At 38.8% G+C, this 487587-nt stretch overlaps 6 protein-coding genes across 9 annotated transcripts; 2 read left to right on the plus strand and 4 right to left on the minus strand.

Annotated features, from left to right (window-relative positions):
• Nucleotides 1-14560: 14560 nt before the first annotated feature.
• Nucleotides 14561-34776, minus strand: jcada (junctional cadherin 5 associated a). Its single transcript, XM_077200942.1, has 4 exons — nt 34586-34776; nt 23783-24284; nt 17470-21515; nt 14561-16716 (listed from the first exon to the last, which is right to left on the minus strand). Exons 2-4 carry the CDS (start codon nt 24133-24135, stop codon nt 16682-16684), a joined length of 4434 nt encoding a protein of 1477 aa, XP_077057057.1. The 5' UTR covers nt 24136-24284; nt 34586-34776; the 3' UTR covers nt 14561-16681.
• A 31522-nt stretch (nt 34777-66298) lies between these two features.
• Nucleotides 66299-77316, minus strand: mtpap (mitochondrial poly(A) polymerase). 2 transcript variants are annotated; one of them, XM_077200943.1, is made up of 9 exons: nt 77250-77316; nt 76730-76899; nt 76392-76619; nt 75966-76190; nt 74216-74424; nt 70597-70823; nt 67865-67957; nt 67602-67675; nt 66299-67244 (listed from the first exon to the last, which is right to left on the minus strand). In XM_077200943.1, exons 1-9 carry the CDS (start codon nt 77269-77271, stop codon nt 66873-66875), a joined length of 1620 nt encoding a protein of 539 aa, XP_077057058.1. In that variant the 5' UTR covers nt 77272-77316; the 3' UTR covers nt 66299-66872. The 2 variants fall into 2 exon arrangements, with proteins under 2 accessions (XP_077057058.1, XP_077057059.1); XM_077200944.1 differs by having other exon boundaries at nt 77127-77304.
• A 2019-nt stretch (nt 77317-79335) lies between these two features.
• On the plus strand, nt 79336-89152 carry map3k8 (mitogen-activated protein kinase kinase kinase 8). Its single transcript, XM_077200945.1, has 8 exons — nt 79336-79952; nt 80591-80924; nt 81499-81669; nt 82867-83128; nt 84209-84315; nt 84981-85133; nt 87350-87596; nt 87680-89152. Exons 1-8 carry the CDS (start codon nt 79921-79923, stop codon nt 87802-87804), a joined length of 1431 nt encoding a protein of 476 aa, XP_077057060.1. The 5' UTR covers nt 79336-79920; the 3' UTR covers nt 87805-89152.
• Nucleotides 89153-211648: 122496 nt separating this feature from the next.
• Nucleotides 211649-216170, minus strand: bambia (BMP and activin membrane-bound inhibitor (Xenopus laevis) homolog a). Its single transcript, XM_077200957.1, has 3 exons — nt 215715-216170; nt 213421-213702; nt 211649-212552 (listed from the first exon to the last, which is right to left on the minus strand). Exons 1-3 carry the CDS (start codon nt 215788-215790, stop codon nt 212125-212127), a joined length of 786 nt encoding a protein of 261 aa, XP_077057072.1. The 5' UTR covers nt 215791-216170; the 3' UTR covers nt 211649-212124.
• A 4634-nt stretch (nt 216171-220804) lies between these two features.
• On the minus strand, nt 220805-258394 carry waca (WW domain containing adaptor with coiled-coil a). 2 transcript variants are annotated; one of them, XM_077200946.1, is made up of 13 exons: nt 258129-258394; nt 257915-257948; nt 256703-256889; nt 250410-250501; nt 245433-245548; nt 243474-243589; nt 228493-228744; nt 227195-227317; nt 223972-224120; nt 223771-223886; nt 223242-223485; nt 222357-222484; nt 220805-222268 (listed from the first exon to the last, which is right to left on the minus strand). In XM_077200946.1, the coding sequence occupies exons 1-13, from the start codon at nt 258167-258169 to the stop codon at nt 222199-222201; spliced, it is 1668 nt and encodes a 555-aa protein (XP_077057061.1). In that variant the 5' UTR covers nt 258170-258394; the 3' UTR covers nt 220805-222198. The 2 variants fall into 2 exon arrangements, with proteins under 2 accessions (XP_077057061.1, XP_077057062.1); XM_077200947.1 differs by having other exon boundaries at nt 223242-223482; nt 258129-258370.
• A 14409-nt stretch (nt 258395-272803) lies between these two features.
• mpp7a (MAGUK p55 scaffold protein 7a) lies at nt 272804-487350 on the plus strand. 2 transcript variants are annotated; one of them, XM_077200955.1, is made up of 17 exons: nt 272804-273030; nt 370131-370290; nt 377905-378023; nt 389000-389077; nt 403659-403739; nt 407140-407271; nt 434129-434210; nt 434371-434456; nt 434769-434843; nt 436572-436768; nt 438681-438745; nt 456772-456942; nt 464235-464315; nt 467393-467486; nt 470969-471077; nt 473053-473196; nt 484683-487350. In XM_077200955.1, exons 2-17 carry the CDS (start codon nt 370254-370256, stop codon nt 484860-484862), a joined length of 1731 nt encoding a protein of 576 aa, XP_077057070.1. In that variant the 5' UTR covers nt 272804-273030; nt 370131-370253; the 3' UTR covers nt 484863-487350. The 2 variants fall into 2 exon arrangements, with proteins under 2 accessions (XP_077057070.1, XP_077057071.1); XM_077200956.1 differs by having other exon boundaries at nt 272807-273034.
• The last annotated feature ends 237 nt before the right edge of the window (nt 487351-487587 follow it).

The following is a 487587-nucleotide window of genomic DNA, read 5'->3' on the forward strand; positions in this document are numbered from 1 at the left end:
AAGCAAAATGTTATGAAGAGGAGGGCGCTATCAAACAGGGTCAGCTGTGTTAATTATACAGATGAAGACCTCTTTATCCTGAACTCTGAGGATCTGAAGATTATTTCATGAAACTGTATGTGGAGATTGTGACAAACTTCCAACTCTGACACCAAATAATTAGGGCTGGGAAAAGATTAATCGCGATTAATCGCATCCAAAATAAAAGTTTGTGTTTACATAATATATGTGTGTGCACTGTGTATAATCATTTTGTATATATAAATACACACACATGCATGTATACATATAAGACATTTTTTTTATTTATATATAAAATATTTATATTTATATATAATATAAATTATAAATAAATATATACAGTATATACATGAAATATTTCTTAAATATATACAGCCATGTGTGTGTATTTACATATATACAAAATGATTATACACAGTGCACACACATATATTATGTAAACACAAACTTTTATTTTGGATGCGATTAATCGCGATTAGTCTTTTCCCAGCCCTACAAATAATATGTTAATGTAGTTTGATTAAAAAATTTATTAAACAGCTTATTTGTCATGTTTAAGTTTTAGTGCCTCAAAAATATATTTATAATACTCCCTACATTCCTGGCGTAGATAAAGTCTATTGAACTATAAACGATATTAGATCTAGATATGCGTTGATACATTATATATTATATACTGTAGATAGATACAGATCAGCAGAAAAAAATTCAAGCAACAGTGAAATCATGAATGCTATCAACTGGGAGCACCATGTACTGTACAGAATAAAAATGACAAATATGAATTATTCAATAGCTGTGATAATCACAGTAATGGCCACTTGAACACAACAGTCTGTACAGCCCGAGCTCTGAGGCATTGTTTCTTTTTCTTCTGAGGCCATGAGACAGAGAGCGAAGGATGGATGGTTCGTGAGGGACAAGGAGGAACAGATCCAAACAGAAAGGAATGAAGACATGGAGAGTGAAATGAGAGTGACAACAACAGAACTTATCACATGGGCTAGTGTTGATGAGTCTCTGGGTTAGAGAAGAGAGCGAGAACCATATAGGAGGTCTATTTTGCCTACAACAATGAATCTCCATGCAGTACAGATTTATGGGAGCTAGATGCTATTAAATCAGACATAACTTGGAAGTGAGAAGAAAAAAAGCCTAATAAAAACCCAATGGACCAGGGTTACACCATACAGTATCCAGATAATAGGAAAATTTGTCTTTTGAGAGCAAAAAAACATTAGTCATAGGTTAAGTTGACTGGAGAATTACGAGGCTTGACTTCTTGTTGACCGGTTGTCCTTGGCAGTTTACATGCACACTCTTCTCCTTCTTTATGATTTATTAATCTCACATGGCACAAAGGCTTTGGTTGCTTTGGTTCTCTTTTGTAGAGAAAATGAGATAAGAACTGTAATTAAAACTGGACCTTAAATTAAAACTCCTTAGTCCAAAGATTCAAACTATAAGCTTAACCTTCAGATCGAAGCGTTTTGAAGGAGTTTAAGACAAAAAAGAAACAAAAGAGCATGGAAACACCGCAAACCAGTTGTGAAATTACGAATAAAATAGTACTGACATTAAGTACAACACAGATGCATAATAGCTAAAAAGCAATGCTCTGCACATGAGCAATGTCTCAGATGACTAAAATGGCTGAATTTGTAATGTAATGTGTCTTTTTAATAATACAAATCTTTTGAATAAAACAAATTGAGAAAATTTTGATCTATTAGTGTTTTTAACTCCTGCTGAGCAGAGTCAGATATTTTTAGCTCCTCTGAGACAAAGCATGTGCTAAAAAAGCAAAGGAAAAGAATACAAAGGCCTCAAATATGACCAACCTCCCCCACCCATTAAGTTAGACATCATAATAACATTATGGATCAACTATAACATCCCCGTGGCTATATTGTGTTTATGTCAAACTGTATTTTCATATGACTCTCAGATATGCATTATTCAGTCAAGCCAATTGAGAAGCTGAATACAGAAAGATCTCATCCTGTATGTGGCCTCCGGTTACTCTCACTAAATAATTTAAAGCCATCCACCCACTCACTCATATAAACAGAAAAATTACAGAAGAAGATAGAGAAACTGACAAATAGGCCCAATAACAGAATGCATGGGTGAGAGAGAAGTAACCCTCTGTCTAGTTTAAATAGTTAAAGGTATTGGTGATCTATTAACAGAACTATAGCACATCCAACAAACCAAACCAAAATGTGATTTCAATTGTAAATTAACGCTTAGCAATTACATTCACAAAATGTTCAAAAAACACTGATTATTTTCACCAAAACTGCATTTATTTTATTAAACATATAGTAATAACAGTAATATTGTGAAATCAAAAGAACTGTTTTCTATTTTAATATATTTTAAATTGTAATTTGTTCCTGTGATTGCCAGGCTGAATTTTCAGCAGCCACTACTCCAGGCTTCAGTGTCACATGATCCTTCAAAAATCATTCTTATATACTGATTCTTTGATAAATATAAAGTTCAAAATAACAACATTTATTTGAAAAATAAACCTTTTGTAACATGTAAAAAATATTTACTGTCGCTTTTGATAAATTTAATGCATCCTTGCTGAATAAATAGATACAAATGTATCAAATAATTGTGCTATCAATGGAGTAGGTATGACTGTGTGTACATAGATGGGTTTCTTCTTACAGCTGTATGAACAATACATTTTGGCCAACAAAAAAACAATTCACCCATAGACAATCCATTTTATTTTTTTTTTGTTTTTGAATGGATCAGTTGAATGATTAAACTGCTCAGTCATAAAAATGGTCACTTGTGGTCACCTAGTGGTGTATTGTTGTAACCTGCAAAACAGTCACTGAAAAATTCCCGCCACTAACAAACCGACTGACAGTCTGCCTGGAACAAGAAAGTACAGACAGGCAAAGTGATACAAACACTTAAAAAAATACAGTGAGAAAATTAGTTATTTTGGACTGTTGAGATCTGAATGAGATTTAAAATGTGAGAACCAGAATTAACTGCATCTAAGTTAAGATGGTACTGAGAGATGCCTGTTTGCTGAATTAGGAGAATCAGCAGGGGGGAGGGACATAAATGAAAAGCATAAATGTTTATTTTCCTCCTGTAGTAAGGTTAGATATTGTGGGAAGAAGGAGGCGGGAACAGGCGAACATTCAAAAACTTTAATAAACGTAAAATAAATACAAAATGTAAGTAAAGACAGATGCCCCTCATGGACGACTGCTGTCACATATAACAAAACACAAAAAAAATCCAGGCCTGGCCTCTCTCGATCTCCACTGTCGTCGCTCCTCCTTTATGCTTCCGTTCCTCCGTGAGAGATATAAGACCGGTGCGTCACGCAGGTGTCGCTCATTTTCAAACGCGCCGCTCTCTCACGGCCTTCTGCCTCGTCCTGCTCGCCAAGCTCATAATTAGGTGGGCCAAACCCTCCTGTGGAGCCGGGCCTGATTCCAAACATGATTCTGATGGAAAGAATTACCAGAAAGATAGTCTGCCATCTATCCTTGTCACAAGTACAATCACTTTAAACCTTATCCAGAGCTTGGGACAAGAAACCACATGGCAATCCAACATAAAATGCATTTTGGCAATGAACTTGACTGAATCACACTGGACAAGCTGGGTAAGATAGCAAGGATTCCGTTGCATTATCTCAGTCTGGATTAAAGTACTGACAGTAAGTAGTTCTTCAATTGCCAGTGGAAAGTGAGTGCACTGAGATTGCTCTGAAAGGTCGGTTAGGTGGGGAAATCAAATGCATTAGACAGACAATAAGTGGCTTTTTTCTATGTTGGTCTAATTGGAATGAGCTCATGTCCGTTTGCTGCCGGCTGAATGCTCAACTAAGGGTCAATTGTGGAAAAGGCCACTGGCTCTGGCTCAGTCCATGGAAGGATAATTCTTTAGCCTAACCTTTTCTTTCTGTAACTTGAGACAAACACACACACACAAACACTCATCAACTGACAATTTCGCCTGTGACTGTAATTGAAAATGGCTTGTGATTTATGTTCCTGACCTTTTGAAATAACACAGAGGCATGAGAAGGAGGCAGACAGGCTGACAGAGAGAAAGCTGAAAGATTTACAATGAGCCACTCAGGGTCCCATAGTGATACTCAGACTATCTGCACTGAGGGGCCTGGGGGCCCAAGTTAGGAAGTTTATGTAATAATGCAAATTTTAGTAAATTGCGCTTAATTTTAGACTTTTTCTTCTCACGTTCCCTTCTTGTCAAATCGTGGAAAATGTAATTATAAAAAGGTTAGATGTTGTGGGAAGGAGGCGGGAACTGGCGAACATACAACAGCTTTAATAATAAAATAAACATATACAGAACGAAAGTAAAAGACAGCAGCCCCTCAAGGACAACTGCTGTCACATAAAATAAAACAAACATAAAATAAAATAGTCCAGGCCTGGCCTCTCTCGTCCTTCACTGTCGTCACTTCTCATTTTGTGCTTCCGCTCCTCAGTGAGAGATACGAGACCGGTGCGTCTCGTCATTATCAATCACGTCATCATTAATCCCGCCACCGGCCTCGCGCAGCTCTCTCATGGCCCTCGGCCTCGTCCTGCTTGCCACAGCGATATTGATTATTTAAAGGGATAGTCCACCCAAAATTTTAAATCGGCCATGTTTTACTCACCCTCATGTTGTTCCAAACCTGTATGATTTACTATATTCTGTGGAACACAAAATAAGCTATTTTGAAGAATGTTGGTAACTAAACAGTTTAGCTTCTCATTGACCCCTTCACAAACCATTCCTAAGGTCTGAGACACCCGAAGCCGTGGCTGGCCTCTTCCATGCAGTGCAGTTATTAAGGCCGGATCCATAATGTCATCTCGAGCCACCAAAGATCTTTCCTTAGATCCAAAACCTTCCCAATCGACCAAGTACTTGAAACAACCTCCTCAGCGTCGGGAGTCCAAGATGTCCTCAACCTCATAAATGGAGTCCCTGTCATCCAGGAGCGGAGGAAGGGTTTCAACATCACTGCCTGGCTCTGTGGAGGAAGGACAGGGGTGAAAGGACTTAAGAAAAGAAACATGAAAAGTTGGATGGATCTTATAATATGCTGGAAGTTGTAGTCTGTATGTGACAGGATTGATTTTATCAGTGATGAGGAATGGACCAATGAACCGAGAACTTAACTTATTCGATGGGAGCCGCAGCTGGATGTCATTAGTTGAGAGCCAGACCTTCTCCCCGGGTTGATAGCTGGCTGGTGTAGATATTCACACATTAGCCTGACTCTGATGTTGGCATACGGCTCACTGAAGATGGAGATGTGATGAATCCCAAACCCAGTTTCTTTGGCAAAACCAATGGTTAACAGCTGGAACCTCTGACAGCTTGCTGGTCCAGGGGAAGAGTGGAGGCTGATAGCTGAGCAGCCGATATATCCGGCTACTCAGTTTGAGTAAATTCTGTACATACTCGGCCCAGGGAAAAAAAAGTGACTCCATTGGTCACTTGACTCTATTGGTCCTGCTGGTCATGGCAGTAAGCGCGCAAGTAGCATCCAATCTCTTGTATCTTGCGCTAGCTTTGTCCATTTGACTGGGGATGGTAACTAGAGGATAGACTAATGGTCACACCTAGCAGTCGGAAGGCTCTCCAGACCCGAGAGATGAACTGCGGCCCATGGTCAGACACAATGTCTTCAGAAATGCCGAAGTTTCTGAATATGTGTTGAAAGAGAAGCTTTGCTGAGTAAGCCCTAGAGTGGAATCAGTTTGCAGGCCTTAGAAAATCTGTCCACTACAACCAATGATTGTCATGCAGCTGTCTTTTGGCGGTAGATCCATAATGAAGTTCACTCATAGGTGTGACCAAGGGTGCCGGTAGAGGTAGGAGCTTGCTGGATGGTAAGTGGCGAGGATTCTTGGCCATGGTGCAGGCAGGACATGACCTGATGAACCGGACACCTTCTGTGTGATCTTGTGGCCACGAGCACCGGTTGCGAAGAAGCGAAAGGGTTTGAGAGACTCCAGAGGGATCAGAACCAGGTGAGGAATGAATGCAAAGATGTGGGGATGTATGTTAGCCGAGGTGGACAACCTGCCGGGGATGGTTCCTGGAGGGTGGCCTGGGCAATCTTCTCGTCCATTGGATAGGACAGAAAAACACTGAGAAGGCAAGATCAGTGGAGGCAGTCCCTCACATTGCTCTGGAAAATTGAACCGGTAGAGGGCATCTGCCTTGGAATTACGGGAACGTGGGCAATAGGGGACAAAAAAATTAAAGTGGGCCCACCTGTCTTGACGTGAATTCAACCGTTTTGCCATTCTCAGGTATTTTTATGGTCTGTGATCACGGTGAATGGAGGACGGGCCCCCTCTTGCCAGTGTTGCCACTCCTCCATGGCTAACTTGATAGCTAGTAGTTCTATGTTCCAGATGTCATACTTTCTCTATGCCAAGGACAGCTTCCTAGAAAAGAATGTACATGGATTGAGATTAAGGGAAGCTTTATATTAAATAATACCGCCCCCACTCCTGTGACAGAAGCATCTACTCCTACTACAAATGGGAGTTCCGAATCAGGATGTTGACGGATGGGGGCTGTAGTAAAGGTCAACTTGATTGACTTAAAAGCTCAGTTGAACTCTTCCGTCCAATTCAAACTTTTGGGTTTACCCTTGAGGAGATTGGTTAGAGGATTGGCAATGGAACTGAAATTCTTAAAGAATCGACGATAAAAACTGGCAAACCCATGGAACCTCTGAAGCTCCTTAATGGTTTGTGGAAGAGGCCATGATCATACCGCATCCACCTTTCTCGGGTCCATCTGCACACCCTGAGGACCAATAATGTAACCCAGAAAAATGTATCAAAGTTTGGTGGAAGGAGCATTTTTATTGGCCTTGAGGAGCAACCGGTGCTCACAAAGATGCTGCAGGGCCTGGTGAACGTGACTGCGGTGCTCTGAGAGAGAAGAAGAATATATCAGAATGCCATCAGTAGAAATTAGCACAGATTTAGATAAATAGTCCCGGAAAATTTCTTTCATGAACACCTCGAACACCAAGGCGCTTTGGCCAGGCCTTATGGCAACACCCGATATTTGTAGTGCCCTGATGGTGTTACAAGCGCAGTTTTCCATTCGTCACCCTTGCGGATTGAAGGCTCTGCGAAGATCCAGTTTGGTGAACTAGGCTGCTCCCTGCAACATCTCAAGGCCAGTATCGAGCAGTCAACAACATCACTGTAAAGCCCTATCCCTTTCCTCTGCTTCAGAGGAAGGGTATAGCGGTACTTTACAGTGATGTTGTTGAGTGCTCGATAATCAATCCATGGACATAAACCCCCATCCTTTTGGCCACAAAGGAAAAACTCGAGGCCACCGGCTATGTGGATGGGCGAATGTATCCATGGTGGAGAGCCTCCTCAATATACTTCTCCATAGCCTTCGATTCCAGCCAAGAGATGGGATAGATACACCCATGAGGAAGTTTAGAGCCCGGCAGGAGGTCAGTGGTGCAGTCCTACGGGTGGTGAGGTGCGGGGGCAACTTGAGATGAGAAGATGGAGTTAAAATCTTGATATTCCAGAGAAATGTGGGAGTTAGAATATGAGGCTGGACTCAACTGTGGTGGCACAAACAGAAGGAGACAGAGGGTGCACATTCGGGAGAAGCTGGGTGACAGGAAATGTAATACAGTCACTATAGTAATCCTGGCTCCATGGAAGAATTTCCACAGTTTTCCAGGAAAGTTGAGGAGAATGCTGAATTAACCACGGTCTGCCTAGGATGATGGAGGTGGTGGAGGATTGGAGTACATAGAAATGATGGTTTCCTTGTGGAAAACTCCCACATGCAGTTCTAATGGTGGTGACTGATGGGTGATTTGTCCTCTAACCAGGGGCTGTCCCTCAACCGACTGAATGGCCAACAATGTGTTCAAGGTGATGGGTCAGAAGTGTAATCTCTTGCTGAGCTCCTTAGAGATGAAGTTGCTCGCCGACCCTGAGTCAATGAAGGTGCCTACAAGATAAGAGAAATTAGAAGCAGTAACATTAGCAGTCACTGGCATATGCAGGGGAGAACTCATTGAGACTGTTTGATGAACAGAACTCATTATAACTTGGTGGACGGACAGGACACTCAGTGAGTTAGTGCTGCGAGGAAGCACAGTACAAGCAGAGCTGTGACTGAAGTTTTAATTCTGGAATATAGGTAAATGTGAACAATCCACTTGCATGGTTGAATCAAGGCTAATGGAAGAGTTCCAAACGCTCCATCCTGTTCTCATAGGGGTTTAGCCCATTATAATGCATGGCCTGAAAGACAGGAGATAATAAAGCCCATTTTGGCTTTCTCTGGTGGAAACAGGTGAGGATTCATTTCAATGCGTAAGTATAAGAGGATGTAAACAAACTAGCTGGAGGACTACCGCTCACCTCAGATAAATCAGCGTTGGTGGGGTTGGTAGTCAACAAAGAGGAGCGCAACTTCTGCACAGCGTTGTCCATGGTGGCAGGAAGTGAATGGAAACCTAAATATTTTGATTATGAACATTCTTCAAAAAACCTTCTGTGTTTTTAGCAGAAGAAAGAAATGCATAAAGGTTTGGAACAACAAGATTGAGTAATAGAGTGCTTCAGCTGTAACATCAAAACCCGGAAGACTAATTTGCCAGTGGTTCCCTTGAGATTTTCCAATGGGCTTTTATAATGGGGGTTTTCAATTAATGAGTAAAATCTGTGGTAAAAAATAACTTGACAATTCTTGTACAGTGGACATATTATTTTGCAATGTAAACTGCAAAAACCCACACCCCTAACGTTCTAATCTACTGTAGTTACTTATTAGAAACATGTTTTTAAAATAAACATAACAGCTTCAAAATTCACGTTTTTGATATGGGCGTGTGTAATATACAGTAAGTTACGTTTACCACAGTATTTTACCCAGAAAAAAATAGAAAGGTTAAATCCCGTAGGAAAATCTCGCTGGAAATAGTCTTATGGGTTTTGACATCACGACTACACCACTCTATTGGTGACAGAATTTTAATTTTTGGGTGGACTATCCCTTTAAGTGCACAAAACTTTAAGCATTAAAAGTTGAACGGTTTTAATATCAAAGTAAAAATGAATTTTAAGTCAACTTTATCACAGTATGGCAAAACTTCCACACTTCTGAGTGAGAGAAACAAATTAAGTTGAATAAAATAATGACTCAAAATTGTCATGATTAATGAAGCGGAAGCAAAAGTGCAAGTAACTCGTTTTATTGTGGTAGAATAAATGACAGTCTCAAGTTCGTTTGGTGACGCAGGGACAAGATGGTCAGAGTCCAAGTGCAGAGTGTTGAAGTGATGAAGAGTGAGTAATCCAAACACGAACAGGAAACGATACCAAGACAGGAACAAACCTCAACACAGCAAGGACGACTGGAACAGGACCAAACACGAACGAGACATCAAACAACGATCTGACAAGGAGAGAAGAATGCGGTGAGTATTTATGGGACAGCAGATTGGATGCAGCTGGAGAGGAGATTGATCAGCTGATAGCTGATCGCTGATCGCATGGAACGAGCCGTCACGCCCACAATCACACACGCCCACACACATAACAACAACTACACGAGACAAGGAGGAACCAATGAATCTACGAACCGTTACAGTACCCCCTCTCCTAGGAACGCCTCCCGGCGTTCCCAGACTCTCTTACCTGTCGATTGTAATCATCGATAAGAGAGTGATCCAAAATGTCTCTAGCAGGAACCCAACTTCTCTCCTCCGGACCGTAACCTTCCCAGTCCACCAAATACTGGAATCCGCGTCCCCTCCGTCTCGAGTTCAGAATACGATTAACCGAATATGTGGGTTCCCCTTCTACGAGTCGCGGCGGTGGGGGAACCGGGACTGGCGGATTAATATGAGAACGAAACATGGGTTTTATTTTGGACACATGAAAGACGGGATGTATCCTCCTGTACACTGGAGGGAGGTTGAGGCGGACCGCCACCGGACTAATGATCTTGGTGTCAGTGAAATGGCCGATAAATTTGGGAGCATGTTTATTAGAGATGGATCGGAGAGGAATGTTCTTGGTAGAAAGCCACACTTTTTGACCAACGACGTATGCGGGAGGCCTAGACCGGTGGCGATCGGCTTTGGCCTTGGTGCGTGCTCCCACTTGGAGTAGAGTCTCACGGGCTCTAGTCCAAGTTCGATGACACCTCTGGACGAAGGCGTGGGCGGAGGGGACCGCGACTTCGGATTCCAGGCTAGGAAAAATAGGTGGCTGGTAACCTACACTACACTCAAACGGAGACAGGCCCGTAGATGACACTGGTAGTGTATTGTGGGCGTACTCCACCATAGACAGTTGTTGGCTCCACGAGGAAGGATTCTAAGAGACCAAACATCGTAATGTTCTCTCTAAATCTTGGTTGGCTCTCTCAGTTTGACCATTGCTCTGGGGATGGAACCCTGAGGACAGACTGACAGTCGCCCCCAATAACTTACAAAATTCTCGCCAAAATCTAGACACAAACTGGGGTCCCCTGTCGGAAACCACGTCTGTCGGGAGGCCATGTAAGCGAAAGACGTGATCCACAACGGTCAACGCTGTCTCCTTGGCTGTGGGTAATTTGGGCAAGGGAATGAAATGGGCCACCTTCGAGAACCGGTCCACCACGGTCAAAACTACCGTGTTCCCTCGAGAGGGTGGGAGGGCGGTTACAAAATCTAGCGCAATGTGGGACCAGGGTCTCGAAGGGACTGGCAGCGGTTGAAGTAACCCATCAGGAGGATGATTGGAAGTCTTACCAATGGCACAAACTGAGCAAGCCAAAACAAAATCGTGAACATCCTGAGCCATAAGTGGCCACCAGAATCGTTGCTTGACCAAAAACTTAGTTCAACTGACTCCTGGATGACAAGCCACGTTGGAACAATGCCCCCACTGATTGACGTCAGACCGTAATCCCTCCGGTACAAACAAACGATTCGGTGGGCAACCGGGCGGAGGCGTTACCCCTTCTAAGGGCTTCCTGACCTTCAATTCGACATCCCATACAAGAGTGGAGACAAACAGAGTCTCGGGTAAAATACACTCGGGAGTAGACGGGCGTTCAGAATGCGTGACAAGGAATACCCCCGACCATTCTAACCAGTGACGCCATTCCTCCAACGCTAGCTTGACTGCCAACAACTCTCTATTACCAATGTCATAGTTGCGTTCGGCAGGGGATAAACGATGGGAAAAAAACGCGCATGGATGCATTCTGTCGTCCGTGGGAGATCGCTGGGAAATCACTGCACCTACCCCCACCTCTGACGCGTCGACCTCCACCACGAACTGACGTGAAGTATCAGGGGAAACGAGAATGGGGGCTGAAATAAACCGGCCTTTGAGTTTGGCAAACGCAGCTTCCGCTGCGTCTGACCACCTGAACGTCGTTCTGGGGGAGGTCAAAGCGGTCAGAGGCGAGGCTAGTTGGCTGAAGTTGCGAATAAACCGCCGGTAAAAATTGGCAAACCCCAGAAACCTCAGTAGGGCCTTACAGGAATTTGGACTTGGCCACCACAGCCTTAACCTTCTCAGGATCCATACGTATTCCCTCAGTCGACACAATGTATCCTAGGAAAGGAACAGACTGTGCATGAAAATCGCATTTCTCCGCCTTGACAAAAAGCCCATTCTCTAGCAACCTCTGAAACACTCGCCGAACGTGCTGCACGTGTTCCTGGAGAGAAGATGAAAAAAATCAATATGTCATCCAGGTAAACATATATGAACTGATCAACCATATCTCGCAGCAAGTCATTGACGAGTGCCTGGAAGACTGCTGGGGAGTTGGACAGCCCGAACGGCATAACCAAATATTCAAAATGACCCCTGGGGGTGTTAAAAGCAGTCTTCCATTCATCCCCCTCCCTGATGCGGACCAAATGATAAGCGTTACGTAAGTCCAATTTAGTAAAGACAGACGATCCCTGCAACCTCTCGAAGGCTGAAGACATCAACGGCAAAGGATAAGTATTCTTTACCGTGATGTTGTTCAGCCCCCGGTAATCAATACAAGGTCGCAGGGATCCATCCTTCTTCACAAAAAAGAACCCCTCCCCCGCTGGAGACGAGGAAGGACGGATTAACCCTGTTGCTAGAGAATCAGAAAAATATATTTCTCCATAGCCTCCCTCTCTGGGACAGAGAGCGAATAAAGTTTGCCTTTAGGCGGAGACTTACCTGACAGTAAATCTATGGCACAGTCATAGGGACGATACGGAGGAAGAGAAGCAGCACGAGACTTCCTGAACACTTCCTTCAGGTCTAGATACTCCGTGGGCACGTTAGCTAAATCCATTGCCTCCTCCTGAAAGACAGAGACAGAAACAGACGAACATGCAGACACAAGACAGGACTCATGACATTTACTGCTCCACTCCAATACTGCTCTCTGCTGCCAGTCTATTTTCGGGTTGTGTTTGATTAGCCACGGGTGTCCGAGTACAATGGGGGCCAGAGGGGAGTCCAATACATAAAATGAAATAGTTTCCGAATGATTGCCAGATGTAATAAGCGTGATGGGTCCGGTGATGAGAGAAATGGTGGGTAGATCTTGGCCGTTGAGTGCGTGGACAGCTATATTGTGTGTGAGTGGTAAAACAGGAACTTGAAATCTTTGTGCAAACGAACGGTCCATAAAATTACCTTCGGCTCCCGAGTCCACCAGTGCTTGACAATTGTGATCCTGAGTTGACCATCTTAGTTTTCCCGGGAGGAGCATAGATGTGAATGAGGTCTTCGCAGCGGAGATCCCACCCGACAGTAGCCTCATACTTACTGCCGGGCTGTGCCTTTTACTGGGCAGTTATGGGCAAAATGGCCCGAGGCCCCGCAGTAAAAGCAGAGCCCTTGGGATCTCCGCCTTTCCTTCTCCTCCCGAGAAAGCCGAGCTCGCCCGACCTGCATGGGCTCGTGATCGTAGACGGGGCTGACCGCGTCACCACCGCTGGACCGCTGACTCTCAGCACCCTCTAGAGATTGGCTGGGTAGTCTGCACCGTTCCACTCTGGTCAGGCGTGCATCAACTCGGAGGGCCAGGTCCACCAGGGCATTCAATGAAGTTGGTAGGTCCAGGGCATAAATCTCCTTCTGGACGCACTCAGCCAACCCATGCAGGAATACATCCCACTGCGCCTCCTCGTTCCACCGACACTCAGCCGCCAGGGCTCTAAACTCGATTGAATACTCCGATACCGATTTCTCGCCCTGCTTGAGTTCGGTGAGCATGCGAGCTGCCTCCTTCCCGGCGAGGGCTCTGTCGAACACCCGCTTCATCTCGGCGGCGAGTGTCTGGAACAAGGTGCAGCAGGGATCTTGATTCTCCCACACCGCCGTTCCCCATAACGCTGCCTTCCCCGTGAGCAGCGTGAGCACAAAGGCTACCTTAGCCTGTTCGTTGACAAAGGTCCTGGGGTGCAATGAGAAATGCATAGAACACCGATTCAAGAATGCTCTGCAAAAATTTGGCTCACCAGCATATGACTGTGGTATATGTAGACGGGGCTCCGACTGTGGGGCGCTCTCCGGAGGTGTGGGGGCAACGGCCGGTGTGGGTGGCACAGTGGGAGCTCGCAGAAGTTGTAGTTGCTCGGTGAGCTCGGACACCTGCGTCACCAAAGCTTGCACGGCCCAAGTAGTGTCGTTAAGACCTCTTTCCTGGTTGCCAATGCTGGTGTTGACAAAATCCTCCAACGCCGACGAACTACTCGCTGCTTCCATCTGACGGTCAGATCGTTCTGTCATGATTAATGAAGCGGAAGCAAAAGTGCAAGTAACTCGTTTTATTGTGGTAGAATAAATGAAAAGTCTAAAGTTCGTTTGGTGACGCAGGGACAAGATGGTCAGAGTCCAAGTGCAGAGTGTTGAAGTGATGAAGAGTGAGTAATCCAAACACGAACAGGAAACGAGACCAAGACAGGAACAAACCGCAACACAGCAAGGACGACTGGAACAGGACCAAACACGAACGAGACATCAAACAACGATCTGACAAGGAGAGAAGAATGCGGTGAGTATTTATGGGAGAGCAGATTGGATACAGCTGGAGAGGAGATTGATCAGCTGATCGCTGATCGCGTGGAACGAGCCGTCACGCCCACAATCACACACGCACACACACATAACAACAACTACGAGACAAGAAGGAACCAATGAATCTACGAACCGTGACAAAAATAAGGAATTTTGAATAATGACAAAAAGGTTTTCTTTATTACTTGGCAACAAATGTGTTTGATTATCATGTATATGTTTGTTTCTAGGAAGGTTTCAAATTTATTTACACATTAATGAAATGCATTGCAAAAGAGAATCATCTTCTTCTTTTTTTCAGAAGAATGTAAGCGCTTTTATAGTCCAAACATGTGAATTGTGTTTTGTTTTATATATGACTCTTTATAAACCTGTTAAGGAGGAAACAAGCAAATTGTTTCTGCTTTCTATGTAACAGATTAAATTATTAATAGATGAAAATAAAACAACAGTCCATGCAAGGAGTTTATTAATGAGCAATCTACTAATGTACAAAAGAATTTCCTCTCAAACATTTCATTCACATTCACCCAATACTTCAAAGACACAAGTACTGAGGTGCACAGTAAACTTTCTGTAAAATCTTTAAAAAAATAGCTGGTTTGGAATTTAAATATTGTTCAAAGCTTTTTTTAGCAGGATAAAAATGTGCACAATGTAATATAATGAATATATTTTAATGTAGTACCAAATGCTATTGTATGCAAAACATTTTTCCTGACCCTAGTTTACATCTTTTATCTCATGCAGAGAAGGCAAATAAGTTCCAACTCAATACAAAATAATCATGTACAGTTTCTGTATGAAAATAGAAAAAGATATTAAATGCCATATACGTTATATGCAACAATATAATCATCTGTTTTGAAAAACAAAATTGTACAAAATGGTATAAACAATCAAGGACTACTTACAAACAAAAATGTGATGCCAACTTACAAAAAGTAAATGTGATTAATGCTAAGTCTTATTTTTTCCCTATCCACTGACTACATAACATCTTTTTCATGAATTCATGGTTTATTATAATTCTGCTTATGGCAAATATTAATAGTAATATTACTATAACATTATAGTATTTGCACACTTTATCCACAACAATAACTATATTCACAGTAAATGGAGGCAATGACTTTACTGGAGTTTTTGGCAGAGACCACTATTTCCATTTTTTTTTATGCGCTAATTTGTTTTTACTTAAATTAATTTTAGTGCACTTTGGACTGCATTTATAAAAACCATGTGATGGAAATATCATTGGGCAACTGTTGTCCACCTCAACTCAACTATGCAAGTACAGTCATAACAGAAAGTAACCAAGCAATTACAAGGGTAAACTAGTTTACAAGCACTACATCTGGTAGGTATACTCACAATATGAGTACATTTTTAGAACTGAGGTGGACTTAAGATTCAGAATACTTCATTTGTGCATAAAGAAACAACAATTTCTGACATCTGTCACGCCACATGGCACAATAAAAGAATCATTCATTGCCAGAGTAATACAAGATAACAGACATTCCGATATGATATATCCATAATGATTGTAATCAAGCAAACAAACTCATCACAAGGTAAAATAAAACCCACTTTTTCAAATATATTTCATCTGTACAGATTGTTGATAGCTTGATAAAAATAAATACATTTTTCTTCTTTTTTTTTGATTGGATTTTGTGGTGAGATGATACATTGTCAGATTACCACTCTGAAAATCTCAAACTGCATATGAGATGTGAAAACTCTTAAGTGCAGGGAGTAATTTTAAAACAATTACTACGGAAACTAAAATCACTGCAGTTAAGATTAAAGTTGCTGTAGACCAAGATTTAACACAAAATATCTTTAAATCTTTGCCTCTCTTCACCTTTCTTCTTAGCTGCCTCTTTTGGGTAAAAGCATCCTATTCCATAATTTGCAAAAATAATAATAATAATTTTGTATTGCAGTTTTACCACATGGTTTCTCCAACCTGTAAAACAGATAATCAAACTTTCCTTTTAACATTTCTTACAAAAATATTTTTCTGTGATTAAAAGCATAGTGTAATGTCACTGATTCAGCTGCTACCTCGCCAGTCCAGTTCATTGCTTTGTTACATCAAGGCCTCTCTCCTTTCTCTCATTGGTAATACTGCAGAAAATGAGAAAGTGCACGCTTTTGTGTTTTTCTTGTTGCTGTTGGCACCATGACCCTGTGTTCAGTGAAAGCCCAACAGAACTCCAGCATTTGCTGGTGCAGAGAAACTTTAGAAAATTATTAAGTCTATACAGACTGATTTGTAGCTATTTCTGTAATATCTGAGCTTTACTTGATATACATTATATATTCATATCTCATTGATAGACATCTTAGCTATTCCAGCCATTACACAGTCATAGAAATTCCCAGGATTAATAGTCTTAATACTGTAGGTGACATGAAGTCCATCAGCCTGCTTATAAACTTCTCTGACTATTTTTAATAAAATGAGTGGTTCTAGCCTACATCATTCTCAGTTTCAGATGAGTGTTTGTTTACAGCCTGTATTCCAGTAAAAGTCACAGGGTTTGCTCTGACCATGTCCAAGTTCAGACTCTCTCCACATGACTGGGGTCGTATCCATCTGAAAACAAATAAAAATGATATTAATCACTTTGACTCAAAACCAAAGAAAGACATAATATGTCTACTAGAAAAGGAGATCAATATCAGTTTAGAGTAAACTTCTTTTTTGAAAAATATAATATAATATAATATAATATAATATAATATAATATAATATAATATAATATAATATAATATAATATAATATAAATGTTTTGGTCCATTATCTATTCTCGCCTGATTTGTTATGGCAATGAGTATATATCATACCACGCTTCCCTCTTGTGGTGAAAAAAACTCATTGCTCATTGTCCTCAAGTATTAAGACCAGTTATTGTGGCTTGGCAACTCATCATGCTACAGAATATGCCAGGGGAAAAAAACAATCATTATTTCCACTGGAAGTTGATTATCTGTCCAGTTTTTTTGTTGTATACCACACCAATTAATTCATGTTGCTTAAGGTGACCTTTCCTAGTAATGGACTACGCATAATAGAGATCACACAATACACAAAGCAAAACTGTAATATGGGAAGCAGACTGCTATGAAGTGTTTAACTATTACAAACTAAACATAAGCTAAGCTGACTGTTTGCCAACTATTGCCAACTATTATCAATATCTTTATTAGGAACTATTAGGAAGCTAAGATGTATCTACTCTTTAATGCAACTGAGAAAATCTTGTTTCCATATATGATTAAAACATTTTATATAGCATTTAATTAAAAATGTTTTTAACGTTATGAATGCTGAATTTAGTGTACTGACCTGAAATAAACAGCTTGCCATCATCCTCTATGGCAGACATTGTATTATCCATGTTGAATCCTTGTGGCAGAGTGATCTCTCGCTTTGCTACCATGCCACTACGGGGTAGTGGGATTGGACGTGCCATAGTCTTTGGTTGCTGCGTTGATCTGGGTTGTATCAGCTCTTCAGCTGACACTTCCTCTTGAACCCTTTCCTCATCCTCTTCTTGCATATAACTTGTCATGTCTTTGTTTTCTCCGAATGCATTCTCACCATATTGGTTCTCTTCCACTAGTGTTTCATCCACTTTTGTTGATTCTTTTATATCTCCCTCTTCTTCCAAGTCTGTCTCTTTGGCCAAGGTGATCCTGGTGATAGTTCTCACTAATGACTGAGAGCTTTCTTCTTTTGCATAGACATCGTACTCCAGGGACGCTAGATTATTTGTGAATGAGGGGGGCAGAGGAGATGAGCAATAAACCTGCAACTGATCCTGTGGCGCTTCTGTTATCTCATTATTAACTGTCTCCTTCTTGTTTCCCTTACCTACACTAAGAGTCAATTCCTCATCCTCGGCCAGTGGAAGCGACAAGCATAAGTTACTCGGAGGAAACTCTGGCAGCTCCAACACTGAAGAGACTCTCTGGCAGTGCTTGTCAGCACTAGGTAAATTTCCAGACTCCTCTGCTAGTCCTACCTCTGACACGTCTCCATGACTTTCCATAGACCTATCTAGTAGGTCTTTACCATAGACCTCCTCAAACTCTCTACTGGCATTCTGCGTCCCCTCCTTTAAACACATCTCTTTGGTTTGTGTTGCCAAAGCTGGAGCATCTGTGGTTATCAAATTACTTTCTACTGGTTTGCCATCAACCTGATCAACAACCAATGCTTCAACTGGCACATCAATGCCGAGAATTCTGGCAGCCCTTTGTTCAATGGATTCATTTTCAGGAATGCCTTTGGCACACTGGACTTCGTACAGATTACTTAGGTCTTCGGTCTGCATACTGTTGGCCTTCTCTTGACTCAAAAGAGTCTCAAGATGTTCATCTGCCAAGGTCTTTTCATTACTCCAGCTCATATAATCAGAATAAAAACTTTCGTCATCATCATCGTCCTCAAAATTTGGCTTAAACCTACAATGAAGACTCTTGATCACATGGATGCGTGAGGACCTCCCTGATATATTAACCTCTGTGCTTTCTCTCCCAGCTTCCTTTTTGAGGGCTTTGGAGTTGAAGGCATTATTATTGTTCAAGCTTTGAGTACCATTGGCAAACTCAGGGCTGTGCCTGCTCAGATCTCCGCTACTGTCTGATGATGTAATCTGCAAGGTCTCACACATCTCTGAGTTATCTGAAGGGCTGGTTAACATAGGTGACTCAGGACTCAGGCATGTGGGGGATCCAGAGGTCACAGTGTCAGGAACGGCAGTGTATACTGTTAAACCAACATCCTTAAGCATACACTCCTTTGGCACTGGGATATCCTGCCGATGCATCTCTGGATCTGTGTCCTCACTATGCAGAATCTCAAAGTTGACATAATTATCAGTTTTAGTGACAGGTATCTCTTGCATACGGCTGTCTACCTTTGGCTTGGACAAATAACTTTTTGTTCCTTTGTAATCTGGATGGCCTCTGTTCCCTGAATTGGACTTTACATTTAAGTTATTGCTTTTGAGTTGTGTCTCTGTGACCTGCACTATATGTGAATGCTGAACAGTTTCTTCCTTCACGTGAACTGGGGTGTTTTCTTGTTTTATATTGTTGACCTCTCTGCTTGTGTCACTCAGCTCCAAAATACTATTCAATGCATCATCCAGCTCCTCTATATTTTGGTCAACATTTGGATACTTCCCAGTATGATCCTGTATTTCCTTATTAAAAGACTCAAGCTCCCCAATAGCATCCCATTTTCGTCTGTTCACTGGCTTTAGCAAGAACTGTCCAAAAACTTCTTGACCATCTTCTGTTTGCTTGGTCTTTCTCAGCAAAGGTTGACGGTCTGGAGATGGTGGAATTGATGCTGACTGGGGTAGAGTCGGGCTCCTTATACTTGAACTACTTCCATTCCCAGTTCTGGAGAATGCACTGTTGCTGGAAGAATTGAGATCCTTTTGACCTATCATGGGATATCCGTAGTTGGCACTACAGTCTGTTCCATTATCATTATCAGTGATTGTGTAACTGGAGGGATGGTCATTTGCAGGAGGATGGGTATTTCTGGAAACTTCCGGAGAGCCCGTCTGAGTTTCCTGGTTTCTGTACTGATCTCCAGGCCAGGATCCTGCATAGAAAAATTCATTGTCTTGACTTGGATCAAGTGACCTAGTATCTACAATCTCTTTCCCTGAAGGGGAACTTTTAATTGACAGGGAGCTGCTGGACTGTATATGTGTCTCTTTGCTTGATGTTTTTATAAGGTTTTGGTTGTCATGCTGCACCCCTGTGTTTTCTATTGAATTAATCACTTTTTGATTGTTATTTGGATCAGAGACACTTTTGTTTGCTTTCATACTAATAGGGACAGAAACCAGGCAAAACATTGTCTCTTTCAGCTTCTTTTTTGAGTTTTTCTTGTTCTCAGCCACAGTTTTTGCCTCAAATTTCTTTACTTGTGTCACTGTCTCAATCAAACCCTGGTCTGAGCTGGAGTTTTGTTGCATTGTCATCTGAATAGCAACTATATTGCCATGAGCAGCTGGATGCCTGTTGCAGTTTTTGTCAGGTATTGTGTTTGAATTTTCCGTCTCCTTCAACACTTCCGTGTGCATACTGTCCTCATTAACAGAGACACTAATATTGCTTTTACTTGGTTCAGTGTGGTCAAAGTGTTTCTCTGTGAGAGAAAAGGCACTGTCATTAGACTTCTCAGATATGAGGTTGACCGGAATCTCATTTCTGATGTTTCTGATTTTGTCTGCATCCGTTAAAGAGTTCCCATCTACTCCTGCTCCTGAAATGTGTCTGACACGGGGGTCATCAAAGGGAATGTACTGAATGTTACCCATCCGTTCTTCACTGTAGCCAGGATATGCCTGTCTCCTGCAGGGCATACTTCTTCTTCCATCTCTGTAATGGTCTGGCCAAGCCATCCCAGTTTGCCTGATAAACCATTCCTGCACTTCTGTCATGGCAGAGCCCTGCATATATGGGTCACCTCTATACTGGTGGTTAGCCATTGAAATAGGATAAGTTCTGTGACCCCCTTTAACTATAGACTGCCTCCTGTATGATGGAGGAGGGATATAACCAGGGGGCTCTACACCAGAACCGCCAAGTTCTTGTACAAAGTACTCTTGCCTTGAGAAGGGCAGTGGAGTTCTGTCTCTGGCACGAGGAACAAGCTCCCCTGTGAGCATCTCTGCACTCCCACGCATCTGCTGGTGGACTTCGTAAGATGGAGGTCTGAGAGGACGGCTGAATCTGGGTTTTGGTAGTGGTGCGGACTGTGCTCCTGATCGGTCAGTCCACCGTAGCCTGCACTCTTTATCATTAAGATGCCGTCCATGAGGGTCTTGTGTGTGGTGGCCATTTAACTTATAGCTCCCATGTGAATCTTGCCCAGCAGTTGGTATGCTGAAGTACTGGTGGCTTTCAGATTGCAGAGCCATTCTGGGCAGTGACTGGGACTTGTTTTTGGTTCTTGGTGGAACAGCTCCTTCAGCAGTTCTTGGCCTACGTTGCTCCTGTGCCACCTCGTTTTCAGATGGATGACAGCTCATACTGGTCATTGGACGCCACTCCTCTGTTCCCAAACTTTGGTACTTTCTTTCAGCAGCAACTCTCCACACGTGGAGGGCCATCTCTCTCTCTCTGGCACGTGCACTCTCTGCCCGCCGTTGTCTTTCACGGTTATGTTCCTCTGTGCTCAAGGCGGATTCTGGCCTCCGCTGCATGCCCTCTGGTTTGTTGGGAATCCCTCCTCCCCTTCCACGTGGGTCGCTGAAGTCTGCATAATCCAGAAGCACACTAAAGTCCTGACCTCTTCTCCGCCAGTAGGACACATCCTGCTCAGATCTAAGCTGAGAATGTATTCTTCTGTGGGTCTCAAAAAACCTGCATTAAAAACACACAGATGGAATTAAATAAATAGAGGTCAGCTGTTATATTTGATAAGCCATTTTTTGACAGGCAGTATTTATAGGACTTGAGGATGTGACTTTGTTTAACTATAAATTTCTTGTTTATATTAAGAAATATTAATAGCAACATATTGATTCATTCTGTCAGTAGTTTTCAACTTTATGTTAGTGGTCCAGACACAAAAATGATTTATACAAATAATAAACTGACAATGAGATTGTTTCTAGTTATATACAATATAAAAACGTGAATATACTTCAAAGTGAAGAAGGCAAATTCTGAGAAAAGCTATTGAAAGTGGATCGAACCGAGCACCGCAACACACATGTGGTTAATCACCGGTAGGGGGAGTATACACTCATGATGGGGAGGAGAAAGAGTGAGCAAGATTTGAAGAAAGAAGATTTGAAGAAAGACTGTAGAAAGAGAGATGGCTGAGAGACATTACAAAAGAGGAAAGGTCAATGAAATTTCACTGGAAAAAGAAGGGTTATGATAAGAGCTTTAGGACTGATATTAGAAAAGATTTCCAGCGCTGGAAAGACCTACGCGGGAAGGCCTGGGTGCAGATGCATAGGCAGCGTTGTTTCTGCTCCATACATGAGTAACATTGGTTTTGCTATGTTTCATAGAACCAAGATATGCTGTTGTTGTGATGTTAGCTATAGTAACAGGACAGTTTTGAGTGTCATTGTTTGTCTGGAGCTGGTGTCCACTTACTTGTATATACTCTTGTGTACTGTATGTTCGTTTTTTTCTCATCTTTGCTTTATTTTTCGTAAAGCATTATTTTGCATTGCTTCAGCTATGATAGAGAGACACCCACTCTTGCATTGCATTTTTGTGCATTTTGGGGGCGGAGTAATGATGACTGTTGATTTCAAATATGATTTTAAAAAATGTTTCTCAGGAGTTCAAATCCCACAGCACACAGGCAGCATCACACTAACATTAAGAGAAGAAGGTGCATGCTGACAATGATGTCAACAAAGCAGACGACCTCAAAGGGCCCAATAAACTGGGAGGTTTTAATGGTGCAAACACATCAAAATTAATTTGCATTTTATCTTAAGCAGGAACATGACTAACTTGTGTGGTGCAAAATGTTGAGTCAGCACTGAAGGTCTGTTCTCTCATCCAATATCTTGGCAGCAGTGAGCATATGATCTGCATGTTAAACAATTCTGACCTGCACTCATGGAAGGATAATCTAGCTTAGTAACAGTCACAGCAGTGGAGCTGCTTCCTGCCCTGAACTGCTGAGTATCAAAACATGTGACATGCAATTATTAAAAGTACACTACCTTGATAGTATGCCAATAATTGTCAAAAGAGACATATCTATCCATCTATCTATCTATCTATCTATCTATCTATCTATCTATCTATCTATCTATCTATCTATCTATCTATCTATCTATCTATCTATCTATCTATCTATCTATCATTAAAAATCTATGACACAAGGACATCATGACTGACTAACTGATGAATGTAAGGACAAAATGAGATTTTACAAAATTCGTAAGGAATATTAAGCATTCTCATGTAATTTTTCTTATTCTTTGAATTAATCTTTGAAGCTGCTCTGCGACAATGCAGCAGGCAGAATTCAGTAGTTCACCATGTTTTATTAATAATGCTGTTATATAAGAGATTGTTATAAGGAATGCAATATTGATCTGACAAAGGGCTTATGGCCATGGGACATGTGGTTTACTGCTGGCTGTACTTGCAGAACTGAGCATGCTCAGTAGGGGGTGCTGTGGGCTTTCAGACAACATTGATGTTTATTCCACTACAGTCCCGTGTGAAATGAGAGGAAATAAAAACCGCACTGCACATAAACATATTAATGAATTCATCTGCTACAGGGGGAGTGAGGTAGGAGAGAGTGCAGGGAAATGAGTGAGACTGAGGAAACGGAGTACATAAAAATGTAGGAAGTACAAAGAGAATGACGTGAGGATGAAAGAAAGTGCAAACAAAAAAATAAGAAATGGAGGAAGAAAGGCGACAGGGGAGGAATTAAAAGAAAAGAAAAAAGGAAAACTGGGATCTGTCCTAGTGCAAAAGTGAAGTCCTTGACAGCTCCTACCTTTACGTAACACTCTTCATCATGCAAGACAGCTTAAACCTCAGATCAAAGGAACGAATGAAAAAGAAGGAAAGACAGCAGCAATACAGAAATGTTGGACAGAAGATGAAGAGGTCAAAAACAACTCATGAGCACAACTCACCCACTGTCCGTGGTCATGCTGTCTTCTGGCAAACGTCCATCTCCTAGATTACCGTTGTCCACGTCTTGTGTCCTCTGCTTCCTGACCCTGTTTTCAGTGTCACCGGGGAATCCCCTGGCAGGAGCTTGTCTGATAACTCCATCGCTGTAAACATGGTCCCCCTCGTAGCCATTCACGCCGCTGTGTCCTTTCCGCTTCTCAGCGATTTCACACCGGCTGTCGCTTCGTGACGGCAGACATTTCTCATAGGTTGCAGGGTGGGGAGAAGACGACTGTGAGACGGGGACATTGTTGCTGTTCCTTTGTGGGACTTTGTATCCATGAGAGATGAGAAGGTCTTCCACGCTGTACATGGCTACACGGTGTGTTTATGCTTTTAGTGGTGTGTGTGTGTGTGTGTGTGTGTGTGTGTGTGTGTATGTGTCCGTGCGAGTCTCAGTTGAATTCCACTCCTAGTCCAGATGAGGCAAGCTCATGAACAGCTGCACAGGAGAGGCCATCGCTGTGAAAGAAACGGGACAGAGGGGAGGGAGACAGAAAGAGAGAGAGAGAGAGAGAGAGAGAGAGAGAGACACAGATGAAGTTAAAATGATTATCTCTCACAGTCTTTTTCATAAGAGGATTGCTGCTCACAGCCAAAACAAAAAGGTCCTATCTTGCCACGAGAGAAACGATTCGTATTGCTGTCGGTCTCTCTATTCACTGACCCAGTCTTCTCTTCTCCCATCTGCCCCCTCTTCTCTTCTTTCCTCTGTTCTTTATCCAGAAGGGAAATCTCTCTCAGAATGACTGACTATCCATTCTTAGAAACTTTATCTTACCTAGGTGTGGAAAAAAATCTTGAGCCACAATACCGACTTTAGCAATCGAGTAGTTGTTATAAAGACTTTATAAGGACTTTATAATATACAAGGATAGAAAAACCTCAAATCACTTACAATGGAAAGAACAGATTAAACAGTAGTAGGCCTACTGGTGTAGACAACAGGTAACCAAAACAAAACCTGCCTTGAAAAGTCTGAGCAAAACTAAGGAAAAGAGGTTACCTAACCTGTCCTAAACACAAACACACTCTGAGAGAGTAAGAGAAAACAAAATTGCCTGAAATCTCCCAGCATTGTAAGTATTACAGTTATTTCATTGATCTGCTGAGGGTGAAGTCCAAATGGTAGACTTCCACAATACCTGAATGTTCTCACAGCTTTGCATGCTGACTGATTCTGTAATCTCCCTTAAACAAGCTAAAGCACAATCTTTTATGGATCATAAAATACATGATTAGGCCTAGTTATAAAATGTAGTCAATGAGAATTATCACCCCAATCGATAAAAACACCCACAACCTTGCTATTATGAATTATTATTTTCTACTATGTTACAATTTTACATGTTAGAAGATATGGACTGAGATTGAGATTTTACTGATGGCACTGAAACAGATAGGCATATTTTCATTCCACATTTCTCCAAAAGAAAATGTCTGTTTTGATCTAAATGATGTTTGTCAGAAGTTGAAGGAAGCAGTTAGCAGAGGTATGACTTTTACATTTTCACACTTTCCAACCCAGATACTCCAGACTGATCCACATTCACCATTAAAGGCCCTTAGAGAGAACTGCCTCTCACAGCATCATCTAGCACACACAGAGGTAAAAAAAAATACACCAAGGAAGAGTTTCCATCTTTACTGCCACATGGAAAATTCTTAATGTGAATTTTTATCAATGACATTCATTAACACTAGTCATGTCTTTCAGAAACATTTAGTCCACCTGCAAACACACACACACACACACACACACACACACACACACACACACACACACACACACACACACACACACACACACACACACACACACACACACACACACACACACACACACACACACTCACACACACACACACACACACACTAATCAAATAATTAAATTTGTGGCACTGATCATGTGAAATCCTTTGTACAGTCGTTCAGATGTTATTCACTTGAAGCAAAAGATGCTCTTTGGGTAATTCTCAAATAATGCTGGATAATAAGATCATGGGTTTTACACAAACTTCTGTGGTTTATATCAGCTGCTGAGCTGCTGTCTTTTAAGTCCCCATAAAATCAAAATTCTTATATTTAAATATTTATAAATAATTTATCCGTGCACATCATTATTTTTTCATTCATGCACCATATTAATCTTTAATTAAAAACATTAACTTTCCCTCCCCCTCGATGACATATCTCTTCTCTGATGATGCGTGCACTGGATTGAGAGGAGGGCAATAATCCCTCCCCTCCAGCAACCTGTCACTCACATGACATCACAGCAATTAGCAAATGACAACAATCCAATCAATTCCAGATGGACAAAATCATGTCATGCACTAAACAAAAATCTCGTTCGAGAAGAAAGAAGCTTTTTCATTCGGATTTACGTCACAATAGGGAAGAAAAGACCCCAAATATCTATGTTTTCATCCCATTGCAACACAATAAATTGAAAAGCCTAAGACTTGGGCAAAAAGTGGAAACAATTCAAGCCAGGTCCATGGAGACTCTAAATAGCATAGAAATGTCTGCCTGCTTCAGAGCACAGCTGACGTTTTCTCAATGACAAACTGCCTCTTAGAGCATGAGTAAATTCATAAAATTGCAGATACGTGATATAGACTACATTGCTTTTTTTTATTAATGACCTGCTTTTATGGCTACCACATGTCACAAGCTAAAAATGAACAAGAGCACAGACAGACCAGTGATGTCATGAGGCTGCTCTGAGCCAAAACGCCACAATAGCAGTGAATCATTTAATTCCACGCAGATATTGAGAACTTTAGATTTCTTTTTCCAGCAATAAATGCTGAAGACCACCTCTTTGTGTCACCCACTTCAAGTAAAATCCCTTATTTGCAGCTAAATGCTAAAGATAAACCCATAAAGGTGGTGGGCCTCTTACCTCAGAGCAAACTGAACTCTTTTCCTCTATAGACTGCAAGGTTTGCCTGTGGAGCCAGCACTGCCTTCCCTCATAAATGAATCACACATTTTTAGGTCTGGCCTGCCTCACACCCCCCTCAACAGCAGTCCTGCAAAGCCCAGAGCTGCCGCCATGACAGTTTGGTGTCAACTCTTTATTCTTAGACTTAGTCAGATTTGTGTTATTTGTGTTTGTAAAAGAAAAAAAAAACCAAAAGAGAAAGCCCAATAAAAATAAAACAAAACAAAATACATTTTCACTCAGTATCAGACAAATGTACTGAATTTTTGCTAAACTTTTTTTTATAAAAGTTATAATGCAAAAGTGTGATTAGGATGTACAGCAAGCTCCATTGACTGGGAATTGAGTAAAAAAAAGTTGGACTTGTCAGACGAAAAAGAAAGTCAGAAGTGGCTCAAAGACCATATTTTTTATTCTTTGAAATAACATAAATCAATGCATTGTGACCATTAGACCAGGAACATGTATTAGAGAGTAAATAAGGTCAATTTTGATTTCATGTTAACTTCCAGTCTCTGGAGTGACAGAACAACTGCGATGAAGCTCGTGATGAACGACCTCATCAAACTAATGTCTCCTCACAGATTGCCTAATAAGTGCCATAAACATGAACGTAATGGCCAACGCAGTTTTAAGCCTGAGAGCACAGCCACTGTACCATGACACAGCATCATCTCATTCAATGAGTCAAATGTAAATAGGGATTCTGAGTGTCTATGGTTAATCAAAATAATATGTTTTATAACAAACAATACAATGTCCACCCTGTCCTATAAAAAGTCCTTTCAGTGCCTCACCCCTTCATTGTTCAGTCCATCCACAAGGAACTCCTACACTGTCCCTTAACAGGCACGTGTTCACACTCGGACAACAGGCGCTTCATCGTAAACACTGTGACATCATCACTTTTGACCTCTTCTTCCTGAGGATGTGTGCACATTTCAAGAGACAGGGGCAGATGGCTTGAATAGGCCTGTGCTGGTCTTTAACATTTACATTTAGTAATTTAATAGATTTTCCATATATTTAATAGAATGGTAGACATACACTTACTTTCACAAGGTTAAAAGTCAATAAGATTTTATTTTTAGAAAGTAATTAATACTTTTGCTCAGCAAGAATGCATTAAAGTGACAGTAAAGACTTTTACATTGTTATAAAAACAATCTATTTCAAATAGCGCTCTATTAATCACATCTAACATAAAAGTTTGTGTTTATAAAATATATATGTGTGTATATATATTCAACATAGTTATATGTAAATTATATATATATATATGTGTGTGTGATGAAGAGTCAGAGGCGTTCGGATCCATGTGCAATCACTTTAATGATGAACTCAAACAGACAGAAACAGAGAAAGCACAGAGCTGAGAAATATACAGGGGCATTCATCAAAGAATCCTGAACAAATGTATCACAGTTTCCAAAAAAATATTAGGTGGCAAAACTGTTTTCAACATTGATAACAAATAGAGATGTTTCTTGAGCACCGAAGCATCATATTAGAATGATTTCTGAAGGATCATGTGACACTGAAGACTGGAGTAATGATGCTGACAATTCAGCCTTGCACAGGAATAAATTACATCATAATTACAGAAACAGTTATTTTAAATTATATATTTAAATTATATTTGATAATATTACTGTTTATTTACTGCATTTTGATATAAGAGACTTATTTCTGAAATATAAAAAAACTGGGTGAACCAGAGCAGTACAAAAGCTAATGCAAAAGAGAATAATGGAGGAAGTGAAGAAAGATTTATTTAACGTATATTTAATTTAGTGCTTGCTGATGATGTCTATGCCTTCAGGTTTTTTTTTTAAAGTATGTGATGGTCATAGTTGCAGCCAAATTATTTATGCCTCTATTCTCTTAGTGACAGACCAAAGGGTCTAAAAAAACATTAAACAGCTCTTGTTTTGTTTGAGCTGTGGTCATGGAGCCATTTTGCTTTCTTTGAAAAGGGGGGTTTCAAACAATAGCCTACAAGTATGGTGTCACTAGCAGCACTAAAGAAATGTTTTCAAAAGTCTGGTAATTCAATTGGCAGGAGGACCAGAGGATCATCAAAGTAGGAAGTAATGCTTTTCCAGGCTGGAACTAACCACAGCTGAACAGTAGAGAGTCAAACCTACAGTACAACTCAGTTCTCCCAGTTCTCTAACAACCCTGAAAAATACTACATTTAGAATTTACCAATAGACAAAGTTACAATAGACTGTGTAAGATCTAGATCTACATGCAATCTTTATTAAATTTGTTCCAACAGATTAAAAAAGTTCCTAAAGAAATTTAATCTACTCGTCATTTAAATCTAACTAAAGAGCAGTTTCTCTCCTCGCAGTCCTGAAATGTGTTGGCTCAAAATGAGGTCTTTGTATCAGTGCTTGAACATACTGTCAAGGTCAACTGCTGCTCTGTCTTGTGCTATTAATGTGGCAATTTAAACTGAAAAGAATGGTCAGCACTTCAATGAAACAAATCAAAATTGATATGTCTATTAAAATATATGCCTGCGACTGTCACTAATGGGTGACCTTTTTCAATGTCATTTGAGACATTCGTGATTTGTACGCCCAATCTTCTTGTTTATGTCAGGAAGCACATAGGCCTTCAGAAAGATGATCCAAGATCCAAAACCTAATCGTGAGGGGGAAAATGGTTATGTTAGGCCTTGTAGAAGGTTCACTGATTGACCAAGGACATCTACAAAAGCATGCTTATAAAAAGCTACAATCAAACAACACACAGAGTACGACTTATTCATGGTCTTAACACTGACGATAAGTATGACTTACTCACAACAGGGTTTCTAATGAACTAACCCACATGGCTGTACATAATTCGAGTGAGGAGACTTGACTTACAGAGAGATGACAGTGACAAGGTTTATCAGTTAAAAACACTCTGATCAAAGGACTGGCATACACAAGCATTCTGCTAATTACGCTCCTATCCTGCCAAAGAATATGATCTCAAATGAAGGGGAAGAAGCTTAGAGATGTTTCAAAAAACACCACTGTGTTAAACAGCACAGACAGGAAAACGTGGTGACTATACACCATCACTGAAACTGCAATTGCAAATAAAAGCCTACAATGTATTATTAACAAATAAATGGCAAAGTAATGACACTTAAAACTGAATAGCCTACCTAATACCAGTACAACAGTGCTGCTATACTTCTGCTCATATACCCTTAAAACCTTGAACAGTGAAGAAGGTTACTGTTATAATCAGAGGAAAAAAGCTGACCAGTGATCCTTATCGGTTTCTATTCCTCCCCTGAGCTTAATCATCTCAGGCTAATGTATTTGACCAGAGGAATCCATACAGGAGCATAGGAAAGTTCAGTGGTCCATCTGTTTTCCATATGAGTTTAAGGCCTCTAATCTAATGTATGACATCATCATATGCAAGAGCTATTACCAATCCTTTACCCTGGATCTCTTTTAATTACCATTAGGCCGCTATTTAATTGCACAGTTTCATCTGCAGATGGTTGCACTTAGCTTGTTAAATGTTTATCACAACCAAAATGCTTCTGATCTTAAAGCAGTTAAATTGTTGATCCACCAGCTTTCATTACTATGCAATATATAAGGAATTTGAGGGGGGAAAGCTTGTCTTTTACATATTATTGCACCCTAATGTTGACCGGTATGCAACTCAAACTCTTGCAATTAGTTTAGTAGTATATCTATCAAACTTGTGTTTTTGATAAACTGTTCTGAGGTGAATTAAAAAAAAAAAAACTTTCACCGATTTTCAAATGCAGTGTCAGAATTTTGGAACTTCAGGTATCTTCTCCTGTTCGCTTTCTGTTTTCTTTTCCAATACAGGCAAGAATTGAAAACAAACTAATACTTGATGTTATCTATTCTTTTAATGAGCAATGGCCATTCGATTACAACGATTACATTCATGATCTGAATGGGAACCTGTGCAATGATTTGCCCTATGCTACTAAAAAAAAGGAGATTGTAAGAACGTTCTCTGTTTTTTGAATAAGGCAACTCTATTCATTAATCTCTATTATGGATTAGGTCTTGTACACATTCTATGCATTAGGAGTCGACCGATATGTGATTTTCAGGGCCGATGCCGATACCGATTATTACAGATCAAGTAGACCGATAACCGATATTTTAAAACCGATATATAGCCTATGTCTGGTGTAAAAATGTAAGTTAATGTCAAAATTAAGAATAACAAAGAGTTTTGACAAATACTTTCTTTAAATTATTTTAAACATATCTTTGAATCTGAGAACTGTTAATAATAACATTATTATTATTATTATTAATAACTAAAAAAAATGTACAGGGAGCACCAAGCAGCATTCTATAAAACTTAAAGACTCTATTTTAATGGTTAAATTAAATTTTATTAATCAAAAAGCATTTCTTATTAATTTAATTAATCACTGATCAGTGCAGCAGTTCCAGTCAGCGAGTGCTGTCGGTGTGAGTGCTAAACTTTCAGTGCCTTCAGCTTTCCACATTGATTGGCCGGACTCGTGACTCCCAACAAATCAGATGTGCGGGACATTGCATTGGTCTAGTCTACAGAGTGGTGAGTTCCGACAGAGGTGGCTGCGTCAGAGCCAAATATAGCGCATTTCAAAATTAAATTATTTTATCGGCAAATCGGTTTTGAAAATGGCTGATACTGATAACCATAACAATGCTCAATATCGGCGCCAATAATCGACCAGGCTGATAATCGGTCGACCCCTACTATGCATATTTACAAATGAACACACCACTGTAAAGTGCCTAAAATTCCACTGAAATATTAATGATTAACTGAACAATTTTTAAAATTAGGAAAGAATTATGTCATCAGTCTGTTCAATAATGAACAGCCCTCATCACTTAAATGTGACTAACTGCATGTGCATCAGCGGTATCAGCACATTTCCAGGAAACAGACTCTTTTCTCCACGTACGTATCACTGCTCTGTGATTCAGCTCTCTTCCTCTTCTGTCCTTCCATTGCCCTCCCTTTCCTTTAGACTTAAGGAATACTTAAATAGACTACACTTTGAATGTACATGTTCTCAGTTCAGTGTCACTTGATGAAGATAAAGTTCTATGCTCAAGCCTGCATTTATTTGATCAAAAATACAGAAAAATGTAATATTGTGAAATATTATTACAATTTTAATATACTTTGAAAATATAATTTATTTCTGTGATGCAAAGCTGTTTTCAGCATCATTACTCCAGTCTTCATTTTCACATGATCCTTCAGAAATCATTCAGTGATTTGATACTCCGTTATTATCAATGTTGGAAACAGTGCTTAATATTTTTTTTTGGAACCTGTGATACTTTTTTTAGGATTCATTGATGAATAAAAAGTTAAAAAGAACAGCACATATTTCTAACCATATAAATATTTTTTTATTCATCAAAGAATCCTAAAAATCACAGGTTATAAAAAAATATCAAGCAGCACAACTGTTTCCAACATTGATAATAGTCATAATTATATCAATTATAATAATAAATAGTAAATGATAATGATAATAATAATAAATAATCATCAACATATTAGAATGATTTCTGAAGGATCATGTGACACTGAAGACTGGAGTATTGATGCTGAAAATTAAGCTTTAGATCAGAGAAATAAAATATATTTTAAAGTATATTAAATTAGAAAAATAAATATTCTAAATTGTAATAATATTTCACAATTATGTTTTTTCTGTATTTTTTTAAACAAATAAATGCTGGCTTGATGAACATAAGAGACTTCTTTCAAACACATAAAAATAGTAATGTTTATAATATATATATATATATATATATATATATATATATATATATATATATATATATATATATATATATGACATGTATATCTAACGATACACCAATATATTTTGTTATATTTTGCCAATATATATTTCCCTCACATTAGACCTTTGTTTGATCATTTGATCCTTTTGGCGTCAACTTGACCAATTCACATTTTGTTGTGATCAACCATTTGTTTTGTTTCTTCACCTTTTACAACAGCTTCCAACATGGAAAGCTTTATATAAAAAATGTCCCACATTTTTGCTTTTGAAAACAAAGACCTGTAAACCACATAAAGACAGATATGCTTGATTAGGTCCTTTCCTACAGCCTCTTAACAGGACCTTGGCAATCAAAAGACCTGTTGTACATTATACCAACACCACTCCAAAACATCCCTTCGGATAAGGGCTCATTCTAAACCAGACTCCTCTGCACTGCTGGCATCTAAGTCAAGGTCAACCAAAAGCAGCCCTTCTTTTGAACAGTGGCTTCCCAACTGAGTGGAGTTACCATCCGGCGCAGAGTTGTTGACCTCGCACCTCACTGTTCGCATCCCGCGAACTGACACAGGTCGCTTCCTCTGCACGTGAGACACATGCCCTTTGATGTTATTCACTATAACCAGCCAGTGTCAACACAGCAGGAAGCTGTTTGTCTGAACAGTTTAACAACAACTGCTGACACAACCAATAGAAGCTGCCTGATCTCCATTCACATAGGTATAACACGGGAATAGGCTATTATCGTTTTCAGAGAGGTCAACTTTTTTTGGGTCCCCAGTCAACTTGGTAACCTTTTTTTATTTTGTGTAAAAGTGTCAAATAGGGGCCTAACAAAACTATAACGATAAAGACATAGTTTTAAAAATCATTCTTAATTTAAAAGAATAGCAGAGTCCACGCAACAACTATAACGATAACGGTACAGAATGAAAGATGATCAGATAGAAATTAGAATCAGGTTCACAATAATTTTTTTTCTAGCTGAACATTGACAGCAACTAAGAATCCATCCTGCTTTATTTAAATCAGCAGATGATAGAACTGAAGCGCGTGTTTAAAATAAACTGTGTGGATGTGGAAGCAATATATAGTTCTTGGTGTGAACGGCCTTAACGCTAGTTCCGACCGATGTTGTTATTATCTCCCGATGAACGCGATTTGCGAGCGCCTTTTAAGTTAAAAGACATGTGGGAATTCGCTAACTTATATTGGCCTACCAAACTTATATGGTTATTGCAAAGTTTGAAAACACACTTAAAACACAGCCTGTTAATATGTACGACGAAGGCTAATTAGGGGGTTAAACAACACCACCTAATTTTGGATTGTGCGAGTGACACCAAAATAATGGCGTCAGGCGTGCGTGTAGGCTATAGCAAAACATGCATGTTGTTTTAAACATTAAATAAAGAAATAGTTGTTGTTAGCTGTGGATTTGAACATTTCTGAAATAGGATACAGAAAATCCGTCTGCACAAAACTTGACATCAAAGTTATAATGGCATGCTACGTGAAGCCCATTTCTCCTCTGCACTACACAATCTGCTCACTTCACCCTTTACCTCTCTAATGTAGCCTACACACATCTTGCGCACTGCGCCCGACCCCTGAGCACACAATTTACAGACAAGCATCAAGCTGTCTGCCTTCTGGACCATTTTTTCCCACAGCGGAAAGGAACAAATTAGCTGAAAATCACCAATGCAATTCATCTCAGTCCACAATATCATTTCAGCCGTATTCGAGGTCATTTATTCTATGATAGATGCAGGGACATTAGCCTAAGGGACGATAGATGAGACCGTTATCTCACAAGTTTATCCCTTAGACGCTTCATTCCCTGCGTTTATTGAACGTCCCGGGTCAGTGTTACTAACGTCAGCAGCTGAAATCGCGTTTAATTCGGCAAGGTCTACAAGAAAGCCTCGTCAATAAGCCCATTTTCGAATATGTTAATCAATTAAGTAAAACGGGACGTCCACGTACCTGAGATGTGCTCTTGTCGAGGACCACGTTTAGTTCCTGATGTTGTGTGCTGAATCCGCTCTGTGTTGAGCATATCTGAGGGAAAGGTTGAGCAGAGGAGAGGGAGAGAATTTAGCTCAAATGTGTCTTGTGTGTGGGTCGGCTGGCGAGGGGAATGGTTCCTCCCAGCGTGTGGGTAAACTTTTACTGACGAGACTGTAACATATCCCACCCTCCCCATCCCATCCCATTCCACTATTACACAAACCCAAACTGAGGCTTATTCATGCTGGGCATGATAACTACAACTGTTGAATAATGCATTGTCTAACAAACATTGCAAATAACCTTTCTGTCTTTTTTTTTTCACCCTGATTGGGTAAAAAAAAAAAAAAAAAAAACTTAAACAAGCTTAAGGTTGTTTTCTGGTTTGATCTCGCTCAGTCTGTCCCAGCAGACAACCATACTAAAACCTAAACAGACCAGGGAGTCGTAGACCAGCTTAAGAAGGGTTTTTAGTAGGAGATATTTGAAATAATAATATGTTAAATTACATTCATTTTGGTACTATTTTTTTAAGTTACCATGAAATCCAAATTGGCAGTTATTGTTTTTTATGGGATATTGAAGTATTTATAATAAATTATTCAAGCAGGTAATTAAAAAAAAATCGTGTGCCCTCGTATTTTCTAATAAAAAAACTTCCCCTATCGCAACATCTCTTCTCTGACGATAACATGTTGACATAACAGCAATAGAAATCACAACGATCCAACCATCCAATCAATTCCTAATCGACAAAATCAAGTCCCGCCCTACATTTTTTTAGCCTATAGCCTACATTACAATGGAAAGAAAATATCAAAACTTTTCATGACGACTTTAAGTAAATGGTCCAATTCTCTCAAAAAATGCATTTATAAAAATATCTGCATATTTTTACTTGCTTTTGTACAAAATAATAATACAAGTGCTTTATCTTTGCTTCAATTAATTTAAATAAAAAGTTAATTCATAATGCAGTAACTAAGATACGTTATTGTCATTGTACAACGAAACCCAAAAATAAAATTTGCATCTATTAATTTTAATTAATTTGACTAGCATTTAATCCATATATCTATTAATTTTATATCAGAAATGACAAAAAAAATAGATGTCCGAAACAGTATTGCAAAAAAATAGTGAGTTCATATCACAGTAGTGTCAATATATTGTTTACCATATATTTACAAAGTGTGTGTAAGCATTTGCAATTAATTAACATAGAGTATAGCATGATAGACTGCCAAAGAGAGGACCCAATCAATGACTATGTGAACAGAGACCCATCAGAGAGGTCAAAAAGGTGAATATCAGATTGAAGGCTGTATCAAATCACTGTACAGCGTCGCATGTGTAAAACAATAATCTTACCATGTGGAAACTGGAAGATTACTGTAATTTGCCCTTGAATTTGAAAAGGTCTACACAGCATTATTAGTTCAGTCATACTCGCTTTAAATGAACAGCACTTTAGTAATCTGTAAACAGCATTACTGTAAACATACTGTATAGTGTACAGTATTACTCTGTTTTACTCTAAATTGGCACAAAAATTCATGGGGGTTTCATAACACATTGGATGGATATTATGATTATCTGATCAATTATTAGTATATTTCTTGCTTTAGTCCTTAAAATAGAGGCCTTTTAGTTGTTTGTTTGCAAACCTTCAATGATTCAAGGCAAGTTCCAGGAAAGTGTGGGCTAAAATATTTCCTTGGACGCTTCAAGTAGTTCAGTAGCAATCACACACACACACACACACACGCACGCACGCACGCACGCACACACGCACACACACACACACACACACACACACACACACCCATACCTGAGGGTCTTCATGGCTGACCATTCTCAGATGGAAAGTGGTTTGCTTTGAGCAATTTAAAAGCACAAAAAGGCTGACGGATCTAATAATATTGACACAGATGTTCCATATAACAGAATCCACACAAGGTTTTTGGAATGGGAGTGGGTTGTTGGAGTTTCAATACATGCTTTTTTACTTCTCATATTGAAATCACCAGAGTTGATCGAAGCTGTGGTTTACTTGTGTTTCCAGTAAAATTATTGTGAGGTCACCTTACACTTATACATCTGCTGAACTAACTCTAAAGGTCATGGACCTTCAACCGCTTCAATGTTTGCGATAATTCCAGCCGCCTTTAAATTGCCTAGTTGCCGCTTATCTGCTTCCTGTAAATCTAGCCATTGTTTAAGTTTGCCTCCCTTCCACTAAAGTTTGGATAAACAGTATTAAGGAAATTCATAGCTTGTAGAAAAAGAGGTAGTGTCCGGTCTACTGGTGTCCGTTTTGCGAAACAGAAATAATACAAAGGTACACCAAAAAAAAAGTGGAAATTCTTCCTACTGCAATTGAACAAATCAAGCCAAACCTATACAAAAATTAATTAATATTAGTGCACCTGGAAACCATTATAGTAGGATTTACAATAAAACAATATGATACATCACTGTTATATCCAATAAAAACAGTATCTTAATACATATATTAAAATATTTGAAGTTTAATGTGAAACAGTCTCTCATCGGAAAACAGCATTTTTTACTTCTGTGAAATATAAAGGACGTGCCATCTTTATAAAACAAGGTATTATTAATATTAATATAAATTATATTAAATACTGGGTGTATGTGGTATACATATTATATTAATTTATATATGACATACAGTGTAAGTGATTACTAATTAATATCAGATGAAGTGTTGAAATGTTTTGCTTAGCCTGTGTGAATGGGAGCAAAAGGGGAGATGCTTGGCAGCCTGAAACAGAACACAAGGTAATGGGCTTTGGAGGACAATCAATCAGCTGTGATAGCTAGCATAGCTCCAGCCCCTTTAGCTCAATCATACACATACACAACTTGGCGTGGTGAACAGAGAGATTGTCTACCACTCAAGGTTTCAGTGCCTCTTGGCCAATGTGCTTCACCTTGGACTGTCTGCTCAGCTCTGATCTGGTTCACTTGGCATTTACAGCCTGTCAACTAGAAACTGTCAGACAGATTATTTAATTGGCTTCCAGTTAATCTGTAAATAGATCAAGGGGGCGCCTTTATAAATACGAAGCATGAAAACCTCAACTGCTTGAACAGACTATATTGTGTTGAAGATTGAAAATGCATATCTGCAATTAACATGAAATACAAACTAAATACAAAAGCAAATTGACTAATCTCAATGTTTGCGGGCTGACATACCTTACAATACTGTGGCTCTCCCATAGACATCTCATTATTCTGCCAGACTGAATAAAATACCAAAATACAGACTTGTGGTTTTGAGATGGAAACCATTGCAGGGGTTTGCTATTCCTTAATTGCATAAAAGAAAGTTTCCAAACTCAGATCTGCTGGAATAACCACTAGTGTTCATAGACATATTCTTAACATCCACTGAAATCAGGCTCTGCACTTTTTAGGTCCAAAGTGAACCTATAATTTAGAGTGACTATTTTGGGGATTGCAGAGTAGCCTGTGGTGACTGGACCCATGCCACCTCAGAGCCAAATACCAGGTCGTAGAGCTATCCATTCCTCAGACTTGTTTGACCGAAACGGGTTGACTGTCTCCACAATGATTGCTGTTGACAGCAAGTCTGTTAAAAAGGAAATTGAGAAACGAGGGGGAACATTTTTTAGATATTTAGGCGTAGTTGATTTGCATACAAGGTTGAGCAATGATTGAAGTCAGCAATGCTGTTATTGTTGACAGAACTGAAACTGTGACACAGTTGGCGTTAAGAACACATTTTTCGAAGAAAACACATGCAAATATAAAGAACACCAGCAAATTAAGAAAACCTCTTCATCAGTTTGACAACAGATGTGCTGCAAATACTCACGACACAACCAAAAACAGAAACGTTAAAATAAACAAAAAACTCACCTTTCAGGTCATCGACAACTGTACACCACTGATGAGTAGACATTGAACAATAAGCATGTCCCAGCCAGGTTTGTGACTTGTTGGGGTCCCCTCGAAACATTTCCTTTTTGATCTGTGCTATTTGCAGAAATTTTCTGTTTTTGGTTGCATTGTGAGTATTTGCAGCACGTGTGTTGTCAAAGTGATGATATTTTCTGAATTCACTGGTGTTTTTTCTATTTACATGTGTTTTCTTCAGTTGCATTGTTTTGAGCTCTTTCGGCCACCGTATAAAAAAATCATTGTTATTTGACTGGAATTGGAGATTTTCCTTTAGTGTGTAATGTATCTGTTTGTGCATTTATTATATCAAGGTTACAAAGTTTATACTCTCCCACAAGGGGATTTAATCTATCCAACAGAGAACACTGCACTAGACCTGTCTACTATACCTAGAATAGATCGAAATCCGGATATTACTTCTGCGAACATCTACATAATGTTAAATATTAGCATAATACCCGCCCAAAGGCATACACAAAGAAAGAAGGTGAGGCTAAAGAGAACTGTAGTGTTGTCGCCATGTCACAGAGACGCTGTGTTTCGTCGAAAGCAAAACCCCTTTGTGTGACTTTCCGTAACTGGCTGAAATTAGGTATCAGTGGTTAAGATTTACAATGGTCCTGAAGTGTGGCAAAATGGCATTTTACAGAGGTCAGCTTTCTGAACCTTGGAGAGTACAACGCTGGCTATACACAAGTCATGCTTGTGTACAAGTTGGTTCCGATTAATCTGCTTGATTATCTGCATATTCAGAATCTGACTCGGGCTCGAACTATAATAAAATTTGTAAAAAAAAAACTGTTTGTGTTTACAATTGCTTTAAAAGTCTTGAAAGCTGAAGCTCATGATTATGGTAAGGGGCGATGCATTTCCAACACAATATTTGAGGTGTGTTTAGCCAAATACAATTTACTGAGTCATCTGGCCAATCAGAGCACTGTGCTTTTTGGATAGAGAGGCTTTGTAGAAACCGGAACTCAATCAGCGAGTTCCTTACAGACTGGGAATAGAGGCACAGCAATAATGTACAGTATGTGACATTTTGAACATTAAAGCATATTAATCTATTCTATTACACCCAATAAACAAAATTATGAATTTAAAAAATAGCATCATCTGATCCCTTTAATATTTTTACTTAATTTCTATCTACTAATCACTCTTAAAGGAGTAGTTCACTTTAAAATGAAAATTAGCCCATGATTTACTCACCCTCAAGCCATCCTGTATATACACTTTTTTGAGCTTCAATCTGATGGTTGCAATGGTTGCAATCTACTGCTATTATCAAACTTGGTAGCGTCGGGGTGTTTATTAATATAATTCCGATTGTATTCGTCTGAAAGAAGAGTGTCATATACATCTAAGATGGCTTGCGGGTGAGTAAATCATGTGAACTACTCCTTTAATGGCTTTTGGCAACAGTGGAATTTATGTTGGTACAGCATGGCACTTGAACATAAATCATTGAAACTCTGAAAGTTCTCTATCTAAAGCACAATATACTACTGCTGTCTGAAGAACAAGCATTGTTCACTCCACATCTGTTATGGTGATCCCATTTTTATCAAATTTTTACCTTCAGGTAAAAAAAAAAAAAAAGAAGATAAATCCCAGATTAATGGCACAATAGTGTCTATTGACCAAACTGAAATATTTTATACCATTAAAATAAGAAAAAAGGAGTAGTTTAATGTATTATAATTTGATTTATTATAATACATATATTTTTATATTTATATTAGCCCTACTTAAATAATTTATTAATTATGTATTACTTAAATCAATTATTTATTAAATGTTTATTAATGTATGGGTGAAGAACGAAAAATAACACAAAAACAAACAGAAGAAATGGCTAAAAGAATTGTCTATAAAAAAATGAATGCTGTGTAAACAGGGTGTAATGGGAATTGTATTTAAAAAAACACAATTGATATTGAAGACTTAACACACAAAGTGGATAATCAAAATAATTTGAGCTGCATGCAAACACCAGTATTTGAGAAACGTATATATATTTGACATCCTAATTAGACCTTCTTCAAATGCAAAGACTAATCTTTCTCAACCTCAAACATGGCAGATCTATAAAATGACTAATGCTTTGGCTACCACCTGTGCTGACAAAGAGCAATATGTATTAAAGATGCGTCACTTCAGCCAGAAAAGTGGTGCTTGGTGCGGACCGGGGCATCAGATCAGAGACTAAAGGACGGGCCTAGTTTATGTTTCCACCTCTGCTGTGGCATCTGGATATCATGAGGTAGGATGGACCACTGGTGTAGCGGAGGGGTTGCATTAAACATATAAGGATCATGTAGAACGCACTCACCTCTGAACTGCCTGTGCGAACAGCTGCCAGCTGTTGATATTAGGTCTCAAGCTGATCTACTTTGATGTAGCACAGCCCACAATCTCAAACTGAGAACTTCTGTTCAAGAGCATTCTATAATGAAACCCATCAGGGAAGTGCGGAGATGGCTCAAGTTTGAGTTTATACAAGGAATTCAAGATCAAATCTCAATTGCAGTTGAACTTCCAGCTGAATGTCGCCTGATTAAACATTGTATTGTATGTCTAATGCACATGGAGAATAGTAGAAAATGTGAAAAAGCTGACCTAGATCCTCAGCACACTTTGTCATGTCTTGTTAAACGCACAGACACATTGAACTGAGAGCTAAGCGAGTGATCGAAGTCCTCGGGGATCCGTCATCTGCCACCGTGAAATTCCGTGCCGGTGCGAGGTATTACATAACTGCCATTCTGCTGTGGAATATGAAAACCCAACTGCTGTCCTTGATAGACAAGCACTGAACATCAAAGGTATATGAAAATGTGCTGTTTGCATATATATATCTGTGCAAAATAATCACAGACTCTCTGAAACTAATACATCTCCTTATTGTCATCCTGTCAAATGTCAAGACAAGCCCTTTTTGACATATTAGTCAAAATCTAAGTCAAGGATAAAATCATAAAAAGGCCTGTTCATTTAGAGAAATGAAAATAAGTAAGCACAATCATCCCAGTTGGGAGTCTGGAATGGGACCAACAGCCACGTGCCAGTGGCTGACTACGAAATCCTTCCTGTTTTTATAGGCAAGCAATGCTAAACATCTGACAGCAGTTCGACCTGATGTAAGCAAAGACGGCTATCAGGCTGACCAGACAGAACAGGTCAGTTAATATATCCCACACAGAGTGGGATATATTTTTGTGTGTCTGTGGACACACAGAGTCCACCTGCCAGCATTTAATATTATATTACATAGAAGCCATAAAAAAGGGAGGTTCCCAATTCCAATGCAATTACAATCTAGAGACAAAACAAGTTGACCGCATGCTATGAGCTGTCTCCTCAGGGTCTAAAACACTTGCAGTATTTTCTTAAATTGTTGCAGGATTTGAATGCAGAATAAAACAAATGGATATTCATTTTAAGATTTAAAGTTTTTAAACCTTAACTTTAATTGAGCATTCAATGATGGCAAAAGTAATCTAAAATATGAGAAATTAGCATGAACATATATAAAGTGCTGGGTAGTAATTGATTATCTGGATTACATAATCAGATTCCTAAAATTAAATTCATTAGATTAAATTACTTTTTAAAATACTCATAATCAGACAACAGTCATTCTTATGTTGATTACATGATGTAATATTCACAAAAATGGCGTAACATATTCATAATTCACTGATTCTCCCTATTCTGTTTTTTATTCTTACTAATCTTTGAAATTTTCCTTTCTAAAAAAGCCTGTTTCTTTGAAATCTTTATAGTTTTGAGTATAGTTTTGTGGAATTCCACACACAACTAGTGGAATGGCCACTAGTTAGGCGTCTATAATTACATGGAAAATTGAGAGACCACACAGCTTAAACAAGTAAAATATTTTTATTTAAATGTTTTATTTCAAAATTGTTTTCTTTTAATTTAAAATTAGCTTTTACATCAATTTACGAACCCCCTTGCAGTTCCTACACCAACCTCAGTTTGAGAAATTGAATGCACTTACATTAATATGCTACAAGATTATTCTATTCAAATTATTGTGATAAATGAGTTTGGTCAAAAGTAATCGAAAAGTAATCAGATTATATTATTATATTATATAACTATTTTCATCATATAATATTCTATTAGGCCTATATTATTATACGCGCATGCACACACACACACGCACGCACACACACACACACACACACACGCACGCACACACACACACACACACACACACACACACACACACACACACACACACACACACACACACACACACACACACACACACACACACACACACACACACACACACAGACACACACACAGACACACACACACACACACACACACACACACACACACACACACACACACACACCCACGTTGTCATGTTGTTATGGCCCAGTTGAGTTGTGTGGTATTACTCAGAACGTGCCCTAAACATATTGTAATGGAAAAACAGTCATGTTTCATAGCTTAATTTCACTTTGCATGCAAGCCACATCCATTTTATGAGATTTTAACAAGTCTTTGCAGTGTGTGTGCTTGTATCTGGTTCATGCCCTTTGTTTGTGTACTCTGACGTATGGTTGCGGAACGCCATCATGTTTACAAGGCAGTCTAGGTCTCCAATACCACTGCAGTGTTAAAACACACTCACCGCCTCATTTCAACTCGAAAGCTTATTAACAAGAACAGACACACACACATTCACAAAGACTCACTCACTTTTTTTTAGCAGACTGTGAAATATAAACATTAAGCTTTTATCTTTCTGTGCTTAACTGCTGTAAACACATAATAATAATACCATCTACAGAATATTATAAGCATAGCCTTCTGCTTTGTCTTATTTGATGAGACACTATCTGTTAAAAACATAAAAGTAATAGTGTAAATGTTTACTGTACAGTTAAACTGACCAAGGCTGAATGCGAGTGATGCCTCACAGTTCTGTCACTCCCTATGCAGGTTACAGCAAACCAAGAGAAAGGGAGGGTAGAAAGAAAAGGGGAAGAATAGATAGTGAGCACAGGGTGAATAAGGGAGTGTATTGTGAAGGACTCGAAAGCCAAAAGACATGAAGATAACCGCCATCTGGAGCCTAACTATGTTAATTTAAACAAAACAGGCACACAAAAACATTGCATTCCATATCGGTGAAAAATCGAGAATGTTACGTTTGAAAGTTAAAAACACACATCGGAGGACTTTAGCACAGCTGTGTGTTTAGAACGAGAGATAAAATTCCAGACCGTCAAGAGGGTTGATGACATGACTTGCTAATAACCCCCATGGCTTTCTTGCACTGAACCGTATGTTACCCGTGACAAATGAGTTTTCCTCTGGTGGAATGAACCTTGAACCTTAAGACATCGCCATCATTCCTTCTGTCATCATTAAATGAATAAAGAGAGAAGGAAAGAGCATGAAGTCTGCCTTCACTTTCAGAGAAACCATGTTAAAAGAAGTACAGTAAGTAAGAGAAGCAGATATCCTGGGTAAACTTCAAACACTCAGATATCAGAGGTCTGACAGTTTAAAGATGCAAGATACATTCTTCATTTGACCATGTGATTAATTTTCAGGAATTGGTCTTTCTGCAGCCACTGTTTTCTTTTCCTGGAAGTGCTCTAACCAAACAACTAGACCGTAATTCTCCAAAAATCCACACCCAAACACTCCCTGCATCACACTCAACACATGTGAAGCATCTGTAGTGTAAGTGTATGTGCTTTATGAGACATCTATAGAAAATTTATAGAATTGTTTCCCCATTTAAACCTAAAATTTCAGGATTTTTTAAAAACTAAAAGAAAAGTTAATGTATAAAATATGTTTTATAATAAAAAATATAAGCTAAAAGTTTATTTTAGAAAGTTTTAAATATAAAATTTAAGAAAAAAATGTGTTTAATATGATATTATGAAATATATTTTTTTAAATATATACAGTCATGGTCAGAATTATTGGTAATACCGTACTTTATGACCAAAGATGGCTGTAGAAATAAATCTGCATCGTTTATCCATTTGATCTTGCATTAAAAAATGCGCAAAAATCTATCCTTTCATTGAAGTAAAACAATTTAAAGTGGGGGGAAAAAATCACTTTATGAAATCGACGTTTTTCTCCAAAACACGTGGGCCATAATTATTGGCAGCCCTAGAAATTCTTATTAGTAAATATCTCTGAAGTATTTCTTTTAGCACACTAGGGTGACTATAGGACATGCAATTGTCCAGCCATGACTTCTTGTTTCACAGAAGTTTAAAAATGAGGAAACACAAAGGCCAAATTCCCTTAATCATCCATCACAGGGTAAAACCAAAGTATATAGTTCTGATGTGCAGCAAAAGACTGTTAAGCTTAAAAAAAAAAGTGGCTGTAAGAAAATAGCTAAAGCATTTAAAATCCCCATTTCCATTATCTGGGCAATAATTAAGAAGTTCAGATCAAATAAAAATGTTACAAATCTGCCAGGAAGAGGACGTGTGTCTATATTGTCTTAATGAACGGCGAGGAAGAGAGTACGAGTGGCCAAAGACTCTCCAAGGATAACAGCTGGAGAATGGCAAAAAATTCTTGGGGTCAGAAAGCATTTAAAAAACACACGTTACATGTTGTTTGAGAGGGTATCAAGAAAAATTCTCCTCATCTCTCATCCAAAAACAAACTCCAGCATATTCAGTCGTCAGACACGACTGGGACTTCAAACGGGACTGGTTTCTGTGGTCAAATAAAACTAAAAACAACAAGGGATCAAAAATACCTCATGCCCACGGTTAAATATACTGCTGGATCTGTGAAATGTTGGGCCTATTTTTTTGCTGGAGGTCCTGGACATCTTGTTCAGATACATGGATCATCTATCATGGATTCTATCAAATACCCACAGATAAAAAATCAAAACCTGACAACCTTTGCTAGAAATCTTATAATGGGCCATGGTTGGATCTTCTAACAGGCCAATGAGCACAAAATGAAGCTTCTGCCATGACCATCCCAGTTGCCTGACCTGAAACCTATAGAAAATGAGTGGGGTAAACTGAAGAGGCGAGGCACCAACATGGAGCAGGCAATCTGAAGGATCTGGAGAGGTTCTGTATGGAGGAACGGTCTCTGATCTCTTGTCAGGTGTTCTCCAACCTCATCAGGCATTATAGAAGAAGAATCAGAGCTGTTATCTTGGCAAAAGGAGGTCGCAAAAAGTATTGAATAAAAGGGTGCCAATAATTGTGGCCAAGATGTTTTGGAGATTTTCCTCACGTTTTCAATTATTTTTCTTCAATGAAAGGTTAGATTTTACAAACACTTGTTATTAACTAAACTCCAAATAATACAAATACATATTTTGGTGACATAAAAAACTTAAAAGTATCTGAGTTTGGTTCATATAGACATTTATGATACTGACCATGTGAAAACCCTCACATGGTCAAGTAATTTATATCTGCAGGTCCATTTCAAAACAAACCTACAAAAATAGCATGCTTCATTCAAAAAGATATTTCATTCATATAGTAGACATTAGCATTGGTATGCATCACACACAGTCAAGTTCATAATAGAACAAAAATAGGCCTTATGGTAAACAGTGAGCCCCCCCACGGCACTCAATCCAGAGAGAGTCTTTGTGTTGGGACGTGCGGTTGACTGAAATATGATGAGATAGACAGTGTGTTGGGGGAGAGCAAAAACTAAAGACAGTACATTCGCCTGCTCAAGGACTGTCATAACTCACAGTCATTCTCAGACATTCATTTCTCAACTGCAGTGTAAAGAACAGCTGGGAGAAGTTTAGAAAAGGGTGTGTGAGCGAGAGATAGAGATAGAGATCAGAGTAATTCTACCTCCTCCTTAGTGTGATCCTAATCTAAAATAATATCATCGTTATAAATTATCGTTGTTTTAAAATCATCGCATTATAAACAATTTTAAATAACACGCTTTGCCCCAATAAAGATAGCGGATCTGAGCTATAAGACTTGCCAATGTAATCAGCACTAGAGGAGTGATTGCTGGATTGTTCTGAATGTTACTGAGAGGGAGAATATGTTGCTGCTCCACTTTAGTCCAAGTGCAACACGCTGGTCTGCGGTCTGAAACCTCCTCCAGCTAAGCAAGACAGTGTAAACAATGAAGAAAGACGGAGAGCCAGGGAAAAAAAAAAAACCAAAGACTCCATCCTGACATCTTACCCCTTTGGCAAAGTTATAAAAAGGGCCATTTTTGTTCTAAAAAAGAAAGGAGAAAAAAAAAACGTTTTATGGAATTTTATATTTGGTGTGCGTTTAAAAGCTCATTTGGCGTGGCATGGGTTTATGGGCTTTCAGGGCATCGTCCAGTTCATGGGAAGTGTTTTCTCTCTTTGCTGCTCCTGCAGGTCATAAAACTCTCTAGAACTCCCACTTATAAACATCCACACAGGTAGATCAAGAAAAACCTTCACACTCCAAACAGTGCAGTGTGGTAATCGCACACACATGGCCAGGTTGAGCTGTGGGAATGCGGCTCTTAAAACCCGGTAGGATTTGGGAAGTCCTTGTAAAACCTGATCTCTCACACACAGATAACAGTAAGCGGTGCTATCTCTAACATTTTAAACCTTCTTAATACAGCTTTCACATGGCACAGGCACGCTATCTAAGCCTGCATGGATTTAAAGCTCTGGTTCCAGCTGCTAAGAGGAGGTTAGCGCTGTTCAGTGGTTTACTACCGTATGCTGTACCATATCAAACATCTAATTATAAAGGTATTACTCAGAAGGGTCTCGTCTATGATCAAAACCACACATTGGTAGAGGAACTGAAATCTGCAAAGTAAGGATATTAATACATTATTTTACTTTTATGTTAGGAGGTCTAAGTCCCAGGAGTAAGCATAGCTCTGATGCCAAGCTTATATTATACCTTATGAGTTTATACTCCTTCAAACCCACCTGCTGGGTTGCCCAGACTACACACCACAATGCCAAACTGGAGCCAGACCACCAACACACAGCCTAGCATCACTGCTCTTAGATGGATTTTCCCCTTTCTCATTCTCTTTTTATCTTCTTCTCATAGCAAGTCAGGTATTTAGGATGCCGATGTCGAATAATCAAACTAGTCTGGTCTACATTGCAGACAAGATGACAGGATCTGATTGACTCATAACATTTGCTTGTTTTTATGTGCTGTTTAGTGGATAGGTATGAAAACTAATTCTATAATAATTATAATTCTATAATTAATTATATATAAAACTATTATTTATATAATATACATATTTATATAACAAATCATTAAATATTATATTATTATTTGTTTTCTATGATTTAATAAAATAATTGTATTTCTATCTATCTATCTATCTATCTATCTATCTATCTATCTATCTATCTATCTATCTATCTATCTATCTATCTATATACATATATATATATATATATATATATAAAATATTTTATTAAATCATAATAGAAAACAAATAATAATAGTAGAAAATGTTTTGGGGGATTTCAAGCATTCTAAAAGTAAAAAATATTGATAATTTTAGAGACAAGATTTGAAAATAATTTAAAATAGATTATATGACAATGATTCATTCTATGACAATAAAATAATTCTACATTTTTAAATAATTGTTCAGAAGTCTGTTTATGAAAAGTTGCTAAACAAACAAACCAACAAACAAATAATGAATTCTATGACATTATTTATATAATTCACAAATAATTACATGAAAATTAATTTAAACACATTTTTCAGCAGTATTCATGAATGGTTGTCGGCCTACAAACAATAAATAAGTAAATCAATAAATAGGTAGGTAAATAGGTAGGTTGACAGGTAGATAAACAGACAGACAAATGAAATGTTATTGGGAATTTTTATCCATCCAAAAGTTTTAAGTATTGATTATATTTAAAATATTTTAAAAATACAATAAGACCAATGATTACCATTTTTGTGCACTATATGCATCAATGTCATCAAACAAACTGTGGGCCTACCATCTGCAACTAAAATTCCTGTGCGAGAAGACATACTACATTTATTGTCCTAGAATGGCCACGGGAACAGGGTAAAATGAATCTTTAGATTAAACAATTTGCAGACACAGTGTGCTTGTGTGTACGTGAGAGAGAAAAAGAGACAAAGAGAGAAAAGAGAAGCCATAAGTTCTTAATTATTAGTCTAGAGAACATCAAAACACGCACACACACACACACACACACACACACACACACACACACACACACACACACACACACACACACACACACACACACACACACACACACACACACACACACACACACACACACACACACACACACACACAAAATTTAAGGCGGGATATTAGCACTTACAGAAGTTTTCCCATTTGTTTGTACATCTATTCTCAGTCCAGTCCATTTTTCCACTTCTTGAAATGACCTCAGAGTAACACCCCCCAATTTTCACTCCCATTCCGACATACTCACTGTGGGAATAACAGCCACTGACTGTCCCAAGTCTGGGAATTCCTCTCTGACAAAGTGTGACTTTTACATACCTCTGAGCTAACAATCTCATCCCCTCCCAAAAAAAAAAACCTCCTGTGACCACAGAATTCCCAGTTCGCCTCCAACCTGGTGTGTCTAAATGTTGCTGTGTTTGATAGCATGTTTGCATTCCTACAGATAATAAGCAACAGAAATGAGATATCTGCATCCTTATCATCAACACAGATACCAACCAAGAAAACACAACACTATAAATAGAGCCAATCACAGCACAGTAGCATAACCTCTCCTTGCCACTGTTCCTTTTAATTCCTGACATTCAGCTCACTGTATATGATAAAGTACGATGTAAGATGTGATGTGCAATAGTTTGTTTCTCACTTTGAGAAATACAAAATCAGCTTTGCTTTATTCACACAGGGATTCAGAGATCTGGTAAAGCTGCAGTCTTTGAAGGCCACCCATTATCCGCAGTGATTCATTTATCAACAATAAAAGACCAACAACAAATTTAAACTTTATTGTAGATGAATTCAAATTGTTATTTGGATGTAATTAGGCTTTATTAGATATGGTTGTAAAAACAATTTCTTAAAGCGATCAAAGCCAAGATAAATGTTGCAGAGTTATTGCTCCTCCCCACCCATTCCTCTCTCCATCATGTCCATTTTCATAGATTATGTCTCTTTCATCTCTCAAACCAGACCTGGAAAAAACCTAAAAAAAAGTTGTAGATCAGTGCGAACTGCATGTCATTGCTGAAGCATGCAACAATCAGCCAGGACTCTCCACACAAGCCCGACCAGGCGAGAGCACATGACCCTGTGACCTCTGCATTAACCTCTGAACTTTTCTAGCCTTCATCTCTAACCTCTCTGGTTGGGTCAGGCCTGTACGGTGGTGGCCAGGCATTAGGATTACTCATGATAGCAAGGTAAAAGACACAGCACATACAAGGACTGGTTGTGAGAAAAACAAAGTATACAACAGCGCAAAAATTTGGGGTCTGTAAGAGTTTTGAACATTTTTGAAAGAAGTTCATGCAAGGCTGCATTTGATCAAAAATACAGTAAAAACAGTGATATAGAACAGAAATGTAATTTATTACTGTGAGGGCAAAACTGAATTTGCACCATCATTACTTCAGCGTCACATGATCCTTCAGAAATCATTCTAATATGCTGATTTGGTGTTTAATGGTGCCTTCACGTGCTATCGGAAATGTCCTACCTCCCACTTCTGAAGTCTTGATTAGGAGCTCATCACATTCATGTGCTTTGTTGTCAGAAAGAACAGGAACCGAAGGACATACTGTAAGTTCTTTCAGGACCACGCTCGTCAAATACGATTGACAAGTAGCATACAGTTTGGATTGGCGGTATGGTTCCGTTCTGGGCGAGAACTCCCTGCGTATCCATGCAGCCTAGCCCCCTTATGGGTAAACAGAACAGAACCAACATGAATGTATGCAGATATCATTAATTCAAGATTTTAAAGTACAACATAATTTGAGAATTTATTCTGATTCAAGGGAAAATCCAAATCCTGACTGGGTGAGAGGAGGAGCTGGGAATGGGTATTCCCATTCCCATAGGTATTCCCTTCGTATTCCTATAGGTAGACGTGGATCATCTGAGAGTCAGCTGATGCGAGCTTGACTAACGTGCCCTGCCAGAACTGACGCTACGCTTTATGTTTATTCTTGCCTAATTGTGAAAATCGTATTAAAGCAAAAATAATAGGAATTTACCGTCCCATTCACTGACAACAATATAAACATTCACTGCGCTAGATAGCTAGCTTGCTGACAAAGCTGGAATTTCAGTCAAATACCGGCTGTTTTTGCTGTGTGTAATTCATACAATACGCTTCAAATGATTGTTCATATATGTAAATATGCACTAATTTAACAACGAGACAAAGTGGGTTGTGGAAAAACCTAATAAAGAATACCTGTCACAGCAGCAATTGTTCTCTCCTCCACCATGTTTAAAGTTTGTGGGCCGCCCATCTCGGGAACGTGGGTATCAAAATTATTTATGAACTTCCCAGGGGTAAATATGATTTGAGGACGTTCGTGTCCAATTTTTTACAAAGAAATATTATCATATTTACCATAATTCCGATAGCATGTGCAGGCAGCATTAGAAACATTTATTACTATCAATGTTAAAAACAGTTGCTGATGCAAATATGCAAATATTGCAATGAATCATCACTGAATTGAGTATTGAATTGCAAATCTTAATCTAAAAGGGATGCAAATTCTGTCATTATTTACTCACCCTCACGTTGTTCTAAACCTGCATGACTCACTTTCTTCTGTGGAACTCAAAAGATATTTTGAGAAATGTATCCATTTTTTTTTGTAAATACAATGGAAGTCAATGGGTTCCAATGCTGTTTGGTTCCCAACATTCTTCACAACATCATCTCTTTGTTCTGCAGAAGAAAGAAAGTCATTTTGGAACAACATAAGGGTGAGTAATGTATGACAGTAGTTTCATTTTTGGGTGGACTGTCCCTTTAAACTCATTTCCAGACAAAAAATTATTTTAATAAAGTTTAATAGATGAATTTAAAAACAAATTATAATTTCATTGAAAATAAATTTCTGAGGAATATCAATACCGTGCTGCTTTGGTAGCACAGTACATATGGATTTCATATATACATAGACAGCAGCTAAAATGGAGAATAACTGTTTTGGAAAAACAAAACAATTAGCCAGTTATATGAACAAATGCTTTCCGTACCGGACCTGAGGTCATTAAGAGCTCCAGAGAGCTGTTCACTTTACTGGACATGAGATTAATCAGAGCCATGGGGTTCTGGCTGCTCTGGACATCCTCAACAGCCAAACGAGAGAAGAAGAAAAAAATCTCTTTCGTAATACTTTATTTCCACAGCACACGCCTATGTTTTGATTCCTTTGCAACTGGTGAGAGTGGGCTGTCTTAAAAACAGACTCATAATAGAATGATACCAGGACATTTTTGAGATTCTTGATTTAATGAGGCATGTTTAAGATTTCTAGAAGACAGCGGAATAGAATCTATCATCTGTATGATTTAAACTCATTTCTCATTTCATTTCTCTGTAACTCATCTGATAATATTCTATTGCTAATAAAGGCTCTGTTGTTATGAACAAGACCACCTGTCTGCATATTAGCAGCTGATATAAATTTCTTTCTGTATTAATAAACTAATTACTTATTTTGCAGATAATAATTACACACAATGAATCAAGCTAAAAGCAAAAGCAAAATGAAAGTGCACTCTCAGTCCAATAGTCTCACACACTTTTATGTTCTTTCAACAAATACTGCAGTTGTCATTACAAGGAAGATATTTTTTGTTGCTGCATTTCAATGGGGTTGAGGAAAGAAGGGAGAACCAGTTCTGTATCGTGCAAATCAAAGTCCCCTTTAATTATTATTTTAACTCTCAGGGATTTTCCTCTCCCTCCTCAGTATCCACTGAAACACTACTCTAAAACTTAAAAGCTGACTAAAAACTTCTTTCTTTCATTTAGGTTCAGCTCTCTCTTTCTATTTAAAGGCAGATATTTCGCCTGGTGGAACCTGAGGTACCTTAATAAAGTAACGTTAGAGAGAACAATAAAAAGTCACGTGTTTGCAGAGAGACAAACCAAAAATCACCAAGAATCCAAATTTGGTCATTTACTCACACTCATGCCATTCTAAATTCATTTGAATTCTAACACAAAAAGTCAATATTTGAAGAATATTAAGGCATTTTTTAATATAATGAAAGTGAAGGGGTCACTAGGTCTGTAAAGCTCCAAAATGTCTAAATAACTAAATAAATGAAATACAAAAACGTATACATTTTCATGGGTTACTTGATGTAAACATCTAATTTATTTCACAAATCATGCATTAGCGTTTCGAGGTCATAATATGGTATTGTGCAAGGAACCGTGCGAAAACAAATCTTTATTGAGCGATAATCTTTCTCTGTAATTATAAGTTGTGTGAACAGGAATAGATGTTGTTAGTGTTTTGCTGTCACTAGTGGTCATTTCAGATGAAAACGGCAGTGAATTGTATGCATGTAGATTTTTGCCGTTTTTTCCGAGTCTATGTTGGGTTTGGAATTACATGAGTGAATAAAATTTAATAATGACATACATTTAATTTTTAGGTAATACTTTTCTAGAAACAATTTATATTGCATAATTAGGTCAGTTAAGACTACACCAGTCTTTCTGTCCTCTATCTCCTATGGGAATTCTAACAAAAAAATTCACTTTGAGACTTAAATTTCGGTTCTGATTTATTCCATAAAGACTATAATAAAAACAGCATTGTAATTTGTAACACCATATGACCATTGGCAATCATTAGAAAAGCCTAAAATGTCATCTCAGATTCAGTGCAATGTGCCGTCTGATTGTTCGTGACACATTTCCTTGTGCCATTTCCACCTCTCACCCTCATCACTTCTCCACAAGCGCCCATCCTGTTCCATATTACCCTCTCCTCCTTTCTAAATCACTCAATAACCTCATCTTTTTCCAATCATTTCCACATTTCTTCATCTCAATCTACTTCTCTTCCCTTTCCATATCGCTTTGATGACCTTTGCACCACCTTCGTTTGATGGCAACTCACTAAACAGACCGTTTTGGATCTCGGCAAAAGGGGGGTCGGGCCGGGCCGGGCCGCTGATGGCCCCACACCTCCTTCTCCCTCCGTTATATCAACGTATGTGCAGACTGGAGGGAGTGTGGAAAATTCCTGAGCTGTAAGCTAGCTGAACTCCTGGGCTCCCTCCCTCCCAAATTAAAGGCATGTGTGGAATCTCGAGCGGAGGTTCTGACAGCAAGGAAAGAGGGGAAAGGGGGAAAGGCTAAAGGCGAAAGGGAATTAGATGATCCTCGAAAGTGTGGATGACCAAAAAAAACGATAGATGAAACAGGAGTTAAAAGCAGATGAGAGTGCGCAGAGAGCGATTTTCTCTGAGGATATAACGTAGAGAGGATGAAAGAGAATAGTAGAGATGGTTTGGAGAATGAGAGAAAGGGGAGAGTGAAGGGTGGAGTCGCTCCCTTGGGATGGAGCACATGTGCTTCATATCCAGCGCACCATGTGTATCTCTCCTTTGCTCATTTGTACGACCCCCTCTTTCTGAGCTCCTGGAGTGGGCGGAAGGAAGGGTGTTCGAAAGTCTTTAGCACAGATGCGAATAGCCCAAATGCCAGTTTAATAAAAAGAAAACAAACTCTCCCCTGCTTAACCTGACTCACCAGAGGGGGAATTAGAACAGGGGGTCATGCGAGATTGTCCCACCCAATCCCACCCTCTTCCTTGCCATTCCCCCCTTAGATAAATACAGATGAGGAGATGAGATACATCTCATTTGGGTGTCTCACTGAATCTCCTCTGGAGACAAATTGCTATACTAGTGGTATAGTAGTCACTGACACTTCACGAAGGACTGTATGCATATAGTGGGGTTGCTTGATAATGGCAAAAATCATAATCATGATTATTTTGGTCAATATTGAGATCACAATTATTTGACACGATTACTCAGTGACTAAAATGTCAATGTGACAGTAAATGTCATACATTTACAGAACTTATATATGATAAATTTAAAAAGGTGTGTGTATATATATATATATATATATATATATATATATATATATATATATATATATATATATATCTGGGGAGGTATCTGGAGGGTTGAAAGCACACCACTGTAAAGGAAAGGGGGTGGGCAGAATTTATAATAAAAGACAAAATGACAGCACTATTGGAAAAGCAAATGCGCAGCAACAGTCCTTTTATCTCCATTTTGTTTTCATAATCATTCATGCGAAAATTGTAATAATAAAAAAATGTGATCAAACACCAGCCCATTTTATCTTAAGTGACATTATTTTGAGTGAACATTTTAAATTAAATATTTACATGCATAAGAGTTTCTTAATATAGCATGTCCTCCTTTCACTTTAATGACAGCAGCACTCAGGCTGACATGGACTGATGGTCATGTTAGCATGATTTGAGAATGTTCGCATCCTGTGCTGGAAGCAACAACATCTGACCTTTTATATAGAGGAGTTCACATGGTTGACATAACACATTTCTTTACATTTAACTAGCAACCTATAAATAGGGCACAATCGTATTGGTCTTTGATTATTACTTTTACGCTATAATATTTCTTTTTACACTAAAATAAAAATTGTAAAAAAATTATGATATCAGACTTTTGGACTCCACTGTATAAGAGTTGTTCTAACAAATTGTGCATGTGCACATACACACACTCTTGCTTGTGAGCGTTTTAATGAATTCTTACACTATAAAATGACAATTCAGTACATTTAGTGAATAATCCTCAATATCCTGGCCCTGAACACCCTGAGGTACCGGACCAGAGAAGAAACGAGTAACACTGCTGATGCTCTGTATTTGTGGCACCTAATGAACCCATTTAAGAATCTTCTTGACAACAAATGAGCTTTAGTCAACTATAAATGTCACTACCACAAGGCACTGAGGAGGAACACCAGAAATGAGTTTAGCTCCAGGTTTGCAAACATGATGAGCGTCACAAGTGCCCAGAGAAAACAAAAACCTTTAAATGGCAACATCATCATGCAGACTCAACGATTCTGGCCCCATGGCTGCTTATTTATGTTATCGTCGAGATTATCTCTTATCTAACAATAAAAATAGCATGCGTGCTTCAGTGGAGTTACTTCTAAGGAACTGTTAATAATTCTGTTATTTTTGCTCCACTGAATGATAGAGGAGGAATTTAGGACACATCACTCTACGAATTTCCCTACCATTTCCTTGGACAGGTGACCTCTGTTAGAGGTGAACTAAAAACGGCCCGAGGGAAAGGACGCAGAGACCAGCTCATCGCCGCAAAACGAATGCCAGACGCCAGGATGCACGTGCAGAGCATGTGCCGTGTGACCTTGCACAGGTCAGCAACATAGCCTTAAAAAGGAGACCTTTGAACTTTGATCTTTAAAAGCTATAAAGTTTTGACATTAGAGTGTTTGTTTACCTAATCAGGTCACTGAACATTCTTGTAGTTGTCAAGACCTCTCAATGGACTCTCTTAGATTCTGAGCTCATTCCTTTCGCTTTTTCCCCCGCTAAACTGAAAATAAAATGTGAATTAATGTGTTTTCACTTTACTGCTCCTTATGTTGGGCTTTCTATTTTAGTTTAGTGCTGACAGCATCAAAGATGTTACTGTCCATATGACATCAGCAGATGTGTTTTTCATTGCCATGCCAGATATCATTAGCCCATAGCAACCTCTTATTAAAAATGAATTGACCTGTCTACATGTGCATTTGTCTGTATTTAGATTCAGGCTGAATCAGGATCTAATACTCATTCAAGGTTCAACTGAATGCTAAGAAAATTGGTAATTAAACATAACAAAAAAATTCATGTGTTTGTTTTTGTTTTTTACCGAGGACAGTGTGAACTGTGAAGTGCACAGAAACGCCAAACAACCACACACAAACAGTTTTTGAGCACAAAGAGAATGCTGGGTCTTTGCATGGGAGTGGTGGGATAATGGGGAGAATCCCTAACAAAGGCCATTTTGACAGAGTGAGCTTTGTCTGTATCAGCCCACAAATTCATCCACTGCAAATGAACTCGGTAGAAATAATGGGACTTTAAAGAGTGCTGGCCCTTAAAAAACAAAGCTGTTCAGCACATGATGTTGACCTTTTGTTATTTATCCCAAACTACTTTAATCCTACCACCCCATAACAAAAATAAAGTTTATAATGCACCGAAACATATCATTACGAAGCTTGGTCACAATTTAGGTGTCCTTAAATGTACTTTGTATCAAAAATGCAATGTATTGTATTGTAAAACACTTTTGCTACTATTTAGGTGGGATACGGGTAAGGTTAGGGACAGGTTTGGTTATGGGTATGTTTAAGGTTAGGTTAAGGTGTAAGAGTAGGGTCAACAGTAGCCTATATAGATGTAATCACAGAAATGAATTACAGCTGTAATTAAATGCAGGTATTTTTTAAATAATATAAGCACAATGTAAAAACATGTATGTACACAATAACAAGTGCATTGTATTAAATGATTCATTTAAATGTTAATACACAGTGGATAAATACACTTAATATAAAACTTGTTTTTAAGTCTTTTATTATATTTAGCTTTTACAAGGTTTGTTGTTATCAATTTTATAGAACATATGGAGAGTGTTTATTTGTACTAAACTATCAACGCTATTATCTTAAAGACATTTTAGATGTGTATCGTGTATGTGTAAATGTACCATCCAGACAATCTAATAAGGGACCATTCAAAGAAAACACATTTGTGCCTTCCCCTGCACTGTTTTTTCATTGTTTTTTTAAATATAAACACGACAATGGGTTCTAAAAATGCACCACATACTTCATTCAACAAAAACGCATTTAAATCCAGCGAATGCAACACGTCACTGATTGATTGGTAAGACACTATACCATTTAGTAACATTTTAAAGTATCTTCTGTAAAAGAGTCTCCTGATGATACTGACGCAGATGTGATGGTAGTTAAAATCTGGTTATTGTTTAACTTTTTTTTTTTGTTACCTGTTTTGTAATCAGTAGTCCAGTCAGACTCAGTGCGAAGCTGAAAACGATGTACTCCTCTGACCTTAGCTTCTTCGTACTGTGAGGTCATCTCATCTCCTTTCAATCCAAGCTATCCAACATTCACCTTAATTACGTTAACAGAGAACACAGTTACTGCCTTGCCAAATATAGACTAATTCAGAATCTCTCTTAAGACTGGAATTTAATTTCAAACTGACATCAGTTCATTTACAATCACACAGTGCCACTCCTGTTCCATCTGTATGGCAGGATGTGCTTTAAATGGGTCATGAATTCAGAAATCAAATTTTACTTGGTCTTTTGACATGTAAGAGGTCATTGTACATCCTGTAAGTTTCAGAACTCAAATCTTCTTTGTTAGTCCAAAAATAGCTTTAATTGAAACCAAGCTCCGAAAACGACTCGATTTGGATTTTGTGACATTGTGAAAGACCGCCCCCCGGAGAACCAAATCAACACCTACTTCTACATCATCACAACATCACCCCACCTACTGGCATGTTATTGAGAGGAGAGAACAGAGATTCAGGATCGCTGGACTTAAAATAATATTACCTTCCAAAGGATCCTAAAGCTAGAAAAGTGGTTATTTATTTTCAATTATGTGAATGTCTCAGTAGAGCAATATTTGTATGTTCGGTACATTTTACTGTGGATTCTTTGGTAAATCAGTCTTATTTTCGGCGCTCCATCCCTTCGTTATCTCCTCATCCTCCTCCGAAGTCGCCTCCATCTCCTCTTCATGTCTCAAGGTCGCGCCTTCCAGGAGGGTGGCATAATGTTACACATATTCAGTTATGTTTGTTCTCAGTTTCGTTTTCATGGACTTTTAGTTTGTATTCAGTAGTTGTTCCTATGGCATTAAGATGCGTTTTGGTCGATCGGATCACAAGTGGACGAGGGAGACACATATCCGTTTACACCTGGGGCCTGTTTCAATAAGGTGGTTCAACCAACACTGAGTTAAAACTTGAACTCTGAGTTGACTTACCCTGAGATGGGAAACTCTGAGTTTTCGGTTTCAGAACAGCTGAATTGAGCCAGTTCAATCAACTCTGAGTAGGTTGACTCTGAGTTAAACACGTGCACCACGACTATGAAAAGCCATGATCAATGGAGCTCCGAAATAACAATTCACCATGGCAACAGCACCCGACAAAAAGACATCTACATACTTCCGAGTCAATACACAAGTATAATTCTTATTCACTGTTATATTGTGACAACTGACAGAAAGGTAAGTTATTGAACTAATAATAATTTTCATGGTATCCCACAGGCAAAAAACAAAACAAAAATAAATGTGTCAGCAACTAAAAATGACCAATAAATTCATAATTCAATCAGTTAAATCTTTAAGCATAAAAGGTTCATGGCTGTAAGCTACATGACTTTACAAACATTTGACATATTAAATAAATATAATTCAGTGTCTATTTCAATGTACAGCAGCTGTTTCCACATAGTATAATGTTCTTTTCACATAATTAAATGTTCTCTAATCCAACCGGTTACATTTTTTTAATTAGGCTAATGAAATTAACATTTGACTTCAACTGGGCCAACAGCAAGAATGCAGAGGCTGGACCTGCACCATCACTGATACATGAGGAGAAACACAATATTGGAAGAATATTAAAATCCAACATTAAAAAGAATAACTGTTGCTTTTGTATTTGTAGGAAATAAAGATGACCAAATAAATTGTGAATAATTTGTGTGTATTTAACAGCTGTGGTTGTGGTTACGGCATATATCTCAGACTATCCTTATATTGCATACAGTAATCTCTTTCATTTTCAGAAGGTGCGATGATGGGAATATGCATGTCATCAATGCATCCAACCACATTGGAAATCCTAAAGGAAAATCTAATTATTAGGTTACTTTCAGAGGTCACAGCAAGATGTTATTAAATGAACGTCATTTCTCAGATTAGCCTAATTTAAACCGATTTCTCCACCACTGTCCTGCAATCCTGTGAAACTTCTCTTGGATGGATCTCATGAGTTTGTGTCCAGGAAACAACACAAAAACTCTCAGAAAGAGTGTTAGAGCGAGGCACACTTTCCTTCCTGCTCTGATACAGCAGCTTTACTAATGTGCTCTCTCCAATGTTATATAGAAAAATGTGCAATTAATGAATGAACTGCACTTTTAAAAAAATGCTTTTCTTACTTAGCATCTTTGTCTTGTTGCTTCCAGTCAATATATCTAAAGATTATTAAATCAAAACGCATTACTAAAAGAAAAACTCAGGGGTTTATATAAGAAAACCTGCTCCCCACCAGGTTAGGTTCACAGAGTAAGTTACCATTGTAACGGACTCTGAGTATAAGTTACCCCTCTTTCAGAAACGGGCTTGATCAACTCTGCTTTCTTGGGTTTGACAAACCTCCCATTCTGAAGCGGAAAACCCAGAGTTTGCCTCATTTCAGGGTTAACATACTCAGAGTTTTCACTTAACCTCCTTTCTGAAACAGGCCCCAGGTGTTTAAATCTGTCTTGTCCACTTTCGACTGCGTCTGTCCTGATTACTTCGAGGGGAGGGTCTATGGGCGGGTCCCTTTACTTCCATCAAGTTTAAATGCCGTCTGACAAGCGTCCTTCCCAATAACATGTCCTGCAATGAATACGAGTTAGGTCAGTAGGCGGAGAGTAGGCGCGTTTGGTGGCTGTTCGAGCGCATTTAACCATATGAATGTTTCCATTACTAAAGCATTCCGGTCGAATGCGTTTTCGACTACCTCTTAAAGTGGTCGAAAGTGGACAAGCTCAAAGCGCTTTAGACCCCATTTACACCTGTATTTAGTGTCGTCCACTTGTGATCCGGTCAACCAAAATGCATCTTAATACCAGATGGAAACAGGGCCTTTGCTTTGTCTTTCCCGCTTCTCATTTGTTGTCATGGACATTCATTTATCATCACAGGTGTAAATCATAGGTTCCCTCATTTGTCCTGTATGTAAGTAGCTCTGTCTCACTCTTCAGTAGTCGGTTGTTGTTCGTGTTTGTTTCACGCACACTGTTAAGCCTTACTGTTTAATAAACTTCATTGTTATTTTTTTATCCAGTCTTCTTCAGTCTACGTGACATCCATTATGAGTGCACCTAAGGAAATATTATAAAATAATACAAAAATGCAGGTCATGACACCTTTAACTACAAAAATGGTGTGCCAGAAATGCAGAGAAAAATTATTGCATTTATGGCAAAAAAGATTTGAATAATTCATAACCAAATCCTAAATTAAACGATCAATTACAAAGATTTCTGTCAACTCTGCTCCTATTAACGCTTTACAATGGTATTACGGCAGATAATCCTAGTCTCCCGTTGGCTGGGCACAAACGCCTACTCACACACCTAAAGAAGAAAAGCAGAAAGAGGAGAGTGGGAGAAAAATGTCCCTATAGTTCTCCAAGTGTGAGGTGAAGATGTTTAAAAGATCCTACTGTTTTGTTTTTCAGTAATGAAATAGGGAAATAGGAGAGCTGCTGCTTCTCTCTAATAGTTTTAGCAGAGACAGATCATAGAGTTTATGATTCCAGGAATGGATGTCATTACGTATGGATTTACCACTACTGATGGAAACCAATATTTATGGAAAGGCTCATGCTGATGCTCCAGAGTGTTTGAGAAAGAACAGGGAGAGAGTATACAATTCTAATTTACTCAAACTGATAGCAATCAAATGCCCATGTAATCAATTTCATGCATGTGGTTCTAGTTTTCATTGTGTAATAAGACACACATACAGTGAGGAAACTGGTAGCTAAAAACAAATTGTCTTCTAATTATTTCCCAATTTTCACTCAGTATCAAGAAACACCTCAACAAGTTCCCTACCCTATATCATGGCTATAAATACAATCAGGTCAGCACAATCTCTGATAAACGTCAAGTATATTACTCACCCTGCACAGCCAAATCTCCCCTTCCCCTCAGGCCAGTAAGAGTAAAGTGAGGGTTTAGGGTTTTTCTGTGAGCATTAAGTGCATAAAACACTGTGACATCACAGTATTAGATAAATCAAAACCAATGAGAAACAGTGCATATGGGGTTATCAAAGCAAAGTTTCTTTGTTTCATGTACAGGAAAAAACATTCCACCATAACAGTTTCCAACCTGATAGTAATACGAAATATCTTACAGACACCAAACTTTAGAACGCCAAACACACACACACAAAGTCTGAACAATGATAATATACAAAGAAACCCAATCTCTGATCCCTTTTAAAGCTGGCAAGACCCAGACACAAACGCCAGAATATGTGATTCTAAAGTGGTGTTCATTTTTGCAAGGTCCAGTTAGCTGTTTTCACCCCTCATTAGTAACTCTAAACTGACAAGTTTTAAACACAGACGGGCCTATTGCAGTAAATGGAGGTCTTTCCAGACACCCATATTGTGTTAGTGCTGACTGAATTGCAGCCAGGTCCTCTGCACTAGAACAGCAGACGAGAGAGAAATGCCATCGACCAGCATAGCTCTTTCGTTCCACTGAGGTCGAGTTTTGGTGCCAGGCTCAATTAAGCCTTGCTGAGGTAGAGAACTAAAACAATGGTAATTGTGGGTGTACACAGAGGCCCATTCAGATAACCGAACTTTGGTGTGTGTGTGCACTTGAGCTAGCTAAAAACAACAACAACAGGGCAGGACTTTCCACCAGTTTACTGAGCTAATGCTATTGGCTGGGGCAGCACTTCCGATAGGGAAAAGAACTATGTCAGAAGCTTTCTCAGATTCTCTTTATCCATGAGGTGCTTTGGGAAAAATCAGCAAAAAAAGGAAAGGCAAATTTAGAGACACTGACCCCTCAGTAACAGGGGAAGATTGAGCGGGAGAGAACATGGGGAAGGACAGTCAATGTGTTTTGGTACTACGTGGCAGATGATTGGCACAAGCACTGCAGGGTTTGGAAAGGACTATAGACAGTCTGGACAATGGACACAAGGGGGAAAGAGAAGTTAGATTACGCCTGGGTGTGAATGATACCAAATGAGAAATTGAAATCAAGTGATTATAGTCACACTTTAATAATCGATGCATATCAGTTGTGAACACATTAAAGTAACGTACAAGTGTCAAATAATATCTTGAGCATTTTATAGATAGCAAAGGCTTCAAAATAGTAAATTGCACCTAACCAGCAAAATCCTCTGAAGAGGTTTTAAATAGCACAGGTTTTGACCGAAATTCCACTAAGACAGCAAAGCCAAGACCATTTTCATTTCATGTTGTTTTTCCTGCAAATCCCCCCTGTGTTTTTCAAACCCTCAAGCCACCTTTCCTAAATTCTTTCAGGCTCAGGAGAAAACCCCAGAGCCAAGAATAAGTTGAGGGAGCAAGAGAAGGAATGAGAGTATATATTTTTTGCATACTCAAAAGCAAACACTCTATAGGGTAGTACTGAGAACAGTTAACAGAATATGACTAAAACACTTCTCTACTAGTGCCAGGGTCATAACAATGATCATTTCAGGAAATAATCATCATATTCGAAAGGAGTTTGTTATGTTTGGCAGCAGGGTGAAGAAAAAAAATTAAAGCGCAACCTGACAAGTATTACACCCAGCGGAAGCGTCAACCCGTCTGCTGCCTCAGAGGCCGAAAAAACACACAGGTTGAGTTATAAACCAAAATAATGGTTTATATTGGTTAGATTTCAAATGACAAAACAGACAGATCTGGTTATAAGCACAGCGTTTAAAAGTTTGGGGTCAGTAAGACCTCTTTTGGAGAATGTTGGTAATCAAACAGTTGACGGTAGCTATTGACTTCCATAGTAGGAAAAAAAAAATACTATGGAAGTCAATAGCTAAACATGCTTTAAAATATCTTTTGTTTTCAACAGAAGAAAGAAACTCATACAGGTTTGGAAAAACTTGAGGGTGAAACCCTTTAAGTGATGACAAAATTTTCTTTTTTGGATGATCTATCCTTTTAAGATAACATTGTGTATAAAGATAGAGACGAGTGAGCAGTTAAACAATTGCAAACAGGTTACACACATACGCTCATAAGGATATTGATTGAGTACATATTACTTCCTCTATCAATCCCTCGTTCACCTGTCTTAGGGAACCCATGACCTTCCTCATGTTCTCCAGTCACTGAAGTTCAAAGACTATTCAGATGGTTTAAACCCTATTGTTCTCTGGCTCTCAGTGGAAGTGGTAAGGTTAAGAGAAAGGGTTTCATCTTTGACCGGTGACCTCATCAAGTCGAGTGGTAAAACAGTCAGGAACATTACTAACCAGCATTCCCAAGAGACTTTACAGATCTGTCATCCTCTCCCACTATTTTGCTTCCCTTAGTAGTACTTGTCCTGTGATAGACGCTCAAAGCGTATTTCCTCTCTATTTGCCAACATTCTCCAACAATCTACTCACTATCTGTTTCCTGCCCTCACCAACGAAGTGCTGTAGTTCTTCACCTTTCCCATGTCTTCTTCCATCCATCTTCTCACACTACCCTCCAGTTTATTATGGAAGTTAGTCTTATTGAGATATAGTCTCAATGACAAGTCGTCGCAATTGTGAGACATAGGTGAACATACAGGTCCTTCTCAAAAAATTAGCATATTGTGATAAAGTTCATTATTTTCCATAATGTAATGATAAAAATTTAACTTTCATATATTTTAGATTCATTGCACACCAACTGAAATATTTCAGGTCTTTTATTGTTTTAATACTGATGTTTTTGGCATACAGCTCATGAAAACCCAAAATTCCTATCTCAAAAAATTAGCATATTTCATCCGACCAATAAAAGAAATGTTTGTAATACAAAAAAAAGTCAACCTTCAAATAATTATGTTCGGTTATGCACTCAATACTTGGTCGGGAATCCTTTTGCAGAAATGACTGCTTCAATGCGGCGTGGCATGGAGGCAATCAGCCTGTGGCACTGCTGAGGTGTTATGGAGGCCCAGGATGCTTCGATAGCGGCCTTAAGCTCATCCAGAGTGTTGGTGTTCAGCAGATGGAAGCATGAAGTGCTCCAAAATCTCCTGATAGCTAGCTGCATTGACCCTGCCCTTGATAAAACACAGTGGACCAACACCAGCAGCTGACATGGCACCCCAGACCATCACTGACTGTAGGTACTTGACACTGGACTTCAGGCATTTTGGCATTTCCTTCTCCCCAGTCTTCCTCCAGACTCTGGCACCTTGATTTCCGAATGACATGCAAAATTTGCTTTCATCCGAAAAAAGTACTTTGGACCACTGAGTAACAGTCCAGTGCTGCTTCTCTGTAGCCCAGGTCAGGCGCCTCTGCCGCTGTTTCTGGTTCAAAAGTGGCTTGACCTGGGGAATGCGGCACCTGTAGCCCATTTCCTGCACACGCCTGTGCACGGTGGCTCTGGATGTTTCTACTCCAGACTCAGTCCACTGCTTCCGCAGGTCCCCCAAGGTCTGGAATCGGTCCTTCTCCACAATCTTCCTCAGGGTCCGGTCACCTCTTCTCGTTGTGCAGCGCTTTTTGCAGCATTTTTCCTTCCCACAGACTTCCAACTGAAGTGCCTTGATACAGCACTCTGGGAACAGCCTATTTGTTCAGAAATTTCTTTCTGTGTCTTACCCTCTTGCTTGAGGGTGTCAATGATGGTCTTCTGGACAGCAGTCAGGTTGGCAGTCTTACCCATGATTGCGGTTTTGAGTAATGAAACAGGCTGGGAGTTTTTAAAAGCCTCAGGAATCTTTTGCTGGTGTTTAGAGTTAATTGGTTGATTCAGATGATTAGGTTAATAGCTCGTTTAGAGACCCTTTTCATGATATGCTAATTTTTTGAGATAGGAATTTTGGGTTTTCATGAGCTGTATGCCAAAATCATCAGTATTAAAACAATAAAAGACCTGAAATATTTCTGTTGGTGTGCAATAAATCTAAAATATATGAAAGTTTAATTTTTATCATTACATTATGGAAAATAATGAACTTTATCACAATATGCTAATTTTTTGAGAAGGACCTGTATGTTGGAGTCACAATTAGGCTATAGGAAATAAATGACCATCAACGAGAAATAAAGTCCCAATCATAAGAAATAAAGATGAAATTATGAGGAAAATATGCAATTTTGAGAAATAAGGTCATATTGCAATATATCAAGTCTCAACTACAGAAAATAAAGGGGCAACTGAGAGAAACAGTCCAAATGTAAGGTCAAGTTGTGAGATATCAAATCACATTTTGAGACAATTCACAAGTCACAATTCACCAATCAAGTGAAATACAGTTGAAATTCAAAGATGTAAAGTTGCAATAATGTGAAATAAAGTTGCAAATGCAAGAAATAGTCCCAATTGTGATATATCAATATCATTGTGATATCTCATTTGTACGTTATAAAGAATTAAGTAGATTTAAGGTCATGTTGTGAGATAATAATACACAATTATGAGAAATTAATTCTTAATTCTGAGATAATTCTCAAATAAAGCCACAAAAACTTTGTTTACTCTGTGGCAGAAACAGTATCCCATAGTTTATGAAACAAGCACAAATTTTTTTTTTTAAGTATGAAAAGATTATAAATAAAGAAGCCCAAGAACAAACAAACAGTAATGGTCTGATTGTAATTCCTTTGTTTTAATATCTTATAAAATATTATGTATACTAGTTGACAGTGAATGTTTATTCTTTCTGTACCTCTCATAACAGTTTGGTACTGATGTGACATGAACTTTGCTTTTACATAAAGTCATTAGACCGTTGTATTGGTATTGCAATGCAGAGAAGATGGAGTCTGTGTGTGATCTAACAATCACAACTGTTCCATGCAAGCCGTTTAGTGTTCCCGAGGTTTTGTTCCACTTCTGTGGAAACTGTAATGATTGCTGTTATCAGATCAACACAACAACCATCTAGCTCCATTTTTCTAGGAGTCGAAGACCGCAGTGGACCTCTTCTTCCTTCATTATATCATGTTGGGATCGACAAAGTTTCTCTTTCATGTGGAATACTTTAGAGGAAAAAGAAATTGAGCTTAGTTTTTTAACATTTCTTAAAAGACTTACAGCTTCTGACTGTAGAAATACATAAACTTCACATTTGTTTCAATCTTTGGGCACGTTGGTCATTCGCATTTACTATTCAGGAGACTTTTCTCTCATTCTTGTGGGTGAGAGATTTATTGACCACATCACCTACTAGGATCTGCACTTCCCTTCTTTGCAACAGTTTCACCACCTTTAATCTTCAGAGAGTCTAACAGGTTCTTTATTCTTGAACTAGCTGGTTCCAGTTTTCTCTTCCTGCGACTTTTCACCCCTGCTCCTGAGGTGACTGAAGGAAGGAGAAGCGCAGAGAACCCCCACGGCGAAACCGACTCAGCCGATTGGCTAGAACTTCGGTTAATAATTTCGTTTTTCTGAAAAAGCCAAGCACTTTCTTGACAAAGTTTCACAAAGCGTTCAAGCTGTGTTGCATTAACGTTTTTGCTAACGTTTAGACTGGTTTCAAATGGATTCTGGATGTACAAAGCTGTTGTTTCCGGTTTGGTCTGCTCCTTTCCCTGGTGAAAGGGATATAAAGCAGGATATTTAAGCCTTCACACACTTAAACACACACAGTGCATGGACAGACAGTATTAACAACAGTCGCATCAGCATTTTCACACAAATTGTTATCCTGGTGATATAATTTGCTACATAAAAAAAAAACTATTCAATTAGAAAAACAGAAACATTTTCACTAATGGTCACAGACTTTTGGACCCCACATCTAACTTTGTACACTGCAGTACTAGACACTTATTTTGACTATATATATACTGCCCTCTGGTGGCCGTTTGTGGAGGGTCCGCTAAGACGTCATCAGTGTCCTTTGGGAGTTTGCGCATGCATGCACGTGTCATTGGTGGATGACTCACCTTCCTAATATTGATCGATGCCTTATTGAAGGGAAAATTGCCATAAAACTCGAAGAATTCCTGCAACAGTTTCGCTGTGCACGAAAAAATTAAAACAACAGAAAAATAAAAACAGCATTAATTCTTTAATGTCATTAATGATCAGTACAAATTGAATGCATTACAAAAGCATTACAGAAATGGATGACAGAAATGAGAACAGAAATCTGTCAAAGGGTGAAAAGGTAAAACCTTAAAATTACGAAAACAATCTATGCACTCACCTGATGTGTCTGTGTTCTTCTGCACTGTAATCTTGCTGAGGTCACTGACAATAGTGCAGTCATTACCCTCAATGACACACTTATCCGATGGTCCTGGAAAATGCACACACACAAAACATAAATATAATGCCAGTGGCCTTCCATATAGAAATTGACTGTATTATTATTGTGGGCATCAGTGTTCTTGACCCTGGAAGACAAGAAACAATAATTGTGTGCGTGTAGAAAGTCGACTCAGGGGAGAGCTATATAGTATGATGTATAGCAACTTTTCTGAGGTCACAGACAATGACACAGCAGTCTCATAAAAGCTTTGAGATAGATAGATAGATAGATAGATAGATAGATAGATAGATAGATAGATAGATAGATAGATAGATAGATAGATAGATAGATAGATAGATAGATAGATAGATAGATAGATAGATAGATAGATAGATAGATAGATAGATAGATAGATAGATAGATAGATAGATAGATAGATAGATAGATAGATAGATAGATAGATAGATAGATAGATAGATAGATAGATAGATAGATAGATAGATAGAGGTCCTTCTCAAAAAATTAGCATATCGTGATAAAGTTCATTATTTTCCATAATGTAATAAAAAAAAATAAACCTCATTTTAGATTCATTGCACACCACTGAAATATTTCAGGTCTTTTATTGTTTTAATACTGATGATTTTGGCATACAGCTCATGAAAACCCAAAATTCCTATCTCAAAAAATTAGCATATCATGAAAAGGGTCTCTAAACGAGCTATTAACCTAATCATCTGAATCAACTAATTAACTCTAAACACCTGCAAAAGATTCCTGAGGCTTTTAAAAACTCCCAGCCTGTTTCATTACTCAAAACTGCAATCATGGGTAAGACTGCCGACCTAACTGCTGTCCAGAAGGCCATCATTGAAACCCTCAAGCAAGAGGGTAAGACACAGAAAGAAATTTCTGAACAAATAGGCTGTTCCCAGAGTGCTGTATCAAGGCACCTCAGTGGGAAGTCTGTGGGAAGGAAAAAGTTTGGCAAAAAACGCTGCACAACGAGAAGAGGTGACCGGACCCTGAGGAAGATTGTGGAGAAGGACCGATTCCAGACCTTGGGGGACCTGCGGAAGCAGTGGACTGAGTCTGGAGTAGAAACATCCAGAGCCACCGTGCACAGGCGTGTGCAGGAAATGGGCTACAGGTGCCGCATTCCCCAGGTCAAGCCACTTTTGAACCAGAAACAGCGGCAGAAGCGCCTGACCTGGGCTACAGAGAAGCAGCACTGGACTGTTGCTCAGTTTTGCATGTCATTCGGAAATCAAGGTGCCAGAGTCTGGAGGAAGACTGGGGAGAAGGAAATGCCAAAATGCCTGAAGTCCAGTGTCAAGTACCCACAGTCAGTGATGGTCTGGGGTGCCATGTCAGCTGCTGGTGTTGGTCCACTGTGTTTTATCAAGGGCAGGGTCAATGCAGCTAGCTATCAGGAGATTTTGGAGCACTTCATGCTTCCATCTGCTGAAAAGCTTTATGGAGATGAAGATTTCATTTTTCCGCACGACCTGGCACCTGCTCACAGTGCCAAAACCACTGGTAAATGGTTTACTGACCATGGTATTACTGTGCTCAATTGGCCTGCCAACTCTCCTGACCTGAACCCCATAGATAATCTGTGGGATATTGTGAAGAGAAAGTTGAGAGACGCAAGACCCAACACTCTGGATGAGCTTAAGGCCGCTATCGAAGCATCCTGGGCCTCCATAACACCTCAGCAGTGCCACAGGCTGATTGCCTCCATACCACGCCGCATTGAAGCAGTCATTTCTGCAAAAGGATTCCCGACCAAGTATTGAGTGCATAACTGAACATAATTATTTGAAGGTTGACTTTTTTTGTATTAAAAAAACACTTCTTTTTTGGTCGGATGAAATATGCTAATTTTTTAAGATAGGAATTTTGGGATTTCATGAGCTGTATGTCAAAATCATCAGTATTAAAACAATAAAAGACCTGAAATATTTCAGTTGGTGTGCAATGAATCTAAAATATATGAAAGTTTAATTTTTATCATTACATTATGGAAAATAATGAACTTTATCACAATATGCTAATTTTTTGAGAAGGACCTGTAGATAGATAGATAGATAGATAGATAGATAGATAGATAGATAGATAGATAGATAGATAGATAGATAGATAGATAGATAGATAGATAGATAGATAGATAGATAGATAGATAGATAGATAGATAGATAGAATTAAAATAAATTTAAAACCCCAGAAAATATGGACAATGCTATGTGTCGTATTATGTAGCATTATTATTATGTATTATGTAACACATATTATGTTACTGACCCCAAACTTTTAAAGTGTATGGTCACATGATAAAATGTATAAAGTTTTCTAGAATAGCGGGGCACCACAGTTTACCCACTAACACATCTTACCCCACTATCCTCAATAAATTGGGGTAATGGTGTAATTGCTCAAAAGTTTTTGATTGAGCTCTGATTGTTTCACACTCAGTTTTCTCGGAATCTGAGCATAGTTGAGCCAAACTCGTGTGTAACAGTCATGTGTGTAACAATCACTCGTGTGATCATCTAAGTCAAGAGACCCAATTTCAGTCATTGCTCAATTTTGACCAAATTTGTAGGTACTGTTTCACCTCTATGTGGCAGTATAGTACAAAAGAGAACCGCAGAAAAGCATGTCTGTCCAAGTATAATTGTGTATACCTGCCAGGTCTTTCAGTCGGTCCAGTGTGGGCAGTATGGGAGGACTCCTCTGCTGTAGAAAGAACACTACCATGACCGTTAAAGAGAAGTTGGTGATCCAGGCTCCTGGAATACCGCTTGTGATGCTATGAACCCGAGCCCAGTACCGAACACTGAACACCAGGTGCCGAACACGAGGGTCCAGCTGCCCGTAGAGAAACAGCAGTTCTGAACTCTTCATCGCCACCCTGCACACAACAGAGCATTCAATTAAACAGAACACACATTCCTCGATAAATATGTCAGGGCGATTTAAAATGATGGCACATCTTAAAAAAAAAGGTTATCATTTTAGTCTGTGTGCTGTGTTGTTTTTTTCACCTGTGGGAAAATTAAGCTAAAGAGAGCTTATAGTTTTCTCTGTATGTAATTTTCTAATTAAAAAAGACATTAGAATCAACCAATAGTGAGAGTTCGGGGCAGAACAAGTGTTTGGGACAAAGTTTAAAGTCACCAAGAAAGTATTTATTATTAATGATTTATCCATGGAAGATTATTAAAACAAAATAATTCAACTTCCCCCTCGCTCTTGCAGCGACATCTCTTCTCTGCTCTAATGACTTGTTTAATGGCACGAGACAACCTGTTACTCACATGACATCACAGCAATAGCAAACAGTAATGATCCAATTAATTCCAAATGGTCAATTTCAAATCCAGCCCTTTATTTCTTCTTGTTTCGAGAAGCCGTTTCACTTGAATATACACGTCACCATAGGAAAGAAAAGACTATTGCAACTTGTTTAATTTAAGGTGGAGTTTAGGGAAACCAAAAATTATAAAAATGTGCAAAATCATTATATTTTGCAGTTCTATCTGGTGTCACTAAGGGCGCACACAGCAGCTTTTATATAGCTTTATATAATATAGCTTTATTTAAAGCTTTAATAATAATAATAATAATAATAATAATAATAATAATAATAAACCTCGAATAATAATAACAATAAATGCATTTCATGTTCACCAGTCAATCTGTACACAATATATTGCCCTTAAGTCATTCAAGGACAAATACATTTCTGGGTTTCTCATTATGCACATATGGGTGTACAATATACACATCTGGGAATACCCTTCTCAAACCTACAGGGGACATAGTACAACAAAAAGAGCTGAGCAGGTTTCTGTGCATTACTGGTGTGTCACTTTCTAAAAGGAAGCATCAGGCTGATGACATTTGGTTTGGGGAAGTGTGAATAGGAGTGAGAAAATAAACTGACAGAACTTCATGTCAACATAGAATGGCATGGCATTAAAGGTCAGTTCACCCAAAAATGAAAAATGTCAGTATTTACTACATGTTGTTCCAACCCCGTAAGACTTCGTTCATCTTCGGAACACAAATTAAGATATTTTTGATGAAAACTGAGAGCTTTCTCACTCCTTCATAGGCTGCTATGTAATTTCATCTGCTGGCCCAAAAAGTTAGTAAAGACATCGTTACAATAGTTCAAGTGACTACAGTGGCTCAACCTTAAAGGGTAACTAAACCCTAAAACAACTTTTTTTAGTTAATGATCTGTAAGACTGGGGCTTTATTAATGCTGTTCATTGATTCGTGTAAATTTTTTACATTTTGGTATAAAGTGTTTTAATTCTACAATATATGGTGTAAAAGCATCTTGAGTGCTGCCCTCTTCAGGTTGAACGGTGGCTACTGCAGTTGAATTTTCCTATAGGATGTTGTGGTACTGCATGACTAGGGATGCAACGATTAAAGATTTTGTGAGTACGATTATTGTCTGAGAAATAATCACGATTTAACGATTATAATGCATCAATTAATTTCACAACACTATATGTATAATATCACATGAACACTCAACACTAGATTTTCATGTGTTATTTGCCACAACACAGTACAAAATTATAAAATGACAAACGATAATCAATCTCTTCCTTTGGAATTAAAGAGAAGTGCTTTGTAAACATCCAGCATTTTTCTTTTAAAATAACAAATTAAGTCAATGGCTGCAGGGCTCTTTGATTGAAATAGATCACAAAATGATTAAGTGTTTAGTTTGTTCTAAATGTATTTTCAACCTGAGGTAGAAAACTTGATAACATGAAAACAATATCTTGTTGGTATTTGACTTAAAAACAAATAAAGGGATAATAACTCCCAATGAAAATAAGAATAAACAAAGTATTTGGCTCTATTGAATTAAATGTAAGCTAAATATTAACTATGTATTTCTTTTAAAAGAAAACAAATATAGTCCACGTTATCCACTCCAATATTATTGTACTTATTTTAATACTCTTTTTTAAATTATTAATCCAAATTTTACATGTGCCTTTAGAAAAGCAATAGGATATTAAGTTAAATGTTCACTGACTGAAACTCTTGAGAGCACGTCACATTCTGTTTTCCACAGACTTGGGTAACCAAAACATTCCGCTGTTTTTTGGTTGTTGTTTTTTTACGTTGCACTGAAAGCTGAAAGTTGCACGCCACGTTATCCTTTTTCCAAAGCGCTAGTGCTGTGTTGGTTCTTGTCACTTGACCTAAGGTGCGCTTGCGGCATTTTGAAAAGTAGAGATGTTTTTATCTCGATGCGGCGCGCACGCGCTTGGAAAAAACGAGCGCGCCGCTTCCCTTATGAGCGCGCATGCCGCACGCTTACATTTGAAATAACGAACTTGAGCGCGCAAAAGACGCGATCTGTGAACAGGCCCTTAAGGCGTTTTTTCGGTGGAAATAGAGCGTCGCTGCTAGTCCCCCTGCCATAGTGGTTGACGAGCACGGCATTAAGCTGGTGCACCGCTGGTGTAACCTTGTTTTCGTTTGGTGCAAAAGTTCCGTTCCGTGCAGAACACTCGGTGTAGCATAGTCTTTACGATTAATTAACCGTGACGTTTTAAAGCGCGGTTAATTGTGAAATCCGGTAATCACTGCATCCCTATACATGACATAAGCAGGCACTAGCTCACCACGTCCTTGCATACAGAGAGATGCAGGTCTCAGGTGCACGCCCCCCCTCATCTGGGCTCTGCCAACTTTTCCAGCATTTTTCAAATATTGCTAGTGGGTGGAGTCAGGCTCTGACCAGGGGTTGAGTTACCCTTTAAGTTTATCAAGCAATGAAAATAGTTTTGTGTGCAAAAAAAACAAAAATAATGTAGGCTCACTATTGCCTCACACGCATGACCAGCGTCAACCAATAGTGAGCCTACTACGTTCTGACGTAGAACCCAGAAGCGCTGCACTGTTTACACTACGTCAACAGTGTAGGAGAATGACATGGAAGAGAAGAGATTGTTGAATATAGTTGCTATTTTTGTGCACAAAAAGTATTCTTGTCGCTTGATAAACTTAAGGTTGAGCCACTGTAGGCACTTGAACAATTGTAACAATGTCTTGACTAACTTTCTGGACTGGCAGATAAAAATACATTGCAGCCTATGAAGGCGTGCGAAAGCTCTCAGTTTTCTCAAACACCTTCATTTGTGTTCCGAAGATGAACGAAAGTCTTAAGGGGTTGGAACAACATGTGGCGAGTAATTACTGACAGAATTTTCATTCTTGGGTGAACTAACCCTTTAAGCAGACAGCACAACAAAAATATAAAATTACCTATTGTTGGCAGTGAGATCACACTGAAAGCCGGAGGGTTGGTGAGAAAAGCGGACAAGAGGACATCGAGCTTGGAGAATGTTCTGGACTCCCACACATCCAGGGCCGAACTGGTCTACGCATTTCCCAATGACTGAGAGGATGCTCTGGGTCACAGCCCGCTCTGAGGCCCCTCTCTTCACCTGGTACTCCAGGGACAGTCCTGAGCCCTGTTTAAAACATGACGGCATAATCAATCAACTAAGAATAATGAATAAAAATAAACTTAATTAACTGTAGAAATTCAATGCATATTTTTAATTGTAAAATGTAAAGCTTAAACGAATGGTATGGAAGCTTGTTTCCGCCAATAAAAAAAAAAATTCAAAAGTAATTGAATTGAAAAGAATTTATGACTCACAATTCTGAAAAAAAAAGTCTAAATTGTGAGATGTAAACTCGTAATTGCGAGAAATTGTGTAATTGAAACAAGTCACAATTGCCTTTTTTATTCTGTGGCAGAAACAAGATTCCATAGAATGGAAAAATTCATTTAAAAAAGGAACATTTATTATTTATTCAAATTTACACTTAATGAAAGCTCATAAAATGGGGTCTTTCAAAATATCTACTTTTTGTTCCATGGAATAAAAAAAAACATTTATATAAATAATTAAGGCAAAAAAAAAAAAAACTTAAATTTCCACTCAAATACTTTAACTATCTTATATTTTAAAGGTTGTATAAGCGATTGTGGGTGAAGTCACTTCTGTTTGTGTTTGAATCGAGATCCCAAACAAACCAAGTTAGCTCGCCCCTCCCTCAACGAATTCCAATTCGTCAGAATCAACTCGCTCACAAGCATGCCAATCTCACACACTAAATCCCTACAATCTGATATTCGCTAGAGCTATCCGAGTTTAGTCGAGCTTCACTCATATTTTAAAAAATATATATATTTTCACACAAAGTTCACATACAAAAAAGTCAGCACTAGAAGCTACTCACCTGTCCAGAAGAAACAGTGCAAACTCAGCGTCCGATTTAAAAAATTTCAAATCTTTAAATTCTCTCCACCGTTCAAAAGCCTTCCTGATTATTATTCGTTTCTTTGATGAAAAACGAGGGTATTCCCTCGCCCTAATCCTCCTCCTCTTCTTGGGGATTGCCTCTTCCATGTTAAATGTATCTGGTCCGTTGATAGCATAGGGTGGATAGACGCTGCCTTATTCTTCAGCTCCGACTTCGCGTGCAGCCGAGCACGGGAGCAAAAACAAACAACACCCGCCCCTGTCGGTGATTGGTTAGAACACTGTTTATTTTGATTTTGAGTGGTGGTTGTACCCATTTGTTTTTGTGTGCAGATCTCAGAGCCTAGGCTGCCTACAGAGACGCGTTTTTTGACAGCCTGCTTATGGGGCGGGCAGCTAGTGGATCGTTAGGAAAGATTAGATGAATGTGATAATTTTTGTTTGGGCCTGAAATCGCTGATACAACCTTTAATATTAAAAGAGTAAAAGGACAGTTCGCCAAAAATTAAATGTTTTTTGTCCATTCAGTGGAAATCAAAGGTAAACTAATTTTAAAAACTAATATAAAACGATTTGTTTACAAATATTCTTCAAAATATCTTCTTTTGTGTTCCATGGAAGAAAGAAAGTCATACCGGTTTGGAACGACATGAGGGTGAGTAAATGATGACAGTATTTTCAATGCTGATGACCTTTACCTTTTCGATTCAATCTACTTCACCGAAGCCCACATCACTGACCTTTTTCTGGCTTTTTGCATAGATGCCATCGAGGTCCAGAATCATGTCGACATCACAGCCCAGTTTGCCGAAGGTGTTGACAGTGGAACCGAAAGGCCTGATGATGCATTCTGGGAAATATGCTCCAGCAATGTCTCCAAGCAGAGAACAAATGAGGAAGCGCAGACTGATGTTCTCTTCTGTGAGCTGTAAGGCCTCTGTCAGACACTGCAGTTGCTCATCTATCTGTGGAATGAAGAAATGAAGAATAAATGCTTATTTGTCCTCAGATTTGAAGCACCAACAAAAGGACATAACACTCCAAAAAGAAAAACAAAAGTAAATGCTGAAAACTTCCACATCTCCCATTCCAATATTCATTCTCTTCCATGAGCCTAATCATGTCTTGGTAAAAAAAAAAAAAAAAAACATATTGGGAAGACTTACACTGTCCTTTTCTGAGAGCAGTTGGCTGATGTCACCAATGGATGGAGGCGATTGCTCTTGGAAAGTAGGCATGGGTTGGTTGTTCAATTGACTGGCTGGCCATTTCAATGACAGCAGTCTAGATTTGAAAGGCACTGCAGCTTCATGTTCAACAGCTGGTAAGTTAGTGCTCTCCTTCAATGAGGCGATGCTCTCTTCACTGGAGAATTCAACTACTGCATATGTTCCCTATACGGACACAGAATCAGATCATAAACACAGTTCAGTCAAAGTGTCAGATGTAGTTAAGTGTCTAATTCTAGATATAATATTACTTGATGTAGTTTTGCCCCACTTACGTAGCTACTGTAAAAGAAATGCTTGCTGATTGTCCCGTGTTTAGACAGGTAATCTAAAAACTTATTTTCATTGAACTTAGGCGGACAGCTGATCAAGACCGATCTTTCAGCTCGTTCTCTTCTCTCCTCCTGGATTGCTTGAAATGTTTTATTCTCCTTGGCTTTCGTGACTAAAACGAAAGTGAAGCAAGTGGAAAGAAGCATTGAATTAGTGTGGTTTAGTGTGGCACATTAAATTTCCATCACGATTTTAAGCACGAAAAGACAACCAGGTATTTATTTTTTAAACAAAAAATGACTGATGAAAGTCTGATGCTGCATGAATACGTTTTACATCGTCATGTCGCCAGCTTATTTAGTAAATGTCATGCCTATATCTACAGAGAAACCGTGTTACCGGTGTTGTTCCCTGCCTGGGCTTTGATTGCTGATATAGTTGAAGTGAGTCTTCTTTTAGTTTGAGGTTCCACTCCAAGATAAAATCTATCAAACCCCCCTAAACTCCTGAAACGTAACCTACACACGCCAAAGGAGGCCGCCATTGTTGATTTGAGGCGGGCGCATGCGTAGACACTGGCTTTACGGTGGCTGTGAATGGACATACAGTGCTGCGTTTCGAGTTTGGAAAAACCCGAAATATCCCAGCCAGGAGCTTGCCAAATTGTAAATATTGAGAAATATTGTTGGAGATTTTGATTCATTCCTGTGACTCGAACATTTCGAATTTGATCATCAAAAGATTTGTTAACTTTTCTGCAGTTTACAACTTACAAACACTAAAGAGTCGTTTAGTTTCTGCAAGTTTACAAATTCTGAATAGGGACAACTTCAGCAAAGGAAACAAAGAGAGAATAAAAATAATACTTAAAAAAGAATATATATATATATATATATATATATATATATATATATATAGAGAGAGAGAGAGAGAGAGAGAGAGAGAGAGAGAGAGAGAGAGAGAGAGAGAGAGAGAGAGAGAGAGAGAGAGAGAGAAATCGCGATAGCTAAGGTGAATCGATTTTTTCTCCCAGCCCTAATATATATTTTTTTTCTAAAATCGTTTTTTTAAATTCCAGAATCGATATTAATTCAAATGAAATTTCTTTATTTTTGTCATTGCTTGTAGATGAGGTTGACTTGGATAAAAGTGTAAAGTTCAAATATATAGCGGTCAAAATCAGCGTTTGATAGAAACTTGGTGGTTAAAATAACGTATTTATCGATTGGCTATGCTACATTGTTTCGCCACTAAGTGGCGACATGTGACTGTTAAAAATGTATTTGTTATTGAATAATTTATTCAAGACAATGTAGTATTGTATGATACTTCTGAAATAGCCAAAAAGTCAGAAAGATGTGGTGATTTGTTTTTGTAAATATGACTCATCTTATAGACCTACATCTTGTAGGCCTACAGTCTGTATACGTGTATGATCTAACTTTTCCCGATGGTCTAGTGTTAAAAAAATCCAATACTTGGCAACCAAGTATCTTGATAGCAGGCCTATCGAATCGGTAGATAGGTGTATCGTCCCAGTCCTAATAAACAACATCTTGGTTGTATAGGCCTAATGTTGTTTCCCATATATCAAAGAAAATGCGTATATTTTCATAATTTCGATGTATATATTTGTTTGTGTGTGTGTGTGTGTGTGTGTGTGTGTGTGTGTGTGTGTGTGTGTGTGTGTGTGTGTGTGTGTGTGTGTGTGTGTGTGTGTGTGTAAGACTAGGCTATAATTAATTTGAAAATATTTATACTCCAATGACTTCAGTTTGAAACGACTGAAATCATTTGGCGAAGTGATATGGACGTGTAATGTTGTCAAGATCTGCCTGGAACTTTAGCCTGCGTTTCCCTGAAAATAATTGCACACCGTAGAACTTTCGTCAACCAATCACGGGGTGCGTTTCCCAAAACCATCATTGGCCAACTATGATCGAAATTTCCATTGAACTCTATTGGTAACGACGGAACTTGCGACCATAGTTGGCTTTGGGAAACGCACCTCAGATTGGTTACATCGTCAAGCGAAGTGTGGCTACTGAAGTGAACGAAAACGATTTGCGTGCCATTAAAAATATAGTTACGTTCATGAAGCAACGATTGTGCCGGACTAGCTGAATTTACTACTATTCCGATTGTCAGTAACTTTTGAAACAGGTGTTGTGTAATATTCAGTTCCTGTGAAAAACTGTCCCAGTGGGTGGAGCTGAGTAGGCTATATGAATATTCCATTCGTAGGCAAACGAATGGAACTAAAAATATTAGTGCACGCTCCTGAAGTCACAACTCGTTTATGGATTATTTCGTAAAGGTATGACGTTTCAATGTTAAGCATAACATTTTCAAAACAATGAATAGCCTAGTTTGTGTAATGTGATAAATCGTCTGAGCTGTTTTGCCTGATTGATTACAGGCATTCAGATAAATAGTTAAGGACATATGAAATACATCTTGGAAATAATCCATTAAACAAGAGCGATTTGAGGAGCATGCAATATTTTCCGTTCCAATCGTTTGCGCGTTGTCTCAAGGCCCCGCCCACAACAGGGGACATACCATGAACATGGCCTTGCCTTGCCATGTATACCCCACCCACTGGAACAGTTTTTCACAGGAACTGAATATTACACAACACCTGTTACCGCCACACCTGCAACCCAGACAGAGATCCGCTAAATTTGATTCGTTCTTGTTACTCAAATATTTTAAGTCAGTTCACCAAAAGATTCTGTTTCGTTTAGTGATTATTTCTACAAGTTTACTTATTGCTACATCGTCCAAGAACGATCGAATGGAAGCTAAGAAAACGTTTTTGTATCAAAGGATAATAAAGTGGGTGTGTTTTTTTTTCAAACGAGATAATGTTTTTCTTTGCTATCACGAGATTGTTAGAAGAAAGTAGGCCTAACTCTTTTGAACAAGTGAATCATGAAGAGGAAAGCAAATGACATCCTTATTTTCCACGGAACATTCTGATATTGGACTGTGGCTGGATTAAAGCAGATACGTGACCTCTCATGCTCTCAATGAGAAAATACCTCTCAGTGAAAACAAAGAAAACGAAACCGCAGTTGACGTATGAACGGAGCGGAGCGGAGGCGCAGCTCACACACACGCTGCACATTCCTCTTATCTGCGAGCGTCAGTCTGTTAGAGCTTCAGTGGGAACTATGGACCATCAGTGAGCATGAGCCCTGCTGTGAACACACTGACCGAAAGGTAGGCAAACGCTTGGTATTTTTACATATTAGGCTACATCGATTTGTTTTTGTGTAGCCTACTACATGATATATTCCGAACAGCTGTATTATTATTATCACAGTATGAAAATATACACTGGATTAGTCAAGCAGGTTATTGGCACTGACTCAACCTTGTCAACTGCCTAATTTCTAGGCTGTGTTTTTGAGCATTAGTTATTTGTATAATATAGCCTATATATTTATTATTATTGTAATGTATTAAAGTGTTTTATTAATTAGTAATTCTACATGAAAGATATCTCAGGAGATGATTATTTCAGAATGTTGCAGAATTAGCACCGTATTTTTGAGGAAATTGGGCATGTGGGGGTCTGTCAAAACAGACGGTCAACTTCACGATTTAGGTTGCTTTAACAACTTATTTGCAATTGTGAGTTTGTGCTGATGGGCATTTTTGCAAGTTTTTGCTGGTATTTGTTTTGAAAAAGAACCCCCATGTTGGGGTTTCCCTCCCCCTGTAAACCACCCCTCACTGGCAGGCAAAATAGAGCAAGCATGGTGATCAGGAAACACCTGACCACATTATATATGAGTGCATGCATTTAATTACATGAGTTCTTGTGCTGTTTCTAATTATCAAAAATTCTGTTCTAGAATTCAATCAAGGATGGAGTACAAGAATGAAAATGCTGGTATAGAACTGCTTCTTGCTCACATGAATATTGAAGACTTCATCCAAGAGGCAGAGCATTTCTACTGTGTTGGTGAGGAGGTGGAATCAGGAGTCTCATTTGAGGAAAGTTTCTCGCAAGAAGACATGGACGAGAATGAGGAAACGCCACACGATCTAATCAAACATGCGCAAAACCCCGGAAAGGTCCGTTATGGGACAGCATCCGACCTCCTGGACTTTATCAATATGGTCTCAAACATACCACCCTCCTCTCTCCTAGAGGTGGATCAAGAAATGGGTGTTCTGCTAAACAAGGTAAGCTCAAATTGATGGTTATTTACCATATATCCATAACATAAACAGCTGATCTATACAGTTTGGTTTCAGGATTAAGTAAGTGAATGTATTTAAAACGTCTTTACACTGTGAGATTGTTGGCTTAAAGGGATAGTTCTCCCAAAACATGAAAATTCAGTCATCATTTACTCACCCTCAAGTTGTTCGAAACCTGTATGAATTTCTTTCTTCTGTTGAACACAAAAATAAGATATTTAGAAGAATGTTGGTAACCAAACAGTTGATGGGACCCTATTGACTTCCATAGTATTTTTTCCCCTCTATACTATGGAAGTCAATGAGGCCGATAAACTGTCTGGTTACCGACATTCTTCTAAATTATCTTCTTTTGTGTTCAGCAGAACAAAGAAATTCATATAGGTTTGGAACAACTTGATGGTGAGTAAATGATGATAGAATTTTCATTTTTGAGTGAATTATCCCTTTAATTAAACCAAGCTTATTTGTAAATACTTTGAGTAAAGGAGTGTTCATACTTGTTTTACAATTTGTCATAGCCTTACTCTCATAAACGCCCTGTTTGTTCCTGCAGACAGACATGATCATTAAGGAGGGGCATTATCGCATAGATCTGGACGTTCTTCTGTTTCCGTGGAAACTGACCTACAAGCCCCTAGGCCCTGGACATGTTCCCAAAGGCTCATTTGGGAAGGTCCATCTGGCTCAGGACACCAAAACTCGGAAGCGAATGGCATGCAAACTAGTAAGTTCGGGAATGCAGAGAATGTTTGTTTCAGGAACAGTTTTTTTTTTTTGGCAAATATAGTTGTTTTCATTCCAATGTTAATGGACACGACTTCCCTTCTGGGAATATTCGTTCTTTTATGACTAAAGCAAAAACATATTTTGTACTGCTTGTTCAAAATAGTATGTTGAAAACAATTTAATAAGCGCAACATAAGGATTTCAAACATAAAGTAGTGAAGTAAACATACAATTTTCTTATGAAAATATAACACAGATGACACGTTATAGTGAATGTGTTCTTGTGACAATCTTATGCACCATCATGTAAGATCACAAGGATTTATGAACAATGGAAAAAAATGACTCTTAAAAGAGAAGCACTCTTAGAAATCGTTGTATTCAAATGAGGAAGAGAACATTTTGGAAATAACGCAGTTTCTCTAAAATGTTCAGGAGGTCAGTCTGCAGTATGCAGTGTTTGAACAGAAACTGAGAATGGCTCTAACATACACAGGAAGCTGACAGGAACGCCCCCGTGGAAACATGCAGCCCACAGAGATGGTGTCTAAACTGTGTGGCAGTGTGCAGATGTCTAGTGGAGAAGAAGTTTCAGACTTGTGGTCAATATAAAGTCGGTACGAAATGGAAGTTGCGACAGTATTTTCTTTCCTATTGTGACGTGTATCCAAATGAAACGGTTTCTCAAACAAGAAACAAAATAGGAAGGGACTTGATTTTGTCCATTTTGCTATTGCTGCAATCTCATGTGAGTGAACATGTCTTTAGAGAAGAGAAAAGATGTCGTTGCGAAAGGGAGGGGAAGTTATTTGGATTAAAGATTATGAAATAATGATGTGTCATGAAATAATCATTATCAATTGCTGAATCAAAAACATTCACCCTCTTAATGTGGCCTTTAGGGTTTTGATCAAATAATTAGTAATCAATTAGTGGTCAAGGCAGCCGATGTCTGCAACAATTATGCAATATCACACAAGCAGTGCTAGACTTCACATATATGACAGTGTGGGTTCTACCTTCTCTAAGCCATCTATATTTTGTCCTTTCTTATCAAATTGCATATATGAATTCTTAAATCTTTTTATGCATTTAAGTATAGTAAGCAAGTATAGTGGTGATTATATATTACCAAATATATTGGTGCACTTCCATACTGTCTGAAATGTTTAAAGTAAGTGTACATTCTCTCCAGATTCCTGTGGAACATTTCAAGCCTGCAGATGTGGAAATCCAAGCCCGGTTCCGGCATGAGAACATAGCAGAGCTGTACGGGGCATTGCTGTGGGAGCAGACGGTGCATTTGTTCATGGAAGCGGGCGAAGGGGGCTCGGTTCTGGAGAAGCTGGAAAGCTGTGGTCCAATGAGAGAGTTCGAGATCATCTGGGTCTCTCAGCAGGTTCTGCGAGGACTGGAGTACCTGCACTCGCACAACATTATACACCACGACATCAAACGTAAGAGCTTTGGATTGCATCATTAGGGATTGTTTTTCTGAAATATCACTGCCGTTTCCTTCCAAACACATTGCGTTTGACCATGTTGGATCAGCTGCTTTGAATTGAAACAGTTCAAAACATTCTTCAAAAGCGGTGTCAAATGCAGTTCAGTACTTTTTCATTGCAACCACAAGCAACAAAACAAACACTGTTATTTCCTTCATGAATGCAACAAAAGGTGCTCTGTAAGTAAGTCAGATAATGACTATGTGGTCAAGAAAGGTATTCGGCCTATTTGACAGAACTTAAAACTAGGCCACTAGGAGGAAGCAGCAGTGTAAATGATTGACAGAGGATTGGCCACAGACTAGAGAAGTTCATTTTTAGTGTTTTTAGATTGTGCCCTTCAAAGATGAGGAACACAACATAATGAAATATGGTAGGGTTGTGGCAGACAACATTCTGCTGCTGTTTAGTCATACGCAGAAGCCCATCAGTGCTGCAGCTCATGACTTCTCAGGCGTCTGGAATTTCCAGTCAGGACAGCGAGAGGAGGGAGGAGGCAGATGTGATTACTCAAATGTATTGCTTTCCGGGGCTTATTCAACAGGCCATCCGTCTAACTAGTGCTTTCAAATTTCAACAAGACTGACAGAGTAATGTTTAGAGACATAGAGATTCATTGAAATGAGTGACCAATCACAGTTGCCCGCTTTGTGGTTTTGAGTGGTTTTGTCTTCTTTGACATTCGCCTTGGAGAGGAAACATGTTATTTCAAGTAGTGTCAAATATGGAAGTAGAGCAAGAAAAAGGGGGTTTTGAGACTTCTGATGTTCTGTTTTTCAATCCACCATGAGTAATGAATGACCTTAGTCTGCTTCTTGAAAACAACACCTTGCTACTTGTCTGGTGCAGCACATACACGAACCGAACAACCTAAATTTTGCAAAAACAATTAAGATATAGTTGCAATGTCTTATGTATATCATACGAAATATCTCAAATATCACTACATACTTCTGAACACTTAATTATTATGATTATTTTAGATTTAATGTGTCATAAGACATGAACTAAATTCTCTTTTTGTCCCTGCAGCCAGTAATATTGTGTTGATGTCCGCCAAAGCCGTGCTGGTGGATTTTGGTCTTACAGTACAGATGAAGGATGATGTATATGTTCCTCGGGACCTACGTGGCACCGAGGTGAGTGTGTTTGAGGTCACTTTGCACACTTACATTTTTCCATACTTGGTCTGTCACTGTGTCATGATGACTAAATGCTAGTCTATACTTAGAAATATTGCAGAATTTGGCAGTTCCTGATTGTGTTGGTGGCAGACGTCCTTTAGAAAGTCACTGAATAAATATTGTCTCATCGTACATTTTTTAAATAGTTAAAGGGCAATTCAGACAAACTGAAAGGAGATCTGAAACACTAGAAGGCACACACACACATATGCACTTTTTTCCTCTCTCATTCTGTTCCCTTACAATCTCTGGGAAAGGCCCAAAACGACACAAACACATGCCATTAGCACACTGAGGCGTGTTGACTTTTTGCCCCATTTGGAAAGTCCAGCATGCCTTGTTAAACAGGATTGAAGACTCCAACATAGAATAATAAAGTTGTTTACTACTAGGCAGTACAGTGAGCAGTTTGCCAGATGTCACATTTCCCTATTACATCACAAGTTGTTTTTCATATTTATATTATTCAGAGTGACTGAACTGTAGAAAACAGCCAGTCCAGTCCAGTGTTCAATGCACAAAATTGCATTACAAAATGAAGAAAACCTGCTGCGAATTTTGTTAAAAGCCTCTGCACATGTGGATCTGAGCTCATATTTCTTGTTTTTCCTTCTATACAGATGTACATGAGTCCAGAACTGGTTCTGTGTCGAGGACATAGCACAAAGACTGACATCTACAGCCTGGGAACCACAATCATACACATGCTGAGTGGCAGTCCTCCATGGGTTAGGAGATATCCCCGAACAGCCTACCCCTCATACCTTTACATAGTGAGTGTGCTTTGTCGATTTGATCATGGTGCATCAGAATGCCTGCTCTTTTAATTATATGTTGTTTGTATTTATTTTACTGCACCGGTATTAGGGAGAGTCCCTGAACATGGTGAAACCTCATAAAAAAAACAACTATATGCATTAACCACAGCTTAAAACCCAGAAATGCCAAGCAGGCTGATGTCATACCTTCATGACATTAAGCCTCTGTTAGCAAAGCATATTATCATGTTTTATGTCATCTTTTTTATTATTTTCTTTTAATTTTCTTATTTTTTCACCATTTGAACCACTGTCAAGGATGCTAATTATGTATAATTTTAATAATAATGAATATTAACAAAATTTTATTTATAGTAGTTTTTATTTTATTTTTATTCTCTGTTAGTTTATTTATTTGTTTTTATTTATTTAAACTACTATTACCAAAGGATGCTAATTGTGTATAGTTATTGAATTATATTTATTCTTACGCATTTTATTTCCTGTCTTTTTATTATTATTATAAAATTATTATACATTTTATAAAATTATTTTATTATTATTTTTCTTTATTCGTTTTCCTTTTCTTCATTTGTGTTTCTGTTGTAACCACTATAAAGCAAAGGATCACAAGATATAACTTGTGATGGCAAGTTCTCCTTTCCATTGCAAACAATTTATAAATATCTCTTGTATATAAAAGAAAATCTGCTGTTTAAGCTTCCTCTACGTATGCTTTGCAGATTATTTTGACAGTGGCAGTTTTGCATGTTTCACTTTAAGAGCTGCACATAATGGAAAGCAGACTAAAAGCTGGCAACCTTTGTGTAGCAAATCCAACTGCTTTCAGTTCCCCTTTCAAATACTACACTTCCTTTTCATGTAATTGAATGTAAATTCATGCACAGTGTCTTTTTGCATGCGGCTGCTTGCAAATGCACCTGTGCCACCATTAATTTTCACCTGGGGTGGCTGGGTAAGATCCAGGCTGAATCTGAAATCACTCCCTATACCCTCAAATAGTGTGTTATTTGAAGGGACAGACATTTTTAGTGCACGTTTTTGAGTGCACTTATTCAATCCCACACTGCAATAACGAGTGTACAACCGATGTATGCTCAGCGACTGTCCGAATTTGCCCACTCGTTTTCATTCACTCCTTCAAGTGAACAGTATTAGTGGACTAACGTAGGGAATAGTGTGTGAGGGTTTAGGGGGTGAATTCGGATTCAGCTTGTGATAGTCATTTCATTGGCAAGGGCAAAAAAACTGCATCTAACATCTTACTCTGACCATGCATGGAATACCTTCATACATAAATAATAAAAAATAAAAAAATATTGATAGTAGACTATTAGTTTTCATGATTTTCGTTACAATAATAACCTTGTATACTCAAGTATCTTCCATAATTGTGTTAATTGATGAACTAATAGAGATCAGCGGTTGATTGTCATAGATGTTGGCTTAGGTTATTTACACAAAAAATATACGCGTTTTTGCGCTGGTTTTCTATTGTTTTTCACTTAAACACGGGGTAGGCGGATATGTTTGACCATTGAGCGTGCGCATGACGTTAAAGCTCAAGTTAAAGCTGCGGTCCATAACCTTTGGCACTCTAGCAGTTAATAAACAGAACCGTGGAAGAACATTGTAGCCAGAGCTACTGCTCTCTGTTTATGTCTATGACGAGTCATGCAGGTACTGGCCTACTACGTAGTGGTACCAGTTTAAAATATATAAACACTTATTATATAACACTTATTACCGGAGTGATTCAGGATAATACAAAAACACAGTTTGGAAAATGGATACATGATGTACTCGCTTGTTATATAAATGTTGGAAATTTTGAACACAAAAAAGTTATGGACTGCTGCTTTAAAATAAGTTCAACTTTAAAAAAAAAGTCTAGACCATTTTTTTTTTTGCATTCCACTGTCCGCATCTCATACTTGTTAATGCAAAGACAAGTTTTGTGTGAATGGAAAGCAGTGTTGCCATGTCCACTTATTATCTTTGGGCTTGTTATTTTCCCATATGTTAAAACTATGTTTTCCAACTTAGTTTGGCTGGTGTGTGTACTGTACGTGGCATTTGTGCCAGTGTCATAGTTCTTTGAGTGGAGAAAAGTCAGCTGTTTATGCTTTACAAAATGTTTGCGCACCAGGGGTGGCCAAGCTTCAATCAGAGGTGGCACTTCTCCCCTGATTTTCACACTCTGTTTGCAGATCCACAAACAGGCCCCTCCTCTGGAGGACATCCCGGAAAGCTGTAGCCCCGCGATGCGCAGGCTCCTCGAGCACGCGCTCGATAGGGTCCCTGCACGGAGGAGCTCTGCCACGGAATTACTGAACGAGGAGGCCCTCCATCCGTCTCGAGAAGACCAGCCGCGCTGTTGGAGTCTGGACTCTGCGCTGGAGGAGGGCACTCATCCACTTCTGCGACAGCACAGTCAGCTTTCAGACAGCACTCAAGGTACATCACACAACACACATACAGTATTTAATGTCAAATTCATTTGATAGCATGCTTAAGATCTTTTACTCTTGTATTTGTAGACTCTTCTTTGTACACTGAGGACTCTGGGCACTCTAAGAAGAAAGGTTCCCTCTATATGGATCTGGGTGCCTTGGCTGGTTACTACAATCTGGTTAGAGGGCCACCATCCAATGAATATGGCTAATAAGGTGGATTTTCCTGAGGACCAGTGTACTTGTATAGTCTGCATTAATATACAAGCTGTCGGATATGCATGGATGCATCATTTCAGTGGAGCCAAACTCTCCCACAAGATGATTCTGCATATATGGTGTCCTAAATGAGGACAGCGTACGCTAATAGGACAATGAGCCGTCCAATTAGAGATGGATGCTTTTTGAAATGCAAGAGACATTCAAGACTTGTTGAAGAGAAGAAAGAACTGTGGTTGTTATTGTTTGGTGAACAGTTTGTTAATACAGTTCCTTGTTTGTGCTTTTAGAGCATGAATATAATGAAACCATATTCTGTATAAAATACATAGTAGGAGGGATGCACCAATATAAAAATTCTGGCCAATACAAAAAAAATGATAATTACTTCTGATTTATGGCTGATAACAACTTCGTGAAAAATAACTTAATATTGAACAATATTAAAGCTATACACTATTTTGTTAAAACAATATATAAATGCAATTAATTGATGTATTACAACATTATAATGTACAGTATAAAAATGCATCTCTAATATTTCTAATATTGGCTGATAAACAATATTGGAGTTGGTATTTTGTGCATCCCTAATACAGACAAATACTTTTTCCTTTATATATATATATATATATATATATATATATATATACTGTAATTGCAAGGCTTGTGCTAGATGCATTGATTATGTATTCCATATCTGATCACATAAAGGCAGGCCTTAATGAGAGTAAAGAGATTAAACTAGACTATCACTGCCAACAGCAGATTTTTTTTTTAAATAATTTGATTATTTTTGACCATAGCAGTGCTATGTATGTTAAGAATGTATCTCCAGTGAATTACAAAGGCAGGCCTATGTTATCTGAAAGTATATGCATTCTGACCTACAATTGTAGGGTTTCTTTTTTTGTGAAATATTATTCATAATGTGGTGAGTCTGCTGAATTTGAATATATGACCTTAACATTAGTCAATCTGTGTCTTTAGCTAATCATTTCAGTAAATCATTTATGTTTAATTTCTATTTTGCAATCCCCATGTGAGTGCCTTGTCTTTAAATAGCTTTATCTGAGATCCCTGGATAATACATCCATTGTAAAAATATAAGAGATGGCAAAAAAGGACACTACAACAATACAGTTTTTCCAGGAATTGTTTTCAGATGATACTGAAAACTCATCTCAGGTAGATATTCCCATGGAATGTGTTTTTGTTAAGTAGTTGCAATGCAAGACAAAGACACGTGCACTCAGACAATGTAATAGATTGTCCAGATCCTCCCAATGTTTCAATGGGTTCATAAAAGTGACTCAATAAAAATCTGCTGTGACACTGCAATTTTGTTGTCTAAGCATCTGTATGAAATTGTTTTTATTTAATAAAATTAGCATGATTTTTAGCCTTACATGTGATGATACCTTGGATAAATATGCCAATATACTATACTGATGAACATTTTAAGGTTGTGATTTTAGATAACCAAGGTAAAATTACTCTATGGCTGTTTCAAGCAATACATAGTTCTTCAGAAGTTTCTTAGTCATTTTGGAAATACCAGAGAGTCTGTCTGTGATAAATGATAGTATCACCTAAGACGAAGACTGCTGTCTGTTTTTACTTTGGGGAAGTTATATAAAATAAATAAATGGACTAAAATGTGTGATTCATTAATGTGCTTAGAAAGGTGTTACATGTGGTGGGAAACTGTGGTCGATCTACGCCACGTTTGTAAAGCTAAAAGTAACAAGTGTAAAATAAACATTTTGATTGCTGATAATAAGATATGTCATTTAGTGAGTAAGTTCAAACCCTTTTGGGTGACTGAGAATTTTGTGTGCAGTAAGGTCACAAAATAATGTACATTTACATAGACGGTACATTGAAATTCTTGCACACCCCATCCCATGAAGCACTGCAAATGATACAATCGAATCAGACTTTATGAATCTAAATAAAACTATTAACTTTATTAAATCCGTATTTCAATATAATTACCCCCCCCCCCCAAAAAAAAACAGACATATACTAATATAGTAGTAGTTTGAGAGTGTGTGGAGACTAGATTACATTTAATCATTTAGCAGACGCTTTTGTCCAAAGTGACTTACGATTGAGTACAACAAAAAACAGTTAAATTTAAAAAAAGACAACATGTAACATGTAAGTCCCAGTTAGTCTAGCACAGTACATGTAGTAAATTTTTTTCTTCTTCAATTTTTTGTATATAAAACATAGATATAGAATAGAAAGTGTTGATGAAAAAGATGCATCTTCACCGTAAAAAAAATATTGCTGTGATTATTTACCACAACTTGTGTTGATGTGTTTCTGTTGTTTCAACTTTAAAAAAGTATGTGTTCGTGCTTGACTTAAAATATTAAGTTTAGTTTACTTGTATTAGTTTAGATAAGTTGGAAATATAAGTTATCTCAACAAATTTTGTTTTGTTAACTAACCGCAGCAAAAAACACGACATGTGCATAGTTCCACGCTGCGACACTGAATTGAAATGTGTGTTTTTGCTCATGTGTCATTTCTTGAGAAAGAGAGAAGAACAAAGTCAGCAGAGCTCAAGTGAGGAAATGGGTTTCCCCCTGCCGATAGGTTTCTGGCTGCGAAGTGAAAGGTGGAGTGGGTGAGAAAGACTGTATTCCCTGACCTTTACAATGCACAGTGAGAGATATTAGACCATGAAGGGACAAGAATTTCTGCAATGATGTGTCACTCGTAACAATCACTTCCTGCACCCGAGCGCCTGCCGCCCACTTATACACGCATTTGCTTGTTTGTTGGTTTTTTATCATGGTGGGGACATTTAATTGACTTTTATTGATTTATAGACAGATGATATTTTCTGCCCCCATACCCTAAGCCTCAGAGACCTTTTTGTATTTTAGATTTAGGCTACATTAAGGTATTATCTAACCCTATAAATAATACTTGATAAGCAAATGTATAAGGCCTCTAAATTATCAACATGTGTCTTTTTGCTGTGGAATTTATACTGTGAGTTATATTTCACACTTGAACACTTGCTGGACTGAATTAGCAACAGTCATTTACATGATCATCCAAATATAAAATAAATAAATAAAAAAAGTAAAAAAATCATCTTAAAATGCGAGTATCAAATATGATACATGCAGGCTACATCTGTCATCATCTCAATCATCACTGTATTGCATGGACCACAAATGCCTCATATATCAAACATGATACTCAACAAAAAACACATATGCAAACTTTTTTTTTTTTAATTATTTTATTTTATATATTTTGTCAAAAGGATCAATAATTTTTCCCATTTAAAATATATGTGAATTCAGGTTGAATGGGACACTTTTCCTCAGTCATCTTAATGGCAAGAATGGTCCTAATCATCCTGATTTGTTTAGGGTTCATGTTTTTTTTTAAATCCTTTAAAAACCAAATCCTTACAAAAAAAGTCAACATATTTTCATATGCCTTTGAGAAACTAATTTAATTCTGAGTGTTATTAATCTTGTGCATTAAGGGACAGAATGAAATAATGGGAAAAAAGGCTTCAAGGAGCAATCAATGGTGTTAAAACTAATAGGAAATTTGGCAGAACAGATGCTGCGGATATTGTAATTTTCGGTACAGTAGGCTACAATAAAACATGCTGAGATTTTCAAAGATATACTGAAAATGCGGATTCTGAATAAAGCGGCACCTTGTGGCCAGTTTTCGTACACAAGTGAAGAGATCATGCAGCTTTGTAAAAAATCGTAATGAGTTATTAGCTGATTATTTTCGTTATTTTGTCCATTGATATTCTAGGATGTCATTAGAAGTTAGGCCTATTCAAATAATATTTTGACAAAATGTGCCTAGTAAGAAATGGAAAAATATGATTGAGTCTGCGTAGACCTCTAAAAAAACCTATTCAATTGCAACAGTGGACTTGGGAGGGGAAAAGACGCTCTATTTCCTTTTACTATGGATTTTTTTTTTTTAGGTTTTAAGCCTGAATATGATTGTGCAAGTCTTGTGAAGTGATAGGTAGTTGATTATTTTTACTTTTTAATTCATTAATTTTATTTTTCACATAGAACCCTCGCTCGTCCCCAAAACACTGCACATTTTAAATGTCTCTCTTATCTGATAAAGCGTTTTCAGCTCTTGGAGTCTATGCCAACGAACTGAAGAGTTGAAGCATTGTGTGTTTGATTAAGTAGACATACAAAATGTGCACTGGTGGCCAGGCCTCAAGGAACGGGGTTGGGAACCACTGATGTAAAACTTTGTCAAACTCAAAATAATTACAGCTTATGTCCAGAAGAGGGCAGTATAAGACTGTTTAAAGCTGCAGAGACTATGATTTGACAATATGTAGCCCAGATGTTTACAATCATCACAACTCTAGAACAATTTAACGTGATTTGGAAAACAAACTTACCAAGATGTTAAAGACATGATAAGTCTCAAATCACAAGACCAAACAAACAAACAAACAAACAAACAAACAAACAAACAAAAAGTGTGTTTTTTCAAGTATCATTATCCTCATTATTAGCAGTAATATAATATACTATTTTCACTTTCATATAATATAATATAATATAATATAATATAATATAATATAATATAATATAATATAATATAATAATTGCTTCACTATAAAAAATAAAAACAATAAGTTATGACAACATGTATATTTTTATATTGCTTTAACTCATCAAAATAAGATAAGCAATTTTCAATTTTATAATATAATATAATACAATATAATGTATGTTTTATTGTGGATGAGCTCACCAAGAAAAAATCCAGACAACCCAGGTTGTTATGCCCATAAATAAATAAAATTATATAATACAATATAATAATTGCTTCACTGTAAAATATATATATGATCAATTAGTTATGACAACATATATATTTTACATTGGTTTAACTCATCAAAATAATTTTTAATTTAAGTTCTATAAGGAAAGGGTCTATACAAGATTTAACAATTCTTTTAAGTCAGTTTAATGTAATTTAAGTTGCAATGACTTAAATATACAAGTTGATTGTACTTAAAAGTTGAAGGCAGAAACTTGTATCAGTATATTATTATTTTAACTAAATTACTTTTAAATATTTTGTAATATTTGTGCATAACATTATGAATAATAACATTATGATTATTGTAGTAAATTTACAGTATAATATAATATTTATTTTTGTCTCAACAGTGTTATTGTGGATGAGCTCACCAAGAAAATTCCATTGAAAAAACAGGTTCTTATGGCAATAAATAAATAAATAATATAATAATATTCAGTATATTATCATTTTAACTAAATTATATTTTTAGATTTTGACTGTTGAGCTTTCATTAATTGTTCCATTTGGTGGGACAGCTCGTCTCCCCCTTCTAACAGGACTCAGACAGATAGCCTCTAGTGTGGCACCACTAATGTTAGTGTGCGCTACTGTGTACAAAGAGCCATTCTTTACAATCACAGCTATAACCAGAGATGCTCTGTCCTCTAATCTTCCCATCACCAGACTGTACAAACAGATGATAGTTATTACTTTTCAGAATTCATAGTCCTTTTCTGTTGAGACACAATACCCTGCAGTCATGGTGTCCAGAAACATGTGCTTGTGTACAGATGCACTTTCACGCCTGTCTAACAAAATGTCAATTTAGTTACAGCAAATCTATTCTTATTACTGCATTTTTTTGTCTCTCATATTGAATTTGGTTGTCTTCTTATTTGAACATCTGCTTCTGTTTAGAAGTTATTTTATTTCTTGGAATCCATATAGCCTGGTGTGTGCGCTGTGTGCAGTTTCCATTATATTTGTGTATGAAATTTATGGATTAATCGTTCTTTGTGATGACACAGAGTTTGTTGGCACGGTTAGCTTGTTGATTTTGTTCTCAGTATGGACTAACTCAGTGAGTCAGGCTATGACACACACAATGGTACCCCTCTCCGCCTGGCAATGGCATCACTCCTGGCACTGTTCACGTTTGGACAAAGATTTGGCATGGCCAGGAGTTGCTGCAGTTTGTATGGCCTTTTAAACACATTTTGCTTTCTGCTATTGGTTCATCATATTACAGATTACAGTGCTGTGAAACACAATGGTCACTGCAGGATATAGAAAATCAGCTTAATGCACACACTGAAAAACAAGAGCATCCTCAGGAAGTAAAGTTTATTATGGACTTCCTTGTACAACATGACTTTGCGGTGGTCAGTCCAAGCATGACGGAAACTCACTATTTAAACTCTTTGTCTTGCTGACGTGAGTTTGTAAACTCACAAATAAAATGATCTGTATGAACATGATTCAATTTTTTTCTCAGGAATGTATTTATTTATTGTGTAGCTATATATGCTTTAATTTGAGTAGCTATTGTAACCGGTGGGAAACTAGTATTATTTTATTTTTTTATTACTAGTTTTCAAAAATTGCTCATCTGCTTAATAAGACATAACATTTAATGATTTATATGATACATCGTAATAATAATAATAATAATAATATACTGTATACAATTACTCAATATATAATATAGCCTACATATCTCTCTCTCTCTCTCTCTCTCACACACACACACACACACACACACACACACACACACACACACACACACACACACACACACACACACACACACGTTCATGTAATATTGTCTAATGTTGATGTATTATTAAAATTTATCTCATATACATATATTTCATACTAAGCTACTTCTAAAGCCAAAAATAAGCACATGTCACTTAGTCATTTAGAGTCATGAATTGCTACATAAAACCCAACAAACATGTAGAGCTGAACACACACAGCTGAAATGGTTAATAATTTAACCTTTGGTCATTTTTTATTCAAGATCTTAGATCCTTAGCTCGAACTTGAATCGCATCAGTCCATTAACACGTTACGTTTTCCGTCTCTTGACACGGAGAGCAGAGCGGTGCCACGGTGGTCTAAGAAACACAAGCTAACCGTGAACTGGGTTTCCTCCACGCGTATTGACTTAAGCTTTTGAGACATTACAGGACTTCAATCCATCCACTGACATAAAAACCCACCGCAGGATCCTGAGAGTAATGGGATACTCTAAACAGACGTTCATCTAACACACTGCGCTAACAGGAATCTCTCTCTCTCCTCTCTTACGCTTACAGATACATACAAACAGAGGTAGCCTACAAAGGTCTCTTTCTGTGACGGGCCGAGGGCTGAAGTTTGATGTTTAATAACTGCGGTATTTTAATGCTGTCTGTGCTGACGGTGCAGTGGGTTTCTGAGGCAGGATAATGACAGGACTAAAACACTACCTGTGGATTCCTGAGGTATTGAGTTCTAAAGCGCCGCTTCGAGGTCCGTCGTCATGTGTTTCTCACAGTAACACTGCAAACTTCTCGGCCACCTCTGATCTGAACTACTGTAGATGTGTATCTAAGCAGGATTAGATGTGGAGCTGTGGAGACTGTGATAAAAGGGATCAATACAGTGTGGAGACCTCTGAGAAACTCTGGGCCTCATTCATACATAAACAAACCTCCTTACAAGAGACACAAACACTTGTTTTTATTATATTTTTGACAAGGCTGTGATATTTATGTAGTACAGCTAAAACCATAGAAATCCCTAATAATAATAATGATAGTCTCAGTGATTATAGCTCTATAAGTCACTTTTTAAACTTTAGGAATATAATTTTTTTATTATTATTATTCATAGCTGTGTTTTTATTTTGAAAGCAAAGTGAAGGAATGACTGAGAATGGGTTTGGTTGGGTATTAGGACACGTTGCAGGCCAGACTCAAACCTGTAGGCTATCCTCTATGAATTCCACACTCGGAATTTGAACATTTTCCATCTCCTACTTGGAAATAATGTCTGGAACACCACTCTAAGTTGGACATCCAATCTGTGAACTCAGGGCAGATAGATAAATCCCGACCCCAGCGAGACGCATCATTTGACGTCGCTTCCAAGATAGTGGCAAGACCTGTTTGCTGCTTTGAGCACCTTGTGTGATTTTGCCATAGGCTAATTGACAGAAAAACATGACATGGTTTGTTGTGTCACGGCAACATCATGTGGTCAACATGTGAACGTGATGTGTGACTGAACTGTTGAACTGATTAACTGAGGTTGAAGTAGGACATTTAAATTAGTAAATTACCTCTTCCAACCTCGTCCTTTTATGTGTCTACAGTAGGCTACATGCATAACTGTGCACCACAGTGCTGACAAAAGGACTGTATTGGATTGTACATTGCCCAGCTACAAAAAGTCGCTGTTTGGATTTAAATAGGCAAATGCTTAAGAGTCTCTTGGATCAATGTTTGTAGCATGTTATATGTTTGGCAAAAGTTCTTCTAACCCTAATTGATGAAGTGTGTAGCTTTTCATTTCTTAAACAACTTTGCAGGAAGACACATCATGGCCACATTACATCACATCACAACCATCAAGATGTGCATCTTTTTTTGGTCAAGATTACAATGCAAGAGTCAAGCACCCTATAATCAGCACATCCCAAAGACTTTCAATGAATTTAAGGTCTGAACTCAGAGGTGCCAATTCATGTGTGAAAATAATCTGTTAAGCACCCTCCCAATCCTTCTTTCACAATTTGAGCCTGATGTATCTTGACATTGTCATCAAGGAATATGGCCATGATGTGTCTTCCTACATGGTTGTTCAAGAAATTAAAAAGAAAGGTAAAATGGTTTGATGCTTTTGAAAGAAGAATCTTTTGCTCACCGGCTGCATTTATTTGATCAAAAATATAGTTATATTGTTTAATATATCTTTCAGTTTAAAATAACTGCTTTCTGTATTAATATATTTTTAAATTACTCCTGTCTTCAGTGTCACATGATCCTTCAGAAATCATTTACATTTTCTGATTTGGTGCTGAAGAAACATTTCTTATTATCAATGATGAAAACAGTTCTGCTTAATATTTTTTTGTAAAAACACTGGTACACTTTATAAAGATTCTTTGATGAATAGAAAGTTAAAAACAGGCTATAGAAACCTTTTGTAACATTATAAATATTTTAAGTGTCACTTTTTAAATCAATTTAAAAATCAATGCATCCTTGCTGAAAAAATTTTTAACATTTCTTTCAAGATAGATAGATTTTTTTAAGACATTTGATCAAATTAAAACAATTAAATGATGGGTAAAGCAGAGGTCTTATAGCATTAAGTCTGCATCAGTAAGTGAGCATCCTGATGCTTAATCACCTTTGACCTCAGAGTAAGGTGGTGGCTTTTTCATGCCTGTCAGACAGCGTGTGTTCACAGAGAGCTGTCAGTACGCAGCCATTGTGTCTCTGTGTCCTCTGGGCTAATCCCAGCAGCCCACCCACAGACCTCCACATATAGACTATTCTCTCCCGTCATGTCTATCTGTCTCCTACTCTGACTCCTTTATTCAGCTTTTTATTTATCTGCATCTATGTTTCCCTCTTATTTTGTCTCATTATTATGATGAATATTATTTAAATTATAGCCTCCTCTTGGCCTAATGTTAGTCTGAATGGGAACATGCCGGTCTGAATAGCCATGGGGTGAGTCTTTGCATGATATTAGGGGATTATTTTCTATCCCTATAATATTATAAAGAATTAAATCATGCTAGTTTTAAAGTATCACAATAGCTTTAAAGGGATACTTCACCCAAAATTGAAAATTCTGTCATCTTTTACTCGCCCGTATGTTATTCCAAACCTGTTTGAGTTTCTTTCTTCTGCTGAACTAAAAAGAAGATATTTTGAAGAATTTTGGAAATCAATCAGTTGATGGTAACTATTGACTTCAATAGTAGGAAAAAAATACTATGGAAGTCAATGGCTACCGTTAACTGTCTGGTTACCAACATTCTTGAAAATATATATTTTTTGTGTGTGTTCAGCGGAAGAAAGAAATTCATACATTTTCCTTTTTGGGTGAACTATCCCTTTAAATCCTTTTATTACGTCCCCTTAAAAACTGCCGGAATTTCTCTGTTTTGGGTTTGTATTCAACTCAGATTATTTATTTCTACTCTACAACAAATAAATAACATCAGGGGAAAGTTTTTTAAAAGAAATTAAAATACCATCACACCAAACAATTGACTATTTATTGAGTTTACACCTAAAATTTCGTTATAATTGATTGATAAGGAAGCACGTTGTGATGTAATGATTATTTGAAGATCAGAAATGATTATTTTTGGTTTGTTTGATCTGATCATGATTAGAATACCTTACCAAATTGGTCACACATAGGTTGATCAAAATATTTTAGCATAGATGAAACTTTTTCTCTCTGAACAATCACCATATATAAAAACAATAGCAAAGAAAAACATTGAAGAATGCAGTATAAAATACAATAAAGAATAAAGGTCAAGTTTGGAGGGGAGGAGGAGGCATAGATGTACTGGCCCAGTAGCTTTTGACCTCTCTCTTTTGCCCCCACTATGTTTGCTTATGAATATGTATGACAGTGAGTTTGAAGGAGAAGATAATAGTGATGATAGTGATGGTAGATGATAGTGCTGTTCATCTCACTCTAACCTGTCCAATCTTTCCAGGTCTGTTTGCTCACGCTGACAGACAACACTGCCACTAATGGCTAATGATCGAGTGATAAACGGGTGCATGCATGCATGCACCCACACACAAACACAAAAATATGGGTGGAAGACTAATGTGAAAAGCCACAGTGCAAACACATACAAGCACGGCCTCTGTTTATCGTCTATTGTCCAAGGGGCTTCTGTTTTTTCACAGAAGCATTAGAAAGAAGATAGATATGTTTACATACGCGGCAACAGCCTCAGTTTGTTTAAAATAGCGTCTGTGGGATAATCTCCCAAAAGTCACCACAGATTGTACAAGGAAATATCAAGCATCAAATACAGATTAGAACTTCATTATTTTATCTCTGGCTATAGCAGTGCTCATTGGAAAAAGATGCCTCTCTACATTTGTGCAAAACTCCAAAAGTGTACCCATATACCATTAACTGCTTTTGTAAATTACTTTTTTTTTTTTAGCTGAAATGAACACTAGTAGCAGTAAAACACCAACTTTTATTTCTTTTCACACAATTACGATTTATAAAGACCTTATTTTCAGGCGGTTCCTTGCACAATACTATTATGACCTCAAAATACTTTTACCATAGTGCATGATTTGTAAAGTTGTACATTTTGACATTTGCATCGCACAACCAGCTTCATATGTATGCCTTTACTGATGTAGTAAACTTGCTCGGTAGCTCACCTTGTACAGCATTGCACTTACGAGGCAGGGCGCTCTGTTACGAGTCCAGTAAATCTTGGACATTTCACTGTGAAAGGGTCGCAAAACGTGCAAGAAACAACATAATATTTTGCAGAAATGTCGCCACAAGCGACAATAAGCGTGGGTGACATTTATTACTTCACTTCACAGATTTTTTTTAAAGTTGCCAGCCAACGTTAGCATTTTTTAACATTTTCACACAAATTTCATGGCCCCCAGAATATTTTGTTGTATGAATATCTGAACATGCAATAGTCCTATATCAAAAGAAAGAATATACCCTCTTCTTTTTGACAAAAAAAACTGTTTTATTCTAGCTTAATGCATTCCTTGTTTTATCAAAACTTGAATGTGGGTAAGTTTCATTTAAAAAAAGCAAAATGAGCAAAAAGCTTAGAAAAAAGCATTTTTGTAAAACAATAGCCTACATCCAGATCGGATTCAGAACGATGATCAAACCATATGAGGTAGGTCGAGTCCATCAACACCCCCATAGCTATAGCTCATCCTGGGTCGACATTTCATTCAGTAACATTAGGAAGTTTTGATTTATATGCTGTTTGATGATCATTTTATTTTACATATGCATATGCCCGATTCTGCTTCTTCCTCACATGTCTTTTGATCAGGAGATTCAGTACTCTTTCAGAAGATGTGTCATAGCGCCCACTACCACATAACAGTGAAAACAGAGAAAGACAGAAATTTTCGTCAATAGGGGCACTGGCTGCATCAGGAATGTAATACTTCCCTACTATATAGTACACAAAAAACAGTATGTGACAAAATAAGTATTTTTTGAATTAATAGTACTCATAAAAGAGTAGGCAAAAAGTACCCAGATGCCCTACTACTTCCAGCCAGATACTGAAATGTGCGTACGATGGACACTTTACTATCCCATCAAGCCACTAACCCATAAAGGATTCATGAATGGCAGTGAAGCGACGCAACTGACGTTGGTAGGTCACATGATAATGACAACATGGTGAATGTAGTTAGTCCGGATTACATTCATACTACACATTCATACTATATAGAACATACTTTTTTACTTATTTAAAATAAGTACCTACTCAGAGTATGCGATTTCAGACGCAACCGCAGTCTCATGATGGAAATTTCCATCAATGGTGGGAAAGAGTTAAAAATGACAGCATCTGAATTTCGGGGATAGAACACCTAATAGTTCAATGATAGACCTTAATCAGAGTAGCACCATACTTAATTTTTGACAGGAATGAAAATAAAGCTGTGGGGGCTAAAAGTAGGCTATAGTGAGTTCAATGGATTTTACTGTTGTTTAACAACATATATGTTCAGCTGACGAAACATATTTACGAGAACTAAAAAAAATCAGTAGACTCCATACTATTGAAAGTTGTCACTTGTGAAAATGACATGATCAAGGACCATTAGTGCTTGCCATCATGAACATCAACCATATACACAATGACTAATGGTGGCAGACGCTAATGAGGTAGATTTTTAAACATCCCCTGCCTAAGTAGGCCTAGAGATCAAAATGCCTGCACTTTAAAACTCTGAAGACATTGTACAACTTTAATCAAAGACTACAAACATTGGTGGACCCATACAAACAAGAATAGCTATTAGCGTTAGTTGTGTATGGAATAAAACAGTGGTCTTCTCTATGGGAAAATGAGCGCAAATCCTTACTTAGTCAGGGCGGCCATTTGAAGCTCCGGCCTCTCTTCATCTCACTTATCAAGCCATCGGATATAGCTGATGTTATTTTTTTCTTTTTTATTAAACATGAATAGCGCCTCTGTGATTTAAGGAGGAAAAGAGAGATGGAATGCGTACATGTGTTTATGCGGAGTGTGCGTTGAGCGTCGGTTTGTGTGAGCGTGTGTGAGTTTGGGGGGAGTCTGTCAGTCTGGGTGCTACAAGGGGTCTGGGATGTCTCCTTCCTGCTGACTTCCTTATCGCCATGGAGATCCTGAATCTATGTCTCTCTGGTGTCTGCCGCTGCTCCCAAGGCACACACAAACATTCATTCTCTCACACAAACACACACACACACACGCACACACACACGACGCAGGAAGCTGTCCTCCACATCACTTGAAGATATAGGCCCCTGGTAAAAGAGCTTCCAGAGAGTGTATGTGTGTTAAAGTTCTTTGGTGGGGCCCCAAAAGTGAGTTGATCGTTTGTTTTCAGAGCCATTACTATGACAGACTGTTTACTGAGAGGGGCAGATTACAGTTGCACTCTGCACTGCCGTTAGTCCCCCAGAATAAACAGCCACACCAGCACAGCTTACTGTTATTGATGAAGAGCACCTCCTCTCTTTTTTCTTACTTACCTTTTTTTCTTTTCTTTTTTTCAACCACACTCATAATTCATCATGCTCTTGAATTAACTAAAGGCCACATGAAATGGCTTGATGAGCTCAGTTGTTTTTTCCTGTGCTGGCATATTTCCTATTGAAAAAGGAAGTTGTAGCAAAAGTTATTTGAAGGTTAGTCCCTTCAAACAAATAGCCAATAGCCTTTAGTTTACATTATAGTCATGAATAAAAAATACAGTAATCAGTTATAATGTGAAATATTATTACAATTTAAAATGTAATTTCTTCATGTGATGACAAAGCTGAAGTCTTCAGTGTCACATGATCCTCCAGAAATCATTCCAATACGCTTGGTTTATGACAATGTTGCTATTTCTTGGCAGAATAGATCTTCTATGCTGCTGCTGCTGCTGCAGATCAAGTATGGGACTTGCTATATTTGTATACATACAAGACACACTGCTGTGAGCAAGTAAGACATGTTGCTGCTGTACAATATAGCGTACATTAATTACCCGTAGCAAATCTATACATGTGGAGCTGGGGAAGGTGGATGGTTTCTGAAAGTGCACTGCACTGCTAAGGCAAATGCTGAACAAATTTGAAGGTCGAGCATGCAAGCTCATTTGCTACTGATTCAGCAGAAACCAATCAGCTGCGCCCTATAGAGAATCATACGATTGCAATCAGTTTAAGGACCTATTAGCCTGTGCCATCTAGAGTTACATGACAGAACTTTCCATATATCAATGTCATTAGAAAAGTTCCAAAAACAAAGGCATGAAAGTTTTAATGTAACCTTCATTTAACAGAAAAAAAGTTATTGGTGCCATATGTCATACAGCGCTTCCCAAAAGCCTTTAGCTTGGACAAAAATCTGTTAGTTTCAACAAAAATCACCCCCTGGGACACAAAGTTGTCAAAATTTGAAGAAACACCCATACACAGGTGCGCATAGTCTTTGAGGCACCCAGAAATGAAATACACAAGTACACTATTGATATTTCTTCTGATTCAGGTGTTGATTATAGTCAGACTCTGATTCACAGGAAAAAAAGATATATATCATCCCGCTATTTGGATACAAACAGGAGAAAGTTCTGTAAAGCCAGAAAGGTAGTTTGGTGCCAGACCGGATAGCGTTCCGGATGCCACTCCACCTGGGAAAGTGACTGAAGTGGAGCAACTCTGGAAAAATAAGGGGGGTAAATTAGGACGATAATTAAAACAGAGTGCTGACAGAAGGAGAGAAGTTCAGCCAAGAGTCTGGCACAACAAACACTCAGTGCCTTGAGACGTCGGTCTAGTTGTACTGTACCTACCGGCTGGAAGACTTCAGGACATGTCACAAAATCACTAACGGTACACTTAAGGAGGTGACACTCCATGTCAATGGTGTACCCGATGGAAAGGCAGAAATAACAGGAATTGCAAAAGCATGTAGCAATTATGCTTTTGAATCTTGATTTTTTGAGGCCATTTACACATCATCATTTAAACGTTCAGACAGGTTATATTTGCCTAGTCATTTGGTTTTTAATATTAAATGCAGGCTGGGGAAGTTTACCTCAAGCGTAACAGGAAATGTAGACACCACTGCATATTATTTTGAGAACCTCATTCTGACAGCAACCCCAGCAGCAAAGACACATGCATAAAGTATTTTCAGCAAACAGAGCTGTCCTTTGTTTAGATGGTACACACTGCTCAGCTCTCAGTCTCCATGTGTCTCTGTGGCCCTCAGTCTCTTTTCAGGCTTTCGTGAAGAGCAGACACTCCTCAAACACACCGGCCCACACGCATACACAAACACAATAAACAGTGGCGCCTGTCTTCATCTTCATTTATTCCCCAACAAAACACACACACACACACGCGCGCAGTCACGCACATGCACCCGTACACACAAACAGTCTTTCTCTGAGGAAGCAAATGCTAAAAGTTCTGTGAGTGTAATTCATCAGTGTTTTGAGACAAATGGATAGAGACACCATTCATCTGTTTGATTTACTGTGTGAAAAGCACTCTTCATTTACACTGTGTCCACAGATCGGCCAGTTACACGTGTCCTCAAATCCCTTTCTTGCATGGGTTAGCTGGTGTCTTCGCAAGTTTTCTGACACATCACCTACACATCATGCCTGAAAGGAAGTGAGCTGCACGGTTTAGTGACCCTTTCGCCCAACGGGCACATGGTTTTTCCAGACAGAGCCCTCGTTGAGGCAAAGTGATAAAATCAGGTGGGAAAAGTTCAACTCTGAATAACATAGCGCAATAATGTTCGTTTTGATCAGGAGACAGCCTGTCGGAAACCTCCGGGATGTTTTTACAGAAAATAATTATTCCACAGTTGTCAATCTGCTCTGCACAGTGAGTCTTTTCAAGAAACACTTTAGCTTTGAGCAGGAGTCCAGCAATGGTCTTGGATTTAAAGCATGTGAGTCCTTAGAATGCAATGGGAACAGAATATGTGGTAACACTTTATTTCGATAGTCCACTTTAGACATTCTACTAACTATGAGTAACTTTTCAGCTACATGTCAACTTACTGTCATTAGAGCACAGTAGACTTTCTGCTTAATATTTGCTAACACTTTATTTCGATAGTCCACTTTAGACATTCTACTAATTATAAGTAACTTTGCAACTACAAGTCAACTTATTCTCCTAACCCGAACCCCTACACCTACCATAACCTAACAGTCTACTGACAGTCTACTACAGCCTACTAATACTCTAATGACAGTTAGTTGACATGTAGCTGCAAAGTTTAGCTAGTAGAATGTCTAAAATGGACTATCGAAATAAAGTGTAACCGAATAGGTGAGTGACAAGAAGTTATAAGAGAAGTTATATCCTCCTTATAGCAACTCTAATGCATTACATCTTTGGTTAAACCAAAAATGATTGAACGAAATGAAATGAACGATCAAAAAAATTAAAATCAATGCTGGTCTTGTGAACTTTCTATTCATCAAAGAATCCTTAAAAAAGTATTTCACAAAAATATTTAGCAGCACAATTGTTTCAACATTGATAATAATAAGAAATGTTTCTTGAGCTCCAAAGCTCAAGATTTCTGAACGATTTCTGAAGGATCATGACACTGAAGATTGGAGTAATGATTCTGAAAATTCAGCTTTGCCATCACAGGAATAAATCACATTTTAAAATGTATTAAAATGCAAAATTGACAAACACTGTTGAAGATGTCTGGTCTTTCTCCATACAAGTAGATGGGAGTTGAGCTTGCTACCTTAAGATGTGTGACAGACTAGCCTGAAAGGGACAAATCAAATCACTTTTGTCATCACATCTTTTGATCAAGGAGTGCCGGGAAGTCGAAATCTTTGGTGTGCAGTACAAAACATCACTGCAGTGTCATCAGAGATTTCAAGATTACCTTAAAAATAACATTCTGGAATACTTTCAGGGAGACAAGAGACTGTTCTGTTTGAATGGACGTCTATAGAGGAGATGCATCAGTATGCTGAATAAACTGCTTTCATGTGGAAAAGTTTGGCACACAGTAAATGTACTGCCTGTCTGCTAATCTTCAACCTGCTTGCTAAGACATATTCATTGTAGAGGGAACTATATTTGCTATATCTCTGTTTTATAGGAGAAGTCACAGACAATTTTGCAACACGGGATCCACAAACGTGACTGACCGTCGTAAAACAATTTACAAGGCAACATTTCCTCCACAGAAACTCATCATCTTTTGTTCATCTCATAAATGTTCAATGTCTCGCTCTCTTGGAATGGTCAACACAATATACATACTTGCATACAATTATATCTATAAACGTCTAAAGCATAGAAACTGCTTAGTCAATTCCAGTCTAACCCAAAGCTATGAAGACCAACATGGCTTTTTTGTTCCTCTGATGACCATGGCAACAGGAAGGGCAGATGGGGCACAGAGGATAAGAGTTTGGAAGAGTGAGTGGGAAGAGCAAGGGAAGAGGGGAATAAAGAAAGATGGATGGGGGGGGGGGGGGGGGGGGGGTTGGGGCCGGTAATGAGTTTTAGGAGCGGCAGGATGGAAACAGGATGAGAGTCTCCAAGAGACTCGTTTAATGCAGAACAGAGGGAGTTTTATTCCCGCTTCTGAGGAAGAACTTTTTTGTTTTTCTACTTCCGTTCGCTTATTTGGGTTTGAAGGAATGAGAAGGTGGGCAGAGATGATTTGGCTCATGGTTCTGTTCGGCTGTGATTAAGGATATTAAATTCCAAATGCATTACACAGAGTTGTTACAGCATGATCAAAATGTAATGAATGTGTCACATGTTATCATCATTAGAACTAAAAGGATTTTTTTTCTTGATATACATTAGAGGAAGCATGTTACCAACATTCTTCAAAATATTAACTTTTGTGGTCATGAGGGTGAGTAAATGATGACAGAATTATAATTTTTGTGTAAACTATCCCTTTAAATCAAGCTGAAATGAGAGATGGAAAAGGTCTAAGAAAACCACTATTCCCATATTGGACACACACACACACACACACACACACACACACACACACACACACACACACACACACACACACACACACACACACACACACACACACACACACACACACACACACACACACACACACACACACACACACACACACACACACACACACACAAAGTTTAGTCAGGAGTGACTCTCGCAGCAGGAAGCTGACTTATTGGATCTACTTTCTTAAGAAGCCAGGGGTGAAAATAGATTAAAGCCCACCCTGCCGAGTGAGACAGAGATGGGGTGTGCGAAAGAGATGAAAAGTTCTTCAAAGTTGTATCATAAAGTATCTGATTCCAGTGCTGCAGATAACACATCTAACAAAATACACACATACATGTGTTTGAGGACACAAGTATGTGGAGTGGAAATGAAAAACACATGGTTTGATGTGATGGCAGGTGACATGTTCATGCATCTAAAACTGTTTGAACAAATGACTTTTACAAAGTCTCCTGGTTAAATATGTGATGACAAACTGAAACAGCTTTACAATGTCTGAGCTTCCCAGCGCGGCCTTCATAATATCTTATATTTTTCTGATCCCTTTGACAAAGTATTTTTTTTAGAAGAAATTAATACTTTTATAGAGTAAGAATGCATTCAATTGATCAAAAGTTTTTTCCATTGTTGAAAAAGATTTTTATTTCAAAACAATGTTGTTTTAACTTTTTATTCATTACAGAATCCTGAAAAAAATGCATCAGTTTCCACAAAAATATTAAGCAGCATAACTGCATATTAGAATGATTTCTGAAGGATCATGTGACACGGAAGACTTGAAGTACTGATGCTGAAAATTCAAGTTTGCCTTCTTTCAATAACAACTGTAATGTATTCTCTAAAAATATTATTATATTGACATCTATTATATATAAAAATTATGTATTAAAATGTAAATTTTCTTCTAAAGTAATGTTTTTTTTTAATTAGATTTTGTTTTCTTTATTGGAACACAAGATTAGTTTTTTTCACAATATAGTTGAGTCAGTGATAATGTCCATAAAAATTATGTCCTGGGACCCATAAGTTTAATTGACAACATTAGCATGTAGTGTAATTAAAAAAATAAAGAATAGTAATAAAAAAGGAAAAACTAAATTAACCCACACAATTAAATGAAAAAATACTTTGACCAAAAAATGCAAATCAACAGGACACTATAAATTCTTATATATGCACATTAGCATGGATGACTTCAGTACAGTTCAAGGAGGAAATGAACTGTGTAAGAGAAATGAAGAAGTGTAAAATGAAATGAACGACAGGCCGGACACGGGATGTTCTTACTGATGCTGCAACGCTAATGCGGTTTTTGCTTCCTTTCATTTTCTCTCCCACTATCAAATGCAAAAGGAGCCAGTCTGGAGTGTTTATGCATCAGAGGCTGGCACCGGTGGAGATAAAAGAGATTTTATCCAAATAGCACAGAGAGGACAGAAAGGGCACATGGACAGTGAATAGCTGTATACTGACTCACTTCACTTTTTCATCCATCTGTTGATCTATTCATCCGATGCTCTCTCTCATCTTTGTTTAGAACTCAGTATGTGCCTTGCTGGTGCACATACCAGCAAAATATTGTCAAAAACACTGAAAATTTTACCTTTCTCTTATTCTTTCATGCAAGGAACTTCAATAAAAGGCCAGAAAAAGCTTCAGGGTTAGTTCACCCAAAATGAAAAGTCTATGCAATTGACAACTCCCTCCATTGACAGTCTACGCAACTACCCCTTTCAAGCCCTAGAAAGGTAGTAAAGACATCATTAAAGTAATCCATGTGAATCCAGTGGTTTAACCTCAATTTTATGATGCACAATACAACACTATTTACCACTTTATTTACATAATATAAGTCTTGTTCATGTAAAAATGTCCTCTTTTGCGTCAACACAACACGAATGCATCATGGTGTTCTCATGAACACTTGCGAGTCTGTTCTCGAGTCAACATAACCATGCATCGTGTTGCTCTCTTGAACACGTTGGAGAATTATAGTTTGTAAATAAAGTGGTAAATGTTTTTTTGCAAACAAATCACTCGCATCGCATCATGAAATTGAGGTTAAACCACTGGATTCACATGGATTACTTTAATGTTGTCTTTAGAACCTTTCTGGGGCTTGAAGGTGGTAGTTGTAAGACTGTCAATGGCGACAGAAAGTTCTCAGATTTCCTCAGAAAGATCTTCCTTTGTGTTCCGAAGATGAACGAAACTCTTACGGGTTTGGAACGACATGAGGATGAGTAATTAATGATAGAATTTACATTTTTTGGTGAACTATCCCTTTAACTAATGTATTCAGTCAACAGAAGTTTGCCAACCATGAAACAGGACACATATTTCCCAACACTTTCGACCATGTAGTTCATGAGCCTTGGCTCTAGGTGAAAGGACATCAGTCCACACTGCAAACAGATAAAACTGTCCTGCCAGTTTAGAAAGAAAGAAATAAAGAAAGAAAGAAAGAAAGAAAGAAAGAAAGAAAGAAAGAAAGAAAGAAAGAAAGAAAGAAAGAAAGAAAGAAAGAAAGAAAGAAAGAAAGAAAGAAAGAAAGAAAGAAAGAAAGAAAGAAAGAAAGAAAGAAAGAAAGAAAGAAAGAAAGAAAGAAAGAAAGAAAGAAAGAAAGAAAGAAAGCATTTATTAAGAAATAAGCATTTTAAATTTGTGTTCACCAGAGCTTTCTAACACGCTCTAATCTCTCACTTCATCTTTCATATTTCATATATACCCCTCCGTCCCATCCCCCAGTGGGACCCCATGTCCATTATCGCTGTTCTTGGGGCAGAATTCAGTCTTTCTTCTCTTCAAAAGTTCCCGACTGTCCAATCTCTCCAGTTATCTTTCTCTTCCTCTTTCTTTTTTCGCTCCCTTACTTCCCCTGGTGGTCTGTGCGTTGGCAGACTGCGGGAGGCAGATGACTCTTCCATCTCTTTGAAATGAGAGAGAGAGAGAAATCGAGGTAGAGAAAGAGTGAGAGAGTCAACAGCATAGACATCAAACACGGCAAAGTCACGACAAAGGACATTTAGGAAAGCACTTTTGATCTGTTCCACACTCCACCTCCCTCTGCCCTCTTTAAACCTGCCTATTAAAAGTGTAACTCAAACCAGGTTTGTTGGCACAGGAGGAGACATGTTTGGGCTACGGTTACTCCTCTCAGGTCAAAGGTCATCGAATGGGTCTTGTTAGGTACACATGGGACTGTAACAGAGCTTAACGTGTGAATTTATAAAACTTTTGGAAACAACAAATTGATTTGTTTTTAAAGGGATAGTTCACCCCAATATGAGAATGCCGTCGTCGTCGTCATCATTTACTCAACCTCATGTCGTCCAAACCTGTATGACTTTCTTTTGTGGTACAAAAGCAAGAGAAGTTTAGCAGGATGTTTAAGCTATATTTTCTATACAATGAGAGTGAATGGTGACCATGGAATGTCAACTGGGGAAAAGCCCTAAATGTAAGTTGCTGATCATTTCTATATGCTGTAAAATATGTAATTCATAACAGGTTTTCCATCTATGATTCCAAACATTATCAGTTTTGTGTGGTAGATGGAAACCAACTGCAACACAAGAAGTTTGTCTACACACACAAAGCTATTGTATGACTTCAGACGACTTCAAATATAGCACAAGAGTCAAATGAACTACTGTTATTACACTTTGGTACTTTTTGGTCATTTTTAGGGCTTTTAACATTAATTAAAATATTTATTTTTGCTTTTAAAACTATAATTTTAAAATGATTTATATATTCACAGGCCTACGAATGCATTGAGCTGTATGTGATAACGTTAAACCAATGTTTTGTTAATCTCACAAAAGAAAAACTGTGCTTTGGCACAGTTGGAGAGATTGATATATTCGGCAGGAGAGACACACTGATCGCTTTCATTCTGCCACTGGAGAGAGGGAACAAAGGACAGAGTTCAAAGGTCAGAACTGCAGGCCTCAAAAGAGTACAAGACAAAACATACAAACACACATACCAACACACTCAAAACTACAAGCCTAACAACAACAAGCATAAAAACACAAAAACGCCGACACACGTTCATTTTATTATTAAGTATTAAAATCTGGTTGCAATTTGGAAGGACTGTATTGATGTTTTGAAAGAAGTCTATTCTGCTCACCAAGGCTCCATTCATTTGATCAACAATACAGTAAAACAGTAATAATGTGAAATATTATTACAATTTAAAATAAATGTTTTCTATTTGAATACATTTTAAAATATAATCATCTATTCCTGTGACTAAAGCTGAATTTTCAGCATCATTACTCCAGTGTTCAGGGTCACATGATCCTTAATAAATCATTCTAATATGCTGATTTGGTGCTCAGTTAATATTGGTGCTCAATTATTAATAATATTTTTTATTATTATCAATTTTGAAAAGATGCTTAATATTTTTTGTGGGAACAATTGATTACAAGATTATTTTAATGGTTATAAAGTTCAATGAACAGCATTTATTTGAAAGGGAAATCTTTTGTAATAGTAAAATAATGTAATATTATTTTTTCTTACCTTACTCACCCCATACTTTTGAATGGTAGTGTTATTAGTTTCCACAAAAACTTTAATCAGCAAAAATTCTTTTCAACATTGATAATAATAAGAAATGTTTCTTGAGCACCAAATCATTCCACACTTTTGACCGTTAGTGTATCAATACCAGGCAGAGAAAATTGCACAGCATAATTTAAAATAATTTATATTTGAGGTATGAAAGGATATGAAGTCAGCCGTTTGTTTATAATGCTTTCATCCGAGACAAGTGTGGACAACGGAAAGTCATATTAACAAACTTACAAAGAGATTAAAGGAACCATTGCCTGATTCAAATGCTACTAAAAAGGCCAATGAAAGAAAAACCACATCAATAAATGTCATGGCTTTAAAAGCTGGCACAAACAAACGCTCAAGGACAGTCGGCTTGTGTTTACTCTCTGCTTAGTGTGCGTGTTGGTGTGCATGAGTATGCTAGCGTTCATTCTTGAAAACTTTCAGGAAACATGTCTCTACAGGGTGTGTCATAAGCATGTAATCTTGGGAGAGTGCTCATAAAATGTCCTAAAAGCTTTCTAAGGGTCAGTGTTTGAGTAAGTGCACATGTTTGTTTAACCATCTTTGTGTGTGGTTTATGTTCCTTAGGGTCTCAGGCATTATGTAATACATATCTTCTGCAACTTATTAAGGCTTTCAGTGATGTTTGTATGTGTGTTTCTGTGTATGTGTCGCATAGCAACCTGGTGGTCATGTTCAGGATGTGTTTTGGCTGGAACTGCATAACTATACACTTAAAGCAATAGGTCACCCAAAAATGAAAATTCTGCCATTGTTTACTCACCTTTATGTCATTTGAAATAAGTATGAATTGTCATGGAAAACTATGTAAGAGTTATATAAAGCAGAATGTCCAAGTTGTTCTTCTAATATAATAGTGACCACCAGCTTGCTCCTCAATCTTCACAAAAAGCTATATGACTTCAGAAGACTCAATAAAGCTACATGAATACTTATATAATGCTTTTTATCCTTTTTGGAGCTTGACAGTCCCTGGTCACTATCCACTTTATGGAAGCAAGGACATTCTTCATGACTTCTCCTTTTGTAGTCAAGGGTTGAAAGGAAGTCATACGGTTTGGAACGACATGAGGGTGAAATGAAAACAGAACTTTTATTTTTTAGGTGAACTATCTCTTGAATTCAAATATTCATGTAGACCAATAAAAATCCCATTACATCCATATAATACTCTGTTCACTTAGCAGTGAGATGGAACCATTAAGGAGGAGAGGCCACCAGATAAGATTCCCGGACAGAGAAGAAAATAGTTCTAGAGACAAGGACATTTTTTGCTGCTTTTGTTGGAGAAGGGTCATGGTATCTCAAGTGAGCTTTTGAGAGATATGATGAAACTTTTTTAGACTCATTCCTCATTATTGAGCATAGGGCTGCAAAAATACAGTAAAAACATTAACAGTTTTCCAAACAGTTAACAGTTTTCTATTTTAATATATTTTACAATGTATTTTTTTCATGTGATGTGTTTAACATTATAAGGCATTTATGTGGCCTTGCTGAATAAAATACTTTTTTTTTTTTACTGTTGAAAATGTAAATGTTCAAAGGCATGACTAAAGCTCTATTGATGGAAAAAACATGGCCAACAACAAATATGCATATAAGCACACATGCACTTAGTCTATCTTAATGTCTTGTCCTCCATTACAGCATTGATGGTCAAGTATGTGACTGTGTAAAGAGGTGTGCTTCAGTCTGAACTTTATCTCAATCTCACTCAGTATCTCCAGGGAGATGGTCTGAGGTCAGACTCTAAAAGCCCAGGAGAGAGGTCCTATCTCAGCAACACTTTCCAGCGCCTCTCCATCTCTACACTACTAGATAGCACAGAAGCAAAGCCAGCTATGTGTCCACATATGGGTGGAAGCAGGTGACATCACTGAAACAAATGTCTCCTGTGGTTTCTATGAAGGCAGATGGTCACACATTCAAAGCCGATGTGGTCATGTAGTGTTTGCCTCACAGACCCAATAAAAGACAGACGGAGCCAGAAAACAGACTTTTGTCTAATGTACAGTTGCTCACACAGATAAATGTAAATGTGGGTTATGCGCAATAAATTTCCATACTCTGTAAAACAGGTAGCATCGCTTCCGGTTTGCGTCTTTTGTATGTGCTTTGTGAAATATAGAGCCATTTACTCATGATACCTTCAAAAGAGATAGATGAGCATAACCGATGTCCATAACCTATGCAGACTGATATCTAAAAGTTTTTTGTTCTTCTTCTCACCAACATTTAGATATTTAAGTCGAATAAAACGCCAATGATAAAAATAACTAGCTAGGTTAGCTGATCATCTTAACAGTCCATAGATATAGCCTCCAGTTCATACTGTTGTTACCACTTTGTCTGACAAGCGGATGCAATAAGACCTGTTTTCTTGTTTGTTCATTTGTAGGGAGGTTAAGCCCAAAAAATAGGCCTTTGACTTCAAGTCATGATGCAAAGGTCTCCTTTGGTATGGAAGTACCTTAGGGTCATACAAATCAATTTATCCTAAGACACAAGTGAGATCACACTTTGTATCAGAAATAAACATGTTTTTTTCAAAAATGGCCGCCAATTCGCCGAAAATACTCTAGAGCCCATATATTTGCTTCTGTTATCGCTATAATGACAAATTTGGTGTCAAAGTGTTCATTTTTGGGGTCAAGGAATCCAATAACATTGGTTTCAAGTTTAAAAAAATTATAATTTTCCCCATACCATGACAATTGGGGGTAAATATGCACATTTCACATAAAAATTGTCATCAGAGTGACTTTACTTATCTTTTCGTTAAATTTTTTTTAATTTTGTATTTAAGCAGTGCAGCTACTTCTGTACATTACATTTGTCATAAGTAGCATGAGATTTCGACCAGTCAGGAGTAGCCTATAGCATATCAGTTCCTGCAACAACACATCCCATCTGCACCAGGAGCTGTGACAGCTGTTGAAGGTCAGAGGTGACAGGTTAACACTTTGAGGTTCGTATGACTTTCTCATTAAATAGAAAAATGTTTTTCATGTTAGATAACTAATAAATAGCTAGCTAGTTGACTATGGAAAAAAAACCTTAGAGGGAAAACCTCTTTTCTCGAGAATACTGAAGCCAAAAATTATCCTTATAATTTTTATTAATTTAAAACACACTTGCTGCAGCTAGCAGACCTAGGCGAGGCAGCTCGCGCGCCTATTGGATGCTATGCGGCAACTGCTGCAACCTATCGAGGCACTGCACGTGACGTAAGCACCAATGAGTGGGCGTGTGGGTGAATGGGCGTGGCTTATGCCTATATAAGCCAGAGCTCGATAAGATGCTCCTTGGTTTTCATCGACTGAAGCGAAACCAGATGGTAGCACAAGCACAGCAGGGTTACCCAACACTCATTCCCTCTTCTAGAGAGAACCGAGGTTACGTTAGTAACCGTGACGTTCTCTTACGAGAGTACTCTCATGTTGCGTAAGCTAGCTTACGCTACGGGAATCTAATTTAAAACGCTGTGCGTGCTAAATCTACCACAACACTGACCCAAGAGCGAGCGCCCTGAGTTCATATGATATGGGGATATAAAAATGGGCAGCTACTCCTTTAGATCGGCCACCAAACGAAACAAATAGCTGTCCTGACCGTCTGAAAGCAGCCGAACGTTCCACGTAAATTCTAAGGGCCCTAACCAGGCAAAGGAGATTCACGTCAGACTCGCTGTCAGATCCGAAGAGAGAATGTCAGATTGAAGAGGCGATGGTTCCAGTACCAGTCGGTCGCCTTCCAAGGTTTCAGAGCTGCGATGCATTTCTGATTGACCCTGAGGCGAAACAGATCGGAGGCCCAAGCTCGAGACGGCACTCGTGCTTTCAGCCTCCACTGCAGTGGGCGCATGCGAAGCAGACCCAGCTGGAGTACTGATGATGATGAAGCCATGAGGCCCAGCATTTTCTGAAATCTCTTGAGCGGGACTATAGTGCCGCAATGTTCAGTATGCGCTCTGGCGATAGACGCGCTGTCATTGACAGCGAGTTCAGCTCTGTGCCCAGAAAGGATATTTCCTGGCTGGGGGACAGCGAGCTCTTCGCCCAATTGACTGTGAGACCAAGATTCTTGAGGTGTTCGAGTAATATGGTCCTGTGTTCTATGAACTCTGGACGATTGGCTGATTCTAGCTCGATCTCATTCAAATAGTTCAAATTGTATGCCCTGAAGTTTCAGGGGCGCGAGAGCAGCGTCCATGCACATCTTAATATACAGGATGCCAGGGACAGGCCGAACGGTAGGACTGTGTATTGATATGCCTGGCCCTCGAAGGCGAATCTCAAAAATCGCCTGTGACGAGAGAATGTCAGACTCGCTGTCAGATCCACAGAGACTTGTGCTCTGAAAGGAGTGGCAAGTACTTTGGGGACATAATCATGTCTTGGTTTGAGGATGACCTTGGAGTCATTAGGCCTAAACTCAAGGCACGACGCGCTAACAGAAAGTGCGTGTAAGTCACCCACCAGTTTGACTGAGGCGATAGCCACCAGAAAGGCTGTTTTCAATGAGAGATACTTAAGGTCCAAGGACTGTAGAGGTTCGAAAGGGGCACCCTTCATGGCCTCCAGGACCAAGGAAAGGTCCGAGGGGGGGCGAGGAGGGTTCATCCTTCTAGCTCCCCTAAAGAAGTGGACTACAAGGTCGTTCCTACCCAGTGACTGGCCATGCGAATGTTTGACAAACGCAGCAATAGCCGCCACATATACCTTGAGCATGGTTTGGGATCTACCCTTATCCAAGAGCTCCTGTAGGAAGGAGAGAACCTCCGACACCCCACAATCTTGTGGATCCAGGTTGCGAGCTGAGCACCAACCTGAGAACACTGACCACTTGGAAGCACAAAGCCGTCTAGTAGAGGGTGCTCTAGCTTGCGTAATCGTGTTTAACACTCCGTCGGGGAGACTGACGGGTACCCGTTGATAGCCCACATATGCAGAGCCCAAAGCTCGGGTCGTGGGTGCCAAATCATACCCCCGGCCTATGAGAGGAGATCTATCCTCAACGGGACAGGCCACGGAGGCAAGCTCTGAAGCTGCATCAGCTCCGGAAACCAAACTTGGTTCGGCCAGAACGGAGCTACTAGAAGTACACAGGAACCGTTCTCCCTTATACGCTTGATTACCTGTGGTAACAGCATGATCGGAGGGAAAGCATAGAGAGGGCGGCTGGGCCAGTGATGGGCCAGCGCATCCTTGTTCTTTGTGAAGCATATTGGACACTGAGCGTTGTCTTGAGACGCAAAGAGGTCGACTTCTGCTGTGCCAAAGGTGTCCCACAACAGCTGAACTGTCTGAGGGTGGAGGGACCATTCCCCTGGGGGAACGTTGTCCCTGGAGAGCCTGTCTGGATGCACATTAAGATGGCCTGGCACATGCGCCGCTCTCAGCGAGAGTAGGTTGCGCTGAACCCATACAAGGATGCGTTATGCCAGTGCATGAAGGTTCTGTGATCTCAGACTGCCCCGGCGATTTATGTAGGAAACCACCGACATGTTGTCCGTGCGGACAAGGACATGGTGGCCCTTTAGAAGGGGAAGGAAGAACCGCAAGGCGTTCTCGACCGCCTTCATCTCTAGACAGTTTATGTGCAAGCTCTTTTCTTGGCTTGACCACAGGCCAAAAGTCGGTCTGCCCTCATAGAGGGCGCCCCAGCCCGAATTGGAGGCGTCTGTCGAAAACACTATCAGTTTAGAGATTAATCCCAGGTTTACACCTGTCTGATACCAGTCGACCGCCTTCCAGGGCTCCAGAACTGTGACACAGTTCTGAGTTACCTTGAGACGTAAACGACCGGATGCCCATGCTCGACGCAGGACCCGCGTCTTCAGCCAGTGCTGTAAAGGGCGCATGCGAAGCAGACCTAAACGAAGAAATTATTAAGTTGTGAATGGACTGTGTGTTTGGTATGCGTTTTTTAATAAAAAATTGCATACTTCACCTCCAATTGTCATGTTAAGGACAACATTATTGTTTTTTAGTCTTGGAACCTATTTTATTGAACTCCTTGACCACAAAAATGTACCCGTTGATACCAAATTTGTCATTATAGCTATAACAGAAGCAAAGATATGGGCCTCTCAAGTATGGTCGGCGGCCATTTTTAAAAAATGTGCGTATATAAGATACAAAATGTGATCTCACTTGTGTCCTAGGATAAATTTATTTATATGGCCCTAAGGTACTTCCATACCAAAGGGGACCTTTGCATCATGACTTGAAGTCAAAAGTCACTTAACCTCCCTACATGTGACATTCGCATTTAAAGCCTATAATGCTTTTTTCAGCATGCCACATGGATGTTGGTGCACAAATGCAACAGCAGTAATTCAGGCAATCTCAGATGAGCTTGTTATTTTTAAATGAAAACGAAGCAGCAAGAAGTTTGAAATAGTGCAATGATATACTGTTTTCGAACATTCTGCTGCCAAACTAAGATATTAGCAGTTAAGCAACCATCTGATCATAGAGATGTGGATATGTTTGCACAACTTCTGCATTTCCCCACTCCAGTATATTCATGTTTTTATTCTTATCTAACCTTGGCAGACTGACTGAACACATTAATCTGAAAAGTTTTCCTTGTCATGTAATCACCATGGACCAAGGGCAGTTTGAAGATAAAAGCTGCCACAAAATGTTCCGGAAGGATTGTGCTGGAGACGTGGTTCTCAAAAAAACCCCTCCAAAACAGCTTTGTTAAGGCCAGATATTATTAGAAATGACGTCACACACATGCATTCTTCGATTTAATTTAAGGTATATTCGGGGTTTAAAGGTTTATTACTAACTAATTTTTAAAGAAAAAGTTCAACCAAAAATGAAAATTCTCATATCATTTACTCACTTTTATGTTGTTCCAAAGTAGTCTTATTTTTAAATCTGTATGAAAATACTCACATAATAAATATAATAATATATATAATATAACCGAATAATAAGCTCCAAAGAGAAAACAAACCAAAAAAAATCCAAAAAAAAAAAAAACATCTCAACGTAATCCATTTGTGGTGTGCTTCCAATCATCCTCAAGCCATACAACATCATGGCTTTTTGTGTCAAACAGTATGAAATGTAATTCGTGAATCACAAAAAATAAATAAATATATAAAAACTAGCAAACTTTTGCTGTTTAATCATTGAGTAAGTGAGCTAAACAGCATGTTTTATTACAAATGGTGAACCAAATTAATTGATTAATTTAAAAGATTCGGTTCAAAAGAATGTTTCAAAACATGACAGCCTCTGCTTCACTATATGGCTGCATCCGAAATCGCATACTCTCTTCAGTAGGTATTTTGACAAAGTAATTACTTCACGTCGTATCATATGACGTATCAGTGTCCATGCCCATCATATACTCTCTACAGTATCTCACTGGTAGTAGGCCTACTCTTTAATGAGTACTGTGAATTTGGACATACTTCTTTTGTCACATACTTTGTTTTTCACCTACTATATAGTAGGGAAGTATGTGATTTCAGATACACCAAGAGAAAGTGGCAAGAGTTTCAAATAATTCTGGCAAAAGCTTCAAAAAACCTCTGAACAAAACAACAACAACAGCACACAGGTTTGGAGTGAAATGAGGATGAATAAATAACAGAACTTTAATTTTTGGGGTGAACTGTTCATTTGTTAACTTTTAAGCACACATTCTGCTAATAAAGATACTATCAAACATTTCAAGAAAAGGAGTTTGTCCTTCACTGCTTCAGTACAGTGGATAGCATAAGTGAACACACCCATGCTAAAGTTGACTAAAAAAAGGAATAAAAAAATTATCTTTTGAAAATTGTTCTTAATGCCTTAATTTAAAAAATGATTAAAAATCCAACCGTTAAGTACACCAATTCCCTTGGCCTTTGGAATTAAAATATCCTCACATCATCACATACCCTGGCGTGGTGTTATTTCAGTTAGGCTAATAGTTGGTTTGATTTGCATTGAGAGATGATCTTATGGAACGTGCCCCATGCCAATCTCTAGGTATGGTGAAGGGAATGTGATGATGTGGGGATATTTTAACTCCATGCCAAGGGAACTTTATCAGGATGCATAGTATCCTAGATCCATGAAACAACTGGCCTTTAAAAATAAAAATCTGCCTGCCTCTAATGGAATTTAACATAGGGGTGTCCTGACTTATGGAACCTGTATTTTAAGGAAGAACATTTATTTATATACGATACATTATTCATTCACAAAGTAAATTGGTGTCCTTAAAGGCAGGGTGCGAACAACGGGCTCGGCTCCCCTTAATAAGACATGGGCTCCCCTGAAAACGTGATTCGTGAAATTTTGGGGGGTCTAAAAAAATATTGACAATGTTATTTTTTTACGTTCAATTTCAGTTTTGTGTAATGTGATCATCGTGGAGTATTATGTCAAAAACAGCAAAAATATAATTCATTCATTCATTCATGCATGCATGATGGCGATTTAAACCTAATTCACTTCAATAAAGATAACTATACATGCTATTCTTGTCATGAGCATCAAGGTGTGGTGGCGCTGCCGCGCAAATTCCAATCATGTTTAGTACATGTTAACTCAAAGATAAATAGAATAAATTTAAACGGTGGAGGCCATTGATCTGCGCGCGAAGTCCTTGAAATCCATTCTGTGCTAAGGTAAGGCGTGTTATTCCCAATTATATGCTGTGGCTGGGTTGTTATAGGTCTGCGTGACTCTCGATGTCTTAGGACTAATTGAACGGATGAATTATATTCTTCTGTAGCCTGACGAGTAATTTAACCCTTCTTTAAGTCAAAGACAGCCTATGTAGCTATAGACTATTTGGGGATGGCTGTTTGCTGGTTGACTTATCAATTTGTGTCGATAAAGTATAATAGGGTGAATCCTGTATATAGTGCTTGTATAGTGCATACACTTGTAGCTGTTATGTATCTTTAGAAGTCCATGAAATTAATGGGTTTTAAAGCCCAGCGCCGCGCATTCCGCGTCCTGTCTGAAAGGCGCTTCAATCCTTGGCACGCGCAAGTGCACGATCACCTCAACCATCCCCCTCCTCCCCACCCACCCACGGTATAGTTCGAACACTGCTTAAAGGTTGGATTTTTCCTCATTTTTTTAAATTAAGGCATTAAGATCAATTTCAAATAAAATTGATTTTTTGTTCCTCTTTTTAGTCAACTTTAGCAAGGGTGTGTTCACTTATGCTAGGCACTTTATATGTGTGGCGAGTGGGTGTCTAGTAGTTTCTTAGTTAGTTAGTGCACTAACTTCCTCAAACCTGTGGGTGGCACAAAGATCACCTGCGGGCTGCCATGAACTTGTGATTTATGTAAGTGTATGTGAGAGGATTACATTCTCACTCTGGACTTTATCCACTGCTTCCTGCCAAGCTTTGCCAGTCGGTCACAATCAGACTAATGGAATGAAGTTTATCAGAGCAAGATGAACTTTGACCTGTAAAGCCTAAACAAGACTTGAGACAAGGTGAGGCTCATAATAGACACTTAGCCTATCGTATGTACGGAATTCCCACAAACACACACTCATTTTTAATTGAATACTGAATAGAAGGAAGATCAAGAGTGTCTTTTCCTGCTGCTGGAGGAAAGAATAAAAGCAAGGTATGACCTACCACAGAGAGGACAAAGAGATGATTCTGTAGCAGGTAAACCAAGACATCTGCTGAAACATGGGATGAAACACTGTCATCCATCTGAATTCTCTCTCTCTGTCCGTCTCGTTGCTCACTCTTTCTATCTCACTTTCTTTCTGGTATCAAAGCGACATTGCTTTGGCTAATCAGCTACTCCTTTGATCCCTGTCTGTCAGGACCCCTGGGGACTCTAGGTTGCCCTTTTATCTGCCTGACTACTGGGTCTTTTCAGAGAAAAGAGTGATAATCTGATTAACTGTAATACTTATCCTAGAAAGAGAGAAAAGGAGAAAGAGGGAGAGAAAGAAAGAAAAAAAGAGAGACCGAGAGAGCAAAAGACAGAAATTGTTTGGGTGAAAGGGGTGTGGAGACTTGTGTCTCTCAAACTATGCACAGTCTTCTGGTGAAAATTATGCGTAACAAATGCCTAAAATGAACAACAGTTCACAAAAGTCCTGGACATACAAATCAGACACACCTGTATCAGCAAAGACAAACATATTAGATATATATAAACAAGCAAAAAGAAAGCCCACCATTTAGATTCACATGCAAATACTGAGCCAAACATCTCTCTGCAGTAAGTATAACTGGCCTACTTTTACTGCTGTTTGTTTTCTGGGTAATTTGTTTGGAAGGACAAAGTTTCTCTACCTATTCCAACCCCCCCAGCAAATCATCCACTTCCTCCTCCTGTTTGTGCCCAGAACACCCTCAAACAGCTCGATCTCTCAGGCACCATTTCTATTTTAGCATCATTGACATTGTTTATTATAATTTTAATTAGCTTTTACTTTTGTACTTCCCATTTTAATTTTAAAGTTTCAGTAATTTTGCTGACTGCTTTTGTCATTGTTGTTATTATTATTATGTCTATATAGTTTTTCAAAATTTTTATTTCAGTTTTAGTTGCACACACTGCAAAGTGTAGAAAAGGCAAGCAATGATGAGCAGTGAGAGAGAGGAGGAGAGAGAACAGGTCTAGACCAGGCCAGATGGAATAAGATATGATGTCCTCTTAAGAAAATATTTTAAATGGTCACCCACTTTAAGGATGTCCTTTGATGGAACGCATGATGGATCGGAATGTGCAAGCACCATTTTGAGGGGCACGATAAGAGCTGTGACAGTCTGAAATCATGTGAGAAAACAGTGAATTGGATTTCAGAAATTTCTTGTCTAAAAAATGTAATAGTTGAATGAACACCAATGTTCCTTATACTGACATAAAGTGGCATGGGTGTAGCATTACGCAAATGCAATAGTTCTCATTTACCGATGCCTTTGTAGAAATTTGCTATTCACAGTTAGACATTATTGTATTATGTAAATGAAAGCGTCCAATAATGGGGGTTGATGAGATAAAGGTATGCGATTTGAAAATGACAACCCCCATGAGGTGACCTTCTCCATGTAAAATAAAACAGCTTTATTTGCTTATGTTATATTTTAAATAATATTCTTTATAGTATTATCTTACATTATTATATCATATGAATGTACACATCATTCAAAATGGTACAATTTTTTTAATTTTTTTTATACTCATCACGGCTGCATTTATTGGATCAGAAATACAGTAGCATTGATCCAAAACAGTATTTATTTAATAAAAAGTTGAAAAGAGAAATGTTTTGTTTGACAAGTTTACAAATGTCTTTACTGTCACTTTTGATCAATTTAATCCATCCTTTCAGAATAAAAGTATATATATATATATATATATATATATATATATATATATATATATATATACTATATTTTTTTATTATTATTTTTTTTTAAATTATTTTAGACATTACTGATACCAAACTTGATTTAAACATGATTTAAACTTATTTTTTTCAAAAGTAATGTTAATCTTTGCAGAGGTTAAGAAAAACTTTTCAATGGAAACAAAATTATCTGACTTGAATAAAGGACCTTTAAAAAAATATATACCTCTGTCTCATTGGCTCAAGTTTTATCTTATTTTTATCAACACAAACAGGAGTCAAGCAAGATACAGTATTTTACTTTGTCCAGAACACATCTGTATGGTCCCTGCCTCCCTCTTCAGCTAAAGGTCTGTCCTTCACGTGTCAATGGACACCCGCAACCACCATGGAAGAGCAGCAACAACCTTATTATCTGTTTCATGCTTAAAGAGATCTTTCATACTGATGTCTACCTGTCACAACATTTTTTAAAAAATGAGGTGGTATCTGAAAGAAAAAAGTTTACGCTAAATGTAAAGAGATACACAGTTTTCAGTTTTGACACTGCCATGCTATGGAAGAAGGTACATTGCCCAGCAGACAGATGGATTAGTTAAAATCACCGGGATTCTTACAGGATTAAGAGTGTCCTGGCATTTCCATTGTGTTAGCGGGCTGGCAGGGTTTGGGGCCATTCATCCAAAAATAACATATGGCTTAAAGAGGGGGAAAAAAATTACCCAGCTAAATGGCAAAGACGACAGCAGCACACTGACAGCTTGTTTAGAGACAACCAATAACAGCAGACACTTTACGTAATTATGTTTTTGTCGTAATGTCTGATTTCAGTTTTTGCTTAAAAATGACATACAGGCAATCAAAAAGCTAAAATGCACACCTCAATCTGTAAATGGATGCAGACACCCTGGCCTGTACGCACAACACTATGACACACTATAGCAAAGGTTAGGTTACACTCATTTCAGCCTGTTCACTGTAATTGCATGGTTGTGTTTTCCATCAACCAAACCATTTTCAAACTCAACTCTCATTAAATACAGTGGGGAGAAATGTTTGAGTCTGAATATGATGTTTATGGACTATATAAGGAGAGATGGCCTCATTCACACAATAACAAGACTGAAACTGGATCTCTGATCCTCAAGAAATTTAGAAGGAAATGTGGGTTTTTAAGAGGCAAAATTTATGTCAGAGATAATACTTTATGACTCAGTTTGTCATCTCAAATGAATGACAAGAAATTCAGAAATCTTTCCTAAGAGTTTGATTGCTGTTTGGAAAGGGGGAAACTGATTGGAAATACAATAGCTGCAGAAAATCCTAAATTTCCCAAACCACAGTGGAACACAGTGGAAAATGTGTTTGTATATTTTCATTGCAGTAAAAACCGATCCAATAGAGACAAAAAAAATACTCTGTTTGGAATAACAGTTGCGTGTGTAATGGACTGTGGGAATATTCCCACACTGTGTGAGTCGTCAAGAACGACGGCACCATCAACTCCGATTCCCTGACACATGTTCCATCTCCAGCAGTCATCTCTCTGCATGCTCCAAACAGGACTTCACCATTCCACCCCAGAGTGTCCAGTAGGGCATGAGAGATCATCCATGGCAGACCTGACCTCGACAACTGAGCCTGCCATGGAACTAGAGCCTGAGCCAACGCCTGCCACGGACCACATGCGAGAGCCACCTTTCAACTTCCAACGTGTCTGTCCTAGAGCTTTATCCAAAAGCCCCGAGGGCCTCCATAAGGGCAATCCCAGAGTCTGCTTTGTGGGGGCAATTCTTTTCTGAGCAAGTAGAGGAGCTCTGCCCCTTCAGCTCACAGCAGAACCAACTCCAAGCATTCCGTTAGATGATCCACTCCCACCCTGTCACCTGCCCATCCTGCTGACTTCTTCACCACTGACTCAGTCCAGCTGCTGGGTCTCACCTGCTCCTCTAGTGTTGCACAGCTCTGGCTCCACTTTCTCCGCTGACTCCCTGCAGCTCTGCCCCGGGTTTTCTCTCCTTCAGTTTGGCTTCACCTCTAACCTCCAGGCGCATGACTCCACCTTGGCTCTGCGCTCACTCAGCTCTGACATGGTCCGACGTCCCTCGTACTCCACCAGGCTCCCTCGTCCCTTTGGCTCCAACCTGGTCTCTCGTCAACCTGGTTCCTCAGCGGACTTCCGGGCCTCCACTTTCCAAAGTGCCTTTGGCTCCACAGGGTTCTTCCTTCCTTCCGACTCCACCTTGGTTCTCATTCCCTTCGGTCTCACCCAGTTCTGCCAGGCCCTCCTTTTCACCTCAGACACTTAAGACAGTGGTATTGCCCTGGACTTCCAGGCCTACAAAGTCGCCTCAGTCTGTAGGCCCTTCGATTACGTTGAGGTCTCCATCTCAATCAGTCCGCTCCCAGGCTCCTTTCAAAAGACACATCAGGGTTCCACATTGGCTCCTCCCTTCGTCAGCTCCGCCATGGTGTTCCCCTCTACCAGCTTCTCCTTTTTGCTGTCTTTTGCCTGCCTCTCCTCTTCGTACTGTCAGGGTTCTGGTGATTTTAACTGGTTTCATGCATGTTTTTGTCTCTCTGTACCCTAGTTAGTTTTCTTGGTTACTCATTAGTTCATATTTATGTTCACCTGTGTCTTGTTTAGTTCCCTCGTTTAATCCTCTGTATTGGTCTGTTCAGTTAATTGTTGGTTCATGTTTTATATAAATGTGGTTTGTTATTCTCTGTGTTTATTAAAGTATCATTGTTTATTAATCATGTTTATTAATCGTAATCTGTCACGATGCACCTTGAGACCAACAATGATCACAGTTTCTTTTGGAATTATTTTTGGAATTTAGCAATTTCTGTCACATCTAAATAAATACAATGTTGAATTTTATAGTTATGCACTTAATACTACTTTTTTGAGTACAGTGTCAAACAAATGCTGCACCTATGATAGCAGCAGAAAAACTAATCTATTCACAAAAATACTCAACTATTCTTTTCCTATCAGAGATGCAATTGCAGACATTAAGAGCTGTTTCAACAGTGATTTAGAACAAAACCTACATCTATTGCTAAGACCTGCAACGGTGTAACCGCGTTTGCAACACTTTACAGCAAAACAAAGTGCACCCGTCTTTGTTTCTGACTGAACTAATATAACCATTAAAAATGATTACAGTTGTGCCTGTTCAGATACAGTATATATGATTTCACATTCCTTTGTCTAGCTTATCCCAGGGGTGTCATTCATTTGCATATGTGCTGAAGATTTGGCTACAGAATTATGTATACTGCACACTTACAGCATCATTCAAAAGTTTGGGGTTGGTAAGATTTCAAATTTGTTTTAAATAAATATCTTATGCTTAACAATGTTGCATTTATTTGATCAGAAATAAAGTAAAAACAGTAATATTGTGAAATGTGTTTACAATTTGAATTAAATGCTTTAAATATAATTTGTTGTTACTTCAGTCACAGATACATAATATACATTTGGATTCAGGATTCTTTGAACAGCATTATTTGAAATAGAAATCTTTTCTAACGTTATTAATGTCTTTACTGTCACTTTTGATCAATTTAACCCATCCTTCCTGAGTAAAAGCATTTCTTTAAAAACTTACTGACTCCAAAGTTTTGAATGGTAGTGTATACTTACATGCAACATTCATATTTCTAATTGAACTGATTTACAAGTCTATTGGTGATATCTTTGAGAAAAATCTGGAAAAACTGGGCCATTTGCACACATTATTTTGTATGAGCCCTCCATATCGTTTGGGCTTTTTGTCTCTTGATACTTCAGAACCAACTTGTAAATTTGTAAATTGTAATTGCTGAAAAACAAATTGCACAAAAGTGATGTATTTTTATATTAACTGTGTCTGATGGAACATTAATCTCATATGGTCTGATTTCACAAGATGAAACCATGCTTGGCCTGATCCAGCACTATTTCAAATGCAATCAGTGCACAGAATACAATATTACCCCATTTACTGACTCCAAGTGCTTGTGTAAGAAACCGCAAACTGCCCAAGTTTTCTCCCTTGTCGCCACAAAGCATCCTTGCAGTCTTGCAACGGAATGGCAGGGTCAGAATTCCCCATTATCTGGAGTCTATTCCAATTACTTACCCCATTATTGCAGAGAAAGACAAAGCGCACAGGAAATGAGATAAATGTGCTGAAATTACAGCCTATGATTGGGCCTCCGCTGCCACTACTGACTGTGTCTGAATCCATTTGGGATGAAATGGTTCTGTTGGGTGCTTCAAGTATTAATGCTGTTTTATTGTGTCTGCTACACTCAGGAACTGAAAATAGACAAAGCGAGTGTGTATATGGGTGTGTGTAAACTTTTGTGTCGTAGGAGCACAAGGGCCTCCAAAACGGTACCAGAGTTGAGCTGAACATCAAATTTTATTTTTCAACCTAAGGCATGCACACTACCCTGTAATTCAGTGTACTTTGACCTGGTTTCAATTTGAAGGCTGGTGTCTGCAAGTCATATTCTCTCAGCATGGAGCCCAAATTAAAATGGACAAGTATAATGGACCAGCCTCTATCTGTGTTTCCTTTAAAGCAGTAATTAGCTTTGTGCTAATCAGAAAGCATGCTAATGGCAGTGAAATACCAGCCTAAAACCAATTACTAATGCAGGCCTATCAGTAGACTTCTTGAACTCTGTGTTGACATAGTGACTGTTGAAAAAGAAAGTAGCTGGTTAAACATACAGATATGTAAGCTATCATCATATTTCATCTCCGGGCTAAAATCAGAACTTAGTCTGGCCACACTCACAAAATTGTACTAACCCTCTGGAATCTGGGACCAGGACGGATCCATGCAGCCCCAAGACCGCAAAGATCTGTATCTAAACTAAGACCAACAAACCGAGGTCAATGTTTTCAGTGTTGCCTCTAGATGAGCTTTCACCTTTTGGACTGGTACATTTTAGGACAATATTCAAGCAGTCTTCATGTTATCTGCAAGATTAATCTGTAATTATATTAAAATTTATGTCTGTATACCTTTTTATTTACATTTCTTTGAATGGAAGGAAAATTGTTCTTTTTTAGGTTTATCACCTATGAATTTTTATTTGCTGTGATGGCAAGTGAACCACCACATGTCACGGATCATGAGTTCACTGACTCGCCCTTGCTCTGTGTGTTGTGTGTGTGTGTGTTTGTGTGAGTGGGCGTGGCTCGTTATCGTGGCTGATGCACTGATCAGCGCCAGCTGTTTCTAATTTAGCACCCTATTTGTTGTCTGTGATTTCGTCCTGTCTTTGTCAGATCGTTGTGAGGCTTCCCTGGGATCACTGCCTAGCTCTGTGCCTTCTGGTTTTCCGTTGCCTGGCTCGTGTTGTTTCTCGTATTTCCTGAGTTCCTACTGGATCTGCCCGGACTTCTATTCTGCCCATTGCGTCCCTGCGTTACCAGTGACTCACCAGCTTTGCCCCTTCGTGTCTGACCAGCACTTTCTACTCTTGTTTAATAAACTGTTTTCACTCGCAACTGGATTCTATTTGCCTTCTTATATTACAGTTTCTGACACCACATGTATTAACCATATAAAGATTACTCTATCATATTTTGAAATATCATACATTTCTATGGTCTTTAAAGTCTAATATATGAGACCCAACATGTGTAAACCTTTTTCAAATTTATTTTGATATTTTGTCTAAAGTTCTGTTTCATTTCAAAAATTAGATTTTTGTGACCATTATTTACAGGGTTAATACATGTTTATAGCCACAGTAAATTTTTCAAATTAGATAAATAAAAAATAAAATCAACATTAAAACATGCAAATATCCTGGAGCTCTTTTGGGTTTACAGCTTCCAAGTTGCAGTTGCCAAAACAGCATGAAACACTTACTGTATTGCATGAATTAATGCATTGTTTAGTTACACTTGAGTCAAGGTAATTGGAAATTAATCTGAGTGTGCATAACATTTTAGCTGTTCTTTTTTTCAAACTGTTAAGAGTTTTCAAGTTAAACCCTTTAAACCCAAACTTAAATTGCCCTTACTGCTTTTCTTGGACCCCAGAGAAGAAGTCAAGTAATTTGGTTTGATTACCGGTAACAGTCTGAGGAAACAGATTTCAGTCATGGAACGACAGGATGACTATGTGTCACTACTCAGTTTTTAATTTGTGCAAAATTCAAACCATCACACTGCATATTGGTGACATGCCAGAGTGACCCAGAACTGTCAGTCATCACCCTTCTCAAAGATTTTCTTCTACCTGCAACACTGAGCCAAAAAAGTGCCCTTCTGTTTACTTTGGCATTGAAACAGCTTACAAAGTCAGTCCGCATTATTCATCTATATGTGCTTCTATCCCTTTCTACACATGCCTTCTGGCCAATTTGTTCGCCTGTATCTTAAATTTATTTATTTTGGCTGTGCTGTTCTAAATGCTGAACTTTACAACTTTAAACAGATCTATTTTTTAGGGGGGGAAATATATGGCCATTATCAACAAGTTATTGCATCATTCCATGTACGCTTTCTGTCTCTCTCCCATCCCTACCATTTGTGTCTCTGTTCCTCTCTGCCAAATTTTAGGCTATATATATGTATAGGCCTATATGTCTGGACAGAGGGATAAGAGAACTTAAGGGAAGTCTCGAAGAGTTGTCTCTATATGGTTCAATGCAATGTGTTTAAGACAAGTTTCCCTACTCTGAATTCCTAAACTCTGCCTATACAACTTGCTTCGTAGTCTCTGCTATGTATCTTCATCCAGAGACAGCACAATGAATTAATGTGATACAGAATAAGAAAACACAGTTACAGCGGCATTGTAATGTTCATCACGGCGCCGGAAAACCTTCCAATGCGTCCATACAAATGTATTTTGCATTTGATGTAAGTAGATTAAAACATTGTCCCATAACATGCCTACTGTATCTGAGTTGTTCATTTGTATAATGGCTGTAAACATAATGTGGCAAAGCGAGAGTTACAGAGTGGGGAGGAGCACTAATTATACTTGTGCTCAGCAAACTCGAGTTGATATTATTTTCCGACTACGCCACCTTGGGAATTTCACCCACGGAATTAAACATGCCCTCTAAAGGCACGCACAGGTTCAAATCACCATTTGAGCCAGAGACATAGGTAATCGTACAAAAATATTTTATTGACAGTTATAAAAACAGGCATTAACAGGCAGCCACACTCATCTCATTAGCAGGTTCAATTATCACTGGCAAAGGACAGGGGCAGTCTCAGATAGAATAGTCACCCTTAAATAATGAAAATCACTCAAATCACAGTGCACACACACTAGCACACACACCGACTAATGTCAGTGAAGAGCATGACACATAGTGAAGGATGCCACCACCCAAAGAAGGTCACTCGTCTGCCCCCGGTGCCCAGACCCTGCCGACAACAAGAGAGAGAGAGACGTTAAAATGGAGCAGAGATTCGGCCGTAGAGCTCAACCGTAGTAATATGGCGCTTTTCCACTGCATGGTACGGCTCCGTACGGCTCAGTACGGTTCAGCGCGGCGCGGCAAGTAGTTTTAAAACAGGTGCTACAGCGGTGGCTGTTACTGGCTATTTAAATCTGGCGGGTTTGATGTCTCGCAAATACAATGACGCTGGTGGTGACGATTCTGTCTGTCTGACCAATCAGTGATCTGCAGTGTTTTCACGTCACATTTTAGTATCGGTACGGTACGCTTGGAACCTCAACAGAGGTGGTACCATTTGAAGCGAACCGAAGCGAGCCGTACCGTACTGTTCCATGCAGTGGAAAAGCCCCACAAGTTAGCCGTACCGAGCCGAGCCGTACCGTACCATGCAGTGGAAAAGCGCCAAAGCGTGCCGTACCGAACCGCGCCGTACCGTACCATGCAGTGGAAAAGCGCCAATAGTTAAATGAAACAAATGATCTATAATCACAGTAAATGAACTGAAACCAAAATATAAATTAAAAAAAATACCAAACTGTTTGAAACCGATTAAAGAAATAAACCAGTAAAGGAAAACAGAGGAAACTTAAAGCATAGCACTAAGACACACTTCTGGAACCAGAGCTCAGACAGCAAAGAAAATCCATATTAAAAGCAACATGGAAAGCTCATTGGAAGCACATCAATCCCATGCTAAACACGGAACAATTCCGTACTGGAAACAGAACAGCGACTTTATGATGAGGCACAGAGCATCGGAGCATCCAGCACTTGATCAGAACGCAGCCATTGCCCTCATCACGCACAATAGAACATGCTGCACCAGAGTTAATATTCCGAATTCTAGCAACGCATGGAGCCAGATATCCCAGATAAACACAGCGGCGGAGAATGCAGATAGACTTTAAATGTCTCAAATATCCACTTTACACAACACACCAGTAAACAACACGAGTCAGTGGCTCAGAAGCTTCAGCTGTCTTTATGAACAACACGGCTTGTCAACACTTCACTCCAATGCAAGCAGCAGCGGCGCATCAATTACGTCATGGGCCCCCGAAAGTGACACACACCTACAACTGGCACTCCGTGCTCTTATACACCCATGGTCACAGTCCATTGGCCAAACCTTAAATTACAAAAATGGGAGGGGCAATAGCCCATCCTGCCACAATCTACCCCTCCCACTTGCATCGGTGCCCCGACGATGGACTTGATACAGAGCCACCAACACCACTTATGACCAAGGCCTAAACAAGACTGACATATCAGCAGTGGTTACCTCAGAGACAACTCCGACCCTGCTCCCTATCTCTCCTACCGTCCGGGGAAGATGGTGCAAGTTTGCATGCCGACCAGCTCCAACTCGGCCTGTCCACCGAGGGGCGACAACCCTATCACCCTGGGAGCTGGAAGACACCGCGGGTTCCCTCACCACCGGTACCTTGCCCTGTTCGCCTGACTCTCCTCCAACTGCGCCTACAAAGGGAAGATCCAATGGCAACCGGTCCATACCAGAATTGGCTCGTGCCGGTCGACCGGTCCCTCGAGCAACGCAAGGGGTTTCTGGTACAAGCACAACCAAGTCAGTATCATCTCCCTCCTCATTTACCAGAGGTTCTTCCCGATCTCCTACCCCAACACTAGGCTGACCGTTCCACAGGACCCCTTTCCGGCCACAAGCCTTCAAAATCGAACGGTGGACACATCAGACTTTGCTCAGATCCTCCACAGGTGTGATAGTGTACACCATACCTTCCGCCTCAGGATGACGAACCACTTGGAACAACACCAGGCTCCACAAGTCTTTAAACTTATGACGCCCTCTAAATGAATGACCTCGTAAATAAACAAGCTGACCTTCTGAAAAAGGTAGGTCACGAACATGTAAATCATGTCGTTTCTTTCGACGATCCGCAGCTGCCTTCTGGCGCTCCCTTGCCCCCTTAAAGGCAACCTGTAACCGCCTTCGATGTTCTACTACCCAACTCTGCACACTACCTGCCATTGGCTCTGCCACATTACCAAGCAGAAAATCCACCGGCAGCCTAGGCTCTTGACCGAACATCAAGTAGTGCGGAGACTCTCCCGTCCCCTGGTGAGGGGTGGTTTTATAACAGAAGAGTACCTGCGATAAACACGAGGCCCAATCCCTCTTTCTAGGGCCAGGCAGGGTTTGCAACAAGGCCATTTCCAGCCAGATGGTAAGGTGTAGTACGGGACTTCTTAATTTGGTAAAGCTCACAGAGCTGCCGAATCGGAGCAGATTCAAAATTGCGACCCTGGTCGGAATGAATACCGCCCGGTACCCCAAACTTGAAAAACCACTCCTCAACCAGGACCTGAGCCACCATCTCGGCTCGCTGGTCACGAGTTGGTATCGCCATGGAGAACTTGCTGAATACATCAGTCATGACCAAAATGTTTTCGTGCCCGACTGAGAAGGTTCAAGTACTGTGAAATCAATGGCAAGGACCTCATTAGGTCTGGAAGCCAACAAATGGCCCATGTAGTCCCGTGCCACTGGTTGACTCTCTTTAGCAAGCTGGCAACGTTCGCACTCCTTACACCGACGAGTAATGTCTGTGAACATACTTATGACACCGACGTCTAATCAACTCACTTGTACGTTCGACTCCCTGATGACCATGCTGTTGATGCAGCTGCTCTAAAACTTCCTGCTTCATTAAATCAGGCAATACTAACTGATAACAATCTTCTCCCCCATCAGGAAGGAAGATTTGCAGATACAGTACTCCCTCCTTCTCTACCAATCAGTCCTACTGTTGCAACAGGGTAAGAACTGGCTTAGCCAGCTGGCGCCACTCTTCGGGCATCGGACACTTACCCCGTCCCCAGAACTGCAACACCGGACCAATGATGGAATCATCCTCCTGCATAATGCGCAAGTCAGAGACAGAGTAACTAGGTAGGGCACTTATCTCATTTGCCACGGCCTGCACAACACCACCTGCCTTAACGGCTTGCTGTAGTAGCTCAGGCACCGCGATACCAGCAGCCAAACCCTCAATATCATCGAGATCGATGTGGTTCTGTCGGGACAGAGCGTCCGCATTGCCATTACTCCTCCCGGACCTATACCTCACCTCAAAATCAAAGGCAGCCAGCTCTGCAGCCCAGCGCTGTTCAGTGGACCTAAGCTTTGCTGTGGTCAAGTGACTCAGGGGGTTATTATCGGTAAACACAAGGCACTTATGTCCCAACAGATACTCCCTGAATTTCTCCACCATGGCCCACTTGAGTGCCAGAAACTGAATTCAAATAAAATTGAATTCAAATAGCCCGAAGGGCATACAGAATGCAGTTTTTGGCCTATCATGCTCTGACACCGGAACCTGCAGGTACCCGCTGGCTAAATCCAACGTGGAAAACCAGCGGGCCCCCGACAACGAATCTAATGACTCCTCAATGCGGGGAAGGGGAAAGGCATCCTTCCTAGTTTTGGCGTTCAGGTGACGGTAGTGCGCAGACTACCGTCCTTTTTCTTAACCAACGTGATAGGCGATGCAAACGGACTACTACTTTCACGAACTATGCCAGCCTCCAATAATTAGTTAATATGAGTTTTTACTACCTTATATTCAGATGGAGGAATACGCCTATATCGCTGAGTACAACCCAAATCTCCCTCATGACATGAAAACACTGCTTGATACTTCCGTAAATAATCCCTAACCTGATCCAGCTCTGCAGCAGGCAGAACAGATAAATCAAGAGACTCAATCTGTTTAAGCAAAGAAGACTCGCCCCCTGCACTATGGGACTGTACTGTGGCAACTGTTGCCTTAACTTCAACAACCCCTTGTGGTAGGCTAACTAAACAGACTTCTTTCACACTTCCCACCACCGTGGTAGGACGAAGCACCACATCCGCTGTGCCAACGTTTACCATGGGGACATATACGGTACCTCGATCGACCTGTACCAAGGCCGGTGAGGCCAAAAGTCCGGCGGGAAGGCCCGACTCAGGGGCCTCAAACAACACAGTTCTGCCCTCATATTGTGCCGAACAGGTTGTGGCAACCCACTTAATGGTGCCTCCTGGGAAGCGTTGTACTCTATGCCCACGCATCCCCACCCTGCCTACCTGTTTGGAGTAGTCCTTTACGCTCACATGTTGACAATATTGAAAAGCCCTCGATACACCTGGAAGTTGCATAACCATAGGAAGATCAAAGAGTGCGGTTCCATGTTGGTCGAAGAGCTCCTGGTAACACCGGCTGAGTATATTCATCCCCAGCACTCCGGGGACTTCTGAACCCAGACCACCAGGAGGATCCCTAACCACCAGGACACCACACCCAATAGCCAACCTGCCGCACAGTTCTACATCCAACTCCAAATAACCAATATAAGGAATCGCTAGCCCATTAGTCGCTCGAAGCTGCAACCACTGACAGTCCTGCAAACTGGCCCGCCCCCAAGGCTCAAAATGTTGCCGAAAACAACTTTCTGCAATAGTTGACATCATTGACCCAGTGTCCACTAAACAGGATACTAACACTCCTCCTATAGAGACAATCAAATGTGGGCAAGAAGAGATCAAACGAGAGAGTGGGCCTTGTGTGTCTGCTCGATGGGAGTCAACTATCTCCCCACCAAGGTCGTGACTGTGCGACCTGGCGGGAGCTAGTTTTCCGCCAGCTGAAGAGAACACAATTGTCCATTTGTAATAGTAGAGGGACCGGCTACAGGCTGGAAAGGGCAAGAGGGAGCCCGTCCCCCATCGCACTCCCGAGCAAAATGACACGGACGCTGGCACCGTCTACATATAACTGGACCCGACCGCGGCAAATGACTATGTACGTACGGGGTTTGGAGACGAGCAATGGTCTGTGTAAGCTGATTTAACTGTTGTTGTTGCTGTTGCTGTCGGGAATATTTCTCGCAGCTCCCTCATCTCAGACTGTTGTGGAGACTTTTCCCTATCAGCAGAGGTCCCTCCACGTACCCCATACTGAAGACCGTAGGCTACTGGGACGGACTGACTATGCCCCCTTGCTCCCCCTGGCATCCCCTCACGCTCCCACCTAATTGCTTCTCCACGAACTTCTTATAGCGTAGCAGTGGGCTGGCGATGAACCAACTGTTTAAAGCGGAACTATGCAGGATTTCTGTTTTTGTCAAACAGCGATCCCTAGAGTCGCTGTAGAGTACTTGTATTTAACGTTACTGTCGTAAACACCACTCACGCAGAGCGTATCTGCACTCACGGCCTCTCCACTTCATAGTAATAAAGTAGCCTACCGCATTAGGCTTACCTGAGCCTAAATGCCAGATGACACCAATAAAGTGTATCATGTACGTCGCATTATTTCGCAGGGCTCTCAAGTTTTGAAGACAGGCAAGAGTGACATCCAGCCGACAGATACATTTTTGTCATTGATTGTTGCGTTAAATCTTACCCAGATACAATAGCGTTATTTTCTGATTGGCTATTGTGTAGCTCGACTAACAACACGAGAGGAGACAAGCTTGATTCCTGCCGGTTCCACAGTGAGAGCGGCGCGGCCAGAGTTTTGGCATATTAAATATATTACAAATAGTTTTTCAGCGTGAGAAATACAATGTGTGGCGGGAGAGCGTGACAAAAGACGGAAATGAGTGACTGTCACGCTCAATGCGTGACCTTGAGAGCCCTGATTTCGTAACAATGTCCGTTATGATGTTGTTAGACATGATTATTGCAATTTATCATAATAGTTTGCAAATTGCGCTCATTTACACTATTTACAACATGTAGGCAACAGTGGAAAACATTTACAACATGTTATTTATGTCCTGATAATTATGTGAGATATTGACAACTGTTCTCATGATAATCGCAGGAATCAACTTTAACAGTGAAAGACTGAGCGAGTGGGACTCTTGTCCGGTTCCTCGTGCTGTCAGATTCGCGTTACCTTTTTCTAGACTCTTCCGACCGCGCTTTCTTCGTTTTTTTTCGCCATTCTGAAAACGCAGGTCCGATGTTTACTCGTGTCTGACTCCTCGGTCAGTCTGCCATTTCCTCTTTCTCTGTTCTTCCGACAATGCTTATCTAGCTTTCTGCTTCTTATATGCCAGCTTTGCCATGGGACGATAGTTGTTCTTATAGCTAGCCGTATATAGCTACCCGTAAAGCAATTCGTTACCTCGCGAGACCTGATATCACACGATACTTCCTAACACTGAGGCCGGCGGCCCGCCTCAGGACGATATCGAATCTCCTCTCGGGCCTCCCCCTCCAGGTGGTCAAAGAAAAAGAAAGCTTGTTCAGCGATCCCCATATACCGTGCTCTCATACACACCTGTGCCTCCTCGACCCATTCATCGATACTTAAACCGGATTTACCATTGAATTTTGGGCACCAACGCTCTCGGGGCAAGAAAACAAATCGTTCCGGTGCACTAGCACCAGAAGGTTGGGGCACGACAGGTGGAGCAGTAGAGGAGCCAGGCAAGGCTGCATTAACCCCGGGGAAAACCAGCTGGCGCTTGTAGCTGTTGCATCCTAACATTATCAGCTCTTAACTGAGCCACTAACTCCCACAATCCCTTTAATTCGTCCTCCATGAACAAGAAGAAATTAACTTACCACCCCGGAGAAGGAGCAACCTGCCTTTACACCACGCTGCTGTTCTGTTTCCAAAAAAAGGAAAAACAATCTAAACACTACAAACAATAAAAAAAAAAACACAGAAAAACTATGGTCTCTGACCCAATCTGGGGAAACCCTGCCGACTACGCCACCTTGTGGCAAAGCGAGAGTTATAGGGTGGGGCGGAGCACTAATTATACTCGTGCTCAGCAAAATCAAGTTGATATTACTTTCCGACTACGCCACCTTGGGAATTTCGCCCACGGAATTAAATGGCGAAGAAGTGAATGTTCTCAGTGTGCTGGGCGTCCGTGATCAACGTGATTTCTTGAGTGGTGAACTGAACCTTGCCAGAACCTAAGGGGCGTCCGTCTATCGCCGCCACTGCCACCCGAGAGTCACATGGAACGAGAGAGAGGGTGTTAGATTTAGCAAAGCTCAAATCAATAAAATTCCCTGCAGCTCCTGAATCAATTAAAGCACACGTTTCAATGAACTTATCATCAAAGTGAAGAGTGACGGATAATACAAGAGACTTAGAGATATGAGAACTGAAACTCACCGCAGTGGGGTCCCGATCGGTGGGTCGGTTGGGGCAGGTCGCCCTCCTGTGGCCGGACTGGGCACAGTACAGACATAGACGATTACGCATTCGTCTGTCTCTATCCTCGGGGGTGAGACGAGTGAAACCGATCTGCATAGGTTCAGATTCCGGACCCGCGGAGGGATATTCAGTTACTTGGTGCTTAAGGGGTGTTCGTCGGGCTCGAATTAAATTATCCAGGCGAATGGTTAACTCCATCAACTGAATGAGGGTTCTGTCCTCATCCCGGCATGCCATGTACCTTTACGGTACAGTAATTTCAAAGGATCGTCGCCCCAGCTTGTTTGCGCGGCGAGAGTGCGGAAGGTCAGAGTGTAATCCGCCGCGTATGATCCTCCCTGACGTATCGACAGAAGCAACTCGCCCGGTTCCCTCCCACTGGCAGGGTGCTCAAAAACCTCTCTAAATTGGATGAGAAAATTATCATAGGAGGGAAAGGTGAGATTACCTCCCATCCAGAGCGCGGTGACCCATTCCAGAGCTCTTCCAGTTAGAAGCGAAACGATAAAAGACATGCGGCTGTCATCGTCAGGGAAAAGGTTGGGTTGTTGTTTAATGAACAGTGTGCATTGAAGCAGAAATCCCTTACATGTTGCAGCTGAACCATCGTACTTATCAGGATGAGACAAACGTGGATTATTTGATGGTGTACTCACGCTGGGTGATGGCTGAAGCGGAGTTGCCGAGGGTTGAACAGGATCGGCGGTTTGTGTCGTGAGGGTCCGCATGGATTTCACCAACTCATCGGTAAGTGTGGTTAGCTTCTCCAGCTGTTGTTGATGAACGATCAGAACTGACGCTTGATTGGAGATATCAGAGGTTAGTTGTCGCAAGGCTGCTGGATCCTGTTGTGGCGAGGTCTTCTGTGACGAAGAGGCAGAGTCGTGCAGATCCATTTGCAGTGTTTTTATTAAACAGAGAAGCACACAGAGAGAACACGGTGAATAACAGGTGACAAGGGCAATCCAAACTCAGAAACAATACCAGGCTGTGGTCGGGGCAGGCAGCAGATACACGGAGACTAGGATGGCAGACTAGGATCGATAAACCAGGATAATCCAGGGAACGTAGAATACACAGTGAAGATAGACGTGGCAGATGCAAGACCAGGCACCGAGCATAGAGAGAGAGCAGCTTTCATAGAGGGGAGAAGAGTGGCTGCACCTGTGCAGGTGATTAGGAGAGAGGTTCAGACAGACAATGGGACAGAGGGAAATGTAGTTCAATATTCAGGAGAGGGGGTTCTTCGATGACCAGAGCGAGACACTGATGAGCGATCTATGACAGAGACATAGGTAATCGTACAAAAATATTTTATTGACAGTTATAAAAACAGGCATTAACTCATTAGCAGGTTCAATTATCACTGGCAAAGGACTCGGGGCTTACCAACAGGGGCAGTCTCAGATAGAATAGTCACCCTTAAATAATGAAAATCACTCAAATCACAGTGCACACACACTAGCACACACACAGACTAATGTCAGTGAAGAGCACAACACACAGTGAAGGATGCCACCACCCAAAGAAGGTCACTCATCTGTCCCCGGTGCCCAGACCCTGCCAACAACAAGAGAGAGAGAGAGACGTTAAAATGGAGCAGAGATATGTGTGAGCAAAACAATAATTTGACAATACAAAGTATAACTTAAATGTAGTTCCAGGAAGGAACCAACTACTTGGTCCCAAACGGGTCTGCACAAAATCAAGATCACAAATAATAAAAAAAAACAAAGCATAAACAAACTCAAATTAAAGAACACTATAGACAAATAACCAAATAAATTCAGCTGTAGAGCTCAACCTTGTAATAGTCAAATGAAACAAATATATAATCAATAATCACAATACTGAAACTTAACTGAAACCAAAATACAAATTCAAAAAAATACCAAACTGTTTGAAACCGATTTAAGAAATAAACCAGCAAAGGAAAACAAACAAAAACTTAAAGCATAGCACTAAGACACACTTCTGCAACCAGAAAAGAAAATCCATATTAAAAGCAACATGGAAATCTCATTGGAAGCACATCAATCCCATGCTAGAGACGGAACAATTCCGTACTGGAAACAGAACAGCAATTTTATGATGAGGCACAGAGCATCGGAGCATCCAGCACTTGATCAGAACGCAGCCATTGCCCTCATCACGCACAATAGAACATGCTGCACCAGGGTTAATATTCCGAATTCTAGCAACGCATGGAGCCAGATATCCCCGATAAACTCAGCGGCGGAGAATGCGGATAGACTTTAAAAGTCTCAAATGTCCACTTTCGATTCCCCAACCGGCAACACACCAGTAAACAACACGAGTCAGTGGCTCAGAAGCTTCAGCGGTCTTTATGAACAACACCGCATGTCAACACTCCACTCCAATGCAAGCAGCAGCGGCGCATCAATGACGTCACACCTACAACTGGGACTCTGTGCTCTTATACACCCATGGTCACAGTCCATTGGCCAAACCTTAAATTACAAAAGTGGGAGGGGCAATAGCCCATCCTGCCACAATCAGAACACTTCTTGGCAAATAATCAGAATAATGAAAATTGCATGTAAAATGGAGTGAATAAGTTTGCTCATGTCATATAAAGATCTTACTGCGATTAAGTCCTTACTCTGTTAAATGGAAATAGCATTATTGGTGCACATGTAAACGTAGTCAATGTTGCACATGTATCTTGGCTCCATGCAAGTTAAAATCTCTCTCACACACTAGACACAGTTACAGCATTTCCACAGATAGAACAGTTCTGCTGAATCAAACTCATCCCTCATGATAAAAGCTACATTCCTTGTTCTTATTTATCTGCACGACCCACTTATTTTTCACCTTTTCCTCCAGTCTATCTGTCACACACTTATTTCCTGCCCTACTTTCCCCTTGCTTTTCTGTTCTTTCCAAATAGAGCATTGTCTCTATTAACTCATTCCACAAAAATAAGAATTCAGTTTTTTTAATGATTTTCTTCAGCAAGACATTGACTTTGGAAATAAATGTGGTAAAGACACTCTAAAGTAAAGTAAAGTAAAACAAAATAAATAAATATAATACAATTGATGGATGGATTATGAGAAGGTCATAAAGATGTGGCTTTGTGCAGGATATCTGACATTGGAACATGATATGGGACTCAAAGCAGAAGCAAGAGAGAGGACGACTAATCTGTGATTGCTTTTTCACACAATGTTATGTTAAAATGCACAATGCACAACACAACATAACAAACCTTCACTTACTACTGTATAAAGAAGATGCTGGTCCAGGAGAAACCTCCAGGGTGACATTCAATTGCTTAAGTTTTTTTTACTCTGCATTACGGGAATAGGGGTTTTGGCCTGAAGACTTGGCATGACCGCTGAGAAATCTTAAAGAAAGTGTAACATGAAGGCAATGTTTTTCACTGTTTGACTTGGCAGGGCAAGAGGAAGTAAACACCTACGCTCATTAAGGCAACAGTCAGCAGTCAGCTGATGGACCAATGGAGATTAATGGAACTGGCCTGGTGAAATAAACAGTACTAAAACATACATGTGTATGGTTTTATGTAGAATGAACAATCCATGATGCGTGAATGTGTGCACATCATATGTACTCTGCAAAAATAAGGAATACAATAATAGATTTTGCTAGTGTGTCAGGTTTATGTTCTGTTTTATTGAGTTTTACATTGTATCCTTTTGTTTTCCTGTGTTCTGTTCCTTTGTTCCCCACGTTCCCAATCTGTTGCAACCCGGTTTTGGTTAATTTTGTTATTAAGTCCTGTGCATTTAAGCCATGAGTTTTGTACAGGTAATTATCCCCTATTTTCCATCCGTTAATGCTAGCTGTTATGTTCTCTCCTGCAACCTTGTTTTTTGTTGGAATTCCTGCTTTTTTTGTTTATCAATGAAACAGCTACAATTACATCCACCTCTCCTTCTCTTCATTTGCCTGCCTTGCCTGTGGTAACAGAATACAGGACATAGAAAAGATCATGGAACTTCAAGCCATTTGCTTCCTCCTCCTCAACCAGGATGACCGCTCCCTCAAGGAACACACCAGTTAGTTCCTGGACCTAGCATACCATACACAGCACACTGACTGGCTTACATGAACAAGTCAAACAACTAGTCCCCCTATTCCTTTATGGTCTTCGAGGGAAATCTATGGACTTTGTTCAATTAGTTTTCACAAATATTGGCTCCTCGTTTACCATGGGTGAGTTGAGACTAGGGAGGAATTCACAACTATCCCGCTCACAATGGGCTCAGAGCCCCTCCAGCACCTCACCACACCTGCCATGGTCACAGAGCCAGAGCCCACTGCAGACTCAGAACCTGAGCCAGCAAGCCCACCACGAGATGAGAGCCAACGCCCGCCAAGAACCTTTTTCAGTGGCTCCCCCAACTGCTCGGATCCACCATGGGCTTCCAGGTCTCCAACTCTGCCCTAGTGTGTCGATTACCTAGCTCCAACCTAAGACTAGCCTCCAAGCCTAAGACTCCACCTTAGCCTTCCGACTCATCTGCTTCACCTTGGCAACACAATTCTTCAGCACCACTGTGGTCCATTATCCCTCTGGGTCCCCCAGGTTCCTACATCCCTCAGGCTCTACCTTGGTGTATCATCACTCTAGCTTTGCCTCGGACTTCCAGGTCTCTGGCTACACCTCAATCCTTCACCCTTCTGGGTCCACTGGTCATATCCTTCCCTCCAGTTCAACCATTTTCTCACTCCCACCGGCTCCGCCCTGGTCAGCAAAGCCCCTGTCTTCACCTCGGTCATGTGAGCCTGCGGCTCCGCCTCGGCCCTCCCTGCCTACGATGTCACTCCGGGTGTTTGTCCCTTTGTTTCCGCATGGGTTTCTAACACTCCTGGCTCCACCCAATTCGACTGAGCTCCTAGCTCCTCCCTTCATCGGTTCAGCCGTAGGCCTTCATCCTAATGGGTCTACTCTGGGTCGCTGCTTGGCTTCTCTCTCCGTCAACTTCTCCCTGGCTACTCCCTCCATCATCTATTTCCAGGCTCCTCCCTCCAACTTCTCCTCCTTGGTCCTTCCTTCTGCTGGCTCTCCCATTGACTCTTCCACCTGTTCCCGCGTGGACTCCTCCCACAGCCTTCCCTCCAACAGCCTTCCCTCCAATAAACTTTGTTGAACTCCTCCTCTAATGAACTCCCTCCACTAAGGTGTAGTTTCTGTTTACAGTACGGAGACGCGTCTTCTGGGAGGAGGGAGTAATTTCAGGTTTATGTTGTTTTATTGACTTTTGTATCACCTTGTTTCCCCTACATCCCCGCTCTTCATTTCTTGTCAGGATTACTAATTATGTTGCACACCTGGTTCTGCTTAAGTTTGTCATTAAGTCCTGTGTATTTTAGTCCTGAGTTTTGTTCAGTTCATTGCCCGTTACTGTCAATGCATTAATGTTATGTTCTCTACAGCTCCCTATTTTTTTATTTCCTGCTTTGTTTTTGTTTATCAAAATGGCTACAATTAGATCCACCAGATTCTTTTCCTTCGCCTGCCTTTTCTGACGTAACAGTGTAAAAGCCTGCCAGTGACACAAAATTAAATAAGGTACGATTTTTTTTAAACAAATAATTTAAAGATGACTGGATTTTTGATTACTTGGAAAAACTTTGAATAACTTTGAATAGCTTTGCTTTAGTAATGTAAGCAAATCGTTTCTGACATCTAACCAATTTACGTCTTCTTGTTTTGGTGTAAATTGCAAAATAGATTAAATCAACTGATCACTAGTATGACTGTATATTATAATAATTTCTGAATCATATATATATATATATATATATATATATATATATTTACAGTCACTTTAGATCAATTAAATGCATCAATACAATAAAAGTATTATTCCTTTCAAACAGTAATAGTACACAGTAATAAAATAGTATTAAATTAAATAATTAAATAATACTATTAAAAACAAAACAACTTTTGAACAGTATTGTAACCCACACATGCACATATTAGCAGTCTTAATACGTTATGTAAATTTAGCAAAGCGTTTTCAATTTATATTTAAAATGAAAAACATATGTTTTTTAGGTGTAAAAAAAATTACAGATGTACATATAACTAAAATCTACAATGCATATAAAATAACATAAAATAAATTAACTGCAGATAATTTTGTCACCAACAAGCCACTGTTTGTGTGATTATGTGGGATGTGTCTATCTATGTGTGTTATAAATCAACAGCACCAATTACATATCAATGAAAATCTACTGTGTGGACAGGAAGACTGGCCTTTCCTATTTCCCAGAATAAACTTCATTCATTCATAAAAGCGGGAGACTGCTATGAACGGAAACTTAAACACAAAACCATATGCCTAACAGTCACACTCACACACTCACACACACACACAGAAAGGAACTGCACTGCTCTGAGAGCAAGAGCGAACCACACAGGCTATAATTCCCAGCATTCCAGAGTGAGCGTCCAAGCCACGCTGACGTCTGTGCGTCTGGGAGGAACGCCGCTATTTACCACCACAAACTTCCTTTGCCTGCACATCATTCAGAGAGGAAGAAGCAGAGAAAAAAGGGAAGATGACATGACTGCTCTCCATTTTAGGCAGCATGCTAAGTCAGCCTGAGAATGCCCCCTGTCTCCACCCTAACTCTGGTGCCAAAGCGCCTCGCCGCAATGGCTAATGGATGTACGTGTGTGCCCGGGCTGTTCTCCTGCGTGAGTGTTTGAAAATTCCTCAGGGGTTCAGGGGTTATTGGACTGCGGGAGAGAGCTGTAATTATTGCAGTAGCAATGAGATCATGGCCCCCTGTCTCTTAATCTAATGAGGACATCAGTGTCAGCAGTAATCAGCACACTAAAGACAGACAGCAACAGCTACAGGCAGAGACGGAACCGCTGAGAAATTCAATTGAGAAGACGTAAACAGAAAAGGAAATCAAGATCAAGTAAAATGAAAAACTGATAAAAGAGAGATAAAAAAGGAGACAGAAGGGGGGTGAGAGAAGAAGAAATAACTGACACAGTTTACACACTTACACACACACTTACACACACACACACTTACACACACACACACACACACACACACACACACACACACACACACACACACACACACACACACACACACACACACACACACACACACTTTGTTCCCACAGCAACTCCACACATTTCAGCAGAATTGGACCTCTTGTCTTAGTTCTACACACCCCCACCTCACTTTGGTTCATTGGTTCATTCCTATGCTTGGTTCATTGAGTATGCTTTAAGATACTATGTGTCTAGCACTCGTAAATATAAACATAATAATAATTATTATTATTATAAATATTTAAATTAATATATAAATATTAATATACCACGTATATAAATTTAAACTGTGGAAGGCAGATTATGCCTGGACCTGCAAGTCAGTGGCTAGTTGGATTTTTGAAATATTTCTTTGCGATGACAATAAGATAACTACAGCATGAATAAATCAGTTTACTGCACATTTCAACACACTCATACACTGTATTCAAATGTTTGAAGTCATTATGATATTCATTTGTTTTTTTAAATATATATTAATACATTTCTAAGATGTATTAATACTTCAGCAAGGATGTATTAAATTAAAAAGAAATAGTACGGACATGTACAATGTTACAATAAATTAAACAAGAATAAATAAAATGTTAAAATATATAAGAATAGAAAGCAGTTATTTTAAAATGTAATAATATTCCACAATATTGCTGTTTTTACTGTATTTTGATCAAATAAATGCAGCCTTGGTGAGCATAAAAGACTGCTTTCAAAAATACTACAAAATCTTACCATCCCCAAACCTTTGAACTTTATGTATAAAGATTTATAGATATAACTTATTGTATAATTTATTGTATGTGTGTGAGAGCGGGAAGTTAAAGAAAGGTTAATACGAAGTATTAATACAGAAATAAATATAAAAATGTACACAGGTCTGTGTTGTGCGTGTCTCAACTGCATGTGGTCAAAATGGCCCGAGAGAGCAGACAGTGAGACTATCAGACAATAAATGCGGTCATAATCCTCTGACTCATGGCCTTGTGTAGAGAGACGCCAAATCACAAACATCCACATACACAGAACAGATACTGACAACAAACATGAGCTTTGTCTTTCCTTTACTGCTCTCGAATCAAATGTTGTCACTGCTTCACTAATTATAAAACTTTCAGAGAGAATATGTACGTTTCAATTCCCTTTTAAACAGTTTCAGTTTTTATGAGCTACATACTTGCAATAATGTCGTAAAGAGTGTTTGAGGAAAGGAAATTACATTTAAACAGAAGCAATATTTTGTTATAAAAGTGTGTGACTCATTAAATAGTGCACCAACAGAATCAATACACAAACAGACACACAACCAAAAGGATGACGCCCAGACTTATGTTCTTGTCTGCTGATCTGTTTATCATTCCTTTTACATTCAATCTCCAAAAAGCTTGTAAAATTGTTCCTGCACTAAATACAGTGAAGGTGTGGCCAACACCGCCATGTTCTATTAAAACGAGCTAACACGAGAACGCTTACCTCCACCACAAACCTTTTCACCAGCAATTCTTTAGTCATCAGTTCAGATTTAAGAGAAAGAGAGTTTAAGAGAAAGTTCACCACAGCAACGTGTGAGGTAGATCAACAGAACACAAAAACAGCCAAGACTTTTCCATAGTTTGACATTAGCCTGTACTCTAATTTTAACACTATACTGACATTAACACAGTACTCTAATAAGCATAAAATACATAGCATATACAAATATTGAGTAAAATTATATTTTTCCATTAGGCTACACTATACCTGCCGATCGACTGTCCTGCACAGTTTATCTCCACCCCTAATTAAACACACCTGCCGTTAATTTTCAAGTGATCCTGAAGACCTTAATTACATGCTTCAGATCCTGAAGACCTTAATTGGTTGCTTCAGGTGTGTTTGATTAGGGTTGGAGATGAACTGTGCAGGACAGTCGATCGGCAAGAGAAGGGTTGGGCACACCTGCACTAAACTATTGATTATTTATATCTTTCATAACTGATGTTTTTCTTGAATCATCTATCTTGGATTTATGTTTTCACAGAACTTGTTGCACTGCATTCTGGGATTTTGAAGGAAACATGCAATACTAATAGGGTGACGTAATTGAAATGCGGGACATGTTTACATCTTGCAGGACGTGCGACAAAGCTCCCAATTTCGGGACTGGTCACCCTAGATACTAAATAAATTTGCCCTTCCTTTTGGAACATTGGCAGCATACATATTAGTATACTAATTACTTCTGCTAATTGAACAGAATGAGCAAGGCCACACTGCTACTAAAGTCTGTTCTCTTACAAGAGGTTCTCTCGTATTGCGTAAATTGCTTACGCTACGGGTAAAGTCATCTTTTCTCGAGATATGAAGCCAAAAAATTATCCTTAATTTTTCCATTTATTGTCAACACAGTGCAGCAGCTAGCAGACATAGAGCAGGCTATCTTGCGTGCTCATTGGCTGCCCTGCGGCAACTGCAGCAGCCTACCACTGATCCTCGCGCGTGGAGTCGCGCCTTCTACGCGTCACAGCCCGCCAAAAGGGGCGTGGTTTAGCGTATAAAAGTCAGGCTCGGAGGCTGCTTCTCTGATTTTCATCTCTTCAGCGAAGCTCTCCACATCGCTGGATCCTGAGAGAAGCCGCCGCCGTTGAAACCAGCGACCAGCACGCCGAGGAAAGCGTCTGAGGAAGTATCTGGACCACGCAAGAAGAATTGCCATTCACAGACACCGGAGGTGGAAGGAGATGCAGCAAGGAGGAAAAGACGGTTGAATCCTATGAGGTGCCCCTAGGGACATTATTCAGAATTGCATGCACATACATGTACTTTTCCTCTCACATACACATATGAAACCAAATTCATTCACATACTATAGTGAAATGCTTTTACAAACACAACTGAAACGCTCTCATACATACAACTGAAAATATTACGCTCACACACACACAACTGAAATGCATACACACACACAACTGAAACACTCACACACACAACTGAAACGCTCTCATACATACAACTGAAAATATTACGCTCACACACACACAACTGAAATGCATACACACACACAACTGAAACACTCACACACACAACTGAAATGCTCTCATACATACAACTGAAAATATTACGCTCATACACACAACTGAAACACTCACACACACACAACTGAAACACTCACACACACACAACTGAAATGCTCACACACACACAACTGAAATGCTCTCACATACACAACTGAAATGCTCACACACACACAACTGAAATGCTCTCACACACACAACTGAAATGCTCACACACACACAACTGAAATGCTCACACACATTCAAGTGAAATGCTTTTACAAACACAACTGAAACGCTCTCACTCACACAACTGAAAAGCATTTCAGTATGTTGTATGCAAGCATTTCAGTATGTTGTATGCATGCATTTCAGTTGAAACGGAAGGTGGTTAAAGTCCCCACTCCAGTCCAGTTGGTGGCAGTAGTGCACCTCAAGACGAAGAACTAGAAGCCGTTGAAAGAAGGCATAGTACAAAAGCGCGCCTTTCACAATACAAGCGACCGAAGTTGACCGTTCGTTCCTATGGTTCGTTCGCCCGCCAATCGCGCTACACCAGCGGTTCTCGAAGTGTGTGGCGCGCCCCACTGGTGGGGAATAGAGACGTGACAGGTGGCGCGCACCAAACGGGAGGAAATTTTCCTTTATATGCTCTTTATTCGTTGATGGCGAGTCCGCATCGTCAACTTCATCTTTGCAGCAACACAGAAAACACCAGTTTATTAATAAACAATTAAATGTCTCCTTGCTATTTTTTATACATTCATAATCATTACTTTTGCCGGTTCTTTGTGGCAAGCTTTATGCGTGAGCTTGAGTGCGGCAATGTAACGCTCATTATCCTGTATAGCCTATTTAAGTAATTAAATTAATATAATGGGGCGATTTGTCCACTAACGGCTTAAATGAACAGCTACTAGTCGACTAGAAAAAAACTTTAGTCGGAGACAGCCCTTATTCCACATATTTTCGAGCCAGCAGAACATTCTTGGTTGCGCGCGCGACCCTGAGCGGAATGAGCGAGCGGAGGAATATTCAGAAATGCGCTCTCTCTCTCCGCTCACATGCTCTAATCGGAACAAAGGAATATTAAAATAATTAATTATTAGTTTATATCTTATACACTGCCCATCATTTTAATCCCATATCAAATGTTATGTCTATTTTAATATGTGTAATATATACTTCTTTTTTTTATTTCACGTTTTTAAGTAGCCTACAATATTATGTTAGTCCACATCCCCAACCAGGGGATGCTATGACGAGTGGCACTTTTATTTATTTTCTATTTTTGAACTTGATACAAATTTTGACACAGCTGCACTTTTATTTTCTTTATTTTTGAACTTGCTGTTATTTGATGTAGATAGTTAATTTGTATTTAGATACAACTTGTTACTATACTGATACTACTTGTTACTTCAATAAATTTAAACATTTTAAGATTGTTGCTTATTTCATTATCATTGGGGCGGAACAATTTCAGTTGTGTGTGTGAGAGCATTTCAGTTGTGTGTGTGAGAGCATTTCAGTTGTGTGTGTGTGAGCATTTCAGTTGTGTGTGTGAGAGCATTTCAGTTGTGTGTGTGAGAGCATTTCAGTTGTGTGTGTGTGAGCATTTCAGTTGTGTGTGTGAGAGCATTTCAGTTGTGTGTGTGAGAGCATTTCAGTTGTGTGTGTGAGCATTTCAGTTGTATGTGTGAGAGCATTTCAGTTGTGTGTGTGAGAGCATTTCAGTTGTGTGTGTGTGAGCATTTCAGTTGTGTATGTGAGAGCATTTCAGTTGTGTGTGTGAGCATTTCAGTTGTGTGTGTGTGAGTGTTTCAGTTGTGTGTGTGAGCGTAATATTTTCAGTTGTATGTATGAGAGCATTTCAGTTGTGTGTGTGTGAGCGTTTCAGTTGTGTGTGTGTGAGCATTTCAGTTGTGTGTGTGCACATAATAATTTCAGTTGTATGTATGAGAGCGTTTCAGTTGTGTTTGTAAAAGCATTTCACTTGTATGTGTGTGAGCATTTCACTATAGTATGTGAATTAATTTGGTTTCATATGTGTATGTGAGAGGAAAAGTACATGTATGTGCATGCAATTCTGAATAATGTCCCTAGGGGCACCTCATAGAATCCCGCCGTGGCCGGACCACCAATGAAATACCTCTCCCCGTCAGTCCCTTAGAAAGGCTACTGCACCGGTGTATTCGGCAGCCAACGAGCCGGTAATGCAACCCGCTCGCCTGGACACAACCGTCGTTGCTACGGCGACCCAGACAAATCTCTCATAAAGCTGGAAAATGCCGCTCGAGTGTTGGATGTAGGAAATGTGCCCACAACTCTGTGCCCACGCCTACTCTCTGCCGAGCACGCAAAGTCCTCCTAGCGGCAGCAAGGAGGAAAAGACGGTTGAGTCCCGCTGCGGCCGGACCACCATTCAAACATCTCGCCCTGTCAGGCCCCTTAGAAAAGGCTACTGCAGCGGTGTATTCGCCAGCCAACGAGCCGGTAATGCAACCCGCTTGCCTGCAAAATCTCAAGGGTATAACGTCTGGTTATCCGGCTCACGCCGTGGTGTCCTAAGTGTAGAAAAGGTGCCCACATCTCAGTGTCCACCCCTACAAGGCATGATACCCCCGTGTCTCTCACACTCACAGAGCCCACTCTCATAAAGCTGGCAAATGCCGCTCGAGTGCTAGATGTAGGAAATGTGACCACAACTCACGCCTACTCTCTGCCTGCTCCGTCACACGGCCAAAACAGCCTTGTATCGGTCAGGTTACGAATGTCAGTTTCGTGCCCGCTTATGAGCGCTCACGCTTACTAATTAACGCCCGGCGCTGCTCGCGCATCACAAAGTTATCTCAAAACGTTCCCTGTTCAAAGCAATCGGGACGTCACATGTGAAACACTGAGCCATCCCTGTCAGCGAGCCGCCGTATTCAAGCACGAGGGCGCGCGCGCCGCGCCCATACCTCCGGTTCAGTTTTCCGAGCCCACGAAGTGTGGCAATCGGAACCCGGAGGCTATTCTGCCCATGGCTATGAATGTAAGCTACGTGCCCGTTTACAAGCGCTCACGCTTACTAATTAATTCCTGGCGCTGCTCTCGCATCACAAAGAAGGGTATAATGTCTGGTTATCCAGCTCAGGCCGATGGTGTCAGAAGTGTAGAAAATGTGCCCACATCTCAGTGTTCACCCCTACACACAAGCACTATACCCGTGTCTCTTGCTCTCACAGAGCCCACTCTCATAAAGCTGGCGAATGCCGCTCGAGTGTTAGATGTAGGAAACGTGCCCACAACTACGTGCCCACGCCTACTCTCTGCCCGCTCTGTTGCACGGCCAAAGCAGCCTCATATCGGTCAGGTTATGAATGTAAGTTATGTGCCCGCTCACGCTTACCAACAAACACCTCGCCCCAGGGGCCGCTTGCGCACCACCAAGTGATCACAAAACGTTCCCCATTTAAAGCAATCGGGACTTCACATATGAATGTAAGTTACTTGCCCGCTCCTGAGCGCTCACGCTTACCAACAAACACCTCGCCCCAGGGGCCGCTCGTGCATCACAAAGTGATCACAAAACGTTCCCCATTCAAAGCAATCGGGACGTCACATATGAAACAGCCAGCTACCGCTGTCAGCGAGCCGCCGTATTCGAGCACCGATGGCTCGCGCGCCACGCCCATACCTCCGGTTCAGTTTCCCGAGCCCACAAAGTGCGGCGATCGGAACCCGGAGGCCATTCTGCCCCTAGCTATACATGTAAAAACATGGGAAGCGATTCCAGGGATATCAGAGTGGGTGCTAAGCACAATAAGACAGGGCTATTCACTACAGTTCACTCGCCGCCCCCCTCGCTTTCGAGCACGGACCGAGATGAAAGTGAAAGCAGTAGTAGCGCATCTACTCCGCGCAGAAATAGCCAAACTGCTGTGCAAAGGGGCTATAGAACCAGTACCTCCTTCTCTGAGCAAGTCAGGCTTTTACAGCCGCTATTTTCTCGTACCCATGAAGGACGGAGCTCTAAGACCTATCTTAGATCTGAGATATTTGAACAAAGCTCTCATGAGAGGACCGTTCAAAATGCTCACGACCAGACAAATCCTCGCGCAAATTCGTCCAGGGACTGGTTTATATCTCTTGATCTGAGAGATGCTTACTTTCAGATTCAGATAATACCCTGTAGTCACAGGCCATTCCTGAGATTCGCCTTCGACGGTCTTGACAATGAGCCAATGACCACACAAGATAGCCTGCTCTAGGTCTGCTAGCTGCTGCACTGCATTGACAATAAATGGAAAAATTAAGCATAATTTTTTGGCTTCATATCTAGAGAAAAGATGACTTTACCCGTAGCATAAGCAACTTACGCAATACTCGTTCCCTCTTCTAGAGAGAACCGAGGTTACGTACTTAACCGAGTACGATTTGTGGGTGATTCTGCAACTACGGGCACTTTTAAGTCCCAGCAGTGAAATTTTAGATTTATGTTAAAATTTGTCATTTGATGTTTCATAAATATATTCACAGTGCCATTACACACATTGACAAAAAATATAATTACTGATTAATGTGATTAAATATAATATTATGAAGCAGTTATAGCTCAAAACACCATTTTTGTTAATGTCCCACACCTGTGGTCTCAATGTTGAGATACATAAAATAAGCTAATTTAATTACAATATGACATTATTTCAAATGGAATTGTTTAATATACAGATTCATTTACAGTATCTTAAAATTCTTTGTATTATTAATTGATAATTTTTATGATTTTTTTAACTAAATGTGCCTGTCCCACACTTTTGAGTCCTTACCGCAACAATGAAAAAAACCTTTTGTTATGAAATTTTATCGAACACAAACAAGTCTAGTTTCTATTGAAACAGAAATTATCACTTGAGCACATTGCTGAAAGACTGGGCCACCACACTACCTCACTCACAAGATACCAAAAAAATAAGGTAAACATCATCTTTTCTGCTCTAGTATTTATTGTGCGTCCTTACCATTCAGCTTAATAATTGTGTATTTTTAACTACATTTTAAAAATAAATGTATATTACTGTTAAATTCATGTATATTAAGATGCTAAGAGTCAAAACTAATGTGGTAGGCCTTGCTAGCTGCCAATTAGCTAAAATATTAGGAAAAATGTCATTTCCGCAACATGTCTTTACCACAGCAAATGTAGGTGTTGCGGTAAAGACCTTGTGTTGCGGTAGAGACAAATTCAAGGTTTACTGTATATTAAATTACAAATATTCTGTATATTATTAGTACTGAAGTATATATTAGTATATATATAAACATGCCATTTTTTAACCCTAGATTTTAACATCGTGTCCTTACCGACACAAGATGTCATTACCGCAGCTCTGCTCTATTTTAAATTTTTTCACATTTTCATTTGCAAAAAAGTATTTTTACACTTAAGCTGAGATGATTAACACATTGAAATTGCAACATCTGTCATAAAAAGTTAAATATGTTATCTTTTGTGTGTATGGAAACAATTGACATCTAAGGTTACTGTACATTTTTTACATGGCATAGAAAAAAACATGAAATTCCCTATTTTGTATATAATTTTTTTATATCAGTATTTACAAAATTGCATCAAATTTGAAAAAGCTATTTAAATATATAATTTTTTTATAGAAATTACTAAAGAAAAATGTAAAAAATTAATGTTATTGTAACTTTGCGGTAAGGACACTTTTTAAGAAGATGACCCGAAAAACATAAAAAATAAACATGTTCCAGATTAAAATCTTAACGACTACATTCTATTTTGTGTAAATTTTTATATGTATTACACACTGTGATGGTTAAAATTTAAATTCATGGAGGTTGATTTTTTTAAAATTGGGATAGTCAAAAGTGCCCGTAGTTGCAGAATCACCCTTGTACCGTTAACATTGACAATCACCATAATAGGTGGTTAAGAGAAAGCCACATGATGAATTCAAGTTCATTACAAGTATCTTTTCCTCAAACTGATGGAAAATAAATATTAATTAGAGAAAGTGTATGCAGTGCCATGCACACAAATACAAAACACCATCATGGTAACACAAATTAAAATAAACATTAATGTAACAGCATAAGATGTAACATAAAAACCCTAAGATACATAACTGATAACAAAAATACAGCTTTTCACTGTAAATTGATTTATTATTTTTTTAATTGTAATTTACATTACATTTTTAGAACGCTGCTTTCACCCAAAAACTGGACAAATGGATTAAAACGTGATCATTATTCAGTGTAGGCATTACTTTCAAAAGACACCAAAAATTACAAGCAATAAAATATGCCCTCTCAGACTACATCCTGAAAGATTCTTATTGGAATACACACATAGGACACACATTCCAGAGATACTCTCATTTTGTCCATCATGATAGTAGAACCTCCGGCATGTCTGGGTATTCTGTCTGTTTTACTGTTTGCCACGTGTATCTAATCTATGGCTCCATTCTCTCTTATCTCTTCACTTTATAAAAAAAAAACACTCTGCACGCCATCAAATACTCAGCAACCAATTACTACATACAGCACCCTTTATGTCAAGTGATAAAATGTACAGCACTCACGACAATATTGGCTTGTGACTCTCTTAAAACACTCTTTTCACTCAATTTGTCTATTAACAAAGTCTACAATATATGAACAGTTTACAGTATATGTATATATGCATAATTTATCTAGACCAAAATTAAATTAAATTAAATTGTCATTTACATCTCAAAATCTGTAATGTGTTTGGTAACATGGTATTTTAAAGATTTGTATTTATTTATTCATTCATTCATTCATTCGTGTATTTATTATTTTAGCTGTAAAATCTATAAATAAAAGGCATCTGGGAAAATATATATATATAAATGCCATGGTTTAATCATTTAATGATAAAAAATATATATATATTTTTATATTTAATTTAAAAATATTAATAATTAGAATATGTATTAATAAAAACAACCTCTAGAACATAAAAGTATCTCAAGTTGAAGAAACCCAAATACCCACACTAATGTTGAAATATTTGGGGGCATTAAGATTTTGCAATGTTTTTGAAAGTCTCTAAATCTCACGAAGGCTGCATTTATTTGAAAAAGTAAAACAGTAAAAACAGTTAAACAATTTAAAATTGTCTTTTTTTCTATTTGAATATAGTTTAAATGTAAAAACTTTTCAACAATAGAGCAATTCTTATGGCACTGTTGCATGACATTAAGTCTTGTGCGTGTGTATGTTGACCTCGACACAATGACAATCTTCTAAAACCCCCTCCCTGCTTTTCTTTCATGGATCCAGCCTCTCTAGAGCAGAAGCAGCTTTGAAGAAGGGCTGATGAAGGAGATAAAGCATGAGGAAGCTCACTGGCTACTGGCTGTCCAGACCAGCCCTGACATGCAGTGCGTAAGTATGTGTGTGTATATTGTGTGGTTACTGACTAGATTAGAAGCAGCAGTTGCAGGAGATTCTTGTTTCCCCCAGAGCGTTTGGAGACACAAGACTTAGGCGACAGGAACCTCAGACCAACAGAGACCTTCTGTTACACACTGACTAAACCACTCTCTGGTATCCGATCTCCCGATAACACACCGACTCCCACACATGTACACTCATGCTCTCACATACGTGACACGTCAATGCCCAGAAAAGCCTTCATACAAATAGGCCTAATTAATTTCAAGTCTAATAAATTTGAGAATGTAGATTTGATTACACTTCATATGAACTTTTTTAAACAATATTATATAAGCTGCTTTCTACGTATATAATACACTTTGTGTCTTACAACTTTTGTTTTCTAAAACATATGATATTCAAATATGTAATATTCATTTAAATTTTGAATGATATTCAAATTATACACCAATTATATTCAATGAATTGTAGTTTTGTTGTCAATTATTCACTAATTTCAATTACCAAAAAACAATTTAGTCATACCCCACAATTGTTTGCAAAGAGACATTTTTCTTATGGCAGCGGCTATTTGCAATAAGTGCAAAAGGGCGATATGCCATTTAAATTAAGTGTAAATAGCAACACAATGTTACTATTGCTATTTTATTTATACTAAGTGGCACTAGATTCTATTTACACTAAGTGAAGTTAGAAGTATTCACTAAGTTTATGTATAAACTATAACCTAACTATAAGCTAAGTTTAAGTGTACATAAACACTCCATTACTAGCACCCACTATAGTGATATATCAGGATTTATATAGATATATATGATATATATATAGATATATCAGGTGCTATAGAGTGAATACAACAAATCACGATTTCAAAATGTATTTACTTTACGTCCCAAATTTTGGGTTACAAAAAATGGCAAATTTCATAAAAATAAAGAGAAAATAAAACAGCTCAATAGGATTTAGTTTGACTTAATGAGGTTGACGATCATCATTTTCTGAAGGTTAAGTGTCAGGTTTTGGGTAGGTGAAAGGAGCAGGGACTCAAGTGCAGGGCAATGGGTTTTTATTGAGTATAAAAAATAAAATAAAAACAAACAAAAACTATTTTAAAACTTTTCCCGTGGGGGAAAACAAGACTGGAATCAAAACTTCACCGTCTAGACTTGGCATGAACATGAAACAAGAGGCAAGAAACAAGAGGCAACGACAGACAAGGTTTGACGACAAACCAGCACAGGACTGAAAACACAAGGAGAATAAATAGGGAGAGCAAACGAAGCAGGTACCGAGGGAGGACAGGTGGGGAAATTTAATCAATAATCAGGTAACAAGATGGTAGAGGCTGACAATCAACAGGAGAGCACATGGCACAAGGAAACATACATGACAAGCCATGTGCTCTCACCAAACATTACTAGAACACAAGCACATGGCCAGTAAAACAAATCACAAGCCATGAGCTAACACACAGCCACTGAGAACACACAGCCAATGAGAGCACTCATAAGCCACGTGTTCACACAAAACATGACAACATGAAAGCACACAGCTAGTGTAAAACACAAGCTGCGTGCTACACAGCACAAGAAAAAACATGTCATGAAACAAGGCACACAGACAAGACAAAACAGGAGTATCAGGGCTCTGTCACAAAACCAAGAAATAGACTAGACAGAAGTGACAGAACCCTGACAGTTATAAGCAACTCCTTTGGAAAAATAGAAAGACATTACAATATATAATGCTTGCTGAGTGTTCAGTTTAATATTCTCCCGTTCATAGAGTAGTTCCTTTTTAGATGGATGCCGAGGCTTTTATCTGGAAGAATTTGCAGAGTTTGTTTGCTGGCTTCCATGGCTAAAATACACGGTTTTCCCCTAGCAAGCAACACAGGGTGTTGAAATACTATTGAGTTAATTGGCAGTGGGTGGAATCACACTGACCAAAACAAAAACAGACATTCCAACACAAAACACAAATTTCAAAGCAAAATAACTGGCTGTAGCATTGTTTTTCAAATAAACAAGTATGTGAATTTAGCATGTTTTCTAAATATCTGCAAACATATTATGGTATTTTTATGCTTTAGTACTGTCAAAAAATTACAGCGCCTTTAAAGTTGGCATTAAAAATAAAGTTGTAATAGTATTTTTTTTCTCAGAGAAGAGAAGAGATGTTGCTGCAAGAGGGAAGGGAAGTTATTTTGATTGAAGATTAAGAGGGCACATGAATTAAAAAAGTAACAATGATGATGTAGTGCATGGATAAACCATTTATAATAAATACCGCAATATTCCATTAAAAAATAAGAATTGATTTCATGGTGACTTGAAGCTGAAGAAAAATCGTCAACCTTGTTTTGAATGTACATGCACTACTGACCTGTTATGCTACACAGTTTGTTGATGTCTTCTAATTAAAAAATGTTTCAAAGTTATTATTTTAAACAGTTAAACTTTTTGTATATTGTATTGTAAGTATGAGGGATGTAGTGTGATTTGTGTATGTTTGCTGCTGTTGGAGGAGGCGGGACTGTGTGCATTTGAGGCACTATACATGTCTGGATATCGTTTGGATTGGAGTCTAAATATTTACATGACCTGGGTTCATTAGTCGAAATGGAAGCTTTTCCTTAAACCACACAAAATATCCCTCCATTAGTACGGAAAAGCACTTAAAGCTAAGTGCTCTTTTTTCTCTCCATTTTACACATGCACGCACATACACATTATTGTCTATCCATTGGTAAAAGGCCATTTTAGGGAGCACCCTTTACACAGCTGTCAACTGTGTGTTCAGTATACAATTTATATATGTATTACTCAAGAAAATTAATATCACATTTATCAATCTAAATATTAATTAAAATGAAAGAAATGCACCATTTGCCCATCAAAATAAAAATAAAGCTGACAAAACAATGCATAATCATAACAGATCTATGAAACTATGGTTTCTCAAATTGCGGTGAATTTGAAAACTGAATTTTAGTCGATTTAAGATGGCAGAAGGTGTTTGGCAAAGTCTCATATGATTGGTTAATTATGGGAAAGAAATATGATCACTGGCAAAGTACAGTAGGTTGCTGGAAAAACTCTTGGTATTTTATGTGGACAGCAGCTGAGTGGATGTATGAAACACATTAGCAGAGAGAGAGAGAGAGAGAGAGAGAGAGAGAGAGAGAGAGAGAGAGAGAGAGAGAGAGAGAGAGAGAGAGAGAGAGAGAGAGAGAGAGAGAGAGAGAGAGAGAGAGAGAGAGAGAGAGAGAGAGAGAGAAAGTAAGCAGGAGGGAGCTACTCCCCAACAATAAGAATTAATTTATAGACTCTGATTATTGAAAAGGAGCCAGGATTTTTCTGTAGAGGAGTCAGTCTGGCTTCGTGTGTTTGTGTGTTGAGCGCCTCTTTGCCATCAGTCTCTTCACCAATATAGCACTGAATGAAACAAAGGCATGCCAACCCAACTAACAGTGAACGTTCTCAGAGCTTTAGCTAACGTTCTTGCAAGGTTCTCTCAAAGTTATTAACAATGTTAATAGAATGTTCGATCAAAGTTATCCGTGCTGCGTTCCAATTCGCATATACTATCAATCCTAATTTTGAAATTAGAATAGTGTTTCCCTAATCGTTGAAAATTGAAAGGAGTATTCCAAAGATTTCCAGATGGTCAACTATTTCCGGTTAGGATTCAAAGTGCAGATCCATGCACACTCTAACAGCTAATATTGCCCACAGCACTTTGCACTTTGGATGAGGATTCGATTAGAACTACACAAATAAAACATTTTAAAAAACTACAAACATGGCGAATGTGCGAGACAGATGGTGGGGTTTGAGTGATTAATCAGTCTCTAGCCTGACGAAAAAACATTTATTAAATGTTATCCACATATTATATTTCATCTGAAACAACATTGTGAACTTTTATAAAGATAAGTTTGGTCACTAACTTTTAAATGCATCATTTAAATGAAGAGAGTTCTCTGCATGAAAGACCCACAACTAGTAGATTAAAACGCTACTTAAATTTCTTTCAATACAACAGCAAGTTAAATCAAATTGAATGTGAATGATTTAAACTGAGACAAAACGGTTGACAGGGCAGTTTAAACAGTGACAGGATGCAACTAAAAGACAGAGCGTTGCAAATTGCAAGTATTAGTACACTATTAGTACACTCAAAAGTATGTAAAATTAAATATTCAGAGACAATGTTTTCATAACTTCATTTGAACGTTAGCAAAACATTATTTTTTGTTAGCTGGGAACTTGCATTCTAAAACGCTGTTCTAACTTCTCACAGCCACATGTACCTTCTCACACCTCTCATGTACAGTGCGCTTGTTACATGTTATCATAATTCACAATTTATTCTGCTTTGTGAATGATTGTGACTGACTATTATACGCTAATATACGCTGTGCATGCTTCAAACAAAAGATTTCAGTTGGCTTTTAAACATCTTGTACAAACAAATTGATTATCCTTCCTGGCTGAATGTTTGAGTCATTGTTTGCAATGGTTTTATCTCAGATTGAATCTGTTTACTTTTGATTCATACACACATGTAATATTTACCCATGTTGCATGCAAGGCGAACTGATTTTTTCATGTATTTGAATAAACTTTAGATACACGTGCAGTGCAAATATCTGTTGAGTACTAGAATATAAAAACTGCATTTCCGTAATGACGGGTATGTGATCCTTCATGAATGTTATCTGCCTGTGAATCTGCCCCTGAAATCCACTGATGGCACCTATGGCATTTGGATCAAAACTGAAATGGTGCAAAGTATGAGGGAAAGCTCTTTTTCTCTCTTTATTAAATTATATTTAACATTAGCATTTGGCTAATCTCTTAGATCTGAAGACATCTCCTCAATGGGTCTCTTTATCTTTAACACAGTTTCATGAGCCAGCACTGATCACTGGTTAATCATATTTTACTGACTGCTCCATCACAGTCTGTCTGTCTTAATCTAATATGCCTGGAGCCAGCACTCAACAAAAGCCTGTCAATACCCCCTATTTTTTCTCCTCTGCTTTCCAGTCATTGCCGAAAAAGTCAGTTCAGCTAGACTTAAATATGCTATAAAGCACTTTTAGAAATAAGGATGGAGACACACAGGAGTTACAACTGCTGCCCAATGTAATTCATTTAAAAATATGTTTTAGCTACTGGGCTGTTATTTTTGGTGTGGGTTGTTCTTCTTTACTTGGTTTTTAACAATAAAGTATCTATCTATCTGAATTGATTGGTACCTTTTTAGCACTAAGAAAAAACCTTTAACAAATTAGTTTGACAACAAAATTCTGAGTTTAATATTAATGTGATGTGATATACTTTATCTAAATTGTTTTTACAATCCTCATTCTGAACCTGATGTCAGTTTTGATTCAGGAAACAACCGCAGAAGAATGTTTTTTATTGTTTAGCTTGAAGATACACACCCTTATTTGTCTTACTGCAATCACACAGGAGGAATTTACAAGAGCTATCAATCGATTATGGGAAGGGGAGAAGAGATACACAGAGCTATATAATACAGATAAAATCCATGATACATAAGGACACACAAAACATCTTCTAATCTGGCAGTTTATGGCAGATGTCTGCTGCATGTTTCAAATGACTTGACCCCAATAGGTGAAGATAATGAGCGGTGGGATAAACTGACAGCAGTGAAGCGCAAAAGTCAAACCACCATTACAGTGAAAAAACAAATCCAATGTTAAAGTTACTTTGTAGTTAAACTCTGTGATTCTAGTATAAGAATTGAATAAACTTTTGTTTAAAAAAACAACCACAACAAAGATGCTTTACTGAATCTATTTAAAACACTGTCTCGTGTATTTTTTTGTTTGTCATCATCACCTTTTCAAGCTAGCTTAGTCTCCCTTCAGATCAAATAGGTTGGTTCAATAGCAAACACTTCCATCCAGTGACAGAGTTCAACTGAAGGGAAAGTGCTCTGTTTCCATGCTGGACAAAAGAAATGATCACTGGGTTTTTTTATGCAGTAATGAAGTGTCACTCATCACAAGCTTCATTACTTTAAAGGGGCGGCACAATAGACTGTGTGATATGGATCCTGCAGACATAAAACACAGAGGCCGACTGCTGCAAGGTTTTTTTTAGAGCAATAATCTATTATGATGCTGAGGGATAATTATAATATAACTTTTCCTCATAATTTCAGCAAGTCATCTCACTTTACTCAAAGGGCATGAAATGGCCTTAGAAAGAGAGTCAGTTGACATGGGAACTAGGTCTTGAAAAGGTTTGTCCGCTGTAAACAAGTAAGTTGATCCTCACACAAATATTGAGGTACAGTATGTGATCGCAAAAATGGCAAATATAATGATTCTGTGTTTCTTAGCAATGCATGGTCAATAAACCAGAAAAAAGAGAGAGAAACAAAAAAACAAGCAGAGTGAGAAAATGTGTTGTGGGGTGAAGTGGGGAGGGGAACATAGGAAAATAAGGGACAGAGAGGTGAAGAGGGAGAGACAGTCTATTGATTTGGTCCACAGTGAGAGATAAGGTATCTCCACACATGACTTTATCTGACTGGTTACATATCAGCAAGCGAGCGCACCGTATCGACACAGCAACATCAGTCAATGCCATATGCTGCTCTATTCATCATCCACGCTGAATAATGACAGGCACACATGGCACTGCTTTGTCGTACATTTTTGTATGTTCCTTTTATGACAATGTTAAAAAACAAGTTTTAAAAAATACTTTATAAAATGTATTTTATTGTAAAACATAATAATTATAGAATACTGTGCAGACTTCATATTTCATGTAATTTAACAATTTTATTTTCTAGTATTGCTCTTCTTTTGCATTAAAATAAACATCCTTAAAACAGAATAAATTTAATATATTATATAATATATCACATATTTAACAGCACAATGTCAAGTGATTTGGAATTTAAAGGCAAAATGTGAGATGTTGAGACTTATTTTTCAAATTTCTGCTTATTAGAGTTTATCTTTATATCGAGAGTAATTTAGTTTTTATTAACCTATTTGCAATTGTAGAATACTGTGCAGACTTCATGTTTTAAAAAATATATTTTCTTAATCATTATTTCTCCCTTGTTTTGAAGTTAAATTAAATTTCCTTTAAACTATATAAATGTACAATACTAAATATAAAACATTTAAAAGTAAATTTAGAAGCGATTTAGAAGCAAAATTGGGAAGCAAGATGTTGATACTTACTTTTAGATTTTCGGCTTGCCTCAATATAACTTTATATCAAGAGCAATTTAAATAAAAAATTTTAGTACCCCTTTTTGCAGCATTCAAATGCGTGTAATCACTGTTTGCATTAGCATCTTCAAATGATGAACTATAGACTTACACAGTGAAATCAAACATTATAGGACGCCAAACAGAAGGAGACTGTGAATCAAGAAACAGTGATATTGAGATTCCTGTTCCTCTAAACAGAGTCAGGTTTATGGGTATAGATTTTGGTTCTGCTTCCTCTCTAGACCTCCTGCCCAAATCAATTACACACACATACAGGTTACCAAGTCGATGAAGGTATAGAGAGCTTTATCCATGAGTCAATGTCCGTGTCTCCATCTCCTCAGTAACCCCATTTTTATTAGACCGAGGCAGGTGTGTGTGTCTGTGTTCATGAGGGTTTATATGACAACACTTTCCCATGTTCACATCCTACAGTAATTATTGATAAGACACTGGCTTGACTCACCTCGACTGGATCAATGAGATCAGAAGATGTAGCTCCTGGAGGGGAGGATAGTGTGAATAGCACTATGTTGGAGAAAGGCAGAAAAGAGATGGCAGTTCAATAGCTTTGACCGAAATTAGATTTTTAAAAGAATATTCTAGTTTAGAGTGCAAGTTAAGCTCAATCAGCAGCAGCATTTGTGACAAATCACAGTTAATAATGAGGAGTACAGGATCTAAATGCTGCAGTTTAAGTTTATTTAACAATGAATTCAGGACACAGGAAACAAGAACGGAATAACCAAACTAAAGGCGGGCATACACTGTGCGATGTCTGTGCGATTTCAGCAAGGTATCTACTCACACTGAACGAGTAGATCGCATGCGATATAAAGCCAAAGCTCAGGATTTATGTGCTCACACTATACGGTCCGAACGTCGAGCTGCGACTTGACTGCTCACACTATACGTGTGAAATATGTGCGATAAACCCCCGTGCTGGGTTGGTAGACGATATCATGTATCCAGAGATATTGTCAAAACAAGCATCAGTTATCAATATCAAGATGATTTAGCACTTCCAATTTATGTATTAAATTATTATTAGTATTGTTGAATTAGGGAAGGCTAATTTTATTATTAAATTGATCTGCTATTATAATTAATTTGCCACGCAATAATTTCACAGCACATCGCCGCAATGCGCTATGAAATTATTGATAACTGATGCTTGTTTTGACAATATCTCTGGCTACATGATATCGTCTAACAACCCAGCTATAATTCATTGTAGCCTAATCGATTTCAAGAAAATTGTCTAAAACATTTAGATCGATTAGGCTACAATGAATTATAGGCATATAATTATATTAACAGTCTATAATATGTCCGAACACTGCAATAATTAGTCATCAAAGAAAATTAAAAACAGGTTTATTTCAAAAAACATTGTTTAACAAATTAATAAAAGAGGCACGGTGCTACATCGTTGCTTGGAAGACGTGGGTAATAACTGGACAAACTGGAGGTAAGCAACAGTAATTTGTAGCTAGTTTGAACTACAGAACTTAAGAGTTCCCTCTTTTCGTTTTTATTTCTGCAGATTGAAATGGTTAAAATCTGTTTTCGCGCAGGCGCAGTGAGGGATAAAACACTGAGTTTAGGGCAATCGGTTCGTAGTTCTGCTTCAACTGTGCGATATAGTCACGAGGAGCGACCAAAATTTCTGACATGCCAGAAATTCATCCGACCATCCGATTGCCGATCGGGAGAGGTTAATCGCCTCTCGTTTCCCCTTGTATACTGCACGAACACTGCACGACAAACGACGCACGACAAAGCTGAAAATCGGCCCGACCCGAAAAAGAGTCGCACGAGTCAGAATTCGGCTCAAAATCGGACGAAATTCGCACAGTGTATGCCTGCCTTAAAACGTGATTAGAACTGACGATCAACTGAAAGAAACACGGAGCTTAAAAACACAGAGAAACTAATGAACATCAGGTGCAAGCAATAATCGTATAATGAGTAACCAAGGAAACTAACTCAAACACAGAGCAACAGAACTTTTGATGCTTTAGTGGTTAAATAAACAAGTGGTTGTTGGGCACCCAGTCTAAAATAGTCCGATTATAAACACTTACAGTTTGGAAGATGGATTCATAATGTACTCACTCATTGTGTAAATTTTGAACAGAAAAAGTTACAGAGCGTACCTTTAAATATAACGAGGTAAAAACAACAACAACAAAAACATAAATACATCGTTCACCATAAGATCTATAACATGCACTTACAAAAAAAAGATATAGTGAATTTTCATTTCATGTTGACTAATTTTATTTAAGGCGAGACACGGCAGGCAAAAACATCGTATTTTTTTCATTGGACAATTTTGAGATTTTGGGCTATTTGTCTTCAATAACATGTCTTCTTTCAGACTTGTGCTGAAAAAAAGTCCAAAATACACATTTAGGTCTTTATTTTACTTAACCTTTTCTGTTTGCGTGTGTAGATTTCACATAAATTCATCAAAAGTTGGCGTTCTAAATCATCCTGCCGCTCCGCGATCGCTGTCTGCACCCAAGCTCTCTCTCTCCTTTGCAACGCTATCTGATCCAAATATGGTCATTTCCTGTTTATCAGCAACCAATCTTGAAAGTAAAACCGGCGATTTAACTCGAAATGCGCATCTCATTGGCTGATGCCAATTTCTGACAACGTGATTCGTTCAGAATCATCACGTGACGCGCTCTGACATTATATACATGCATCACATAATACTATACCTTACACGCTATATATACAAAACAATTACATTACTCAACACATTTCAGTTTTTGTATAATATAATTAATATATAATACTTAACAAATCTGTAATTCTGGGATCCTAAAGTGGTTGTGAGTCCCTCAGGCAGAAACATATTCACCTGTGTGATGGACTGTTGATGTGTGGTTTTGATGTGTTGAAGTGTTGTTTTGGATGTTATGATCAGTGATGGATAAAGCAATGATGAGTTTTGGATGTTAAACAGTGTGATGCATTGATTTTACTTGTACCTAAAACATATTTTGTCTGTAATTCATGGCTTTCAATAGAAATTAGTGGAATTTTGCCATACAAATCTTTAAAGGCCGTTTTCTCAAAATGAGTTTTTTCTCACACTCCTAGTGACAATTTTCCACTTCAGTAGCACCTACATACACCAAACTTTACAGTCCTATTCCTAACTATATTGTGAAGGTTTGTTCAGAGGGATTTGTTGATATATCATTTTTGGCCTGATTTATATGACATTTTATGCCTAAAAATAGGGCGGAAATCAATTTTTTAAGACTATTGGCAGTATTTTCTGATTTATAGGGTAACAAAAGGAGATATTCATAATCCCCTCTGAAAATGTCTTTTTATTGAATATATCAACAAAATGCAACAATAATTTTGAACCTTGTTTTTTTCATCTTCAAAAAACGTCACTTCAAAATATAGGCAAATTAGCGCATATTTAATTAGATATAGCCTGATTAGCATATTTAAACAAAAAATTACAAAAAACTTGCAATACATTTTTTTGTCCAATTCATGTGAGTAATCAACTGGTAACGTTTCATGATGATATCTGTAATTTAAAAATTTTACCCTATTCACCTGTAGTGTCTCGCCTTAACCGGAATATTCCTTTAAGGAGAAAAGAAAGATGAATACATTGACTCCAAAAGCTAATTTTGTAATCACAATTCAATTATGCTTAAATTAATTTAGCATTGGGTGAGGACTTGCTCTCACTGTCACTGTCTGTCATTTTTTTTTTAATATAAGTAACCAACTAGTGTTCATTGTGTGTTTCACATGACAAAAGAACCAAAGAGTAGGAAGTTAAATTAAATATTTATGTTCCCTGTTAATTATCTTTGGCTGCATTATGATGATTGCTTAATTCAAAATATGATCAAGATTGGGTACGTGGATGTTTTCGGGGAATTTGGCTGTTAAAAGTATAACATTTAAAGCTCCTTAAATGAACAAAATGACTAGAATAAAGATTAGTTCATTTTGATGAACGAGATTGATTGAACGAATGAGTCAGTAAAATGATCCGATCTTCCCATGATTATAACCAACCACTTCGGGACACAAGATGCTGAGGCATGACCACTTTAATTTAAGTAGTTCTCATCTGACCAGTTCAAAGCCTAGGCCTTCATTATCTATGTCTGGTGCCGACAGCTTCAAAGCGCCTCCTCAGACGGTGTAACATGCTTTAATTGCACAGGTTAAGTTTGGTTACTGGCCAGGGTAGCAGTAGCACACCACATGTCATGAAGTTGTCTCTGTGGTTTAGCTTTTTCTTTTTTTCCTGTCTCCTATAGTTGTCCAATTCATGAAGAAACTGCAGGCTGAGAGAACAGAACGCCTCCTAGGCCTAATTATTAACTCAGAGAGACTAGGCGTCTGTTATAATGCCGATGTGTGTGCTGCACTTAAAGGGTTAAATTTCCATGAAATCACTCGACAAATGCAGTTTTCTGTCCTGTATTGATACTTTTCCCTAATGGCAAACTAAGTTGCTTCACAGCTATGAAACTACTTGCTAGTCAGTGGCATTGGAAGTGATGTCTACATTGCTTTTAGTCAAACTAAATTAATAATTTAGTACTATAATAATTTAGACACTTTTTAAGTGTCATGTAAACACTTTAGTCCAATTTTTGCAAAGTCGATCTAACAGACACATAATACTCTTGAATAATGAGAGCATTCTCGTTGATTAGTTTAAGTCATAGGCAGGTGAGCAATGTTCCCACCACTTTTTGCCAGGGTCGATTTCCCCACCACTTTTTGAAACATCTTGCATTACAGATGAATCTAATACAGATTAAACATCTAGTTTATAGCAGAGTTAAATAAGAGGTGATCTGGCGCTGGAATGTACACAGAAGAGCGCGTCAATCTATCGCTAACCATTGCGGAGACTCTATTTATTCCATTGAAATCACAAAACAAATTTCACACAAACGTGTCCCTGCTCTTAATATACAATTTCTGATAAACATCTTTGGTTTTAATGAGAAAAAAAAAAAAAAACTATACAAGGGCAGATTAGAATCCAGAACCGCTGGCACGCTTAACAAAAGTTTAACCACCAGACCATTAGAACTCATGAACATTAATAGCAGATCTATGTATTTAGACTTTTTTACAAACAAAGTTACGCCAATGGCTGAAGTGCCTTTTTAGAGAGATTTGGGGGTCCTGATCTTTTGACTGTGAGACTGTCTATGGGTGCCTGAGGCTGAGATGTTCTGGGTTCATTATGGTAAAGCCTTTGTGTCAAAGTCCCTTGTTAATCCAAGCTTCCATTTTGCTCTCAGACTTAAATCTGATGGAAGTGTGACAGACAGAAAATAGTTTGGGCCCTTTTCTGAGCTCCAGGAGGCATTTGAAACCTTTTGACTCCAGTGAATATTGAAATATATTTCTCAGGGTGAGTTAGTTGTTAATTATTAGTTATTGAAGGGGTGAATTAAAATATCTAGATTTTTTTTAGCTGTTTTGGCTTATTTTAATGCTTGTTTTGTTTTATTTCAAATCTTTTTAAGTCATCTTAAGCCCCCCTGGAAGTTTACTGAGGCCCCCTAGCAGGTCCAGACCACTGGTTGAGAATTACTGCAGTAAAGCCATGGCAAACTTATGAACATTTGCACCATTACTGCCCAGGAAAAAATATACCATTCCTCATGTGATCAATGGGTGAGGCATGTTGTCACACCACATACTGGAGGGTAAGTTACAATATCTTCCTTTACATAGTTTATTGCAGGCCTTTCAGCGAAATATGAACAGAAAAGCAAAAATGACACACAAAAACAGGTGAATCAGCCACAAAACATAAAAAGAAACCATCAAACCATTATTTTAAACAACCAATAATGTTATTGTTAAATCTTGTGCAAATGCAAAACAAGCATTGGTGCAACTGTACTACTAACTCAAGAACCTTTTGGTTACTGTGTTACAGCCATTGTGAAAACTTCTCTGTGTGACAACTAGCCCCACAGTAGATTGACAGAGAGAATGAGTAAGACAGAGGTCTTGTAAGCTCAGCAGAGGGAGCTCTTTCTAGTGTGTGGGAAAGAGCGGAAGAAAGAAAAAGAGAGAGAATCAGTAGATTCTCTTCACAGTTTGTGTTTCTCCCACAGTATTCACACAAGCTCTGAACAACTTTTGGGCAACCTCAAGCTTAATATGTAAACCATATCATATCAGAACACTTCAAAATGGCACATACCGGTGGCCAAATTCATCAAACATAATAGTCTCGCATGTTGGCTGGTGTGGTCGCTTTTTCTTCCTCCCCCTCTTTCTTTTTTCATTTGCTTCTGTCATTCATAGAGGGCCTTAGGTCAAAGCTAAGTGCTATTCTGCTATTAGCAGAAACTGGAGAGAATCCAGAGTCAAGAAATCTGATCTTAGTTTCTGGATTTTGGGAAAACATCATTTGTCTTGTAATATGAATGGGTAGCAAGAAAAAAAAAATAAAACCTCAAGGACCAACATCCATATAGTCAAGACAAGAAAGAGAAAGAGAAAGAGAAAGAGAAAGAGTGAAGGAAAAACTAAAAAAGAATTCAATAAAGACGGGTTATAAAAAAAACATAAAATGCTTTTGTTCCCCATTTTTCCCTACTACATGCTTTATTATTACCCACAATGCGCCATTGTGCCTCTCTTTCCCCCTCTGTTCCTCCACTCTGCTTTTGTCCAGCTATCAGACAGAATTAAAAACTACAGGAGCAACAAACTCAAGCTGACATGACCTGATGAGGGCCACGGTGGGGTGATGAGAAGGGGGGCCTATGGTGGTTAGAAGAGAGCGAATCACTCAAGCCATGTGACACCCTAGTCCAGTCTGCAATCAGCTACAGAACGTAACAAAGAACAAAACAATTCATTTCCAGGCCCTTCCTCTTTTTTTCTGAATTGCTATTGTGCTAATATGAGCAACGACCCTTTGTAAGGATGAGGAGTAACTGAAGCATTTCTCCCATTTCTCTTTTACAGGCTGAGGTCAAAGGGGAGGCATTCCTGTCCATTAAGCATTCATGATCCTCACCTCCTTTCTAAATGCTCTGTGGCCCACAAGGTGTTAGCAATGGATAAGAGAGAAAGAATTGTTATGGGGTGACATGATGAAAGTTGACAGTCAAACTCAGTTATGATTAACTAAACAACGGAAAGATTGTAAATGAACTTAGAATATATTTTAATTGTTCTCAAATTATGTACTAGCTATCTAGTCTACTGTATGAGAAAATGTCCTGTTATACCCTCATTCACTATTCCCTGCGTTATTCCAATAACATAGTCCACTAAATGAGTGAATGAAAACGAGCGAGTGATTTCGGACAATGAGTGTGCTGGAAATGCTACAGACGCCATCTTCTGAATTCATTCAGCTCGAAGCTCACAGTATATTCTCTAGCAGCTGCTAGGCTTTCAGTGTGTAGCTACATGGTTGTACACACGTTATTGAGGTGAACACACACACACACACACACGTGTTATGGAATTATTTTCCCTGAAAATAGAAAAAAATAAAGCAACTGGCAATATGGTGTCTAAAATGTAAGGTACTTAATATTCATTTCTTGTTTAAATAAACTATTTTATATAAGCAATGTACTTGCAATCGCATTGTTGGTCTGATTGCCACTATTTGTGAAATGGGACAGATAGCTGCCTTTGAATATCTACGCACGCTAGCAAAAAGCTACTTCAAATGATCCTTTCGAACAGGTACCAAAAGACCAACGCTAATCTGTCAAGCACTTCTGTGAGTGTGTTTGTTGAGGAAGTGTTCAGTTAAGCAGTTCAACAGGCAGACACAGCACAGCTGTAGTTGATTTGAACTGTAGCCCTGACAGCTTTAATGAGATACTTTATAGCCAGCACCAATCTCCTTCCCTACTCGTGCCATTAAACACACACACACACACACACACACACACACACACACACACACACACACACACACACACACACACACACACACACACACACACACACACACACACACACACACACACACACACACACACACACACACACACACACACACACACACACACACACACACACACACACACACACACACACACACACGCACACACACAGACATCTATATAAGCACATCAGGTTTACAAGTTTACATCAGGGTTAAACCTCAATGCTAAAAGTATCAAATAAATTGGAATCACAGTAAAAACTTACAATAAAAAATCCACATAAAAGTAGATCCTATGAAATATTTGGGCATTTCAAGTGCCAAACAACATTTGGTAGTGTTTCTTTCCCTCACAGTAGTTTAATCAGCAGGATTGATTTGGTTCGTTGTGATTATGGTTCAGTCGTTCATTTCATTGAAATTAAAGGAAAACAGCTCAGCACACATACATACTATGTGCAACTCAAGCCGGTTCATCCCTCAACAACCATCTCTCCATTCCACTCCCGTTATCTTACTCTCTACCTCCTCTGTCCGTCTGTGCCATTCCCAGGTCAATGTAGCCCAGGTCTCTGTGTCTGTCTGAAGTCTGGGGGCAGAGTCTGATCAGAGCCTTTCAGCAGAGTCCTCCTTGCATATGAAGCTAATCTGAGTGGGTCATCTCTCCCCCGCTCATGGCCTTTCATTCAGAAGACTCAGTCTCTCTCAGGTGCCTCATCTCCATCTTTAGGTTTGATCTATACATATATACACAGCAACACATCCCATAGTGGCATTTTAAAACATCAGAGTGAATCTGCGCACTAAATAGAAACATTCAATGTAAGCTGTAGATAATGCACCATAAAAGGTATATCATAATGTCTCATAATGCACTTTAAAATACGTTTAATGCTAGTGTAAGTTTAAACAAATGTATAGTGCATTACAATGCTTACCTGTTCACAGCCCTTTAAAATGTGTGTAATGCTCTGTTATGCATGAGATGGTGACATAATTTTGCCAGTGACAATTAAATTAGGGAAATTTACTGTCCATAAAACTGTATTTTACACTTTTTTTGTTAAAACTGCCTCAGACAAAATCCCACATATCCTGCTTTTTTCCTGATAAACGTATTTGTAATGGATTGTAATATTTCTATTCCTCTGAGATATTTTTTTAATTCTGTTGATACCCTTCAGAATGATATAATTGGATATTAAATATATTATTGAGTTTCTATTTTAAATTTTGAGGACTCTTTTTTTAATGTATGGATTTTGCCCTGAAAATAACTAAAGAAGATGGCATGGTATTAGAAAACAAACAAAAAAATAATCCACATTTGGTCATCATATCTCATAAGAAGACATATTGTTATTTTGTTCCTTATGTTAATTTTTAGTGCAAGGAATATTACACGTCTCGCTATGGAGTTTTCGTGTAATAAATTATAATGGCATCTTATTCCCCTGTAAAAACATGTTTTCAATAGAAGATGATTTGTATATCTGATTTGAATTTTGCATGTTGTCATTCTTACATTTAACTTAAACCATGTATTATGTTGCAGTTCCTCATATAGTTACCAGCCAACTTCTGAATGATTTTTAATTTAATTTAATTTAACTGCTGAAGCAAATATTTTCTTGCATTTGGAGCTAAGCATATGCTAATTTTGGAGCCTAGATGTGATGTTATACTTTATACTTTAAGTGACAATGAAACAAAAGTAAAAAGAGATCTTTCCATCCGTATTGTGACGTACATCCGTGTGAAATGGATTATCAAAAAAGAAAAAATGTGTCACGATACAATTTACAAAAAGTGGAGAAGAGGACTCAAGTGCAGTAAAAGGATATTTATTAACAAATGAAAACAAAAAGACAAAGCAAAAACCCACAAGGGGGAAAACATAATCAATGAAACATAAAACAGAACTGAACTAGAATGACAAACACTGACCAAGAAAACGAAGACCATCACAAGGAACAGGGGTAACATAAGACAAAGATCCGACCAAGACAGCAAACAAGAAGAGACTTAAATAGGGAACAAATCAAGAGGGAACAGGTGGAAGAACTCAAACACTAATCAGGTAACGAGGGGGAGGGATCAAACAATGACAAGAGCACATGGCCCAACATAACAAAGACACCCATGTGCAATACGAGACAGGACAGACACGTGACATTACCCCCTCCCTACGGAGCGGCTACCAGACGCTCCATCACGCGGGACGGGAGGGACAGACCAGGGCGGGACGGAAGGGACAGACCAGGGCGGGACGGGAGGGACAGACCAGGGCGGGACAGACCAGGGCGGGACAGACCAGGGCGGGACAGACCAGGGCGGGACAGACCAGGGCGGGACAGACCAGGGCGGGACAGACCAGGGCGGGACAGACCAGGGCGGGACGGGACAGACCAGGGCGGGACGGGACAGACCAGGGCGGGACGGGACAGACCAGGGCGGGACGGGAGGGACAGACCAGGGCGGGACGGGAGGGACAGACCAGGGCGGGACGGGAGGGACAGACCAGGGCGGGACGGGAGGGACAGACCAGGGCGGGACGGGAGGGACAGACCAGGGCGGGACGGGAGGGACAGACCAGGGCGGGACGGGAGGGACAGACCAGGGCGGGACGGGAGGGACAGACCAGGGCGGGACGGGAGGGACAGACCAGGGCGGGACGGGAGGGACAGACCAGGGCGGGACGGGAGGGACAGACCAGGGCGGGACGGGAGGGACAGACCAGGGCGGGACGGGAGGGACAGACCAGGGCGGGACGGGAGGGACAGACCAGGGCGGGACGGGAGGGACAGACCAGGGCGGGACGGGAGGGACAGACCAGGGCGGGACGGGAGGGACAGACCAGGGCGGGACGGGAGGGACAGACCAGGGCGGGACGGGAGGGACAGACCGCTTACTCCTGGGAGGCCAGGGCGAAGCAGACAGTCCATCGGGCGGCCAGGGCGAAGCAGACAGTCCATCGGGCGGCCAGGGCGAAGCAGACAGTCCATCGGGCGGCCAGGGCGAAGCAGACAGTCCATCGGGCACCCAGGACGAAGCAGACAGTCCATCGGGCAGCCAGGGCGAAGCAGAAGACCCATCGGGCAGCCAAGGCGAAGCAGACAGTCCATCGGGCACCCAGGGCGAAGCAGACAGTCCATCGGGCACCCAGGGCGAAGCAGACAGTCCATCGGGCGACCAGGACGAAGCAGACAGTCCATCGGGCGGCCAGGACGAAGCAGACAGTCCATCGGGCACCCAGGGCGAAGCAGACAGTCCATCGGGCAGCCAGGGCGAAGCAGAAGACCCATCGGGCAGCCAAGGCGAAGCAGACAGTCCATCGGGCACCCAGGGCGAAGCAGACAGTCCATCGGGCACCCAGGGCGAAGCAGACAGTCCATCGGGCGACCAGGACGAAGCAGACAGTCCATCGGGCGACCAGGACGAAGCAGACAGTCCATCGGGCGGCCAGGGCGGTGAAGACCCCTCGGGCGGCCAGGGCGGTGAAGACCCCTCGGGCGGCCAGGGCGGTGAAGACCCCTCGGGCGGCCAGGGCGGTGAAGACCCCTCGGGCGGCCAGGGCGGTGAAGACCCCTCGGGCGGCCAGGGCGGTGAAGACCCCTCGGGCGGCCAGGGCGGTGAAGACCCCTCGGGCGGCCAGGGCGGTGAAGACCCCTCGGGCGGCCAGGGCGGTGAAGACCCCTCGGGCGGCCAGGGCGGTGAAGACCCCTCGGGCGGCCAGGGCGGTGAAGACCCCTCGGGCGGCCGTGGTGGTGACTCCGGCTCAGGAACAGCGGACACCGGCTCAGGAACAGCGGACACCGGCTCAGGAACAGCGGACACCGGCTCAGGAACAGCGGACACCGGCTCAGGAACAGCGGACACCGGCTCAGGAACAGCGGACACCGGCTCAGGAACAGCGGACACCGGCTCAGGAACAGCGGACACCGGCTCAGGAACAGCGGACACCGGCTCAGGAACAGCGGACACCGGCTCAGGAACAGCGGACACCGGCTCAGGAACAGCGGACACCGGCTCAGGAACAGCGGACACCGGCTCAGGAACAGCGGACACCGGCTCAGGAACAGCGGACACCGGCTCAGGAACAGCGGACACCGGCTCAGGAACAGCGGACACCGGCTCAGGAACAGCGGACACCGGCTCAGGAACAGCGGACACCGGCTCAGGAACAGCGGACACCGGCTCAGGAACAGCGGACACCGGCTCAGGAACAGCGGACACCGGCTCAGGAACAGCGGACACCGGCTCAGGAACAGCGGACACCGGCTCAGGAACAGCGGACACCGGCTCAGGAACAGCGGACACCGGCTCAGGAACAGCGGACACCGGCTCAGGAACAGCGGACACCGGCTCAGGAACAGCGGACACCGGCTCAGGAACAGCGGACACCGGCTCAGGAACAGCGGACACCGGCTCAGGAACAGCGGACACCGGCTCAGGAACAGCGGACACCGGCTCAGGAACAGCCACAAGAACTGAAACAGTTACAAGAACAGACACAAACACAGACACAAACACTGGGTCCGGAACCGACATGGGCTCCAGCTCTGAAACAGGCACTGGCTCTGCCTCCGGCTCAGGAACAGGCACTGGCTCTGCCTCCGGCTCAGGAACAGGCACTGGCTCTGCCTCCGGCTCAGGAACAGCAGGGACTGGCATCTCCAAGATCCGAGCCAGACGCTCCAGATAGTCCGTCACAACCTTGGCGGCCACGCCAAATGGGATCTCTGGCTCTGTCCCAGACTGAACAGACGGAACGTGATCAGTCTCTCGCTGGGCAGACGGGACGTGAACGGTCTCTCGCTGGGCAGACGGGACGTGAACGGTCTCTCGCTGGGCAGACGGGACGTGAACAGTCTCTCGCTGGGCAGACGGGACGTGAACAGTCTCTCGCTGGGCAGACGGGACGTGAACAGTCTCTCGCTGGGCAGACGGGACGTGAACAGTCTCTCGCTGGGCAGACGGGACGTGAACAGTCTCTCGCTGGGCAGACGGGACGTGAACAGTCTCTCGCTGGGCAGACGGGACGTGAACAGTCTCTCGCTGGGCAGACGGGACGTGAACAGTCTCTCGCTGGGCAGACGGGACGTGAACAGTCTCTCGCTGGGCAGACGGGACGTGAACAGTCTCTCGCTGGGCAGACGGGACGTGAACAGTCTCTCGCTGGGCAGACGGGACGTGAACAGTCTCTCGCTGGGCAGACGGGACGTGAACAGTCTCTCGCTGGGCAGACGGGACGTGAACAGTCTCTCGCTGGGCAGACGGGACGTGAACAGTCTCTCGCTGGGCAGACGGGACGTGAACAGTCTCTCGCTGGGCAGACGGGACGTGAACAGTCTCTCGCTGGGCAGACGGGACGTGAACAGTCTCTCGCTGGGCAGACGGGACGTGAACAGTCTCTCGCTGGGCAGACGGGACGTGAACAGTCTCTCGCTGGGCAGACGGGACGTGAACAGTCTCTCGCTGGGCAGACGGGACGTGAACAGTCTCTCGCTGGGCAGACGGGACGTGAACAGTCTCTCGCTGGGCAGACGGGACGTGAACAGTCTCTCGCTGGGCAGACGGGACGTGAACAGTCTCTCGCTGGGCAGACGGGACGTGAACAGTCTCTCGCTGGGCAGACGGGACGTGAACAGTCTCTCGCTGGGCAGACGGGACGTGAACAGTCTCTCGCTGGGCAGACGGGACGTGAACAGTCTCTCGCTGGGCAGACGGGACGTGAACAGTCTCTCGCTGGGCAGACGGGACGTGAACAGTCTCTCGCTGGGCAGACGGGACGTGAACAGTCTCTCGCTGGGCAGACGGGACGTGAACAGTCTCTCGCTGGGCAGACGGGACGTGAACAGTCTCTCGCTGGGCAGACGGGACGTGAACAGTCTCTCGCTGGGCAGACGGGACGTGAACAGTCTCTCGCTGGGCAGACGGGACGTGAACAGTCTCTCGCTGGGCAGACGGGACGTGAACAGTCTCTCGCTGGGCAGACGGGACGTGAACAGTCTCTCGCTGGGCAGACGGGACGTGAACAGTCTCTCGCTGGGCAGACGGGACGTGAACAGTCTCTCGCTGGGCAGACGGGACGTGATCAGCCTCTCGCTGGGCAGACGGGACGTGATCAGCCTCTCGCTGGGCAGACGGGACGTGAACAGCCTCTCGCTGGGCAGACGGGACGTGAACAGCCTCTCGCTGGGCAGACGGGACGTGAACAGCCTCTCGCTGGGCAGACGGGACGTGAACAGCCTCTCGCTGGGCAGACGGGACGTGAACAGCCTCTCGCTGGGCAGACGGGACGTGAACAGTCTCTCGCTGGGCAGACGGGACGTGAACAGTCTCTCGCTGGGCAGACGGGACGTGAACAGTCTCTCGCTGGGCAGATGGGACGTGAACAGTCTCTCGCTGGGCAGACGGGCATTTCCTCCTTCTCCGTCCGTGACGGCGAGAAGTAGGTCCTGAGCTGTCCCTACAGATGGACGAGAATTGGGTTGACCCAAATGTGGCGATGGTGTAGTCCGGGCAATCCAAGTAATCGTCGTCCATATAATTATCATCCAAATTCACCCAGTTAAACTCCTCGTCCTCCATGCTGCTGAGTCCACAAGTGGTCGGATCTTTTTGTCACGATACAATTTACAAAAAGTGGAGAAGAGGACTCAAGTGCAGTAAAAGGATATTTATTAACAAATGAAAACAAAAAGACAAAGCAAAAACCCACAAGGGGGAAAACATAATCAATGAAACATAAAACAGAACTGAACTAGAATGACAAACACTGACCAAGAAAACGAAGACCATCACAAGGAACAGGGGTAACATAAGACAAAGATCCGACCAAGACAGTAAACAAGAAGAGACTTAAATAGGGAACAAATCAAGAGGGAACAGGTGGAAGAACTCAAACACTAATCAGGTAACGAGGGGGAGGGATCAAACAATGACAAGAGCACATGGCCCAACATAACAAAGACACCCATGTGCAATACGAGACAGGACAGACACGTGACAAAATGTTAGTGGGTTTGCAGTCAGTTAGTAAAAAAGGGGTCAAACTAAATGATTGGAGTAGTCCGTCATCAGAGAGAAGCTAAGAGGTAAACATTGAAAAAAAATTAAACACACACAGTGATGAATTGTTCACAATAAGATCAATAACATGTATTTAGACCATTTCATGCCGACTTGTGTATCGATAAGTATCTATAAGTTGGTAAGTATCATTATAGATTATAAATGTGGTTACAATCATTAAAGAGAACATAAGCCAATAAGCTGTATTAATTCGCAATTTTGCATTATGGAGGAAGATGTTTCGGCAAATCGGAGAGCGAATAAGGAATCGGCAGATGTTTTATGAGCAGGAACAAGAGAGAATGGGCTGTGTGTGTGTGTGTGTGTGTGTGTGTGTGTGTGTGTGTGTGTGTGTGTGTGTGTGTGTGTGTGTGTGTGTGTGTGTGTGTGTGTGTGTGTGTGTGTGTGTGTGTGTGTGTGTGTGTGTGTGTGTGTGTGTGTGTCAGTTCAGTGGACACGTCCTTTGGCCTCATTAGATGGTTAACTCAGTGCTCATTCAGGTGTAGTGCGAGTGAGGAGTGTGTGTGTCTGTGTGTGTGTATTCAGTGTAGTCCAGCGGACACGTCCTTTGGCCCCATTAGATGGTTAACGCACTGCTCATTCATCCGCGTGAAACAGGACACACACAAGAAAGCCCAGCAGAGGAGCCATGTGTGTACGACTGTATGTGCATGTGTTTTTGTACAGTAGTAAACACACAAGAAATACAGAGAGGAAATAAAAGTTAAACAAAGAGAGGAAGTAAAACGGGCTACATTCCCCTTTCTTCCCACCCTAGATTTTTTGATATCTCTTCTTCCTCTTCCTCCCCCAGCTTTTCCGCTTTCTCTCTTCTTCCCCCAGCTTTTCTTTTCTCTTCCTCATTCACTCTCTGTCTCCTCTCGTCTACATTAACAACATGTGATGTTTCTGACTGTTACGGCTTGCTAATTATGGCTGTTTTGTTACTGTGTTCTCCAGAACAATTGGATGATTGTTGAGTGCAAAGATTTGAAAGACAAGCACAGACCTCTCTCTCTTTTTTTGTCTTCCTCTCTCTCTTGATCTCTCTTCCTTTCTGACGCTCTTTCTCTCCCCCTTCATTCCCCCCTTATTCCCATTTTCTCTGTGCTTGTATGTCCTCTTGTTATACAAGAATTGTGAAAGCACTTGTGTGGAGGTTACTGGAGAAAACGCTGGATGCTGAGTTTGGTCTTGACTTTTTCAAAAATCCAATTGCTCACATTCTCTAGCAGTGGTTTTGTATTTTGGCTTTATACTGCCCACCCTTAATACAATTGTGTGACAACTAGACCTCCTTTTTTTGTATTTTTTTTGCGTATGTATATTTTTCTTTGTGTTTTTGCATTGTACCTTATCTGTAAGTAAAGTGTGTGTTTGAGTGGAGGTCATTCCCACATCAACTGCTGTATTTTTTCCCACAGACATCTTTGAACACTGAATTCAGACAGCCACAGATAGCTCTGAACCAATCATGCCTGAACTCAAAAGTGTGCGTGTGTTTGAAGTTTGTGTGCTGAAAGGTCCCCCGTCTTATCAAGATGTTTGAGTTCATTCACATTTCTAAAATGGATTTAAAACATCTAAAGCCTGTGTTTTTGGAACATGTGGAGTTAAATTCTTATAATTTAATAACCAGTAGTAGTAGCAGCTAATTACTGTACCTACTGGAACCACAGGAGTTTTGAAAAGACGCAGTGGAAGAACAATTAAGGTTGTCATTTTAACATTTTAATTTAGTGCTTGTATTCTAAAAACAAATGCTACAAAAAAAGATTGAGCTCACCAGAACAAAATGTCTTAAAGTTATGGTTCATTCAAAAACTAAATAATTTACTCACCTGGAGTTCAAAATCTGCACCCTCTTGTGTGTGAAAAAAAATATTGTCTTGTGTTACAAGTTTGGTAACAAACATTCTTTAAAATATCATTGTGTGTGTTCCAAAGAAGAACAAAAAATAAAAACAAAAAATGTGCAGGTTTGGGACAAAACTTGAGGGTGAGAAAATGATGGCCACATTTTCTTTTCAAACATTTTAAGTTTGAAAGTATCTTATAATGTATGTTCATGGTGTGTAGTAACAGTACATGTATGTGTTTGTATGGTTTGCAGGTAAAGGTTTGAGAATAGGTTTATTGTGTCCTCTCAGTCACTCTGTGGTGCAGGTCAGTGATCAGTCAGAGGAACTCAAAATTTAATTCTGTCCTGTGTGTGTGTGTGTGTGTGTGTGTGTGTGTGTGTGTGTGTGTGTGTGTGTGTGTGTGTGTGTGTGTGTGTGTGTGTGTGTGTGTGTGTGTGTGTGTGTGTGTGTGTGTGTGTGTGTGTGTGTGTGTGTGTGTGTGTGTGTGTGTGTGTGTGTGTGTGTGTGTGTGTGTGGTGTGTGTGTGTGTGTGTGTAGCCCCACAGCTGTCATCACTTCATTGTGTCACCAATTACCCATAATTACTCCTGGCAGCATAGGTTCCATTCAGCTATGAACACAAAGCCCACCAAACATTCATCCGGTCACTGAGGAGGTGACTGGGGTCCATTTACTGATTTACACACATTATACTGTATCCACACCTATCACTGTAGAGTATAGAATGCCCTGTCAATGAAGATTGTATATTTCATTTTTATAAACAGTTTTTTATCTTATGGCAATTTAAAGCAAAGAGTAAAAGGAGAGCAGGGTGCAATAATTAAAAGTCTGATATGACATGTCTGACATGTCGTTGTGTTCCCATCTTTAATTTAAGCATAATTTTTTTATTCATGACTGCAAAATTTCACCAGCAGCTCTCAATTTTAAATAATATTTCACTGCCTAACTGTACACAAAACTATGTACAATGCAAAAACACACAAATTAATAAGATGTTTACATGTTTACACACCTAAAGTATCAAAATGTACATGTTTAAAATTAATTTACTGAGGTTTAACATAAAATCAGGTGGTGTCATTCATCATTACACAATGCAAATAATGAACAATAAGAAAAGACTGGTGTCAGTACAGACATTAGCATAGAACATTAAGTGCCTTAAACTTCACTTTTAAACATTTTAGGTGAACACAATTAAATTAAGTTGTGACAAAATGTTAACTCACAAACCTCAAATCACAATTTCTCATTGAAGCAAAATTCACTGATCAACCACAAACCTTTTCTTCTTCGTTGTCCTTCAGAGCAGATGTCCCGTCTGACACGAGTCAGGACTATACTGCCCTCTGTAGATCTGGTGCAGTCGCAATGCACTTGTGTCAAATGTGTCCATCCAGAGCTTTATTGGAAATTTTATATTGGGTGCAACTCAATTAAGTTAAAACAGCATTCCCTTGTTTTATGTTACATCAACTTTATTGAATTAGGTGATAAAAACAACATTTTATTTTATTGGAAGAATCAGGTATTAATTTGTATTCCTCAAAGTAACAACTGCACATGTTCACTTTTTATAGTTTGTGAATCTGCTGGCAAAATATTACATTTTGTCTGTTAAAAATGAAAATTATTGTCACATGCCTTATAGCGACAGGTGTCAAACTTGAAATGGACGTTACAATGCATGAAGCCACTCTAATGCCGGAGTGAATCTTCTGTTATGCCATAAAACATGCCAGCTGTAAGACACACTCATTCAGTTCAGCTCTAAAGATTCATTTCAGCTGAAAGATTTTGACAGCTTTATCTCTCAAACTCTCTCGTTCAATAGCCACATTCATACATTTGGAAAAGTCAACTACGTGAGGGGGAGGGACGGGAGAGGATTAGAGAGCGACACGGACAGAGAAAGAGAGGGAAAATGAGGGACATTGAATGAAAAAAGCCAGACTCTTCTTCTCCTTTAATTATGCAATTCTTCCTCCTCCGCAGCCTATTCCCTCAGTTCATTTTCTAAACACTTTTCCACCTCAATTTCCAGTGACATCTTAAAACTGTAGCAAGCTCCAAATTAAGGGTCAGGCTGCTTCTGATTTAGAACATAAAGAACGGAAGAACAGAGAAGCCGACTGCTGCTGCCACTGCAAGGCTAACTGTTACCATCTGTCTGTGTGTGCGTGCGTGTGTGTTTGTGAGGGCCTGTAGCCCTCACTCGTATTTCCCCCTCTTTCCATCCGCGTCCCGCTGGTTCTTACCCTCTCTAAATGCTCCATAAAGCTTGTGCACATGAGAGGAACTGACTTAACAAGGTGCGAGCCCCAGGCCTGGCCAATCAGAGGTCATGATTCAGGGCTTCACTCACACCCTGCCTTTCTGATTGGCTGCCTGTGTTGCCCAGATGTTCACTTTTTAATGATTTTTTTAACCATTAAGTTGATAGTTGTTTATGGCTGTGAAATGCTGGAATGTAGGGCTGAGGGGACGGGGTTTGAGGGATGAAGAAAAGAGGGGGTGTACGGTCTGGAGGAGTGGGAATCTAATGTTCAGAGAGTGGATGATAGTTAGGAATAAAATGAATTAGGCAAGACCTAAAAGCTTAACAACAAGATTATGTGTTTGCATGTATATACATTTGTACATTTACAGTAATCTTTTAAAGTGTTGTATTGTGATAAACACAACAATGAAGACCACAAACGCATTAAGCAGAACATAATAATCTCACTGACACATTTCCCAAAAGATCTGTTATCTTAAACAATAAGGAGAGCCTCTAACATCTTGTAAGACCATTACATGCAGTTTATATAGATCTTTCTCTAGTTCATTAGAGTATGACTGAACTTGCATGACAGACAATAGAGGTTCCAGTGATGATGTATTTTTGTAGGCCAACCTGGAAGTTAGCATCACCCTGGTTCTCTCAAAAAAACAAAAGGATTTTTCCATTGGCTTTTGGATTATTGCAGAAAATAAGCTCTGTGACAAACAAAAGTTTTTGGTTCCCACACATTTTCCAAATAAAAACAATTAGGAATTTTGAAGCCTAAATACGATCGCCAGAAGTAAAGCTAAACGTAGGCTATAAGCGAACTACACCACAGCCACATGACTTTAACGTCACCACCATTAAACTTCCGGCAACTCTTTCAGTTTTTATTTGAAAAACATTTTCCCTGAAAGTTTGAGTTAAAATAATTTGCAAGAGCATGATTAAACACAACGAGGCTGTAAAAGTGGACTAGATTGTTCAGCATGAAGACATTTAATTTCCCTGACAACCTCTAGTCCCGTTTATTTGTTAGCAATCACCTTTTTCAAGAGAAATAATTCAAGAGAAAAAAAATTTATATATATATAATGTAGAATTCGTTAACTCGTTTAATTTAAATCAGGTGCACAATATAAAAATGTGTTCCGTCGATTTAGTAAATCATTTTGCTTTACCTAAAACATGGAAATGAATTATTACAACATACCTCAATTTAGTCAAATGAGGTAACAAATGATCTTGTGCACACAATTTAGTAAAACAAAAGAAAAAAATAGAATCTCATGCGCACGATTTAGGATACTTAAAAGAGGGAACGAATTAGTAAAACGTGCTGACGTATTAAGTCATGGGAACGAAATGTTGATCTGGGGCACAATATGCATATTATTTCCTGTTTGTCATGTGCAGGGCTCTGTACTGATTTATGTTATGTTGTAGAATATAATGTAAAAAAATATCTTGAGCTTGTGTTAACCACAGACCTTATTTCAAGCATTCAACCAAAAACTCATGACAACGGTTGCACACATTTCTTATTATATTCAGAAACATTTAGTAACTTCAAACATCCCAACATGCAAATTATGTGATTGTCAAAATGTAGCACTTCCATGTTGGGATTTTCATGTTGGGAAGATCTTAAGTGCATCTTGTAACAACCTATGGCAACACAGCAAAAGAACACCTTCATAATCACAGAAATGCTCAATCAACCACCAAAGTTGTGGTTGGTTAGCTCAAAATCCTCACTTCTAATCAGAATAATCAGATCCGCAAGTGGGTTGGTAGTCATTTATTCCTCCATCAGTCATTTGAAACATATAGCATTATCATCACACAAACACAGGCCTGTCATAAACAATACAGTCTAAACATTGCATTTAGACCAGCAGAGATTTGAGTTTTTTATATTCCTGTTTTATTTGTAAAAAACTGTTTTAGCATGCTAACAAATGAAAGGGGATTGGTTTACTAATCTTGCTGTGAGGCTTAGAAAAAAATATTATAAAAACATTTAGAGAAAATGAGAGACCATGTATTGTCCAATATAATGCAGATACAGCGTATGCTAACTTGCCTTAAATGGTATTGGGTTACAACTATCCCCAATTGTTGTTAACAATAGTATCTTAAACCACCAGGAACTGCAATAAAACAGTCTTTGGTCCAGAAGTGCTTTTATGCTGCCCTTTTTAGGGGGAAGTTTGGGTGTTATTCCTATCCACACGTGCTCTAACTTACCAAAATATGTTAAGCAATATTCAACTTTCTTTATAAGTTAAACATGATAACCCAACTCATTTTCTAAAGTTAGTTAATGTAATGCAATTTAAGTAGCCATCACTGGGGTTTAGAGAAATCATATGAATTGGTTGTGAGGTATAGCATTGGTACCACACACTAGTGTTTACCTATGATTCAGTATTTGATAGAGCCCTTGTCCCTCAAACCCCTCCATTCTCTGTCCCAGACTGTAATGAATTTGCCTTTCAAGGTAACCATAAGCTAATGATAGGTTTGGACTAGTGTGCTAGGAAAGCAAGCTGCAGTGAATATGAACTGCTATCCACATCATGAGAGCTCAATATAGAGTTCTTTGTTTGAAGCAGCAGTGGATAAAACTTAAACTACCACCAAGTTTATTAATATATCAGCATGTCTGCAATCTCATTCTAACTGATCTATGGACATAAAAAGTGTGGTCATACCAGGAGCTTTGGTGATGATTGGTAGATAAAAATGAATTCCGAAACTCTCTATTCTGTCTTCCCTAAGCATCACTGCTAAAGAGAAACATTAGAATATGTAATGGTGGGAACACAGCGGGTGAAAGAGTGCAAACACGCTTTTGGTCCCCCAAAATAGTGTGTATTTGTGTGTGGCTCTGAGCTCACCTTATCCATCTCTGTCTTCCTGTAGGGACTAGAGCTGTATCTTATAACCAAAGGTCAGGACATCTGGTCTAACTCAAACCTTAGACCGCTCACATTACCCCGCTGCATTCAACTATTTGCTGTCTTTCATGCATACACACATACACACACTATATATAAACATTTATATATATATATTTTTTTACTTATGCCTTGTTACAAAAATAAAAATATATTTCAAACAAATAATGTTCTTTTTAACTTTCTATTCATTAAAGAATCTTGAAAAAAAACATGTTAAGCAGCACAACTGTTTTTAACATTGATAATGAGAAAAGTTTCTTGAATCAGCACCAACTTAGCATATTGGAATTATTTCGAAGGATCATGTGACACTGAAGATTCGAGCAACAGCAGCTCAAAATTCAGCTTTGCCATCACAGGTTATGATTTAAATTTTAAAATAAATAGAAAACTGTTATTTTAAATTGTAATCCTATTCGGTTACACTTTATTTTGATGGTCATTTTAGACATTCTACTGACTATAAGTAATTTTGCAACTACATGACCTCTAACTCTGGAGAATGTAGTAATATTAGAGTATTAGTAAACTTTTGACTGTTAGGTTAGGGTGTTGTGTTAGGGTTTGAGTTAATAGAATGAGTTGCTTATAGTCAGTAGAATGTCTGTTGGGGAGAATCAAAAAAAAGTGTAAGCATTATTAAGCAGTCTGCTAATACTCTAATGAGAGTTCATTTGTAGTTGCAAAGTTACTTTTAGTCAGTAGAATTTCTAAAGTGGACCATTGAAATAAAGTGTTACTTAATATTTCACAATATTCCAGTTTGTATTGTAGTTCTGGGTGAGCATAAGAGACCTTTTTCAAAAACATAAAAAAATCTTACATACCACAAATCATTCCTGTGTTTGTCATGCTGTCAATTCTAGTCATTTGATTGATGTTCAGTACCTGTGTGACCCCGTGCGCATGACAGCACAGACGCCACTGGTCAAGTCTGAAGAGAGGTGTCTGTAACTGTGCCTGGAAGTGCTCAACTTCTTCTTCATAAATGACTCAAGCAGTCATCCCTCAAGCTTTTAACCTCCCTCTCTCACCTCTGTTAAAGTGTCACAGTCATCTTAACCAACATTTACAGTTCACCGCTAAATGACAGTAAAACAGCTAAATGTTCTTAACTGCCGTTAGCATCATGTAGCTGTCAAATCACCTCATCTAAATGCCTTTGATTTCACTTCTGAAAAAAAATGTCATGTTCATCGCCTTCCTGTTTGGATCAAAGCTTTGCTGAGGTAAAAGGGTGAATCACGGTCTAGAGTCTAGACTGTATAATAATTACTTTGATACATGCATCCACAAATACCAAGACTCCACCTGGTAGAACTGGTGGTTAGAACTGGTCAAACATTCTGGTTAGGATTTATTCTAAACTCCTAACCCTAAGTAAATTCTAGTTTTGTAGATGGTTTCAACATTGGGTGTTTTGTAAACGTTACAGTTACACAAAATTATTACACAATGTTGCCTTTCAATTTTTAATTACACAAAAAAGTTATATTAATAAACCACATGTACTTACTGTAGGGTTAATATGTGTAAATATGTCACATTAAAGTAAAGTGTTACCTTAAATTTAAAAAGAGTCATAACCGATTATGTTATCATAATATTTGCCTATACTGAAATCTGATCGTTTTATTCTTCAGTGTGTTGTTTAGACTATATATGGAAACCCATTTCTATCTCTAGTAGGCCAAGGGTAGGCCTAAATCAAATAAAAAGGTCATTATGACTCTATTTCTCATAGCCACTTTTGTAACTTCATAATTGAACGGAACGGAAACTTTATTTTTTCTTGTAATTGTGACTGCTTCTCACCATGTGACTGTTTACACAAAAACGGCGTTTTGGTGGCATGAGAACGCAAACTTTGAAATAGGTGTCAAGGTGCAAGGTTTTAAAGTGTAAACTTCAAAACCGCAAATCCTTGAAAACGGTGAGTGCATGCACATGCATACGTGTTTAGTCTGTGGCACTGCGCGTTTGAATGCGTTTGTGCGCAGGCGCGTAGTCTTCATTAGTAACATTTCCAATTACTCGTTGTATGGCATGCATAATACAGCGTTTTAGTCGTTTCCGCGAATCCGTGTGAATATGAATCATTTTGATAATGTTGTCATCTGTACAGAGGAAAAACTTTTGTGTTTTTTAGTACATTGTTGTCGTGTAAACATACTCTTAGTTAATTTATCAAAACAGCAGCTTTGGAGAAAATAGTGATGTCATCGTCCAGCTCAGTTCAGTTCTCATACGACGCTATCAAAGCAGGCAGATAAAAAATATAAAGAATAATAAGTGTGCCCAATTAAGCCAGTGGCGAGGAACCCGAATTGTTTTTGTAACTGTGACTATATCTCACAATGTAACTTCTTATTTTATCTCACATTTATAGAGATGGAAACCATGATATGATTCTCACATACAGCCAACAGAAAACAAGGCATGTACTCATCATGACAGCAAACCATGAAACCACGGAAATTACTGTCAGTACGGAATCAAGCCAGGTACATAATACACAATACATCTGTAAATAACTTGACTATTAATATCCATTATGTGGATGAGACAGGCCTCCAGGTGTGTGAGTGGTATAGCTTCTGAGTGTTTGAGCGAAATATCTGTGCCATTGTGACACCTAAGTGCAAGTGAGCTCATCAAAACAATGACCAGGAGACACAGAGGCGTCAAACTGTCCCATAGATAAGGTGTAGTCTGCCTGTTATTATCCACTGTGTGTGTGTGTGTGTGTGTGTGTGTGTGTGTGTGTGTGTGTGTGTGTGTGTGTGTGTGTGTGTGTGTGTGTGTGTGTGTGTGTGTGTGTGTGTGTGTGTGTGTGTGTGTGTGTGTGTGTGTGTTTGTGTGTGTTTGAGGGGAAATCCCTCTCATCATGCCCTGTCAACTCTCATGCCATGATAATAACGCAGAACATGAATAAGCAAGCATTGAGCAATGTCTTAATTACTCGCATTCTTTTTTAAATCCTTCACATTCGGTACACAGACATGTTTAGTGTTTTTACTTTTCCCTCTTCATCGTCTTTCTCCATCATTCTTTTTTTTTTTTTTTTTTTTGCTTCCTTCCTTTCTTATATGTCTCATCTTCCACTGTTTATATCTTCCCGTCTGCTTCAGAAGAGCCTATAATCTTCCTCAGCCATAATCTGGTCCAAATGACACACCCTGCTCTTTTTTTTTTTTCATGTCCGCTTTCCATAAACTGAGGTTGTAGAGAAGTTAGATTTGAGGAGTAAATTATAGCTTACTGCTTCTTGTCACTCACTTCGGCTTGATACAATATCTGGAATATTGATTTCATCCACACACTTTGAGTTTTCGAATAAAAAGTAGCATCATTGCCATAAGATAATCTTTCCCTATTAATCCATTTATATCTCTCTTGTTCCACCTATTAATATTTTGTCTATAGATTTTTCAAAATAAACTAGTAAGCAAGTAGACTTTCTGTATAAATTGTTGTGAATGGTTTTAATTAATGCTGCCATTTTTGCCTGGCAACCCATTACAACCCCTTATAGCTGTCTTAATATTTGCTTTGGTTTCACTGTGTGTTATTAAAATATTTGGGCGATAATTTTTGCTTTTGCCAAATGTCTATTTTATTCCAAATCTTTGTACAAAATCACGTGTCATCTGTCGATTTCTAAATGCCTTCACTCTGAGAGCACTGGAAAGGTCTAAGTTCTGTACGCATAGTAACCAAAGAATGGCTTTTTTTTGTCTTTTAGTCAATGTAGCTGAAATGTCAGAGGAGCCCAATGGCAGTTTTATCATTGTAATCAGAAAGTCTTTAATGGAAGGTGATGTAAGGGCAACTGTAAACACAGTCCTCTATAGAAGTACATAAAAAAGAGTCTGTCATGAATGCCTGCTGTGCCCAATCCTTTAATTTAGAGTCTTTTTGCATCATAATCACAGCCTAACTACTTACGGTTATTACCTGAGCTCACGAGAGGGGAGAAAAACATATGTATGTGTGTGTGTGTGTGTGTGTGTGTGTGTGTGTGTGTGTGTGTGTGTGTGTGTGTGTGTGTGTGTGTGTGTGTGTGTGTGTGTGTGTGTGTGTGTGTGTGTGTGTGTGTGTGTGTGTGTGTGTGTGTGTGTGTGTGTGTGTGTGTGTGTGTTTGCAATGGTGCCAGTGCTCTAGACTGACCTGAGGGCACTCATTATCCAGCCAGGGACATTGCCGTGTAGCCTCAGTGTCTCTGCCATTCCAGTGAAACTGGTTTACCTCACCATCAACAAATGGGCATAATCAGCAGAAAACAACTTCATTCTATGTCTTTCTTTGATTCTTATCTCCTCCTCAATACCAGTTTTTTGTTTTACTGTTTCTATCATTATTTTTTTGTCTGTTTTCTTATATGTAAATCTTTAATTAGGAAAACTTTTATTTTACCTACTACATTTTTTTGTTGTTGTTGTTTAAAGGATACGTTATAATAGCTTTTAACTTTTTATTGTGTCCTATTAATTTCCCTTTTCCTTCTCCATCCTGATCAAATGTTGCATATTAAATATATGGTTACAAATCTGAATATATAAATGTAAATCCTGAGTATATAGTTATAAGTAAGAATATATATTTATAAATCCTGAATATATAGTTATAACTCAGTTATCAGTCTGAATATATATTTATAAATCCTGAATATATAAATGCATATATTCTCTATTTAGGGCCTGAATTTTAGCAGAGGAATGTTGGTACTGCACATCATTTTACTCATTCAGGTTCCATTCTTATAATGTGCTAAATTCCTGCAAACAAATATTAGCATGCAGGTTGAACTAATTCATCCAGATGAACAGATCGAATCAATAATTTTAAATCTTGCTGTCAGACTGTAATTTCACAAACAACACGAGTGAATCAGTGCAACCGCATCTTCTCTCTCTCTCGCAGTTCAGTGTTCACGCGCAATGAGCTGAATGTAAAGCACATTCTTGCATATTTGGGTGCTAAAATAAGGATCTACCACTTGCAGTTGATTTTGATATCAAAGGTATTATTAACTGGTAATTGTGACTTTATCTCACAATTCTGATTCTGTTTCTCAACAATTTTGAGATATAAACTGGCAATTGTGAGTCAGAATTGTGAGATAAAAAGTCACAAATTCAATTACCTTTTTAATTAATTAATTATTTTGTATTCTGTGGCAGAAACAAGCAGCCATACCTTCACATTCATTGCGGTCTCAAAATCCCGGCCAGTTAATAATACTTCTGACTTTTCTTAATTAGCACCCAAATATGTGAGAATGCACTTTACACACAGCTGTATTGTACATGCTATAGTGAATAATTGTTTGCTGGAATTTAGCACATTATAACCATGGAAAGTAGACAATATATCCATATATATATATATATATATATATATATATATATATATATTTATATACTGACTTATAACTATATATTCTGACTTATAACTATAGTCACGGGTGGTTGCAGGAAGGCAGATGGAGGTGTGGATATAATTCCACAACAAAGGTTTAATGATAATATAACACAGGCCAGCTGAACAGGCAGCAACACACACTAAATACAACGGAGTTCAGACCAAGACTGACTGAACTGACGGAACTTAAATACAAACACAGATGACACGGATTAACAAAACATAGGTGATACAGATGATGATGATGATTGTAACGCAGTTCGTTGTTATGGGAAGAAGGAGGCGGGAACCGGCGAACATTCAAAGATTTTAATATAAAAAATAAAACAAATACAAAACGAAAGTAAAGACGGCAGTCCCACACGGTCGACTGCCGCCACACATAATAAAACAAAACATCAAATAAAATCCAGACCTGGCCTCTCTCGATCTCCTCCGTCGTCGCTCCTCCTTTTATGCTTCCGCTCCTCTGTGAGAGATACGAGACCAGTGAGTCGCACAGGTGGCGCTCATTAGTAATCACGCCACCGGCCTTACGCCATTCTCCCATTCTCCTCCTGCTCGCCACATACCCCCATCGCCCCTTGCAGGCCGGCTGCTGCGGTACCTGGGGGTATGAACAGATGAGGCGAGAGGAAAGGAGACAGAAGCATGAGGAGTGACAGAGATGAGAGAGGGAAGAGAGAAAAAAAATCTTGGTCCGGTTCCCACAACGCACTGCCATCTGGCCCTCCACCAGCTGGGCGATCTTCTCCGCGGTGCCTGGCGGTGGCGCTGGATAGCCCTCGGTGGACGGCTCGACGCTCCTCCACCACCTGGTGGACGGCGATGGCTCCTCCGGGTTTGGGCAGACTGCTGGAGTCCCCCGTTCTCTGCTCCTCCCCATCATGTCGGATTGCAGCAGGCTCCGGCCCACGGCGAACGGCGGCGACTCCTCTGCTCCCTCACGGATGGCAGCCGCCTCTCCAGCACCCAGGTGGCCGGCAGTGAGCTTGACCGTATCCCCGGCAACTCACTCTAGCGCACCGCCTCGAGCGTCAATGGCGACGGACTCTGCTCACCATGCTCGATGGCACCGCGGATTCCCCACAGCGGTGAGGGCTCTCTGACAGCGCGTTCCTCCTTCTTCCCGGGTTTTGGCACCATTGTAACGCAGTTCGTTGTTATGGGAAGAAGGAGGCGGGAACCGGCGAACATTCAAAGATTTTAATATCAAAAATAAAACTAATACAAAATGAAAGTAAAGACGGCAGTCCCTCACGGTCGACTGCTGCCACACATAATAAAACAAAATATCAAATAAAATCCAGGCCTGGCTTCTCTCGATCTCCACTGTCCCCCTTTTATGCTTTTGCTCCTCCGTGAGAGATACAAGACCGATACGTCGCGCAGGTGGCACTCATTAGTAATCACGCCAGCGGCCTCGCGCCATTCTCCCACAGCCCTCGGCCTCGTCCTGCTTGCCACAATGATGATTAACTAAACACAGGTGATACAGATGAACTGATAATGACTGAGAAGACACATGACGTGATGACAGGCAGACAAGTCCAATGACAACAAACTAAACAAAACACCACTGTGACATAACGCCCCTTCCCGCAAGACGTGTCCTCGCACTGTAAAGAGAGAGATGTTTGGCTTGGGAGGAGGAAGAGGAGCAGGCGGAGGGCTGGCAACAGGAGTGTGCGAAGGGCTGGAGAAGGCAGGCAGAATATCTGGAGAAGAAGGGCTAGGTTGAGAGGTGATAAGTCCAGAGGGAAGGATGAAGATCCATGGTGGAGCCGATGGAGGGAGGGGCCATGGAGGCTGAAGGGCAGGAGGTTTTTAGGGCAATGACGGACAGAGGCAGAACCGATTGAGGAGAATGACATGGAGTAGACGGAAGTTCACCAGGCCATGGTGGAGCAGAGGGTTCAGAGGGACACAGGGAAGCCGCTCGTTCAGCCGACTGAGGTGTAGATGGGGACACAGAAGGGCACGGTGGAGACAGAGGGACTGAGGACCAAGGAGGAGCAGAAGGGAGTGAGGAGTCCAATTGAGCCGGGGGACAAAGGGATGGGGCGTAGCCAGAGGAGTGCAATCCAAAGGTGAGGGTAAGTCGACAAGCAACCAAGGCGGATCCGGGGGGACGAGGGAGCCTGGTGGATCTGTTGACCTGATGGACCACAGTGGAGATTAAGGAGATAGGAGCCAAGCGTGAGCCAGAGGACTGATGGGCCGATGTGGAATCCTGGACGAGGTGGCTGGAGTTGGATCCCAGGGATCCACTATCTAAGATGGTGCTGAGGACTGGAAGCCCCTCAGCGAGCCCACCATTCCACTGACGTGTAGAGGGCGAGTGATGGGGCTGTCAAGAGGCAGAGGAGATGAGGATGACCGCTGGATGATGTGAGGTGGCGGGAGAGGGATGTTGGGTGGGAACTCAGAGGCAGGCTCAGGGGCAGACTCAGGACAGGTCTAGGAATAGGAACAGGTCGAGGAACAGTTCTTAGAGCAGGAACAGGTGGAGGAACAGGAACAGATCTTGGGACAGGAACAGGTCTTGGGACTGGCTCTGACGTGGCGGCGACCATCCTGGCTAAAGGCTCAGGTGGCGAGGCGGCAGCCATCTTTGCCGTGGGCTCAGGTGGTGAGGCGGCGGCCATCCTTGCCAAAGGGCTCAGGCAGTGAGGCGGTGGCCATCTTTGCCGAGGGCTTAGGCGGTGAGGCAGTGGCCATCTTTGCCGAGAGATCGCGCTCTGGAGGTGAGGCGGCGGCCATCTTTGCACAGGGTTCGCACTCTGGCGGTGAGGCAGCGGCCATCTTTGCCGAGGGCCTGCGGTCAGGCGCAGCGGCCATCTTGTCCGAAGACAACGGCACGGCTGACCTGGTGTGAACAGTCTCTGGCTCGGCAGGCATGACGTGAAGCTCTGGAAGGGTGGTCTCGGCGGGACGAGACTCTGGAAGGGTGGTGGTTGTTTTCTGGATTGGTACGCGACACTCACCAAACACCTGCCAATGGCTTCCCTCCAGTTCATTCCATCGCTGTTTGGGTAACACAGATGACACTGATTAACAGAACACAGGTGATACAGATGAACTGATAATGACAGAGAAGACGACACGTGACATTATGACAGGCAGACAAGTCCAATGACAACAAGCTAAACAGAACACCACTGTGATATAACTATATACTATATACACTATATACACTGCATTAACATTTATATATTCAGAGTTGTAACTAAAATTCAGAATTTATAAATATATATTCTGACTTATAACTATATATTCAGTGTTTACATTTATATATTCAGAGTTATAACTATATATACAGAATTTATAAATAGATATTCTAACTTATAACTGTATATTTTAGATTTACATATAATTATTTCCTGTTTGGCCCCCCACCCCCCATTAATGATAACACACACACACACACACACACACACACACACACACACACACACACACACACACACACACACACACACAATATATATATATATATATATATATATATACATTTACATGTATATATACATATACATTTTGATGACATTTATTCATTTACATAACTGAAAAATGTCATTATCAGCTCACACAATATCAAAAAACCACACCATCACATATTATGCCAAGTTGATCAAAGTCATGATCATATCTTTATGTATCTTTTAGGAATGTAAAAAATGTTTAACATAGATGAAACATAATTTGAAGAAGTTCTCAAGTAGTCATACATGCCTCTAATTGAAGAAATACCCATGAAGTCATAATTGTTCATGGCCTGTAGCTGTATGGTTATTGTGAGTAAAAGACATACACAATTTCGTTCATTGCACACCTGATGGAGTATAACCTGTTTTGTCAGTGTTCTCCCAGGCAGTCAGATAGGTAGACTCTGGCTTTCTGGGAAAACGGTTTTGTTTTAACAGTGACACTGACCTGCTGAACTCTGGACAACTGTCAATTCCAATTTACCCCGATTATTTACATTCCCAGTATAAAGCAGTTGTCCAAGTTACTGCTTTTTTTTTTCATATGGAAGTTCCAATTGTAGAGCTGGTGGTTTGTTCATATAATTTGTTTATATGAGTAAAACACATTAAATGCTCTGTTCCACTCACGACGTCCATAATGAATCACACTGTGAAATCACAAAGACAGCATATCCACACCAGAGGGTACAGTGTCATATTCACCAACCACCCTAAACAAACCCAGTGTTTACAGTCTGACCAGTGTCATGCAAACCTGTCTATTACACAAACATGCAAAAGGGAAGAGAGAGAAAAACACATTTTCCATGGAAGAAAGTAAGTAATACAGGATTGGATCAACATGAGGATCAGTAATTTTTTTTATATTTAGATGATCTATCCTTTTAAAAGCTAAAGTGCATACTTCATTCAAAGTCAAAAGTCAGTTCATTTTTAATTTAAAGGGTTATGAATACATTGTCATTGGCATGCTTATGTTATTGGAAAGAAAATTAAGACTACTTTAGCTCGATCGTTCTCGAAACAAAGGAGTCATTGCCTTTTCTCTGAAAGAAGTCCTACAGATAGAAATGCGTAGAAGCTGATATTGCCTCAGAGTTCATGCTTGAGAGTTTTATATTTATGTATCTGGAGCACAAACTTTTTTTTCTCTGTTTTTTTTTCTGAGTCTGCCCTAAAAAACAGACAGCAAAAAAAGAGTGCCCAGCATCAATGCACATTACAACCAGATGTTCCGCCAACCAGAGAGAGGGGATCTATGATCAGACCAAGCTTCCTAGTAAGAGAATGAGGGGAAAAAATGAATTGAATTATATGACATTTCTTTAATAAGATTCGCTGGAAGGCTTTCAAAGGCCCTCCTCACATTGGGAAGTTCCCAAAGAGAGAGGAAATGATAGTCTTTAAAATATCAACCAACATACTCTCAGTGGTTATGACAAAGACAGAGATGCTGCTTATTTTGCGTGTGTGTGATTATACAGAGCGGCTGGATAAATCCATGCGGGACAAAATTGAGATTCGGGAATGGAGATGGTTTTAACAGCGAAAAAAGGCAAAACAAAAATAACTTCTATAGTTCAGATCCAAAAGGCCCAACGGATGGTTTCCTGATTATATATTTTCTTCTCTGCCCATTTGTTTTGGTTTTGGTTTTGTAACTCACTCATAGTGTAATTCATTGTCTGTGAAAACTGCAAATGTCATAAGGCATTTGTTTTATTCATCCTAAAATCAATTTTTTTTTCCTATGTAGAAACTGTCAACAGGGGAAGTTTTTGTGTGATGGGGGATTATGTCAGGGTTGGACTGGAAAATAGAGTAGGATTCAGATGCGAATGAAAACAAGTTTATTGAATGAGAATACGATGGAGTGAGAGACAGAGTCCAAAGTCCGAAGAGTAGCCGAGCATGTGTACAGGGTAGCGGAGGGAGGCAATGGACGAACAAGGATCCAGGAACAGAAATCCACAGGAAACACGAAGACGAGAACGCAGATACACGAACAGGAACATGACTTGATCACAAAAACCCCAACGATCTGACAGCACAGGATATAAATCACAGGCATAAAATAGCAGCGCTGATGAGTGATCAGGTAGTTAACAGACACACCCACAAGTACACACACACACACACACACACACACACACACACACACATATACAGGATTGGCCGAGCAGGCGGGTTAATATTAGAACAAAAAACTGGCTTCAATTTGGAAAAATGAAAGGCGGGATGAATTATCCTGTACGCAGGAGGCAGTTTAAGGCGGACTGCCACCGGACTAAGAATCTTGGTGACAGTGAACGGGCCGATGAATTTGGGAGCTAACTTATTACAGACCGAGCGGAGAGGAATGTTCTTGGAAGAAAGCCACACTTTTTGAACACAATGGGAGGCTTCGACCTGTGGCGATCGGCCTGAGCCTTCATGCGCGCTCCCACCTGGAGGAGCCCATCTTGTGGGCTCTTTTCCAAGTGTGGCTGCACCTCTGGATGAAAGCGTGAGCAGAGGGGACCGCGACTTTGGATTCCAGACTGGGAAAAATAGGTGGCTGGCTACACTCAAACGGAGATAGGCCTGTGGATGACACTGGCAACAAGTTATGAAAGAGCAAAAAAGACTCAACCCATGAGAGTTCCTGGCTCCAGAAGGAAGGATTCTGAGAAACCAAACATCGCAACACTCTCTCTAAGTCCTGGTTGGCCCGCTCAGTCTGGTCGTTACTCTAGGGATGAAACCCAGAAGACAGACTGACACTCGCCCCCAATAAACAACAAATCTCTCTCTAAAATTTGCCATGTTGGAGCAATGACCCCACCAAATAACTTCAGACCGTGATCCCTCCGGCACAAATAAACAGTTTGGGCGGAGGCGTTACCCCTTCTAAGGCCGAACGGACCTTCGACTCAACCTCCCATGTGAGTGTGGAGACAATGAGATAAGAATGGGAGCTGAAACAAAGCGGCTCTAGAGGTTGGAAAATGCAGCTTCAGCTGCACCAGACCACCTGAAAGTAATTTTGGTGGAGGTCAAGGCAGTCAGAGGAGCGGCTAATGTGGCTGAAATTGCGAATGAAACGCCGGTAAAAATTGGTGAACCCCAGAAACCTCTGTAGGGCTTTACGGGAATCCAGGGTTGGCCAATCCACCACAGCCTTAACCTTATCGGGATCCATGCGCACTCCATCGGAGGATATGATATAACCCAGAAATGGAACTGAATGTGCATGGAATGCGCATTTCACCGGCTTGAAAAAATGCCCATTCTCTAGCAGCCTCTGGAGCACTCGCCTGACATGCTGGTCTGTTGTTCTAACCGAGGTCGATGAGCATGCTGGCCGCATCGCGTCCCGCCGCCGCGCGATCGAAGACCCGCGTCATTTCTTCAGAGAGTGCCTGGAACAAGGAGCAGCAAGGATGTTGATTCTCCCACACCACTGTTCCCCATTGAACTGCGCACCCTGACAACAACGTTATGACAAAAGCCACTTTACACTGTTCAGAGGCAAATAGTTGGGCTCACCCATGTAGACCTCTGGTGTGGGGAGACTTGGCTTACGCTGACGATCGGTGTTAGTAGGAACAGGGGGAACTGGCGGTGGGGCTGGCGCAGTGGGAACTGTTAGTTGACGAAGTTGGTTGGTGAGCTCGGACACCTGCGCCACCAAGACCTGTACTGCGTGACCCGTGGCCGCCATCTGCTCTTCTTGACGATCAATGTGTGAATTGCTTTAGGATAGAAATTCCTGCAGACTTTCCTCTCTTGCTGAATCCATGATGGGTCAGATCGTTCTGTCAGGGTTGGACTGGAAAATAGAGTCCAATTCAGATGCGAGTGAAAACAAGTTTATTGAATGAGAATACGATGAAGTGAGAGACAGAGTCCAAAGTCCGAAGAGTGGCCGTGCAGGTGTACAGGGTAGCACAGGGACACAATGGGCAACCAATCCTCTTTGAGACTCCTCAGGGACGAACAAGGATCCAGGAACATAAATCCACAGGAAACACGAAGACGAGAACAGGAATACGACTTGATCACAAAAACCCAGACAATCTGACAACACAGGACGGAAATCACAGACATAAAATAGCTGCGCTGATGAGCCGCAGCTGGCGCTGATGAGTGATCAGGTAGTTAGCAGACACACCCAGAAGTTCACACACGCACACACACACACACACACACACACAGGAGAGAGAATGAGTCACTGAATTCATGAACCGTGACAGATTGTGTTTGAAACCTTTGGAAACAGAATTATTCTTTTTTTTTACTCAATTTTACTCAAACTAATCTTTTTGTCCTCATGTTTGTAGCCACAGAAATTAGACAGTGCCCAGCCTTCAGAATCAATCACACACACATGGACATGCTCTCAGACAGCATTGTTTTAAAGATAGACGCATGGCACTGGACAAACTGATAAATGTGCATACTTGTCTGGGTTTTATTTTTCTTGGATTGAACACACATACGATTAAGAACTTTGCAGTACATGTCATCTGTTAGTCCTTGTTATCCAAGGACAGGAAAAAGGAAAGACAAAAGAGAGACAATGTTCAATGGCATATCATTCCACACTTCTCAATGGACATCATGCACATTAAAGAGTTTTCTTCTACTGACAGAACTATAAAATGTACTCACCCTCATGTCGTTTCAAACCCTGTAAGACTGATGTTTTTTACGGGGAACACAACAAGAAGGGAAACATATATTTCGGGACCATTGACTTCCATTGTATGGACTAAAAAATCATTGATATTCTTAAAATATCTTCTTTTGTGTTCATCAGACGAAAGAAATTCATACAGGTTTGGTACGACATGAGGATGAGTAAATGATAACAGGGAATGAATTATCCCTTTAAATTTCAGTTTTGTTTCTAACACAAAAATGTCATATGACTTCAGAAGTCTTATAATATACCCCAAAAGGTGCTGTTGGGTCATGGTTTCAGCTTAACAGCTGTTACGTCCCATGACGTAATTTCTATTGTGTATGTTGTACTGGTGATATGTTTTATACCTGTTACTTTCTCCCCAAACCCCTAGAATGAGGAGGGAACGTAACAATTGGGGGCTCGTCCGGGATCTGAACCCAAGACCTCTCACACCCGAAGCGAGAATCATACCCCTAGGGATACGTTTCCTCCTCAGTCTAGTACAACATACACAATAGAAATTACGTCACAGGCCCTATTCACCATTCACTTTAATTGTATGGAAATAGCAGCGCAGACATTGTACTAAAAATCTTCTTTTGCAAACCAGAGTAGAAAGAAAATCGTGCCATTTTGGAACAATGTGAGGGTGGGTGATGATGTAAACTATAAGATTAGGTAATTGTCATGTAACATGTCTTTTATTCTTGATCCTCCTTTAGATATTTTAAATCTCTTTCTTTCCGTCCACTCGTTCTTTCATTCTCTGATCTGCCCATCCTTTCTACCTCCGCACACAATCTCTGGTCCAATCCTGGACAGAAAAAAAGAAAGAGAAAAACACAATGAGATTATTGAGAAGAAAAAGCGAGGGATGGATATTTTCTCAGGAGGAAGACAATAGACGCTCTCCTCCATTCACGTTCCCCCTCTTTCATCCTCAGAGGTCCACAGGGAGGCTTTTGTTTGGACACAATATGAAACGAGAAAACTTTTGAGAAGAAACATCGCATTTAATTAACTAGTGGTAATGATCTCATTACTCTCTCTGAGTCCAACACCCCAACCCCCCAAACACACACACACACACTCGCACTCAGTAGAGAGGTGAGACAGAGGTCAGTAGAGCAGAACTGGCCCTCAGTGCTATTGAGAGAATGAGTGGTCAGTCTTCTCTATTTTCTGTGCTTTCTGTGGATATGACGGTCTGGTTTAAGCTGTGGAAACCAAGAGGTTTTAGGCATTTGCTTTTACTCTAAAATCCTTATCCCTGTCTAAGGGGTTTTCATAATATTTTCTTTAGAAGATAAATAGGCCTAATAGAGAAGAGAATGTCATGAATTCCTGTGAAGCCAAAGGCCCAATTCATGTTCCCGCTTTTTTCTTTCGAGAGATGAGAGTTAATCTTTTGATATCGCTGAACAAACATTCTTTCGTCTATTTTCTAAAGCTTGCCTTGTCTGAGAGTGTTTTTGTTTGGTCTATCGCTTGCTGAATAGTCTGTTATGCTTTTTCTATTTAAGAAAACTATATACCAGAGAAGGATGTTGACGAAACTAAAGAATATGATTCAGATGGAATTATATTTAGATCGAACTTTTGATGGGCTGAGTGAATCCTATAGATTACTGATGAAGGACAGACTGGCTAATGAACATTAATGAGTTAATACTGTAATGCCAAATGCTATAATCCTTAATGGAATGATAACAGTCTGCTAAATGCAGGGCACATGTTTGAAAAGATGCAAAGCACATAATCGTCCCCTCCAAGCTGCTATCTAGTCCATCATTGAGTCAGTGAGTCGAACTCGAGAACCTGGGCTGCTTTTCTCAAAGCATCGTAAGCCTAAGTAGATAGTAGACACATTGGCTCTACGATCAACTTAGCTCACAATGATTTTGAGAATTGCAGACCAGATCATTTTCTGAAAACCATTCTCTCCAACACAGGTTTTAAATCCAGGCGTAATTTTAGTATTATTTACCATTTATTCTTATTATAAGTTTGTGATTTTTACTCATTTTAATATTTCTATTTAATTTTATTTTTTCAGTTTTAGTTATTTTAATCCTTAAGTTTGTCATCTAATATTTTATTTTATTTCATTTGACGAATGAAAATTTCATTGTTTTAGTTAACACAACACTGTTTAAATCTCATTCAATGAGATACATATAAGCACAAAAGCAAATAACATTTAACGTCATTGACATACATCCTGTCATAATGATTCTTGAAGTGGCAACCTTTAAATGCGTACAAATGAGATTTCAGAGCTGTAAAGGGGAGGTTCAGATTCAGTGAATAATGATTTAATTGATAGTTCACCCAAAAATTTAAATTCTGTCATTAATTACCCTCATGTCGTTCCAAACCTGTAAGACTTTCGTTCATCTTGGGAACACAAATGAAGTCTTTTTGATGAATTCTGAGAGATTTCTGTCCCTCTGGCTAGGCAGTATACCACTTTGACGCTTCAAAAAGTTCATAAAGATATTGTAAAACTAATCCATATGAGTTGAGCGATTTTCTGAAGAGACTTTCACAAAGTCTTCACAAAAACTTAGGCTTTTATTCACATATAAACATTCATCAACTCACATTGTGGTAAAAGGAAGCTCAAGCTTGTTTCTGTCCCTCCATTGACAGCTGCACAATTACCACTTTAACACTTCAAAAAGTTCATAAAGAGATTGTATAACTAATCCATATGGATTGAGGAGTTTAGTCCAAATTTTCTGAAGGGACTTGATTGCTTTATATGATGAACAGGTTGAATTTAGGCTTTTGTTCATAAACATTGATCAGCTAATATAAACAGAAGTTCAATCGAACCTGCTTGACAGATGAGATCAAACCTCTTACTGAAGCTAAAACGTGCTGCGTAACATGCAAATGAACTTCATTGGTTCTTGCGGTAGCTCAAATGTGCTATGTTACACATAAGAATGAACCTCATTGGTTCTCGCACATCAAGTGAACATGCTTGAGCTTCCTTTTACCACAATGATGTGTGAGTTGATGAATGTTTATATGTGAATAAAAGCCTAAAAAAATCTGTTCATCATATAAAGCGATCAAGTCTCTTCAGAAAATCGCTCAACTCATATGGATTAGTTTTACAATCTCTTTATGAACTTTTTGAAGCGTCAAAGTGGTAGTTGCATAGTCGGAGGGACAGAAATCTCTCAGATTTCATCAAAAATATCTTCATTTGTGTTCTGAAGATGAACGAAAGACTTACGGGTTTAGAACGATATGAAGGTAAATAATTAATGACAGAAATCGTTTGCTGAACTAACCCTTTAAATATTAATATGGTCCTTACATAAGTTATTTAATTTATAGAATATAGCACTTTATGCTGCTTGGAAAAAGAACATCTTCTAAGGCCATTCATTTTATTTATTTTTTAACCTTGAGTTAATTAGAGATCCTAGACTAGTTGAATACAGTACCAGAGGGATGTTTAAAAAGTTATTTGAATATGGTACAATATAAGCTCTTTGGTGGGGCAGGATAACAGGAGTGATGTTTGCTTATGAGACTGTGTTGATTTAATGAGAAAAAAAGACAGAAATGAAGAGGGAGAGTGTTCAGTTCAAAGAGTGGGATGTTTTATGGTGAGAATGGGGTTGGTACTGGAAGCATGGACACAGAAGGGTGAGGGAGGGGATTTTTGGCATGGAATAGTTTACCATCTCCAGACGGAGAGGGCCAGAGTGATAATGCGCTCAAAGGACCATGTAAACTATCGCACACCACAACCTGTGTGTATGTGTGTGTATATGTGCGCTTTGGGTGGAGCACTTGACTTTGCAAAATAACCTCTTATCTGTTTTATCAGACAGAGCACTGGTCACTCTAGACATCCTGTGAAACTCCCTTCTCTTTAAAAAAAAGTTTATATAAATGTAAGACTCAGCACTTCGACTTCTTTCGTGCGTCTGTGAGAAGATTGTATCATTAAGAACAGCAATGTTTTACAGTCGCTTTAAAGCTGGAAAAAACCTGTTCTGCCATTTTTGTATCATTACTACTGGTAACACAACATAAGCATCATGACAAACATTATTTGATAATATTTGCTGGATTGTCCCCCCAGCATCTGGAATTCCAGAGAGGTGAGAGAGAGAGGTGAAACATCTCAATACCATGGCAATATTTTAATGTTTTAATTAAACTTTTAACCCTGAATTACAATTTCAGTTTTTATTTATTTTAACACTGAATGGTATGTTAAAAATTATTAATTTCATCAAGTTAAATATTTTATTATATATTTTTTTTATTTAATCGTTAAATGTTGTAAAAAAAAATGTAATCAAGTTAAATGTTTCAATAATTTAAAGGGCTGTCAATTGATTTAAAATTTAATTGAATTAGTTATGTTATGCTTATTTATCAAATAATTTTGTGTATTTACTGTAAATAATTGTACAAAATGAATGTGTTCAATTGACAGCCATATTTCAATCTTACTATTGACGGTAAGTGTAAGTTCGGCCCTTTTGCAGAACACACTTCTGAGACCAGATATGTGCATGATAGACATAATTTATGTTTTTAAAATGATACCTGTAAAGTCTAAATCTCATTAAATTAAAAAAACAGGTGGATTTTGAAACATTCTGAACCAAGCCTGTACCTCTACAACATGTGTCTCTAATCTAATCATTTTAGTTTATAGGCAGAGCCGCAGAGGTTAATGAGACCTGTTACCTAAAGCCAACATTTTGATACTGAAGGGTGTTCGTTTTCACACATATCTGCTTTTATGAACGCAGACCAACTTCTAATATAAAGCTGCACGTCATGGCACAGGGCCTGGGTAATTCTTTTAGCATGCTGAAGTAGATGAGTCCACTTAAAATACAGGATCGTGTTAAATACCATATATTCCATATCCAATGCGGGATACTATATGTTACCATTAGCTACAGCAGATCACTGTTTGGTTTATGCATTTTTGGCTAAATCCCCTGAGGCTTGTTTGCAGCTAATATGCAGAGAAAGGGAGAATTCTTATATAAACAATGTGGAGTCATAAAGTCTATACACATAGATTTCACACACTATATTTATGTTTGTGTTTTATTCCTAAATATGAATGTACACTACCAGTCAAATTTTTATTATTATTATTATTCAGCATGGATGCATTATATTGATCAAAAGTGACCCTTTTAAGTAAGACTCTAAGTAAGACTTACTTTGCGATATAAGTCTTTACTATTAAAATATATTTTAAGTGTAATGCTGCTCTTTTGAGCTTTCTATACATCAAACTTGTTATTTTGTAAAAGTGATCTGTGGCAAACGTGCTGTCTGAACATCTGTGACATGCACATGTGTGTGTGTGTGTGCGTGCGTGCGTGCGTGCGTGTGTGTGTGTGTGTGTGTGTGTGTGTTTCTAGAGGATTATACTCCAAAGGTCCCCTCAGCATCCCGAGGGATAATTCCCTGCAGCCAATGTAAACAGTAATGGCCTCTCCTTCACAATCACACACACATATGCACTCCGCCCAGGACTTAAAGACTACAAAGTGTGTTTGCCGCTTACAGTAAACTATGACCTGCCCGTGTTTGTCGCTGGTAATTAAAAGGATAAGTGCTCTCTGAAAACACAAAAAGTTAGAAGAGTCAATGCAGACAAACGTAAGGTAAATATTGGTACAATGTTAGGCTTACTTTAATTAATTGTGGACGTGTTTGATAAAATATTGGCTACTGATAATTATTATAATAATAATAAAAGGTTTGTTCTACCAAACTTCTAATTTTTGGTCCACAAATATAATTTCATAAATAATAATAAATAAATAAAATTATTTCCAGGTTGTGAGTCAAAATTCCTAGTGTTGTGGTCATACAGCCACATGTTCAACCTCCACACAGCACAGGACAGGGAGAAGGAGAGATTACAGTGGCTCAAACATAGTAATTTAACAGCTGTTCTTCCTCGAGCAGGTGTGTGATTATGTGTGTGTGTCTTCTTTGAGAACTGTCCTTTTCTGAGAACTTTCCAGGTGGATGTTAACATTCTGTCTGTGGTATTTACAAACTCAGGAAAACATTCACATGAAAACACACTCCCAATCACACTGTCCAAGAGGTCAGATTAGATTTGATTCCAACGAGGTTAGAGAGGTTATTTGTATTATCAGTAACGGGCAATGGGTGAACGATAACTGAAATGCTATATATATATATATATATTAAAGATAAATCAATACCCCTGTACAATTGTTATTGAATGTCAGTGATCAATGATAATACAGAACTGTACATGAAACCAAATCTAATAACGTTCATGTTTATGGTGTTTTGGATTTGATCTTAAATGAGATTTCATGGAGCCAGTTTAGGTTAGCTGGTTTGCTATAGAAAATTAAACAAGGCTTGCTGATCTAAAAGAAAATGCTAGCTCACATGTACTATGTACATTGCATAAGAGTCATCACATGGTTGTTTAAACAATTCTATATATATATAGAAGACCCACATTTTACATTGGATAATGGTAAACCAACGTCCACGACCTGATGTGAATCAGTACGAATATTTTAAACAACCATGCAATGACTGTGTGTGTGTGTGTGTGTGTGTGTGTGTGTGTGTGTGTGTGTGTGTGTGTCTGTGTGTGTGTGTGTGTGTGTGTGTGTGTGTGTGTGTGTGCGTGTGCGTGTGTGTGTGTGTGTGTGTGTGTGTGCGTGTGCGTGCGTGTGTGTGTGTGTGTGTGTATGAGCTAACGTTTTCTTTTAGATCAGCAAGCTTTGTTTAATTTTCTATGACAAACCAGCTAACCTTGGTTTAAGAAACTGGCTCCATGAAGTCTCATTTAAGATCAGATCCAAAACACCAAATGCATCTCATAAACATGGACGTTATTGGATTCGGTTGCATGTTCCAACAGGGTGGAGAGCTTAAATATTCTTTCTCAGGAGGAACTGTAAATGTGTAAGTTCAGGTGCTGGGCAGGAGAACAGAAAAAAAGCAAATACTGTTATTCACGGACATACATCAACAGTAAATGTACAGTGAGTGAGAATTTAAATAAAATAGCATGAATATGGTTCTCTCTACATAAAATGCTCTTAGTGTGTGGTCTGTCTGCTTCTTGAGCACTTGTGGTCACTGTTAAGAAAGTTCTTATACTCTTTCTTCATTTCATCTAATCAGTGGCTGTTTTTCCATTAACCGAGTGAAATTATCAGCCCTCGCTGCTGAACATTGACTTCCAGTAGATGTCTGCTTATAGCTTCAGCTTATAGCTTATTAAAGTTTGGTTTCTCTAAGTGGTGTTACAAAGCTTTGGTTGAAAAGAGAGCTCATTTCATCTGTCACTCAATATAAATGATGCCAGCTCCCTGCTACTGAGTGTAATTGGCTAGCAAGCGTAAACCACTTACCATACTTGAGAAATAAGGCATGATGGTGAGGCATGTGAAGACACAATCTATCAAAGTGTGGCTTGATTGGAATGATAAAAGAAGGCGGAATGTGATTTTTTACGTATGGCTTTAAACTGGCATTTTACTGACATATTATCAAATCAATATTATGGCTCTCTGTCTATTAAAAAGTTAATTATGTATTATATATATATATATATATATATATATATATATATATATATATATATATATGCGTGTGTGTGTGTGTGTGTCATATTTGTTGTCTATTTACATTTATTAATTTTATTTAAATTGCTGATGTTTTGTAGATATTTTTTAAATGACAAATGTTTTGTAATGATTCAATAAAATGCTGTGTGTGTGTGTGTGTGTGTGTGTGTGTGTGTGTGTGTGTGTGTGTGTGTGTGTGTGTGTGTGTGTGTGTGTGTGTGTGTGTGTGTGTGTGTGTGTGTGTGTGTGTGTGTGTGTGTGTGTGTGTGTGTGTGTGTGTGTGTGTGCGCGTGTGCGTGTGCGTATGTGATTGGCAGAATGTGAAGCTATAAGTTTAACAGCAATAGCTGCTCGAAAAGAACTCATAAACATGTCACTAGGACCTTGACCTTGCAGTAAACAGCTCCACTCCCCATGGTACCTCTCTTTCACTCCTTCCTATTTCTTTCTATCTCACTTCCTCTGCTTTTTTTAACTTACCTCACCCTAAATTCATAAAATGAATTATATTGTGTCATTTATATTAAATTGTACTAAAGCCTTTAGTTCAATCCCTCATTCTCTCTCAGGACATCTGCCCCGCTCCTCTTGAGCCCGACTCTGCTTTCAAACAATCCCTGTCGTTTAACATTAGCCAGAGAACTGCCATAAAACATCTCAAAAGAATAATTACCAAGCATTTAACCCTTGTGTTTTGGACCGAAGCAGAGCGACTGTCATAATTCACTTCCCCCTGAGCAGATGATGCTCAACACGTGGTGGTGATGATGTCGTTCTCCAAAACAAACAAACAGATAAATTCATTTTGTCAGTAAGTTTAATGACAAGATGATATTTATTGCCTAACAATTCTTCAACTGAACAACCTGTGAATCACATTTGTTGTTCTATTTATTTAATATTTTTTATGTAGTGTTTGAAGCTCAAGTTTCTGTCTGACTACTCAAACACCTGGCGAAAGTGTTACGCTATCAATTTTTTTTCAAAGAAAAGCCGAACACAATGATGAAAACATAGTGATTATGAGTCTTTCTCAAAAGGGATAATACTTTGGCAAACAGGTCTCTCAGAAGTGGAGCTGTTGCCAGCAGACTCATTGTCATATAGAGCGCTGTGTAACCACACCCTTTAAATAATTGCTCAGGAGGTGTGGTTACAGGTGTGGCCCTTGGCATTCTTCAGTAATTCTCATCAGCTTGACTAAGAGATAATTGCCTTTACAGCCTGTAATATACAGCACTGGCAGAGTGTTTCGATAAGACGCACATGAAAGGTCACATCCACCATAACATGGGCTTTCATCTTGATCAAAACCAAGAGCTGGCACAGAATAAAATGCTGATACATGTACTCAGCTGCTGACTGAAGCTCTCTTTGGTTAAACCACTACATATTACACTACCTATTCACTACATATCCTACCATTCAAATGTTTGTGGTCGGTGAATTTTTTTCATGTTTTTGAAAGAAGTTTTGCCAAAGTTGCAGTTATTTGATCATAAATAATTTTTTTTTTTAAAAAGCCTAGATATTGAAACATTATTACAACTGATCTGTTTTCTATATATTAATATGTAATTTATTAATGTGACATCAAAGCTGAATTTTCAGCATCATTACTCCTGTTTTCAGTGTCACATGATCCTTCAGAAATCATTCTAATATGCTGATTTGCTGCTCAAGAAATATTTCTTATTATTATCAATGTTGAAAACAGTTTATACATTACAACAGTATAAACATACTTTATATATATATATATATATATATATATATATATATATATATATATATATATACACACACACACACACACATACATGTGTGTAATTACATGTGTGTAATTAACAAGTAATAATTAAAAACAGAAAAAAACTTAAACGATTAAGATTGAAGTTAATGTTTGGTTTAAATAGTGAAGGTTAAGCTTGGACGACGACGGTTATTGAGCTCGTGATATATATCTGATATCTAATCATGATATACAAAATAAATCTTCTTTTTTTCTTTTATAATTTTTTTAAATGTATATATAAATAATTTATAAATATATATTCAGAGTTTTAACTATATTCAGATTTACATTTATATATTCAGATTTGTTACTATATTTTCGGATTTACATTTATTTATTTAGAGTTATAACTATATATTCAGTTTTACATTCATGTTCAGGCTTATAACTATATATTCAGTTTTATATATATATATATATATATATATATATATATATATATATATATATATATATATATATATATATAATATATATTTGGAGACATAAATTTATATATATATATATATATATATATATATATATATATATATATATATATATACTGTATATATAAAAAAATCTCTGATCATGATAGACAATATAAATCTTTTTTTTTGTCTTTTTCATCTTACTGACCTCAAACTTTTGAACAGGATATTTATAGAATTTGATAATATATATATATATATATATATATATATATATATATATATAAACAAGAAAACAAAAATACTTACTATTTTTGCTATACTTACTATACTTGTGTATATATATATATATATATATATATATATATATTTATATATTTATATATAAAATCAGGTTCTATAAATATCCTGTTTGAGGTCTGTAAGATGAAAAAGAAAAAAAGAAGATTTATATTGTCTATAATGATAATCGTATATATATGGACATCCCAGGATGTCCAGGATGTCCATATATATATATATATATATATATATATATATATATATATATATATATATATATATATAAACAAGAAAACAAAAATACTTTACATGTATTTGTAAATTATAATAAGCATACGTGGCTTAGTCAATTTCCATGTTATTAAACTCTTGATAAACTGTGTCAAATGTATTGAAAGTTCAAAACAACAACAACAAAAAAAGTTTAAAAAAGCCCAAAAGGAAGCGCTGGGTACATCAATGCTGGCGCTTTTCAGTGGCAGCGTAGCAAAGACAGAAGAGCGAGAGACACAGACTGGTCTTCTTTCAGTGCTGTAATCCAGGGCTCTGCACTCACAATACACACACATTATATCTCTGCAGGAGGCCTCAGGCTACGGCTGCCAAATCAGGGTGTGTGTCACAGTTTAAAAAGGAGAGAAGAAAAAAGATAAGAGGCTTCTCGGGCCAGGAGCCAATTCTGTCTGTGAAATCCATTATTAGTCTTCGGCATGCACGCAACCTTTACCTTTTTTTCTTTCTTTCTGATTCTCACCTTTGTTTTGATTCCTGCCTCCCACTTCACATTCATTAGAGTACATTTTCAGACTTTTTGGCAGTGATAAAATGTGTCTGCATTTACGAAGACACTGTATTGCCAAATCTTCACAATAACTGATTGGAAAACATCCTGACTCGAAATCGATGAGAGATCAAGTTTTTTTTAAATATATATATAGAGATAAAATACCATTTTTTAACATCTTTATCATCATATGATAAAGTAGTACTTGTGTAATATCACCTATATTGATTTCTACAGTTCCAGTCAAAATTAAACTAAATAAAGTCCAAAATCCCTTGCTTTGACAGTCTTGTGACCTGTGCACAATCCCCAGGGTCAAAATATCCCCCTCAAGCGGAGATACATTTTTAGTCAAGGGATCATCAAAAGACAGACAGACAGACAGATAGATAGATAGATAGATAGATAGATAGATAGATAGATAGATAGATAGATAGATAGATAGATAGATAGATAGATAGATAGATAGATAGATAGATAGATAGATAGATAGATAGATAGACAGACAGGCAGGCAGACAGACATTTGCATTATAAACATAATCTTGAGATTTGTGTAAATGTTTAGACATGAGAGGTAGATGGGGACATCGTTCCGGTTTGTGTGTTTGTGAACTTCAAAGCTTGTCTCCCGGCTCTTTGAGTTGCTCAAATATTTAGGTTCTGTGTCCAGTACATGGACTCTCGACAGAGGACTGTCACTTGAGTTTCCATGCCATCAGGTTTCTTCCAAATCCTGCCTGCATAAATAAGGATTATGGGATGACATGTTGTGTTTGTTTGTTGGGAGTGGCCTGGTTTATTTCATTGGTAGAACTAATAAATAATCAACTGAGGTAAGGAGAAGATCTGTTGTTATTTTTAGAATAACAGATAGGGCTGTAATTTAAAATTTTTAAAAGGCGAACAGTATATATATATTAAAAAATATATAAATACACATAATGTACGTTCGTTTGGCTGATGTGCTGGATGTACTTAAATGATCTTGAGACTATTAACTTGATTGGCTATTCACACACATCACAATCAGACTGTTAATAATAATGGCCCTGAGGGGCACAGAATGATTTCATTTTTTTTATTTGAATATAATCTATCTGAAGGAACTATGCCCAGAGGCTACATGGGGAGGGGGCTCAATAAAGCTGCACTCCTGAATAGGAGGAGACCAATGGCAGTTTGAAGTCAATTCAAAACAAATTAAGCTTGTAAAGGAGGCTCAGCTGGTGCCCTTGTTAAATTTGCATGTCAATACAAACGGCCATGCTGACTACCGCCACAGCAATGAGTGATCCAAACACACCTCATGCTGCTTTTACACAGACCAGTGAGACCAGTGTTTTTTTATTTTATTTGACAAAACTCATCTCATTCAAAACTCTCTCTATTCATTGATTGTTCATTGACAAAAATGTGAATGAAAAAATATTATACCAGAGTGGCCAGTTATTTGCAAGATGGGGACGAAAAGTGAATAAAACTTATTTGGAGACACATTTGAGCTAAGCACATTTAGTCTCAGAAACAGGTGATTGGCCATAGTTAAGCTGAGAACCCAATGAGATCATTAGCTTGACCAAACTATCAGGCTTTTGTTATCATTAACCAAATAGTCCAGGGGGAGGCTAAACTCACTAATGAAAGCGTCTGTTAAGTGGACCGCCAGCTAATGGCGTCTTCCTGGGGTCTTGACATATGCAAGGTCAGCTGAGACACATGGGGGGAGGGAGAGAGAGAGAGAGAGAGAGAGAGAGAGAGAGAGAGAGAGAGAGAGAGAGAGAGAGAGAGAGAGAGAGAGAGAGAGAGAGAGAGAGAGAGAGAGAGAGAGGGCAAGCGTGAGAGGAAGCTGCAGACAGGACCGTTAGTCTTTAGCCTGAGACAGAGTAATACCGGAAATATTTCAAGTTCAATGTATTATATAATCATGTCTTTATGACTTTGTTATAGAGCTTTTAGAAGGAATTTGAAATGGTATTAATACTGCACTAAAGCTTTCTATAACAATATAACTTTCTGTAAAGCTGCTTTGAAACTTGCTTGCAAAAAAGGCTATATAAATTTTAAATCGAAATCTTCAAAATCGAGTTCTGATGTTCATCCGATCATTTTTAACACACAAATTCGGAGCTATTCACATACAGTGGCCTAAAAAGTGTTTATATGTGCTTTAGGAAAGTGTAAATGTACGAAACTCATTGCATAAAATAAAATATCTACTAACAAAATGATGCTAAAGCTTTTCTCAGAACTAACTTCACTTTCTAAGCCAATTTTTCAGTGACTTTTAAACAAGTGTTTATTTATTTTTATTGATGTATGAACCCAGCTAACAGGGAATGTTCTCAGAAATTCTGGCAAGGTTCTCTCAAAGTTATGAACAAAAATTTTGTTTATAAAACATTAAATAAATGTTCGTTTAAAGTTATCTTGTCTTTAATAAGGCTCTCAAAACATTAACACAAAACCATGATATCTGTATTGTTCGAGGAACCTTTTTCCTGGAACAATTTAGTTAAAAATTCATTTAAGGTTTTTTAAATGTTACTACTTGTTTCAGATTCTCAGAGAACATACAAAAGTAACATTCCCATAATGTTCACAAAAATATCAAATAGAATGTTCCCTGACCGTTCGTATAACAGTATAAACTGGATTTTTTTTAATGTTCAGAGAACATTAAGAAATATAATTTTCATTCCTTAAGGTTTATGGGAACTGTAGCAAAACACTCTCAAAACATATTGTTTTGTAAGCTGCGAAGTCAGGGTTTTTTTAAGTTCACACAGGTGTCATTAATCACATTAACTATCTATGTACATGTTACAACCATGTCACATACACTTTGTCTTAGTTTTAACCACTATATCTAATGTTTTATTTAAAAACTGTTTTTGCTTAAAGTGTGCTTGTAAAAAGGGTTTCATATTTTCTAATCTAGCTTTTTTGTGGCCACTGTATATGAACCTAATACTTCTTTGCCCTTCTCAAAAGTATCTTATAATATAAAGCACTATAATATTTTCAGTATTCTGTATGCTCCTTTTCCACCTCAAGGAGTCTGGATTCCATGCCATTCACATCCACTGCAATGAACTATATCACAGAGGAATGTAAGCACTTGCTGCTATTATTAAGGACATTTAGTGTGTGAAACTGCAAGCATATATTCTAAGCAAGTAGTTCAAAAAAAAAGTCGCACAGTTCTCAAATCTGTCTGTGATTTGTGGATTATAAAGTCAAGCCAGAGTGCATACAAGGGAATTACTGTGTTCAGCGAGTGCAGGCGAAGGACTCTGAACTCACAGCTTACCGACATTCCCTCACTTACTAAATAAATACCGCTCTACCTCCAGTATTAATCCCAAGAGAGCAGCCCGAGAAAGCCAGAGATGTAATGTGTCCCTTTTGGAGGGGTTTCAGAGATGACGCAGTCAGATGAAGGGCACTACTTTAGAACAAGGCCTCTGTGTCAGTTTCTCTGCTACTGACGGAGCTTCATCACTCAAACACACACACACACACACACACACACACACACACACACACACACACACACACACACACACACACACACACACACACACACACAGTTGAATACAATTATGCTAAAAAACACAACTACACAAATCTGTTCGATTAATGAAATCATAAGCAGAGGCTCGTGATTTGTTACAGTCAAGATTGGATCCTTTATTTATACAATTTGACTACAACAAACCTTATTTGTACCCTGGTGTCAGTGTAAAATTCTTCAACAACACAAAAGTCGCTTCTATTGCAACTTTCCAACCATCCGATAATCATCTTGTCCGTTTTATACAAATGTGCAAAATAAGACCGTCTTTACGAATCCTTCAGTCTTCAGTGTCATTCCAGGATCCACAGGACACGGCTTGTTGGGTAAAGGGCGGGGTTTGCAGTCCTTAGCCCCGTCCTTTTTCATATTTACCACAACCCCACAGTGACCGGCCATTCTAATTCAAGTAAAGTGCTCTTTTGAGAAAACACAAAAATTTGCGTCCTTGAAATTTCTTCACTCTCTATGGAGACAATAAAATAACGCACCAAGCGGGACGATAATAAAATTACGACAGCAAACTACAGTTACCCTTTTGTGCCCGAACAAAGAATTTCCGAGTAGTCATACGAACTCCAGCTTTCCGTGCCCCGAGTACATCCCCCAGTGCACCAGAGATAGTAGGCGTTCGCCTCCACTTCCCCCTCCTGCGCACAACTCCGTCTGCCGCAGTTTATCACAGCCCAGACAACAGTTCTCATGTCCCGTTACCGGCACCATGCACTCCAAGTCCAACTTGGCCACGTGGCCTTTCTTGGCATGGTGGTGTCCATGAAAACTGTAATGCAGGCGAGACAGCATCTGTTGGCGCTGGGCCTGTAGACGCTTGTTTTCGCTCCGGAGCATTCGCAACGCCAGCATAATCAGCAGGACCAGGATAAGGCCACCTGCGATGGGAACCGCTATCACTGCCGCCCGGAACCACACCTCTTTAGCGGACGTCAACTCTTGTACTCTTGTGATCAGGTTCTGATTGGAGCTGTGGTATCGGTCTAGACAGAGACAAAGCATAGTGAGAACCAAGTGAGATTTGGATTGGGGAAACAAACAGCATGAGATTTAACGCTAACGTGTTAAGTTTATACTTGTTCCACTCTCTTTAATATCTCAGCGCACCTTTTTCATTAAACGGGATTATATTTATGTGATTCGAGCCGTCTGTCAAAGGACGCTGTGAGAAGCACATTCCAGCACAGTGGGAACGTTTCATGATCCACGTGAAATAAAAAGTATGTGATCTGAATCCAAGTGCTAAAAGGTAAACTGCCAGCTACCCGCAAACTCACGCTGCACTGGAAGTGGAAACCATTGAATATCAGCCTGCAGTTTGGAGCCGTGAGAACCGTAAAAGTCAATGTGTGCGCACATACACCGTCTGATACTAAAATATCTGTCACAAGGGTCCATGTTTGCACAGGAGTGACGTCAAACATCAGTAAAGATAATAGCCTACTTCGATTAGATAAAAAACACAACTATCTACTCATCAGGGAATCACTGTGTCCTATTGGCCTATTCAATGCCAGACATTCTGCACCAAGGCAGGAAAACCTAGTTAGGTTAACAGAACAATTCGCCCAGAAAATTAAAATCCTGTCATCATTTACTCACCCTCATGTTGTTCCAAACCTGTATGTCTTTTTTCTTTCTTCTGTGGAATAAAACTTTAAATTGTACGGACAAAAAGACATTTTTTAAAATATCTTTTATGTTCCACAGAAGAAAGAAAGGCATACAGGTTTGTAACCTTGACATGAGGATGAGCAAAATGATGAGAATTTTCATTTTTGGGTAATTTATCCCTTTAAACGTGCAAACATATGATACAATCTACATTTTTGTCACATTTGTGTATCTCACCTGTTGAGTCACCGCGAGGGTGTGTGAGGTCATGCAGACCCCTGTAGTTACACATATCATCATGGCAACACTCTACGGGAGAAGAGCTTCCGCCAGAAACATCCAAGTTTTTGCTGGAGCACACGTCTGCAGAGTTTAAAAGGGAATCTACACAGCCGTGCGTTAAAGGTGAGTTTGTGTTAAGTGGGTCCAGAACCTTAGTAAAGCACGCGTTGAGCTCAGATTTACACATGTATCCAGTGGCAACGCAGTGCGGTGCGTCACAGTAGCACCTGATCTCTCCTGCAAAACAGAGAAGTTGTTTTAGTTAAAATTTTGAAAAGAAACTGATCATCATCTGTGGTAATGGATAACACTGACATTAATGCACCATCTTGGATGCACTAAATCATAAAACACATACATATATATATTAAAGTACAAAACTGTCCAGATGTTTTTACAGTAAACTAAACTTTCCAAAGAATCTTGACAAATTGTAACATTTTAGACTAGCACCAATAAATTTAAGTGAACATTTGCCTGATAAGAGCGTGGGAATGCTGAAATTCCCATCACATCCATTCCAACAGAAACGGAGCATTTTACTAGGAAATTAAACCACAGTTTTTCTTACATTAAGATGTTGAAACTGGTTAACTTTATTACCAGGAAGGCCTTCTTCATTTTGCCAAATAGGATGTGAGGAAAAATAAGCAACTAAAGCTAAACTACTCAGATCTTATGCCAGAAAAAGCCTAAAAGAGACGGGGTTAACACAGTGCTATGACTAAGTGTTTGTGTCAGAACACTAATATAAGGCAATTCTGTTCAACACTGTAACTATGTCATGGCTTTTCATGCAAGGGATCCTTTTAGTCTGTCTTATAAAACAGGAACCGTGTAGCTTATAATTAGTGGTTTGTTTGCCAAAGTCAATTTATTTCAACCCAAATGGAAACTCGTAAAGGGGGGTGAGAGCAGGACTCCTTTTTCAGTTAGCACGCAAACTCACTTCTGGTCAAACCTGGCATGATGTCGTAAGGTAACTTTAAAGAGACAGTTCCCCGAAAAAATAAATTTCTTTCATTTTTTTCATATTCGTGTTGTTTCATAGGCCTACCTGTGTGACTTTCTTTTTTATGTAGAACACAAAAGGAGTTGTTAAGAATTGACATCCACGGTCACCATTCACTTTTGTTGCATCTTTTTTCAATACAATGAAAGTGAATGGGGACTGGGACTGTCATTCTGCATAACATCTTTTTAATTTTTGTATATAGATTTGGAGCGAAATGTGGAGGATTTAATAATTCCTTTAAGGTTTCAGTTATTGGACAGCAGATTGTTTCGCTCTTGTATATTTACGGTTAAAATAGGCCTACGCTGTTTCAGTAAGCGGTCGGTCAGTCCGTAATTTTTACCCACCGCCGAACTAGCACTGCGCGTGGACTTGAAACAACACACTAAACACACACTACGACTCGAACACAAATAAACACGGCCTTTGTGTTGTTGTAAGCTGCTTGTATACACTGTCCAAGGCTGGAGTTACATGTCATCACATTAGTATGAGAAATCACTTCAGTTCTTCTTATCAGTTAGGCTAAATGGGTTTACTATTTAATTTGTGACTGATTGTGGTGCTTATCCAATAATGTAGGTTACCTTTAAAAACGAAGCATACTGTTCTTGGTTACTATTGGAAATCGAAATATTTAGCAAAGGCTCAGAAAATAACATAACTGTGTTTTGGAGCATAATAGCTGGTTTCAGGCTGGTATAAAGCCATACCACTTTAAACTTTAGCAACAAAATAGCTCAAGATGTGTTTTTTTAACATTAGCTGGTCAACCAGTCTTTAGCAGCTAGAAATATTTTATTTCTACAGTAAGACATCCAGCATGCTTTAGAGACCAAATTCTTGGGTTTCCCCCTTATTATAGCATATACTAGCCTACATAAGGCTACAATAAATCGACTAGCCTATCCGAAAATAGACGACCAAATCAAAATCCAAGTTGTAAAGGGACAATTGTAAGAGTGAAATTTAAGATGTATAATGAGTTGTTAACATCTTTTATCTTATACTATTAATTAACATTGCGTTGAGACGTCAGTTTTGTATTCGACAAACAAGGCCATTGGCCGAAACACAATTGTTGAGAAATGTAGGCTATATTTAAATATTTGGAAGGACTTTTTGTGTTTGGGCGCTGCAGTTTTACATGCTCTTAAAGTTAACTTAAGTAACGTTAAGTTAACGTTTTAGTAGTGTCGTGCGCTTCTAGAAACGACTATAATCTCAATCTTACCTTTCGTGAGAAGAACAGCCATCGCACAAAGTTCCAGCTGAAACCAAAGAGAAACAAGGCTGGAATGACGATCCATTTACAACTGCTTTTCCTTGTCTTGATACCCTGTGGCAAGACCCTCTGAATGGTTTGAGGACTTGTTACATATGTCCTAGCTGCTACATTGATTACTGCATTCTCAGGGATCTGTGATATACGCTGTATCCAAAAACAAACGGGCACAGAAAGCCTGTGTCTTGTTCCATCAGGGAAAAATGCCGAACTACCGCAAGTGTAGAAACATTCCTTGTGTGTAACCGAACCAATCCGTCAGGCGTAGGAAACCCCAATATACGCAAAAAACTGATCCGTTAAATAATAAAAAGAAGGAGCCAAAAGAAACGAGGCACGGGCAACTATCCTAGATCACGGAGCAGCGAATCACTGGCCGAACAAATCTCAGTGGATCCGTTTTTGGGGCTCAGTGTAGCCACTCCCACTTGTACGTTCATTGGTCGGACATGTTGATTAATTTGCATACTGTATCCTATTGGCATTGGTATTGGTTCACACAGCGGTCATACAATTTGTCTTTCCGCCTACAGATGCTGAGACAGAATCGCATGATGAGGCAGGTAGCTAGGAGAAAAAAATACATAATAGCATAATGGTTATTAAAATAAAAGCTGGTGTGGTAGATTACAAAATAGAAACCTAACATATTGTATCATCAAGATTTAAAGACCCTATCAAAACCATTAAGATCTTAATGATAGTATTAATATGGATTTTTTTTTTTTGATAAACGCATTAAAGTCAGAAGTATGTTTCAGTGCTTTGCTAGCCACTTGAGTCGACAGTGTTTCCAAGGCTGCTGGAGGTGGAAACTGCAGGTCTGCACTAGAGAGTAGATGTAGGCGGGTCAGTTAGAGAAATTAGCAATCCAAAGAGGCACATGGCGCCAGCGAGACGACACAGACAGACAGTGACACTCAATTACCCCCCAGACAATCCCATGCAAAACACACAGAGCACAACGATCGATATCTCAACTGCCCTACCCGCCCTAATGTGTTGAGCACTTTGGTCAGGGCATGTGCTTCCCAATTGAAGGCATTTTGGTCAACCTTGAACCATAAATAAACGAATAAATGTAACCCAAGTGCTGCAGTATGTTATTTATGAAAATATTAAGACCCACTCATCAAACATACCCTACGATGTTTTAAATAAAACAAAATTCATAATTAAAGCAAAAAAATAAATAAAGCATATGTCGTTGGTTTCAAAAATCTGCCTGAGGTTGTTTATTTACCTCACAATTGTGCTGGTATACACTAAAAAAAAAATGCTTGGCTGTTTCAACCCATGTAAATATGTATGTAGTAGGCCTATGTATGTAGGCTATTTAATTAGCACAGTGTGTAGTGGGGCGATATAAAAATAGAAAATGTCAAACATACAGCTGAAAAAAAATCCTCCCATGACTGTAAAAAAAAGTTGCTGCCTTACATTTTTATGTACAATCAACTTGCATGTGTAAGTCATTTCAACTTAAATTACATTAAATGAGTTGAATCTTGTATAACATATAAAAAAGTTGAAAATTGCTTAACTTATTTTGATGAGTTAAAGCAATGTAAAACATATGTTGTCATAACGTTGGCTATTAATAATACCAATTTTTACAGTACTGTAAAAAATATAACTCGCAATTGTTAGGCTACTTTAATGAGCTATAGGCTATGTGATTTAAAAACAGTTTGTTGTCTGCATTAATGTAGGCTATTCAATGAATTCAATGACGTTAAATAATATTTTAATATAAACAGAATTTATTTGAATAAAAATAACTGACTTGAATAAAACATTTAGCTCAGTGCCCAATTATTTTGCCCATAAACTTATTTCCTTTAACCACAACCATGTGTTTATGAATTTTACTCTTTATATCATATTCATAACAGCATTGACTTCAGAAATCGCCAGATAGGCTACCTTTGTTGGACAATTAGGATGCAACAGTCTATCTTAATATTATTTCATTGAGGCAAGTTTAATTGCCTAAAATGCTAGTAAACCAAAACAAAATTTTTTTTTTTTTTTGACTAAACGTAAAAAAGTCTTGATAGTGTGGGGAATGTGCAACACTGTGGTTAATTCTGGAGGTAGAGACGGACGGCAGTGGAAGTGTTTGATGATGAGAGACAGACTGGGAGACGCTCACATCTGATAGATGGCCATCGATTCAGTGTCAAAGGCTAAAGACAAGCGATTCCGCTTCAGGGGACACATTCAGAGACCTACAGAAATTACCGGATTGACAGCAATTATCCTAATTGTTGGTAATTTCACAGAGGCGCCAGTTCTAAACCAGTCCTCCCTTCAAATGGTGAGATTCACACCTCCACAAACTAATCAAAGTGTCTGTGAAACTGCCCACGGAACATCACTAGCCGACTGATACTTCTAATGCCACACTCAGTGAGTAGTGAGGGGAAAATGTAAAATTTGATGTGCAGTCATTCTTAATTCGACCCACCTTAGCTAATTCAGCATTAACTTTAATGTTAAGTAGTTTGACTATGATTAATGACTATTCAGTATAGCCTATATTTCAGTAATTCACTCTAAAGAACAGTCTAGTCCTACTAATTATGAGGAATCATAAAATAATGAGGAATGCAGTAGCCTAAGCAAGGCTTTCATCAATCCAAGTGTTCTCAAGCACTAACAATAATTTACCAAATAACACGGTTTTCGTAATAGGTAGGCTAGTTTAAGTAGGGCACCAACCTTTTTAGAGACTGTGAAATTAGACTTTTTATAGATAAACGAAAAACATTTCCAACTTCATGTCAAAAGATGTTAATTAGTCTAACATTTCAAACAACGGCGTTAGACTATTTGCAGTCTTTCAGTTGGAATGATCAATGCCGCCCTCTGCTGTCCATGAGTAGAATTATTATTTTATTTTTTCGCCGTGTCCTGGTTCTAGTTCGATTTTTTAAAAAAGCAACCACTTACCAAAACTTTATTAGTTGGCTAATGGCTACGACGAGGATTAGAGAAGAAACTGTAGCTACTGACATTTGCTATAGACTAATTTGGATGATTTGTCCATATCACCAACCTCAAAAAGGTCATGTAGGGCGAATACAGAGAACACTTAATGCTAATTTGACTTGGGTGATAAATCTGATCTGATAGAAATGGCTCAAGCCTTTAAACGATATAATTTTAGATGGCTCTACACCAGGGGTTTTCAATTTTTAGATGCAACAAGACCCCCAAATATTACAATCCTCGTTTGAGGGATTCCCATCCTAACATTTAAAAGGCATCTAAACACTCAATTTATACACTGAAAAGTAATAGCCTATTATAAATCTAAAACGAGTTTCTATTTAGTTACATTATTATAGTATATTCTTTGCATTCACTATGTATTATTTAATTTTATTTATAATGATCAAATGTCTTAATTAGCCTAATGGAATTTAATCTAATAGATGGATAAATATTTTAAATCACATTTCTATTCATTTTTAAACTTGTTTTAACCATATTATTATTATTGTAGTTTTTCCTCTAAACTTTTCCAGAGACCCCGTCACTCCCTTGCAACTATCTGTGGGTCCCGGGATCCGTTTGAAAACTCCTGATCTACATTATACTAAAAATAAGGATATTATATACAAATGCTTACTCAAAAAAATATCTGAAATGAATGCTTTATTAATGTTGTTGTTTTTGCTATAGTGAATGGTTGTGAATGCCAGTAGATGGCAAACCATCTTAAAAAGCAGTTTCATAAGACTTTCAGCAACCTTGTGTCATGCTTTAATAGGGAGTTTATGCTGAAACCATTGAGCATTTGATGTTGAGTTACTCAGCATACCAGTATAACCTACTCTTCACATCTCAAGACCTCAAGCTGAGGCACATCTGAGTCCTACAGGGAACAGAAATCCAGGCTCACCGTTACCCGTTTCTCTCGGCTTTGAGCTGCTCTTAAATGATGGGACACCTCATTCAGTTATTTAAAGTTCATGGTTGTGTTCCAACCTCTGTTGATTCTCTTTGTGTCCACTCCACACAGGCAGTATGACATTTTTGTATTTGACTGTATAGCCCAATCTGCAGTTGTTTTTATTCCACAGATGGACCTTGTGTTGGAATATCCAGACAAACATGGAACCTGGGCCAGGTAACATCTGTCCAGATCTGACACAATGCAACTTTTAAAATGGAAAACCTAAGAAATCTGCCTTGTTTCAAGTCACATCATAAAACAAAAAGCTAGCAAATATTCACAAATCTGTTATAAACAACAATGGCTCCTTGTGGGCATCACCTTCTTAGAAACCGTTTTAAAAGTATGGATGCAACTATATTTAGAAGATTATTTATGGACCATAACCAATCATTGGCCTGTATTAATAAAATTAGATAAATTAAAACATTAAATTCATGCATGTTAAACGCTGTACGTGAATTTAGGCTACATTATGGACAGTGTGAAAAGTGAAGTTTATTTAAATACTGTTTATGTAGTATTCAATCGTTTTTTAAATGAGCTTTTATTTAATTTCATTTAAATTTTAGTAATTTTGTGTGCTTTTGCCATTTTCAAAATAAAAACTTATTTCAATTAGTTTCCAAGGTAACATTTCTCACTTTCATTAAGTTTTCCCATCAAATTTTTATATAGTATGTCAGCTTTATTTAAATTATTGAAAATAAATGTTAATGGTTCTAATCAACAATAATACTTGTATGAACAAATATTCATTTTGAGATTTGATAAAGTATTATTAAATTATTAGTGTTTTTAAAAATTAACTAGCAGATGGTCAAGTTAAATTAAATTTAAATAGGGTAAATAACAAACAATTAAATATCCAATATCGACTGAGAAATTAACAAGTAAACAAACAAATATCAACTGATACCCAAATAACTGAATAAGTACCTTAATGTCCTCCAAACTGTGTATAGCCCATCATTTAAGCTTATTCAAGTCTAATTTAAATGTATTAGTTAAACTCGACATGGAAGAAATGAATGCATAATGACCAAATACACCCCACAAAAAAGCACAACAAAAATTTTAGTTTAGCATGTTTATTACAATACATACATTTCACATTTGACCTTCCGACCCCAGGTGACCCTGCCCTGACCCTGGTATACCAGGGTTGGTGATGTCCAGTCCTTGGCTGACCCTCAGTTTCCTGTTTTCCAGTAGCACGCCCCCCTCCCCCATTCCATCCAATCAGGGTGCAAAGGAAAATGTGTGGTAATAATTTATGAATACAACATATCTGATAGACTATTAATCACTGCAACTTTAATAAAACTTTAACTTCATTATTACTTAGCAACTGTACATAGGAATGAACTCTGGTTTTTAACGCAAGTCGCCCACTGCATCTCACATTCATTTTTTCCTTTTTCTTTTTTTAAAGTACAGTTTTTTTTTTAAAACAAAACAAGGGTCAGAAAAGAAATCAAAAGAAAAAAATAACCTGGAAAGATTAAGAGAAAAGAAAAGGGGATTCTGGGAGACAACCAGTCTTCATCTCCTGCCAAGGGAGGTGAGGGAGGGGAACGACATGGGTTGAGCAGCAGGAATGATACTTTTTCTCCTTTCGTTCTTGCTCACATTCACTCCATCACTTAAGCAGGCACTGGTGTTGACCATGGGCATATCGCTGGGCCATTAGGGGCAGGTAGGAGACCACCGAACCATTGTGGACAAACATGATGTAAACCCCCTTTAAAAGGCATGGGGTGAGGGAATGAAACCATTATAGTGCAACCAGAGAAAGAAAGAAACTAACCAAATTACCATGTAGCATTACTACCATTTTTATATGTAGTGAAAGATGAACCGGTGGATACGTGTGCAGAGTCGTGAGAAGACAAAGAGTGTGCGCGTCATCGTCCTTGTTAAATGTCCCGGTCGACTAGTCCACCTTTTCCATGCAGGTCTGGTACATGCTCAAGGCAAATGGTTCACCGATCGTATAACTGAAGAGCATTGGTTTTCTTTTTTGATTTTTTGAATCATGTCATTAAAAACAAATCTTCAGTCAAGAGTTCTACATATGGTGACAATGAGGGCACTTGAGATCCCAGTCTGCCTCGGTGCTGATTAGTTTAACGTTTGGATGTCAAAAGCTTTGATAGGCATGGCTTCCCATGGCTTCATCTACAAAATATATTTACAACATGGAAAGAAATCTACAAGTAATCTACATGTACAGGGACGGGGCGAGGGCAGCTCCTCTGAAAACCTCTCCGCACCCCTCTCCCCTCCCCCTCTCAGTCCAAGCAAGACCTCGCTGCAGTTTGTTTAATGTAAGACTGGGCCCAGAGCAGAACGCAACTGAACTTTGGTTCTCCAGGGTTCCACGCGCATGAAATGGGTTTTGCCCGCCCATTCACCTACCCCCTTCTCTCCTCCTGTTTCAAGACCACATCGCAAGCCCAGAGTTCCTCAAACCATGAAGGAATTTTGATTCTTCAACTTTTCAAGTTCTTTAATTTGTTGTCTCAAAAACAGTATCCTGTAGAGAAAGAGAACCAAGTTAGTACATATGAGCAGTAATGGGCGTCACATGCACATGCAATTCTATACGAGAAAGAGAAATGCACCTCTGCTCGCGCAATGTGGCCTGGATCTCGCACACTCGCACCAGTGAGCGCAGGTTCTTCAGCTCTGTGCAGTTCTCTGACATGTAGATGCTGCCCATGGTGTGAGCCTCTTCACGTAACCGCGAGGCCTGGACGGGAGAGCCACATGTGAATAATTAGCAATGCAACAAAAATATCAACATTTTTGGATCAAGACACGTGGCTGTTGATGTGTTGTGTGTTTCCAATACTTCATGGCTCAGGTGTTGTGTGCCATTTTTCAATGAGACAGAATATATAGTGCCAACTAAACTACGGTTTCTTCATTTTCTTTCCTTTATTTTCAATTTTTGAGCTTATTTAAATAGTAAGACATAGTGAGTGTTGTATACTACAATTGAAAAAGCAGGGGGTCCTTAGGATATTTTACATTTTTAGAAAGAAGTCTCTAATGCTCACCAAGGCTTATTTGATGAATTTTTGTATAAAAAGTAATATTGTGAGCTCGTATTACAATTTAAAACATATTTCTATTTGAATATATTTCAAAATAGAATTTATTCCTGTGAAGGCTAATTTGAATTTAACTCCAGTGTCACTTGATCCTTCAGAAATCATTCTAATATGGTGATTTGGTGCTCAAGATAAAAAAAAAAAAATTTGGATTCTTTGCTGAATAGAAAGTTCAAAAGAACAGCATTTATTCAAATAGATCTCTTACATAACATTATAAATGTCTTTGCAATCAGCTTTGATCAATTTAATTAATGCAGTTAACACATTAAGAAAAAAAAATATCTTACTGACTCCAAACTTTTAAATGGTCATGTTATGAAATCATAGTCATTAAATCCATATCACAAATAAGGTTAGTTGAAATGTTCTGACAGATTCACGTTCCCATACCTGTTTCTCCACATGCTCCGCGGGCCACCCCTGCACGTGTTTGATGAGGTTCTCATTGAAGTGCGCGGCCAGCGTGGGTGTGAAGGTACATGTTGCTCTGCCTGAGGCTGCGCCGGCAGGTCCTGAACCCGGGGGCATCGCTCCGCTGACTACACCTGGTCCCTGACCTCCACCGCTACCGCCATTATTACTGCTGCTGTTACTGCCCATGTGGTTCGCAGCCGGAGATGGACTTCTCTGACTGCTGCAAATCACAAACAGTGGATGGGTCAATGTCTTTCTACATTTTTATGAAAAGCAAAACTACTTTGCCTGCACCAACTCATTACAAATACATTAATTTTAATGTGATCCTAGAACACAAAAAGCAGCAATACCACAAACAGCCAGAAGATGGCAGTAGAACACCACAAAAGCCACTCTATGCTACGAATATGGCATGCAGTGGGCAGTTAATACCCATAAGCCTACAATAAACTTCAACAAAGTTCAGATGGATCTATTAAATCACTTCCAAACATCTTGTCACCTCTGTCTCTGCAGCGTGCGTGGAGAATTGCCGTTGTCGTGATGTTTGTCTGTGGGAAGGGACTGCTGGGATGACGGTGGAGGGAGAGAACTGGACTTATTTGTCATAATGTTCATCTGAGAAAGAGCGAGAGAGAGCGAGAGAGAGTTACAAAGCCATAGTTTCATTTGACATCTGTCCTCCTATTTGACCGCTGTATACCTTGGTCTGTGAGGAGACCGGCGTGGTGCTGAGGGGCGGTTTGAGGGAGGCCGAGTTGGTCTGTGGCGTGCTGATTCTGGGAGACACGTACGACCGAGGAGAGGAAGCGTCTGATGTCAGAGACATCGGAGACTGGCTGGACTGCTGGGCTACTCCATAGGACAAAGAGAGAGGAGAAAGATAAGGTGAAGAGATATAGTGTCATAAGTAATCACAACAGGCATGTCATTAGCAACAAATGCAGTTCTGGCTGTGATTCCAATCTAGTTTTACACACTGCAGTGTTCTTATTAACTAAGACTATTAAAACATTTGTTAATTGAAAAAGCTAAGCATAAATATTAGATGAAAAACCTAAAAAAAAATAAAAATAAAAAAAATGAAATGTGGCCTTGGCAGCTAACTAAAATAAGTTAAGTTGAAGCAATATTTAATAAATAAAAAAATAATACTGCCACACTGAAATAATTGCATTAGTATTTTTATTTTATTTGTGCTTCTGTTGCAATTTATTTGTTCTTGTTGTCTTTTTTTTGTCAAATCAATTCAAGGTTAAAATCAAGCTTCCTTGTGCTGTGTTAACTCATGAGCAACAAAATTACCCCACTGTAAAAATAAAAATAAACAGAGCGAGCAAACAATTTAGGTGAGAAATGTCATTAACCCCCCCCCAAAAAAAAATCCCCCCATAAGAGGCACTCAGAGAAAATTCAGGTCAACTAGTCAAGTGTTCTACTCAAATTCAGCAAACTGAAATCTCTTTGTACAATCACCTGTCGTAAACAACTAAATATACTTTCCCATTGAACTCATATAAATTTCGCAATAGTTCTCAGTAATAGTCATCAATATCACAAGAAGAACCGAAAGTGGTGAATCTTACTTTATTTTTTTAATGAAATGTTCTAAACTATCTGAGGTTATTTACAGGCTAACAAGCTAAATTTGACCGATAGTTTCTTTGAATAAAACACTATACAAAAATGTGACAGCCTTTATAAACGCATCAAGATTTTGTGCATTCATGCACATTGGTCTACTTTTCAAAATTGCTTTCCATTTAAGCTGTGAGATTTTTTTTAAGCCATAATGTTTAAGCAACAAAATTGCTCATTTAACTTTTCAAAAGAAAAATATAGGTTGAAATTAACTTATTCTGAAGCCATTAGAGTTGATGTAACTTGAACAATAAAATAGTCACGTTTTTTACTGTTAAAAAATAAAGCTTTAAATAATTACCTGACTAAGAGTAATTCACTACAAAATCACAGAAAATGCCCATAGTAGATTTACATTGATTTTTTTTACACTTTACAGTTTATTGGTGAAGGGGGTGGATGCTGGATACAATGCTGCTTCAATGTATATCTAATGAGTGATTATAATCAAAGTATTAATCATTAATCAAAGACTGAGTGTCAGCTGCATAATCGATGGAGACATGCTTCAGTCTATCTGTATGTGTGGAAAATGACTGTTTATCTTTTTCTTAGCCAATCAGAATCCTTCAACAAGGACATAGCTTTGACCTTGGTGAAGAGTTTAACTGCTGTGATCTTTGAAACTAAGCGGGGCGGCCTACAAACACGCGAGTCTTGAAGCTGACTTCTGCTGATGAAACCGCAAACTATCTTCAGTGAAACTTTTCTTTAATTTATTATAATTCTGACTCATCTTATTAATCTTTTCTGGTTCTGGGTCTTTGACTGTTAATCCCCTTACAGAGGACTATAGAAATACCAATATAGAAATATCAACAAAGTACAGAAACACTATGGACACTGACCCCTAGTTTCACCAGAGTTTTATCCATTGACTACATTATGAATATCTGAAAACTAATGCTAGAATATGTCTGATCCCATTTCATATTAGATTCACACACTGCTGTGGCGATAATGATATAAAGTATGTAAATATATCCGCGTATTACTAAAAGTAACTGACAATGAGTGACAAAGAAAAGACATAAGAAAAATTAGAGGTGTGCTTGACATTCAAAAGAGTTAATAAAAAGAAAGGGGAATAAACTGCAAAAGAGAACTCAATTTGGTAATGGCACAGCAGCTTTTTAAAAAAAAATTATTTGCTAAACTGATAGCAGCTTTCACACAGTCAAATTGAGTTCTCTGTTACACAAAAATGTGTCAAAATGCCCATCTTGGCAAGTATTCACATAAAAAATTGGTTATGATATCTAACACACGCAATCTTTATTCAATATGCAATTAAGACATTGCCAAATAACAGATGCTGCATGACAAATCCATACACAAAGCTACTTGTGTTAAAACCAAAAAATTATTTTTGAAGCCCACGTGGCTCATTATCTGCTCAGACAGCAGCAGAGAAAGCCTGTGTGTGATCATGGTTAAGCTACCAACCCCATCTGCTAACTCAAGGAAGCTGACGCAGAACCCCACAGCTGACATGAGTCGGCAACAAGCAACAATCTCATGCCAACAACCAATCAAACCATGAGCTCAAGTTATAAAGTTCAAGATCAGGTCAGGTGTTAGGGCTGTCCGCCAACGCTCCCGTAGTTCCGAACGGGCTCCGTTAAAATTCAAATGCATCTACTGTACTTAATATTTATCCAAAGGAATCGATATTGAATCAAGATCAGAATCAAATCACAAGAATTGAAATTGTGAATTTTGTGTCAAGCTGTAATAAAAACAGTAGCATGCCACTCATTGTACCATGTAAACATTGTGTTGTCACTAGACCTAATAAAATTCTGTGTATTTACCAAATGTTTTGACAATCACTATACACTTATTGTGATGCAAGTTTTTTGTTTTGTTTTTTTAACATCCGCACCAATCCTAAACCACCCATTTTATGTTGCATTATGTTACATTATCACTGTTTACAATGGCAGGGCCTGCCATTTTGTCTTATTGTTTCTGACTGCACTTTAACCCCAAGGGGGAAATCCAGATCAAATCCCAAAATCAAAACAAAATAAAGTTAAAACTGGTTTTCAACAATATATTTGTCATCTGCAGATTGATTTCAAGTAGGAAAAAAAAATGTCTTAAAAATCGCTTTAAATCGTAAATCGTATTTTTTGTGAAAAAAAAAAAATCAGGGATTTGGTTTTTTAGGCCATATCGCCCAGCCCTTGTGTGTGTGTGTGTGTGTGTGTGTGTGTGTGTGTGTGTGTGTGTGTGTGTGTGTGTGTGTGTGTGTGTGTGTGTGTGTGTGTGTGTGTGTGTACCTTGGCTGGACAGCTGAGTAGCCTGGGAGAGCAGAGTTGTGATGTTGAAGGCAGACGGACCAGCAGTCAGGATCTTATGTAGCATGGACTGCAGCGAAGCCTGAGTTACTGCAGCCGTGAGAACTACAGAGAACAGAGAGAACACAGAATGAAGCAAGAAAGCAAGGACAAAATGTGAAGACAGGAAGCAGTCAAAAGAACAATACTGAAATCATTCAGAGTGATAAAAGGTGTCTACAGTTAAAATTAATAATCAAATATTATGACAATTTAAGATAACTTCTCTACTTTAATGTATATATATTTAAATGTTATTTATTCCTGTGATGCTAAAGCTTACTTTTCAGCATCATTACACCAGGCACATGATCCTTCAGAAATCATTCTAATATGCTGATTGGTGCTCAAGAAACATGTCTTAATACATTTTTTTGCTCAATTTTACTGGAAAAAAAATCTTACTGACCCCAAACTACTGAACCAGTTTATTTAACTTCCAATAGCATATACACATGTATATTTATATTATTTTGTTAGAAAAGTGACATTTCATTGGTATTGGTATCATGACAACCCTAGGTTAGAAAATGTGTTTAAATTTCAGTTTCAAGTGGGGTGACCGAGAACTGAACACCTTTAAGCAAAGCACTTTACCACAGCTTGAACTAAAGGGACTACACTGCAACAAATTCCAATATTCGTGCATTTTTAGGAAAGGATACAGCAGTCCTGGCACTGGGTCATGCAAATTTCACTGTTTAGACGTGTGCAATATGCAGCGGTTAGAGAGCAAACTCCAATCCAGACTATTTGGACCAAACTTCTCATTTACCCTAGCTCTGGCTCGGAGAATCAGCGGGTAATAGAGTATCATAGTTTGCAAATGCAGCCAATGATGGAAAGCAAAAAGCAATGACGCGCTCACAAATGGAAATTCACACAGGCCATGATCAAGAAGCAGCAAAGCTATGATTCATCCCTGAGATGTGAAGTCAAGAGAGGAAAAGCTGACGCAAGCCCAGCATGCACAAGTACACAAGCAATTCTATACACCTGCTTGAGTGGTACAAGAAACCCAACATGAATAAAGCTGCAAAACCTATACTTGCAAACACACCACATTGAAGTCGTAGTGGCTAAACCTCCCAGGTTACCGCCATCACCGCAGTACCATAAGTAAGATTTTTAACCTCAGGTTCCTTAAGTGGGACTGTCCCTTCAATGTTTTGGATAAAAATGTCTGCTAACAGCTTCAGCGGTCCATATCCTATCAGTTGACTGAGATGCAATACACTTACCTTCATTAATTTTGGCCATGTCTACACTGGCGTTGTTCAACTGCAGGGCCGTTTGTAGAGCGGGGAGGAGCTGGCGTAAGAGGGAGGGATCTTGGAGAAGAGTGGGTGGGGCCGGCGACTGCATCACTGGAGAAACCGGGACTGTGGAGCCAGAAGCACCGCTGGCTGAGTTGGCCATGCTTAAGCCAGACACAGCAGCAGAGGAAGAGGAGGGTGTGAGTGAGGAAGGCTTCTCTGTGGCATTCGAAGACTCTGTTTATAGGGGAAAAAGGTTCAAAGAAATCACATAATAGAAGTTAATGATGTTCAGTAGGGATGGTAATCTTTAGGCACACGATCAGATCCAATTCTGGGAATCACAATCCAATTCGAAAACAGTTCTAGATCTAAATGTTTTTTTTTTTTTTTACCAACTTTAAATATCAAATTTCAGCATTATTATTAAATGACTTGTATAAGTACTTTTTAAAATATTACAAACTAATAAATTAAAACAATTGCATGTAAAATAGTAATTTAAATAACTTCAAGCTAATAAATTAAAACAAATTATAGCTTAACATATAAAATTAAAAATAAATAAAGGGAAACAAAGAAATCGATTACAAGCAATAAACAAAGTGCTCTCAGTGTCAAACTTTGAGGGATTTTTCCTCTTTTCTCAGCATTACTGCAGTTTGATTATTACTAATAACATCATAGACACAGCAGGTCTAGGGGGCCGCATTTATACTAAAGCCAAAAATCTATTTCAACAAATCAGAAGTTTTGTTCAGCTAAGACAACTGGCTGTGTTTACATTAATTCACATCATAAACAAATTTGGAGTTGCATGTGCATTTAACTGTTTACACAAAATCGCAGTCCATGGCACAAGCATCCTTCACAACACACACAGACACACACACACACATTTGAAAGCCAGACAGACATCTGTCAGTAAGTGAGTTGCATGTGTCAAATTTATACTGCATTTCAAATGGCATAATTGAATATTTTGAAGGTAAAACACTGAAATTCTGGAGAGTGAAACCGCACATTTTCAAGCAAACTGCTCGTTTCTCACAAAGCAGTGAAGACTGCGAGATTGTGCAATGCATCTCACGATCCCCCTTGTATTTCACATCAACCATGAAACCTTATGAAAGTTTAAGTACTTTTTCAATGGCACGCTAATGGCAGAATACATCTGTCTTTAGCGTACAAAATAGTGATGCACAGATCGTTGTTATATCCGCGGACACTGCGGACATAATCCACTGGTTGGGCAGGCCTAGAAATAAATAACATTCCAATTAATTGCGGGTGGATTTGATCAATTGGAAATAATAAAGCGTTTAAAGGTTAATTTTTCATCAGGGACTACTTTGGAGACTCATTAAGCTACGCAATTGCAGGGTCCACTTCCCTGCAGATTTGAGAGAAATTTCAAGGAGGAGAATTAAACAAAACAAATAGGAGGAAAGAAAAGTAGAGTGTGGGAACATTTCAGAGAAGTACTTAACCAGGACAAATCAAGAGCTGGGTATGCGATATGTAACAGCTGTGAAGCGCTGTATATGACAAACTAATTAAGTCTTTACCTAGCCTTTACTTAATATACGTTACCATATCATCACACTTATGCAATACTGTGAATAACAATCATTGTAATGTGACAATTGGGTGCGGGTCAGGTGTGGATATCAAAATCAGAGAAAATCATAGGTTCTGGTTGGATGATTTATTTTTAACAGTGGATTCAGGTGACATTAGAGCTGCTCGCGCATCTCTAGAACACAAGTGCCATCACACACACACACAAAAAAGCTCAGAATTGATTCTAAAGTTTTCAGCCCCTTAACGTTTAGCAGCTTTCTTCCTACCCTTAGAAGCTATTTCAGGTTTTGCTTAAGGATACTCAAAACATCTACAGTCAAGATGTCACCTAAAAACATCTAATAATAATAGGGCTGGACGATATGGGCAAATTTTATATCACGATATATTTCTTAATTTCGGTCGATACGATATAATTCCGATATCGATATGAACAATATAAAAGTCTCAGAAAAACTGCCAAGAACGCCCATAACAGATGTCTGTTCCTACAATCTTCTGAAAAATGAATTTGCCAAGTCTATGAAATCTGCTGGAGTCTTTCGCTACTGCACCATAACAAACTACATGAAGCAATGAAATAACCCATCATAACAATAATATTCTCTTCTCAATACCTGCTACAAGACTATGAAAGCATATGGGTAACAATATTCCGTTTGAAATGTAATATGCAAAATGACAATGTAATATGTAAAATGGCAATGCATTTCTGTTTTTAAATTTACATTTGCCATAACATTTGTGCAACATTTGGTACACAAAATGGGGGAATTTTTTTCCGATTTAAATCCCATTTCCTGCATTTACATAAATTTAGGGACTATGGTGTTACAAAATCCAGGAAATAATTAAGTTGATTATAATGATAAATTCTGCCAAAAATAAAAGTAGGCTACTAAACTATGTATAACAAAAATATGTCTTTCTTTTTTCAAGACTTGATAATAATTTTATAAAGTCAAAAATGTTCACCATTAATGTTTTGTGTGTACATAAAACTGAAATATACAGAAATTGAATAAGGTTATCAAATAGTCTGAACTGCATAAATTATAAATTAAATATAGATTAATCCTTATTAAAGCTACACACGTTCTTTAGACAACATGAGGGAGTAATTTCTCTGTTCCCCTTTGTTCTTTGGTTAACTTAACTGACAGACAGAATTGGCTGCTGTCCCTTTAAGATCTGTCGCTGATGAGAGGATCTTACGCATTTAATTTTCTCATTTAGGCTACTCTTAACTTTCATTTAAGATTTTATTTAACTCATTTAGACTGTTCTTGTGAGGATACAATTGACAAAACGGACATTTTGGCATAAATGTGTGTGTTATTATTCAAGCGCTAAAGAAAGAGAACTGGATTCTGCGCGTCGTGTGCGTGTGTGCGCGCATCAGGACATTCACAGGGAGCGATACCTGCTCATTAGAACTTTCGGTGAGCTATTTTTAGAGTGTGGACGCGACGTTCCTGGCCGCGGACGCACGCATCGGCACAGTCTATCTCCTGATCCTCGTTTGATGTGTTCCCGCTACTAGTCGGACTCGGCAGTCACACTCCGGCACATTTTGCAGCACGCTGAAACACAGAAACACCACTGAATTTTTACCACTGAATTAGTCTTTCCTCTCTTATCAACTATTTCGTATGCTTTCTCCTCACTTGTGGAAGCTCGAAGGCACTTGCTGCGTTGGAGATCCGCTGCTCTGAGCAGTGGCTGCTTGTCTGTGGTGTACGTCATCAGGAAAGTGGCCAATTGTGTTCTGCTCTTTCTGACGGCTGCGCGCCTAACGTCAGTCAGTGGCAAATGCTGCTATGTATATTGAAATATCGAAAATGTGTTTAAAAATCATATCACCGTTATCGAAAAAAAAATATTGCAATATATATTGATATTGATTTATTGTCCAGCCCTAAATAATAATAATAATAATAATGCATTTTATTTAATGGCGCCTTTCATAACACCCAAGGTCACCTCACAAGCAATATACAGGTCACTGCATAAGACAAAACACACAACAAACAAAGTCGCATACAGATTAAGTGCAGTAAAGTCTCAAAACATTTATAAAAAAGCCTGCATAAAAAGATATGTCTTAAGATGCGTTTTAAAAGTCAACAAGCATTTGCTATTGCGAACATCAGAGGGAAGAGAGTTCCATAGGTGGGGGGCAGCATAACTAAAATATCTGGCACCCATAGTGGTAAGTCGAATCTTAAGGTACCACAAGAGAATTTGAAGATGAAGATCTGAGAGCACGTGAAGGAGTGTAAACATGGAGAAGTTGAGTAAGGTATTGTGGTGCAAAATTATGAAGTGCCTTATAAGTAGCAAGATTTTGAATTCAACTCTATTGCAATTGCTGACGAACTGGAGAAATGTGCTCAGTATAAGGTGTTCTAGAGAGAACACAAGCTGCAGAATTCTGAACCAACTGAAGCTTATGTAGCAGTTTGGAGGGAATACCTGTGAGAAGAGCATTACAGTAGTCTATACGTGAAGTTTGGCAGAGAGGTAAAGTTGGGTGTCATCTGCATAACAGTGAAAATTAATACCATATTTCCTCAAATTATAACCAAGAGGGAGCATATAAATAATGAAAAGAAGCGGGCCCAAAACAGAACCGTGGGGAACACCAGTGATGACTGTAGATATTCTTGATCTAAAGGCTTTTAATTGAATACGCTGACTGCGTCCAGATAGATATGACCTAAACCAAGAGAGAGCAGTGCCAGTAATACCAATAGAAACTAACCTGTCAAGAAGTGTCCTAAGTGAGACAGTATCAAAGGCAGTGCTCAAGTCAAGAAGGACCAGTATGGTTAAAAGCCCAGAGTCAGCTGCCAACAGTAGATCATTGGTTAAACAGATTTTCAAATGCAATACACTTTTCCAATACCTTAGAGACAAATGGTTAATCTGAAATTGGATGAAAATTATCAAAATTAAATGGATCACCCCCTGGTTTCTTAAGTATGGGAGTAATAATAGCAGATTTAAGAGATGGAGATACAGAACCAGAAACAAGTGAACAAGCTTTCACTAAAGGAGTTGGTAGAGGGCCTAACTGGCAAGTCGAAGATTTAGATTTACCTATCAGACCCACTATCTCTGAAGTAGTTGGTAGTGTAAAGGTAGAGAAAACAGAGTGGGGAGATGCATGAGTGACAGACTGACAGGAGTCATTGTGAAGAGTACCAGTGAGTAATTGCTGATGTACATTTTCAACCTTAGATGCAAAAAAAGTCAAAAAGTGATCACATAAGTCAGTGGAATACATATCATATCGCAAAGAATCAGGTGGTTTCAGAATATTTTTTACCACCAAAAAAAGAGACCCGGAGTTCCCATTGCTAACTCCAATTACGTTGGAGTAGTAATCAGATTTAGCTTTGGACTGTGCATTATTATAATTTTGAATATGTTCAGCATACATTTCTTTATGAACAGTAAGCCCAGACCTGACGTACAACCGCTCTAACCTACGGCCTTTAGTTTTAAGTTCAAGCAGTTCAGGTGTAAACCAAGGAGCTGAATGTACAAATGAAACAGATCGAGTTTTCACAGGTCCAAATTCATCTAAAATCATGTTCAGTCCATCATTGTAATACAGCTCATCAACAGTAGAGAAATCAGATTTACTGGAGAAGATGGCAAGTTCATCAGCAAGAGTAGGCACATCAATGTTCCTTATATTCCGAAATGTGATCGGATGACACGGGTTTACCTTAAAAACTGCCACAGTTTGGCACAAAAGGACACCAGAAAGTGATATGGATAAATCAGAAACAGTACAATTAAAAAGTAATATACCAGAGCAGCAAACAAGATCAAGAGTATGCCCCTAGTATGAGTGGGCAGTGCGTTAAATTGTTGTACACTAAAGCAATCCAAACATGATAAAAATTCATGGTTCTACATGAACCATGAACATGGTTCTGTGTTTGATTCGGCTACTGTAGTGAAGCCAACGTTTAGTGTTCGTTTTGGGTTAATAGTTCTGGCGACAGATATGTGGCTACAATCGTTCTAAAAATACAAAAGTAATGGTGCCATACAGTCAGTAACAATCAATATAGATCCGCAGAGTTTTTCCACTTCAGTTGGCATTTTTGCACAGTTTTTAATAAAAAATGTTCTTGAATACACTTTTGTGAATAGACAAACACTTGTTACTGTTATAAATTAAACATCAACTATAATAATTAGTACAATTAAATAACAGCGTATCTAAAAAGTAACGAGACAACAACAACAAAAAACAAACCTTTCTAAAACGTTGTTTAACAGCCGTTCTTGAACAGGTTCCTCATCGATCATCTTCACTAACATTCTCTGGGTCGGATTGGTTCTCATTCCATGAGAACCAATCGGTTCTCAAAAACCATGAAGGACCACCCCCTTCAACTAAACCTTGCTACTTGTGGTCCCGGCCAACCCAACACTTCATCACAACTTCTCCATTCAGCGAGGCTCATCATCCATAACTCCATCAAGATCAGCTAGGAACCTTGGGGTTGTAATTGATGATCAGTTGAAATTCACAGACCACATTGATGGAACTCCCCGGTCCTGCAGATTTGCCTTGCACAGCATTAGGAGGATCAGGCCCTTCCTTACAGAGCATGCTACACAACTCCTTGTCCAAGCACTTGTTTTATCCAGACTGGACTATTGTAATGCTCTCCTGGCTGGTCTTCCAGCTTGCTCTGTCAAACCTCTACAATTGATCCAGAATGCTGCAGCCAGAGTAGTCTTTAATGAGCCAAAGAGAGCACACGTCACTCCTCTCCTCACAAAATTGCACTGGTTGCCAGTAGGCTTGCTACGGTAGTCGGTGTTACCGGTGTTACACGGTGTTCAGTCACAGCACCGGTTTCATCACTTGCCCACCGCGACACCGCGGTGAAAAAAAATAAAAAATTTAAAGCGTTAAAATATTTAACGCAATTACGCAGTATCCGTTTTTTTCTGTCACCCGTTGACTAGCGTTGTATGATAACGCTCTTATTAATGTGAATGCTTTTAAGCGCGACAAGACTAAAGAGACCGCGCTACAAGTCCTGCCTCTTACACACACACAGAAAAGACGCGCGTCAGTATCGAGTTCTCTTTTGGGCTTGAACAAACCATAACACACAAATTATGCCAAAATGTCAGTTTTGTCGAGTGTCCTCATAAGAGCATTATTAAATGATTTAAATAGTCTTAAATTAACGTAGAGATTTGTGAGAAAATGGGACGTGTGTCAGATCGCGTCTCTGTCTGCAGCGGCTGGTCTTAAAGTGTCACTAATGTTAATCAAAGAACAAAGGTAAGAGATTAAATTACTCTCAGACACGGAGCCAGGATGATTATTATAGCCTACCGGTAGCCTAATAATCATGAATGCACTCCGCTATCTTTTAACACATCTCCGGCGAGCTAGGGATGGCGAAAACTAAAAATTTTATTGACCGACCACCGAGCCTCGTTAGCCGGTTGAAACCGGTTAACCGATTAGTTTAAAATATGCCACGCTATTTGAAATAACAGCCATTTCGAGCCGCGCCTGCAATTTCGCTACTCTGTCGCATCTCTCTCTGCCTCCCGCTCACACACTCACACACTGCCCCGGCGCCGCGCTTCCACTCACGTCACTTTTTTAAAATCCCCTACAGCGCGAAACATGAGTCCCGCAAACGCGGCACCGAGGAGCTTGTATGTAATTGGAGGACAAATGGCTCCTTAGTTTTGAAATGGTTTGGGTACAAGGTGATCGCGTTGAAAATAAAGGCGTTGGTCTAGCGTTAGAAGCTCATTTGAAACATTGCAGCGGCTCATTTAAGAAAATGACAGCTCCGAAGAGACTCCGCTTTAGTTTGAGGTAACGTTAGTGCTAACAATAATAAAGAAAGATGATGATCATCATCACCTTATCTGTTACCACTGAAATGTAGATGTAATGTATTTCTACAGTATTACTACTGTATCCAAGCACTGTATCACACAAGTTGCAACTTACTGTGTCATTCTTTTTGGTGAAATGGTCCCACACACTACGTTTCTTTGCACGCTTCATCCTGTGGTCTGCCCTGGCTCTAACCTCGAGTGTTTTAGCCTGTAGCCTTTACTTTCGCAAACCTTGTGAGCGTGCAAACCCAAACGCTGTGACCTCGCGCCAAATGTTTTTATTGGTTTATTAAGTACTACAAACAGGCGAGTTATGAAAAATTGAGAGTGAGGGATTTGTTCACTTCCACAAAAATATCTTTGAATGAGATGGCTAACTGTAGTAGCGTTTAGTCCACTGTCTATAATAGCCTAATTTAGAGATCACTTTTTTTTTAACCGACGTTAATCTAACTCTCCTGACTGCTTTGTCGGACAAAATATGGTGGATTCTGATTTGTCAGATCGCATCAAACTCCATTCGAAGGATGAATTGAAGCTAATTTAAAAGTGAAGTGCACACTGCTGCACCAGCTTTTTATAAGCGATGTAAAAAAATTTAGTTTCGTTTTCAAATTAGTGCCAATTCAGCGCACAATAATAAAACCGTGTTGCTCCTCACTACCACCAATTATGCATGCCCGTGCAAACGCGCGCATTTTACGCTTGCCTTTAAAGTAGTGATTTAAAAGCCCCCGCCGGTGATACCGGTATTACCGGTGTTGTCACACGTCGATTAACCGGTGGGAAAATATCCTCACCGTCACATCCCTAGTTGCCAGTTGCCGCTCGCATCAAATTCAAGGCACTGACGTTTGCCTACAGAACAACCACTGGGACTGCTCCCTCTTACCTAAACTCATTACTTCAGACTTATGTGCCATCCAGAAACTTGCGCTCTGCTAGCGAATGTCATCTTCTGGTACCATCTCAAAGAGGCACAAAATCTCTTTCTCGGACGTTTGCCATGACTGTTCCCTGTTGGTGGAATGATCTGCCTAACTCAACCAGAGCTTCTGAGTCAGTAGCCACTTTCAAGAAACTGCTGAAGACGTATCTTTTTTGGCAGCACTTGATTCAGTAATACTAACACTTTCTCTTCTATTCTATTTTAAAAAAAAAGAAAAACTGCACTAAAATTAAACAGAGGGGTTATAGCACTTACGTATTGTTGCCCTACTGTTAGTTTAACTGCTTCTATCGTTCTCATTTGTAAGTCGCTTTGGATAAAAGCGTCTGCTAAATTAATAAATGTAAATGTTTATTGACACCATTGTTTATAATACACCAAAGCACAAACTACCAGTAAAGGTAAGGGCCGTGACTTTCCGAAAAACGTGCACTAGGCGGTTAGCAAATCACAATCACACTGGGCCAGCTAACCAATCTGAGCCCATTGCCCATCTGAGCCAATTGCGTATTTTTGAAGGACTGGCTTCATAGAACCTGAAAACCATCAGACCGTTTTTACAAGGAGGGACAGAGCAGTATAGAATAAAGGTAAAATATGAAAAAATGCAATTTTTTAAAAACGAAGCATGAACACATTACAGTGCACCTAAGCCCGGATTAAGAGGACTTTGGGCCCCTGGGGCTATAGCACACCAAGGGCCCCCTTTCATCTGATTGCCATGCCACAGTCTTCTACCGCAATAGATATTTTTTTTTATTTATTAAAGCTGCAGTCGCCATCTCTGTTCGAAAACTGCAATTGCAGTTATTTGCGGAATTATCAACTTTACGTGGGTTGTACATCGGCATGAAACAGCGCGGATGAATCCAATGTTTTGAGGTGAGTATGCGGCTGTTAATCACCGCGCCGGTGTGGATACGGGCATTCAGAATACATTATAGTTTTTGGAAGTATGACCAAAATTAGAATTTTCAACAGAAAATAATGTCTGAAGTAAGTAACATCCACTTTTGTTCTGATCAACTAAGGGGGAAAAAAAGCATTGCAGTAAATCTTATTTTGTATAAACAAATAACAATCATAGTGCTATGAAATATGAACAGAATCCCTGTTATGCATAAACGTGTTATAATATAACATAATATAAACATCTTATGACAGGAACATTTTGATATGGAATATCAGGATTAAAATTACTCAACATAATTTCTTGGTTCATTTTGGGAACCTTTTATTGATAAAACATTTTTACCCCCTTCCCTTCCATAAGTGCATTTACTCCAGATATGAACTCAAAAACATAAAGGTTGCCAAAATCAGCAAAAACATTACTTATACTTAAGTCATACTTCCTCAATAAGTAGCCTACTTAACCATGAATAATTTAAAGGGATAGTTCAACAACATCACCCTCATGATGTTCAAAACCTGTATGAATTTATTTCTTCTGGTGAACACAAAAGAAGATATTTTTAAGAATGTTGGTAACCAGACAGTTGACGGCACCCATTGACTTGCATAGTAGGAAAAATATATATTATGTCAATGACTACCGTAAATTGTCTGGTTACTAACACTTTTTAAGATATCTTCTTTTGTGTTGTTTGAACAACATGAAGGTGAGTAAATGACAGATTTCTTTTTTTTTAACTTTTATTTTACATAGGGTCTTACAGTTAAATAGTATTTTTTTCAAGCTTTAACAGAGCAGAAATCCTTTATGATATCATTAAAATCCAGTCACTGTTTTAATAATCGAGTCATTCATTCAACCGATTTGTTCAAACGGCTGTTTGATTCAACGACGCTGCAAACGAGGAGTCAAGTGACGATAAACCAAAACGTAACTCTCAATGTTAACTTATTGGTCAACTCATTTATTGTTGCATAACAGCCTATATCACATTAGCAATTGTGCTGATATTTGGGGAAAACTGCGGTTTTACTTGTGAATATATCACATCATTTTATATTATGTAATATTACAATAAGACAAAAACTCATCGGGACAAAAATGGCCACGTAGACCTGGATTATTGGACCTTGATGTTCGTCAAAAAAAAGTAATTTGGCTTTTTTTTTTATAATATAAAAAAAAAAGTGGAAGACCCCATGGAAGATTTTTACACGGGAGAGTGGTGGGAGAAAAAACACTGACATTCTGGATTCAGACTGCAATAAAATCACCGACTAGCCTCTATAAATATCGAAAATACCTTACGACTCAACGAGAAACAATTACCACCCAAATAGTGCTTAACTCATTAACTTACTTCAGCTGCTTGTTTACCTTCTTCGACGTATAAAACAGGCGGATCGGTGACGACGCAGGAGGGTGAAGCTAACTGTGGGCTGCTGTCGCTGCACTGGGGGTCCTCCACGGGCACGGATGAAAGTGAACCAAAGTATTTAGTTAGTTTAGGAATTTTTGCATCCCTTTTCTGTCTTTCGAGTTTGTTTTTCCTTTTTTGTGCACCACTATCACTTTTTTTCATAATTTTTGCACTCTAGCGAGCGAATTTATACCCATGTTCTATCATGAAAGCAAAACGAAAAGAGGCGTTTCTCAACGTCATGGCGCAAATTGTAGAGTTAATTTGATTGGGCGGTGAATTATATCAGTCAGGCACACTTTCCAATAACTTCTTGTTATTTTATTATACACAAATCAACCAACCTATGTTTTAACAATCTCATTTCCTCCAGCCAATCACCAGCCCCCTAATCCCGCGGGCCCTTGGGCTTCAGCCCCACCTAGCCCTTATGTTAATCCGGCCCTGAGTGCACCCCAGAAACACAATCAAGCCTTCGAAAAAATGTGTTTTACCACCCCTTTAATGAAATGAGTTGTGGCATAAATCCCTTCTTAAAGCACTTTCCCCTGTTCACTAGTGGTGCAACGGATCATCATTGATCCATGATCCGTTCGGATCAATATCTTCGGTTCGGCACACACGTGATCCGCGGATTGATTTATGAAAAAAAAAAAGTTGTGCGCATGTTCAGTCCACACACAGCTTGGTCATGGCGAGCGGAGGAACGGAGGAGCTTGAACGCCCTGCGCCATTTAAATCCCCTGTATGGGAGCATTTTGGCTTCCCTGTCAAATATAATGATGAAGGAAAGAGGTTAGTGGATAAAACCGTGACGGTGTGTAGGCACTGTGGCAGCATGGCCACGCATTTGAAGCGACATCACCCCGATGTTTCACTGAAAGGAGTGAAAACGAAGGCTGCTCAACAACCGCTTATCACCGCGGCATTTAAGCAGCCCCTTGTTGCACAATCAGACCGGGCTAAAGCCATCACAAACGCAATCGGTGTGTTTATAGGTGCAGACATGAGGCCATTATTATTTTTATTTTTTGCTGATCCGAAAAATGATCCGATCCGTGACTCTGATCCGAGAAACAATCCGAACCATGAGTTTTTTGATCCGTTGCACCCCTACTGTTCACAATGCTGTGTCCATTTAATGTAAAGCGATTTCAATTCCTGACAGAAGACCAACAAAAAGAGACCGCTTTCAGGGTTCCCACACTATGACAAATTAATTACTTTCCAATCATTTGTGTCATTTGATAAGGACTTTTAAATTAAATCAAATTCAGTACGAATAATTAATGAATCATTTAGAATAATGCGTGTTCCGGCTTGGCTGACTCATTAGGGGAAAAAAGACGATTCATACAAAATCGTAGATTGCTACGATTGAAAGCAATTTTACTCTATCCTAGAGCAATATCTAATTGAAGAAATACTTTAGAACAGAGCACAACAAAAATGTATTCATTACAGAAATTTCCATGACTCAAGTCAAGGAAGTTAACATCCTTTCCAGGCCTGGAAAACTATTTTTAAATTCCCTGATATTCTCAGGTTTTCCATGATTTAAGATTTTCCTTAAACCTACTGCTTAGCACCTGCTACTCTCCCAACTGCTTTGATGTAGCCAAGAATTGAAAACTAAACAAAGAGAAGTACTTCCGCGATGACTGGCAAAGAAATAAGAAAAATAGCAGCATGCAGAGTGTTTAAAGAGCATCATCACGTAATGCTGCATAAGGCAAAGACTTGCTGCTGCTTCCTACCAGCATGGACAAGGAGACCCTGACACTGCTTACGTGGGTGGTGTGGATAAACAGAAGTTAGAGACATAAAAACATTGCAAAATCTCTGAATGTTGTCATTCTATAAACACAAAACCAATCTGTGATCGTTTGTGGAAAAACAGGAAATGAGTATGTCAGTAATGACTCTGCATCAGTAAAACACAAACAAAAGGATATTATATACTATAACCTCCACACCACAAATGTCTCCAGCATCATCTGCTACCTAAATAGTGTATCCTCTCTATCTCGCTGTATGTCTTCCCAACGAAACGTATGAAAAGGAGCAAAAACAGGGATACCTATTTTTAGCGCAAATTCGATACCAAGTTTCGGCTCCGATACCGCCATTCTTTGCCGGATCGGGTATAGGTCAGACGAGACCGGTCCAAATCCGATATTGTACGTATACTGTTCTGTGTTATTGTTAAGCCTCACACAAAGGCACAAAAACATTATAAGGCATCATCAAGTTTTCGTGCACTGTATTATAAGTGTTCTAAAGTCATTCCATAGTTTAATGTGACAGAGATAAATAAGTCGTTAAATTCGAGTACACGTAAACTCTTCCCTCCACTGCGCTGTCAGTCATTCTCCCTTTAGCATTCAAACAGTGCGTCACGTTTGGTTATGACAGTCAACATGATGAAACACTCTCAAAGACGATTCAATGTTCCTATTATTATACTTGATCTGTAGATAAAGGTCTATGGTTTTGCATAAAATGACTTTATCTTGCTGGAGTTTATTGCCGTTCATGTAACATTCTCCCGGGTGTCTTTCAGATCACAAGACTGGAGTAGAGAGCACTATGAATTGTTCTTCATGGGCACAGTAACTGAAATTTAAAACTGTTAAAAGAAAAGGCTTAATAAACTATTGCATTGATATAATATACTACACATCAATACCCCTTCTTTTTTACTTTTAACTTTAAATTAAACATTTTCAAAATCAGGGTTATGCCGTTGCAGGTGGCTTTGCATGTTCGTGGTATTACCCGTGCACTTTACTACCAGGCAGTTCTTGTATATTGTGTACTTTTTGTTGATTTAGTTTGTCTCATCAAAGGTATAAAAGCCAAAGTGGGTCCAGATTTTGGACTTAAACGTGGCTGGGGCATCTATCATTTTACTCACACTGCTGTCCGCCATCCCGTTAAAAACCTCTTTTTCTTAGGCTAGTTAACTAATGTTCATGTTTCCCTCATTCATGTGTTGACACCATCTCGAGGAGCCATGAAGTAGCGACACTGGGAACAGGGAAATCTATTTGGAGCACCTTAGTTTATCGATATTTGGCACCAGAAAAAACTGAGACAGACAAAATCCAGAAAGACTGTGACAACGTCTCCAAAACACTAGAAGAAACCTACCTGAAAAGTTACAGTAATGCTGTGAGATGTGAGGATGCTTTCAAAAATAATGTCATAGATAGATTATTTATCAATGAACTTCTATTAACTAAATCAAATCACTATTATTGGGTGCAAAATACTAACGTGCCTAAGACTTGCACAGTACTGTATAATCATTCCCTTCTGAAACGCTTGGATTTGAAATCACCGCATTCGTGGCATCACAATTTCTCTCTACATGACCCTTAACGTGCTTGTATTATCAAGGAGGTTTGCTCTTAAAAACTCATGTCTGTACAGTTTTATTTCACATTTCTGATTGCTGGAGTGTAAGATCGTCCAATGTTATTCTGCCCCTGAATGTAAACCAACTGCAACCCCAATAACTGCATGGCTGAAGTTTATTTTAATTATGCGCCTGAGCAATTGAAAGAATGTTTTTATTTGTTTGTATCATTTTACAAAAGATTCTTAATTGTTCTCAAAATGTGGCAGTTTTTTCTAAATATCTTGTACTGAAAACTACAGCACTGCCAAGAATTTTGTCCTCAGAAGAAAATTATGTGGTTGCATGCGTTCATTTCAATCGGACTCGGGCTCAAACATACAGCTCCATAACAACCCGAGCATCGAAACACAAGTCACACATGCGGTGGAGAAGAGCATGAACACAGTAAGATTTCACAAAGTTCACCAATCACAGCAGTGGCCATTTACTTTAACATCCCTTGAAATTCTGACTGAAAATTAGGATAGAAAAATATCATTTTTAAATTTAGTGCAAAAAAACTGACCTCCATAAGCTGACCTCCAGAAACATAATATAAAGATCTGAAAATGCATTTTATGACCCCTTTAAGAACACAGTCTGAAGCCTAAACATCCGATTCTAGCCTTTGATTCAGATCACAAAGTTTTTCCATGGTTTCTTGATCATGACATTCCTGGTTATAGAGATCCTGCATCACTTTTGAGATTACCACAATAAACTGGACTGCACTCACTTAAACAACCTTTACTGCCATATTACACAGCTGAATGATGTGGGTTTTCAGACTTACTAGAGCTGGAGAAGCTGGCGGGAGTAGCCTGCATGGCTTCACGCCTGTAGTCCCTGTCTTTAGGGAAACTGTTGACCACTGCAGCCGTCTTGGTTGCCTCCTTCTGCCTGTGCTCTCTGAAACAGGAAGGCATTGACAAATTATACTGGCATACAAAGACAACAAAACCCCATCAGATTTACACTTTTTGCAAGTTACTTCATAAGTGGAAATCAGGCTTGTTTCCTTTTGCTTCTGTAGCACATTTTAATTTCAGCTCACATTAATGGTTCCAGCATTCAAAGGGCTGCACGATTAACCAAAGTAAAACCAATATCATGATATTTCTTAGCACAATTATCAAATCCCAAAGGCTGTGATTTAAGTACATATGTGCTAATATGTGTGCTACTTGTTTCAAAGTGAAGCGCAACACTGTGTACTTTAACACATGAGTAGCGTCAAGTTTTCAGTGTCTCAGAGCATCTCTGTGTGTGCAGTGAGTCTGAGGTCACTTATAACATGCATTTTGGAACACCACATGACCTTTCCAAAATTGTAATGCAAAGTACTTATAAACCGAATGTTTTCAACAGAAGCTTCAAAGGCTCCTTGCAGTTTTTTGGCAAAAAAAAAAGTTTCATGTTTTTATAAAATTAAGAAATTAAGTCAGATTCCCCCCCAAGTTGTGCAGCCCTAGTGAACATGGATGGTTCTATACAACAAAAGCAGTTGCAGCCCTGAGCTTATTTTTGCTGCATACTGGGTTGTGGGGCATTTTGATTATTTATCAACACAATCTTTTGCAAAAAAATTTATGAAGCATCGCCAATTAATGAAGTTCATAAATGATCTGTGTGAAAGCTCAGTCGCACTTACTGTCATTTTGAAGGCTCAATGCGTGATACTGTTGCCATTACAACGCTTCTTTGCTGATGTGCTGCAGATGCAAGATATGTGAAACAGGCCTAAGTCTAGGACTGGGCGATTAACGATATCATATCGAGATCCGTCGATAACGTTGTTAAGCTCTGGACATTTTTACTTGATATGGATTAATCTAACAGCCTATCACACAACAGAAATAAACATGACAACAGCCAGTCAGTGCATGTCGCCAATAAGTGATTTCTGCGTGAATGAACGACATGTTTTCGTCCGATACACAAATTCACACATATGACGCTCACGGTGTTTTCAGCATCTGCCGTCTCAATATAAGAGTATGTGAACACATGAATTTCATCGCCAGAGCTGCTTTGAGAGTCACTTCACAAGCTTTTTACCGTTTCATTTGAGAAAAACTACCGTCAAATACACACTGAAACTAAAACTGAAAGATCCTCACGACAAACCGTCAAAATTAAAGTTCAGTTTACCTTCAAGAAATTATGATGGAAATATATCACTACTGCATACTAAAATGTCCTTCTTAAAGTAATAATAAGATTGTTGTTTCTAATTAATACCATACAACCAAGATATTTTCCATATTCATCCATGTTTTAAGTTTATCTTAAAACAAAATAAAAATGCAAAGTTTTGTTGTAAATTAATTGTTATATTTTCATTTGATTACATTGAAGTTTACATGAATTTGTATTAAATAAAAACATAGAATCTCAAAAAAAGTCCTAAATTAAAAGGTAGCTTACTCTGTGGAGTTGAATTGTGAACAAACAAGTTTACATTCACTCTCAATTGCTAAAACAATGTGGAAAGCAAAAAATATCGTGATAATATTTTGGCCATATCGCCCCGCCCTACCTATGACTGCATAATGTAAATGCAAAGAGATGCTAAAAAGCATTTTCTATATGATTGCTGGAAACCTTCTGCAGAAACATACTAGTTCATACATTTTCAACGTGCATCGATCACCTGATGTTTCACTGGCAAGGTGCATGGATTAGACTATTAATGTATAATTAAGCACAATTTGTGTTAGAGGCGAGGGTTGAAAGATTACATGTTTAATACCTCTCCAGCCACTCTTTGGGTTTCTCCCACTGAGACACCTCTGTCCTGCAGTTGTAGTAGTACTTCTTCCCTGAAGAACTGATGTGTTCAGACCAATCATCTGCTGGCTCATACGGCTAAAAAGAAGGAAAAACAACAGGTGTGAGGACAGGGAACATTGAGGCCACGTCCACACGAAGCCAGAGCTTTCCGTAAAAAAAAAATTCGGTAAACACGGCGCCGTCTCAAGAAATATCTGCGTACACTCGAAACCACTGAAAGCGACTCAAACCGATGTAGTATACATGCCAGACCAGTATGAGGCTCTGTAATTCTGACACAGATACACTAAAAACAGAGAAGACTTGCGCATAACCCTTGCGCGCTGTATACAATAATATACAGTATGTAATATTAGGCACAGTAGCTTTTCTTTTTTACCAAGAACTTTATAGAACAATATGAAAAACAATAAAGGGCCTTGTACAAAATGGGGAGGAGTCACAATATTCGATTAGTTACCTAAAGCATAAAGCTTGCCACAAAGAACCGGCAAATAGCTTAATCATTATGAATGTGTCAAATATAGCAAGGAGACATTTTAATTGTTTATTAATAAATAGTATTTTCTGTGACGATGCTGACTCGCCACCTTCGCAGTATTGTGAAGGTGCCTATAGACAGAAATGCACACTTCATACGGATTATTAGAGTTGTCTGTTTCTTTTCGTTTTGAGTTGTTTTGTTTAAAAGTAGACATTTCAAGCTCAGATATATTTCTGAGTTTCTGTTCATTTATGAGACAAGCTCCAGTTCACATGGGATGCAAGTTATATCGCGTCGGCGCCTCAATGTCCTGATTATAGGCTATTGTCTGCTATATTTGCTTCTTATTTATTAAATCAAGGAAATTGGTTGATGAAACATTGATTAAAATTAAGATACAATTTACACAAAACGAAATTCACTTTAAAGAAAGGCTTTATACAAAACAAAACTTAATGAAGTGGTCAAAATGATGTGTCTCGATATTGCGCATCTTATGATTAGGCTACTCACGCTGTTCACTTTTCATATAATCAACATATATGAAATGGAAAAAAATAACATAATATTTAAACAAATATGAAACTAACTTTTTTTCAATGGCTACAACATGTAGGCCTACAGTACAGAGAAATTTAATGTTGGCGCGAACGGCGTGTTACCGGTGAGCATTAGGGCTGGGTACCGAGTTCGGTACTTTTTAGGTACCGACCGAATTGCCTCGATACTACCGAGTATCGAAACATGTCTTGTTTTTCGGTACCAAGTTTCGGTACCTAAGTGGTTAATCTCGTCAACGTCAGTGAAACAATAAACATGCAGCATGATTGGCTGTGGCGGAAAAACACTAGTTTACGCGGCTGCCCAGAGACGTGCCTCGTCGCACGTGAGGCTGTAGTGTGTGTGTGTGTGTGTGTGTGTAAGCGTCCAACCCAGATAGATAGAAAATATGTGGAAATGATCAAAAGTGTACCTCTGTACCCGACTCGATGCCATAAGCACACGATGCAATATTTTCGACAAGATAATTGCTGCCAAGACCGGTAACACGGTAAATCTACACTTAAAAGCGCACAGAATACACTCGAGAGTAGAAAGTTTTTCCGCCTTCGACTACAAGAACTGGAGCGTCACATATAAACCAAAACTCAGCGTATAGGATACTTGCCTCACAGAGATGAGAAATAGTTCTATATATGTTCAAAATATGTCAACTTTTAAACGAAACAATTAGAAATAAATAATTTGATTACCTAATCCATATAGGCACGCGCGTGTTCACTACTGCAGGGATGACGAGTCAGCATCGCAAATTCGCAATAATCATCTTTGCAGCCAACACGTTTAGTAAACACTTATTCATTAATAAACAATTAAAATATCTCCTTGCTATCGTTTCCAGACATATCCATAATCATTAGGGTACTTTTGCCAGTGCTTTGCGCAAGCTTCATGTGTGCTGAGCGCGAGGCATATATCCCGAACCCCAGTAGCCTATATTTAATTCAATTCACATTTATTTGTATAGCATTTTTCACAATACATATCGTTTCAAAGGAGCTTTACAGAAAATGCATGTGTCTAAATTACAATTTAGAGTGATCTGTTATCAGGGGTGACTGTGTGTAATGCATTTCAATTAATCTTCATTCAGTTTCATTGTAAAACAATGCATTAAGTTAAGGCAGAAACAATGAGCTCATTGAAGTAAAGAATACATGTTGTTAAATGATTAGGAAACATAGAAAACTTTAGCATTGGTGCTTTTTTACAGACTCAAAATATGAGTGTAAAAAAGTCAATATTAGCGATTAGCGATCGTCGAATATTATTTTTGCTTGAAATGCCCATCCCTACAAAATACGAAATGTCTTAATCAGACAAAATACAAGCATCATTGCATAAGAAAGAAATATAAATAAATAAAGAAGTAAAATAAAGAAATAAAAATACATTAAAGTAGGCCTAAATAATAAATAAAGAAATAAGAGGCTCAGTAGCTTCTGCAGCATGAACTCAAGCAAGTAGTCGACAGTTGTTGTTGATGTTAGGCTACTGATTTAGCGCGTCTGACTTGTCGACACGTGGGGTGATGACATCATCGTTTCATAGAATATACGGATTGGCCGTACACATGAAGACGCAAGGGTGTCTTTTTCAGATTTATCCACCCTGGGACTCGGTTTAAAAAAATAGCGGTTTCAGTCTCACAAAACGCCGGATCCGTCTGGACGAAACGCCGATCCGATAAAAAATTTGTGCGTATACAGCTAAACGCGTCTCCGTGTGGACAGGGCCTGAGATTGTTTAAAGAGACAGGAGGTGTTAAAGAAAAGAGTGGTGAAGGAAGATGGAAAGGAAGGGTGGGAAAAAGAACAAAGCCAAAAACAAAAGAAAAGACCTGAAAGGGAGGGAAAAAAGAGAAGACCATCTAGGTGTTTGTTGTTTTTCCTCTGACTTAAGGAAAGGCTAAACAGGGCAACAGTATGAGGAAGTTTAAAATAAAGAATATGCCTGGGAAGAAAAGAGGGAATGGGAGCATTAGAGAGAGACAGACATTTGGAGCGTAAAAGTGAGAGAGAGAGAGAGAGAGAGAGAGAGAGAGAGAGAGAGAGAGAGAGAGAGAGAGAGAGAGAGAGAGAGAGAGAGAGAGAGAGAGAGAGAGAGAGAGAGAGAGAGAGAGAGAGAGAGAGAGAGAGAGAGAGAGAGAGAGAGAGAGAGAGAGAGAGAGCATGCAAGCTGAATCCTGATGCAAGCATGTGTAATATTTGATGAGGTGGATCTCTGCGCATGGCCCCTGCAGGATGCCTCTTTAATCTGCCTGAATACACCCTCCACTTACTAGCAGTCTGACTGTAAAAGCCTCACACCACCACACAGTCCCGATTATTGAAGATAAAGTGCACAATTTCTTTGCCACTAGCATCACTAACCGGAATTAAAATAATAAAAAATAATAAATTTCCCCGTTGGCCAATCGGTCATGGATTGGTTGATTAGCATGACACAGTTGGCTTGAGTCAAAAAGCATCTTTCTGCCTGGATGGTCATTCAAAATAAGACATGTATTCGGACTATATTTTTGCTAGCAATGCATTTATTGGGATCCTGTGCGATAGTTATCTCGTCTCTTGTAGAGACTTCCTTTCAAAAGTTTATGGTCAGTAAGATTTTTTCAATGCTAGTTTATTTCTCAATGTAACTCCGAATACAATTATGTTTCCATGCATAACTATGATTAACAATGTTAATTTCAATCAACAACACTAAACTCTGCCCTTGAAAGAAACCCCAATTAAGTAGTATATATTTCAAACCATGAAAGAAATTCACCTCTGTATGCCTGCCGAAAGCTAGTTCTCACCTTCAACATAATTACAAGGTTTAATACAAAACATAAAATCTTGGGAAAGGTAATTGAGCAAATGAAGAGGATTTGATGAGTGAGTTCATAAAGTAGGTGGAGCGTCTTCAGAGTGTGGAGGAGATTTTACACAGCATATCAAAAGTGGCCCCATAACATATAATCAAAGACCATTTCAATACTAAAGGATTCAAATTTTATGCTGGCTCACCAAAACAATCTTGGATTCATAAAGGAGCTTATGCCAAAAATATTAGATTCATTTATCGAGTTTGTTAAAATTACCTTGGTTCGTTCTAACATTTTTCACAAAACAACCCCTCAATATTACTATGGCTTGGCAGTCTGTTTTTAGACTTAAGACACTGAATGCAGTCCAATTTGGCTTCATTCATGACCAAAATAGCCTTTTAACAAATTATTTGCTTGACTAATTATTTTTTAAATGTCAATTTAACAGAAATCAAATCAAATGATTTCAATGTATATCATAATTTTTACCAAGTTTCAAAACCTTAAATGAAAGATGTCATGCTGAACGCAGCAAAAGCACTAAATCGCCTTTCTCTATTCTGGTTAAAGTACGCTGTGCCTTGCATCTCCCAGAAGAGCTCATATTATCTACAGAAAGGGGACAGATGGTCTGCACACAGGAGGTTTGCCACACAACCAGACAACACATTTAACAGTGATGCTGAATTTATGCCAGAGATCATTTTGTTAGATCCAAATAATGGCCAATAAAATAACATACAACTTAATAGAAGTAGAAATATTTTAACAGATCTGCCAGGATACATTTTATTTATTTTGACTTCATTGGTACTAAATAAATGCATCCTAATTGTGACTATTAGTAAGACAGTTACACAGCATGATTTATGCAAAATAGCACAAATGGCAATTAGGGTATCATAAAATGTTCTGATTTATTCAATAACAATTCATTCTATAACAGAATGATTGTGTCAAAGAGGCAAAAGGTTTCTGTTGCTATTAGAAAAGAACATGGCCTTGTTTTGCGCGCTGATCTCCGCCTCATTTCAAGATGCAGACAAGTTAGAAGACATTGAGGCTGTGGTACTTACCGTGTCTGATGCTTTGTTGGGATTTGAATGAGAGTTGGAGCTGTGCAGAGAGCTGTGGTTATGGGAATTCTCTTGAGGAGAAATACTGGTCCCTAAAAGACGACAAATAGACAAACCAAGTTTAAGTTATTTCTAAAAACTAGGAGGACAACGCAAATCTAAGAGTTATTAACACATCCGGTTAGTTAAAACAACTCACCTAGAACACTCTACCGTGATCTACGTAACTATAAAGCTTCAAGACAATATCCGATAATTCAATGTTGTTTTCACTAACCACAAAATCAAGCATCTATATCAATGACTCTGATAGCACCTGAGCTTTTTATAGCTGAATGATGCCAAGAAAAATACTTCTAGCCCTTCCTATCACTTCCTGGTTATTTTGATTCAGAGTAATTTCAGCTTGAACTGCACCAACTCATTTACACATAAGAAATACAAGCTCTCTACGACGCATCTTGCAAGACCTCAATATAGCATGATTTCAATGCTAAAAAAAAGAGATACAGAAACAGTCACATTGTAAAGCAATGAACAAATCAAATTGATTTTTAATACTGATTCGTATGCGTGTTCGCATCACATGAGCTTTAACACTCATCATGAGTGTTAAAGGACTGTTTAAAGATCTAGTAAGTCCATTCTTTATAATGTCCACAACCGAAAGAAGACAAAATGAAAAGGTCTTACCACAATTTGAGGTAACAAACTAGTGAAAGCATTTTTAGACAAATTACAAGTGTTCAGTGAGATTACTCATTCTGACAAAAAACTAATAATCAGTAGAGCCGGGAAGATGAAGAACAGCATAATGATTTTATAACACACCAGACTCACACTCTTAATGATACATCCTGCACACTCAATCAGTAACTACACACAAAAGATTACTCATGATAAACAAACACATACTGGGTATAAACTGATGACCAATTCAAATGAGCAGATAGTCTGCAATAGCATTTTGGTGTGACACAAACCATTGCTAGGCTACCTGATTACTGTAGGAGTAATATGTCTTAGTGAGCTATTATAGTGCAAGAGTACACTAATAACAAATTCAGACAAGTTTCATACACTGGGTAATTAACTTGCTTCAGGTGGAAAAGATAGTGTTTAATGGTACAAGAAAGGTCAAGAAAGTCACACAGAAAGCCCAAAGTGACCTGCAACCAACTGCCAAACCCTCACTGGGGCATTTCAGCTGCAGACATCCCTTAGGGTACAGACAGTCTTCACCGCCTCGGAGAAGATGCATCAGAAGTGTGCCAGTAACAAGAACTTAAAGCCACTGTGAGTGTGGAAAAGATTAGACTCAGACATAACATGTCTCAAAATCTATGAAATCAAAATTGAGCTTTGTGACATTTGGTCCATGCATGTCAGCTTTGAAGTGATCTAGATGCACTCCCTAATGTAGACATAGTACACCTTCTATAGAAGATGTATGTTTAAGACAAAATGTACAGTCTCTCTGATCGGGGAACATAGACAAAAACATTGTTGACATCCTGCCCTACACAGATTTTTGTCCAATCAGATGCTCTTTAGAATGAGACTGTCTTTAGCCTAAATACCAGCAATATATTTTATTACAAAATATTTTAGCAATTAAGAAAAAAGGAGAGAAGAGCTCTTTCATATGTGCCAGTCCCACCCAAACGTCCTGTGAACACGAAATACATCAACACGGAAAAGAAAACTGCATTTGTCAAGCCATTTAATGGGTCTTTCTTTTTTATCTAAAATGGAAAAGAAATATTGTCAGAAGCAACTTTTCGACATGCACATACGCGCACACACACAAAACTGAAATTTCGAGTGGTAGAACAAGTTAGCGACTATTTACATTAGCCTACATGTGAACATGGAGTCAAGGAAAGGCACTATAGTAATTCAAGTCTGAACAGTGAAGTTCAGCTAGAAGTTAGAAAAGCAAGCACACAGCCTTATAAATGTTTTAGGAGTCACTGTAATGGTTCTGGAGAAACCAGAAAACCTTTTTGTGTTTGCTTTAGGCATATGACAAGTTTCCTCATTTTGGTTTTGATCAAATTCATCAGAATGCAATAATATGGCCAATGAAGTAATTTATTTAAAACAGGCCAAAGTGAGAAGTGATAAGTAACTTAAACTGTCCCAACTGCCATCAATACCTCATATTCACCTTAAACTCAAATTTCATCCACTAGCGCTAGGTTGAAAATATTGATCTCATTTTTAATCGATATTTCTTTAACAAACCAATATTGTTTTGAATATTTCAAGACAAATCTTTTATGCTGTTTTGTGTTTTTAATCGTTGCATAATTAACACATTATTTGTAGAGCGCCTCCCATCCAATAATCTCAACAAACTTTGTGTGTTAATTTTGATTTAAAAAAGAAAAAAAGTATCAGCTTTCAAATTCTGTCAATTTTATCAAAACATTCTAATAAACAAATAAACGCTCTTTAATGTCACGTGAGAAAAGATATAGGCCTACTTAAAGATAGGAAACTCACTGAAAATCATTTGTTTCAACTGCAGAAAGACATCAATAAAATGGTTTGTGAACATAATACTGCATTTTCCTCAGGAAAGTCAATCAATGTCCATAGCGACTAAGTTAGCTAGAAAAAAAAGAGCACTAGAGAAATATTTAACTAAATTATATATATATATATATATATATATATATATATACACACTATATTATATATAATCATATTTTACCTGTTAGTGATGTCTTAGTGTTGAAAACCTAATCATGAAAACTAGCTATGACAGCCAGCCCTTAAATAATCATATTTCAACAACGAATTGGAGTAAAAACTAAGGCCATGTTCACACTGTCAGTCTGATCTAAAGTCTGAATCTGATCTAAACTACTGACCGTCCACACTGTGTATCGCAACTGTTCAGATCTGATTTGTGTGTCCCGTGGCGCTTTTTCGTGTTCCAGAATATCTGCATTGGTTTCTTATAGTTATAGGCCAAAAACAACAACAGAAGCAAACTGGATGGGTTTGCAATACAGATGTTGTCTTATTTACAACATGAAGCCACCGCACTGGTCTATTACGTCTTCAGGGGCGGCATCAGAAATGTATGCGCAGCTTTATTCTGTGTGGTCATCTATGCCAGTCTCAAAATTCAATATTGTCATTTTCTATTCAACCGGCACTTTGTAAAAACACAACCTTGTTTCTGCAGCGACTTTCAGCATGTTTCCTAAAACAACGTCTGACATGTTTATGTTTTACGTGGCGTGAGAAAGTGACAAACCATGCAAAATCCGATTAGAGTGGTCAGACAGAAACAGATTTCCAGAAATGCAATTTGTAAACAATTTCAAACCATATATGAATGCTCACATATGAACTGCCTAATCGGCAATTTAAAAGACTGAATGAAACTCTTTTTAAGTGGTGATTATTTTATCGAAATATAAATATTGAATATTTTTTTTCGATTATATTGAATATAATCATTTGGGCTTTTTAATCAATTTAGTCAACTTTAACCTTTAATATTATAGTAAATAATGGACCAAATGAATGGTTTCCATTTAGTTAACGGCATTAGATTTTTTCCTTAAGAAAAACTTAAATATTTCCAAATTAATCGATATTGAATAAAATCGAGAGCTTGTGAATAGAAATCTAATCAAATTGTGAAATCTGTCATGATCCATCCACTACAGCACAATATAGTTGGGTATATGACCATAGGGCTGGGCGATAAAACGGTATTAGTATTTATCGACGGTACACCATTGTCGGTAACGATATAAATTTTTTTCGATATAGCACTCGATATTTTCATTAAAATGCGCGCATCGGCCGAGCGACCAACACAGCATCAAATGGCAAACGCAATGAAAGCAGAACGAAACTGCGCTGCTCATTATTTTGTGCTTCACGGGCCATTTATCAGTTTAGACCATCAATGTCAGTGCAGCGCGAGCCAATCTAGATCAAGCGACACTGTTATTACACAGCGCTAAGAGATCCAGAAAAGAATGCATTTGAATTCTCCACAAAAGTGATAACATCACTGCGAGATCTAGTGAGAAGCATTCAAATCATTCAAATTTCGCTGTTATTTTCTGTTATCTTCGTTATTATTAACAAATCGAACAGCACTGATGTGGAAACCTGGAGAAACATTGTGTCATGAATGAACAAGTTATAGGCTTTAAGTCAACAGATCAGCAACATTCACCAAGGATTTACTTTAGTAACACTCACTGTAACCATGGAAGTTTGGCAGGAATAGTAAAATGCTTTCAAGGTCACACATCTTTTTCCAGCACTTCAAAACTCAAATATTACCATATGTTAAAAAATGTTATTTTTAATGTGAAGACCAAAACATTAGGCCTATTTGTTCATCCTTTAAATATTACCCCCATTTATAAAACTAAAAGTTTCAAGATGTAGGAAAACTCATTTATTTAAAAAATAATTTATTTTAATAAATAATATATATATATATATATATATATATATATATGTATTTTAAATCAAGGAAATTTCTCTGGCATTTCTTTCTTTTTGCTGTATAGAAAACGTACCTAATCGTGACGCCACTGTGTCGTATCGAACCGAAACGTGAATTTTGTGAACCGTTACACCCTTACTTATTGCAGATGTTGATCTACCTCAAAGTTTTCCTTGATTGTTTTATGTTTACACTTTTACATTTTGTAACATTTTATTTAAGTTTAACTTTTTTTATTATTTTACTTTAACACTTACTTTTTTATCTTAATATAAGACAAAGATGATATTTGTTTTTGACTGCTCAAACTAATACATTTGTTGTTTACCTTAACGTGGATAAATAAAATAAAAAACAGTGGTTTAAATTCCAACTTTTCTACTTGTCTTTAAAAAAAGGGGCTTTAAAAAAAAAGTCAATAATTATCGATACCAAACGATATGAAACATTATATCGTGATACATTTTTAGCTATATCGCACAGCCCTAATATGACATCCAGCATGATATGACATGGGTCAGCTGCTTTAAGCATTTATGGTTATTACAAATGCATATATTACAGCCAATTATCTATATTGTTAACATTTTTAAATAATGGTTACACTTTTTACTGCTTCGAGGGGATCTTTGACAGGATGCCAAACTTGACCCATGTAGCAGATCTGGTGAATATGAATGAAAGATGCAAAAGCTTTTACACCACCAATAATCATAAGATGCAGCACTAACAATAATGAAAACATCCAATGTCACACAGCCAGGCAGAAAATTAAGTAGATGTATCACTTTTGTCCAAGACATCACCGCTTTCACAAATTTTAGCTTTTTTAGTTTACACAAAGACGATAATGGTATCATTTTTTTTTTTAAACATGCATTTTGAAACCAGTTTTCAAGCTTTCTTATCTAAATGAACAGTCAAAACATGGTACAAAATTTTCTATTTTTAGTTACAATAAAAACTATGTTGTGTAAACTGCCCCTCACTTTCTAAAAGATTATCATTTGAAAGATTGAAGTCATTGATCACCAAAACGGTTTGGTTTCCAACATTTTTCACAAAATCTTTTGTGCTCTACAGATGAAAGAAAATCATACAGGCATGGCACGACATGAGTGAGCAAATCATGAGGGAATTTTAATTTTTGGATGGACTATCGTAAATATGTTACATTGATTCTACTTATTTTAACCAACTGAACGAAATCATTCTAGCAAAACTGAAAAGTTATTTCCAAAGAATGTTTACCAAACCAATAAATTCATGTGGATCTTTCTAAGAAAAAATAATTCTGCATGATAACTTCATTGCTGAATTGAAACCATGTTTGATTATCACAAGTTAGTCACAACAGGTCTTTCAAGCCAGCTTATCTTTGATAAATGATATAGCAATCTTCATGTAGATAGCAAAATAAAGTGTCTTGTTGAAAACTCTGGAAAAAAATGATCAAGCTAATACTTGATTTGAAGAGAAAACACTCTGTATAGACCTTGAACATGAAGATAAAGCACATAGTGCTCAGTCACAGCCTTACATTCTATCTGAAACGGCATCATTCATAAAGTGAATGCAGGGTGCTTGAAGCAGGTCCCACTTCAGGTACTGAGATTTAATTTATTGTCTGTTTGCCACAAAGACAGCAATCTGTTCAACTCAAACATAAGATGCCTGACTAGTGTTTACATAGAAACAAGTATGCACTTATTAAGATTTACAACATGGATATAGGCACCTGTATCAGCCTCAGATCTGTTTCTCTCATTGAATTACAAATATGACTCCCTGTCTCCCCTCTTACCTCCTTCTCTGTCTCTCCCCCGGTGTGAATGGATGGCTTTTGCTCTGCCATGGCCGGTGCTGTCCATGTGTTTATTTTCTGGACTGTCTGACCGCCGCAACATCTTGCACGGTGGAGTGGCGTCGTTGTTGTCACGCATCTTCTCATGTCTGTGATCGGGGTGACTCTTGGATGAGTACTTAAGAGTCTGTCAAAACATGATATTTCTACATTGAACTCTGCTGCACAATTACTCTCTGACATGCAAAGTACATTAAAGCTGGATTGTAGCTGGTCTACTATGGTCATTAGCTAGCTGACCAGCTTGTCTAGAATGGTCTACCAGCTATTGACCATCATCTAAAATGTTCCATAACACTTCATAGGAGCATATTTGTGTCATAACATACTTTGCACGTCATTGCAAGACTGAACTGAGCACACAAAAGCCTATAAGTATCTTTCTCTCGGCCTTACATATAATTAAGCACCTCTTGATGGTCTACACACAATAACAATCGTTGTAATGGGATTTTGTTGCTGGATTGTAGCTGGTCTACTATGGTCATTAGCTAGCTGACCAGCTTGTCTAGAATGGTCTACCAGCTATTGACCATCATCTAAAATGTTCCAAAACACTTCATAGGAGCATATTTGTGTCATAACATACTTTGCACGTCATTGCAAGACTGAACTGAGCACACAAAAGCCTATAAGTATCTTTCTCTCGGCATTACATATAATTAAGCACCTCTTGATGGTCTACACACAATAACAATCGTTGTAATGGGATTTTGTGTCATTTGCTCGCGACTATCAAGACTATTTATAAACAACCTCGTACCCATAAATTCGTGTTTACGTATACACCAGTTTCTCTAGGGTAACATAATTTAGAACCTTGAATCAATGATAATAGACGTTACTATATTGGTAATTTAGAAGTAAATCGTTGTGGCATACAGGCCTGATGTAGCCGCTAGCGAGCTAACGTTAGCCTGTTAAAAGTCGCTAGCGCCCTGAGCGCGTTTTAAACATGATAAATTCGACGGGCAGGCTACTAATGACAGCACAAATTTATGTTTGCAGTGTAATGTAAATGTGTGTGTAATTTTAAGCCGAACCCGGGGAGAATAAGGCACTTTTTACTGTGTTTTACGCACAGAGGCCTAAACTGCTTCAAAAGCCTGCACTAGATTTACCCCATTTTAATCTTATTTGTTTCAGATCTACCTGGTAGGGCTGAGAATCCCTTCGGTCGGTGCACCTACAAAATAAACAAGAATAGGAGACAGAGGAATAGTTAAAAAAACATCTTCACAAACAGTGTCAGAAATTGCAACAGCTGAATCGGCTTCCTCAAGTTTCTACTTATTTTGGTTTGGCTAAAAATGGCGGATTGTCAAAGCGGAGAAGGAAAATCGGAGTATAAAACAGAGCTCTTTACCCATCGCCGAGTCTTGGTTGTTTCCTTGCATACATTACCATCAATGCCGTGTTAGTGTGTGTGAAGTAGATGCGAAAGATTGGCGACTTATTTTGATTTTGGAGTAGCCTATCGACGGCCCGATCGCGTAACGTTATATAATTTTAATAGTTCTATTGGAGTCGCTCTTCGCCTCTGCTAGTCAGTAGAGCGCTCTCGGTCCATCTCCCACTCTCACACACACCAAAACTCTGCCCCTATCTACAGAATAGCGAAGCTCAGCCTTCCTCACACACCTCAATCCGGGTTACTGAGGCTCGCTTCGGCTCGACTCGGCGACTCTCGGGTCATCCCGGCCACTGGTTGAATTGATCTTAGGCAGTGCATGAAGTAGAGATCTGCGTGAATGTTCGCAGTGCTAATAACGCGTAAAAATACACTGTGATTTCCATAGTTATAGAGAAAAGGGATGTGCTGAACGAGGTTTTATGAAGCAGTGTGCGGCTTTTACTACAAACTGTGTTGGTCCCTCGAAGCTTTTTACACAGTGCTCTACTTCACCATCTGGTGGTCAATAAAAATTACTACACCAACTGTGTCATTCAAGGTGTTTTGTTCATTGGATTGTCATTGTAAGGTTAATTTAATAAGCATATATGTCATTAGCAGGATTGATGTGTGTGTGTGTGTGTGTGTGTGTGTGTGTGTGTGTGTGTGTGTGTGTGTGTGTGTGTGTGTGTGTGTGTGTGTGTGTGTGTGTGTGTGTGTAGCGATTAATAGTTGTGTTTCACAAATGAAATATACAAATATTAATGAAAATAAAGACTTTCTGATCCTCAATTTTTACTCGCATCAATCTTGTGTCTTTTCACCTTCTCTAGGCCAATAAATTAGGCCTGTGTGATTTTTCATTGCACAATTTTTGTGTGTTCCTTACAAAACAACACCAACATGAACATTGTTAAGAAACACAAATGCAGAAATAAAAACAGTAATTTCATATTTTCATTCAAGAATAATTAACATCAATACACCACCTTAAAAAAGCTACATACATATAGGCATGACAGATATATTTAAAATATTGTACTAAATGGATATGGGAAATAGACTGTAAAAAGAGAGCATTCGACGCACTTTGTTTTTGAGCTCGACGTGAGGTAACGAAGCTTCGTTTCCACTGGTCACGTGACAGCGTCATGTCATGCCGTGTGTGTCGAAAACTCGAGACGTATTTCGACACTGGGTGTCGAACTACCCATCCCTAATAGAGAAATATGATTTATGAAGCTAAATTCAAGCTCTACTGCAGCTGTTGAGAAATGTTGAGTTTCAGTGGCTGGAATTTAAACTACTGAAATCTACTGGACATGTTGAGTCACTGCATAGCGCCATTGAGACGAATGAAGGTCCTGATGCAGCATGACTCACTGAAACAAGCGAGTTTCTCTTATGAGAGTACTCTCGTGTTGCTGAGCTAGCTTACGCTACGGGAAAAGCCCCTTTTCTCAAGAATACTGAAGCCAAAAATCATCCTTAATTTTGCATTAGTTTAAAACGCATTGCTGCACAGAGCAGACCTAGACGAAGCAGCTCGCGCGCCTATTGGTTGCTCTGCGGCAACTGCTGCAGCCTATCGATGGACTGTTTGTGACGTAAGCACCAATGGGGGCGCGGGCGCCCTCGCGCATCACGTCCCGCCAGAATGGGAGTGGCTTATGTCTATATAAGCCGAGTCCAGATAGGATGTTCTTTGTTTTTTCACCTCTTCAGCGAAGACTCCACATCGCTGAATCTCTGGAGAAGCCTGCGCCGTTGACGAAGCCCTCAGTGGGACGAGCATCTGCTTCGCAGAACAGGAGTTGGCCATCCTCGCCGCTTCTCCGCCCGTACCTGCTGCACTTTCCGGTGCCTATATCCTTTTCCTACTTGCTGTGTGTTCGCCCTCAAACTCACTTTCTAAAAGAGCTGAGGCGTTGTTTCAAATGCCTCGTTTCACTAAGTGCGGCTCTTGCAGAGCCCCTCTCAGTGATGGGGACCGCCACATCCTGTGCGTTTCCTGCCTGGGACGGACCCACGCCGACCTCACGCTTTCCCAAGGCGGCTGCCCGGAATGCGAAGACATGGCTATGTCGGCCCTGCGGGCTCGACTAGCCACGTTTGACGTGGATTCCACTCCTCCGTCTATTCTGTCTGGGCCATGCCGTAAAAAGCGCCACTCCCAGAGAGCTCCGGAAGCTACCACAGTGAGCGAATGCACGCTGCCCATCTCCCCGCGTCCATCGCTGTCTGGTTCCCCTGCCTCGATCACAGCAGGTCCAGCCGCGGCCGGACCACCATCAAAGAAACCATGTTTCGCTCTCCCAGTCCCCTCGACAGAGCCGCTGGAGAAGTACACTCTACAGTCAACGAGCCCGTCACTCGACCCGCTCGCCTGTTTCCAAAAGCCGTTTTCACGGCTACCCACATAAATCTCAAAAAGAGCATTTTCTCTCTGTGTCCAGCTCACGCTGCAGAGACTGTGAGTGTAGGAAATGTGCCCACTTCCCAGTGTTCACCCCTACACATAAGCACGGCCCGTCCAGTGTCACACACTCTTTCACGGCCCACCCCATTAAAATTGGCTCACGCCGCACATGTTATAAACATAGGTTATGTGCCCACTGTACAGTGTTCACTCCTACCCACAAACACTGTTTGTCATACGACACACTGCCTGGCTCACGCCGCGGATGTTATAAGTGTAGAAGTGGTGCCCACTACCCAGTGCTCGCCCCTACACATAAGCACAGCTTTCTCTGGGACTCACATGCACTCAGATTGTGTTCAGTGTGTAGAGAGTGCGCGCCTCTCTCAGAGTGAGGGCTTACATGCAAACACAGATGTCATTCTTCCCCTGGCTTTGAGTTTAAAAGCGTGGGAAATGATCCCCGGCGTGTCACAATGGGTACTGAACACCATAAAGAGAGGCTATTCGCTGCAGTTCGCTTACAGACCCCTGCGCTTTCGGGCCAGGATTGCAACTACGGTGAGAAACGAAGTAGCACATCTACTTCGTGCCAAAATAGCGAAACTGCTGGGGAAAGGAGCTATAGAAACGGTCCCTCAGGTTTCTAAAGCAGACATTTCCTTGTTCCCAAGAAGGATGGCGGTCTCAGACCCATTCTAGATCTCAGACGCATGAACAGAGCCCTCTGGCGGATATCATTCAAAATGCTCAGGACCAGACAAATCCTCGTGCAAGTTCGCCCGAGGGACTGGCTTATTTCAGTAGATCTGAAAGATGCCTATTTTCAGATTCAAATATCGGCCCATCACAGGCCTTTCTTACGATTCGCCTTCGAGGGCCAGAGCTATCAGTACACCGCCTGCCGTTCGGCCTTTCTCTAGCACCTCGCACATTCACGAAGTGCATCATAGCCCAGTCAGAGGCAGAACTGATAGCGCACACGGCTGTACTGCTCTCACATCTACAAGCCTTGGGTCTCCAGGTCAACTGGACCAAGAGCTCACTGTCTCCAAAACAGACTATCTCTTTTCTGGGAACAGACTTAGACTCTGTATCAATGACAGCGCGGCTGACGTCACAGCGCGCGCTGCAGATACAGCGCTCTATAGCCCTTTTCAAGGTCGACAGTATTCTCCCTCTCAAGAGGTTTCACAGGATGCTGGGCTTTATGGCTTCGGCCTCGGCAGTGCTTCGGCTGGGTCTGCTTCATATGCGCCCCCTCCAGCGCTGGCTGAAAGCGCGGGTCCCACTGTGAGCGTGGACCTCGGGCCATTTTCGCCTCAAGGTAAACCAGAGCTGTGTGACAGCACTGGAACCCTGGAAGGTGACAGACTGGTACCAGTCAGGTGTGGATCTGGGAACAGTTATGACACGGAAAGTAATCTCGACAGACGCCTCCAACTCAGGTTGGGGTGCCCTCTACGAGGGCAGGCCGGTCTTCGGCCTGTGGGCAGCCCAGGAAAGGCGTCTACACATAAACTGTCTAGAGATGAAAGCGGTCGAGAACGCGCTGGGGCACTTTCTCCCCTTCTTATGGCGCTTTTCCACTGCATGGTACGGTACGGTTCGGTACGGCTCACTTTGGCGCTTTTCCACTGCATGGTACGGTACGGCTCGGCTCGGTACGGATCACTTGTGGCGCTTTTCCACTGCATGGTACGGTACGGTACGGCTCGCTTTAAATGGTACCACCTCTGTTGAGGTTAAAGCGTACCGTACCTAGGGATGGGAATTGATAAGAATTTAACGATTCCGATTCCATTATCGATATTGCTTATCGATTCGATTCCTTATCGATTCTCTTATCGATTCTCATTGGGTGAGGGAATAAGTACAAATGTGTTTGTTTGTATTACCTCGCTTTAATATCTGATCAGAAGACACAGCACAGAGTATTAGTGGTTTGAACCTACACTGCATGGTCTCATGGTTCGGTTGGATTACGATTATCATGTCATCGATTCAGTTCAATTCGATATCTCGATGCATTACGATGCACTGCATCCAATTTTCAATTTTACTTCAAAAGTGATGTGTGCGTGCGCACGCGTGTGTGTGTTTGTTCGCCTGTTCGGGAAGTCGCAGTGACAGAAACAGTGACATTCCAGTTAAAGTTTCATGGGACTAAAGTCTGTTTATGCCATTAAGAAAATGAAATTCTGTCAAATCAGTTTTGTTTTAAAGAAATGTTCATTTAAAAGCAGCGCTCATTCAGTGTATAATGTTACCCTGAGACGCGCGCATCCGTCAACGAGTCCGTTGTTGAAGACGATCATCCATTTATAATCACGCGTAACAACACAGAATACTTTTAATTTGACCATCGGGTGCGGATACCTAAATCAGATAACATTAGGGCGGGTGGATGATTTGTTTTTGGCTGCGGATCCGGGTGATATTGGAGCTCATGCTTACTCTAAATAAGTCAGACTCTGCAGGCGTTATAACAGCTCGAGTGAACACGGCTAACGTGGTATTTCAAGTTAGTGGTATAGACCCCTTTTCAGTTGGTAAACATGGTGACGTTTTTCTGTGGGCGGAGCTTAGGTGGTTGCAGAACGATCCCTCTGGCCGCTTCCCTAACGTTAGTTTGCAATTTTTGTTAGCTTGTTTTTTAACAATGACTGGTGAAAATCCGATTTTATCTTAATGTGCAAGGTCACTCACTGTCCAGGACCGCGATTGTTATTTGCAAAAGTTAATTTTAACAGATGGAACCAGATCGGCTGACCCGTACACGCTCAGGCAATGGATGGGCGATCTGACAGGATTAACGTTAACTAGTGCAGCAGATTAATGGCATCTTTCAAGAGAATCGTTCAAATTGGTATAGGAGCATGAAATTTGGCACAGATACTCTCCAAGGGTCATTTTTTGGGAAAAAGGCGTTGGCCACCCAAAAATTCAATATGGCGGCCATTTTTTCCGCTATTTCTGTCAAATGCTCATTGTCAATTGTTCAAACAGTGATATCATGTAGGCATAACATTTTGTGAAAATACTCTCTTCAGAATGTTGTTTTGGAAAACAGTGCTTGTCCCTCAAAAATTCAAGATGGCAACCATTTTTCGAGATGGCCGCCATTTTTCTTGAATACTTACATATTTTTTTTCAAATGGTGATGCTATCATGAAATTTGGTACAAATATTCTTCAAGGAACATTATCATGGAAAAAGGTGTGTGCCACTCAAAATTCAAGATGGCGACCATTTTCAAGATGGCCATAGAATGTACATTTCCAGAAGAAAATGTGAGTGGGTGCTTGCAGTGGCAAAACTCGCCACTCGGTTGCTAGGGTGTGGTACATGATTGCATACGAGCCAACAAACATGTCCGTACGATGTTCTGGTGCCGAGATATGGCTTATTCATGTGTTCAGATGGTGGCTAGGTGGTTGCTAGAGTGTTCTGGGTCGTTGCTATGGTGTTGGTAGGCGGTTGCTAGGGTATTCTGGGTGGTTGCTATGGTGTTGGTAGGTGGTTAGTAGTTGTCACAGATGGTCACTATTGGAGTTCTTAGCATTTTCTTGGCATGATTTAGCACTTACTTAATCGCTATTAGCATGTAGCTGTTCACAGCTAGCATGTGTAGCATGTTGGAACTTCTGTTTGCTAGCATGAGTCAAAAGAGCCAACCCCCATCTCCATACGATGTTCCGATGCAGAGATATGCTGCCATGCAAACGCAAAAGACCGTAACTTCGTTTTTGGTTGAAAATGAATTATTGATATTTTTGGCACATTTTTGGCCTGTGTACTTACAGCTGCCATCAGTCCCTGTAACTTCTGATGTCCTCAGAGCCTTGTCCTGCACTAATGCGGTCAGATAGTATGCTCTTAACCCGCTCCATCGACAAATGTGTGATATCGATCGCGAAGGATATATGCAGAGTTGACAGAAAAGTGTTACACATGCCGTAGCAGGTATACAGCAAAGAACTAAAGCCCCGCCTCACCCAGTTCGGTTACCGGATCTGGTTGAAACATTAATGCATCTAGCTGAACCAAAACTTCGCCGGCGCTTTCAGCACCGCCCTGAACACGGTCGAGTATGGCAAGCCGTTTTAACTTTTATTCATTTCCAGGATATGAATTCTTGATATCAACAATTCAATTTTAACTAGTTAAAATTATAGTTATTGATATCAGGAATTAGATTTATACTAGTAACAATGGCATTTTTTGATATCAGAAATTACATTTCCACTAGTAAGAATGCTAATTCTTGATATCAACAATTACATTTTTACTAATTAAAATGCTCATTCTAGATATCAAGAATTGTATTTCAACTAGTAAAAACTATAATTCTTGATATCTGTAATTGAATTTTCACTAGTGAAATGTCACCATAGGCTGCCATTCAAAATCAATTGTTGATATCAAGAATTGATTTCTTACTAGTTGCAATTCCAATTTTACATATCAGAAATACAATTCTTACTAGTAAAAACCTTTATTTTTGATATCAAGAATTCAATTGTCACTAGTTGAAATGTATATTCTTGATATCAACAATTGAATTGCTACTAGTAACAATGTTCATTTTTGATATCAATAATTCCATTTTCACTAGTGACTATGTTAATTTCTGATATCATGAATGTGATTGTTACTAGTAAGAAAGCCATTTTAGATATCTGAAATAATATTGATATCAGAAATACATTTTCAGATATCAAAAATGAAAGTTTTTACTAGTAGCAATTAAATTGTTGATATCAAGAATAGACATTTCAACTAGTGACAATTGAATTATTGATATCAGGAATTCACATTCTTACTAGTAACAATGTAATTATTGATATGAAAAATTATATTTCTACTAGTAAGAAATCAATTGTTGATATCAACAATTAATTTTGAATGGCAGCATATGGTGACATTTCACTAGTGAAAATACAATTACAGATATCAAGAATTCAATTGTTGATATCAAGAATCTAATTGTTGATATCAAGAATTAAATTGTTGATATCAATAATTAAATTGTTGATATCAAAAATGTAATTGTTGCCTTATGTTCTTCATCACGTGACAATTTCATGGGCCGTCCTACACCATATTAAGTCAATGGGGCAACTTTGGGCAGCTCCTGCCCCCCAGGGGTGCAACTTTTACCCCGTTGTGGGGTATGTTCTTACAGAGCCTGCCAGCCTCTTCAAATGTGGTAAACCACACGTTTCTGCGAAATCCTCGCTCGGAGCTATGAATCGTCAAAGTTTGTCGCAATGGTAAGTCTATGGGATTTTTTCCTCCCTGGTCTGTTCCCGGCCATTTCCCGGGATCAACGCGCTGTGTGAAAGGGGCTATACATAAACCGCCAGGGCGGTCTCAGATCAAGGAGCCTCCATGCGTTGGCAGAACGCCTCCTCGTGTGGTCTCAGCACAACCTGCGCTCACTGACGGCGGCACATGTGCCGGGCTGTCAAAACGTGGGTCCGGACATGCTGTCTGGAGACAACGTTCCCCCAGGGGAATGGTCTCTGCACCCCCAAGTGGTTCAGTTGCTATGGGACCGGTTCGGCAGAGCGAAAGTCGATCTTTGCGCGTTGTCAGAGAACGCGCACTGCCCAATACTTTTGCCTGAAAAACAGGGATGCGCTGGCCCACGACTGGCCCAGCCTCCCCCTCTATGCGTTTCCCCCGGTCACGCTGTTACCTCAGGTAATCAAGCGAATCAGGGAGAGCAATTGCTCTGTGCTCCTCGTGGCGCCGCTCTGGCGGAACCAGGTTTGGTTCCCAGAGCTGATGCAGTTAGCGAGCACGGCCCCGTGGCCTGTTTCCGGTGAGAAGGGATCTCCTCTCTCAGGCCAGGGGTGCGGTTTGGCACCCGAATATTATACCCAAATTATGGGCACTGCACATATGGGCCATCAACGGGTATCCGCTGATCTCCCAGTAAAAGTGCTTAATACTATCACACAGGCTAACGCGCCCTCTACTAGACGGCTCTATGCTTCTAAGTGTTCAGTGTTTTCTAGCTGGTGCTCAGCTCGAAACCTAGACCCACAACATGGCAGCATTACGGAGATCCTCTCCTTCCTACTAGAGCTTTTGGACGAGGGCAGGTCCCCCTCCACGCTCAAAGTGTTTGTTGCGGCCATTGCGGCATTTCTGAAACCCCTGCATGGTCAGTCATTGGGAAGGAATGATCTTATCATCCGTTTCCTTAGAGGTGCTAGGAGACTAAACCCTCCGTGACCCTCTGGTTCTGGTCTGGGACCTCTCCACGGTCCTGGACGCTATGAAAAACGGTCCCTTCGAACCCTTGCAGTCAGTAGACTTGCGGGTTCTGTCTTTCAAAACCGTGTTCCTCATGGCTCTCGCTTCAGTCAAGTGAGTGGGTGACCTGCATGTGCTCTCTGTGAGTGTGACGTGCTTGTTTGGGCCTAACGACTCTAAAGTTGCCCTCAAACCAAGACACGGATATGTCCTCAAAGTGCTCTCCACTCCGTTCAGAGCGCAAGTCATCTCCCTGTCAGCCCTACCTGGGTCTGACGGCAAAAATGACATTAATCTCTTCTGCCCGGTCAGGGCATTGAGGATATATGTTGAGCGGTCTGCTGCGTTCAGGCAGTCAGAACAGCTCTTCGTTTCGTTCGGTGGCCGCAGCAAAGGGCTAGCCGCCTCGAAACAGACTCTTTCCAGAAGGATAGTTGACGCTATCGCGCTGGCTTATAGGTCTAAGGGCCTTCAATGCCCCTTAAGCATCAGAGCCTATTCAACCAGAGGCGTGGCCTCTTCATGGGCCTGGTCCAGTGGGGTTTCACTCCAGGATATTTGCAGGGCGGCAGGCTGGGCCTACGATTTTACAACCTGGAAGTTCCTGCGCTGCAGGCTAAGCTGTTCTCAGTCTAATACTTGACTGACAGACTATAACAATACAGCAATAAAGGTTCAGTCCGGCTCAGGTCCCTCCTGTCTGTGATTATGTGATAAGCACTGATTCCTATAGTTATAGGATTATGATATATTTTAGGCCCACTACTCGTTTGTTTGTACGAGTATGGTTCTCCGGGTACACATCCCTTGAGGCCATGTGTGGACACTTAAGTACGCACGCCGTTTTACATTGATTTGATTTGATTTATTGGTTTATTTAAAAGGGGACAGTGCAATTTCATAAAACGCATGAACAAACATGGTTAAAAAAGCCAGAATTAGCCAATAGGCTATTTTTCATCTGTAGTCCCCTGGCCAAGATGTAAAAAAAGCATTACAATACAAACAAGAAAATACATTTACAAGTCTATGGCAAATTGACTACAATATAACTACAATATAAATAACACTATAAGATAACTTAGGGTACACTGTACCTGTTACAATAATAAAACACAAAGGCTATGGTATATTAAATATATAATACAACTCAATAGTCTCGGCTTTTAATGTTGGCAGACATAATTGTTAATGAGCCAAATTTGCACTTTTTTTGTAAAAGCCTTGTAAGTGTTGAGCTGTCTAACCTCCTCAGGTATAGAATTCCATTCAGCGGCGCCCCTCACTGACCAGGCCGAGCGACTAAAAGCGCTCCTGCGCAGAGGGACAACACAGTCCCCTCTGGCAGAGCTTCGAGTGACGCGCTCTGAGCTGTTTCTTTGGCTAATGAATTCAGCCAGAGGAGCTGGGGCCATTGGGTTCCCGTAGCGTAAGCTAGCTTACGCAACACAAGAGTACTCTCTTAAGAGTAGCTACTGCTTCGCCTAGGTCTGCTCTGTGCAGCAATGCGTTTTAAACTAATGCAAAATTAAGGATAATTTTTGGCTTCAGTATTCTCGAGAAAAGGGGCTTTTCCCATAGCGTAAGCTAGCTTATGCAACACTCGTTCCCTCATCTAGAGAGAACCGAGGTTACGTTAGTAACCGAGAGCGTTTTTTGCATACCCGATCACTATTCAATACTAGGCTATCTCTTCAGACTCTTCTTAAGTTGATATGAGTAAAACAAAACATTTTATTTAAAAAAAGCATTAGTGGCACATATGCCATGTTTTGTTCATCTAACATGAGGTTAACATGAAAAGTAGATTTAAACAAATGTCTGCCAGCAGCAACTACAGCTGTGAGTTTTCTTGGGTTGTGAATGTATCTGAACCTTTGCACATTTAGACTATAGATTTTGTTTGTTTTTCCATGCAAATTTTGTGCCAACTCTGCCAAATGAGATGGAGAGTGTGCATGGACAGCAATTTGCAGGTCATAGGCCTATACAGATCTTTGGTTTGCATTTTTGAGTTAATCCAGATTTAAAACCCAGTCAACTAAATTATTTGTGTAGCACTTTATTTAATACAGTTAGTTTCAAAGCAGCTTCTCGGAAATAAAGTAGAAAATCACATTGCTGCAAAATCCATAAATTAATAAATAACTTAAATTTTAGCTGTAAAACAGCTATAGACAATAATGTTATTATGTAGCTCAATTTAGTTCAATAACAGTGTCAATGTTGCAAAGTTCATCATCAAATTTAATTAAGCTATAAAGCAGCTCTACAGAATACAATATAATTATTCAGCTCAAGTAAGTTAAATATTGATTCAATTTGGTTCAGTGTAAGTGTCGATGTTGCAAAGTTATTCAATTTTGAAATAAATTCAATTCAGCTATTGAGCTTTCCAGTACATCAATTATGAAACAAATCCAAAGACAATAGTGTCATTATCCATGTCAATTCAGTTGTTTTGTTCTCATTGTCCTATTGTGCTCTGTTTTTAAATGGTAAAGATGTTAACTTTGAGATCTTCCAGAATGTTTAAGGTTTTATCTCATGGTTATAACAAGCAGGCATGACTTTAATTCTCACATAATTCATGTCTATATAACTCTCCCCATATGACAAAACCAAAGGGATTTTCTGATGTCTTTTTGAAAAATGTATTTGATTTTCTTCCAATGGATGATATGGTGTTCATAGAAAGGTTTTGGCTTTATTTGATTCTCCACAGTTTTCTCCTAATAACATAATCTTGAATATCCACAAACAGTTAACACATTATATAATCTATTTATATATAAATTTAAATGAACACATTAGGTACCTTGCTAATGGTTACTTTAATATAATTGTCATTTCATTTGTTTCTTTATCTTTCCACTCATTTTAACATTGCAAGATTATTATTACTGAACTAAACAAATCTAAACTTATACACAAGTAATATTTCACATGCTTTGGGACTCTGTAATGCTGGAAAAGAACTTTTAACATCAGTGTTAGCTCACTTTTTGAAGACACACTGTTTATTCTAACAATGGAAGCAGGTGCATCAGCACACTGATTGCCTGTGCCCTTTCATTTGAGTTCCTGGTGCCTGTTTGCAGATACATTTTCCAGAATCAGTTCACTCATATCTGCACAATAGTGCAAATAAAACAAGCCACTATTTCTAGTATTCTAAAATATTACCAATTAATCTTTAATTAATTAAGCTATTGAAGGTCCAAATAAGACATTACATGTGGGTTATTCTGAGAGAGTTATTCTGAGCACAGCATATATATATATATATATATATATATATATATATGGGCACTGCTGTGCTGAGAATAACCCACATGTATTGTCTTATTTGGACCATCAATAGCTTAATTAATTAAAGATTCATTGGTAATATCGTTTTCATATATTCTTCTGTGGGTTTTGGTATATATATATATATATATATACACAGGTCCTTCTCAAAAAATTAGCATATTGTGATAAAGTTCATTATTTTCCATAATGTAATGATAAAAATTAAACTTCCATATATTCAACTAATTAACTCTAAACACCTGCAAAAGATTCCTGAGGCTTTTAAAAACTCCCAGCCTGTTTCATTACTCAAAACCGCAATCATGGGTAAGACTGGCGACCTGACTGCTGTCCAGAAGGCCATCATTGAAACCCTCAAGCAAGAGGGTAAGTCACAGAAAGAAATTTCTGAATAAATAGGCTGTTCCCAGAGTGCTGTATCAAGGCACCTCAGTGGGAAGTCTGTGGGAAGGAAAAAGTTTGGCAAAAAACGCTGCACAACGAGAAGAGGTGACCGGACCCTGAGGAAGATTGTGGAGAAGGACTGATTCCAGACCTTGGGGGACCTGCGGAAGCAGTGGACTGAGTCTGGAGTAGAAACATCCAGAGCCACCGTGCACAGGCGTGTGAAGGAAATGGGCTACAGGTGCCGTATTCCCCAGGTCAAGCCACTTTTGAAGCAGAAACAGCGGCAGAAGCGCCTGACCTGGGCTACAGAGAGAGTCTGGAGGAAGACTGGGGAGAAGGAAATGCCAAAATGCCTGACAAGTACCCACAGTTAGTGATGGTCTGGGGTGCCATGTCAGCTGCTGGTGTTGATCAACTGTGTTTTATCAAGGGCAGGGTCAATGCAGCTAGCTATCAGGAGATTTTGGAGCACTTCATGCTTCCATCTGCTGAAAAGCTTTATGGAGATGAAGATTTCATTTTTCAGCACGACCTGGCACCTGCTCACAGTGCCAAAACCACTGGTAAATGGTTTACTGACCATGGTATTACTGTGCTCAATTGGCCTGCCAACTCTCCTGACCTGAACCCCATAGAGAATCTGTGGGATATTGTGAAAAGAAAGTTGAGAGACGCAAGACCCAACACTCTGGATGAGCTTAAGGCCGCTATCGAAGCATCCTGGGCCTCCATAACACCTCAGCAGTGCCACAGGCTGATTGCCTCCATGCCACGCCGCAATTTCTTTCTGTGTCTTACCCTCTTGCTTGAGGGCTTGAGGGATGGCCTTCTGGACAGCAGTCAGGTCGGCAGTCTTACCCATGATTGCGGTTTTAAGTAATGAAACAGGCTGGGAGTTTTTAAAAGCCTCAGGAATCTTTTGCAGGTGTTTAGAGTTAATTAGTTGATTCAGGTGATTAGGTTAATAGCTCGTTTAGAGACTCTTTTCATGATATGCTAATTTTTTGAGATAGGAATTTTGGGTTTTCATGAGCTGTATGCCAAAATCATCAGTATTAAAACAATAAAAGACCTGAAATATTTCAGTTGGTGTGCAATGAATCTAAAATATATGAAAGTTTAATTTGTATCATTACATTATGGAAAATAATGAACTTTATCACAATATGCTAATTTTTTGAGAAGGACCTGTATATATACCAAAACCCACAGAAGAATCAATTAGGTCAAGAAGTATGTTTTCAAGGTCGCATCTGATTAAGCGCCATAATGTTTTAGCAAAATTACTATACCCACACACATAAATTTATTTAAAACTGCATTTACCGTTTTTTGCACTGTTTACACCATTAAAAAAAAAATTACCAATCCTTTGCTTCTTCTGCTTGTAGTAAGCAAGGTCAACAAAATGTGATGATTGGTATTATAAATTGCAAGCTGTGTTTAATTATTATTTTTTTAATTTGATTTCAATATAATTTCATGGTTCCAGGTTATGACGGACAAGTAGAAATGATATTTGTCCTAACCTTTCTTCAAAAATATAGTGTAGTTCTCAGTCCAAGTGTCATCAATCTCATATATTGACCACAAGAGGGTGCTGTAGTATTAATGTAAAGATTTTGCGTGGTTTGTATGTGCTGGTTGGGCCCTGTACCCACTTCAAAACGAAGAGGGGCTCTGCCTCTTTTTCTTTCTTTCTTTCTTTCTTTCTTTCTTTCTTTCTTTACCATTTACCATTGGTGATTGTATTTTTCATTTTTGTTGTGTAGAAACTGAAGCCACGAGGAGGCATTGTCTTATTTCAAACTTGTCAAACCAGTCTGAGTAGTAAATTGCATCACTGAAGAAAACCACTGAGTGAGACAACAAGGACTTAGCGTGTCGAGACGGATCAAATCAAGTTACTAGAGATAGGCGAGATATTCAAATTGAAAAAAAAAATGGTGGTCATGTGCTCTAGAAGAGGAAAGACAGGTGTTCTGTCGTTTGAATTCTTAAGAACAGAATTACCCATTCTCTCCTGGAAATTACCCCTTGCAAAATAACATTCAAAGCAACAAAGAAACATGTATTTATGATTTATTTACGTTTGCACACTCTCCCTGTAGACCTCTTGTCCTCTTATAATAAAACATTTTTGGAGAGAATAAGGGCAGGTGTGGCATATGATTGAGTATGTAACCGCCAATCGGATTTCAGGATTACACTTTGGTCCCGCCCTATTTTAGTTAACTGTCCAATCAATACAAGGATTACTTCCGCCGCCTGCCTCGTTGAACGCAGATTGTACGAGGCGTTTTGCCTGGACAGAAAAACACGTTGGACGCAAAGACCTACTCAAGCCTGGGATATTTTAATTTATTTTTCTGCATTTTTTACCTTTTAGAAGCAAACTGAAGGCAAGTTTTTTCTCGGGAGTGACCGCCCAAGAAACCCAAGACATCTTGGCTGGACTTCCCAAAATACAATACTTACACAGCTCGAGTGAGTAAGTTAATAACAACTTCTTTCTATACAGGGACCACACATATTTACGGCGTTGTTTATATTTAAACATGACTACAAATCCAAAATTTTAGTCTTTGAGGGGAGTATCAAAAGAAGTTATTTTGAAAACTGGAGTATAGACTTGTTTTTCATTGTTTTTGTGTGTCCGGTTTTGCTCGAGCCAACGGTCGGGTACACTTGACATCGCGAGTTCTCTGTCAAGTGCGGCCGACCATTGAGCTGAACTGGACAGGACAAACAATGAGACGAGCCCACAATCCTTGATGCGTAGAAAGGATCTGCTTTATTTCAGCAGAGAGTGTTGACGCGGAGCTTGACACTGACATCACCGGGTGGGTTCGCCCTGAGTAACAGGGTAAACTCCTCTCTCATCTTGAGTGCTCAGCTGCTAGGGTTGGCCTGACATGCCCTAATAAATAATAATAAGTGAATGTATGTCAAATAGTTTAATTTCACCTAGTGCTGCTGCGTCTGAGTTTACAACAAGCCATGTGCTGTTCTCGGCAATTTCTGTTGGAACTTTAATGTTACTTGTTCTATACTATACTGCTAGAACTAGCCTATACTTTACTATGCTTTGTTGTTGTGATACATGTTAGATAGAGATCAACTATTATTGGTAGCGCTTTACAATAAGGTTTAATTAGTAAACATTAGTTTCTACATGAGGTAACATGAACTTATTATTTTGTTTATTCATACACGCATTAATGTAAACCCTAAAATAAAAGTTACCTACATATTTATGATCAAGTTAATATTCATTTTATATACACACACAATTACTATGTTCTTGCCTTATACAAATACACTTTATACTCAAATAGAAGCAAATCAAATGGCATAGTCTAGGTTGTATGTTTTGCAATTCCTGATCATCATGTGCATCTATCATATCTTGACCCTAGTTGATAAGGCCACTTGGACAATTTGCAAAACTGAGAAGAAATTCAAAACAGAATAAACTGTACTATGCATTTCTTTGATAGGTTCAGCCCTCTGGGATCTTCCTTAGCAACAGACCATTTAATTGTAAAAGCAGAAAAAGCAGTGTGATAGTTTATTCTGTGACCATGAGCAATTGTGATCTAGTGAAAATGGTTAAGTATTCTAGTAATAAAATATGAGTGAATGCACTCTAACCTTTGTTCAAATAGGTACTGCGAGGTTTCTCAGTCCTGCTGCCCTGTGGGAAACGCTGGAGACAGTGGTTTGTTTGAGACTTACTATCTGCTGTGTCAGATATCACTGCTCAGAAGTGCCCTGTCTGCACTCTCTCTGATTCCCCTCTTCTTGACCTCTTTACACACACTCTCGCTCGTCGTCTCGTAGTGTCAGTTGACAGGCTGACGTTACAGTCCATGTCCTGATCGCTCCCTCTTTTGACGGTTGTAACCTTTTAGAATGCAAGTAATTAAACACGGGAGGGAATACAATGCCTTGACTTTACCCAAAGTCATTAGAGGTCCGTTAGCATAATTTTTTTCTGAGACTAGAATGCAGAGAAGCCCCTATATCCAGTGCTTTAAGTGGGCCGGTACGCGCCGGTACTCAGTACCGCCACTTCCAAATACAGCTCTTGAGCGTACCGCCACCTCTCCGTGCACCCAGAACGTACTTTTAGCGTACTGGTACGCTCATTTGCACATCTGTTTTAATCCTTTGGCTGCGCTGCCGCTTTTCAGAGCGCCCTTCACAATGAACGCTTCCTAATTCGTCCCACTGGGAGCAGAGACTACATTACCCATACACTCTTGAGTAGTGAAAAGCGCATGCGTCGCTTTTGCCGCTGTTTGTTATAAAGCAGCTTTCCATCCAAGGGCATGAATGTCCCCGGAGAGGGAGTGTGAAACGCGCAACCATAGCTGCTCGGTTAAAATACAAATACAATGAACACTATGGTTATAATGTTTAAAATTTATTTTATGTACATTTTGTTCAATTTTTTCAATACCCTTTTGCACATTTTATTTATGTTCAGTAGCTCTTTCTACAGTAGCTCTTTCTAAGGTTATTTTTTCCAATAACCTTTTGCACATTTTTTTAAGTTCAGTAGCTCTTTCTACTGTAGCTATTTCTAAGGTTATTTTTTCCAATAACCAACGGGGACATTCTAAAACGCTTAACGTGAAAAACGCTTAACGTTACTTACTTCATTAAGACAGTGATATTAAAAGACCAAACTCAAAAATTTTTCAATAACCTTTTGCACATTTTATTTAAGTTAAGTAGCTCTTTCTACTGTAGCTCTTTCTAAGGGTATTTTTTCCAATTCCCTTTTGCACATTTTATTTTTAGTTCAGTAGCTCTTTCTACTGTAGCTCTTTCTAAGGGTATTTTTTCCAATACCCTTTTGCACATTTTATTTTTAGTTCAGTAGCTCTTTCTACTGTAGCTCTTTCTAAGGGTATTTTTTCCAATACCCTTTTGCACATTTTATTTTTAGTTCAGTAGCTCTTTCTACTGTAGGTCTTTCTAAGGGTATTTTTTCAATACCCTTTTGCACATTTTATTTATGTTCAGTAGCTCTTTCTAACTCAAGCAGATCCATAAACTAATAAAAGGATTTATTATTTGTCTTTTATAAGGTCGTCTGTTGACTGCTGTATATAAAAGTCTGCAAAAAAATAATAATAATTGAATACCGGCACCTCTTTTGGGCCACTTAAAGCACTGCCTATATCCCTTTGAATTCCATGTATAGTGTACTAGGGGTGTAACGATATTCGAACCGAACCGAAGAACCGCGATACAGAACCCACGATTCGAATCGCGATACTCTCATGGCCCATCGACCACGCCCCGCCCCCTGCTACCCCGGCCCCGCCCAGCCCGGCTCATTGGACCTGGAATGTGTACACAACGAATTCAGTTTTGTAGCCTAACCACCATTAACACCATATAATAGCAAGCCCCATGTTTTGTTACTTTCATAATAAGCAAGGTGAAATCTTTCAAATTCTGTCTATTTGGACACGAAATTCAAACAATAAATGCCGTTTTGGAGCTCTTTGATGTGTCGTCGTGACAGATCACTGTACTAGCTCCTCATTTTCAAGCGGCAGCGCGGAGCGCAATTAAACGCGATCATCTCTTCCTCAGTTACAGAATAAACATGAATGGACACTTGAAGGTAGACATGTGCCGGTATTCGGTAATGCGATAAATCGCGGTAATGAATATGCACGATATTGTTATCGCGGGGACTTCGAAATACCGTGAAAAATAATAGATCCGAATTTAGATTTTTAGAACGCGCATCAGCTTATTTTCCATCAACCGCTTAAAAAAACAATGCGTATATGCTGCGCAAAACACGTGCGCACTTTGATGTAAACAATCCCCACATCACATGTATAAGCACTGTGTGAATGCAGTGTGCACTCTAGTCTAATGTAAACAATCCTCACATGGAAAAGAAGCACGGCGGAAGGAGGAACGCTGCCGACTATTTATCCCCTGCATGGCTGCCAACTCTCACGCATTCAGCTTGAGACTCACGCAATTGACACTTTCACACGGTCTCGCGCCACACATCCATTTTCTCACCCAGAGAAAAATCGCGGAGCAAAGAGGACACTGACACCGACAGACTAGACAGAGCAGGTTACTTTTGATATGAAAAAAATATCAGCTCTCAGGTTTTATAACGAAATTCAGACAATAAATACTGTTTTGGTGCTTGTAAATGACGTGACAGATCGCGCGCCTCAGTTCAAGTAAACAGATCATCTGTTACTTTTTATTAAAGATACAGTACAACCCACCGAAAGGTATACGTACTTTCGATCAATCAGTGTTTTTCAACCACGGAAAGAGGTCAATAACACTGCAGGAGAACAATTATGTCACAGAACGTTACATTTACCTCAGGAAAGCCATTTAATGTTAGTTGACTATAAGAAAATAGCTATAGAGAGGAGTATTTTGCTAAATATGTGCACTATATTACATATTTTAATATATGTTTACTTGTCATTATATAATTGTTATTATAATGAAAATTACGGCATATTACATTTTTATATTTATATTATTATTATATTTATATTGTATGCATTATATTTAATTTCTCTCTGTATGTTTACAGCATTATGTGAGATATATTTTTTATTGAGAAAAAATTAAATGCAGGCTATCTACTGTAGCCTACCTAATATTTATCCAAATGAGTCAATATTGAATCAAGATTGAAATTAAATCCAAGAATTTAATTGAAATCATGAAAATTGTGTTAAGCAATAATACAAACTAGAGCCCGACCGATATGGATTTTTGGGGGCCGATACCGATATTAGGGAGTAAAAAAAGCCCCATACCAATATATCGGCCGATATTATTTATGTGTATATTATAATACAGTAGCAATATTATTTATGTGTATTATAGTACAGTATACCAGTCAAAAGTTTGGACACTTTCCTATTGGTGTGTACAAACTTTTGATGGGTACTTTACACCGTAGCTATAAACAGAATAGATATATTTTATAAACACGTTTTGCAATGATCACTCAAATGTGGTAATCAAACACTTGTGTGACACAGATATGTAATGGAGGCAGGGGGAATGATAGAATGAGAATTATACAGCTGAGCTGTAACCAAACTAGTTTGCATTGCATGTTATATTATATTATATTATATTATATTCTAAATACTGTTGCATAATCTTCACTAACGACGACTTTGTCTTTTAACTTGTATCAATAAATATATAAAAAGTGTCACTGACAAAACCTTATTATCTTCTATTTTTACTCTTAATTCCTCTAATCTCTACCAGTGGAGGAAGAACTCAGATCTTTTTCTTAAAGTAAAATGAATAATATCATAATGAAAACGTTTTTAATTACATATGTACAGTACTTTTATACTATTTTAAATAATTAGTAAGCAAAATGTACTAAACGTGAAACTAGGCTACTCTTAATGCAAAATGGCCCTATATAAAGTGTTATAATTATATACATTTTTGGAATATTGCTTGATGTTGTAACGTAGCGTTATCAGGCAGAATGAGCTTTAACACGGTGTCTACACCGGACGCGGCCGTTACTGCTCGCGTCGCAACAGCTGTTTACCCTAGACAAAGCAGAATCAGTTTACTGTCGGAGATCGCTCGCGCCACGCATTTTAATCAATGTTTCATCAACCAATTTCCTTAATAAATAAGAAGAAGGCCTAAATATAGCAGACAATATAATCAGGACTTCTCAGCTGCGCGCTTGCAATAGTCACAAGCTCACACAATACGTGACAGAGGCTTGTAGCAGAGAAATCAATTCTGTGAATTACACTGCGCAAATCACAAGTAGGCTACTACCCACCGGATGAAGAAGGGTTGGCTCTCAGTCTCCACAGGCTACATAAAATATTCATTTTATTTTGTTTTATTTTATTTTTCGTGTTTGCATTTATGAGGAAAAAACAATGTTACAGACGCGACAGTTCAGCACTACGGACGTGAGCGCTCTGAAAGCGGCACTAATGCTTTGAAACTTTCACATAGACATCAAACAGAAAGCACAAAACCTTTCGTTTCAAAGTGAATTTCGTTTTGTATTAATTGTATCTTAATTTTAATCAATGTTTCATCAGCCATTTGCCTGGATTTAATTTATAAGAAGTAAATTTAGCAGACGATAGATAATCTCGACACGGAGGCGCCTGCGGGTGAACTGGAGCTCGTCTCATGAACCGAAACTCAGCGTATAGACCTGAGAATTGAAATATATCTATATTGAAATGTCTACTTTTAAACAGAACAATTCAAAACGAAAGACAGACAGACTCATTTAATCGTATGAAATGTGCATTTCTCTCTGGCGCGCGCTCACTGAAGATCGCGAGTCAGCATCGTCAACTTCATCTTTGGCTGACACTGACTGAAAACACTTGTTTATTAATAAACAATTAAAATGTCTCCTTGCTATATTTGTTGTATTCATAATCATTATTTTTGCCAGTTCTTGTGACAGCTTTTAGGTGCTTTATTGGCAGCGCCACCCTTACATGAATCACCGTACCCGCATTTTTTGAAATATTCATTTATCGGCCATTATAAATGCCGATACCGATAGTTAGGAAAATGCCTAAAATCAGCCGATAATATCGGCCCGCCGATATATCGGTCGGGCTCTAATGCAAACAGTAGCCTCAGTAACTGTACCATGTAAACATTATAACATGTTGTCACTAAAAAATACAATTAATGTTTTGACAATCACAATTACACATTGTGATGCAAGTTTTTTTTAGATACCCCCAATCCATCTGTTTCTCTAGTGCAATTAAAATATCGTGATAATACCGTGATAAAAGCTCAATCAATTAATCGCAGCATGAAAATTTGATACCGGCACATGCCTACTTGAAGGTATGTTGAAAATACACTCTACTTACTGAAAGGCATCATAACTCGTGTAATCGCTTAATCAGTGTTTCAGCAGCGGAAAGACGTCAATAAAACAGCATAGCTTGTCACATAGCATTATATTTACCTCAGCAGGCAAGTTATTCAGTGTCCACAACTTGTTGGTTCCTAGAGAAATGAACTCTTGCATTAAATAAATGCACTATATTAGCCTATATATTATATTTTACTTAACCTGTTTATTATATCTTGATTATTTAATGTACGTTTAAAATATATTTCATGAAAATGACAGCAACTGTGTAAATTATTATATTTCAATAACAAATTAGAGTAAAGTTAATGCAAAAACTGCCTTATGTTCAGTTTACATGTTTTCATACAATGTGTTGGGTGATGATTATTATATCTATAGCATCTGAATTTAGGCTAAAAGTCTAGGCTCTGTTGGTAACCTTTAATGTTATAGTAATGTGCGGTTCCCTATATAGTTTACAGCATTAGCAGATTTTTAATCCTTGCAAAACGTTTAATTGAATTAATTTAAAGACAAGGACACAATTTTTTCATTAAACCACGGTTTAAATTTTTTTTTTAGCTTTCTAAACCGAACCGAGACGTCAAATACGTGGGAAAACCGAACCGTCAGTTTTGTGTATCGTTACACCCCTATTGTGTACCGAAAGGAGGGAATGTGTTCTTTGGCGTCCTGCAGGATTAGAGAAATATGAAGGATTGAAAATCCTTGAAGTAAAATGGAGAAGAAATCACTGATGAGTTAAACTGACGTGATATGCATAGATCATTTCAGGCCATCACCTGTTTTTGAGCCTTAAACAAAGCTAATGTGTCTTAGGGATGTAATGGTATAAAAATTTCATATCACAATTATCAATATAATCACGGTTTTGTTAAAATGAGATGAAAATGTTCAAAAAGAACTGATACGCACACTGAAAACATTTCAAGTTTTAGGGCATATTTGGAAATCACCATACAACAACATAAAATTAGCAGCTCTATAGATTCACTTTAAGCATACGCATTAAACTATATGACCGTCGTCAAAGCATTATAACACAGCTTACATCTCTTCTTTACATTTATTTATTTAGCAGACGCTTTTATCCAAAGCGACTTACAAAAGAGAACAATAGAAGCAGTTAAACTAACAATAAGACAACAATATGCAAGTTCTATGACCCTTCCCAGTTTAATCTAATGCAGGCAGTACGTGTACTTTTTTTAAATTATTTTTAAAGATTTAGAATAGAAGATAAAGTGTTAGTATTAGTGGATCAATTGTTGCCGAAAAAGGCTATCACCGCGGACGCACTCTCTCGTTTCATTAAAATGCTATTATAAATGAGGTTAGTGGATAATTCTGCAGCAAACTATAGTGAGAAAAAAAACATTTAGTTTGCAACAAATAAAAGGTAGAATGTTAGGCTACATATTGCTCTTGTATTGTTGTAAAATACATTGATGAAAAACAAATACATCTAATTTACTATCAAATGAAAACACATTTATTTTAAATCCATAGCGCAGCTTTTTCATGAGGCAACAACGTTTGATAGATGGGACGGTACAAGACCATTAATAATCTTAATCTTTCATCAAAAGTATCCCATGCAAAGAAGGATGCGCTTGAAGCAACAGTCATTGTGCGCAGCTCTTCGCATTGAAAAGTGCAGAAAACAAGGGGAAGAAATATTGATGCTTCATGTATATCTATGCAACAGTTTGTTTGAGTCTTTTCTTTTAAAGGTGCAATGTGTAATATTTCTGAGGATCTATTGACAGAAATGCAATATAAGATCCAGAACTGTTTTCAGTGGTGTATAAAGACCTTGCATAATGAACTGTTATGTTTTTATTACCTTAGAATGAGACCTTTATATCTCCATAAACGCGTGGAACCCCCTTCTATGGAGGTTAGTTCAGCGAATAAAACACTGACACAATGATGAACAAGTAACAATAATATTCGCAATAGGGATGAGTCGCGATCTTCGAATAGTCGAACTGTGTTCGAAATTTGATCATAAAATTACTTTTTCGAATATCGTTATATTTTTGCGCAATTCCAATGTGTCATAATTGACGGCGCGCCAACTGTCACAGATCGCGCAGCAGGGTATTTTCCTGTCGGGGACACAAGGTGTCACTAACATGAATGAAACCCCCTACTGCGCGATAGGATGCCAGTGTTTTATACATAGTGCAACCAAACAACAGAAGAAGAGCACCGTGACCGTTAACTCTGCGTCCAACAGAGGTGGGTAGTAACCTTTACTGTCTATGGTAGTAACCGTCTACAAAGTAGGCTACATTTACTTCCTTGCGTTGGGGCGACGTTCCTCTCGTTACTTTATTTATGCAATACATGCTGTTAAATGCATAGTTTATTCCAAGCGCGCTGCATCTTTTTTATGGGCATGTGCAATTGCTCAATTCACAAATGAATCACTCTTTAGAGTCGATTCTGTTCAAAGACTTCATCAAACAAGTTGGCAGATCTGTCTTAATCGGTTCACAAATCAGTTTGAATGGTCTGTTCAGTTTCCTGCACGCACTGAATCCTCTGAAGCGCTTCCAATTCACACTCGGAGTCGTAACAGGAAGATTTAAGAACATCAAGAGTGTTGGATGAAGTGGCCGTGGGCCTAACAGTTACAGTTTAGTCTAGTGAAAGCAAATCTGCAAATGCATCATATTTTTGCCAGCGATTAAGATATGTATTAGTTGAACATCTTCGTAAGCTGTATGTGAATGAATGATTCCACAGGACGATACATTCGAGTTCATTTCATTCAGGTAATACATTTTACAACCAAACAGATTATTACGCGACGATAGCACTACTACAAGTATGATGACATTATCCGTTTTTTGAACATGTTAATTTATAGGCTACATTAAATAAGCTACCATTGTCCACAGTTTATGAAATTAACACCCGCCATCCCGCGGTAATATGTGTGTATTGCTCAGTGGCATCACACGAATAGTTTTCATTGAAACTAATTTGTTTAAAAAGTAGGCTATTGCAGTAACAAGCCAGGTTCGCATAAAATTATTATGACATATGACATTATTTTTTTATCTAACGAGCATCTGGTTTGGCGATGCAAAAACGGACTGTCGTGCTTATTGTTTTTTTCTTCTATGTTAACTATGTTTAAAAAACGACGAAAACATGTTACTTGTTCAATTAATAAACAGTTTGTTTGATGCGAAATCGCTAAAGATGAAATTGGCCTCCCTTTCTGTCATTGTGAGTGTGCGTTTTTTTTTTTCCATTTTTTTTTCGATTTTCGAACGATAATCGACTTTTGCTCCTCGATTTTCGAATGGCATTTTTGGCAGTAATTCACATCCCTAATTCGCAATAACATATAGTTCTACTGAATAATTATGTAAACATCATTTCTTAATTTATCCTTGTAAAGCAGGGGTCCAACCTTTTTTCATTTGAGAGCTACTTTTTAAAAATATAGTGGCCGAGAGCTACTCATGTAGGCTAATACAATACTTAAATCTCTTAAATAATGTCTCATAACTCTCATATTAACAACTATATAAACTGTTTTAGACCTAAAATAGTTTTTGTAGGCCTATATATGTCACCCTTAAATGTCAGAGAAAAGAACAGAATCAGAAAATAATTTTTTTAAAGAAAATTGTACTTTGCATATTATACTACAAAAACACATAATTATAGTTGATTTTATAGTGCATCTTAACTAGAGATGAAATGGCCTGAAAATTTCAATTCATGATTATAGTGACCAAAATGATCAGTTATCACAGAATCAAAAAGTACTAATACTACACAATAAAATCCATTCACCAAGGTTTATGTCGAAAACCAGCAAATAACAAATATAATTAGAATTCATTTGCACTTTTTGTTTACATAAACAAAATAACAACATTAAAAATAATGGTCAGATTTGAAAGGAGTGTCTTGCGACATGTTATCTACTAACATGTAGCCTACAAGTTCTAATAAAGTTTTGACAAAAAAAGATTTATAAAAAGCTCGCATATTTCAGCCTTTAAATCATTTTTATAAAAAGAATGAGTCAAAAAAGATAAATTACTGACGTTCACAATGCACATTAGCTTATCTTTCATTATTAATAGTAAAATTCGGTCCGATTTTCCCGTGGCGTCTGTCATTGCTATGCAACCATGCACTGCGCTCTCCACAATGACAAAGAAGTTTTAGTAGCTAATGGATTTTTCATCTTGCTGCGCATGGAAAAAATGAGTGCGTCGCTTCAATTATGAGCTTCCTACATTTGAAATAACGAACTTGAGCGCGCAAAAGATGCGATATGTGAGCGCGCAAAAGATGCGATATGTGAACGCCCCCTTGGTGAGCTACCTCCAAATCAGGCCACGAGCTACTGGTAGCTCGCGAGCGACGTGTTGGAGACCCCTGCCATAGACCATTGGCAACCGCAATGCGTGCTCCACAGATGAGGCATACAGCTTTATCTTTAACATTAGTGAAGAGGAATTCTGTCTCCCACTCCTCGTTAAAATAATGAGTCTTCTTTTTGGCATGACCTGCATCGTCAGCCATAATTAATCTTTTTTTTATTTTTTATAGTTCAATTTATCTTATGTATAAATTTATACATAAGCCTCAACTCACTGAAGTTACGTTACGTTTTTTTTTTTTTTAAACGTGCTCGACGTGCAGATTCTAAATATTTTTAATTATTTTATTATTTTATTATGTTTTAATGGTATATGAAATGTTACCATTAGTTATTTTCTCATTTTATGCCATCATCATAAATAATAATAATAAAAAACTAAATGAAAGACAATTCAGGCTATTTTTAGAACGTGCTCGGCGGGCGACTCAGAGACTCCATGCGGGCTACCAGGTGCCCGCGGGCACCATGTTGGAGACCACTGTTGTAAAGAAACCTCATTGCTGAAGTGGCTATTCTCTGTTGTCTCAGACGATGACACATTTGCCTGTCAGCCACCGTAACTTTTGTTGGTTGCAATTCGTAACCTCACCACTAGATGCCGGTAAAAATCACACACTGCACCTTTAACGGTTGTATATTTCAGTTACTGTGCGTGTGAAGAACAATTCATAGTGCTCTCTTCTCTAGTGTGATCTAACAGACACCCGGGAGAAAGACTCATGATTTAGAAACGGAAATAAACTCCAGCAAGATAAAGTACTTTTGTATAAAAAGGTCTATAGTTTTTCATAAATGAAGTATAATAATGGGAACATTGATCTTCGAGTGAGTTTCCTCGTGTTACTTTAATGACTTAAATATTCCTTTCTACCTCACTATCGAATGGCTTCTGAAGTCTTGGAATATAGTACACAAAAACTTTATGGTACTTTACAATATTTCTTATATCTTTAGTGGGGTTAACAATAACAGAGAATAGTACAATATCGGACGTCACGGAGAAGCTGCAGCCGCGGCTTGGAGGATTTTTGGGTGAGACCCTCCCGAGCGCTGTCAATGCCTTCCGCCATGTCTTCTCGTACAAAAAACACCACATTATATATATGAATATATATATATATAGCTGCAAGCAGCGATGATGGGCCCAAGCTGCTGGCACTGCCACCCCTGTGCCTTTAGGGTAACTGCACGACGGGCAATATGAAGTTAAACCTGGTAAATTTAAAAGAACCATATCAAAGTAGTCTGAATACACCACATTTACTGCATCAGCTGGTACACCCATCTACAACAGCCACATGCATGAGATAATTTAAATTTAGATGGATTTCATGTCAAAAGATGTCATAGGTCACTTTGAAATGAGTGCAGAGTTATCTTTTGCAGCTCAAAAAGTATTTTGTTCATAAGTACAGTATTCATCTCAATGTCTTTTTTATATTTTTATGGATCTAATCAATAAACTAATTATATAACACTGTTGTCAGTCCACTTAAAATATGTTCATCAAACTTATTGAAGAGACAAGGCCCAATACAGTTCTTGTCCTTTAATACTGGCCAAAGCACACAACAATGGAAGGGTTAAACTCTTGAGAGAGATCGAGAGAGATCACTATAGCAAAACCGGTTATTTTTAAAACCGTTTAACCGATATTTAATATCCGTTCACAATTTAGCATCTTTAATGTTTTTTCATCATGTTGAAAAAGTTTGATGTGAATAAAATAGAGGCAACCGCTTAAGAGGAGTGGGTAATAATCCAGAAGTTGATTTTGCAAAAAATCCACATTCAGACCAAAAAATCGGACTTCCTGTTGGTCAAATTTGCACCTGCCGCGTCTAGTTGCTTGAACGCTTTGAATCCATTTGCGCGTCGAGCAAAATTGACGCGCGTAAAAAACAAAAGTTTGAAGCGAAATTTACGCGCGTCGGAGGCGAAATCCGTTGGCGGCCATCTATTTACAAGATGGCTGATGTTGATCGAGCATTCATCGAGAGAGTAACCGCTCTGTATTTTCTCTGGAGAGCAGAACAGTGGCGTAGGGATCATCGTCACCGTATTTGGATCCACCAGACCCTTCGGAGGCAAACCCAGTGTGGCGAGTTTCACCATTTGCTCCAGGAGCTGCGCCTGGATGACGGCTGCTTTCGGCGGTACTTCCGCCTGTCCCTCGCCCAATTTCATGACCTGTTGTCCCGCATCGGAGAAGGATCACCCTCGCCCTCACCCACCTAATCTGTAATTTATTTTTGTTTTGATGATAAATGGAGTCAGCCTACTACAAAAGTTATTAAACTGTCCTGTGAATAATTGTATTTTATTTTTATTTTTTTTATTCTCACACAACACTGTCCAGACACGAACTATGTTCTTGCACTAAAGTATGTTGGTTGTCTTTACAGTATATGAAACATTATTATTATTATTATTCTAATGTAATCTAGATTAGATATGGAATAAATGGCATTCAATACAAAATGAATGTCTCATATTAAAATACATTTTTTATGTGATAAAATATGTACTTCACCACGTGACAGCAGCAAGCAGGCTCCTGATTGGTTAACGCGGGGCGAACTGACGCAGAAGTTCAGATTTTTCAACTCGGGTGGTAGACACGCGTCAAACAAAATGCACAAAAAGCACTAAATAAAATAATTCGCGCGAACGAGTCATCTTTGCATCTACTGCGTCACGCTCTACGCCTCATTCGTGCCACAGGAATTTTTTACGCGCGTAATGTCTTTGCCTTGACTTAACATTGAAATCACTTGCGCCAGACGCTCTGTTCTCCTCCCAAACAGAATTATGTCAGCATACAGAAGTTTAGGAACCCCACGATCCACACGTGAGCGATCAGAAGAGCGCGTTCCGCAGAAGATTTAGCTGCATTTCATTGGCATCATGACAGATGTGGACTCGAATATGTTAAAAATCCATGGAAATAGTGGATTTGATTTATATTCTTTTTTGCAGGGATGCATTTTAGTGACTTTAAATGCACTGTACAGAGATTGCAATCCGACTGTTCAAGACACAGGAAGCGACCTCCTTACTGTTCTATACTGTGTATGCGCAAAATAGCTGTTCTAATGTTTACATGGTAAATAAACACTGAGGGAATAAGGAAAACATTTTCTATGAGAAAAATAATTCAACATGGTACTACACCCTTAAGCACAGATTGATGTAACCATATGACTCTTCAGAGAGGCAGAATATGAACTAGAGCGCTATCTAATTCGTTGTCAGCCCACCTAGTCTGTGCAATGGCACTGTGGCATAACAGGTGTCTAATAGCTTTGTGTTAGCTGGTCCAGTGTGTGGCCCAGCATGACTGGGATTCCTGTGCTGTTGTTTCTGTAGTGGTGAGGTCGAAGCTGAGAGCGACAGAGGGAAGTCTTGGAATGTGATGTGAGAGGTTTAGAGCTGCAGCAGAGATTTAGTGTCTACAAACGAAAGATTATATATAATGAATGCATATTTTATATGCATGCTGTATACCCTGTGCTTTAATTCATTCCACTGACCTGCATCTTGCGTTTTTTAACAGCAAAAAGGCATTCTATGTGAACCGGCCTTAAAGGGATAGTTCACCCAAAAATTAAAATTCTGTCAGTATTTACTCACCCTCATGTTGTTCCAACCCCGTAAGACCTTCGTTCATCTTCGGAACACGAATTAAGATTTTTTTGATGAAATCTGAGAGCTGGATCACTCCTCCATACTCCTCCATAGGCTTCTTCAGGGATTGAAGTCATTAAAGACATCGTTAAAATAGTCCAAGTGACTACAGTGGCTCACTCTTAAGTTTATCAAGCGATGAGAATACTTTTTGTGCGCAAAAACAAACAAAAATAACGACTTTATTTCAACTATTCATTTCCTTCTCTGTTGGCCTCTAGTCAGTTAACTTAGTATTATTGCTTAGAGCTACGTCACACGTAGGCTCACTATTGGCCGACGCTGGTCATGTGTGTGATGTCGTGTAACGTACAACAACAGAAGCTTACGCTATTACACTAGTGAAATGACTCGAGGCCCACAGAGAAGGAAATGAATATTTGAAATAAAGTCGTTATTTTTGTTTTTTTTGCGCACAAAAAGTTTTCTCGTCGTTTGATAAACTTAAGATTGAGCCACTGTAGTCAGTTGGACTATTTTAACGATGTCTGTAATAACTTTTCGAGGCCGGCAAGTTTCAATCCCTGAAGAAGCCTATGGACTATGGAGGAGTGATCCAGCTCTCAGATTTCATCAAAAATATCTTAATTCGTGTTCCGAAGATGAACGAAGGTCTAACGGGGTTGGAACAACAGGAGGGAGAGTAAATCTTGACAGAATTTTCATTTTTGGGTGAACTAACCCTTTAACACATGTGTTTTATTTCTCAACTGTTTACATTCACTTTTTACGAGGATACTTGCCAATATAGGCATTTTCGACATAATTGTGTGTGAATATGTCCTTTCAAACACAAGAACAAGGGAAAGGGGACTCAATTCAGTATTTGCACGCTGTCTGTCGGCTTTCTGGGTGCACTCTCGAATCTGTGTGGCGCACACACAACTTCTCAAGCAGTGTTATGCAGCAGAGTATAGCCTACCAAATTGAGTTATCTTTTCTTCTTGCACTTGAATGCTTAAATTGGCTAAGCTTAAAAACGTGTGAAAATGATAAACTTTAATGACAATGCAGCAAGTGACACTTCCATCTACTTTCCTGAGCGTAGTTCACGCTGGCCCCGGGCCATCAAACAGTCCTTATTGTCAAACCCTGGGTCTCATTCTCTGGATTTTGGTGTTTTATTAAGGGAAGTTTTAAATATGAGCTGTGCGGTGGCCTTGGTTCCCCATCATTAACTGTGGGGGAAGTAAGTGAGCAGTTCAGTCGTTTAAAAGAATGTGGTGTAAAGGTCATACCCAGCAGAGTTAGCAGTAATACATTTGTCATCACTATATCTTGCTTTGTGTCAGAGCTCAGGTGTTCTTTTTAAAGAGCTCTGCTGCTTTTAGACTACACAGCAGCATCTGAATCAGTAGTTCAGTTTTGCTGACATGCACATTATTCCACAGATATGCTGCGTATTTCCCATCTGATCAGCCTGTGTCTGTTATTCCATGTACACTAATACTTACAGATCAGAAAATGTTGTGCTGCTGCCATTGCTGTTTAATAGCCATTTCAGATCGATCACTGTCAGCTCAAACTCACTTTGGGACCAAGAAAATAAATTGTGGCAGCATACAAATTTCACCTCTTATAAGGTCTTCATTTGACCTTGATTTGATGTATGTGCTCCTGTTCTCTGCAGACCAGTCGTGTCTCTGCCTCTTCAGCACTTCCGGTGAAAACTGAGCCCAAGGAGGCTGTAAAGAAGGTCCTTCTTCAGACATGGAGGAGGCTCATACAACTCAAAGCCCATAAACTCTTGAAAAGGAAAGCAGTATGATGTGAAGCCTCCTGTAATGCATCGTTCTACTTATCAAGTTCAAGACTTGGAGAGTCAAGCGTGTTAGGATGAGCTTGTAACATTGGTGGAGATGTCGCACATGGTTGTATCCGAGTGTGTTTTATTTATGACAGTTTTCCCATGGACTACTTCATGCATCATAACTTCACTCTGCTCAGCACTGCTTTTAATAATTTAGTGATACCATAGTGAAGAATGGAGGAACAAGAAGACTAAAATGGAACATAAATTAGGGTGTTTTGAGATATGTCTAAGGCCGTGTGTCCACCAAAGCGTTTTTAGCCGGCTGAAAACGCTGGACGCTCTGCTGAAAACGCCTAGCTGTGGGCGCTTGAGAGCGTTTTGGCAGCGCTGCGTTTTTCAGTTGAGACGATTCGTTGCTATGATACAGAATATCCGCAGCACAGTTTACTTTTAACTGATTTCGCAGATAATTTTGTTTCATACTAAAAATGTATTTTTCATCCATTTTGTTCGGTTAGCTCTGCTGGTTGACGTCGTTGTACAGAAAGTATGTTGTGACAGTTGGTCGTGTGGTATTTGTCCCGCCCCTCCTCCACTGTGATTGGACGGCTGTGTAAAAAGTGACAATGATGAGCGCAGCGTTTTACCCAAAGTTGAAAATTTTTCAACTCTCGGCGACCAGTAAAAAATGCCGGGCGCTCAGCTCTTGAGCGTTAAATACTCGCTCAGCGCCTCGTTACGCTCATGGCGTTTAAAAAACGCGGCGCTCCCATTGATAACAATTGGAATTTTATGCCAGCTGCGTGAAAAAACGCTTTGGTGGACACACGGCCTAACTGTTTTTGTGCACGCATTGGAAGAAAATGGGCTCCAATGTTGTTTGTTTTCCAACATTGTTTAAAATATCTTATAATGTTTCACTAAACAAAGTTCGGGAGGAGCACGTTCAAATAATCAATCCAATTAACTTTTCATCAACAATCATCATGCCTATCCCATCAGCATGAGAGGAAGCATATAGGCACTCACTCGACTCAAGGACTCAATTCCTTGACAGTTTTTCAGCATCCCTCCACCACCCCGACACCTCACTCTCGATTTGTTCCTTCCGCATCCAGGAATACGGGGGGAGTACTCTGGGTTCGGGCAAAATACTGAGCCTGGAGCCCTCTCCTCGGACAGCACGCCAAATATGCATACCATTTATTCTATCTGGTTTATTTGTAAGTGTGAACTTGTGAATTGTGTTCTGCAGAAGTCATACAGTTTTTGAATGGCATGAGGGTGAGTAAATAAACAGAATGTTTTTTTTTTTTTTGCAACATACTATACCTTTACTACTAAGTGTTTCCCTGTCTGTAACTTCTATAGTCATTTCTGTACTCTGTTCTTTTACCATATTCTGTCTTCTCCTCTGCAACATTTAGCCCTGCTCTACGAAAGTTTTGTTGGCCTGGCTTTGCGCTCTGTTCTGTTGATAATATTGACATTACATGTGGAGTCTTATTCTTCTCATCCATGTTTGTGGTCTGCTGGTTCTTTTCGTGTTTTGAGTCTTTAGACATACTGTCAGTGTGTGTCTTGGGTCTTTTGTGTATGTTCCTGTATGGAAGTTTGTGCAATTAGTTTGTGGCTTTCTGTCTACCCAGTTAGCAATCCTCTTGTTACACGCAGCTGTCTAAAGTGTTTTTTGGCTGTGGCCTCAGCTCTTTGAGATCTCACTCAAAACACTGGGCCTCACTCCAGACCCCACACACTAGACCCCAGGTTTGAATTCAACAGTAGCCAGGCCCCCAGGCCAAAAACTCTGCTACAGACCCTCAGTCTACTGCTGCCAAATTTCTAGCTGTTTTCTCAATGATTAGATTGTGTATTTGTGTGTAAATTAATGAGCGAGAAATTGCCAAGAGAAAGCGAAGGATTTGGGATGTGTGTTACAGGATTAAGTTTTCTGAGGGTGGCCTTGGCATTCAGGGTCGAGCTTGTGGATTTGCCAGGGGTACGCGTATGATGTGACCAGTCAAAACAATTCAGCAGCAGGTGATTTCTTACGGTGATTTTGACTGTCTTGCATCACTTCTAGTGTTGTCAAAAGACTCGGTACTTCAGTACCAAGTCGGTACTAAAAAATTAAACTGTTACGGTCAGGGTCCGAAATTAACACCCGCCAAGCGCCAAATGCGGGTAGATTTTCCGTTTGGCGAGTAAATCTCAAAAGGCTATCCGCCACACTTGCGGGTGAATGTTCCAGATATCCCAAATCTCCCGCATATTGATAGCGGCTCCCTGATGCACGCAAATTAGTTCAAATCTCCCGGAATCAAGAGCGAGCGAGAAAGAGCGCACACATTCTGTGCTTCAAACCGTGTAGCGCGCGCACCGAGAGTGAGTGAGCGAGAGACCTTGCGTGTGTGTGCATGTGTGCTTTGAAAAAACTGCTTTTTTTCATTAGAGTACGTTTTTTTTCATCAAATAAAAATAGCAGGCCTACCTCAATCCACAGCTTGTCACTTTAAAAAAAGTAACATGTCAACATGATGTGGGGTGAGTCTGGGTCTCCGATGGCACAGATGTCCCGGGAATACAGAGATAACTAGAGTGGCCAACTTCGGGAAGCGCCTTTCATTTGCTTGTGGATGTTTGCTTCGCCAGTGATATTGCATTGTACTTGCACTAGTCAAGTCAAGTCAAGTTATCCTCATTTATATAGCGCTTTTAACAATGTAGATTGTTTCAAAGCAGCTTTACAGAGATAAACATATAATTTAAGGTAACAGAGATTGGTTTAGTTTTATAGTGGTTCTTGAAAAATGTTTTTTCCAGCTAAAGTTAGTTTTGATTGCTTCACTTCCTTCTAAATGATGATTTGTTATTAAATTAGGGGCCGCTAAGACGACACCGTTCTCTCTAAACAGACTTTAAACGTGAACCTGTGATAGACGCTGATGGCGTTCACATGCGCATTAAGAATTGATTCTATAGTTATGTGCGTTTGAATATATGTGCGCAGGTTTGTAAGTCCTTACAAACCATGCCTAAACAAACTACTTGTCTTGTATATAAATTGATGCAGAATTTTATTTTATCTTATCACTTTGGGTAGTTACGCGAACCGAAAAATCCCACAACGCTTTATCTGTAGAGTGGTATAGGGATCCTCCATAGGGAGAGGCTAGTTGGCACTTCAGCACTGCATTGTCATCGGGTCCAGGCGAAAGTCCTTCGTCAGATCTGGAAACGGCCTGGAACCAGCAGGCTGCGGGAAAACCTTGGGATAAACAAAGACAGTAAATTTGCGTAGATGCCATTCTTCTTATGAAGTAACGAGTACATCAGGATTTAAGGGAAGTGTTCCCAGTTCCGGCTGACCTAATCTAAGCAGACTAATATTGAATTATAGAAGTCTATAGAGTGTTATGTGAATGCTAGGTCAAAGAGATGTGTTTTTAGTCTAGCTTTGAATTGACAGACTGTGTCTGCTTCCCGGACAATGTGAGGAAGATTGTTCCAAAGTTTTGGTGCTAAATAGGAAAAGGATCTACCGCCAGCAGTCGATTTAGATATTTTAGGTATTATCAACTGGCCGGAGTTTTGAGATCGCAATAGACGTGAAGGACTATAATATAATGCGTTAAGAGCTCGCTCAAGTACTGAGGGAGCTAAACCATTTAGTGCTTTGTAAGTAATCAGCAATATTTTAAAATTTATACAATGTTTAATAGGGAGCCAATGCAGTGTTGACAGAACCGGGCTAATATAGTCGCACTGCCTGGTTCTGGTAAGAACTCTAGCGGCTGCGTTTTGAACTAGCTGTAGTTTGTTTATTAAGCGTGCACTAGGCCTACTGCTTTATTTTAATACCGCGTATATTTAGCAAGTAACTTCGTCGCTTCGTCGCATCAGAAATGGTTCCACAGTAGCTACTTCTTTTCTCTCACTTCATTGTGCTTGCTCAATTGGCGTGTGTGGTTGCGTGTGTTGACGCGCCCCGTGGTTTAACAAATATAGGCTATATACTGTTTTTTAACCATGCAGCAAACAAGCAAAAAAGGTTAAAAAAATACACGCGCATATATATATATATATATATATATATATATATATATATATATATATATATATATATATATATATATATACTTTTTTTCTTACTTTTAAACCGTTTAACTGATAGTATTAATAGGTAAAATGTTTTACTTTCTGTAAAGTATCTGATAGTTTCACAAAACCTTCAAATGTACTGTTATGAGCATTAGTTCCATGCTCACATCTTCAATGTCTTACTATTTGTTGCTCTGTTTTGACTTCTATGTACTCTTATTCATTCAACAATAATACCTTATCTCAATTAAATGTACTGAAATTAATATATATATATGTGACACAAAAAATCTGTTTATTATTTTGGCCGGTAAAAAATATGCTTGGCTGGTGGATTTTTTTCATCTACCAGTCCCTGTGGCAGGTGAGCCAAATGGTTAATTTCGGACCCTGGTTACGGTACCAGCTTTTCTTAAGTACCGATGCGGTGGCTCTGAATCCACTTGTTGACACAAAAGGAGGAAAGAGCACCATATAGAAATATTTTGGATTAGGCTAATGTCACCTTGCCATAAGGGGTCGTTCACATGCAAATTCGCAATTTCAAATGTAGGCGCAATATGTGAATGGCCTCTAAAGTGGTATCAGGTGCGGTTGTATCGGGGTAGTTTCACTAGTATGAGCACATGAGCACAGTATCGGACCGAGACCTGAGTACCGGTGTCAGTATCGGTGCATCACTATTTATGACATTAATATCAGTCCATCAGAAAAGCAGTTCTAGGCTTATTCTTGTCTAGAAAACTCTTAGCAGGTTTAAAAAGAAATATTTATTTTATTAAATAAAAGTACAGTCAAGTCAAATAAAAAACGTTTTATCTCCTGAATAGTTTTGTTGACACTACAATAAGATGCCATTCATTAATATAAATGTGTTATCTAAGATCAACACATTGAGTGAACAATATATTTTTACAACATTAGGCTTAATGTTTGTGAATGTTATTTAATACAAACACTTGATTGTTCATGTTTGTTCACTTCCTTCACTGTGTATTAAGTAATGTTAAGATAAAATATTTGATTTTAAAGATAAAACATTTGATTTTAAAAATGTACATTAGAATTAGTACATTTTTAAATTAACCCCAAGGAGAATAATTGCTACAGTATAACTTGTTTACTGTTAGGTCATTTTATCTAATCTTATTGTAAAGTGTTTTTAATACAGATGTGCAGTTTCCATCTTTGTAACCGTGATATACACTTTAATATATCTAAATTAAGCTTTGGTACCGAGAACCGTGGATTTTTACTGGTATTGGTACTGAATACTGAAATTTTGGTACCGTGACAACACTAATTACTTCTATGTGTAAATTACTTGTGTAATAATTGCGCAAATTAAGAAATCCCACACAAGTTTAAGTTTATCCTCCCACTGTGAGATTTTGCGGTATTAAGGTACAGTCAAATCATTCAGTTTATTTTAATGGTAAATGCTATTAGCAAAGGTTCAAGTTTTTTCACATGAATTTGCAGAGTTGACCAACAGAAAGCGACTTCTGCGTAAGCTGTGCTTCACGCATTGATCCATTTGAAAATGAACCGTTTTGGCCAATAGAAATTTGCCAAAATTTCCCTAATCTGCTCTAAAGTAGATGGATTACCTAATTAAGCAAATAAACCAAAGTTAGTTTATCTGATTTGATAAGCTTTTTTTGCGTTCTAATTTAATAATAAAAGGTGACAAGCAACAAAATGCTTCAAATGAGCTTGGAGTTGTATCCAAAAGGCTTTGAGAGCCAAAATGTCTCGTCAAGACCACAAATACACCACAGTTTATATTTTCCAGATTCTTTGAGTAAGTTATCATCTGGTCTGAACTCTGAACCATTTTCCACCTTCCCTTCCAAAAATATAAAGAAGAGTAATGCTTTATTTATGTGATATTTGAGCTTCCTTCAGAACTGGGATCACAAATGGCTCCTCTCTGCTCCAAGAAGCTGCAAATATTGAGCCACAGCGTAATTTGAAACTAGCTTTATCCCTCCGCCCTGTTTTTAGATGCCGTTTATGGCTTGTTGGCTGAAAACGTCCACAAATCCATAATGTCTCTGGTTAACAGGTGTGCCATATTAATGACAGTCGTGTGCTAATCTAGTTTTAGATATTTCTAGAGCCTATAGATTTAGATCTTCTTATAATAATTACTGTAGTACTTGCAGAGCTTGAGCGACATCAGTACAATGAAACGGATGTATAGGAAGAACGTCCTCTCCAGTCTTAGACTGTTTTTAAGTCTTAAGTAATCTGACACAGAGGCTGTTTCAAAAGGTAGGCAATATAGTTATACTGCTTTCCAAGAGACCCCTAGTTATAAAGAAAAGATGCATCTTTATCAATTTTAACTTTATGTAGCCTTTGCTGAGAATGTCATCCCAATATGCACTACAAGCTCAGTGAAAAAATGCATCATATAGATGCTATAGTTATGACTATTGATATTTCTTGGTACTGAATATCTAACAAAAATACACTTTTATACCATTTTATTTTTACCCAGTATTTCCTGTGCACTCTTTATGCTCATCAGTTATATGCTTTCTAGAGTTATGAATATTCTCTTCCCTCATGATTTAAATCAATTACAATTCAGAGGGTAACTATTCTTGATGCGTAACGAATCGCAATGCATATTTTCTCCAATTATTTTATTAATAATAATTATATTGATAAACACAATCAATTCGTATTATGCTTTAATGCATAATTCTTCACATCAGCATTGCAGTGCATTGTTAAACCAAATGTATTCCTCTGTACTAATACTAAGCATCACGTTGTTAGCTTAGCTACATGCTGATGACAAACATTATTGAAATCAATTGTAGGTTTATTTTTCCTGTGCACTTTGAATGCAGACTGGTATTTACATGGAACACAGAGTAGCTGCCTTGGTAGAGTGTTCCAAATTGGCCCCTTATTAGGTTCCAATTCAGTTGGGATGCTGCTTTAGAAACTAACTGTTTATACAGATGACGACAGTGCATCTCACTAGGTCCTTCCTTAGTATAAATCATACTTTAAACCCTTTATGCACACATTGGCAATAGAATCACCTAGGGCTGCAACTAACGATTATTTTGATAATCGATTAATCGGACGATTATTTTTTCGATTAATCGATTAATCGGATAGAAATTAAATTAGATTTTTTTTTTATTATAACTAAATAAAACCGTAAATCAGGGTATTTATGTGTAAAAGTGTACTTTAAAAAGTGCAAAAGCCACACATTGAGTTTTACTAATATCAATATTTGCATTGTTTTTAATGATAATTGCTGATGGCAAGTTGACAAACATGATTATTGTTAAAAAAATGATATCCAACATATTATGTTTTAACACAATTTTTGTTAAAACAAATTTACACAGACATGTTGTTCAGATGTGAATATCTGAACTAAAAACAAACTAAAAACATCTAAAATATATAATTCATTTAATTTTTATTTAAAATTAATTATATTTAAGGAATATAAGGATAAAGAATATAATATATATTATATATATAATATATAAAAGAATATAATATAAGGATAAATTGATTAAATAATATAGAAAGACTGAAAACAATTGTGTGAATGTAGAGCCGCAGTAGATCGCGTTTGAAAAACAATTAAAACTTAGTAGACAAATGCTATAAAAAGAGAACGGAATGGAGGTAACGTTACCCAGCAAGCTAACAGGCTTGAGTAAAGGACAGGAGAAATTATGCATTAGTGCACAAGCATTCGCTGAAAACCACTGAGTACAGTGACTAAAAAACAATATTTTACTGCTGCTGTTATTAACAGCCTTTGTATTTAATGCTTCACTTTGTAAACACCGTTTTAATTTAACCTATTTCTGCGGTAGCGCTATTTTAATCCATCACTTACGTTGCGAGCGAACTGATTGCACAACCTGATGCTCGAGACAAAATACAGACATCCCGGAAGTCCCGGGAGTCTCCCGCATATTGATTGCGGCTCCCTGATGCCCACGAATTAGTTCAAACTCCCGAAATCTAGAGCGCGCAAGCAAGAGCGCGCATGCGAGACAGAAGAGACTGCTCCAAACCGTGTAGCGCACGCGCTCGGCAGAGCGCCTGAGGGAGAGAGACCTTGGGTGTGTGTGCGTACCAGTAAACGCTCCCCGTGACGTAAGCAGACCAACTAATCGATAATGACATTCGTTGACAACGATTTTCATAATCGATTATAATCGATTTTATCGATTAGTTGTTGCAGCCCTAGAATCACCATTGGCTAGTAATTTTTAGTTTACTCTGTCTCCAGACTTTTGATGCTCACAGGAACATGCATTCCAAATAAGCTCTTCACAAAATTACACAGATTTTCTTGAAGATATGATACCATTCGAAAGCATCAGATAATCTAGCGTTTTATGATAGAACTTAAGTGATTAGAACTAAAATGTGGCAACTATGTGTTAATGGAATGAATGCATGTTTGTCCTATTAAAGGGTTAGTTCACCCAAAAATGAAAATTAAGTCATTAATTACTCACCCCCATGCTGTACCAACCCCGTAAGACCTTCGTTCATCTTCGGAACACAAATGAAGATATTTTTGATTAAATCTGAGAGGTGGATCACTGCTACATAGGCTGCCAGAGGGAATGAAACTTGACGGCCCAGAAAGTCATTAAAGAACATGTTTAAATATTCCATGTGACTACAGTGGCTCAACTATAAGTTTATCAAGCGACGAGAATACTTTTTTTCCGAAAAAAAACCCCATAAATAACGACTTTATTCGACGATTCCTTTTCTTCCTTGTGGGCCTGAGACGAGAGTTCGAGAGATTTCCACGACGCATGCGCGAGAACTGAGAAGAGGACGTTCTTCTTCTAATACTTCTTGTTCAGTTCTCGCGCATGTGTGCGCATCACTCGCCCGAGAGTGATTTTGATTCCGATCAATCAAATAAAAATGTTTTTATTTAAATGCCTTATAAACTGACTGAATGCCTGGGATCATTCTTTTGTGCAAGTTATCAGGCTCATACATTCATGAAAAAGTAGATATAATTTATATATAATATATATATCAAATTAAAAGACAAATACTTTTAAATGTATAGTGCAGCTTTTTAATAGTGATCGACCGATATTGATTTTTTATAACCGATACCGATACAGATTATTTGCATGTGTATGTGCCCGATAACCGATATGCAGAACCGATATTTATTTACTGTTATACTTCTGTTTTTGGCACAATTATTACAACACAAATGAACTGAACAAACCATTTTATTTATAACAATCACTCTCTCCTTGCATACAAAAAAAAAAAAATATAATAAAAACATTTATATTATTACATTATATAATTTATATCTAAATTATACATATCATTTATAAGCATCAGCAGCAACAATGTTAACAATAGGCAAAATAAATGTTAAAAGTCTAATGTTTTCATATGGAAAAAATAATTGACTGGGGGGTCATATCACCTTTGCAGAAATGTAATTCATTTTAAACAGTTTTAGAAGGTTTATGTGCCTTTAATAGGTTTAAACTAAGAGTGAGGAATAATTCACTGGGTAATATTAATTCACTGAATAATATTAGCTGGAATAGCCTATAACATCAGGAAAGTAACAAACAAAACAGCATATACATCATTGCATTTTCCAACTAGTATGTTATTGATTATTATTAAAGCATTTCATGATCTAGACCGACAAAAATATTATGACAAAGTGCTGTTTATCTATGCATTTACACATAACTATAACATTAGGCTATACGTTACTCAACCGCGATCGCGAGTGCAGATAATAAATAATTAATTTCCACAAAGCGGTATATTTAGATGTGTATTAGCGAAATAATTGCTATGTAGTAAATGATAATATAATCTAGGGTGTTTAAACAAGATAATATTGTCAAAAGTTTCATTCAGTGGCCGTGCTTGAGCATTCCTGATCATCAACCCAGTGAGTGCTCAGCAATATGAACGACCTTTTTTTTCGAGACTAATGGTGAGCAAATACAACAGATAGAGAATTAAATTCAGCGCTTTTATTTTCAACATGCACTCATTCATGTCTGTTTTATTTAATTAATGTAAAGTTACGTCTTTATTGGGGAAGGACATGACGGATTACGCTACGTGTCTCAATTTTTTAGAACCAAGCTGCATAAATAAACTAGCCTATATCAGGCATTTATGTCTCAAATCTCATTTCTGCATGCATGTCTGTTATGTTAAATAAAGTTGAATAATTCAATTAAAGCAAAGCAAGTAGAACATATACTTTACCTGTGCACAGAGTTGTTATTGACTGATCTCCTCAGACGCGGGCTGCAATGGCGGAATACTCAAAACGGCCACAAGATGGCGCCGTTTATCGGAAAATCCGATATTACAAAACCGATTCCCGATTATGGGAAAATGCTTAAATATCGGGAAAAATATCGGTAAACCGATACATCGGTCGATCACTACTTTTTAATGAGGCAGCAACATATGATGGATAGGACAGAACAAGAAAGGCAATTAATAGTATTTCATTGTGCAAAAGTATTAAAATATGAAAGGTTCCGTTACGGAGCGGCACAAAGCGCTTAAGTGCATGCAGTGCACAGAATGCTTCGCTTTAAGCAACATGGAGTCACCGTGTGCAGCGCTCCACAATTGTAAAGTTCAAAGCGCAAAGGGAAGAGTTATTAATACGTAGTGTTATATCTATGCAATAGTTTGAGCCTTTTCTTGTAACGGTTTTAAAGGGCACCTATTATGCAAATTTCACTTTTACATGGCATTTGCACATAAACACGTGTGTTGGCAGTGTGTACACAACCACCCTATAATGATAAAAATCCACCTAGTGCTTTTTTAAAAATCCCCATAAATCATAAGCACTGTCTCAGAACAAGCCGTTCTCAGATTCGGGGCAATGTGACGTACTTTTGCTCAAGCCCAGCCCACGACTGTTGACTGACACTGCAGTTTTAGCGTAGACCCGCCTAGGGATGCACCGATCCGATACTCAGCATCGGTATCGGCTCCGATACAGCCATTTTTGCCGGATCGGGTATCGACCAGACGAGGCCGATCCAAATCCGATATTGTGCGTATACTATTCTGTGTTATTGTTAAGCCCCACAAAAGCACCAAAAACATTATAAAGCACCATAAAGTTTTTTGTGCACTATATTACAAGTGTAGTGAAGCCATTATAGTATAATGTGAGAAAGAAATGAACATTTAAGTCATTAAATTCAAGATCACGTAAACTTTTCCATCCGCTGCAGCCTGCTGCTGTCAGTCATTCTTCATTCAGCATTCAGCGTCGCGTTCAGTTACGAGTACGACAGTCAACATGAAACTCTCTCCAAGATGATTCTATGTTACTATTATTATACTTAATCTGTAGATAAAGCTCTATGGTTTTGCATAAAACAACTATCTTTTTGGGCTTTATTGCTATAACTTAATCATGTTTCTACCGTGTGTCAGTTAGATCACAACACTAGAGTAGAGTCCACTATAATTGTTCTTCACGCGCACAGTAACTAAAATTTAAAACTGTTAAAAGAAAAGGCTCAATAAACTATTGCATAGATAGATAACTTTACTGTATAATACACTACGCATCAATATGTCTTTCGTTTGTGCTTTGAACTTTTCAATGCGGACTCGACGTGCTGTGACTCCGTGTTGCTTCAAGCGCATCATTTTGCGCTCGGGATGCGCATAAGCGCTTTGTGCCGCACTGTATTGCAGCCTTTCATATCATAATACAGTGACGCAATGAAAAATTATTAATGGCCTTTCTTGTTCTTTCCTATCTATCATATGTTGCTGCCTCATTAAACAGCTGTGCTTTACATTTAAGACATGTCTCAATTGTATAGTAGCCTATAGCTATATATAAAATAATGTATCTTTTTGATTTTTGTTAACCCTTTCACACGTAAGTTTAAAATATTCTAACTGACCCCCCAGCGTGAGTTTTTCAAGGCGACCGTTATTTAGAACTTGTCACTTTAATGTTTCCATGGTGACACGTCATTGCTTGTCACGTGGCACAGCGCAACTACAACACAGCGCTGAATGAATGATGATCTGCTTTTCTGTAATTTTTCCTTTTTTATTAAAAATATACACAAATGTATTAGCTATAGCATGAAACACTGATATTCCGATTGTCAAATATGTGCAAGTGGAAGTGTTTTGTTGTTTAAACACCTTTATAACGATCGCGTTAGGTGAGCTGTATGCGCAATGGGCGGCGCCATGTTAGTTTGTTTCACAGTTCAGAGAATCGGATCTGTTGGATTTACAACACGTCAATTCCTCCACTTCTCACGAAATACATGAAAGTAAGTGGCAGGTGAACTGGGAGAAGAATAGGATAAAATGTAAAGCTACTTACACAATGTGTATCTGATATGAATAAAAGTGTTGTCTTATTATAATGGAAAGGAAGAAGAATTATTGCCGCTTCCATAGACATCAGTGTGTTTTTTACAAACTCAAAATCATTGTTTTGCTAGTAATTATGTGTATTTAAGTGTCTGAAACCTAAAATAAACATTATGTGGTTGAAAACACTCAATAGTTGTGATATATGACAGCACTGAGTGCGTCTGTCTCTGGCTCAGCGCCAGTCAACGCGCGAAAGCACGTTTGAATTTAGCAGTTGATCACGTGAAGCACTGACCATTCTAATCACACCGGTGTGATCGTACGCTCCAGGGACCAGCCAAGACTGATCACACCGGTGTGATCGTACGTGTGAAAGGCTTAACTTGTTTTTCATTAATGTATTTTACAATACAAAGAGCAATTTGTAACGTTTTACCAGATTTAGTGTTCGACTTGTCTCTTATTTGTATTTTTCACTAGATGTTCAGATTTTATACAATTATTGTGGACTTATTATTTTTCTGGACTAAATTTTACTGCTGAATTATCCACTAATCTAGTTTATAAAAGCATTTTTGTCATAGATTATGATCATATATTTTTTGGATTTGTTTTTCTTTACAATGAAGTTGTCTGTATTAAATAGATTGTGTTTAACACACAAAAGAGTGATTATCAGTTCAACACACAGAGAGTTATATAAATTATACTGAAAAAACTGTGTTGGTATCGGATCGGTATCGGTCGATACTCAGAATTTTTGGGATCGGATCGATTCTGAAAAAAGTGGTATCGGTGCATCCCTAGTCCCGCCCTGAGTGAGCTAAACACAGTCCGCCATTGTTTCGACACCGGGTCAGCTGTAGATAAGAGTGTCTCGTAAGCGATTTGAGGTGTTTTGTTTTTGGATGTAAGAATGAACATGGCTATCTTCAATTAATATCGTTGTTACTCAAAGATGGATCTGAACCAACTGTTCGTGATCCAGCTTACAGTCTCCGGAGCAATAGGCCTAACATTACCGCGGGTTTCCATTACAAATTTGAGCAAAACTTTTGCGTTTAAAAAAAAAAAATACATTACTTTTCTTTCTAAATGTCGACAAAAAGCTATTGCGAACTGACGGCGTTTCCATTAACTGATGTTATGCGACTAAAACGTAATTTTTTTTCCTCTCACGATAAGTCAAAATCATGGTGACGGATGTTGGTAGGTTTACGTATATCCCAGCCACTACACTGGCCATTATTATTAATCGAAGGAGACGTATGTGTGTTATCCAAGCAAGCATTAATGGTAAGGAAAGACTCTTATAATTGGAGCGGCACAAATTAGGTGTTTCTGGGTGTTTCTCTCTCATATCTGCTTCGAGGTCTTGAGTGTGGCATTTCTTTGAAGTTTAGAATCCAGTATTCATGTAATTTTTTTTTGTCTTTTATGAATTTAATAAAGAACTCTCATCGAGTTGTTTTACGGATCTAAAGTTTTCCAGTTTATCGGGTCTGTCCACTACAGCAGGCTTGTATTAATAGTGGATAAAAGCAGGTGACAAAAGCATGTATTCTCAGGTCGAAATGAACACCGCTACTGAGAGTTTCTGTTTTGATATTATCATTCCGTGAGATGATTGTCTTGACTGAGCAGCAGCAGCTCATTTGCAGGGAAGAGTTTACGTGAACTTGAATTTAACAACTTCAGTATTTATCTATCACATTAAACTATGGAATGGCTTCAGAACATTTGGAATATAGTGAATGAAGCTCTTTATGGTGCTTTTACAATGTTTTTGTGGGGCTACACAATAATAAAATAGTATAAGCACAACACCGGATTTGGACCGGTCTCGTGTGACCGATACCCGATCCGGCAAAAGTGTCAGTATCGGAACAGATAATGAGTATTGGATCAGCGCATCCCTACAGTAGGTATGTGAATTGCCAATAGTCATGATACAATACGTATATATATATATATATATATATATATATATATATATATATATATATATATATATATATATATATATATATATATATATATATATATATATATCACAATACGGGTCTGCACTAAATTCACCACAGCAGAATTTAGTATAATAGCTGTTTATTAATCACTGCATACTATAGGTTTCATGTTTATATTGGGGACTTCCCACCAGGTACAATATTCTGACAATTATTTTTGTGCTCAAAAACCAGAAGAAAACAATGTACTTATTCTAATATATTAATAAAATAATTTTAACACATTTTAAAATACAAATGAACACTCCACATTTAAGAAAAATTATTGAAAATTTAGAAGCGTTGTTAACTAATGTGCTTGCGTCATTTTTGCTCACGCACACACATTCAGACAGTCTCACACACACAGATCACGCTGCGTCCACACAGCAACACAGACACTTCTCAACGTTGCCCTGCAATTTTTATGAATAAAATGGCTTCGCCACTGAAGAGCTACACTATCTTTCTCTGCAGTCTTCAAGTCTAACTAAGGAAGTGTATATTCATTGTAGTTTATATAGATTTTAGTGGGCAGTGCTTAGATATGAAGACAAAGCACCTTGGTGATGACCTTAAACAAGGCATGCAAATGAAGTATCCAGGTTTAGGAACCCGCCCTAGACTCTAGAGTGTTATCAATCCTAATCCAATCAGCATAACTATTCAACGACTGGGACAGGGGCTCCAAGAACCATTAAAGACAAAGGATGAGAGTCTCTGTAATCCGACTCATTTAACTTGCAATAGAGAGAACAGGACTTGCAGGAACCCCCTGCTGGAAATTTTGCTTAACAGCTGATATCATCATCATAACCTTCTAATCATGACCTGCTAAATTCCGTGTACTCTACCTTAGTTTTTCATGTTATGTAAGGACGTAAGATCAGTAGATCTTAAACGGATTCTTAAATTTATAATCCCACAGTAACATCACTGTTTTTGCAACAATGGCCGGCCTGTGTACACGTACTTGCTGTATAACATTTATCTGTGAATAAAATATCGAACTGGAGCTCGCTAAACTACAAGCATACCGGTGCGCTTTTATCCACAGTGTAGACAGAGCGTGTACACATGGTTGCCAGGTTGAGAAAAATAAGTAAGATGCTTAGCAGATATTTCTGTATTGTGCAAGTGTGAAGCTCTGATTGGGGTATTACATCCCTTGATATAGGCAACCCCTGTTACGGTCCTCTGGGGGCAAGATTAAACTTTGTTGTAGCCTATATATTATTTTCTATTCATTAATTTCAGCTATTTTCCACTCCATTTTAAATGTGCTGCGGAAACAATATAGAAGCAGCTCGTAGTATCAACAAGTAGTATGTGACGATACATTGTCGTATCAATCTATTGAACACCGCCCTAGTCATCAGATTGTTATGCAAAAGAAACCTCTGCAGGGTAATACAACACCTCACTGTGAAATTCTCCAGCTTATTATGGTGCTGCCACAAGTAAATAATTGAACGCAAAATATTAATTCGGCATATTTTATTACCTCAAGATGACTTGCAGTATCCGCTTGAATGGTCTTTTCAGTTGTTGCTGTTGTTGTCATGCTATAATAGACCATTTGGGTGAGCAATTATTAATGACTGAAATTTCTTTTTTGGGTGAACTAACCCTTTAAGGCCATATGATTTTTGTGATGCAGAAGGAATCCCAGAATCCACAGTCTACAGTCACGACAATCCAGTCGTGAAAATTGAATTTCCAGTATAATGCAGATGTCACGTAAAATGCACAAATTGATGGATGAAGGAATACATTGAAAGAGCTGTTCAATAAATAAAATCGCGACATGACACTATTAAAGGTCAAAAAGATATAACTGGCTTGATCTTTGTGTCTCTGTGAATGAGTGGCACCGTTTCGTCTTCTACATAGTCAAGTATGCGTCATGCTCATGGTGTTTTCAGGATCTGCCATCTCACAATATGAGGATGTGAACACATGAACATATCCAGAGCTGCTCTGAGAAAAAAGCTTTAGTTTTTTTATTTTTACAATTATTTGTTTAATGTATTCATTAATTACTATATACTCATTTTAATAACCTATTTATATTAAATCATTAGAAATCTGCCTAAAATGCATTTATTGGACTCTTGAAATATTCTTTAAATTATTAATGATATAAATAGGTTAATCTAATCCATAATCAATTATTACATTTAATATTAATTCAAACAAATGTGTGTTAAAACATTTGTTAAACCAAAAAACCTGTTTCCCTTAATTTAACGGTCATTTTAACATGATGATGATGATGATGATGATGTTAATATTTGGTTTAATAACGTATACTGTGAAACGATACTCTGTTACTAACGTAACCTCGGTTCTCTCTAGAGAGGGAACAAGTATTGCGTAACCGGCCGTGCTCGCGCCAACGAGCGACTTCGCTTCAGCTCTTGTAGGAAGGTGAGCAGATGCGCCACCCCGCAGGTCCGCGGGTCCAGACCTCTGTCGGTGCACCATCCAGAGAACACCGACCATTTAGACGCGTAGAGCCTTCTCGTGGAAGGGGCTCTAGACTGCGTGATCGTGTTCATCACTCCTTCTGGCAGGGCAACGATTACCCGTTGATCAACCATGCATGCAGAGACCAGCACTCTAGATGGGGATGCCAGATCGTGCCGCGAGCCTGAGAGAGGAGATCTGCCCTCACCAGAATCAGCCACGGAGCTGTATGTGACAGCCGTGCTAGTTCCGGGAACCAAATCTGATTCTCCCAACGCGGGGCTATGAGGAGCACCGAGTGGCGCGTTTCCCTGATTCTCTTGATCGTGTGTGGCAACAGAGAGACCGGAGGGAAAGCATATAGCGGGAGGCTGGGCCAAACCTGGGCCAGCGCGTCCTCGTCCTTCGAGAAGAACGTCGGGCATTGAGCGTTATCTTTTGATACAAATAGGTCGACTTCCGCTCTGCCGAATAGGCGCCACAGTTTCTGGACCGTTTGGGGGTGCAGGGACCATTCCCCTGGGGGAACATTGTCCCTGGACGGTTTGTCTGGGCCGCCGTTCAATTGGCCAGGCACATGCGCCGCCCTAAGCGAGCGCAGGTGCATCTGAGACCAAATAAGGAGGCGTTCCGTCAGATTGCAGAGATTTCTGGATCTGACACCGCACTGACGGTTTACATAGGATACCACAGACATGTTGTCCGAGCGGACAAGAACATGCTTGTCCTGTATGAACGGGAGGAAGCACTTCAGCGCGTTCTCGACCGCTATCATCTCCAGACAGTTTATGTGAAAACCCTTCTCCTGGTCTGACCACTGGCCAAAGACCGGTCTGCCCTCGAACGGCGCGCCCCAACCTGAGTTGGACGCGTCTGTCGAGATGACTTTCCGATAAGAGATGGTTCCCATCATTACTCCTTGCTGGTACCAGTCGGCCACTAACCAGGGCTGCAGAGCCGCTATGCAGGTCTGAGTCACTCTGATTTTCTGGCCGCCAGACACCCAGGCTCGGCGGGACACGCGAGCATTCTAACAGCGTTGGAGCGGGCGCATGCGTAGTAGGCCCAGCTGAAGCACCGCTGCAGCTGATGCCATACACCCCAGCTGAAGCACCGCTGCAGCTGATGCCATACACCCCAACTCCCATCCTCTGAAAAGTTTTCAAAGGGAGAAAGCTGCCCTTCTGGAAAGACGCGGCTAGGTGGCGAACACGGCTCGCGCGCTGTGTTGATAAACGAGCCGTCAATGGTCACCGAGTCCAGTTCTATTCCTAAAAAGGAAATTGACTGGCTGGGCAGTAATGAGCTCTTGGTCAAGTTGACCGTGAGACCCAAGCTTTCCAGATGACTGAGACGCACTGTTCTGTGAGATAGCAGTTCTGTCTCTGACTGTGCCAGTATCAGCCAATCGTCCAGATAGTTCATTTTTCGCAGCCCCTGACTTCTCAGGGGGGCGAGCGCCGCGTACATGCACTTCGTAAATGTACGGGGTGCTAGGGACAGGCCGAACGGCAGGACGGTGTATTGATATACCTGACCGTCGAAGGTGAATCTCAAAAATCGCCTGTGACGGGGTACTATCTGAATCTGAAAATAGGCATCCTTCAGATCTAGAGAGATAAACCAATCCCTCGGGTGAACGTGCGCGAGGATTTTTCTGGTCGTAAGCATTTTGAACGGTCTTTTTGCAAGTACTTTGATCAAATGTCTCAGATCTAGGATAGGTCTGAAGGCTCTGTTCTTGGGTACGAGAAAATATCGGCTGTAAAAGCCTGACTCGCTCAGAGAAGGCGGTACCTTTTCTATAGCCCCTTTGCACAGCAGCTTTGCTATTTCTGCGTGAAGTAGGTGTGCTACTTCCGCATTTACTATCGTCGCGGTCCGGGCTTGAAAGCGTGGGGGACGGCGAATGAATGTATAGTGTATAGCCCTGCTTTATTGTGCTCAATACCCATTCTGAAATCCCTGGGATAGTTTCCCACGCAGCTATGTGAGCCGCTAGGGGGCGAATGGCCTCCGGGTTCAGACCGCCGCCATTTGCGGGCTTGTGAAACTGAACCGGAGCCGAAAGCGTGGCACGCGCTCTCGGTTCTGGGCAATGGCTGCTCGCTGACAGTCAGTTTCAGCTGACTTATGTGAGATGTCCCAATCATAATGGATGGGGAACATACTTTTACCACACTTTGACGCGCGAGCAGCGCCCCGGTCGGAAAAGCTTTCTGTAAGTGTGAGCGTGTGTACGCGGGCACGAGACTTACAACTGTATCTGACGCCCCGATCATACTGGATGGGGAGCGTTTTATTAACGCCCTGCGTTTTGTGTTAACACTTAGACGCGCGGGCGGGGTCCGGGGAGAGGTTTGTGTTAGCAAGCGTGAGCACTCTCTGGCGGGCACGAGACTTGCATTCATAAACTGCTTTTTTGATTGTGTAACAGATCGGGCAGATAGTGGGCACAGACCTGTGGACACATTTCTTGCATTCAACACTCGAGCGGCTTTTCTGCGCTTTATGAGAGTGTGCTCTGTGAGTGACACGGGATTCGGAGTGCTTATGTGTAGGGGTGAGCACTGGGGCGTGGGCACTTTCACTACACTTAAAACACTGACGGCGTGAGCCGGACCAGACATTATACTCATGAGATTTCTCTGTGTCGCCTTGAAAACGTCGTTTGTGTGCAGGCGAGAGGGTGAATGAAGGGAAATGAACTTTGACGGCGGTCCGTCCGCAGCGGGACACGCGCGTCTTTTCTCTCTCGCTGTTAGGAGGGCTTTGCGTGCTCAGACTTCAGCGTAATTCTTTGCCGAGGCCCTCTGGGGGGCGGCGGTCTGTGACTGCTGTCTGAGCGCGATCTAGGGCGGCCGCCCTGGCGTCGCTGCGAAGGCTGTGGCTGTGCTGGACGCTTGGTGCTGGTTGGCACGGGCGGCTGGCTCTGTCTCTCGCGAGAGTGGCCTGTGGCGGAACTCGAGCGTCGCGGCAGGAAGAAGTTCATGGCCTGCGTGGTCTTCTGCACCTCAGAGAAGCGGTCAACGATCCCGTTCACCGCTGGGCCGAAGAGACCAGTGGGGGAGAGCCGCGCGTTCAGGAAGGTGGCTTGTTCAGATTCCCTCATATCCGCGAGCGTTAACCAGAGGTGCCTCTTTGTCACAGTTAACACGGCCATGGCTTGTCCGATGGCTTGGGCTGCGGCTTTGGTGGCGCGGAGAGAGAGATCCGTCGCACTTCTCAGATCCGCCCTTCATTGGGCGTGACGTCACGCCGGGCTCACTGGTAGGCTGCAGCAGTTGCCGCAGGTCAGCCAATGAGCACGCGAGATGGCCTGCTCTAGGTCTGCTAGCTGCTGCACTGCGTTAACAAGGAATACAAAATTAAGAATACTTTTTTGGCTTCAGTATCTCGAGAAGATGAATCTTTCCAGTAGCGTAAGCTAAACTTACGCAATACGAGAGAACCTCTCGTAAGAGAACCATGATCTATTCTGAGAATATTATCATACCGTGAAAATATCATACAGTTACAGCCCTAACCCCAAAATGGTATAAACAGCACCTATTAACAAGAACTAAGACTGTCAACATTCACACATAGTTTGGCTCTCAGTAGGAAGATCAAAGACTGGAAGAACCCACTCACTGAAAACTCTATTTAATAGTCAGTTGCAATCATTTTCACCTTCAACACCAAATGCATTGATTTTAAACTAATTCTTAAATTTGTAATCCCACACCTGGCATGTTTTGGATATTGCTGATGTAAGCATGGGAAGAGCATTCAGCTGCTTATCACTTCCTGGTAAGCACCTTACTAACTGATCCCACTAATTCCACTCCTGTTCTTAGAGATCACAGAGCTGATTGGATCAGTCTGTACAGACTTGGAATAGTCTTTGGCAGGTATTTAAGTTTCTTTTTGTGACTCCTCCAGGATTTTTCCAGATCATAAAAAACACTCAGTCACTCAGATCAATGGAGTAATTAAGGCATTACTAACTGTCCGGGCATGATCTTTTATCTTGTAAACTGTTTTTGATTTTTCTTGTCATGGTAAACTTTACACTTCATATTCTGGCTGAGTTGAGGGTTGTAATTCTTTGGTTTATGACCTAATGAGATAATAAGCTAAACAGTGATTTACATTTTCACTTCAGATGGAATGTTGGCAATCTTAAAGATTCTAAGTTTACCTGTTTTAGCTAAATGAATCTTTCAGCTGATTGTGTAACCAGGTAACCCTGGTTTGTGAAGGTCAAGGGAACGACCTGGCAGGGTTTCCCCAGTTGGATATCCGTTCACGGGTTAATCTCATCAGGCCTTTCATGCAGCATGAAAGTCATTAATACACGCATGCACACAAACAGAAAATCTATCTCTGTTAGTGCCTCATGGATACTGAGGTAATTTCAGGACACTCAAGCACTCAAGTCTCAGGTAACAACAGCACTGGCAACAACAGGCATGATTTGTGAGCTTTAAAGGAAGATTGCACTTTTGCGTATCTGCTTACACTGTGACTTTACAAATTTCCAGCAACAAAATATGCTGCAGTGTAGGGCTGCAACAACTAATCGATAAAATCGATTATAATCGATTATGAAAATCGTTGTCAACGAATGTCATTATCGATTAGTTGGTCTGCTTACGTCACGGGGAGCGTTTACTGGTACGCACACACACGCAAGGTCTCTCTCCCTCAGGCGCTCGCGCGCTACACGGTTTGGAGCAGTCTCTTCTGTCTCGCATGCGCGCTCTTGCTTGCGCGCTCTAGATTTCATTTCGGGAGTTTGAACTAATTCGCGGGCATCAGGGAGCCGCAATCAATATGCGGGAGACTCCCGGGACTTCCGGGATCTTGGGATGTCTGTATTTTGTCTCGAGCATCAGGTTGTGCAATCAGTTCGCTCGCAACGTAAGTGATGGATTAAAATAGCGCTACCGCAGAAATAGGTTAAATTAAAACGGTCTTTACAAAGCGAAGCACTAAATATACAGAAAGTTAATAACAGCAGCAGTAAAATATTGTTTTTTAGTCACTGTACTCAGTGGTTTTCAGCGAATGCTTGTGCACTAATGCATAATTTCTCCTGTCCTTTACTCAAGCCTGTTAGCTTGCTGGGTAACGTTACCTCCATTCCGTTTTCTTTTTATAGCATTTGTCTACTAAGTTTTAATTGTTTTTCAAACGCGATCTACTGCGGCTCTACATTCACACAATTGATTTCAGTCTTTCTATATTTGTTTAATCAATTTATCCTTATATTATTCTTTTATATATTATATATAATATATATTATATTCTTTATCCTTATATTCCTTATATATAATTAATTTTAAATAAAAATTAAATGAATTATATATTTTAGATGTTTTTAGTTTGTTTTTAGTTCAGATATTCACATCTGAACAACATGTCTGTGTAAATTTGTTTTAACAAAAATTGTGTTAAAACATAATATGTTGGATATCATTTTTTTAACAATAATCATGTTTGTCAACTTGCCATCAGCAATTATCATTAAAAACAATGCAAATATTGATATTAGTAAAACTCAATGTGTGGCTTTTGCACTTTTTAAAGTACACTTTTACACATAAATACCCTGATTTATGGTTTTATTTAGTTATAAAAAAAAAATCTAATTTAATTTCTATCCGATTAATCGATTAATCGAAAAAATAATCGTCCGATTAATCGATTATCAAAATAATCGTTAGTTGCAGCCCTACTGCAGTGAGACGTCCTAACTAGGGTTGGGCGGTATTTCGGTAATATCGTATACCGCGGGGTCTTAAAATAGCAACGGTATCAGTTTCAATACCGTCATTACCGGCACTTATATATAATAAATAAATATAATTTATTCAATGCCTAAAAATGCTTATGTAGTTGTCATCAAGTGACAGTGTGGAGGAGAGAGAGAGAGAAGGGAGAGGCGGTAAATACTGACTAGGCAATTTGTAAATGTTGCAATAAAAAAGGTGACCGCGAGAGATGGAAACACCTCTAACCTAATGTCGCATCTCCGAAACAACCACCCACTCAGTGCTGCGAGGATGCATTTTGCCCCGAGTTCATTAAATAAGCGCATTTGTTTATATTTGTTAAAATATTATAATGTTATTTTTTTTTACGTTGATAATGAAAACTGAACAGCACGAGTAAGATGGGATGCATCGGGAGTCAGACATTGACCACTTAATTAAGTTTCATTTTGTAAAAGGCCTTTCTTTAAAGTGAATTTCGTTTTGTATAAATTGTATCATAATTTTAATTTTTTTTTTATCAACCAATAATAAATAAGAATTAAATATAGCAGACAACATAATCATGACATGATCGTGCGCTGGCGCGCCGCGGTCACTTGCATTGAAATCTCATCATAAATTAACCGAAACTCAGTGTATGTCTCACAGACATGACAGATAGGCCTGTATCTAAATAAAGCTTGAAATTTCAGGCCACTCGCTGATTATTTAATCCATGATGTGCATTTCTCTCTATGCGCGTTCATACGGAAATGGCGATCATCAAATTAAACGAAACTATTCAAAACGAAAAGAAATAGGCTAGCCTACTCTCTGATTATTTAATCCATGATGTGCATTTCTCTCTATCGTTCACTATGGAGATGGCGATTCGTCAAGTTCTTTAAACGAAACAATTCAAATGGAAAAGAAATATAGGCAGCATAGGCTACTCTCTGATTAATCCAGGATGTGCATTTCTCTCTATACGCGCGTTCACCACGGAGATATCAATCGTCAATTTCTTTAAACGAAACAATTCAAAACGAAAAGAAAAAGGCTAGCCTATACCTTCTGATTATGTAATCCATGATTTGCATTTCTCTCTATATATGCGCGTCCACTAGGAGATGGCGATCGTCAACTTAATCTTTGCAGCACTGACAGAAAAGTTGTAGCCTATTAATAAAAATCAATGGACGCGTGTCACCGGATTTACAAATGCACTTCTTGCTTGTTAATTTAATTTAAATGAATTAATAAAATGAATACAATTGTCATAATTAAAATAATTAAATATTATTAATTGTCCCATTTTTGCTCATTTATAAATGGTATTTATATCTACCACCCCCTCAACACCTGGGTTAAACTATTATTTGGCGCCACCATATTATAACGGCCCACGTATTAAAAATAGTCGAGTCTAAATAGGGCTACGGCTCATATTACATTTAATGCCGTCAACAGGGATCAGACACAACGTGCACGGGTTGGCCTTGATTTTTTTTTTGTGTTTTTTATGCCCGATCTGGTATTCAGTTTCTGAACGGTGTAGGCACAAGCCAACAGTTTGGTGACGCTGTCTGAGCCTTATGTCATAATTTTTAATTAGTCACGGTAATACCGTATACCCCGGTAAAATAGGGAGGAGGTTTGACGGTATCAAAATTTGGATACCGCCCAAGCCTAGTCCTAACCTAGGTTGTGTGTGTGCGTATGTTGTTTTCTGTGTGTTTTTAGATACTGTTTGGAGGGGGGGTGTATCCGACACACCTAACACTTGTTCGACGCATAATAAAATGTCGCTGAGACTGTTCGTGTGAGAATGTGGAGTTTGATGGTCTGCGCAATGCTGAGTGTTCTGCCCGGCCCTGACTTGTTTCTTTGTTTGTTACATTTATGTTTGGTTTCCTTGCGTTAAAATAAATGTTTTTTTTAAAAAAGAATCGACTCGTCTAGTCTTCTTTTTGTTGCAGCCAAAGAGCCAGCTGTAACAAATGGGGGTTTGTCCAGGATCTGAACCCAGAACGTCACTCACAGCCTAGACTGGGACATCACAGTAGAAATTAAAACCAAACAATCAACAATCTTCAGCTTCTTGATGTGGTCACTTCTGGTTAGGACATAAATGTAGATTTTAGGGGTGTGACGATAACCGCATCACCGCAATATCGCGTGAATGAGATGCCTACCGATGTGAGGTCATCACCACACTTTATTTTTTCTGCTGAAAGTTTTCTGTACTTCTTACTTCGTTACGTTGGGCAACGTTCCTCTCATTACTTTATTTTAATGCAATACATGTTGTTAAATGTGTTTATTCCAAGCGCGCTGTATCTTTTTTTTTTTATGGGCATGAGCGATTCTCAATTCACAAATGAATCACTCTTTTGAGTCGATTCTGTTTAAAGACTTCATCAAACATGTTGGCTGATCTGTCTAAATCGGTTCGCGAATCAGTTTGAATGATCTGTTCAGTTTCCTGCACGCACTGAATCATCTGAAGCGCTTTCAATTCACACTCGACTCGGAGTCGTAACAGGAAGATTTAAAAACATCAAGAGCGTTGGATGTAGTGGCCGTGGACCTACAGTACAATCTAGTGTAAGCAAATCTGCAAATGCATCATATTTTGCCAGCGATGAAGATCTTTATTAGTTACATCTTCGTAAGCTGTGAATGAATGATTCCACAGGACGAGACAATCGATTTCATTTCATTCAGGTAATACATTTTTACAACCAAACAGATTATTACGCGACGATAGCGCTACTACAAAGTATAACATTATCCGTTTTTTGGACATATACCTTAATTTATAGGCTACATTAAATAATCCTGTCCACAGTTTATGAAATTAACCCCACCCTGCGGTAATGTGTGTGTGTGTGTGTGTATTGCGCAGTGGCGTGCGAACCTGACTTGAAAAATGCCTTTGTCTGCCTTAGACACTATCAGTAAACCAGTTTAAACATGCTTGCAAAATATACATTTGATTACATTTTGGAGAACAGACTGAAGAAGATCCGTTGATGTGCATTTGATCGTTGTTTGTGTTCAGATGTTCAGTAGCGGTCATGAGCGCGAGCACACGTGAAGAGTTAACTCTTTGTTCTCTGTGTCAGTGTTCCCTTTACATGCCAGTAGTTATTAGCCTACACCTTGTGTCAAAATGATTTATGACCCTATGATTGACAGGTGGGCGTGGCTTTCCTTTGATCTCCCCCCGCCCCTTCCGGTTCCTCCCCTTCCTGTCCCGCCCCTTCCGGTTCCTCCCCTTCCTGTTACCTTTGACCCAGTCCCGCCCCTTCCTGTTACCTTTGAACAAGTTTCCGCCCCTTCCGGTTACACTTTCTGTCAAAATGATGGATGGTTACCTTTGACCTAGTTCCGCCCCTTGCGGTTACACTTTCTGTCAAAATGATGGATGTGTGACAGTTAGTTTGATTGTTTGATCAAGAAAAGGGAGGTATTGGCCTTGTTAACATAAGCTTTGATGTTACAGTTACAAAGTGATGTGACAGTTAGTTTGAGATGTGATTGTTTGAAGTTGGTGTTTTGGTCACCGCATCCCTGAGCTTTATCAAGGGGAGCTGTGAAAGTGATAAGAAAAAAATGTACAACTATTCACTGGACCAAGCATTATGTTCATTTAAATAAAATGGTGAAAGTTTATCTGTTCTGTAAAAAAGAATATAAAATAAAATCTCACACAAAAAGTTGAAATAAATGTACAACTATTCACTGAACCAAGCATTTCAGTTTAAATAAAATGGAGCCACAAAAATAAAAAATGTACAACTATTCACTGAACCAAGCATTTCAGTTTAAATAAAATGGTGAAAGTTTATCTGTTCTTTAAAAGAATATAAAATAAAACCTCACACAAAAAGTTTAAATAAAATGGAGTCACAAAAATATTCCAAACAGTTAAAAAATGTATTAGAGAGTTGAAGAAAAAACATACAGCTTATGTAAAACCTCACACAAAAAGTTTAAATAAAATGGAGCCACAAAAGTATTGCAAACAATCCAATGTATGAATGATCTGACTCTGTCTCAAAAACATAGGGAGCACGCGCGTCTATGTGTGTGTGTGTGTGTCAAAGCAGGAATTCCCCCCCCCCCCCCCCCCCCCCTCTGCATTGCTGAGGACCTTGAAAGTTTATCTCACACAGAAGTTGAAAAAGCATTATGTTCATTTAAATGAAATGATTATAAAATTTACATTTAGTCATTCACAAATATTTGACACTGACTCAAGTTGAAAAACCATGCTGTTCAATTAAAAGTATATAAATTAAACAAAAATAAAATCATCTTACTGTTTCACCATGGTTGAAAAAAACCCACAAGTGTTTCCCCTGAAGTCTTTTCTCTCTGTCACACCAGTGTGTGGCTGGCCTGGTATCTGTTTTTGTGACACGTTCCTGAGCCCATTGAAAAGCATTGTGTTCCTTTAGAAGTGTATAAATTAAAATATATCATATATAAAATAAATAGTTTACTAATTGTTGTTCATTTAAAATCTTACTAAATTACTGAAGTTGAAAATCATGCCGTTCATTAAAAAATCGTACTAAATTAATGAAGTTGAAAAGCATTCTGTTTATTTAAAATAAATATTTTACAAATTTACTGTAGCAATTATGTTAGATTTAGATAAAAATAAAATCATCTTACATTTTCACCAGGGTTGAAGTAGCTCCTATCACATAGATGTCCATATTGACCATTTAAAGTTGAAAAGAACCCCAGAGTATTTCTCTCTTTCTCTCTCTCTCACACCAGCGTTTGACAGTCAGAGGGCTGTGTTCAGTGATCAGAATGAGACTGTGAATGTTTGCTAAATTTATTTCATAGTGTATAAGCATTAAAAGTTTGAAATAGTTTCAAACTTATTCAATAAAAACATAAAAAACAATTATGCTATATCGATGGTCTCTGAGGAAAACTTGACTATATTTTTTTATTTATCAGGGTGCATGTAAAGAACTTTGAAATTTGCGGCTCTCACAAGTTATCTCACACATTGTGTGAAATGTTTAATAATTCCTCAAGTAGTATCTGTGAGAAAATCCCCACATAGGCCTATCTGTAGTGAGAGAGCAACAATGAAGACTTTTAGAATCTGTGATGCCTCAGGCCGAGCCCCATTGATAGCCTGCTTATAAGCTCCTTCCGATCACCAGCACATCTTCAGAGAAATACGTTACTTTACAATAATGTTAGCTTCAGGATATAGGGTGACAGAGCAGATGAGCCTCTGTGCATCACGTAATGTTAGTCTGCTAACGCCTTTCCAGAGCCAAAGTTTTGTTCGTACTAAATTTATTTCAAAGCATAATCGTAAAAGTTTAAATATGATCTTTTAAAAATGAAAAGATTGTTTAAATGAAATCTTTACATCTTTACAATCTTTTTTTTTAACGGTGACCCAAAGTATAATTGTTATTAATATAACCATAATGATTTTTGTACTGTAACAGCATATTCTACCCCGTACACCTAAACACGACCATCACAGAAAACTGCATTTTTACATTGTTTTTTACATACTGTTTTGCACTCTCACACACTAAGTTGGTTCCATAAACTCAAATAAAGTATATAACTCAATGTATAATGACAAAATGTATTCAAACAATTTAACCTTAGTTTTAGCTAAATAATATATATAAAAATTATATATATATATACAAATATAAAATATAAAAACTCCTTACATTTTCATAGAACTGAAGAAGTAGTAGAAACTAACAATAAAAAAACAAATAGTTTAAGATGTCATAAACAAAAACCCTCCCAGATCCTTCAGGGATAAACTACAGGGTGAGATGAAGCTTCACACCCTCACAGAGACGAGAGGAGTGACAGTCCAGATGAGCCTCTGGGGTCACAATGCCCCAGCATATGCAAAGTTAGTCTGCTTTCCACTGTTTTATTCATATTAAACTTGTTTAATTAAAAGCATAATCTTAAAATTTTAAATGAGATCTTTTCAAATTAAAAGACCGTTTAAATCAAATCTGTAAAGTTTTATTAAAATCGTATCTTCTATTTGTCTTCTACTTCTGTATGATATAAATGAATTTCATAAATTTAACCTAAGGTATTATTTTTTTACTAAACATCGTTTGTTCAAAAAATTGAATACATTTTTTTATAAATCAAGAATTGTGCTTTGGCGTCTTAGATCTTATTTCAAACAGTATTTTTGTCCATGCGACATGAAACATGTTGTCACAATGTTTTTTGTTGTTTTAAAAGAAATCCCAGGACTCTACATTGCTCTTATTTAGATTAAATTGTATCATTTAGAAAATCACCACACATGTTCAGAGACGCGATGTGCCTCTGTGGTCCATGAGTAATAAGTAAAGTTTGTCTTGAGCGAATATATAATTTTACTCGTCTTAATTCAAAGCATGATCTTACTTTTTCTACGGTAGCTATGATCTATTGTACGTATAAGATCATTTTTACTTTTCTTGTATCTCCCAAACTATCCTTATTCATTGTGGAAACACACAGGGTGAACCCCTTTACTGAGAGTATACTATCGGTTATCTACTCAAAATATATGTAGAATTTTAAAATGTTAGCCTTTGTTGATGCGACAGGCCACATGAACAGACTTTGGAGAGAGCTGATGATACTATAGCGGGAAGCATGCCCCTTTGACCTCCTCCATTTTTGGAGGCTTTTTGTTAAATACCCTATAGCTTAGTCCTTAATGGTACGCTGTGTAGAAATTTCCCCATCTAGCGGTGATATTGTATTTTGCATTCAAACGCATAGTGCTCTCTAGCGCTTCGCTTTTTCAAATGCGTATTGCAACTACGGTAACCGCTATGTGCCAAGAAGCTACGCCCTGTCGTCCAATTGCACTTCATCGAGTTTAACTATACACGTTTTACCGTTATGTTGCCTATATAATGAATTACACAACCACGGAATGAAAAAGCTTGTAATTTAGACCATAACACTGACTTAACTGTCGAGGAGAAAGCAGGACTTCGGTGTCCCTTTCAAAGTCTTTTCTCCTTCATTAGCTCTATCCACCTGGGAAAAGCCACCCCCATATTTACCCTCGTTTTAAATTTGCCGGTCGCGTTTCCTTTTAGATTAAATTTTTAAGCTTCATCATGGCTACGAGGATTGCATTATGAAGTGCCGTGCAATCTTTCAAGCGCCTCTCACTGACCGCTTCAGTGGTTTCAGTCAGCCGGCTCTGAACGAAAAGGTTGGCTAGTTGAGCTAGGCTAGTGCTTTTTGTCCCTCTCTGCTATTATAGTTTTTCAAGATGGCGGAACGACATGGAGGCCTCCATGGACTTACCCGTACCATGTAAATAAAGATAAGAAATTCTTTGCTTACGAGGATAAGTCAGTTCGTTGGCAAAGGTAATTTTACACCAACGAGAAAATATTTATGAATAAAGACATTGATTTTAGCTAATACAATACTTTATAAAAAAACTACCATAAGTTTAATTTCAGATGTGTAAATTACGAAACTCAATTTTTTAACCGAGTGAATCTACGCATGAGAGATCTTCATAAGTCATAACTTCAAACCAAAAGATTAAAAACCAAAGATTAAGCTAAATGACACTAGGTTCCAGCGTACCTAAAAAGTTAAAAAGTTAAAATCATGCATACGTGTTGTGTTCTGACACAAGGCCATTAGCTGATTCTTTTTGTTTTATAAATTTACTTTACTGATTTCTACAAATATCAGCCTGATAATATGTACTTAATACACGATGAAACAAGATAATCATGCTACCAATTACGTCTGACACAATGTTTTTAAGAAAAGTAGAGTTATAAAATGCAACTAAACCAGATGATTTTTCTTTTGACAAACCTACAGAAATGCATGTCGATTACTAAGTTTCAGGCATAGTGCAAACATGCAATGTTCGAGAAAGTGTAATCTTTGCGAGGTCTCACCCACAAACGCAAAACTTTGTGTTGGGAAAATATTATGGAAGTAATTTTCAAACCGTAATTATATTACATTTATATTTTATTACTATTATGGTTTCATGTTGATTTAAAGTATTTGTTATTAATTAATACCTTTATTTTTATCTAACAATTCAATATCCAGCTCAAAATTTTGTTCAAAAATTGATCTCTGATCCCAAATAATTAGATAATGTAATGCTCACAAACCACAGATATTCTCCTGCATAGTATGTGTGTAAATAGTAGTGCTTAAATCTTTCGCTGTATTTTGTCACCCTCATGCTGATCCATGCATAGCTTTTTACTAAAAGAAAATATTATGGAAGTCATTATCAAACTTGAATTAAACCATATTTTATTTATTAATATTAGGCTTTCGTGCTGATTTAAAGTTTTTTATTTGTTATTAACTAATACCTTTTTTTTTTTTTTTTTACATCCACCACAAATTTTTTTTCAAAAATTGTTCTCTGACCCCAAATAAACAGATAATGGAATCTTCACAAGCTACAGTTAGATATTATTCTGCTTAGTATGTGTGTAAATAGTTGTGCTTAAATGTTTCGATGTATTTTGACACGCCAACATATTCTGTCACACCGTAGTGATGTAAAGTTCCACACTCTTGTAAAGACTATGGTCTAACTTTAAAACATAATCTTTATACATGAATTCAAAAGACCAAATCACTAAGAAAAGTACCATTTAAAATAATAAATACACAAAAGTTCACAAATGATGGTTTTATTACTATTACTATTCAGATAGCAGACGACACTGGTTCACATTTTGAATGTGTGTCTGTTTTAGGTGAAGACTTTTCTTTGAGAGCCGTCGACATTCATTGTTTATAGGAATAAATGACCATTGATAATTTAAGTGTTTGTACTCTGAAGTATTTCTGTTTGAGAATGTTTGACCAAATTGCAACTTTCCCTCTATCTACGATGTGGAATCACACAAAGTATTAACGCAAAAAGTATGTGCATGCTGTTTTACACGTTACAACAGAATCACATATGACTATTGCACTGAGAGAGGCGTATTCATTAAGACTGTTAAACAAATCGGTTTAAACCTGCAGATAACATTGCACAAAGTAAATTCTAGTGATCAACTTTCTAAAAAGCAAATACAACATGAGCCATACAGAAAAGCCACTTGTGATCAGTTTTGTATGTTTGTAATTGACATCATGTTTCTTTTTGTACAGTTTGCAAAAACTATAGTCTCCGAGCGTGGTCAAACATATAGGAATTTATGAAAAACATGAACAGATATTTCTACATGAGATATTTATTTTAGAACATCTTTCAGCTATGTCTACGAAACATCGACATGAAAGATGAGTATTGCTGTTTTTCTGTTACCTATAAAACTATTATACTTCAAACTCGTCTAGCTATTGCCCATTTCACAGCACAGTCGGTTATTTTTTCTACGTGGCTAAACAACGGTTAAGCTAATGAATTACCGTTGAAAGGCGGGATGATTCATTTTTTATTCCGTCTACACCGATACTTTGACACAAGAGTTTTAGTCAGGGGGATCTTTTAGGCCTGATCCAGAAAACAGACATTGTGTTTTATGTCTTAATAATCGTTCTTCTTTTTATGAAAAGTAAGCAGTTTTTGGCCTCATCATCAAAAATGTTTAAACATATTGTAAATATCAATTGTTATATAAATTATATGTGAAACACGCTCAGTCGCATTAGAGTCGGATTCTTGTTTATATTGAAGTTTGTTATTGAACCGCTAGTGTTCTTAAATTCTTTACCACGGTTTCATTTTTAACAACACAATCGTAACACTTTTCGTATTTTGTACGATGTTTTCTTTACACTCTCACCCCATGGATATCGGTTTCCTACAGTTAGCTGTAATGTTGGTGAACTCTAGGCCTTCTCTTTTTCATATACGACAGTATTTGCATGAATTGGCTTGATTTAATAAAATGATGGTTTAAACCACATTATATTATTATACCATTTTTAAATTGCGCTTAAATGTATATTTTATATTTTAACCCTTTATGCAAATATAGAATAGGCCTACCGCACAAGGATCTCTGAAATATTTTTTTCGTGTAAAACATCTATGTAGATCTATGTTTTTAAAAATACAAAGACATCTTTCTACCAGCGACCCTCAAAATCTGGGCATACAACAAAACACAGTGCATCCGTGTAGCTACGATGATTGATCAGAAAATTACTTTTGTCGCTTTGTTTGAAGAAACACTTTAATCAGCTGGTGCTTGATAACTATTAAACAACCCTCAATTCGGTAATGATGCGATATTGATATCGCATTTTAATTTCAACTCAATGCGCTAAAGGTCTATAACTGAACTTTAACGTCTTAATATTTGGTAAAAGTTAACTTAAAGCCTTACTTTCTAAACGCTTTTTACGGAACTTGTTGCGAACATTCACTCAGCCATATGTTTAAAATATATATATATTGGTGTAATTAATAGAATTCCTGAAGACAACCGATCCGTAACCTCTTATCACTTAGTCGAACTCCATTATCCTTTAAGACTGCGTCTTTTAAACGTTTTTAACCGCCTAAAGACTCAGGGTTAGGCGGTCTATAATAAGCTTTTTCAAAAGCTCCGACATGTTCTCGTTTCGACCTCTGTAAAAGAAATAACACACACACACATGCATAGTGGTTCAACCTTTTTATTAAAATGACACATCTAATATTACAATCAGTAAAAACAGGATAGATAATGACTACATGTTATAAGTAATATAATAAAAGAATTTATAAAATAAATAATGGTCGTACAAAACTCTAAATGATATAATGACATTAGAGGCTAGTGAAAAAAGGGGTAACAATAACATCATTGATAGTCTAACCAGTAGATGAAATTTCTGCAATCCATCATGTTACGATCTATGATGTAATTGACAAACATTTCGATAACTCTGGACGTGTCATCCTCGTCATTGTCTTTTAGTTTTTGTATCATTAGCTTACATACATCGGCCACATACGTACACATACAGAGTACATCGGGGATTTCTAACTCACAGCTGCATTCAAGCATCATAACCAGAGCATCTTTTACAAGTACAGACGGCGGCTCAATACCGTTGACACATATGTTTGATAATTCACCCCAAGAATCAGGCGTACCTCTTATCAATCTCATATGTTTCTTGAGATTTCTTACACGCTTGGTTTCAACATTAACGTCGTCATCATCATCATCATCATCATCATCCGATTCACTTGAATACTCGATGACTCTTTCCATTAATGAAATCAGCTGGGTTCTGTAATGTCCTTTAAACATGAATTCCATGTAACTCTTTCGGCTAAAGGCAGCAGCCATGCTGGTGGGGGTTTGGTCACTCTCCATTCACGATTGAGAAACCTAGCCAGAGGTCGACGACGTCGGAGACGATCTCCTTGCTGGATTTGTCCAAAAGCTCGTCTCTGATTTCTTGTAGTTTAGTACCGATGAATGGCTCGTCTTTTAATTCGCGCAGAATAGCCCCGAGTGTTCCTTGAATAGTCTCAGGCTGTGATTTTAACCCGCACCTGTTTAGGACAAATGCTATGATGAGTCGTAGAAGACTAGTTTGCGGTAGGTTCAAACAAACAGGAATGTCGAAGCAAGCTTTAGCAGGCCAACCAAATGTTTACCACGGTTCCTTCCAAATGTTCCTTCAACTTCTGATTAATGAGATGTAGCAGTAGACCCAGCAGTCAGCGTTTTTACGATTTTGAATCCATTTGAAGCAACCGTCTGTAGCGTCGAAACCAGGTTTAGCAGCGTTACCACCACACACACACACAAACAGTTAGGAGAAACCGGCTTGCGTGCGATAACTGAGGCTGGGCTCTGTGTAGAGTTTATCAGGACAACTGATAGTGCTCACCCGCCCGTAGGAGGAGTTGTATAGGGGTGTCATCGTCATGACATCGTAAACTGTTACGTAGGATTAAAGCCTCATTGAATCATAAGTCATGGAGAAGTTATGCATATACCGCCAGAGAGAATTCTATTAATTACACCAATATATATATATTTTAAACATATGGCTGAGTGAATGTTCGCAACAAGTTCCGTAAAAAGCGTTTAGAAAGTAAGGCTTTAAGTTAACTTTTACCAAATATTAAGACGTTAAAGTTCAGTTATAGACCTTTAGCGCATTGAGTTGAAATTAAAACGCGATATCAATATCGCATCATTACCGAATTGAGGGTTGTTTAATAGTTATCAAGCACCAGCTGATTAAAGTGTTTCTTCAAACAAAGCGACAAAAGTAATTTTCTGATCAATCATCGTAGCTACACGGATGCACTGTGTTTTGTTGTATGCCCAGATTTTGAGGGTCGCTGGTAGAAAGATGTCTTTGTATTTTTAAAAACATAGATCTACATAAGATGTTTTACACGAAAAAAATATTTCAGAGATCCTTGTGCGGTAGGCCTATTCTATATTTGCATAAAGGGTTAAAATATAAAATATACATTTAAGCGCAATTTAAAAATGGTATAATAATATAATGTGGTTTAAACCATCATTTTATTAAATCAAGCCAATTCATGCAAATACTGTCGTATATGAAAAAGAGAAGGCCTAGAGTTCACCAACATTACAGCTAACTGTAGGAAACCGATATCCATGGGGTGAGAGTGTAAAGAAAACATCGTACAAAATACGAAAAGTGTTACGATTGTGTTGTTAAAAATGAAACCGTGGTAAAGAATTTAAGAACACTAGCGGTTCAATAACAAACTTCAATATAAAAAGAATCCGACTCTAATGCGACTGAGCGTGTTTCACATATAATTTATATAACAATTGATATTTACAATATGTTTAAACATTTTTGATGATGAGGCCAAAAACTGCTTACTTTTCATAAAAAGAAGAACGATTAATAAGACATAAAACACAATGTCTGTTTTCTGGATCAGGCCTAAAAGACCCCCCTGACTAAAACTCTTGTGTCAAAGTATCGGTGTAGACGGAATAAAAAATGAATCATCCCGCCTTTCAACGGTAATTCATTAGCTTAACCGTTGTTTAGCCACGTAGAAAAAATAACCGACTGTGCTGTGAAATGGGCAATAGCTAGACGAGTTTGAAGTATAATAGTTTTATAGGTAACAGAAAAACAGCAATACTCATCTTTCATGTCGATGTTTCGTAGACATAGCTGAAAGATGTTCTAAAATAAATATCTCATGTAGAAATATCTGTTCATGTTTTTCATAAATTCCTATATGTTTGACCACGCTCGGAGACTATAGTTTTTGCAAACTGTACAAAAAGAAACATGATGTCAATTACAAACATACAAAACTGATCACAAGTGGCTTTTCTGTATGGCTCATGTTGTATTTGCTTTTTAGAAAGTTGATCACTAGAATTTACTTTGTGCAATGTTATCTGCAGGTTTAAACCGATTTGTTTAACAGTCTTAATGAATACGCCTCTCTCAGTGCAATAGTCATATGTGATTCTGTTGTAACGTGTAAAACAGCATGCACATACTTTTTGCGTTAATACTTTGTGTGATTCCACATCGTAGATAGAGGGAAAGTTGCAATTTGGTCAAACATTCTCAAACAGAAATACTTCAGAGTACAAACACTTAAATTATCAATGGTCATTTATTCCTATAAACAATGAATGTCGACGGCTCTCAAAGAAAAGTCTTCACCTAAAACAGACACACATTCAAAATGTGAACCAGTGTCGTCTGCTATCTGAATAGTAATAGTAATAAAACCATCATTTGTGAACTTTTGTGTATTTATTATTTTAAATGGTACTTTTCTTAGTGATTTGGTCTTTTGAATTCATGTATAAAGATTATGTTTTAAAGTTAGACCATAGTCTTTACAAGAGTGTGGAACTTTACATCACTACGGTGTGACAGAATATGTTGGCGTGTCAAAATACATCGAAACATTTAAGCACAACTATTTACACACATACTAAGCAGAATAATATCTAACTGTAGCTTGTGAAGATTCCATTATCTGTTTATTTGGGGTCAGAGAACAATTTTTGAAAAAAAATTTGTGGTGGATGTAAAAAAAAAAAAAAAGGTATTAGTTAATAACAAATAAAAAACTTTAAATCAGCACGAAAGCCTAATATTAATAAATAAAATATGGTTTAATTCAAGTTTGATAATGACTTCCATAATATTTTCTTTTAGTAAAAAGCTATGCATGGATCAGCATGAGGGTGACAAAATACAGCGAAAGATTTAAGCACTACTATTTACACACATACTATGCAGGAGAATATCTGTGGCTTGTGAGCATTACATTATCTAATTATTTGGGATCAGAGATCAATTTTTGAACAAAATTTTGAGCTGGATATTGAATTGTTAGATAAAAATAAAGGTATTAATTAATAACAAATACTTTAAATCAACATGAAACCATAATAGTAATAAAATATAAATGTAATATAATTACGGTTTGAAAATTACTTCCATAATATTTTCCCAACACAAAGTTTTGCGTTTGTGGGTGAGACCTCGCAAAGATTACACTTTCTCGAACATTGCATGTTTGCACTATGCCTGAAACTTAGTAATCGACATGCATTTCTGTAGGTTTGTCAAAAGAAAAATCATCTGGTTTAGTTGCATTTTATAACTCTACTTTTCTTAAAAACATTGTGTCAGACGTAATTGGTAGCATGATTATCTTGTTTCATCGTGTATTAAGTACATATTATCAGGCTGATATTTGTAGAAATCAGTAAAGTAAATTTATAAAACAAAATGAATCAGCTAATGGCCTTGTGTCAGAACACAACACGTATGCATGATTTTAACTTTTTAACTTTTTAGGTACGCTGGAACCTAGTGTCATTTAGCTTAATCTTTGGTTTTTAATCTTTTGGTTTGAAGTTATGACTTATGAAGATCTCTCATGCGTAGATTCACTCGGTTAAAAAATTGAGTTTCGTAATTTACACATCTGAAATTAAACTTATGGTAGTTTTTTTATAAAGTATTGTATTAGCTAAAATCAATGTCTTTATTCATAAATATTTTCTCGTTGGTGTAAAATTACCTTTGCCAACGAACTGACTTATCCTCGTAAGCAAAGAATTTCTTATCTTTATTTACATGGTACGGGTAAGTCCATGGAGGCCTCCATGTCGTTCCGCCATCTTGAAAAACTATAATAGCAGAGAGGGACAAAAAGCACTAGCCTAGCTCAACTAGCCAACCTTTTCGTTCAGAGCCGGCTGACTGAAACCACTGAAGCGGTCAGTGAGAGGCGCTTGAAAGATTGCACGGCACTTCATAATGCAATCCTCGTAGCCATGATGAAGCTTAAAAATTTAATCTAAAAGGAAACGCGACCGGCAAATTTAAAACGAGGGTAAATATGGGGGTGGCTTTTCCCAGGTGGATAGAGCTAATGAAGGAGAAAAGACTTTGAAAGGGACACCGAAGTCCTGCTTTCTCCTCGACAGTTAAGTCAGTGTTATGGTCTAAATTACAAGCTTTTTCATTCCGTGGTTGTGTAATTCATTATATAGGCAACATAACGGTAAAACGTGTATAGTTAAACTCGATGAAGTGCAATTGGACGACAGGGCGTAGCTTCTTGGCACATAGCGGTTACCGTAGTTGCAATACGCATTTGAAAAAGCGAAGCGCTAGAGAGCACTATGCGTTTGAATGCAAAATACAATATCACCGCTAGATGGGGAAATTTCTACACAGCGTACCATTAAGGACTAAGCTATAGGGTATTTAACAAAAAGCCTCCAAAAATGGAGGAGGTCAAAGGGGCATGCTTCCCGCTATAGTATCATCAGCTCTCTCCAAAGTCTGTTCATGTGGCCTGTCGCATCAACAAAGGCTAACATTTTAAAATTCTACATATATTTTGAGTAGATAACCGATAGTATACTCTCAGTAAAGGGGTTCACCCTGTGTGTTTCCACAATGAATAAGGATAGTTTGGGAGATACAAGAAAAGTAAAAATGATCTTATACGTACAATAGATCATAGCTACCGTAGAAAAAGTAAGATCATGCTTTGAATTAAGACGAGTAAAATTATATATTCGCTCAAGACAAACTTTACTTATTACTCATGGACCACAGAGGCACATCGCGTCTCTGAACATGTGTGGTGATTTTCTAAATGATACAATTTAATCTAAATAAGAGCAATGTAGAGTCCTGGGATTTCTTTTAAAACAACAAAAAAACATTGTGACAACATGTTTCATGTCGCATGGACAAAAATACTGTTTGAAATAAGATCTAAGACGCCAAAGCACAATTCTTGATTTATAAAAAAATGTATTCAATTTTTTTAACAAACGATGTTTAGTAAAAAAATAATACCTTAGGTTAAATTTATGAAATTCATTTATATCATACAGAAGTAGAAGACAAATAGAAGATACGATTTTAATAAAACTTTACAGATTTGATTTAAACGGTCTTTTAATTTGAAAAGATCTCATTTAAAATTTTAAGATTATGCTTTTAATTAAACAAGTTTAATATGAATAAAACAGTGGAAAGCAGACTAACTTTGCATATGCTGGGGCATTGTGACCCCAGAGGCTCATCTGGACTGTCACTCCTCTCGTCTCTGTGAGGGTGTGAAGCTTCATCTCACCCTGTAGTTTATCCCTGAAGGATCTGGGAGGGTTTTTGTTTATGACATCTTAAACTATTTGTTTTTTTATTGTTAGTTTCTACTACTTCTTCAGTTCTATGAAAATGTAAGGAGTTTTTATATTTTATATTTGTATATATATATATAATTTTTATATATATTATTTAGCTAAAACTAAGGTTAAATTGTTTGAATACATTTTGTCATTATACATTGAGTTATATACTTTATTTGAGTTTATGGAACCAACTTAGTGTGTGAGAGTGCAAAACAGTATGTAAAAAACAATGTAAAAATGCAGTTTTCTGTGATGGTCGTGTTTAGGTGTACGGGGTAGAATATGCTGTTACAGTACAAAAATCATTATGGTTATATTAATAACAATTATACTTTGGGTCACCGTTAAAAAAAAAGATTGTAAAGATGTAAAGATTTCATTTAAACAATCTTTTCATTTTTAAAAGATCATATTTAAACTTTTACGATTATGCTTTGAAATAAATTTAGTACGAACAAAACTTTGGCTCTGGAAAGGCGTTAGCAGACTAACATTACGTGATGCACAGAGGCTCATCTGCTCTGTCACCCTATATCCTGAAGCTAACATTATTGTAAAGTAACGTATTTCTCTGAAGATGTGCTGGTGATCGGAAGGAGCTTATAAGCAGGCTATCAATGGGGCTCGGCCTGAGGCATCACAGATTCTAAAAGTCTTCATTGTTGCTCTCTCACTACAGATAGGCCTATGTGGGGATTTTCTCACAGATACTACTTGAGGAATTATTAAACATTTCACACAATGTGTGAGATAACTTGTGAGAGCCGCAAATTTCAAAGTTCTTTACATGCACCCTGATAAATAAAAAAATATAGTCAAGTTTTCCCCAGAGACCATCGATATAGCATAATTGTTTTTTATGTTTTTATTGAATAAGTTTGAAACTATTTCAAACTTTTAATGCTTATACACTATGAAATAAATTTAGCAAACATTCACAGTCTCATTCTGATCACTGAACACAGCCCTCTGACTGTCAAACGCTGGTGTGAGAGAGAGAGAAAGAGAGAAATACTCTGGGGTTCTTTTCAACTTTAAATGGTCAATATGGACATCTATGTGATAGGAGCTACTTCAACCCTGGTGAAAATGTAAGATGATTTTATTTTTATCTAAATCTAACATAATTGCTACAGTAAATTTGTAAAATATTTATTTTAAATAAACAGAATGCTTTTCAACTTCATTAATTTAGTACGATTTTTTAATGAACGGCATGATTTTCAACTTCAGTAATTTAGTAAGATTTTAAATGAACAACAATTAGTAAACTATTTATTTTATATATGATATATTTTAATTTATACACTTCTAAAGGAACACAATGCTTTTCAATGGGCTCAGGAACGTGTCACAAAAACAGATACCAGGCCAGCCACACACTGGTGTGACAGAGAGAAAAGACTTCAGGGGAAACACTTGTGGGTTTTTTTCAACCATGGTGAAACAGTAAGATGATTTTATTTTTGTTTAATTTATATACTTTTAATTGAACAGCATGGTTTTTCAACTTGAGTCAGTGTCAAATATTTGTGAATGACTAAATGTAAATTTTATAATCATTTCATTTAAATGAACATAATGCTTTTTCAACTTCTGTGTGAGATAAACTTTCAAGGTCCTCAGCAATGCGGAGGGGGGGGGGGGGGGGGGGGGGGAATTCCTGCTTTGACACACACACACACACACATAGACGCGCGTGCTCCCTATGTTTTTGAGACAGAGTCAGATCATTCATACATTGGATTGTTTGCAATACTTTTGTGGCTCCATTTTATTTAAACTTTTTGTGTGAGGTTTTACATAAGCTGTATGTTTTTTCTTCAACTCTCTAATACATTTTTTAACTGTTTGGAATATTTTTGTGACTCCATTTTATTTAAACTTTTTGTGTGAGGTTTTATTTTATATTCTTTTAAAGAACAGATAAACTTTCACCATTTTATTTAAACTGAAATGCTTGGTTCAGTGAATAGTTGTACATTTTTTATTTTTGTGGCTCCATTTTATTTAAACTGAAATGCTTGGTTCAGTGAATAGTTGTACATTTATTTCAACTTTTTGTGTGAGATTTTATTTTATATTCTTTTTTACAGAACAGATAAACTTTCACCATTTTATTTAAATGAACATAATGCTTGGTCCAGTGAATAGTTGTAAATTTTTTTCTTATCACTTTCACAGCTCCCCTTGATAAAGCTCAGGGATGCGGTGACCAAAACACCAACTTCAAACAATCACATCTCAAACTAACTGTCACATCACTTTGTAACTGTAACATCAAAGCTTATGTTAACAAGGCCAATACCTCCCTTTTCTTGATCAAACAATCAAACTAACTGTCACACATCCATCATTTTGACAGAAAGTGTAACCGCAAGGGGCGGAACTAGGTCAAAGGTAACCATCCATCATTTTGACAGAAAGTGTAACCGGAAGGGGCGGAAACTAGGTCAAAGGTAACAGGAAGGGGCGGGACTGGGTCAAAGGTAACAGGAAGGGGAGGAACCGGAATGGGCGGGACAGGAAGGGGAGGAACCGGAAGGGGCGGGGGAAGATCAAAGGAAAGCCACGCCCACCTGTCAATCATAGGGTCATAAATCATTTTGACACAAGGTGTAGGCTAATAACTACTCATGCCTTTGAATGCAACACTCTGCAGAGTCACTTTATTTCGACATTGTCTAATAATCCAAATGTAGTTGGGGTCGGTTAACAGCCAAACCGTGAGATTTGTTGGTTCTTCACCACGGTAAGAAAAAATCCCATACCGCCACAGCCTGAGTAGATTTACATGGACGAGATTTTATCGCAGTTAATTTAAGTTTCCTGGTAGTTGATTTTGATCAGATTTCTTTATTCCAAGCATAATCGGAGCTGTTCTTGTTATGAATCAACCAAGATGAGAGTTTCAAAGCATCAACCATAGATTTCAATTGAGCTGTGAGTAAACTTTGATTCTAATTTCACAGAGTGATCTCTTAGTTTTGGTTTCCATTGAGGTGTGAAGTCTGGACTCCATGGGGCACGTTGAGCTTTGAATATCTCTTTACACTACAACAGGATTAGTGTTCCCCCTCACTCTCTTTGCTTGTTTTGACCATGTAAAGGCATTAGAATTGTCACACCTTGCCGTAGGGTTGTGCGATATAGCTAAAAAAATTATCTCGATACAATGCTTCATCGTTCGGTAATTTACTTTTTATCATTTTATATAAAAACTTTTTTGAATTTTGAATTTATACCACTGTTTTTATTTATCCACATTAAGGCAAACAACAAATTGTATTAGTTTTAGCAGTCAATTTTTTTTAAACAAAAATATCATCTTTGTCTTACATTAAGATAAAATACATTATGAAAATAACATTTAAATATATTTTACTTTTGAATTGCTGGGAAAAGATGTGTGACGTACTTGAAAGCATTTTACTATTCCTGCCAAACTTCCTTGGTAACAGTCTGTGTTACTACAGTAAATCCATGGTGAATGTTGCTGATCTGTGGACTTAAAGCCTATAACTTTAAGCCTATAACTGTTCATTCATGGCACAATGTTTCCATGTTAGCGCTGTTTGATCTGTTAATAACGGAGAAATTTTAATGCTTCTCACTAGATCTCGCAGCAATGTTATTACGTGGCGAATTAAAATGCTTTCTTTACTGGATCGCTTAGCGCTGTGTAGTAACAGTGTCGCTTAGTCAAGATCGGCTCGCGCAGCATTGACATTGATGGTCCAAACTGATAAACGGTCCTTTAAGCACAAAATTAATTAGTTTTCATTTACGTTTGCCATTTCATGTTGGGCGACTGCTAACAAAATTTTGGTCGCACCGGCAGCGTGTATCCTTACACCCCTAGGACAAAACCTGTAAAACTGTAAGAGATATTGGGATGTCAATGCAGTGACGCAACCGAACATGAGAGCAACACAAACTGGCTGTTTATATCTTATTGGTTGTTTGCTTGTCAATGGTAGCAGCACACTGATTTATCAAATCATCTGATAGGCTGTAGAGCCCGACCGATATATCGGCATTTTCATAATTATCGGTATCGGCATTTATGATGGCCGATAAATTAATATAACAAAAATGCGGCGTGCAGTGATTCGTGTAAGGGTGGCGCTGCCAATAAAGCACCTAAAAGCTGTCACAATGATCTGGCAAAAGCAATGATATGAATACATCAAATATAGCAAGGAGACATTTTAATTGTTTGATAACAAGTGTTTTCAGTCATTGCGGGCTGCAAAGATGAAGTTGAGGATGCGGACTCGCGATCTTTGAACGTGCCAGAGAGAAATGTACATTTGGGAAGGATTACATAAGCAGAGAGCAATTTGTCTTTCGTTTTGATTTGTTCTGTTTAAAAGTAGACATTTCAATAGATATATTTCTCTGGTCTATACGCTGAGTCTCGGTTCATTTATGTGACCAGTTGCAGTTCACTCGCCGGCGCCTCCGTTTCGAGATTATCTATTGTCTGTTGTATTTACTACTTATTTATTAAATCCAGGCATTTGGTTGATGAAACATTGATTAAAATTAAGATATAATTAATACAAAACGAAATTGACTTTAATGAAAGGCTTTGTGCTTTCTGTTCGAGGTCTCTGAAAGTTTTAAAGCACTTTAGTGCCGCTTTCTGAGCTTGTGACTAGGGCTGAACGATTAATTGCATTTGCGATAATATCGCGATATGATGAAATGCGATTTTGTAACCGCAAAAGCTGCGATTACACTGGTCATGTGACACGCGAGAGAAAAGCAGTCTGCAAATCAAGCATCAACTTGGCACGCTACGCATAGGTCTGGCATACAGGAAAGAACAGTTTATTTTTTATGTATGTGATATTGTGTTATTTATTCTCTCTCCAACAATTCAGGATTGATTCAGAGAATTTCAGAATCGAATCTGAGCTTAGTTTTTAAACACACATGCGTGATGACGGTGTGCGTGCTTTAGAAACAACCGTATTCTGCTTGCTTCTAATTTCTCTCTCTCTCTCGCTCTCTCTCTCTCACACACACACACACACACACACGACACCGCTCGAACCTTCCGAAAAATAAGCTTTCATAAAGTTTGGGGTTTAAGCGAATTACAAGGACAGTCGCAGGCTTCATTGCACAGGTTTTGCCGCTTTGATGTTACTCTTGCAGTGCGCGGTCTTGGCCGCCGGAATTTTCCTTACAAATGGTCCACAAAGACATTATGTCTTTCGGAATGCAGTTGGCTTATGAAAATCACTGAGAAAGCTGCTTTCATTTTAAAATACTTACGCGCGCTTTGTGAAGAGTGCTCGTGCATACGGCTGTGAGCGACTCATTGGGTAAATGTACTTGCATCTCAAAATGCTTTTGACGCGAAATTAATGTAAACACGGTCAGTTATATCTTAAACCAACAGGACAAACTACATTTACAATTTCAAAAGAGATATGTGCATTAGTGTGAATGCAATTTATCGTATAGGGGGAAAATCACTCACGCTCTTGAATGGAAAACGTTCAGACAGCCTACTTTTAAATACTGACAGCACTCTTTGTTTATTGCTTGTAATGTTTTTTTTTTGTTCCTCTTTATTTACTAGCTTTTATGTTGAAGCTATATTAGTTTATAGTCCATTCAAAATTCTTAACATGTAATTGGTTTAATTAATATATATATATATATATATATAATTTATGTATATTTACACATGTAATTAAATACATATTTTAAGTGTTATTAAGATTAATTAATAAGAAAAAAATTAGATCGGATCATGAGCTGCCTAAAGATTCCCATCCCTACTGTACAATGATTTATTGCTTGTCTTTGTCGACTAATACAGAAGGTAAAGAACTTAAAGTAATCGCATATTAAATCGCAATCGCAATATTGGTTAAAAAAATCGCAATTAGATTATTTTCCATAATCGTTCAGCCCTACTTGTGACGTCCGTTTTTCCTCATAAATGCGAACATGAAAAATAAAATAAAATGAATATTATATGTTCTGTTGAGAGCCAACCCTTCTTCATCCAGTGGGTAGTAGACTATTACTTTTGTTTTGGGCAGTGTAATTCACTGAATTGATTTCTCTGCTGCCAGCCTCTGTCACGTATTGTGTGAGCTTGTGACTATTGCAAGCGCACAGCTGAGAAGTCCTGATTCTATTGTCTGCTAAATTTAATTCTTATTTATTAAATCCATGCAATTGATTGATTAAACATTGATTAAAATTATATACAGTACCCATCAAAAGTTCGTACACACGAATAGGAAAGTGTCCAAACTTTTGACTGGTACTGTACTATAATACACATAAATAATATCGCCCGGTATCAGTATCAGGCTTTTTTTTATCGGTATCGGCTCCCAAAAATCCATATTGGTCGGTCTCTAATAGGCTGTTTAAGATCTACGGGCGATGCGGGTGTTTTAATGAAAATATTGAACTTTTATAGAATATAGAACTTTTTTTTATATTGTTATCTAGGGCTGGGAGATATGGCCTGAAAAAATCCGATTTATGATTTAAATAGATTTTTTTTTCTTCTTCCCCTTACTTAATATCAATCTGCAGATGACAAAGAAATTGTTCAAAACTTTGTAAAAAAAAAAAAAAAAAAAACTTGCATCACATAGGGCTGGGTATCGTAACAAAATTTTCGATACCGATACCTTGACTTCGATACCGGTTCCTGAACGATACTTTATTTGATACCAATTTTATGAAAGTTTTAACAATATAACCTTACCTAATTTTTATTTTTTCAGTTTGTTGACTTTTTACATTCATATTTTGAGTCTGTAAAAAAGCACCAATGCTAAAGTTTTCTATGTTTCTAATAATTTAACGACATGTATTCTTTACTTCAATGAGCTCATTGTTTCTGCCTTAACTTAATGCATTGTTTAACATTGAAACTGAATGAAAATTAATTGAAATGCATTACACACAGTCACCTTTGATACCAGATTACTCTAAATTGTAATTTAGACGCATGCATTTTCTTTAAAGCTGCTTTGAAACGATATGTATTGTGAAAAAATGCTATTCAAATAAATGTGAATTGAATTAAATATAGGCTACTGGAGTGCGGGATATATGCCTCATGCTCAGCACACATGAAGCTTGCCGCAAAGCACTGGCAGAAGTAGCCTAATGATTATGGATGGCTCGGGAAACAATAGCAAGGAGATATTGTAATTGTTTATTAATGAACAAGTGTTTACTGAGTGTGTTGGCTGCAAAGATGATTATGGCGATGCTGACTCGTCATTCCTGCAGTAACGTTAGTGAACGCGCGCCCGCCTATGGATTAGGTAATCAAACTATTTATTTCTAATTGTTTCGTTTAATAGTAGACATATTTTGACCGTATATAGGATTATTTCTCATGCCTGTGAGGCAAGTATCCTATACGCTGAGTTTCGGTTCATTTGTGACGCGCTCCAGTTCTTGCAGTCGAAGATGGATAAACTTTCTACTCTCAAGTAGCCTATATTCTGTGCGCTTTTAAGTGCCTTATCAGATTTACCGTGTTGCCAGTCTTGGCAGCAATTGTCTGGTCGAAAATATTGCATTGCGTGCTTCTAGCATAGGTAGGTACACTTTTGATCATTTCCACATATTTTCTATCTATCTGGGTTGGGACGCTTACACACACACACACACACTACAGCCTCACGTGCGACGAGCCAAGTCTCTGGGCAGCCGCGTAAACTAGTGTTTTTCCGCCACAGCCAATCATGCTGCATGCTTATTGTTTCACTGACGTTGACGAGATTAACCACTTAGGTACCGAAACTTGGTACCGAAAAACAAGACATGTTTCGATACTCGGTAGTATCGAGGCAATTCGGTCGGTACCTAAAAAGTACCGAACTCGGTACCCAGCCCTAGCATCACAGTAAGTGTATTGTGATTGTCAAAACATTTGGTAACTTAACATATTTTTTTAGTGATCAAGTTTAGTGACAACACAATGTGTACATGGGACAATGACTGGTATGCTACTGTTTTTATTATTGCTTGACCAAGCGGCAACATTATAATCTGAAAAATGAAGCCTACCCGGAAGTGCGAAAAACTGCAATACATCGAAAATCCGCTAGGGGCAGGTCCCAAAAGGGAGCAAATGTCCAAAGACCACATTTTAAAATGTCCGTTTTCACAGCATAAATTCATGTTTTTACAGGTTGGTCCCATGGACTTTTATCGTATTTTCGATGGGTTCCGAGTGCCTGACAACTTTGAGGGGGGTGAATTTTGTTTCTAACTCGTTAGTTTAGATCGTATTTAGATATAAAATGTATGACAAATAAGGGCGTGGTTAACTTTGATTGATAGCTTGATTGACAGCTGATAACGGGCTGCGCCGAGTGGAATTACTGAAATTTGATGTCTCGGCCATGATCTGACACAACACATCATACCACCTCTGTATCCTTTCTGAACATTTGAGAGCGTGTGGTGTCCAAGTTTGTAAATAAAGACTAAATGGCAGCGTCTGATATATTTGTATAGCAATTTATTCAGGAGTGCCGTGAGGCATGATTTCTGCCTCTGTGCTCGTGCTGGCCAGTGGAAAAGCGGCTAATGGGTGAAGATGGCATGAAGAAGACTGTACATTCGCGAGATGGACGTATGCGCATTAGGCTACTCTATTTGTTCTCTGTTTTCTTTCTAAACAGTTAGGCTATGTTTATGTGGTATTTTTTTTGTGGTATAACATGATGAGGGTGGCGGCGGCGCTGCCGATAAAGCACCTAAAAACTGTCACAAAGAACCGACAAAAGCAATGAATGATTATGAATATGTCAAATATAGTAAAGAGACATTAGTTTAGCAATTGTTTATTAATAAAGATGAAGTTGACGTTGCTGCCTCGCGATCTTCGCAGTAGTGAATGCGCCAGAGAGAAATGCACATTTCATACAGATAGGCTAAGCAGAGAGCAGTCCGTTTTCTTTCGTTTTGAATTGTTCTGTTTACAAGTAAACATTTCAATATAGATTGAAATATATTTTTCAGGTCTGTGAAGTAGGCTACCTTATACGCTGAGTTTCGGTTAATTTGAGACGCGCTCGCGCAGGCGCCTTCGTGTCTTGATCTATTGTCTGCTGTTTACTTCTTATTTATTAAATCCAGGCAATTGGTTGATGAAACATTAAAATTAAGATACAATTATTACAAATTGAAATTCACTTTAAAGAAAGGCTTTGTGTCTTCTGTTTGAGGTCTCTGTAAACGTTTTAAAACAGTATTTTGGTGCCGCTTCAGAGCGGTCGCGTCCGTAACGGAGAACTGTCACGTCCTTACATTGTTTTTTCCTCATAAATGCGAACACGAAAAATAAAATAAAATGAATATTTTATGTTCTGTGGAGAGCCAACCCTTCTTCATCAGGTTGGTAGTATTACTTTTGATTTGCGCAGTGTAATTCACAGAATTACAAAAACATATTTTGCCTCCTAAAAGTTGAATATTTGTTTTGTCACGCATGAATGTGTGTGTATTTCCCTCATATTAAATATACAACGCATGTGTAGACTGATATTTTTCTAATGTCTGGACTAGGCTTGGGCGGTATCCAAATTTTGATACCGTCAAACCTCCTCCCTATTTTACCGGGGTATACGGTATTACCGTGACTAATTAAAAATTATGACATAAGGCTTAGACAGCGTCACCAAACTGTTGGCTTGTGCCTACACCGTTCAGAAACTGAATACCAGATCGGGCAAAAAAAAAAAAAACACAAAAAAAAATCAAGGCCAACCCGTGCACGTTGTGTCTGATCCCGGCTGACGGCATTAAATGTAATATGAGCCGTAGACCAATTTAGACTCGACTATTTTTAATACGTGGGCCGTTATAATATGGTGGCGCCAAATAATTTTTTAACCCAGGTGTTGAGGGGGTGGTAGATATAAATACTATTTATAAATGAGCAAAAATGGGACAATTAATAATATTTATTTATTTTAATTATGACAATTGTATTCATTTTATTAATTAATTTAAATTAAATTAACAAGCAAGAAGTGCATTTGTAAATCCGGTGACACGCGTCCATTGATTTTTATTAATACAACTTTTCTGTCAGTGCTGCAAAGATTAAGTTGACGATCGCCATCTCCTAGTGGACGCGCATATATAGAGAGAAATGCAAATCATGGATTACATAATCAGAAGGTATAGGCTAGCCTTTTTCTTTTCGTTTTGAATTGTTTCGTTTAAAGAAATTGACGATTGATATCTCCGTAGTGAACGCGCCTATAGAGAGAAATGCACATCATGGATTAATCAGAGTATGCTGCCTTTATTTCTTTTCCTTTTGAATTGTTTTGTTTAAAGAAATTGACAAATCGCCATCTCCATAGTGAACGATAGAGAGAAATGCACATCATGGATTACATAATCAGAGAGTAGGCTAGCCTATTTCTTTTCGTTTGGAATAGTTTCATTTAATTTGATGATCGCCATTTCCGTATGAACGCGCATAGAGAGAAATGCTCATCATGGATTAAATAATCAGCGAGTGGCCTATTTCTTTTCGATTTGAATTGTTTCGTTTAATGAAATTTCAAGCTTTATTTAGATATCTGTCATGTCTGTGAGACATACACTGAGTGTCGGTAAATTTTTTGATGAGATTTCAATGCAAGTGACCGCGGCGCGCCAGCGCACGATCATGTCATGATTATGTTGTCTGCTATATTTGATTCTTATTTATTATTATATAATAAATTATATTTATATATTATATATAAGTGCCGGTAATGACGGTATTGAAACTGATACCGTTGCTATTTTAAGACCCCGCGGTATACGATATTACCGAAATACCGCCCAACCCTAGTCTGGACTCCTTGAAGGGGTAGCCTATGGATAAACAGACGTTTCAATATATTGGTATGCTATTAAATGCATTTTCTGAGAATTATATTTCAAGTTTTGACTGCAAATGTCACGTCCATAACGCTGGAATTCCCCAATTTTAAATAATTTATCCTCAACTAGTTTTGTCGTGTAGGTCTACGTATTTTATAATGTTAACTTTAAAATTCTAATAATACTAACAGTAATTTAAAAATGTGGTAGCATTGGATCTGGACAGGAAGGATAACTCTTGGAGTTGGAAGGGGTGTGTCGCCATTCTGCAGGTTCTTGGATCTGAGTGTTTCGCATATCGTTACAGCCTTAGAATGTTAAGTTCTACTACTGTATATCTATTTTGGTGAAAGTAACTCAAAAGTAATAGGCTACAGGATAATGTAACGCATTGCAAATCTGAGACAGTAATATTGTAAGGTAATGAATTAATTTTAAAAAATGTGGGTCAGGAAGCTGTTTGGTTACAATATTTTCTTTTTTTTTGCGCTCCGGGTTGCGGGCGGTCAGTTGTGAATGTCGGTCGGGTGCGGGTTGTTTATACATTGACCCGCGCATCACTGCTGCCTGTGCGCTTCTTCATTCAGATGGGTTGTACTCTTCAGGAGCTTTGCAGTGAATGTAGTAGCCATAGACTTTAAAAAGTAGCCTAGTCTGCTAGTCGATCTTATAACTTACAGATAGCTGAGGCTGCCGCTGTTTGGCTGAAGAGGCACGTCCACCGGCCGGCCAGTCTGACACAAAGCCCGCCCTTTTACCCATATATGGATTGGCCAGAAGGTGGGTGGGGTCAGGATTTCCCAAGATTTTCAAAGATGGCGCCGCCCATACCCCCCATAAACGGCCTCAAAACCGTTATTCAGAAAGTCTATGGGTGACGTAACAGACGCTTTGTCCATTTTTTTTTTTACAGTCTATGCTAGACACAAATTTCACAATTTCAATTCTATTCTTGTGATTTTATTGTGATCTTGATTCAATATCATTTCCTTTTGATAAATATTAGGTACAGTAGAAACCTTAAAGTGTTAGGTGACTTTTTTTTTGAGAAGTTAACGTATTGTTGTAAACATACAGAGCCCTGTCAGCTGGTATTATTATTAGAAATAAAAAAAAACATCTCAAATTAAATATAATGCGTTTTATATAATAACCATGTTATTATAAAAAATATAATAAATATGTAATATAGTTATCATATTTAGCAAAATACTCCCCTCTATAGCAATTCTTTTAAGTCCAACTAACGTGCAATGTTCATTAAATGGCATTCCTGAGGTAAATGTAGCCTAACGTTACGTGACATTGTTCTCCAGCTGTTTTATGGACCTCTTTCCGCGGTTGAAAAACACTGATCGATTGGTTTACATTTCGGTAAGTTGAACTGTATCTTTCAAATTACCTATTGATCATTTGTGTTTATTTACTGTAAACCAAAATGGTGTTTATTGTTTGAATTTCGTAATTAAATTAACAGAATCTGAGAGCTGAGAATTTGTTTCATATCAGTAGTAACCTTCTCTGTATTGTCTGTCGGTGTCAATGTCCTTTTTGCTTCGCGATTTTTCTCTGCATGAGAAAATGGATGTGTGGCGTGAGAGCGTGTTAAAAGTGACAATTGCGTGAGTCTCACGGTGAATTCGTGAGAGTTTGCAGCCCTGCGGATTCAGTTTGTAAATGTTTTTGGTGGGTGTGCTGCTGCGGTCTTGTTTATTTGGCATGTTTGTGTATATCTATGGCAAACGCTGAGCCCCGTTTGGAACTACGTTAGCCCACAGGGGAGCTTCGGCGGATGTTAAAGAGAAAAACGATTTTCATTCAAACAAGTCGACGTAAACTACACATTCGAGTTAATCAATAAAATCGATTTATCGCCCAGCCCTATCCCTATCCATGTCATCATATTCTGCTGAAATGCACAGCGATTGTGTGATGCAATTATTTGTAACGAGGATTTGCATTTTGTTCTGTTTGGGTGATAACTCTCAAACTCGCTGTGCTGTAACTTATGCAGTACTGAAGCAAGGTTTTAAGTACTGGGAAAAAGTGTGAAGCACTTGAAAGCTCTTTTAAAGTGTTTGAATTTAACTCAAAAGGTTGTAACCCTGAGATGAATAATGTAAAAAAAAAAAAAAAAATCATTTGACTATTTCTGCCAGAATACCATGGTTAACAGTTAGCATTGCTACATTAAATCCATGGTGAACGTTGGTGATTTGTGGACTGAAATGCCTTCTATTACTTTGTTCATGGCACAGTGTTTATCCACGTTTCCACGTAATCCCTATTTTGTCTGATATGTGTGGTTTAAAACATAATTCTGCACCGAATTTAAACGCTTCCCACTAGGTCTCGCTGCGATGTTATTAATTTTGCAGCGAATTCAAACACTTTCTCACTGTCGCATGATCGAGATCGGCCCACGAGTAAAACCTGTTCTGAGCTCACTCTGCGCTAATATTGGCAGAGGGCGTGAGTTATAGCAGCAAGCCTAGACTGCATATATTTGAACCTTAAACAATTGATGATTAATTAGAGATGCATCGATTGATCGGCTGGTGTCCGGAATCGGCCGATTTTCACGTGATCGGCCATGACCGGTGACCGGCCGGTCAGTTTGACATATTCCGTTTTTATTTTTTTGCAGGTCAAATGCACTCGGGCACCACGTGATTAACATCGCGCAACATCAGCATCACACGTGCACACGGAATGCACATGTAGGAAACCTTGTGAATTACGGCCGTTTCACACCGCAAGCATGAGCAGCACGTTTTTTTTTTCCTGCCGTGCATGTTAATCAATAATGTGCATTCACACCGAGAGCAGAAGCAACGCGTGAGCGTCGAGCAGTCTATTTTTGCTGTGCTGCTCGTGCTCAATTAAAGTGATTGTTTAGCCTGGCTGGACATGTGGCAGACGAGAGAACAACTGTTTGTGAAATAAAACTTGCCAACTTGCCAAGTGATTGCAATAGGTGTGTGTGTGTGTGTTTTGAGAAACATCTTTATACTGCAAGGCTATATTTATTTTATTTTTATTTGCCATTTATATATTATTTTATTGACATTACCTGTTTTCATACAGAAGTTTAGTTTCCTAAATAAGTAAATATTAGAGATGCACCGATTACAATTTTCTAAGCCGATTCCGATTTTTCATGAGTTTGACCCGCCGATACCGATTTTAGTCGATTCCGATTTAATTTTTTCTAACCACTTTACTGCAAACACAAATATTTATTTTCTATCTTTTCTTTAATAGAACATTTTACATAGAACATTTTTTGAACAAATAAAATAAAACTATATAAATTATTACTCCTGGTGTGGGAAATTCACACATATCTAAATGCAAAGTTATGGTATGGAAGAACCATTTTCATTTCCATATATTCAACTAATATTCAACTGATATATTTACTTATTTACAAAACTAAACTTCTGTATGAAAACAGGTAATGGCAATAAAATAATATATACATAGCAAATAATAATAAAATAAATATAGCCATGCAGTATAAAGATGTTTCTCAAAACACACACACACACACACACACACACACACACACACACACACACACACACACACACACACACACACACACACACACACACACACACAGCCTATTGCAATCACTTGTACATCAATGGCAAGTTTTATTTCGCAAACAGTTCTTCTCTCATCTGCCACATGTCCAGCCAGGCTAAACAATCACTTTAATTGATCGCGAGCAGCGCAGCAAAAATAGACTCTGCGCCGAAACCCCGCTTCACTGCTGCTCACGCGACGCTCCTGCTCGACGCTCTCGCGCTGCTCCTGCTCTCGGTGTGAATGCACTCATTGATAAACATGCACGCCGGGGGGAAAAAAACCCTGCGCTGCTGATGCTTGCGGTGTGAAACGGACATAATTCACCAGGTTTCCTACATGTGCGTTCTGTGTGCACGTGTGATGCTGATTTTGCGCGATGTTAATCATGCGGTGCCCAAGTGCATTTGACCGGCAAAAAAAAATCGGCATATGTCAGACTTACCGGCCGGTCGCCGATCATGGCCGATCACGTGAAAATCGGCCGATTCCGATCACCAGCCGATCAATCGGTGCATCTCTAGTAAATATCACTTTTATTTTTTTAGTTGAATATATGGAAATGAAAATGGTTCTTCCATACCATAACACTGCACTTAGATATGTGTGAATCTCCCACACCAGGAGTAATAATTTATATAGTTCTATTTTATTTAATTTGTTCAAAAAATGTTCTATGTTCTATGTAAAATGTTCTATTAAAGAAAAGATGGAAAATAAATATTTGTGTTTGCTGTACAGTGGTTAGAAAAAATGAAATCGGAATCGACTAAAATCGGTATCGGCAGGCCAAACTCATGAAAAATCGGAAATCGGAATCCGCCTAGAAAATTGTAATCTGTGCATCTCTATGATTAATACCAAATTGAATATCAGTCATGCTGATCACTTTCACAGGTAAGATGTTAAATTAGAACAGCCTACAGCCTTTGCTTCTTTGTTCGCTTTCATTTCTTTTTCTTTTATTCTCATGTACTGACTTAGAGTGATCTCTCTTCCGTTGGCGTGAGCCCGACTAGAGTTGATGTGTTGAAATGCACTGCAAAAATTAGCCCAACAGACACTCACCGGTGGCCCAACTTTGGCCACCTTCTGATTGGTGTGTCATGGCCTTAAAGTCCCCGTGAACCGGACGTTTACCGACTTTACTTGCTTATTTCCTAGTGAAACAGAATGTTGAATATAGAGGGCCGGGATTTACTTTAGCGCACCTCCTCTCCATCCCTCGCTCATAGCCGACTGACGGGTTGAATATCTTTATCCACTCCCCTCCAACCAAGCCATCAAACTGACTTCACCAGGGAAGGAACATTTCAGAACGGAAGCAAATTTTCAGATTTTGATTGAAAGATTACCATGATAAACACATTTTTTCTGTGTATTAACTTGCACGGATTCATTGTTCACAAGTCTCCTAATGTGCGCTAACAAAGTAAATGAGGTCAATTTTGATTTCATGGCAACTTAAGAAGATACCCTTTTTTATATAGGTTTGGTTGAGTGGGATATGAATATTTCCTGTGAACATGGAGTGTGTTGAAGTGGTCTAGAGGTGTATTGACACTAAACCCCACATGCACATGTAGAGAAGAAAGGCATGAGTGTGATGGTGGTGTAATGATAGCATGGGTGTAAGGAAGGCCAGGCCCTCTGATCAGAAGACAAGGATAAATTGCTAGAAGACAATGCTATCCTTGTAAGACCCTAAAACAGATCAAAATTGATAAAGAGGAGAGAATGTGGAAGTGATGATAGGAGAGGATGGTGAAGGCGGCAAACTAAGTAAAGCTGAAGAGCTCTGATTGTGTTACACTTCCACTCAGATTTGGGTTACACTTCCACTCAGATTTGGGTGAGTAGTTCTCATTCAGAAAGACACAGCGGCCCTAACTCCCTGCAGCCAGTGCTCTCTTTGTTTAAACCTCTCTGAAACAAAGGAGTCTATTATAGAGAAGAGGGGCACACATCTACCGCTCCCTTTCTGTGTTTCTCATAGTTTTCTCATAGACAATGAGGCTCTCAAACGGTCACCTCATAAGAGCACATTACTGTAGGCTGCTGTCCTGGTTTATGTTGTCAGTGAGGTTGTGTAGGGAATCTAGCGATTCATGACCTCATTTATGTGTTCTGAACTATTGTGGGCTTTTCCCATGGCACATGAGTGTTGAGTTCCAGTTTAAGCTCTCAGAGGGTATGAAACTAAATTGAATCCTCTTTCTCTGTGGACCACTCTTTCTCTGTGGACCACTGTTCTGTTGAGATCAAAACTGTTAGACATTCCTATAATGTGTACAGTTATTTACTGTAAAGAGAATTTGCTGTATTATACCTGTGATTCCGTCTGCATCATGGGAATTTTCTGTGACGTCAAACCCCACATACAGGGATTTACTGTATGGCCATTTTGGTGACATTCGATCATGGGTTTTTTATTTGCATCATTTTTAACATTTGGATTGACAGGATTTGCCTTACACTGTGTCTACAACGGCGCAGCAGCTTGAGGTGGTCAACACTGGACACATCAAAGTATCCGTTTGAACTTCAAATTAGAGGTCTACATTTAACATTGTGTGTAATACCCGAGTCGGTCGGACTTGGAGAACACCCAGCCGCGATCCGAGTCAGTCAGCACTGCTTGTGTGTTTTTTGTAACTTGTAACTTAGACAGCCGTCTCCTAAAGTTTTTGATATTCTTCATACTCTGTGTGGTGGTCAGTTCACAGCAGTTACAGAATTTTTTTCCAATGTTACAATTGATATTACAACATGGGCATTTTTACCTTTTATTAAGCTTTTTTAAACCTAATTATATGCATGCATCATCTTTTGTGTCAATTTCATAAATTTAAATCAAATTCAGTTATAAAAATAAGACCCAATAGGGCTTTTACCAATCAAATTAAATTAGGATCAACAATATTAATCTTTGCAATATTGATATTTAAAATGATTTAAAACAAGAAATTATACTTTAAATGTGAAATTGAAACCGCCAGGAAGTGGCAGCAATTCATACTTTGCAGTCACGTGACTACCATGGATACCTGGTGGTAGGGCTGTGCAATTAATCGAATTTCGATTTCAATTTCGATTTTGGCTCCAAACGATCTCCAAAATAGTACACTCGAGTAAAAACGATTATTTTGCCATGTTCTGTTTTGCAAGAACACTCTTATATTGTCTTGTGTTCTGAATGACTCGCTCACGCGCACATCCGTCCCTCCCAAAGCCATAAACTCTCTCAGCCTATACACTCAAAAATTGCAAGCACAATAAACTATAACAATTGGCTAATTTAATATAGACTGGAGTGAGACCAAAGACGTCTCTCGAGCTGTCGCGATCTCTTTCTGCTCTTTCTCTCTCTTTTTCTATCTGCACTGTAGCGCCTCAGTTCAAGCGAACGGCAGCGCGAGCGCACATGACCTGATCATCTGTTCCGCTTTACAGCACGAAACACATCGAGAATGAACACAGGGAGCGACATTAACGCTTGTCCGGGAATTGGGGATTTTTAAATTACAAGTGAAAGAGAGTTTTACTTGCCCGACCGATCGAAACGCGGGATGGTTTTGATCTTATACAGTCAGTGTAAACAGAGATCGGTAATGGATAGTTTCTGGAAGCTGCGCTGTCTATTTGTGAGAGAGACATTAGTGGAGAAATCAAACCAAATCAGCCTAAAAGCTTGCACAAAAAATTCTCAGAAGAAACATACTGAGGTAGAAATGTTGAGTTTTTTTTAATTTATAATATATGATATAGTTAAGTAATATAACACGACTAAGAGCTGTTCTATAATATCACGATTGCGAATGTTACATTGAATTTATAGTTTAATAAACAAGTAGCCTAGTTTATATGTAGTAACTTACATATGTTAGAACTGGTTTTGTTCTATTTCACCGACGAAAATAGTTACAAAAGAAAAGCAACACTAAGCGCTGTGTTTTGTTACTGAATGATTCATTATTTTGAACGAAACGTTTTAATGAATGACTCGATTCATTCAAGACTGTCACTTGTCGCCACCTATTGATTTATTGTTTAAAGGTATCATTGATTTTATTTTTATTTCATTATTTGTTTAAACATTAATCTCATAATATTTTTACAGTTGTAATTTTGCAGTGTAAATTAATTTAATGGATAACAGCCCTTTTTTTATTAAAACTGAATTTGATCAAATGTAAGAATTTGACATAACATATTTAGTAAGGTTTAATAAATTGTCCTTTATTAAGGTAAATAATGCCCTGGTGACCCCCTACAACAAATTACTTTGTAAACAGGTCACCTTTTTCACCACTTGTGAGTTTGCAGGTCTGTTTAATAGTTCAAAAAGTAGGCTACAATAAATGTTCAAACTTAGATTTTTTATAAGAGTTTTTGAAAGGTGTCTTTTAATAAATGCAATACGTTCCCAAAGTCATGTGAAATAATCGTGTTACATAATCGTGATTTCAATACTGACCAAAATAATCGTGATTATGATTTTTTCCATAATCGAGCAGCCCTACCTGGCGGGCAACAAATGCTGAAAAAACGCCACATTTCCAATACTAGCCTACAATCAATTATATAGGGAGGCTATTTTGTTTCCATAGCACATTAACAAAACGTTTAATGACACTAATAACACTAAAAACAACACAATTACTAAATATTAATATCACTAAAATGACGAAACGAGCCCGAGCTCTATATCATTTTAGTGATATTAATATTTAGTATTGTTTTTAGTGTTATTAGTGTCATTAAACGTTTTGTTAATGTGCTATGGAAACAAAATAGCAGTCTTTAGTTCACGAACAGCACAACTCTGCCATCTGTGAAAATAAAAAGCAGCTTCAAAAACTTGTTTAAAAAGAAATATTATTCAAATTTTTTACTGTCATTAATGTAGGTCCACAAGAGAAATATTAAGCCAGTAAATTAAGATAGTTGCTATACCGTTATATCCATCGTCGTCTCTGAGAGAATGCGGCGTTAATGCAAGAAACAGATGCTGAAAGCTCAGTTCGTTTCTACTTTCACTTTAAGTGAATGAGCGCGTTTACATGCACGGTCTTAACCCGATTATGCTGAATAATAGTGCATCCAATCGTACAACAACGTTTACACCTCAAAACACAAACTTTTGTATATTAAAACTGGTGACGTCCTGGCAAGATCCTTGATTAGTTTACTGGGTTTCCTTGCTAGAGAACGACGTTCTTCCCCACAGCCAGCACTTGTGAAGTCACGTGCAAAGTATGAATTCACTGTTAATGAGTGATTTTATTGAGATTCGGCTGATTCAGTCAAACGGCTGATTCAGTCAAGGAAAGAAAATCCAAGTCAACTGATTTGTTCAAAAAGCTGATTCACTCAGTAAGGAAACACTGTGTGTGGCTTTGTTTTCAACTATTTTCGTTGGTGAAATGGAGCAAAAACAGGCAATATGGGGTCTAAAATGTAAGTCACTTAATATTAACTTATTGATTTTATACAAGTTTATAAAACAAGATTTCATTTGTTATCCTGATATTTTGGAGAAAAACTGCAGTCTTGTGATATTTATTACTAAATTATATAAATACAGGCATTTATACACCTATACAGGTGCTGGTCATATAATTAGAATATCATCAAAAAGTTGATTTATTTCAAGAATTAAACTTAACAGTTGAAACTAATATATTATATCGACTCATTACATGCAAAGTGAGATATTTCAAGACTTTATTTGTTATAATTTTGATGATTATGGCTTACAGCTTATGAAACCCTCAAAATCCCAGAAAATTAGAATATTACATGAAATCACACAGTAATTACACAGGAATTAGGGGTGTAACGATTCATTCGTTTTCTCGATGCATCGATTACAAATCCTGACGATGCATATGCATCGATCTTGAAACATGGATTTCGAATCGTGAATCATTTATTTCGGTCAATATTCGATTTAAAATGCTAAGAATCGAATAATTTGCGATTCTATATCGATTCAGTGCTTTAAAACATATAAACAAATGACTACATGCGCGAATTGAGGCGTTGTGCGGCGTCATTTCGCGTCCTCACAGCTCTCACATACTCGCTGCACTCTTACCATCTTTCACTGGATTTCGCTCACGCTCGGTCCCATATAGCTCTCATCTACAGATTTTTGAGCAGTCCATGTTTGAGCTCTCCTCAGGACAGCCATTGGTGTTCACATGAGCAGATGACAGCTCTCTATCGAGAAAGCAAGCCATTGATAAAGCTGCCATATCATTGCGCGGGCACTGCTATTAAACAACGCGCTCGTTGCGTGGAAAAGTCACCGTTATTTTTTCTTTAAGATAAGATACTGAAGTTTTACGGAAATGGGTCATACCCGTCCTGAGCAGTTAAAGTAAACCCCCACTTATTCAAGGGTCCGCATTTATTACATGGAAAGAGAAAACGTGTAATAGGTGTCTAAAATGCACACGCTTCCGATTAATCATGAATGAAATGTAAATTAATGTCGTTAAACTGAACTGATGAAATAACTACAACATTAATTACACTGAAACAAGAGCGCGTGGTTTATCCATCAATCAGATGCGCATTAAAGTTGCATTCGTAATCATTACTATAGCACAAGTAGACACCCGGCGCGTTTTCTTTCAGAACCACAAGGAAAATGTTCAGTCGGATAAAGAGAACAAAGAGTAGCTATTCCATGAGGAAACGTTAGTTAAGGTTTAGTTGGGAAAGTTCATGGTATTTTTAGTCTCACAATGGAAGGATGTTTAATGTACCAGGAACACTTTAAGGTTGTGTTCCTACAAAATAGTTAGCATGATGAACTAACTATACTTTTAAAGCCTTTTTAAATCTTGGTTTACATTTTTACAAATGCTAATTTATAGGCTTTGGAAATATTTTTTATAATAATAGATTCGTTAAAAACTAACATGAACTAACATTAACAATAGACAAAATGTTGTTAATTCTTTTTTTTTTGTTCCCACTCTGACCCCCGAAGGCAGCTGTATAATTCACACCCTGACTAAGACCCATTGGGGGAAGCATTTAAATAATCCTATGAATGCATATAAAAAAATAAGAATCGAATCGAATTAGGGCTGGGCGATATGGCCAAAAAATGATATCTCGGTATTATTTGGTTAAATGGCGGTATACGATATACATCTCGGTACTTTCTACGTTTTTCTATTTGGATAAAGAAAATTTATGTATTTAAAAAAAAAAAAGTTATTTCACTTCTGCTCAATGATATCCAAACAATGATATTGAAGGATATGGAAACAAATAGGGAATGTAATGTAGGCTATGCAATATATTATGTGCAAAAAGGTGGTTAAAATCACATTACATTCTAACTTTGTAACATTACAAACTAAAAACAAAAATAACGCTTTTGTTTTTAAAAATGACTAAAGGCTAAACTAAAAATGAAAATAAAAACAAAAGCACAAACTAATTATATTAGCCTGCATTTGATTACCCCATTATAATGGTCACTTTCATAAAAATATACTTGTAGGTTTAAAATTCCACATATGGCACATTTATTGTCTCCAACAACAAATATTTTAGTAATATGTATTTTAGTCAGAATTATCGCGCTACTGTTCTATTGTGCTCATCTGTTTGGCGCGCATGCGCGCGGCGGCGCTCTTTCACGGAAGCTTGAATTTTAGCGGAGATTCATTTGCAGAAGCTCGTCCTCTCCTGACAGTGAAATGGATATTTGTTTTATTTGTTTGAACATTTACAGATGGAGAATATACCTGTTAAATGTAAGTTAAGCACTGAGGAAAGCACCACGTCTCAAACGCATTAAACAGCGCCTATTTATCTTTCAGTCACTAACAGTAGGCTATCTGTCCGAGCATCTGACAGGGCAAGCTGCTTTAAACTTGTTAACTATCTTACCAGTTATTTTGAAGCGCTTAATAAGCTTGTGTCATGTTTAGGACCAATTGTACTCTTCTTTCACTGCAGGAGCTCACACTGCGTACTCCACTATTTTTCAGATGTGCTCGTATCAAACTACTGTATCAATATAAACGGTATTGAATCATTCCATATCGTGGGGAAATAAAATATCGATATATTGTACAAACTCGATATACCACCCAGCCCTAAATCGAATTATTCAAATCGCATCGAATTTTAATGTGAATCGCATTGAATCGAATCTTTCTGAATTTGCAAAAATCGTTCTTGAATCGAATCGAAAACCTATGAATTGTGAATCGAATCGATTCGCTGCCTACCCAAAGATTCACAGCCCTAACAGGAATACCATCGTCATTGAACCAGGTTTTGGTTCTTTTGGCAGTGTGGTCAGGTGCAAATCCTGCTGGAAAATGAAGAAAGCATCTCCATAAAGCTTGTCTGCTGAAGGAAGCAGGAAGTGTTCTGAAAATGTCCTGGTAGACGGCTGCGTTGAGTGGACAGCACAGTGGACCAACTCCAGCCGATCACATGGCTCCCCACACCAACACAAACTGTGGAAACTTCACACTGGACTTCAAGCATCTTGGATTGTGTGCCTCTCCGTTCTTCCTCGAGACTCTGGGACCTTGGTTTCCAAATGAGATGCAAAATTTGCTCTCATCAGAAAAGAGGACTTTGGTCCACTGTGCTTTATTAAATCCAGTGTCAACGCAGCCGTCTACCAGGACATTTACAGAGCACTTCATCCTTCATTTTCCAGCAGGATTTGCACCTGTCCACACCGCCAAAAGAACCAAAACCTGGTTCAATGACCATGGTATTCCTGTGTAATTACTGTGTGATTTCATGTAATATTCTAATTTTCTGGGATTTTGATTTTGTGGGTTTCATAAGCTGTAAGCCATAATCATCAAAATTATAACAAATAAAGTCTTAAAATATCTCACTTTGCATATGAATGAGTCTATATAATATATTAGTTTCACCTGTTAAGTTGAATTCTTGAAATAAACTTTTTGATGATATTCTAATTATATGACCAGCACCTGTATCACGCAGTGAAAGCATGCACTCTATATGTGCACCTGCACTAGTCTAATCTACAATACAACATCGCGTAGAGTATGCATGCACTCTCTGGGTGTGTGTGAGGGATAGGTCTATACTCTGTTGTTTTAATGATATGCGATTTGACATTAATTACGATATTATTACAGACGATATACAGGTGCTGGTCATATAATTAGAATATCATCAAAAAGTTGATTTATTTCAGTAATTCCATTCAAAAAGTGAAATTTGGATATTATATTCATTCATTACACGCAGACTGATATATTTCAAATGTTTATTTCATTTAATTGATTAAAACTGACAACTAATGAAAATCCCAAATTCAGTATCTCCAAAAATTAGAATATTACTTAAGACCAATACAAAAAAAGGATTTTTAGAAATGTTGGCCAACTGAAAAGTATGAACATGAAAAGTCTGAGCATGTACAGCACTCAATACTTAGTTGGGTCTCCTTTTGCCTGAATTACTGCAGCAATGCGGCGTGGCATGGAGTCGATCAGTCTGTGGCACTGCTCAGGTGTTATGAGAGCCCAGGTTGCTCTGATAGTGGCCTTCAGCTCTTCTGCATTGTTGGGTCTGGCGTATCGCATATTCCTCTTCACAATACCCCATAGATTTTCTATAGGGTTAAGGTCAGGTGAGTTTGCTGGCCAATTAAGAACAGGGATACCTTGGTCCTTAAACCAGGTACTGGTAGCTTGTAGGGGTGTCACGATTATCCAAATCCTCGATTCGATTACATTTTCGATTCTAAGGTCACGGTTAGATTCGATTCTCGATTTTTTTTTTTTTAAGCACAGGTTGCTGTTGCTCCTAAAAAGCTGACATCAGTTCATCGCAATCTCACACATCTCTGTTATTATCAGTGAAGCTGACTGCACAATGAATCTTTCATAATATATAGCCTACACTTTGTTTGTTATAATTAGAGGATTTGCCAGCTTACAGAATTCAGCACTGAACAAAAAGTCCGTTTTGAGCGGTGAGGAGAGTCTATCTTAAATGCTTCTGATTGGTCATTGCGTTCAAGAAATCAACACATATGTCTGTGATTGGCTAAATCGCTCAACGCTGCAAACATTTTATAAATAGAAACTCTGGCCTGTAAATCGTTTCTATTTTGTTTGTTGTTCTTGTTGCTTTTCTGCAACAGATGAAAAAAATGTATTAGTTTTTATGTTTTATTCATAGATATTTCTAGTTTGCGGGAGTCCCGCGAAATTTTTTTATTCTCCCTCACACACAGAGTGAGTGCATTACCGCTCGCACTCGGCCATCAAATCTAGTTGGGAGTGCATGTCTATAGATCAAGAGCCCGGCCCGAGGATAGTGACGGGAAATATCGGCCAAGTTCGGGCTCGGGCATAGAATCCAAGTTAGAGGACTCACAGCCTTTCAACACGTGTGTTTTTTTCCCGCGCCGTGATGAGTCGTTCATGAACGATCCGTTCATTGCCTCTTTCACGCGACAAATGAACAAAAGACTCGGAAGGTCAAGTATTAATGTTCCCTGTGAATTACTTTTGACTGCATTATAATGATTTCTTAATTCAGAATATGATCAAGATTGCGTTGGATGTGTTCGGGGAATTTGCCTGTTAAAAGTATAACATTTAAAGCCCCTGAAATGACTAGAAAAAAGATTAGTTAATTTTGATGAACGAGATTGAACAATAGAGTCAGTAAAACGATCCGAACTTTCCATCACGGGCGCGACATGGGGGCGTGGCAGTATCGACGATTCCATTTTTTATTTCGATTTTTGAGTTTGTGAATTAATTTCGATCGATTTCGATTTAAAATCGAAATCGTGACACCCTTAGTAGCTTGGGCACTGTGTGCAGGTGCCAAGTCCTGTTGGAAAATCAAATCTGCATCTCCATAAAGTTGGTCAGCAGCAGGAAGCATGAAGTGCTCTAAAACTTGCTCGTAGATGGCTGCGTTGAAGCACTGACTCCAGCTGCAATCCACTCTTTGTGAATCTCCCCAACATTTTTGAATTGGTTTTGTTTCACAATCCTCTCCAGGGTGCGGTTATCCCTATTGCTTGTACACTTTTTTTTCTACCACATCTTTTCCTTCCCTTCGTCTCTCTATTAATGTGCTTGGACACAGAGCTCTGTGAACAGCCAGCCTCTTTAGCAATAACCTTTTGTGTCTTGCCCTCCTTGTGCAAGATGTCAATGGTCGTCTTTTGGACAGCTGTCAAGTCAGCAGTCTTCCCCCTGATTGTGTAGCCTACAGAACTAGACTGAGAGACCATTTAAAGGCCTTTGCAGGTGTTTTGAGTTAATTAGCTGATTAGAGTGTGGCACCAGGTGTCTTCAATATTGAACCTTTTCACAATATTTTAATTTTCTGAGATACTGATTTGGGGGTTTTCATTAGTTGTCAGTTATAATCATCAGAATTAAAAGGAATGAACACTTGAAATATATCAGTCTGTGTGTAATGAATGAATATAATATCCAAATTTCACTTTTTGAATGGAATTACTGAAATTAATCAACTTTTTGATGATATTCTAATTATATGACCAGTACCTGTATTTCGCACACCCCACACCAGATCAGATACATTTATGGCATTCCTTGTATCTGCATGGGTCCGGATCCAGCTTTTGAAATAATAGACGGGTCCAGGCTGGTTCCGTGTAGCACATTACTGGTCTCTTTGGGTTCGGGTATGAATGTTTCTGACGTATCACTGATTACAACGGGTTCTATTGTCTTTTTGTTGCGTGAACTAGTACAGCAGCTCCACGGGTTTTGTTCAGGGATGGAAGTTCGGAGTGGAAGAGTTTCGGATATCAAATGTGTTATGTATCAATGTACCTTATGAAGACCGTTGTCCAGTTTAACCTAGGTTAACATTTACTGTTCAACATGGGTGTAACAAATGTTACCACAGTAAAATGCGCTAACGTTTCTTTTTACAAACGACTTTGTTAGCTTATTGAATTACCGAATTAAAATTATTTTAGCGAGCAACCCCGCCCTCTGCTACCCAAGCCCAGCCCTGGCTCATTGGACCTCATGTCTTATGTGTACACAATGGATTCAGTTTTGTAACCCAACCACCATTAACACCATATAATAGCAAGCGCCGTTTTTTGTTAATTTCAATAATAAGAAAGGTGTAATCTTTCAAATTTTGTCTATTTGATCACGAAATTCAAACAATAAATGCTGTTTTGGCACTCTTTGATGGGGTGTGACAGATCTCTGTACTAGCTCCTCATTTCAAGCGGCAACGCGGAGCGCGAGTAAAAGCGACCATCTCTTCCTCAGTTACAGAATAAACATGAATGGACACTTGAGTTATGATGCCTTTCAGTAAGTATACTGTACCTTTCAACATACCTTTGTGTAATCGCTCAATCAGTGTTTCAGCAGCGGAAAGATAAAACCGCTTATGTTTGTCACATAGCATTATATTTACCTCAGCAGGCAAGTCATACAGTGTCCACAGCTTTTTGGTTCCTAGAGAAATGAACTCTTGCACTAAATAAATGCACTTTATTAGCCTATATATTATATTTTACTTAACCTGTTAATGATATCTTGATTATTTAATGCATGTTTAAAATATCTTTCATGAAAATGACATCAACTGTGTAAATTATTATATTTCATTAGAATAAAAACGAATTAGAGTAAAAATATAAGTTGATGCAAAAGCTGCCTTATGTTCAGTTTACATGTTTTCATACAATGTGTTGGGTGTTGATTATTATATCTAAAAAATAAATGGCATCTGAATTTACATTAAAAGTCTAGGCTCTGTTGTTAACCTTTAATGTTATAGTAATGTGCTGGCTCCATATATAGTTTACAGCATTAGCAGATCATTTTTTTTAATCCTTGCAAATCGTTTAATTGTAATTGAATTAATTTAAAGACAAAGACACAATTTTTTCATTAAACCACGGTTTAAAAAAAAGCAATTATAGCTTTCTAAACCCCACCCCACCGAACCGAGACGTCAAAACCGTGGGAAGAACTGAACTGTCAGTTTTATGTATCGTTACACCCCTAGTAGTATCTAGTCATCAGACATCTTGTCTGATCTTGCCCAATTATTTGGATGATGTTGTTGTTTCTGTATTGGACGCTGAGTGGTATCAAATGTCTACACACACACACACACACACACACACACACACACACACACACACACACACACACACACACACACACACACACACACACACACACACACACACACACACACACACACACACACACACACACACACACACACACACACACACACACACAGACACACAGACACACAGACAGACACACACAAACACTTGCAACCAGACTCTAGTTTTGGTGTTTCTATAAACAGCTATTGGCTTTAGATCAGATGTGCTAATGCTTGTTTCGTATGGAGTGCTACTGAACTGCTGAAAAGGCCAATTCAAGAGCTCATTAAACTGCTGTTCCCTTAAAAGGTAGAGATCAATGTGTGATGGTTTTGGCCTAATCACTTGCTATTAATGAAATGTCATACACCTGTCAAGTGGCAAGTTATGGTAGATCTACTTTAAAGGGGTGGTATAATGCCCCTTTTTACAAGATGTAAAATAAGTCTCTGATGTCCCCAGAGTGTGTAGTTTGAGCTCCTTGATTTTATGATTTCCCTTTTTTAACTTTAGTTAGTATGTAATGTTGCTGCAGCTGCTTGAGCATAAACAACAAAGTTACGACACATAAGTTCAATGCAAAGGAAGTTTAAAGGACTACAAAAACCGGCTGGTAGGGACTATAACGAGCTTCTTCCCGGGTTGGTGACATCATGAACCTTAAAATTTACATAAACCGCGCCACCAAGAACATGCAACAAAGTGGGTGAGGCCATGTTGGGCTGCTTTAGAGATGGGGAAGTTGTCGCTTTTTTTATTTTTATTTTTTATTTATTTTTTTTACTTTTCAGAAAAAGTTGGTCCCAAGGCTGATGAACAAAGAGAGTTTAATTTATTTTTAAAACTTTCCCTGAACATTATAACCTCAACGTTTTTCTGTGCGCTGCACATTTTACGGTGAACCGCTCCAGAAGAGAGTACAATGTAGGCTACACACACACAAAAGCTTCTGAAAGACGTAGCCATTCCCACAATCCTCTTGTTCGTTAACATTGTCAGGGTCTGAATCGGGCTCGAAATGGTTTGAAATTGACGCCATCGTTAATCATCCGAGTAGAGCTCGCTGTAATGAAGGGGCGTGACATTTCCTGAACACGCGCCAAGCGATGCCAATCACAACACACTGGGCCAGCTAACCCGAATTACAGCACATTTCGTATTTCGGAAGGAGGGGCTTCAATGAAAACGACATGTTCAACCAGACTGGGGAGAGAGGAGCTGTAATGATGTAAAATATGTTAAAAGTACGTTTTTTTTAACAATCAAGCATGAAAACATAGGCCTAGTACACCCAAAAAACAAGATTAAGTCTTTGTAAAAGGGCATAATAGGACCCCTTTAACAATTTTGCTTTTGCTCTAAATATTAATGTATGGATTAATTGACTGCATGCCGTCAAATTATTGAAAAATAATGCACACCCGTCATGGCCTCATTCACCATGTTTATTTTTTTATTATTTTTATTATTATTATTATTATACCACAGGGCTGTTGAATGCTTGATTTGTGATTGGTTAATGTTCTAAGGGGTTCAATTGTTTTCCAGTAAATGCACATCTATGAAGTAGTTGCAGGTCATTACAGCTCCATAACATATGGCCAAATGATTTAGGCTAAATTATTCTAACGGCGCTTACAAACTACAACATAAAATGAACCAAAAGTCACTAACCAAGCAAACAAATATGAAAACAATTTCCTTGTTTTTCCAATTAAATTACTGTCCCACTGTTGACTTTTTTTGATTTAAAAAAAGTTACACAACAGTTAGCTACTGGACATTTCTCAGTAGCGAGGTGTAGTGGTCGACCAATATGTTGCCGTTGCAATATATTGGCCGATATTTGACCTTTTTTTTTATAATTTAAACAAATATTTGAATATGTAATGTGCGTAAATGTATCAGTAATATTCCTTTGGTCGACCACTAGTGAGGTGGTAACATCAATTTTTTTTTTGCAGCAAGTGAGGGAATGTACCTAAAGATCTTTCTTACCTGTACACACTTTCTGCTTTTGTTTTTCTTGTGAGTTTGTCCTCATACTTTCAAACTGTTGACATTTATTAATTTGTATGTACATTTTGTAATTATAATGCAGTTCATATTTCTGTTCATTATCCTGAGAAAGTGCGATGGCCTGAAAAGTGGATGTTCTGTCATGTTGAGTAGTTGATGGTAAATAAATAATCAACATTTTCTCCTGCTTTCTGCTCCTAACAATGTGCCCATTCTGTGAAAGTTTACTGTAACCTCTCTCTGACAAACATAAGCTTCAAATGGGTGCAATATTCAATTGGGATTGAATTGTGAAAGATTAAATGTTGTCCTTTTTAGATTTACAGTGTGTCCTTTTCACTTCACTCTCTTTAGGACAATAGTAATAGAAAGACCTATATTTACAGAAGTGTCTTTTTTTTTTTTTTTTTAGATTGGTTGTGTTAAAGTCAGCTTTGACAGTGGCATTAAGAAGACCGGTGCTTGTTTTTTTTACTTTTTTTAAGAGCCTACTGATGGCTAGATTCTCTGTAGGCACAGAGAGACACTATATGGTACTATGTATAAAAGGAGGCCATTGCTGGTAGAGTTAAATAACCATTTGAATTTCTGTGGTCTGTGTAATGCAGTGTCTGGGTTTCTTTTTGTGTCTGCCATCTACAGTATTTTTTTTGAAAGGGATGACTTTAGGGGTAGCATTGCATGTTTTTAACATTTTTAAAAAATGTTTTAGCATTAACTAATTTTTTTTTCTATTGCATCAACAGAAACTGAGTTTCTCACATTTCACAAGTAAATCCAATGAAAAGCCTAGAACACTCTAGATCAGAGTGACCCTCCCCCCTTACCCAAAACAATATTCAAAGCATATCCCTGAGAGACTAAGACCAGCAAAGCAAGGTAAAAGTGTGTGTGCGTGGTCGGTCAGGTTTGTGCAACCCAGTTGCAGGTTAACAATGACTCCTCAACATGGCGGTAACCTAAACTTTACCTCTGTAAACTGCATTTAGTTTTACAAATGACTTGGTTAGCTTAGTGAATTTAAAATAATTTTAGTTAGTATTTGATTTGAGTTTACATCTTTAATTTGTGCTTTTTAGTATTTGTATGTGCTTTATGTGGTTATTTTTATTTAGTAAGTGTATATGTATGTAGGGTAAGTGTACCCATTAAGCCCATGTACCTTTTAAGCCCACTTTCAACTTTTAAGTCAAAAAAAAAAAGTAAATCACATTTTATGCTGCTCATTATTTTAATCAATCCAGTGAGTTGTTACTTCCCTGGCATTTTTTTATTGTATACCAATCACATTTGGCAATGATGAGTTAACCTCACCCATATGCAAGCTCTCTCAGGGGACCTCACACAGTCACCCCAAAACTTTGGTGTTTCGGGACCCTTCAGAAATCTATAAATTTCTGCAATTTTCAGCCATTTATTTGCTAACTACATTGATATTATGTCAAATAGGAGATAGACGTGGTGTTTTTTGTGTATGAACAAATGGTACTTTATCATTTTATATAGTTTTCCTTTAAATTGAACAGAAGCTAATAAAACTCATCTTTCAAAGTTAATCTCTAGGTCAAACCATTAGCCTTACAGAAAGATAGACTGCCAAAAAATGATGCATGTGAACTGCAAACAATAAATGTTTTGTGATTCATTTTACATTAATTTACAAATAAATGCATCATAAATTGTTTTTAGAGAAGATTATTTTAATAAATTAATTTTCTTTTAAAGATGGGCTTAAATGGTACAGTGCCACAAAACGCATGCAAACTATAGCCATCATAAGCTAACCTTGAATGAAAAAAACGTAACATTTCTCAATGTGGGCACAATGAAAATTACTATGATACTTAGTCCACAGTATATTTAAGCTCCATGCATGTATTTAAGCTCCATGCATGTATTTGTAAACATATCTTACATTTTTAAAGGAAAACATGCTTTCTTTTTTCACCATTACTCACTGTGGTACCATTTAAGCCCACCTTATGTGTTTCAATGAGGAATACCTGTAATTGCAGACTTAGGAACACACATAATTGAAGATAATTTGGGAGCCAAGCCGAGTTAAGGTTCCAGGCTCTTGGTGTCTGAGGCTCACTAGGAGGCCCCCCTAATCCCAGAGTATGGAGCCCTAACTCGGCTTGGCTCCCGAGATACACCCGGTCAAACTTCCAGTTTGACTCCAGGTACAACTCAAGTCAAGCCGACTTTAGGCTCCAGACCACCGTTCACTAACACCCACACATCCCACCCAGGGCTCTAATCAAACATTAGCCAAAGGAATTTTTTTAATATTTCCCTGTCACTGAATAAATATATTGATGTTTTACTTCTTTAAAATCAATATTTTTTTTATATTTTGTGAATAAATGATGATGTGGGCTTATTTGGAACACACACGGGCTTAAATGGTGCCAAAAGTACCAATTAAGCCCATGCCAGACTTCTCACTTTATTCCTAAATTATCTTCATTTTATATTCAAAAATGTGCATCAACTAATTAATACATTTTCAAATGAGAGATAAATCTTGCATTTTAACTAACTATTTTCCTTATAAATCTTGTCAATATCTATGAAAAAAAACCTAGACTTAGATTTTGGTGGGCTTAATGGGTACACTTACGCTGTGTATGTGTGTGTGTGTGTATATATATATATATAAATACTTTGAGGAATCCTATGGACCCCTTGGGAGTTTGCTTATAGGCTCATTTAATCTCTCTCATGGATCATCTTATCTATCAGTCAGAGGGTCTTGCATTCATCCTGAGAAAGCACTTTATATACCTGCTTCCATTATTTGTTTTCATGCTAAGAGGCTTAGCATGTGGATTAGCTTGAGGTCTCTTGTGTGTGTGATGGGTACTAACTGTTGAGCTCACAGTAGAACCATGAGAGAATCCCTGCAATCATCTTTCATTTGTTAACTGACATCAACACTCTTTCTGAATGATAAATAAGTATGAGTGGTACCCATACTCCATTTCCAGTTGACCACAGGAAAGCGTAGCAGCTGGACAGTGATAGAACAGTTATTTCTTTAAAGAATAGGGTTGTGGCGATATTTGATAATATCGTGTAATAATAGTCAGAGATATCTCTGATGCCTTTGACAACATGATGATTGGCTCGTTTTCCCATTTAGCCTATGTATTAAATTATTATCAGGCTAGTATCAAATTAATATTTGGACCTTCTATTAATTTGTCTTCCCTATAATTTCACAACGACATCACCACATAACCACAATTGCGACACAGACGTGTATGAGGATTGAGGACTGAAAATGTTTTAGACCACAAAGCTACATCTCATATCAAAATTTAATTGCAAGATCTATTCTCAAATTGTCAAGAGTGCTTGTTATAAAACCATTCTTATGTCGTTGTTTGAGCAAAGGCAAATATGGCATGGTGGTTTGTCAGCTATTTTTGTTTCCATAGCACAACAAAATATTTTAATAACACAAGTAGCAATACAAATACAGATTACTGTTACTAATAATATAATTATTACTAAAATTATATGCTTATTAACAGTCTTTTGTTTCGAACATAGCAAAAAAACAGCTTTAAACAGACTTCAAAAGTTCTTTTTAAACAAGTTTTTTTTTAAATTCTTTTAATTTTTTTCACTATCATTAATGTGTGGTCCTCCAGAGAAATAGCCTGTTAAGTCAATAAACTAAAGGGTTAGTTCACCCAAAAATAAAAATTCTGTCAATAATTACTCGCCCTTGACTTTCCAAACCTGTAAGACCTTCGTTCATCTTCAGAACTCAAGATATTTATGAAATCCGAGATCTTTCTGACCCCCCCATAGACTGCAATGTAATTGCCACTTTCAAGGCCCAGAAAGGTAGTAAAGACATTGTTAAAATAGTCCATGTGAATACAGTGGTTCATCCTTAATACTATGAAGCGACGAAAATACTTTTTGTGTGTAAATCCCCCCCAAAATAATGACTTTATTCAACGATTTTTTCTCTTCTGTGTCAGTCCCTGACGCTGTTCACGTTGTAAACACAGTTTGCCAATTTCATGTGATAATCCACAAGCTCGCTTTTTAGGTGAATTATTTCTGAGCTTTTTCTTCATCACCAACTCTAATTTGCTCACCAAATGATTCATTCTCATTTCCTGCGATAAAAGTTGTAAATAATCATTAGTTAACTATATTTAAGGAAACTGTTGCACAACCCCCTATGACTATGCAGCATACCACTCAACAACACTGAAAGCATCAAATATAACAACCAATATTATTAAAAGGGTTCAAAAGTTGTGTGGCAGCACTACAGTAGTCACACAACAGCTGTAGACATCCACTAATTCCATCTGTCCTGCTATTCCCTTGTGTTTCATCCACACGTCACTGCCATCTGCGAGTCTGCCATCAAAATGATGTCCTGCCTTATGCTTGCTGTATTACAGCCCACATGTGAGCAGCATGTCAGTGTCTTAACTGCTGTAACCTTGAATCCATTTTAGATTTTTAATCTAAAGCAAATAAAATAAAAAAAATTATACAGGCTATGAAAATAGCCAAGGAAGCTGGCATGGGGAGAATTTGTTACTTTTCACCCCACCTCCCCCAAAAGACAAGAAAAGTAAAATGTATTCACTCAAGAAACACTAAAGTTTCTCTACACAAGGTGTGCACTAGAGTTGGACCATGGTGGCGGAGTCATTCAGAAACCAACTAGTCTATTAGTAAGGTAGTAGTAGACTGCCATCTCTCTCTTTTTTTTTTTTTTTTACCTTTTGTAGTTTTTATATTTTTAGCATGTGAACATTCATACAGTTGCTGTGGTGAACTCCTCTTAAAGAAGTTGCATCAACAAATGAATCCCTTTAAGCCGTTACCATACACATTCAGACAAGACAGGATGTGCCAACCATTCAAGTGTTTGGGCTCAGCAAGATATCTTTTTTTCTTTTATTAAAGGAATTAATACTTTTTAAATAGCACAGATGCATTAAATTGATCAAAAGTAACATTAAAGACTAGTGATCGACCGATGTATCGGTTTCCAGATATTTAAGCATTTTCCCCATAATCGGGTATCGGTTTTGTAATATCGTATTTGCAAATAAACGGCGCCATCTTGTGGCCGTTTTGAGAATTCCGCCATTGCAGCCCGCGTCTGAGCAACCGTAAAGTAAATGTTCTACTTGCTTTGCTTTAATTATTCAACTTTATTTAACATAACAGGCATGCAGAAATGAGGTTTGAGACATAAATGCCTGATGTAGTTTATGCAGCTTGGTTCTAACAAATTGAGACGAACTCATGGAGTCACGTAGCATAATCCGTCATGTCCTGCCCAAATAAAGACGTAACTTTACATGAATTAAATAAAACAGAGATGAATGAGTGCATGTTGAAAATAAAAGCGCTGAATTTAATTCTTTATCTGTTGTATTTGCTCACCATTAGTCTCGAAAAAAAGTTCGTTCATATTGCTGAGCACTCACTGGGTCGATCAGGTATGCTCAAGCACGGCCACTGAATGAAACTTTTGACAATATTATCTTGTTTAAACAACCTAGATTATATTATCATTTACTACACAGCAATTATTTCGCTAATAAACATCTAAATATACCGCTTTGTGGAAAATAATTATTTATTATCTGCACGCGCGATCGCGGTTGATTAGCCTATAGTTCTGTGAAAATGCGCATAGATAAACAGCACTTTGTCAGAAAGCACTTCATGATCTAGACCTACAAAAATAGTATTAATAATGAATAACATGCTAGTTGGAAAATGCAATGATGTATATGTTTTTTTGTTTGTTACTTTCCTGACAATGTTATATTCCAGCTAATATTATTCAGTGAATTAATATTACCCAGTGAATTATTCCTCACTCTTAGTTTAAACCTATTAAACGGCACATAAACCTTCTAAAACTGTTTAAAAAGAATTAAATTTCTGCAAAGGTGATATGACTGCCCTGTCAATTATTTTCTCCATATGAAAACTTTAGACTTTTAACATTTATTTTGCCTATTGTTAACATTGTTGCTGCTGATGCTTATAAATTATATGTATAATTTAGATATAAATTATATAATGTAATAATATAAATGTTTTTATTGTAATTTGATTTATTTACTATTTATGAAAACAAACGAAGCAGGCTTACAGAGCAGAATGCTGAAAGACTCTGTTGACACTCTGTGTCATCTACTCTACAACCTAGTTCTGCTTAACTGGGAGTATTAAGTTACACTACTAAAATAGCTACTAAAGTTCATGTAATTTAGATTTTTTTCCCCCCAGTATGTTAGATTAATTTTTGTGCTTTATTTTTTACCTCATCAAAGCTTTTATTTTTAAACCAAAGCACTTTATTTTTTGGACTCAGACCCCTCTATTTATTTGTGTATAAATATAAAGTTGTATATGTATATATTATATAGGAGGGATATTATATATTATATAGGAGGGAGTGATTGTTATAAATAAAATGGTTTGTTCAGTTAATTTGTGTTGTAGTAATTTTCAAAAACAGAAGTATAACAGTAAATAAATATCGGTTCTGCATATCGGTTATCGGGCCCATAAACATGCAAATAATCAGTATCGGTCATAAAAAATCAATATCGGTCGATCACTAGTAAAGACCTTAATTGTTTCAAAAATCTATTTCAAATAAATGCTGTTCTTTATGAATTTTTAAATTTGGTTACACTTTATTTTAAGGTGTCTTTGTTACAGTGTAATTGAAGGACTAATATTAATTATCAACATGTACTTACTATAGTACTTAGGTCAGGGGTTGGTTTAGGGTTAGTTGCATGTCGTTATGCATAATTCACTGTTATTACTAACTACTATAGTGTGGCTTCTAAAAAAAACATTTTGTAATCAGTAGTGTACGGATTGTAACTTGACTTGAAAATGAGCCATGCAAGTGGAAAACATTACACAGCAGCATGTTTGTGGTGATAATCAGAAAAGGCAGTGTGTGTGTGGAGTGTTTTTATAATCAGACAAAAATCAGCTGATTCCCTCAAGGGAATTATTCTAACTCTCTCCAACACTGGTGGGTGCTTTATGTGGTGCATCTTCTTGTGTGTCTGTGCCAATCCACAGAAGAATAAATAGAGAGAGCACTGATGTGTGGTAGGGTGGCAGAGTGCCTCTGGAAGCTGTCCTCCAAAAAGAGCCCAAAATTAATCATTCATCTCCTTATGACTCCACACAGCCTCTGAGGGCCCATAGAGACGGTCACACACAATACTCACCCAAACTCTCACTGAAGGAATGGGGTTTTGTTCTCACACAAACACCCCCAATCATCACGTTAATGACTCTTACAATGCTCCAAACTTCAAATGCACCTTTGATGGCGGACACACTCCCCTCTCATGTGCACAGTAAGGCTCAATAGAAATGAACTTTGAGCCAGCTGAAACTATTGAACCGTTTATTCATGTAGACTTTGCATAACCTTTAATGTGTTTGTTTATAGAATAACTTGAAAGTTTTGTGGTTTCGATACAAGACATTCATTAATACATGCTCTCTAGAATGAGGTTATGACATTTAAAGGTTTTGTGATGAATTAATGAACCCACACTAACTTCTCTTTATGTTTGAGTGGATGATTAGTAAATGTTTTATGCTATATCGCCACCTGGTGTTACAACACGCACACACACACACACACACACACACACACACACACACACACACACACACACACACACACACACACACACACACACACACACACACACACACACACACACATATATGTTAGTTTATATATGTTAGTTTTATATTGTTAATTGTTTTTATTATTTTTTTCCCACTACAGGGCTCAAGCATTAAGCATTATTATGCTGCTTTGGTTAAAATTTATTATAATAATAGTATCGTTTTTTATTTGCCCTACTAATATTTTCACTGGTCCCACAACATTTGTATTTATGTCATACATACAAAAAACATTCTTAGAAATAGTTTTTCTTTGCATTAAAATGTTGCATTATATTATTGCATTACATTATTGCATTCTATGGTAAAATTATTCTCCCTTTCCATATTTTTTCATCTCGTTTAGTTTTCTCAGATCGTTGTTACGACTGAGAAAACCTCCTGAAGGAACTCACTCTTGTCGATCAGGTATGTGGTTGTCTATGCGTGGGAATGTGTGTTGTCAGTAGGCAGGTGTTTAGTTGTGAGCTGATAAGTGCAGCATACATGTGCAAGCTGTATTAACGTGTGAAAGCACATTTACACACAACTGATGTTACAACTTTAATGTTAAAGCACTTTTCCCTAATCTACCTAGCCTATTAAAAAAAAAGTCATCCAGAAGAGTGTGGCGGCTTGTCATTCTCAAAACATTTACTCTGCTGTAATGAAATATTAAAATAGATGTATATCAGAATAGACAACTACTTTTAAATATCCATTAATACAGTAAAATGCTTTTCTTACATTGTGTAGTTCTAAAATCAACCAGCAGGGGCCAATGTGGCTGTGTTAGACAAACCTTTTCTACATGCTTATGAATTCCTTGTAGAAGTCAAGCAAAGACATAAATGTGTTTAACATGCAAAAAACAGTACTGGTTATACATCCATGTTTTTATTTGTGTCAGTAGAGAAACGTACTTTTTGCTCTCATAACAGTGTGAGACCTTCCAGCAGGGACTAACTGCCAAAGATAACCAGCCAATCTCTGAGTCTTTGGGGCCGACATAGCAACAGATAAGCTCATAGCCAAGTGACTTCATTTTATTATAGTTTTAGCAGACACACACTGATAGAGTCAGTCTGCCTTATGATTCGTTACTGGCACGTGGCAATATTATTGTGTTCCAATGATTCATTGTATGAAGTCAGGGGAGCGTTTTGTAGTTTCCATAAAAACAGGCATGTGTACTTTAAGATAGTCTTACCAGTCCTACTATGTGAGCATAGACGAACAGTGAGAACGGATGACTTAGAATGTGTGAAAAGCTAAATATTTTGGTTTGACTACCAGACAAGATTTAAGATGCATCCTTTTATAGGTATACATATCAACGTCTTCTAAATATACATTCCACAAAATGCAGCAGACAAGCAAGTAGTCTCATATATATATATATATATATGTGTGTATGTGTCTATTCAGGTGACAATTCAGCAGTTAAAAATGCAACCAATGAGTCAGCACAGCTGAATTTAGCCCCTACCTGCTCTTATTTCAGTACAGATGGTGCACACGTTTTGGGTAGCCCTTCATCGTAATTCATTTTTCTAATACACTAGCTTTAGAGGCTCATTCAGTCCCACGTATGTGCTGTAATGCTCATGATTTACCGGTCTATAAGACTCTTAATGCATCTGCAGAAGATTCTGTGATCTCCTGAGGCCCTTGATTCACAGATTCACATATTCTCTATGAAGCAGTGATGCTAAAGTGTATTAGAGACCGGATCAATTACATCTGATAATCACTCCAAATTTTTTAATCCATGTCCTGATGTCTCTTTTGTTGTCTATGGCAGAGAAGGGCTCAACTTTACAGCTGCATGCCATTATGCCAGTAATATAAGTAGCTCAAGGGCAAAATGGCAATTTTTCTTTTGCCATGTGTATCCACTTCATCTGTTTGTTCTGTGTTCTTGAGTATCTTGATACGGTCTGTTTTATTGACTAAGAAACTGCTTCAGATGATTCGGTGAGAAAGCTGTCTGAGTGAATAGTGGTTTGAACTGATTCAAAAGAATGATTATTTACAAACGATTGCAATTGCTGGGTCGGTAGAGCTTGCAGCTGTACACCATATCATAATATTTCTGTAGTTTCAATAGTACAGCCACAAGAGTCAAGATGTAAACAATATGCATATTAACATGATTTTAGTGTGGGGGAAAATGCTTACTAATCTTTTCTGTGTAAAGATGGTACATTTTACAACTGTATTCAAATAATACAGAAGTTTTAATGGAATAATTAATACAAGTGCTTTTATGAAATGATAATCTTTAAGTTTCTGCTTTAAAATATTCCAAAAATTGGCCCATAATACTTCTTGAAGTAATCAACATTGTCACAAATGCTGTATACTATAGGTTAACTTGCATTTAACATAGTATATTCCTTTAATATAAAAAAAAGAATGCATCTTAAATCATACCAAGTTTGCTTGCTTAGTTTTGGTTCCTCCTGCATCTGTCCGTGAGAAGACTAAGGTTATTCAAAATCGCATACTCTCGAGTAGGCACTTACTCAAAATAAGCAATTTCTTCGCTACTGCTAAAAAAAATAGATTCTATGTAATGTAATTCATTCGCCATGTTGTCATTATCATGTGACCAACCAGCGTCAGTTGCATTACTTCACTGCAATTCACAAATTCTCTCCTGTGGCTCATGTACAACTTCCAGTGGAATTCTGAAGTGTTCATATGAAGTAGGTCATCCAGGTTGTATTTGCCTACTTTTTTATCATAATGTGAGTACTGTGAATTCGGTCATGCTACTTTTGAGACATCTTTTTTTGCTTACTATATAGTAGGGAAGCATAAGCTCTCAGATGCAGCCTAAGAGATATAGTACCTGTTTTGTGCTGCTTCCCCTAATGCTCACCTTTCCCTTGATTTGTGTATGAGTGCAAAAGTGTGTTTGTGGTTTACTCATTCTTCCAGAAGTTGCCCGGCACTAATATTAGTCCAAGTGTTTTATTGACTGGATGGAAGACTACATTTTCTCACTGTATGAAGTTTACAGACACATAAACACGCTTGCCTACATTGGAATAGTGATTGGTGCGTGTGCTCTTAAAACAGCGTGTGCACACCAATGACACGCCATGCGTTTAATAACACTACTGCCACGAGTCAGTCACAGGCAGGAGTTACAGGACTAGAGGGAGAGATCGACAGAAGGGTCAGCAAAGAGAGGAAATAGGCAGAGGAGGATAATGTAGCAAAGAAATAGAGGGTAAAATGTGTTAAGCTGACCTCAAGCTTCATGTGTATTGTCTCTTGAGGTCTGTCTGATCTTGTGGGCGCTTGTGAGATGTTTAACAGCTGATCTCTACTGTGTTCTTGCCGTGTGCAATTTTAGTGTGTGAAATCGTTTTACCTATGAAATGCAAGTCTCTTTGCTCATCCCTCTGTCTTCTTTCTGGTTCAAATTGCAGATCAACCTGATTGTTGCACTTTGTAAATTGTAATGGGCTGTAATGTCACCACTAGATGGCAGCAGTGTGCTTTACGATTATCATATAGCGGTGTATGATTGAATCTCCAGCATACCTTTCATTGCAATCAGGGTTTTTTTTTTCCTTCTCTCCATACAGATTCTTGTTCCACAAACCTGATACTGTGTGATCTATATAGAGGCAGAGCAAGTATGGTTGCCCCCACCTTCCTCTTTCCATCTCTCAGTTTTTCATTTGTTCTTTCAGGCCACTGGTTACAGGTCTTTGGGGTGACATTAAGGTTTCAGGTGCTTTTGGTGCCGCGGCACGGATCCGGACAGGCACAGGCCCCTGGACGGAAAAAGCAGAAATTGGAATTGATTTCAGGAACATTTGGGGCTAATGCATCTCTGTCTCTTTCATTCTGTTCCTTTGCCTCACATCTTTCACCTTTTGAACTCATTATATATTGCACAGTGCAGTTCATTTCATAGGGCTTCTCCTGTAATTGTATATGCATGCTCAACTAAGATTTTTGGTACTTAATATAATCATATCTATGTCGTTATTGTCTTTTATAGATTTGCCAATGACATAACCAAGGGTTTGCAGACTCTTCCTGGGGTCGAGTCGCCCAACCCTAACGCTGCTGGATTGTTGTGGTAACGTTGTGAAGTTGAAAGGAAGCTGATTTGCCGCTCACCATGCCAGCCCTCTCCACCAGATCTGGCAGTGAGATAGGTACCTCATCTTACACCCTACACCTTATTGTATGGCAGTTAGGTCCTCTAGTAGTTTGACCGGCAAGCTTGGCCAAATGTCAACCTCCATGCTTATACAATGATATAATGTTTATTGTTAAAAATAACACACCAACAAACATATGATTCACCGATTACTAGATATATTAATCATCACGGATGTATGAGATCTTCATGTACGACGCAGACACGTCTGATTTGTACAATCACCGCTTTATTAAAAGTTAGGGGTTAGTATTTAATGTTAACTTTAAACTTTAAAATGCAACACTTTCCTGTTACTAAGCTACATTTTCAGTAGTCATTACTTCAGTGTCACTGAATAAATTTCCAAAAAAATATTTCAATATACTTATTTGATGCTCAAGAAACATTTCTCATTATTATCAATGTTGTAAACAGTTGTGCTGCTTAATATCTTTGGGTACATTTGATACCTTTTTAGGATTTATTTGAATAGAATGCTTTTATAAAATTAATGTGTTTGTTTTTTTAATAGCATTTTTTGTCACTATTGATCAATGGAATGTGTCTTTATGCACAAATGTACTTTTTTTTTTTTTGGCCAAATCCCTTACTCTCGGTCTCATTTCCTTTTTTAATGAAGAGATTACTAAGTGAATGTAATCTATTTTAAAATAATGCCTAGTTGGGGTATAAAAGTCTGATTGACGATCGTAAGATTGCTGGGAGACGTGTGGTATGGTTGGGCTACGTCTGCTGTGTGCAATCCTGTCTTGCCCAACAGGTTTTAAATGAACTATTTGCATGCCCAGTAAGCCACTGTGGATCTGATAGATTAGGATCATTACATACCTCATGTCAAGATGTGGGCGAGCACTCCTGTGCCGTTATGCCACTGCTCTTGATATGTGTTATTGCCTGCTATGCTGTTGTTGAACACCTGACATAACCCCCCCCTCCCCTCCCCCCCTCTCTCACACACACACACACACACACACACACACACACACACACACACACACACACACACACACACACACACACACTTTAAACGTCCCATTCATAAGGCAGGAAATTGAGATTTAATCACCAAAGTCTGCTATAAAATTGATCAAGGATGACTGTCACTAAATTATTAGCTTGTTTCTGGCTCTTATAATCTTTTTTTTCTTTCTATTTCCTCAAAGTCTAATCTTTCTCTCATTAAACCTCTCCATCACACAGTGTCTGTTCAGTTCTAGTCTCATTCTTCTGTATGGACATAAAATGCTGTTCTTTTACTCAATGTATCCTGTTTTTCGTGTGGGTGTTTTGCTTCCTGGTGGCATTTGATTTCACTACCCTTGGGTGTCCTCGGACTGACAGACCCATCCACCCACTACCTGTAAAATGTGTATGTGAGAGGAAGAAACTCTGGTGTTGATGTCATATGATAAATTACTGTAATTCCTCTTGCATCAACTGCAAACTCAATCATCCTGTGCTCTTAAGCTCACATTCACAAAATAAGTTATTTTATCACACTGCCTAAAAGAATGGCATCAAATAAAAAAAAGCCTTAACCTGTCCCAACTGCAGTCCAGATTTATTTATTTATTGTTTAAAAATATATATATTTAAAATGAACAAATGTACAATATTTGCATTAAATTTATGTATAAATTTATTAATTAAAAATATTATATATATATATATATATATATATATATATATATACACACATACATACAGTATATACATATACACACATACATACACGCATATATACAAAAAAAAATATATATATATATATATAAAAATTTATTTACTTTTTTTAAATTTGTATATATGTGTGTATATGTATATGTATGTGTGTGTGTGTGTGTGTATATATATATATATATATATAATTCGTTTTTTTATTATTTGTATAATTGATTTTAATTTAATTTCCTTTTTTACATATTTTTTGTATTTCTATTTTATTTTTCATAAATATAAGCATCAAAAAGATAAAATTATTTTAAAAATGTATTACTATTATTATTTTCATGAACGGTGAAAGGAAAGGTCATTCAGTGAGTGGTTCGGTTGTTTGAGCTGCACTCCCACCTGACTTCCTCACAGTCTGTTAGCCTGATCATTTTGAATCTGCCCTTTGATTGGAGCATCGTAGCCCCCTACTAGGTTTTTATGAGCCGTATGAAGTTTTACAGTGTTATTCTGGGCCGGCCTGCTGGTCCAATTACTTTAACTCTCCCCAAGGCGTCACTAAAAAGATAAGAGCGCCAGGTAGGCTTGAGAGAGACAAAAGGGGACATGTGGGAAATTTTTAGTTCTTTAGCAGATAAACCTCCTCTAATGAAGATGAATTCATGTGTGTATGACAGGTTTTATGCATGAAACTATCTGTGCAGGTATTCTACTTGAAACTGGAATTGTTGTTTGATTAGTGTGTGTATGTGGAAATAATATTTCCATCAGTCCTGTTCAGAAACAAGTGTATGGTGTAATGATGCCGTTGTCCGTAACGAGATCCATATTGAGCTCCATATTGTTTATCGTTCAGGTGCTGAGTCTCTCTTATGGCTTCAGCAGAGCACCAACTGAATATTGCTGCAATGAGGGATATGACAGGAATGGCCATATTAAATTTCTTCTCGGCTAACAGTAAATTTTTCCATTCTAATGTCAAGAATGCAGAGCATCTGGGAGCAGAGGACAGAACGAAAGAGAGGGAGGGAGAGAGGAACGTTAGTAGCGGCTGCAGCAAGCACTTTGGGAACACTTTATCGATTTCCAGCCATTTATCCTCTTTTCCATCTCTCCTCTTTTTTTCTCTCTCTCTACTGCCACAGGGATACAGAACTGTAACACAAGGATTTGTTGCCACTGGAATAGCTCCCTGTTTCCAATTACATCCGAATAAAAATTTCCACCTCATTTTACCAAATGCAGGAGAAAGGAGAGGTAGAAAAGCGGAGGGAGAAGGAATTTCATTTATTTGTATTTTTTTATGCCCCCATTTTCAGGAGATTGAGATATCTATCGCTGTCAACAAGCAGAATACATTCAGTTCCGAATATCTAGTGCGGTTGCTGAAGTGTAAAAAGGGTCTGAACATCTTTATACACAAGGTCTAAAAACTATAAACAAGCAATCTACAACAGTATTGTGATGGATATGCAATAAAGTTATAGTGTTGCTAAGTGGTTGCTAGAGCGCTCTGAGTGGTGACTTACTAACCCATGTCAAAAGAGCTAACCATTTCGTCTCTGAAAGATCAGATCCCTGCGTGACCAGAATATAAGTGTAGTAGCTAGAGGTTCCAAAAACCCAACTTAAAATTCAAGCTTGTCCTTTTCCTTTTGCCTTTCCACCCTTTTTGGGGTATAGGCCGTCAACCAGGGCTCAGCAGGCATCTCTATCTTGTGCTTTCCTCTCGCCAGAGGTTGATGTAGATGTAGTCCTCTGTTATTTTTCTGGTGTGATTAAGCTCTGATATAGACATGAAATGTGCACTGTGACATGGAATCAGAGTGTGATTGGACTGAATCTTTTCTACAGGTCTTGAAATGGCTGCTTCAGGATCACATTTCCCCCTGTTCTGTCTAATCTAAAATAACAGATTCTGGGCTCCAGAGATGCTCATTTGAGGAATGGTTTGACCTTGGCTTTTTTCATTCGGATCTAGAGGCACAGTAGCCATCTTTTTTGGTGATATTTTCCTCTTATGTGTGTCCACCTGTTGACAAGCACTTCATGGCTCCCGCATGGGGAAAAAACACACCAGGGGCCTGATGTATAAATGTTGAATGTATGTACGTATATACGTACGTAAATGTACATAATTTTTCATGAACGCATTGAGATTTATAAAAAAAAATCTTAGCGTAAATATGTGCGTACCATATGGATTCTCAAATAATGATTTAAACTCTGTTTTACATCTGATATACACATTTAGATAAAATATGCCACTCTCATTAATGGAGTTAAGTACTGAAATGTGTGTGCTGTTGGTGTCATGCACAGACAGACGGTAGTATAATGGTAACAATTTTCATTGTCTTCCCAATATTATGACAAATGCCAGTGTATTTGAGGGATTTGAATTTGAAGGACCATTTTATTTTATAAAATGTTTTGTCACCGATATGCTTTGTCAGACAATTATTTACACTGCAAAAAGTCCTATCTGTTTCCATTTAAAAATATATAAACATCCTAAAATAGGTTTACTTTATAGGCAAAATTGCATAAATTTGATTTGCTTAAAGCAATTTAAAAAAAATGCTATTTGGCCAGTGGAAAATATTGAGAATAATTCTTCTCTGAAATTTATTTTTATTTATTTATTCTAAAACGAGGGAAGCATCCTGAATGACTTTTAGCAATGTAATGTGACGGCATATCTCATATTTTCCTAATGTTTTTTACTGTAAAACATGCCGTGGATGGGAATATGCATGGAAAAAATATACAGATGACATTAAACTCGTATATGGTCATTCCGGGAGGAGATGCATGTACGCACAGTCTTCTGCTGACTAAGTTTTACAAAGGGAATTTTGCTCACGTTCTGGCGTACGCATGGTTTTATAAATCTGACAACTTTTGTGTGTACGCACAGTTTTAGGATGATATCTATGGAAAGTTTTATACAGAAGGCCCCAGGAGCTTAAAATGAGAATTTTTAAACCAAGTGAATTTTTTTGGTGTAAAATTACAGAATCATTCTGTTTCTGTTTTAAATAAATGGTGTTCCTTTGAACTTTCTATTCATCAAAGAATCCTGAAAAACAAACTGCATCATGGTTTCCAGAAACATAATAAGCAGCACAACTGTTTTGTGTCTTGAGCAGCAAATCAGCATGATTTCTGAAGGATCATGTGACACTGAAGACGGGAGAAATGACTGCTGAAAATTCAGCTTTGCATCACAGGAATAAATTGTTTTAAAATATAAATTTATTTTAAATTGTAATAATATTTCACAATATTTACTGTATTTAATCAATCAAATGTACCTTGGTGAGCATAAAATAAACATTACATACCTCAAATTTTTCTGAATGCCTCTTTACATGGTCTTGTACTGTATATTGCCACATAAACGTCCATCAACGGGTATTTTAATTTAAAATTACTGCTACAAATTCACATTTGCAACCATTTAAGTTGCAGAATGGAGTACGAATTTTTTATTGCTTAAAGCAATTAGTAGGATTTCGCAGTGTATATATGCACTACTGATGTATAGGACTAGACACCATTTAGTGTGTGGCTGTGTGTATAATTGGAGTAGATGGTCCAGAACATGTCAGTAAGTCTGGGAGATCCAGGGCAAGAGCTCTGATGTGGTGTTGTGGTTAAAGAGGCTGGAGCTGAGAAAACACTGCGATGAAACCCTACAATGGACTCAGAATGCCAAAAGAGCATGCGTGTTTGTGTGCTTCATGCATATCAGCGGTTTAGACACAGATCAAAGATCACTACAACTCAGACCTTTCTGTAGCCAGATAATTTTCTTTCTTTCTCTCCCCCCTCTACTATAATTTGTCTGCTCTCGAGGGCCTCTCTTTCTCTCTGTGAATGTAGTTTTTTCTGTTTTAGGAGGTAAATCAAAGGAAAAATGAAAGTATGCAGAGTGCAGCTGTTCTTGTTTTCATATTTCCATTCTCTCGCTCAGTTTTCTCACAGACAGGCACGAACCATGTTCTCAGAGTGTCACCTGAAATACTGACCCCTAAGGTGGTTATTTGCATGACATTTATATTGCTTCACAGTCAGTCTCTCAACACTTGAAGGAGAGAAGTACGGTCCAGTGTTCATTTTCTGCTGCACAGCTCACTGAGACGAGTGTGTGTGAATCTTTTTTGCACTATTGACTCTTGAACCCTTCCAAACAAGACATTCAAAGAAAGCCATTTTACTGTTCCTTTTCGAAATGTGGCCTGTGTTGTAAATCTATCTGGTCTGGTTTTCTGCCAGTTGTCCTCTTCTTGGCTAGTGTGAGGTCAACAGGAGCCAGACAGGGAGCCAACGGAGCATATTTCCCATGCGGAGAGCCTCTATTGTGGCGTGTGTTTGTGTGTTTATATGCGTTGTCCTTGTTTCTTTTTTCAGGCCCTTATGTGAGTGGCTAAGAATATCTGTTATAGAAAATCATCATGTCTGCATCACTTAAGCGTTTGTGCGTGTCTGTGTGTATTGTGTTAAGTCCAGACAGTTTGGATGACCTTGCTACCTTCCTAACAGCCTGTATAATTAAAGCTGCTCTCCATGCCCTGTGCTGCTGACCCATAATGCTGTGAATTTGAGAAGCAGGTCCTTCCGGCCTCTGCTCCGCCCTGTTGTATTCCAGCACTGCCATTGATGTCTGAGGAACGCTGTTATTTTCTGGAGGCCGCTGGGAAGTGTAGGCGTGTGAAAAGGAAACTCTGCTTGGCACAGCATTCTTTCACATCCCGTCCGGTATATTTGGCCTGGCGGCCAATAATGTTCAGTTTACGCAGATTCTTTTATAGGCTGCTGGGACATGAGGTTAGATCTTGACTTTTAAACTCTCCCCCCCCCTTTTTTTTTTTGGATTAATGTTAAGACATTGAAACGGTGTGACCGTTACCCTGTTTAAATCCAGTGAAATCAGCTATTTTAACCTTTGTTGGAAACATTTGGGATAATCCAAGTACATGTCAACAAAATGTATAACTCTTCTAGTGGTTTTTGGATATTTTAATTAAAAAATTCTACATTTTGTGCCTTTAAACAGACCTAGAGCTCTAGGAAAGACTGTCTAGTCATCTTGCACTTTCAGCTCAAGTGTTGATGTAGACCGTCATCTGATCATGTCATTCCAAACATGTATGACTGACTGTTGCGTGCAACATAAAAGAATTTGAGGAATTGCTTTAGTGTTTATTTGTCCTTTCAATGAAAGTAAATGGTCACAAAAACAGTTTGTTTACCAACATTCTTCAAAATATATTTTGTGTTCCACAGAAGAAAAAGTCAGTGATACAGGTTTGGAATGACATGCAGGTGAGTAAATTATTCATATTTGGGTCAGTTACTTTCTTAATAGTAGTAGCAGGTGAGTACATTATGGGAATTTTCATTTTTGGGTCAGTTACAGTACTTTCTTAATAGTAGTTGTCATCTACCTTCCTCTGCAGTATTTCTTTGCGCATAAGCATCTTATAAAGACCTGGGTGGTGTTTATGCTCGTTTAAACATCACAGGCATCCTAATGAAACTTTAGGGATTTGATTCACAGTTCCAGTTGTGATTCCTAGAAAAACAGGAAATATCCAGACAAAGGGTGGAAGTCAGGTGCAGCCTGGGAGAGGCTTTAGAATTGATTTATTTTTTTTACCCTCAGTTTGACCCATTGAGCAAGCTAAATTAAACCATAATGTTTTCACTTTTTGGTTGATGGTGCACTGATGTTTGAAGACTATACTAACATCACACCATCTCAGAGGTTATCACTGGAGAATAATCTTCACAACTGATCTGACATGTTTCAGGTGACACTTAATGCAGATTTTATGGGACTTGTTTGCATCCGTCTATATTTTCTCTTTGGGTATTGGGAGTGTGCGTGTGTGTCTAAGTGTGTAATGTGTTTCCTGTATTTCCTCTGCAGGTCTGTATGAGCTGTTGTCTGTATTGCCGTCTCAGCTGCAGCCTCATGTTGAGAGCGCAGATGACCGCTCCTTTCTACACGCTATGTTCGGGGAGAGGAGTCTATATTCATTGGTCAAGGTGAGTGTGTGTGTGTGAGAGAAATGTTAGCCAAAAACTACTCTAAGTCATGTCATAACACACTAGGTCACTAAATCTCTCTGTCATTGCATCACGGTAGTTTGTTGTTTAAGGGTAGTTTTGTTTTTTGTTTAGTTAGTTGTATAAGTGGTAATCTAAAGGCACATCCAGAAAAAGTAAAATTGTGATTTTATTATTGAATGTGAACGGTTTCAGACTTGAAATAGGGATGTAGGCTGTTGTTGTTGCTAAATCTAAATCTGTGGTTAAGGCCAGTTTTAATTGTTTGTGATTTTAATTTCATCTTTCCCTTATTTACTTGTACTCTCTGGCTTGTCTTTTTGAGTGTGGATTTACACAAGTTTTCTACTGCTGCTACTTATGGGAAGTCAGTTTAATCAGGTTGTGCTGTGCCTGTGCTTATCGGCTTACTCTTGTTTTACCTGCAGTTCCTTTAATTTGGCCATTTTTTCATGGTCAATCATTGATTACATGTATCTGAGCATTAGTGACAGCATTGTTAATACATAGTTCACTGGCCGGCCGTATTGGTCCCATAGTACATGCTGTAGGCTGAGCTGGCCTGTGCTCCAGAAGTCCTCTATATAACAGGTCTACCCACAGAGGCAGAAGAGGTCTGACAGGCAGGACAGCGGACCACAGTCTAAGCCAAAGACCTCTGCTTTCTTTTCTCCATGCAATTAAAGCAGGGTTTCACACATGTCCCACTGCACTCTGTTCCTCTGCCAAGATGCCACTCCAGAGAGCCTTACAGGAAATCTGACACAACCCGTAATTTCCACCTAGGTTAAGTTTGTCTGTGTGTGTCTATATAAGACAAAGGGGAAAACGAAAGGAAGAGAAGGATTATTTGGAAACTTTACTTCTAGTGAGAAGTAAATAGTTTGGTAACACTTTACTTTTAAGCCTTTATATATAATATATTATAAAAGTATTTTAATGCATTAATAAAGCCTTGTAATGCATCTTATAATGCATTGTATTGTATAATGAATAATCGTAACCGCAGTTATATTATAATACGTTGTTACAACTTTATAAAGTGCTATACATGAAAACATGACAAACAACCAATTTCAGATGTAACAATGAATGTACAAAGTTAAAATGCATTATAATATTTGTAATGCATTATATAATTTCATAAATAACTGTAACCAATGTGCATGATGAATACCTTTACTTAAAACCTTTATGTATAATGCATTATAAGCCTAAATGTTCTTTCCTATGGACTCTATCCTATAAAGTTTGATTAGATTTTTTTTGTTACATTGTAATTCACTATTTTAAATAATGTTTGATTGATGAAGATTGAATGTGTGTACCCACTATTTTGTGTTTTAGGGCTGTTTCGATATTCCTAATATTGTTATACCATGATGCTGACAAGCAACTGCAATGTTCATCTTTTTTCTTTTTTTTCATAAGGATATGCCCTTCTTGATTTACACTTCATGGATGTGTATTGAATTTTAAATAAGTTAATAATAACAAGTGAAGAATGCGATTTTTGAAGAATGGCTCTTTTTTTACTTATGACTCTGTGTACCATTTGTGATGTGATTACCAGAGGCTCAATAGATTTGCACTAAACAAGCCTAAACGGTGAGAGAGAGAGAGATCTACTGAGCGTGTGCAATTACCTGCATCTGTCCTTCAGGTCAACTCATATATTCAACCCATATTTGGACGCTCAGTAAGTGCAGTAAGACAGTAAGTGCAAATGAAGGCCCTGTCCCAAATGGAACTCTAAGCCCTCGCAATTTTCCACACTTTCTTGACATAATGCCGCTTTGTCTTTTGGGTTGAAGTCTGCTGCGGAGCTCATGGGCAAAAGTATGCATTGAGGGTGCATGTCGGCTGCAAATCAGGCAATCGTGAGCACCCTTTTGAAACCTAAAATGTCAAATGGGACATTTATTGTCTTGTGGACTTAAAGGGATAGTTCACCCAAAAGTTGTAGAGTTCTCAAAAACCAAAGGAGATATTTTGAAGAATGTTGGTAAACCGAACAGTTGATGGGGCCCATTGGGCCAATATCATTGACTTCCATAGTATGGGGGGGGGGATCGGATACTAGGGAAGTCAATGGGGTCCATCAACTGTTTGGGGACCTCAAAAACTGAATCCGCTCAGGACAGAGAACTGGGTGAATGTCATCATTGCTGAACGTTTTGTTCACTTCAAGCATGGATATGCTGTTGTCAGAGGATGTCGGAAGTGACTGGACTATTGTCAGACCACCCCCTCCCGTCAGAGGTACACCAGAGTTACCTACTGCTCCTGTCTTTCATTCGGAAATTTGATCCCTCGCTGCAAGAAACCTCACCGGTACCCGTGGGAATGCAGACCTCTAGACTGAAGTAATGCTGCTTTGCCATTTTAAATTACTTTTTAAAATGTATTAAAAAATGTAACAACATTTTAAATTGTAAAAAAATGTCATATTCAAAAATGCACTGTATAAAAATAAAATCTTACTGTGATAATGATTCAGGGAAGGAGGAGGTGGGAACCGGCGAACATTTAAAGACTTTCATTTTTAAAATACAACAAATGCAAAAACAAAAGGAACCGCCAGCAGCCCCTCACGGACAACTGCTGGCTACCCAAAACAGAAATAAAACACAATATAAAATCAGGCCTGTTCCTCTCTCGATCTTCAACTTCATCGCTCCTCCTTTTATGCTTCCGCTCCTCTGTGAGAGATGCGAGACCGGTGTGTCTCACAGGTGTCATTCATTATCACTCACGCCACCGGCCTCGCGCCGTCCTCTCGCGTCCCCCGGCCTCGTCCTGCTCGCAAAACTTACAAACCCCAAACTTTGGAACAAAGTTAGTTTATAATGTATAATTAGATTTAGTTTTAAAATATATTTTCTGTCCCTCTCTTTCTGTGTGTGTGTATATATATGTGTGTGTGTATGTATGTATGTATATATATATATATATATATACAGACAGACAGACATATACATACACACACACAGTTGTGGTCAGAATTAATGGCACTCCACGGCGTCTCCAGACTGACGCGTCTGTCACGTGCTCATTGTGAACCTGTTTTCATCTGTGAAGAGCACAGGGCGCCAGTGGCGAATTTGCCAATCTTGGTGTTCTCTAGCAAATGCCAAACGTCCTGCACGGTGTTGGGCTGTAAGCACAACCCCCACCTGTGGACGACGGGTCCTCATTCCACCCTCATGGAGTTTCTGACCGTTTGAGCAGACACATGCACATTTGTGGCCTGCTGAAGGTCATTTTGCAGGGCTCTGGCAGTGCTCCTCCTTGCACAAAGGCGGAGGTAGTGGTCCTGCTGCTGGGTTGTTGCCCTCCTACGGCCTCCTCCACATCTCCTGATGTACTGGCCTGTCTCCTGGTACAGCCTCCATGCTCTGGACACTACGCTGACATACACAGCAATCCTTCTTGCCACAGCTCGCATTGATGTGCCATCCTGGTTAAGCTGCACTTCCTTAGCCAATATATTGTTAAATATGACCATTTAAAATATCTGTTTTCTATGTGAATGTATAGTAAAGTGTAATTTATTCCTGTGATCAAAGCTGAATTTTCAGCATCTTTACTCCAGTCTTCAGTGTCACATGATCCTTCAGAAATCATTCTAATATGATGATTTGATGCTCAAGAAACATTTCTCATTATTATCAATGTTGAACAGTTATTTACATTTTTATTTCAGGATTCTTTGATGAATAGAAAGTTCAAAAGAACAGCATTTATCTGAAAAAGAATCTTTTGTAACATTAAACACTACCGTTCAAAACTTTGGGGTCAGTAAGAATTTTAATTTTATTTTTGGGGGGAAATAAATAAAATAAATCAATACTTTATTTATCGAGGAGGAATTAAATTGATCAAAACTGACAGTAAAGACATTTATAATGTTAAAAAAGATTCTATTTCAAATAAATGCTGTTGTTTTTAACTTTCTGTTCATCAAAGGATCATAAAAGAAATGGTACACAACTGTTTTCAACATTGATAATAATCATAAATGTTTCTTGAGCATCAAATCATCATATTAGAATGATTTCTGAAGGATCATGTGACACTGAAGACTGATCAATGCTGAATTTTCAGCATCATTACTCCACAGGAATAAATTATATTTTAAAATATATTAAAACCGAAAAGTTATTTTAAATTGTAATATTTCACAATATTGCTGTTTTTTGTTGTATTTTTATTGAAATAAATACAGCATTGGTGAGCATGAGTGACTTTTAAAAATATAAAAAATCGTACCGATCCCAAACTTTCGAACGTGTGTGTGTGTGTGTGTGTGTGTGTGTGTGTGTGTGTGTGTGTGTGTGTGTGTGTGTGTGTGTGTGTGTGTGTGTGTGTGTGTGTCGTCAAAGGCCAGTAGAAACATGGGCCGGTTCTATTGGCGTAAAAGAAGGTACCTGACTCTGTGGCGAATGGCCACTTATTTTTGTTTGCACACATGTACACTCATTTCCCTCTTTTTGCTACTGTAGATATGTGGCCAGTCATTTTCCTCTTCCATAACACACTTTTCTGAAGCATGCAACATTGATACACATTCAACAGTGTTGTTTGTCGTTTTCAAGTGATCATGCCGGAGTGTATTGTGGATACATGTATATATTAATTATTGTTTGTTTTTTCTTGTTTGGTTTGTTTTGGAAGCAGTTTGCTTTTTTTTATTTTAGTTTATAAACTTGGCAAAGCCTGTTATAAAATCACTTCCATTCTCACCATATTAAAGCTTTCCATATGCAGTCAGGAAGCTATAACACAGCTATAACTACTTATCAGCTATAACACAGATGGAGACGTCTGCCCTACTGTTGAATGTGAGATGCTGAAGATGTATTTGTTGGAGTCCCCGCCGCTGGCAGTTACGGCTATACATTTTCCTACTTAATACCGAGCCACCATATTAATGTTTGTGAAGTCTCTTAAAGAGCAGCTGGTGTCTGATTCTGATTCTTTATAATCTGTATTCTGCATCCAAAATAAATTTCCAGAGTAATACAAGCCTTCTGCATTCAGTGTCTGGACTCTGCATGCTCCAGAGTCAACAAATGCATATCTCAGTGCACACATACGCTTGAGTGAGAGTGTGTATTTTTATGTGCGCGCACATGTGCGTTTGTCAGGGTAACTGAATGTGCTGGGGATTTAATGCAGACATATATTATGCAGTATATGTTTAATCCATAAAGCCACTAACGTATTACATTATACTCGCAATTAGAGCATAGTGCTAAGTTACGGACACAAATGGGGGCAAGACTTCATTTGTGGAAAAGTAGTAAAGTAGGTCTCATTCAAGCCCATCTGAGATCATATTCTACCTTTACATGACGGACACCTTTTTCCAACATCTTTCATAAGGAAAGTATGGGCTCTGTCGGCTATTTTTGGATGATCTCACCGTGTTCACAATACTGTAGCTGCCATAAAGTGCCACACATGCAGTAAATTGGAATCATTCCTTTGAATTGTGAAAATGGATATTAGAAATTAGGAATAAACTGCAAAGATTGTTGCCTTTCATTTCTGGAACGGATAAACTTCAATAGCATTAACATTTAAATCAGCGTAAGTTCTGACATGTACCTTTTATCCAGAACATTTACCAGTGTAGTCTTGGTGTAGTCTAGTCAGGAAAAAAAGTCTTCGTAATGAGGAGTTAAGTAGGTGTGTGTCACACCCGTCTTGTACGGTGGGGTTTGTGTAAACATCCATCTCTGACAGGCATGTCACAGTCAAGCCCGTCTGTCTGCAGGCCTTTCCTGTCTTTGCTCTCAGAAGGTCTGCGATCAGTTTGAGCGTGAGGTGATGAGGTGCAGTAGGGCCACTGGTGCTGTTCTGGGGAGCGCAGGCTTTGGACTGTCATGGGTTACTCGATCCAGCTGCTCTGGTCACTGCGAGACAAGCGGAAGAGTAGAGGTCAATATCATTTCAACATTATGGGTGTTAGCAGAAGCCCAGAGCAGAAATACTACACCGGTAATGCATACCACTGCCAGACAATTGACTGTCTCTCAGTCCTATATGCCTGCATGAATTCTGCATTGTTTTCCTTTAAATGTGTGCTGCCTTCTATGTTTTCCTTCATTCCTGTTCGTTTTATATATTTGAATGTGTAGATCTACATATCTATCTTAGGGTCTCTTCCAAAACATAGTGAGCTGTCTATGCAGGTGGCATGCTCACTTAAAGGTAGACATCTTAATTATGCTGCTTTCTGTGAGGCCTTATTTTTGGCCTTCATGTGCAGAGAAAGCAATACCAGATTGCACTGCAACAAGCTCACTTAAAAAACACAATGCCGGAATGTTAATTATAGCAAGGCTAATAGTAAATTAATTAATTTATTATTAAATTAATTAAAATACTTTTCTTTTCTTTTTTAATTCACGTCATAAAATAACTTAACTTTTAGTATTCCCTATATAAAGTACAGTTTAAAACTTTGGGGTCAGTAAGAATTAATTTATTATTATTATTATATTTTATTATTGTATAATATTTTATAATTTTGAAATGAATACTTTTCAGGAAGGATGTATTAAATTAGGATGTATTAAATTGCTTAGTGACTGTAAACACGCTTAAGTTTAAGCATTATACTGTAAAATTATACTGTTATATCTGTAAAAACTAATTTATTTAAAATAAATGCTTTTCTTTTAAACTTGGAAAAAATGTATCATGGTTTCCACAAAAATATTAAGCAGCACAACAGTTTTCAGCTTTGATAATATAAAAAAATGCTACTTGAGAACCAAATCAGCATTTCAAAATGATTTCTGATGGATCATGTGACTAGAGTAATGGGCTATTACTAATGGCTGCTGTAAATTCAGCTTTGACATCAAGGGCATTTTACCCTAAAAGGTATATTATTAGTTCCAAATTGGTCACACGTAATGCCTACGTAGGTAGTACCCAGCAAGACAGCTCGAAACATAGCCCTTATCCCTGATGCTTTCTATACTCCTCCCTCCGTTGTCATACTCCTTGAATTCCACATCAAGTTTCCTCTCCTCTGTATCTGTCAGCATTCAGTGTAATTGTGTTTAAAGCTGTGTTTGTTTGGCTGCAGAATGCTCTTGGAGGTCCCGGAGGCCAGACTGGCTGCCGTTTCTCTCACCTACTTATGTTCTCCGCTCGTGTTTTGTCAAGGGCCTGTGGGTATTAACGTCTGGTCCAAGAGGATTTAGACAGCGCTCCATTGTAGTGTGTGATCTGAACCCTGACCGCAAAACATAGTGAGTTTATCGAAGCATTGCTTTGTTTATTCATATGTTTTAATACTCATCACTAAAGTGTTAGTCTAAGATGAGTTAAAAACTGTGTAATTTTATGATGACTAGTCAAAGGGGGTGTTCACATAAGTTTGCTGATCTCGTTCCCCTCTCTCTGCCACAAGCATTCTTGTCCATCTGTAAACTGGGGTGTGTGATCGGTATTAGTGGACCATATTGGTCGATACTGCTTCCAGTGATCGGAGATCTGCCCGAAAAATCCTGATCGGAGCACCCTTAGCAGAAATTAGCATGCACAATTAAATAGCTGATATCTACCGATAATATTTTTTTAAACAAGTCTACCTCACTAATTGACTCGTCAACTAGCTTTACAGCTGTGACCAATTCACACTGTTCTCTGTCCTACTGTGCAATTTTAGAGTCAGAAAAATGAAGCGATTGTTTATCGGTCTGCAAGGTCTCTGTGATGTAGTGGAATAGTGGTGCACTATTGCTTGATGGTATTACTTTGATTCATTACACTCATTTCCTGCTCTTTCTTTTCTGTGGAACGTGAGCTATGATCAGTGTAAGGGCTCTGTAATGGATTTTAAATGTCTGCTCTCTGGCGCTCCTGTGTGGACAGGCAGGTATCTGGAGAACGTCCCGAGCTGTAAATAAAGGCATTGAGTCTTACTCAGCCTCTGATGGAATCTAAAATACCGCTCTGCCGCGACTCAGAAGGCCTAAACAGATGTCGCTCCCTGGAATGCGCAGAGACCGGACAGTTACGTTCCATCCTTCACTGGATCCCACATTCCATTCCTCCTCCACCGAGTGTGTATGAGTCTATGTGTGTGTCTGAGTGGATAAGAAATATTTATGTCTCTTTTCTTTGCCTGGAAGTGTGTTTGCCGGTGTGCGAGAGATTCCACTTCGACAATGCTGCTGTAGTAACAGACGGTGACCCTGCTTGGAGTTCAGTACATTTTGAGTGTTGCAAACGGAGTGACTGAGAAAGCACAGTTTGTTCGTCACGGTGCCTGACTACGGTTCTTGCACGGCCAAGCTTCACCACATCACAAACGCCTCTGGAGAAGCAGATCCAGAAAAATTGTATCTTTGGCTCTCTCTGCCCTGGTCGATCCAGGCTCATAGCGTTCCCTTCCCTCCCCGCTTCACCATGACAACTAGCCCGGTGGCACAGTCGTTTGTCTTCTCTTGATAAATATTTAGTCCCCTTGGTAGCGGGAGAATTTTTCATTCACTTCAGTGTGCCGTTACATAATATTTCACAGGGCAAATTCCAGTCTAAACGTGCTGGTTGCTTCTGCATGGCTCCCTACCATGATGTTGTTCTGGTAACACAATTTCAACTAGAATGAAATGGTTCACCAGATATTTCAACACACAGCTGTTAAAAACATGTCAGAAGACAGTGCTTTTTTGTTTCGAGAATACTTAATTTCTACCACACATTGTACTTTTAATTTGCATGTTAATCATCAACATGAATTTCTGTTTAAAGTCCGTTTTAAGTCTGTCTTTCTGTCTGTCGCTTATTTGTACTGCATGCATTTTAGTTGGCTTATTTACACTTTAAAAACAAGATGAAAAAAAGTAAGTGATGAACAAAGTCAATTTATTAAAACGGCTAAATATAATTTTTTAGCAAATTTCCATCTTCATGCTGTACATTATAGTGTTGTGCTGCCTGCCTAAGTTTACTTGTTGCATTTTAACTTATTTTAGTTTTTTTTTTTGTGGCAATTTATTTTGATTGATATGATTACATATTTCTTGTTTTTTGGCCATAACATAAAAATAATTATTGGTTTATCAGTATCGGTCTAGCTGTGTATCTTAAAGGACAACTCCGGCGCAAAATGAACCTTTGGTCTAATTACACATTGGTACATAGTAGGGGTGTCACGATTCTCCAAATCCTCGATTCGATTAAATTTTCGATTCTAAGGTCACGGTTCGGTTCGATTCGATTCTCAAATTTTTACATTTACTTTTTTTAAAGCCGAAACCGGCCAATCAGGATGCTCTCTGTCTTACATGCGCCGTCATGAGGCACACACGCAAGGTCTCTCGCTCTCTCCCTCTCTGCCGTGCGTGCGCTATATGGTTTGGAGCACAGTTTTTTCTGTCTTGCATGCTTGCTCTTGCTCGCTCACTCTAGATTCCGGGAGATTTTAACTAATTTGCGTGCATCAGGGAGCCGCTATCAATATGGGGGAGACTCCCGGAACTTCCATGAGACTTGGGATGTCTGCAAACTGTGGGTTTTTTGAAGCGCGAACGTTGTCAACATAACTCTCTGGAAATCCAAAAAACGTCCACACCTGTGACTTCAATGAAAGAGGAGGGGGTTCAAGTTCTGTCGATGGGTCTCCTGCATCTGCAGTTGCCATGCTATCTTTTGAGTGGCTGTAGGTAAGTTAGAGGAGGTTGACCATAGAGTCGCAGCACTTCAACACGCGTGTTCTTTTCCGCTTCGCACGCCGACCGGTATTGACTTGGGGGCGTGGCAGCATCGACGATTCCATTTTTTTATTCGAAGTTCGGGATTGTGAATTAATTTCGATCGATTTCGATTTAAAATCGAAATCGTGACACCCTTAGTACATAGTCAACCGTTCTCTGAGAATTGTTTTCATGATTATCGAATGTAAAGAGTTTTATCTCTAAAAACTGTTTAGCTTATAACGCTAGTATATAGGGCATAGAGTAATGAAAATAAAAATCGCTAGTCAATACCACTAACAAGGCTCAAAATAGCCCAACACTAACACGGAGGCATAATGAGGGTCCCTAGCTGCAAACTGAAGCATTGAGAACGTTGTTTAGTGTACAGACAGTTTAATAAGATATTTTATAAAGGCAGTCCACTTCGCGTATACAGGCAGGAGCCACCTTGCTCGCCGAGCCAAGTGCACTGAAATGTCTTGGAATCTCATACTGTCCGTTGTTTCCGGGAAAAGCACAAACACGAACCATTTTCTTCTCGTCAATATGTGCATGTGGCCTACTGTTCGCTCACCTTATCACAACTTCTGGCTCGTTCACATCTCACCAGCGCACTTGGCTCGGCATTCATGAATCGACTGGTCGAGACTGTTTTCCAAAGATGGCTCCTGCCTGTATATGCGAAGTGGACTGTCTTTATAAAATATCTTCTTCTTAAACTCTCTGTACACTTACAAAGTTCTCAATGCTTCAGTTTGCAGGTAGGGACCCTCATTATGCTTCCGTGTTAGTGTTGAGCTATTTTGAGCCTTGTTAGTGGTATTGACTAGCGATTTTTATTTTCATTACTCTATGCCCTATATACTAGCGTTATAAGCTAAACAGTTTTTAGAGATAAAACTCTTTACATTCGATAATCATGAAAACAAATCTCTGAGAACGGTTGACTATGTACCAATGTGTAATCAGACCAAAGGTTCATTTTGTGCCGGAGTTGTCCTTTAAGTGATGTGGAAAGGAAAGTCATTCAAAGGAAAACCATAATAAAGGAAAATAAAGTTGTCAGAATTTGTTTAAAGATTAAATAAAAAATTACATTGGTTGTTTTCCAAAGATAAATAGTTCTCAATAAGACCAGGAACATTAGGAAAGTAGACGGGGTCAGTTTAGATTCCACATTGACTTTTAAGTGATCACTCTGTTTCCGGTTTCTCTTCCTCTGCCCATTAGATCCATGAGAAGTTACAGTGTTATGAAGACCGTGCACCGACTCCAGTACTGGACAGCGCCGGCTCACTGGCTCAAAACGTGAGTGAACCACATGCGCACACTCTTCCTGTTAAAAGCCAAAACACTTTTATGCTAATAAACTTAACACACTTCTGCATGGGTAAATACAGGCGCACACATGCACAATCTGTGCCTGTGAAAACACATACACAGACGTCTAGCTTAAGACTGACTGCAGGAGGAACTTGTCATTAAAGGAAAGAGAAAAGATGGCTGGATGTCTGGGGCAGAGAACACAAGTAGATGGGCTGCAGATCAGAGTGTGAGATGAGGCGTGGAGCATTGTGTGTGTGTCTGTATAAGACATTAGTCATCAGTATTATAAAACACTCAACATTTCAACTCTCAACGGCTTGCATAATGTAAACTGACTACTATATCAACATGGCCACATAGACACACACACAGAAAACCTATGTAAACTTGGAGGAGTTTACTCTGGATGTGATCACAGAGAGGAAAGACAGAAGGAAAAAACACAAAGGCGATTCAGAGAAGAGCACCTCAGGTCAGTGCTGACTTTAGATGGAAAACAACCTTTGGATATCTAGACTGTTCAGAGGTGCATTTTTGCATTAAAAGATGCCACATCTGTTCAAACAAAGTGTTGTTTTGTGCACCAATCTACATCCTCCGCTGATCCAAGAAGAGCTAATCAATCTGTTTCCTGCTCACTCATGTCTCAGTGGCGGCGGCAACAAGTCCTCTCGTGTTTCCATAAATCTCAACTTCCGTTACGGAACTTTCTCAACCTGCAGTTCAGATCCGCAGCTCAGATCTGCCCCTCAGATTTACACTTTCCTTCGGTGTCCCTAAAGGTCCCACACAGGGATAACCCGATATCTGCGTGTGTGTGCGGATACGGTCCATCAAAGGGTCGAACAACCAAAGCAAGCAAATTACTCAGAGCACCCCACGTCCCCCCCCATGTTTTTTCAGACGTATCATTTTCATCCGTTGCTGTGAGGAGTATACGGCGTGCTGCTGTTTTGAACGCTGTAGTGGGTTTGCCGCCACAGCTCATTCGAGTGTTAAGTTTCGCTAATGGAGCTTTAATTTATAGTGTAGAATAAAATGCCATTTTAACCTCCGGCTGGCCTACGATGCTGTCTAGGACTGACACAGCAGGCAAGCTCCTATACTTGCACACACACACATTTCCATCAAAAGATTTAGCAGAGATGAAATGCACACTATTCTGAACAGCAGTATATCCTATGAAGTTAAGTAGCAGGTGTGCAGTTCTTATTCTGGCCACAGTTAGGCAGTAAAGAGTGTTACTTCCACAAGCAGTTCTCAGTCTGGATAAAAACAATTGCCAGATTACAGTCCTCATTGTGTCCCGGGTGTCTTCCATTAGACTGTGGAAAAATGGAGCGCTCCAGAGCCTGCTGGATGATACTCCACTCCACTCATTCCTCTTAGATGCAGAAGTCTGTTCTGGAGACGTCAGTCAGACAAATGCATAACAACTATGTCAGATTACACCAGAGCAGCAAAACGATATCCCTTATTGATTAATAGAAACCGCTTGTAGAGTTATTTTAGATGATCATTCTATTGCCAGGCATAATACAGATGTCATAAGCCAGATGTACTGTGATTTTTGCTGTCTGAAACTAAATTCTCAGATCCTAAAAGATTTCTTTTGTAAGACAAAAGGAGGCCACTTAGTGTGACATTCTCACTGATTTGCAATGAATATTAGTCCGATTTTTTTTTTGGGCCACATTATCAAAGATCAAGACACTGTTTTGAAACAAGTTAAGTTTCTAGGTTGATTAACCAGCGAAATGCACAAATGTCAGTAAATGCTATAGTTTCCTGAACTTTTCAGTTATTGGACACTTAATGTGACACTTAATGATATCAGTAATAAGTAAAATATCAGATACTTTTGTCTTAACTTTAAACAGTATATTGTTTTATAATTTGAACGTTTGATTTGTACCAGCTGCGGCTCATCTATAAGGGCAGGTGGGGTAGTGCATAAAATAACTGAATTAATTATAAATTGTAAATGTATTTTTTTGATTTTCTACACCGTTTTAAGTCGTAAAGTGAGCAGGATATATCAATTTAATTCCGTTAATTTAAAGATAATAACACTAATAATAATACTTTAGGGCCACTGTATACACTACACTCTAAAAAAAACGTATCGGTTACCTAACGTAACCTCGGTTCTCTCTAGTAGAGGGAACGAGTATTGCTTAAGTTAGCTTACGCTACGGGAAAGATTCATCTTTTCGAGATATTGAAGCCAAAAAATTATCCTTAATTTTTGTATCCATTGTCAACGCAGTGCATCAGCTAGCAGACCTAGAGCAGGCTGTCTAGCGTGCTCATAGGCTGCCCTACGGGAACTGCAGCAGCCTTCAACTGAGCCCGACGTGACGTCACGTCCAATGAAGGGCGCTAGCGCCTTCACAGTGTCAAAGCCTGCCAGAATGGGCGTGGCTTAGCGTATATAAGCAGGGCTCGTAGGCTGTATTCTCTGGTTTTCCTCGACTGAAGCGAAAAACGCTCGTGGCGCAAGCACGGCAGGTTACGCAATACTCGTTCCCTCTTCTAGGGAGAATCGATGTTACGTTAGGTAACCGATACGCAGGGCCGCATTAAGAGCTCACTGGGCCCGGGGCTATGAGTTACTGCAGCCCGCCCCCCCCCCCCCCCCACCACTTTAGGTCACCAACTACAGAGAGAGAGAAAAAAACCCCACATATAATGTATAAGGTAATCAAATATACAATACATAGTTTTCACTATAAATTCAACAATCATTCTTATTTATTTTATAAAATAGATTCAGTCAAGGGCAGTAAATTACTTTCCTTCTGATGTTTGATTAACATTATTGACACAAATGGCGACAGCAGCTTTATTAGCAGCTTCTGTCACTTTAAGACCTCAGGGTCGGAACTCAAGTGCGCTGGGCAAAAACCGTCTTAAGTTCACCATGGTCTCAAAAGTAGCATTTACAAAATGAATTCTCTCCCACTGCTTACTGTCCCTGAGCAGTTTAAAATAATTTGTTTCTAAACCACAATGCTTAAAAATGCGTTTAAATTATAAACTTACATCATGATAGTGCAGCAAAATTGACATATTTCTACCAGATATATTATCGCTAGCCCTTTAGGTGAATATAGAGTTTGATCAAATACAAAAAGCAATATCATACATCCATCAAGTTAATAATCAAACTTACCGAAAATTGGTGGGGTCGATGATGACGCTGTGTCTTTATCTGCTCCAACATGTGCCCGGTGTTCTGACGATTTGTGCTGCCTTCTCAAAAAATGCTACCCAAGCGTGAATCGATCACAGAGAATGTCAATTCATTCTCTATTGTTTCCATAATGGTGTAAATCTCACAATATTATGACATTGTTATTTCATTTAAATCAGGGTAAGTGTATGGGGAGCATATTTTGATATTTTAAATGAACAAGCAATTATCACATTTGATATAACAAGTAAAAATGACATAATTATATGAAATACAATTATAATAAAATTTGAAGTTATGAGTACTGTATACTGTACTTTTCTTATTTTTAAAACGGTGTGAAAAGTAATAATTATCATCAAATATTCATCTTTGACCTTTCAAAGTTTCCTACAAGTCTCCACAGCAAGGATGCATAGATTTATGAGCGTGGTAAGCAGAAGAAAAATGAGTCTTAACATGCGCATAACCCGTAAGTAGCACATCTCGATGGGTAGCATGAATCGTCAGAACCATGGTCAGAACACCGGCCCACTTGCTGTTACACAACTTCTCCGTGATCATCAGCTTTATATATTTTTTTTATATTAGTAAAATAACCAGATAGCTTGGGGATTTTACTGAGCAGCTCATGTTTCCTCTGCTGTTTAGCTCTTTTTTTTATCCTTTTTTGAGCCCCACTCAAACATGTTTTTTAAAGGGACACTGTGTGAGAAATACCCCCTTCCAGTGGTGAAATATTATTTTGCATTCAAACGAATTTTGCTCTCCAGCGCCTCGCTTTTTCAAGTGCGTATTGCATCTACGGTTGCCGTTATGTACCAAAAATGCTATGACAGGATGTCTTGTAGTAACACTTCATCGAGTTTTTCTCCAGATGAACAGGTTTGTAACTTAAAAAAAACAGCAACTTGACACAACGAACAAACGAATGTTACAGTATGAGTTGCTGACACTGAAAAACATGAACTGTTGTAATTAGTAGTAATGCCACCTTAACCGTTATATTTTCTAAATTACGTGATTGTTAGATATCATCATCGGATGATTCAGCAGTAGGGAGAGGAAGAGGGAGAGGGAGAGGTAGAGGTAGAGGGAGAGGACAGAGAAGCAGTGGATCAGTGGGATCTAGGCGAGGAGATGGACGTCGAGGAGCACGAGAGTCAACACAACGACGGCAAAGATGCCCGGCCGCTACAAGAGACGATCTAAATAGAATTGAAAGTTTCCAAAGGCAGCGAAGAGAAACGACCGAGGTTTGTACAATTTATGTGTCTAGCAGTAGTATAAATTAATTTTAATTCTCTGTACAATCTTATGCACATAGCAAATTCACAACTTGAGCTAATTGATCATTTATTGGGGAAAAAAAGAAAGCTATAGAAAATCTTACAGAGAGAAATATTTTTGTTTTTAGCACCTTCTAAATAGCAGCTATTGAGTAAAGTAATGTTACTCAATAGCTGCTATTCATCAAAGAGCCTGTTTGACTTTAAATATAAATGTTATACTGTCTATATAATAAAGTACACAACCAAGCAATGACAAAAAAATGTATGAAGACTGTAACATTGACTTACCTGTCGAGGAGAAAGCAGGCAACTTCAGCGTCTCTTCTGAAATCTTTCTGCTGCATTAGCTCTTTCCACCTTGAAAACGCTATCCCGATATTTACTCTTGTTTTATGCAATCTCCGGTCACGTTTCCTTTTTCGTTCAAGTCTGGCCTTTTTTTGGGACGAGGATGTCTTCTCCTGTGGCTCGGCTTATGTATGATCCGCCATTACAAATAATAAAGCAATCAGCAATCATAGGAGTGCAATACAGCCGTTTAAACTTGCCGCCGGGAACGCGCCTCTCACTGCTCTCCTCCTCCGTTTCTGCTGCTTTCAGTCACGTGACGCTTGCTCTGAGTCTGAACGAAAACGCGTTGTGGAAACGCGTTTGGTTGGTACTTTTTGACCCTCTCTGCTATTATAGTTTTTCAAGATGGCGGAACGACATGGAAGCCTCCGTGAACCTACCCGTCCCATGTACATAAAGATAATAAATTCTTCATTTACGAGGATAAGTCAGATAATTTGCAGAGGTATTTGTACACCATTGAGGACATATTTATGAATAAAAATATTGATTTCAGATAATAAAATACGTAAAAACCTACACAGTGTCCCTTTAAAGATGACATTTTTAGCTATGCTATCGAAGACGAAGATAATGCGTGACAATTTTAAGAATAGTCTAGAATGAAGTGAAGAGTGGAGGCGATTGATTGGTGTATGCGTATATTCTAATAAGGCGCAGGCAGCCATCATCTGATAGGCCTACGTGCAGCAGCAGGTCGGTCGTTCACAAGTTAAATATAGAAAAAATGTATTTGAGTTGTTTATCAATTTAAAACGTGACGTTTCAATTCACCATGCACTGCTCCCCACGGGGGTTTGATTGACAGGCGACCTGACCAATCATAACGCCGAATACGCAATTTTGTCGGACAACAAAGCTGTCAGTAGATTAACGTCGGTGGGCTTGAACTTGAAAAACGGTATTGTTTAAATTACTTAAATGACAATATTTGAAAGTTGATACTTTGTTTCATATCAACAGTAAGCTGCTCTGAACTCTTTCTTATTTGTATTTTATTATTTTATTATTCTCTTATCTGTATTTTTCACTGCGTGAGTGAGAACATGATGTGCGTGACTCGTGAGAGCCGGCTTGTCACACAGTAACGAAAAAAGGCGGGTCTTTGCGAACGGTCACTATAATATTAATGATAATGATTCCATGATAATGCATGGAATATACGGCAAAGCGCCACTAAATAACAGGGATAAGTTGTGGGGGGCGTGGTAAGGCTTTGGCAATCAGATGGCTATTAGTAGTCAATCTGCTCCTCAGCCAATCACGGGCCCCCTCCTTGCTCGGGCCCCGGGGCTTTAGCCCCGCCTAGCCCTATTGTTAATGGGGCCGTACCGATACGTTCTCTTACGAGAGGTTCTCTCGTATTGCGTTCTCTCGTATTGCGTAAGCGTAGCTACGGGAACCCTTTGTCAACGCCCTGCGCGCCAAGCATCCACAATGAGTCACAGGGCTTTCCAGGGAACCCAAATAAGTGGTAAATAAGGTGGCCAGCAACGCGGGCCAGCACTTGTACATAAGCACTCATAGGGAATACAGAGTGGCATCGCCGGTCTGTATAAGCATATAGCACATACCCAATAGTGCAGCTCAACCAGAAGAGCTAGTATACGTGAGAGTAGCCTGCGCACGTACATCTGTGGACAGAACGTACATCTCACTTAAATTAAATAAATTGACAGAAGTTTTGCCTGCAGAGCGGGAACTTCTAGGTTATAAAACCTGACAAAGGTGGACGGGGAGGCCCAGCCGGCCGCCACACATTTGTCGTGAATAGAAATTCCGCTGGACCATGCCCACGAAGAGGCCATGCCTCTGGTGGAATGAGCCCTGATGCCCAGTGGGCATTGCAGACCTGTCGACGCATAAGCGGCTGCTATAGCGTCCACAATCCATCTGGATAGGCTTTGTTTCGAGGCGGGAAGACTATTGGTCGCCCACCAAAAGAAACGAAAAGCTGCTCCGAGCGCCTGAAAGGGGCGGAGCACGCAGTGTAAATCCTCAGCGCCCTGAATGGGCAAAGGAGATTAACGTCGCTCTCATTATCGGATGAAGGCAGAGCCGATAGAGAAATGACCTGCGCTCTGAATGGAGTGCCAATCACTTTAGGAACATAACCGTGTCTAGGTTTGAGGATGACTGTTGAGTCATTTGGCCCAAACTCGAGACACGCGGCGCTGACAGACAGCGCGTGGAAGTCCCCCACACGTTTCACTGATGACAGTGCTGTCAGGAAAACGGTTTTGAGTGATAGGTACTTTAACTCCACGGAGTCTAGTGGTTCAAAGGGGAAAGCGTTCAGGGCCTCGAGGACCAATGAAAGATCCCACATAGGAACCGACGGGGGGCGCGGAGGGTTCATCATTCTGGCTCCTCTATGGAAGCGGATGACAAGCTCATTTTACCCTAGCGACCGCCCGCGCGTTGACTCAGCGAACGCTGCAACGCCCGCCACATAGACTTTGAGCGTGGATGGGGACCTCCCCTTATCCAACAGCTCTTGTAGGAAACTTAGCAGCCGCGAGACCCCACACGTCCGTGGGTCCAGGTTTTTGTCAGTGCACCATTTGGAGAACACTGACCATTTAGACGGGTAAAGCTTTCTAGTAGAGGGAGCTTTAGACTGCGTGATCGTGTTCATCACTCCTTCTGGCAGGGCAACGGGTACCCGTTGATTACCCATGCGTGCAGAGATCAGCGCTCTGGATGGGGATGCCAGATCAAGCCGAGCTTGTGAGAGGAGATCCGTTCTCGCCGTAATGGGCCACGGGGCTGTCAGTGACAGCCGTGTCAGCTCCGGGAACCAAATCTGATTCTCCCAACGCAGGGCTATGAGGAGCACCGAGTGGCGCATTTCCCTAATCCTCTTGATTACCTGCGGTAGCAGAGAGAACGGAGGGAAGGCATACAGAGGACGGCTGGGCCAGACTTGGGCCAGCGCGTCCTCGTTCTTCGAAAAGAACATTGGGCAGTGTGCGTTGTCTTTTGACGCAAATAGGTCGACTTCCGCTTTGCCGAACAGCCGCCATAATTTCTGGACCGTTTGGGGGTCCAGGCACCATTCCCCTGGGGGAACGTTGTCCCTGGATAGTTTGGCTGGGCCGTCATTCAGATGGCCTGGCACATGTGCAGCTCTCAGCGAGCGCAGGTGATGCTGAGACCACGCGAGGAAGTGCTCTGTCAGATCGCAGAGGTTCCTGGATCTGACGCCGCACTGACGGTTCACCTAGGAAACCACTTACATGTTGTCTGATCAGACTAGAACATGGTGGTCCTGTATGAGCGGGAGGAAGCGCTTCAGCGCGTTCTCGACCGCTAACATTTCCAGACAGTTTATGTGAAGGAGCTTCTCCTGGTCTGACCACAGGCCGAAGACCGCTCTGCCCTCGAAGAGCGCACCCCAACCTGAGTTGGACGCATCCGTCGAGATGAGCTTTCGGTACGAGACCGCTCCCATCATCACACCCCGCTGATACCAGCCGGCTGTTATCAAGGGCTGCAGAGCCGTAATACAGGTCTGAGTCACTCTGATTCATTCGCAGCCAGCAGCCCAAGCTCGGCGAGACGCACAAGCATTGTGCCAGCGTTGAAGCGGGCGCATGCGCAGTAAGCCCAGCTGAAGCACTGCTGCAGCTGAGGCCATACAGCCCAGCATCCTCTGGAGTGTCTTCAGATGAATGACGCTGCCCTTCTGGAAAGACGCGGCTAGGTGTCGAACACGACGCGCGCGCTGTCGATAAACGAGCCGTCATGGCCACGTTTAGCCTGGAATAGAGTCCAATTCTATTCCTAGAAAGGAAATTGACTGACTGGGCAGTAATGAGCTCTTGGTCCAGTTGACCGTGAGACCCAAGCTCTCAATGTGACTGAGGAGCACAGCACTGTGAGACAGTACTTGTAACGCAAAGAAAGCTAGCCGCGGTTAGAACAGCTGTCAGCGGCGCGTCGTCATCCATATCAAGCGCCTCGTCCCCTGAGGCGGCGGCAGCGCGGGCGGGAGCTGGCGGCTGCGCGTCCGGGAGGGGGGTGGAGAGATAGACGCTCGAGGGAGTCATTCCAGCAAGCGTTTGCATCAGAAACGACGGCAGTGCGGCTCGTGAGCGGCAGCTGCGCGTCTGTGAGGGGAGACGGGTAAGGCGAGAGCGAGGCTCGAGGGAGGTAGTCCGGCGAGCGCATCGCTGTGGCCACCGGCTCCGGCTGCCTTTGAGAACGACGCTTCTTTGCGCGGTCCTGCAAAGGGCGGAGTGACAGCTTGAAGGTTGAACACTTCGAGCCGAGCCTGCAGGCTGCACTGCGTTGACAATGGATACAAAAGTTAAGTATAATTTTTTGGCTCCAATATCTCAAAGATGAATCTTTCCCGTAGCGTAAGCTAACTTGCGCAATACGAGAGAACCTCTCGTAAAAGAGAACCCGCAACCATTTGCATAATTTTTTTATGGCAGTTTTGAATGAGATTATTTTCAACCAACAAACTACAGTAGTCAACATTTGATGTCAATCAAAACCTTTCCTCAAATGAATTATACATGAAGTTATACATGAATTTTGAGCAATACCTGTACTTGTCTTGAGATAACTTTGTTGAACTTTTTTGATCAACTGTACAGACAAATAAACATAATTCAACGTTCCTTCATTCATCATGGACTTTAACCAATACAACAATTGAATCCTAGTTACCAAACAAAGAAGTGTATAAAAATAATCCAGTGGGCCAAGTGAGGACTTAGTTTTAATAGTGTATTTTTATTAATGGTCACCACAGCAAAGTATTTCAAAATTAAGAAAAATAGCCTACCACCACATGATCTAAATAAAGTAGAATACAATAATGAATGTGAATGCATAAAGGGTGAATATGCTATTATTAAATATTATAGCTAATTTGCGTTGTTTTATGGAATGCAAATGGGTAACGGAATTGCCCTTTTAAATCACTGATTGAAACCTATGGTTGTAATTCAATTTGTGAATCCAATTACTTGCTTATCTCTTTTAAAATGGAGTTTCAACTGCAATTCCATTATTAGGGCCTGAGCACCGAAGGTGTGAGGACCCTATTGGAATTGCACTGTTATTTATTTTCTGATGAATTCATTCATGCATTTTTAAAAGATGTACTTTAGGTTTTTGTAAATCCCTACTTTAAAGGCACATACTTACACAGTTTTTAAGTTTTACAGCTAGAGGTCGCTTATTCAAAACAATAGCAAAGGCGTAGTGAGTTGTCAGGGAGTTGTCATCTTCACCTCCACAGCCGATTAGAAAGCAATCCGACGGAACGGGATGAGCTAAAGTATTTAAGTTTTATTAACGTTACTGTTGTATGAAGAAGGGTGGAGCCTGAGAGCCTGCACTCTTGAGAAATATGGTTCTAAACAGTACCAAATTAGGGTTCTTCGGCTTGTAACAATAGCAGAACCCTTTTTGGTGCTAAATAGAACCCTTTTTATAAGGCTCCATAAAGAACCATGCTTTGAAAGTGCTTTAGGACCTTAATGGTGTGTTAACCTTTTCAACAATATTTATTTTCATTAATATTAGTATCTGCATATTATTAATATTACTATGTTTAAAGCTCCAGTAGCTAGCTTTTGTAAACAAATATTTGTTAAAACCCTCATTATGTCCTGAAAGTAGAATATGAGACAGATAATCTGTGAAAAAAATCAAGCTCCTCTGGCTCCTCCCTGTGGTCCTACTGCCATTTGCAGAAATACACCGCTCCCGGTCAGAAACAACCAAGCAGAGCTAGGAGGAATGTCTTAGCAGTGTCAATCACGCTCATGTACGCGCTGATCACCCCTCTCTTGCACAGCACGAGCGCGTACCGTCGTTCGTGACTCTCCTGTTCGAACTCGTTCATCCAAATGAACGAATCTTTTTTCGAGTCATTTCGTTCATTCAACGAACGAATGACTCGAAAAAAATGTTTTTTTCATTTGGATGAACGAGTTCGAACAGGATCACGAACGTGCATCACAGAACAGAGCAAGGCGAGCATTTGTGCTTATAAAACTTAAAGTTTTTTTATTTATTTTTGAAATGACCGATCGTTTCACTAGATAAGACCCTTATTCATCGTCTGGTATCGTTTAAAACCCTTTGAAGCTGCGCTGAAACTGTCATTTGGTCCTCGAAACGTTTGTGTCCTATTGAAGTCCATTATATTGAGAAAAAGCCTGGAATGTTTTCATCAAAAAACTTAATTTCTTTTCGACTGAAGAAAGCTTTTTTTTAAAGTGAACTAATCCTTTAACGTTATCTTAGTAGCTATAACTTATAGAAAGAGTGCAACCTTATAAAGTTACATGTATTGCAAAATACATAATTATTTGAGGACCAAGTTTGTAGTCAAAGTATGGGCAGGCCATAGTCAATGTAAAGCATATTGTTGATGTTTCGTCCCTATTAGTGAATGTTCCATAACTGTTTATAATCCGCCGTCATCGATGGTCCTGCTTACTAGCCTGCGCGTTCACGGCAGGCTCCGCTGTGGGGGAGGAGCTGTGGAGGGAGGGCTGTAGCGCAGCAGAGAGCAAAGGGGTTGGACCTGTAAGTTGTGCTTGTTCAAATTTTCAGGCTAAGTCAACATTTTCTCAAAACTCCCTACTACAGCTTTAATATTCTTTTTTTTATAAATTATTCATTAATATTGTTTTTTTTAGCCCTCTATCTGCCTGGTCTTTTATTTTGTTGCCTCTAGTTGGGTTTTACACTTTCTATCTTTTTTCCTTCCTTCCTTTTTAAACAGCATGTTGTCAATTAGGTACTTTTTTAAATTTTATTGACGTGGCAGATTGTAGCAAAAATGACAGTGCTCTTACAACAGAGGTTAGTTGAATATATTCATAAATAACAATTGATATTGAACACGATTTAGTGTAATGAAGACCAAGTTCTAGTGAAATATCTTCACAATCACCCATCTTTACGTTCTTCATTATGTATTCTGAGTGGGCAGTTTCTCTCTGCAGATGATGAGGTTATGGTACGTGACAGCATCTGAAATAAACAATTGATTTAGAGTTACATTGTGTCTCTTCCATTTTTTCATGAAGGCCAAAATTAGCAAGAATGGGCCTTTTACCATGTTAAAAGGAAAAAGTGACAAAGTCATGGTATAGCTTTAATGTTTTTTTTGTGACTAGGTACGTTAAGGCATAAAGTTATAATAAAAAACAATAAATAAAACAATGTGCATCTAAATATCTCTGTTATTACTTTGTGGAGAAGATGAGTATCCTTTAACTGAATAGAGCTGCTCACACTTACATGTTCTGTTAAATTAAATTAAAAGAGAAAAAGACATGATTGTTAGGAAATGATTGTTACAATTTTTTAATTTTATAACTTATAGACATTTTAAGAAAGAAATGATTTACCTGTTGAGAGTATGTTGGCAGTCTGTGTAGTAACTGTAGTTGTATTAGCTGAGCTCCAGAAAATCAGTAATGAGGAGGCTTTGACAGTAACGTATTTGATAAACAAAAATGCAGGAATAAAAACTAAACTCGAACACAAAGAACCATTTCAGCATATAAAGGGTTCTTCAGGACGATACGGTACTAAATAGATATGTAACTGCGTGTGAAGAACCTTTAAAGAACCTTTTTTTTAGAGTGTGGGACATTTTACGTTGCTATCTTTATTATGCTTAAATGCTGCTGTCGGCCGCTGCAGATCTTTTCGTTTTGTTTGTTTATTTTATGTTTTAAAGTTGTTTAATGTTCGGCTTTTTCCCTGAACTTGAACTTTGTTACAGTTCAGTTTGATCACTTAAACTCACTTTTTTTATTCTAATAAAATTGCCACAAGTGCTGAATTGCTCGCATTTGAATATCATATTAATGAAAGCTGGATCATGTGTTTCTAAATGGCATGCAGTTAATTTTTAAATATATTATAAGGTGGAGAAAATGCTGTATTACTTTTACTACAAATGAAGCTCTTTCTGATTATGCCATGTTAGCCACTTGACAAAATAGTGTTGTCTCAGGCATGGTACAAACATGTTACTTGCGGTAAATCAAGAAAACCCGAGATTCAAATAATGAGGCTAACCATGTTGAGCAGCTATATTGCAATGCTTAGGTTTCTGTGGATAAAGTATCCAAGCAGTTGCTCATCTGTCTATTAGTATGCATAATATTTTGAAGCTGTTTTGGTGTTTCCATGATTTCTATGCAAGTTAAACCAGAAATCGAGGGTAAGGCAGATATGACGTTATTGACAGGCAAAACAATGACACGGGCCGTTACGGTTAAAATTGCTGATTTCTCTTGATTTAAACTTCCTTGGAAACGTTTGGGATAATTTATGTACACATGTAAACACAATTTATAACAATATACTAGTGGCTTTTGGATATTTAAATTCAATAATTGTACATTGCACCTTGAATTTAAACCATTTATTGATGGATTAACATTTCATTTATACATTATTTTTATAATTACTCTGTTGCCTATATTATTATAATTATAAATAATTACTTAAATATTAAGTAATTATTTACTATGCAATTAGTATATTTATAGATTAATTTGTAAACAAATTTATTAATGGCTGTTTTTATTGTACAATTAGTTTATTAGTTAATTGCTTTTTCCAAGACACTTGTGGCCCTCCATACTGATCCAGTCCTCTGCAAAGCATGCTGGGAAAATGTTAAAAGCATGTTACTACAACAATTTTAAGTTATTGCAACCATATCAACTTGGATGACTTAAACTTAAATCACATTAAACACACTAAAACAAATTGAGTTGAGTCTTGTATAACTATAAAAAGTTGAAAATTGCTTAACTTATTTTGAGTTAAAGCAATGTAAAAACATATGTTGTCATACTCATAACATATTGATCTTATAATTTTATAATTTAGTTGAATCACTAAATTAGAATTTTAAACTTGCAACCATGCATTTATTTAGGTTGTGATAACAGGTCCCCTATATTACTGAGTGTACAGTACATGTGCAAAAATAGTCATGAAAGACCGATGCCTCTTCTGTGCATGCTGTTTTTCTCCATATGTGACCTCTGCTTGCTTCAACATCAGTTGCAGTTGTTGGTATGTATCTATTGTACACGATGGAGTTTGTGTGTGTCATTAAGTGCCACTGCCACCATTACTCAACTGAACGTCACCTCTCTTTGCCCGGTTACTGGAAAAGTCTACTGACATCCCAAGGGAGTGATTCTTTAAACACTGATTACAGCATTTCAGCCGACTCACTACACACACACACACACACACACACACACACACACACACACACACACACACACACACACACACACACACACACACACACACACACACACACACACACACACATACATATCCAGAGTGAGTGAGGTCAGTAATAAGGTTGTGGCCCAGGAGTAACACTTCAAATGGATCTGGGGAACAAGCCCATCTCTCTGTGTCTTTCTCATTGCTTAGAGAAACAGCAACATTCTGTTCAGTCAGTCACTCAGTCTCTGTGCCTCATTTAGTCTGCATCTGTGCTGCTATAAATCTCTCAATCTCTTAAACATACACACACACTCTCCACCTGCTACCTGCCACAAGGGAGACATTTATACTCCAATTATTCATAATATGCACGTTCATGTCTGTATGACCAATGCATATGTTCATGGAAGTTATAGACGCTCATTTTTTCTCACTCTGGTTTCTCTTTCTCTCTCACCTTATCTCTTGTCTTTTTCTTCAGTTGACAGAGGAACTTCAAGTAAGAAGTGCAAGTAATGAGATCAGAGAGCTTGTCAAGCTACTGTCCAAACCACATGTAAAGGTAAGAGAGTAAACAAATAAACACATTTTTGTTTGCACCATATGCTTTCAGATATAACACTTAAAACTACTAATTTAAAATGTTTGACACATTTTCTAATTCTTAAAGTTCAAGTTCTTGAAATTACACAAATGGATGATGGGAATTATATTTTAAAAGAATTTACAATTTACATTCATAGTTAAATTATAATCATTTAATGTATAATAAATGTTAATATAAAATTAATTCCTAAACTTTTTATTATTTCGTAAGGAAATTAAGTCACTATTTATTTTTTCATTTAACTATACATTCTTATTTTATTTAACTTTTGAAAAAATAATTTTAATTTGTTACTCTGGTGGCAAAGCTGAATCATTACTTCAGTCTTCTGTGTCACATGGTCCTTCAGAAATCATTCTAATATGCTGATTTGGTTCTTGCACAGCTTATTTTTCTGGAAACAATGATATACAAATTAATAGAAAATTCAAGAGAACAGCATTATTTCGAAATATAAGTCTTTTATAACATTATAAATTATACTTTTGATCAGATGAATAATTTTTGCTTAACATTTTTACAATCTTTGACCTGAACGGCAGTGTATCTCACCTTTAATCTGTAGTCTGGCTACATCATCATAGTACTCTCTGCCCTTATATTCCTATAGTCTACATTCCTCTCTTCCTTAGTCTAATTTTCTTTCCCTTATATCTTTAACCCAATGTCTATTGGTGCTGTGTAAAGCGCTAGCAGATGGCTTCTAGGGACTAGAATGGTGTCTCTGTACGATAGTAACTGTATCACTCTCAATTAGTGTTGAAATGATCCATTCCCTGTGACCAGACATAAATCAGAACCTATTAAATGATCTCCTTCCTCCTCCCTTCTTTATGATTCACACATGAAAAAACACATTTTACTCATATTAGACCCGCTTACTGACTTATTCTGACATTGATGAAAGCGGCAATTACGGCAACCCGTGTGTTGCGGAAAGAAAGAGCTGCTCTGGTCTGAGTGAGAACAGAGGAGTGAGAAAGAGGAGATGAGCGGCTCATAGGTTTGTGTTGGAAAATAGATAGTGTATTGCTTTGCCCCTTTCTCTTGTGCTTGTGTGTGTAGATTTTGTGCAGGCATGTATATAGGTAGTTAGTTTAGCAGGGTGAATTATGACTGTTCGTATGACAAACTCTTTCCTAATGAGAGCTGCATGCCCAGTTACATTTCCCAGACTTTATTTGAACAAGTTCAGCATTTTGTTATTGTAGGAGGCCCACTATAACTAATTAACATGCCTGCAGTGCACACATACACGCATTGCAAGAGTACATGAAGAAATGATTTCTGCTTTTGACCCACTCTTTTGCCACCTGGCCTGATGCTGACCCCATCCCTACAACCTCAGGAGAGCGTTTAGCTCCACAAAACCGTGTGTGTGGGTGGCATGACAGGATAGTGAATTTAGACTGGGTTGTTGGAAGGTAGACAGACTCTGTGGGAACAGAGTGGTGCTATTACGCTGCCTCACAATTTCACTAATCAAATATAAGAGGCAGAGAAATTTTAGAATTTTTCTGAAATAATCCTTTCTGTGAATGGATAGAAGTCAAGTCAGATTTCAATATGCAGTCATTTTTCAGAAGCTTTAAAGAATGCCAATCCTGCCCACCCCCCTTCTTCAGTGTTCCTGAAAATATGATGCTTTGACTCATTGTTTTCATTGTTTTCACTACTCATCATGTAGTTATGCACTGAATTTGATAGGGACTAAATTGAGATGTTTTCTGAAGAAAAAAGTTTATCTATGGCATCAATGCAGTTACTAAGGTGTTGTGCTGATAGAACGTGTGGCTTGGGGTCGGCATGGCAAGCTGCGTCTTTCTTTGACCACACCATGTTTTAGGAAAACTCCCGAAATCCAAATCACAACGCCACATCGATTTTGCCCTGGGAAAATTAAGACAGTAATGGGGAACAAATGTGGTTGCAGATGGTTAATGCCTTGATGCTTTAACAATATTTATACTGTGATATTTTATTCAAGTCTAAGTGTAACACTATCGGGTGTAAAGTGTTTTTTCTTTTCTTTTCTTTAAGATCTCTATAGATCTGGTCATCTGGAAGAATGAAAGGAATGGCAATTTAAACATTTTCCATTTCAGTTTGCTTAAACAACTGCACCATTCAGTCTAATCTATAGAGCTGTTTTTAGTGTAGAAGTGCAATCAGAGATGAGGTTTGATATAAGAGTAATTTTCTAGTGAATCGGCTAATAACAGTTATTTGTCAAGGAATTTGATCGCACTCCTCGCTCTGTTTTTCCATGCATGTTGTGAGATCTCAATAGAAATATAGTTTCTTGCCTGAAGTACTATATCTTTTCATCATATTTTATGTGAACTGCAGATATGATCAGATTTGGCTGCGGTGGTGTATAGATTGATTGAGTATTGATCCAGATTCTATTTTTATATATTTTACCTGCCTTTATCTGTGAGGATTGAAGTGTTTGTTAATTATCAGATAATTGCATCTAATTGTCATTACCCTGGACTGATGAAATCGACTCACTCTAGACACATGCCTCTCTTGCTCTGTTTTTTTTCCACCACTCTCATCTGTTCTGATTTAGCCACATGTTGAATGTTGTTCTGGAGCTTGATCCCATGTCATAAAACAGACACTTTTCTTCTCCTCTCTGTCTTGTCTCTTCCCTCTTTTTTTTCTGTTTTTTTCTTCCCGCTCATTTTTTATCTCTGGCACATAACTGGAAGATGGTTTTATGTTGGAAATGCAAGGGAGAAAAGGAGCAAAAGAAAGAAAAAGGCTGCAGCTGCATTTGACACAGCATCGTTAAAGCGGCTCGGTAATGAATCTCTGAATGCCGTCATTCTTTAGCTATAGCTCGTTCTTTGAGAGCTGAGGTGTGAAATATCTGAAATGGCTGAGAATTTCATTGCCTTCTGTCAATCCATCTGCGGTTTTGTTTCCTCACCCCTTGGAAACTCACAGCAATGCTGCCGTATTCCCAGCAGGATACTCATAATACTCATAATAATCTAATCAAATGAAAGATGACAATATGATTGGTCTTGGTTTTGATTCAGTTCTTTTTGCTGTCGACATAACAAGCAACATTGCCAAAGATGGTTGTAGTGAAATAGTAATGGTAATCAATTCAAAAGCAGCTTTATTTGTCAGTAGGAGGTAGTAATCCAAAGCAGACCTCTAAAGCTCCATGATTTATACTATAGGATTCAAGCAGATGCTTGGAGTATCAAGGCTAGCCAAAGATTAGCTGATTTGATTAGCCAAAACGAGTAGCTACACAAAATCAGTCAAAACGACTACTGTTTGTCTTACTGTGTGCATTTCTGTGGGTTTTTATGTGTACAACTCTTTCTCGTTGCAGAGTTTGTTGTCTGTTCACGATACTGTGGCCAGGAAGAGTTACGATCCAGAACTTCCTCCTTTGCCAGATGACATTGATGATGAAGAAGACTCCGTCAAGATCATTCGACTGGTCAAGAATAAAGAGCCTTTGGTGAGAGAACTTCCTTCTCACACACACTTACAAACACATGCAATTTTCCACATACTGTCAAAGCCAGACACGTATGGGCTGCCATAATTCAAGCACACGTAGTGGAAAACACTATTGTGAACATAAAGCACATAAATATATGCGTATTCGCGTGATAGTGTTAGTGATGTGTTTGGCTCACGCTCCCTGTTCACCCTTATCCTGTAGTTCCTGAGTGACCACATATCCTCTGCCTAAACATGACACAGGCCACATTCCGCATTACATTACATAGAAACCAGCCCTGTGTCCAGTGGTCTCCTGCAGTGTATAGATGTATGTGTCTGTTCCACTTTCCCTTACGTGTCATTCACAGCTCTCTCCAAGCCAGATTTCTGTCCTTCTGTTTACTTGTATTTTCAGCAGTTACCCAAGCCTGTTTGGCTTAAGGCTGTACTGTACTTGAAAGTGACAATGAATGAGCACTGACATCTATTAGCATTGTCAAGTTTTGAGAATCACAGAATGACATATTAGATCTCGTATTTAGCTGAGCATTTGTTGGGCTTGTGGGAAGATTTATTGAAGGTGGTAGTGTAGCGTAACACTTCTGGACTGATGTTGAATTTCTAATTCCTTAACTTAAAGTACTGTCTGTCGGCCTGACAGACCTACCATATGTCTAATTTCATACCCAGTTTATACTGGTGTGACACACATGAAGGCTAATTTACCAGAATTTTTTTTTTGGGGGGAAAGAAATTTTATAGGGTACTTTTCAGCAAGGATGCATTAAATTGATCAAAAGTGGTAGTAAAAACCTTTATAATGTTACAAAACATTTTGATTTCAAATAAATGCGGTTCTTTTGAACTTTGATAATCAAAGAATTAAAAAAAAAAAGCTTGATTTTTACATCATGACTTTCAACATTGAAAGTAATAAGATATATTAACTTCTTAGGCATTAAATCAGCATATTAGAAAGTCTTCAGTGTCACATGATCCTTCAGAAATCAGAGTAATTGATGCTAAAAATTCAACTTTGCCATCACTGGAATAAATTGCAATTTAAAAAGTATTTAAAAAGAAATGGTTATTTTAAATTGTAATTTTTTTTTTATCCACATTATTATTGTTTACTGTATTTGATGAAATAAATGCAGTCTTTGTGAGCATAAGGCCTCGTTTACATTGCAGGTCTTGATGCCCAATTCTGATTTGTTGCCTAAATCTGAGTTTTTTGACCATCTGTTTACACGTTTTTTCAATTGTGACCCATATCCGATTCATGTGTTTACACTTGGCATACTATCTGAAACGTCGCGCATGCTTAAAGGGGGTTCTTGCACAAATGGAAGAACTTGAAATATGCTTGATGCTAATATATGCGAAGTTCGCCAAACATCACCATGATTTTGAGGCGGAGGAGGCCGAAAAGGGCCATCATTGCAGCCTGCACATATACTTCAATTATTGTGTGCGAGTGAGATCTTAGGACTGGTGGGAACATACAACACGATCTCATGAAAGTGCGTATTTATAGGCTACCACTGATTTTATTTCTCGTGCCATAGTACGCCAAAAATAGTTTTTGCGTGCATAATGCGCACTGTAAACCCCTTGGGTAGGATTAGGGGTGTGGAGTGCGTATGTATTACACGCCATAAAGTGCATATCTGCACGCAAAAACTATTTTTGGCGTAAATGGCACGAGAAATAAAATTTGTGCTATAGATGCGCACTTTCATGAGATCGTGGCGGGCTTTAACGAGGAGGAGTGGGTCTATGGCATAATTAGCCAGCCAACCTTTGATATGTTTGGTCAAAGTGTGTCCACATTCCTCTCCTACGACGATATAATGTTTCGTGCGTCGGGGTTTCTCTCGTCATTAAATCGCGGAGACATAGCCTAATGCCTCAGAAAATCCGATGTGCCTGATGTCACACATCTGATTTATTTCCACATACGAACGAGGCCTGAAACGGATTTTGAAATATCCAAATGCATGCGTTTTTTCCGTTTACACTGTCATAGAACACATCCGATCTGTGTCACATATGAGCAAAAAATTGGAATTGGGTCACATTTCACTGACAGTGTAAACGAGGCCTAAGAGACTTTTTTTCAGAAACATTAACAGATTGTGTATGGTAGATAATGAAAATGCATTATTTGTGAATGTCCCTACAGAATTATTTGTTTTATAAGTCCTGAAATAGTGTTCTAGATCAAATGTTACAGAATTCAGATTTAAGAGCTGTAGACCAGCATTTGATCTTAGTGAATGCATGTCACTTTCTCCTAAGTGAAATGAAATGCAAAATAAATCTCTTCTTTCCTGTACATAAACAGTCTGACCTGTGGCCCAAGTCCTCAGCAATTTTACATGATGGCTGCCCTCAGAAAAATCTCAGTTTACATTTTATATGTAGAAAAAAATAAAATTCAGACAAATAGTCCAATGTGATTTTCTCACCAATTCAATCAGCACACTGAGCTTTTGCTGAATTTCTTTTTGCAATTGTTTCTGAGTTGAACTTGAAATTGTATATATCAGGCTCAGACAGCAAATGCAGTCATTATGACAAAAGTACTGCAAAGTTTAACTTTAATTTACTTTTTTTGTTTCTCTTGTGTGGTAGTTAGCAGGCTTTTGCCTCAGAGGATGATTCATCTGTTTGTATAATTGTGATTAGTTGAATGGGTAGGATTCGGTAGCTCTGATTAATTGCTATCATTTTTCAGACCATGACATCATGCAGGATTTTAGTTAGAGGAGTAATGAGAAGAAAGTGAAAGGCGGGTGAGGGCTGTTGGGTTCAGGTCTTTGGACTTTGGGGGTGGGACCCAAATCCTCAAATGCTCTGTTTGGTAACTTTAACCTGCTGATTTATTAGCAGCAATGGCAGGAGGCTGAAATAATTGGGCTTGGATCAGCCTACATGGCAGCAGCAAAAGTGAGCTCAGTGGTGGATTTTATTGAAAGAATGTGTTGTTTTGGATAAGGTTACTGAAAGGTCTATAGGAAGGCAAAAGAGTGCGTGTATGGGTGTGTGTTTGTTGGATAGATAAAGTTTATATGCTATATCCAGATTTTCAGACTGAGTAATAGGAGGATAGTAGACAGAACAGACATTTGCCAACAAGATGATTTGGCTGCAGATTGTGTGTGCACTCATTTAATCTCACGACTTGTGTTGGTTGGCAAGCATCTAGGTGCTTATTGCACATTTAAGTTGGAGCGTGACCAACAAAATCTTTAATCCCTAACTATACAGTTTGTCTTGAGATGTAGTAGTCTTCTTCAATCTCCATGTCACTCACCCTCAGGGCTATATTAATCTACCCCCTCACCTTTTTCGAAATTAGAACTTTCTCTTGCTACTTTAAAATTTTATTACAAATTTTCAATCAATTTGAGTGAAAAGTTGAGACAAATTTGGTATACCTTTTGCTGTAATGACACCACAAGTGACTCTTTATTTATTTCTCACACAAAGGTCTATTGCAAAGCACACATTTCTCAGTAAATAGGGTGAGATATTTTATTTATGAATTAAACCTAAAAGTAATTTTGATTATTTGAGTTTCATTTGATAATACTTTTAAACCATACAGTGTATAAATGCGCAATTCAGCAGGACTACAACAGTGCTGAACTCCCTTCACGCCATACATGACGACAATAGTTTGCACGCCATTTATTTATGTGCACAATTATTACAGTAATCTATATTACTATTACAGCAGCAGAAATTATAATCAGAATTAGGGCTTGCATAGACTAGTCGAGTAGTCGAGAGATCAACTACTTCAACCACTTGTTGGCGCTGTCGAAAAACAATCGACTATTCGAGCGTGCAGTAGTTCATTAATTAAAAATGGCGAACGTCACCAACAGACATCAGATGTGTGGAAGTATTTCATCAAGGATGACAAAAATATCGTAATTGGAAAGGAGCCGTTCACATATTGCATCTAAAAACGTGGAAAAGCGCAACTGTGCCGCTGTCTCCTTTCCACCAGTGCTTGCGCTCCCATGGCATCTTTTGTTGCCATGTAGCCATGAACTGCGCTCTCCCTCTGATCTATATAATATAATTCTTTATAGATCAGATGTATTTATGGAGATGAGAAATAAAAATCCTCCCTGTACAGCTATGATCAGCTGTTCGGCAAAGTTTTCGATGATGTTGCAGAAAGGCCGAAGCTGATCGGTTGGTCTGTCACATGACCTGCGGTGCGCTTGCGGCATTCTGACAAGTTGAGATGTATTCATTTCGAGGATGCGTCGGCGCGTCTGGAAAAACTAGCGCACCACACGCGCGTTGCGACCGCTTCGCTTCCATTATGAGCACGCGAGCCTACATTTGAATAACGAACTTGAGCGCACAACAGATGCTTTATGTAAACAGCCCCTAAGAGCGGACACTGCGTCTGAAGTAAAAGGCTAGAACGGCTATTTATTTGGCTTTACTCTGTTACATGAATAGTAGGGGTGCAACGGATCAAAAAACTCATGGTTCGGATTGTTTCTCGGATCAGAGTCACGGATCGGATCATATTTCGGATCAGCAAATAAATAAAAATAATAATGGCCTCATGTCTGCACCTATAAACACACCGATAGCGTTTGTGATGGCTTTAGCCCGGTCTGATTGTGCAACAAGGGGCTGCTTAAATGCCGCGGTGATAAGCGGATGTTGAGCAGCCTTCGTTTTCACTCCTGTCAGTGAAACATCGGGGTGATGTCGCTTCAAATGCGTGGCCATGCTGCCACAGTGCCTACACACCGTCACGGTTTTATCCACTAACCTCTTTCCTTCATCATTATATTTGACAGGGAAGCCAAAATGCTCCCATACAGGGGATTTAAATGGCGCGGGGCGTTCAAGCTCCTCCGTTCCTCCGCTTGCCATGACCAAGCTGTTTGTGGACTGAACATGCGCACAACTTTTTTGTTTTTCATAAATCAATCCGCGGATCTCGTGTGTGCCGAACCGAAGATATTGATCCGAACGGATCACGCATCAATGATGATCCGTTGCACCACTAATGAATAGTAAAATATGTAATGTCATAATTACGTTTTAAGAGTTTACTTATGTAATTGTTGCATTAGGCTATGAATTAATAAATATTTATTGATAAGAACTATTTCATGTATTTTCATTTAGGCTACAGTAGCATGAACCACGAGTAGTCGAGTAACTCGAGTATTGTTTTGATAAGAAATCGACTAGCAGAAATCAGAAGTCATGCAACCCCTAATCAGAATATACAATCAGAGAACACCAAAGTCTAATATTTTCTTAGGTGCAGGAAGCGATTTCTGAGAGATGCTGTTGAAAGTGGATCAGGATGAAGCCTAAAACACACTTGTTGCCAATCAGCAGTAAGGGGCGTATACACTCATGAGGGGGGAGGTGCCTCTGCATCCGAAATCGCATACCTCCCCACTATATAGTAAGCGAAAAACAGAGAATAGGCAAAAAGTACCTGTTGTGGCAAAAATTCTGTTAAACATCATCACTGCGTAAGAGACACTCAGAGTCAAATTAATAAAAAGAAAAGTATTTATTCTTGCAAGAATAGGTTCAGTCTAGTACACAGAAGTTACGCTGTGCAAGAGAGTGACACACAACAGGAAGATATGAGACAGCCTTTATACTGTTTTCAAGGTTCCTCCTCACCCGCTGTACCTTTCACCCACTCAGATAAGGTCCTTACTGCTGTTCAGTTTCTACTTAAAGACACAAACTGGTACTGAAATAAACTGGCCAAAACTGACCGTCCCTAAGGTCAGAGGTCCTGTCCCATATGTTCCTGAAAAGTCACGCACAAGCACGTACACACATATACTTTTATAGATTGAATAGGTTCTTTCTCTTATGATACCTGTTTGGGATCACTGAATATTAAAATTTCTACAACAATTCCCCCCTTTTTATCATTCAGATTACCCAATCATAATAATAAAAATAATAGAACAAATTTTAAGTCATTTCATCACACTTATACTCTTCATCTCTGGTTTTCACATAACTGACCACTCTCTTAAACATTTGTGAAATAACATTTGGAAAAGTAAAAAGCTTAGGCTGTTTTTGTGGGGATAGTCCCTTAAGTATTAGCAAGCAAGTAAAGACTTTATCTGCGGCCGGGCTGAATGAATAAGCACTGTTATTGCACTCCCGACCTAGGTCGGACCCTCAGTCACCTCAGTATAAACAAGAAATAGTGTATAGTTTAAGTAGGAAACACATCAATTTAACACCCTGGTTATCATTACACATCTAGAAACCCACATGGCATTTCAACAGGCTAAGAAATACGAAGAAATAAAAGTAGAATAAAATCCCTCATTTCGACCCCTCTCCTTGTACGTCATCACATAGCGGATAACCACAGCTTTTAACCTTCTGTTCATATCAAAAACATTCATAGAAAGAAAGAAAAAGAAAAGGAAACATACACTTTAACACATGTCTCAGTAGCTCCCACTACTTGTATCATCATATTTCGTTCATCCAATTGAACAGACTCCCAGCTTTAACCAGTCTCTGTACTGAGCTGGAGACACATTATAATGCATGGTAAACATAACAATATTGATAATCCTATCGCTGAAATTGGTAGTACAGTACCCCCAATCCCCCAAAGATTAACCAATCTTATCCATTTACCATCAATCCACGCCCATTTCCATACATCACCTCCATTTTCCTAACCATATTTTCTTAACTTTTAACTCGATTCAGCCAATGGTTTTACTTAGTAAGCTCTATTTAACACCATATTTAATAAAATCTATCCAGAAAAGGTTTTATATTTTTTATCCATTCTTTTAACCAATGTAGTTGTTCAAAATTAACTCTAATATTTCAAATACGGACCATCTTTTAGCTTATTACCATACATATTCTCCCATGATCGGCCTTTCTTACCCTTAATGGAAAGCCTAATCATCAAGTTTCTTCAATAATAATCCCTATAATTTACCTGAAATATTTTCTAATGAATCTTTAACCAGTCAAATCATTTGATCTAGCCATATTTTGATTCAATCAAATAAAATCATCAACATCATCACAAAACCAGATTCTTTTGCTAAACTCAAACCATTAGTTGGTGCATCTTCCTCCAGGTGTGTTGGTCATCTCGTTTGCCCCATGGACATTCCGTCTTCACCAGGGTGACACTTTGCGTGCCGTAGCCATGGTCTTCCATCGCTGGTGAGGGAGGCTGTTACTAGCACGAGCCTTTGACCCCTCACGTTGTCCTCATATTTGATTGTTGAGGCCTGTCTGTGTAGTCTAAGGTGAGAGGCTTCGACCCAGGTGTCCCACTCTCCAACCATTTTCTGATCATTACCAGATTTGCCCCTTAGATCACGATGTACCCCTACTGGAGTGAACCATCTCCTGCTTTGACCTGTGAATAAAGACCTTAAGTATTTTGTTAGTGACCGCTTGTCTTGCCGCTCGTCCCCTTTGGTGTGACCTGTGGAATCAACAACCTGAAACATTATCTCCGGATAATTTCTTGCTCACTTAATAGCACTCGGGGTCCTTTTACCCTGAAAAACACTCAACCCACTTTGCTCATGTCCACAACACAATATTTATACATTTGGAACAGAATTAGTTCTGTTTTCTGCAATCCTTCCTGACATTCTGCAAAAGGAAAATCTTAAGTTATGCGCTGCGCAGGTGTGGCCTTGTTTCTATCTGCCACAATAGCAATCTAGGCCAGGATAGTTAGTCAAATTCATCCATAACCATTATTTTATTGGGCACATTCTGCCCTGCATCAAAAGTCTGCATGCTCTGTAAAGAAAAACAAATGTCGAGGTTATTTTCAGATAATAAAGTACACGTAGTTTCTTTTGTCTGCTGTGCTGCCACGGCCTTCGCTGCTGCATCTGCCCTGGCGTTTCCTGTTGAAACAGTCCTGCAATTTTGTTATCAGCGTGTGCGGCACACTTACAGACAGCAATTTTGTTAGGGAGAAGAATGGCTTCTTGCCAGGCTTTTACCCTATTAAGCCCCTTGTCCTCCCAACATATACCGTCCCTTAATAAACCAAATTTTGTCAATTGTTATCCAAATTGTTACCATCCCCCCTTTTGATGCATGAATCATCGTGCATCAATCTAACATAATGGTGTTTGGATAAAGTTTGCCATCAACACTAACCCAAAGGTTGTCCCAAAGCCAAAATTCCTCCAGACATCTTTCTCTGCCTCTGAAACAAAAATATTACTTAAAGCCACAAACACATCTTCTTATCAGAGTATTTGGAGGGCAACGGCCCTCAGTCTTACAGTGTATACTGCTTTTCAGGCCTGTTGTTTGGTCTCTTAATCCCGTCATCTACAAACATTGTTTCTGAAAATTCTGTTTCTGTCTGGTCAGGTCGTGCTGTACAGACTTGGTCAATGTCAGTCAAACAACATTTTCCCCCTTTTGTTCACAATATTCATAAATGTGAAGGACTCTCTGGATAATTTGATATTGACTTAGCCAATATGTCACTTTTGTTGTTGCCTTCAAATCTATAACATTTTAGTTTATCACAACCCATTATGGACGACGATCTACCACTTCACAAATCCAATTTAAATAAATGCTTTTAATCCATAGATTGATTCATAATTACCAGTAGCAGACAGAGCTGGATAACTAATCCATTTAAAGCTCGTCCCATTTTCTGCATCATCTTGTCATCAGATTGACTCAAAACTATTAGCTTCCTTAAAACTTGTCATTTGCCTTAACCCATCTGTAATGATAAAACCCTCATTCCAGAGGTTAATGACACAATATACACACTATTCAGACGCAGTATTCGTACCCCAAACTAACACATACAAGACATAGAGTGCAGTCACCATCACACACACTCATATTAGACACATATTTTAACTCTTCATCTTCAATGTTCGCTTTTCGTTATATCATCTCTAAAAAGATTTAAATTTTAAGTAAGATTTTAAACTTCACATTTTACTGTAGCTTTTACCTAATTTTATATGGTCTCTTAACCTGTTAACCGTTGCCAGAGCGTCGGCGCACTGAAGCGTTTTTTTTTTTATTTAGTTCAAATTTACTATCAGATTTAATGTTATACCTTGACAAACTATACATCATTAAAAAGATATTAGACTCAAGATTCAGTATTTGACCACTATTGTATTCTGAGAAACTTATAGTGACAGTTATGTCTTAATTTGTGTCAGGAGTTATAAAATGAAAAAATGAGGCGATACCTTTAATATGAATTATGAGCGTCAGCTGGTCCATTCATAAAAAACACTCCGTGCTGTCGTCATGACAGTGATTCACAAAACAACGTCCCTCAGGGCTTTAGCTCAAAAATGTGCAGACTTGGAGAAATATTGATATATTCTCATAGATTCACATCATATTTCTATAGACAGGAATAATATTTATTGAATTTATACCCAAATGCGTCGATGTAATCATTATGATCGCTTCTTACTGAGATGTGCTGTGTTTTCAATTCATACCAATAGCCTGAGGGCGCTATATGCACACTAATAGTCCATATATGGATCACGAAGAAGACCCATAGTCATGTGACAATCCAGACGTCACCTCGATACAGAAAGTAGCTGACAGAGATCGCTGTAACATGCAGATAAAGATGTTTTGAAGACAATAAACATGACTGCAATGATATTTGAGTTACCTGTGTTCTTCAAGCCATGTCAGGTATTTCATAATAATAGATTATATTTATAATGTAATGCTAATCGATATAGATTTCATCATCGTGTAGAACACTATAAATAATAAATTTTCTGTCGGATTTTTTTTTATCTGAAGCCAAATTAGATCACATAAGATTATTTAAAACACTCGACTTGCGTTATAAAGTAAGTTTGGAGCACAAACATGGTTTTAATCTCATAAATGGTCGTGTATTGATGGTGTGCTAAGCTAACATGCTAGCTAGCCCAGGTGCACCTGCCACCAGCAGTAATTGATTTATGATTTTTTTCTAAATAGGAATGCTTACTGAAATGTTTCAGGATATTTGATACCAGTTTCAAATATTTAGTGAGAACTTTGATAAAATTAATTAGGGTTTGAAACCCTATGAATAGCCTGTGAATAGCCAGTCGTTAGTAGCTAATGCAGACAAAAGAAATGCATATTTAGAGCCATAACCAGTCTGGAGAGGTGTAAATGTGTGCCGGGGAGACTGACTCTGAATGGGGCTCGTTTACACCACAAAATAATAGAGACAATAGACTGAATAGATGACTCAGAAGATGACTAAACATCAGTTTGCATTTTAGAGTCTAATCAAAATAAAGTAATTTGACATGATCTTGAAAAACATTTAACTAAATACAGAGTTTTAGACTTATCATTTTCAGATTTTAAATATAAAATGGTCACACATATGGCTTTAGCTGCAGTGCATTTCTAGATTGCTCCAGGGCCAACTTCAATTTTATTTTTATGAAGATGTTTCATAAAAATAAATTTCTAATAACTTTACAAAACTTTGAAGCTATTTAAACATTTTTTTTCATTATGACAATAATTAATTCTACATTTACAATAAACTACTAGGTGTCAGCTTTCAGATGAGATCATACTTGTGCTTTTAGTGCAAAGGGTTCATGAACTGTATCTGTTTAAGTTTGGGTATGCCATTTCTGGGGATTTTTCAAAAGTGGCCTTGAAGGTTAACAGGTTAACCAGTTACAAAGCATGTCTGTTCATTATCAATTTCTTAGAAAAGTCAGCTGGGTTGTTTTGGTTCATTATCACTATTTTGCTTCAGCTTGCTCTAGCAGGCCGATAACAAAAAGACAGACACAGTTACCATCCCTGCCTCCACTCAAGAAGTCTCTCTCACTATAAACAAATAATCTTTTCAACAGCCTCCTAAGACTGTAATTTAGACAAAATGTAATATTAAATTTATTACATTAACCTTTCACCATTCACCTTTGTCATCCAGACTCTTCTCAAATCTACAAAAGCCTGTCTTCATCTTTAGCCACCACCATGCCTAAAGACCTTCAGGAGTTAAAACTATGTTATAAACATATTAGCTCAAAATTAACTCTTCTATACATTTTACTTGCCCATATGGCAACCAACATCATGTCCCTCATATAATTAAGTTTTGTTACTGTCTCCGCAGCAAATAATGGCAATCACCTCATGGAATCAGCTGGCTTTTGAAAGTCCACTCCCGCTAGCTATTTATACACTTGTCACAATGAAAAACAAGCCATACAATCAATGCGGTTTCTGGTGAGTGGTATAGAGGAACTCACATTTCTGGGTCAGACTGCCGTAACTTCTCACAGCCCATCTCACCTCTCAATGCTCTGCTGACCCCGGTGGCCTCCAGTAATCAGCGCTCAACTCTCATACCTTTCTCACAAATAACACCTCCATCCGGAGGTGCCCAATGTTCGTGACCCCCTGCGTTGGGCTGTCCCCTGGCCAGGAAGATCATCCCGTCATTGAGTAGCCACTCGTACACACATACACACTGGTGACCGCTCTTTCCCAATACAATCAGTTTTCTTCAACAGAACTCAGCTGTTTTCTGGAGCTTAGGAAAGGCACGTTCAAGAGTCACCAGAGCCATTCCGATAGCCTAATAGTGTTCACAGGGAGACAGGTTAATAACAACAGTATTTAATCACTTAAATCCATTAACTATCTTAAAAGCAGCAACCTAGCTACTTAGACTATACTCAGTGAATTTAGATCACAACCGTACATTCAGTGTACTTCATCTGTAGCCGGAGCCATCGGTCCTGAATGGTGGAGACTAAATGAGACTAGTTGTTACTGGTCCTAAAATACGCTAATCAAAATGTCACCTCTATCGTTTAAGGTCTGCATTATTTTAAAGACTTCTTTAAAGTCATTCAGTTTTACTTTTAACATTTTTAACATTTAAATACAAATTGCCCTCTGAATGGTAATGATTTCTTTTAACATCTCTGTGTCTATGGTTTTCAACTGAAACACTGTGCTTTACTATAAATAGCTTATTATCACTTATGACACAGGCTCAGATAACAGCTTTTAGCTGACATTGAATGAGAGAGACTCTGAGGCATTCAAGACTGGTACACTGCATTTTCGTCAACTTTTAACATCAGACTTTATCTACCATCTTTTAACTCTATCCCAGCTTAAGGCATCTTTGCCAGAAATTACATGAGTTTTCAAATAAACATAGTTTTACAGTTGTCCTTTGCCCACGTCAGGGAATCTAGACATTACAAATTTCCACTCAGATTGAGTCTCTGTCGCACTGGCTGTTTCAGCCACAGCACACATCAGATTTAGATAAGCGAACTGTTTCATTACAGCCAATAGCAGACTTATCTTTTGAAAGCAAAACATCAGCTTCAAGCTCTTTCATGGTCAACTTTTCAAGCTGTTTGTTTACTCGGATGCCTTTCAACACATTTTACATTTAGCAACTGTTAATTCAGTAGCCTACTACTTCTGCTTATTTGTTCTTACATAAAAATAATTATTCTAGTTCTCAATAACGTTTCACATTTCTCAATCTCAATTACCATAGTTTAATATTTGACTTAAATTTTTCCTAGGAGTTTATCAATCTCCAATCGGGATTCACACTAACCTTTACGAGGCTATCACACTCTGCTTATGATACATTTTGATACACATACATCTTTTGCAGTTATCATTTTCCATGAGATTAGTCTCTCTATATAACCTAAACCCTTTTTTAAAATGTTTAATTAACACACAATCATCCTTTTAGTTACTTTGATATATTTTGCAACTCGCATTTGTTGGAGTCATTAATTTACATCAACCTGTATTCATCAATTCACTTTTAAAAATTACTATTATAGATCTTTTCTTTAAAAGGATTCACTTTAAGACTTCAATCTCTTGACCTTGTTTTTTTTTTTTTATCTATTATTTCTCAGACAAAAATGTTAATGTCGTAACTTAAACACTGATCTACTTTCAAACCTACATTATTATCAGAAATGTGTCACTATCACATTTTTTTTTTTTTTTTACACCACCTCGTTGGGCATTTACAGTTACGTGTTAAATGGTCCTGCTGACCACAATCAAGACACTCTCTGTCATCTAGTGGGTTCATGTGTCAGCCTCAACTACAGCATCAGACACCTGTCCTTGACTATAGTTTGATCACTGTGAGCTTGCAAACGGCTCCAACTTACTGCACACCCTTGAAGCAGTGTGTGTCCCATTCAGGAATATAAACAGAGCCACTGATTAAGCAGTTCTCTGTATTCTTTTACAGTCCACCAGTGGCTGATTTAATCAGAATAGCCAAATCATAATCTTCATCATTATCATTGGCCGCACATTAATTTTAATAAGCTGCATCGAAATGCTCAAAATATTCTGAGTTGTTTTCACAAAGTTTTCGTTTAACTTTAGTCATACTTGTCCAGGGAAATTATCCCCGACCCATAATTTCATTTATAAAACAGACAATATCTTTTGCTTCAATTACTTAATATCAACAAATATCCAACATTATACATTATTGATTTCCAGAATTTTTGGTCAAAGTTGTCTTTACATTTTACTAATTTGGTATTATCATCAACAACCCTAATTACAGAACAAGTACATATCTAACATCCGGGAACCGGGCTGAATAAGCAAACCCTGTTGCTGTACCTCCAGCATATCTGGACCCTAGGTTCAAAACACAATGGTTATCAAACTAAAACTAAACCTAATTTCAATCATTATTTTACCATTAAAATATAGAATTTTCCCCATTTTGCTTAATGAAACATTCCTTATCTTTATATCACATTAGTCCCCGTTAATCATACTCAATGCCTTATTTTTATTCTGAAACTCATTTTTCATACCATTTAAACAGTTAATTTGACTTCCATAAATTCTGTCAGACATTTTATTTTCATCACATATAGTTTTCTACTATATTCCTTCTCAATCTTTCCCTACATGTCCAGTTCCTTCTGTATCCTCTCCTTTTTTTTTTCCCTACATGCCAGTTCCTTCATTATCTAACCAGTACATGATTGTTTGCACAATCCCCACACAAACATATCTCACACAGACAGCCTTATTGCTGCTTGCAACTTAAATCCGTATCATATAAATTTAAGTTCTCTAGACATCTAATGTCATGCATCCATTTACTGGATGAAGAAGTAAAACCCTATTTCTCTCGACAGTTCTTTTTTATCTGCCCCTTTAAGACAACAATCCATTGTTTGTCCACATTGCTTACACATGTTGAACACAGCCATAACAACCTTTTTTGTTTCTCACTGCCCTGTTCAACTGATTCTCGCACTACTTTCAGTCTAGTTGTGCTGAGTGTTCCCTCCCTTGGGAAATAATGGTATTTTCTCAGTTTTTTCAATATCTAAAACATAAATTTTCCCCCATAATTTTCTCATTTGATAGAAAAACCGGTGTATCAAATTTTGCATGCTTACCTCAAGACTTCCCCATATTGGCTGCTTCTCTGTTCTCTTTGGATTTCTCTTCAACGCGCGTTTTCCTAATCTGTTAGGCGTCCCCAACAGACCCGATTTTTTCTTTTAACCCAAATCGGTCGGTTTGCATTATTAGTGCCCTCCTAATTAAGGTTTACCAAAAACTGTTCTGGTTCCCCCTAATTAGCCTCAGTACCTAAAAACAATTTGCTCCGTGGCGGAACAACTCATTTTCAGGTTACCTATCTGTTTGAAATCTCTTGATCTGTTACAGACCTCAATTAATCTCAGATAATTTTCTCTCGTATCTGTTTGAAACCTCTTGATCTATATATAGATCTCAATTAATCTCAGATTACGTACCACAGAAACAGCCCTCAGCCAATATGGTTCACTCACATTTCATACCCGAAACAAAATACTTTTCCCCAAAAGAAAATATTTTAGACGTCTCTTACCAGAGATATGTTGGTTGCCACGGTTTAGCTTTCTTTTGATTCCAGTGGAGCCCCTCCCGGACCCGATAGCGGTCGGCCCCTCTCTCTCAAGCTTACGAGGTAGAGCTGGAACTGCTCAGTCCAGGTGGCCAAACACCGTCCGCTCTCAGGTCCAGAAGGCACTTCCAAGGAATCCCACTCTGACACCAAATTGTTGTGGCAAAAATTCTGTTAAACATCATCACTGTGTAAGAGACACTCAGAGTCAAATTAATAAAAAGAAAAGTATTTATTCTTGCAAGAATAGGTTCAGTCTAGTACACAGAAGTAACGCTGTGCAAGAGAGTGACACACAACAGGAAGATATGAGACAGCCTTTATACTGTTTTCAAGGTTCCTCCTCACCCGCTGTACCTTTCACACACTCAGATAAGGTCCTTACTGCTGTTCAGTTTCTACTTAAAGACACTAACTGGTACTGAAATAAACTGGCCAAAACTGACCGTCCCTAAGGTCAGAGGTCCTGTCCCATATGTTCCTGAAAAGTCACGCACAAGCACGTACACACATATACTTTTATACATTGAATAGGTTCTTTCTCTTATGATACCTGTTTGGGATCACTGAATATTAAAATTTCTACAACATACCCTAATGACCAACTATTTTGATGAGATTTTGAAGTGCGCATACGATGTACACTTTACTATACCATGAGGCCACGGGAGAGGATTCATGAATGGCGGTGAAGTGACTTAACTGACGCTGGTAGATCACATGTTGACGACAACATGGCAAATGTAGTACGTCCGGATTACATTTATTCTACACATACTCATAATATATAGAACATACTTTTTTTAGCGGCCATGATGTTATTACTTATTCAGAATTATTACCTACTCAAGAGAGTATGTGATTTCGGATGCAGCCGACGTGTTTGTGAGTTTGGGGCCGGAGTTATCAAGATAGGGGTGTGATCCTTTTGGGTAGGGGTGTATTTGTATTTTGTGATTTCAAATATCAACAGTGTTTCTCAGAAATCGCTTACTGCACCTTAAGTTCTCAGATATTTTCTTAAAATCCCACTGAAGTGCCTTGGAACGTGCAGCTTTGTATGATGCGTTGACATTTCCTCTGAAACGGGAAGCTAAGCTGGGACATATTGAATGGCTCCTCCCCCTTTTAAAATAGCCAATAGCGTTTAGTTTACCTCACAGACTGCAAGTCATACTTGACAGCACCATGGAAGCGAATCCGAGCACTGATGATACAGTACGTTGGATTCAATAGTAAAGGTGTGAATAAATTCTAGACATTTCATTCCTAACAGTTGGAAAACGGAATAAAACTCGAGCAACAGAACACACATCTCCAACCAGTGGCATAATTTTGTTTTAAAAAGTAGGTGGGACAGGTGTATGGGGTGTGGGGGGGAGGAGGTTGCTATACAATGCTAAGATATATGTACAATATATGTATACAATAACAATTTTTGGAAAAAATAACATTACGATGTCCAGAAATCAATTTCAGTAGTAAATTGGGTTTAATTTGTCATTTAATGAGATCTACTAATATATGTTGTTAGTGCCGAGAATTTACACGTGAATAAATTCATAGCTCGCGAATGTAGCTTGTGTACTTTAAAGATGAACTGAACTGAAATTTGAAAAAATGTGATATAACAGATTTATTTTATTTATTCTCATTGGTACAATTATTAAAATGGCAGAATTTGTTAAAAGGGATAAAATGGTACGTTGAAATGTTGTTGTTGTTACACGGGCGCCGCCATGTTGGATTTCAACATTCGACTACGTCACTGGCATGGTAGGCTACTCCGTTGCCAACCAACACTAGCAGAGCTAGATTCTCTCTAGCTTCTTCTTTCTAGTGTTTATATCCTAGGTACGAGAGACAGATGTGTTGAAAACGTCAATGAGTACATGATGAAGCGTCTGACATCAAATGTTTTATTTAGCTACAAGTCCAACGCATACTAGAATCCTTGATATTCAGCTGAGGGGAAAAGATGTAACGTTAACGTTAGTTCACTGCACAGGATGGGAATGGAATCTTATTCCTCCTTCCCAAATGCCCCCTTGCCCAAAGAGTGAACTGCCGGTACGCTGTTAACCTTAACAGTCTGAGAAAAGGATATAAGTTAGCCTAGCCTAGCCCAGTCGCCAATTCGTAAAATACACTGTTACATACCAGCTACTTATGGGGCGCTCCAGCGTCTCAGCTCGGACATCCCTTAGAGATAGCATAGCCTATTCCAACACGTCTCTCTCACCGCACAGCATCCAAAATGAACGGTGCATGGTAATGCATTTTCGCCGATCAATAAATGTTCCAGTTTGACCTCTCTTCAACAGATCGACTCCGGTGCAGTGTCCATGCTCCGGCAGCGCTCGCGCCCACACACTTGCCCCCAAACGATCCTGTACTGTATGTGGAGCCTGAAACTGGTCGTCCTCCATGTGGTGGTAGTCAGATACTACTGGCCTGTCCCTCACATGCTCAAATGCGTAACTCATGCCATTAAAATTACTCATTTTTGTGTGTATATAGGACCTGCAGCTGTTGCCTATACACCTTCGCGGGTCCAGCGTAACAAATCCAATTTTTGTGCTGCTTAAAAAAAGCTATATTGATATTTTTAGTTAAATTTTTTAATGTAAATTACTTTTAATTGTCATAAACAACATGTTATCAACGTTGATTTTTTTTCAGTTCAGTTCATCTTTAATGGTCTACAGTGAATGAACTTTTGGCAAGCATGTCAGGGTTCTGGGTTCTAATCTATACTCGTGTAGTTTTTTTTCCTCATCAAAACCGAATATGTTTATCAGTGGTTGTATATCAAGCAGGGACATGTTTGTGTGCTTTTTGTTTTGTGATTTCACCGGAACAAATAGAGAGTCTCCGCAACGGCAGCCACAAGAGAACACTGTATCCATGCCACGGATAGCAGCGGCAACAAGCTCAGCAGCTTGATTTAAAAAACAACACATTTCAGTGCTAGAATGCCTCTTATTTGACAAACAAACTAAATGAATGCCCTGCTAGTTAACTGTAGATGTTTTTATTTATTTGTATTGGGTACATCCGTGGCGCAAGTTGTTTCAAAAAGTGGTGGGGACAATATCGACCCTGGCAAAAACCCATATTGCTCCGCGACGTTTCAACGATGGTGATGGTCGCTTTGGCCAGGTGGTGGTATTTATAGCATGGGGCAGGACACATTCTAGAGAGCGTTTGATTGGACAGAAGATGTGATGAGAAGCTGAAGTCCATGGTGACGTCATAAAAAAATCGTGATCCATTTTAGCGGAAGTGAGAGACTAAGTTTTGAATGCTTATATCTCCTAAATGCAAATTTTGTCATTGGTTTGGAACACACCAGCTTAATATTAACCTCAAAGGTGCAGTCTGTAAAAATAACAATGACTCAAAATAGTTACTGCAGTCAAAATTCTAAATATCGGAGATCGATTAATTCTCCCGCCACCTGCTCCTCAGACTGGACAGTGCTCACACAGGTTGCCAGTTTGAGCTCACGCAACAGGAACGAGCGCAATGGACAATGCAAATTGGCATCACAGACCAAAACAAAAACAAACATTCCAGCCTGGAAACATACATTTCAAAGTAAAATAACTGGCATTAGAAGTGTTTTTTAGAGAAACTAGTATATGAACTTAGCATGCTTCCTCAATATATGCAAACATATTATGGTATTTGTATCTTTCAATAGAGTGAAAAAGTTACATACAGCACCTTTAAGCCTAACTTATTCATACTAAAAGCTAAAAAACTTAAATTTTGATTTCAGGCGGCCTTTAAGAACACATTTTTTTAAATTTAGGAATGTTCTTACGAATTTCTTAACAACTTAGATTTTCTATGTTCAGTTCCAGCATAAAGCTGGTCATTTGAGTGTTCTTGTGGAGTTCAGGTTTTGTAAGGCATATGACCACCTGAGTTTGTGTGATTCTCATTGCAGTTTCAGTATCCCAGGACAATGTCAATGAAGCATACGGAATGTCCTAGAACACTTTGTTTGGCTTCTTTCTTTCTTTTGGTTTATTGCTATTGACTACCATTGTATGGATTTCACTGCCATGAACAAAGGACCAAAACTCAGAAACCGTGCAGCCAAAACAAGACTTGCTACTTTGGAAAAAAATTTTTTTGAATGTCAGTGCTTAGATTTGTCATGTTGAGCCTTGGAACGCAAGCACAGCCAGCAGACATTCTGTACTATAGAAGTTCACGCTGTTCTCATTTCCTCTGTGATCTCTCATTGGTTGACACAAGGCTTCATTAATGTTTCCTCTCAAGTGCCTTCATTAGAAATGTTTTTTTGTATATTTTGACATCTGTTTGATTCTTCCTGTTCTTCCTTTTCTTTTGAAGCAAACAGAAGATTATAAGGTTTGCGTTAGCAGTGAAAAACCAAGCACTACGGTAATGTCACTTTCTAGAAATAATTGAGGCTCAAATTAGATTATGGAGAAAGACAGGAGCACACATGTTAGCGCTTTTGAGATGCATCTGTGTACACAGGAGAAATACATCATGGCTCAGAGTGGAATAAAAAAAGTTCTCTCCAGTGTGACATTGAGGATAGAGAGCCTAACATGCACCGTCAGAGCGTTATGTTGACCTGAGAGCTAATGTCACTCATCTCCCACGTTACCTGGGATCAGTGATGGACTGAAATAATGGCCAAGCAAATTTTCCGTTCCATAATCTACAGTCTTGTTAACAGAATACTTTTTTGTGTGTGTTTTCAATGTTATTTGTTCATTTATTTGATAGGAAAACATTTTAAATGCAGATTTATTAGGGAGTTTGTCACTGGTAAGTGACAAATGTAAGTGTAAAGCCTCTCTCCTCACCTTTTGCTGTTCTTCTAATCTTTCATTCCTTCCTCTGCATAGTCTGCTCTGATTTTCCCAAGTGTCCATGTTTCTGTGTCTATATCCTGTTACAGAGCGTACGGGAGGTGCTCGAGCGCACACTGTGCTCTTTGTGCAGTGAGGTCTGCTCGTCTTGAGAAGGCATTTCCTCATGTAGGTGAAGGAACAAGATCTGACTTCTGAAAGTGATGTTTCCTTAGTGGGGTGATACAGCGAACTCCGGCAACACTTAAAATGCATCCTATGGAAGTTAGGCACCAGACAGTGAAACCACAGACACACACAGATTTTCATTCTTTTATACTTTTGAATAAACATAGAAGTTTTTGGCCAAAGCACCAGCGATCCAGAAGCAAGTAATTGTGTTGACTTGAGTCATTGCACTCGGTTGCCCCACTCACTGATGAATCTTATTAGTCCAAAAATCTATATCAAATAATATTACAAATTAAAATTGGTTGTGAATAGCTGCAATTTTTAGTGCAGTATTTTGGTTTCAGCCTGGACGGAAAAATGACTTGATGCTGTAAACCTGCTCAGCAGTGTGTTTTCTCATAGGATATAAAATGGCCATGTCTAGCTTTTAGGGTTATCCTGCAGGAGACATTTAAGATGGTATCCAGCGTTTTATCCCAGGCCTCAACTTCCTTCTTCCGCTCATTCCCCTTTTACCTCCACACATTCCCATTTACCTTCCTGTCATTCTTTCTTCTTTCCATGCGTTTCACGCCTGTCCTGTTTTCAGCCTATATGCTGGCATTCCTCAGCCTTATTACCGTAATGAGACCCAATTTTCCTTTTTCAGCAAAATACTTGTTAATGATAGAACTGTAATGCAGCAGGGTTAAAGCAACATTTTGAGTGTTTACTGAGCAGGTCATTGAAGGGTTAGTATAACAGTCTTTATAGAGGGAGTGGAACATCACACACTTAATGTTTGTTTTGAGTCTCACTATGTGTTTGTGTGTGTGTTTATAATTGGAAGTTTAATAGCCCTGTTTAACTCATGCCACCTGCGAGTAAACCAGTAGGCAGAAGATACAAGTCAGCAGTGATAATTGTGGCTAATTGTGTTTAAATGACCTCGATGCTGTTCTTTTTGCTGTCATTTCCTCCCCAGATTTTTCCACTGCCAAATCTGCAGCAAACACAGCCAGGTGGTTCTTGGTAATTTGTTAATTTATTAAGTGACTTGATGAGTGTGTGTATTGTTGTTCGTTTTCACGCCATTTTAAATGACTTTGTGTCAAACACTCCTTTTGTATTTGTTTTTTCAGGTCCGTCTTGATGGCTAGAGCTTAGATATGGCTAAAATGATTTGAACTTCAGACTTTTATTGTAATGACGTTTGAAAAAGTTATGTCATAGTGTGTTCGAGAAAGCTTATTATATTCATACGCACCAAGGAGGTCTATATTACTCAATACATTATTTTTATGGCTATGTTTCCATTCACTTATTTTTATGCGCATTTTGGGATATTGCATAAAAAAACACTGGATGAAAATGGAAAAATGCACATAAATTCTAATAAAGTGCATTAAAAACTTGAGTCTGCGCTCAATTGAGCCTTCTCCTACTGCAGCAACTTCCATTTTTCTTTGTGATATTTAGCGTCAGTTTATCAGGAAGTGACTAACTTCGTCTAACTGAATTGAAACTGCGCTTTATTCACAAATTCTTTGTGATATTCCATTTTTGCGTATAAGTTTAGTTAGCTTCACAACTTTGGATGGAAACATGGCTATTGGCCATTGCTTAAGGCCATAATGGCCATTGCCATTGCTCATTGCACATGTCTTGCACTTTGCAATTTCTCTACATAAATGTAATATATACCCTACCGTTCAAAAGTTCCGGGTCGGTACGATTTTTAATGTTTTTAAAAAAGTCTCTTCTGCTCACCAAGGCTGCATTTATTATATTAAAAATACAAAACAAACTCAGTAATATTGTGAAATATTATTTCAATGTAAAACAGCTGTTTTCAATTTGAATATATAGTATATAAGTGAAATTTATTCCTGTGATCAAAACTGAATTTTCAGCATCATTACTCCAGTCTTCAGTGTCACATGATACTTCAGAAATCATTCTAATATGATTATTTGATGCTCAAGAATCATTTATGATTATTATCACAGTTGAAAACAGTTGTGCTGCTTCATATTTTTTTTCAGGATTCTTTGAAAGTTCAAGAGAAAAGCATTTAATTAAAAAAAGAAATATTTTGCATTATTATAAATGTCTTTACTGTCACTTTTGATCAATTTAATGCATCCTTTCTGAAGAAAGGTATTGATTTCTTTTTTTTTTTTAATCGTATTGACCCCAAAGTTTTGAACGGTAGTGTATATATGCACTTACCCAAATTGCGAGTTTCAACGCACTTCTAACGCAACTCGGCGAGGTATTCGCAACTCCCCTATTCTACGTATGCCTTGGGCGGGAATAATTTAAATGAGGAATATTGCGATGCGTTTCCAGAAGAAAACTCAAGACTAGTATCAAATGTTTCAGGGAATTCAGAAACAGTGCTTACTGATATTGAGAAGAACTCTCTTTAGAGTGGACTTTGTGCTTTGTAAATTTGCATACCTTATTCATGCTCAAACAGCAATATTACACACGAAAGACAATTGAAAATGTAAAGCAAAATAGGTCCTCTTAAAATCTTACCAAACCTACATTTTTGAACGGTATGGAATATAACACTAATAATTAAATTATAAAACTATACAACTAATTGTTTTGAAGAAAGAAAGTGTGTATTTTGGCAGCAGAATGGTATAGCAACCAGGCCATGCCAACTAGGCATACCCCTTAACCCATTGGTATGTACAAATACACCCACAACATCTTTTTTAAGTTTATTGACCTTGTAGATTGTCTTTTGTGTTTGTACAGAAGCAAAGGTAATCAATCAACTTCATCTAATGTCTCTGTCGGGAGAGTAAGAGTACATGTGAGCAGTTGATGTCATCACACAGTCAGGGGAGGTGGTGTCCTTTTGTTGTGTGTTTGATTTTGGCGTCTGTCAAACTGTCAATGGATGAACTATCTCCTAATGCAGTGGTTTCCAAACTGGGGTATGCGTGACAGCAAATCTCAGCAAACCCCGCTACATTACTATCAAACAATGTACCTTTAAAAGTGGGGTGTTAGCACTTACTAGCATGAAGAAGGAATATAGAAACACACTGTGCATAGAGGTCAATTTAAGACTCCAAGTCTGTTATTAATGACTCATTCATAAATACAGCCACTTGCTTTATTACTGAATGAATGACTCACTCATTAAGACAGTGAATTACCGCCACCTACTAGCAGTTTTAGTTTAATATTTAAAAATATCACTTAGTTTTACCATCATTTACCTTATTATATTAATAATAAAATGTATGGAATTTTAAGAATGATATAAAACATGAAACCTACAACTTAATAGGGTTAGAAAAACTTTGACTTTATAAAGGTAAAAAAATGCAACTGTAAATCACTTTAAGGGGGTCAAATACCCTTAATGGAAAAGTTGTGACTGCAGTCTAAATGGAAGAGAGGGGGTATGCAGAAGGATGGTAAATGCCTCAGAGGGTACATCACTATAAAAAGTTTGGGAACCACTGTCCTAAAAAAATGACTGCTGTCCGTCTGAGCTCTGCACAGATTAAACCATCCACTTTTGGCTGGCCTTATAATAACAGTCATAAGCATTTATGTGCTAAGAGTCTCAGCATATGGAGCTGATCACCTCCACAACAGGCAGCCGGGGGTTACGTTACTGATGAGTAATTTAGGGAGCCACGGCCTCTTATTGTAACTTACTTAATTTTTCTTCCATCTCAGTTTCTGCCTTCTCTCCCTCTCATCGGTCAGAGGAAAAATTTTCATTAAAGTCTATTTATAGAGTGTGTTTTAATGGGCAGACCTCAGAAACAGGAGGAAATAAGGAAACCTTGAAAATGCTCAAAGAACCTGCTCATTTCCTCCGGCTGCCTATTACAAGTGACCTTACTGTGAGAATGAAGTTGCACTCATGAGGATCGTGTGAGCTGGATTGTGAGGATGACTAACAGAGGTGGAGTTCCTGATGGGTAAATTGTGCATGTTTGGTTAGTCAACCTAGCGAAGCATGGCTGTCTCAGCATTATGTGTGATTGGAGGAAGTCCATCATGTCTGAGGCAGTGATGTTTGTCTCAGGCTAAACCTGCATCTGAATAATGTCAGCTCATGCTCTCACACCAAGAGAGAAACAAACTTCAGTCATTTGCAAGCTTAAATGGCAAAGAAAAAATGATTTGCTTTAATGCGCATCACTCTTGTTTGGTCAAATTGTTTTGTTTTTGTAGTTTTGTTTTTGGTTTGGTAACTGAACAAAGAGTTTATGTATATTCAAGACTTGCACAATGAGCAATTGTTTTGATTGTTGAGTGTGTTGTGATGTATTGATGTGAAATAATAATTATCTGTTTCAACACATTGGCTTCCACACTCGATTAAACAGGACAGTTCAGTATGTTCAGTGATATTCTAGTGAAATCATTATTGTTTTGATATAACAAAAAGGTTTTGGAAAGGTTCTATCATTCACTTTATCAAATTTAACTAAATTAAATGGTACATCAGTGGTCTAATTCTCTTTCTTTACTCCCTTTCTCTCTGTCTCCCTAATGTGTGTCATTAACACCACTGCTTTATCTCATGCTGAGATGTAACAGCTAAGCTGATCACTGGTTTCTGTCACCAACTAAAGCTCCGGGCCAATCGCCGCCTTGTTCTTCCAGGTCACCAAATTGGTCCAATTATTTGTTCAACAGGAAATATTCACAGACTTCTGAAAGGAGCTTTGACAAACGGTTGCACTTTCCATCATAGAAGCTGTGTTTAACACATCAGACGACAACCTTGAGCTAATGTATTAGCCATGATAATGACATTGCAAAATCATTACATGAGACCAAGTCATCAAAATGACTTTGACAGCATATAATTGGTCTTACTGAGGTAATGCAGATAGAAGAGTTTTTTTTGAGCATCTTATTGATATGCTATTGGAACAACTTTCGTCAAGGCCGATATTTCACCTCTTTCAGACAATTGAAATGAGGTGAGGTAAAAACCCTAATAGGTTTTTAAACGCACGCACACTAGAGGAACAACTCCACACCTTCATCCACTGTCACGGATGCTTTAGGAATAATAACCGCCTCCGAGCCACTGATGCAGAAAACAGAGGGTGAAATAAAAGGCAGACTAAAGCTCAAACTGTCTGACATGTTTTTCTGTGTGTAAATGGCCCTGCTCCCTGCTAGGAATCTTGCTGTCTTAGTCTCGCTGTCTAATTTCGCTGTGTTTGTGTGTGTGTGTGGTGACAGCCCATGCTGGGGGTGTCTGGCCACGTATGTCTCCGTTACAGTAGCGTATGGGTATGTATGGCGGCAGGAGGACACACAGGGCTGGCATATTGTTGGCAGACCATTGCCATGGATAGCTGGTGGTTTTGCATTCCTGTTTTGGCAGTCATAGCAGTCCATTTAAGCCATTAAGCTGTTGCATGTATCTAGCCATACTTCAGTTCACAGTAGAGCACAAAAGCGCAAAAAAATATGCACACATATTTTATGTTTGAGTGGCCATGTTGTATACTGGACCTCTTCACTGTTTGTATCATTCTGCTTGTCTGATTTTGTGTGGACAGACTGGGGATTTTTCACAAAGTCTTTCTACATAGTTATGCCAGTAATTGGTGGCAATTGATTGTTTTGGAGTTAGTCATTGAATCATTCGTTCAACTGATGCGTTCATACACACTAATTCATTCAGGAATGAAACGTGTGACTGTCTTCATTAGTGACTCATTGAATCATTCATTTATCTGATTCATATAAAACACTGATTAATTCAGGAATGAAACACATGACTGTCTTAACAGTGACTCGTTGAATCATTAATTTAACCGGTTTGTTTTGATTTGAACACTGATTCATTCGTGTACTATCCATCCTAAATAGTATTTGAAATTAGAATTAGTGTGTTCCAAATCGGTAGGTTGAAATGAGTATTCCAAAGATACCTGGATATTCTACTATTTCCGATTAGAATTTGAATAGAATAGAAATTTGAATTTTTGCGCACTCTATTTTTTGGTATTGCCCAGAACCCATTGCGCATTGGATGAGGATTCGATTAGAACTGCAAACACAAATACAAAGTGTTTAAAAACTACAAACATGGTGGATGTGCGAGACCCGACGATTCCGATAAAGGGATTTGAAGGATTAATAGTCAGTATTTAATCTGAGGAAAGAACATTTGTTCAATGTTATCCACATTAGATTTCATCTTGCAATGACATTGTGAACTTTTGTAAAGATACATTTTGTCATTAACTTTTAAATATATCATTATCATACATGGAAGGAGACATGAGGAGAGTTCATGAAGAGAGTTCTCTGTATGAAAAACCCACGACTGGCAGATCAATGTGATATTGATCTCCAATACAGTAGGAAATGAAATGAAATGTGGAGGATATCTGTGACAAGATGAATGTCAGGACAGTTTAAACGGTGACAGGATGCACCTAACTAAGTGACCGAGAGCGGTCCATTAAAGATGCAATTATGACGAAGTAGTATGTCCGAAAGCTTGCCTACTCTTCTGCTGCAATCTTAAAAGTATGTACTTTCTTCATAAAGAGTACATACTTTTAGGGTGTACCGGTGTAGTAGCCTATAAGAAGGCGAATTTGGATGCAACTTCACCGGTGAGTTATTAAAACATTAATTTAACTACCATAGTTTTTTTTCAAAAACACTCATGTATATACGAATGAGACAAGTGACTCTCTATGAATAGTTTAATATTCTAATAGACATTTATACTCCAATTAAACCAATTTTTTTTTTTTTTACTTTAATGTTTGTATCCACCTGGTCACTGTTAAGTACTGTATGTGTTTACTTTAAGCAAGTGTTGACTCTTTGTATGTGTGTAACAGGGTGCCACCATAAAGAAAGATGAGCGCACTGGAGCGATCATAGTGGCACGCATCATGAGGGGCGGGGCAGCAGACAGAAGTGGTGAGCACTAATGCGCCTCTTCTCTTGCTACACAAATGTACCCTGACAATACCCAGATGTTTAGTTTGTTTACACACAGCCTGAGATGGTTTATTACACTGAATAAACTGTGGTCTCTTCTTAACTTCTCTTGTTACCCACTGCTCTTTGTTGCATCCAGGGCTGATACATGTCGGAGACGAGCTGAAAGAGGTTAATGGTATCACTGTTGATGACAAAAAACCAGAGGAAATAATCCGCATCCTGGTATGTGTGCGTTTGTGAAGAGACAACTAGAAATGCCATTAACAGCATGTTTAACAGTTTGTAATATAACAGAAAAACGTGGTTTTATCCCGTGGGAATTGTTTGGACCGTTAATGTGTGAAACATTATAAGCTAAAAATCTAATGTTATTTTCCTCCTAGCTATTGCAGAAGAAATTATAAAATGTTTTAGCAAGAGAAAGTTATTGTAAAAAATAATAAGACAAAAGGAATGCACCAGTGCACGTTGTTCATTTCATTTACTAAAAAGGTTGTTGATCGTGTCTTTTTGTTGATTCTGCTCTGTTTACAGTCTCAGTCACAAGGTGCCATCACATTTAAAGTGGTCCCAGGCATCAAAGAGGAGGCACAAAGCAAGGAGCCCAAGGTACAATTCATCAACATTGCTTCCGATCAGACATGACAGTTTAAGAAAAAGAGATGGCTATGTGATGATCTACTCAGATGGTGGAGAGGGGTTCTCTGTATATGTACTATGGGCTGCTGGCTTGATAGATGAACTTTTGTTCCCATCCATCTTCAACACAAATGATTTACACTAAACCTCTCTGCTCCTGTCTAGCTTACAAACCGCCTATGTCAATCTGTTCCTAAACCAAGTGAGCTACATGAAACCTCAATAATGACTGATTTTCAATGCTCTACACATGCATTTTACACAAAAACTTAAATGATTCCTATAGAATTGAGTTCGGATATGAGCTAAGCTAAAGACTTTATACTAATAAACAAAAAACATAAACCACTAACAAAAATATTTGGTGAAATAGCACATTTTTTTATTATGTTGGTGATAGTAGGTCTATAGGTTTTAGCAGAGCTTTGCAATGGATTCTGGGATTGTGTCCTATCTATGAGGAATAAATCCAGTTCTGACTTAAATTTCAGTCAAACTGGCATACGTTGACATTAGGAATGTGCCTAAAATGTTCCCTAAATACATTAGGAATGTGCCTAAAATGTTCCCTAAATACATTTAATGATTCTAAGTTGCAGAGATCGGGGTCTGTAAATTGTTTTCTGTAATTGTCTCTTACTCTCATCAAGGCTGCATTTATTTAATTTCAAAGAAAAGAAGAAGAGTAAAACAGTAATATTATTACAATATAAAATATATTTTTTCTTATTTTAATACATTTCAAAATGTTATTTATTTATGATGTCAAAGTTGATCATTTTCAGCTTCATTACTCCAGTCTTCAGTGTGCTGTTTTTTTTTTTTTTTTTTTTTTTTTGGTCAAATACTTTTTTTTTTGTCTTATTTGTCTTGTCTTATTTTTGTAACAAATATACATTTTTGATATATAGAAAGTTGAAAAAACAGCATTGATTTTAAATAAGTAGATATCTTTTTTTTTTTGTAAATTAAAAATGTAATCCTTGCTAAATTAATTTATTTAAAAAAAAAAAACTTATTGACCCCAAACTCTTTGCAGGTTTATTCTATTAGTTTTACTGTGCTGTAATGGTTTAAATATGTTTCAGTTTTAAATTCAGTCATAACCCACATGTGTGTTATCCTCCAGTGACAATAGTTTACTGTTTTCCGCACGTGTAATGAATATGTTGAAGTGCTGCTAATTGGCTGCACATGTGTAAGAGGGATAAAAAAATGATGGAGTGCAAGACAGAGAGATGAAGCGTTCCCTCAGGATGTATTGGTGAGTTTGTGGGGAACGTTCTCCCCTGTAACATCATTTTTCTGTATGGCACATGCAGCTCTCTAAATCAACACAAGCCACTGCTCTGTGCTTTGGGGACTTTGCTGTCTCCGTTTGCTCTCAGTAACCCTTTATTTTCTTATTTGTCTTTTTTATTGATTTGATACGTCTGCTCAATCACTCCAATCCTCCAAACACCTCATGATCTCCTTTAGAAAAGCGCTAATGAGAATCTCATAGCATTTCCAAGAAGATTTGACATGTGTATGTGTGGAAATTAAGCCTGTCTGCTATCCAAAAATACACCTTGATTTGGTCATTATTTACAGAGAGGGATGGAGCAGATGTGATTTGAATTTCATCTTTCTCTCATTTCATTTTAATCCATTTAATGTTAGTTTTGAAGCTGCTTCTCTCTCTCTCTTGCTCTTCAGATGTTTGTAAAGGCGCTTTTTGACTTCAATCCAGCTGACGATAAGGCGATTCCTTGCAAGGAGGCAGGCTTGGCGTTCAGGATGGGAGATATCTTGCAGGTTATGAGCCAGGATGATGCCACCTGGTGGCAGGCCAAACTCGAGGGCGATGGCAACCCGCGCGCTGGACTCATCCCTTCAAAACACTTACAGGAGAGGTTAGCCAATGCTTTTCTCTCTTCCCTGCTCATTTCCTCCCACTATCACCAGTTTTAAATTCAACAGCACTCCTTGACTCCATCATCTTGTCCGCCCCCTGTCCAGCCCCCTCATATATCATATTCACCTTTCATGCATCCATCTCTCTGTCTCTCGATCATTCCAGACATCTTCCACTCCATTACAACCTGACTTTCACTCCCTACTATGAAAGGAATGACTTTTCTGACTTTTTTGTATTCCTCATATATTTTTTTTTTCCTTTTTGTGCAAGTCGGCTCAGCCAAAATACTTTGGATTTCCGTGGCTGTCTGGGCTGGAATGAGTAATGACAGACAATGATAGCACTGGTTCACATCCACTTTGGACGTTCACGCACGGAAAAATGGCACACCAGTGGCTTTCTTTTTCGTAAAGTGGACTCTGATGTGCATGCATATGTGTGCTGCCTTAGGAAATAGTTCCTTTGCTCTGTTTCTCTTGAAGAAAGCTACTTTCAATAGTCAAACATATTTTTGAACCTGTCAGATGTACAGTAGCAAGTGCTGTTTCTGGCTGATCATTTTCTCTCTCTCTCTCTCTCTCTCTCTCTCTCTCTCTCTCTCTCTCTCTCTCTCTCTCTCTCTCTCTCTTTCTCTCTCCCTCCCCTCTCTCTCTCTCTCTCTCTAACACACACACGCATACTCACTAATGGATACTTAAGCAGGTAGCTCTGCATTGTAGTTAAGTGTAATCCCCATACAGCTGTGAAATCTGATGGTTTTACTGCATGTCTCTGTACAGCTACGCTTATTGTCAGTCAGGTTTGTAGTGCTAAAATTACCAATCATTAAGTTAGGTTTAAAAACACAGAGGGATGTAAAAAAAAATTGTGATTGTCAAAGCATTTGCTAACTAAACAGAATTTTATTAAGTTTAGTAACGTTACAGTGTTTACATGCTACAATGACTGGTAGGTTACTGTTTTTTTTATTGCTTGACACAAATTTCACGGTTTCAATTAAATTATTGTGATTTGATTCCGATTTTGATTCAATATTGACTCATTTGGAGAAATATTAGGTACAGTAGATGCATGTTTATTTTTCTCAATATAAAAAAATCTCGCCTAATGGTGTAAACGTACAGTGAGCCCTATCAACTGATATTATTAAAAGTATTACGTAAAATTACTAATGTCATTGAATAATTGTTATTATAACAAACCATATTATATTTACCTTTAATAAGTTAACAAACCGTATTATATTTACCTTTAATAAGTTAAAAATATAACAAATATGTCATATAGAGCACATATTTAGCAAAACACTGACTACACTTTTTTTTGTAGTCGACTAATGTGCTATGTTCATTAAATGGCTTTCCTGAGGTAAATGTAAGGTTATGAGGCATATCTTTTGGTAAGTTGTACTAGTCTTTAAATAAAAAGTAACAGATGATCGGTTCACGTGCTACAGCGGTCTGTCACGTCACATTTACTAGCGTGGTATTTATTGTCTGAATTTCGTAATAAAATTGACAGAATCTGAGAGCTGAGAATTTTTTTCATATCAAAAGTAACCTGCTATGTCTTGTCTGTCAGTGTCCTCTTTTCTTCGCAATTTTTCTCTCCGTGAGAAAATGGATGTGTGGCGTAAGAGCGAAAAGTTTCAATTGCGTGTGTCTCACGCTGAATGCAGGAGAGTTGGCAGCAGTGGATTTGGTTGTAAATGAGAGTAATACATGATATTCAAAGACCAAACAGACTCCTTTACATGCTGTTGTAGGTTGATTTAGATTTGATGTGTGATTGCTTCTCACTTGCAGATATATCAGTAAAAACAAATGTCAGTCCCAAACACTGACTCTGTGAATGTATCTGTTTACTACTATCTATAGATCTTTATCTTTCTCTCTCACTTCCTTCAGGAGGTTTGCAGGCTGGAAACCCACAACCATCACTACTCTTCAGAGGACCCCCAGCAAAAGATTTTGTAAGGACCACACTCAAAACAACCACTGAAACACATACACACACCAGAGCTCAACAATGTTTTTTTCCCCCTACTGGCTCAGTTGGGCCATTTAGCTGTGGCCCCACTATAAAAATAATTATATATACATATATATATATTTAGTAGAAATGTTTGTATTTTTACATTTAAATTTAAGTGTACTTAACATCATTTCACTTTATAAAAGTGTGTTTTTCTCTACAAAACTGGAAATTATGTACATATAATGTAACATTCAAACACTTTTACTGGAAAGTGATGATGCAAAACATCACAAACTCTTTGGTTTGTCGTTTCACATTTTTAATGGTACTTTCAAGATGGTTACAAATAATTTTTGCAATTGACAAACCTCACCCATGTTAGTCAACTAGATAACGTGATCTTGGTGACTAATCATAATTTGTAAACCGTTAAAAAAATTAAAGAGTTTTGATTAAATCACAGAAACTGAACAGTGGTCCTCAGCCAGGGGGATGAGGCCCACTATGGAAAAAACTTTCACAGAGACCAAAGAATGACTTAAAAGCATTTTAATAAATAAATTATTAATAATATATTAAGATAATCAAACTCTAAAGTAAAAAAAACATTTTTTTTGAAGAATCTTGAAATCTCTGAAGTCACAAAATTGAATTGATTTCAATACATCAATACTCGGTTTCTGTTAATGGTGACAAAACTGCTTCAATTCAATTTAATTCAACTTTATTCTGGATTCGTGGTCCAATATAGATACAAGACACACACACCCCAAATAAAAAGAAACAATAATTAAATAGGCATTTTAAAAAGACAGCTGTACCAGTGCCTCCACAGCTTAGACTGCTTGTTTTCTAACTTTTTTTAAATTATTACAGTAGAAATATCAAATAATGTGTTAGACAACAGGGGCCTTAGTGTCAAACAGGTTGAGAATCACTGGTTTAAAACATGGTTGTACAAGATCACTGAATGTAAAATTTCCAGTAATGCCCAAAACTCTCTCTCACTGACCTCAGGCTAGACACCGTATTGTTGAGCCCTGCACACACTCATCCTTTTGTTCCTGGACTACAGCAGAAATGATTTTTGAACTGTCGTATGAGAGAGGCCCATGCAATGCAGATGCTGTGACGAGACAGTGGCTTAAAAAAATGAATAGAAGGAACAGCAACCGGAAAAGATTAGATGAGAGGGTGGGAAGTGCAAGGTGAAGTGAATGCAGACAGGAAGCCTAGACTCCCCTGATTGGTGCCAGACAGATATGTGCACACATTGGTATTCATGTACATGTGCATTAATAAACGCCTGGACATAAGCTTCCTCTCCTGCTTTCCATTAATCTCTCACATTTGACTATTGTATGTGTGCGTGTGTTTGTACGCCACAGCTCTAATCTCTCCCTCCGACTGACATCAGGGGTCTTTATGGAGCTCTGCTGGGTTACTCTCTACACATGGGTGCACTTAAGACTCACCACGAGACAGACCCGCAGCAACACTCTCGACATGTTGCCGTCATCCGTACAGCTACACGCACACTTGATTGAATAATACAGCCACTCTGGATTCTTATCCCCAATACCACATGTTTGGCCTCCCACCTTTCCCATTTTTCTCTGTCACTCCATCGGCTGCTTAAAACAAAGAAAAAGTAAAAGTTGATGTGTGTGTCACTGAATTAATCAGTATTGATGCGTTTTCCAGGACCACCACAGGAGTCGTGAAACTGTCGTCTTCGCAAACTCTTTACCTTTCACTTAACGAACAAGCATAAGTAATATTAAAGTCCTGCTTTTGTGCAACTTTTCATATGTAGAATTTTTCTGAATCACGTCACGTATGGAAATTTGTCAGAAACGCATGCTCAATTCAGAAAAACAGAAAGCTAATGTGTCCATGTCTGACTTGACCAGAAGCAGACCGTATACAATATCAATCCAAATACAGGTGTTGTAGATGCATATAGGTGTGCTTGGAAAAAATAAATTGTTTATTTGAAACCACATGATTGTGCACTTTAAGAGTAAGACCATCTGTCCACTGGCCTCCAGTACGGTGACGTTAGCCCATATTTCAAAGAGCAGCGATGAGGGGCTTTCTCTGGATGACTGAACACACGCTAGTGCTTTGCTCTACAGACATGTGCTGTCAAATAAAGCCTTACTTATCAGAACAGCATGACAACTAGCTGAGACGGTATGTCATATCCATTATAAACCCCACACCCCTGGGCAGGTACAGAGACTAAAACTTTCAGGGTCTCCACGGTCAAATCATATTTAAAATCATAATTTTAAGCATTTGAATGTCATGGAAATTAATCTTAAAAACAAGAATTTTTAAATTTAAAAAAAAAAAAATTTAATTGTTACATTTGTAAAAAAAAAAAAAAAAAAGTATATTGTTGCAAAAATGTGTAGGCTAGAAATAGTTTTTTTATGGATTAAATAAAATAATTTAAGTCTATCAATTAAATCCTTATGAAGGACTGGAAAAATTGTTGTTCACACAGTCGAATCATGTGCACATATAGGTTGGTCTGGTTACAAAAGTGAGCACCATTGTCTTTGAGCAAGGTAATTGAAGTTGGCATAAAATGTAAGTTCACCCTATCTTTTTTCTAAAAACATCTTCTTGATCTTATTATGAATAATAACCATGCATATGTTTCTCTTTCATTTTTTTTTTCAAATATGTAATTTAAAAGTATTTCAAAATGTCATAACTTGATGTCCAATAAAATGAGACTTATCTGGTGACATATGCTGGCCTTCTCCGGTCATTTTTTGTCCACTTAAACCCTGACTCTTTCTTATAATGGACTCTCATTTAGATCGGACTCATCCAGTCAACAACCAATCTTTAACAAAGTCCCACCCTACTTTTTTTTTTCTTGTTCGATAATTCTTTTCACTCGAGTGTACGTCTCAATCTGGGATACCCATCTGTTACATCGCAAATGTTGGGAAGGAGGAGGGATGTTACTTCTCCTTAGCGATTCAGTCTAGTTTACCAAATCGCTTCCTTTCAATTACTTACTCCCAGCATCCCGCCACCTCTGCAATCTTTTTTTTAAAATCATAGCTTCATCGGAATGGTCTGAAATTTTGTGAATTTTTTGGTACTTGGTATATGAACATCAAAAAAAATTGGGGACAGGATTTGAATAATCTAAGTGGTTGTAAAAAAAATTGTCACACTCAGGACCTTCGGCCCAAATGGACCGTGCATAGGAAATGAATGGGAAATTGGCAAAAATGTGAAAATACTGAGTTTTTTTGTGCGTACAATCTACAAATCAGCCACGATCCAGAAAAAAAGCACACAACAGTGAAGGGGTGAATCTATAAAACATCAAGAGTGCAAAACAGACACATCCACACACACACACACACACACACACACACACACACACACACACACACACACACACACACACACACACAAACACACTTTTATACATAAACTAAAAAATTCAGATTTCATATGTGTTTTGCATTTTTAAAATGCTCAGTTTGTCCACCAGATGGCATCCATCTCATTTCAAAAATTGCTTTCATGAGGTCTAGGCTTGACTCTAAAATGAAATACAGCTTTAAAAAAAATATAAAAATATATATATATTTTTTATAATTTTCTATTATATTCAATGGGGGGGAAAATGGGTCATATTTATTGCATAAATATTAATTATAAATCATAAAATTATCTCAAAACACCAAAAAAGAAAAGAAAAAATATTATAAAAAACAAGTAAAAAAAAAAATGATGATTTTCTTTTAATAAATATGAATCCCACCCCTTCGGCCCATTTGGACCCGAAGGTCCTGAGTGTGACTCTGAAACGAAGGACCCCAGAGGGCTAGAGGTATTAGGCGAAGGCTTAAGGCCTCATTATGCTTATCCGTCAACTCCACGGCGTAGCTACGCCGTCACTCCTACGGCGTTGTGGCCATTTTAAGGTTCTGCGTCAGGTTGAGTTGCATCGCGGTGCATCTGACCAATTACAGCCCTTGTGGTCTGCGTCGCCTCAACGCGTAGTTACAATTTTTTGGAGGTGCACGTCGAGCTACGGCGGAGGGGTTCGCAGCAACGCAGAGGGGTCTGCGGGGGTACGCCGTCGATTCGACGCAGAAGCATAAAACAGGCTTTAGACATGCATGGGTTGTATCCCCTGAAAGCTGCTGACCGCACCCTCGCCTCTCTAAACCTTCTGACTACCATCTCCACAGACTTGCCAAAAAGAGACTGGCCCATTATGGGGAGTTTTTTTTTTTTTTTTTTTTTTTTTTTTTTTCTTCTCCTTAATGTCTGCCAAGTTGAACTACAGTTGCCTCTCCACGGCCACGATCTCTGCCATTGAACAACCAATGACAAGGGCAGTTTATTTGGTAGCCCGGAGGTCTAAATGCATGGTGCGGAGTGGCTTCGCGGACAGTCCCTGATCCAAGTCTTTAAGCAGATCCTCCTGGTACGCTTGCAACACTGTTGTCGTGTGCACGGAACCACCAGCCTGAAGTGCTGCCGTAAATGGCCTGCCACTAAATGCGAGGTAGTCCTCAGCGCAAGGCAGGGTGGCAGTGAGCAGGTTATGCCATTATCCCTGACAGGATTTGCTCGTCAAAAGTGCCACAAGGGACTTTCGCTCGCTCCCCCAAACCAGATCAAGTCTAGCCGTGGCGTTGGGCCATCACCTCCAGAAACTCCTCTGGAGGAATAGTCCTTTCAATTAATGAAAGTACAGTTTGCGTACAATACGCTACATGGATAAAAACATCTGTTAAATGACTTCTTACCTAAGACTTACACAAGAACTTTATTAACTGTCACATGACCAGATTAATTTTTAGTTTTTTCTTCTCCACTTTTATGCGATGTCATTGGCACTATGGGGATGTGCTTCACACACGTCAAACCAGCAACCTTCCGGTTACTAACCCTGAGCCTTAACCAGTCAGTTAATAACTGTTTATTTTGTTTACAAATAGATTAACACATCTTGTCTCATATTCACCTCTCATGTTTACCTTTCTCATGATTAATGTGTATTCTGGTTACACAATCTACATTTATGTAAGGGATAATCCACGGCTAGCCATGCATTAAAGGATTTTAATGCACGACGTAGAGGCGAAGACGTCGTGGATTAAAATCTTTTAATGCATGGCTAGCCGTGGATTATCCCGCTTATACCACGGTTGTTTGCCAAGTTAAAAATAAGTTAAAGCTGTAACTGATGTTTACAGTGTAATTTTTTAACAGACGTGTAAAAATGAAGGTTATTTTCTTAAGTTACTGCTCGTTAGTTCTAGCACTCCGTCCGCTTTAAATAAAGTAGAGCCATTGGATTGCTTTTATTTGAATGAATTATCACATTTATTTAAATTCATTATTAAAAGAGAGAGACAGAGAACTGAAAGAGTCCCAATTGCCAAGGTAGTTGAGCCCCATCGGCTCCCTGGTGAACCACATTTCGGTGTTCTCGAGTTTGCACAGAGGCATGCGTCTCGGATGCAAATAGAACGCTCCGGCATTTTCTGGACACTTTGACAGATATTTTTTAAAACTGTCCACGGGACAAAGTGGGTCGCCGGGGCTCGCAAACATAAATCCTCGTAAATTTTCCCTATCCGATGCGGTGGGATCCTTGTGGGTTTTTGTCTCTGGGTTATGCGCCAGGGTTAGGTACTCTTTCCCATTCTCGTCTTGCCGGAGAACGAAAGACTCTTTTGATAGGTTACGGTTTCCTTCTCTTCCCCTCCGTGCAAAACACAGCTGTATGTCAAACCAAACTTTTCTTACAAGTCCTGTGGGTGTGAAAGGGGAGAGTGCAGGTGCATCTCTAATTTTCTCCAAGTCAGTCTCAGTAATACGCGGATGATGAACGCTGGTGTCTTTTCCATTTTTCCTGTAGATCTTTAAAACTGATTTAAAGATGGCATTGCTTGACTTGAAGTCTTTATCACTTATAATGTTGTATTTTGTAATGTGACGGTTTATACCTGCTCTGAGACGCATCAAACTTGCAACACTGTATTCGCGTCCAGCGGTAGACTGAACAGAGACATAAAACTCCCGCAATGTCTCATTTAAAAGAGAAGCAGAGTAGGTCTCGAAATCACAATTTTTCTGTCTTTGGCGCAAAAAGTCACTGAAAGGGTTAACTAACCATTTAGTTGTCTTTTTCGTATTGACCTCATCTTTGTCGTCTTTTTCGTATTGACCTCATCTTTGTCGTCTTCGATCTTATCTAGCTCTGTCGGTGTTAATTCTTTGTGCCGCTTTTAGACATGCAACGTCTTCTCCAAGTCTTCTATTTCGTCTTGTGCCCTGGGCCCATTTCTCAAAATTGCCATATTCACCATACAAATTAAACGATTAACGATATGCAAAAATCATCCATTTAGCCTACTTAAATAAACGTTTGCAAGTGTAACTGTGTTACTATGGTTACCAATGATTATAGTAGCGGATTCATTTCGAACTGTAATCAAACTGACTGGAACTACCTGTGCATTAAACGGTTTTACTGCACACCTTCCAGCCAATCAGAGTCGAGCATTTAAACAGCCCGTGGTATAAATGCAATTTATATGATAATCCTAACGTGTTCAGGGCCACTAATCACAAGCTTCTTCTTATCATAATGTTGTCACATTGCATGTGGAGCAGTTTTGTTCGGGGTACATGTACAGTAATGCACATGTAAATAGATATATATTACATTGGTCAAATTAGATGTAAACAGAACATGTGAAATCTACAACGGGATTGATGTAAATCTGTGTATATAAACAATGAATCAGTTGGTCTATTCATGACTTCACGTGCTTTGGTTTGTGCCCTTTTAGATGTTTATTCGACCAGATATAATTTCAATCCAATTGTTCTGTCATAACTGTAGATATGGAAACAATTTAAGCACCCCTTTAATCTACACTCACCATCCCTACTTACTTGTAATAATCATCTGTTCTAGATTGATTTATAAATTCTGGGAGGCAAAAGGCATCTTATCTTTTTGGAATTATTCTGTCATGTAAAAATTGCATCATTTCAATTATCTTGTTTCCAAGTTTGCGCAGTCCAGTCTGTGGTAGGTTTTTTCTTTTTTTCTTTTTCTTTTTTAACTCTGTGGCCAAAAGCCATTAAAAAAGGATCATATATTACTGACAATGGCTAGAAAAACTTGCTAGGTGTAGGTAAGGTCACTGCTTCATGCACTTGCCTCGCACAGTTTCCATTTTATCTGAAATACGTCTCGAGTAATTATGACAGATGTGACAGTTATTCATTTTCATTTTGTAAATCTTACCCATTTTATATTATCCTAAGTTTTAGTTGCTTCACTTCTTGTCCTAAATCTTAAATGTCCTTGGATCCCCCTTTTTTTCGTTGGGGTCAAACCAACAAGACGAAAGATGCCTAAGGATTCTCCTGACTGATAGCACACAAAAGATTTTACTGCCCTCCATCCTTCATGGTATTGCTTTCTTGGCAGGACTGTGTGGATGTGGATGGCAGGCTGTGTAGATGCTGCCCTTTTTCTCGTGTGTGTTTTGATTTAAGCTTGTTTAGTAGAATTGAGACCACATGAACTGGAGGAAGCTTTTAAAGTGACTCCAAATGTTCCCATGTCTTCAGGCATGCACGTGCACATTCAAATACACACTTTCTCTGCTGTTATGAACTGTTAGTTGTTCTGTATCTGCAGTTTCCTATGAGTTCCTATGAGCAATGGTTTACCACTTAATGGCATACTGAAGACTTTTCATATAATACAAACAGAGTTTTACATTTGTTCAACATTTAAAGGCATAGTTCAATTGAAAGAGATCATTTACTCATCCTAAAGTCGTTCCAAACCTTTAAATTGTGGAAAAGAAGAAATTTTGAAGAATGTTAAAGCAAAATTGCACCCCATTGACTTTCATTAAAACAGCAGAAGGAAAATTAAAACGGGTTTGGAATGTTTTGATTGTAAGTAAATGACAGAATTTCTATTTTTTGTTGAACTGTCCATTTAACTTTTTATATTTCAAATCATGTTTGTAATGTGTACTTTTCTAGTCACATGACTTTATTTTTCCTTTAATTTTTTTCCTTTATAAGATGATGAGACAGTCGAATGGGGTAGGTCAGTTTCTTCTTCCTCCATTAATTTACTTCTCCCATCACTCTCTTGATCTGTTTTTAATCTATTTATGTTTATTATATTCCTTTCTTTGCTTTCCCAGTGGAGGAGATTGAAGGTACAGCTTTAAGACTAACTCTGGTTCGCCTATGAAATATCATAGCCATTAGATCATTGGCTGGGGACCCCTGTATGTGGTAATAGAGTACCCGAACAATGAAGATATGGTTGATTAGAATTCATTGGTCCAAAACAGCCTAATGGAGCGTAGCAGAGTGTGTAAAGGGGCCAAGAGTTCATTACCCTACTGTATCTCTCTCATACTGTATACTAAAACACACGTTCACAAGCACACAATACATCCATATGTGCCTGACCAACTATGGCTTACACTTTAAATGAGATTAGAATGATGAGTGCTCAAATGAATCCCACCCATTTTAGTCTTTCTCTATGATAGACCGTGTGAATGTGATTGTGAACATATTCCCCCAGTATTTCATAGTCTTATTGTTGTGAGAGACGCAAAATATGTTTTAACTTCTTTTACCCCATCTGGAAGGTATGTATTGAATGCATTGTGTTGTGTCTAATAGACAAAAGAAATCTGAAGTTTATGGCCCTCATGGAAAGTCGTGGATGTTGAATGCGAACCCTGCCAATAGATCTGTCCACCTGGTTTAGTTGTAGAGGATCAATAGATGAAGGAAATATGACCTTTGTGCTTGTCTGTTTACTGTTCAAAAGTTTGTTGTCGGTAAGATTTTTCAATGTTTTTGAAAAAGATCTTTTATGCTCAAGGCTGTATTTGTTTGATCAGAAATACAGTAAAAATTGTATAGACCTACTTTGGAACGGTAGTGTAATCACTGTCAGTTTTGTTTATATTACTATAAGCTGTATTGACAGTCTTTTTTGCAATTGGCAATCTGTTCTGCTCATCTTTCAGTATGCAGTAGTGTTCCTATCTTTCTCTCTAATATAAATCTGTCTTGGTTCCTTCTGCCTTTCATAATTTGAAGAGGACAATGAATTTGCTTCCTATTTAAGTGGACTCCATATTGGTGAGCTCTTTTTGATTATGCTTTGTGTCTGTCCTCTGTCCCATAGCACTCCTCTCACTCATATCTGATTCATATTAATGATAAAAGAGTGTGTATATCCCGTTCTGTGTCATTCTCTTGTAACCGTTTCTTGTGCTGTTAGTTCTCAATCTTCTCCCTCCCTCTCCTTCTCTGTGTGTCTGCTCTGTCGGATAAGAATCTTTTTTGACATGTGGCTGCACGCTGTTGCATGTCCTATAGTATCATTGTCAAGCTTCCTTCTGGCTTAGTTTGCATATATCTTCTTTTATAAGTGGTCGAATCAATCAGCCTGCTGACTTCCCCTTTTGGTGTAGTCTGTTTTTTTTTGTCTTTACTTTTTTCTGTCATGACCATGTGCTTTGTACGTTTCCTCTAAGATTGACATTGTTATTTTCTGTGGCGATTCCTGAGTGTTGTTGAATCTTATCATCATACCATCTGATATCAGTGAAATCTAAGTAATCCGTTTTCTCCCAGTCCTGTTGTAAAAAAAGGTCCAAATATGCTTTCGTTTCTCATATAGCCACCCTGAGCAGCTGTACTTTCTGATTTTCCTGTGTGTTGGCAGTGTTTTTAGTTTAAATAGCTCTCTGTAAATGTTCAACATATTGCATTTAAAGGCACTGGTTTATTTCCAGGCTTTGTGGTGGAGGTCCGGCGGACTCTTGATGTGGTGTGTGTTGGACATTGGGCTGTTTGAAGGCCAGCTCTCAGTCAGGCCTTAGTCTGGTTTCCATCTCTAGCGTCAGTGTGTGGAAAATGAGTGTGCCGTAGCATTCTCATTATCTGTTACCGCACAGACTTGTGCGTTCTGTTGTACAGTATGCCCGTCAGGGACAACTCTATACAGTGGCCGCAAAACGTTCAGTATTTCCGTGGGTCCTCAAGTATTAAATATCTTGTAGTAGAAAAATCACTTATTTGTCTTTTGCAAGGGTCTTCGGTTTCAGTTCACAGCAATTTCTCCTCCCTGCTTAATGTTCTGTAATCACTCCATTCTACATCCACTTGAGGTATTCCATTTCTCGTTCCTTAATTTGTCCAAAGCCGTTATTTCTTCCATTTCAGTGAATCTGTTCGATTATTATGAAGGTAAATATAGTTATTTATTTGTACATTTTGATATAAAGATATTTATCCCAAGTTTTTAGTGTTTTTTTTTTTTATCTTCAGCAAGGCTGTATTTATTTTATCAAAATACTGTAAGAACAGTATTAATGAAATAATATTGCAATTTAAAATAACTTTTCTATTTTAATATATTTTAAAATGTAATTTATTCCTGTGATGTCAAAGAAAGCATCATTACTTCAGTCTTCAGTGTCAATATGCTGATTTGCTGCTCAAGAAACATTTCTTATTATTATCAATGTTGGAAACGGTTATACAGATTGATTTTAGAACAACTTTATTTGCACTTGCATTTTCAGGATTCTTTGATGAATAAAAAGTTCAAAAGAAAAGCATTTATTTGAATTGGAAGTAACATTATTAATGTTATTTAAAATGTTCTGAACAGTCACTTTTGATCAATTTAATGCAGCCTTGCTGAATAAGACTAATTTATTTAACAAAACTTCCTGACCCCAACCTTTTGAATGGTATATTGTGTATACGTATATAAATTGTTTGTTATATGCATCCAAATTAGAATCTTCTTTTGTTAGATTTTGATAATGTCTTTTTGGGGCAACTGTACTCTGTTTCCCCTCCTGTTTCCCTGAGTTTCTTGTTTGCTGCTTTTGTCTATATTGCCCAGATTGATTCAGCCTTTCCTTCCTTCTCCTTTGTCTTTGTTTCTCTCTCTCTCTCTCTCTCTCTCTCTCTCTCTCTCTCTCTCTCTCTCTCTCTCTCTCTCTCTCTCTCTCTCTCTCTCTCTCTCTCTCTCTCTCTCTCTCTCTCTCTCTCTCTCTCTCTCGTCTAGTGACTAGTAGACATTAATCTGTTTGTGTAAACCCGAAGCCGCTGGCCACTCATTTTAACTTTTGATTTCACAAGCGATCCTGTGGGTAGAAAGCTGTACAGTCCCGTCTGCCAAGCTCAATCAAGCTCCGTCATTCAATAAGGATAACCTTTTCAACGCTGCCGTCCTGTTTTCTTCCATGCTTTCATTACCGGCCTTCTGACCTCAGCCTCTCCTCTTCCTCCTGACAGCCTAAGAACCTCAAGGGCTGGTCCCTGAACAGCTCCTTCCAGCTTCCGTGCCCTGCCATGCATTACATATTCCATGTAACAGGAGAATTTTTTTTCAAACTTCTTTAAAAAAGTAAAACTTACAAGTCCCATCATTGTACTCTGTCTTGCCTGCGGTGTAATTCACTGTTATGATTTGAACCTGGTGTGGTAGTAATGTAAGACTGTGACACGGATGCTTTGCTAGTTCTGCTCTACCCTGTGTCAGTTGGATGAAGGGGTGTCAGGCGTGCAAGGAGTATTAGTCTTAATCCCAGGTGTGCCATCCATTCATGTATGTCAGCAGTAAGGTTTTCAGATGAACCAGTGCACGTGTGTTTGTGCATATGTGTGAGAGAAAAGAAAAATGTCTGTATTGCTTTGAACATGGTAAGCAGAACAAACTTTAAGAGCTACAATAGTATCTGGGTTTCCATCATTCAAAAGCCTGGGATCAGTATATTATAATAATATAAATATATATATATATATATGTGTGTGTGTTTATATATATATAAAAAAATTTGTAAAATTTTCTATTTTAATAAATTTTAAGATACAATTTATTCCTTATTCATTGTAATATATGGATTTAGTGCTCAAAAAAAAAAATATATATATATATATATAATTTGAGCACTATATATATATATATATATATATATATATAGTGCTCAAATTATATATTTGAGCACAAAAAAAAAAAAATATATATATATATAATTTGAGCACTATATATATATATATATATATATATATATATAGTGCTCAAATTATATATATATATATATTTTTTTTTTTGAGCACTAAATCCATATATTACAATGAATAAGGAATAAATTGTATCTTAAAATTTATTAAAATAGAAAATTTTACAAACACTAAGTATCATACACATGCTGACTCTAAAAAAAGTTAGAGTAAAACTGGGCATCATGCACTAAAAGGCTGCAGACTGACTCTGACTTTCAGCAACTATCACCGGCATCCAAACTGTAAATCGGGTTAAAAATCGTTAAAAACCTTAAGAAGACAATTGAAAGACAACATATTTACCGAATACATTTCTATATACACATTGAGAAAAGTCATGTGACTTGAATAATTCAATCAGATAATTAGCTGCAATTTCCTCCCAGAGCTATCAGACATGCTATCACTCTGACATAAGCTGTTGTTAACAAAAATTAACTTTGACAAAAAATCTAATTAAAGAGTCACAGTGGTTACAATTTTGTGATACGATTGAATTGAAACATATTGTGTGGAAACAATGCTCTATTTGCAAATAGTGTTTTCTATATTCCTGTTTTGCAAAATGAATGGGATGTGATATGATGTGAATACAGGTTTGCTGTGATCAGCTAATCCTAATGACCTCTGCACTATGGGGGCGACCACAATTTAGGATAAGTAAAAACAGGGAGGAAAGGCGACGGGAGTCAGAAGAAAGAACAAAAAAATGAAAACATTTGGGGGAGAAGCTAAAGATGGGAAAGCCATCAGCCCCCGGAATCCAATTAAGACAGGAGTTATGGAAAAATGGAGATGTGTTTTAGACTGAAGTTAAAAAAGCTCCATTTCCAAAATGAGTTTATCTCATCTGTCCACAGGTTCACTCCTGGAGGAGGAGCACCTGGGCCAGAAGCCTCAAGGCCTGTAGCTGTGCACAGCTTTCGATTACCACGCTTTTCCCCACACTGACCCCGGCTCAGGTGGATACACTTTACTATAATCGGCTGAAGTCACTGGGATCTTAATTTGGAGAGGTCGTTTGGCAGTGTCTCTAATTGTGTGTGTATGGTAGACTAGATTTGAATTAGCCATGGACATTGAGAGCAAATGTGCGTCTCTTCGACTGATTTGTAGCCAGTACATATTTTAGATGATTATAGTCTCAATGTCCTTCACTCAGTGTTTGGCTATCCATCTGTGGGGGTCAGAAACGGCCAGACTTTGTAATGGTTCAGTGAATAGATCTTGTGTGTCTGTTGGTGATGTTTGCATGTGGGTGTTTTGTTTCTCTGATGGAAGGAACAGGTGATTGATGAGACTAACAGGAGGGCTGTGTCCTCCAACTAGCCTCTTGGATTTGTAGTTCAGATACTTACTAAACCTGCTAGTGATGACTACACCGGCTTGACCTGGCAGCCCACTCAGTTTGTCTGTGAGTTAGACTGTTCAGCCACGTTGAGAGCTGAGCTGAGCTCCAGGGCCTTAACGGCTGATGTCTAAGCCCACTTGGGCTCTCTTTGGTCGGTCAGGGAGTTCATATTTGACCCCCCCCCACACACACACACACACACACACACACACACACACACACAAATAAAGTGTTATGCTTTTTTATATATAATATTATTGTTATTAATATTTGTATAGATAAACTCTACCTCAACCTATTGAATTAATGTTTGTAACATCAAAGCACAAAAAGCAACTGTTAATCGATAATTTATCAGGCTTCATAATATTTAAACTTTCACTTGTATTAATGCATTTACCAGATACCTTTTATCTAAAGTGACTTGCTTTGCATTTAATGTATATATGTTAACAGTTTATGATCACATATAAATGGCATATTTGCATAAATGTATACAAATATATAATATATATTTTCATATGTAATTATGGCTCTAAGAAATTTGGGATAGGATAGAGGGAAAAACAAATATCACTCCTTGATACAAATCTGTTCTCCTCCGGGCCAACAGGAACGAAGAGTCGGTATTCAGCGCAAGCCTGTAACACTTGGGCAGAACACGACTTTCCACTTATGCAGCACAATGGAATCCACTCCTACGGTGTGTTTCCCCTAGACGGCTATTCTTAACGAGTTCAACATGATTCAAAGCAGTGCCCAATACATATTTCAAATAGCTCTACTAAATACTTGTTTTTCTTTAATCGTTGCCTGTGAGAGTTATCCATCTTCTCCCCTGGATCCAGGATCACAAGCCAGTTCGTGCTTATCTGTGGGAATGCTGAAAGATAATTGTGGTTGGTAAAGCGTTTGTTGGAGACTGGTTTCGCTTACAAGAGATTGCATATAGTTAGTGTGCACATGAGATGAGATCAGACGATTCTGGTACGTGCGATTTGTACCGGAAACTCAATGTTTGATGCTGGGGGTCCCTCAGACACCACACAAGGGGCCTGTACACTACTGTTAAACCCTTCCACAGATGACCGTAAAAGAGGGTGGGAGTGAGTGAATGGATCATTCACATGCTCAACATGGAGCTCTCCGTTAACCTTGTTTGGGGTGGAAGGCGTAGGCCGAGGTATTTCACAAGAGAAAACTTTATTTGAGTTCATTTCCTCTTTTCTCGAAGCTTTGAAACTACTCTAAATGAAATACAGTGAACTCTGTTCAATCATATCCATATCCTTCATTCTCTGAATCTGCAAGAAGTGCCATTCTTGTGAAAATATTCTGCATGATTTAAACATGACTTACAACTACAGGACAATGATTATCCAATCCCAAATAATGGATAAAAGAAATAGTCACAGACTGAGTATTATGATTCACCTCATTGACCTTTTTCGGTTACCTTATCTTTTTGATAAATGTGAATGTGAATCATTCCGTATCCATACAGGGAGGTAATGTGTTTGAAGGTTATTACCCCTTGTAGTCCTTAACGTTTTTGAATCCTACAGGGCTTTCACCTCACAGATATACTAAATTTCTTCCACGACTGTAAGATATTATTGCTGTGGAAAATGGGCATTCGGGAGCTACAGCAGCTTTCAGACGATTGTGTGTGCGGCGGCAGTGCGTGTCTTTCTGTGTTTACACTGAATTTGGGCCTTTTTCATTGTTTTTCCTTCCATGTCTCAGTGGAAGAACAGGTTTGATTTGTGAACTGCTAGTTGGTGATGGTAGGTTGCGTAGCTCTGAGGTCCAATTAACTTGTCACGCAAGAGTGCACGCCATTAGGAGGTGCAGGTTTGGGCCTCTACAGCAGGCACGTGTCGGTCTTCTAGCCTGTACTGTCATATGCAGAGGGGAAATGGGAGGAATTTTATGACTGTCCTTGGCTAGTTGGCTTTCTCTTTTTATATTTATATCCATCCCCAAACCAGAAGGCACTTGCCTGAGCATTTCTAATATACTCAAGCTGCCTTCTGTCACCGCACGTCACGCAAAGCAAGATGCGTCCTTTTGAACAAGACAGAACTAAGGTTTCCTGACAGGGTGCAGGACCAAAATGTAGAAACATTTCTGCTAAGACTAGAATGGATTAATTTCCATGCTTTTTTTCTAATTCAACCTCAATCAGTTTTGGTGACTCCAGTTCAAGAGTGTGGTATAGTTGCTTGATATCTGAGCCTTGATTTATTTATCCTTATTGAGATGGAAGGCAATATTTCGGCTATTTGGATGGAGCCGTCTATCCTGCTTTAAGTGGTTTTGAAGGGTCCCGATTACGAAGCCTCTTCATACAGAGAACTGCAATTTTCATTGACTAGCCACAGCCAAGCAGCCGTAATGAAAGCTGTGCACCTGCTCTGTGCTCGAGAAAATGGAGCTTCCCATTGCCAGAGTCAGTCAACAGCTGAATCTGAAAAATACTAAAATTGAACAGAACAAGCCACTCACTGTTTCAGTTTACTAAAGGTCACTGTCGCATCCTTTCGAGGGGATTGTTTCTTTCAAATCGGCCACTAGTACTTTTTTTCTCCATTAAATGTTGTTGATTTTTGTCAGATAATCATACCTTTATGCCTACCACCTTATAATAATTGTGGGACTTGATGTTTTTGCTGTAGTCAGGGCTGAGTTTTAGCGTGATGAATAGACTTCAAGTGGCATGAGCAGCAGAAGACCACAGGTTAGCCTGAGTGGAAGAATGCTCTCTCCTAAACACTTGTAACCAAATCCCCACTGTGGAACCACACAAACACTTGTGTTGTGGTACAGCAAGCGCTTGACTTACGGTGTGTTTCATTTGTATCCCAGCGTAGGTCCCCACAAGCCCTTATTAGGTGACTGTGTGGAAAAGAACAAGCTGTAAAGAATGCAGGATCTCTCCACGGCTGCACATCTGTGCTCCGCGGTCTCTCGATACTGTGGAAAGTATTAAAGGGGGACTGGATTAAGTTTTTTTTTTTTTTTTTTTTTCTCAGTCCATAATTTTCTTACTGCCGTAATCTTACTTGGGCATCTTGCATCATATCATACGCGTTCATTAATCACATCTTGAAAAAAAAAAATGCTGTGGAGGCGGGAGGGGAAAATGCCTTGTGCAGCGATGGGGTATTAGGTGTCTCTGGTTTGGGGCTGTGCTAGACTAACTAGCATCTGTCATGAATATAAAACCATGCTGCTTAAATGAGGGGTACGTTTTGAGTTTTGATATAGTCTGGGGTCATTAAAGACAGACTGGTGCTGTCCAGAGTAATCAGACAGGAAGTTTTGTGGTGACGTTCCTAACAACCTTTTAGGGCATGAAAAACCACACTTAGCTATGACCGTGTCCTGAAATAGCCCACCTCCTGCCATGTCCTCTTGAAAAACGTAGCCTCAGATATTTCAGTCTGGTCGTTTTGTTACCTGGATGTGGATGAAAGAACCACAAGTCGGTTCATATGATGGCGCACAGGAAAATCTGTTATGATCGGGCCCAGACGGAATCTGTGGACCTTTTTCGGATTTTCCATGCTTATTTTTCAGGGAAAATCTGCGGAATGAGCTTAGATATAGTAAAATGTGGTAAATGGAACAAAGAGTACTGAACACTTAACGGTGGATGAAAGTGTGACCAATATGCCAAAATATTTAATGAATTAACACGTAAAGAGTGAGGGATATGTGATCAATGTCAATAATGGCCCTAAATAAATAAATATATATATATATATATATATATATATATATATATATATATATATATATATATATATACTTTCATTCAGCAAAGACATATTTGGTCACGTCACTGACAATTATAACATTAAAAAAAATCTATTTAAAATAAATGCTGTTCTTTTGAAAATTTTATTCATCTAAGAATCCTGAATTCTTTTGAAAATTTTATTCATCTAAGAATCCAGATTTTTTTTTATTTTTTTTTTTATTTTTTTACGGTTTCATCCAATATATTAACCAAAACAACTGTGACACTGAAGACTGGAGTAATGATGCTGAAAATTCAGCTTTTCCATCACAGAAATAAATTAAACTTTAACTTAATATACAAATTACATTTGTATATTAAAATAAATATTAAATATTAAAAGTTTTTTCACAATTTTTTTCACACAATGTTTTTACTGTATTTGATCAAATAAATGCAGCCTAGGTAAACCCAAGTCTCATCTTTCAAAAATATTTTAAAAACCTTACTACCCCCAAACTTTTAAACAATAGTGTAAATAAAAGCATAATAGTAATGTAACAGAATACAAAAAATAAAGAAATCAAATAAAATCTTTTTAAGGCTAATATGATGTGTCACAATTCTAAGGAAATGTGCAGAACTTTAAGCGTAAGTGTTTAAGATCCAGTAAGACTTCTATGACTCCATCATATCCTCATTCTCAAATGCACAAAAGAATGTCAGACAAGCTTGTTGTTCTTTTGTCTTATTTGTTTCTCCCTCACTTCTCCCTCTCCAGCGGGCCTGCGAAGAAGTTTTCGTCTCAGCAGAAGAGATAAGAAGACAAATAAGTCCATGTATGAATGTAAGAAAAGTGAGCAGTATGACACAGCTGATGTGCCGACTTATGAAGAGGTGACAACCTACCGCAGAAAACACGGAGACAGACACAGACTTGTCGTGTTAGTTGGTAAGTATGAAAAATGTGGTGTCTTTTTTGCCTTTATTTAAAAGTTTTCAGAAATGACTAAATGGAATTTCAAAAAGATTGTCTCTGCTTTTAGTTTGGTTAGCTCAAGCATGCGCGCTTGGTAATTTTCTTAATTTTTTTTCTACTGTTGAGACCACTGCACAAATCAAATCACAGTTTTAAGGCTCCACACAAACAGTGCTTTACCCACAACAGCACTTGACTGAAACCCATAATTCCTTTTCTGCTATGGGACTTTCACTCAAACCCAGCCCTCTGAAGACCCCTGGAGCTGACGGGACCAGCTGAGGATTAATTCATTTATGTGGCACTTCATTTACAGTGCTGGTGTTCTAACGGAACATTTTATTCCTCCTTAATATTATTCACCAAAGAATTGTTAACACTTGTTTTCAAGGGAACAGCTAGAGCGAGACTCCAGTGAAACATCTACTTTACAAAGTGAAAAAAACCTTTATTACATTTTTTAGAAAAAATATTACATTTTCTAAAGTCAGATTTGGTGTTTGTTTGCCAGTTATTCTGGACAGAGGATATAGAGGCCAGAACAATGAATTAAGTGTTTCATAAAAGTGTGAATAAAAAGTAATTTAGATTTGTATGACAGATAGTTTGAGGGTTTCAGGTTCCCTTTTTCTTTCTTTTTTTATAATGCTGAAATGCTGCATTACCCTCTTTTCATCGACCTCCTCCACTATGAATTAAGTTCAGAATTTATTTTTCCCAGTGTAAGGGGTTTGTTGTTGTGAAAATTTCCTCATATACTGACAAGTAATGTTGACCAGGTGTATAAAATATTTCACGTACATATCTGAGAGGTAGCACAGGGTCATGGTTCATCGCAATAGACCAGCCCGTGTGTTTGTGAACGCAACATGGCATATGGATTCTATCACAGTTTTGTTGGTGCATGTAATTAATGGAGTGTGTTTTCACATGCCTATGTGAGCGAATGTATAAGGTGGTCTGTTTAATTAATCAAGCTTTTTGTACTGTCCGGATTCCCCTTTGGTAATTTGCACCTCATGCGGTTTAAAGTAAATATTTTCACGAGTTTTGTCTCGTAAGGTGGAGGGCAGCATCATGTATGTATCAAACGTGACAAAACCAAGGATGCAGAAAAAAGGGTCTGCTGTGTTTTCTCTCTGAACTGTTATTCTGTCCCTTGAGGTCATGCTTTAACTTTTCCTGGCCTACACTTTTTTTTTTCCCTCTGTCTTTATTTCATTAACTTTGCCAATTGTTTTATTGCATTTAATAATGCAGCCATCAATGATGCCATTTGACTGTCTTTTCCCTCATTCATCTCTCTTTATACTCTATACCTGTAGTTATTGTAGTCATTTCTCTTTTCCTGCTATTGTCTTTGCAGCTTTAAATGAAAGTACATTCAACTTTTACACTCCCATTAGGTGTTTACTCCTGGCTACAGACAACAGGGTCAGGCAAATTCACCCCTGAACAAAATAGTCTTATTCCCCCTTGCTTTCTCTAACACAACTGACCCACGGTTTGTGGTTGGGTTTCAAACGACTTTCCAGATGAATCAAGATCTTATCTATTTGGATACATATTAATCGACCATCCAAAGTCAACACATTTAACAACTGTGCAGCTTCGCGAACCCGCCGTAGTGTTTTAACTGAAACCTGATTATTTAACATAGCAAATGATCTGTTTTTTTCTACATGTTTGAGTTAAGATTGAAAAGATTTCAGTTGATATAGTGGTAGTTCAGACCCAGACAGAATAACGGGGGAACAGAAGAATGACCATTGAGGAAAACGGTGATCTAAAGGAGCTGTCGGTTCAAACGTCGGATCAGATTCACCGTTTCATTTTATGTCACAATTTTCATGCTCTTTCCAAACATCTCTGTCTGGGCTTTTATAATTGAACATTACAATTTGGGCTGCAATGTGTTGTTTCTTCCTAGAACTATCAAGTATAATTTTTACACATCTGAGCAGTTGGCAGGGTCCTGCACAAGTAGCGTAGTGCCCAGTCTCTCCAAAGGCTTAAACTATTGCCAAAAAAGCTTTGTTTGTGAACTTATCTCACACATAAATGTGTAGAAAGGTTATTTATCGGACACACTGGTGGAATATTTTGAAGCTGATAATATGAGGACATGATGACTGTGTTTTAGGAGCGTTGAGAGAAGGTTGGATGACGGCCCCCCATGTTTAGCCAGTCTAGCCGCTCCTCAGGGTTAACTGCATCTGCTCCACGCTTGGCCTGGAAGTTATTAAGCCTTTCATATTAGCCTTCTCCCCTAATGAGCGCCTTAATGACTACTGACACTTTTACGACCACCACAACCTGCCCCCGTGAGTGCACACATACACTTGGATTGAAAAACAATTACTCAAATGTGTTATTTTATTGGGGCTGTTGAAGAATAAAGGGCTAGTTTTTGTTTGGGTCATTAAAGCATATGACAATGAACAGAATAACCAGAAAAAAAAGTCAGTTAACCTCTTTGACACACCAACATCTCAGTTGAAGGCTGTTTAGACTGGTGAGCTGGATGGCTGCTTAGTGCTTGAACTCAGACTACAGGTTGCAATGCTGTTCGCGGCTTTTGAGACACAAGCAGCCATACATCAGAGATGGGGCGAGCCGCTGCAGAGATGAGTGATCGAGGGCTTTAAACTCATTAAGTGCACATGATGAGTGAATAGAATTTTGAAAAGATTTCTATGTGAGCCTAGAAGCCGGCAGTCAGGGCCTGGTGGGGTCTACAGATTAACATCTCAGAAAATACTGTTTGAGTTTGTAGGTCCTTTTAAGAAAAACAAGCATTTGTGGATGAAATATGGCTAGTTATAGGAAACATTACTGTGTTTTTTTTCCCTTTCCCACCTACGATATATATAGCACATAAACATGCACTTTTTACATATGGCTCAAACAGGAGCTCTTCATTACTTAGTGACCCTAAAACACTTGAAATAATTTTCTATTTCCTCACTGTAATAAATCAGCATCTTACTCTTCTCCACTATCACAGTGGAATAAGGATAACGTGTGTGTGTGTGGGGGGGGGGGGGGCGATGCGAGTAGGAAAACATCTGTTTTGTGTTCTATAACATATAGATTTTGATTTGTCTCATAGCAATTATTAGTCTAATAGAAAACCACGTTTGACTATCTGCATTATAAATTGTGAATCTTGGCCTACCTTTAACTGGGCCTTGACATGAAGAATTGCATGAGGGGATTGAATCTCTGTTGCTGGTATTGTACTATAATACTATAATACAGTGACAATACAGTTTACCCAATTACCTGTATTACCCAATACAGGTGTATTACCTGTAATACCCAATACAGGTGTATTACCTGTATTACCCAGTGACAAATTAGTATCAATGTTTCATATTTGTGCATGAAGTAAAAATGCAGTATAAAAATCACACTAAAATCTTCAAAATAACTGTGTAAAATTATTTTTAGTTAAATTAGTATGTTTTTCCAAATATCTTTTTAATAAATAAATATGAAAAATTGAATTTGGGATAAAAAAATTATCATTATGTATTGTATGGAGCTAATAATATGACAAAATGATTTGAATTTGAATTGTGTAAATTTGAATTATTTGCAAGTGTAATCTAACAAAATTGAATTTTAGGTGGTAGTTTAAATGGTTCTGAATTAGATTTTTTTTAAACGAATATTGAAGATTTGAAATTTAACAAATTTAAATGTTTTTATGGCTGAATTTTATAGACATGTATTTTCAAACAGCTAGTTTTTTTGTTCTGAATTCTTATACTGCAAATATTCAGTTTAAAAAAATTCAGATTCAAGTTTTCAAGATGAAGAAATTCGGAACTTCAAATTCAGTTTTCTAAAATTCAATCTCAAAAATTCAAACTCAAAAATTCAGATTTTACAGAAAGTAGGTCACAGGTCATCCACAGGGAAGAGTAGATGATCTCAGAAAAATCGAACAGAGCATTTTGGCCAATATATTCGCCTGCCTCTCGTCCTTACACAAGGTGTTTTTGAACAAAATCGTATCCCCAGTCAGTGGAAGCCAGAACGCAACGCCCAATATGTCAATATTCACCATTTAATGAACGCGTTTCAACTGGCTTACAGCTACTAGATACTCCGACTGATGCATGATCAAATAGACGCATTCCGCGTCATCTTGTCTTATTCGCTCTTTTTGCCCGTGATGGAGCGCGTCTCGTGGCTCTTACTAAGCGTCACCAGCCACAAGATCTCTCACTGTTTTCATCTATCAGACACTCGGATTGATACACGAAAACACATCTTATCTATTATTTTATTTGCTCTTTTTGCCCGTGACGGAACGCGTCTCATGGCTCGTCGCGTCAGCCACTAGCGTCGCACCTGCCACAAGATCTCTCACTGTTTTCATTTACCAGACACTCGGATTGATACACGAAAACACACAAACAGTGCAATCCTGCTCTTATTTACCTTTATGTCATCTTATCTTATATTTTATTCGCTCTTTTTGCCCTTGATGGAGCGCGTCTCGTGACTCTTACTAAGCGTCACACCAGCCACAATCTCTCACTGTTTTCATATACCAGACACTCCGATTGATACATGAAAACACACAGACAGTGCAATCCTGCTCTTATTTACCCTTTTGTCATCATATCTAATATTTTATATGCTCTTTTTGGCCCGTGATGGAGCGCGTCTCGTGGCTCGTCGCGTTAGCCACTAGCGTCTGCCACAAGATCTCTCACTGTTTTACAGCCTGTCATCCAGGAATGGTGCAGGAGAACAAACTGTCTGTCACAGAACATGCCAAAGTCAAGTGAGTAAACTGAATATTTAAAAATCACATTGTGGTTTATGAAATATTGTTTAAGTACCCTTTTAAGTAGTTAGGCTACATGTCGAGGGGGGGTAGCTGATTTCAAATAATGAAAATTTTCTGCAACCAATTTAGGCTACCTGATGTAACTCAACATTTTCTTAGCTTCAGCTATCGAGTAATTAATAAGAAGATAGGTTCTTTAGGGAGCGTGTGGGTGGCACGGGGTGACACAACCACCACCTCCATCCATCCATAAAGTGTTTTCTGTGGCAGTGTTGGCTACAAAGATGAAGTTGGACTCGCCATCTTCGCAGTAGTGAACGCGCCGAGATTAGAAATGCTCATTTCATACGGATTACATAATCTGAGAGTAACCTATTTATTTTCGTTTTGAATTGTTTCGTTTAAAACTAGGCTAGACATTTCTACCTTCCTAGATATATTTCTCATGCATGTGAGGAACGTGTAATGCAAAAATGTCATGATTTTATTGTTATAGGCCTATGTCTGCTATATTTATTAAATCCAGGAAATTGGTTGATCAAACATTGATTAAAATTAAGATACAATTTATACAAAACGAAATTCACTTCAAGGAAATGCTTTATACAAAACAAAACTTAATGGAGTGGTCAAAAACATTCTCCTTCAGAATATGTCAATCAGAGTATCAGGCGCTGTAACGTGAGAGATCTTGTGGCTGGAGCGCCACGAGACGCGCTCCATATTACGGGACAAAGGAGCTAATAAAAAATAAGATAAGATGTCAAATAGGTAAATAAGAGCAGGATTGCACTGTTTGTGTGCTCTCATGTATCAATCCGAGTGTCTGGTAGATGCAAACAGTGAGAGATTGTGGCTGGTGTGACGCTTAGTAAGAGTCACGAGACGCGCTCTATCAAGGGCAAAAAGAGCGAATAAAATATTAGATATGATGACAAAAGGGTAAAAGAGCAGGATTGCACTGTCTGTGTGTTTTCATGTATCAATCGGAGTGTCTGGTATATGAAAACAGTGAGAGATTGTGGCTGGTGTGACGCTTAGTAAGAGTCACGAGACGCGCACCATCACGGGCAAAAAGAGCAAATAAAATATTAGATAAGATGACATAAAGGTAAATAAGGGCAGGATTGCACTGTTTGTGTGTTTTCGTGTATCAATCCGAGTGTATGAAAACAGTGAGAGATCTTGTGGCAGGTGCGACGCTAGTGGCTGACGCGACGAGCCATGAGACGCGTTCCGTCACGGGCAAAAAGAGCAAATAAAATAATAGATAAGATGTGTTTTCGTGTATCAATCCGAGTGTCTGATAGATGAAAACAGTGAGAGATCTTGTGGCTGGTGACGCTTAGTAAGAGCCACGAGTCGCGCTCCATCACGGGCAAAAAGAGCGAATAAGACAAGATGACGCGGAATGCGTCTATTTGATCATGCATCAGTCGGAGTATCTAGTAGCTGTAAGCCAGTTGAAACGCGTTCATTAAATGGTGAATATTGACATATTGGGCGTTGCGTTCTGGCTTCCACTGACTGGGGATACGATTTTGTTCAAAAACACCTTGTGTAAGGACGAGAGGCAGGCGAATAAATTGGCCAAAATGCTCTGTTCGATTTTTCTGAGATCATCTACTCTTCCCTGTGGATGACCTGTGACCTACTTTCTGTAAGATCTGAATTTTTGAGTTTCAATTTTTGAGATTGAATTTTAGAAAACTGAATTTGAAGTTCCGAATTTCTTCATCTTGAAAAGTTGAATCTGAATTTTTTTAAACTGAATATTTGCAGTATAAGAATTCAGAACAAAAAAACTAGCTGTTTGAAAATACATGTCTATAAAATTCAGCCATAAAAACGTTTAAATTTGTTAAATTTCAAATCTTCAATATTCGTTTAAAAAAAATCAAATTCAGAACTATTTAAACTACCACCTAAAATTCAATTTTGTTAGATTACACTTGCAAATAATTCAAATTTACACAATTCAAATTCAAATCATTTTGTCATATTATTAGCTCCATAGTATTGTACAGTATACGCTATTGTTCAAAATTTGGGGTCTAAGATTTTGTAAAAATAGTGGAAACAATATTATTGTGAATTAATATTTTAAAATGTAATCTATTCCTGTGATGGCAAAGCTTTATTTTCAGCAGCCAGTCTTTGATGAATATAGAATAAAAAGAACAGCAATTTTTTGAGAAATCTTCAGGAAATAAAAGTCTTTAAAAGTATAAATTAAAGTATTAAATAAGTCACCCCAAAAGTTTGAACAGTAGTGTTTCTTTGATGGAACATTTGAATTCATAAAAGGTCTTTTTTTTCTTCTCTTTTGACAAAAAAAAAAAATACATACTAAGTTGTTAGTATAAATACAGCAGTATGATAAAAAAAAAAATGTTAAGCAAGATATTAATGGACTCTTTCTCATTGTCTCTGCATCTCTCTCTGTTTGCTTCTACAGGTCCTACTGGTGTTGGTTTGAATGAGCTCAAAAGGAAGTTGTTGATATCCGATCCACAACATTTTAGTGTCACCATCCCACGTAAGTCATTCCTAGTGTGTGTGGTTATGTGAGCGACAAAGATCAAGACCGAATTTTTTTTTTTTTCTAGTACCCATTTATACACTCCTTGGGCACAGTATTGTCACCTCATCAGTCTGTCATTGATAACAGCTCTACTTGACACACTTCCCTGTCCTTAGCAGCAGTGTCCATGACTGCCACTCCTCTTTCCTCTCTTCAGCATCCAGAAACATATCATCCAGACAAGATATTTTTAGGACAAATAAATATGGCTGTGACTTATGTATTTAAACAGCCTGACACTGTGGAGAAATTGCAAATTTAGAGGCAGGAACGCGAGAGACTGAGCTTGACAGTTTGAGGGAGTTGGAGACAGTGGCTAGAAAAGCCTTGACTGTTGATATAACAGATGTTTGTTACATTTTAAGCTTGGCTTTAATAAGAATGTCTGATTTAGGCTCTGACACTTTGAAATGCCACTGGTATTAATATCTCATCCAAAGCTTTTTGCCTTAATGCTGCCTAATTGCTCACAAATGTGACCCCTGCATTAGTCTGTATTATGTAGCCCTCCTCCCCTCAGAACTTACGGAGGATTAAGATTAAAGGAATGGATTCTTGGAAAGTGACTGTTTTAAAAGTGCTTTTTGGTCATCTTTCCCCTTTTTATTTCAATCATGCCAGCTCCAACTCTCATTGTTAATATGGAGTGATTAAACATTAAATATCTTTTCAATTTAATTTGTCTAAAGAAGCCCAACATGAGTGATTGCTTCACATTTTCAACAATTGGGTCTTTTAAAACACAAACCAGCCGTAGCAGCAACACTAGCAAGATTGTTGAATACGATTATTTGGGAGCACTTGAACATTTTGTCTCCTCTCCAGCCTTTACTGCTATTTTCCATGATCTTAGAATGAAATTCAAATTATTTTGCCACACCAAAAACATTTCCTATGCCACAGAGCTAATGCCAGATGAAATGTATTCTATTTCTTTCAGCAGTACAAGGGGAGTGACTTTTTTTCTTTGTTTTGTGAGCACCAGCAGTTGGAGGTATAATAACATGTTATCTTATGTCTGCGGTGGGCTGTCATCATGGGAGGGGGATGCCTCTTCATCAAATATGTGATGGGTTGAGGTTAACTAATAATTTACTCCAATCCCACCCAACCCATACATTTCCCCTCATCTCTCTCTGTCTTTATCTATATGATCCTTCAGAAATTATTGTAAGAATCTGATTTGGTGCTCAAGAAACATTTCTTATCACAGATGAAAACGGCTGTGCTGCTTAATATTTTTGTGGATACTGTTACCTTTTTTTGGATTCTTTAATAAATAGAAAGTTCAACGGAACAGTATTTGATTAAAACAGAAATCTTTTGTGATATTATAAATGTCTTTACTGTCACTTTTATATAAAAGTATGCATAAAAAGAATTCAGAAAAATCACCAATACATGACAACTAGATAGAGCGATAGATTTGCTTGAAAAAGCAGAAGGAAAAAGCAGGGGAAGAAAAAACCTGGAACAAGGCGAGTTGGAATGGTGATAAAGTTTAATAGTTTGTTTTGGAGCTGCTGGCGGCTTGCAGACTATTTGTCAGAGGTGTGTTCTACAGCGACCTTTGACCTCCCCGACACTCGTTAAACACACCGCTGTGTGTCTCTGCATGGCAAACTTTGACCCTGGCTGTACCCGCCGGAGCCGTGCTGGCTGGACTGGCACGCGCCGTGTGATTTAAAGACGGGAGTTTATAAGCAGCTGAAAGCAGGAGCAGGGCTTAATGAGGGACAGAGTAAACTCAGTGCTGGTACTGTACCATGTGCTCCTGGGGCTTTACGAGCAGCGTTACACTCACACTGGCCTTTAGAAGCCTTGTGGTGAGTTGAGCCAAGACAGACAGGGTGGGTGTGGCGTCAGACCAGTGGTTTATTTTAAATAAAATTAAGTAGGAAATAAAGTGCCCATGGGGAACTCCCTTTAATCAAGGAAATGTCTGTAATGAACGTTTCTTCACATGTTCTTCTTGAAGCACCTTCAACCACTAACTTATTCCAACACAGTGATCTAAGAAACACTGCTGGGTTTTTCTTTTTCTTTTTTCTTTCTGTCCATTCAGGGACAAAGTATCTAATGCCATTTAGGGCTGGGTAAAAATTAAGTTTTCCCCAATTAATCGCATTCTTCATTTAAAAGATTCCAAAGCAATTGTTAAAAATCTGTGATTGAGCTTTTATGCCTATTTTTAGTGGCTGTGTGAAAATGTATCTCTAAAGCGCTTCCTGTCGTGCCAATGTCTATGAATTTACTCAGCTGCATAGTTTGGGCCCTCTTGACAATTTTTTTAATTAATATGTTCATAATGTACTGTACCAAGTTAGAAGGTTGTCGTCCTAGTCCTTGTGAGCTCCTTGTAGAACATCCTGTACAATGTGACCAGTGTAATCTGATTTGATAACAATTGTGTCTTCTGGAAATTTAGCCAATTCTTTTAATTATTTTTTTACTGTTCTGAATCAAATGCTTGTGATTCAGAATTGATTTGCTCAGATTTCCAGCACTAATGCTGTTACATTTATGTTAAAACGAGAGTTGAAAATACTAAAACCGTACTAGATCTCTTGTTCTGTCGGTGTGCTGTAGGTTTAAGTTTTGTAAAGAATACACTACACAACTTTTTTCCGATTTACAGTCTGGATGAGTTGACGCTAGTTGTCGAAAGTCAGACTCTGTCTTCAGATTTCAGTTGACCAAATTAATTTCACAGAAAATCGCTAGCCTTTTTTTTTTTCAGACCATGATTCTATCCAGTTGGAGTATAGCAAACAAGTTTGATATTTTGAGCCAGTTTTAGAACACACTGTTTCCATTTGTCATGTGTGTCCTAGCAATGTGTGTTTTTAAAAATCTTTTCAGATTTAACAAGTCATGTAGTGTATTCCAGCCTTAAGTGTGAAACTACACTAAACCAACTGAGATCCCAAAATCTCTGTAGCCATTTAAGATTTCAAATGATTTTTTAAGATAAGAGGTGTCATTTCCCAATGTAAAAGTGCTTTCTCTTCACTACGCCTTATCTTTTACAGACACCTCTCGATCGAAGAGACATCAGGAAAACGATGGAGTGGAGTATCATTTTATCTCCAAGCACCTTTTTGAGGCAGACATTCAGAACAACAAGTAAGTCACGCTACAACACAATCTTTTTTCTTTTCTTTTTTGTCTTGCTTCGATCGAAACACTACTGTGTATTGTTTGGATTGAGCATATGAATATTTCTGCTGTGATTTGGATTGGGGATGTGAAAGTTTACCGTGGAGATCGCTGGACTGCTTCCTTTATTCTCAGGATTGTAATCATGTCAACCGTAACCCTGACACAAACACTCAACAGTGAGAGAGATATAAATCTGAGAGACGGAGCCTCCGTGGCCAGTTAGTATTCAACACATCATCTAGAGCCCTTACTGAACTTAAGTAAATCAGCACCCGAGTCAAAACACTATACAACAGTTTTCACTGATGTCGTCTGTCTCAGACGATATGGCAAACATTCACCAGTTTTGCCTTTCAGCTGCCCACTATTCTTTTCATTTTTCCACTCCATTTCCTTCAAGCAAATTGTGTATGCGAGTGTGTGCTACTTGTGTAGCAGCATGATGTGGGCTCAGATCCCTTCTCTGTAAGCGAGAGTGAGAGGGTGTTGACAGGTGGTCTGTTTCTGTGAGTGCCCGCGAGAGAGGGGGAATCAGACTCCCTTTTTCCCAGTGGTTGGTAAGCTCATATTTGTATGCATGGCCTGGTGATGAATGTTTTTCTGCAGCCCCTCATCAGAGGATAAAACAACACAACAGGAACGCATATAGAATGTCACTTCGCCAGCAAACCGGGCGTCTTAACTGTCTTGTGGTGGAAAAAACCATGTGGTGGCTTGTTCTGTGGTGAAATGAACATCAGCATGAGTAAACCACAATTATCAATGTGGAGAAGAGAGTTGAGAACGAGCAGGATCAAGCAGGTGTGCACGAGGCACTGCAAGAGGGCTAGAAACACTCATTTTCCTATTTTGTCAGCATTTTCTCTTCTTTTCCTTTTTTGGTTCTTGGTCTAGTTTGACTTTAAATTGGCGTTGCTCTTTTTTTTTCTTGTTTTTTTGTCTGGATCCATTATGTAAAGGGGTTATGGCATGAGAAATCAAATTTGCCTTGATCTTTTGATATATAAGCGTTCTTTGTTAAAACATCCTGCAAGTTTCATAGTTATATTTTCATCGAGGAGGACATTTAAGCTGATGAAAATTAGCCTGTATGGCTAAATCCCGCACATTTACATGATGGACTTAAGTGCTCGTGTTAATTAATGTGCATTGTCCCTTTTAAAATAAAAATGAAATAAATAAACAAAACAATTATACATCGTCGCACCATAGAACCCTCCCACTGGCATCCAGTTGCTTAACAGCTGACATTTGCCTACACTGAGCATCAGGTTGTGCCAAAAGCAAATATTTATTATAATCACTGACGCTGTCTACACTGGTTACAGTACACAGATACGCGCTCAGTTTCTGACATACTCCACGCACTTGAGTCTGTCGACAGCAGGACAAATAGAAGAGTGAAAGTTCCAGTTTAAACCGCTCGTTTGCGTCTCTGTACAGACTTCAGAAGGATCCCAGCGTTGGAAACAGGTGGATGGCTTAATTGAATGGCATCCCGGATCACGTCAGAGAATTATGTTTGTTCAGAGCATTTTGCAGTATTGCACTTACTCGCGTGAAATAGCGAGTGGGCGTTAATACTGATACTACAATAACAGTGGCCATTTACTGAACAGCATTAAAGGAGCCGCACCTTAAATACGGGTAATTTCAGACATAGGGTCTAAATGAAGGTTGAAAGTAATTTTTTAAAAAGGAACATATTAAAATAAAATGTCATGACCCCTTTAAAAATAAATTAAAAGACATGCATACAATTGTACATTGATTTTTGTACATTGTACATTGTACAATTGTACATTGATTTTTATTTCAATTTTATTTTAAAATGAATTTAGATTTTTTTATATCATAACGAAGAAAGAAAAACTTATCTAATGTTTTTTAGGAATTTTTTTTTTACAACATTTTGTAGAATGTTGTGATAATTTTTATGATAAAAAAAAGTTTTACATTAAAATATTTTTATATATATTTTTTGATGGTAGTAAGAGGTGTTGAGAATTCTAGGCAAATGTTATTTTATTTAAAAAAATTTATTAACAGGTTTTATGTTTTAGCTTTTCTTGAAACTGGTTTGAACGATTTTGAAAACATTATAAAACCAACGCATGAATATACGTTACGAAAAACCATGTGAAACCAACAAAGAAAAATGCTACTTTATGTTAGTTAATTACACCACATGACAATTTTAAAGTTATCAAATTTTAACTTTTCCTGAAAATGGTTTAAATGAATTTAAATTTAATTTAATTGTTTAAATGATTTATTCTGCCTTCCAGTGGGAAAATGTCCACTCTCATATGCAAACATGACCTTGGTATTCCCAAGGAAAACCCTGCTTAGGGCTAAAAACAGAGCCTAAATGAACCCAAAAACCTCAGAAGCAGCCTCCACCCCACCATCAATACACGCACAACATCATGACAACAAACGCCACAACACAACAGTTCTGTTTAAGCACATCTGCCTTCAAATTAATGCTCAAATAAAGGCACTTTGAGAATTCTTGGTAACCCTACATGTCACATTAACACCAGCAAACCACCTCTTAGCACCCAACAAAATTAACCTTGCTCACCATCAAAAAATGGCTTCAATGAAAGAGTGTACAGGCTTTTAAAACATGTCAACTCGAAAAGTGGCAAGGAGTCACGTTAGCTTCTAAATATGATAACCCAATCACAGGTTGCTGTTAGACCACATGGGTCCAAAAGTGTGAGTGCGTTTATAGCCTTCACTTCAAAGACTTGTTGACATTTGGATTGATACTTGGGGAAAGATAAAGACAGCTGTACATACAGTATATAGAACATTTTACCAGTTTCAATAATGGTAAGTTTAGTCACGTGTGTCACAAAACCAAATTTTCACTATGCACGAAATATTACGACACCCTGCTGCTGTAAGACTCAGTTGTTCTTCTGGAATACTTTCCACATCCTAACAAATTTCTCTGCTTTACGGATGTCCTAAAAATACATGTCGTTGTTCTGTGATCAGAGAAGAATCAAGTGATTGGATTGAACGACAGGCAGATTAAATAGTGGAAAAGTGTTTGTTTACCTTTTTTCTTCTCAGAAAGTCAAGTAACTCTTGCATTTGGCATTTAAGCCTGCCTGTGCTGCAAGGAAACAGATGTTTTAGATTTAAACTGTAACATAGAAGATTATTTAAAAGAGCCTTGTGTCAGACTGTCTGGAATTGCCATGTGGGGAAGAATGCAAGAGATGAACACACCGTGCATGTCTGAGCAGCCTTTTTCACTGAAAGCATCAGGAGAGGCTTGGGAGTAAATAATGGGTTGTGTTTCCTGTCATTATCCTGTCCATTGGCTTCTCTTTATATTTTAGGGTCCGTAGATTCACGTAGATAAATTTAGAGGCAATAATCATTACGTCAAACCCATCCTGTTCTTTTTGTCATTTTCTATGCCACAGGTTTATTGAACAAGGAGAGTATAAGGGAAATTACTATGGGACGAGCGTCGACTCTGTACGTTCAGTCCTGTCTAAGAACAAGGTGTGCCTTCTTGACGTACAGCCACATGTGAGTTTCTCGGATACACATTCTACCTCACTGTTTTACCTCCCTCTGCGTCACTCCATTCTTCAGTCTCTTTTCCAGATTTATTTCCCCCCCTTTCACAGGTGTGACATTCCACACTATTCCTACTGGATCTTTTCTGAGCTCTCTCTCTCTCTCTCTCTCTCTCTCTCTCTCTCTCTCTCTCTCTCTCTCTCTCTCTCTCTCTCTCTCTCTCTCTCTCTCTCTCTCTCTGCACTCTTCCTTTTTATCTTAACAGATCTAATATTGTCTCTACTAATTGTCCCATGTTTGAAAATGTCCTCAAGCTTGGTGTCAGGGTGAGAGAGTAGTAGTAAAAAGAGGATGGGTTGAGTCTTGGCAGAACTGTATCAATGTCCACAGCAAAGCCAGTGAAAGACCCGTCACCTCTGTCTCACATCTTACTTTGGTGGTCTGAGCCTGGCTTCTCTTTTGGAGTAGTGAGAGAGAATGAGGCAATGACATCATGGTTATCTGTATTATCATTGTTTCTGTGGGTCTTAAAAAGGTCTTAATTTACCCTTACACAAATTAAGGCCTTATAAAGCTCTTAAATCAGAGCAGAAAGTAAGTTTATACTTTGAATATCTCAGATATTTGTTCTTGTTTATTTTTGTTTTAATCATAAACTCACTTCGTTTTTTGTTGTTTTGCATCTCAAGTAAATGTATCTTGATTTAAGAATCTTTAGACACTTGCACTGGGAAACAAGACACAACTACTGAGGAAGAACATCACCTTGTTTTAGTGCAATCAGGAGGTACAGTAAAAGTCTACTGGAAGCAGAGGGGAGCAGAGGCATTCAAGCTATTTAATTTATTTATTTTTTTGTAAAATTAATTAAAAAGCTACCAATATTGTGTTCCCTTTGATTTAATCCTTCAATTTGCTTTACTTGCTCTTAAAAAGGTCTTAAAGTCAAGCCATTGTCATCTGGTTCTTGTCCTCTGGTTCTTTCCTATATCTCTTGTCTCTTTATTGATTTATATGTCATACAGATGTGGTATCACCAAGGAAGTCTACAATACCTGAAGAGAGCTGTATCTGTTAGCATTCCCATTCATCTCAATGGCGCCTACACAGTCATCTCAATGGCGCCTACACTTTCAATTGAGAAAGATGCTTTTTGAAAATAATAAATTAAATTATAAACATGGTCAAGATGTTGGTCCAAACCCTTATGCTGTTATTTAGGGTTAAATAACAGCAACCAAATGGGAAAAAAATGGAGAGCTATTGAATAGCTCTCCATTTTGACATTTGTAAGATGGACCCAGAAAATCTACAATTCAAAGCAATCAACTACAAATCAACCAGAGAATATTTTGCAGAGTTATGCATATACAAAGTATTTTTTTTTCTCGAGGTTTAAATGTGAAACTATAGCAACAAAACTAAATTAAAATATGCTGCATCATATAGCTTCAAAAAAAGGCCCTAGGCATTTGTCTGCTTTCATTTGAAACAATAAGAAGGTGAGTAAATGATGTCGACATTTGAATTATTTTAATTAACTTTCCTTTTAAATGTACTGTGGCAGCAACAGCCCGTTTAATTCTAGGGCTGGAAAGAAGGAAGAACAATTATGGTGAAAAACTAGCTTATGGTAAACCTTGAAAAATCTAGTAATTCATTCAGTCAGTTGAAAAACCTCCACAGAAATGTGTGGTAAAGTTCAATGATCTGATTATTTTGAGCATGAGGATCTCGACTACCTGAAGTGTAATGTGTCAGACCGGGGTGCTTTATTTTCACTCATGGAGTCAGATCAGTTGAGCTCAGTGTGAATCAGCTGCTCTGTTTTCTGTCAAAATGTAACAGTGACTAACAGCAATAATGTTCAGAAGTATCAGTGTCAAACTAAATCATGATGGCATGAGTGATGCTGCTTTAATGACTGCGGTTCAATTGCTCTCTTTATCTTTCTCCCTCTTTTTTCACATTCTCTCTCCATCAGACGCTAAAACATCTTCGCACGGCCGAGTTTAAGCCCTACGTGGTGTTTGTGAAGCCTCCATCTATCGAGCGTTTGAGAGAGACCAGGAGGAATGCAAAAGTCATCTCAGGCAAAGAAGATAAGAACTCATCCAAACCCTTTTCGGTAATGCATGCCACACACAGTTTGAACTTTAATCTGTCCATCTATCATCCTCTCTCATCCTGATGGAATCTATTTTCTCTTTCAGCAAGTCATTGTATGTTTTAGGTTGCATTTACAGTTTTTGTTCCACTATCACATAGTTCTTGGTGAAATAAGAAATAATTTCATCACTTCCTGGCAGGCAACATCCACATCGTTTATTATTGTCATTTTCCTCTTGGACCAAGCAAACATTTGTTGGGTTAGTGCTCAAGTGTGTGTGTGTGTGTGTGTGTGTGTGTGTGTGTGTGTGTGTGTGTGTGTGTGTGTGTGTGTGTGTGTGTGTGTGTGTGTGTGTATGAGTAACCGGTCCCCTGAGCGGTAACCTGATATGAGACCCGTGAGCTCACACTGCACCTGTATGACTGCACTCAAAGAAAAACACATGAAATCAATTAACACGTACACCAGAGCCTTACCTTTTGCTGCCGTGTGTGAGAGATATGGTGTAAATATGCGGGGTATCTAATGACTTTCCCAGAGTTCAGCTCTTGCCTATGTATCTCGCTGTTAGTCTGCACCGGGAACAAGCACGCGAATAAGTGACCCTGGAACCTGACTCCACCACACGCCGAGATGGCTTGATGCCGATTGTCACCACAGAGACGTTCCGTGTCGAAGACTGTCAAATGCGTTTAGGAGCTCCGAACGTGCTCACCTGTCAACCCATTGACTCAACAAGTGTCCAAACGCAATGTACTCTTTTTTTCGTCTTTTGCACCACACAGATCAGGAATGGTAGCTAATTCTGCACAGAAATTCCGTGCTCATTCAACTGAATGCTAATTTTCACACAGCAGCTTTGGTCTGTTTATCCATTATGATTTCATAGAAGCAACAGCCAAAATATAAATGATTTCATACACGTGCACACCATGTTGCTGATGTAGCTCTTCCAGGCTGTAGTGCAGTGGTTCTCAACGCTGTTTTGAACAAACGCCCCCTGACCTCTGCATGATCCTCTTAACCTTAGTGTGTAATATATATATATATATATATATTACACACTAGGGTTAAGAGGATCATTACACATTACACACACACTAGGGGTCCGTTCGGTATTTATGTAATGGACCACCGGAGGAAAATGTCAAAATATGAAAATATGTCGGAGGGTCATGTCTTTTTATTCTTTGATGAGGGGAGGGTCATCCAGATTTTTTTAGTCTAGAGGGAGGGTCATCCAACTTTTGTATTCATGAAAACAGCAAAATTTCAAAGTTTAAAACTGTTTCAACTTTGAATCTTGTTTGGTGTGGAAATTGTGGTAAATTGCAAGAGACAACTTCTCACATTGAGCAAACAAATAATTGTCATTTATTTTAGTAGGAAAAACTACTGAAAAACAAATGGCGCTGACAAGCGTCTCACGTCATCACGCATAAAGAACATTTAAAGGGACCACGATCCCTGAACAGTAATGAGGAAAAACGCTAAGAACTAAGTACCGCATTTATCACCAACAATGTATAGAACTACACTTAACACAAATTTGAATTATGTATGTCACAGTCACTACACACGACAACGGGGAGATGGGCGTATCAACCGACCACAACGGCTGTGCTATACTGTAGGTTGAGAAGACTCCACTGCAGCCGGTGTCCCGTCAGGACCCGGGTGTGGGGCATGGCGTGTAGGAGGCTTGGGAGCAAGGGGTGGAGGCAGAGCAGGAGGCCGTCCGCGGCGTGGGGGTTGGTTTGAGGCGGTCGATAGAGAATCGCTCCGGTTTGCCGCCTTTGTCCACCACAAATTGTTTGTCCCCCGTCTCCAGAACACGGAATAGGCCCTCATAGGGCGGACGAAGCGGTCCCCTATGGGCATTGTGGCGAATGAAAACCTAGTCAGCCGTCTGAAGTCCAGCGGTGATGTGTGACTGAGGGAGGCCGTGATGGAAAGTAGGGACAGGTGCGAAAAGCCTTGCATTGTCCAGTAGAGTAGACCGTTGGAAAGTAGCAGACCAGGGAACCGTGGCACTAGGGACAAACTCCCTCAGTACCGGCAATGGCTGTCCATAAACAAGCTCCGGGGATGAGGACTGAAGGTCCTCCTTTGGCACAGTCCTGATGCCCAGCATCACCCACGGGAGCTTGTCGACCCAGTTGCTGTCTTTGAGGCTGGCACGCAGGGCAGCCTTCATGACCTATGAAAACGTTCACAGAGTCCGTTTGCCTGTGGGTGATATGCGTTCGGAGTTTCACTCCGAGAATCTGTGTGACAGCGTCCCGCGGCTCAGACGTGAATGTGCGCCTTGGACAGAGGATATGTCCGAAAGAGTGCCGAAACGGGCAACCCAGGTGCCATTAAATGCCCGTGTCATCTCGACAGATGCCACTGACGTCAAAGGCACAGCCTCGGGCCAGCGGGTGGTCCTGTCAACCATGGTGAACAAATTTGTGAAACTGTGAGAGGAGGGTAGAGGACCGACCAGGTACACGTTTACATGGTCAAAACGTGTCTCTGGAACTGGGAACGACTGGGCTTTAGTGTGGCGGTGGACTTTGGCACTTTGGCACTCAACACAGATGTTAGTCCAATCTCTAACGTCCTTGAGGCAGTGCCAAACAAACTTTCCTGCAACCAGTCTCTGTGACACTTTCGAACCTGGGTGGGAGAGACCATAGATGGCATCAAAAACTTGTCATCTCCATCCCGAGGGAACGACTGGCCGAGGACCACCTGTGGAGATGTCTCTCAGGAGCGTGGTGCCGGCATCGGCAAAAATCTCATCCTCGATCTGCAGCGCTGTAGTAGAGGTCCTCAGGAGTTGCACGTCTGGGTCTGTGGCCTGAGCGGCCGCCATACGGTTGTAATCCAAACCCAGGTGGACTGCCCCAGCCACAGCCCGTGATAGGCAGTCCGCCACGTGGTTGGTATTACCGGCAACGTGCTGCAAGTCCGTGGTGAACTCTGAAATGTAGGACAGATGACGTTACTGGCGGGCGGACCACGGTTCAGCCACCTTGGCCATGGCAAAAGTCAACGGCTTGTGGTCCACAAATGCAGTGAACTGTCGGCCTTCCAGCAGGGAACGAAAGTGTCGGATGGCTAGGTAGAGACCCAGCAGCTCCCGGTCGAAAGGGCTGTACTTCTGCTTACAGCGGCGCAGCTGATGGCTAAAGAAAGCCAGCGGCTGCCAGGCCCCTCCTACCCACTGCTCATAGACAGCACCGACAGCATAGTCCGAGACATCCGAGGTAATGGCGATGGGGGCTGTTGGAGAAGGATGTGCCAGCATGGTGGTGTTCGCTAGGCCTGCCTTAGTGGCGGCAAAAGCCCTGTCTCTACTCTCAGTCCAGTCCACAACGTGCTTTGGTTTACCTTTCAAGGCCTCGTGCAAAGGCCGCATGAGCTGAGCGGCTCGAGGGATGAAGCGGTGGTAAAAATTCACCATGCCGAGGAACTCCTGCAGGGATTTAACAGTGAGCGGGCGTGGGAACTATGTGACCGCCTCCACCTTAGTGACTCTGTGTCCTAGGAAGTCAATGGTGGAGAGGCCGAACTGGCACTTGCCGGGGTTGACAATTAATCCATGTTGGCTGAGCCGCTCAAAACAGGTTCTGAGGTGCACCATGTGCTGAGACTTGGGCGTGCTCGCTACTAGAATGTGAAAGTGAAAAAGTGCAAGTGACACGTGATGGCCAAGTATAGTAACCCATACTTGGAATTTGACCTCTGCATTTAACCCATCCAAGTAAGTGCACACACATTAGGAGCAGAGTAGTGAGTAGTGAACACACACACTGCAAACGTGGATACACACACCCAGAGCAACGGGCAGCCTTGAGTGGCGCCCGGGGAGCGATTGGGGGTGAGGTGCCTTGCTCAAGGACAGCTCAGTCATATTCCTGCTGGTACTGGAATCGAACCAGAAACCTTTGGGTCACCAGTCCAACTCTGTTACCATTAGGCCATGACTGCCACAAAACAGAGTCCATGAGGAGTTGAAAAGATTGGGCGGCGTTTTTAAGGCCGAACGGCATGCGCAGGAACTCAAACACACCAAAGTGCGTGATCACTGCCCTTTTGGGAATGTCCAGTGAATGTACGGGCACCTGATGATATCCACGAACAAGGTCCACCTTGGAAAAAATCATCTTGCCAGACAGGTGTGCTGAAAAATCCTGTATGTTCGGGACTGGGTATCGGTCAGGCGCCCTTGCCTCATTAAGCCGCCAGTAGTCGCCACACGGGCACCAGCCACCACTAGGTTTGGGGACGATGTGGAGGGGCGATGCCTATGGGCTGTCGGATCTGCAGACTATTTCCAGGCGTCCCATGTTCACAAACTCAGCCTTTGCAACGGCAAGCTTGGTTGGCTCGAGGCACCGAGCGGGGGCGTAGACGGGTGGACCAGTAGTGGCGAGATGGTGCTCCACACCATGCTTCACGGTAGATGCAGAGAAAGTGGGCTGAGTGAGGGCTGGGAAACTGGCAAGCAGACGATGGAAATCATCAGAAGCTTAAAGCATGCTAGACAGTCGTATGGAGTCGGTCCCGCTGAGCGTGCATGTATAAGAGCAAAACATGACGGCGTCAATCAGACGGCGATTCTTTACATCCACCAACAGTCCATGTGCACCCAAAAAATCAGCGCTGAGAAGGGGAACGGCAACCTTTGCTGTAACAAAGTTCCAGCTGAAGTGCTGTCCTCCTAAACACAATTCGAAGTACCTCGTTCCATATGTGCGGATGGGGCTACCATTGGCAGCTTCCATAGGTGGGCCATGGCTGTCGGTCACCATGTCCAAACGGGATGCAGACAGGCCGCTCCTGTGTCGCACAGAAAACGCCGTCCAGAAATGCTATCGTGGATGAAAAGCAGCCTGCCTACTCGTCCGACGCTCATTGCCACTACTGAGCGCCGGCCCTGGCATTTCCAGACCCGCCGAAACTGCAGTGTAAGTGACAATTGTTAGCCTTGGTTCCAAACTTTACATGGTAGAAAAATAGGCCTGAAGGTTGTTGTGGGCCAGAAGACAGCTGCCGCCGAGAAGTGGTTGCCGCGATGAAGGTAGAGTCGTCACGTGTCACTGAAGCGATGTGCGTGGGAAAAAGCACGTCCGCACAATGACCCTGACTGGCCAGGAAAAATTTATCAGCATCCTCAGGCCAGTCTCCGACAGTCAGTGATTGTGGTGTTGGCTAATGCAGCTCTCACTTGTGGAGGCAGCTGACGTGGGAAAATCTGGATGAACAGAAATCAGGTCTGTGCTCGCCGAAAAGATCCAGCATACGGTCCATGAGCTCGGACGGTTTGCTGTCACCCAGTCCTTGAAGGGAGAAAAGCCTGCCGGCTCTCTCAGCGTCCGACAGTCGGAACATTTTCAACAGGTGGGCTTTGAGTGCTGTGTACTTCTCGGTTGGGGTAACCAAATTGAGACGGCTGCGGTACTTTGTCTGCATGTGCAAAGCTGGACTGAACCCATGCTCAACAAGGTATGACGTCGGAAAAGCAACTTTTTTGAAAGTTGCTCCTTGAAGTCCTGGAAATATGCAGCATCCTTGGATGCCTTATCGGGGATGAATTTTAGTTAGATGCTCCTTTCGACGAGATGGTTTCATTGCCTCGTTAGAAAAAACCTGCTGGCAAAGCAGGCACATCAGGAGCTGGATGTTCGTGGGTGTGGGAATAAAGCCAAATATAATGTACTCAGCTTGTGTGCATTTTGATTGGACACATTAATCTTAAACCGCGAAGCTTGTGTGGATTTTGATTGGACACATTTATCTTATCTTAAACCGCGAAGCAGAGTTCGGAGGCTGCTGTCAAAGTCCTCAGCGGCGTTTTTTTCTACCTCTCTGACAGCTGCCGGCTGCGGCATTTGTATTTAGCCGTTGCTATGGAGATCATTTGCCGGTAACTAGTCAGACAAGTCTGAGTGGGCTACTAACAACATTTAAATATTAATTCATTCATTTGCACAGACATCATTTTGTTTTACATTCAAAGGAGCATTGTATGTGTTTTCAGAGGCTTAAAAGTTTTTGGTGAATAACAGTGAGTAACGCCCACCATTTGTGCCTGAGCGCCCCCCTCTCTGGTGTCTCGTTCACACCGCCCCCTAGTACCGCCCCCGTTGAAAAACGCTACTGTAGTGTAACACATATGTTACACAGTAGGACTGCACAACAACTGACATTGGAGTGCATCTGCATAGAATCATTCTTAGGGACCAAGCACCTATTGTATCTGTTGTTGTTCTTGTTGTTGTTGTTCTTCTTCGACGAAAGTTATGATATTTGGCACGCAGATAGAGGACAGTCTGAACTGTCATCATAGCAAATTTGGAGTCTCTAAATCAATCCCACTAGCGCCACCAACTGTCCAAAGTTTTAATCATGTTTATGTTAATAACTTTAGAACCATAAGGGCTAGAAACAAAATATTTTTCCCACTGATTCCTTGGATCAAGACAATTCGATTGCACCCTATGACGTCATTTTCCGTCATGAATTTTTTTCCGCCATTTTGTCTCCAAAAAACTACTTTTTCGAACTCCACTCCATGGTATCGTTAGATTCAGGACGTCATGCCGAGTCAATATCCAATTTACCCATATTGACCAATTTAACCGTCGGCCATTTTGAATTTTGTACCAAAATGCTGTATTTTCTGAACGCATGAACGTATCATTACGAAACTCGGTATGGGTCATCTGTATGATGCCCTGAAGGAGCCTGAGAAGTTTCGAACCAGCGCCGCCTAGAGGCAAAATTACATTTTCGAATGCGTATAACTCTGGGTGTTGTTGACTGGTTTTCACGGGTGTCATCTCGTTCGGTTTCTGAATCCTTGCCGAGTCCAACGATACCACCCATGCTAGGTTTTGCCTTACGGTTTGTCTAACGTTGTGATTTAAAAAACGCTTAAAAAACATTTGCCAATATCTTTGAAACCGTTAGACCGATCCAGACGGAACGCCCCCTCAGCCGGACTGAGTGGCAAAAGACCTGCTGCATGACTGGATTTAATAGGGGAAACTTCGGAAACGAGAGTAAAACAAACGATGGTTGGACTCGATATAAGTGTTCCTTACAACTTAGGCCTACCAAAGGTCCAGTGATCCATGGATATTGACATGCAGCCATCGTGTTTCCTGACATTTATATGTGCCTGATTTCGACGCCGGGGAAATATGTGAAGCAAATTTGCCTGTGAAGGCTTTATATAAATACAATATAGGTAGATCTAAATCCAGGTAATCACTATATCAATGTTATATATAGGCTATAATCATATCGTCCAGCCCTAAAACTTGTAGCCTATAGTTTTTTTGTCAGTTTATTTAAAAAAGATCTGATTATGCGTAATAAGCCGACAACGCATGTGGTCATGTAAACGCGAAAACCCGTTTTCTTTTATCGGAGTATAGGGTCATAACCGGCTTAAGTATAAACCGGTCGACACAGGTAGTTTTATGCCTCTTACTCGGATTTCGCATTAAGTAAACGCATTAACCTGCTTTCTGTCGGCTTATTGAAGTGCGCATGTGTGAAATGTGACAGAAACGGATCCTTATTGCAGATTTAAACACATCCAGACAGAGTGAGCGTTTTGCAGGAAAGGAAAAAGGAAATATATCACAAATGCAGACTCTTTCATGACCCAGAACATTATAAAATGTCCTCTCATCTCGTGCAGAAGTAAAAGTGGTTCAGTCAAAACGCTATCTGTTACTGCATGAGAGGATAATATACAAGCTGTAAGTTTCCCGCTGACATGTTGCAAGCTTTATTTAACATCAACCGACATAACAAATGGGCTGGTATATCACAGTATACTCACTACAAAAAAGTAGACTACACCACTGTGGTTATTTCAATAAGCTGATATTTGTGAGTTATCAGCTTACTGGTGTGCATGTAAACGTGCTCAATGATAACTGCTAATCCATTTTTCTCTGCCTGGAGTCAAGTTGTTTCTATGAATTGCAGTGATCTATTTGCTTCTCTGTTCTGTAGCTTTCGGCAGTCTGTAAAAATATACCTCAGATTTCTTGTCAAATGTAGTTGTAAAGTCAATCGCAAAGCTCGTTTCCGTTTTAGATGTGTTTTTTGTGTTTTTCACGGCATTCACGCTGAAAACCAATGCTGCCGCTCAGTCTTTTTGCCACTCAGTGGGCGTGGCCTCAATCACTCCAGCTGACGGTGACGTCACACGCATTCCCTCTATAGATAAAAACGTTTTCGTATACCAAAGCAGCAAATTTGAGGTATGATGCCAAAATGACTATTCAGGCTTTATATCTGCAATGACTTGACATATTGACACCAAACTTTGTATGTGTCATTGTCACCTCACTCTGACCACAACACATCAATTTCGTAGCTGCGCCACCTATTGGTCGAAAGTGATAACCATTAAATCATCTTCTAAGTTACTTTATATATGATTTTTCAGCAATTTGCCAAAAATCCTCTTAAAATGTATCTAATTGCTCCTTGCTGCAGTTGGTCTAACACTCCCAGCCATGTTGGCATGTCTTGTCGTCGTCTTTGCACTTGGCCCCGATAATGGCTGCTTGCAGCTATATTTCATTTTTTTTATACTTTTTTTCTATTTTGCAAGGTTTGGACGATTTGGGGACTCTTTACAAAAATTTTACAAAAAACTTTACAAAAACACAAACCACAAAAAAGAGCAACAAAAAAATCTTTCCACTTTTCGTATGCCACATTCCCACTGTTTTTGATTTCAATATTAATGACTGAAATAATGATTTCTATTGTGATTTAATAAAATAATAGAAAAAAATCAGTTACAACTGTAGCTTCTAACAGTCTTTTCTTAATTTTCAATCATTAAACTATCGCTTTTATTTTGTTGCTTTGCCGGAAAAATATATGCACTATAAATTTACACGGGTGCAGCTCATTCAAGCCACTCTGATATGCTAAAACTCTGTTTAATGATCAGTATTTATGTAAATGAACAGTGCCGAGCTTCACTCTGAAACCAGCAGTGGACTTATTTAATTTAGTTAAATTGCAGCCTTCGCGATTTGACTCTTTCATTAAGTGAAATACCGATATCAATTTTATTTTGATATATCGTGCAGCCCTAATATGCAGGCTAACAAATTTATACTAGCAGCATATTTCATTATTTTTATTTCAACACCTTTGAAACTGAATAGATGCTGGTCACATTAATTCAAACCGCTGAATGTGTGATTAGACCACACCATACTCCCTAAAGTTTTAAATTCGCAGATAGCTCAAGGATTATGCTGTTGTCAAAGGGAATGCTGGCTATCTCTGTTGTCAGAGGAACTGTACCAAAAGCTGTCCGCACCATCCAAGCAACTGTCTGCCTGCTTTCAACAGGTCATTGTGGGTACTAGTGAAGGTAAAAGAAACCCCTGCTAGCTGGCAAAATTTAGCAAAAGTCGATTATAGACCCTGACAGTGTTAAAGGCTTCCATTCAGCCTATTATAGTATATAGGCAAGACAAATCGTGTTTGATGAAATGTCACAGCCATATTTTATCCAGGACTTTGCTGTATTTCTTTCTCAGAGATAGACACTGCGTCTGTTAGAGTCATGAGCTTCAGAGCCGTCGGCTCTGTGCAAGAAAACAGGCATCCCTTTGTTTCTGTGAATCCAGACTTTCACTCTATTGTTCTCCATTTTAGTAATACTTGTATTACATTAACACAGTTTTCTGTGTAAAAGATCAAAATATCATTCATTCTCTTTTTAGGAGTAGCAAAACACCTGGAAATTTCCTAAAAATGTCATCAGAGGTAGAAGACCAGTGTTTCATCGTCTGGCATTAAATCGACGTAATGAGGAATGGAAACATAAGCTAAAATTTGAGGATTTTTTCTCTTTTTTTTTTTTTTGTACTGTGCTTGGTGAAAGTCAGCCCAGTCCACAGATTAAGTCCCTTTACTTTGGGAATATAAAATCAAGGACCTCTTGACGACCCAGAGATGTCCTTTTTTGAACGGGTTTAATGATAAGGGCAGGTGCACTTTATATGATCCTATAAAAATTGATTTTCCGGCAAGGATTGAGAGATAAGCAGAGCTCATGCTGACTGTAGAGGGAGAGAGAGAGACAGCTTAGTAATGGAGAAATTATCCTTTTTTTCGAAGACGGAAGACCAGGATGTTGAGTGAGAGGTTGCATTAGAGCCTCTGGAAAATAAGCAATCGGAAAGAAATGCAGAGGAAAAATAGATTTAAACCCTTTTGTTATAACCAAATCAGATTTGGTAATAACACTCCCCTGGAGGCACAACATCTGTTATACTTCAATTAGCATGAGGTTTGTATTTGATGACAGAATGAAGAAAAGATATGTTCAGACCTTGGGCCAAACCTTTGACTATTTAGGCCAAACACAAGCTAATCCACCACGTTCAACCAGAGCTTTATTAAAGCCATGACTAAGTCAATGAACAGCGACTTTTGATGCATTCTGCCAATAACTGTCAGATTGAGAGACTGCTGTAATGTTCAGAATGCCAGCAGCTCTGTGTCCAAACTGAAATGTTGACTAAATCTTAACTCTTGATCAAGAGAGAAAATCAGGGAAGAGATGGAAATGGTTCATCAGAGAATGGGAGAAGAAGCGTCTAACACTGGCCATACGTCATGGCTTCGCTTAGCTTGCTGTTGTCTTGTCTGCTAATGCCAATTTCCATATTTACTGTGTTCTTAATAGATTCTCAGTACATTTTAAAACATAAAACCTGGCCAAAAGCTTCTGATTTTCTTTTAGCATGGCAATATGTTTTATAGCATCATATCTCTCTGTGTGGGTCCCATGTTTTTATGTTGTAAAAGTTGAGTCTATATTGGTAAAGCCACTCAAACCATGCCATGTTCTCGGAGACTGGCACCAGATGCCAAGATTGCCCACATAAACACTTATTTAGGACCCACAAGCTCAGAAAAGTCCAAGGCCATGTTATAGAGTCCAGAGATAACTAGTCTATACTAAGATGCAATGTCATGAAAAAGTATTTGGGGGTGGGTGGTCAATTTTGACAGTTTTTCAGTGATTTCAGTTTCTTTTGAACAGAAAATATTTAATGAATAATGATTGTTGATCATTTTATGGAGCTTTTAATTATCGATGTGAAACACATGCCAGGGTATAAAATTGAGGTCTGTTTATTCACTCTGCTGTTCCTGTGATCAAAACTGCTGGAGATCCAGACCTCAAACTATAACCCTAACTGTGCACCACCTCAGTAGAAAATTAAATATCAGTTTATAGTTTTATCTTTTATCACATGTGCATATTTTTTCATTTCTGCATCTAAAGCAGTTTTATTGTAAACAAAAAAGAATAGTTTTTAATTAAGTCGATGTTTAGGGCATCTATGAAAGTTCTTTTTGGGAATACTGTGGGAAAGTGTGTTACTGACTTTTTTGGGGGCATATTTCATGTCTTAACAAACACATTCAGTCAACGTTCTTTTTTTGTTTAGGATGAGGACTTCCAGGAGATGATCAGTGCCTCTCAGATGATGGAAAACCAGTATGGTCACCTCTTTGAAAAGGTCATTGTGAACGATGACCTCACTGTTGCCTTCAACGAGCTCAAGCAGGCGCTCAGGAAAGTGGAGACAGAAACTCACTGGGTGCCCATCAGCTGGACTCATTCCTGAGGGGCTGCACAAAAAGAACAAAGGAAGAAGGCATCATATTTGGGGGGGTGGAAACGAAGGGAATGACTTTAAGAACTGTGAAAGATTTCTTTGTATTGTTTCTTTTTATTTTTTTTGGCTGTAAATGGTGACAGGGATAATATGTTAGTTGTCTTAACACATCTGAAGAGGTTTATCTGTTCTTGGGGACTTAAGTGGAAGAGCATAGGTTTGCTTTGTTTTGTCGTGGTGGATTTAGCTGAACGGGTGTAATTGCAGTCAGCAAATGTCTGATTGTTTAGCAGCCGCTAAGAGTGTTCAAACTGCCAATCAAGTGGTATGGTGGTGTTGACCACTCCTTGGTGTATTTTTAACATTAGTTTATAGAAACCAAATGGATGATTATTATTTTTCTGTGCTCAAAGTACAGGGTTTATTATTTTATTTTTATTCAGATCTTAGCACACTGCACTCCATTTGGCTGTTACTCTGCAGCTAGTTTAATCAGCATAGCATTAACCGTATATATAGGCAAGACATCATGTAATGTTCAGTGGGCCCCAAAGTGATTTTATTTAAATAGAAAATTAATATATTGGATATTTTTTGACTTTTTTTAGCCTGTTCCCAGTTGAGATTTTTTAAATAATATCAGTTGTGAGTTTTTTTTTTAGTCTTTTTAGTAAGTGCTCATGGCTAATCAAAGCCTCTGGGTTTTATTAATGTATAACCCACTGTGTGCAGAAGCTGACTTCATTTCAGTTTCATCTCTCTCTCTCTCTTCATTTCCTTTATTTCAGTTTCATCTCTCTCTTTCTTTATTTCCTTTTTCCCTCCATCTCAATCCTGTTGTTAAGGGCAGGCACTTGGAAAACGCATAGGGGATGTACTCCATCTAGGCTGATTAGGCAAGACGCTCTTAAATGTGTTTAAGAAGTCTAATAGCAGCACTTCTACTTTTGAATATCAGAGAAAATTGTTAAATGATAACCTCAACTGTTTCAAGGCATTTCAGACGACAATAGTTCACCCAAAAATGAAAATTCGGTTTTACTGTATAGGTTCAGTGGACTTTGAATATGGGACATGAGTCAGATAGACTTTGGTACCTTCTCATTTTTGGTGCTCAACAGTCCCATCCACCTTAACTTGTGTGTTACACAGAAGACAGAACGTTGTACAGATTTTGAAACAACTAGTGATGCACTGAATTTTTGACAACTGAAAATATTTGTTTGTAACGAAACAAAAAAAATAGGTTCCAACCAAAATATTTTTTATTGAAACAATGACGTTTAGTGTTTCTTGGATGATGCAATTAGACGGTGTCAGTGTCTTTCATGCACACAATGTGGATAGGCTAGCAGTGGGGACACACTTCACTGTGAAAAAGAAGGTTGCTAAAGTAGCAGTATGTCAAATTTGTTTAATGTTGAAAGATGTCTCATTGCTGAAAAGGATAGTTAACCCAAAAATGCTAATTCACCATTTACTCATCCTCAGGTTGTATGAATTTATTTCTTCTGTTGAACACAAAAGCAGATATTTTGAAGAATGTCGGTAACCAAACAGTTGACGTTGACTTCCGACAACCAAACTATTGACTTTTTTTATACTATGGAAGTAAATGGGTTCCATCAACTGTTTGGTTACCGACATTCTTCAAAATATCTTCTTTTGTGTTCATCAAATTCATACAGGTTCGGAACAACTTGAGGGGTGAGTAAACGATGACAGAATTCAAATTGAGTGAACTATCCCTTGAAGAGCTTTACTTTGACTGCTTTAATTTATCATCTGAGCACACAACACACCAAAGAGCATATTGAGTTCTATGGTTTAATTTAATTACCCAAACTTTTGTTTTGGTTTTCATCTAAATGACAACCTAAATTTCAGATCATCACTAGTAAGAATATGAGTCTGAGTAAGTGATGACAGAATTGTCATTTATTGGGTGAACAATCCTTTTAATGTCTGAAAAGGCCTTACATAAAGATATGCCACTAAATGCATGTATATTTTTGTTGTCATTTTTTTCTTATTCAGTTTTGTGTTCTTTCAGCTCTGGTTTGCAATCAAGCAGTGTCAATCTTTTATGAACTGTTACTGTATTTAGTCCTACAGTCCATATACTGTAAATACTGTAGTTTTGCCTTCAAAATCAAGGTGCACTGAAGATTGTTCATTTAAACTCACTATGTTTGTACTTACCTCGTTTTTTTTTTTTTCATACTTGCCTATACAAAACCGCTTCAAAACTTTTTCAAGCTTTGAAGTCTTTCTTAATATGAAATATGCAAAGTGAATATTGTTTTCTGTATTTCAGTAATGTACTTCTATATACCGGTCTGTCCTCTGCCAAGTGGATGATTTTTGTGGAAGCCTCATCTAAACAACAATTCATGTACATCTATTGTTTTGTTCTGTTGAAGATCAAGAGTTTACAACCTGTGCTGTTATAAAACATCCCCTCCTCCAAATGTACATTAAATATGTAAATCAGTTATGTTCTTTTCCCTTTTTCTCATGAAGAGAGGGAGTGTTTTTGTTCCTACTTCTTTAATTAATAACCAATGTTTCCTTTAATAGTTAATTCATGTCAGTATTCACAGGTCTTCAGACACAAAGGGCCAGTGTGACAGACTCATCGCTCAGGCTTTGCTCGCTACAGAGATCTCACTGTCTGATGAAATGCCAAAACAAACCAGTAGCCAACACAATGACCCATAATCCTCCAGCTCCC

Source organism: Siphateles boraxobius, unplaced genomic scaffold, assembly GCF_051911475.1.
Source record: "Siphateles boraxobius isolate OS27281-9 unplaced genomic scaffold, OSU_SipBor_1 46, whole genome shotgun sequence".
In the NCBI taxonomy this organism is placed as follows: domain Eukaryota; kingdom Metazoa; phylum Chordata; class Actinopteri; order Cypriniformes; family Leuciscidae; genus Siphateles; species Siphateles boraxobius.

Bases quoted from the DNA above. Each gene is read 5' to 3' on its own strand.
- jcada (XM_077200942.1), bottom strand. From the start codon at position 24,135: ATGTACAGCGTGGAAGACCTTCTCATCTCTCATGGATACAAAGTCCCA. The intron at 21,516-23,782 runs GTGAGTTGTGCT...TTTTTAATGCAG, and splicing joins AGCATGACCACGGACAGTGG to GTTTTTTGAGACCCACAGAA. The intron at 16,717-17,469 runs GTCAGTACACTA...ATTTGTTTTCAG, and splicing joins TGGCAAGCTGTTTATTTCAG to ATGGATACGACCCCAGTCAT.
- mtpap (XM_077200944.1), bottom strand. From the start codon at position 77,271: ATGGCGGCCTCCTTTGGCGTGTGTAGGTTACGTTTCAGGAGTTTAGGG. The intron at 76,620-76,729 runs GTAAGTGGGGCA...GTGTCCGTATAG, and splicing joins ATTTCTTTTACAGTAGCTAC to GGAACATATGCAGTAGTTGA. The intron at 67,245-67,601 runs GTGAGTCATCCA...CCCTTTCACCAG, and splicing joins CATCGATCAATATTAGGAAG to GGAAAGGAGCAGACCAAACC.
- map3k8 (XM_077200945.1), top strand. From the start codon at position 79,921: ATGAGCCCTGCTGTGAACACACTGACCGAAAG. The intron at 79,953-80,590 runs GTAGGCAAACGC...ATTCTGTTCTAG, and splicing joins GTGAACACACTGACCGAAAG to AATTCAATCAAGGATGGAGT. The intron at 83,129-84,208 runs GTAAGAGCTTTG...TTGTCCCTGCAG, and splicing joins TATACACCACGACATCAAAC to CCAGTAATATTGTGTTGATG.
- bambia (XM_077200957.1), bottom strand. From the start codon at position 215,790: ATGGATCGTCATTCCAGCCTTGTTTCTCTTTGGTTTCAGCTGGAACTT. The intron at 213,703-215,714 runs GTAAGATTGAGA...TCTGTTTTGCAG, and splicing joins GGCTGTTCTTCTCACGAAAG to GAGAGATCAGGTGCTACTGT. The intron at 212,553-213,420 runs GTGAGATACACA...GTCTCTGTCTAG, and splicing joins CCCTCGCGGTGACTCAACAG to ACCGATACCACAGCTCCAAT.
- waca (XM_077200946.1), bottom strand. From the start codon at position 258,169: ATGGTAATGTATGCAAGGAAACAACCAAGACTCGGCGATGG. The intron at 227,318-228,492 runs GTAAGTGTATTG...TGTTCTCTGTAG, and splicing joins CATGGCCAAAATTAATGAAG to TTCTCACGGCTGCAGTAACT. The intron at 224,121-227,194 runs GTACACACACAC...CCTATGGAGTAG, and splicing joins TACTCAGCTGTCCAGCCAAG to CCCAGCAGTCCAGCCAGTCT.
- mpp7a (XM_077200955.1), top strand. From the start codon at position 370,254: ATGCCAGCCCTCTCCACCAGATCTGGCAGTGAGATAG. The intron at 434,457-434,768 runs GTATGTGTGCGT...CTCTGTTTACAG, and splicing joins AGGAAATAATCCGCATCCTG to TCTCAGTCACAAGGTGCCAT. The intron at 471,078-473,052 runs GTGAGTTTCTCG...TCTCTCCATCAG, and splicing joins TTCTTGACGTACAGCCACAT to ACGCTAAAACATCTTCGCAC.